The sequence below is a fragment of the Lepidochelys olivacea genome, assembly GCF_965140295.1.
Source record: "Lepidochelys olivacea isolate rLepOli2 genome assembly, chromosome: 3".
Lineage (NCBI taxonomy): Eukaryota > Metazoa > Chordata > Testudines > Cheloniidae > Lepidochelys > Lepidochelys olivacea.
In genome coordinates this window covers 122,117,623-122,634,260 of record NC_140413.1, presented here as the reverse complement: position 1 = coordinate 122,634,260, position 516,638 = coordinate 122,117,623, and the positions used below count along the sequence as shown (strand labels likewise).

The 516,638-nt window shown below is 42.3% G+C and overlaps 4 protein-coding genes across 15 annotated transcripts; 2 read left to right on the top strand and 2 right to left on the bottom strand.

Moving 5' to 3' along the window:
* The first annotated feature begins 29,586 nt into the window (after positions 1 to 29,586).
* AGPAT4 (1-acylglycerol-3-phosphate O-acyltransferase 4) lies at positions 29,587 to 155,508 on the top strand. Of its 4 annotated transcripts, XM_084624140.1 has the most exons (11): positions 29,587 to 29,723; positions 43,346 to 43,425; positions 43,942 to 44,056; positions 50,568 to 50,807; positions 97,610 to 97,779; positions 109,560 to 109,721; positions 113,551 to 113,704; positions 123,031 to 123,133; positions 125,657 to 125,732; positions 136,012 to 136,210; positions 152,200 to 155,507. In XM_084624140.1, exons 4-11 carry the CDS (start codon positions 50,630 to 50,632, stop codon positions 152,289 to 152,291), a joined length of 1,134 nt encoding a protein of 377 aa, XP_084480266.1. In that variant the 5' UTR covers positions 29,587 to 29,723; positions 43,346 to 43,425; positions 43,942 to 44,056; positions 50,568 to 50,629; the 3' UTR covers positions 152,292 to 155,507. The 4 variants fall into 4 exon arrangements, with proteins under 4 accessions (XP_084480266.1, XP_084480265.1, XP_084480264.1 ...); XM_084624139.1 differs by lacking the exon at positions 43,346 to 43,425; XM_084624138.1 differs by lacking the exons at positions 43,346 to 43,425; positions 43,942 to 44,056.
* Positions 155,509 to 155,554: 46 nt separating this feature from the next.
* On the bottom strand, positions 155,555 to 300,202 carry MAP3K4 (mitogen-activated protein kinase kinase kinase 4). 7 transcript variants are annotated; one of them, XM_084624132.1, is made up of 27 exons: positions 300,048 to 300,202; positions 267,631 to 267,821; positions 252,054 to 253,441; positions 243,751 to 243,993; positions 237,052 to 237,198; positions 231,700 to 231,857; positions 229,406 to 229,522; positions 228,937 to 229,036; positions 228,748 to 228,831; positions 225,648 to 225,914; positions 212,587 to 212,736; positions 210,775 to 210,936; positions 209,457 to 209,590; positions 199,398 to 199,476; positions 195,985 to 196,051; positions 191,700 to 191,796; positions 190,630 to 190,746; positions 185,290 to 185,390; positions 183,440 to 183,520; positions 182,449 to 182,640; positions 181,577 to 181,647; positions 177,612 to 177,728; positions 171,926 to 172,085; positions 161,307 to 161,429; positions 159,814 to 159,920; positions 158,386 to 158,565; positions 155,555 to 157,163 (listed from the first exon to the last, which is right to left on the bottom strand). In XM_084624132.1, the coding sequence occupies exons 1-27, from the start codon at positions 300,131 to 300,133 to the stop codon at positions 157,143 to 157,145; spliced, it is 4,740 nt and encodes a 1,579-aa protein (XP_084480258.1). In that variant the 5' UTR covers positions 300,134 to 300,202; the 3' UTR covers positions 155,555 to 157,142. The 7 variants fall into 7 exon arrangements, 5 of the variants coding, with proteins under 5 accessions (XP_084480258.1, XP_084480260.1, XP_084480261.1 ...); XM_084624131.1 differs by having other exon boundaries at positions 155,556 to 157,163; positions 195,973 to 196,051; XM_084624133.1 differs by lacking the exon at positions 300,048 to 300,202 and adding an exon at positions 298,700 to 298,750 and having other exon boundaries at positions 155,556 to 157,163; positions 195,973 to 196,051.
* A 53,389-nt stretch (positions 300,203 to 353,591) lies between these two features.
* LOC311517385 (plasminogen-like) lies at positions 353,592 to 425,113 on the top strand. Its single transcript, XM_084622172.1, has 19 exons — positions 353,592 to 353,700; positions 368,124 to 368,259; positions 370,320 to 370,426; positions 376,531 to 376,645; positions 377,670 to 377,809; positions 380,255 to 380,375; positions 382,904 to 383,022; positions 384,836 to 384,998; positions 386,006 to 386,136; positions 387,614 to 387,779; positions 394,026 to 394,213; positions 395,005 to 395,153; positions 407,207 to 407,300; positions 409,971 to 410,091; positions 412,889 to 412,963; positions 417,009 to 417,149; positions 420,243 to 420,349; positions 421,800 to 421,945; positions 424,628 to 425,113. Exons 1-19 carry the CDS (start codon positions 353,652 to 353,654, stop codon positions 424,787 to 424,789), a joined length of 2,430 nt encoding a protein of 809 aa, XP_084478298.1. The 5' UTR covers positions 353,592 to 353,651; the 3' UTR covers positions 424,790 to 425,113.
* A 7,151-nt stretch (positions 425,114 to 432,264) lies between these two features.
* On the bottom strand, positions 432,265 to 483,046 carry SLC22A3 (solute carrier family 22 member 3). 3 transcript variants are annotated; one of them, XM_084624629.1, is made up of 11 exons: positions 482,354 to 483,035; positions 459,781 to 459,884; positions 457,315 to 457,469; positions 453,653 to 453,821; positions 451,313 to 451,430; positions 442,441 to 442,538; positions 442,104 to 442,318; positions 438,420 to 438,528; positions 436,153 to 436,265; positions 434,335 to 434,434; positions 432,265 to 434,192 (listed from the first exon to the last, which is right to left on the bottom strand). In XM_084624629.1, the coding sequence occupies exons 1-11, from the start codon at positions 482,768 to 482,770 to the stop codon at positions 434,138 to 434,140; spliced, it is 1,653 nt and encodes a 550-aa protein (XP_084480755.1). In that variant the 5' UTR covers positions 482,771 to 483,035; the 3' UTR covers positions 432,265 to 434,137. The 3 variants fall into 3 exon arrangements, with proteins under 3 accessions (XP_084480755.1, XP_084480756.1, XP_084480754.1); XM_084624630.1 differs by lacking the exons at positions 432,265 to 434,192; positions 434,335 to 434,434 and adding an exon at positions 434,441 to 435,794 and having other exon boundaries at positions 482,354 to 483,042; XM_084624628.1 differs by lacking the exons at positions 432,265 to 434,192; positions 434,335 to 434,434 and having other exon boundaries at positions 435,807 to 436,265; positions 482,354 to 483,046.
* Positions 483,047 to 516,638: the final 33,592 nt, after the last annotated feature.

The window sequence follows — 516,638 nt, the reverse complement described above, 5'->3', positions numbered from 1 at the left end:
CTCTTAGTTGTTCTCCAGAGCGTCAGTTTTTATTTTATTTTTTTAAAAGTAAGTTTCTATCTGTTATGGTTGCAAAGAAAATCTTCAAAACAAGAAGTTCATCTGATACAGAGAAGCTGCCTCAATTTGCAGAGAGCCTAGAAAAAGTTCTCCAAGGTGAGAACTTAACCATTCATTTCAGTGAATGCTAACTCAGATCCCAGGAGGGATACTTTAAAGGTGAGCACTGTTAACTATTTCATTGCTAATTAAAGCATGAGAGGAAGTATCATATTGTAGATCAACATTAACATTTTCCACAATGGGAAAAGATGCTAAGAATTATCTGAGGGAGGTGGAGAAGCAGAAGTGATTTCATTTCCCTGAAAGGGGGGATTCAACTTTCAGAAGTTTGGGAACCCTGTTGTAAAAGGATACTGTTAATCCTTGTTTTCCTGACCTGCTGTGAGACCCTCCACTCTCTGCACCTCACTTTTCCCATCTGTAAGACAGAGATAATTATATTACCCACCCTTTGTAAAGTGCTTTTTAAATCCACAATAAAAATCTATATATATATAAATGCCAAATATTGGGGGGTGTTAAATTCATTTTCAATATTATTCTAACTCACTAACCTTCTCACCTTTCCAATATTTTCAATTATTTGGAAATCGACTTAAGTGTTTGGGCAAAATTATTTAGATGTTATGTGCCTTTTTTTTGGGGGGGGGGACATTAAAAGTACAATTTATTACAAATATTATTTTCAGTGAACAGATGTTCCATCTGGATTAACACTGCAATCACTCATCTTATTTTTAGACTAAGTACTCTTTAAACCTGACAGTGCTATTCTGAAACTTGAACATCATTGAAAGGAAGTAGAGTGGAGAATTGTCTGTCAGATTTTTTTTTTAATTTGCTCATAATAACAAAGTGATTTTTAACAACTATCCATCTATTTCAGACTTTGTAACCCATACATTACTTTAAGAGGTACTGTGGGAAATTATAATTATATAATCCTATATGAACATATAGTATATACCCTACAACTCCACTGAGCTGATGGTATAAGTACACCAGACCTGATCCTGATCTCATTAATGTTGGTATAACTAGATGGGCTTCAGTGGCATTACTCTGGATTTATACCCATGTAAATAAGGTCATTAGAATCAGGCCTAGTATATTACTTCCTTGTCTCCAGAAATTACCATAATAATGAATGGAGAAACTATCCTTTCTATGCCTGTTGGTAATGGCAAAAAGCCAGATTCAAATAAAGAGAAACCAGTAAGAGTTTTTCCATTGTTTAAATGGGCTTTGGATCAGTCTAATAGAGCTTCTCAATTCTAAAATAATGTTTCAGATCCAGCCAAGGGATCCAATCCAAAACCCACTGAAGTCCATGAAAAGACTCGGTGGCTTCCACACTGTCAGGACAGAATTTAGGACACTGGCAGGTTAGTCTTGGCAATCATGCACTGCTACTTCCTATGTACATTTTGTCTCCAGAGCTGTCTCTTCTATCCTCTTCACAAGCACTAAACGCTCATAAAAATGTAATTAAAAAAATTAATCTGGTTGGAAGTATCACAAACTGTCCCCAATATAGTGTGTGTCTAAAAGACAGCTGAGTATCATACTGACATAAACGAAGGGAAGAACTGTATGTTCTCTATTTTTTTAACGACTAGTTCGTTTGTTTTAAATTGAATTCTTTATTTCAAATCTTCATCTTTCAAATTAAAACAACAGAGACTTGCTCTTGTAGTGCAGTGTGGATGCAATTTAGTTTGTGTTAAATGGATTAGGTACAGGATGGATAATGAAACATTCAATAATTATCCCTATACTCATTCAACCCTACAACAACAAAGAAAATCTCTAATACTTAATTCCAGTTAATTAGCAATTAAATCTGAACACTTGGTAGATTAAGAATCCAAAAGCTAGTCTCCTTAAGGACAAAGCATATCTCATACCTGAGCATAAAAAATATTTGGGTGCCATGATGTTAACTAAAATTGTTTTTATAATTAAGGTTGCCTATGTCACAAACTGCAAAACAAATAATTCCATTTTGAACTAACTGTAAATCTAATCCAGTATATTGTACTTCAGAACAATACTGCAGTCATAGTGGAAATACTTATTCAATGAAACCAAGGGAATACAGTGGAGTTATTCACTTTCACCTGATAGAAAAGAAAAATCACAGTTTCTCCAGACAGAAGACTTAAGATTCCTTGCATATGTGCAAAGCCATATGAGAGCAATGCATTGTGTCTACCATCTTTTATGCAAGGATCTCAAAGTATTTTACTAAATTGGGTAAAGTATTCTCATTTTGCATATGGGAGACTGAGGCCCTGAGACATTAAGGGGCCTCTGGGCATGGAGCTACCATTGACATCATTGAGTGTTCCACGTGTAGGAGGTTTGCAGGTTCATGTCTCCTCATGCCCAGTTTGCTGCTCAGACCACTAAACACAATGTGTTTACATCTAGGACACAAATATTATACAGATTCTATTGTACTGAGTACGATGTGTGTTTTATTATTTTTTTTTTCACAATTTGTAAGCCAATATGTTATATCTCAGTGTACCAAATTTAGGAGAATGTACCTCCCTTTCCTTCACATGTGTTTGTCCATCACCTCCTGCTCTGCCTTTCTGTATATATGTATGCAAGTGTGCTTTTGCTAGTGTTGTCAGCTACTTTCAAAATGTGGATCATCCTGTTTTGCTAGATAATATACGGTACCTCAGCACAAATGGGGCTGGGGAAGATGGATAATACAATTATTTTCTAGTTTTCAAATAAAATTTACAACCTAGATTTCAAACCGACTAAATTATTTTTGGTGTCTTTCTTTGTGGGTACCTAACTTTAGACAACTTAAAATGCCCTGAATTTCAGAGGCTGGACATTTAGCTCTCTTCAAAGCCTCTCCACTTAGGCATACAAAGTTGAAGAAAACAAAATAATTTTGTTCCCTTTTAAAAATCTAGGTTTCCATGTCTCATCAATAGTGATTTTTTTTTTATTATTATTCCTCTCTTCTGGGAAAGGGAGTACAGAGTTGTGAGTACAGTTTAGATTCTTAAGTGGGAGATATGGTCAGAGCATCCATTTTTTTCATGTCTCCATTCTAAATCTGTGCAGTATTTAGAGGCTAGTGGAGTGGCACACATTTACACCACGTATCAATTTGTCCATTTGATTCAACAGATATGAGGGATCATATTGAAATAGTCCTGAAACCCCTAGACTGTGGAATTGCTGTAGAATTGAGTTAGCATTCCCTACCTTGGATATTTGATGGTACTGTTTTATCTTCTGTATTATTGAGAGATAATGCTACTGAGATCTGTTAAAAGTTGTTCTCTCTTCCAGTTGGTGGTGTTTCCTATGACAACATCATCTTGTTGTTATGAGTTGGTGTCATGTAGCATGTAAAAAAAAAAAAATCACGCTCTGAGCTGCCAGCTTGAAAGGTAACTTTTGTCTACACTTCAATATTTTATAAAGCAGTCAAACTAACATACGTTTTGATAGCCATGAAATGATCATATGTTACCACTTATATATCCTCAGGCACATTTCTTCTGGCTGCAGGGGTTTGGTAAGGTTTTATTTTTTTTAATTCTTCCTGTCACTTTTCTGTATTGTAGAACCCTTAATTCCTCTCCACCCCTATATGGGCTTTACAGTGCTCAGTGAGCCTTGAAGATCCTCCTGTAATATCACCCGCTACAATAGACAGAAAGAGATGATTCCTCAAAACAAAAATCAGTTTCTATGCAAATCTAGTTAGTCTTGCCAGAATCATACTCCTTCAGAAACAAGGACTTCAGCCACGTGAGCTGCTAAAGGACTTCTTTTTAAGGGTCAGTTTGTGAAGACTCTATGCAGATGCAACGAGCCTGGGGGAAGTGTGTGGAGCCCCTTACCCTTTGCATGAGAAGCATTCCTCAGCACAGCCTTGGGAGCAGAGGGCCCCCCCAAGCGTGAAGGGAGGCAATAATGCCATGCCACTCACCAACTCTCCGACAGCCCATAAAGTGGGTTGGTCCCATCAGAAAGTTAATATTAAAGGCTGCATCATCTTGTATAGTCTTGCACACTGGGCTACTTATGAATAGATTGTCTCTCTTTCAGAAATAATTCCTCTGTCACAGGGTGAATTGGTCCTTTAAGAGGGAACTGGTCCAAACCACCTGTGCCTCATTAACAGCCTGAGTGAGGGCAGCTGGCTTCTCTGAAGAACCTGAGAGGAACAAGAAATGGGAGGAGGAAGTTGTAGCTGGGTTGAGGAAGTAGTTGTAGATGAGTGCTGCAGGGAGTAAGGGAACAGTTGGGATTATAATGCGATCCTAAGAAGGAGGGCTGGGGACTCCTAGTCCAAGGAAAGAGAGAGACTGAACTGAACCCAGCTCTGGGAAGGAGAGCTTGGGGCTCCTGATTTAAGGAGACAGAACTGTTTGGATCACTGAACCAGTGACCAGTGGGATGAAGTACATATGGACTAAACAAATTGGATCCCTCTCCAGAGGGGGAATGTTTTAAAATGATATATGCTGGGTGATGAGTTTTTGAGGAGCCTTGTCAGAGAGAGAAACTGAGGTAGGTTGCTGCAGAGCCACCCCAGGCCATGAGGGGGTGCCTGGGAAGTGGCCATCCATTAACACCCTCCTTGGGCTGCCCAGGAGATGGAGCAATTTCACAGCTGCCCTACTTGGGCTGGTAGCTAAATATCGTTATTTGGCCCTTTCCTTTTGGTAGTAGTAAGTCTTTTCCCCTTTATTTTGTGAGCCAGCCTCTAGAGAGTAAAATCACATATTCAAAGCAAATGCTTTTTGGCATAATCTGTATAATGTACAAAGTAAGTTAATTACAGATCCATCTGTGAGGAAGCGAAGAAACAAGTGAAAGACAGGCTGTATAAAGGGTGACCCCATGGTCCCTCTGTATTCTTTGTGTCCTATCCTGGGAGCATAAAGGTCTCTTCCCAGTTTATGACTCCTGCTCTTAACTTTTCATTAGAGTCCAAGCTGTGGGGAAGGAGGAAGAGGAAAAATCACAAGAAGACAGAAAGAAGAAGATAGGAAAGATCTAGGGAAATAAAAGGCTAAGAAAAAACAACTCGCAGTTGATAGAGAATCTCCAGAAAAGTCTCTCAGAGATCATCAAAGCAAATGAAAGCACAATCCTTCAGGCCCTCCGCTTCCAGAGAGGAAATGGCTTTGCAAATCAGACCCCTCACCTCTTTTCTTTAGCAGCATGGCTTTGACCTGATCTGGCTGGTCTTGTTTTTAGGTAAGTGCTAGACTGCTGTTGGTGTTGCAGCTTCTTCACGGCCTACCATGCAACCAGATCTCTCATTGCCTTTTTTCTGCTACTTTTTTCCTGCCACATTCCCTCCCTGCTCCTGACCATAGCTGAATGTGAATACCCTCTAGGAATGTGGTGGTCCCTTGTTTCTTCCTCCTTTCCCTTTACACTGTATGAGGCATGGATTTCCTTCCATCACTCTTTCTGGGGTCATATGTTATTTTATTATTATTTTATTAGCATTTCTTCTCTTTTAATTTGTCTTTTTTTATTTTTGTATTACATTCAGGTCTTTTTTTAAAATAATAATGAAGAATGGATTCTCCACCAGCAAATAAAATATGCAGTAGGACATCACCACCTACCTTATGTTTAGGCTTTTGTCACCAGAGAGCCAGAGCAATTCACATACATTTAATGAAACTACCCTCATGACACTCCTTGGAAGTAGCAAAGTTCTGCTAGTCTCTCAGTGTCTTAGCTCCCCATCTGTAAAATGAGTATAAGGATAGGATTTTCAAAGGCATTCAGCACTGTAACCTAACTTGGCTACTATTGAAGTCAATGGGAATTTTACCATTGACTTCAGTGGGAGCAAAGTTGGGCCAATTCTGAGCATTTTTGAAATCCCACCCAGCTCTACACAGGAAGTCTCTGGCAGAGCAGAAACTCCCAGTTTCCTGCATCTCAGTTTCATGCTTTGCCCACAAGACCATCTTTTCCCTCTCTCATTTTCATATACATTATGACATACCATTGACTAACATGAGTGTACCATTGAAAGACTTCCTAATTTACATACAACTGACATTGTGTTCCCTTTTATTCCTGTTTTCACTTGGTACCTGTTTATATTGTCTCCGTGGTTAAAAGCTATGCCATATATTCTGAAGTTCTTATCCCCTTTAGCTTAAGTGATGAGTGAGGAATTCAGGATATTTCTGTATATCTTTAAAATGTAAAACAGCAGTACACAAAAAGCAATAGAATTCAAACTCCTTTTATACTGTGTCCAAAAGAGATTATTATATAGAACAAAAGCAAAAGTCTCAGTAATAGGTTGCTTTTGTCTAGAACCCCAGACTAATTTAAACCAGGAAGAATTCTGAACTGTTTTCTTCCCAAGGCAAGGAGATCATGATGTGGTAAATGAATCTGGAAAATAAAATTATATCCAAAGTTCATGAGTTGAAGTGTTGAAAAGACATCCCAGTCACTCACATCAAACTTTTTGCTGCGTTCACTGTCGCAATATGTAATAGACTTCATTTGCTGCCTAAAGGCAAAAATGACTGTGGAACATAAATTAAAATTACTTAATTGATCAGGGATGAAACTATTTTGATCTGAGTTGGTAAATGCTAGCAATGACCTTACTAAATCTAAATCTTAATCTTTGCCAAAATGTTAGTGTCAGGATTCATTTAGCAATGATAAGGGCATGCATAAGCTGCAATCACTGGGGTCTTCATAATATTTTAAAAGTACAGAGATCAAAGCTGTTTTTAATTATTCAGGTCAGGAGATTTTATGGAAAGCAAATACAGCTTTTAAAATAGGATCCCCAATAAGCCCTTTTATGGAAAGACATCTTCCACTGTAGTAGCAGTGTCTAAATATCATGTCCCCCAGAGAAAAGAGATGACATTTACAATGCACATGAATCAGAACAAGCGGTAGTGTTTTATTTTGGTTCTTCTTTGTGTGAACTCTATGGTAGCTTTCTTTAAATAAAAATATAAAGGCAGCTGTACACTAGAAAAGGTCTGTCATTATAGCTATTCTGTTACAGCTATGCTGACAAACTCTCAGACACAGTTAATACCAGCAAAGAAATGCTTTTGTTAGTATCACTGATACCCATGGGTAGGGCTTGCTACCCTGTTTCTGCAGCCCAGGAAAGCTTCATTGCCATGTCCAAGCCTCTTTTGGGGCATAGTTCTATTCTTCAACATAGAATTTGTGAAAAATATCAAACAAAAAGCAATTCCTCTGCCCACCATGGGCCACAGCTCCTGGAGTCTTTTCCTCTTGTCTCTTGGTGCTGAAAGAGGATACCCCTTTGCCTTCAATCCCTCGGCTTCAGGGCCTACTGCAGGACTAAAAACAGCAATGTGAATGTTGTGGGTCGAGTGGCAGCTTGGTCTCTCAGTGCCACCCAACTGCCTGGGTCTGAACTTACGTGGCTAGGAAAGGGAAGTGGGGTGAAGGGGACAGGAGAGGAGAGGATAAGAGGATCAGGTGTGGAGTGAAGCTGAGGTGGAGAGAGGGTTGGAATTTACTGCCTTTCAGCACAGGGCAGAGAAAACCAGAACTTTCTCCAGTTTTGACTGGAATGTCCAGAGCTCCCAGCTTTGGCTGTTTCTGCTCTTAGCAGATGGAGTCTCTGGCTGGCTGCTCTCTGCAGTTCTTCCCCAGGGCTGTATGGTGGAGGGCAGGAGAAGAAAGATCTAGTGCTCCAAGAGTTGTGGTGCGGTCTCTCCTACACAGTTGTGGGTCCAGGGAAGGGGTAGTCCTGGCTGGGCCACATTTTGCCCCCTCTCACTGAGTCCTGGCTTTGGCTGCTTCTGGCCCTACAGGATACTATAATTAACTTACCTTTCTAAAGTGCATTGAGATCATTGAGGGAACATAAGTGCAAAGAGTTGTTGTTTTATACAGAATCTGCCAGAAGTTTCCACTTGTCTTTGTAACACTAAAATAATAATTACCGCTGAATTTCACATCCGAAGCCCAAGCTAAATTCAGTTTTGGCTGAGTTTATGCATGAGTTGTCCCCTCCCCACCAGTGCCTTTTGGCAGGTTGTGAAATGTTTACTTGATCTCTATATTTATTAAGAAGACTTAAGTTTGAACTGTCAGAAGGCGTTGGAACAAGAAGGTTGCCTGGGCTACTGATATGCGTTCACTTTTGCTAGGTATGCCAGAAAACTTGGTAAGAGTCACTCCTGTAAGAAGAGGCCAGCAATGTTGTGGCCACGCAGAGACTGACTGAAGTGTCTAAGTATCTACATGGGGAACAAATATTTAATAATGAGTCTTCAATCTAGCAGAGAAAGGTATAACACAATCCATTGGCTGGAAGCTGAAGCTAGACAAGTTCAGATTGGAAATAAGGAGTAGGTTTTTAATAGTGAGAGAAATTAACCACTGGAACAATTTACCAAGGATCATGGTGTGGATTCTCCAACACTGACCATTTTTAAATCAGGTTTGGATGTGTTTTTAAAAGTTACATTCTAGGAATTATTTTGAGGAAGTTCTATGGCCTGTGTTATACAGAAGGCCAGACAAGATGATCACAATGGTCCGTTCTGGCCTTGGAATTGATTATATTATTCTGGTAGAAGTGAGTTTCATACTCATTGAGTAACTTGCTGCGGATGTCCTCCTGCAACCTTCCAGCCATAACAGAGAAACACTGTCATGAAGGTGGGACAGGAGGGAAGCTTAGAGAAACTCTCAATACAGTGGCATGCAAAGAGCAGAATTGCTATGGGCAGTGTCTATGGCTATAAATGATGTGTTCAGCATATAGGTGCTAAAGAAAAAACAGAGATGAGTGCATTAAAATCTGCACTAAGGATCAGCTCCACTAGGCAAGAAGAGCAAGAGTTCTTGGGCAAAATTATATGGAAACATAGCACGAAGCAAAAGAGATGCAGTTGGGCACGCTGATCAGTCTCCTATTTTATTTTTTAAATAATGAATAAATTGGAGCATGAAGCTGTTAACAATTCAGTTTTTATTTCTCATATAAAATGACAATGAGGGGGCCAAATCTGCACCAATATCCATGGAAGGATATTGTGAAAATAAACATCCAGAGCCCAGTTCTGTCCAGAGATTTGTAGGTATAACAACCTTTGACTTCACAGACCTGAGGGCAGAATTACTTTATTTAAATTCATGTGCAATGAAATCTGCACTAATGGTCCTCTCCATTAGGCAATCTCCTCAGAGGTTCTCAAACTTCATTGTACCGCAACCCCATTCTGACAACAAAAATTACTACATGACCCCAGTATGGGGGACTGAAGCCAGAGCCCACACAAGCCCTGCTACCCTGGGTTGGGGGGCCAAAGCCACAGCCCCTCTGCCCAGGGCATTGGCTTCAGCCCCGGGCACTGGGGCTCGGGTGTCAGCTTCAGTCCCGGGCTCCAGCAAGTCTAAGGCCAGCCCTGGTGACCCCATTAAAATGGGGTCGCGACCGACTTAGATCCACAGTTTGAGAACCACTGCACCTACCTCAAGCAACCATTTCAGGATATCCTCAAGCTGTACTGTATTCAGCCACTATCTAAAGAGAGCCTGTATCAGACACCCAGATATTGAGTGGTCATGCAAGTGGAAATAGAAGTCACATGCCACTATACTTAAAATTGTGCTTGTTGAAATAACCTTATGAGAGTCAGACTAGGACATTGGGAGTGGGGCTATAAAGGTGGCTTTCAGTCACTTTTAATGTCCCTTGATCCTGGGGCTACCAGGCTAGTCCCAAGTGGTCAGTTGATGACTCCATATGAGATGAGAATGGCTGTTTGTAAGTAAGTTCCAAAATTTGCAATAGCATTAACTGCACAGTCAAGTTGACTGATATAGTTTCTCACAGTTAAACTTTTTAAAAAGTATTCTTTTATTCTTTTTTAACGCATTCGTGTACTATGCGATTGGCATGGTATAAAAATCTGGAGAGAGACAGACGCCTAAGGTAAAACTTTCAAAAAGGCCTAAGTGACTTAGAAGCCTAGCTCCAATTTTCAAAAGTGACCGTGCTTCAGTATAATTGAAAGATCATCCAACAAGATCTGATTTAATGTTTCTAGAGATCTCAGGACTTTCATACTCCCAGAGCAAACATAAAATAACACCTTTTCATTTAAGCACAGATCCTTTGCAACTCATTCACTTCCTTATGGGGATAAAAGCAAATGGAATAATGATAATTAATAAAACAAAACAAAAACATATGTAATATTTTATCCAGGCAGTGACTTAGTTATAGACATTTGTAATTCATAATAATGAATTTTGACTACCCTGATTCTACATTGCAGGCTGTGTGAGCGGAGTGCAGCTGCACCCACATGAATCTGCATTGAATTCACAGTGCAGGATCGGGTCTTAGCCAGGATTCTTTTATAAAATATTATGGGTCGACAGGCATCTTTAATGATAACCAGAGAAGAGTGGGCTAAATGTCTGATCATGGAACTAGGAACCTTAAATTCTAAACCCAGCCCCAAGACTGACTTCCTATGTGGTCTTGAACAAATCTTAACAAGAGTCTGCTCATTCAGAGCTTATTGCAGGATTGGGGTATATTGCTGTCAAACATCAGCTTTTTGCCACAAACTGGCAAATAATAAAGCCCGACTCTCAAATATTTTATAAAGGTTGTTTTATAAGTGCAAAAATGTGGGGATTTTTTTAAAAAAAACCTCCCCTTCTTTACTAAAAAATGACTGAACCATTTTTGCTCAAACTTTCCCAGAAAATTGTCTGTTGGGTAGAGAGCAGAAGAAGAAAATTTCAACTTAAAAAGGCAAAATTTTTGTGGAATTATAAGCCATTGAAATAGGCGAGTTATAATGGAAACACTTAGGCAGCTTGAACTGTTGTAGTCACTGTTTACTCCAGCAATAATAGATAACTTTCACAAATAACAAGCGTAGCTACCCTATCTAAAAGACAGTCTATTGACCCTGTATGTACAAAGAGCAGCATTATCAGGTTATATATTGTAGCACACAGGAAATAATTAACTAGGGTGGTAAGACAGTCTCATCCTCTCTGCCCTGCCACTGGTTCAGGTTACCTCTGCATACTTCAGTCTCTGCCAGCATGGAATCTTTTAAATTGTGACTGAGATGGGCAGCATTTTAGGATTATGCGAGCAGAAAAAGCACACAAGCTAATGGGAAGCCAATATTTGTCAATCAAATTTTGGGTTTTGTTATGTATCTCCTTGGTTGACTATGCATTTTCCTCTTCTTTGAGCTTGTCAATGTCAAATTCACTCAATGACAGGGTTTTTGTAATGAGAAATTGACTCAACATTGCCAGTAAATGTTACATTTCTTGCATATACCCTTTAGTTTGGGTCTGGCAGGTTGCACTGACCAACCAGAACAGTGCGGATTCTGTAACCCAGTGTGATCACACAGACTCTGGGACCTGATTCTGCCTCCCTCATTTGAAGAGGGTGGCACCATTCTCCACGAGTACCCCCAACGATGGCAGTTTGACTAACTGCCGAGTTAAGATACTACTTAACATGAGTGTAGGTGGCAGAGTCCGGTCCTAGGCTATCTGTTGTTGTTAGGATTAGATTGTGTCATTTAAGTCAGAGGCCCATGCGGGGCTGATACAGAGCTGCCACCACATCAGGTGGAGGGCTAGGATGGTTGTACATCAAGTAGGAGCAGTGTCTCCTGGGGTTCTCTGTGTGCATGCATGTGTACCCCCACAATCTGCTCCCTTGGGTGTACCAGCTCCACCCTATGTGTTGGTGCTGAGGGTGGAGTGGAGCCATGGTTCATGCTCCCTTTTAGGTGCCCTGCTCCCCAAGGGGTGATGCAGGAGCAAACAGTCCATGTGTTTCCCCAAGCAGAGACTGCTGCTATGTGTGGCACCTGTGTCAGTCGTGGGGAAGAGGGAGGCCTCCTGCTTTTCCCTGCATCACTGCGCAGGGCCTGCATGCCATCCAGCCCTCACGGCTTGGTTAAATCTCATTCTGAGAATGGGCTGTTTCGCTTGAGGGAAACAGTAGAATTGTATGTAGACAGATTAATGGAAATGGGGATGAACTGGAGCTCCCTTGCTCCAGAACCCTGCTGCCAGCAGGTCCATCTGCACCTCTCATCTCTCCTCATGTCCTACTCTCCCTCACTGTCACGGCCAGAAGACACAGAAACTAAGCTAATGCTGCTGCAAGCCTTTTCCATTATAACCCTTTTCAGTCTTCCTTTTTCAGTTGCTTATAACTTCAGGCCTTTCCTGTTGTTGTTTCTCAGGATTTGTGGGGAGCATCTGCTCACAGTGGTTGCTCTTCTGCTCCACCCTCACTTCAGCTAGACATGGTCCACCCAGAGCTGTGACACCCTAATTGTTCTGTTTGCTTCTGGGGGGCTTGCTAGGAGTGGGCAGAGAAGACTCCAGAGCCTCTCTTTTCCCTCCTTCCAGTAATTCTAGGGTCTTTCTGGCCCTTTTTCCTTTCCCTTACTACCTTCTGCACCATGCTGAAGATGGGAGCATCTGATATGAGAATTTGTTAAAGAATGGAAGCCTTGAAGAGGTTTTTAGTAAGAGGAATGATGGAAAACTGTAGCTTTTAATGCTCTGTTACAAGTAGAAACCGTAGAACATATTCCATTTTCACAAAACCCACCTGCCAAAAACAATCACACATTTGTACTACATTTGAACAAAAATCTTACGTTTACTCTTTGTAGAAACTCTTCTTGAAATGACACAATGTATTTCATCTTTACATCAGGGAAAGCAAGCAACAGCACAGCTAAAATGCTCAACAGTAACTTTAATTAAGAGACTAAAAACTTTACTGCATCACCTTTGAATTGTGGCAGATGGGAGGAGGTGCACAGTCATCCCCCCCAACCACCGAATAAACATGGGATGCTATGCAATTTGATAAAACAAACACACAAGAGCCCAGATCAGTTTCCCTACCTCGTTTTAAAGGCACACCTTCAGCAGCAAAGCAGTCTTGGACCTCATTTTAGCTCCTTAAGGTTCTCACATGGCAAAGATACATGGATACAAACATGGGGCCTGAACCTTGCAATCCCTTATTCACATGTGCCAAGGTTCCTCCCCCACTCTGAACTCTAGGGTACAGATGTGGGGACCTGCATGAAAACCTCCTAAGCTTACTTTTACCAGCTTAGGTTAAAACTTCCCCAAGGTACAAATTAATTTTATCTTTTGTCCTTGGAATAACCACTGCCACCACCAAACTCTAACTGGGTTTACTGGGAAACGTAGTTTGGACACGTCTTTCCCCCCAAAATCCTCCCAACCCTTGCACCCCACTTCCTGGGAAAGGTTTGGTAAAAATCCTCACCAATTTGCATAGGTGACCACAGACCCAAACCCTTGGATCTGAGAACAATGAAAAAGCATTCAGTTTTCTTACAAGAAGACTTTTAATAGAAATAGAAGTAAATAGGAGTAAAGGAATCACCCCTGTAAAATCAGGATGGTAGGTACCTTACAGGGTAATTAGATTCAAAACATAGAGAATCCCTCTAGGCAAAACCTTAAGTTACAAAAGAGACACACAGACAGAAATAGTCATTCTATTCAGCACAATTCTTTTCTCAGCCATTTAAAGAAATCATAATCTAACACGTACCTAGCTAGATTACTTACTAAAAGTTCTAAGACTCCATTCCTGGTCTATCCCCAGCAAAGCAGCATACCGACAGACACAGACCCTTTTGTTTCTCTCCCTCCTCCCAGCTTTTGAAAGTGTCCTGTCTCCTCTTTGGTCATTTTGGTCAGGTACCAGCGAGGTTACCTTTAGCTTCTTAACCCTTTACAGGTGAGAGGAGTTTTCCTCTGGCCAGGAGGGATTTTAAAGGGGTTTAGCCTTCCCTTTATATTTATGACAACATGAATAGCTCCTATTCAAACATACAGTATCAATAATATTAAGTAGTCCCTGGGTCCCATCAGGAGTGGACAGAGTGGGTTTCAGTATGGGCTAGCAATGTGAGTATGTACATGGGGGGCCAAGTGAGCCTGTGCAAGCCACACTGAAGCCCACATCACCACATCCTCATGGCTCTTTTTAGTGAGCTAGCTAGATTAAGGCTGGTGAAGGAGTGTTTACACAAGCTGCAAATTACACTTCTGGTTGCAGTGTAAAAGTAGCCCAGGTCTGGCTGGAAAAGGGGACCAGGATGAGATGGGAAGAGACAGTAACAGGGCAAGAACAGTTGATGGAATGGGGCAGAAGGGCTCAAGCTTGAGGGAACAGGTTGAGAAGTCTATAGATCCTGGACTGGAACCCAAGATTCCTGAGTCTCACCAGTCTTCTGCTGTTAGCAAATATCTGTGAAACCCACTGGCAGTGTGTTTCTCATCCCCTCTAGTGCTGCTTTACATAGAGGATGACAACTTATGTGAACATGTAATTAAAGATTGTATCATTATACACACACACACACACACACACAAGGGGATGAGTTAGGTTGTACAGGCAACCTTAATTCTAGCATTTCCTAACTTTTGAGTCTTTGGCTTTGAACCTTAATGCTCTTTTAATGTTGTTTTTATTGTGTAATATATAAATCTGAAACAAAACCCTGGATCTGAAGACCTATCAGCTCTGAGATATTTGAAATCTAAATCTGGATTCATGTTTTGCAACTCAGAGCCAGCTCTAGTTGTGCTATTCTAGGGGAGTACCCTCCCTCTTTTCTGTGTGAGAACATACCCTAAGATTAAGAAGAAGCAAATTACTATATTTTCAATACCAGTTCATTCATATCCAATTTCACTTATACAAGTGTGTAAAGTAGAGTTAATGGGCTAGATTCTCAACTGGTGTAAATTAGTGTAGTTCCATTGAAGTTAATGGAGCAATGTCAGTTTACACCAGCTGAAAATCTGGGCCCAAGATTTTTACTTCTTGGTTCAAATTTAGGTAGCAAAATAGCCTCTCCTCATGGCTCCACCTCACATTGACCAGAAGCACAGAAAAGAGTGTCCTGCAGCCTTCTGCAGAGCTGGAGGCACATTTCTTCCCCGAATTCTCTCTCAGCGGGTTCACCTGAACTTCACCCCCAAAACATGCCATGTAAGGCTGCCACAATCTTGCCCAAAGTGACTTACAGTAATGCAGACAGCAGACTGAATACAACAGTAATGAATGCTATTCTTGCCTAATTAATAGGAGGTAATCAACTGGTCCATGAATACTTAAGAATGTTCTTAATTACTCTATTTTTACCAGCCCAAGTGCCAGAGGCAGCAGTGCAAGTGATCATTAGTCTTGATTTTTAAATTCTGAGGGCTGTAACATTAGTCACTGGATTTTGCCTCATTTACATTTGCTGCTTTGATCCCTCTGCAGTTACCTTTCTGTCTTCCATTTGCTGCTATCATCCAGTTTAAAAGCTTTAGTTTATAAATTATTTTAAAAATACTGATTTCCATGCTTCTAAAATGACATAATCACACTGTGGGCATAATTTCAGCATATTAGGAACTGAAAAATGGTTTAGGTGACTACAAGACAGGAGGCATCAGGAGGTTTTCAGGAGGCATTTTGGGAGGAAAATTCAGTTTTCGTACGGGATTATCTGTCTTCAGTTCATTAGTTTATATGGCAATTTGACTGTCCAAACTCCATTTTACAGTTAAGGGTATATATAACATAGAGGAGCATTTTATACACAAAATCTGTGACCTCTTCCCTCCATTAATGAGTAGCTTATTAATATTTGTATTATAGTAGTGGCTGCAGACCCCAATCAGGGATCATGGCACCATTCTACTAAGCACTCTCCAACCATGTAGCAAAAAGCCTGTGCCAGACTTCAAGAATTTACAATCAAGGGTATGGAATCTTTTTTATAAGTAGACAGAGCGATACATCTTCATTCAAAGTATATAGGGCTAGAAGTCAGATTGAGTCCCCTGCAACAGTAGGTCTACCGGGGCCTCACAAGTGCAAACTTCTTCCAATCCTTGCTCCATTAACGGAGGACCTGGAGCCTGATGGCAAAGCCCACAAAAGTACATGAGGTAGCGCAGCAGGAAGCTGGGCCCAGCCAGCTATTGAAATATGTGATTCAGCACATTGCCCCGGCAGTGGCTGCTGGCTGTAAAATAAAGCCATTCCCTCTAGGTGGAAATATGAGGGAAATGGCTGTAGTATCCTGGCCTGCCTTCATTTAGGGGGGTGAATACCCCCTTTATTGCAGCTGCAGGGAGATGCGGTTTGGAACCTTGTGCCTATGGAGATGAATGTGGCCAGGAACAGAAATATGGCCCTGTCCCTGCACTGAGCTCAGCACAGGAAGGCCCCTGTGCTCAGATGGGAGCCTCACTGCCATAGTGGATCTTTGCATAGGTGTAGGGCTTGGGTTTGGATTAGAATTATACCATCAGTATTGATGTATATGATTAGTTTTAGGAGTTTATCTCCTTACCTGAACGTCACACATGTATCTTGCATTTTAATTGTCAGTAAAAGAGTAAGCAATTCTACGCCTACCAAGTTATATAGTTCAGTCTCCAGCATAACCTTTTTAAGTGGGTTGCTGCAACATCACTTCTGTGGCTGTTTCAAATCTTGTAACAGCATTAGAGTGTGATGGAGATTTTCTGCCACGGGTTATTGGAACTCTGATTGCCTTGTTAAAATAAATCTGGATTTATTTGTTGTTTTTTTTCCCCTTATTTAAAAAAAAAATGAGGACAAGGAATGCTAAGAGGAGGACAGGGTAGAAGAGCCATTTTCAGCATATAAACAAACCTAGGCTGTGTTACTCACGTCTGAAATGCTACTACTCATTGTGGGTGGGCAGGAGAGAGTTGTGTCATGAGAGTAAGCAGCCACGAGTGGTGAGACACTGATGCTAATAAAATGGGATTGCTTTGTGTTATGCATTGAATGCTTCATGTAGACCCTGCTGGTGTGCATTAAAATTTCCCTAGTGTGCTTTAATAAAGTGCAGCAGTATTATGTTAAAGTGCACTAGGGAACTTTTAGTACACGCCAGCAGGGTCTACATGGACCAGTTAGCGTGAAACACATTAGTACGCTTTAACAGTCATCCCCACCCCTGTAGTGTGCGTTACCTCACCATGTAGACAAGCCCATTAGTGTAGAATAAAATGTTCCCATAGGGAGTTAGTGTGGAATTGCTATTGCATTTTAAATTCATATCCTAACTATTTTGCACTAACTTCCTCATCCATTCCCTGTATGTACAAACTCTGAGTTTCACTGCATTCGGTGCTAGTATTCTTGATTAATTTGTGTTTTCCCATCCCTTTAAATCCATATGGTGGAGTGATTTTTTTCATCAATATATACTTACATAGCTTACTGCATCTTATTCTTCTGACGTGAAATCATAGCCACACAAAGTAATGCTGATTTAAATTATGACATGAAAATTATAAGGTGAATATCCATATTTTGGGTGAAATCCTGCCCCATTGAAGTCACTAGAGTTTTGCTGTTCACTACAGTAGGGCCAGGATTTCACCCACAGTTTCTTGCAGTTTTCGAAAAGACACCTGATGATTTAGCATAAAATGTTTTTTAGGGATAGTGCAAATCACAATCTGATTTCTCTCAAGTATACTGAATATTTTGGGCATGAGTTTATGAGAAACTGATTAGATCCCCACAACACCTTTGCAATGAAGAACGGGCTTTTATAGAAAATATCAGGATATATTGTGGACGCAGTGAGCAAAAGGTGACAAAGAGATATTAAATACCATAGCTTCATTCCCAGTTTCCTTTGTCACAGTGAGTGGCAGGTATTCTTGGCCAGTGACAAAATTAATTTATAGGAAGGAGTTGGTGCTAGGATTAGAAACCAAATCCTGGCATTTACTAATTGAATTTGTTGAATTAAAGGTGTAGGTTCACTAGCTGAAGCTGCCAGATGCACTTGCGGAGGCTATTAGTGGAGGAAATAAATTGGGTGCCAAGTGTGACTTTTTTAATGCATGTGAACATGTATCACTAGAGGCCATCCAAAGCATCCTTGAAATAAAATACCTGAGATTCATGCCAATTAATAAAGAAAATGGAGTTTAACTGGAATCTGAGGCCCCCAGGCACATTTCCTATGGATTAAGCTAAAGAAACAGCTTTAATATGGCTGAGAGCTGGAGTGGGTGGGTGATTGCAGGAGTGGGTGGGTGAGATTCGGTGGCTTGCATTGTGCAGGAGGTCAGACTAGATGATCATATTGGTCCCTTCTGACCTTAATATCTATGAATCTGTGAAGAGAAACTAAGATTAATTGCACATTATCTTCAATAACCAATCCATTTTAAAACACCCCTCATTACTCTATTATTTCATTCTTAAAAGCTGAAATTGCCTGTTGGTTTGATACTTTTTTTTAATCTGTATAGTTTTATTTCAAGGACTTAATTATTTTTTGTTGTTGCCATTATTGACATAGAATTATAGAAATGTAGGACTAGAAAGGACCTTGAGAGGTCATCTAGTCCAGCCTCCTGCACCAAGTCAGGACCAAGTGAACCTAATCTATCCCTGACAGCAGTTTGTCCAACCTGTTCTTAAAAACCTCCAGTGATGAGGATTTTACTGTCACAGTTCAGTGCAATTGCACCTATATTCCCCCTCCATCGTCCAGTCAAGACACCCACTCTCAGACTTTTGCTCCCCTCTGTCACCTTTCTTGAGCTGAGACCTATGTCTCTCTTCCTCCAGACTGAGATATTTCCAGGCCACACAGTTTCCTGCTTACACTGTGAATTCCTCAGCAACACACCCTTGAATTTCTGAGTGACTCTTTTATACAGTTTGCATCTTTGATCTGGGAATAAGTAATTCATAGACTATGCATCTCTCCTCAGGGAGTAGCTTTAGAAGGCTGGGTTTTTGCATAACAAGAGTTACATTTGCATTCACCTCACCCTAGAGATTTTCTGGGAAACTCATTTAACTTTAAAAGTTCTCATTGTTTCAAATAGTCCTTTGACGCTCATAAGACTTCACAGGGGTTGCAATAGTAAAGTTTCCTTCCTAAAGATGTTACATACTATCCTACTATAATACATACACACACATGTTTCCATAGTACATACTGCTACTGAGAATCTGGGCTGTGATATAGCCTGTAGGCAATTATATGTCTGCCATAACTTAAAGCAGCCCCTAGGCTGCTCTGACTTACTCTGGGGGCTGCAGCAGACCCGAGGTAACCAAGAATCTGGGCAACATATGCTTTCTCCAACCCATCCTCATCCCATTTTTCCTGGGCACCAGGTTCTGTAGGTATAACAGAGTCAGACTATATTAGGGTTAAGGATCCAGGATGAGTAAAAGTAAATAATAGTTAGAAGCACTGAGGAGTCTAATCCAGAAACTCCATCCCTATGCAGGTATTATACTTCATTGAGAATGATAGATTATTTTTCCTGTAACGTTTGTTTTAAGAGGAGTGTTGTTTTTGAAATGGTCTAAGAATTAGGAGTCCATGGCTTTGCCGAGTTACTCAGTAGTTTTTGTCACAAGCAGCTTCTGTTTCTTTTCATTTCCTGGATCTTTCTCTGGACAATGTTAGCTCATTACAAACAGCTGTACTGCTACTAGGTCATCAAACTCCCTTGTGATATTTCCTGAATTTTGTATTGGGATGAAAGTTTGATGTATTTCAAGCTTAGGTACCAGCACTGTGGAGCCATGCCCCCAGTGCTGGTAGCTAAACCCCTCGTGGAGGTGGGGGTTTGTTTTTTTTTAGAGCGCTGGGAGAGCTCTCTCCCAGTGCTGCGCCACGACCACACAAGCCATGTTAAAGCACTGCCATGGCAGCGCTTTAGTGTTGCCAGTGTAGACTAGCCCTAAGGTATGAGCCTGGGCACAGGATCAGATCTTAGGTTAGAAAGACATTTTGTTATATATTAACATAATATATGAATAAAGAATTACTTTTGACCATGCCCAGTAGACATATGCTCATATTTAGAACAGACATGCCCAATGTTCCCTCTAATTTTTGACAGGCCGTGTGACTCATATCCAACTTCTCGTCCACTGTCACCCCTAGGTCCTTTTCTGCAGAACTGCTGCCGAGCCATTCGGTCCCTAGACTGTAGCGGTGCATTGGATTCTTCCGTCCTAAGTGCAGGACTCTGCACTTGTCCTTGTTGAACCTCATCAGATTTCTTTTGGCCCAATCCTCCAATTTGTCTAGGTCCCTCTGTATCCTAGCCCTACCCTCCAGCGTATCTACCACTCCTCCCAGTTTAGTGTCATCTGCAAACTTGCTGAGGGTGCAATCCACACCATCCTCCAGATCATTTATGAAGATATTGAACAAAACCGGCCCCAGGACCAACCCCTGTGGCACTCCACTTGATACCGGCTGCCAACTAGACATGGAGCCATTGATCACTACCTGTTGAGCCCAACAATCTAGCCAGCTTTCTATCCACCTTATAGTCCATTCATCCAGCCCATACTTCTTTAACTTGCTGGCAAGAATACTGTGTGAAACCGTGTCAAAAGCTTTGCTAAAGTCAAGGAACAACACGTCCACTGCTTTCCCCTCATCCACAGAGCCAGTTATCTCATCATAGAAGGCAATTAGATTAGTCAGGCATGACTTGCCCTTGGTGAATCCATGCTGACTGTTCCTGATCACTTTCCTCTCCTCTAAGTGCTTCAGAATTGATTCCTTGAGGACCTGCTCCATGATTTTTCCAGGGACTGAGGTGAGGCTGACTGGCCTATAGTTCCCAGGATCCTCCTTCTTCCCTTTTTAAAAGATGGGCACTACATTAGCCTTTTTCCAGTCATCTGGGACCTCCCCCGATCGCCATGAGTTTTCAAAGATAATGGCCAATGGCTCTGCAATCACATCCGCCAACTCCTTTAGCACTCTTGGATGCAACGCATCCGGCCCCATGGACTTGTGCTCATCCAGCTTTTCTAAATAGTCCCGAACCACTTCTTTCTCCACAGAGGGCTGGTCACCTTCTCCCCATGCTGTGCTGCACAGTGCAGCAGTCTGGGAGCTGACCTTGTTCGTGAAGACAGAGGCAAAAAAAGCATTGAGTACATTAGCTTTTTCCACATCCTCTGTCACTAGGTTGCCTCTCTCATTCAGTAAGGGGCCCACACTTTCCTTGACTTTCTTCTTGTTGCTATTATACCTGAAGAAACCCTTCTTGTTACTCTTAACATCTCTTGCTAGCTGCAACTCCAAGTGTGATTTGGCCTTCCTGATTTCACTTCTGCAAGCCCGAGCAATATTTTTATACTCATCCCTGGTCATTTGTCCAATCTTCCACTTCTTGTAAGCTTCTTTTCTGTATTTAAGAGCAGCAAGAATTTCACTGTTAAGCCAAGCTGGTCGCCTGCCATATTTACTATGCTTTCTACACATCGGGATGGTTTGTCCTTGTAACCTCAATAAGGATTCTTTAAAATACAGCCAGCACTCCTGGACTCCTTTTCCCCTCATGTTATTCTCCCAGGGGATCTTGCCCATCAGTTCCCTGAGGGAGTCAAAGTCTGCTTTTCTGAAGTCCAGGGTCTGTATTCTGCTGCTCTCCTTTCTTCCTTGTGTTAGGATCCTGAACTCGACCATTTCATGGTCACTGCCTCCCAGGTTCCCTTCCACTTTTGCTTCCCCTACTAATTCTTCCCGGTTTGTGAGCAGCAGATCAAGAAGAGCTCTGCCCCTAGTTGGTTCCTCCAGCACTTGCACCAGGAAATTGTCCCCTACATTTTCCAAAAACTTCCTGGATTGCCTGTGCACCGCTGTATTGCTCTCCCAGCAGATATCAGGGTGATTGAAGTCTCCCATGAGAACCAGGGCCTGCGATCTAGTAACTTCTGCAAGTTGCTGGAAGAAAGCCTCGTCCACCTCATCCCCCTGGTCTGGTGGTCTATAGTAGACTCCCACCACGACATCACCCTTGTTTCTCACACTTCTAAACTTAATCCAGAGACTCTCAGGTTTTTGTGCAGTTTCATACTTGAGCTCTGAGCAGTCATACTGCTCTCTTACATACAGTACAACTCCCCCACCTTTTCTGCCCTTCCTGTCCTTCCTGAACAGCTTATATCCATCCATGACAGTACTCCAGTCATGTGAGTTATCCCACCAAGTCTCTGTTATTCCAATGATTTTAGAGCTTCTTTGTGTTTTTTGCAGGATTCTGTAAATTCTAATTTTGTTTATTTTACAACTCTGTTTTTCTCTATATATTTTAGGTAGGTGGTGGTTCTTTTATCTCTCGTTTTGGTAGTACTATAGTTAGCAGCATGTGGCATTTTTCCAAAGGTGCAATAGAGGTTTGGCAGCCTAAAGCAAACTGAACACAAGTCTTTCCTATTTTTCTCTTTGATCAAATAGACACTTGAACTTCTTTTCTGCCTGTCTTCCCTGTCACTGTTTGTTCTCTTCTGTCCTGCCTCACTTCTTCTTGCTTGTCTCCAAGCTCTTCTCCTCTAATTCTCTTTGCTGCTCTGCTTCCTGTTGACTTTTTTTTACACAATTTCTGCTTCTGCTATTTTGCAATTAAAAACGTCTTTTTTTGGTTTTGATTTTGTTTGTTTTGTTCCTTGGGATCTGCAACAGACATTGTCAAGAACTTTAAGCCTACTGGTCTTACATGCACGGTGTCTTCTTTTAGTTAATGAATGTCCAATTATATTAACATAGTTTATTTAAAAGATCTCGTCAAACATTACAGTTTTATCAAAGGCATAAGCAGTGGAGGGAATAGGATAACCCAGTTATATAAATTCTTCAGGGCCCAATTTTGCTACCTTTGCTCACATTCAGTAGTATCATACTCTACAAGATGTCCCATTGAATTGGGCCCTCGGTGATCAGGAATCAGATTTCCCTGGGTCCTGTTATGAGTGCAGGATCTGTTCTGTTAAGAGGATTCTAGGTGCTACAGTATAACTGAGATTAGAAGGTATCATGAGATGCAGTCCCTAGCCATTTAAAACAAATAAAATAAATCTTACCATAAGACTGGATTTCAATTATACCAGATAGAATGTAAGTAAGAGTTTAGCCTCTCTGTCTCTATAAGGTCTGCCATATAGGACCATATTGTATTGTTGCCAAGCCAGACAAATTGGGCCCAGAAAGTTTTTTTGGGAAAGGATAGCTTTCTATGTTCCTTTCAAATTAATGAATTTTTATTGAAATGACATCCAAGGGTGCATTGTGTCTGAACTTCAGAGGCTGAGCAAGGTGTGAGTTTCATTCCCTGGCTTTCAGTTTCAGTATGTAGGGTGTGAATCGAGAAGGGTATATGGGTGTACAATGTGCCTCCCAACCCTGAGTTCTGTGTGAGGATGAGTATTGTGCTCACCCTTTTAAAAAACATTTAAAATGATTTTTCTAGCTATGAGTATATTGAAATACGGACAGCAAAAAAAATGCTGCTCTCATTTTGTCATGCTCTTTGTCATGGAAATTAGTGTGGCCCAAGGGCAGTCTGAGGGACAAATATGAACCATGGAGTCCTAAATTATGCCTTGCAGCTGCCCTATATTCTATGGTTAGGGTAAGTGGTCAGCTGCAGCGTTCATCATTTTTTTAGGACGCGGTTACTGGTTAATATTAAGGCTATTTAAATTTGCCCTATGGAACTCCAGGCAAGTGTGGGAACGTCTACCAAGCTCTCCCCCAAATTAACCTCAGGTAATGGCAGAAAAAGCAAGATGGGAAGGGACAAGGTCTGTACCCAGAAATTAACCCATTAGTGGGCCCTAAGCAAACACTGCTGCCCCTTTCCGGGCTGACTCCCACATGCAGGCACTCACTGCAGCTCCCCATCCAGCATCTGGATGATGGTGACAAAGCTCCGGCTGGTCTGGTTCAGGTCCTGGTGCAGGAGCCAGCCCCATGGCAGCGTGGAGGAGCAGCTGCACTGGCTGCCCAACTGCCTGATCAGGATTGGCCCTAGTGACCTCCATCATGATGGATGTCCAGCAGCGCCAAACATGAGCAGTGCACCGGGCCATAATGCTACTTGCTTAGGTTTAGCCCCATTACCCCTGGACTCCACCCCCGTCATGACGGATGGCTGGTGGAGCCAAATCTGAGTGGGCAGTGGGGCAGCTAGCACTGTTCCCCCTCACCACTGCTGTGGGGCCAGCACCTGCACCCATCCCTGAACCAGACCAGATGGAGCTCAGTTTGGGCTCCCCCCAAAATGGGGCCTTAAGCACGTTCCTAAGTTGCCTAACCCTCAGTCTGGCTCTGTCTGTACCCTGTGCTCAGCACCCTGGGCCAAGAGTATCAAAGGGGAAAAAGTGTTCCTTTTGCTCCCCCAGTGTGGTGGTACTGTGGTTAGAAAGCAGGCTGCCAGCCTCCCATAGCAGGTGGCTGTGGACAAAAGAGAGGCCCAGAAAATCAAGCTTCTGAAAAATGGGCCCAGGACAATGCGGCCTCAGTCTGCAGCCATTGACACAGGCTGGGCCCTATCTCTGGCAGAAGCGTGGAGACCTCAGAAGCGCCAGTCAGCAGAATCAATGCAGTTAAAACCCCCAAAACTCCCATCATCTTCCCTCCTCCCCTTCACCAACCAAAGCACTGCGACAGAGGACTACCTGCCAATGGGCGTGCTGCAGTCAGGGCACTCCCTTCAGTCCTCAGGGGTCCCAAGAACCGCTGGAGTCACAGAGGAATCGGTGTCCTGCCAATGCGCCCTCTTCCCATCACAGCAGCATCACAGTGGCTATTTTGGAGCTGGGAGCACGCATTCCACAGGCAGCCATTTGAGAACAGCTCCTGGCACTGCCTCCTCAGCAGCCATCTTACAGTCCTCCCAATGGCGTCCAATGGAAAAAACATGACACGAGGAAATGTGGGTATAGAGGCTATTTCTCATTCGCTTCCCTCTCCTCCTGTCTGGAGCCCAGGTGAGGCAGGGAAAAGGACTAAAAAGTACAGGGACAGATTCCCACGTAGTCATAGGAGAGAGAACTCATCTTAGGAGCTGTTTTCCACCATTACCGCCTCCTCCTCCTCTCCCTGTGAAGTGATCAGACCCAGGGGAAGACATAAGGGTAGAAAGCATAGGCATAGGTGTTTTGCCTTGACTCTTATCACTCCAAATCCTCAGTCTTCTCTCCTGCTAGTCCTCCTTCTATGTGGAGTAGTGACCACAAATGCAGACATAAAGCAAAAAAATCCTTTATGTCTAGAACAAGGGTGGGCAAACTTTTTTGGCCTGAGGGCCACAGCTGGGGTATGGAAATTGTATGGGGGGTCATGAATGCTCAGAAAATTGGTGGTTGGGGTGCAGGAGGGGGTGCGGGTTCTGGGATGGGGCCAGATATGAGGAATTCAGGGTGCGGGAGGGGGCTCCAGGCTGGGGCAGGGGGTTGGGAGTGGGAGGGGGTGAGGGTTCCAGCTGGAGGTGTAGGCTCTTGGGTAGGGCTCGGGATGAGGTGTTTGGGGTGTAGGAGGGGGATCAGGGCTGGGGCCGGGGGTTGGGGCATGGGAGGAGGTCGGGTTGCAGACTCTGGGCAGCGCTTACCTCAAGCAGCTCCCAGAAGCAGCGGCATTATCCCCCTTCCGCCTTCTATGTGGAGGTGCGGTGCTGGCTGGGTGGCTGTATGTGCTGCCCCATCTGCAGGCGCCACCCCTGCAGCTCCCATTGACCGCGGTTCCTGGCCAATGGGAGCTGCGGAGGCGGTGCTTGGGGCAGGGAGAGCGTGCGGAGCCCCCTGGCTGCCCCTATGCATAGGAGCCAGAGTGGGAACATGTCACTGCTTCTGGGAGTCACGTGGAGTGGGGCAAGCCTGGTGCGAGCTCGAGATCCAAATTAAAAGGTCTGATGGGCTGGACGCGGCCCGTGGGCCATACTTTGCCCATCAATGGTCTAGACACTCCTCCTGTTCTGAGGAAGAGGTGATTCTTTCAGAATCCAAAGTGGAGGTGACTTGTTCCCTACACAGTTTTTCTACATATATTCTGAGAATGACAGTTGCTTTCTTTAGTATCTCCCCTAAGCTTTCAGCCAAAAAGGATGAAAAAGAGGTTGGGGATGCAGGGGAGGTCAAAGGGACAGAAAACACTTGAAAATGTTTTCCAATGGGCTGTAAAACTCACCCTTATGTACCCATCCCAGCTGTCCTGCTTAAGGCTGCAAAGAGAAATGAGAAAACCCAGTGAAGGCCAAGCATTAGATCAAATGAGCCAAAAAATTCTATAACATCCATCAGTCGAAAGCATTCTTGATTGTTTTTCCTCAAACGGATGCAGCCTTGTCAACCCTTGTTAAGGACACTGTACTTCCCATCGAAAGGTATCATTGACAGAAGGGTGGAATCAGCCCTCCACAGGAGACTATGAAAATGCCTCAGCAATCCTCAGAGCTTTAGTGTTGGCCGCTTTTTTTTTTTTTATGCCAGAGCAACATTTGCTTATACTCTCTGACATCCCCCCCACAAAATGAAAAGCGCCAAAGGGTTGGAGTCCTCTTACAGAAAATGTCTAATATGTCCAAGGTTAGGGGACTGAAAGGTTCCAGGCCATCCATGGAGAGATATATTAAGTTGGGAATTTCTGAGGCAAATAAAGCCAAGGGGAAAATGCCTCCATTCCAGGCCATTCCATGAGGGCACTGGCAGTCTACATGGGCCACAGGTCCAATACACCATATGAACAAATTTGCAGGACTGCAACTTGGCCATCCCTACATATGTTCACTAAATTTTATAAGAATGATAGACTTCAGTAAGATGAAGCAGCCTTCAGAAGCAGGGTTCTGCAAGGTGTAGCTCACTTGTAGTCTACCCAACAAGTGATAGTGACTGGAAGTGAGGGTGGGTACTACTACAAAAATTGCATCACTACTGAACTTATAGACCCATCCCCTACAGTAAAAATGAGAAAATTTGTCTGACCTGAACATTTCTGTTTTGGTACAAGGATGGGTCCATAAATTCATCCCATCCTGTACTTTTCATTTCCTTCTTTTGGGAGATTAATTTTCAACAGGTTTCAGAGTAACAGCCGTGTTAGTCTGTATTCGCAAAAAGAAAAGGAGTACTTGTGGCACCTTAGAGACTAACCAATTTATTAGAGCATAAGCTTTCGTGAGCTACAGCTCACTTCATCAGATGCATATCGTGGAAACATCTGATGAAGTGAGCTGTAGCTAACGAAAGCTTATGCTCTAATAAATTGGTTAGTCTCTAAGGTGCCACAAGTACTCCTTTTAATTTTCAACAGTGTTTCATGATGGAAAACTGTGTTCTTATATTTAATTGATGTGCTGAAGGACCATTACTACTTCTTATTGTTGGGCAGTGTTGGCTGTTAATACATTTTGAAACAGTGTTTTATTCATATATAATAGTTACCAGCTTTGGAAGCGACTTTCTGGAGAGGCTCTTCAATGGAAGGAGTTATCTGGAGAGTCAGCCTAGACAATCAAAAACATCTGCCTCTGCCTCCTGCAGCGTGGGGGGAACTGAAAAATCCATCCCTACTGAATTTATGGACCCCTCCCCCTACCAGAATGATAATTTTCAGGTGAGTGAGACAAATTTCCTTATAGATGGGATCATGTAATTATAGGACCTAACCACATCAGCCACACCATTGTTCACCTGCACATCTACCAATGTGATATATGCCATCATGTGCCAGCAATGCCCCTATGCCATGTACATTGGCCAAACCGGACAGTCTCTATGCAAAAGAATAAATGGACACAAATCTGACAATAGGAATCATAACATTCAAAAACCAGTAGGAGAACACTTCAATCTCCCTGGTCACTCAATAACAGACCTAAAAGTGGAAATTCTCCATCAAAAAAACTTCAGAAACAGACTCCAACACAAAACTGCAGAACTGGAATTAATTTGCAAACTGGACACCATCAGATTAGGCCTGAATAAAGACTGGGAGTGGTTGGGTCATTACAAAACCTAAACCTAATTTCCCCAATACTAATTTCTCCCCATTGTTACTTACACCTTCTTGTCAACTGTCTGAAATGGCACCTTAGAGACTAACCAATTTATTTGAGCATGAGTACTCCTTTTCTTTTTGCGAATACAGACTAACACGGCTGTTACTCTGAAACCTGTCTGAAATGGGCCACTCTCATTACCACTTCAAAAGTTATTTTCCTCCCTTGGTATCCTGCTGTCAATTGAATTGTCTCATTAGACTGACCTCATACTTGGTAAGGCAACTCCCATCTTTTCATGTGTTTATGCCTGCTCCTATATTTTCCACTCCATGCATCTGATGAAGTGGGTTCTAGCCCACAAAAAGTTATGCCCAAATAAATCTGTTAGTCTCTAAAATGCCACAAGGACTCCTCATTGTTTTTGTAATTAAAGACTGTATTATATGTTTCACAATTTGAGCTCACGGTGTTTGGAACTCTGTATTGATGTTAAATCATGCTTTATTTTTCCATGTTACTGTTTTGTGTATTCTTGCTATTTCTCATTGTGTTCATTCATAAAATCTGCTTTCCACTCAACAGTCAAAGACTGACAGTAAATGTTTTGGTTTCACAGATGGTGAATATTGTGTGTCAGAATATTCAGAATTTGGAAACCTGCTATCTGAAATTTGTTTTTGTTGTGTCCAGATTAGTGTCCCTTTTTTTAAGTAATAGGTATTCTGGGGGTTTCCTCCCCGGATAACTCTATTGGACATCTCTTATCTGTCCTATATGGTGTTTATATTGATCATATGGCCACCTGTTCAGCTTGTCTCAGATCCACTTTTTATAAAACATTAGCTCCTTTAGAGTTCTGCATGGTGCTGAGCATTTTGTGCCAGGTGTCAAGCACTCTCAATGCCAATTGACCGACTCACCAGAATTGTTACCGGATTAAGGCCAGATGCTCAATTCCCATGTTCTAGATCTAACGCACAGCCTCTAATCAGCATATGAGGACACAACAGGTACAGTATGACCAGCAGCACTTGTTCTCATTAAAAAATGCTCAGTGTACTGAAAAAGTATCATAGTATCAGATCAGCTGTGCTTATACTTAAATATAGTGTTCTTCTAAAAAGTTTTAGTTGCCTGTATATTTGTTTTTCTGCCTCACCTGTTGCATCTCCTGTGCTCCTTATCATTTAGAGGCGGAAAAGCTGCCGCTATTGCATTGCATAATGCAAATTGGTCATATTCCTTTTCAATGAATAATGATCTAATTTAGCCAATGTATTTAGGGCATGTCACTAAAACCACTGCTAGCATGGAAAGAAAGATGTGTTCTCTGTAAATGGAAGCAACAGGATTAAAGGGATAGAAAAAAAGTGATCTACAATAGGCTTTTGTTTGGGTTCCGGTAGGAGGTTTCCGTAGCAGTGTGTTTTCAAACGTGAACCACTTCCTTCTACTACTTGGTGGGAGAAGGGAGGGGGGGGTCATAGTACAGCAGTAAGTAGCCATCTCGCCTTAACTGCTGACTTGTAGCTTTAAAAGGAAGTGACATGTAGTGGGGAGAGACGTCAGCTGAGAACCACTTTTTTTTTTTTTAATGGCCCACCCGAGGGTGGAGTCTGGCTTTCTTTCCAGTGTTGGCTGACTTACAGCTCATGCAAACTAGTAGGAATTTCTGAGTCTCAGCCTCTCTCTCCCTTTCTGTCTCTGCTTTCTAAGCACACATGTCAAGGTCCGGCAGGTACAAGGTATGTGATCTGATATTATTCATGCTACTTCCAAAGAACTTTACATTTGATTCTTCTTTACTTGGCTTGATTTCTTAAAAAAAAAAGCACGAAGACAGTGAGTGCAGAGAGTCAAAGGACAGAAAGAAGCAGGCTGCAATGAGGTGTTTATGTGAGTAGCGTGTGATTAGAAGCGAGCAGTCGATTTGCAGGCTCCTAGGAAAGAACTACTCTGATTATTTTTCCTTTTTCTTCTCTCTATTTGTGCAGTACCTTGGTTTCACATTTTTTTATTTTTTTTTAAACTACATTTAATCATTTTGCTTGGAAAAAGCTGAAGCCGACTAGAATTTTCCTGCTACACATTGGCTCCCTTTGTGCCATGCAACATGCTCTTTCCTTTCTCTGTAGTGTTCCCATGGAAACTACAAATACCATGGACTAAATATAAATATCTATACTTCTTTCACAATTTAGCATTTTTGGTACGTTTTAGATTGATATTTGCTAGGATGCAGCATGCAATTTGTTGTCTCCCCTCCACTTTCATTTTGGTTTTCCCCTATTACAATAGAGGAGGTTAGTGGAGGGGGGCCGAGAGGGGTAGTGTTGCCTTGGAAACAGACATTTGTGACCATCTATTCACAGCTGTTTTCATGAAGATGCTCTCTACATCAAGAGGACTGTATCATGCCTAGATAATTAGCTGTTTGACTAAAATGTAGGTATGTATTGAACTAAATGCAGTGTATTCATTTTTCCATTGTACCTAGAAGAATTCCATAAGCCAAAACAGTTTCAGAGCAATGTTTAGAAAGAGTGAAGATTAGGCTGTGTGCTTAGTGCTGGATATTTGTTTTAAAGTTTTGGTTGACTTTTTTTTGTTTTAAAGCTGTGGTTTTCTTTAAAAATGAATATATTCAGCCTATTAGCAGTAATAAGAGTAGGTCAACTTTGCCTGCATAACACTGCATTGGTTAGTCCAAACCTTTACTGTAGAGCAGAGGTTCTCAAACTGTGGTCCGCGGACCAGACTGGTCCGTGGATAGTTCCCTCTCAGGTGCGTGCCTGGGTAGCCGCACACGAGAGAATGAAGGGCCACCCACCTAATTGGTGGAGCTGCGCAGGCATAGCTCCACTCATTAGGTGCCTGGACCCTGGAGAAGAAGCACATGTAAAGTGAGGTGGTGGCCTTGGGGGGAATAGGGGGTAAGTGGGAGGGGGCAGTGAGGTGAGAAGAGGGGGGCTGGGAATTTGGGATGTGCAGGGCTGCGGTGGCCAGAGAAAGAGGCGACTTTCCCCAGTTCCAGGGCTGTGGCTGCCAGGGAGAGATGGCCCTCCTCCCAGCCTCAGCTCTGTGGTTGCTGTGGTGCAGGAGAGCCCCCCCCCCCTTCTCATCCCCAGCGTGGGAGAGTGGGCACTTCCATCGCATTAGAAAGGCAAGACTACTGATATTAAAATATGAGTTGTTTGCTTTTATTTGTAAAACAAAAAAAGTTTATTATTATTAAGTTTTCTTTATATAGCACTTTTATCCAAAGTGCTTTACAATAGTTAGCTAACGGTACAAACAACATTTGGAAAGATCATCAAGTGGTCCTCTGAGACCCTCAGCAATTTTCAAGTGGTCCACAAAAAAAAAACAAAAAAACAAACTTTGACAACCACTGCTATAGAGCATTGTTCAGCTGTGAAATGATCCATAAGAGGATTTGATTCAACAAGTGAGCATTTACCCATGTGTGTACAAAACAGTAAACGGGGATTTGTTCCATTCTGACCAGAACTTTACATTCTGTGCATTTGTTTTTTGTCTCAGTCCATATTTATTTGTCTTGCATTTCCAACACCTGTACATGCTTAGTAAGACGGTGTATGCGCTTCTAAGAACTGTGATGCAACTAATGCTGGCAGTTATACCAAGGGAACATAACCTCACTCTGGACTGATAATCACTGCCATCCCAAACTGAATATCACTTGCAAAAGAAAAAATTAAGAGACCAAGAACCAAACTCTCTTCTCTTTGACACCAGAGCAAGCCCACTGACTTCTGTGTGCTTACTCCAGTGTAACTGACAGGAAAATTTGGCTTCAGGTGCCTATGGTTTCTGTGTGTATTCCTTACTTTGATACAGACTAAGGTTCAAAATCATGCTGTGTTTTTCTTCTTTATAAAACTGTTACCCATTATTCAGCTACTAGTAATTATTAAAAACCTGGGCATCATCTGTAAAATCATGTAAGGGGGTGAGGGGAGCCAAAAATTGCTGAGAACTTAAAAATTGCATGGTAACAGACTGTGAATCCAAGTGATAATTCAACCTGATGATATTCTGAACAAAAAGAAGGTAAAGAACTCTCAACTGTGCTTTTAGCTGTTTCCGTACCTTCACACTGACTCAACAGACAGGGTAGCCTTCAGAGTCATATTTGAAGTTATTACGTAGGCTGGTTTGTGTTGTTTTATGTTTGGGGATGTTGTGCTAGGAGACTTGTGTTGATTTGTGTGGATGGCAGTTGGGCCAGGTAATCCACCATCTGTGTAGTCTCCCTCATACAACCAATGAAAATGATGCATGCAAATTAACTGTGGGGTGAGATTGGTGACTAGTTGAGTTACCTCTGATATCACAATGGTCTAAGACTCTTGGCATGACATAGATATATGCCTTACTGTAGCTGTACACCTCATGGGAGTAATCAGTAAAGTTCAAAATGGTTGAGAACTTAAAAAATGGATGGCAACAGACTGTGAAACCCAGTGAAGATTCAGCCTGCTGATATTCTGAACAAAAAGAGCTCTCAGCCAAGCTTGTAGCTTCTTTCATCGCTTCACACTGACTGAATAGACATTCTAGGCTTCAGAGGAACACACAGAATGTCATTACAGAGATGCTTTCCATCCATAGAATCTCCAAGTGTTTCATTAAAAAAGCTGTAAGGGATTGTATTTTACAGGTGTGGAAACTGAGGCGCAGAGAGGTGAAGTTACTTGCCCTGTGTATCCAGATCAGATCAGAGGCAGTCAATAACCAAGTTTCGTAATTCCCAGTTGAGTGCCTCATCCACTATACCACACTCCATCCTACTGACTCTATTAGGTATTTTCCAGGCTACTAGATGTAGACTTCAGTTCTTGTCAATCATATTGCTTTGTATCATAGTCACAAAGTCCTGTTCAGCAACAAATTTGTGTCTGGCTGGGTCCTCTCTTTTCACTGTACTGTGCAAAGACCAGGAGTTACTAGAGAATTAGCCTGACTTTTTGCTTAAAAGAAATAAGTCATGGGAGTGTGGGGGCAATTGCGTAGTCTCTCTCATCTCTGATGAAGGGCAGCTGATTTGCGAGTGGGGGCTCTCCTACCTATGATCACATGCCTTAAATGTTGGCTGTTCCTCCATCTCCAGTTGCAGTTGTGAAGGAAGGGGTCACCTATTGGTGTGAGCTCCCTTCTCTTCTGACACTTGAAAACAGTGGAGCACTTCAGCATTACAGGAGCTACCTGTTCTTTCTTTTCTAAGGCTGATGCTCACAGCTCATAAAGGTGTTTTCAGGTGGGAGACAGTCTTCAGGCCTCTTTTTAGATGACTTTCAATCGGCTAGGGAAAAACCTACCTTCTGCTGAGCTATAGGGAAGAACTGAGCATGATCAGCACCTCCTGCAATACTTTCAAGCAGGGGGAAACATGACCCAATTCTGCTTTCTGCCACAGGGGTGAAGGTATTGCATAAGAATTTCTGCAGGATGTCTGACTGCAATACATCTTTGGAATATGAGGCAAGCTTTCCTGTTTAGGAGTATCACAGAGCTTCTAGTGCTGCACCCACTGTGGTAATCTGTGCTTGCGCAAGGCCCTTAAATAAAGTATGGTTATTGTGGGGAAAACTGTATCCCCCTTGGAAATAGAAATACCTATGTGGACTGACCATTGTCTGTCGGTCATGTCGTACCACTTTAAATTTCTCAGCGCATTACAGGTTGCGGTGTCATAGTAGGGTAGGGATTCTGTCACAGGTATCTTTGAAGACAATTATGTGGCTGGCCTGGGCCCTACTAGGGGGAGAAGGGTGCAGTCTCACGTAATGTGCCCTGATTTTACTGCTTGAGGCAAGGTAGAACACTCTATGCAGCACTCCCCGATGAGGCTTTCTAACCCTGGAGGACACAATACCAGCCCTCCCAGCTCTGCCACCGAGGTCCGTATAATGAAATCATGCATCACCACCAAGATATAATTACTGTATTATACACACATGCTATGGTGCTTTACATTCCCCCTCTCCCCCGCCCTGGCTAGGACTAATGATGCAACACCTTCAGCTTCAAAAGCACTTGTCTCTGCCACTTGAGCTAAAGGAGAACTCCCCTAGCTTATATATCTCTTATCCTTACTTTGGGTCAGCACCAAGAGGGCAATATCAGCACACGCTAGCCTGTGTGTTGCATTAGGATACAGTAGACACTTGTGTTAGGCACTATGCCACCATCGTGCGTAAAACACTCATTAACAACTGCAATTTCCTGACTGATGGGTCCTAGAGACATCACTGTCTGCTTGGGTTTCGTTGCTTGGCTGAGTTATATTTTCACTGTTACTATATGAGGAAATCTTAGTTCATGGGTGGTTGGCCCCTTTAAGAGGAGTAAGGGCCAGTCTATCTGTGATAGGGAACAAACCTATCTCTGCTCACCTGTAAGAAACTAACTGCCTATGCAGCTAATTGGTTAATGAGCACCTGGACCTTGTGAAAGGCTACCAGAGCTCCCAGGGAGAGTAGTTCCTATGGAACAGAGAAGGTGAACTGTTAAGGAAAGGAACTCAGAGAAGAACATCTCAGCTAGCTGCAGGAGGCTCAGCCTGAAAGGAGTTGTATGCTGTCTGGAAAAAGAGCTGTAGCTGCCTGGAAGCCCCTGCAGAGCCCCTGGCTCCAGATGAGGAATGAAGGTTAAGTGCCTTGTGTTTAAACGGCCTGGCTGTGGAAGTGAAACTCAGATGGCTTCTGCCATCCTGCTAAGAAGCTTGGGTGAAGTTTTTCTTGTGTGTGTTTGAACTTTCTGTTAATATATTAGACTCCTGGAAGGTTGGGACATTTGATACATAAAAGCTTTGCTGAACTTATTGGTGACCCCACTGCAGAAATTAAAGCAGGGCTGCACCACCTGCCAGGAATGTGCAGGGACAGCACACAGCTGTTACATCAAAATACAGTTGGGAGCAGCATTTCAGGCACCCCCTGTAACCATAGCGTGTGGAAACTCAACCTGCAACAGGACTTCCTGACAGTGAGGGCGTTATGTGGCCCTTCCCAGTTATGGTTTTTGGCACGGATATACTGATTTGATGCTTGATGATGGGCTTGAGCCTGCACTTATTTGCTACCTGGCATCAGGACGGTAGTAAGAGAGGGTCTGTGCACTCCCCCCTTCCCCCCACAAAAAAAGTCTGTCCTGCTGTTATGCTGGAAGAACAGCTCTTCAGAACTTGCTGACTCGCTTCATTTTCTCTGTACCTGGCTCTTCAGGAAAGAGAGATGGAAATGAAGTGAAGCGGAAGCATTGGGTTTGGCAGGGGTGAATACCTTATAGAGGATCACTTATGGAAAAAAGCTTGTAGGAAATGGTTGCAAGGGTCTGAATTTGCAAAAAAAACCCCCAAAAACCCTGTATTGGAATTCAGGCAGTTGTCTAGAGGGTAGGGCACTTGATTAGGGATCAGCAGACCTGGAGTCTCTTGTTGCCGCTGACTTGCTATTTCACATTGAGGAAAAATTACTTTAACTCTCTGTGCTTCTGTTTACTCCCCTCCTCCCCCCACATCTGATTAGACTGTAAGCTTTTGAGGTAGGGTTGCCAACCCTCCAGGATTGGTCTGGAGTCTTCTGGAATTGGCATTGATCTCCCAGTGACTGTTGAAAGCAATCTGGGAGACTTTAATAGGATATTTTAAGAAAATGATATCATGTTGGGGGGAGGAGGAAATCTCCCGGAATAGCTTCAGTCAGAGCTGGCAACCCTATTTTGAGGGCAGGGACAGTCTTCAACTTTCTGTACAGCACCTAGCACAATAGGGCCCTGGCCTCCGTTTGGGCCTCTAGATGCTACTGTAATAAAATAATTTGCAAATGGGAGAGGCAAACAAGCAGAATTACTTATTACCAGCCAAAGAGACTGAAAGGCTTTTATAAACATATGAGGGTAAAAAAATATGAGACAGAAAATAGCCCCAATAATCAACGAGAAAGGGAGTGAAATCAGAGAGTTTATTTTTCTTGCTAACATTAAACTAAAGCCTAACCCTGAGTTTGGGTCCACATGGATATGTAAGAGTTCATCTGTGGATCCGCTTGCAGGATTGGTGTCCAGGTCAGGACAATAAGAAAGGAGGGAAGACCTGTTTAAAAAGCTAGTAAGAGCATATTTGAAAAACTTGAACAGCAACTGCTCCCTCCATTTCATGAGAGAGATTTCCAGGAGTAGCTGTATGATAGCTAATGCATGCCTCCCCACCCCACCACACACACACTCAAACCATCCTTCCCCTTCCACATACAGTTACTCAAATGTCTGGAGACATCCAGGGATAGGGAGCTGGTGCCATTCGAGTTATTGCTTCCCATTTCTACATGGCAAGAGGGATTTGTGCACAGAGGGTCACATCTGCATGAAGACCCTGCGGGAGGTAATTGTCTGTGAATCGTCCTGACATTGAGGCTCATGTAGCTTTGACTATCTTGAGATCAATACAATGTTAAGTCTGAAGTCTAAAATAGAGACTGAAACAGTCTTGAATATCCACAAAGCCATGTATTTCTGATCTGATGGCAGGGGCCATCTTAGAAAAAGTAAAATCAATGCTGTCAAAACTACAGCTGAGTGAGGGGGAAATGGGAGGGCCACCGATGTAATGTGAGGTTTACTGCTGAAGTTCCAATGCTACATAGTGTTGAATGTGAGTTGTCTAATACTGGCTCACAGCTCTATTGGCACAATTACTTAAGTGCCTAGGGGTTCAGTGTCTCTCCCCCCACCCTCCAAAATCACAGATATAGCCAGGACACATTAGTCTTTCCCCCTTTTTCCCAGGAACCTGCTACTGACCATTCCCCTAAATATTTCCAAAAATACATGGACCATTTTTTAAATGTGCTACATTCTCTCTTGCTCTTTCCCTGCCCTCCATCTTAACAGGACCCAACACCTGGCAGTTAGTGTGACACAAGAGTTTGGGACAAGTGGAGTGTGTCACACATTGAAATTTGGGTCTACCAACTGGGCCCTAAGGGCCTACTCCAAAGCTCATTAAAGTTGATGAAAAGACAGTCGGGGCTAGATTTCTAAACGTATTGTAGGTGCCTAAAGAGTTAGTTTGGTGTTTTTGAAAATTCTACCATGAGTGAATCTGCATCTTGAGGTGCCTAAATATCTTTTAAAAATCTGGCTCCCACTGACTTAAATGGGCTTTGAATCAGGCTATAATTGAAGGATTTTGCTGAAAGGGAGTTCAGATTGCTTTGATCTGGTCCTGGCTTTGCATTCTGAGAATGTAAGTACTTTCATAGTTACTCTTCATTCAGCTACTTTTGGGGGGGTCAAGTTTTCCAAGCTCTTAGGGTTTGATCCAAAACTTGTTGAAGCCAATGGGAGTCTTGTCTTTTAACAGACTTCACTGGGCTTTGGATCAGGCCCTAATCGATCGGGCCCTAAATGAGGTTTGTTTGGTGGTTTTTGTTTGTTTCAGCTTTATCCTCTGCATCCCAGAACCCCTTCCAGGTGGGAATAATGAAGGTCTTATGTACATGATATTACTACTGCTACATTGTGGACCTTAAAGGCCCAGATCCACAAAGGTATTGAGGGACTAAACTGTGAACTTAAGTGCCGAAGTTCCAGTTTTGGCTCCACTGTGATCCAGCTGTGATCCTGCTTGACTGCTGCTAAACTTTATAGGCAGTAAACTTTATAGGCACTTAAACTCCCGGGGCCGGGGAGGCTAGCTGAGAGACTGGGCCAGGGACCATGGTGGGGGGAGGCGCAGCTCTGGGCTCAGGTGGGGGGGAGGGCTTGGCTCCAGCGGGGGTAATGGGCGGAAGGGATGGGGCCTTGGGTGGAAGGGGTGAGGCTGGGGGCTAGCTTCCCGCAGCCGGCGGTGCATGTACCGCCCATGTTGTTATGTCTACACTGCAATTAAAAACTCATGGCTTGCCTGTGATAGCTGACTCTGGCTCAGGCTAATTGGCTGTTTAATTGTTCGGGATCCATCCCGAGCCCAAATGGCTACACCGCAATTAAACAGCCCCTTTGCCCAAGCCAGCAAGCCCGAATCAGTTGGTGTGGGCCAGCCACAAGCTTTGAATTGCAGTGTAAACAAATCCTCTCTCTCTGGCCTGATGACTCTTTATTTATCCAAAGTGAAACTGCACCGGCATCTCTCGCATCTCAGGTGAGTTTCCTAGGCTCTTAAAAGTTACTCGCATTGCGGTACTCACAAAAAGTCCCTTTGTGGAGCCTGGCCTAAATTCATAACCTCCAAATCATAATAGAGACCCACCAAATTTACTACTGAGTACCCTGGTTTTATTTCTGAGTGTTGGGAGGGAGAAGGAATAAGTTAGGATCAGGTTTTATACGGAGTGAGTGGACTGGAACATACTCTGTGTTCATACCTGCTAAGTCCATTGGCACCAACAGACTCCATCTACCCTAGGTTTCCCTCTGTGTAAAATAGGGATAGTAATACCTCAGGGGGTGCTGTGAGGCTTAGTTCATTTGTGTTTAAGTGGCTTGAACTCCTCCACTGAAAGGAGCTGTATAAATGCAGCAATAAATTTTTAAAATCTTATCGTTTTCTAATTCTACACCTCAAAGGACCTGATCTTGTAAACACTTCAGTAATTTCACTTGTGTACATATATGGATAGTCCTGTTGCACTCAAGGTGGATTAGTTGCCTCAAAGCTGCTCGTGCATGTAAGTGTTTGCAGGATTATGTGTTGCTGGTGTGGAATAGTAGTGTAAAAAAAACATTTTTAAATGGCTTTGTCATTTCCCTTTAAGAAAAATCAAGGGCTCCCCAGGGGTAGGGACTGGAAATAAATGTTTAAACTCCAGAACTAAATAACATGTGAGAATTCACCCTTGTTCAAGACAGCAAGAACTACACTCCGTGAGATTCAAAGGCTGGAAGTGACACCTGGAGCTTGTGCTAACCCTCTGCTCAGAGTGAATTTCACTGATAGTTTTCATTTAAAACAAGATAGCAAAGATTTTTTTGGGCTCTCTAGTCTCTTCCAAGTACTCTCAGCAAACCCCTTTCCAATATAAACTCTCTCTAAGCTTCAGTGCAGCCAAAAGAACTTCTAGGCCCAGAGAACAATAGAAAACTTGGAGCCATTTCACCTTACTTACCCATGAATAATGCCCATTTCAGAACATTACCCTTTTAAAAGAGGTATGAACTCAGTGATGTTTGGCACCCCTGGATCATCATCATGTCTTCTATCCAGTCCCATTGCCGGCTCCAAGCCCTTCAGAAATGCGGAGCTCCAAACTCTTTGCACACATCTCCTCCTCCTGGCCACCTGCAACATTGCTTTCCATTCCCTCTCAATAACTCAGCATTCATTGTTCCATTCCCTGGCATTGTCACACTGCTCTGAACAATTAGTTGGATTTAATTGGTTCTTTTCAGAAGCATATGTGAAGCTGCTTCACGTATGGCTGCTCCCTTTGAAAATAACTCAGGTGGCTGCTCCCAATCCTTATTATTTATATTATTGTATTGCCTAGGAGCCCCTGTTACAGACCAGGACACCACTGTCGCCTTCTCAGGTTGCCTTCATCCACTTATCTTGCTATACTCGGATATGTGGTAGCATGCACTCCCTTCTTACTAGAGAGAGAAGCAGCATTCAGGGTGATGGAGCAGACAGCAACATCCCTCTGCATTATTAGCAACAGAACTAAAACATATACAAAAAGCAATATGCTGTGGCAAACAACCTGGAAAGAGCTTGCACCACTCCTTTACTTCTGAAAGGGGGCAAAAGGCTTTATTAGTTAATGATTTCTGGGATTATTTTTGTTTTTGTTCCCCCTCTTACATCAGATGGGACACTGTCAATGTGATTATTTTAATGGACCAACTTTTTAAAAATTCCAGTTTGTGAAGGAGCACTCTTTAAATAGTTCCTTTTAAAAATAAGTGTTTTTCTACTTCCTTGCTTATGTCTATAAAGCTCTTTCAGCAAAGGATGAATTGACTGTAAAGGGGAATTGAGCATAAAGGCCCTGGTGGAGGAAAGCATCCCTCTTCAGGAAGGTACTGCAGCACATAAGAACAGCCATAGTGGGTCAGATTGAAGGTCTGTCTAACCCAGTATCCTGTCTTCCGACAGTGGCCAATGCCAGCTGCTTCAGAGGGAATGAACAAAATGCTAATCATCAAGTGACCCATCCCCTATTGCCTGTTCCCAGCTTCTGGCAAAGAGAGGCTTGGGACGCCATTGAGGCACCTATATTCCATGAACTTATCTAGTTCTGTTTTGAACCCTGTTATAGTCTTGGGCTTCACAACATCCTCAGGCAAAGAGTTCCACAGGTTCATTGTGCGTAGAAATACTTCCATTTGTTTGTTTTTTAAACGTGCTGCCTATTAATGTCATTTGGTGACTTCTAGCTCTTGTGTTATGAGAAGGAGTAAATAACACTTGCTTATTTACTTTCTGCACACCAGTCATGATTTTATAGACCTCTATCATATCCCCCTTTAGTAATCTCCGTTGAAGTCCCAGTCTTATTCATCTCGCCTCATTTGGAAGCTGTTCCATACCCCTAATCATTTTTGTTGCCCTTTTATGTACCTTTTCCAATACCTCTAATTATATAAAAAAATATTTTTTGGAGATGGGGCAACCAGATGTGCATGCAGTATTCAAGATGTGGGCATACCATGGATTTATATAGAGGCAATATGATATTTTCTGTCTTATCTAGCCCTTTACTAATGATTCCCAACATTGTTTGCCTTTTTTTTTTTTTTTTTTGGACTGCACATTGAGTGGATGTTTTCAGAGAACTATCCACAATGACTCCAAGATCTTTCTTGAGTGGTTACAGCTAATTTAGACTCCATCACTTTATATGTATAGTTGGGATTATGTTTTCCAATGTGCATTACTTTGCATTTATCAACACTGAATTTCATCTGCCACTTTGTTGTCCGGTCACCCAGGTTTGTGAGATTCCTTTGTAACTCTTAGTTACGTCCAAAGCAGATTGCAATCTTGAGTAGTTTTGTATCATCTGCAAATTTTGCCACCTTACTGTTTACCTCTTTTTCCAGATCATTTATGCTTAAGTGCTGATCAAGTCAATGATATTTAACCATGGGATTCAATGCAATCCTGAATTGGGACCTCAGGGCCTGATCCTATGCCCTGAAGTCAGCGGCATTTTGTCAGTTGACTTCAGTGGGAACTGGATCCGGTTCTAAGAGGAAAAAATGGGAAAATAGAGACAATTCCTGTAAACTCCTTCAGTTATAGCTATTGTGGCATCTATTGGACTATGCTTTCTTGTGGAGATGCTTTAGTGTGAATCATGTATGCACTTTCTAACCACAAGGAAGAACAAAACAAGATTTCCTGTGACTTGCTGTATGTATATAGAAGCATCATTAGAGGAAACTCTTGTACTGCAGTCATCCTTGTATTCATTCGGTGATGATTTGAAAAATAGTTTTAGGATAATGCTTATTTCTTGTTTGAATAAAAGCTTATTTAAACCCAGTACTGAGGCTGCTTTATTCTAGCCTGACTGTATTCTCTACCTCAGCAACTGGTTCCTGTTTGTGAGAGTCAGTTTCAGTCAACAGCAAATGTGGCAGTGTGCAGTGTCCTGTAAGATGTCTAGCTGTTCTAAACTTCCCCTGAAGCTCAACACTTTGGACTGTCATTCAGCAAAGCACTTAACCATAGCCCGGATCTGTAATGAGACTTAGACATGACAGTGCTGAGTACTGCAACACCTAACTTTTAGGCACCTAGAAAATCACTGGTGCAACAATGGGATCCATAAAGCCTGGGTTGGGTATCTCGGCTCTCTATACAATGCATAGACGCAGACATACCTAAAAAATGGAATCCACAAAAGCCAGCATGCTCAGCAGGGAACCACCTAAACTAGCCAATGGGAGATGCTGACGAGGGGTGCGTCCTAAACCCTGCACCTCTCATGGAATTAGATGCCTTAATCCAAGATGCAGTGATCCCCAGCTCTGCTAGCAACAGCTGCAACTCCCTCCCCTGAAGTCAAATGGTTTAGGAGCCTAAGCTGCTCCTTGCAAGAAATGCAAGAGGTGGTGGTGCCTCGGCCTCTATTATAACTTTTAATCCCGTGGTTAGAGCCCTCACCTGGGCTGTGGGAGACTGGTTGAATTCCCCCCTCTCTGCCTGATGGGGGAAGAAGCAATTAAACCTGGGTCTCCCACATCCCAGATGAGTGCTCTAACCCCTGGACTAAAAGTTTTATAAGGAGGCACATCCTCCTCTGGATTTTGAATGGACCCCATTCTAACAGATCAGGCCTTACAGGCTAGGTGAGTGGGGGCGGGGTGTGTGTGTATGTCCCTTCCCTTGAATGTCACCGTCCCGTGTCCCCTGCCACCTCTTCCACCTGATTTAAGGATTGTGCTGGGACTTACATGGGAGATAAATGCCTGGGTCCTCTGAGCGAGGCAGCAGAGCACATGCCTAGAGGCAGGAACTTCTGCACCTAGGAGACTTTTGTAGTGAAAAATGTCGGTGCCTGCTGAGTCGGGTGGCAGCTCAGTGTGGGTTTTGCAGCGCCTACCACTGGGACTAAGAGCCTAAATCCCAGATTTAGATGCTTTAGTCTACAACAAATCCATCCATATGCAGCAAAGCAGTTTAAACCCATGCTTTGGTTTAAACACAGTGCTTTAAGGTAAAACATATCTTAGGTACTACTTGTAAGCATAGCAGGTACAAAACGCTCAGGCAGAAATGTGATTTCTTATTGTGTCCCATTAGCGTAGCCTAGAGCCCAGAGAAACAGTGCAGTTTGACTGAATTTGCTGCTAGGGACTCTAGAATTCTGTTCCTGACTCTCTCCGCCCCAGTTTATGCGACCTTGAGGCAAGTCGCAAAATCTCCTTGTGTGACTGTCATGGGCTAGCTGGCACTTTAAGGGGACTCAGCTCAGCTTTTCCTGTGGTGTGGCAGTTAACCCCCAGCTGATCCTGATCTGGTGACTCGGGACAGGGCTACACTGGAAATTTCAAAGCGCTGTAACAGGAGTGCTCCTGTGGCAGGGCTTTGAAGTGAGAATGTGGTCGCGTGCGCGTGTGCTGGTAATAATCCACCTCCACGAGGGGATTAGCTACGAGCACTAGGAGCCTGTTTATGCTAGTGCTTTGCAGCACTCTCACTTGCTGCGCTCAGGGGGGTGATTAGTTAGAGCGCTATAAATGTAAGTGTAGCCAAGCCCTCAGTTACAGTTAGTGATCCCAGCTGTGACAGGATCAAGGTTCATCCGATGAAGTGAGCTGTAGCTCACGAAAGCTTGTGCTCAAATAAATTGGTTAGTCTCTAAGGTGCCACAAGTCCTCCTTTTCTTTATAGGGAGGAAAGAGAGTGCAGTGAAGGAGACCCAGGAAGGAAGAGTGAGGGAGCTCTCAATCTCAGGGAAGGGTCTGGTAAAGGTAGGCTGAAGAGGGCCTTGTGACACTGCACCCCATATTCTTCATAGAAATATTGTTATGATATTAATATGGCACAACTAAGATGTTTTATGCAAGAGGTATCATCAGAAAAGTTATGATCTACTGAATGTGTTTATCCAATTTGTATGAATGTATCATTTCTTTATCGGAGGTTAGGAATATTGACTATGTAACAATTACAACTGTGTGTGTATTTGCCTACTGTCTGGTGGGCGTTCCCCCCCAATCAGCCTCAGTGGGCCATTAGGAAGAACAACAAGACTTGGAAGATACTAATCTCCTGCCTTCTTGAGAAGCTCCCCAGGCTGCTGCTTTAACGCTGTGGGGTCAGGTGAGCTGGTCACCTGGTACTAGACCCCCACCTTGGGCTTTCAGTATTTTTCCATTAAGGGGGTAGGGGGGGTCAGACTGGGAAACAAAAGATTCCTGCCTTAGGTAAATTCTATTAAAGGCTGGGAAGTAAGTCAATCAAGACTCTTCTCTATTGCCTCCCAGTCCAAGAGGGAAGATTGCTAAAAACACCTGAAGAGAAAGACCGGGCCTGAGTCCTGGAAATAACTGGAACTCTAAGCTACAGAAACTCTGCAACCTGCCTAAAACAACATTTAGGGTGAGAAATTACATTTTGTAACCTGTTTCTTGAGTGTATCAAACTTAGTTTGCATGTTTTGTTTTATTTGCTCAGTAATGTGCTTTGTTCTGTTTGCTATCCCTTTTAATTACTTAAAATCTACCTTTTGTGGTAAACTTTTTTTTGTTTGTTACAAATCCCAGTTTGTACAATTCATGAGGGCGGGGGCACAAAAAGCTATGCATATCTCCCTCCACGTTGAGGAAGGGGGTGATTTGTATGAGTTTGCAATGTGCAGATCTCTCTATACAGTACAAGACAATATTATTTTGGGCTTACACTCCAAAGGAGGTGTGCATGTGAGTGCTGAGTAAATCCCTGAGCTGATTTCAGTCTGTCTGTCTGCTGAGTGTGGCCTTACCTGTCTATGTGCTAGAGAAGGCTTGAGGGCCTGCTCAGCTAGAAAAGGGTAAGGAAACCCAGGCTGGTAGAAAGGGCAGAATCAGTGGGACCCCAGCATATCAGGTAGCACCCTGAATGGCGGGGGGGGGGGGGTCAACCCCGTTACAGGCCTATAGGAAAGAGGGAGGACCAAAGAGAGAACTCTACAATTCCCAGTAAGGGGGGAAGAGCAGGGAACTTCATAGTTTGAGTGGGGCCTAAAGCTCTTCTCTTTGGCAGTTGGTGTGGACTCTTTAGCTGGACTTTCCATTTCTGTCCCCTTCTGAGGTTCCGAAAAATTTGACCTCGCCAGAGGGCTAAGTCACTGAACATGTATTGAGAGAGAACTCATTTCGGGGCCAAAGAATTGGTCAGTAGGGGGCACTGGAGATAAACTACTGCAACAGCCTGCAGGTGGGGATAAAAAGAATGTTTGGAAGTGGTGTAAACAGAAGAGATGTCTGATCTGTCTTGCTTCAGAGCAAAACTAGATGGCTCTGATAACGGGAAAGGAGGAGTGCAAAGTAATGGCTGCTATTTATGGTCCTGACCTTGTAACCCCTTAGTCAAATAAGTGTGTAGCCTTAGACTACTCACTAGACAAGTGTTTGGCCCTCTATCTGTTTCATACCAAAGGGAAATGCCCCTCACAAAGCATCCTTTTGTTTGTTTGTTTTTTGTTCTGACCACTTTCCCCCAATTAATTTAAGGGTGTTGATAAGATGGCTGCCAAAAAAACTGTTTTCTATCTTAATGTCTTCTGAGAATGTATTGATTGGGCCTTTTTGTTTTCAAACGGCTGTTATGGCTTTCAGTCATGAGCTGTAAGAAAATTAGTGTGTATGTTTAATAAATCACACTCTAAGAGTTATGGGCCTTATCCTCTTCTCATTTACACTGGGGTTAACTGTGGATGACTATTGAAAACAATAAGGTGACATTGGTTTAAGTCACAGGGCTTCATTGTCCCCTCAGTGTTTAAAAAAAAATCAATGTCCTTGCCTGTGCTGACAACTGTACCTTTGATTTTATTAAAATAAAATTGTACCTTGCACTATTTGCCTTTTTATTTATACTGTTTCCCAGGCTACAAGAAGTGCATTTTTATTTACGGTTACTTTCACTCTTTCATGCACTTGTGGTGTTTCATGCACCAGTGCGGTGGTGTTTGAGCTGCAAACACTGTAGGGGGACGTTCTTAAATCCAAAACACTAGCTTGGATTGAATTGGGAGAGCCGGGAGAGAGGGAGAACCTATTGAAATAAGGCTTTGTAATTCCCTAAGCTTTTATTTATTTATTTATTTACAAGAACAAGTGTCTCTACTTTGTCCTTATGACAAAGTTCCATCCCTAATTAAATTAACTATTTTTATTAAACTTAAATTTTGTGGCTGAGCTATGAAACAAGACTGACTTTCAAATGTACCATTGTGTCTTCATGAATTATTGCAATACACTGTTTTATCAGTGGTTATTGCTTTAAACTTACAAAGTTTAGCATCAAAGGCCTGCAGTATGTCATATGTTGAATATAAATGTAACGTGCTCAAGTTTAAAATTTTTCTTTGGAAAACTACTGTAACAGTGAAAAGAATGAATCACTGGAGTAATGGTATATTCTTCCTTCTTTTGAAAGGCTTTTGATCAGCTACCCTTAATACATAATTTTGTTAATCATGTCAAACAGTGATTTTCCCGCCCACCCCCGGATTGCCATTATACCAGACTCTGTTTTCATTTTATATTATGGGTTTCTTCTTTGATCCAGACCCTCACTGGTCTTTAGGAATTGCATTAGATTAGAGGGATTCTGTGACATGGAATTAAAGAGGCTAGCTGGTTTTAATGAATGATTTTATGATAAGCCTAATTGCTGGAGTTTCAGTCAATGTACGGCATTCATTGATATATTTCCCATGCAATTGTAATTCAGTGCCTGCTATCTATGTTTATCTAACTTTAAACATGTAAGTAGTCCCACTGATGGATTGAGGAAGTTGGTCTGTATCAGGAGAGAAGGTTCCTGTGGTTTTCTCCATATACTTGTTTACTTTTGGCAAAACTTATTAAAACCATATTGAGGAAAAAGCATCAGTCCTATCTTGAGGTTCTATAAGATCAAGGGCTGGTTTGTGAATTGTAACTATATCCAATCCTGCTCAAACATAAAAACAAACTTAAAAAAACCCTTGGCTCATTGACCAAACTAATAAACTTGCGGTCTCAAAAATGATTTTTTTAATAACATGTGTGAAAACAGGGATGTGATTAGAGTGTTATACTAATTGTTTTCCAGCCTTATTGATAATGGCTGCAACCTGCAACTGCTGCAATAAACATATGCCACATTGCCACTTTCCAGCCTACAGAGAAGTGTCAACCTTAACGTGTCTTCAGGCAGTACACAGTATAACAAGTAGAAGGAAGCAAATCTTCATTACACAAAGGGCATATATTGCACACTAAGATGGGGATCGATACCACCATTAGTTCATTTCATGTAAGTCACCAGCAACTATGAGATTCGGTGTTTTAATTACAGGTTCCGGAGTCACAGCCGAGTTAGTCTGCCTTTGCAAAAAGAAAAGGAGTACTTGTGGCACCTTAGAGACTAACCAATTTATTTGAGCATGAGCTTTCGTGAGCTACAGCTCACTTCATCGGATGCATATCGTGGAAACTGCAGAAGACATTATATACACACAGAGACCATGAAACAATACCCCCTCCCACCCCACTGACCTGCTGGTAATAGCTTATCTAAAGTGATGATCAAGTTGGGCCATTTCCAGCACAAATCCAGGTTTTCTCACCCTCTGCCCCCCCACACACAAACTCACTCTCCTGCTGGTAATAGCCCATCCAAAGTGACCCCTCTCTTCACAATGTGTATGATAATCAAGGTGGGTCATTTCCAGCACAAATCCAGGTTCTCTCACTCCCTCACCCCCCTCCAAAAACCACACACACACAAACTCACTCTCCTGCTGGTAATAGCTTATCAAAAGTGACCACTCTCCCTATAATGTGCATGATAATCAAGGTGGGCCATTTCCAGCACAAATCCAGGTTTTCTCACCCCTCCACCCCCATACACACACACAAACTCACTCTCCTGCTGGTAATAGCTTATCTAAAGTGATCATTAAGTTGGGCCATTTCCAGCACAAATCCAGGTTTTCTCACCCTCCGCCCCCCCCCCCCCCCCAAACTCATTGTCCTTTTCTAGCTACAGCTTGGTCAAAAAAACAACCTTCTTTAACCTCTGGACAAATCACTTCCTTATTGCTTCACAGTGGTGTCAATCCAATGTATTCAGAAACAGATGAGCCATTAAACATGGGGTATCAGGTTCAAGTTGATTTGGATCTGGATTGTTTACTACAATACCAATAAAATAGTACAGTTGTGTTTAGGGGCACTAACTCAGGATCAAGGCCCCAGCGTGTTAGGTACTGCCCAAAGTCAGTCCCTGCCTCAAAGAGCTAGCAATCCAAGTGAAAATACTGTAGGGTTACCAGATTCCACTGTGTAACTTCCTTCGACATAGAAGATCCAGGAACAGGGTAAGCTATTAAAGGAACATCTCGTTTTTTCTATTAGTATGAAATTTTATTAGTATTAGTTTTTCCAATTAGTGACCTTTGATTTTTATAGCAAATGAGATGGGCTATTTTTGTAATGGACAATTCACTAGCATTACAGCACAATACAGTGTGGGGGCTCAAATGTTGCTGAAATCAATGGAGGGAGTAGTTCATACATCTAAGACCAGAATTCTGCCTCACGAGCATGGGCCCAAATATGCGCTCCTTATTCAGGCCGAACTCTCACTGGCATCAGTGGGAGTTCTGTTTGAGTAAACACTACTGAATTGGGTCTTTCATGTCTGAACGCTAATGTTTATACTGCTTCCTGTGTATATTGTGCCCAGTGAGAAAATTGTGAAAACATGAAACAATTGAGCAAGCTGTACATATTGAATGCTGTGACAAGCAAATTTTCTCTCTCTCTCTCTCTCTCTCTCTCTCTCTCCAAAATTTTGATAGGTCCCTCACTGAGTTCAAATGACAACAGGCCAGCAAAATGATGTCTAGAATTGAGGGTCTGCTTCCTGCAGGAGCAGGTTTGGGCCTAACTGGGGAAGAAAAACACAAATGGTAGATTGAGGGTTTAATTTGAATATACCAAAAAAGGCATGTGAGCAGTGACGTAAATATGCCCTGAAGAGAGGTTTTTAACAATCATAAAAATGAGATAACATACTTTCTTTTGCAGTGTGGCAGAAAACTCCTAAACTGCTTACTTTAATAATGGAAAGGGTAAATCTAATGGAAGGTTTGTTTATCCATGGAAGCATGCTTTGTTAAAATTAATCCATATGTTACTTATACAAAATGCAAATTTACTTGGATTTTGTTGGTAACTTTGCAGTTATGCTCCTGGTAATGTGATCGTGTTAGCTACAGTGATGATCCCAGCTGACTGAATTCAGATTTTTGTTTAAAAAAAAATGATGCTTCCAACCAGACAACCATCACATTTTCTGCCCATGAAGTCTTAATAGTCAATCTTTGTTATTTTTAGGGTCTCCAGGGTTGGTATAGGTATAAATAGCTATTCAGAGCTATAACCTTCCATTGTTGATATCTGTCAAGCAGGGTTATTTCCCTTGTCAAGCATGTCAGCACAGATGGGAAAGAGAGAACATTTTGTATTAATGCTACTGACTTTCAGTAATAGACTGGATCTGTGATAGTTCTTGCTTTATCTATTCAAGGGACATTGGCAGGTCACCTTTTGGGCCTTAACTTCTATCTTAAAATTGCCTAATGGTGGTAAAAAATTTTTTAAAATGTCACCACTTGGTCACACAAAATTCCTTTACAAGGGATCTAAAGGCTATATTGTTGGGGTGCTGTTTGCTGGCTCTGTAGCAACAGTTGCCTAACCAACACTAGTCTGAGAGCTCTGCAGCGGAGATCCCATGGAGGATGCCAGTGCATAAAGAAGTAAACCAAGACTTGATAATTGCATTATATTAGAATAGCAGGAGAAAAGCCGCATGCTATTTTTTAAAAAGGAGGACTACTTCTCCTCATTTTTAAGCTTCTGATATGTTCATTTCAAATGATCGAGAATGGATTTGATGTTTGATGGTCCTTTGAAGCTTTTGTAGGCTTAAAGGTGAGCTGCAAAATGATCTGAGCTGGTTCACTTTTTCAGCTTCTCTGCACTACTGAATAAAGACTCAGTCCTGCAAGATGATCAGCTCACTTGCTCTATCTAGCAAAACACTTAGTTATGTGATTAACTGTAAACAGCTGGGTAGCTTTATTGATTTCAATGGGACTGCTCACATGCTTAAATTTTAAGCATGTGCTTCTCGTCTCTACTGCACTGAGCCAGAATGCTTAGCACCTGGCAGAACTAAGTGTTTTGTAGAGGGGGACTGGGCTTCCAAAGCAAAATAAGTTACACATGCAGGTATGTATGTAGTACCATTCACTAGCAGGGACTAAGGACGTGTGACCTATCAGCCACTTTCTCAGAGTACCTTGTGGACCTTGATTAAAACTGCTGTCCCAGGGCATGAAGCAAACAGTTTTTCTTTGTTTTTTGTCTTTAATTTCTCAAGACTGTACGAATGTAACTTTTGGGGCTCATCATGAAGGTAAAGTTCAAGGAATATATCTTATTTCGAATGTAATTGTCTGAACACCATTCTGTACAGTTATTTCATACTTTATCAATAAGGATCTGATTCAGCAGAGCATATGAGCATGGTTGACACTGAGTACCTGGGTAATCCCATCTCTATCCAGCAAAGCACTTCATTCTTGAAGTCAGTGGGATTTAGGCATAGGAGCACGTGTTCATCACCAAATGATGTAAATTGTTTGAAAATGTAGCTTTGTTTTTCAGTGTCTGTTTTTGTAAGTATTTGTAACCAGGTCTTTCTCTTAAGAATAGAAAAAAAGATTTAGTAGGAAAGCAGTGACTTCACTGCTAACACGAGTCGTGAGTTATCTATGTATTCAAATTTTTATTTCTATTTAACTTTATTTCTGTTTACTAACAGCTGCTATTGTTGCTTGATTTTGCAGACTATCTTCTGAATTCCTGGATTTTCTCTTTCTGGCAGTTACCCTTCCATTCTTAAAGAACCATGGACATCATTGGCTTTCTGAAGTCTCAGTTCATTTGCCACCTTCTTATCTGCTACATATTTATAGTGTCCGGACTGATGATTAACTTCATTCAGCTCTTCACACTTGTCCTCTGGCCAGTCAACAAGCAGCTTTTCAGGAAGATCAATTGCAGACTGGCTTACTGCATTTCAAGCCGTAAGAATTTTTAAAAAGTTTTATTTCCATATCTTGACCAATGAATTATTTGTTAGGTAGTAATCTTATCTATGTTTGCATATTCATGCATATAAATCCCTACATTTTGCTGTGAGACTATATGTGTATTGGTTAAAGTATGTGAGGTTCTTTTTATCAAAATGTGCTAGAGTGTAACTTTTTCGTCCACTCATACTAGGGCATTCATTTGACACAAGATAATATAGATATTGGATTCTTATGATGAGCATCACGTTTGATTGGCCAAAAAAGTAAATACTGACCAAGGAATGATACAACTTAATATTTACAGAGGCATACTGTCACTGTATATAGTTACATACCATTCTAAATGGTTTTCATCTGGTATATCTTCCGATTTCTCCATTATCCTGAAGAGATTCATGGACACACATGACTTTGTTTTTTAAATTGGGTAAGTGTTCCAGATTTCAGTAGTGTTGGCATGAAAAGATGATAAATAATACTGGCTCACAATATGACTCTTGCATACAGTACTAGCTTGATTTGAAACTATTGCATTTATTCATTGAATAAACATGTCAAATTTTAGAGTACTGTATCTATGCCAGAGGTGTAGCCACTGGTGGGCCTCGGTGGGCCACAGCCCACTCACTTAGCATCCTGGCCCACCCAAATCTGAGCAGAGGTGTAGCTTTGCCACAATGGCCCGGAGCATCACTCAGGCACATGAAATCCAGGATGGAGCTGTGTGTCCACCCTTCAGAAAGCTGCGCTCCAGCAGCTCTGCCTTGTCATTGTCTAAGCCACCTCATGTGCATGCCCATCTTGGCAGGTGCAACCCTGTGTCTGGGGGCACCAGGGCTAGGAAGAGGGCATGGCGTAGGGGGAGAAGCTGAGCTAGCACAGTCTGTCATTGCCCGTCCACCTGAAAGTCGGGGCCCACCCAAATTTCCACTCCTAGCTACACCACTGATCTATGCACAGTATTTAGGTGTATATAATCATAAGAATGACCATACCAGGTCAGACCAATGGTCCTTCTAGCCCAGTGTCCTGTCTTCTGATAGCGGCCAATGCCAGCTGTCCCAGAGGGAATGAACAGAACAGGTAATGATCAAGTGATCCATCCCCTGTCACCCATTCCCAGCTTCTGGCAAACCAAGACTACGCTAGGGACGCTTCAGAGTTTGGTTTTGCATCCCTGCCCATCTTGGCTAATAGCCATTGATGGACCTATCCTCCATGAATGTACAGTAACTCCCCACTTAACCTCCTCTCATTTAATGTTGTTTCGATCTTCTGTCCCTGCTCAATTACAGAACATGATCCGTTTAAAGTTGTGCAATGCTTTGCTATAATGTCGTTTGGCTGCCTGCTTTGTCCATAGCTAGCAGCCTTCCCCCTCCTCCTCCTGCCCATGGCAATCAGCTGGTTTGCAGTGTTCAGGAGGCGGGAGAGGGAGAGGAAGCCTGCAGGCAGTGTCCTCGCTCCTCCCCCCTCCCTTCTGCCTCCTGAATACTGCAAGCCAGCTTATTGCCGTGGGCAGGAGGCGGAGGGAGTGGGGAGGAGCAAGGACTCTGCGTGCGGAGTAAAGGGGAGAAGAGGAGGCGGGTTAAGGGGGGGGCTTGGGGGAAGGGGTGGAGTGGGTGGGCCGAGGGTTGAGACCCTGTCTCTGGTGCTTGCAAAATAGGGGAAGCTGCTGGCGCAATGTGCTTCTCCTAGCCTACAGCACCTTCAGCCTCCTTGCTTGCCTCATTGTCTCCAGTGCTAGTGGGCGGTGCCTGTGTGGGGTAAGGCGGGGGCACCTCCCAACTATAGTACTGTACTGTATGGCAAAAAAAAGTTTCCCTGGAACCTAACCCCCTCCCCCCCCTTTACATTCATTCTTATGGGGATATTGGATTCTCTTAACATCGTTTCACTTAAAGTCGCATTTTTCAGGAACAGAACTACAACGTTGAATGAGGAGTTGCTGTGTATCGTTCTTTTTTTGAACCCTGTTATAGTCTTGGTCTTCACAACATCCTCTGGCAAAGAGTTCCACAGTTGACTGTGCGTTGTGTGAAGAAATACTTCCTTTTGTTTGTTTTAAACCTGCTGCCTATTAATTTAATTGGGTGACCCCTAATTCTTGTGTTATGCGAAGGAGTAAATAACACTATTTACTTTCTCCACAGTAGTCATGATTTTATAGACCTTTATCATATCTCTCCTTAGTCATTTCTTTTCCAAGCTGGAAAGTCCCACCCAATCTTATTAATCTCTCCTCATATGGAAGCTGTTCCATACCCCTAATAATTTTTGTTGCCCTTTTCTGTAGCTTTTCCAATTCCAATAGATCTTTTTTGAGACGAGGCGACCACGTCTGCATGCAGTATTAAATCTATGGTACGCCCATATCTTGATATAGAGGCAATATATTTTCTGTCTTATCTATCCTTTTCCTAATGAATCCTAATAGAGAATACAATAGTTAGACTGCTCATCTAGCACCAAATGGGAGCTTTGTTTGAATAAGAGCTCCTGAATTTTTGGCCTCTTATTTTATGGAGGGAAAATAATGTTCAGAATATTACTAAGAGAAAGTTATAGGGCCAGATTCTGGTACTTACTCATGTTCAGTACTACTTTGCAGCACATCTGGTTCCTTTGACATCAGTGGGTCTAGTTTTACAATAAGATTGCACTCAGGGAGGAAAAGGGTGGCGGAATTTGGCGCATAAGTATCTATTATTGCCTGTATTTTTCTCCAGTACATGGTAAAGTGTTTATGCATGTTTAATAAAAATTAAATGGATGTGATCTCATTGGTGTAAATCAGGAACAAGTCCATAGAGGGGAGAAGAATTCCACTAGCATAAAAAACAGTTGCGATCAGAATCGGCCCAAAAGGAGAAACAATGTAACCTGCCCATTTTCAATAGCAGCATACGGACTGTAGAATACTAATGTGTTCCCAACTGTCACTGTTTCTAAAATCATTGGGCTAAATCTTAAATCCATGTTCAGTTTTTACAAAGTCCTTGCTCAGCTAAAACTTCCTTTGACTTCAATGAGCAAGGAGTTAAGGATTTGGCCCATTGCTGTTCGACCACCTGGAGCCATAAATACAAGTTTCACGTGGTGGTGAATCAGGCTGTCGGACAGGTTGGCTTTTCGGAGTTATTGTAAAAGTGCATGCCTTGTGAGGTGCACGGAAGAGATCCGCGTATGGCTGTTCAAGTGCTCTAATTGCACAGGACTTGGTACAGCTCTAGAAGAGAGGATATCCTCATTCTATCAGAAACTGCCTGAACGTGAGCCCCTAGAAATGCATTGCAGTGAAGTGCAGTAACAAGGGCTTGCTGAAAACAATGTTTCAGTTTATCCAGTTCTAAGAACCTGAGACAGGAAAAGGCTTGATCCTACCCATCAGTGCCTGATGAATCACTGTGCATTTTGGAAAATCAGCTATACTTCTCTGCTCATAAGCAGCTGCTGGTTTTCCACAACACATGACACACTTTGCTTGTTGGGAGTCAAAATGGAGTTCCTCTTCCCCCTCTCGCTCTCCACTATCCACAGAGTCAATCAGTGTAACCACAATCTTTTAAACTGGTAACACTGTCATTTGAATGGACTCTTTCATTTTACACCTGAGAGCAAGAACCCATATGCCAGGGGTGGCCCACATGTGGATCTTCAGATGTTAATATGCAACTCCCCGACTCCGGGGCTGGAGCGCCAGCCCCGAACTTTCCAATGTGCCCAGGGATGCTCACTTCTCAACCCCTGGCTCTGCCACAGGCCCTCCCTCCACTCCATTCCACCCCTTCCCACCCTCTCCCCTGAGCCTGCTGTGCCCTCGCTCCTCCCTCCTGCCCCCCCCCCACACACCAGAGCCTCCTGCACCCCACAAAACAGCTGATCAGGAGGAAGGGGGAGACACTGATCGGCGGGGCTGCTGGTAGGTGGGAGGCTCGGGGGGAGGGGGTAGCAGGTGCGGGGGGCTGCTGACTTATTACCGTGGCTCTTTGGAAATGTACGCTGGTAAATTCTGTGTCCTTCTCAGGCTCAGGTTGGCCACCCCTGCCATATGCAGCTCTGTGACCAACCTTGGGCATGTTGTAGATTAGACTGTCTTAAGCTCTGATGCATGGAGAGCGAGGTAGATGTCAGTCTGTTCAGTGCCTCTTGAAGATGTGTTTAAGGGCAGAGACATTAGTGTCTGTTTACTGGAAGGCACTTGGTGGAAGATGAGCATAGGAATGATTTAGTTGGGAGGGGTCCAGTGGCAAATGACTCTCAGAATAAAGAGAAAGGGAGCCCCTTAGAATCTCATGAAGCCATCATAGGATCAGGGGAAGCTCCAAAGAAAAGACACTTGATGTCTGATAATTTCCCCTCACAGAGCTGTCACCAGGCCCATTCCACCAAAAACCCCAAGTTCACTTTATTTTCTAGAGACTAGTAGGGATAGACTTTTGAGGTGTTTACTTTTTTTACATGGTTTTCATTTATACCAGGGTCTAAGCATTTTTTTTTTTTTAACAAGAATAGTTGCAAAGGGACACTTACCACACCCTCTGCAGTCTGCCAGATGATCTTGTTGATTTTTTTTTTCAATGTCTTGGGCCTTAAGCCATGTCAAAAAGTCCAAGGGAACCCCTTCCACGGTGTTAGACTGTTTATTGGATTCTATTTTCCCTCACTAGGATCTTCAGCCCTGGCTCTGGGCCCTTTAAATTCATTCCATGTTCGGGCTCCCAGATAAGCCATGCCTCCTCATTGAGGTTTATGTCCCTTTACCTGTGGCTGGTAGGGGAACCTAGACCTGCCCACTACTCTGGGTTCCAACTCAGGGACCCTATACACACCAGCCATGTGCTGATCAACTTCAGTCCTTCACTGCTATTTCCATGGGCCTCTTCCTACCGGCCCCTCTTTCTAGTCATAAGTCAGGGCCAGTGTCCTCAGGTTCTTCCCAGCTGTGTACCTCTGTCTGATTGCCAGGCTCCTTTGGCCAGAGAGGAGCATCCTTTACTCCACTGCTCCCAGCCTGGAACTGAACTGCTAAGACCAGGCAGCCAGCAGGCCCTGATTGGTGGCCGCTAGCCCTTGGAGTGCCAGGTATGTCTAGCTTTCAAATTGGATGCTCTGGAGAGTCTTCTCTAGGCAAGCTTGAAGGACCCACCTTCTCTTCTCTGTTCCCCTCAGCTCACTGCTTCTTGAAGTGGGGTGTAGCAGGACCGTGGGAACCCAAAGCAGGGAGCCACAAAATTGAATGCACCCTGCCACACCAGATTTCAAAGAAGCCTCCATTTGTATTTCAGGCAACAAGTTTTGTCACTTTAATGTGTTTTAATACTCAGATTGCATTTGTACTCTATTTGTATCTGAACATGGAGTGTTTTGCTTGCAGATGCTATTCACTTGTGTGCATAAGTGACTCCATGCATAGGGCCAGATACTGGAGCTGAGCCAAGGCCAGTGGGGCAGTGTAGCACTAAAGCCAGCTTAGTTGTCTACTAGAGAAGTCCCCCTGCGGAGAGGACTTGTGTGGCTGGCGAGCCACAGCTGTTTCTGTTCCACCCTCATGCATGATTGTGACTGCAGGGGCTGCAACCTGGTGTTGTCTTATTTGTGGATGGGAGTATTGATTACTGATTGATCTCTTAGAGTGCATTAGTTAAAGATTCTGTCTCCTGAGGGCAATAGCATTCTTAACTACACTGGGATCCCCCAGCTGCTCACAAGGCCCCTAGAGGCTGGCAAAATTGCCCTAGATGAGAACAGCTGTTAAAAGAAAAGGAGTATTTGTGGCACCTTAGAGACTAACAAATTTATTTGAGCATAAGCTTTCATGAGCTACAGTTCACTTCATCGGATGCATTCGGTGGAAAATACAGCTGTTAAGATTCTCTAGTTTATGCTAGAGGCTGGCCTACCATCTGGATAGACCTGGGATCAGGAGTGGTGGCCACTGTTGCACACTGTCCTCAATTATGCAATGCGCTGCTTCAGCCACTGTTGCACATCTGGCCCACAACGTTGACTTGGCTGAAAGAGGCCTTGTTTTAAAATTTTGCCGTTCATGCCCAGAGCAAGCTAGCTGTAGGGTAAGAGTGATTCTCTCCTCCCACCACCCCCGCGTGGTGCACTAAAGGTCAGCAAGCCTGGAATGAGTCATCCATATGTGCTTGGTGTTTGAACAAGGGGAAAATGGTATTAAGGTTAAAACAACAACACAATCTGTATTTGAAAGAAACTGCATTAAACTAATCAGTAAAAATTAGTGTTTTAAAAAGTGTAAGCAGTAAAGTCTTTGGAGCCTTGGGGTATTGATTAATAAAACAGCTTAGGTTGGGTCATTCCACGTGTAGATCTGATGGAAGTCTTTGCAGGATTGGGCCCTTGGTTTATGCTTGGAGAAAGTACAGAAGAATACTTTGAAATGGTGGTAACCCTCATATTGCTTTGCGCAGTTTGTAATAGCATGAATCACAGAGTCAACCAAAACAGTGAAATAGAGCAGGAATAGTTGGCATAGCTCCAGAGCTAAGTGAGGGCAGCATAGCAAATTCCATTAGATCAAGCAAGCACCTCCATTTTGATGTTGAAGGTAAAGATAATTTCACAAAATTCAGGGGAATTGTTTCATCTTCAACACTACAAAAGTTCTCATGAAGTCACAAATGCAAAGGGGGGTAGAGATTGGTTTTGCTTTATTTTCTGCTTTGGACATACAGTATTCTCACTCGTCCATTTTCAGCATCTGCTGTCATGGTAGCTTATCTTCCTTTATTCCCTCATCATGACTAAGTACTGCTGGCTTCTTGGAATAGTCCGTGAATTTATATGTTCTCATCCTGACTCTAATCTCTCCTGCACCAGAAAAGAGTGATCATAATCAGACCTTATATGTGCTGTTAGTTTCCAGAGATCATTGGCTTATTTTTAGTACACCCCTCCCCCATCCTTAAAACAGGAAGAGTTATAGATGGCAGCTATATGAGCTTCCCTGCATTGCCTGACCAATGTTCCCAATGCCCTGAGAGGCCACCACCCTAAATGAAATAATGCGCTTCAGTCTTCACTGACCAGTTTTTAAAATACGATCAAATGCTGCAGGAAAGTTTTTAACTTGAAGGGGGTTATTACAGCTGCAATTTGCTTCTAACTCCAATGGGCAGAAGGAATTTGTAACTAACTTAGGCTACTGCATGCTGACCCTTCATGCTCACACTGTCTCCGTTGCAAACCACTAGTCAAATCCTGATGTGGATCTGGCAAAGTGAGTTTAGGGAGAGTCTTGTTTGTCCACATCACTCCCTGTTGGCTGCAAGAGCAGAGGGTGTTCAAGAGCAGAACTGTATGGGAAAGTTTGTACACTGCTAGTCTGCATTATTCTTGGCTCAAGCCCGGTATGTGATCGTTAGTCACTCACTTTAGTGAGTAGAACATTCTATCCCAAATGAAACAAAATATTGGTACAAAATCTTTGCTCTGGGCTGGGAACACTTCTATGCCATGCTAAGCTTCAAACATGTGTTTAATAATTTTGATTAAAATCTCTGTTAATTCCCCTCTTTAAAATGACAACGCCGATAAACCCTCCTCTGTACTGAACTGCTGGGTGCTGCTGTAATATAATCTCAAACACTGTAAAGTTCAGCAGCATGGAGCTTAAAATAAACGTGTGCTTAAAAGCCGGTGTTGGAACATAGATCTGGCAAACCACCAGATGTTTATAAAACGACATAGGGATAGACTGTGCTCAGCCTTTGCATAGAAGCTGAGAGCACTCAAGAATCCATCTTTCTCCCCACCCCCCCTTAGTGTGGGCTGCAATGGAGCCCTTGGGGGGGGCAATCACAATTCTTGCACTTGTAGAAGGACTTTTTCCTCTGTATGATCTTGGGGGGGCTGCAAACCACCACAAAGAGGATGATGCAGAACCTTGCCCCCCACCTGTGCTGGTCTGTGGAGCTGGTCTAGCGTAATGTGGGGAGCAGTCTGGACCCCTTAAAGATAGGGTATAGCTTGGGTACTCCCACAGCCTACATGAGAGCTGAGAGAGGGACTATGTCTCTGTGATTGTTCTTGGGATGACCAGGACTGACAGTGACATTGTTACATCCCCCTCCAGTGAGAGGGAGACTTGCATGTGCTTAACTGGGTGTCCGCTCCCTGACACCTCTAGCCTGTTAGCCACCCAAACAACCTCCTCTGGGCTGTGCCAGCTCTTACTTTGCCTTGTAGGCTAATAATAGGTGTACCCAGTCTCCGAGTCCCTTTGAAACATTTCTCTGTAGTGTCCAGCCCCTTACTCACTGGTTACTTACAGAAAAAAACAGATCTGCTGTCCAAGGGGTCTGTGTACACACCAGCGTGGTTGATTCAACTCTGGAACAGCTCCTTATATAATACCACAGCACTGAGCTACAGTTATAGTAAAAACAATCATAAGTTTATTATCAACGTTCAAAATGTAAGAGATAGTGAGTAAGGACAATGCAAACAGAAGGGTTACATTAAAAAGCGGAATCATAACATGATTCCTAGAAACTAAACTTAAGTTAACCTCCAGTCTGAATAAGTTTTTTTCACCCAAATGTCCTTTGCAGTATTTTGAGCAGGGCAGGTTGTGATCTGTTTTCATTCATGTAATTGCACTGCCTGATTACTTCCTAGGTGCAAAATGAAGGAGTATCTTCCTTGCCTTCTCTTATCTTCTCCAGAGTTCCTTGTTTGTTTGTTCTCCGTGTCAGGACGACTGCCCGCTGCTTATTCTCTGGTGTGCTGCTTCCCGCACTGCTGACTTCGTATGTGAAGGACCTTCCGGTTTTGTTAACTTTAGACTGAGGGAGACAGGTGAATAAACATCCTTTGTCTGGCAGAAAGTTGTTTGTCACCTCTGCCTTGACAGTCTTTATGAACATATTTTCTGTATCCAGCGAACTTTTTTACATTGTTTGTGTACATGCATTTCACAATGATATTAATGACCATTGTGACCTTGTCTTTCATTTAAGATCTCATTTGATTTTCTTTGGTGGAACCAGAATGTACATACTAGCTTCAGGATATTCTTGTATCAGTTGGCACTGAAGGGTTCTTAAGGTCACAGTCTCCGTGGCAGAGCTCTGACTGGGGTAGCGCTGACCCCCAGCATGGACCAGTTTTTGAAGCGGCCCTTTAGAATGTAGCTCTGCTACAGAGAGATTCTTCTCCGCATTAAAAATTATTCTGCTGAAATAAACCAGAATGTGACTCCAACGATTGGGTAAACAACATCCTCAAGGTGTCATTTAGTGCCATGCAGAGGGTCTTCAGTGGGGCCATCTGCTCAGGGGAGAATTAGCTCATGCACTTCAGTGCTCTTGCAGGCTCTCTGCATGGGTGAGTAAAGTTTGCCCTATGTAGTGACAGTGCTGCTTCACAGTGAGTGCACTTGGCTTTCAAAAGGAAACTGAAGAATAAAAGCAGTGGTACCATTGTGTGAACAAATGCTTACTTGTAAAATGTCTTGGCTCCTAATCTGACTCATAAATAAATGAAAGCAGTGCTAAATAACTGTTGTTGTGCTTTCAAATGGATATTATTACACTTCTGGGTAAAGTTACTTTGCAAATTACGACTTACAAATGACTGTTTGGGGGATATGAGAGCCGGGGATAGGGGGTGCTCCTCACCCTTATTTGATGAGGGAGCAGAAATGAAATGGAAAAACAATGGATCCACTAGCCCAGCTCTCACCTGCCATCATATACCCCAAGACCTCCCTTTATTCCAGGGTATACATAAACCACACAGAACTGTGCTCTAGTGCATAAGACATGCATAGCCCTTGCATAGGTGCTCTGCATCCTGCCTCCCTCGTTCAGTGGAAGGAACAGAGCTAGCTCTGCCAAGCATGGGGCCTTGTGTCCTGGGGGTTGGGTAGAGTTTGCCCCTGTGTGCAGACAGTAAAATGTACCCTTTGGCTTTCTGTGGATTTAAATTTTCTGTGACCCTAAGAGACCCTTTATGTCAACTGGCAAAGGGCCCACTCAACCCGCTGTTGTCCGAGCGTTTAGCCAAATGGCATCTTGTAAGGTATCATCTTAATAGCTGGTGATAGGCTGGTAATGAATATCTTTGCGTGGTATATGTATAGATGTGTGTGCAGAGGTATGTATGTATGCTGGTAATATGTTCTTAAAACACGCTGTGGAGGCATGTTGTTAAACAAAGTTGTCCTAGACAAAAGAACGTTGTTTTAGCTAAAAGAAAAGGAGGACTTGTGGCACCTTAGAGACTAACCAATTTATTTGAGCATAAGCTTTCGTGAGCTACAGCTCACTTCATCGGTGAGCTGTAGCTCATGAAAGCTTATGCTCAAATAAATTGGTTAGTCTCTAAGAAGCCACAAGTACTGCTTTTCTTTCTGTGAATACAGACTAATACGGCTGCTACTCTGAAACCTGTTGTTTTAGCTGTTTGCCCATGTCTGCATTGTAAATTGAGTAAGGTGATGCTGGAGACAATGAAGGAACATCGGTGGTATCCAAAGTAATTAAAGAGAGCAAATTCACAGGACCATGAAGAAGACAGCCTGGCATCTGCACACCAGTCGGGGGAAGGAACTTTGTCTGGGTTCCATTTTAAAAGACCATGGACTTTGGGAAATATAAGGAGAGCAAAAGACTTTCTAGTTCTCCATCACTTACAGGACAGAAAAGAGAGCACCCTCTCATTCTGTGAACGTTGGATCCTCCTACCAGAAGGGCTGGTGCTGCTGATAACTTGATGGACATGAGAGAGCTGTTTCGGCAGAGATTGTAGCTTGCTAAAGTTATCTTAGGCCAAATCTACACTCTAAATTTACATCGGTATAACTGCCTGGCTCAGGGGTGTGAAAAATCCACACCCCTGAACAATGCACTTATACCAACCTAACCTCCAATGTAGACTATGTTGACAGGAGGGCTTCTCCCAGCGACATAGCTACCACCTCTTGTAAAGGTGGATTAACTACGCCGACGGGGAGAAGCTTTCCCATCGGTATAGTGGCAGCGTCCTTGAAGCACTACAGCATTTTAAGTAAAAAGGAGGACTTGTGGCACGTTAGCATCTGATGAAGTGAGCTGTAGCTCACGAAAGCTTAAGCTCAAATAAATTGGTTAGTCTCTAAGGTGCCACAAGTCCTCCTTTTCTTTTTGCCAATATAGACTAACACGGCTGCTACTCTGAAACCAGCATTTTAAGTGTAGACCTGCCTTTAGAAACTAAAAAGCGTGTTATCTTGTTTTGTTTGTAACCCTTTCTTTGTTTGCCTTAGTGTCACTTAATAAACATTCTAGCATTGAGAGAGGCTTACTATATTTAAGGTACAGTGTGCCCTCAGTGAGCCAACAGGCTGGTGTGTACACTGTCACTTTGGAGGCAGCAAACTTGATTTCTGTGGGTATCTTGAGAAGGACTGGACACTGCAGAAACACATCCCTGGGAAACTGGGGACCACTGAATGTTACCTACAAGGCAGGATTAAGAATGGTAGAGTCTGAAGGAGTTTGGTGCAGCAGACAGGCTGCTGTGACAGCCTAAATCCTCAGGTTCAGTTTCACATCCCCTTTCACAGGGTGTGCTTTATTAATAACAGAGATGGAAAAGGCAGAAAGTAACATGCACAGTTGTGTAACAGACTTTTCTACTTTGCATAAACTTGGCAGGGAGAAGATGCATCCTTCCCCTGAGGTCACCCTTTCCTGGCTTTTATCAACAGATAGCTTACTGTCAGTCACATGCATGCTCGCTCCTAATCATGTGCCCTGTGACTACAGCTCAAAGCATGCTGAGGTGTATGTATGTGTGCCAATGCCCAGTGTCCTGTTAGAGGTGTAAGGAGCCCTCTTACATCCTTATACTTGCTACCCGTGTGAAGGGAAATGGTGTGGTGGGGAGAACATGACTTCCTTCTCCTCTTGTGCAGGTGGATAGGCAGGCATGCACAGGAAGCGAGATGAGCCACGAAAGTCATGGCTTACTTTCCCCCATGGAGCAAGTAAGCAGTAGGGATTAAAAGGGAAAGGTTAGGCTTAGGGCCTTACCAAATTCATGGCCCATTTTGGTCAATATCACAGTCATAAGTTTTTAAAAATAATTTTCATTTTTTTTCAGATATCTTTAAATCTGAAATTTCAGTGTTCTAATTGTAGGGGTTCTGACCCAAAAAGGAGAGGGTGCGGGCGGGCAAGGGGGAGGGGGGTCGCCAGGGGTTGCGGTACTGCTACCCTTACTTCTGCTCTGCTGCTGGCTGCAATGTTGCGTTCAGAGCTGGGCAGTTGGAGAGCGGTGACTGGTGGCCGGGAGCCCAGCTCTGACAGCAGAGCCGCAGCCAGCAGCAGCGCAGAGGTAAAGATGGCGTGGTATGGTATTAGTGATGTACTGCCACCAGCTGCCACGCTCCAGCCACCCAGCCTGAAGGCAGTGCAGAAGTAAGGGTGGCAATACTGCAGCCTCCCTAAAATACCCCCTCCCCCCCCGCAACCTCCTTTTGAGTCAGAACCCCCACTTTGAGAAACGCTGGTCTCCCCCTGTGACGTGTAGTACAGGGTAAAAGCATTCAAAAGACCAGATTTCACGGTCCACAACGCGCTTTTCATGACCATAAATTTGGTAGGGCCCTTGTTATGCTGCAGCTGAAGGTATAGTGTCCAGCTTGGGTGGACATACACATGCTAGCTTTGATTGAGCAAACATGCTAAAAACAGAAATGCAGCCACGGTGGCATGGGCAGTGGATGGACTAGCCGTGCAATATCTACCCAGGGTCTTGGGTGAGATTGGACTCAAGGCAACCAGTCCTGCCACTGTGGTTACACTGCTAATTTCAGCACGCTACTTCGATCAAAGCTAGCATATGTCTATCCACCCAAGCTGAGAATTACAGCTGGAGCTGCAGTGTAAAGTACTCTGAGTTACAGGTAGAGCCCTGCTCTGCTTGTGTGGGCAGAGCAACTACATGTTCTCCTTTATGCTGTGTGAATTCTATTACAATTTACCTCGAAGAAATTCTCATGTTATTAATTCATACACCCAGTAACTTTCTCCAAAGCTAATCAAATAATCTTGTCCCACTTTTCAGCAGAGATTTAATAGCTGGCAGCTGCAATGAGATCATATTACAAAGACTTCATTATTTTTACAAAATATACTACAGTGCCTTTGTTAGTATTCTGGGAGGTTTTATCATTTTAGTAATTTAAACGACACTTACCAGAAATGAACAAAAGCCTATCATGGACCCAAGGAATGAACTGGCCCGTAATTTATATAACTGATTAGTTGTCTTTGAGATCCATTCTTAGTAGAACAGTAATTTTATTAATGAATGTTTACATTTGGATTTAATCCTTCTAAGAAAGATGGTAAATGGTAGAGCATGGTACATTATTTGCCATAGCTCTTTGTCTTATGCATTAGATTTAAAGAGATGCACTTATAGCAATGCTACAGTGGATTTTTCCATATTGCACAAAGCTTTATGGCCAAATTGCAAAGTTGTATGTGTCATAACCACTGTAATACATAATGTTCTAAGTTGCCTTGTGTTCCCGCTAGATAAACAATCCAGTCACATATTGGTATTAGTCATGAAACACTGCATTACATAAACTTAATGACAAATCAGCAAAGTGATGAGATCTGACCTTTCTATTGAGAACAAAGGTAGTGAACTGGGGGAAAGAGGTGTTGATTTAATCACTGTCAGAATAGGGGGAATATGAGGTCTTTCCCAAATGGAAGTATGACAGAACAGAGCACATCCCCTAACTTGGGATGGTAGCAATTTAAATGTTAACTTGTTTAAAACACACACAACCAGAACTCTTGTTGACTTTGGTTCCTTCTTATACTAATTAAAATATCTAAACTCTGTTCTTCAGATAATGTAAATTTAACTTAGAAAAAACCTGGGTAGGCTTTTTTAAAATGTGTTGCAATCATAGTAATATTACACCTGAGAGTGAAAAAGTAACCTTCACTAGATAATACTCCCCAATCCCGCGTGGAGCTGAGCTCTGTGGTCATCACCAAACATAATGCATGGCCTAATACCTCACTGATCTGGAGCTAGTGAGGCCTGGTCATAGGGGACCTAAAAGATGCATTTAAATTTTTTTAACCAAATGTTCTCCTCCCCACCTATCCATTATTGGTATGTGGGCCATGAAGCAGATAACGTCTGTTCACCTTTTATTTTTATTTATTTTTTTTAAAGGTGATAGGCAAATATTCATAATGCCTTCTGAAACTAAGAAGCCAAGGGATTGGGGGATGGCGAAGAAACTCTTTGCTGAAACTCACCCTTACTTTGGTCCAAATAAGAACCCGCACAGAGAATCTGAATAATTGGGCTTTGCCCAGGGTTCTCCCTGACAGTCCAGGAAGCACCAGTAGAGTTGCCCCGCAGTCACTATTGTAGCCTCGGGTCTCTGTACTCTCCCTTTAACAGAAAGGTTTTCACTGACATTGGCTTAACAATGAGAAGAAAAATAGGCAGTTGTCTGTGATGTCCAGTAGCTGTGAAATCCCAAAATATTATTTGGTTTAGGAGTCATTTACCAAAATTAATGGCTTGAGAGGTTAGGAATATGGTTCTGTTAGCAAAGGCTGAGATCTGATAGGTTTCAGAGTAGCAGCCATGTTAGTCTGTATTCGCAAAAAGACAAGGAGTACTTGTGGCACCTTAGAGACTAACCAATTTATTTGAGCATAAGCTTTCGTGAGCTACGGTCCACTACAGGCATCCAGTGAAGTGAGCTGTAGCTCACGAAAGCTTAAGCTCAGATAAAGATAGTCTCTAAGGTGCCATAATTCCTCCTTTTCTTTTTGAGATCGGATAGTGACAGCAATTTACTCCCCTTTCCCAAAACTGCTTACTGTGCTGATGATAGTACTGTGCATCCCTGCTGGTGGCAAAGGGGCAGAAGGAGGACTATGTGCAAATACCAGACTCAACAATGAAAGGAAAGAAGGAAGTAAAATACCCTGATATGGGTCTCATTTGTATGACTTTTGCTGAAATCCTGGCCCTACTGAATTTATGGCAAGGTTCCACTGGCTTTCAAAGCATGTCCCTGGTTTACTGATACAAGCAGAATTCATTTTCCTGCTAGGACTTCCCCTAGATAGTCTGTTTGTTCATTATTTACAGTTGCGCACACATACCTTCTTCATAAGGATTTTAGTAGAGCTGGGTGAAATTTTTCTAACAGGTGTTTTGTTTTTGTTTTTGTTTTAATTTGAAAAATAGCCCTATTTAAAATATGCTTTCTTTTTTTTAAAGTTTTTCATAAAAAAACATTTTTGTGATCCTTCTGATCAAAATAATTATCAGAATTCTTCACTTACTGAAAACCATGTTTTGTAAATGAAAAATTAGAATGCTTTTGATTTTAAAATTCACATTTTGTTTTGTTTGTATAGTTTTGTTTAAACTTGCAAAATGGAATCGATTTCAAAATTTTGGATTTTTTTTTTTTAGGGCACTTGTTCCATTCTACTGACTTATTTACCTATTTTTTTTAGATCTTGTGTAAAGACGCCTCTTAAGCCTTTGTATAATAACAAACTTGCTAATATGCTCCTGAAAGGGGCTCAGTTTTAAATATTTGGTTTTGCTGCTGCCTCTTCTGCCAATTGCCTTGTGATGATACAGGGTCATAGTATCTTCTTTTAGAGTATATAGCGGGAAGAATTTACTCAGACTTTTAAGGCTGAAGAGACCATCCTAATCATCTAGTCTGACTCCTGCACGTTGGAGGCAACAGAACCTCACCCACCCACTCCTGTAGTAGGCCCATAACCTGTGGCTGAGTTACTGAAGTCCTCTGATCTTAAATTAGAGACGTCAAGTGACAAAGAATCTACCATTCTCTCTAATTCAAACCAGCAAGTGACCCATGGGAACACTGCAGAGGATGACCAAAAAAACTCCAGGGTCCAGGGGCAGTCAGGGAACAGAGAGCAGTGGGGGTGGATTGGGCAGGGGTCCCGGAGGGGAGGGGGGTGTCAAGGAACAGGGGCTTTGGGTGGAGCAGGAGTCCTGGGGTCTGTAAGGGGTGAGAAGCAGGGGGGGTCAGATGGGGGCTTACTGCTGTTTGGGGAGGCACAGCCTCCCCTAACCGGCCCTCCATACAATTTCTGAAACCAGATACGGCCCTCAGGCCAAAAAGTTTGCCCGCCCCGCCTTAATTGCTTTGTGTATTAGGACCAAGGCTTTAAACTGGCATCAGAAGCTGACTGCAGTTAGTAGAAAGACTTGAGTTACAGGCCTGATATGCTCATGAAGAAGGAGCGAAGCCAAATTCTGTACCAGCTGGAGCCTGTGCCACATCTTCAGATACAGTAAATTATTGTAATCCAGCCTGCAGATGACAAGTGAATGGATCGCTGTGGCCGGGCCCTCATCTGGGAGGAAGGGACAAAGTGTCCTAGCAAGCTGGTGGTGAAAGAAGGTATGGTTTAAGATACTGATGCTACCTAGTCATGCAAACTTAGTGAGGTGTCAAACAGGATCGAGGCTTCACACCAGTTCAATGAATGGAAGCTGTATTCCTTTTGAGAGGTTGAGACGTTTCAGCTAATTCTTCAAAATGTTTCCTCTTTTATACTAGCATCACTTCAGTCTTGCCTGGTTCAATCTTGAGCCAGCTGCTCTTCATCCAAGAGCTGATTACTTGTAGACATTCTGACAATAGTGTTGGTCTAGGTTTCAAGAGGACTCATAGCCTTGATTTTGCTCCCACTAGAATGGTGTAAATCAGGAGCACCTCCACTGAAGGTGAATGGCATTGCAGCTGTGTGAGAGGAGAATCCGGCACTGTGGCTGGGGTTATGCAAGAGGAGCCTGACTCACTCCCAACCTCCCTTTCCTGTGCTTGATGATAGGATTCAGTGGCCAGACAGAAAAGGGTAGGGGACCGAAGGCAGCTATATCTCTTCAGACAGCCAGGTCCATCTGTTTTATACAGCAGAGCAGAAGAGGAAGCCAGGACCTGTAATGGAGAGGAGACTTCCCAGCTCGCAGGAGGAGATTGTGGATGCTCAGAGGGATGTTTCTGGTTTTAGGACAGGTTGTGCACAGGAGGTAAAGAACTTCATGTCTGGATCTGGGAGGGTCTGCTCTATGATGATGTGATAATATCCAATAGGATTAGTGTATTCTGTAAGGGATGGCAGCGGGCAGGGCATAAAGCCTGGGCCATGGAATAGGCCTGAGGCAATGTGGGTTACTGACAGATTCCAGGCAGCCTTTGGCTGCTACCAGTCAACGTCAAGATAGTGCCTGTAGTAATCACACTCTTGTCCTCCATCTGCCCTTCTGTGTCTCCACCATTTACTATTGTGGCTCAGTCAGACTTCTGACTGAATTGTAAACACAGTTCCCTGCTTTATGAGCCTTTAAAGTGGGTGCAGTCCATGCTCAATTATCTAGTGTCTGCATCTCTGGGTGAAATAAATCTGTTAGCAGCTCTTGCTAAGCTGGCGAGCCAGTTCACTATCTGTAGTATCTTTGGGCCAAATTCTGCTTTTCTTGACATTGAATTCAGTGGAGGTTCTCTTGTTTTACATTGGTATAACTCTGAGCAGAATTTGGCCTTGCGATTATATGATCAGCTGCTTTTTTAAAAAAAATTATTTATTTTTTTTTTTTACTGTTAAAACATACTAATACGATGATATATTTTCTTATTTGGTTTTGGGGTGGGGTTTTCTAAAACCCTTAAATGATTTAGGAGCACCGTATCCCTTGAAAGTTACTGAAACTTGAGCTCCTAAATTATTTGCATGCTTTTGAAAATCCCACCCTTAATCTTCTAAAGACTGAAGGGTGGATTCAATAGTGTAAAGCACTACCAAACCAGAATGGCATTGTTCTTATACCCTCTTTGCATCTTGTGTAGCTGTTGTACAAGGGAGTGGAGAACTGGGCCTTGGTTGTTCGTGGCAAAAGACTAGCACATAAAAATTGGACTCAATTCTGCATTGGAGGTTATGCAGAGCTCTAACCATATGTGATGCTGTAGGAGGAATTCTGTATTTCTTCAGGTGCTCTCCAGTGCCCGAGGGAAGGGCACCTTGAATGGATGGGGGGGTGGGGCATACTCCCCTGTGCACTGTTTCTGTTCACAGGGCTGGTGCAGTGTGTGTGTGGGAGGATGGAGCGGGTGAGAGTGGGGCACACACCCATCTTTCTCCCTGCCTTTTTGAGGATAACGTGCACCGCCAAGCACAAGGACTGCATCGTGACCTGCAATGGAGAGGTAGACTTCTTGTACACCCATACTAGAGTCTAGTTCAGAGGTGGGCAAACTACAGGCCACATCCAGCCCACAGGACTGTCCTGCCCGGCTCTTGAGCTCCCCACTGGGGAGGCTAATCCCCGGCCCCTCCCCCGCTGTCCCCTGGCCCCCACAGACACACCACCATGCGGGCAGCATTCTGGGTGGCGGGGGCTGTGCGCTCCTGCAAGGCAGCGTGGCTGGCTCCGGCCGGGCAGCATAGCTGTCAGACGCGCTGCTCTGAGCGGCATGCTAAGGGGGCCGGGGCCAGCGGGTCCCAGGGGGCAGTCAGGGAGCAGGGGGCAGTTGGATAGGTTTGGAAGTCCCGGGGGGCCTGTCGGGGTGGTTGGATGAGGTGGAGGCTCTGGGGTGAGGGGCCTGGGAACGAGGTGGTTGGAAAGGTGTGGGAGTCCTGGGGGGCCTGTCAGGGGATAGGGGTGTGGATAGGGGCAGGGGCAGTCAGGGGACAGGAAACGGGGGGGTTGGATAGGGGCAGGGAGTCCCAAGGGGCTGGCGGTCCCAGGAGGGGGCAGTCAAGACAAGGAGCAGGGCGGGTTGGATGGGTCGGGGGATCTGAGGGGAGCAGGAAGTGGGAGAGGGCGGATAGGGGGCAGGGGCCAGGCTGTTTGGGGAAGCACAGTCTTCCCTACCCGGCCCTCCATACAGTTTTGCAACCTCAGTGTGGCCCTCGGGCCAAAAAGTTTGCCCAGGCTTGGTCTAGCTATTAGTGTATTGTCCCATGTTTCTCCCTTGGCGATGTCTTCCACAGAGCTCTTACCCAAATCAGGTGACAAATAACATTCTCTTCTATTACTACTTCGTATCTTCAACTCAGTGGTTACTATACCATGATGCTCATGTGAACAGGAAAGTTTCTGGACTCTCTCCCCACTCTGCTTATCTACCCATGAGGAAAGGAGGGTGGTTGATGGCTTTAGCTCCCCTGAACCTGCTTATGACCCTCAGGATGAGGCTCCATGCTGTAACTGAATGTAGATATTCAGGATTGTGTTGTCCCTTTCTCTGACGAATGCTGCAGCAGGGAACAAAACGCCTTAAAAAAAAAAACCTGTTGGAAACACAGCAACACTTGCCAAGTTGAATTTCCTCTGTTATACTGTTTGTAAATCTGAATTTTTTGTTTCTCTCTCCCTCTCCCCCCACCACTGGGGTCACAAGTTCTTTATTTCAGGATGGAAAAACAAACTGAAACACAAACAGCTCTGCAGGCCATTTGCTTTCTGGTAGGCAGTTGGTCTTACAAGTATCCTTTTTGTCCACTGTGATAGTGTTCATAACTTAAAATAGGAAACTACAAAGCCAACACAGCATAAGAGATTCCTTCCAGTCTGTCTGTCTACTGGTAGGTTGTTTCTGCCTTCTCACTGCCAATTTTAATTAGTATCTGTGTTTGTATTCTCTCCCTCCCGCACTAACACAGTGGGGTATACATAGTTAACGTTTCCTTTAGTTCCTGGTGCTAGGGGAGGGAGGGGCATGCTTGAACCTGATTATTACTGTTTCTAAATTTTTCCTGCTTGTATCTATTCTGTATTTAAGCAGTTTTTAGTTGGAATCTCAATACTGTGTATTTATGACTTGGAAAGTTACGTTTTGAACAAGAAGTCTCTTCCATACATGGCTAGGACCTTTTGTGGTTTTGTAGTTAGAACCAAAGTCCATGAATCAATGTGCAGTACTGAGGAGAGATTCTGAGGAATGGATATATTTTAGTGTGCTGGGCGAAGGAATGTGGAAATTTCTGGTAGTCACCACTTAAGAAATTTACCTGGGTTTTGGGAAACTAGGAGGGTTCTAGCCAGAAGGAATTTTACACTGGCTCTTGTTAAAATGTTTTGCTGCGCTCTGTGTCTTTTCTGTACCTTCTTCTAATGCTGCTTTTAAAATAATCAAAAACTGATTACATTTTCCAGCCATTATTGTTGTCCTGGGGTCTTATCCAAGCAAAGGTAGCTTTATAGTACCCTGTACTTAGTGGAAGCTGCTATACTGGAAAACTGGCTTTAGAGCAAACTTAAATAGTCTAACTGAGTTTGAAAGAACAGAATTGTAATGGCTTCTTATCTCAAGGGTCTTTCTGGCCTTGCGTTTCTTGATGGTATTTGTTCCACACAGACAAAGGACAGAGGGAGAGAAATTTTAACCCAGCTGTATTTAGAAAAATGCTTTCATTGTCTGAATTCAGCTACATCTTCAGAGCTTGATCACTGCTCCTCCCAAGTTGTCAATATAATTAATCTGTGAAGTGTTATATCTGACATATCTATGGATATGGTTTATTATTGTCTGAACATAAACTCAATTCTGCGTATATGGTGCTGATTGCTTTTGTGATACTGATATCCGATCGAGACGAAAGATTATTGCCTTCATGTGGAAACAGAAATCGGACACCAGCTCGTAGATAAATATGCTGTTCCCATTTTAAGTGTGAACGAACACACGTGCACACTCACATATGAAATTTCAGATTAATTTCCAGACAGATTTAGTTAAACTAGAGTTGAGGTTGAGGATATGTTACACTTTGACAAAACAATACTAAAGATATTATAAATACCCTGAATGCTAGAAACTCAATGAAGTCATAGTTAATGTCCCAATGACAACCATAGCTCTGTCCTCCCCAAGTCACTGCCCAGCCTCAGTCTAAACGAATACATAATTTCTGCTGGACATCTGTACTGTTGTCATACAAAGCTCAAGTCTGCCTGCATGACTGAATTCCCAGAATAAGGTCTCTAGTTTTATGCTAGAAGCTTCTAGTTGTATGCTGAGTACTGTGATAGTTATAGCAATGTCCTGCAATATCCTGGCAAAATCTTATTGAATTAAGTTTATCTTTGGAGTCCATTGTATAAAATGCAAAAGTTATGTATTGAATGATGTGGCAGACAAGGATGGGCTTTTGGGACAATTCATGTGAAGTGGATTTCCTGGGAGCTGTCTAGTGGGAGGTGACTGCAAATTCCTCACCCCTGGTTATGCAAAAATCCAGGCTTTTGAAGCAACACTTTGAGGAACAGGCCTCTTGTCTGCTCATTGCCTGTTACAAAGCAGTATAAAGGAAAGACTAAAGGCTTGTCTACACTGGCACTTTACAGTGCTGCAAGTTTCAGCACTGTAATGTGCCAGTATTGACCGTGCACCAGTTCTGGGAGTCGCTCCCCTCGTGGAGGTGTGTGGGGTATTTTTGTTGCTTTTTTTTTCTCCTAGTGCTGTGCCATGACTACACAAGCCACGTTAAAGCGCTGCCGCAGCAGTGCTTTAATGTTGCCAGTGAAGGCGTGCCCCAAACTATTCATGGGTGTGCTTGTTTTGAGCAATGGCTGTTATGAACTTGTAGCCACAGAAAAATCCCTCGGTGAGAGGTTTGAAGTACTGTCTCCTACCAGAGGCTGTGTTGGAGCTCGGTTGATCTCTGTGTGAGCTTATTAGCTTGTGTGTAGGTTCTTTTATTGTCTCTGTTTTCTTTGTAATGTTTCCATTTTAAGAATAAATGCTTGCTTAGAGAAAGCTGTGGGGTAACTTGTGGCTGCTGGCAACTACATTGTTGAAAGCTTTCAAAGAGAAAGCAAAGCGCAGATGCTGGTCTTTTTGGGTAGTCAGTCTTGCTAGGCATATCTCAATGTAGGCAGGGAGCTGTGTAGCCTGGAAAAACTCTGGTCAGGAGGGAGATGTGGCTTTCTGCCCAAGAGAGCTAATGGCTGAGGAGCTGGGAGCCTAGAGTGGGTGCCCTTGCTGAACCATGGGGAGGGAATACAGGCATAGTTGCTCTGAACTGACAAGTACATTCAGCCATTAGCTAGGAAGGTGTAAGGGTGGATTAATGGCAGTTCCATGTATCCTTGGGATCTGGACCTTAGGCTGAAAAGAGGCCCTGAGATTGTCAACAAGTGGTATAGAGGTGGTTGCTGATGGCCCTTATGTTGCTGATGTGTTTGCATCTGAGCAGAAATAACAGGCAATAGACAAGGGGTGTCCCACCCCCTTTAGGTCACATTGCATGGCCTGGTGATATGACCTGAGGGAAGGGGAATGGAATGGGCAGACAGGAGCTGGTAATTGCATGCTACTTGACATGGAAAGAACTTGCCAAGCAGGGCTGATATGTGTGCCATACTTGATTCTGTCAAGAAGAAGTAAAGCCTCCACTGAAGCATGTGGGGTATTCCAGGATTTGCCTGTATTGTGCAGAGAATAGATGGGCTAATGGTGGATCTCTTGCACTGAATCTGGAAGGTGAGCTCTCTGAAACACATCAGGAGGGTGTATGGAGTAGACTGAGTACCTTGATCCACACCAGAATGGAGGATTAGGGGAGGTGGTGGTGTCTCTGGACTGTATGTGAAAGGTAAGAAGCCAGATATGTTGTTTTATGCTTTATAGCAGGAAGGTTGAGTCTGTAGCCCAGAGGGAATCAATTTATTTTTTGTCAAGAGATAGTCAAGGTCCTGACTCTAGAGAAAATAATACAAAATAATTAAATATATAATGACGACAATGATGATGAGTAAATAAAAAGGTTTTGCGGTCTGGTGGTCTGGATTTGGCCCATGGTCCACCTATTGACTACCCCTGCTCTAGCCTATAGAGCAGGGAGAGTGTGGTCTGAGGCCCTGTGTTCACACCCCTACACACTACTGCCATGCTATTTCTACAAAATATGCATTTTGAGGTATCATTTGCAGAGCCATTGGCCATTTTCTTTGAAAACTCGTGGCGAACGGGGGAAGTCCCGGATGACTGGAAAAAGGCTAATGTAGTGCTAATCTTTAAAAAAGGGAAGAAGGAGGATCCTGGGAACTACAGGCCAGTCAGCCTCACCTCAGTCCCCGGAAAAATCATGGAGCATGTCCTCAAAGAATCAATCCTGAAGCACATACATAAGAGGAAAGTGATCAGGAACAGTCAGCATGGATTCACCAAGGGAAGGTCATGCCTGACTAATCTAATCGCCTTCTATGATGAGATTACTGGTTCTGTGGATGAAGGGAAAGCAGTGGATGTATTGTTTCTTGACTTTAGCAAAGCTTTTGACACGGTCTCCCACAGTATTCTTGTCAGCAAGTTAAAGAAGTATGGGCTGGATGAATGCACTATAAGGTGGGTAGAAAGCTGGCTAGATTGTCGGGCTCAACGGGTAGTGATCAATGGCTCCATGTCTAGTTGGCAGCCGGTGTCAAGTGGAGTGCCCCAGGGGTCGGTCCTGGGGCCAGTTTTGTTCAATATCTTCATAAATGATCTGGAGGATGGTGTGGATTGCACTCTCAGCAAATTTGCAGATGATACTAAACTGGGAGGAGTGGTAGATATGCTGGAGGGCAGGGATAGGATACAGAGGGACCTAGACAAATTGGAGGATTGGGCCAAAAGAAATCTGATGAGGCTCAATAAGGATAAGTGCAGGGTCCTGCACTTGGGACAGAAGAACCCAATGCACAGCTACAGACTAGGGACCGAATGGCTAGGCAGCAGTTCTGCGGAAAAGGACCTAGGGGTGACAGTGGACGAGAAGCTGGATATGAGTCAGCAGTGTGCCCTTGTTGCCAAGAAGGCCAATGGCATTTTGGGATGTATAAGTAGGGGCATAGCGAGCAGATCGAGGGACGTGATCATCTCCCTCTATTCGACATTGGTGAGGCCTCATCTGGAGTACTGTGTCCAGTTTTGGGCCCCACACTACAAGAAGGATGTGGATAAATTGGAGAGAGTCCAGCGAAGGGCAACAAAAATGATTAGGGGTCTGGAACACATGACTTATGAGGAGAGGCTGAGGGAACTGGGATTGTTTAGTCTGCAGAAGAGAAGAATGAGGGGGGATTTGATAGCTGCTTTCAACTACCTGAGAGGTGGTTCCAGAGAGGATGGTTCTAGACTATTCTCAGTGGTAGAAGAGGACAGGACAAGGAGTAATGGTCTCAAGTTGCAGTGGGGGAGGTTTAGGTTGGATATTAGGAAAAACTTTTTCACTAAGAGGGTGGTGAAACACTGGAATGCGTTACCTAGGGAGGTGGTAGAATCTCCTTCCTTAGAAGTTTTTAAGGTCAGGCTTGACAAATCCCTGGCTGGGATGATTTAATTGGGGATTGGTCCTGCTTTGAGCAGGGGGTTGGACTAGAGGACCTCCTGAGGTCCCTTCCAACCCTGATATTCTATGATTTGAAAACTAACACACTTGTCAATAACATTGTGAAACGTGTACGACAATCCTGTGTGTGGAATTATGGATATTCACTGATATTCTTCAAAGTCTATGACCAGGGGGAGTTGATAAAGAGGTTTTCTCGAGATAAAGGAAAGAGGCCAACACCTCAAACCAAGTCTCGCCAAAGTCAGTGTGTCATTTTTATTGGTGATTGCCAGAAGAGAATAATTTTATGTTGTAAAATTGAAGCAGGAAGCATGACATTAGAACACACCAGGGCCCCTTAATCAAGATGGAGTCATGCCCCACCCCCTTCAAGAGAGACAGGATACTAAACTCCAGGGGATCATTTTGACCCTTGAAACAAAGGCAGACCTTGAGATATAAGAACACCATAAAAAAAGACTTTGGCTTTTCCTTCACCCGAGGAGACAAAGAAAACTAGTGCCTTGGACTCAGTGGGGATCCTTGCTGAGAGTTAGCTAGCTGTTGCTGGAAAAGGAAGATTGGTTAGAAAACTACCTTGAACAAAAACTGTAGCTTGTTAAGATAGGTGTTCGCCATTAGAATGCATATTTTTACTTTTGTTTATTGGTAACCGTTTCTATCTTTATTCCTTCTACTTGGTACCACTTAACTTATGCTCTTTTATGAATAAACTAGTTTTATTTTGATTACAAACAAACACAGTACTTTGCTTGAAGCGAAGGGTGTATTACCCCGGTTATGTTAATAAGCTGTAGTGTACCGACTCTTTAAAAGAGCAGTGTACTTAATATGTTCTGTAATTGTTCAGCAATAGGGGCTATGCATTGCAGAGAAACATCTCTGAGGAGCTTGGGAGATGGAGTTCACTGATTATTACCTGCCAAGCAAGATTTGGGCTGGGAGAGCCTTAAGGAGTTTGGTGGTGAGGAAGACAGAGTTGTGTGGCATCGAGCTGTCAGTGTTTAATCTCCTGCAAAGCCCTCTCTTGCTGAGGCAGAGAGCTAACACTGGCTCACAGCTCCAGTGTGTTACACCCCTACGTAGTGGGTGGGTGGTTCACCAACTGGTATGTAGGAAGAGTGGTGGTCTGAGGCCTGCACTGGAAATACCCCCACATTCAGTGCCATCTGTATAGCAGTCTCTGACCTACAGGTAGAGGTTGGACAAAGATATGAACCTTAATTGTTAATCTCCTGGTCTTCTGGCATTACTCATTTTGAAGACCATCTTTATATTAATTGTTGTAAATTCCACTCTTCCTATGGGCACATAACAGGAACTGGCAGACAGAGTTTTGTAGAAGTAGAAGAAATTTGGAGTCCAGAACTGCTGTGTGGGTCTGAGTGGAAAATGGTGTCCCCAGATCGTAACTTGACCTAAGCCCGTAGTATAAATACATTGAAAACACTGACTCTTATTTTCCTCATACCCAAAGAGTGTGACAAGATCTGACATGTAGAAAGCTGGACTGAAATTTCTCCTTACTTTCCAATGCACTCTATGTTATGTCGACGTTGACACAGAAATTGAATACAGGATGTGCTGTGCCAGCACATCAGCATTCTCTCTGCAGCCAACATCAGCAGTATAGAAGCACAGGTCATGAAATACAAACTCCGCTGGGCTGGCCACTATGCACATATGCCTGACACTCGCCTCCCAAAGCAAGTACTCTTCTCTCAGTTAAGTCGGGAAGAAGGGCTCGTGGAGGGCAGCAGAAGTGTTTCAAAGACGTACTGAAAGTACATCTTAAAAAGGGAGGCATCAACTCAACAAACTGGGAGGACTCGGTGCGGAACAGAACACAGTGGTGCCCCACCATACACCAAGCCACAGCTCACTTGGAGGAGAACAGACATGCTCATGAGACAGAGAACGACAAAGGAGGAAAGAAAGGACATAACACTCCAGCCAACAACTTTGTCTCCTCCAAGATTACACCTGTCACTTCTGTGGGAAAATCTGCAGGGCAAGAATTGGGGTCCTAAGCCACTTAAACTCACCAATGAGCCCCCTTGGCAGACGACATCCTCGCACTGAAGGATAGCCGAAGAAGATGATTATGAAACTATGTGTAAGCATACTTTAACAATCTAGTGCTAGAGGCAGAGTGATCCAGTGGAGAGGACAGTGAGCTGGGACTCGACAGGTGCTTTTTCCCCATTCCTGCCATTGAGCTGCTCTCAACCCCTGAGCAAGTCACTTCATCTCTCTTCCATTCCTTGTCTTGTGTATTTAGAATGTAAGCTCTATGAGACTGTTCCTTTTCATGACTGTGGCTTGCTGTGTATGAGCAGTGCCTAGCACAGCTGGCCCTCACTCTTGATTGAAGCTTTTAAGTGTTAGTAAATCACAAATGAATGAGATGTTAGCTGAACAGAGGTGAGCTAGGGGAGCTACTTTATCTTAAAGGGACAGTGTGTACTGTCATTTCACTTCTGTATAGCAGCTGGAAGGTCATTACTAATACCTGCATTTGATGCCTCATTAACTCTTTAACAAGAATTCACATCTGGGCCTTCAGGGACAGTTGTGGATGACATGTGAGGCAGGAACTGTGTGCTTGATTCCTATCTTTACCAACCAGTCACATTACCATTTGGAAGAGGATGTTGGCTTGCGCAAATGCTCGTAAAAGTTTGCTGAGGTATTGCTAAATTCCTTGGGGAGGAGAGAGAAGGGAAGCCTTCAGATAGGAGATAAATATGTCCTGTGGACTGCTCTATTACATGATGAATTCCCGAAAGGGGTCAAAAAGGGTATTTCAAATCAGTGCACTACTGTAGGCCTGTGAATAGTATAGCTTAATGTACTTGAGTACTTGGCTTTGTTTCCACATACTCCTATAATAGAGTGAAATAATTGATCTATAAGAGGTTCCTGTAAGGTGGGAAAGGGGAAAAAAAAAAAAAAGCAGCGAAACTTTAGACTGAGAGCTTGCAGCTGTTTTAAGGAGAGCTATTTAATGCACATCAAACATCACTTGGGGCAAGACATTTTACATGGAGGCAATGGCTACATTGGAATTAGACACCTGCAACTGGGCCATTGACTCGGGCTCCCAGCGTAGAGGTGTAGACACTTAAGCTGCAGCCCAAGCTCTGGGACCCTCACACTTCACAGGGTCCTAGAGACCAGGCTCCAGACCAAGTCCAGATGTCTACACTGCAATTAAACATTCCCCTAACCTGAGACCCACGAGCCCGAGTCAGCTAGCACGGACAAGCCACCAGTGTCTAATTGCAAAGTAGGCATACTTAAAGAGGAACAAACTTGGTATGTTTGCCTATCTGGTTAGCCCAGTGCTGTAATTATGATTGAGATAAACTGATAGTATCAAGCTGCTATTTTCTGAAATGTATATTTCAGGCTAAAATGCTCATGCTTGCTCTCCCAATCAAGATGTCTGTTTACTTTTTAAATAGTTTTTGTGGGAGTTGGGGAGAAGAAATTCATTTGGCCAATTTTGAATGATCACAACAGAACGGGGAGGACACCTGGTATTTTTCAGAAGATTACAACACAGTTTTTAGTAGAGATGGGTATGAGTCTGGATTTCGGTGTGAACTTTCCCAAAGTTCAGTGATGATTGCATCTGGGGTTTTAGTTCAGCTCATTGAAGGAAAAAGTCGACAATATTCAGGTATGGATCCAAACTTCCCTGACTCTCAGGGGCCTTTTGAAGTAAATGGGAAGCAATGTTAGCTGTATTTGTTTTCAGTGAATGCACATTATGATAATCATACTTATGGCTGAGATTCCCCACATAGAAAAGTCAGGTAGGGTGGCTGTAATGACACGCTTGGAAAGATTACCTACAGAGATTGAATCCGGCACAAGAGTCATTAGCTCAAAGCAGTAGAGACTTATGCTATAGATCCAAAGGTCCTTTGGTTCAGTCCCCGAAATGACCTAGCTGAGGGCATCATTCATTACATGTGATGGCCTGTGAGGGGATTTGAACTGCTCTGGACAAGTGAGTGTGTAACCCATGCTACCACAGAGTGTGACTTTTTCTCCCCTTTAGCAGTGAAACTTTGTGTAAAGGTTTGAGTCTGCTACTGCCTCTAAGCTAATAGACCTGGTCCTAAGCTTGAGTATTAGAGGCTCATGCTTGTAGACATTGGGTTCAATCCCTGCAGATTACTTCAGTCATAGTTCACACAGCACCTATAATTTGGCTACATCACAGGAATATAGGCATTGCACGTAGGTCAGACGAGGTCTGTCTAGTCTCATGTGTCTTCTCTGAAGGAGACCAGTATCAGATATCTTCAAAGAAGGTGCACAAAGCTTTATAATAGGTAAGTATGGAATAAAATGCTCAAATACTTCTATATAATGGAGATTAAAGTAACACAGATTAATGTGATAATTGAGATAAACACAACATTCACAGAGACCGAGTTGTGGTTGCAATGGAATCGCAATTTTGAATTTCCTCCATTTGTGCATTTAAAATATCAGTCTCAGGCTATGTCTATACTACCGTGGTAAGTCGACCTATGTTATGCAACTCCAGCTATGTGAATAATATAGCTGGAGTCGACATATCTTAGGTTGCATTACTGCGAGGTCTGCACCGCAGGGGTCGCCGGGAGAAACTCTTGTGTCAACATACCTTACTCTTCTCATTGGGGGTAAAGTACAGGGGTTGACTGGAGAGGAGATCTACTGTCGATTTGGTGAGTCTTCACTAGACCCGCTAAATCAACCGCCGGTGGATCAATCTCAGAGCGTTGATCCCAGCTGTAGTGTAGACATAGCCATAATGTTGCATTAAAGCAACACTCTCTTTATGTAGTCATTAACTGGTCAGTGTAGCAACTTGGCAGGGGGAGGAAATTGGCTGATGGCCATTCATGATTTCAAAGCTTTTATTAAAAGAACAGAAACATTGAGCTCTGTTAACCTCTGTATAATCACAGTGTTGCAGGAATCCATCTTTTCCAATTACAGTAGAATCTCAGAGTTTTGAACACTTTGGGAATGGAGCTTGTTTGTAATTCTGATCAAAACATTATTGTTCTTTCAAAAGTTTGACTGAATATTGACTTAATATAGCTTTGAAACTTTACTATGCAGGAGAATAATTATGCCTTTTTTTAACCATCTCAATTTAAATGAAACAAAAGCACAGAAACAATTTCCTTGCCATGTCAAATCTTTTTTTAAACTTTCACTTTACTTTTAGTAGTTTACATTTAACACAGTACTATACTGTACAGTATTTCCTTTTTTTTTTTTTTTTGTCTCTGCTTCCTGATTGCGTACTTCCAGTTCCAAATGAGGTGTGTTGTTGATGAGTCAGTTTGTAACTTGGAGATTCCATTGTACCATTGTTTGTTTCCCCATAGTAACAGTGGTTTCTGGCCACTGCAGTCCAGTGATGTGTCATCAAGTACTTAACTGCACCTCCCTTCCTGCTGGCTTGAGAATTAATATACATCACTGTAATAAAGCACAAAGTTCCATGGCTGCCATGTTTGTAGGGTTCACTCTATCAAGTAGGTCTAAATGTGATTTGGAAGCACCTTGTGTGGGTCTTAGTTTCCTCTGTGGGGTGAGCATTTCCTTCTGCCCATATAGCCTTTCTTGTTGCTAATGTTCATCAAGAGAGGATAAAGGGTCCAATCCTTACTCATTTAAATAAACTCTTTATTCATGTAACTAAACAACAACCAAAGAGAAAAGGGTTTGTGTGAGGATCAAAGCAGTAATTAAGCTTTAGTTTTGCAACATATATTTCAAATCCGATCCTCAGCTGGTGTAAATCAGCATTGCTCCACTGTAGTCAATAGTGTTACATTGATTTACACCAGTTGACCAGCTGGCTCAGCTATGTAAATGTTAGTTGTAAAGAAAAAAACTCACTTGCCCATGTGTACTATAAGAACTGGTATCTAATTTTGACGGTTGCAAAAACACTTTTCTCAGTTTTTAAATTACATTCAGGTCTTTCATTTCTAAGTGTGGGGTATTTTTGTTTTGTTTTTGGTTTTTTTGCATTATTTTTATAATGATCACAGTGTGGCTTACATAGTTTGATTAATTTAGTTAAGAAAATGCTGTTTTCTCTCATTTCATTTTAAATAGCAGGATAACTTGTATTCTAATATTCCAATCCACTTTCTCATGTCAGAGGGGCATTTCATACAAAACAATACCATATACTTTTATTATTATAGGATTCTCTATTAGCATGCTGCTTCCTCCTAAAGAATCTCTGTATAGAGGCATCCAGTTCATAACACACACCTCTGCAGTACATTCATCTTTTTCTGAAAATTGCCTCCTATTGAGGAGGGAGCATACTTAACGTTTTTGGTTTCTTTTAAAGAAAATCTGTGGGGTGCATTCTTTGGGTGTCATAAGGCAACAATACTTTGTAATTTTAGGATAGGCCTCATGCTACTTGATGTGAAATTTGATAAGGGATGTTGCTTATTTGGAAAGAGACATAGGCCAGGAGTACAAAAAGTTGTGTATTTCTCTTTTCAATTTATAAAAAAAAAATGTCTATAACTTTTTTAATTTTCATCAGTTTGTCATGACATTTTTTAACATTCTTAATACCAATTAAGTTTCTCCATTTTCTGCTGACACTAAACAGTCCTATATATAATTATATTCCTTTGAGTCTTAAAATATTTAATTCTTAGTTTCTCCTGTCTCTGTAATCCCCTTATATTCACCTCTTATACAGGGTGTATTTACAATGAACATGGGGAGGCGGGGGGAGGCCAGCATGAAAACGTTTTCCTGTTTAACACAGTTAAGGTTATTGTGTGGTGACTTCCTCAAGCTATATTGTTACTTCTGGGACAAGCCAATGCATTTAAAGGAAACCAATAGCTCTTCCTGCTAAGGCTAATGGAAGTGGCATGTCTGACTGGCTGCTCAGTTTAGCACTGAGTGGAAAGAGGACTCCATTACAATTATAACAGGCAAATACAATACAGTCCTGTTCTCCAGAAGGAGGCAGCATGCCTTCTGGTGCTGGCATGGTCTGTTTGTGATTAAACAGGATGCAGCCTTTAATCATTATGACCATATCAGATTGCAGTTCACCACATAACCCAAACGATACAGTTTGCTAGGGAAGCTGTTCAGTGCAGGTGCCTTTGAATGTAGGTATACCACATTGTGTCTCAGGTAATCATGCAGAAGGAACAGGCAGGTAGTGGTACCATGCATATTATTTCTGGAGCTGTTGCATTGTCCCATTGGGAATACAAAGTGGGAGGCTCATAAAGCCCTCTTGCAGGTTCTTTTAGTCTGAGCTGTAAAAGGTAACGGTTAGATGAATTAGTGGAGTCTCAACATGCGAATATCACTTGCTTTCGGGTTTTCCAAACACATTAGTGTCTCTCTCTTCTGGTTGCACTCATGTAAATTTTGGGGAGGAATTAATGGAATGCAGTCAGGTTAGGCAGATTTTTTTTTTTTTTTTTTTTTTTTTTATTTAAACCAAGTGTCCTTACCTATGGTACAAAGAGTGGCTTACATTAAAAATGAAAGAAATATTACATCATTGTTTTTCACCACTTTTACTGTATATATTCTTTTGGCATTTCTTTTCAGTGAGGAAAAGAGACTGCTTTTTAAATATCTAGTCAATTTGAAGGTTTTATGTACTATGCACAAAGCTGCAACATTTAGGTTGCAATTGTTTAAAAGGATTTTTCTTTTTCTCTTTTTTTTTTTTTTTTTGTATGCATGAAAACCATTTCTATTGGTCTCAATTTGAAGCCAGTTCTGACCTGACAATGTCCATTTAAAGAAGAATTGGTAAAGATCACTGAGTTTGGAGTGGGAGACATGCTAAGAAATTAAAATAAACTCTGGACCACAGTTCTGGTCACTGAGACATGTACTGTAAGATGACAAGCCAAGAGTCTGGGAATCCAAGAAATCTAAATAAAAAGTGGGTGGTTGTGCTCTGAGCAGTGTTTTCAGAGTGGCAGAGGTGGAATGATTATTCTGCATTAGCTTAAATCACAATTAAATCCAGTGTAAACAGTGCAGGTGCTAAGATGCTTTAGTTTAAAATACTGTTGCTACAGCAGAGGTCTTGTGATGAATCCCCAAAGCACAATATAACATGCTGTGCATGAGAAGCCAGATCATAATGCTGCCTTCTCTTGTCTCCCAAAAAGAAATTGTTTGTAGTATTTCATTATATCAAGACTTGAGGATTTATTAGGAATACATACGATACATAGAAATGATGGCATGTCGGCAAACTAACGTGGACCGTGAAAGGAAGCTTCCACTGCCCGCATTGTTCCTGTTCTACAGATTCATGGAAAACTGTGGTCTCTGTCTGCCAATCCTGCACATCTTACCTGTGCTGAATTCATTCCAGAGGAGAAATAATTTTCATTTTTCTCTCTCTAATCACACCTCCAAGATACTTACACTATTGCACATTCAGATAATGGGCGATAATCTGATTCTTTTAATCTCTCTGTTTTTATACTGGTTTAGATATACTTTTTAGAAACATAGGACTTGAAGGGACTTTCTAGGTTATCAAGGCAATCCCCTGCTATTGCACCCATTAATAAAGTTAAACCACCACACAAAAACCCAAACCACAAGTTGTAGTATTACAGACTTCCCTGGGCTTTTATTCCCCCGCCACCCCCCCACCCACCCCCGGTTCCATAATCAAACTATCGCTCTCTTCCCATAGCCAGTCTCTGTTCCAGACGGCTTTCTATACCAATCCCTAGTCTCTGTTCTGCTCTCTATCCCCAATGCTTGTCTCCTAGCTGAATTGAACTATCACTTCCCCTCAGTCACTGAAGGGTCTGGTTGAGCGCCACTTGGGAGCAAGACAAGAAACTAGCTGCAGTGAAATTGTGTTCTTGGTTTGAGGTTTCAGAAGATGTGGAGAGAGGGGAAATGAATGGCTAGGAAATGGAACAGCTACTGTTCCTCCCTTGTTCAAACTAATTTCTATTCAGTTTTGATTAAGCTGAGGAGGACAACCTACTTTTACACAAAAGCAATGAGTATTTTGTAAAATCAGGTGTGGTGATAAAGGCTAGTTTAAAAAAAAAAACAAAAAAAACTTGCAAATGCTGATTCCCACTTCCTGGAGTGTTTTGTTTTAAAGCACTAATGAAGCATTTTAAATATCAGCTCCATGTGGGAGGAGATGTTGAATGCGGTGTTGGCCAATAAGTATTGCATTCTTAGAGAAGCATTTCATGAGGCATGAAAACATAATCTCATGTGGGCATACTCTGATACCCTGGGCTTTTGCTCATAATAATGTAGGTAACGTAATGAACTACAAAAACTTATTATTGCAGCGTTAAGGTTGCACAGTCAAAATCATCAACCAGGAAATACAAACATTAAGGGTCCAATAACACCATTAGTTTGACCACAGTACACATTTTGTTTGTTCTGTGGTGTACACTTTAGAAGACCAGTTTTTCAAACTCTGGTCTATGGTCCACTAATGGATGGTGAAATTACTTGTAGATAACTGGCTGATCTCATGGTGCTGGCTCCAGCTGCTCAGGGGCATTAAATATTGCCTTGATACTTATATCTTCCTGTGAACACTTACTGTAGTTGCCACAGGGTCCCTGTGTAATCACAAATAGGGGTCTATTATCCAAGCAGTCGTGGGTGGGTCTGCAAAGCAATCTGTTTTGTCAACTTTCATTACTTTATTGTAAATCTTATTTGTTTTCTCTTAAAGAGCCAGCTCTAAGAGTCATGTCATTATGTGACAATCTCAGCTTTCATTTCAAACAAAAGAGTAAATTTCTAGCTCTCATAGTTAAGGCTCAGATTTTGTCATGGATATTTTTAGTAAAAATCACAGACTGGTCACAGGTGATAAACAAAAATTCATGGGAGCCCCTGACCATTCCGTGATTTTTACTAAAAAGATCCCTGACAAAACGGGGAGGGAGGAGAGTCCAGCACCTACAGCAGCTGGGCTGCTGCAGGGTCCCTCTGCCTTCCCTCTGCTGCCCACCACAGATGGGCAGCTGTGGGGAGCCCAGCTGCCCACAGCGAGTGGGAGCTTTGGGGGACCCCCAGGGAGCTCCGGGGTCCCCTGCTGCCCAGTGGCTAGAAACTGCTGGGGGCTTCTGGTAGCAGCAGCTGAGAGCTACAGGGCTACTTGCTGACAGCAGTCTGACCCCAGGGCAGAAAATGTCACGGAGGTCTCTGGAAGTCATGGATTCCGTGACCTCTGTGACATAATCGTAACCCTACTCATAGTTGCAGAAAAATGCTTGAAAACATGAATCCTAAAACCTCCAAAACCAGATGGCAAATGCATTTAAAAATTTATATATATTTTTTCTGAAAGCTCATAATTTTTATGCCAATCTCATGACTTTTTAGGGCCTGATTTATGATTTTTTGAATACTTGGGATCTGCAACACTGTCATCTCTCCATTAAGATAAGTCCACACTATGAAAATGTTTGAGAGCTTCTGTTTTAGGACTTAAACAATAATAAATTACGCTACACAGTGTGACCAGAAAAACACAAACTGGAACTACCACGTATGTACCGTGTGGTCAGGTTAACATTGCTGTTGAAACCCTAACTTCTGCATGTCTTGGGCTATAAGTTTTTACACACAGCTCTGGGTTGAGTGATGCAGCGCATTGCCATCTTAGGAGGAGCCCCAGGAGAGAGTGCTCTGAAACCTCTGGGTTGGATTGTTCTTTGCCAAGTTCCAGTGAGGCTTGCCTTTGTGTTATAATATAGATGAGGAGAAAGTAGCATTGGCTCTTTTATGTAGCTGGATGGGTGAAAATCAACCAGCGAGACTTGCTGAGCAGTGCCATCAAATACTGTGTTCTGCTTTGAGTGATGTCCCCAGGGGTGCTCCACTGCAGGTCTGGCAGTGCCTTTCTGGCTGGAGTCTGAGATTTCCAATAGCAGTGCCCGTTGGACCGCACATGCACACCTCCCCTCCCCCCGCGCTGTGCGCAGGTAGTATAAATAGCGCTGAGTAGTCCCACCACCCTCAGTTCCTTCTCTACCACCTGCAGTGTGGAACGGAACAGTTAGCAGAGCCCACTTTGTTATTTAGATAGACTCTTACCTGTTTTCCTCCTCTCGTAGTTAGTTAGCCGCTTCATTTTCTTTTCTTCTCCTTCATCCTTTTAAAAAAAAAAAATTAGGTTTTTTTTGTTTTCCCTAATTCCCATCAGGGAAGCTACTCCCTCACCCTTATGCCTGGCTCCTCCGGGTTTAAGAAGTGTGTGTTGTTCTCTATAATGGATGGCCACACATGGTGTATCCATTGACTGGGAGAGGGACATGTTTCCCAGAAGTGTTCCTGCTTTCTGGGCTTAAACTCAAGAGCAAGGAAAGACGGGGACCTTAAACTCAAACTATTCCTTATGGAAAGTCCCTGCGACCAGCGTCGGACCCTGGTGCTTACTCGTCACCGGAGAGACCCTCACGCTCAAAAGGTCATCTGCTGACCCTCCCTCCCCTTGTCCAAGTAAGGGAAGATCATCCTCTGACCAGGCTGATGCCAAGAAGAGAGCGGTCCCTCCTTCAGCTCCTGAGGCGCAAACTGCAGGAATGCCGTCTCTGGCTAGAGCAGTGGTGCTAACGGCTTCTGACAAGAGACATGAGGCTGCTCCTAGACCAGTGGTTCTCAACCTATTTACCATTGTGGGCTGCACCCAATGCTACCTGTATGGCCCTGAGGATGTCACATGGGCCACAGCTCTGTGCTGATTGGGCCCTAAGTGGCCTATGGGCCACCGGTTGAGAACTACTCTCCTAGACTGACAACCTCAGCCCCTGAAAGTAAGTCTAAGGACTGTGCCAGGGCGAAGCAGCAGTTATCGCACCACCTCCTGTTGTGGGTGACCGAAGTGAGCCCTTTATCTCCTCGGCAGCTCCGGGTCCATTTCTGGCACCAAGGATGCAGTTGGTACTGGCAAAACAGCTGGCTCCAGTGAAGCCCTCAGCCCCGATGCTGCACACAGCACTGAAGCTCTCAGCTCCGAGAGAGACTCTCCAGCAGGATTACAAACTCCTACTAAAGGTACGGCTCCGAAAAGCTCTCTGGCACCATCTGCTGACTTTTCCATATCACAGCTTGGCACTGTGCTCAACACAGGCACTGAAGAGAGATCACCCACAGGAATTCACACAGCTGTATCTGACACTCCGGATTCTCCACTCCTCAGACAAGAGGTGTCCCAAGTCTCACCCACTTCTCAATCAACACGCTCTTCATGCTTTCCCACAGGGACAGCACCTCCTTTCCTTAGTCCCTTGTCCTCATCGACATCACTATCAACTCTCTTGCCCCATCAACATTAGGACAATTGACATCAACTTACCAGCCTTACCCTGCTGCACTTAAGGGCACCCAGTCTTTTCAGGGCCCACCATGGATGCAACCATATATTCCCCCCCCCCCCCACACCATTGGCCATATTCGGGCCCCTGGGCCATGTATAGGGCACAATTTGGTAATCCCCCACCGCTGCATACACGCCGGTCTCCATCAATCCCCTCCTCAACAATCTCTCGACCTCCAGAACCACAGCCACCACTGGGGGAGGAACTGGAAGGAGAGCAGGATGAAGAGGTATCTCCAGTCCTCCCATTTCCTTCATCTTCACCTGATGAAGTAGTCATGCCGCCACCTCCCACAGTGGCTGATGATTTTTGTCACTTTCAGGAGTTGTTCCTTGACCACCTCAAGTGGAATGTTTAGGGAGTCAGCCACTCTTAAGAAACAACAACACAAACTGATTGACATTCTCCATACCTCCTCAACAACAAAAATTGCCCTACCTATTAACAGTATACTACTTGAACCTGCAAACCTTCTTTGTCAGACTCCAGCCTCTGTCTTCCCCTACGTGCAAATGGGCAGATAAGAAATATTATGTACCTGCAAAAAATACGGAGTTTTTATTTTCACATCCTGCCCTGAATTCCCTCATGGTGGATGCGGTGTGAGAGAAGGGCCATCAATGCCAATCCCAATCCGAAGATGCTCCACACGTGGGGCACCATTTGGTCTAGGGCTGGCCCTGGTGTCATCAATATGGTACTCTAAGAGTAGCTGCCCTCTGAGTCAGTGTCAGAACTGAGTACAGTGGGTGAGCTCAAATAGAAATTGAGTGGAATAATTCCCAAACTTTCACTTACTAATTGGCTTTCAAGGCACATGCCACAGAGTAGCTGCTCCTTCACAAAATGTGTGCAGTATATTACACACATAGGAATTCTATATTGTTAGGGGCATGGAGAAGGAGTTAGAAAGGTCAAGCTAAATAAAAAGGTCAACATTACTTTATCTGCTAAAATCAAGAGGGAGTGGTGGGGATACTGCTTCAGATCAAACCGCTTTGAACGTCTTCTACAGAATCAGAGAAAGGAGGCTGTAATGCCACAGAAGCAGCACTTCACCATCCTACCCTCCCACCACTTGGATCTTCTGGGTTTTCTTTTCCGTTCTGCCCACAGATGATGGGTCCCAAGTAACTTGTTTTCAATGTCCCATGTAAAATTTTAAATAAAACTTGGGTGGGGGAAGGGTGGAATCTACAGAGAACAAACTCTAGAATTGTACGTGGGTATTTCTCTGAAAGTAACCATGTTATTCTCAGTATTTCATGAGGTGTCACTATCTCTTATGGAAAGAGACAAGTAAAACAAAGATGACCACTTGAAAGAGGAACTCCTTAATTAATTTTCTCTTCAGTTACCGCTTGTGCCCCTTTCTGTGCTACCTACTTTTAGGCCTTGAGATCAACTCTGTTTCTTTGCGCATATTTTTCTGCACATCCTATTTAGCAGTCCCTTTGGAGTGTGGACCTCAGGCAATGCCTATTTATCTCATTTCAAAGGTCTTCGTCGCTGACCCAGTGTGTATTACTTCTAGGAATCCAGTTTATGTTTTTAGAGTAAAAATATGAGCCACCAGCTTGAAGCAGTCACAGTATCAACAAGAATCTTAACCTCACACAGAGAGAGAGAACAGTTTTCTGTCTGTTTTTAAAACTGGTTCTCAAAAAAATAAGAGCCCAAAATATGAAACCGGGTCAGCTCCTCAGCTGGTGTAAGTCCATTGGCGTCAGTAGAGCTATGCTGATTTATCCTGGTTGAAGATCAGGACCAGATTCTCTGTTACATTGGGTCCCATGTACCACTCAGACAGCATAAAAGGAATGGATTCTGACTGTGGCTGGGTGGCTGTTTCCCCACCCAGCAGGATCCCTGGGCTACTCTCCTGGAAGGTAGGTTGGTGGGCTCCCCTAGCAGCTTCCCTAGCATTCAGAGACTCTTTCAGTATGTCTACACTGCACACTCTATACGGCGGCATGTAGAGTATGTATGCTACACACCCCTAGCATGGGTATGAATACCAGGGTACACAGTGAGACACTGCTTAGGTGAGTAAAGACATGCCTGAACTCTGTGGATATGTACTCTACATAGCTCTGTACATGCCCAAGCAGTGCTTTCCCCATCTATACTGCTGTTTTTAGTAGCGTCATGTGCTGCTGCTGGAGCCTTTCCCCACACAGCCTGCTTTCCACTGCGGCGTGCAGCTACGTGTAGCCTATAAGTCACCACCAATGATGTGCAATGTAGTTGTAGCCTTTCTCTCCATTCTGCTATGGAACAAAATCTTTTTCAAAAATCTCCGACGTTTTCGTGGAACAGAAATCCCATTCCAGCTCAGCTCTAATTATTAATGTACATAAGCACAACCTTAGAGCCTGGAACCCAGGGCTGCCTTCATATTCTTATTGCTGATCCTATGGTGTGGAATCTCCTTCCCTGTTTTCTGTGCCATGTATTCATATCCTGAGGAATTAACATAGTACTAGGCTTTATGAATGGCTCTTGCTACAGCATTGTCTGCTAGTTTTGCCTTGTTTTTAATTTTTGTTGCAGTGTAAGTGTGTGGTAACTTCTGCTTTAGCAACAAACCCATGGAAAAACCAAATTAAAACTGTCCTCTTTCTGGGTGCCTTCTTAATACTCATGTTAGATTAAATGAAGCCCTATGTAAAGGAAAGAAGTGTTGCTGAATTTTAGAACAGGCCATGTGTTTGCAAAATCTGCAATTATAACATTTTTAAAAGTTGAATACGCTACTAAGATGGATTGCATACCCATCATTTTCCCCTTTCATTATTGAAAACAATTTCATATGGTTAACCTAATACGTAAGTATTTCTGTGACTTATCAAGCATGTCTCATGGAACAGAAGTCTTTAATAAAGGTAATCTACACATACAATACAGTTCTAAATTATTTTAATAGGACCATCTTTTTAAAATGCATTTCTTTGAAATAGGAAATAGCAAGCATAAATAGACTGATTTCCCCCCACCCCTTTAAAAAAATTAAGTGAAATTAGTTCTGGGTAAAGCTGTCCTGGAGACTTTTAAAAAATGTAGGAATGTGAGCTGGGTAGGATTGAAATACTACAGGTCAAGGGGCCAAGAATCTTTATACAAATTAGTTACTACCCTTTGGATCAGTGCAATGAAGTGCTAGAGAAAACGGAAATAGCATCTGTCTGTCATGAATGTCATGCTTGTCACTCTACTATCAGAATTTTGCAAAGATTATCACGAGCATAGTGTAAAGATCCTCTTGTGTTCTGATTTCCTTCCTCCTTCCCCAGAGACAAAGGGATTTCTTTTCTTTTCTTCTTTTTTCTACCTTTTCTCCTTCCTTCCTTTGCTGTTCATGTCAGGGTGGAGGTGGGAACGTTTTAGGTTAGGAACCACAGTGAAAGCTGGAAATTTGAATTTTGCAAAGATCAATTGGAGTATTCAGGCACTGAGTGGAAAAAAGCACAAGGGTTTTACAGAAGCTGTTTGTTGGAAGAGGATGTTTATAACAATATGTGTTAGAGACAACTATGAGGAATAATATTTCAGGTTTAATTTTGTCCAATGAAGAAAGAGTAAGTGAAGTAGATATTAGGTTAATCTGAGATCACCGCATAGTAAACATCTACATTTCAGTCATTGGAGGAATTTTAGATACAAATACAAGCATATTGAATTTGAGAGAGGTTCAGTTTTATAAAATGTTGAATATACTTTGGGCTCAATTGTGTAGTCCTATTTACATAGTCAGTGCTATTTATTTTACTGTAATTTAGTGTAATAAAAAACATGTATCTATATCTGTCTGTCTATCTCTATATATACACACGTGCACACACACACGGTGTGTGTGTGTGTGTATATATATATATATATATACATACATACATACATACATATAACCAATTATTTAAAATTACAAACTCCAATGTGCAGTTGTCAGTTCGCCTCTGTCACCAAACAGTGGCTCTCTGAAATCAGACTGACTGCTTGATTCAGTAAAAACTGCAGGATTCAGCCCTGAATGAATTTGATTGGTTATATTTATTAACAGGTGTGGTATTCTTTATATGAACACCGGCTAAAGGATGAAGAGTTTTTGGAGTTGGCTCAGGGGACATGTATATCACTTACACAAAATTAAATATCAAATTTTAAAATAATTCATCGAATCATAGAATATCAGGGTTGGAAGGGACCTCAGGAGGTCATCTAGTCCAACCCCCTGTAAGTTTTTAAGTTGTGAGCACAACTAGAACTCTAAAAGCATTACAGGGACACTGACTGCAGCACTGGTATAATTTTATAAGATAATATGTAGCGGGCCTGATTCTCTGTTGCCTTACATATTTTATAGTCACTTACCCTAGTGCACAGTGGGTGCAAAATGCTCCAAAATCCTATTACGCTTGCTTTGTACTGGTGTAAGTGATTGACTGTGCAGGGGAAGAACAACAGAGAATAAAGCCTAGGGAACGTAAAGGGTTTCCAAAGAACAAAAGGAAAAATGAAGATCAGAGATGGGTATTTCAGTAGAAAATTTCAACTTTTCGGTTTAAAGAAATCAAAATTTGGCATATTTCTATTCTGAAATGCTACCATGATGCCTCATGGGAGTTGTAGTTTGGATGCTTCATACACCCATTTTCTTCTATAGACCTGGCTTCCTTGTCAGACTGCATTTCCTGTGACCTATCCATCTCTTGCCTTTTGTGGAGGGAAGGTGGTGCATCATGGGAGATGTAGTCGGGGGGGACCCCAGCCTATAGAGCAGAATGGGGACATGAAGCAACAAACTCAAACTCTTGAGAGGCACTGTGGCAGCATATCCTATCTGAAATATTTTGGATTTGGGGCATTTGATTCTTTTTATTAAGAAGTGTAAATTTTCTGTGAAAAGCAGAAACTTTTTGTTGGAAAGACCTTGTAAAACAATTTAGTCTGAAAATTTTCAATTGGCGCTAGCTGTGCACTTGAGAAAAAGTTGATGTGTGGTTTACAGCATGGCTGACTTGCAAAAAGAATGCTTAATTGAAGGGGAGGGTTACCGCTAATTTGCACTGGTCAGCAGCAGTGCAGAGGAGGTGGGCAGAGTGTGTGTGTGTGAATGACCTTGTTCTGTTGAGCTGCCACAGCAAGTTGCCAAATAATAAATTACTATAGCAGTCTGTGGGAGTAAGCTGGTAGCATGATAGTTTATTGCAAACTGGCACTAGGGAGTGTCACATGACACTCACAAAGAGAAAAAGGTCTAGAGGAATTTAAAAAAAGGAGTGGGAAGAATAAGGGGGGGGAATGTTAAGAACTTCAGAGACTGCTTTTTTTGCATTTAATAAAAAAGCATACAGTGTTACTCTGGGGCATGTTTTCTGCGGCAGCTGAACAAGTATGTCAATTATAAATAACTAGGCGAACAGGAGGCAAAAGGTTTAATCCTGCAGTATTTTCTCAGGAAAAATCATACAGGGTCACACCAAGGTAGCACAAATGGAGTCTTTCTGCTATGGAATGTATTTGAGGTTGAAAACATGTAATTAAAATGCTACATGCATGTGAAGTACCCTGTATAATGAACATCCTGATGTATTATTAGCTCAGTTCAGATTCTTTTAAAAAAAAAAGAGAAAGTGACATTTGGAATAAAACAGGGTGACCTTCATTAAAAGGTTCTCATCTAGATAAAGTGCAGTTTGTTTGGAGAAGTCGTACACCATTATCTGTTCCCTTGAACTTCTTAAATGATTTAAGTGATGAATTGGGTAGCAAAAGAGGATAAGGGAATGAATTAACAGATTTTTCCCCCCCTTCCTCAACTGTATATAAAGCTGAGCAAAACCCCAACCCCCCCCCACACACACACAAATTTCCTTCCTCTCTGTGATCCTTATTGTTCTGCCCCTGCTACATAGTCTTAGAGATGCTATCAAAAATTACTCAGGCTTTAGTTTCGGTACTTTTTTAAATGTTTTTTTTTTTAATTTGAGGAAAAAGCTAATAGAAAAATGTAAACTACAGGAGATGTAGGATTTCAAATTATAATAAAGGATTGTTTCTTATAGGGAATTTCTTAGCGGATCATTTCTGGAGGCTTAACCGCATTTATTTTACTCATTTGTGTATCTTCATAGCATTCTCTCTCAAATGAAATACTTTGGTCCTTGTTAGAAACTGATGCTTTCCGAAACAGTGACATTTAGAAGCATTTTTTCATTAACATGGCTCAGACCCACCCTGCAATGATAACCGCCACCTCTAACCATTGCAACAAAAGTTAGCAGGACGTTTCCTTGTCCTTTTCTGACAGAGAAATAGTTATTTGCTGTGATTATGAGTAAGCAGGAAACACTGGGAAGTCACTAGTAAACTGTATAAGACACTAACTAGTCTTACCATGTTAAGATACTGCTGTCTGGATGGAGGATCCTATTAATCTGAGTTTAACATTAGCACGTACAACGTGGCCTTTCTCCCCCCAGAACGATGTCATCCCAAAGTTTCAGGCAATTAATGACCAAAGGATTACTGAAAAAAGGAATATATTTGTTCTTGGCTATTCCCAGTTGTCTTGGTTTAGAAAACTAAACTAAAAAGATTTCAAGTGTTTCAAAGGCTGGCCTGGCTCCAATTTTTGCCTGAAGGTGGGACTGGACGACAGGGATGGATCGCTCGATAAAGTGTCCTGTTCTGTTCATTTCCGCTGAAGCACCTGGCATTAGCCTCTGTCAGAAGACAGGATACTGGGCTAGATGGATTATTGGTCTGACCCAGTATGGTCATTCTTGTGTTCTTATTGTATACAAGTGTGGTTTTAATTAATTTTTTTAATTGATCCAATTTTTCTCCTTTGTTTCCAAGACAACCACTCCACACTGTTCTTGGCAAGCGTTCTTAGCTCTAGCATCTGTCCCTGAGAAAAAACACCAACACGGGACCTAATCTAGCTCTCACTGAAGTCAACAAGGGTTTTGTCTTTGTGTTGCCAGTACCAAGCACTCAAAAATGAAACTATAAAAATAGATAAATGTTGGGGTTTTTATTTGCCTTCTAGTTTCTGAGACGTTAGGGTGCACTCAGGTCACATTTTCAAGCTTTTTTTCCACACCCAGGAGAGCTAGAAACTTTTATCAATGAATGTCAAGATTCTCATGCAATCTTGTGAATCCAGCATCTTGGACTTAAAACAGAACACCAGATATTGAGACCCATGATACAACTGATAGTAGGCAACACTGCAATGACTTCAGTGCAAGCAACGTTGGACTAATAGATGGAAGCAACCTAGAAGCAAATAGCTGTCCCTTTTATTTACAGCCAAACTCTAGTCTTCACTTTGGATGCTTGCAAGTGTATGAAAGCAATGCCAGTATTTGTCTCTGGGCCGAATTCCAAGCAGATGTGTATATGATGATCAGCCCAACTCACTCATTGTGTTGATGTTGTAATCTGTGTTGATGTGAACTAGGTACCTTTTATAGCGTGCCAGCAGGGTCTGTGCAGGGCAGGTAAAGCCCAGCATGTTTGTGTGGTTTAAAAATCTCACACCTCTAGTGTACTTTGGCATCATATAGACAAGCCCCAAATGTAAAGGTGTCTAAATTCATGTAATGGGGTTGAATTGACATTTCCCATGCCTCTGACTATGACCCTCTTTCTCTAACTACATCTTTACCTATGCACTCTGAGGCCAGGAGTAAAATTTTCAGAAGTACCTAAATCCCATTATCAAAAGTAAATTAAGCACTAATGAGTCTGTCTCATTGGAAGTCAGTGGAACTTAGGCACTCTTCAAAACGGGATTCAGGTGTTTTTGAAAATTTTACCATAGGCCGATAGTAGAAAACTCGCACTAGTGTCACTAAATTGATATAAAATGACTTCATTTGTACCAGTGCAAATCCTTAAGATGAACGTACTTCACTTTAAATCACACTTAAACTGCTTTAGTTTAATGTGGTTTCAAAACCTGCTCCTAATAGAAGTGTTCTTCTTGAGAATGAAACCAATTGTTTTCACTTAAACATTTCCACAAAGAGTTTGCAACCCAAACATTGTAGGGTTAGGCCTCTCCATGGGCACCGGAGTAACTAACTGTAAACCAAAGTGAAATTGACTCATCTATTTTCATCGTCCAGGCTGAGAGAAGTTCAGAAAGTAAACAAATATCGTAAGTGGGGAATAACCAATTAAACAATTACTTTTTTTTGTTTTAATAACATATGTTAGTGAAGTAGGAAAGGATTTTTTTTCAAATAAATGATTTATAAACGGACAGTGTCCATTTAAATTTCACTTCCTCATCATTTCCCTTCATTTACACCATCCCATGCTATTGACTTGTCCATCTAGGGCCTGATCCAACTCCCATCAAATCCAAAGGGAGCCTTTCCATTTAGTACAGCAGAAGGTGGATTGGGTCCCTAATTCTGATCCAATTACATGGAGCGGGGTCTTCTGAGAAAGCTGCTGTTTGAGTAGCAAAGTGTGCAGCCTTAGACAAAGCTGGCAACAGAGTGTGGTTCTATGAAATGGGCACCCTGCCATAGAATGAGCCTTCCCAACTGACAGCTGTTCCAGTGTGTAACATACTTGACGTGCAGCTGCTAACATAATAGCTGACTGGCCCCTCCCTCCTCAGTATTAAAGCCCTGTTGGAAGGAGTGCCTCCTGTCTGTCAGCAGTAGGAAGGGCCATATTCAGAGTGGGTGCTCTGGCCCAGCAGAGAGTGGGGTCAATGCTGCTACTGCCGCCTGGTTTGGACGAGTGCTTGCAGTGACAATAGTCACTGCTCATTTCACTCACATCAGTCTTTTGGGCTGGGCCTCAAGTGCCCATATTAACCCAAGGGGAAAACATTGTGGCTTTGATCCCACCTGTCTGCCTCTCTGCCCAGCACTCTTGATTTGGCTGCCTGACCAGGAGGATAAACCTCTTGGTGAGTATACAGAAGTCACCTGTTACCAGACAAACTACTGTTGTGTATTTATAGGGATATGATCTGGGGAGTGGGTATTCATCCTTCTCTTCTTCGTATCTGAAGAGGCAGAGGGTCAGGAGGTGGTTATCATGAGTGGTAATAATGGATGGTACCTTATGAACACCCTAGTACAAAATAATTGAATATGCAATTATATTTTTTCATATTGCAGATGAGATTAAGAGCCCTAGAGTCTGAGCCTGATCTAGCAAGATTCTGAACACCCCCAGAAGGCGGCTGAGATCAGGCCCTATGTGCTATAGGTAGACTTGGCCAAATGTGATTTATTTTTTTATTTTTATTTTTGTTTACAATTTTGATGGGTAATATTTAAATTTTTACAGTTGTGGGAAATTATTGGAGGGGAGGGTCAGATGATAACTGGTTTAGACGATATTTAATGACAGTAGATATTTGAGATTCAAAAAGTTAAAGCTTTATAACCATTAAAGTGCAAATTGTCAAATTACATGTCAAAATATACAAAGTAAATATCCTTAAATCAAGCTGTTAAGTTCTCCAGCAGCATTTTTCTTTGCATATCTGTAAATTTTGTTATTGATGGAAATGTTGTTTTTTTAATTGGGTTGTGTGTGTACAGTGAAATTGACATTTACTGGCATTTACCGATAAAAAATCTAATCCTTCCAAGCCTAACTATAGGTTGTTGGTTAACCTCAGCCTTCAGAGTTGCTAGAGTGCTGGCAAGATCTCCCACAAAATGGAAGCAGATTCCTGCGTTCCTTTCAAAAGCTTTTTTTAAAAGAACTTGGGCACTGTAGAAAGTGTTGTTCTACTTATCTTCCATCGAACCCTGTACCCCCACTCTCTGCCCAACTGCATGAGTGTGTGACTGATATTTGCAGATTCAACCTAGATGAGCTGCAGTGATTTCTTTTGCTACATCCCGTAAAAGGCAAGTGATGCTTTCGGCGCGTAAGTGATTTGTGAGTGCACATGTAATTTATATATTCATTTATTATTTGTTGTTTGTTCCAGAGATGGTGATGTTGCTGGAATGGTGGTCAGGCACTGATTGCACCCTCTACACTGACCCAGAGAATTACCACAAGTACGGGAAAGAGAATGCCATCGTAATCCTTAATCACAACTATGAAATCGACTTTCTCTGTGGTTGGAACTTTTGTGAAAGATTTGGGGTTTTAGGGGTGAGTTCTGATTAGCATTTAAACCAATTAAATTTCACCTTTAACTTGTACAGAAAACATTCATATTTTAGTAAATAACCAGATTTGTGTGCAAATTTCATACAGCTCTTTTCAGGCATTACTTGATCTTAGTGTTTTTCCCCCTCCATCTTGCTGTCTTTCCTAGTTTGGAAAGATTTCCATTGGAGGAGAGATTGACCGGGTTAGGACTATCCAGAGGAAAGATGAATAAAAGGTGATATGATGATGGTATACAGAAGAATGAATGAATGGTGTGGAGCGGGTCACTTAAGCATCCAAAAAAAGGCACTGTTTAAACTAATAAAAGGAAATATTTTTAATGTAGAACTTAATCTGTAGAACTCATTGCTACCATATTTCATTGAGCTCAACGATTCAGTAAGATTTTTAAAAAGACTAAACATTTTTATATGGTTAAGATATCCACAATTATTACTACATGGGATATTAACCTTCGTGATTCAGGCCAGAAGCCAACCACTTAAAGTATGTCTTCACTGCAGAATTAACTTGAGTGGTCAGCACATGAGTCTGGGTCAGCTTAGCTTCACCTGGATGTGAGCAGCTTCACTGCAAAGCCATCCTCAAAAGTGTCCTCACTGGTGCTGCACTCCCCTGTCATTCACTAGGATTTTGGGGGGCAGTTCCCATGGTTCTTTGTGTTGATGTAAACTGAAGTGCTCTGCAATTCTTCCCCAGTGAATTGTAGGAGATTTTGTCTGTCCTGAACACACACAAGGGCATTGTGGGAAGACGCTGGAGGACTATTGGCATTTGAGACATTTAGCTTGCGTCCTCACTGCAAAGTGGGTGGGTTACCAGCATGAGTGAAACCCCGATTCAGTGTTTAGCCTACAGTCCAAGATGGCCAGCTAGCCCAAACAGAAAACCTCTCCAAATTCAGAGAGCATTTGGTTTGTTTGTGGTGGGAGGAGATTAAGGGCAACATCTGAGTCAGAAACTGAGTTAACTCTGCAGTGAAGATGTACCCTAACAGCTAGGGGTTAGGAAGATAGCATCTATCTCCCCTCACCCTCTGCCTCCCATAAGCATGTTACAGTAGTCCATTACATTTATCTTATATCCTCCTCTTAAGCATTTGCTACTGACCACTGTCCAAACCTCGACACTAGAATGGACTAGTGTTCGTCTGACATTTCCTTTGTGCTGGAGTATGGGAGATGGGGTTTCCATATTTTCTCACCTCAGTGTTATTCCCTATGTTCTGAGCCTCTGTGGGGCTTTACAAGCAACAGCACAAATCTTGTAAAATTATGATAAAGGGACCTAATAATAAAAATGCCCTTGTCACACTCAGAGGCAGGAAAAAATGGGGAAAATTATTACCAAAACTCCTCAGACTGTGCATTTTACTGAATCAGCTATAAGCTTCTTGCTGCTCTGGAAGAGTTTTTTATAACCTTTTCATCATGCTTGGGACTTGCTGTGTTCTCAAGGAAGGTAATGGATGTAAGAAACCGTAGAAGAAAACTGTCACTTATATATATATATATATATATATATATATATATATATAGTACAGGGAACCTTAAAAAAAAATGAAAAGAAAAGGTTAGAACAATTTAACAGATAAATATCTGCGAAACAGTGGAGATAAGGCATTTCTACCCCTATTGATTGGAACTCAGGAGATCTGGGCTCTATTTCTGGCTCTGACACTGGCCTGCTAGGTGACAATGGGTTTCATGTTCTCTGTGTATATAAATCTCCCCACTGTATTTTCCACTGAATGCATCCGATGAAGTGAGCTGTAGCTCACAAAAGCTTATGCTCAAATAAATTTGTTAGTCTCTAAGGTACCACAGTCCTCCTTTTCTTTTTGTATAATATGTGGTGATGGTGGTGTACTCCGAATGCCAGTGGACTGTCTGCCTCAGCAAAGCATCAAGTTTGGACTGGTGTACATTATCCATTGAGCAATTCATAATATTGGCTGCAAAATGAATATATTTCAAAAAGGGGTGGGTAGTCATAATTTTATTGAGGTTGATCAACTGGGAGAAAATTCTTCGGTACAGAACCATCATTTTAAATTAATTTAATTTTAATTTTCTTATTTTAAAAAAAACAACACCCTATGGAGTGCAGATGAGTCAGATAATTCTTCTTAGCCCTGGTTAATTGTTCTAAATCTCTGCACATGGCAATAAAAATGAAACATGAGGAAATTACTTTTTGAACAGTTGTGATGACTTTCAAAGGCATTGAGCATAATCCTAGACTCAGACATGGGGCTAGGTACTTTTTTGTGTTACCAGGTCACTGTCCAGTAGCGACCCATGTCTCACATGAATGTTAATTGCTCATTTTTTGAGCATTATTTATAAAAGCGAATTCAGGAAATAAAAGTGGGATTCGTGCAAGCAAGTTTGTGCAAGTTTTGTCACTCAGATCTCTGTGTGTGTGTGTGTGTGTGTGTGTGTGTGAGAGAGAGAGAGAGAGAAAATATGATTGCAGCATTAACTTTGAAGAATTACTGAATTCAGGAAAGTAAAGCCTTATAAATTAAACATACTTAAGGTTCTATGAGGACTGCTGTGGGAGCTAAGGAAATGCCCCCTCAAGTCCATTCTAGTACCCTCAGATTGTTTTAGATTTGGGGAAATATATTTCAAAAACAGAGCACTCCCAAATCATAGAATCATAGAATATCAGGGTTGGAAGGGACCCCAGAAGGTCATCTAGTCCAACCCCCTGCTCAAAGCAGGACCAATTCCCAGTTAAATCATCCCAGCCAGGGCTTTGTCAAGCCTGACCTTAAAAACCTCTAAGGAAGGAGATTCTACCACCTCCCTAGGTAACGCATTCCAGTGTTTCACCACCCTCTTAGTGAAAAAGTTTTTCCTAATATCCAATCTAAACCTCCCCCACTGCAACTTGAGACCATTACTCCTCGTTCTGTCATCTGCTACCATTGAGAACAGTCTAGAGCCATCCTCTTTGGAACCCCCTTTCAGGTAGTTGAAAGCAGCTATCAAATCCCCCCTCATTCTTCTCTTCTGCAGGCTAAACAATCCCAGCTCCCTCAGCCTCTCCTCATAACTCATGTGTTCCAGTCCCCTAATCATTTTTGTTGCCCTTCGCTGGACTCTCTCCAATTTATCCACATCCTTCTTGAAGTGTGGGGCCCAAAACTGGACACAGTACTCCAGATGAGGCCTCACCAATGTCGAATAGAGGGGAACGATCACGTCCCTCGATCTGCTCGCTATGCCCCTACTTATACATCCCAAAATGCCATTGGCCTTCTTGGCAACAAGGGCACACTGCTGACTCATATCCAGCTTCTCGTCCACTATCACCCCTAGGTCCTTTTCCGCAGAACTGCTGCCTAGCCATTCGGTCCCTAGTCTGTAGCTGTGCATTGGGTTCTTCCGTCCTAAGTGCAGGACCCTGCACTTATCCTTATTGAACCTCATCAGATTTCTTTTGGCCCAATCCTCCAATTTGTCTAGGTCCTTCTGTATCCTATCCCTCCCCTCCAGCGTATCTACCGCTCCTCCCAGTTTAGTATCATCCGCAAATTTGCTGAGAGTGCAATCCACACCATCCTTCAGATCATTTATGAAGATATTGAACAAAACCGGCCCCAGGACCGACCCTTGGGGCACTCCACTTGATACCGGCTGCCAACTAGACATGGAGCCATTGATCACTACCCGTTGAGCCCGACAATCTAGCCAGCTTTCTACCCACCTTGTAGTGCATTCATCCAGCCCATACTTCCTTAACTTGCTGACAAGAATACTGTGGGAGACAGTGTCAAAAGCTTTGCTAAAGTCAAGAAACAATACATCCACTGCTTTCCCTTCATCCACAGAACCAGTAATCTCATCATAAAAGGCGATTAGATTAGTCAGGCATGACCTTCCCTTGGTGAATCCATGCTGACTGTTCCTGATCACTTTCCTCTCATGTAAGTGCTTCAGGATTGATTCTTTGAGGACCTGCTCCATGATTTTTCCGGGGACTGAGGTGAGGCTGACTGGCCTGTAGTTCCCAGGATCCTCCTTCTTCCCTTTTTTAAAGATTGGCACTACATTAGCCTTTTTCCAGTCATCCGGGACTTCCCCGGTTCGCCACGAGTTTTCAAAGATAATGGCCAATGGCTCTGCAATCACAGCCGCCAATTCCTTCAGCACTCTCGGATGCAACTCGTCCGGCCCCATGGACTTGTGCACGTCCAGCTTTTCTAAATAGTCCCTAACCACCTCTATCTCCACAGAGGGCTGGCCATCTCTTCCCCATTTTGTGATGCCCAGCGTAGCAGTCTGGGAGCTGACCTTGTTAGTGAAAACAGAGGCAAAAAAAGCATTGAGTACATTAGCTTTTTCCACATCCTCTGTCACTAGGTTGCCTCCCTCATTCAGTAAGGGGCCCACACATTCCTTGGCTTTCTTCTTGTTGCCAACATACCTGAAGAAACCCTTCTTGTTACTCTTGACATCTCTGGCTAGCTGCAGCTCCAGGTGCGATTTGGCCCTCCTGATATCATTCCTACATGCCCGAGCAATATTTTTATACTCTTCCCTGGTCATATGTCCAACCTTCCACTTCTTGTAAGCTTCTTGTTTATGTTTAAGATCCGCTAGGATTTCACCATTAAGCCAAGCTGGTCGCCTGCCATATTTACTATTCTTTCGACTCATCGGGATGGTTTGTCCCTGTAACCTCAACAGGGATTCCTTGAAATACAGCCAGCTCTCCTGGACTCCTTTCCCCTTCAAGTTAGTCCCCCAGGGGATCCTGGCCATCCGTTCCCTGAGGGAGTCGAAGTCTGCTTTCCTGAAGTCCAGGGTCCGTATCCTGCTGCTTACCTTTCTTCCCTGCGTCAGGATCCTGAACTCAACCAACTCATGGTCACTGCCTCCCAGATTCCCATCCACTTTTACTTCCCCCACTAATTCTACCCGGTTTGTGAGCAGCAGGTCAAGAAAAGCGCCCCCCCTAGTTGGCTCCTCTAGCACTTGCGCCAGGAAATTGTCCCCTACGCTTTCCAAAAACTTCCTGGATTGTCTATGCACCGCTGTATTGCTCTCCCAGCAGATATCAGGAAAATTAAAGTCACCCATGAGAATCAGGGCATGCGATCTAGTAGCTTCTGTGAGCTGCCGGAAGAAAGCCTCATCTACCTCATCCCCCTGGTCCGGTGGTCTATAGCAGACTCCCACCACTACATCACTCTTGTTGCACACACTTCTAAACTTAATCCAGAGACACTTAGGTTTTTCTGCAGTTTCGTACCGGAGCTCTGAGCAGTCATACTGCTCCCTTACATACAGTGCTACTCCCCCACTTTTTCTGCCCTGCCTGTCCTTCCTGAACAGTTTATAACCATCCATGACAGTACTCCAGTCATGTGAGTTATCCCACCAAGTCTCTGTTATTCCGATCACGTCATAGTTCCTTGACATCACCAGGACCTCCAGTTCTCCCTGCTTGTTTCCAAGGCTTTGTGCATTTGTATATAAGCACTTGAGATAACCTGTCGATCGCCCCTCATTCCCAGTATGAGGCACGAGCCCTCCCCTCACAGACATTCCTGCCTGTGCTTCCTCCCGGTATCCCGCTTTCCCACTTACCTCAGGGCTTTGGTCTCCTTCCCCCGGTGAACCTAGTTTAAAGCCCTCCTCACTAGGTTAGCCAGCCTGCTGGCAAAGATGCTCTTCCCTCTCTTTGTAAGATGGAGCCCGTCTCTGCCCAGCACTCCTCCTTCTTGGAACACCATCCCATGGTCAAAGAAACCAAAGCCTTCTCTCTGACACCACCTGCGTAGCCATTCATTGACTTCCACGATTCGACGCTCCCTACCTAGGCCTTTTCCTTCCACGGGGAGGATGGACGAGAACACCACTTGCGCCTCCAACTCCTTTATCCTTCTTCCTAGAGCCACATAGTCCGCAGTGATCCGCTCAAGAACATTCTTGGCAGTATCATTGGTGCCCACGTGGAGAAGCAGGAAGGGGTAGCGATCCGAGGGCTTGATGAGTCTCGGCAGTCTCTCCGTCACATCGCGAATCTTAGCCCCTGGCAAGCAGCAGACTTCTCGGTTTTCCCGGTCAGGGCGGCAGATAGATGACTCAGTCCCCCGGAGGAGAGAGTCCCCGACCACCACCACCTGCCTTCTCCTCTTGGGAGTGGTGGTCGTGGAACCCCCAACCTCAGGACATCGCATCTCATGCCTTCCAACCAGCGGAGTCTCCTTCTGCTTTCTCGCCCCAGACATATCATCTGGTCCACTCTCCGCAACGATACCTGTAGAGAGAACATGAAAGCGGTTAGTTACCTGTGTCTGTGTTACTGGAACCCGGACATTCCGCTTACCTCTTCTGGAGGTAACATGTTGCCAAGCTTCTTCACTGGCCTCTTGGCTCCTCTGTGCAACCTGCTCTATATCTGTAGAGCTTTGTGCCCCTAGAAGCTATCCTGAGTTTTGTCCAGAAAATCCTCAGTTTCTCGTTTGCAACGCAGGGTCGTTATCTGTTGCTCCAGACCTTCAATCTTCTCTTCCAATATGGAGACCAGCTTGCACTTTGTACAGACAAAGTCGCTTCTGTCCTGTGGAAGAAAGACAAACATGGCACATCCAGTGCAGGTCACAACAGCACAACAATCAGATCATCAAAACATTTCACAGCAAATAATTTATCAGTCAGATTTAGCCTATTTGCTACTAGCAGTTTGAAGTTATGAAACAAATTGTTGTTGGCTCTTTAAGTGGTTTAGTTTTCTGTCAGTATGTGGTGTTCACGGTTTAAGCTGTGTTGGTTAGCTAGCTGGGACTACACAGATAAGTAACGAGGGGTTTTCTTTAAGTGGATAAGTATGCAAACGCTTGCACAAATCTAAAATTCAGTTGTTGTGGTTACTCATGTATATGTAAAATTGAAATTTGCTTTCTGCAGCCATTCATACAAGTGGAACTTGATCACACAGGTGTTTGTAACTAAACATACAAGTGCATACACAACCAAAGCTAATTCATTTCCGAGCTGGATTGAGTATATGAAGAAATATATCCTTTCTGTTATCATCCAGCTTTAATCCCTGCAGGCATCCTGGTAATCACATATGCGATTGTAATATAGTTCTGGAGCCTTAAAATCCCTCCTTTTCTGCAGGAAGGCAATATCTTATGTGCAGTCACCCGGTGGTGGTCAATGGAATTTCTCTTGCAGGGAAGGTGAAATTTAAAGGCTACAGAAGAGGATTAGTATGTTACAAAGAAACAGTTCATTAAAAGGAGCGATAATGGGATAAAGTAAATTCTGTGGATGCATGCTTTCCTCCATTCTTCTGCATGTTATATATGCACAGAGCAGGTTCTAGTTCTATATACTGGGAGAAAGGAGGGGATAATTTGTCTATTACAAGTCTAATTTATTCCTCCCACACGAGAACAGTCTTGCTAATGTATCTCATTGAAAAGCTTCCTTCCTGTAGTTAGTTCTCTGTAATTAGAGAGTTCCTTCTACACTTAATGCAGACTTCTGGCACAAAATAGCATAAGATGCTTTAGTTTCTCTTCATATGCATCTAAGAGAGATTATCCGCTTCAGTGCGAAAACGAAGTTTTGGGGGAAGCCGTTGGCAGAAGAAAACAAGAAACAAATCCAATATTGCCTTGAGTATTCGCATACTGGGCAGAATTCAAGTGTCCAAATTGCCTCTGCATACGTTCCTTATCTCTAGCATAGATATTCACTTAAATACTTTTAAACCATCATTCCAGCATGTCATTTTCTATTTAATCAAAAATGGGGGAGAATAGAGAATTTACCACCGCATGTAACTCTGAGTTTTTGCATATGCTAAGACAGCATAATTAAACAGTAGATGGTGACAAGAAATGGTTAGAACCTTTATTGTGCTTTGGAGGCATAACCTATGTAGACTCAGATTACCGCCCGAAGGGATCATGAGATCATCGACTTTGACCTTTTGCATAACGCAGAATTTCACCGTTACCCTTGTATTCAATTGTCGTTGAAGCTGTGCTGCAGTGGCCCTGTTGCAGGTCAATCTTATCTTTTCTGCTTTTCGGTACAGTACATATTGACTATTACCGGTGTATTACAAGACAAAGATTGTTCCCTCTTTTGGGCAACATGTTTGCCTACCTCAAGGGTGGCCAACCTGAGCCTGAGAAGGAGCCAGAATTTACCAATGTACATTGCCAAAGAGCCACAGTAATACGTCATCAGCTTCCCCACCTCACCTGCTCCCTGCGTCTCTCACTCACCGGTGCCTCCCGCGCCTCCCGATCGGCTGTTTTGTGGCATGCAGGAGGCTCCAGGGGCTGAGGGGGGAGGAGCGAGGGCACTGCAGGCTCAAGGGAGGGGGCAGGAAGGGGTGGAGTGGGGGCAGGGCCTGCGGCAGAGCCAGGGGTTGAGCAGCGAGCGCCCCCCGGCACATTGGAAAGTTGGTGCCTGTAGCTCCAGCCCTGGAGTCGGTGCCTCTACAAGGAGCCGCATATTAACGTCTGAAGAGCCGCATGTGGCTCCAGAGCCACAGGTTGGCCACCCCTGGCCTACCTAATTCTGGTCTGGCTTTCTTTTTGCTTCCAGCTGCAATTCAAGGTGCTTGGTTTTGTTCTGTAAAGCTGTGTGGCTATTTGGAATACCACATGGTTCTTCCCCACCTTATGGTTGTAGCAGCTGAGATTAGCTGAGGCACCTGAGTTAATGGTTCCTAGATTTAAATATCTGGGGTCAGGGTACTGTCAGGGAGGGATCTTAGCTGAAATTTTCTTCCTTTGCTGGTGTGAAACAGCCTGGATTTGTTGATCTTTTGGCACAGTGCAAGGTCCACTTCGAGTTTTTGCAGGGGGAAGGGGGAATCTTTAATATATTCATGCAGTACAGTTGGCTTTCTGCAGACACCTTGACAATACCCAACAGGCATGCTCTAAATGTGGATATATAGCTCTGTAACTGTTTAGTGTGAGGCAGTGTATAGTTTGTGACTGCTTCTAATTAATGCATAATACAATACATCCCATTTCCTTACACTGCACTCTATGCACCCATGAGGTTTCTTTCCCATTTAATGCTGTGGTCCTTCACACTTCTATAGCATCTGCTATCTGAGGATCCCAGAATGCTCCAAAAACACAAAGTAACCCTCGCAGCCTTTCCTGGTCAGCACTTGATTGGAAACAAGAGGGGCAAGTATTGTTAAAGGAACAGAGTTCAGGTTGTGCAGTTGACATATGACCTTAACTGTGCATTTTTTTTTTTCTTTTAGACGGTTTGTTTTTTGTAAGAACTGTAATGTTATGTTAAAGAGACGCAAGCAACTTGAAAGTCACGCTTCCATCTGAAAATAGTTACTGATAGAAATAACCACTAAATATACTATAATGAAAGACAAAGAAAAATATTTGTCTAATTTTTTCCTGTTTGTTTTCTGGTACTTGGTGCATTTGAGACCACTTAGTGAGTTTCACTGGTTTGTTGATGTATATCCTTCCCAGGCTCTGCCAGAGGGTGTTTACTAGTAATAGCAAAGCAGAAACTAAAAAGGCATCAGGCAAGAGTGGGGGGTTGGGGGGCAGGCGGGGAGGAGAAGGGAAGTGAAGCTCAGCATGTTTGTTACTGTTGCATGCTCAGGCCCATTTTAAGAGACTGTTCTGAATGTTAGCAGAAAAACCCTTATTTTTTCTAACAAATTAGTTAAGAAATCACCACATTTAAAGGGTACTCTACCTGAAAACTGAACTAAAAAAAAAAGAAGAGCGTCCCTTTAAAGTTAAATATGTTAAGTATGTCAAATGTTTACAATGGGTTTTTTTCTTTGGGGCGGAAGGGTTTGTTGGTTAATGATTATGAAATATTGTGAAGTGGATTCATCATTGTACCTGGTTCCTGGCAATCCAAATAACATATACCTAGGTAGTAGGTGATGAGTATTGGTGGTAGAAAGGTATCCTAGCAGGTGGGAATGGATGCAGGGGTATCCTGAGACTGAGACCGAGACAAGGGAGCTAACAATTATACGGGAAGGACCAATGCTAGGGGCAGGAAGGGCCCCTGGAGAGCTGGGCCATGCTCAGCATAGTTGCTGCAGCGTGGTAGGGCCTATTGTAAGTATCAAATATCTGGACTGATTTTTGGAATCAGACTTGTACAAATATGAATGAGACAAAAATGGCCAGATTCATGCACAAATTGATTCTTAACTGGGTGTTCATCAGATCACTGATCAACAGAGCTGGGCCTCAGCCATGAAGCTCAGATCCTGATGGTAAACCCCCCCACCCCAAGCTGTGAGGGTAGAGGGTTCAGGGTTCTGCTTTGGGCCCATCACTACTAATTAACTAATAGAACTGAGAGGGAGGGAGGGAGAGCGGGGGTCTGTGTGCTGCAGTCTGGATGACTGGAAAAATTTAATTCCTATTTCCAGTTTTTGGAAGTTGACTTCCCCACATTTGCTCTCCTTGGCTTCTGTGTGGCTGTTACTAATAAAGCTAAGTGACGTATATTTGCCTTCTAGACTCATTAGTATTGTAGGTAGCTTAATTACTTACAGAAGTTTTCTAAGGTGGGGAGAGCAGAAAAGAAGGATGAGGCTAGAAGACGAGAACTAAGTTGTCTCTATTGCCATAGTAATGAAAAAAGCAAATGTATCTCTGATAGTCATTACTTGAATGTCGAGTTCACCCATTGTCACTAGTCAAATCTGATGTCCAAGCACTTGGCTACAGCGCTTTATGATGATAGAACAAATGCACAATGGACCCCCTTATTGCTGCATCTACCCTGTAGAAAATGGAACTTATTTCAGTCAGTGCTGGAGCAACATTTCACACAGCTTTATTCTTCATTCTGACCATTAAATAACCAAACAAACTGCAAGACCGTTTAGAGTTGAGCTGGTTAGGAAGGGAGGAAAGGAACAATAAAACACATTGTGGAAAGGTTGTTTTTTGAGAGGAAGGAAAGTATTGCATTTAGGACCCTGGACTGGGACTCGAGAGTAGTATTACTGACTTCATCATAGACCACATGCGTGACCTTGGACAAGTCACTTGAATCTCTTTGTATCCCATCTATAGAATGGAGCCAATGCTTCCTTTCTCTATGGGGGTATTGTGAAGAGAAATTCATTGATATATGAGTGGTGCTGAGGGAATACGGTGATGAGAGCTATAGAAAAGCCTATACGTAACTAAATTTTTCCCCATGAACTTTGTAAGTTGTATGGGTAGACTGCTGATTGTGATGCAGACAGTTAAAAAATTCAACAACAGATTGTTCAGATTCAATAACAAAGACCTGCAAAAAGAAGTTCTCTTTCCCTCATAACATCTAATCCTGTTAGCCCAGCATGGAAGCATATTGGCAGGATCTCTTAAAGGAGCTTGTGCTGCCACTGCCCATGCTGTACTGGTTCTCTGGATAAATCAAGAATTTAATTCTTTGTGACTGGCAGCCTAACCCCTTGCATGAGTTCCTCGCTTTCCAAAACAATTTAGCTGATGTGGGTTTTTAAAATTGTATATAACCTCCTTTTATGCACATAGTTGGGGCCAAATTCTGCTCCCTACCTGATGTTGTGAAGAACCTTTGAGTGTTAAAACCAATGATACAAGCTGCACAGTAAGATACTATTCAGCGTGAGTCAGTGTATTGGCATTTGGCCCTTTGTGTGTCATGTACCCATAAAATTCAATAAACAGATTTTTATTTTTTTTTAAAAGAAACAATGTAATGCTTTTCTTATGCTCTTCCTTGCAGAGTTCCAAAGTGCTTGCAAAAAAGGAACTTTCTTATGTGCCTATCATTGGTTGGATGTGGTATTTCCTAGAGATAGTCTTCTGCAAGCGTAAATGGGAGGAAGATCGGAAAATTGTCATGCAGAGCTTGCTCAATATCCGGGATTACCCTGAAAATTTTTGGGTAAGTGGTGACAGGGGAGTGGAGTTTAGGGCACTGTTGTTTCTCGAGGGACAGAGAACATAACTGCAACAGGCCTTCACTGGGCCAATGCTGTGAATTTGTTTTAGTGTTTCATGAACTTCCCAGAAAAAGTCAGAGAACAATGAGGAGATAGGAATAGCACCTTGGATACAGAAAGGAAACCGGTTAGACCTGCTGAAGGGATTTTCTCATCACCTTCTGAATGCTTCATCTGCATATTTAACAAGATGTGTATACTGCAGGAGCATGGTGCATTGGGGGTTAGAGCAGATGATCCATCTCTAATTTCTGTGGGACAAATCCTTGCTCTGTGTTACTAGTAGAGTTAGTCAAATGCCACAAAATATTTCCTTTCATTTAAAAATAAGCTCACTTTGGCAATGCTCAGCCCCTTTGTGTTTACTTTCCACTAATCTTCCAGCAATCAATTTGTTCTCATGCATGTGCTGATGGGGAAATTACATTTTAGGCTCTCATATATGAATAATTTCACCAGAAATGGTATATTTTATATAGGATGGGACACTGTTTAGTGGCACTGCATTTACGGGTCTATAGTTTTCTGTCCTCACCACATTCATAGATAAAACGTAATTGCATCTGCAGCTGGGAATCATAGAAATCATAGTAATGTAGAGCTGGAAGGCACCTCAAGACAGGTGCCGACTTCCATAGTTCCCAGGGGGTGCTCAACCCCCACTCCACCCCTTCCCTCAAACCCCCGCCCTGCCTCTTCCCGCCCCCAGCACCTCCTGCATGCTGCTGAACAGCTGATCACGGCGGGCAGGAGGCGCTGGGAGGGATGGGGAGGAGCTCATCTGCAGGGCTTCCAGTAGGTGCTGAGCACCCGCTATTTTTTTTTCCGTGAGTGCTCCAGTCCTGGAGCACCCATGGAGTCAGTGCCTATGGCTCAAGAGGTCATCTAGTCCATCCCTTTGACTGAGACAGCATGCAGTAAACCTAGACCATCCCTGATAGGTGTTTGTCCAGGCTGTTCTTAAAAGCCTCCAGTGATATGTATTCCACAATCACCCTAGGTTAGGTAACCTTCCAGTGCTAAATTACCCTTTTAGTTAGAAAGTTTTTCCAAATATCCAGCCTGTATATCTCTTGCTGTAAACTAAGCTGCTTGTTTCTTGTCCTGCCCTCAGTGGATATAGAGAACAATTGATCACCATCCTCTTTTTATAACAATCTTTTATGTATTTGAAGACTGTTACCATGTCCCCCTTCAGCCTTCTCATCTCTAGGCTAAACAAGCCAAGTCTTTCAACCTTTCCTTCTGGGTCATGTTTTCTAAACCTTTTATCATTTTTGTTGCTCTCCTCTGGACTCCTGCCAGTTGGTTCACATCTTTCTTTAAGTGTGGGTGCCTGAAACTAGACGCAATACTCAAGCTGAGGCCTCACCAGTGCTGTGTTAAGTGGAAATATTACCTTCTGTGTCTTGCGTACAATACTCTTATGAAGAGTGTAGTCAGATTCTTAGGACACAATAAAAGGATGGGCTCCCCTAAAGACTTGCCAGAACCCTTCCTATCCATTCTAGATATTTTATATGGCCCTCATTACTGCAGTATCTGTAGATCTCACAATCTTTAATGTACTTATCCTTGAAACACCCATGTAAAGTAGGGAAATGCTGTTTTCCCCATCTGTAAAAAGGGGATATGAGATGGAGAGAAACTAAATGACAGTCATACAGGCAGTCTGTAGCAGAGCACAGACTTGAACCCAGCTCTCCCAAGGCTGGTGCTCTAACCAATGGATGGGCATATACTTCCTCTCTAGCACCAAGGCTATTTAAGAGCCAGGATTTGTTCACACCCATCTCACCACTAGGAAACATGCATTTACATGTAATTACTTGTGCTGTAGCCGGGGGGCTCTACAGGGCCATGATGCAGGTTAGTACAGCTCCTCTTCTCTATGGAAATTAAAATAACTGATCTTTGTTATCTCATTGGGAGCACTGTGTCATGACTATGTTCAGGTATCAAACCCTCAGGCTATATGGTTTATATTGATGGAATGTGAATGGGATTATTCCCCAAAAAGCTATTTCCTCCTCAGCATCTTACAGCCCATGTATCTTTGTAGCTGTCCATGCTATTGAACTTTAAAAGGTGGAAGAAAATGACATCTTGGTGGAAAATTAGTGATGATGGTGTGACATTACCCACGGTACAATCTGGACTGTTGAGCAGCTGTGTCCTCTTAATTCTCTAGTCTGAGCTGCCTTTTAAACTGTTATGCTGTCAGAACATCCACTCCTGGCCTGCTCTCCCAGCCTTCAGCATGCAAATTCACCCCCAGCTAAATACAGGAGCCCTCTGACCAGTCCTTCATGAATTACATATAAGGCAACACCTGCACATCCTTAGTCCCAGCCTTGTTCCCCCATAAATGTGTCTTGTACTGTCTAGCACACTACTGAGCAATGCAAGCTCATAGAAAGTTCATTTCAGCAGTTAATGATACATGCAATAGCAGTGTTATCCCAAATGGAGGTACCCTCACACTTTAATCCAAACACACTCGTTAAGATCAAAACAATAAGATAAGTTTATTAACTACAGAAATAGATTTTAAGTGATTACAAATGATGAGGCATAAAAGTCAGGATTGGTTACAAAAGAAAATAAGAGGAAAATGCAGGCTAATATCTTAAGCTAAGTGAATTTAAAAGCAAAGGTTTTGTCTCGCCATACGCTGTTGTAAATTTCACAAGCTGAGTCTCCTTTCAGCCTGGGACCCTTCCCGCTTAGTTCAGTGATTTGAGAGTCAGTGATGCCATGGAGGAGAGGTGAAATGAGGGCCACTCTGTCTCTTTCTCTCTCTCATACCACCCTCCCCTCTTTGAGAATTACCCCCGACTGGGGTGCAGGCAACAAGTAGTCTTTTGCGGATGTGAGGGTTGGACCATCTCTGTGACTAAATGTAAATTTCTTATTTGCACCTTCCCATTAGTGAAGAATGGCTGCTTAAGCCGGTGATAACTCTTTAACACCTGGCTGGGCCAGTGAGTTTTTGTCTCCGAAAAACTGGTTCATGGGTGTTACGCAGAATTATAACACACTTCAGTAACCATCATACAGTAGACTCTTATAACCTCTCATATAGTGTTGCTACACATACTTTACTAGGACAATAATGTTCAGCAGGCTGATGTTTCAAATGATACCTCACAAGGCATACTTTGTACATAATTTATCGTAGTCTTGTAAAAGTGGTGAACATAATAGTATAGACTGTCACAGATGGGTCCCTTCTGTAAATATTTATTGGGAATGGGCCTGAGAGGCCAACCATGAAATATGGATCGAGATCTAGATTTGAACTTTCCCATAGTTGAGGGGAGTTGGAATCTGAAGTTCTGGTTTGGGCCTGTCTCTAGTACATCCCCTTTGAGGAGATGATGATGATAATATGTATACTACTCAGTCAGAACAGAAGTCCTAGTGCACTGCCTTGGTGCTCCTCATGGTAACCAGCCTCTGTTATCACTGGAGAACTTTTTTTTTTGGTCTGCTGTGATGATATAAGAAAGGGAGTGGCTTTATTGAAAGAAACACTTGCATTTCTTGCTCAAAATTCCACAGATCACCGTAGTCTGAGCTGTAATACCAGACAAAAGAGCTATTGGGAGGAAAGTAAGGTATTTCAAGATTTTTGTTTCCTTTCACCCACTTCATTCCCAAAATACAGCTAAGAAGAAGGAAGGTTTAAAGAAACCCAAACTAGTGACTGCTTGTTTTGTGATCAATGTGTGAGCTGGTTTTGTAACTACAGCCCTGTCTTGCTTTCAGTTCTTGATACACTGTGAGGGCACGAGATTCACAGAGCAGAAGCACCAAATCAGCATGCAGGTTGCTGAAGCCAAAGGCTTGCCTAAGCTCAAGTATCATCTGCTGCCCCGGACAAAGGGATTTGCTGTCACCGTGCAATGTTTGAGAAATGTAGGTAAGGAAAGTGTCACAGAGCAAATTCTAAATGATCATTTCAGTCTCCTGCTGTCATCCTGCCTTGTTCTTTTTCCTCTAGAATGTGTGTCTGTAAAATTAAACTAGAATCCCCATTGATCTATATTTCTACCAGCTCACAAAGACTAATGGATTAGGACTGTACAGCAAAATTCACAGTGGCGGCTCTGCTAACTTGTTTTTGCTTACTCTGGAACTGGTAATCACCGTTCAATGGCCCTGTCCTAAGGGCATAGCTTCAGAAGGTTGGACAGGAAACCCATTTAATGCTTATTGTCCCCAAAGTCCATGCCTGTCTGGCACATTTAAATCTAGTTGTTTGAACTACTTACACTTTCAAGTCTCACATCTGTCTCATCTCCCCCTTAGACAAGTGGACATTAACAAGGGTGGCTGTCCAGGACACCACAGGGACCCACTAACTTATTTCCTGGACAGAGCATTAGTGACCAAATTTGCATTCCCTTTAACCTGAAGCATTTCCATATCATAATCTTGGGACACCAGGCTCCATTTTAGCAACTAGGCATTCATCTTTTCATTTGATGCAACCAAGTGAGTGATCAGTATACACAATGAAACATCTGAAAAGATAGGGCTGCAATTTGTTGAGGGCCTTCTCTCAGGGAAGCAGTTTCTTGCTCAGATGCATAATGAGGTGTCTCCCCCCTTTTCATCCCTTTGCATGGGCACAGACCTATGTCAAAGGTGTCTCTAAAACCCACAAATGATGTGTCAAAGATTGGGCTTACCAGAACCGAGTCTGTACTCAGGGCTTTCTTCAGTTCGCAGAAGGCCTGTTGACAGTGTTCAGATCCTGGTTCACCCTTTTTACATAGATCAGTGATGGGGCAGTCAGGGTTCTGAAGTGAGGGACGAATCTCCTGTAATATCCTGACATCTCAATACACGATTGTATCTTTTCTTCCTTGTATTGGGAGTGGGACAATTCTTAATGGCTTCTACTTTTGTAGGTTCTGGTTTTATGCAGCTCCTCCCCACTCTGTGACTGAGACCCCACTTCTGCCATTCCAACCTTCCATTTCTCCATCTTCACAGTCAGGCCTGCTGTTTGAATGCTGTGAAGCATGCTCCTTACATGGGTCGCATTCTCTTCCCATGTCTGGCTGAAGATGCAAATATCTGTGTGTGCCAGGTCAAACACCCCCATCCCATGTAGTAAATCATCTACTAGTTGCTAGAAGGTAGCTAGAGCCCCCTTGAGGTCAAAAGGTGGGACCAAGAACTCAGAGCCCGATTAGGGTGGTAAATGCTGATTTAAGCCTAGCATCTGAGGCCAGTGGCCCCTGCCAGTAACTTTTACTGAGGTCAGTTGTGGTCAGGAATTGGGGCTCCTCCCAACTTGGACAGGATCTCCTCTGTTCTAGGCATGGGGTATGTATCAGATGTTATGATGATACTGAGCTTTCTGTAATCTCCACAGACTCTGACCCAGGCTTCTTAGGTACCAGTACATTGGGGGATGCCCATGGACTATTGGCCATTGGATCATCCCTGACTCCAGCATATCGGCAATTTCTCTCTCCAGGCTCTGGGCTGTTTTCCCAGTAATCTTGAAGGATGAACTTTTAATTGGACAGCAGGCAAGATGTGTATAGGCTTATTGGAAAATTCCTAGTGGTAAGCCTGCAGCTTTGCTCTGAGTTCTGCTTGCTACGTGGGGGTTAAGTGATCAGAGAGAGATGAGGAGTCCAGGGAGGGGCTGTCCCCTGTTTCTGCTACCAAATCTATGAGGAGAACCTCCTCTTTCCCCTCCCAGGGCCAGATTCTCTCTGCCGTAATATCTTGTCATGTTCACACATACACTCAGTGTCGATGGGAGCGATTTAGATAGCTCAGCCACATGGTTTACCTCATTGAAATGTTTGATTTAAAACAGTCCTTCCCAGGCAGCATGGAATTTATTCTTGTGCACTGAAATGAGCACCATAATTTTCTCAGCTGTATCATATGTCCAAGCATATGCAGTGTGATCATATCAAACTTTGTTTGTCCCGAGCTTAAGCTAGATTCTCCTGGGTGAAATGCAGGGACTCAGTGAGTATTTCCCGAAAGGCCAACACATGCTTCATTATGTACTCTTCGTCGGGAGAGGTTGTACTTTCCCACTCTTCTCTCGTTAGGGCCAGGGGGCTTTGTACTCTCCTCCCATACAGAGAGCAGTTCAAAAGGGGAGGATCCTGTGGATTTCTGGGGAACCTCCCAATAGGGAAACACCAGCTAAGGTAAACATTTAACCTAGTCGCTGCGGTGTGGGTCCACAAAAATTTTCAACATTTGAAGGGTTTCTTTAAATCTCTCGAATAGCCTGTTAATCTGGGTGGTAGGAAGGTGACCAGAAGTGTTGAATCCCACATCTCTCTCTCGTCCCTTCATGTAGGACAGATGTAAAGTTTGCCCCCGATCCGTCAAAACCTCATGAGGAAACCCTACCTGGCTACATACTTCTAGCAGGGCATCAGTCATTTTGTCTGCCTTTATAGAGGACAGAGCTACCGCTTCTGGATAGCGGGTAGTGTAAACTACTACTATCAGAATATATTTTTTCTCCATCTGGGTAACTATGCTAAGGGGCGCCCCAAGGTCCTCCATAACCGTCTGAAAGGGTTCCTCTATGATGGGAATGAGAATTAGGACAGCCTTACCCTTGTCCTGGCCCTTCCTTACTCTCTGGCATGGGTCACAGGACTTGCAGTGTTTTTGCACTGCCTCAGAAACCCAAGGCCAGTAGATATTCTGGAGTAAGTGCTTTTTAGTGTTCTGTATTCCCAAGTGCACTGAGAAAGGTATATCATGGGCTAGGCTGAGTAGCCTAAATCAGTACCACCAATTGTCTCAGTATTCCCCATGGCTCAACATTCCCAGGGAGCATACACTCCCTGTAGAGTAGCAGCTGATCCCAGAGAAACCTTTCCAGGTGACCTCCTGTCAGAGGGCTGCCAGGAGAGTCAGCTGCAACCCTAGGTTTTCTGGAGAGGGGTAAGTCAATTGTTACTGTTGGAATTCCCTAGCAGGAGCTGGGCAACTTGACTCAGCCTGGTCACTGGAACCCACTTTCCCTCGGGTTCATAATAGCGTGACCAGATGTCCTGATTTTATAGGGACAGTCCCGATATTTAGTGCTTTGTCTTATATAGGCTCCTATTACCCCCCCACACTGTCCCAATTTTTCACACTTGCGGTCTGGTCACCCTAGTTCATCAGCTGGATTCAGCTCAGTCCCAGGGCATGTATTTAGGTTGCCAGGCAGCAGCTCAGAACTGCCTCTCTGCCTGTTAGCTTGCAGCCCAGGGTCAGAGCCAAGGGCTGCTGCTTTCTGTTTTACACTCCGAGTAACCACACAAGTGGCCTTGAGCCAGGATTCTAAGTCATTCGTCAGCAAGACCTCTGTCAGTAGCTGGGAGTGTATCCTGACATCCTTAGGCCCCTGGTTTGGCATTATTCCCTGAATGGTCATGACAATATCAGGGATGATTCTTGAGGAGTCCACCACCTCTGGGTGTGCCAGTTACTTGGGCTCCATTGTACTCAACCGCTGGGCCTTTTCCCCATCCATCTCCAATGGGAAACTTTTCATTCTCCTTTTGCATCTGAAATAATCAGGTTTACTGACTGTCAGGGCTGGATCTGGGTTTTCCATTGGTAGAGTCACTGCCCCCTGGACCCACTGTAGGCTATCACTAGCCCCTGGTCTCTCCAGCACTGGACAGTGTAACATCTTATGACCTTTTTTGTTACAGTAAAAGCATTTCAGATCCCTATGTTCCTTTGTTGGGTCCAATTAGGGTTTGCCTCCCTTCACAGGTCTGTGTTTAGCCCATTCTCCTTCTCCATTCAACTTTGTGCCACTGTCCCTTGAATTTTTTTTATCAAACCTGGGCCAGCTATCCGCATATTGCCCACTTCCTGGCTACAGTTATGTCTCTTGTCCTTGTCCGTTAACCACGATTTTAGGTCAGAGGAGCGGAGCTAGTAGAATTCTTCTAAACCTATTAATTTGTGGGCCTCATCTTCCATGGGAACTACCCGACTAGTTCCCCCATTTTCTTACAAAACCCCTAATTTGGTTTGATACCTCAGTTTAGGTCAGATCCCTTTTCTTCTGAACTCCCCAAAACTGTTTTCTTTACATTTCAGGGGTTCACCAAAAAGCTTGTTTACATCACCCATAATCTTTATACAGTAGAACCTCAGCGTTACGAACACCAGAGTTATCAACTGACCAGTCAACCACACACCTCATTTGGAACTGCAAGTACGCAACCAGGCAGCAGGAGAGACCAAAAAAAAACCCAAAACCCAAAAAATCCAGGCAAATACAGTACAGTACTGTAAAAAGAAAAGGAGTACTTGAGAGACTTAGAGACTAACAAATTTATTTGAGCATAAGCATAACCCTTCCTGTCAGCATAGGTAATGTCTACACTGAAGTGCTACAGCAGCCCAGCTGCAGCAGTGTTTTAAAGTGTAGACAAGCCTTGATTGCATCCATATACATATAGGCTTTCCAGGACACAGTATGTTTATGAGAAAACTTAATAAAACTGTCTACAATTCGGAAGTAGTACAGACAGAATGCTCATGCTCAAATAAATTGGTTAGTCTCTAAGGTGCCACAAGTACTCCTTTTCTTTTTGTGATTCATCACAGTTGTCTCTTTGCTGTCTCTTCTTTAGTTGGTCTTGGTACAATGATTACACAACTTTGCAAGTTATTTTCTGGGGATTTAGGTGCATGGCAGCCTGTAGCAAATAAAACTGTTGTGAAAACCAAAAATGGATAGAGCTACTTATTTGTGTATTGATAGCTAGCCCAGACCTAGCAATCCTTTTGGAATGGTGGATATGTGTGCAGTTAGACCACTAACGCATAGGTAAGACAACCTAATTCAGTTCAAAAGGTCCTGACCCCATTGAAGTCAATCTCAAAATTCCCACTGACTTCAACAGGATCAGATTTTCACCAAGCATATCTTGAACAATTATCTGTAACAAAATATTCTGCAGTGAGTAATGTGCTAGGTATCTCTCAGATTTTGTAGAGCTTTTCACAAGAGAGGCAGATAACATGACTGTTTAACTTTTATGACAGTGATAACCTTGTCTTTTGCAAATTGGGCAGCACAATGTAGTCCTTTTCAGTTACATGAAGGCGAGAGGGGGTATGTGTCTTATGTAGGAATTGACCAACATGTGCAATGAAGGACTAAGGAACACAATGAGAACACTGTCTCCTCAAGGAAAGTAGACAAGGGCCTGAGCCATACAGTGCTGATCAAGATTTAGACTTCCCCAAAGCTCAGGAGCTCAGGGATTTGGGATTTTGGAAAGGGCCTGTCTCCAATTTTAAAACAGTCCTTGGCCTGATTCACTCACATTGTTAAGCGTTGCAAAGCAAACAGCGTTTTGGACAGAAGAAACCTCTGTTAAGTGTATGGTTCAAGCTAGTCAGGAATTTTTTTGATGAAACATTTTTGTCAGAAAATAACAGTTCATTGAAACTGAACCTTTTTGTGGGAAAAGGTTGGTGTAATTGGCTGGCCTTCTCCCCAGCTCACAAAGAACTCACTGTCGCACGCACAGTCTTTCCAGGCAGTTTTATTTCTCCAACATAAGCAAAATACCCACACAGTTCCTTGGCCCATTTGGGCTACAGCTCCCAGGGGATTTTCCCTTTTACCTCTCTGTCCTGCTTCAGGGCATCCTGCAGGAGTCTTCCATTCTCAGCTCACTGAGGACCATCCCCAAGAATTTCCTCTTGGAGGCCCTTTTCCCCCAGAGGGTTCCCACTGCCTCCTCTCCCAGGGGACTCTGGTAGCCCCTCCCAGAGAACTTTCTGCTTCTTGCAGCTCAGTGGTTCAGACACACTGGTCCGTCTCTCTCTCATCTCTCTTCTCTTCTCTTCTCCCCCCCCCCCCCCCCCCGTCGTTAAGCCCAGGTGTCCTTTTTTTAAACCTAACTGAGGTCAGCTGTCCAGTCACAGATGCACTGACCCAGTTCCTTCTTAAAGGGACCCTGTGACAGTTTCAATGGCAATTTCTAAACTTTTTTCTTTTCTTTTTTTTCCAAAATTTAAAATGGGAAATTCAGTGTCCTGTTTCAACATTTTCGAAACAAAATTCTGTTTTTCAGTTTGAAAATGCTTTGTTTTGAAATGTAGGTAAATTTATAGTAAAAGAAATGATGAAATAAAATAGGACAGAATCAAAAGAAACACTTTTACTATATGAAAAAAGGTTTTGGATTGGGTCAATTTCAATGTTTTCATTTCAATAATTTCAGTTTTTGAAAATTGTTACTACTTTGATTTTTTTTTGGTCCCAATTCGGCATGGGAAAATTGTTTGAAACCTCCAAAATTCACATGGGAAGGGAAAACCACTTCCTGCTGAACTCTAGTTATGGATTATAAAGTATTACTTTTTTTAAAAAAAAAAGAAAAAGTAATATCTGTTTCCCATATTCTGCACAAACATGACCAATTCTTGAATAAGAAAATGCAACTTGTATTAATGCCACCTTATTTATAGAAACTTTCTGGCAAATTCTGGTCTTGTTCAGTCTTTTTCTGACACCTCTATTTGTTGTGTTTTATAAATTTACACATTGTGCATTGTCTGTGCTTACCAAGTGGAAAAGCTTTGAACAAACAGAATTAATTTGAACAGTTACTTCACTTCCCAATAACAATGTTAATCCAGAGTACAATATTAATTATGTCTTTTATTTGCCAGTGTCGTGCAAGCAACAAATGAGCTTATATCCTTAAAAAGTATTCCCTTCAGGACTGATTATCATACTTTAGGTTAGTCAGACGGAAAAGGAATCTATTTTCTTCCTCTGAAGACAAGCGCTAACTGTTATGTATATAGGGTAAGACAACAGAATGAATGCTGGGTAGATCCTGTTTTTATGGTTTCTGTGCTGCTAAGTAATGATTAACCTAACAGACTCCTTATTGCACAAGTCGCATTAAACTGTCTCATTACCACTGTTTTTATCCTTTAAGATGTAATACAGGGATTAATAAGCACTTTTTACCCTAAGAGGCTTTTAAAATATGAGACCTTGAAAAGATGGATCCTTCCTATCTTTAGTGTGCAAACATGCAACTAGGAATGTGTTTCAGTGGGGGTTTCGTGTTTTTGTTTGGTTTTTATTTCCAATAATAAGTAGCAGCTGAAAACACCTTGCAAACATGGACATTTAAAACCAGGGCTGGGCTGGATTTCAGAGTGGAATATAAATAGTCTGCATATGGTGGCTGGTTATTGCAGAACTGTGCCCTGCAGTTCTATACTAAACTCTAAAAGATCAAACCAAACTTCCTACACACGATGAACCCAGTTCTTTTCTCAACTGGTTTTACATCTATTGACTTAAGTGGAATCACTCTGGATGTACCCAGGGGCAGGGATACCTGGGAGGAGAATTGGGCCATGTTGTTTGGGCTTGCTGAGCAGGCGTTAGGGTTTCCAGCTCAATATCTGTTCATACGGGATGTCTGATCCCACAGTTAGAGGAAAAATTCTATACAGTGCAAAGTCAAAATTTGTAACATGTTTCCAGGAGAGAGAATTAACAGATTTAGGGCTCGTCCACACAGACACTTAATTTGTGGCAAACTGGGGTGTAAATCCACCCCACACTAGCCTGCTACACATTGTGTCCCTGTGAACCCCGTTGCTGTACACTAATGGTTCCCTAGTGCTTTTTGACCTATCCCCTCCCCTTTCAAATGGGAGTAGATCAGGTCAGAAGAACCAACTGCCGTTCGCCAATTCTATGACCTGGAAGAGAAATAAAGTGTGTCAAAGGCTAACTCATGTATGAATCTACAGTAGTACCTCAGAGTTATGAACAGCTCAGGAATGGAGGTTGTTGGTAACCCTGAAATGTTTGTAACTCTAAATGAAACATTATAGTTGTTCTTTCAAAAGTTTACAGCTGAACAGTGATTTAATTCAGCTTTGAAACCTCACTATGCAGAAGGAAAATGCTGCTTTTAACTATCTTAATTTAAATGAAACCAGCACAGAAAGTTTCCTTACCCTTTCTAATCTTTTTTTAAACTTTCAATTTTTTTAGTAGTTTAACACCATACTATATTTTATTTGCCTTTTTCTTTTTTGGGGGGGTGGGGGTGGGGGTCTCTGCTGTTGCCTACTTGTATGTTTCCAGTTTCAGATTAGGTATGTGGTTGACCGGTCTTGTTTGTAACTGTGAGGTTCTACTGTATTTAGCGTCTGGACTTCTGAAGTCTCTTACTCTTCAAAATAAAATAAAACTTCTCCATCTCTGTAAACTATTCCTGTGCCCTTTCTCTCCCTCTCTCTGTCTCTAAGCTCCATAGCATTTTATTTTAATGAACTAGCAATATACTTTGCCTTTTTTTTTTATTGTTGCTGGGAAATATTCAGGCCATCTGTTGAATTACAGAAAGTTTTATTCCCTAGTTGTTGAGAGTTTGGCTGCAGTTTAGTTCCGTGAAATGCATATCCCAATGATTCTCATCTTAGTCATGTGTCTACATAGGAATTGCCAGATTAGATCAGCCTATAGTGAGTCTAAATTGGTATTCTGTCTCTGACAGTGGCTTGTAGCTAATGCTTCAGAAAAGGCTGCAAGAGCCCCATAATGGATGGAAAAACTGTGAGGAAAGTTTGTCCTAACCTCTTGTATTGTAACGCAAGAGGGATTGTATCCCAACTAAACTTCTGTGTTTTCTAGATCAACTGTGGAGGTTAGTCACTTAAATGACTAATTTATTTTTTAAATGCTATTAGGCTTTTGACCTCACTATCTTCTAGCAGTGACTTCAACAACTATTCACTTAATGCAAAAATGTATTTTCTTTTATCAGTTTTAAATTTGTTACCATTCAATTTCCTTGGGTGTCCTCTCGTTCTTGTATTAATCACCTCTAGTTTCTTCTCTTTCCCTTCTCTTACCCACCCACCTGTTCATCATAGGAGACAAAGATAACCCTTTTAAAAGTAAATTGTGTTGGTACTGGTCTTGAAAAACATGCTTAGATGCCCTGCTTCTACTAATGTGTATTTGAATTTGTCCCTGTCACCTTGACATTGCTTACAACTTTAATTATGTCAGCTGCTGCTGGAGGCTATATGTTTAAATATACCCACTATCTGAGAGAGAATGAATATGGAAAATTGAAATTGTTCATGAAATGTCATTTCAAAGCACCTTAAATATAACCAAGACCACCCTATTAACTTTGAAAATTGATTTTACAAACAGTAAAACTGCTTTTTTTTTCCTTGTAGTTTCAGCTGTGTATGATTCTACGCTCAATTTTAGAAATAATGAGAATCCAACTTTGCTGGGAGTTTTAAATGGGAAGAAATACCATGCAGATTTATATGTAAGGCAAGTTATCCATGCTCATGTTTTTCCATATACAATGGTGTGCACTTTACTAACAAGCAGGGAAATGTTTTTTCTTGCAGGTAATTGATTATAAATTCATGTAAAACTTTCTTCAAAGGAGCTCAGGTGAACATTTATAGCTGTAAGTTTTCAAATTGTGTCACTATATGATAGGAGTCTTCAGAGTGCAGTTCCATATAGTTTTACAAGTTTGTTTTTCCTTAGCACAAAAGCATTGTTTAGTCTTTGATCAAATGCTGGATTGTTTATCTTGTGATGCACTTTCATTTTGGGAGAGCTGTTGTAAGCCATGGAAGAGTTTGTCCATTGCCTTAGTCTCTCTGCCCCAAGAATTGTATCTAGTTAGTTGCTACCAGTGGACATGTCATTGTTGTTTTGGGTGAGATCCTGAAAGAGGGGTCGGCCTGTGTTTTGTGAGACCACTTCTGTATAGGTACTAGTACGTATCATGTAAATAAAACAAGTTACAATAAGACATACCTGGACTCCATGTCCCGGATTTCTCTACCAACCAGCAAGGTCCCATAATCTGCCATCACTTGGCGGAGGTGTGATTATATGTAGGACCTTATTCACAGTCTCGGTTCCACCAGCAGAATCTAGGTGACAGGTCACTGAAGCTAGAGAGTCCACCAGGAGTGGAAGTATAATGCTCTAATCCCTGCTATACCGGGAAACCTACAGCACTGCCCACAAAAGGGAGATGTGCTGATTCAGATGCAGCTTCCAAGCAGCAGTTCTTGGCCACAATATGAAGCTGCCATCTGTAGCTGGAATCCCTGTGAATTGAAACGTTGTGTTAATTCAATTGGCTAATGCTCCTTTGTTTGTGTTTTGGGGGTTACTTTCATGAGCACAGAACATCAGCTGATAGGTACCCTGCTATGCTTTTCAGGTGTTTAATGGCACTTGTAGCACAATTTTTTCCCCTCAAAATTCAGAATTTTTCAACTAGATCTAATAGGAAGCCACTGTATATACACACCCCTGAGTATCCACACAGTGCCAGTGGAAAATATCGAGATAGCTACAAGCTCTCGAGAGAATTTGAGGGGAGAGGTTGCTACCAAACCCATTAGCACGCCCTAAAATCCCTGTGTGATGCCTGAAGGATGTGATCAGGTGGCCAGCTCATATACTGCTCACAAGTGAGCAGCTTTTTCTAACCACAGGTGTTCAACAGTCCTTCTAAAGTAGGATATGTGCCTCCCTGCATGCGTCCCTTCTCCTTTTCCTCCAGGCTGTGAGCCGTGTATCATCCTGAGGGTGGCTCTGGAAACACAGATTAGCTGTACATGGCCCTCACTAGTCCACCGTTCCTCTGCCTCTTTGAACTTCCTGCATAGATCCTGAAGTAAGCGCAGGATTGAGCACTAAACTTCTCCTTTCCGGTCACTGCTTCAAGATCAACGCTGATAAGTTTGATCCTGGAAGCATCATATTTGCTCAGCAAAGTGTTTCAAGGTCTTGCTGATCATGAGACAATTTGCATTTTTAAGATTCTGATCTTGTTTCTGATACCTGTTTCCACTTAAATTATTGTATCACTTTAACAGCTGCTGTCTCATGGATTTCTAGAGAAAAAGAATGTTTTCCACTGAAAGCCTGCACTCCAGCTTGCCAATTGTGAAACAAGTATTAGTTTCTATTTGTAGCAGTTCTCAAGATGGGAGAATTGGACTTTTGAGGGGACGGGAATTATGTTAATCATAACGTTTTTTCTAATATCTGGTATCTTGTGAATTGCTGGGATTTTTGAATGGCTGCTTCGTACCATTACAAAGCCCAAAAAATTGCAGCTTTTTAAAGACACAGAACATGCATTTCTGGTGGTGGTGGTGGTGATTTATGGGCAATTCGATTTTAAAATTTTCACTGGTGCCTTAGGCTAGCAGGTGCTCTGGGTACTGTTCTAGAAGTGAACATTGTCAAGTCCTTGTCCAAGGCCAATGTAATTTTCATTCCCAGAGATGGTTGTAGTTTTTCATAGGTATCTCCTTTTCTTACTGGTAAATTACAATTGAAATAAAGCAAATGTTTTTATAAAGACATTTTAAGCACTGGGAATAGCTGTTCCAAAAGCACTAAATATGATTGACCCTAATTGCAAAGGGAAACAAGTTTTACCTCTGAGTGCTCAGTTGTTAAACAAAATCTTGGGATGACTTAATCTGTGAGGTAGGAAGTTAACCTATTTGAAACTTTTATGTAGAAATATAGAAATGCAAACCATCATCCTATTAACTGGAAGAAGTCTTTATTGAGCTGCAAGTTTTATAGTATATTTCTAGCTCCAGATATTTCTAAAGACTGTTTATGGCTCTTACACTTAAAACTACACATCACTATGTCCAAAATTTGTACCTCAAAAGGCAGAACTAAAAGGAGAAAAATAATTAGTAAAGTAAATGAGTAGTAGTTTAATTAGATAGCAGTTTTAAGATCCACATTAAACAATATGAGTGCACTTTTTCTTTACTATCTCTTCTTTACTGTTTGCAGACGGATTCCATTAGAGGAAGTCCCAGAAGATGAACAGGAATGTTCTAAGTGGCTTCACAAACTCTATCAAGAAAAGGTTGGTTTATTATTTGGAACCACTAGATTAAGATAAATAATTTACATTAATATTATCATGCATACTGCAGCAGGGCTTTAGTAGGGCAGGTGTTCTTTCTCCATACACAAAAAGCAGCCTTATACTGTCAGTCAGTCAGGATCACCTTTATTTTAAATTAAAAGAACATAAGTAAAGTTTCAATGAGAGAACAGAGGAATACAAAATGGTAACTGCCTCTAAATCATGGAGAAGGCATTTAAAAGTGCTGTATGCAAGAAAACCTCATAACTGATTCTCTCTGGGTACACTGCAGATAAAAGATTCAATATTCCCACTCGTGAATTTGGGAATATTTTTTTTAACAGAGTCACAAAAATAATTTTAGAATGGGCTGAGCACCTGTCTCTGCTACAGGATGTATAGGAGACACACACTTTAAAAACAAATATTAATTTAGGACATGTTAATGATAAAAATAGGTATGTCAGTGTTTTTCTGCTAATGGAGTGTGGCATCTTTAGAGTGGCAGAACTGCTCAGCTTCTGGGTTTTCCTAGTCTATAAACATAGGAGGCAATGTTTTGCGGGTCTATTAGTTACGCACCCCAAACTCCCATTTCAGTCAATGGGAGTCAGTATGTGCAAGGAATATGGGTCTAGTCTGATTAGCCAGGAAATGTATGAGTGACATCTTTTGATGTATAATAATATAGGACTTTTCAGACCCAGAGATGGCTATGGGGTCTGCCAAGACCTGTTTCATGTACAACGTATCGATGGAATAGTAAGCCACCTGCTATACCACTTACTGTGTTTCTGTATTCAAACTGTTTGTGTAAAGGACATTTTTCCTGAACTGGTTAAGTTCTAGCCCCGTTCTTGGCTTCATCCATAACTCCCTTAAGCAGTTTATTAATATGGACATACAGTATAAATTACTTTCAAGTCTTGTAGACATAGTTCTGTCAGCTTTGTCTTTGGGCTACTCCCCTCCTCACTGGCTCCAAAGTCATGGTACTGAGGCCTGGTTTGAGGGGGACATAAATGGTATATTTCCACAGTAAGTATATTAAGTCACCTTCTGCCTTATGACCTTGTGGAAGGTATAAAGTAAACACACGTGGTCCTTTCATGGGTCACTAATATGCCACTTTTTACTACTCTCTACCATGTGGTGGCTTCTTCCCTAGAATTTCTGTCCCCAAGATAATATCTAGTCAATTGACAATAGAACACTTGAACTGAACAAGGTTGTGATTATTGCTTTCCAGTTCCTCCCCTACGTCTGTCTCCCTGTCACAGCCTTTATATTGCTTATCAAATATCTTATTGATCTCTTTCTTACCGGCTAATGTTCAGGCAATGCCAGTAAATAGTTTAAAAATATCCTGTACTAGGTTCACAAATAGGCTGAGTGTGCAGTATAATTTCTTCTATGTAATATACGCTGGGCTACATCCAGTTATTTATAAAGCCTAATATTCCATTAAGTATAGGAAGAAAGAATATGCAGCTCTGTGCAGCCAATTCTTCCTCTGTCTGAGGGGAATCCTTAAAAAGATTAAGGTCTGAGCCTGCTCCCACGCCTCTTGTACTCCAGTGAAACTCCACTGATTTCGTTGCATTTATTCCGGACTCTCGCGAGTGTATGTGAGAGCAGAATCAGGCTCTTACTCAAAATCCATATTCTCCCCAGAGCTGGAGGCAGAGAGTTTTGAGAGAAAGGAACTCTTGATTGCTTCTTCAAGAAACTGTGGAGGAAAAACCATAATTCCCCCTAATTTTTTTACCACCATTTTTTTAAAAGTATATATTTTTAAGTTGGATAATAAGTAACAGAGCCACGTTAGGGATATTTATATTTTCAGATTATTTATTTATTTTTGGAAACTTAACAAATGATATATTTAAAGGGGCAATGATGCGCTGCAAGATATGTACTAATCAGCCAACCTATGTATGAGTGGGATACCTTTAAAAATGAGGTGAGGCACCCCAAGGTGGGCATCTGTTAGCTGCTGAGTATATTCCCTGTTGCCTGTCCTGTGTTGCTGGACATACTACTGTATGTTGTTGTGTTTTATTGCCCTTGAGGCAATGTATTTCTTTGGCCTGTTGCAGTGTACCCGGGGCATGCCAGAATTACTGTTTAAATGTTAAGGACTCAGTCCTGCAAAGTGCTGAGTGCTCCAGCCATGATCCAGCAAAGCACCAAAGCAGAGGATTTACTTTAAGTACTTGAGTAAGGGGTTGATCCTGCTTCCATGTAGTCAGTGGAAAAACTCCCGTTTGACTTGAATGGTGCAGGATCAAGCCCTAGTTTCTCCTAAGATCACTGTACTATGCAAGTGCTTAAAGTAAAGCATGAATCAAGTCCAGAGTAATGTTTGCCTTGCAGGATCCAGGCATAAATCCACACACTATTGATAAATGTCCTCTATGTTGTTTGGATTAATGGGTTTGAATAAATGAGGGAATTTTCAGGGTAGTTAATGGAAACCAGTGGACATGATCCTGTTTCCTTAGACAAGGAGGTTCTACTGCATTATCACCTTCTTGTCAAGTTTCAGTTATGCATTCTCAAATCAGAGATGCCATTTGTTGCATTCTGGGATGCAATCCAGACCAGTGAGGGGTCATCACTGTCTGCACTGCAACTTTGGGTGCCTCACAATGCTTTGCTATTGTAGCTCCCAACCTGTGCCGCTTACAAATCGGCTTCCAGCTTGCAGATCACACCCTGAGTGTCTGTGTGTAGCTACAGCCCTGGTCCAGCAGCTCTGACTTCAGAGCCTGTCAGCAACACTCCAGTCACACTCTGGCTTCCACCTGCCTGGTTTACGACTTGCATGGTGGCCCCAACACACTCCCAGTCCTGGATTTGGCCCCAAACATGTGTTCTCCATTGTCCAGCCCTCTCCAGATACTAAAGGTCTGTTGCCCCTGCCCAGTTCGCTATTTTAACTGGAGTTACCGAACAGTTAAGTTTAAACTCAACATTGGATTAGTTTTAATTTTAAAAAACCCAGATTTATTTAACTACAGAGCGAGGTTTTAAGACAGTACAAGTATAAGGCATTAAAGTCAGAAATAGTTAAAAGAGAAATAAATATCAACATTTTTCTAGTGGCTAAAACTTAACCAGCTAGACTTGGATCAAGGTAAAATCTTTACCGTGTGTTCCCAGCACCAGTGATGACCAAATTCTCAGGTCAGGATCTCCCCCATCATCAAAAAGCTGGTTCCTTTATAGTCTTAGGTGAAAGAGAGAGGGATGGAGGTTTTAAGAACAGGTTAGACAAACACCTGTCAGAAATGGTCTAGTTATTACTTAGTCCTGCCCTGAGTGCAGGGGACTGGACTAGATGACTTCTCAAGGTCCCTTCCAGTCCTACACTTCTATGATTCTATGGAGAGATGCCTTGGGGTGGTTTTGCCTTCACTTTTACAGTCCAGTCACCCTTTGAAGTAGATATTTCTGGGACTTACCCCTCCAAACAAAGTTTATTCAAACAGTGAAGAAGGTGACATGGAGTTTGGTGGTGAAAGTGGCTCCAGGCTCTTTCTTCTCCCCTGTGTATGCTGAAATGTAGATTTGCCTTGTGTCCTGTCATTTCCCCCCTTTCTGACTCAAGGACCCTGTTTACTACTTGTATGTAAATTGAGGTAAACACACACTCCTTTGTTTAGGATAGACCTGTTTAACAATTTTTGCCTACTCAGGGCAATGTGAGTTTAAACATGTGCTAACTATATCATATAGGGGGAATTCATAATTTTACATATAATGTTGCTTCATACATTTCTCTGTGATATTTACCATCAAGTTATTAGTTTTCAAATGATACCTCACAAAGCATATTTTGTACAAAGATTTTTGAAGTAGTGTGTAGAATGTAAATGCAGGGCTGTGTTCCATTTCAGTTTGGTTCATTTTCTGGTTTAGCCATTATAGCAAACCTAACAAACACAGCCTTTGCAGATAAATGGCCCTGGCAATGGAAACAAATATCACTTATTCCTAGCAGAAACGCTTTGCGAAAAATTACAAATGTATTGGAAATAATGTTGAATTTGTCCTCCACGCATACACCATGTAGTAATATGAATTATCAGTATGCTATTAGCTTTTTATTGATATTTTACATGACACTTTTAGATACAGGCTGTGACCTTAGTGAGTTGGGGTATATTCAACTGTCCAGGCCAGCTGAAACTCACTACCCATACCAGTGAGCATTGGGACCTGTTAAGGTCATCTCTCCAACACAGAATGCAGATCAGAGGAGCCCCAATATATACTATTTTTTAAAACCATGATTTTTGAGTGCTGACCAGACATGCCATACCTGTGGAAAAAAATACAGAAATTGGCCTTAGTTTTGGCTTAATTGGCTTGTGAGTTGCTTGTTGGCTAGTTTTTGGCTTGTTCCTTGTTTGGCTTGTAGCCTGTTGCTGCTTTTTTTTTTTTTTTTTTTTTTTGGCTCTGGGAAAGAAGGGGAGAGAGTCAGGGGTGCCCAGAGGGCCCACCACACTCCCAGACTGCACTTCAGGGGGATCTAGTCACACAGAGTGTTGGGGTTCTTAGGGATTGTTTTGGCCTTGTTTTAAAATGGGATTCGCTTGATTTTTGGCTTATTGTGAAAGTTGGGGTGCTTATTTACCACATGAAAGTTGGCAACTGTGGTACTGACTCTTTCTTTTTAGATGCTGTGAGTTGGCAATATGGCAGTCAGTAAAAAATTTCTTTTCCACAGCAAACATTCCACTCTCAGTGAGCACAAACACAATTTTAACTCTCAACAAACACACTGTAACCCCAGAATCTTTTCTCCACCAAAACAAAGGAGTGTGCTTCAAAATGGCCTTTTATTCTTCTGACCTTTTGCTCCTTCCGCTATATGCTCCTGTAGATGCTAGTCCCTGATGAATGGAACCCATTTTGTTATACAAGAGTGATTGATTGTGCTTTCCTATTTCCTGGGTAAATTAACTGAGGGGTTAAACAAATAGGCAGCAGCTGTGGCAACCCAATTATCTGAACAAATGGGGAGTTGAGTGTAATTCAGATGAAAATATGTTCATATTATTGAGCTCCAGTAGAACATTCGATTTTTTTCCAACTTCAACTTTCTAATTGAACTATGTACATAGTTAGGAGATAGAGACAGTAATTCCGTCCATGGGACACATCTGCATAGTGGAGCAATCTGTTAATCAAGTTTGAAGAGTTGGTTCTTCTGGAGTAGCAAAATTTTATATCTTTCGTCGATATGGCATATTTTGCTAATGGACTAGGTGGCACAGAGAATTAATGCAATGGTTTTTCAGCCTCTGAACACCAGAGTGCACATGGCATAGACCCAGGTGGACGTTGAATTTATTGGTCTTGCCCCAGTCCTTAGTGAACATGCTCCCACAACACAATTTGGCATGACGATCGATGGCAAATTGCCATGGAGATTAATGGTGGAGTTAGCAACGTGCATCTATAGGAGAGTGGGGAAATCCATAGGAGAACACTATAAGTAAGCATACAAATATTATATTAACAGCATCTTTTCCTCTCTCGTGGGTTTCTTCATGTGTAGGGATACTTGGGGCCCCTAATCCTGGACTTCCCTTAAGCAGATACATCTTTCAGCATGCTCAGAAAGTCACCAAATTTGGGCTGTTGCGACCTTCAAATCCCCCTCTTGGTCCGAAAGTTCCAAAATCTGAATCCTGTTTGGGTTAATCAGAAATAAAAATTGGAGAGAAAAAAAACATATCCGAATCTTTACATATTTTAAAAAAAGATTCGGATATGTTTTTTTCTCTCCAGTTTTTATTTCTGACGAACCCAAACAGGATTCAGACTTTGGAAATTTTAGACCAAGGGGGGATTTGCAACAGCCCGAATTTGGTGACACATTTATTCATAGGGCTTCAGGACAAACATTAGTAGGCATTTCTGTTCTGATGTAAAAACAATCACCTAACGCACTTTAGCAACTGGAAATCAAAGGAAAGCAGATAGAGCAACAAAACTCATGTGATTCAAAAATGTAGCCGCTGACCCTGCGGAGTGTCTCCTGGGAAGTGCTGAACACCCTTGAGTCACTGATTTCAGTTGAAATTGAGAGTATTCAGCTCTTTCAAGGGGGTCGGGTTCATAATTTCATTGTACGCAAATTTGTGATTATTTAAACAAATTTCAGCTCATTCAGTTTGACTTTTCATCAGGTAAAGTTACTTTATTGTATTAATGACACCAGCATCTGAGGGTCAAAGTGGAAAATACATTTTGGGATAATAAAAGGAGCAAGATAAATATTTTTGATAGTTTAGACCCCCTGAGCCCATTCCTTATCTCTCATGGGTATAAATCAGGAGTGACTCTATTGAAATCAATTAAGTACCTCCATGTAGAATTAAATCCACACAATTTAAAAGGACATAAGTACGCATGTGGATTTTGCTGGTAGCTGACAGAAAGATACCAGTAAGGGTTGCCAGAACAGACACACGGTTTCAGTAGTGGTGTTGCTCCAATGCCAAACAGGTAATACAACTGCCTTACTCTTACAAGAGATTCCCCTGTTTAGGCATCAAAGGATCACACTAGCCGTTTTGGCCACAGTGTTGCATTGAAAACTCATGTTCATCTGATTATCCACCCTAACCCCCAAGTTCTTTTCAGACCCATTGCTTCTCAAAGTACAGTCCCCCAGCCTACATTCTTTGTTCCTAGATGTATGACGTTACTTTTAGCCATACTAAAACACATTTGTTTGCTTGGACCCAGTTAAGCAAACCAGATGGCTTTGTATCAGTGACTTGTCCTCTCATTAATTATCCCGTCACCAATATTTGTATCACCTCATACTTTATCAGAAATGATTTTATATTGTCTTCCAGGTCATTGACAAAACTTTTAAATAGCATAGGGCCAAGAACCAATCTCTGTGGAATGCCACTAGAAACACACCCACTTGATAATTCCCCATGTACAATTATGCTTTGAGACCTATCAGTTAGGCAGTTTTTAATCCAGTTAATGCTTATTTTTAATTCATTGAAGAGGGCTCAGAGAAGAGTCACAAGAATGATTAAAGGATTGGAAAAGGTGCCTTAGAGTGTTGGACTCCAGGATCTTAATATGTTTAGTTAACAAAGATAATCTTAAGGAATGAGTTGATCGCAGTCAATAAGTGTGTGTGTGTGTGTGTGTGTGTGTGTATGTATATATATATATGTATATATATATGTATATATATATGTATATATATGTATATATATATATATATATATATATATATATATATATATATATATATATATATACCCACACACACACATATCAAATTTCTATGGAAAAGAAATTTGATGGCAGAGGACTCTTCCATCTATCAGACAAAGGTATAATAAGAGTTGGACGTTGAAGCTAGACAAAATCAGTCTATAAATAAGATGCACAGTTTTAACAGTGAGGGTAATTAACAATTTACCAAGGTTTGTGGTAGATTCTCTGTCAATGGAAATCTTACCATTCAGATTGGATGCTTTTTCTAAAATATATGCTCCAGTTCAGCGGTTCTCAAACTTTAGCAACCCAAGCACCCCCATTTTGATTTAAAATTTTTCACTGACCCCCAAGTCCCCTGCTCTGCCCCAGGTCCTGCCCCCACTCCAACCTTTCCCCTCAGGCCACATCCCAACCCCACCTCTTCCCTGCCTTGCTCCTCTCCTTCCCTCCCAGTGCCTCCTGCATGCTGCTGAACAGCTGTTCCCCGGCGTACAAGAGGCACTGGGAAGGAGAGGGAATAGTTGATCAGCAGGCCAGCAGCCCCGGACATGATTCTACCACCTCCACCGAGTGTGCCCCATCCCCACTCCTCTGCCTCCTTCCCAGCGCTTTCTGCAGGCCCCAGGGAACAGCTGTTCCCAGGTGTGCAGGAGGCACTGGGAGGGAGGCAGAGGAGTTGATCAGTGGGGCCTGCGGGCCTCCTGGAGTACACTCACGGACCCCGGTTTGAGAAGTGCTGTTCCAGTTCACACAGGAATCAGCTCAGATGAGTCCTATAGCCTGTGATATGGAGGAGGTCAGTCTAGGAGATTATTATGGTCTCTTCTGGCCTTATGTCTATGAAGAGCCCTATCCAGCACTTAGGTAAAACTAGATTTGAGTTGGAGATTTGACTAAGTAAAAAGTGCTGAACTAAGTAAAAGGCCCTTTAATTAATGAAATGGAAAGAGATGCACAAATGTGACAGTGTTGAATTATTTCTAATAAATGTGCTTTAACTGATGAAGCACTGACAGGAATCATCCTGAAATGTGGGAATAAATTTCAGTAAATGTTTGTTTTAATAGATTTTTTTTTTAATATTCTCAGTGGAGATTTTTGCTGAATCACATCACTTGCATCAGGCTGACTTAGTGCTTCAAGACTTGATGTAATATTTTTAACAAATTTAAGCTACTCATGGATGCCATGGTTAAAGAGTGACCTTATAAAAACCTAGAAATCTAGGCAGACAGGTTGGCTCAGATTCCAACAACCTTATCTGCAAAGTTCTGTGAAATTCCTCACAGCAAGAAACTTGGCTCCATAACTGAATGGAGGCAATCCAGCTTAACCAGGCTATCCATGACATTGTGGATGCACTGGTAAAGGTGAAGAAATCTGAGTCCTTGCACCTATTATGTAAGTCAGTCTCAAACCTCTTGCGGAGAGCAAGGCTAAACACTTGCTTTCGTAGTGCAGAATCCCCCTAGTGGTGATGTCTATAACAGCAAGGGAAAATTAAGAATTCCTGACTAATGCTGGTATTTAGAATCATAACTATATGTGACATGACATAAGCCACTCATTATTAGTATATTTAGGTTAACCTGCTCATAAGCCAGACCTTCAAGGCACTTAAAAGGAAATTTCATATTTTGGGTAATTTGCCCAAGACAGTTAATTGACCATAATGATTCCAGTTCATTCTAATTCACAGTCAAGAAAAGGCATGTAATACATTTCTTTAATCTCCCTAAAAAGAAAGAGTAACATTTTAAGTATTATATAATCTTTTGAAAGTTGTATGTTCACTTGGAGTTAGATAAAACAGCAGTAGCCTGTAATTGCTCAAATTATTATTGATTAAAGAATTACTAGAGTAAATTAGAGTTTAAGAACATGTAAAAGAACAGAAATTAAATGACCTTTACTAAGTTGTTTGGGGCAATGCTGGCTACTGAAGAGTTATTAATTAATTCTGTCACAAAGCTAGCTAAGTAACTTGATGGACAGGGAGATACGGCCGCATTCTGACTTCTCTTACAATGTTTTTCACACTGGTGTAAATCCATTCACTTCAGTGAATTTTTTCTCCTGGTAAACATTGCTGCAGGGGCTGGATGCTCCATCCCAAAGCCAGTTGGAGGGTTTTTTCCATTGACTTCAGTGGGAACAGGTAAAAGTGGTGAGCTTGAGCTGAGAAAGTAGCTAAGGGCCACATGCTTCTCTCTGTTATATGATGTAGGGGATGGCCTTGGAATTAAGACCTTCACTGCTACAAGCACAACCCTCTCCTACTAACGGTCACAGGAAAAAGTCCTCTAGTTGAAAACCAGATGAGATTCAAACCTCTTATGTGGACAAGTCTCTACAGCAGTGGTGGGCAGCCTGTGGTAATCCGCTAACGGGCCGTAAGACAGTTTGTTTACATTGACCGTCCGCAGGCACGGCTGCCCGCAGCTCCCATTGAATCTGGGTTACGCTGGCAGCATCAGTCTACTGCCAAAAAGGTGGGTGTTGAGGAAAAACATTCTTTGGAGGATGAGGCCAGCTGGCACTACCCTGAACTCCCATTTGGAATGTGGAAACCATTTAGATACAAGGTGCAGAAAACATTAGAAAATGGAGGGTTTGGTGATGAGAGCATTCCTAGACATTTCTGTGATGTACCAAGGGTATTTGTCTGATGGCTATCACTGTTGTCTGTAGATACAGCAGTCCTGTACCTATTGGTGTAAGGATGTACACAGAATTGAGTACAGTCAGGCTGGATGCTCATTAAAACTGCAGACTTGCGGGAATGTAGAGTCATCTAAAAGAGCAAAGGAAGGGAAGGGAACACTAATCAGTGTGTACTCAGGAGCATGAACTTTCATTCACTAAAAAGCACAAGATTTCCAGCCATCACGTGGTGTTTGATCTTCTTTTCAGAATAACTACTGTTCAGCAAAAGAAATATCAGAATTATAAAAGGCTGCTTCTATTATCCAGTAGGGATTCAAATGTTACGTTTCTTTGTTCTAACCAGGATGCCTTTCAAGAAGAATACTACCGAACAGGAACCTATCCAGCTACTCCCATAGTGCCACCTCGGCGGCCATGGACTCTTTTGAACTGGCTTTTCTGGGCCTTATTGCTGCTATATCCTTTATTCCAGCTCCTTATCAACATGGTCAGCAGTGGATCATCACTGACGCTGGCTAGTTTTGCTTTTGTCATCATTGTGGGTAAGTTGTTTGAGGATCACTTGAGGAATAGCTCTTTAAAAGGGCAAAGGCCCATCTTTCATTTTTTTGCTGGGTACTATTTGCACTTGCCTAATGAATTTCCAGATGCAAATCAGATGTAATTTCCTGGTGCATATTTGCACTTACAATCAGGTAATTAGGGTGTGGGTGTAGATTTAAAATGTGGGCTGTAGACAGACCAGTCCAGAAGCTGTGCTGTTCCAGTGCATGTGAGAGAACTGGGGTTTGTGGATGTGGGCACAGCTGCACTGCACCTTAAAATAATAATGAGTGAATCTCCGTACGTTGCTTCTCTGAACTGTCTAACCTTCTGGAGTCTGCAAAATTGAGCTGGAAATTTCTCAGGAAAATCCTGTTTCTGAACTTCCAACCCTGAACTGGGTAAGGAAATGGAGGGGAGGGGAGGGGAGTAAAAGTGGAAATTGTTACTCATACTTACACAAAACTCCAGAGTTTGGAAAAATGATTGAATTGCTTTATTTCATTTAAACCAATTTGATTGGCCCTACCTGGCACTGAATAATTAATGGAATATATTTGTAATTAGCACTCAGAGAGCGTTCCTTCCTGCCCCTCCCTAGACTCTCATTATTCTGGCTAAAGATAAAATTATTTGTTGGTGGCTGTGAGGTTGTAACACACAATCTGAAAATGTCATTGTTTTAGTATTGCCTGATATCCATGCTACAGAGCCCTGTCATACACAAAGAGTATTCCTATTGACTTTTGTGGAATCCCTTGTGAGGAAAATGAGCAGGCATTGGGCCACATTTCATTACTATTATTTTTTTTAAATTAAAGATGGCTACAAACCAAAACTTTGGTGCCAAATTCCCCTGAGCTTGGGGGAGTGTAGATGGAGTTTGAACTTTGTGTCTCAGGTCTGATTTCATAGAATCATAGAAATGTAGTGCTGGAAGGGACCTTACTAGTCATATAGTCTGATGCTCTGTGCTGAGGCAGGACCCAGTGTATCTAGACCATCCCTGGTAGGTGTTTGTCTAGCCTGTTGTTAAAAACCTCCAATGCTGCAGGGGATTCCATGGCTTCCCTTGGAAACCTATTCTAGTACTTAACTTTCTAACTATACAGATAGTTTTTTCTGGTGTCTAACTTAAATCTCCCTGACTGCAAAGTAAGCTGATAACTACTTATTGTACCTTCAGTGGACATGGAGAACAATTGATCACTGTGCTCTATAACTGCCCTTAATGTATCTGAAGACGTATCGAGTCCTCTCTGTCTGCTTTTCCTAAGGCTAAACATGACCAGTTTTTTTAACCTTTCCTCATACGTCAGATCTAAATCTTTTATCATTTTTATTGCTCTCCTATGGATTCTCTCAAATTTGTCCACATCTTAGTGTGATGCCCCAAACTAGACACAGTGCTCCAGCTGAGGCCTCACCAATGATGAGTACAGCAGGATAATTACCTCCTATGTCTTACATATTACTCTCCTGTTAATACACCCAGAGTAATATTTGCCTTTTTCACAACTGCCTCACATTGTTGACTCCTATTCAATTTGTGATCCACTCTAACCCCCAGATCCTTGTCAGCAGTACTACCACCTGACATGCATCTGAAGAAGTGGACATTCACCCACGAAAGCTTATGCTCCAATACGTCTGTTAGTCTATGAGGTGCCACAGGACTCTTTACGACCTGCCCAGTTATTCCCTATTTTGAGGTTGTGTGTTTGATTTTTCCTTCATAAGTGAAGTACCTTGCACTTGTCTTCATTGAATTTCACCTTGTTGAAGTCAGGCCAGTTCTCCAGTTTGTCAAGGTCATTTTGAATTCTAATCCTGTTCTCCAAAGTGCTTGCAATCCATCCCAGGTTGGTGTCATTCAAAAATTTTATAAGCATACTCCCACTCCATTATGCTAGTCATTAATGAAAATAGTGAATAGTACCAAACACAGGACAGACCTCTGTGAGCTCCATGAGATGCATTCTACCAGTCTGACAGTGAACCATTGATAGCAACTACTTCTTGAGTATGGTCTTTTAACCCGTTGTGCACCCACTTTATAGAAATTTCATCTAAACCAATTTTTAAAAATTTGCTTATGATAATGTCAAGTGGAATTGTGTCAATGCATTACTAAAATCAAGATATATCATGTCTACTTTTCCCCCATCCACTAAGCTAGTAATCCTGTCAAAGAAGGAAATTAGGTTGGTTTGGCATGATTTCTTCTTGACAAAGCCATGCTGGCTAATATTTATATAATCCTCTCTTATCCTTTAGGTGCTTAAAAATTGATTGTTTAATAATTTGTTCCAGTATTTTTCTAAGTATTGAAGTTAGGCTGACTGGTCTGTAATTCCCCAGGTCCTTTTTGTTCCCATTTTTAAAGATAGGTACTATGTTTGCTTTTCTCTAGTTCGCAGGACCTTACCCATCGTCCAGGAGTTCTCAAAGATAATTGCCAACGGTTCTGAAATTGCTTCAGCTAATTCCTTAAGTATCCTCAGATGAATTTCATCCGGTCCTGTCAACTTGAATACACCGTACTTACCTAAATATTCTTTAACCTGTTCTTTCTCTATTCTGGCTTGTAGTCTTTCCCCCGTTAATATTAATTGTGTTAAGCATCTGGTCACCATAAAACTTTTGAATAAAGACTGAAGCAAAATAGACATAAAACACCAAAGCCTTGCTGATATAGTCTGTTATTGGCTCTCCTTCCCCCACTAAGTACTGGACCTACATTTGCCTTCACCTCTTTCTCCTAATGTATTAACAACAACTCTTCTTAGTGCCTTTTATGTCCCTTGCTAGGTGTAACTTGTTTTGTGTCTTAGCATTTCTGATTTTGTCCCTACTTGCTTGCTAATCCGCGACAGTGTGTCCATATTTCCACTTTTTGCAAGATTCTTTTTTGCTTTTGAAGCATTCCAGTGCTTCACCACCCTCCTAGTGAAAAACTTGGTTGTTTTCCTAGGTTGGCTATTAGGAAAAACGTTTTCGCTAGGAGGGTGGTGAAGCACTGGAATGGGTTACCTAGGTGGGTGGTGGAATCTCCTTCCTTAGAGGTTTTTAAGGTAAGGCTTGACAAAGCCCTGGCTGGGATGATTTAGTTGGGGATTGGCCCTGCTTTGAGCAGGGGGTTGGACTAGATGACCTCCTGAGGTCCCTTCCAACCCTGATATTCTATGATTTTTCAGATCATTAGAATCCCTGATAGAGACCTATTGGCGTCTTACTATTCTTCCTATCTTCCCTTCGCACTGGGATAGTTTGCTGTTGGGCCTTAATATTGTCGGAGAAACTTCCAGCTCTCCTGAATTTCTTTATCTCTTAGAATTTCTTCCCAAGGGATCTTACCTACCAGTTCTCTGAGTTTGTTAATCTGATTATTTTTGAAGTCCATTGTCCTCATTCTGCTGCTGTCACTCCTTCCTTTCCTTAGAATCATGAAATCTACCACTTCATGATCACTTTCACCCAAATTCCCTTCAAACTTCAGATTTAACAACCAATTCTTCCCTGTAAGTCAGAATCAAGTCTAAAATGGTTGCCCTCCGTCTCCCCTGGTTACATCTTCTGTCTTCTGAAACAAGAAATTGCCTCCAATGCATTCCAAGAACTTCATGGACATTCTGTGTTTTTTTTCTGTTATTTTTTCCAACAGATGTCTGGGTAGTTAAAATTCCCTGTTACTACCAGGTAGTTTGGTTTTTGTTCTTAAAAAATGCCTCATCCACCTTTTTGATTTGTTGCTCTAGGCCCCTACCATTATGTCACCCCTGTTTTTCTTCCTTTTTTATCTTCAGCCAGAGACTTTCAACTGGATTGCCTTTCACCTTCTTCTGGACCTCAGATCTCTGTCTCTCTCTCTCTCTCTTTATTTTCTCATTTCAATTTTAAGCTTCTTTTCGTGAGAAACAAAGCCTTTTCAGACCCCCAACTCAACAGTATTCTTAGAGGTTATGTACTTGTGTATGAGCATTGCATTGTTGCCAGCTACCAAGATCATGCTGAGTACATTGATGCTAAAAATGTAGGCCCAGAGCCTCTGCTGGTGTAAATTGGCACAACCCTGTTGAAAGCAATGGAGCTAGCTACTGAGGATCTGGCCCATTAAGTATAAAATCATTATAACGAATAAATCCAATAGAGTATCAATTGTATCTCCATATTATCTGTTGTCTTATTGCTCTAAGTCTGGTGTAGTTGTTTTTTTTGTTGGAGTGCCACTTAATAAGGTGGTGGTTTTCATAGAAGTCATAGAATCAGTGATGCTTCAGATTGCTGCTTACAGGTTTATGAAGTTTTCTCTTCTTGTAGAGTGTGGGCTTGGGGACATCATGAAAGCCCAGGAGAGGAATTTAATGCTCATTCATTCTGTTGAGTTATGCATCCAGTGACACTAACTGTTGCAAATACCTTCTCCTGGTCTCGGAGTTTTACAACAGGTCCAAAGAAATGCAACATATTTATTGATTCATGGACTTTTAAGGCCAGAAGGGCTCACTGTGGCCATCCAGTCTGCCTTTTGCATGACACACCGCGGTTCCTGCATTTAATCCAATAATTTGTGGTTGGAAGTAGGGCATCTCCTGTAGAAAGCCATCCATGTTCAGTCAACTGCTCAAAAGGGGGGAGGGAGATGAAAAGAGAGGCATGAGTCTAAGAAAAGAGAGGCAGAGCCACCTCAAGCATTCCTTCATCCTAGGGAGGACTTGACACTCTGATCAAGAGGTAGTGGGGTTATTGTCTAAGTGGATGGTGCTTGTGTAGTCCTTTGCAGTAGGTTATAGCCTAAGGCATTTGACACCACTCTGTTATCTATATGAGGTACTTATATGGCCCCCATTACCATTATATCTGAGCTCCTCACCATCATTAATGCATTTACCCTCTCAATACCCCGGGGAGGTAGGAAAGTGCGACTAGCTCCATTTTATATGTGGGGAACTGAGGCACAGAAAGACTAAGGCTGGATTTTTAAAGGTATTTAGGCACCTAACTGCTACTGAAATGAATGGGAGTTAGGCACCTAAATACCTTTAAAAATCTGGGTCTTAAGTGACTTAGTCGAGTGACTCCCAAGGTGAAGCCTAGTGCCTTAACTACTACATCATTTTTTCTCCCTGAACAATAAGGGAGGAAGGGACCAAAGAAAGCTGATTATGGTACGACAAATACAAAAGAAGCCCTTTGCTTTTCTTTCCTGCCTCATCCTCACTAGAGCACTTTGCTGGTTCCAGCAATTTAATAGGCTAGTTTAATAAGCAGGTTGCTGAGACTGTTTGAATGTGATGCTCATCCACAGGACTGGTTCTTAGGTCTCTACTTTGGAAGTTTGAAAAAGTAATCTACAACCGTTTGCTGCAGCCAAAGCAAGTGAGCAAGCTCCCAGGACACTGAGATGTGGTTGAGGGATGCAGTGAAGCTAGCAAGATTAATGAATTGTTGCATACCATACTCATTGCTAGTAAGTGCCTGGCAGTCACATTTTGTGTGACGCTGCAGGATTTAACCTTCAACAGGGATTTGAGAACCTATTATGCTTCACAGCAGCTCTGCGCTTCTCTGTGTTTTAATGTTAAAAGAATCTTGAAATTCAGGGGAGTTACGCACCCAGTGTTGTTGAATTGCAGTGGGAACTGAGGGACTAATTCTCTTAGGTTCCTTTGAATAGCTCAACCTTGGAGCTTAACCAATAATTAATGACAACTTGCAACCACTGCATTTATTGTGAGGAGGGAAAAATCCTGTAGCATGTGAAACATAGTATCAATCGATTTGGGGCGGGACTGGTTCATCGTGCTGTTGAGACACCCAAAAGATACTAGGCCACATCTGAGCCCCAAAAGGTGCAAGCTTCATGGTTCATTAGGAAACAGCAAGCTCATTTAAATTGAGGGTTCAGAAAGGGACAGGAGTAAAAGAATACTGAGCCTTTACAGGATACAATACCACCGGTTTTATTTTTAGTCAGTTACTTTTGTTTAATTTACAGGGCTATACTTTTCCCTACAAATTCCAACATGTATGTATTTTATCTTTAATTGGCAACATCTTCAGTCACATTCTGCTGGGACACCTCAATTTTAGCTCATCTGGTCACACAAGCTGTTGTAGCCAATAGCAGAGCTCCAGTAACCGTCCTGGAAAAACAGTCCTGTTGTCTGTGTATTGAGGATCTCTGCTATGAACTTGCTACACTTGCTCCTATGGAGAGGTGCCCTAACATCACATAGTTGTGGGCCCCTATCTTTTGCGATAGCTAAATAGTCAGCAGGGTTTGGTTTGGTTTTTTCCAAAAATTTACTAGCCAAGAGATGATGGCGGAACAATATAAAACTACATTAAATCTCATGACCCTCTGCACCAAGTAGAGCTGTTTATTTGGCAGATCCAGTATGTAATACATCCATACTCTATTTGCACAATCTTAGCTGCTCTGCCTTCATTAGCAATGTGAGTCAGAGCTGTAGTGCCCAGCTGAGTTAACATATCTCAGCCAAGGGAAGCTTATATTATTGTAAACAGGGGTTAGTGGAATGTACTGAAGGCAATTTACCATTGTTCATAGCCTAATGCTAGAATAGACTTTTAAAATTGGTAGGTATATTTCATCCTAGGGTGCAGTTCTTTCTTCCATTCTACTAATGAAAATACCTTAGATCAAAAGGTGGCATCCAGGATATGCAGGTGTATTTTTTGTGTTTATGATTGTTTTGTGTCCCATATTTCACAGATAAGCTTCCTGATTCTGGACCACCCAAGTCCATAATATCTGATCATAGATTTACTGCACTCTGTCAAATCAGAAATTTCAGAGCCAGGTTTGTCATGTATTTCTGTTTTATGGGCTCAAGGTAAGAGAGCTAAAGTGAACAAGCATCCTGTGAGGGAAAAGAGATGAGAGGTATTTGAGTGCTTCTCTTGCCTGTAATCCTCAATTCTGTTTCAAACCTTTCCCTCTTTCTCTTCCAGACAGACACTCTCTGACCAATCTTATTATAGAGTAATAAAAGTATTTGCTTGCAATCTCAGCACCTGGTGTTTTTGAAGAAAAGAATTGTATAAGAGAAATGGCTGATTCTATGGTTGAATCAGAGCAATAATATCATAGTAGACTAGCAATTATCTATTGCTCCCATCTACCCAAGATAATTATAGTATCTTTAATTATCTTGTGTAGATGGGAGCAATAGATAACTGGACTATATTTAACTACATCAGTTCAGCTTGAACTCTTCAAGCCCCCAGTGTGATTTTATAATTCCATACTGTGAATGCTGATTGAGAGCCATTCCCTCTCACTGTTACACAAAAATAATAAATAAATGATCTTGGTGTTATTTGTATGGGAGTCCCTTGTCCCAAAGAGCAAGCATCTGACTTAGGATCCCAAAACACCTAAATTGTATTTTCAAAGGTGACTAGGAGCCTAAGTCTCATTGACTTTTGGTGAGACTTAAGCTCCTGAATTACTACGGCACTATTGAAAATTTTACACTTAATTCCTATAGTGCATCTACTTAATGGGTTAGATCAAGAAATGAGGGCTGATTAAACCAAACTCTGGTAACTCTATTGGAAGAATTCAATGTGGTTATTGACTTCAGACAGAACACAGGACTGGGTCATGTTCTGGATTTCTACACTTGGTATAGAAGAGAACAGTTCTTGTTATATTCAAAGTTTACCCTTTGTTAGTAAAGAAGCTGTCAACAGTATTTCAAAGGGGAAAGTTGATTTCATATGCAGGAGAATAAAGGATTGCTCTTGGGTTTTAAGGGGGGGAAATAGCTCTTAAATGTCTAATGCTAAAAAGATAACATTTGGGCTTTCAGACATGGCTCCAGTCCATAAAGTGTCTTTTACAGGCAAGAGAATTATACAGTTCAAAACAAGCATGAGTAATAATGAGATCTCTTAAAATCTGCATGAGCTTGTGTATGTTTCTATTATACATGTGTGAGTGCTGTCACAGGACCTGCTACCATTGGCTGCAATGGAAACAGGAGTGGCTCGCTACTGACAGAACTCCCAACAGCTCCCAATATGAACTGTAACAGGGTTTTAAAGGTTAAAATAAACTGTTCTATGTGGTAAAACTAGTGTTGTCATGAGTGTACCTGAGGGCAGAATGGGCCCCTAGTATTGTCAGTAAATTAAAAACCACCTGGTCTGCAGAAGTGATTAATTTGTGTCCGAATGAAAACTCAGTGTGTAGTTTCACTTCCTGCATGTGTAGCTGCATGTTTTGTGCATGCAACTTAGCCACACAGCTTTGAAAAAGTTGCCCTTCTTAAACTCCCTGATTTCTGTATATGTTAACTTTTTTTTATACTATTCAGGACTAGACCAAGTGGAAATCTTGATGAAGCAGCTTTGGTTGTTCAAATGCTGTTGCATGTCAGTTATGTAAGCTGTATGACTTACATATGTATTGTAACATAAATATGGAACTTCCCTGTACCTACCGAGAATGCACCGACATGTTGCTTACAGCAGTGGTTATGCTGAGGAAAAGCCAGGAATTAACTGATGAGGGGGGAATTAACATATTTTTAAATACTGTATATTACTAAATAGGATCTGTACTGAGACTCTTTTCTTAGTACTAGAACCAATTGCACAGAGCAAAGATCACAGAATTGGCTCAGTCTGACACGCTTTTCAATCCCTGTGAATAGATTCACTGGCCAGCACCCTGCCAATCAAGAGCAACTCCCTAATGGCCTCGTAAATTGGTCAATTGGTCTGGGGCCATTGCCACCCAATCTGGGCCCGGCTCCCTCCTTAACACTGCTCTGGGGCAACCTTGTCCTGGTTTACATCCCTTCCACCTCCCCGCCAGTTGGTTTCTTGGGGACCAACTAGCCATAGGCTTCCCCTCTATCATCTTCTGAGATAACTTAAACTTTCATGGCAAATTAGAAAGGCTGGAATGACATAGTAGCAGTCACAGCCTGGTTACTCCTTCCCCTTCTTTAATGAGAGGCATGTGTTCCTATCATTGCAGCTGGGATTTTTTATTATTATAACCTTAAACATGACTGAGTCATAGCAAGGTTGGAAATACCCAAGTTAGCAATTTTCTTTTTCACCGGAGTGTAGTAAGTCAATAAGAACGTTCTGCAGGAGAACAATAAAAACACCCTTATTCCACCTCTCCTTGACACATAAGGTATAAGAGAGAGAAAGAAAAGATGACTTCAAGTGTTACCTTTGAAACGTATTGCAAATATTTGAGTCTGTAAGACCGACCTTTTAATTTTATTGTAACTTTTGCTTGTAGTTTTGAATTGACTCAAAAACCGGTGTGGTGTTATCAGCTACAACAGAGTTCAGAGAATGCCAAAGAATTTGTATTTGTGGTGGAGAGCTCTGTTAGAGAATCCTTTTCTGTGAGTGCAGCACATTGCACTGTTGGCTCGGTTTTAAATTCTGGTTGCTGTGGTTCACATTCTGCCTACAAAAAGCATATCTTAGAACTGTCAGAGTTGCATCTTTCATCCCTGGTTGTCTAGAGCACTCTCGCTGTAAGTGGAAATTTAAGAGAGATGTGAAGAATAATCTTACAATATGTGAAGGGTATTAAAAAGAAATTCACAAATGTAATTTTTCCCCCTCTCCATGCATGCACATCATGACAAATGTATAATAGTTTGGAATGGCAAGGTTCTTTTTTGTAGAATTGTTTTTAAGTCTCTCAAAGTTTGCAGGGGGACGGGGGACGGGACTATAGAATATAGCATAAAGGGGAAAAGTCAAAATCTTAGATAAAATATTTGTAAAATCAAACTTAGGAACAGAGAAATTGCCCTACTGAATCAGACCGGGTGTCCATCTAGTCCCATGTCCTGTCTGTCTCAGAAAATGGCAAGTTTGAGGTGCTTCAGAGGAGGGGATGAGAGATGTTCCATAGGGGAAGTTTCTACCTAATCCCATTATAGCCATGAAATTTCAAGTCCCCCATGGGGAGGAGAATGGGAACAGGGGCTAACTGTGAAGCTGTAAGTTACCGTGGATTTGTTATAATACCATGGTGGTTGTACCGCATATTGCTGCCTTTGGCAGGTTCTCCTCGCATTGACGAACTCTTTGAGCCCAGTCTTCCATTTCTTATTCTTTCAAAAGTCCTTCAGTTTTGCCTGAGCGAGAACTCAGGCTGCTTAAATGGACATTTTAGATCTTAAAGCAACTGTTCCCTTGCATGAAGAGGGTAAAGCGTAAGAGACTGCACTCCCTTCGCACCATATCCATAGTTTATAGTGGGGGGGGAACTGGGAACAAAGTTATCTGTGTGGCTGAAGCTGGAACTCTATCTATAAATCCAGGCCATAGGCTGGGCCGTAGTAGCAGCTGTACCCTGTCTCTGCATGCTCCTGGTGCTTAGCCTTCCATGCCCCGAACTTAAATAGAGTTTTTGGACAAAACCCTTTTCCTCAGTTTGCTACTGGGCTCAGGTTGAGAACTTCAGTAAAGAGAATCTGACCTTTTGGGATTAAATATGAGCCCCTGTCCATGCAGCATTGCCTTCAAAGGTTCAAGTGCTGCGCTACTATTTCTTTTCCTTTCTGTCCCCTCCACCCTCCCCAGGCAGCTTTTGGGATCCACCTCCTCCACATAAACCTCAGAATTGAGCACTTCTTAATACTCTCTTAAGCGTGACTACCTCACCCCTGTCCAGCCCTGTCATCCTTCTAAGGCCCATCTGTTGTACCTTCTTCAATCTGCAGTAGCCTTTCTGTAGCAGGTACTCTGTAAAAGCCCACAACTCTGTAAAAGCCCTGGGATTTGCTTGGTTGCCATAACAATCGCTCTGATTTGTGTTCTGTTTTTCAGCTCCACATGCTGATTTCCTCTTTTTCTGTTGCCAGGCACTGCGGCGATGGTTTGAGTTTCTGTCTTGTTGTTATCCCAGCTCACGTGTCCGACTCTGGTTCTTCCTCTCCACTCTCTTTCCCATTTGAAACCAAAATAATTGTTGCCATTTTGTTTTTGGTTGAACTGAGTCCTCATATTACAGGCTTTTTCCAGTCCAAGTGAGAGTGCGGCCTCTCTCTGCACGAGTGAGGCCATCTCGAGGCAGCTTCTCCCTTCCCTGCCATGTGCTGCTGTGCACAGATATACAGCAGCATCACTGAGGACCATGGATCTCACTGTGGGCAATAGCTGCCTGAAAGGGAGCAGGAGGAGGTGGGACTGGACATTTCATTCCACCAGCCCTTCACTTGTGATTTTGCTCCTGTAATATTTTACCCTAGTACACTCCCTGTATACAACATTTTAAAAAGAAATACTTTGGCCTAACTTAGCCTTTCATCCAAGCAGCTCAAAGTATATTCTATATCATCAGTGAACCTTGCTACACCCCAGCCAGGTGTATTATTATTTATTGGTAATCTGTTTTACAGATCAGTAAGATGAAGTGCAATGGGCCAAATTATCCTTACTCTCCATTACTTCAGTGAGGGTGTAAATCAGCGTAGAATTTATTACATGGTGAGTTGGGGGGAAAGCTGGGAAAAGAACCGAGCAGTCTTACCTTCACCTGATCCAACTACTACAACGTCCTTCCGCTGTTGAAACCTGCTTTGAAGGTTCAGGTAGATCATGTGTGGCTTCATCCTTGGAAGATCAAACTGTGTTTGAAAGGAATTAGTTAATCCTGACCTTCCCTTTGAATCCATATTCACTATCGTGGTGCTTATACGTGTCCAGCTATTTTCCTATTTTTGTCTGTAATCAATGACTTTACAGTCTTTCCCACTACTGAGGTTAGCTGTAAAGGTCTGCAGTTTCTGATCTCTTCCTTTAATGCCTTCCTAAATGAGGGTGTCTTGTGAGCTTATTTCCAGCCTATAGATCCCTCTCCTGAAGAGGTTTCGAAAAATCCCTATTGTACCTTATTTTTTTTCCTCCGTCTCTCTTTTGAAATTGAGCCTGTAGGCAAAATACGCCCTTTTGACTTTCCTATGTGTCTTTCTCAACATTCTGTAGTTTGATAATGCGGCTCTTTCAAATTTCTTTTCTTCTTCTTCCTATTAAAAAGGCAGGTGGGTATTTTAACAAGCCAGCCAGTTCACCTCCTTGGAACAAGTTGCCAAGGGCACAAAACAGGAGCTGCTGTAACAATTCAAACCTTTTAGCATTTGCCAGAGAGGCCTGATACACAATCTCAGTGGATTGCACGTTTAGTGGCTTCTGGCTGTATACAAAAAGATTTTACTTCATTCAGCTATATTTCAAATGAGCAACTCTTGTGAACCATTGTTGGCCCTGTCTTGCCTACTTGGGCAAACCAGTCAGGGAATACTTCCAGCAAAGAAGAGACTGGTTATTTTTAATTACTCCCCATCAGTGAAGTTACTTGACTGGAATGTGGACAAGAGGTAGCCACTGGTTTTGGTCATGCTGGTTGAATTTTCTCAGGTTGGTTAGGGATGTGCTGATGCTTTAGGGAAGAATGCTGAGCTATTTCTTGCTTTCTTCAGATTGGTACAAAAATCATTAATTCATAAGCAACTTGGTCAGTATTTATGGTGTCTTCCATGGACTTCAGTGGGTGTTGGATTGGGCCCTCGCAGAGCATGAGAGCATGTATTTCTAATAAACTGTGCATGAGTGTGTGTGGATGTCTCTCTCTTTCTCTGTTCCTCTGTCTCTCCTTCTCTCCTAGACTCTGCTTGGTGGCTAAAAGACCTTGATGAAGGCTTGACTATAGTAAGTGAAATCATGTGAGCTCCCTAGGGTTGCCCATAAGACTTCAGGAAATTATTCATGTTTGGGCTGGCTGGTTCGGGATAGGTTGGTAGTGTTGAGCTTTTCATCAGAGAAGCCTTTTCCCCCTTGCGGTGATGCTTCTCATAGGCTTCGTGCTATACGTTTGCCACCAACTGTGCTTTTCAGTAAAAACAAAACAACCCTTGCTTGGAGGTTCATATTCTGATATGAGAGGAACTAATTAAATGCACAGGCACCTGCTAATGATTTGCCTTTGAATGATCTTAATCAGGGGAGGTGTCCAGAGAAGATTCCAGCTGAATAACAGTGCATAAATCCCAAGAAAAAGGGATTTGCAAACAACTGCATGGATGCTGGAGAGGGGAAATGGAATCATATTTGTCATTCTGGAAGTAGGAGTTTGAGCATTTCCTCCTGCAAAGTATCTGCAGGAGCAGGCCAAGGGTGAGGACTCCCCTATTGGAGCTTGTCCCTAGTCTTTTCAACGGGAGGAGGAGCTTGTGTGACCATGTAAAGGCTGGGTTGAATTGCCATCCCTGTGCTTGGGGAGCGGGAGCCAGGGGGAATAAGGTTATTAATCAGTTGACAATTTGACAGTAGGTCAAAAATAAACTTGTGCTTCTTCCTGTTATAAACCATCTAGGGAATTTCTGACCAATATGTCCAGTTTTCTAAGACCCTGATCTTATCCCCACGGAGGCAAATAGCAAAACTCCCCTCTAGGTCAGTGATCCAGGAGCAGGAGCTTGTTAATGATGTAACTGCACACTCCTTTCCAAGAGACAAAGTGAAGTCTAACGTTTGTATTCAATACCTCCCTAGTAATGCATATCCCATCATAATTTCGGATGGGACATTTCCAGGGCCCTGTATCAAGAACCTTTAACCTGTTCTGCAAATGCTTTCCTTTCACTGCACTGTGTAGGACACTGGGAGGTTTTCTTTACACCTGGCTGGCATGTTGTGACAGTGGGGGAGATGTGATACCTGTATCAAATGGCTCATTTATCACTCCAGTAAAGGGAAACATCCCCCATGAGAAAGTCCATTGTGTTGTAAGAGGGGAAATCACTTTTTAAAGCTGGTGTTGATTAAAGTAACATGGGAAAGTTTCCTCAGCTTCTGTTTTTCTTGGTTGATTTGACTGCTGCTGCAGCATCTGATGGGACCAACCCTGAGAAGGCCTCCTATTGACTTTGGGCCCTTTAAACACAACTGTTAGATTAAGTATGACTGCTTTTCTTTTATATTCTGAGATAATGGGCCACTTGCTCTATGCCCAAGGGTGCCCCAGTACTGGCCATGATCTGATACAAAGCACTTGAGAGTCTGGCCTCTGCTACCATGTGCAGGATGTTTAGACTTGGGGAATTTGTTCAATGTTTGTTAATTCTTCTGGTGAAATACATAAAACGATGATAGAAAAATAATGGATACAAAGAATGTGCAGGGGCTTCCCCCTTCACTCTCAGCCAAAACCACAACAGGGGCTGGGCTTTTCAAAAAATCAGTAGGAATAGTTTCATGATTGCAGTAGGCTTTGGATCAGGCTCCAAGGGCTGTGCACGGAGACTTGTGCTCCTATGGCACTTGAGCGTTAGCCACCGAGATATCTTTATGAAGCTTGCCCTTTTATAGGCAGGTTCCCCTTTCTACAATGAGCTATAGGATGTAGTGATCACATCTGAAAATCTTTTCAATGCAGCCTTTGATAACCTATCAGTCTACAAGGGATACCCAGAGAACACCACACAGTCAAGAGCAATGTTAGCTGAAAAAAGTAAGGTATTTAGCAAAGTTACCCCAGTGTGCTTATTATTGAGTGTGAGGGAATGAGGGTTTCCAATGCACTTTAAATAAGTCTAAAGAACGAGCACCTTAGAGAATAACAAATTTATTTGAGCATAAGCTTTTGTGGGCTAAAACCCACTTCATCAGATGCATACAGTGTAAAATACAGTAGGAAGACAGATATATATACACACACACACAAGAACATGAAAAAATGGGTGTTGCCATACCAACTAGATCAAGAGTAATTAGTTAAGGAGAGCTATTATCAGCAGGAGGAAAAAAAAACTTTTGGCCAAACCGGACAGTCTCTACATAAAAGAATAAATGAACACAAATCTGATGTCAAACATTCAAAAACCAGTTTGAGAACACTTCAATCTCTCTGGTCACTCGATTACAGACCTAAAAGTCACCATACTACAACAACAAAACTTCAAAAACAGACTCCAAAGAGAAACTGCTGAATTGGAATTAATTTGCAAACTGGACACCATTTAAATTAGCTTTGAATAAAGACTGGGAGTGGATGTGTCATTACACAAAGTAAAACTATTTCCCCATGTTTATTTTTCCCCTACTGTTACTCACACCTTCTTGTCAACTGTTGGAAATGGGCCATCCTGATTCACACTACAAAGGTTTTTTTTTTTTCTCCTGCTGATAATAGCCCACCTTAACTGATCACTCTCATTACAGTGTGTATGGCAACACCCATTTTTTTCATGTTCTGTGTGTAGATATATCTTCCTACTGTATTTTCCACTGCACGCATCCAGTGAAGTGGGTTGTAGCCAACAAAAGCTTATGCTCATATAAATTGGTTAGTCTCTAAGGTGCCACAAGTCCTCCTTTTCTTTTTGCGGATACAGACTAACACGGCTACCACTCTGAAACCTGTTTAAACAAGTCTGTTCACTTTTTGTGAGAAATGAAATTCCTTTTTAGTTCAAATATTGCAAATGGATCATATTAATACACTCTCTCCTTCAAATGCAGAACGTTGAAGCTGACATTGGACTTTAACTAGTGAAATGTGGTTAGTTCTTAGCACATTCGTAACTGTGGCGCTCATTAGTGCAGGAACAGCAGTAGTGTATTTATGCAAAAGCATATAAAGTGTCTTATGGACTGAAGCATGTCCAGTGTTTGCAAGGGCTGGGTTCTATTTCCACAGCTCCTGCTGAACTGTTGTCTTCCCTTGGGCATGTCACTGCATGTTTCTGGCTCTGATTTCCTGTCTGTGAAATAGGGTTAATAGTTACCTTCCTTTGTAAAGCACAGAGATCTATGGATTAAAAAGTGCTTTATAATTACTATTGTCAACAAGGTAATACAGCAAGTCTCATGTTACCACCACTAGCCTTTTAAAACCTCTTCTGTGTGGCTTACATGGTAATCGCTACCTGGTGGCAGTCAAGTTTTACGTAATTTTTTTCTTCTTTCGCTACAGCTTCTGTTGGTGTCCGATGGATGATAGGGGTGACTGAAATTAACAAGGGCTCTACCTATGGCAACAATGACAACAAGCAGAAACAAATGTAATATCTCCAGAGACTGCTTCAATCCAGAGGGAACAAATGCAACTTCTGAAACTCTTTACTTGCATATCATGCTCCTTCAAGTGAGGGTGGGGGTGAGCGTAACTGAATTTGTGCTCCCATTTTGTTTCCTTGGAGCTGGGGCTAGATTTCAGACTCGCTGAAAGGTGTTCTGCATCTCACCTCTCCAAAACAGGTTGGCCTTTGTTTGTTGGTTTTCATATGAAGTGTCTTACATTTGGAAGAAAAAAAAATCTAGTGTGATATAAGTGGTTGACTGTTCGGGGATACAGGTTTTTCTTGACATGCTGTCAGGAATGGATCATAAATGGTGGTATGAGAAAATTAAAATGGAAATTTTGTATGTCTAGATCATGTTATCAATTTAATGACCATAATCTGTTGTTTCAATATACTCTGCTCAATTAAAGAAATGACAAATTGAACCAAGCCCCCTGCAGAAAACAGGTCTTAGCAGAGCTATTCCAATATTGGTCCTAATTGTACAATGAGATCCACTCAGTCCCTGCACCTATTAACTTGAATGGGATGGAGTATGAGGGTCTGTCCCTCCAGCTCAAACTGCAAGAGTAGGGTCTTTGTGATGTAACTGGTAGTAGAATTTGACCCAGTGAATTTTGAACAGAGCCGTGGTGTTGAGACATGACAAATGTACCTACCACACCACCATTCCTTACAATTACTAAGCAGTTTTGGATTAACTTCAGGGCACTGATGTATGCAATGCTTAGACTGAATGCTGTTTACATTTTGGGAGAAGTAATAAGATCATTTTTAGCTTACAAAATACTTATACATATGGGCCTTCATACAGTGGTAGGAAAGAAAAGCAGCTGTATGTCCTTCAACAAAACAAGGTTGGGGAATCATTTGCTTTTGTCTCTTCTGAGAAATAACTACACTTTGCCTCAGAGGGTGCAGCTTAAGATAACTTGAAGCTAGATGATTTCCTTAGGTGTTAATTTTTTCCGGGCATGCCTTCCAGTTCACAGTCCTACGGAGTTGATCTAGTTTCCAGTGACAAAACCTTACAGCCTGTAGCGATTCCAGTCCCTTGCCCTGTGGAAAGAATTCTGTCCTTCATTAAGCTAGGCTTGTTTCTATATCCTAGCTCTGCTGCCTTTGTGGCCTCTTGGTTTTTAAACATCATAACCTGTGGAAATCGCCTCCTTTAAAAAGTTTTTTGTAACCAGTGAATTACCTGAAGGTCACTTGTTCTTCTCCTAGATTTTGGCGTAGTGCATTTCACCAAGCCACAGCTTCCATCTGTATTTGAGAATTTAGTGAAAGCTTCTCAAGCAGGTTTGTTTGTACCAGCTAAGAGTGCAGTGGGATACTCAAAGAAACAGGGCTAACAGTGCAAAGAAATCCATGAACAAGGTATTTGCTGTTCAGTAGTTGAAATATTACTTGAGATGAATATTTCTAACTTAATAAGAGGGCAGGTAGTGCTATTTTTTAGTAGAGGGGCAGTTGCAAGGAATGGGTTTGAAACTCATGGCTGTTAGTCTGAAGGAAGGAGTCTGAGGCAGATTGATTTTGCTGGTATCTAATTGCTGAGACTTCAGGGTTTCCTGCCCACACAGCCTTAACTAGCTCTTAGTGGGAAAGGGTCTTTTAAACTCACTGCTAAGGCTAGCCTATTCCTTCCAGATTCTCAATATTCAGTGAAATGAAGGTGAACTTTAGGTGAACAAAGATGACATGACTGCAGGCTTCCTTTGGCCTTTTCTACATTATAGAATGGAGTAACTAACTTTCTTGGAGATGCTTTTGCCACAGTACGTTACTGGTGTAGAGGAGAACAGAACTAACTGGAACGCTCCACCAAGGGAGAAACACAGCCCAATACAGTACTGTACAGAAACCCCTTAGGGGATGGCTTGACATGAAGGGGACTGCTGCCACCACCACCCATAATCCTGCACAGCCTGTCCCTGTCATTTTGAAAGTGAAGGCAGGGAGGGAAAACTCTGTTTAAGCCATTTTACTGGTGCAGATAAAGTGTATGGTTTGGTAAAGTAGGGGGAGGGTCTTTTTCAAGTGGGGCTCACTGCTGAACAGCAAATGTGTATTAGTTCAGAGGCACACATCCCTTTGTATTTATTTTAATGTTAATGTGAAAATGCTTATGTAATTGTGGAGTGTTTCTTCATACATATCAATTATTCTGAGTGAGAGAATTAAAATAGATTAGATTAGGCTAAAGCACTTAAATCTGTCTCTTTCATTCCATGCACTCCCAGAAGTCCCATTGCTTTAACTGGGAATTTTAGATGCACAAGGAATGTAGGATTGGACCTTCCAAAACTCTACATAAATTTTAAGTGATTATCCTGCCCTTGCTGCTGAAATCAGCATTGTACCTCTTGTGGCTTTGCTGGAATGCCTGTAAAAGGTACTTGCCAAAATTAAAAAGTCTGGTTTATTGTATTAAAAGAATGACATTTTGTCTTGTTAGACATCAGTGTTCACTTCCCCTCCCCTGAGCAACTTATGTTTTACAACTGCCTTAACAAAAGTAGTCTTAAGTTTGTTTATACAGAAAAATAAAGAGTTAGAGTGCAAAACTTGTCTTTGAAATGCAAGGAATTTTTAATGCAACTGATACCAAACACACTCTAGCTGAGGGTTGCTTCAACAGTCTGGGAAGGAAAATGTGAAGGCTGTTAAAGTGAAGCGAAATAAATTTTCTTTTGTTTGTGTTTTTCAAAACACCTCTATGAGCTTCAGGGGGGTAGTGTGACTTTATAGGCTGGCCCATTGTTTGGTGATGTTTGAGGGTGTCTTCACTGATGTTTCAGTACAGCTGTGGACACTGCACCATTGGCCTGTTTAAAAGGTATATGTTTAGAGTTGATTGGCAAATGTGGAGGGTTTTTTTTATTAGGTTTTAGCCACAACTGGCTTTTCTGGGCTAAAGAGCAGATTAAAGAATGTAAAACTCTACCTCCTGTGTCACCCTCAAGGAAGCAGAGCAGCCAAAATGTGAACTTCCCGTAGCCCTAGTTGGTTGTGGAGAAATGTTTCAAAACTATGTTAGGAAAATCTTTGAGGAGGTCTTTTTCAGGTGACAGCTGTTGACTACCCTCAGATGCAAAAGACTTGTAAAATGTCCGCTCTCTATATTGGATCCTAGTGCAGCTGGATCTTTCTTCCCTTTTGTCATTTATATGCAGTCTTGCCTGAGTAATGTACTGTGTCGTGAGACCCTACATAATTTTCTGCAGTCATGCTTTTTTTTTTAAAAATTAATTATTCACACTTCTGGTTATGCAGCATCACCAAAGCTCAAATCCTCCACTGGAAGTATCCAGCTCTCAGCCCTACAGGAGGGTTGACATGAACAGCTTGCAAAAACTGCACTGTTGTCAAATTAAACTACACATCTGTGTTAATCTCCCTAAATAGGGAAACTAGACACGAACAATCAAGGGATGACTACATCATTCACTTGTTTCACCACTTGACCAGCGAGATACACTGTTGCACACCGTACCTTGCTGTGTTGACTTTGTTTTCCTAACATTGATCAGCATTCTATATTTCTTGCTGGCAGTCACAAGTATGTTCTGAAATTCAATGCAAACTAGGAGTTGGTTGGTGTATCTTACACTAAGCAGGGCCTAACATCAGTGGTCTTCTAAATATGTTAGATAGGCAGCAAGCCTTCATATGTGATGAAGGCTGTTCGACTATCATGATCTGTGGATACACTCAGGGGGAGATGTTGCTGCCTCTGGGAAGATTAGCCAGAGGCGGTATAAGAAGTCAAAAATTAGGTGATCACTGACATTTCAGAGACCCATACGTATATCAGGAGGTGGTACGCTACTTTTTAAGAGCACAGAAAGAAAATCCAGGACCTCCTCAATGAAAGGAAATGCCCCACATTCTGGTAAAAGATTGCTCTTGTGTTCCACACTACTGAGTTCTAAGGTTTTAAAAAGTACTTGTAGGAACCCCACCCATGTAATCTGTGCCAAAAGCTCTAGTGATTTTTTCCTCACTGCAGATGCTGTGTACTTGCAAAAATGCATTGGCCATATTGAACACAGCTGTAAGCACTGAACAGTTCATACTTCCTTCACAAGCAGCATGAGGGGTAAAAACCTTAACTACTCTTGCTTGCATGTTGATGAACTCAACAGGCATTTGTAAGAGTAACTGATCCAGAAGAACTCACTGGCACAGAAGGCTGTGATTTTAGTCCATGCTTTGTTGCTTCTCAAATGCTTCAGGGTGGATGTTTTATCCCAGAATGTCTTGGGTTTGTTATACATATTGGCATCTTCAACCATGGAGAGAGAACTGCACAAAAAACTTCCTAAAATAAACCATTTATTGAGAAAAACTTTTTTTGTAATTTCATTAATCAGCCTTTTGCATAACAAATCTGAAGCTGGGCAAAAAAACAGAGTAAAAGTTCACAGTCAGTGCACTCAAACGGGAGATTTAAAAAACAAGGTCCAGAACGCCTGATAACACTACAACTTTTTTCGAACCTAGAAAGTCCAAAAATACTACATATTAACATTACAGTTCTCACTTAAATGAGAAACATTTAAAGAAAGAACAACAAAAAGGTAATGGTCCATATACAGTAGTAATGGCACTTTCACTGAAACATGCAGACACTGTCACATGAGCAACATGTGCCAAGTAAAACATACAGGAGCAGCAGTAAAAGTGACGCTTGTCACTTGTGCAGTCTTCAGTCATGGTAAGTTTAAATTTTATACTGTTTCTTAGCACAGTCTTTATGTAAATATTACATACAGTAGTGATTAGCAGATACTTCGCCAGAGTACAAGTGGCCACATATTGAGTAACTTCATTCTTCATCTGTGCAAACCTGTGAAAGGAGGACACAAGACACTGTCAGCAATTAAAATGAGTCTAATTTGTACAGCCTGCAGTAAAGAAATCACCTCTTCTTCCCACTCACCAAGTGGACAGCGTTTTTACAGTTTAACTCCCTCTTTTTTCATCACACTCATTGACAATATTATGATACAAGCTAATGCCTCTGTATGCTATCCCTACCCATCAAAAAAACTTTCCCGTGAATAATAGTGCTTTCTGCTGACGTGACTGATCCGATATCATTACTCTAATTCCGGTAAGACGAACGCTCTTCTTGAAGCATTGCTGGCTACACGGAGTAACACCAAGGGAAAGCAGCCGGAGTGTGTGGATTATGCATAGTTGACTTTGTTGTCTGAATTAGCTTAAACAATCTTGCAGTGGCTGAGGGGAACAGATGGCCTGCTTTGTCTTTTTTCTAATACATTTTAAATTGTACATTAAAAGATCTTTAAATAATGAAAAAAGTTTAACATTTATATAAGCTGTTCCAATCTTTGAAGAACCAAACAAAATCTACATCCCACTGAACAACATAGGCTTTGAAATGGACAGAGCACTTTCATTTCAGGTGCCTGAAAACCAATACCAACCCCAACCCCTCGAAAAAACAAAACAAAACTAGAAAGTAGTCATTAAATAAAACTTAAACCCTGTCACACATAGTTCTCTGGCATAAAAAAGTTGAAATTGCTAGGGAATGGACTGTCATCTATGCAATACTCAAGTCATTGTAAATGTGCTCTCTAAAGTTTTAGGTCTGACTCCCATTAACAGCCCAGCTGGTACTACCACTAAATTCTCACTAGAGGTTTTTAAAATTTAAAGATAGGTGTCAAGGTTGCTTTATTCTGTGTTTAAGTTACATATGTACATAGTAACAGCCCTTAAAACTCAATAACGAAAGTGTACTAGAAGATGTACAGAGACACCAGTGCAAGTTTGCTGCAGCCACACTCCTTTAAGCAGGTAATGTACCAACCTAAGTTATTAGCTATGAAAATAACAGAAGATCTTTTCGTTCAGATATCTGATAGTGAAAATATTAAGCCAATACTATGCAGAACACAAAAAGTAACAAATTTTAAAACACACATGGTTTGCAGGCACTATCAGGAGACGACGCCCTACAGTTGTACATGCATTCAATGAAGTTACATCTCTCTCATTCCTATCTACTACGATCCTGACACTAAATCAACTTGACAAACCTTGACAAATGGATGATCAAGGAGCTGGCTAGCTGTCCATCTCATCTTTGGATCACTTTCCAGGCAGTGAGAAAGGAAGTCTTTTCCTTCTGGGCTTACCCTTTCAGGTATAGGAGGCTTATGACCCATCCCCACTTTATACATGATCTGAAAGTTGTGCTCATATTCATGCCAGGGTCTCTGCAACAAATAATAGAATTGCTGAATGCAAGCTTCGGTAAATTGGTCTGTTTGTTAGCCAATAGTGAAGGGAGCATATATTTCTCTAGCTCCAGAAATCTACTAAAAACCCCAGTGCTCGTGGACTTGAATTGCGCATTGTGGGTCTAAAGCCTTTAAAACAAACTGCTAAGAACACAGTAGGCCTCGGATGAACACGTGCAGCTCATTTTCAGACAATTCATGGATGCCAGTTGTGTTGCTTAATGCACTACTGGAAGGTGTCCAGATATTACAGTGATGAACGCTAAATTCTGTCCTCAGACTTTGCATTGTGTCAAAGTGAGCAACCAAAAGAAAGTCGTATCATTTAGAGCCACACTTCTATGCCCAAGCTGTGCTTAAACAGAGCAACTGCTGATGCCTAGGAAGTAAGAAAGACAAACACGCTTTGACTGGCACTCAGTCTGAAGCAAGCCTAAAATTGTGGAGGGGGAGAGATCGTTATTCTGTATTAAACAGCACACGTCTGGAACAGTAGTACAAGTTTATACAGAACAGAAGACAGACCAGGGGAAGAATGAATAAGAAACAAAGTGGGACACAGGAAACAATCTGCAGTTACATGACAAAATGCCATTTCTAGTGGTCAGAGTAGAGGGCATTTCCTAGTGATTTTATTGTGAAATTCCTGAGAGGTTGAGAATATGGGGAGCGAATGTCACACACAGGTCTTGAAATGATTGCAGGACATAGCTGAATGATGAGACACACCCCAAAAATTACACAGGAGGAAGAGAAAATGTTATGGTCAAGAAGTTATTAAACATTTAGACCCAAGGACCAGAAAGATCTCCCTTGCTCTAGGTCAACAAACAAATGACTGTTCCATCCCCCAAATGTTAATGTATCATAGAGTCACAGGACTGGAAGGGACCCCAAGAGGTCACCTAGTCCAGTCCCCTGCACTCATAGCAGAACTAAGTATTATCTAGACCATCCCGCACAGGTGTTGGGCTAACCTGCTCTTAAAAATCTCCAATGATGGAGATTCCACAACCTCTCTGCAACACCAAGTCAGTCTTAGTCATTGGAAATAAAAAGGTATACAAGTCTGCAAACTTGATTTTTCTTTGGGGAATGCCCGCTAATAAATGAATATCCATTGTACGCTGTTCAACGAGGAGGACTGCACCAGCCTCTTTTACAAATAGCTGAGCCTGTATTATTGAGCATTTAGAACCAATCTGGGATGTGAAATGTTCTTACCTTGCCAGTGACCATCTCTATTACAACACAACCCAGACTCCAGATGTCTGCTGCACGTCCATGCCCTTCTCCTTTAGCTCTAGTAATTACCTCGGGTGCCATGTATGCTTTGAAACAACACATACGGTGGTGTCAATTTATACAACAGAAGGAACAGTATGTATCTAAATAAAGTGATTAAACTGAGCAATCAAATGCTTTTCAATACATCTGCAGTCAATTCCTACTGGTTATTCCTTTCTGTTCTAGAATGTCATTTACTGGCTTCTTGAGTTCTCTGAAATAGTTCAGCATAAATGTTTTTCATCTTCAAGGATAATACTTAACAGGGCTGAAACAGTACATATTTTTCAGTTATTTTCCTTTGCTTAAAAAAAATTTAATACCAATGCAAAAGAATCCTATGCCATTTCCATAAGGGGGCAGAGGAAGGTACCTTCTTAAATAGAAAAAAGGGGACACTCCTGTGAAATGTAGTTACACACTCTTCCTGTGCAGATGCAGTCTTACCTCTCTAGAATTCTGTAACCCAATTAAGCCCAAGTCCTCCAGGTGCACTCAGTGGGAGTTCACACACAGGATTGGGCCCATATTCAGTACACAGAACCAAATTCAGAGCTGATATAATTGGGACTTCTACAGAGTTGCAGCTACTTACCCTTGGTCTTAATCTAGGCTATCTTGTTTAGTCATAACAGGGATGCAAAAAATCAATGTGTCAAGAATAGAAAGTATGACAAAGATATTTGATGTTTATCTAGTCAAAGAGAACAGTTCAGCGACGTACACTTTCCACTGAATATGAGTGAGTTTTCAGAAGCTATATACACATCTTTTGTTCCGTTAAACTTTTGTTTGTTGTGCTATACTTTGGGCCTTCCTCTCTCTATACACTCTACCAGTTAAAGTTGCCCCAGGCATCCCTCCCCGATAAGGTCACACCAAGCTCTACTCAAATTTGTCCCCAGCACTGTTTCGACAGAAGTTATGTATCCGCAAAAAGAAAAGGAGTACTTGTGGCACCTTAGAGACTAACAAATTTATTTGAGCATAAGTTTTCATGAGCTACAGCTCACTTCATCATTCCCCCCCTCACTATTTCCCCATGTTTATTCCCCCTTCTCCCCCCACTGTTCCTCACACGTTCTTGTCAACTGCTGGAAATGGCCCACCTTGATTATCACTACAAAATGTCCCCCCCACACATACACACACTCTCCTGCTAGTAATAGCTCACCTTTCCTGATCACTCTTGTTACAGTGTGTATGGTAACACTCATTGTCTCATGTTCTCTGTGTATATAAAATCTCCTCACTATATTTCCACTGTATGCATCCGATGAAGTGAGCTGTAGCTCATGAAAGCTTATGCTCTAAATTTGTTAGTCTCTAAGGTACCACAAGTCCTCCTTTTCTTTTTTCGACAGAAGATTTCACTAGTCAGTGCTAAACATGTTTATAACATGTCAGCATTTTAGCACATTCTTCCTCACCTGCAGTCCCCAGAGTACTGTTCACTTCTCCAGGCATTGTCTGTGTGTTGTTCTTTAATTTTACTGAGCAACCAAAGTCTCCCAGCTTAATCAGTCCTGATGAGGTAAGGAAGATATTGGCTCCTGGGAAATGCAAACAAAACAAAACAAAAATTAAACAACTTGTTAAATTTCTGCTTAATTGAGAGATCAGGACATCTCAGCATAGTATGCTAAGACAAATGGCGTATAGTAAGTGATGAATGTGTAATTTGGCAGTACTCCAGAGATGACGCATTCTTCGCACAAACTGGCCTTTTGCTGGGCATCTTCTGTTAACACTGAGCCTAGGCATACCTATGAAGTCCACAGATCAAGTCAGTACGATCCAAGAATTAAATTTCATGACAAAGCAAAACAGAAAGAGTCCAGGGGGGCTAGGTGGCCCACTGGGTTAATTCATCTGTCTTACAAATGTTGGAGACCTGTGTTCTTGTGCCATTTTAGGGCACAAGGAATCTGGGGAGTTTCATTCTAATCTCATGAGGGCGTTGCTCCATATGGCAAAAATCACCACAAAATCTGCCTCCATTGGTAGGCCCAAGACTATCAGTCAGGAATGAGATGCAGCGGCACAGCTGTGTAGGGAAGCCCAGAATGGTCATTTCTACTCAACTTTTTATAAACATTATGAAAAATTCAAACTATTTTTTTAAAAGTGTTCATTCTCTTCTGAACAAAATATTGGGTGTTGACAAGAATGAAACCACCCTCCTAGGAATACAGGAGTCCTGGTCCATTATATTCAATATAAGTACAGAATTCCTTTTGGCAAAGGAACAAGTGCTCCACTCCTTGCATATGTCACAAAATCACATTCACACTCTGTCCCTAGGAGCTATTTTTGGTTGGATTTTTAAGATTTTAACTGATCTAACACTACTTTTAAGAAGCCCTGTCATGGTTAACGGATTCAAAATTGGCTCCATTAAGAATGTGAAGGCAATTAACACTGTAATCCTATGCCTGAAATAGTTATCAGAATGTCAAAATGAGAGCTGCATAATTGGACTGCTGCCAGGTGCTCTGTAAAGTGATTGCTCAAACTCCAGTATTATGGGTTTCCTTGCAAGCAAGGGCTCATACATGCTCATCATGGCATCCCTCACTGTAACCATCTGCTCAGTGCGAGTGAGCTAGATAGGACACTGCAGTATAATCGAACCCTGCTATCTAAAGCACTTGGGTCCCAATTCAATACTATGGCCAACCTGGCTAATGGAGCTTAGACCACTGCGTTATCAGTAGGGCCTTACCAAATTCACAGCCATGAAAAACGTGCTACGGACCGTGAAATCAGGTCTTCCCCATGAAATCTAGCTACCGTAGACCAGGCTCCAGCTGCCAGTCCCAGCAAGGCTGGGGAAGGATGGGACTTCCTCTTCCCCTGCACAACCACTCTCTGTGGGAGATCAGACCCATCTCCCAGGACTTCCCCCAGCTGCAGGAAGCTCCGCAGCCCAGAAGTGAAGGTGGCAATCCCATACCACCCTCCCACCCCCACCCCAAGTGCTTTGTGACCCTTCCCGTCCAGGATTACACCACCATGAAATTTCAGATGTAAACATCTGAAACCATGAAATTGACTATTTTTAAAATTCTATGACCAGGAAATTGACCAAAATGGACCATGAAGTTGGTAGGACCCTAGTTATCAGGGATAGTGGAGTTTTGTACCACTACCCCTACCCCACTCCTGATACAGTCCCTTTTCCATTGCCAGAAACGTTGCTTATTTGTAGCAGGTGACTACTCTGCCACTGCCTCATGTAGGAGCTGGAAAGTGAATTTAGTGGACTGGAGAACCTGGCCCTTGGTGACCAGCATTCTTTTCCATTTCAATATTGTGCCAACCCATATGTTTAGAGCAAGCAAGTATAGAAGCAGCAGAACACTATGCAAGTCATGCAAAATCTTGACTAATAGTGAGTAATCAGAATGAAGCTCTCGCTTGGTTGGTGGTGGGTCTCCCAGCAGAGATGCTGAAACCTTAATGCTGTGACTTTAGTGGTGGCTCTTCTTGATGCAAAATGAGTGGCACACATGGATCAACAAAATTGCTCCCTGCAAATGGTATATCCCAGCATTGTCTCAGGTTTATCCACGCTTACCCGCCTCCTATCCACATCACACAAAGATAGTTTTGTGCTCGTCTAAGCACTATGTCCTCCCACCAGCTCCCCACTTTTGCTCTGTATTGCACAGGGGGCAGTGCAGGACCCTTTGTCTCCTGTGTCCTTCTAAAATATTCTCCAACTTCCAGTTAGTGCATTTTAGCTCTTCCACAAAGAAACCCAAGAAACCAGAAAGGAAATGTAAATAGTCCTTAAAATGCTCAGTTTATGGAAAGGGAGTGCAGCCCCATGAAGTTGGGACTCTCCTTCTCACTCAGAGGTTCCTTGACAGCTATCAAAGCATTTAGAAACAAAGTTTAGATATTATTTAAAATAAGGGAGGCAGAGAAGTTATATGCTTAATAACACTAAAAGGAGAAAATGAGTAGCAGGAATAAATTCCATTTATAGGGTTTTTTTGATTCCCAACAGAATCTGTACCTGTTGGGAAAGAATGGTAACTTACCTTACAGTAACTGTGGTTTTTAGCAATGTGTTGTCCACATGTATTGTCCTCTGGCTGCACATGCCCCTTAAGATTGCAGTTTTCTGGCCAGCTGTATCCATTGGGGCCATGTCTATGGGGCGGGGCAGGGCAGGGCCAGCCATCCCTCAGTTCCTTTGCCAATACATAATTCAGGTGTTACCATCTCCATAGTAGCAGGGAAGGCGCATAGGTCATGAAAGATGTGGACAACACATCTCAAAGAACCACAATTACCGTAAGTTACTATTCTTTCTTTTTTGAGGGACTCGTCCATATGTATTCCACTTCTGATGACCCTCAGCAGTGACCTGATGTGTAGGAGGTGAATGCTTGGAGTCTACCCAAACAATGACTGTAAGACAGCTCTGCAAAAACAAGCATGATGCCCCTACAAGGGAATAGTATTCTATAAATGTATGTTATTGATGCCAAGGTAGCTGCCCTTCAAAACTTCAGAGATGGCTACACTTCTCAAAGAAGCCACAGAGGCTGCCTGTTGTAGTAGAAAGACAGCCTGAGATATACGGTCTTGTATCAGAGGCCTGAACTAAAGTAGTGGTCAAAACTTTGCTGATATAAAGCAAAGTCAGGTTGTGAGCAAGAGGCAGGCCCTGCTCAGAGAATCTAGCAAGAACAGGGCTGACGGTGCAGAAACATACATTCCTAAGGAGTGCTAGGCACAATACTCACGCAAACACATTCCAGAAGGGTAGTACCAGAAAACCCCAATACCAAGTTGATACAAACACATTCCCCCAAAAGAACAGGAACACGCTGACCTCTCTTAAATATAAGTTCAGGATGATGGATAGAGATGTTGTGATCAAACCAACACGTACAAGGTAATGGGTGGTAACAACCCACGTCAGAGGGGCAATACTAACTTGTTTGTATTGCTGTATAAAATGAAGCATCAAAGGAAGTGTCTCTGTCTGGCCAACGGGATAGTGGACAGTCCTGCCACTAACTGAGCCAGTCCATTGGCACGAGCATACACATGTTAGTATTCCTGTAAGCACTGAGCCAGGGCATTAGCACCTTGCTTCGTTGGCAACAAACCTGAGCAAGTTCTTTCGCTGAAACCCGAGTCTGTGGATTTATTGGGCAGTTCAATCAAAGTCTGCTATCTGCACAGACCAGAGCAAACACACACACACAACCAAACATCTATCAACACCTGTGTTCTAGTCAAATGAGCTCTGACCTGACTTGGGTTGCCAACTTTATACTTGCACAAAACCAAACACCCCTGCTCCGCCCCCGGCTCCGCCCTTCCTCCAAGGCCCTACCCCTTCTTTAAGGTCCCACCCCCCGCTCACTCCATCCCCCATCCCTCTGTCGCTCCCTCTCCCCACCCCTACTCACTTGCTCATTTTCACCAGGCTGGTTCAGGGCATTGGGGTGTGGGAAGTGTGCGGGCTCCGGGGTGGGGCCAGAGATAAGGGGTTTGGAGCGCAGGAGGGGGCTCCAGGCTGGGACAGGGAGTTGAGGTGTGGGGGCTGTGAGGGCTCCAGCTGGGGGTGCAGCCAGGGATGAGGGGTTTGGGGTGCAGAAGGGTGCTCTGGGCTGGGATCGAGGGGTTCAGAGGAAGGGAGGGGGATCAGGGCTTGGGCAGGGGGTTGCAGGCTCCGGGTGGCACTTACCTCAAGCAGCTCCCGGAAGCAACGGCATGTCCCCACTCTGACTCCTATATGGCGGCACAGCCAGGCGGCTCTGCGTGCTGCCTCATCCACAGGCACCACCCCCACAGCTCCCACTGGCCATGGTTCCCAGCCAATGGGAGCTACATAACTGGTGCTTGGGGCAGGGACAGCATGCGGAGCCCCCTGGCTGCCCCTATATGTAGGAGTGGGAGTGGGGACACGCCGATGCTTCTGGAAGCCACATGGAGCCAAGGCAGGCAGGGAGCCTGCCTTCGCCCCACCATGCAGCCGACCAGACTTTTAGCAGCAAGGGTCCCTTTTTGACCAGGCGATCCGGTTGAAAACTGGACAGTTGGCAACCCTAGACCTGACTGGGATGGAGTCTAAACTAGGTAGCTGTTAACATAATTTAATACCATCAAAGACCCGTTTAGAAAACCTTTGGATGATATTGCTTGACCTACCCTTGACTTTATCCTATCTTCAAAAGCAACAAACAGTCTAGGGGATACCCAGCGTGTTTTGGTTCTATCAAGGTACAAGTAGAGGGCTCTGGGTACATCCAAGGTGTGAAGTCTAGCTTCCCCCTACTGGTGTGTGGTTTAGGGAAGAACACAGGTAAGCGGCTTATCTGATTTAGACGAAAGTCTGAGATCGTTTTAGGTAAAAAAAATTGGATGGAGTCTTTGTCCTTGTGGAAGACAGCGTGTTTGCCATGACTGACTGCTTCTTCCCTACTCGTTGAGCTAACATGATTGCTAGTAAAAAGGCTGTGTTTACTCAAAGATGGTCTAGAGAGCATGATGCTAAGGGGGACCTATCAATCTCTAGCTAAAACTACATTGAGATCTGAGGAAGGAGGAAGCTCCTGTATTGGAGGAAAAGCATGAATTAGGCCCTTGAGGAACCCAGCTACCGTTGAGTGTGAGAATCTCACCTGGCCCTGGACTAGCTGAAACTGCTGCGAGGTGCACTCTGATATAAACAACAGATAATTCAGAGTTCTTGAAAAATAACCAATAGTCCAAAACACAGAGGATCAGATTTTCCAAAGGAGAGGCTGCTGCAGAATTGCCCAAATAGAAATCTTTTGCACTTCGCTGCATACATCGGTCTTGGGCAGACTTTTCTGCTTTGTGTTACAGACAGGCCCTGACACTATTTGTCAGTTCTCTTGGATGTAAGTGGAATTGATTATGGTGTCTGTCATAGACGTTGTGCTGGCTCCAGCAGAATCTCACTGATTGACAACCTCTCCAACATGAAGGAGCGAAGAATTCACAGAAGCTTATAGGACTTCACCAAGGGAAAGTCATGCCTGACTAATCTAATTGCCTTCTATGATGAGATAACTGGCTCTGTGGATGAAGGGAAAGCAGTGGACATGTTATTCCTTGACTTTAGCAAAGCTTTTGACATGGTCTCCCACAGTATTCTTGTCAGCAAGTTAAAGAAGTATGGGCTGGATGGATGCACTACAAGGTGGGTAGAAAGTGGGCTAGATTGTCGGGCTCAACAGGTAGTGATCAATGGCTCCATGTCTAGTTGGCAGCCGGTATCTAGCGGAGTGCCCCAAGGGTCGGTCCTCGGGCTGGTTTTGTTCAATATCTTCATTAATGATCTGGAGGATGGTGTGGATTGCACCCTCAGCAAGTTTGCGGATGACACTAAACTGGGAGGAGTGGTAGATACGCTGGAGGGTAGGGATAGGATACAGAGGGACTTAAACAAATTGGAGGATTGGGCCAAGGGAAATCTGATGAGGTTCAACAAGGACAAGTGCAGAGTCCTGCACTTAGGACGGAAGAATCCAATGCACCGCTACAGACTAGGGACCGAATGGCTAGGCAGCAGTTCTGCAGAGAAGGACCTAGGGGTTACAGTGGATGAGAAGCTGGATATGAGTCAACAGTGTGCCCATTGTTGCCAAGAAGGCCAATGGCATTTTGGGATGTATAAGTAGGGCCATTGCCAGCAGATCGAGGGACGTGATCATTCCCCTGTATTCGACATTGGTGAGGCCTCATCTGGAGTACTGTGTCCAGTTTTGGGCTCCACACTACAAGGAGGATGTGGAAAAATTGGAGAGAGTCCAGCAAAGGGCAACAAAAACGATTAGGGGTCTGGAACACATGACTTATGAGGAGAGGCTGAGGGAACTGGGATTGTTTAGTCTGCAGAAGAGAAGAATGAGGGGGATTTGATAGCTGCTTTTAACTACCTGAAAGGTGGATCCAAAGAGGATGGATCTAGACTATTCTCAGTGATAGCAGATGACAGGATAAGGAGTAATGGTCTCAAGTTGCAGTGGGGGAGATTTAAGTTGGATATTAGGAAAAACTTTTTCATTAGGAGGGTGGTGAAACACTGGAATGCGTTACCTAGGGACGTGGTGGAATCCCCTTCCTTAGAAGTTTTTAAGGTCAGGCTTGAGAAAGCCCTGGCTGGGATGATTTAGTTGGGGATTGGTCCTGCTCTGGGCAGGGGGTTGGACTAGATGACCTCCAGAGGTCCCTTCCAACTCTGATATTCTATGATTCACCTGTACAAGTTCCAAAGGGATTTCCAGAGCATCTGCCATCCTATGCAAGAAGTTCTGAAAAGCTTTATAATTGTCAGGATAGGAGGAAATACAGGAGCCACAGCTTCATCGGGCAATGAAGAAGAGACAGCAGCTGCTATCTGTTGAGGTTCATCAGATGGTCGTGGTTGTTGCTGAGGCTTAGTGTGAGGCCCTGGGGACTGATGAGGATGTTGCACACTAAGGGATCTTACTGGAGACTAGGCCTTGCCCCGAGAAAAAGCTGTTGAGGAGAGTTTCCTTGTTGCGTGTAACCCCTATGGGGTCCAATATGGCCAGGGTTGGGAGCCACAGGAGGAAGGAGAAAAGGGCAAGGGTGGGGGGGGGGGAGGGAGGGAATTATACCATGAGGACTGTCTTTCTATAAATCCCCTTTGCACGTGATAGTTAACGGGACCTAGAATCCCTATCAGATGTGTATGGGTTTTAAGCAGACTAAGATCTTCGGGAGTATCCAGGACAGATTCCTCTACCCTTCCTGTCAGCTTCAGAGGAGTGCTTCTGAGTACTAGTGAAGTTTTTCTAGGTGTCCCTTGGTGTGCTATAAGGAGTTCCCTCATTTGTGCCCCGGAAACACTCAGTAACAATATCAAGCCAGCAGTCAGTTCAGAGGGGTACCTTCACCCCAGATGTTAACAGTGGTGACTCAGGAAACACTGATACAGTGAGGTCACTTGGTATCGTGAATCTCTGTGCCAAGAAAGTCAGTACTGTGAGCACCACATTGGAAACAGACAGCACTAGAGTGGGAGGTGCCAAAGATGTTGGTACCGAAAATATTGGTGCCAGCACCAAAAGTCCCAGCATCAGTACTAAGAGCCCTGTTGATGCTACTGCAATTCCAGAAATGGATGCAGCTTGAAACTGTTTCTTGGTGACCAGAGTCCTTTATGCTGCCACAGGCCATATGCTATGCTTTGATAAGAATAAGTGAGGCAGCTTTAGCTGCCTCTTGTTACTCAGACCCTCGGAAGATGACCTATGCTTGCACTCTTTTGTAGAGTGGCGTGGTGCTCTCTCCCACACCTCTCAGTAGTTGATGACAAGGACCTGAGAGCAGGGAAAACAGAAGAGGTCTCTTTAGAAGGAGATACATGGGAGGTAACAACGGAGCCACAGCTCACTGGAGCACTCTTAAATGAAAACTGCTCTGTCCCTCGAGGGGCCTGTTTACCAGGATCAGAGGCAGGTCTCATCGACTTGTCAAATAAGCAAAGTTTCAGGGGAGCTTCCCCTCAGCCATCTGAGTTTGTGTTGAAAATGATCTACAGACTGAACACTTTTCAGGAATATGCCTTTTTCCCCAGACAGAAGAGGCATCTGGTATTCCCATCATCGAAGGGGTTAGCTCCCTCCCAAGGGGGACAATATTTTAGAGAGGGAGATTTGGTTTCAGCCATAAGGGCTGAAGTCTAGTACCAGATATAAACACGCAAAAAAGCACCCCCAAAAACATACCTACTAATATTAATTAACTGCTGTGTATGCCAAGATATGTAGCTGTATTCAAATAAAGCTAGCCAAGTGCAAGAGATAGAGGCATTACGTGCAGTTCCATCCGGCAGCCATGTGCAGAAAGAAGGAACTGAGAAACTGTTGGCCCCACTCTGCCCTTTATATCTTCAAGTGGTGGGGAAGAGCAGGGAGGCACAAGAGCAGTCAGCGTGCAAGCATTGCTCCAAAGGACACTAGTGGCAAAAGATTCCAATACAACACCAAGAGTGGAATATATATGGACAATCACTCAAAGACGAACTGGGTGTTTATTGCTAACAGAAAGATTCACCAAAAGATGATGCCAGCTGGGCACTAGGGATCTAATACTATGGGAATGTGCTGTAGCTCAGCCTCTCCGTTATATGATTTTTCCCCCCTCTACATAAAATTAGAAGCATTTGACCACTTGATTTGTTTTATGGGGACCCTAGTAAGACAACAGAATAGAGTCTGTTTCATTGCCCTGAGTTTGAGAACATGTGTATATAACATGAGTTCGGGGGAGATGATTTACAATGTGCCATCTGGCAACCTACATAAATCCCTAATCTGATTTATCCAAGGAAATTACAGACTAGGAGTGGTGCAAAGATGCCCCCTTTGTATAGCTGACCTTCCCGCAGTCACCATGTGAGCACTACTTTAATATTAAGGATTAGGGAAGTTCAAGCACTGACCCTTATCTGATATAGCTTCAACATTTGAAGCTGGAATGTTCCCAAGGAACACTCCTGTAATACTGGACATTAGGAAGGTAAGCTAGTGGAGATCCTATTGGATGATGTAGTGATACAGCTCCCTGAATTGCTGGATAAAAGTTCTCACTTCAGTGTTTCTCTTAGACAAGAGGAAGACACCCTCCTTGTCAGCCTAGAATTGTGTCCCAACGTTAATGAAACACTGCACCGGCGCTAAAGGAATCTTGACCCTGTTCATGAGGCCCAGTTTCTGTAACAGGCCTTGGGTTTTGTCACAGCTAACCTGGTCTTCCACGAGGGAGCAACCTTCTACTAAATAGTTATCTAAACAAGAAATGATCACCATAGATATGGGGTTATGGGGAATACAGAGCTGAGTTCACACCTGGACAAAAAGCCTTGGCCAGCAGGGAAAACAGGAAAGGAAAGAATGCTAGGGGAGGGTAGTGGAGGAGAGGAGAGAGCAATTATCTCCTAAAAAAAGCCAAAGCCAACTCAAGAGTGGCCTACCTGGGTGGAAGGCCTCTGGGTCATGGACAGTTCTTTCCCAGCTGAGGAGCACGAGGCCAAAGGACCAAGAGCAACTGGGAATCTCCTAGACTGCTGCGATGATTCAGAACCCTGCGAGCAAGAGGGACATAGAAACCCAGCATGGTTGGGTTGCATTGCCTTGTTGTAAACTGAGCATTTACAGGGAATAATTTGTGTGAATTTTTTTCCTTTCCTTCTCTGGTTTCTCTACCATTGCCGAGGAAGACAAATCACACTAAACAAAAATAGAACAGCTAGACTAGGAGAATGTTTTGAAAGGAGCAGGAGACAAGAAGCCGTGCTATTGATCATGTGGGAAAAGGAGTTAAACTGGAGATAGAGGAGGTTTCTATGAGCATGACAAAGAATTCTGCAGTTTTTGTAGCTCCAGCCTGTTCATTGTAAGAGACGGCTGAGAGCGAAATGTGTGTAGACTAACAAACATCAGAGAACCATTGGATAGGACTAATTTTAAACCTATTTGTTTTCATAATCTCTCTAACATAAAACAACAGCCTTTCACCACTATGATGACTCTATCATCCCTTTGAAATCCTACAATCCTTGGGCCCTGAGAACCACAGAGAAAATATTATGATCAAATTATCTTTTTGATACTCTTCAGCTCCCAGAGAATTCCATCATTTCTTGAAAAGCCCAGAATAAAAATATACCAGATAAGTTACAGTAATACTAGTGTTAGAAGTGTAAGGACCAAATTCTGTCCCTGGATGGAGCCACAGGGCTCCAGTGAACTTAAAGGAAGTTGCATAAGTGCACCCAGGGGCAGAATTTGTCCCTAATTTTGCAACCCTGTGTGCCAACATTTCAAGCTCAATGCGTTAAATAAAAGTGAATAGCCAGTAATGCAAGCTTATCAACTGTCCAGTGCTAGGGCAGGGCATGTTAACATAATTACTGCTCTAGAGCAGAGAACTTGCCTTAAATCCCCACAGATGCTTTAGGCAATACCTTACTTACAACACCGTAAAGCAACATTACCTTAACTTTTTTTAAAAAACAATTTACCTTTAATGTCCCGATGAACTATACCATGTTCATGTAGTACATTGATAGCAATCGTGATTTGCTTCGTGTAGAGCCTAATGACATGTTCCTGAAGGCCCAGCCTTGACACCTCTTCCAGAGTGCCCTCATCACAGTACTCCATGAAGATATACATTTCTTCCTGTTGTGGGAACCAAATTAGATTTCTTTGATGTCTGTGCTGGTTTTATTTCTAATCTTAATTTCTTTTCAAATTTTAATGTTTACCCGTAGCCTCCTCCCACTTCCTTGCTATTTGTGAAACAGGGTCACAAGAACTGCCATACTGGGTCAGACGAATGGTCCACCTAGCCCAGTATCCTGTCTTCTGACAGTAGCCAGTGCAAGATGCTTCAGAGGTAGTGAACAGAATGGAGCAGTTTATTGAGTGATCTATCTCCATCGTCCAGATCCAGCTTCTAGCAGTCAGATGGTTAGGGACATCCAGAGCACAGGGCTGCATCCCTGACCATTGTGGCCAATAGCCATTGATGGATCTATCCTCCATGAACTTATCTAATTTTTTTTTAACCCAGTCATACTTTCAGCCTTCATAACATCCCCAGCAATGAGTTCCACAGATTGATTGCACATTGTGTGATGAAGTACTTCCTTTTGTTTGTTTTAAACCTGCTGCCTATTAATTTCTTTGAGTAATCCATGGTTCTTGTGTCATGTGAAGGAGTAAATGCTTCCCTGTTCACTTTCTCCAAACAAATCAAGATTTTATAGACCTCTGTTAAATCTCCCCTCTATTCCAAGCCGAACAGTGCCAGTCTTTTAAATCTCTCCCCATATGGAAGCTGCTCCATGCCCCTAATCATTTTTGTAGTTTTTCCAATATCTAATCTTTTTTGAGATGGGATGACCAGAACTCCACTCAATATTCAAGGTGTGGCCATACCACGGATTAATACTGTGGGTTTATATTTTCTGTCTTATCTATTCATCCATTTCCTAATGGTTCCTAACATTCTGTTAGCTTTTCTGACTGCCGCTGCATATTTAGTGGATGTTTTCAGAGAACCGTCCACAATGACTCCAAGATCACTTTCTTGAGTGTAACAGCTACTTTAGACCCCATCATTTTGTATGTATAGTTGGGATGATGTTTTCCAATGTGCATTACTTTGCATTTATCAACACTGAATTTCATCTGTCATTTTGTTGCACAGTCACACAGTTTTGTGAGATCCCTTTGTAACTCTTTGAAGCCTGCTTTGGAGTTAACTATCCGAGTAATATTGTATTATCTGCAAACTTTGCCATCTCATTGTTTACCCTTTTTCCAAATCATTTATGAATATGCTGAATGACACTGCTCCCAGGACAGATCCTTCGGAGACCCCATTACTTACCTCTCTTCACTATGAAAACTGACCATTTATTCCTACCTTTTGTTTCCTATCTTTTAACCAGTTACCAATCTATGAAAGGACCTTCCCTCTTTTCCCATGACAGCTTACTTTGCTTACGACCCTTTGGTGAGGGACCATGTCAAAGGCTTTCTGAAAATCTAAGTACATTATATCCACTGGATCCCCCTGGTCTACTTGCTTGTTCACCCCCTCAAAGAATTCTAGTAGATTGGTGAGGCATGATTTCCCTTTAAAAAAAGCTCTGTTGACTCTTCCCCAACATATTGTGTTCGTCTATGTGTCTGATCATTCTGTTCTTTACTATAGTTTCAACCAATTTGCCTGGTACTGAAAGTGGGTTTACTGGCCTATAATTGCCAGGATTGCCTCTGAAGACTTTTTCAAAAATCTGTGTCCCATTAGCTATCCTCTAGTCATCTGGTACAGAGGCTGACTTAAGCAAGAGTTTACATACCACAGTTAGTAGTTCTACAATTTCATATTTGAGTTCCTTCAGAACTCTTGAGTGAATACCATATAGCCCTGGTGACTTATTACTGTTGAATTTATTCCAAACCCTCCTCTACTAACATCTGAGACAGTTCCTCAGAATTCTCACATAAAAAGAATGGCTCAGATGTGGGCATCTGCCTCACATCCTCTGCAGTGAAAATTGATGCAAAGAATTTATTTAGCTTCTCTGCAATGGCCTTATTTTCTTCCCTGCATATGTCTACAATGCAATTAGACTTGGGCTTGCGGAGCTTGGGCAATTGTTTATTTGCAATGTAGACTTCTGGGGTTTCTAGAATCCTGCGAGGTGGGAGTATCCCAAGCCTGGAATTCTGCACTGCAATTAAACAGCCCTGCAGACTGAGCCCCGCAAGCCTGAGTAGGCTGGCACAGGCTAGTGCAGGTTTTTATCTGCAGTGTACACATACCCCCTTGAGTGTTCTTTTAGCACCTCAATCATCCAGTGGCCCCACTGATTGTTTGGCAGGCTTCCTGCTTCTAATGTGCTTACATTTTCTGCTGTTAGTTTTTGTGTCTTTTGCTAGTTGCTCTTCAAATTCTTGTTTGGCCTGCCTAATTATACTTTTATACTTGACTTGCCAGAATTTACGCTCCTTTCTATTTTTGTCAGTAGTATTTGACTTTCAATTTTTAAAGGATGCCTTTTACTTTGTTGTTTAGCTGTGGCCGTGTCTTTTTTAGTCCTCTTGCTGTTTTTTTTAAATTTGGGGTATATATATAGTTTGAGCCTCTATTATGATGTTTTTTAAAAGTTTCCATGTAGCTTGCAAGCATTTCATTCTGATGACTGTTACTTTTAATTTCCATTTTACTAGCCTCTTCATTTTTGTGTAGGGTTCCCCCTTTTGAAATTAAATGGTACTGTGGTGGATATCTTTGGTATTTTTCCCTCCTACAACAATATTCAATTTAATTAAATTATGGTCGCTATTATCAAGTGGTTCAGCTATATTCACCTCCTGAACTAGATCCTGTGTGCCGCTTAGGACTAAATCAAGAACTGCCTCTCCCCTTTTGCGTTCCAGGACTAGCTGCCCCAAGAAGTCATTAATGGTGTCTAGAAATTTTATCTCTGCAACCTATCCTGTGATGACATGCACCCAAGTCAATATGAGAATAATTGAAATTCCCCCTTTATTATGGGGTTTTCTGGTTTGGTAGCCTCTAATCTCCCTGATTATTTCACAATCACCATCCTGGTCAAGTGGTTGGTAGGATATTGCTACTACTATACTCTTACTGTTCAAACATGGAATTTCTATCCACAGAGATTCTGTGGTACTGTTTGTTTCATTTAAGATTTTTATTATATGTAGCTTTATGCTTTCTTTCACCTATAGTGCAACTCCCCCACCAACGTGACCTATTCTGTCATTCCTATATATTTTATACTCTGGTATTACTGGCTAACAGATTATCATTCTTCCACTAAGTTTATGGGATGCCTGTTATATCAATATCCTCCTTTAATAGCAGGCACTCAACTTCACCCATCTTAGTATTTAGACTTCTTGTATTTGTATACAAGCACTTATAAAATTGTCAATATTGTTTGCCTTCTGAATGGGACTCTTTCATTTCACGGTTTCTCTTCAGTTCCTACCTGTGCTTTTTCAACTTCTAGCCACTCCTCTTCAGAAGATAGGCGTATCCCCTTTAATAATTCCTCCCCTAAGGGATAGGTGTGTCTTAATCATGTGCTCCTTCGCATTTGTCAGCTCTCCCTCAGTTTAAAAACTCCTCTACAACCTTTTTAATTTTACATACCAGCAGTCTGATTCTGTTTTGGTTTAGGTGGAGCCCATCCTTGCTGTATAGGCTCCTCCTTTCCCAAAAGGTTCCCTAGTTGCTCCTGGGTTCCTCCTCCAAACACCATTGTCTCACCTATGCACTGAGACCCTGCAGTTTGCTTGTCTAACTGGCCCTGCACATGGAACTGGAAGCATTTCAGAGAATGTTACCATGGAGGTCCTGGACTTTAATCGCTTATCTAGCAGCTTAAATTTGGCCTCCAGGACCTCTCTCCTACCTTTCCCTATGTCACTGGTACCTTCATGAACTGTGACCACCAGCTCCTCCGCAGCTCTGCACATAGGTCTATCTAGATTTCTTTAGAGGTCCACAGCCTTCGCACCTGGCAGGCCATTTGCCATGCAGTTCTCCCGGTCATCACAAACCCAGCTATCTTCATTTCTAAAAATCAAACTCCCAACTACTATTACCTGTTTCTTCCTAATAACTGAGGTTCCCTCTCCCAGAGAGGTATCCTCAGTGCGAGAGGATACCATGACATCATCTGGAAGGATGGTCCCAACTATGGGATCATTTCTCTGCACTCCAGCTTGAGATTCTTCTTCCACCTCAACAGCACAGAGGCTGTCAGACTGGGGATGGGACTTCACTACTGTGTCCTGGAAAGTCTCATTTCTGTACCTCTGTCTTCTTTAGCTCCTCCAGTTCAACCACTCTCTCAAGAGCCCATACTTGGTCCCTGAGGGACATGAGTTGCCATCGGCCCACAAGGCAGTAATCATACATGCTGCATTCTATGCAATAAACCAGATAGCCCCCCTGCTGCTGGACTTCTGCCTGCATTATTTTTACACTGGCAGGGTTATTTATTTATTTGTTTGTTTTTTGAGAGGGGTCAGTTTCAATTGGGATAACCTGGACAACCAGGCCTTCATGCAAATTTCATTGTACTTTTCTAAGATTACAGACTGAACATCTGTATCATAGAATCATAAAAATGAAAGGCTGGAAGGGACCTCAAGAGTCCATCCCCTGTCATTGAAGCAGGGCCATGTATACCTAGACCATCCTTGACACATGTCGGTCTAACCAGTTCTTAAATACCTCCACTGATGGGGATTCCACAATCCCACTCAGTAACCGATTCCAGTACTTCACTATCCTTGGAGTCAGAAAGTTTTCCCTAATATCTAACCTCATCCCTTGCTGCAAATGAGTTTTACATTCTCTTTCATATATGCATAAGATCTCCCATGCATGTAATTCTGTAACTATAAAGTTAGTTGTGACACCAAATACTACAAGTTATAGATGAGGGGTTCTTGGTATCGCCCAAATAGCAAGTAGAGCACTTTGTAATACTAGAATAAGATAATATACTTACAATGTTTCCATAGCTTAAGAACTACAGTCACATTTTAAAAAGAAAATTTTGTAAACTAGCAAGTAGTAAACAAGATTAGTAATTTTATCCCCTCTTTTGCCGGTTCTGCTATGATGGAATGTTTCAATTGCTCTGTGGGCCAGCTTCCAGTTTCTGCACCTCTACTAAGGATGTCTCAGTTCTCTAACTCCTCACTATTTTGCAGTTTTAGTTTCTCATGAAAAGATGCTGAAAAGTCTGTGGTATGGTCACTATAGGTAACAAATGTTAGCTGTTTGAAAATGTTGTCTTTTTTGAAGTGTTTACATACCTAATTTGCACATGAAGATTTCACACAAGCTAACATGCTTTTGGGGGGTGGGCAGGAGTGCTAAGACACTCGTGTGTCCTTTGCTGTTACTAATAGGGTGGGTTTTAGTGCTTCGATGTCTAACAGCTTTCTACAACTTACGTTTCAGGAAGAATTCTAGAGTCAGGGAAGACAGAAATGATGCAGTTCATAGAGATTTCCTGGATAATTAGGCAAAATTACAGTTCTCAGAAGTGAGATAACTTGTGGTGTAGAACACACGACTCCATTTCTGAACTCTTAAAGGTTCTCTCCTAACTTATGAAAATCCAGTGATGAACGTTTGCTTACCCTGTGGAGCTCCACACCAAAGTAACGAACCAGATTAGGGTGCTTGATCCCTTCAAAAATTTTCAGTTCATCTGCAGTTTCTTTGATGGTTTTGTGATCGTTCGGTTGAAATCTTATCTGCAAAAGTGATTATTTTTCATTATTGCTGCTATTAACGTAAGTGTGAAATAGAAAAACAACCAAGAGAGGAATAGCTAAGAAGCCATCTACAGACGTCTTTTGATATTTCTGGGAAAAGATTTGGGGATATGATGATTTATAGACATCTACTGGAATAGGGTGTTGTCACTTAAAAAAACCAACAAAAAAAACCCAAGACCTTTGCTCTAAGGAGCTTGCAACCTGACTCAGACAGATATGATCTAGAACACAACAGGTTAAATACAAGAAGGCCTTGAAACAACACCGGCGAGATCAGTGTACAAAGGCTTCATGAAGAAGCAGGCTGCCAAGAGGGATTTGGAAGAGGAGTTTCCTTCATATCATAGAATATCAGGGTTCGAAGGGACCTCAGGAGGTCATCTAGTCCAACCTCTTCCTCAAAGCAGGACCAATCCCCAACTAAATCATCCCAGCCAGGGCTTTCTCAAGCCTGACCTTAAAAACTTCTAAGGAAGGGGATTCCACCACCTCCCTAGGTAACGCATTCCAGTGTTTCACCACCCTCCTAGTGAAAAAGTTTTTCCTAATATCCAACCTAAATCTCCCCCACTGCAACTTGAGACCATTACTCCTTGTTCTGTCATCAGCTACCACTGAGAACAGTCTAGATCCATCCTCTTTGGAACCCCCTTTCAAGTAGCTGAAAGCAGCTATCAAATCCCCCCTCATTCTTCTCTTCTGCAGACTAAACAATCCCAGTTCCCTCAGCCTCTCCTCATAAGTCATGTGTTCCAGGCCCCTAATCATTTTTGTTGCCCTCCGCTGGACTCTCTCCAATTTTTCCACATCCTTCTTGTAGTGTGGGGCCCAAAACTGGACACAGTATTCCAGATGAGGCCTCACCAGTGTCGAATAGAGGGGAACGATCACGTCCCTCGATCTGCTGGCAATGCCCCTACCTACACATCCCAAAATGCCATTGGCCTTCTTGGCAACAAGAGCACACTGTTGACTCATATCCAGCTTCCCGTCCACTATAACCCCTAGGTCCTTTTCTGCAGAACTGCTGCCGAGCCATTCGGTCCCTAGTCTGTAGCGGTGCATTGGATTCTTCCGTCCTAAGTGCAGGACTCTGCACTTGTCCTTGTTGAACCTCATCAGATTTCTTTTGGCCCAATCCTCTAATTTCTCTAGGGCCCTCTGTATCCTATCCCTACCCTCCAGCGTATCTACCTCTCCTCCCAGTTTAGTGTCATCCGCAAACTTGCTGAGGGTGCAATCCACACCATCCTCCAGATCATTTATGAAGATATTGAACAAAACCGGCCCCAGGACCAACCCTTGGGGCACTCCACTTGATACCGGCTGCCAACTAGACATGGAGCCATTGATCACTACCCAGTGAGCCCGACAATCTAGCCAACTTTCTATCTTCCTTATAATCCATTCATCCAGCCCATACTACTTTAACTTGCTGGCAAGAATACTGTGGGAGACCGTGCCAAAAGCTTTGCTAAAGTCAAGGAACAACACGTCCACTGCTTTCCCCTCATCCACAGAGCCAGTTATCTTGTCATAGTAGGCAATTAGATTAGTCAGGCATGACTTGCCCTTGGTGAATCCATGCTGACTGTTCCTGATCACTTTCCTCTCCTCTAAGTGCTTCAGAATTGATTCCTTGAGGACCTGCTCCATGATTTTTCCAGGGACTGAGGTGAGGCTGACTGGCCTGTAGTTCCCAGGATCCTCCTTCTTCCCTTTTTTATAGATGGGCACTACATTAGCCTTTTTCCAATCGTCCGGGACTTCCCCCCATTGCCATGACTTTTCAAAGATAAGGGCCAATGGCTCTGCAATCACATCCGGCAACTCCTTTAGCACTCTCGGATGCAGCACATCCAGCCCCATGGACTTGTGCTCGTCCAGCTTTTCTAAATAGTCCCGAACCACTTCTGCCTTCACAGAGGGCTGGTCACCTCCTCCCCGTGCTGCCCAGTGCAGCAGTCTGGGAGCTGACCTTGTTCATGAAGACAGAGGCAAAAAAACCATAGAGTACATTAGCTTTTTCCACATCCTCTGTCACTAGGTTGCCTCCCTCATTCAGTAAGGAATTAACACTTTCCTTGACTTTCTTCTTGTTGCTAACATACCTCAAGAAACCCTTCTTGTTACTCTTAACATCTCTTGTTAGCTGCAACTCCAGGTGTGATTCATGTGCACAGTTTAGCTGAGGCTTTTCCAAGAGTAAGATGTGGAATGGAAGGAGGCACAGAGTCAGGAGGCTTTGACTAAAAGAGCAGTTTTCATTAATATCCCAATGATGCCTTGTCATGGATTTTTCTTTTTTTTTTTTTGCTAATACAAATTAGCAAAAAAATTTCTTCTGAAAAAGTGATTTCCTCTTTTCCTAGTCAACATATGACTAAGTCAAACAAAACGCTTAGTAAAAATTACTTTTATTGTGTGGTCAGAGATCAGAAAAAACTTAATACACCAAGTTAGTGACAACCTTAAGAAAAAGTAAAGGTACATAGTGTTGCAAGGACATTATGATTGGTTGCTTCTGTATAACAATTTCAGAACATGAGGTTTCATACTTTGGTAAACAGTGATAAACTTAATTATAAAAAGGTAATAACAGTGACAAAGAAAGTTCATATACTTTTCTTTGTCAAATACTTCTCTCAAGTTTCAAAATTATGAAGGTACGATGTGTATTTGTAAACAAGCACTCCCCATCATTTTTACTGATGTTAGTGATATTTGAGATATCTATTCTAACCCTTATTTCAGTGGTTTATGAAGCTTTGCTAATAATATATTTTGGACTGAAGTTTCAAAAGTTTCTCCTTTACTCAGAAAGGCTTTCTTTTTTAAAGTCTGAAGAAACACATAGACGGAAAAAACATTGTTTTTCAATCAGTATTAAAAAAACAAAACCAAAAAAACCTCTGAACCTTTTTTATACTCAAGGAGACTCTGTACTGAAAAGTTCAAACATAGCTTGTACATAAATCCCCAATGAGGAATGAATATTTTGAAAACAATTGGTGAGGAATAAGATTCTAAGTGCTAGAAAACAGCATAAGGAAAATAATATACCGGTACTAAATATTTAACCCATCAATGTGAGGTCCATCAGCAAGCGTGAGTCTCTCTTGCACTAACTGTAGTCTTTGCTCAATGCACTCTCTTGAATGAATATATCAGTTGATATCTAGAAAAATTAAATAATTACACCTAAGGCTAAGAGGGACAGGGAGAGCTCCTGATGGGAAAAAGATAACCTCCTCTTAAACAACATCAGGGTGAACTTCTGGGAGTCAGTGTTACAAGCTCAGTGGATGAATACTGGAACAGGAACAATAGAAACAGGGCCTAATTCCACCCTTTTATACAAATGTTCGACAACAGCATTGTACATGTAAATCTGGGGACAGAATTTGGCCCCAAACCTGTAATTTCATTAGTGTCATGTGGCTGTCAGCGGAATTGCTGGAAGCCAGTCACACCAAGGCAACCTTCCAAATGTAAGTATAAGGATGAATGCAAAAAAACTAAAAAGACTGGTAAATATCTTATCAAGCAAAATGTAATACAAAACAGACAGAAGGTTTCAATTCATACATAGATTTACTTATGTATATACTGATAATTTAGGACTAACCTGGACTTTACAGAAAAGTTCTATGACAGCCTATCTGAAGTAGGAACTCTCCTTCCCATTTCCTCTGCTCTACCCATCTGTCAACAATGCACTGACAAGGAGACCTGCCAACTAAACTTATGCATACATGGTTATAGAAACAGCATATGCATCATTAAAATTAAATAGCAGTGGCACTTGTAGGTAATGTACTCACTTCTTTCATGGCCATCAGTTCACCAGTGTCAACACTGATACACGTATAGACTTTCCCATACTGGCCTTCACCTATAGAAGTACAATAAAAACAATTAACAGCTCAAACACACTTCTCAGCCTGGCAGATTTTCTTCCTTGATTTCCTTTTTTATTTCAAAAATATTTCAACTTGTAATGCTTGTTCAACATAATAAAGCAATTATAATCCTATGTTCAAGTTGATTAAAAGATACGCATATTAACTCTATGCTTTATCGGGAGTAGAACCTTCTCATGATTATGCAGTAATAGTCTGAGACATATACAGTCAGAATCAGTGGGGAAATAATCATCTCTCTCAAGTGTGGCCAATAGCGACTACATCAGTAAGTGAAACTAGTCTACTGAAGTTAGTGCCAACATGTGTTGCACTTAACCTCGCAATCTTTCCATGTGCAGAATACCCTACAACAGTGGCTCTCAACGCATTTTATCATTGTGGGCCACATATGCAGCTCTTTATGAGTTATGTGGGCCACACCCACACAATATATATATACTACCTGTATGGCCCTGAGGATGTCACATGTTCAGAGATTGCAGGATCAAGCACAAAATGAAGCTGTTCAGCACATGCTACTGAATTAATTCATGTCACATATCAATTTTTGTTTCTAACTACTTGACCAGTGACGATATCGCAGTAAATGCTATATAGGAAATGCTAGTTCCAATAGTATTCTGTGTTTAATATTCTGTAAATCTTCCTTGTGTAGTAAAACAAACTTTAATATCTACACCAAGATGCAAGATTTCAAATGTAAATCTTAAGGTGAAACAAGGTCTGAATACAGTAATTTAAGCTACATGACAAGTCCATTACAGACTTACCAATTTTGTTTCCTCTCTGCCACTTGAAGGTCACCTTCCTTAGACCTACATGCATGATATTATCATAAGATTTGGGGGTATCACAGACTTGGCCAATTATGTTCTTTCGCCTCATTTCTCTGTATCTCTTTTCTTCAAACAATCGGACAGACTTCTGAACAGCATCAATAGGTCCTTGCTTGGAAGCGGTGTCTAAAAAAAGCAGTGCACAAATTCATTGATTCAGAGACCTACACCCCTACGTTTGAATGGCATGTCTACTCCTTTGCCACTACTGTATTATGATGAGACCACGTTGAACAAGTGTTATGATGTACAATGCAACTATTTTCTTAACAGAAGTTCAAACAATAAGGAAGCTGGAACTAAGGAAAGCAGAAGATATATGTTCCGGTTTCATATGAAACTTCTTACTTTGCAACTTAGATGAAAATACTGAACTATTTTTAATTCCCACTAACATAATTTTAATTCCCACCAACATAATTCAAAGAAGATAGCTGCACTGAAGTAATAAACTTACAATATGATTTATCTTCGTTTAGCCTTTAATTAAAGCACTGATCATTAGTTTGGATATTAATACAGTTGAGTTCATTACCATAATGAAACAGGGGAAGGAAGAAGTTTAAGATTTTACTTCATGTAGATTTGAGAACTTTTCTCAAGTTTAAATAATTCTGAAGTTTTGTGTGAACCTCTAACTTCTTTATGAACCTCTAGATCTAGAGATTTCATGTAAACTCAACTTCTCAAAAATGTCTTCTATCAACTGATGATAATAAGTATGTTGGCAACTATTAATATTAATTTTGTATATCAAGAACAGTAGATAATGCCTCAAAGACGACATACTGTTCTTTTTTTAAACTCCTCTGATATCAGAAATGAGTATGTTTCTGAAATACAACATTAAGGATTTTTTTTTTAAATAACAGACTTAGCTAAGCTTGAAATATACTGCATTATGTAGTGTTCCTTTCTCTCTTACCTTTGGTCTGATTGATGAGAGTTCGAAGCTCCCAACTCCTTCGGGCTGATCCACTCAAGTCTCCTTTAGGATACAATGGTTCTGTAAAAACAGTAATGTGAGAAATTATATTATATTGCCTAAAAATTGTTTGTTTTCATACTACTTTTAAGTTATTAACAGTGTTGCCATATTCAACAACAAAATCTTACATTTTACATTTCAGGATTAAAACACCTGATAATTTAACAACTCACACTGATCTTCGTTATGGTATTTGAGGCAACACTACATCTAGTTACATTCTTTGAACTTTAAGACAATTTAGTATCTTTAGAAATAGTTATATATAACACACGGCAGAAATTCAGCATCTGTATACATAAAAAGTGACTTTGCATTGCAAAATTGTTTATAAATAGTCAATCCAACCTAGTTAGTCTCCCCTTCAAAATCAGGCACAGGTAAAAGGCAATGATCAGGCAAACCAAGCAAATCAAAAAATATTCTTTAAAAGTTCAATTGTTTGTTAAACGTTTCTTCCAATTTGGAAACAGACAACACAATCTACTATACTCAAACTCCAGTCATAAGTGATGGCTGAAATACTGGAGAAGTCCATTGTCCGTCATACAAAATATAAAATGAAACTTCTTAATGAACAAGTTTATTTTCTAAGGAAGTTGTTTAAATATATTTCACTTATATGCCTAAGAATATGAGGGGTCAGAGAAACCTCCTGAGGAGGAGGAGAGGCCCAGATCAATCAATCTACCAACATGTGGATCCAGTCATTTCTCCCCACTAGTGATGGGTGCAAGTACTGGCTCTGGGGACTTACCTGTAACACTGATGCTGCAATAGCAGCTACAGTCTTTGCTTCTGATCCACAGCCTGAGAAATCCTCACCTCACAGCCAGGTTACTGTGCTGAGAAGGTGTGCGAGAAGAGTAGATCTAGTCACTGATACAGGGGATATTCCAACAAAATGTCACTATGGTATCAATCTCATTTTGAATGCTGTAGTGCAGGAGTGGGCAAACTATGGCCCGCAAGCCGCACCACTCTGGCCGGGGCACTGGGTTGGGGGCCGCACCACACGGCTGGGCCCTGCTCCTGCACTCTGTCTGGGGCGCAGGGGCTGCACCAGGCAGCTCCCGGAATCCGCACCAAGCAGCTCCCAGAAGCCGCAGCATGGCTCCACTCTGGCTCCTGTGCACTCCAATGGCCCCCTCTGGCACTCCAATGGGTGGTGCCTGCAGGCGGGGCAGCGTGCAGAGCCGCCTGGCTGTGCCTCCATGTAGGAGCCAGAGAAGGGACATGCCATTGCTTCTAGGAGCCGCATGAGGTAAGCGCCGCTCGGAGCCTGAACTCCTGAACCTCTCCCCACGCCCCAACCCCAGCTCTGATCCCCCTCCTACCCTCCAAACCCCCTCGGTCCCAGCCCAGAGCACCCTCCTACACCCTACAATCCTTATCCCCAGCCCCACCCCAGAGCCTGGACCCCTCCCGCACTCCAACCCCAATTTTGTGAGCATTCATGACCCACCATACAATTCCTATTCCTCGATGTGGCCCTCGGGCCAAAATATTTGCCCACCCTGCTGTAGTGGAACACCCCACGGGTTTATTAAAAAAGCCAAACAAGCTACATACAAAAAAAAAGCCCACACATACATATTTGGGAAAACATAGGCAGCCTAATTTGAAAATTTGGTCATTAATTTAAATCTAACACAGTAAAGACCTGTTTAGAAATAAAGAGTTGATAAAGGAATTCTATGGACCTGGGTCAGGAGAGAGACAATACGTTCATTAATCACATTAATCATTTGCAGATCCAGATCACAATCTGTTATCGAAATAATCACCTTCTCGATCCTCAGTGGGACTTGAGTGACGGCTCAGGGACCTAAACTGCAACTCAGCTGCTATTGAAGCCAGTCGATCATTTTCAGGGACACTGGAACCCCTGTTAAAAAACAGCCACCGTCCTAATTAGCAATTTAACTGCACTTCTGAAGTGACAGAACCTCTAAAGCTTAGGAGGCAAGTGTGATCCCATTAATGAAAACCACACAAAGGCAAAACCAGTTCTTGGGAAGTAAACTGAAGTACTGTGTATCTTCAGCATTTTCTTTCCTGTTCTCTCCGTGACATTATCTAAATCCTGGATGGAGAAACTGTCCCAATCCACCAACCTAAAGGTTGGATCTTATGTAGCGTTAAGCACCTGAAACTCCTATTGATTAAAATGGGATCTACAGGGGTTCAATACCTTACCAGATCAAGCTCAAAGAACTTCAGAGCTATATTCCGCTCAGAGTCCTATTTAAAAGATAAATACTGCCGGAAGACAAAACAGGAACCCTACCTTGCACAAATTAATTATGAGCCTCTGTATATGCAAATTATTAAACAGGTAAAGAAACAGTGAGAAAGACTGAAGGAAATCTGCTCAAATACTAGGTCTGGGTAAATACAAAATGACCAACCACAACCTTCTCCGACCTTGGACATTCAACAACTAAATTGGAAAAATTAGTATAGAAATAGCACAGCCCCAAACTGTCAAAAAGCTCAATATAAACTAATAGATTAAAATTGCTTTGCATTTAATTTTCAAATTACATAAAAAAAGAGTATTTTAAGAACAGCCTTGAATGAACTATGGTAGCATTTGTGCACCACACATTGCTTAGTGCAACTGGTTTAGAAAGTTCTCATTCTATAAATTGTATGCACCTAATGCAAATGTTTAGAACAGATTAAAGCTTTGTTTCTACGCTATTCCAGTGGCTAGGCCTCCATCCTCTTAAATACAATAGAACCTTCCTTAGTGAAGAGGGTTTTTTTCCCCATAGAATAACGTCACTATAAATGAGGATAACTATAATTAAGACAGCAGACTGAGTTGGAAATGTTTGGGACATTCATTCTACTTCATTACAAACTGAAGTTCACTTTAAGTGGATTACGCTGTGCACAGAACTTTATAGTCATTCTTGAATGACAATTCTCTTCAATGCTACTACAGATTTCCCGTTTCCATAGTTAGTTTTTAAATACTATTTATTTAGTTCATGGGCGATCGGAGTTCAACTTAAAAATACAGATCGTGCACATCAGAATTCACTGCCTCTGTTGTAGAAGAAAACACGGCAGTTTGTTATTTCCAACTCCCAAACGAGTGGCAAAGTAGATGACTCCAAGAACAGCATGCAAACTTCTAGGGAATTATTTCTTTAATGAACAGAATACATAGATTTCTGTACCACACTGCAACCATTCCAACGTTCTAATATTATTGGCCGAAATATATATGTGGATGCTCTTAAGAAGTGAAGTCCCAGTTCTTTGAAATGTATATTTCTTATTTCTTTTCCTTCCATCAACTATTGTTGATCATTCGATTCTTTTGTAGTTTGACAAACATTTTAATTCTTTCGTTTTTAATCTGTTTAAAAAAATGAAAACAAGAAACACACACACGGTGACTGTTACAGATACCACAATACATGGGTTCGCCATCACACATGAATTACAAGTCTGTCCCAGTTGCATTCAATAGTATAACATCACACCAAAGCATAAGATAGTCAAAAATTGTATCCCTCTGTTGTGCCTGTTCAAAAAGCAGCTGCTCAGGCACCACTTCAAGTAACTCACACGCTCCAGGGGAAATTTGAAGGAGTGGGACAGAAGGAGCTGGGGGCAGAGTAGGGGAAATCTGTTTTATGTGGTCTGTAACATAAGAGGAATATTTAAATAATGGATTGATTCAATATGTGTTTTTAGAAACCACAAATACTACTCAACCACATCTCTCTTGATTTCTGAAACTGCTAGAGCTCCTAAATGAAAGGTATAGTTCATGCGTTATTTATTCTGTTTGTAAACCATGAAAAGGATCTGTAAAGTGCTTGGCACTGCTGATCACTACTACTGGGTCTTCTGTAATGACGGTCTTAAAATGGAAGTACAGAGAATGTTTGATAAACACAGAAATAGCATCCAGAAGTATTCTTCCAAAGACCAGGACTGTTCTTTTAGTGAACACAGAGTGTACTGTACAGCCAGCTTCTACATGTAGAGACCATTTTGGGATGCATATCAAAACTTTTAGCATAAAAATCACAGAACGTGAAGTCACAAGATACTTTGGAGACATGCTAGTTAGAGTTTTATGTCAAAAGAACTGCCACCTTATGCCTGGAACACTCCCCCTGAAATGATCTGTAAGGTCATAATCCATTCCTCTCCAAATATCTCAAAACCTGCTTCTACTGTGCCACCTACAACAAATCAGCTAACCAGGATGGTTGGTTGAGTTGCAGTTGCAGATAGCGGATAATACTTATTAAAAATAACAAACTTTAAAATAGTTCAGACTAATTAAGCTGTGTGCATAGTTCATCTAGGTAACCATGCAATCTTATTACTGTTGTCCTGTTCTTTCTGCCTCCCCTTCGCCTCTTAATGTTTGCTACATTTTCTTGTCACATTTTATTTCAAATGAGTTTGTAACCTCTTTAGAGCATGAACCAGGTGCATATGATGACTAGCACAACAGAGCTCTTGGCACTATGACCATACAAATAAAAGAATTGAGATCCATAAGGTATTTAGAAATCTTAAGACTTCATAATCACCATTTGACTAGTATAATTAACAGTATTCTAACTGCATAAATCCTCTTAATGTCAAAATATTAAGAGGTCTTAAACAATAACTGCTATTCATTTATGAACTCATAATCATACCTCTGCACAATTACTAGCCACTATAATTAAAAGCATGTCTCATGTTTTTAACAGATGTTATTTCAAAGCATGGCCGTGATGAACATTTTAGTACCACAAAAATGTAAGTTAACAAAATTGCTGAACAAATAAAATTGAAGTTCATTTCTTTCCCACTCAACTCACACAGGAAGTTAGTTACAGTCCTTATATGAATGTTCCACTGACAGACTGTTCCCTTTCCTAATTTTTCCCCCCGCCCTGAACTATAAGGAAGGTGGCAACAGTAGAACACTAATGAGATTGCTACTCCCAAGATTATTTGCTGAGTATTGGCACAGTGCTCAGAGCTGTGGAGCAGATGTGGTCTCAGCCAAAAGGGGCTTACAACATTAATTAGATAATAATCCCCCTTTGTAATTGTAATCCAGCAAGGGAACCACTTTCAGGCATTTTATATTTCTTGGGCGGAGACTGTCTCTCTTTCCCTCCTCACTGGGGTGTTTTCCAGGCTACACAGTTCTCTGCCTTCACTGTGAGTTCCCCATCAAGTCAGACTGCCAAAGCAGGCCTGATTTGCTTTCTCTTCAGAGGCTGTCAATAGCATAATTATCCACTGTTATAAACCACCACACAGCTTTTCCCAAGCAAGAACATTTATTCTTAAAGTGAAAGCATTACAGAGAAAAAACATAACAATAAAAAACTACATGCATTCTAATAAATTTACCAGAGACCACCCCAACTCCAACAAGGGCTCTGGCAGGTGAACAGGCCTTCAAAACTGCACCCAGAGGTTCTTCTGTGATGTACATAACCACCTTAGCTCAGAATAAGAACACCCATGAATCTGTAAGTCACTCCTTTGGGCTTCTGATCTTGTCCTCATGTAACAGCTTATTAGCTGATAAAGGTCCCTTCCCACTGGGTGAAGCTTCAAAAGGCTAAGTTCTTGCAAAACTGGAGAAGTTATATCCGCTGTCACCCCCCACTAGAGATTTCCTGGGAAACCTGCTTAACTTTAGAAGTTCATTCTGACACATGTTTCAAACAGTCCTTTGAAGCTGATAACACTTCTCAGGGTTTACATTAGTCATGTCTCCTCCCTAGGGACATTACATACAATCCCACAGTAACACAAACATTTGCATTTTTAATAAAATGAACTTCTAAATTACTTAAACTTAATTCAATAAGGTTTGTTCAGGATATTGCAGGAAATTGCTATATCTGTCACAAACACAATTATGATGTAATACAGCCGGTCTAAACTCAAAGCAATGCAGGATTTTTGTGGGGATAAGGTGTGGTCAATTAGCAGACAGTACGTATGTGATTACACCAGACACAGGAAGCAAGGGGAAAGAAGCCTGAACATGGACATGGGAGAAATATACGAGGGGAAAGAGTGGAGGGGAGAGGGATGGAAAGGATATAAGAAGGGCTTGAATGGAAGGTACAGAGAGGGAGTAGGATGACACTTGAACATGAGAACAAGGAGTTTAAACTTGATGCACAACGCAAGGAGGAGCAAGTGACAGCAATCATAGGAGAGGAGGACAACTTTAGCAACTATTTGGATGGACTGCGGGGGAGTAAGGAGAGGCCAGAAAAGATAAGATTGCGGTAGATGAGGCAAGAGATTACCAAGACATCAACAAGGATTTTTGTGGTCAGGATGCAGAGGAAAAAGCAGACTTAGAAACCATGGAGGAACAAACAGCATTTGGCAGTGGCCAGATGTGAGGGGACAAATTAAAATGTGACACCAATGTTGCAAGCCTGATAATAGGAAGGTACTGGAATAGATTTGTCCAGCAATTTATTGACGTTTTTTGAAAATGGCACTGCTCTGAAACATGAAAGGCATCTTTGGTCGTGTTCTTATTCTGCACAGGTATAAGAAACCACAGGTAGAAATCCACCCACAAAACTTATTTGTAGTACTCTGTATTTGCCACCAGGAAACTTTCACAAGTATTTTTCTTCACTAAAAATAATTTCCTTCCAGTTCTGTATTATATTAAAAATTCTTACAGTTTAATTGTAAACAATAAACTGATTAATTTGCATATTAAAACCTCCTTGAGAAATACATGTGCAGTGGAACATTTACCAATTACTAATAACCTATCAAAGCTAATTTACTGAGGAACTGAATGGCATATGTTAACTGCATGAGTATTTTTACTGCATGAATTAATGTATAGTCTTTTGACCAATATGTAAGGTCAAAACTGTATGTTCAAATTACCATCTTGTGCATCTCAGTGCAGACTTATAAACATGCACTTCTATAGTATAATAATTTCACATAAGTCGAACACAGATGAAGAAGCCACTGGAACAGAGCACATGACGGGATGGACTTTCACTGTTTAAATTATCTAATGGAATGTATTTAATGGGAGCAATTTGCATGGGTGATGTAAACAGAAATGAGACTTCTGCGTTGCGGAGTGGAACTACCTGGTATCATTTGCACTGCTGACAGGTTTTGGTTGAGCTGAGTCGCTACCGATGGGAGCGGGGCGACTGACAGCAGCGCTGCAATGGTTCCGTACATCACAAGGGACACTCCGCGTGCTGCGATGAGAAGAAAGACTTCAGGAAACAGTTGAAAAAGTGGATGGAGTTGAAAATTTAATTTAAAAATAAGATAGTGAAACAATCAAAAACAGTGTCGATTTTTAAAGTTTATTCATGTGGGGGGAAAGGGTTTTTTTTGGTAAAATAAATTTGGTCCCAAAAGTTTTAGAAGCAGAGTAGTCAATGGGCAAACAATCACCTAATATGTTAAGAGACCAACATTTCAAGTTACCTCTAGAATAGCTCCCAATTTGTGTGTGTAAATACCAGGCTTTGAAAAAATGTGGATCCATATTCTGAGGCTGGGCAACATCCCCTTTGAAAATATAGCCCTTTATTTTGTTTATGTGGAAGGCTCTATGGCAAAATTAGTTTGGAAGCTTTTCAAAAATATTTTAGCCCTACTTTTAATGGGGAACAATTATGTGAATATAGTTTAAAAATTATTTAACACTAAGATACAGAAATGCCACCATATTCAAGGGTGTTATCTTTGAAAAATCTCATGTAAACTAAACTACAGAAGCAAAGTCAGAGGCATTACACGCTCGCTCGCTCACTCACTCAGGGGAAGGGAAAAAGCTAGTTAACTACCAGTATTTAAAATACTGAATCTCATTATAAAATATTCTTTTCCCCAAGCAATTTTGTAAAGAAGGAAACAAAGAATGACTTTAAAGTTGGAAAGCATGCAGCAATAAGAGCATTAAACAAATGAGAAAATGCATCATCTCCAAAAGCATGCCTTGAAAATACAGATTTCTTTTACTCTTTTTTAAAAATCTCCTTGATTTTCCTCTTGCAAAAACAGAAGTATTGGCTTTATCAGAACAAATTTTTAGAGAAACTATATTCAGTTCCCTGAGTTAAACGAACAGCTTCAGTAACATCAAACTTTCAGTGAAAGAGGAGAAAGCTGACACTTAAGAATCTGGACAAGTGCTGAATACCTGAACCCTTCAGGAGTTGGGATGATAAGATGGGGATTTGGTGGATCACTGTGGCATCGAGGTACCTTCACAGGACGAGGACTGTTTCGATGAATAGCTGCAAATGGTAAAAGTCAACACATCGATATTATTACAATGTCAGAAAAACACCTGTTATGAAAAATTTTTAAAAATAATACTGTTGTGATTTTGTTAAAGATCCCCCCACAAATTAATCAATTACATAAGTTCAGCTTCTATTTACATCAAAATATTTTATTGATTTTGTATATACAAAACCCAAAAAACTCATTTAAAATAAATCACTTATAAAGTAATACTAATCATACTAGTAACTTTCAGCATCAGATTTCTAAAAAATATAAACAGCCATTAAAAACAATCAAGGGAATGAAAAAATAGCTGTAACAGGATGTGCATCTAATGAAAATACTGTAACTGTATTTTCATTTTTTCAACTTCACAGGAAAGTGTTAATTTATTACTTTTTTATGCAGTAAATAAACAAAATGTTAAAAACTGAATAATGCCAACACTACTGCTTTATACAATGCTCTTGGCACCAGAAATATTAATTTTCTGGACAATGATAAAAAGTAAAGCATGCAGGTCAAATGCCATGCATATATGCAGTAAGCTAAATAAATAGTTTGATCAGTACTGTGCATTCAGTCATGGCTGAAGCAGCATTTGCAAGTGTTTCAGTATTTTGGGCTCATATGCATGCTAAAACCATTGTTTTAACCAAAATGAACATTAGTCTCATCTCTAAACTAGTTTCACTGTGAATCTAAGAGCTTATATGAAGAGCACAGAACACTTCACTGGGTTATTCTAAATAGTATTTATTGTACATTAACTATTCCATTCTAAAGGAAAGCACAGAGTGGGGTAAGGGTTATGTGGACAGAAAAGTAGCTGACTCCCTTGTAAATTTACAACCCAAACTGTTGGCGTGATGTATAATAAAATGAACCCTAGCTCTAGCCTCGAGAAGGACACTGCACATTATTCTTTCAAACTACGTATTTGATATGTGATCTGCAGACAGGGGATCACAACAGGAGAAAGCTACCCTGCCAGAATAAGAAACATACCTCCCAGCAACCAAAACGAACAATTAATGCTGTGCAACTGACCAGAAAGTTGGACACTTCCTTTTTAAAGAAGTTAGATATCTGTGTATCTCTATCTATCTTTCTGTACATTAAACCCAGTGTTTTATCCCAATACTGCAAAGACTTACACACACACACACTGAACCTTGTACCGTTTACAGTCACAGTCATTTGAACACAGATACTGTAATAAAGTTTTTTTATTTTTTTTGTTACTTGCAAATAAGTGTTCTATTTTGATATTAAATTCACTGAACTTAAAACAAAGAGATAATGCTTTTTCTTCCAGGTGTACTACTTTTGCTTCCCTCCCTCCATGTATGATATCTTCAGCTCAACCCTGTTACTTTCTCTCTTCCCAATGCCACTTCTCTGTACTTTACACAATACCCACACTTCTTCCTTCTCCTGTTTTTCTCTGATCCCTTCATTCCCCCTGCCATCTAAACCCATTTGCCCTCATTCATCATGGCATGGAAGAGCTGCTTATGATTTCAAAACCAACAGGTGCGCCCCATTCCATGTTGTGCCTTAACACGTGTGAAGTGCGTCAAGACTATGTGAAAACATGAGGGACCAGTATGCAACTTCAGGAAAATGAGAGTTATGAATGTCTAACAATGACTCATTGCACTGGCAAGGAGGTGGGAAATGAGAGAAATTACTAGATAGCATTCCTAACCACAACAATGGTGCTAAAATGAAATAATAATTGCAGTGTGGGCAGTAAGCAGCCAAAATGATTTTGGAAGTTATATCTTCTGGAATCTAACAAAGATACTGAAAGTACTGCACCGGACATCAGCACAGAAGTCTCCTACAAGGACATAAGACAGAAACATATGTATGAAAAAAAAGTTAATATTCCTCATGCATGAAATCCCACAACACAGAAGTTTACCTTTTTAACAAAGGACATTTTTAACCTTGACAAATCACAAGAAGGTTTACAAGAGTTCCAGGTACAATCAGAAATACTCTGTTGGCAAGGCAGTTTGGTTGCATTTAAAGCCTAACAGAATGTCACATCTCTATTGTTGTAGCAACACTACTGAATAGCAACATCAAAGAAAAGCTTTGCAATTAACATTTGCTTAATTCAATTTAAAGTTCTGAGTCAATAATATAGTTGATTATAATTTTAGATGCACTGAATTACATATTTGGCAATTCTTCTTCTAATCTACATTTTAAGAAAGAATCACACTGCCTTTTCCTAGGCCATACAATTAATAAAGATATTCACAATAGCCTGCAGCTACAGTATCAACATTTTACACAGATTGACATTTAACTTCGGCTCTTTCAGATGGTTTCCAACCTATTTCCCCTTGTAGATAATTACAAACGTATTGCTGTATACTCTTTATCCAGAATCATGTCTGAATATGATTTTAACAAATAAATAGAATTCATTTTTAATACTAAACCAAAATAAATGTAATCAGACTCATTCATTAGTCATTAGATAATCTTATTTATGAAAATATTTAGAACCAATAGATGTTCAATGCAAACTAATGTAATATTAACATTTGTCTTTTAAAAAATAGATTAACTTAATTTTATGACACTCACTACATGGAAATATATATCTAGTTGGGAATGAAAATAGTAACTTTAGGCAAGAAGTAGATTTGTAAACAAGGATACAATGCCATATTTAACACTTCAGTGGAGGTTATGAGCCCACATGGGAAGTAGCTCATTTTAGATCTAGTAAAATTTTTGTGTTAACGGGGATCAAGCAACAAGGAACATTTTAAAGCTTCTTTTCAAACAGTTTTAATATCTGCATTATCACTTGTGTCTACAAACCTTCAATGTAATATAAAAATAAACAAGTCAAAAATGCACTGCAAGGAAATTGATCCACAGAACACATCAAATCACTTGAGCTTGTCTACATGGCAAGTTACTGTGCAGCAATCCAGGATATGAATCTGCAGTGTACCAGCTTGCCGCACAATAATGTCACTTGTGGACATTGCTACAGTGCACTAACGTCCTGGAATATGGCTTGGCTTTCAATGCATTTTAGCAGTATCCACACAAGACATTACTATGTGGCAAACAGCTGCTCTGTAGATTCAGACCCTGACTTTCCACGCAGTGACTTGCCATTGCAGACAAGCCCCCCAACCGGATAATACACTGTATTAGAATAACTAGCTTGCTCTTACAAACATTTGCCTCTGACTTGAATCTGAAATTCTGCTGTAGCCACCCTTTCACTTTTCTATTCTTATCTGCAATGGCATCAACTACAGTAGAGGCCTTTATACAGCCCTGACTTTCCCCAAAGCTATAACTCCTCACAGCCATAATATTTTCTTCAGAAGACTTGATGGGACTCTATTGGGAGCCATTTAAGGACACTAATTAGCCTTGGTCTACACTACAGGCAGCTTACATCGACCTAACTCTGTAAGTGTCTTCACTAAAATGTAGCTTCCACCAATGTAACTCCCCCATTACACTGACTTAATAACTCTACCTCTGTGAGAGGCATAGCACTTAGGTTGATGCAGTGTCAGAGTAGACACTGTGTTGCTTACATCGACTGTTGCTGCCTTACAGAAGCTGTCCCACATTTACAGTTAAATCGGTGCACTGCTCCTGGTGAGAATGCACACTGCCAACACAAGGTGCATAGCATGGACATGCAAAAGCGATTTAATTACTGCAGTGACTGTATGTCAACATAACTTAGGTCTACTTAATTTTGTAGTGTAGACTTGCCCTTAGTCAGAGGAATCACCTGAGTGATTTACTTTATAAAAAAAACTACTTGAAAATATGGACTGTTGTCATTTTATACATTACTTGTGTTAACACTTCCACAGTTTAATGATGACTCAGACAGTAATAAGAAAAGGAGTACTTGTGGCACCTTAGAGACTAACGAATTTTAGTCTCAAAGGTGCCACAAGTACTCCTTCTCTTTTTGCGGATACAGACTAACATGGCTGCTACTCTGAAATCAGACAGTAATGTTCATATAAGAACAACCAGGAAAAGCTTTAAAAGTACCTTTTTATTGTTAACTTTAATGTTTTAAAATTAACTTGCAATCAAATTGTTATTTTTCAAACTTATTTATACAAACTACAGTAGCTAGGTTCCAGAAGTAATGCCAGTAACTGCTGTCTTACCAATGTACAAACCTGTAACAGGACTGTGAGGTTTTCCAATTACATGGCCGATGCATTCATTCATCAGAGCTTGTAAACTCTAGGAGAGGGAAACAACAACAAAAAAGTTATGATATTGTACACGAAACAAGATAATTGCCCTCCCCCCAAAAAAAGTCATTTATCTAGATTTGAAGAAAATTTGGCTTACTAGTTTTTCCAATTTTGATCAAGCCTTTAAATTTGTCTTCAGACATAAAAATCCGAAATCTCCAAAATTTGTTTCTTCACCACAGATATGACCTATATAGTTATGTATGCTGCTAACTGAAATATATTTGTTAATGTATGAGGTAGTTTAGACAATGACTGCAACATGATTTCTCTAACATGCAATTATCCTGAGGTGAAGTCAACACAGGCAGGGTGTTATTGCTTAAAATGTACTAATACATGCATAGTCTGTCATGTGCAATACGACTCTTCTATCTATTCCATTAAGTTAAATCTCTGGAGCCAAAAGTTAGGATTTCATTGCTAGACACTCCTCTCTGCAATAGACTTGCCAGAATTAAGTAGTTAAAAAGACTGAACAATGATAGAAAGAAGATGGGTGAGGTAATATCTTTTATTGTACCAACTTCTGTTGGTGAGAGAGAGAAGCCTGCAAACTTATACAGCACTCTTCTTCAGATCTGGGAAACCTGACCAGACCTGAAGAAGACCTCTGTGTAAGTTCAAAAGCTTGTCTCTCTCACCAACAGATGTTGGTCCAATAAAAGGTATTACCTCACCCATCTTCTCTCTCCTAATATCCTGGGACTAATATGGCTATAACAACACTGCATGAACGATATATAACAAAACAGCCCCTCTACACTATAATGCTAGTAGGAATTATATGCAAGCATTGACAAAGACCATAAAATTAAGTATCACGTTTACTGAATAAACTGCTTTATTTTCGTTATCTTCTTAAAAAAAAAAAAAGGGTTCTATGTCACAGAGATAAGCATTAGACCTGGCTGACATTCAAAGATACTGTTCACTCTGAGATATAGTGCTCAACACTGACCCAGAAAAATTGCTGTTGTTAGCATAAGAGGAGACCCTCTTCTGTTCACCCACAACATCAGCAATTCTCTCGAGAAAGGATGGTCTTGTGGGACTAAGGTACTGAACTGGGATGCAGGGGATTGAATTCAACTCCCAGCTTTGCTACACACTGTGTGAGAGAAGTTGGACATGTTACTTAATCTTTCTATATTTCAGTTTCCTCATCTGTAAAACAGGAGTACTAATGCTTCCCTATCTTACAGGTATTTTCTGGGGATAAAATTATTAATGTTTTTAATGTGCTCAGTTACAACTGCGGTGAGGGTCATAAATATAGACAAACATTCTTCCACCTTGCTAAAATTCCTCTTGCAATTCAAAGGCATAATAATGGAAACTGAAGCTAGACAAATTGAGACCCCAGTAAACTGATGTATTTTAACAGTAAGGGTAATTAACCACTGGAAGAAAATATCAAGGAATGTGATAGATTCTCCATCACTTGAAGACTTTAAATCTTTAAATCAAGATAAAGGTCTTTCTAATATATATATATATATATATAAGCTCAAAACAGAGAGTTTGAGGTTGCCACAGGGATTTCTCTGTGAAGTTCTATGGCCTGTGTTATACGGGAGATAAGACTAGAGCATAATGGTCCCATCTGACCGTAAAAATCTATTAAATTGAAACCAGGTGTAAGATGGCACAACCTCCACTAACTTCAACTCAGTCGTTTTCTGTTTACACCGGGTCTGAATTTAGCTCAGCTATCCTGAATGTTACTGGAGTATTCTTCTGATGTTTGTGTGCAGTTCCCATTGCAAATCCCACTTTTTGCAAAACTGCCAAGTTATCTTTCAACGACCAAAAGTGGTCAGAACCTCGAGTTTAGGTTTTATCACATAAATAGCTCCCACACTATACAATGCTAGCTGAGGTGTTGGTTCCATACACATTCAGAGGAAAGAATACTATGATTGTAAAGCACAAAAACCACTTTATATTTATTTTCTCAAAGTCTCTGAGATTCACCTGAGCTTGAGAACTGAAGAGATCACATCAGAAGGTGTCAGGACTACAATTAGACTATTTAATAAAATATTTGTACTATCCATCAAACTGTTATAGATACTTTAGAAACTGCATCAAAGTTGGGAAAAAAATAACAGGCTGGGGCTAGTTTTTAAAGCTAGAACTTTACATCTTATCTGCTATATCAGGCACAATACTCAAGCTTATTAAGATCATATTTAAAGAACTGGAATTTTTTAAAAGCCCTATGTTTCCCAGCAATGCAAACATTGGAAAATAGTCCGCTTCAGGATTTTTGTGCTAATAGCCAGTTTAGTTTTAAAGATAATATTAAAGGAAAAGGATGAATGCTATAGTTTCAGTTTTATTTATTTAATAAGATTACTGTACCCTAGTATTTCATAATGTATCTTTAATTTGTTCATAATGATCTGCCTCCTAATTAACAGTGGCTCAACTACAGCGTGTTGCCACTGGAGATCAATGCTCTTTTCCCTCCTGAAACAGTAGAGCTGAAAAATGCTGCAGTGATAGCAAAGTACTGACTGTGGGACAGGCTTTGAGTAACCTGTCCTTTTCTTTAAATAAATGCAGACACACTAGTTGAGAGACGAAATGTTAACTGGGGAAGTATCTGTCAAAATTCCAAAGAAAAGCTGACTCTAAATAAAAGTGAACACAATCAATTCCCATCAATATTATTCTCTGTGTTCTGCTACTTTTGTGGGGACTGTACTTTCACCTCTACTGCAGACCTAGAACATACCACATTACAGAACTAAAGCTTTCAGGATTCTGTTTCACAGAAACAAAACAACCCCTGCCCACCAAAACCAAACACAAACTATGCTCTACCATATAATTTAACAGTAACAAGGCAAGATTCAAATTTTAAATCTTGTACTTTAGTATGATTTAGCTCTAAAGAAATACAGTTAGATTGTAATGTTTTAGGTTTGCTCCATACATGAACTAGGGCTATTAAAGATACATTTCAGATCATCCAATAGAAAGCAATATTAGGTTGAGTGTAAATTAATAGCTCATCAGCAAACTGCTGCCAAGTATCCCAGGTCGTGAATGTAGTTACTATACAAAGGTTTCAGTACTGCAGAAACCTGACATGACAATTTTAATATTTTTGTATATTGATGTCATTAGCATGCACTATTCAGAATTTTGCAAGCTAAATCAGAGAAATAGGCATTTAGATTTATATAGAACAGTCTCGGAATAATAATTAATCAGACATAAGAGCACAGATAACAGATAATAGACAGACAAATAGACTTTTATTGATTGAAACTGAACTGAAAGCAGGTTGGGCTACAATGGGAGAACAATTAATTCCATACCAAGAAATCCTCTTCAGGCAGAGCTGAAATAAAGGCTGGCTCGATGGCTTGAAGAAAATCAAAACCTTGTGTTGCCCACCTGTCAAGAAGAAGAGAATTGTTCATTAGCCAAAAACAATTACATAAACGTCACATGAGTTCTAGTGACTTATCCTAATATACATGGTTAAGGGTATGTCTACATTGAGGAAAAAAAAGAAAAGAGGGAAAAAAAGATCCATGGCAGCAAGTCTCAGAGCCCAGGTCAACTGATTTGGGCTTGCAGGACTCACACTACAGGACAGCAGCACAGATATTCGGATTCAGGCTGGCGCCCAGGATCTGAAACCCTGCAAGGCAGGGTTGGATCTCAGAGCACAGGCTCTAGCCCACGCGCAAATGTCTGCACTACTATTTTGACCCCATAGTGCAAGCCCAAGTCAATGGACCCAGGCTCTGTGGCTCACTGTTGCGGGTTTATTTATTTATTGCTTATTTTTGCAGTGTAGACATACCCAATGACTGCTGCTTACTTGCTTATATGTCAACAAAATTTCTGTATAACAGTTTGGATTTATGCACAGAGTGAAGTATCTGGCTTTTGCCAAGGGGTTAATCTTTAGCCAGTGATAAATGGACATGAAATTCTGAGTTCTGGACTTTTAATACAGACGTCCCCAAATAAAGATAGTAGGCTACCTTCCTCAGGCCTGGTTATACACCTCAGCCCACTAATATCTTAGGAAATACATATCAATTCCCCATAGACAGCTGTAGAGGCACAGGAGCTAGCTAGGAGAAGGTATTTGTATTTGGTTTGTATTTGTATTATTTGTATGTGTAGAGGCTTGCAGGGGCTTTGTGCTGGGAGAGAAGGTGAGCCCTGATTAGGGGGCAGGGCTTCTCTGACTCGGGGTCCTATAAAGGTAGCCAGCCAGTCAGGCAGCGGCATAGACAGCTGCAGCGGCACAGGAGCCAGCAAACAGAGATGTAAACAGGGGAGTTTCAGTGGGAGTTTGTCTTGCGGTGCTTGTTGGGGGTTTGTTCTTGCTGTGGGTGGTGGTGTTTTGGTGTGGTTTGTGTTTCCCAGATTAACAGGATTCAGTGGAAAGGCAATGACAGATAAAGAGGCAGCAGTGGGAGTGACCCATGTAGCAGAAGACACAATGAAGATGACTGGATGTGGAAGCTGCGGTATGTACATGATCCTGGAGGGGGTACATGGTAAGAGTTTTGTCTGCATGAAATGCTGTCTGATAGAGCTGATGGAGGAAAAGATCCGAGGTTTGAAGAGGCAGGTGGAAAGTCTGGCTGAGTTTAGAAAGGGGTTCAAGCAGATTATGGAGCAAAGACATGAGGTATCTGAAGGGAAAAGCTCAGACTTGCAGATGGAAGCAGGACAGAGGAATTCTGAGGGCAGACTGGGTGAGGAAAGTGGTCAGTGGAAGCACGTGACTAAAAGAACCAGGCAGAGGAAAAGACGGCCAGTGAAGGAGAAACAGAGCTCAAGAACAAGTCTGCGAGTTGGAAAATGAAGAAGGGGCTCAGCAGGTGGTCACTGAAGGTAGAAGGGCAAGGAAGAAGAGAAGAGTGGCTAGTCCTATAGGAAAACAGGAAGAGTCAATGGAGACTACACCAAATATGAGTCCCAGGAGGATACAGGATGGGTTGAAAAGGATTACAAGGGAGAATAGGAATGGAAAGAACTTGCAGCCAGAGGGAACAGGGGATAGACTGGAGAATAGCACCATCACCAGGAAAAGGCAGCTCTATGTGATCGGGGACTCTTTACTGAGAAGAATAGACAGGCCTGTAACCAGAGCTGATCCAGAGAATAGAAGGGTATGCTGTCTTCAGGTGCTAAGATACAGGATGTAGACCTGAGGTTGAAAAGGATCCTAAAGGGAGCAGGAAAGAATCCCCTAATTATCCTTCATGTGGGAACAAATGATACGGCTAGATTCTCGCTGGAAAGTATTAAGGGAGACTATGCTAGGCTGGGGAAGACGCTTAAGGAAATCAAGGTTCAGGTGATCTTTAGTGGGATTCTGCCTGTTCCTAGAGAAGGGCAACAAAGGTGTGACAAGAGTATGACTATCAACAGATGGCTTAGGCAGTGGTGCTATAAGGAGGGCTTTGGGATGTATAGCCACTGGGAGGCATTCATGGACAGTTCTCTCGGGATGGACTTCATCTGAGCAGGGAAGGAAATAGACTTCTAGGATGGAGGCTGGCACAACTGATTAAGAGAGCTTTAAACTAGGAATCTGGGGGAGATGGTTGGGAAATGTCCAGGTAATCTCCATGCCAGATTTTAGCATTGAGAGGGAAGAAAATGAAGTAAGAAAGGATACAGCCGTGGGTAGGAGAATGTATATAAGGAGGAAGGGCAGCGTGGATACCAATCTAATATGTTATACTGGCTGTAGAATGACCGTGCCTAATAGGGTACAGAATGTGAGCGAGGCCAAACAGCAAAAATTAAGATGTTTGTACACCAATGTGAGGAGCTTAGGTAACAAAATGGAGGAACTAGAGCTACTGGTGCAGGAAGTGAAACCAGATATTATAGGGATAACAGAAACATGGTGGAATAGTAGTCATGACTGGACTACGGGTATTGAAGGGTATGTGCTGTTTAGGAAAGACAGAAATAAGGGTAAAGGTGGTGGAGTAGCATTGTATATCAATGATGAGGTAGAATGTAAAGAAGTAAGAAGCGATGGAATGGATAAGACAGAGTCCGTCTGGGCAAAAATTACATTGGGGAAGAAAACTACTAGAGCCTCCCCTGGGATAGTGCTCGGGGTGTGCTATAGACTGCCAGGATCTAATCTGGATATGGACAGAGCCCACTTTAATGTTTTTAATGAAGTAAATACTAATGGAAACTGTGTGATCACGGGAGACTAACTTCCCAGATATAGACTGGAGGACCAGTGCTAGTAATAATAATAATAGGGCTCAGATTTTCCTAGATCAAGGGACGTGATCGCAGATCGACCAACAGATCGAGAGACATGATCGCTCCCCTCTATTTCACACTGGTGAGGCCTCATCTGGAGTACTGTGTCCAGTTTTGGGCCCCACACTACAAGAAGGATGTGGAAAAATTGGAAAGAGTCCAGCGGAGGGCAACAAAAATGATTAGGAGACTGGAACACATGACTTATGAGGAGAGGCTGAGGGAACTGGGGATGTTTAGTCTGCGGAAGAGAAGAATGAGCAGATGGGTATTGTAGTTGTAAGAATGCTTGATAGAGATCTTGTAGGTGTTTATAGAGACTGGGAGTGGATGGGTCATTACACAAAGTAAAACTATTTCCCCATGTTTATCTCCCCCCACCCCCGTTCCTCAGACGTTCTTGTCAACTGCTGGTTATCACTACAAAAGGTTTTCCCTCCTCTCCCCCCTCCCCCCCGCTGGTAATTGCTCACCTTAAGTGATCACTCTCGTTACAGTGTGTATGGTAACACCCATTGTTTCATGTTCTCTATGTATATAAATACATATATACAAATATAAACCTCCCCACTGTATTTTCCACTGAATGCATCCAATGAAGTGAGCTGTAGCTCACGAAAGCTTATGCTCAAATAAATTTGTTAGTCTCGAAGGTGCCACAAGTACTCCTTTTCTTTAGGCATAGGTGAGAGGTTTTTCGCAGGAGTGGGTGGGTGAGATTCTGTGGCCTGCGTTGTGCAGGAGGTCGGACTAGATGATCATAATGGTCCCTTCTGACCTTAGTAGCTATGAATATGTTTTCAAGTGCCCAGCCCAGAACATAAGATCTTGGCAACTACTTTAATAAGGAGTCACTAAGAACTCCTTTCTGGGCAAAATCAAAGACATGGTACTAGCAAGTAGACTTAAGCAGAATCTGACCAGTATTAATATTATATACTTATTCCAACTGGGTTTCAGCTCAGATTGAAGCACTAAGAAGTGCAGTTGTCACTTGTGGATGGTCTCTTTCTAGCTGTAAACTGCATGAGACATTCATTCTGAAGTGACTGAATCCTATAGAGGTTTTTCACATCAACTATCACAAAATACTTCTGTACCACCTATGGAAGCCAAGTGAGGGTGCACATATGCTAGGTCGGCTTTGCCAATTCTCCTGATCAATCTGAGAGTAGGGTGATGGGTAGCTTGTCTTCCTGATCAAGAGCTCTGAGATGTGGTGTTCTACATGGTTCAATCTTGTCACCCCTCTTACTGAACGTTTTGTAAGAATTATGGGGAGACTGAGACACATCATGGGCAATGCTGCCAACAATATGCTGATAACACCCAACCCTAAATCTTTCACATTCAGAGCAGACAATCCTGCTGCCCAACAATCCAAATATCTACATAAAACTGGAATATGGATGAAAGAAAACTGGCTTAAGCTAAATCTGGGAAGGAGGTGAAGTTAGCAGGAAGAAAAAGCACTTTGAGTAGCTACAGGAAAAAATGGTTACTTAACTGTTCTGTAACTGTTATTCTTTGAGATGTGTTGCACAGGTACATTTCATTTCATGTGTGCGCCTGTCCAGTGCACCGAAGTCAGATACTTCCCATAGCGGTATCTGTTGGGGCAGCACATGCAAACTCTTCTGCCTCATGCTGCTATACAATGGTATAAAGGTAAGGGTTGTCCCCGACCCCCTCAGTTCCTTCTTACTGGACAGATATGTGTAACGCATTTCAAACAACAACAATTACAGAACAGGTAAGTAACCATTTTTTTCCTTCTTCGAGTCATTGCACATGTCCATGCCACTTCAGGTGACTCACAGGAAGTTCAATCTGGAGACGGGTTTTAGAGTCTACCTGAACAGTGACTGACAGACTACTTGGAAATCCAGGATGAGATTCTCTGGGGCAAGACTGCAGGGCCTTTCATCCTCTCTGCAACAGTCTCAAACAGCTGGGAGGACAATCTAAATGACCTAGTTCTGTCCAAGTAAAACACTAACACGCTTCTAACTTCCAAGCTATGGAGTCTCTCTTAATCCTTAGGAGAATGAGGCTTAGAAAACTTGGTAAGTATACTGCTTGACTGAGGTGGAATTCTGACACTAAAGTCAAAATTTTTGGATGCAGACATAACTTTGCTTTGTTCTTATAGAAGACTGTGTAGGGAGGGTCAACTAAGAACGCTCGTAATTCTGCTACTCTTCGTGCCAAAAATGCAAATTTCATATATAGCTGGAGTAATGAGCAGGTAAGCCATCACTTCAACAGGTGGACCCATCAACCTTTGTAGCATGAGATTCAAGTTCCAGGGAGGGATAGGAACTGCAATCTGGGCATATAATCTGTCCATACCTGGCCTGAGAGACCATTTGTGATCTTTGCTGAAAGATCCGGTCAGGCAATCTGCCAAACTGTTGTGAACCCTAAGAAGATGGGGTGCTTTGAGGTGAATTACATTGATGATACAAAACTCCCAACGCTGTAATGCTTCATGACAGAGACTGTCTGACCTGGCCCCTCCCTGTCTGTTCATGTAGAACATTGTTGCAGTGTTGTTCATGAGGACAGAGTTTTCCTTTGATGCTAGGCAGAAAAGTCCAAAAGGCCAGATGACTATCCCTCAACTCTTGCATGTTTATGTGAAGAGCTAAATACTGTTGTGACCACAGATGCTGAGTGCCTAGATGTGCTCCCCACCCTAAAAAAGAAGCATTTGTAACCAGAGTCAGTGTGGATAGAGGAGGAGCAAAGGCAATTCCCATATACACATTGAATTGCATCCATTCATCAGTCCAAGAACAGCAGCACACCTGCAGGCACACAAATCAACACCTCGAATGGGTCATGAGCTAGGTAGTACACTGACTTTAACCAGGCTTACAACCTTCTGAGACGAAGTTTGGGATGACAGAGCATGTACATACATGAGGCCACATTTCCAGAAGTCTGAGGCAGTTCCTTGCAGCTGTGGTTGGATGGACTTTCAGATCTGTGGAAATCGTTAACATTGCCTGGAATCTGGCTTGAGCTAGAAAGTCCTGACTACTGTAGAAACCAAGAGTGCCCCTATAAACTCTGTCCTCTGAACTCAAAACTGACTAGCTCTTGTTGATCAACAGACCTCAAAACACTGAGTTCTGCTACACCGAATTCCACCTGGTTCTTGGACTGACACCATACCAGCCAATTGTCAAGGTAGGAAAATACTTGCACTTCTGCTTTTTTGAGGAATGCAGCCACCACTACCATCCATTTTGTAAATATTCAGAGCACCAGAGAGGCCCAAGTGCAGGACTGTAAACTGAGAATGGGTATTGTTGACCAGAAATCTTAGGAATAGCATGTGGCTTTGATCAATAGCTGCATGGAAATGTGTGTCCAATCCATGGCAGAGTACCAGTTGCCAGGATCGAGGGAGGGGATAATGGAAGCTGGGGTGGCCATGTGAAACCTTATATTCCTTAGGTATTTATTCAGATTTCACAAATCTTGGATAAGTCTGGGATCTTATTTTGCCTTTGGAATCAGGGAGTAACTTGAATAAAACCCTTTTTTCTCAGTAGAAACGAGGAACCTCCTCCATGGCTCTATGGAGGAGAGACTGGACCTCTCAGAGGAGGTCTCTGAAGAGGGACAGGGAAGGACTGAAAATCTGAAAGGTTTATCCCAGTTCCACTGTGCTTAGAACCCACTGGTCTGTGGTAATGTAGGCCCAAAGCACACTGAAAGTGGGATAAGCTGTTGTGAAAAACAGGGATAGGAGAAAGTCGCCCAAGACACACTGATATTTTCACCTCAACAAGGTAGTCAAACACATTGTCTGGCCTTTCTGGGTTCTCTAGAAGGACTGGATGAAGACAAAGTGAGGAAGTGGAGGTCTCATCCTGTAGTTTTTCCCTTTGCTCCTGGAGTAGTCAAGCTTGTCTAGGCAGGAAAGGTGGTACTGTTGGTTCGACTGAGGGAGAAATTAATTCTTTATAGGGAATGGAGTGTAAATCCCCGATGATTTCAATGTAGTCCTAGAGTCTTTGAGACTGTGAAGCTTCTCATCAGTCTGCTGCGAGAATATGGTGGGACCCTCAAAAAAGATCCTGTATAGTCTGCTAGACCTCCTGTGGAAGACCAGAAGATTGATGCCATGAACACGTGTGTATCATTATTGCAGATGCAATAGTTCTGGTTGCCAAATCTTCCCCATCTTACGTAGTTTGGCGAGAAGTCCTAGCTATGAGTTTATCCTCATCCAAGATGGCCAGGAACTCTTATCTAGCATCCTCTGTTTACTTGTCCCTGAGAACATTATCCCAGAGATAGTAATCATATCTTGCCAGCAAAACTTGCTCTTTAGAGATACGAAACTGTAGGCCAACAATGAAATAAATCTTTCTACTGAAAAAGTTGAGTCTTTTTGCTTCTTTATCCCTTGGGGTAGAAGATGGCCATCCCTGAAACGCTCTTTCATTTACTGTCAAGACAACCAAAGAACCTGGTGAGATATGAGTGTAGAAATGTTCAGAGCCCTGAGAAGGGACATAATACCTGCACTCAGTTCTCTTGACTGTCAGTGACAGAGAGAGGGTGTTTGCCACAGCAATCTTGTATGTTCTAGTATGGCTTCATTTATAGGTAGAAGACGACAGGAAGGCTCTGCTGACCCCAGTACGTCCACCAGTCTATTGGAACTCTCTTGCACTACCTCAACCCAGATATCTAGAGAGGAAGCAACTCTCTTTTTAAGAGCTCTTAGTAGGCCCTGCAGTCATCTTGGAGAAAAGAGGACAATCCAGACAACACCACCTCATCAGATGAAAAGGAGGACAAGGGTAAAGAAGGTTCAGCTGGAGTTCTCCTATACCTCCCCAGGTGTAGGTTGTGGCATGGAAGGTTGTTCCTCAGTACTGGCTTGGAAGACTTCCTGAGGTTCCTCATGTGAGTCATCCCATCGTTTGCTCAGAGATCTAGAGAGCAGAGGAACTGGGGATGATCTGTTGGTGGTGGGGAAATCCCATGGTAGAGTATTGGAGCCTAATCTCTATCAGCCCAAGGAGCCATGTCCCTGGACCACTGTGGCACCTGTGTCAGATACCAGGGGCAGAATCCTCTCGATGAAGGTGAATGACACCTTTTATCCCAAGAGTGAGGGGCACAGGAGCCGACAGCAGACTCTGAAGAAAAACCCGAGTCACCCAACTAGGGAGACGTGGTATTATGCAATGCTGAAGACTGCTCGTGTGTATCCAAAGATGTTGGTACCAGGGACAGCATACTTGGCTTGCCTCTAGATGGCACCAAGCAAGGCAGCACTGGACTGTCTGAAGTTGGCTACGCCAGTACAAAGGGTTGGACCTCACTGGCAGGTAACTCCAACAAAGACTGAAAATATATCAGTACCGGATGACTTGTTTCCTGTACTGGTGGAGCACCCAGTACCAAGAGGCATAGCAGATCTCATGCCACAGCATAAGCCTTCAGTGTTGTCATTACCACGACGTTCCCCCCTGAGGCTGTGGCATTGAAGGGGTGATACAACAGTAGGGGTCAGTCTCAACACCACTGGTGATGGAGCCAACAACCCTGGACAAGACGAAGTTGGTAGTGGGACCTGTCAATCATCGGAGGACACTCTACCTCACCGTCCAGCTTGCTTGCTGGCAGATGGTACCAGAGACCTCGATTTTGTGGAGGAACCAGACATACTTTTGAGGCACGGTTTTTATGCTCCTTCCTGGGCTTCAGGGAAGGGAAACAGTCCTGAGACTATACTAGGTCTGGAGGAGCACTTCTGATGGAAGAAGTGCTCAGTACCTATCCTAAGGGGGAAGGTTCAGATGGTAGATGCAAGATGGACTCCATGAAAAGGTTACGCAGTCTCACCTCCCTATCCTTTCTAGTCCAGGACTTGAAGTCCCTGCAGATCTGACAACAGTCCCTGATGTGATCCTCCCTGGGGCACTTTAGACTCCTGGAATGAGGATCACTCACCAGCATAGACTTATTGCAGCTGGTGTAAGCCTTGAAGTCTAGAGATTGAGGCATGCCCCGGTACTCGGAGTTAGTACAGAACATTTGGGAATCAACACACTATTAAAATTAAGTAAAATAACAAATGAAATTTACTCTAAATCTCTAGCTAACTATAGATGAGTACACTAATTATATACAAGAGAACAAATTCCCTGATGGGGAAAACACTTGCAAAGCAAGTCAACACACTCAGACTACCAACATGGGCAGTAAGAAGGAACTGAGAGGGCTCAAGGGTGGTACAAAGGGCAGAGGGTGGTTTAACGAGAAATACATCACACAGCAGTACAAGGCCACAAAGGGCGCACACATGCCACTAAGGGAAAATCTCCGACTTTGGTATACTGGGCATGCACACAACTGAAGCGGAAAGGACACGTGAAATCGCTCCAAGAACAATGACCACACCCTCATACAAAGACACCTATCATCCGATATTCAAAACAGTACATAGTCCCAAGGTCTTAGCAGATTTCTCGTTGTTCCTGAATATCAAACAATGGCAAAATGCTTTCTATCATTGTCATCTAGTCAGAAGACTGCCCAACCTTTCCTGTTAGAAGAAGATCTAGTCACTTGTGAGCCACATTTTTGTCACCTTCAGGCTGGATTAATACAAAGAACTCTTACTGAAGGAAAAAGTCATCAGATGCTGCACATGTAGTAATTCACCACGCAACATCACCACCCTTTTAAATAGGACACCCCAACGAATGCATGCTGCACTAATGCTCTGCCATCTTTACTGATTCCTGACCAAACAGTAATTTTTCATCAAGGTGTCAGCCCTTAATTTGAAAGCTTTGAATGGTTTGGGCCCTAGTTATCTCAGGTATCTCTTCTCTCTCTCTTCCATGACAGCTAACACTCAGGGCAAGGAGTCTGGAAAGAAAAACTCATTAAGTAGTTTGGGTAGTGCTTTGCTATGTACTTTTACTATGGAAAATCTCACGGAAATAAAAGGAATGGAAGCACCAATCATTTATATGGGAAGTAGCTATTATTCGTTAATCAATGCAGAAATATCCCGCATTATATTTAAGAAAAGAGCAACACATCATATTATGATAAGGTGCCCAATTAGCCATTACCTGGGTCTCGTGCCTCGACCGCTCTCGCATTTTGTTAGCACATAATTCATCCATTTTCGGGCAAAGTTGATATACTTATCTCCAATTTTCTGCCTGAATTCTCCAGACATCAGGCGAACAACTTCTTTATGGTACTACAATATATTAAAAAATATCCTTCAAGTATTAAAATTAAAATAAATCCATTATATATAATATCTACTGAAATATTTGCTAGCTAATACAACATTACAAGGAAGCACGATCACATCTCACTCTCATATAATTAATTCTATCCATACAATTTGCATGATTATTTATTTAACAATATCTTCAAGGGAAAGCCCCAAATACAAGACATTTAGTGCAAAAGAACCAAGACAAAAAGGTAGCATTTCAGCCATATAGCATACTATGTGTGAGCATGCACTACTTTTAAACAATGTGCATACCAAGAAAGAATTATATTGTCTTGGCGGGAACAATACGCAGCTCTGCTATCATATAGAGCAAGTCTCAAACTAGCATTGAGTAATATTCATACCTTAGAGGCAAATTTAATTTAAGTACTACATGGAAAGAATAAAGTCTTTGGATATGTAGATATGTGCACTAAAAGTTTCAGTAGGAACATGGGCTGTTTTAGAAGACTGTTCTTACAAGGATTCTGTACATGGTGAAGTGTGTACTGTCTCAAAGGTGTATTGAAAAAGGGTTTGAAGGAATCAAACAAGTGAAGATGTATCAGAAGTGGCCTGAAGCTGACATTTCCTGGTTGGCACACTAAGACAGGCATTGATGAGCTGCATCCACTGACAGGAAGGGTTTAAAGATTAAATCTAAAGATTAAATTAAAATATTTTGCATTTACATAGTAGCTTGTATGGGCTTAGGAAGAAAAAATGAGGCAGAGAAAGATCAAGTGACACAGCTCACATCAAAATATTTCTGATCTCCTGTAAAAATTTGTCAGTGGGCAAAGCCTGAAAAGATTAAATTTAAAATTCAGACTGCCAACTAGGAATGCCTTGCCAAAGTAAGTTTCAAGGAGTTTAAGAGTTTGGCAGATTCAGCAGAACTACTCTCTCTCTCTTATGTAGTCTAAAGTTTTAATTTTCACACCATTTGCACAGATTGATTTTAATTTTCACACCATTTGCACAGAAAAGATTTGCACAGCTCCACACAATACTCCTATAAGAATTAACAGAATTCACTCAAAAGCATAATTCACTAATTTTTGGAAGTGAAAGAGTGGAATTTTATCAGTTTACCCCCCAAAATATGTTAAAAACATTCTTTTCCCACAAAAAATGCATATTCCCTTTTGCTCATTTACCTCAAACCCAAAATTGTAACTCTGAATCATGGCTTCTCGGTAGTACTGCTGCAAAGTGACAGATTCAGACTCATCAACCTCAGCATCAAATTCAGACGTGAACATGCGATCAACTCTGTCAATGGCGCAGCTTATCTTATTGCACAGTTGTAATGCATCGCTCTGAAGAACAAAAAGAAGTCAGCTTCAGTTGAAGAGAGACACTGAATTATTATTATTATTTATAGAACAGTAGTACCAAAGTCCCAAAGTAGTTGGGGTCCCGCTACACTAAGCGCTGTAAGGAGACAAAGTCAAAGAGTGGATAAAACAAATGCCTGAGTGAAGATGAAGTCACAGGAATAAGAGGATGATTGTATAAGAGAGCACACCCACAGATCTTTTAAGACAATCACGAATTACAATTACATGACTTAGCAGGTGATGCGCTTTATTCATATAAAACAACAATTCTTAACTCATACAGATCTATACAAACCAAACTGTTGCTTAAAATACTGTTTGTTGGCTACAGTACTATTTTATCAAATTCTGACCAAAATCTATAGTTTTGTGGGAAATAAATAAATACATGACTAGTTAATAAATGCCCACATTCTCAGATACTACATTTCACAGTAACAGCTGGCTGAGTTAGAAAAAGAGCACTACTGTTACTATCTATATAGAACATAACCCAGAGTCAAATTCTATCCATGGGTGCGTGGGCACGGGTGCCACTGACTTCAGTGGGACATCTGGGGACAGCCATGACTCCTTCAATTAGTAAATCCTTGTTTCCGTGGGTCCTGTGGTTTTGTAGGCCTACCCACTTTCATGTCACATAAAAGCATTTTAATGTTTGCTGTCCATAGTTTTGAAAATTCTCATTTTTCCATCAAACTTTATAAAGCACTCTGGGATGACTACGGATAGAGTCCTGGGACATGTGATGTTTGACTTCAGAAATATTAGGACACAACACAGAGTCTGTCAGACACATGGCACCTTCGTCAACAAAGGCAGGGAGCATTAAGGTTCCAAGAAAATACGGTGTTGACTGCGGCTTGTTTGTGGAGGAGATTGCAGGATATCAGATGCCTAGAAATGGTCAGGGAGAGAAAAGGCTATTCAGGATTTCTAAACCACTAAACTTCCCAGTGTCTCCATCTGTGGCCCCCCTATCCCACAGATCCTCTGTTCCTGGAGCATCTGTGAACAAACCCAGCTGTGCTTAGAACAGACCTTTTGCTTCGCTCCCTCTGCATCCTCTCTATTTAGTCCCAAATTAGAATGACTTATTGCTTTCCTTTATAAAGTTTGATGGAAAAATGAGGAGAATTTTCAAAACTGTGGACAGCAAACATTAAAATGCTTTTATGTGACAATACATTAGATATAATAAATGAAGTTTGGTTTTTCTGACATTTTGAACACAGGAAGTTTTCAAGAACTAGCAAATGTACTTCATTTCAACTCTGTGATCCCTTTCTATGAAACTTTTTGTTTTGCCATGGTTCATGTGTCTACTGTACTACAGACTGGCTTCCTATTTTTTGTGTGTAGATTCTCTGACTTGTACATGCACATGATATTGCTCAAAAGTTGCATTCACAAGTGATTTGTGTGAGCGCAACGGATACTGAACAGAAAACATGGCCTACAACGACTTGTACAAAGTACAAATGCAGAGTATTGGTTTATCATCATCACTAGAATCAAATCACGTCAACAGCTTTTGAACCATTTGTGTTTTAATTTATATCAGTGAATGAAATGCAAATGATAAAACAATAAACAATCCTCATGGAAATAAATTAGAAGGCTGCTTACCTTTAGCTGCTGCAATGCTTTGGCAATGACTGGCTGGCTGGATGTCTGTTCATGATGCAAAGATACGAGCCCTTCAATAGACTGTTGGAAAGCTTTTCTCTGACTCACAAGATGGGCAGATTGCATGACTACAAAGAGGAGGTTGTCAACCTAGGAATACAAGATTAAACATACTGCCAAAGATGATACTCTCAAGTTCTTACAGATACAATAGGCTCTGGTAGCCATTTTTATGAAAAAGCTGTCTCATAATGGCAATATTACTGTTCCCAAATGTTTTCTGGAACCCCCAAATATTATAAATCTTATTCTTTGATACTATAAGGATACTACATTTATACAAAAAGAACGAGCACCTTAGAGACTAACAAATGTATTTGGGCATAAGCTTTCATGGGCTAAAACTCACTTATACAAAGAGGAGCTCTTCCGCAATTGTGCTTTGACGAGTAGTATGTTTCCTCAATCATTTTTATAAGCGTAAGATACAAAAATTAAGATGGGTACGACTTTAACACCGCATGACTGGGTTTCAAGGGAGACATAAAAGGTTTCATTTCCTGAAGGGAAGCTAAGATTTCAGAAATTTGGGAAACTGTGCCAAGGAACCAACCAGTTACACTTGCAAAAGTTAGCCTGTTAGCAAAATAACTACACTGTCACCCAAAATAGGTGATAAATGCCAGGAATAAGCTGACTTCATCCATGCTACAGAAGAGGCTTTAGCAACATGAACAAACATTTCCTAAGCAGGAAAAGAGACAGTTACCTTTTCGTAACTGCTGTTCAAGATGTGTTGCTCACGTCCATTCCGTTGTAGGTGTATGTGCTCGCCACATGCACCAGTGCCAGAGGTTTTTCCCCTCAGTGGTATCGGTAGGGGACTGGCTCTGGCACCCTCTGGAGTGGTGCGTGTATGCACCAGTACAAGGGGCGCCGCGGGCTCCCCCTACCCTCAGTTCCTTCCTGCCAGAAACTCCAACAGCAGGGAAGGAAGGTGGGTCATGGAATGGACATGAGCAATACATCTTGAAGAACACCAGTTACGAAAAGTAATGGTCTTTTCTTTTTCGACTGCTTGCTCATGTCCATTCCATATTAGGTGATTACCAAGCAGTGCCACCAGAGGTGGGTAGGAGTTTATGGACATGTCGACTGCAACACAGCTCTGCTGAAGCCATCATCATCTCTGGCCTGCTGAGTGATGGCATAATGCATTGTGAACGTGTGTACTGAAGACCACGTCATGGCCCTGCAGATGTCCTGGATAGGGTCACACGCCAGGAAGGCAGATGAAGACACCTGAGCCCTCGTGGAGAGAGCCTTCACTATCGGTGGAGGCACAGCTTGTGCCAAGTTGCAACAAGTACAGATGTAGGTGGTGATCCTCGAAATCATCTGAGAGGACACCGGACGGCCCTTCATCCTGTCAACTGCCACAATAAAGAGCTGGGCCAATACGCAGAAGGGATTGGTGCATTCCAATTAGAACGCCAGGGCACTCCGGACATCCAGAGCGTGTAGCCGCCTCTCCTCATTGGTGGAGTGAGGCTTTGGACAGAACGCCGGGAGAAAGATATCTTAGTCAACATGGAAATGAGACACCACCTTCAGCAGGAAAGCCAGATGGGGCCTCAGCTGGACCCTGTCTTTGTAGAATACAGTGTACAGTGGCTCCAAAGTAAGGGCTTTGATCTCAGATACACGCCTCGCTGAGCTAATCGCTACGTGGAATGCAACCTTCCACGACAGACGGGAAAGGGAACAAGACGCTATGGGCTCAAAGGGGGAACCCCTGAGCTGGAGAGGACGAGGTTGAGGTCCCATTCAGGGACCGGGTCCTAGATCAGCTGAAAGAGCCATTCAAGGCCCTTCAGGAAACGGATCGACATCTCATGCGAGAATTCCGATTTACCTGGACACAATGATGGAAGGCCAACATGGCTGCCAGGTGCACTTTGATCAAAGAGAAGGCAAGGCCCTGGTGCTTTAATTGAAGCAGGTAATTCAGGATGGATTGCAAAGAAGACTGAGTTGGGGAGATGATGTGCCCCGACGCTCAGCAGCAGAAACGCTTCCACTTTGCCAGGTAAGTCACTCTGGTGAAGGGCTTTCTGCTTTCCAAAAGAACCTGCTGTACCTGACTAGAGCAGGCCTGGTCCTCCAGATTCAACATCCAAGCCGTGAGGTGGAGAGAGGTAAGGTTCGGGTGCAGGAGCGAATCATGATCCTGCAAGAGTAGCTCTGGGCGGCTAGGCAGTAGCCACAGAGCTACCCCAGCCACTTCCATTGATCAGAACAAATGCCGGCGAGGCCACGCTGGGGCAACCATAATGACTCACACCTTGTCGCTCTTGATTTTTGAGAGGGCTTTGCTGATAAGCGGAATTGGCAGGAACACGTATATCAAGTCTCCCAACCATGACAGGACAAAAGCATTGGAAAGGGAACGCCTCTGCCGAGGCCTTGGAAAAAGCAGAACTGATGACACTTTCTGTTCTGTCTGGTGGCGAACAGGTCAACTCGGGAAAGGTGTGGAAGGAAGACGCCACAGGCTAGCCGGATGGCCATAAGCTCCTTGACGTTTATATGTAATGTGAGCTCCTCTCAAGACCATGTCCCTTGAGTCCACAGCATACTGAGATGTGCTCCCCAACCGATATCAGGGAGACCGTGGGTCATGGACTTTCGAACAGCACTCCTTCCAACACCAACTTCAGGTTGGTCCACCACTGCAGAGTTAATTACCCTCAGAGGGACCACGACAACCTTGTCCAGGTGATGCCTGGCTGGGGAGTAGACTACCCTTAGTCACATTTGAAGGGGGTGCAGCCTGAGTCTCGAATGGCGGACAACATATGTGCAATGCTGCCACGTGACCCAACAGTCTGAGAAAGACCCAGGCTGTGATGAGCAGATGTGCGCGGATGCTGGCAATTAGATGTGAGATTGCCCTGAACTTGGCCTCTGGTAGAAATGCTCTGGCGCAGGTAGAGTCAAGTACCGCCCCGATAAACTCTATCTGTTGGACTGGGATTAAAATTGATTTTTGTTCATTTATCAGCAGGCCCAGAGTTTGACAAGTGGCTTGCAGCATATTGACGCTGCTCTGGACCTGGACCCTGGAGCAGCCCTTGATGAGCCAGTCGTCCAGGCACGGGTAAACCTGGATACCCTGATGCCTGAGGTAGGCCGTAACCAGCAACATGCATTTTGTAAACACTCTGGCGCTGTTGCTAGGCCAAGAGGGAGCACTGCATATTAGTAGCGGGCAGTCCCAACTATGAACCGTAGGAACCACATGTGACTATGGAATATCGGTATGTAAAAGTAAGCGGCTTTCAAATCGAGGGCAGAGTTACCAGTCTCCCAGATCCAGGGAAGGAATGATGGAGGCCAGGGAGACCATGTGAAACTTCAACTTCTTGAGGTACTTGTTGAGATTCCGCAGGTCGAGGATGTTGTAGACCCCCTTTGGCCTTAAAAAATAGCAAAAGTTAAACCCCTTGCCCCTTAAATGCAATAGGACTTCCTCCACAGCTCTCACTTGCAGAAGGCCCTGCAGCTCCTGAGCGAGCAGATGCCTCTGAAAAGGGTCCCTGAAGAGGGACGGAAAGAGGGGGGACTAGAGGAGGGGACAGAAATAAACAGGAGAGTATATCCCCCTGCTACTGTGCTGAGGACCCACTGGTCTGATGTTATAGAAGCACAGGCAGGGAGGAAGGGAGACAGGTGGTTGGAAAATAACAAGGGAGCAGGATCCAGGACACAGGCTGGAAGGTCACGCTCGAGTGCACCCTCAAAATGCCTGCTTACCATCCAGTTGGTTATGGGTGGAGCTCGAGTGAGCAGAGGATGCTGGCTGGTGGCCTTGATGGTGCTTACAGCCCTTGTCCTTCTTATAGAAGGTCTCCCAAACCTATGGGTCTGTTGCAGCTTCAACTTCCTTGATGGCCCCATCGTGTACAGGTTCAGGGTGCACAAGGTAGCCCTCGAGTTTATAGGCCATGCAATTTCTTGTCTCTCTGCTCAGAAAACAGTGCCAGGTCATCAAATGGGAGGTCCTGGATGGACTGTTGAACCTCAACCAAAAGGCCCAACAACTGCTGCCAGGGTGCCTGCCTCATCGAAATGACCGAGGCCATAGTTCGGGCCACAGAGTCTGTCGCATTTGAGGCCACTTGGAGTGCTGCCCTGGCCACCATCCTGCCCTCATTGAGGATAGCCAGGAATTCCTTCCTAGGTTCCTCTGGCAGCAAGTCTGAGAATTTGGCCATTGACTGCCAGATGTTAAAATCATAGTGGCCAAGCAAGGCCTGATGGTTAGCCACTTTCCGCAGGAGGCTGGATGTAGAATAAATTTTTCTACCAAAGAGATGGAGCCTCTTTGCTTCCTTGTTCCTAGGCGTCGATCCCGGCTGGCCCTGTCTGTTGTGCTCATTGGCTGCCGACAACCAGTGAGGTTGGGGCAGGGTGGGTATAAAGATACTCATACCCCTTAGCGGGGACGTCGTATTTTCGCTCTGCCCGCTTGGAGATGGGAGGCAGTGAGGAAGGTGTCTGCCACAGGGCCTTAGTGATTTTCACCACTCCCTCGTGCACTGGCAATGCCACCCTGGCGGTGGCTGCCAATCTCAGTACATCAAACAGGGAGTTCGAGGGGTCTGCCAGCTCCTCAGCTTCCAGCCCCAGGTTTGAGGGGACCCTTTTCAGGAGGTCCTGGTGAGCCTTGGCATCGTCCTGGGGAACTGGGTGAGAGGGCCCTGCTATCCCTCATCAGGCAAAGAAGACGAGGAAGCAGGTACAGGCAGGTCTCCCAATTGCGCCGTTTCTGCCACGGGAGCCTCAGCAGAAGCTGGCTGAAGCTGGGGAACCTGCTCTGACTCCGCATCCAAATCAGGGGGCAGGCGGGTGACTGTCGCTGACCATTTGTCAGATGCCCCCAAGGCTGACATATGCCCCTGCAATGGTTGGGGAAATTCCCAAGGGTTCCAAAATTGCCAGGGGGCAGGCCACTGGCCCTGGGGCCATGTTGCCACTGGTGACCCAGCAGGGAATGCCAGCGCCTTGATGGGTGCCCTGGCCCACAGGCAAGATTTCCTCCTTGCTGTCAGAGCCCGAGGAGGGGGATACATGCCTGAGGGACCAGGATGGCGCCAAGGCCACCTGTCTACCCCAATCCTGTCAGCTCTGGCCCCAGACCTCCGCTGAGGTTCTGTAGGAGGGTGATGGCTCTTGGTGTGGCAGTGGCGTTCGGCGGATCGGTGACGGTACCCCTGTTATTGACGCCGCACACTTAGCAAGCGGTGCTGCTCCACAGAGCAGGAATGTGAGTAAATTGATGTGTTGGAGACTGTCAACGCGCTCGCGTTGCAGCGGTACAGTGATCAGGCTCCAGCGTCTTGACCCTCCAGAGCAGTACAGTGAGCTGGGGAAGTGGCTTGGCTGCTTCTGGCACTGGGTTGCCGGGGATTGGTGCTGCACCACTGGCGACCGCTGTCTCAAGCCCAAGGAACACTGCCCCGAGTCCGGGGACCGACTCCAGGAACTCTGGCTGGCAAACCAACCTTCATCCAGATGGCTCTGCTCAGGCGAGCTCTGGCACCCCCAGCGGCAAGGATCGGTGCTGCACTAATGGGGACCGTTGGAAGGGTCTCAAGGCAGGTTATCCCTAGAGCGGGGTATCTCCGTGACTGGCATAGGCTGCACCGGCAGGAACAAAATGTCCTTTGTGGCCTGAAAGGTATCCGGTGTGGAAGGCACTGCCAGGTGCCGAGTGCCTCTGCTGCTCCCCGGGGTAGCAGGCAGGTCTTGGATTGGGCTCAACCGCTCAGTGGGAATCAGAGCCCGACCTCTGTCTGGAGGGGAAGAGCAGCCCCTCACAGGTCTTTGCTCTCCTCCTTCCCTTTACGGGACATAGAAGAACGTCCCCTCCCAACCTTTCTTTGCTTTGTAGCTGGTACCAGGATGGGGATCAGCACCAGTCTGAGGCCAGTACCAGCGGCGCGCTCCACACTGATGCCGCAGTGCTAGAAGCAGAGTCCGATTTGGTCGGCTCTTGATTGCTTAGAGACTAATGTCCCGCTGGTTTCTGGTCCACGGTCTGAAGCTCTTGTCACTAACATAGATTTCCCCTAAGCACTTCAAACATCTTCTATGGGGATCACTGACTGCCATGGGTTTCTTGCAACAGTCACAAGGTTCGAAGCCCGGGACCAGGGCATGCCCCATCCTTAGGCTAAGTCCTATTCAGGACTAACAAACTAATACTAAGGCCTGGTCTACACTACAAGTTTATTTCGGATTTAGCAGCATTAAATCCGAATTAACCCTGCACCCGTCCACACAATGAAGCCATTTTTTTTTGACATAAAGGGCTCTTAAAACCAATTTCTGTACTCCTCCCCAATGAGGGGATTAGCGCTGAAATCGACATCGCCATTTCGAATTAGGGTTAGTGTGAACAAAATTCAAAGGTATTGGCCTCTGGGAGCTATCCCACAGTGCACCATTGTGACCGCTCTGGACAGCACTCTGAACTCGGATGCACTGGCCAGGTGTACAGGAAAAGCCCCGGAAACTTTTGAATCTCATTTCCTGTTTGGCCAGGCGAGCTCATCAACACAGGTGACCATGAAGTCCCAGAATCGAAAAAGAGCTCCAGCATGGACCGAACGGGAGGTACTGGATCTGATCGCCGTGTGGGGAGAGGAATCCGTGCTATCAGAACTACAATCCAAAAGACAAAATGCCAAAACATTTCAAAAAATCTCAGAGGCCATGAGGGACAGAGGCTACATCAGGGACGCAACACAGTGCCACGTGAAACTTAAGGAGCTCAGACAAACGTACCAGAAAACCAAAGCATCAAACGGATGCTCCGGGTCAGAGCCCCAGACATGCCACTTCTACGCGGAGCTGCATGCAATTCTAGGGGAGGCTGCCACCACTACCCCACCCCTCTCCATGGACTCCAAGGATGGGATACTCTCCGTCATGGCTGAGGATTTTGCAGATGGGGAAGATGAGGAGGACGACAAGCTTGGGGAGAGCACACAGCACACCGTTTTCCCCGACAGCCAGGATCTTTTTATCACCCTGACTGAAATACCCTCCCAACCCAATGAAGCCGGAGAAGGGACCTCTGGTGAGTGTACCTTTTTAAATATAATACATGTTATAAAAGCAAGCGTTTTTTAATGATTAAGTAGCCCTGAGGACTTGGGATGCACTCGTGGCCAGTACTGCATAGGGGAAATAGTACAAATAGGGGAATTTGATTAAGGGGACATTCAGAGGTGCCCGTTCCTACTGGGCTGTTTGCCTGTGGCTGAAAAGAAATCCTCCCTGCAGTTAGCCACGTGGGCGGGGGGGAGGGCATTGGCGCTGAGCTGTTCACATTTGGCTAGCAGGGATCTTCCCTGATACTAGCCACGCGGTGGGGGGAAGGGAAAAGTGAACATCCCAGAGAATTGGACGGGGGGAGGGGGTTAGTTTAGTTTCTGCTGCTGCATGTTAACAGGAAAACTGCAGCAGTAAATGGCCATCTCAACGGGCTTTGCTTGATATGGGAAAGGGGAGGGGGCTGCTGCTATGAAGGTTGCAGAACCTGAAAGACTATGGCTTACCATGGCCACCTGCAAGCCGAATTCTGTTGCCCGGCCCTGCGTGTGTGATCTCTAACACCAAAGCCGCAGGCACTCAATATAAGATGCAAAATGCGACCTTGTACCAAAATCTCATGTGCTATGTAATGTGAATAGTGTTGTTCACCGTGAAAGAGTATAGCCACTGTTCTGTAAAATGTATCTTTTTAAATACTTCACTCCCTTTTTTTCCTCCAGCAGCTGCAAATGTTTCAAGCCTCCCTTCTCCATCCCAGAGGCTATCTCAGATAAGGCGGCGAAAAAAACGCATGTGCAATGACATGTTCTCTGAGCTCATGCAGTCATCCAGCACTGACAGAGCTGTATGGAGGGATACACTAGCAGAGTACAGGATGGTGGCCAATGAACGTGAGGAGAGGTGGCGGCAGGAAGATCAGAGGAGGCATGAGGAAACGCTGGGCATACTGTGGGATCAAACGGACATGCTCCGGCGTCTGGTGGAGGTTCATGAACGGCAGCAGGATCACAGACTGCCGCTGCAGCCCCTGTTTAACCGCCCTCCCTCCTCCCCAAGTTCCATAGCCTCCCCACCCAGACGCCCAAGAACATGGGGTGGGAGGCTCCGGGCACCCAACCATTCCACCCTTGTGGACAGCCCAAGCAACAGAAAGCTGGCATTCAACAAGTTTTAAAGTGGCCTTTTCCTTCCCACCCGGGCTACCTTGTGAGTTATCTCCCTATTTTTATAATCAATTAATAAAGAATACATGTTTTTTAAACAATAGTGACTTTATTTCCTTTGCAAGCAAGCTGTGATCGAAGGCAGGAGGGTGGGTGGCTTACAGGGAATTAGAGTCAACCAAGGGGGCGGGTTTTCATCAAGGAGAAACAAACAGAAGTGTCACACAGTACCCTGGCCAGTCATGAAACTGGTTTTCAAAGCTTCTCTGATGAGCACCGCTTCCTGCTGTGCTCTTCTAACCACCCTAGTGTCTGGTTTTGCATATTCAGCGGCCAGGTGATTTGCATCAACCTCCCACCCCGCCACAAACATCTCCCCCTTACTCTCACAAAGATTGTGGAGCACACAACAAGCAGCAATAACAATGGGAATATTGGTTTTGCTGAGGTCTGAACGAGTCAGTAAACTGCGCCAACGACCCTTTAAACGTCCAAATGCACATTCTACCACCATTCTGCACTTGCTCAGCCTATAGTTGAAAAGCTCCTGACTACTGTCCAGGGTGCCTGTGTACGGCTTCATGAGCCATGGTATTAAGAGGTAGGCAGGGTCCCCAAGAATAACTATTGGCATTTCAACATCCCCAACGGTTATTTTCTGGTTTGGGAAGTAAATCCCTTCCTGCAGCCATTTAAACAAACCAGAGTTCCTGAAGACGCGAACATCATGAACCTTTCCCGGCCGTCCCACTTTGATGTTGGTGAAACGTCCCTTGTGATCCACCAGTGCTTGCAGCACCATTGAAAAGTACCCCTTGCGGTTTATGTACTGGCTGCCCTGGTGGTCCGGTCCCAAGAGAGGGATATGCGTTCTGTCTATAGCCCCACCACAGTTAGGGAATCCCATTGCAGCAAAGCCATCTAGTATGTCCTGCACATTTCCCAGAGTCACTACCTTTGATAGCAGCAGCTCAGTATTTGCGTTGGCTACTTGCATCACAGCAACCCCCACAGTAGATTTGCCCACTCCAAATTGATTCCCGACTGACCGGTAGCTGTCTGGCGTTGCAAGCTTCCACAGGACTATTGCCACTTGCTTCTCAACTGTGAGGGCTGCTCTCATCTTGGTATTCTTGTGCTTCAGGGCAGGGGAAAGCAAGTCACAAAGTTCCATGAAAGTGCCCTTACGCATGCGAAAGTTTCGGAGCCACTGGGAATCATCCCAGACCTGCCACACTATGTGGTCCCACCACTCTGTGCTTGTTTGCTGGGCCCAGAATCGGTGTTGCACGGCATGAGCCTGCCCCATTAACACCATGATCTCCAAATTGTGGGGGAACGCGGTTTTAGAGAAAAGTGTGTTCAGGGCCTCATCACCGCGCTGCCGTTGCCTCCTCGCCTGGTTTTTTAGGTGCTGTTTCTGCATACACTGCACAATAATCCACGAGGTGTTTACAATGGTCATAACTGCTGGGGTGAGCTGAACGGGCTCCATGCTTGCTGTGCTATGGCATCTGCTCCTGCTTGGGCAATCCAGGGAAAAGGGCGCAAAATGATTGTTTGCCGTTGCTCTGGCAGAGGGAGGGGCAACTGAGAACATGGCTTACAGGGTTGGTTTACAGGGAATTAAAATCAACAAAGGGGGTGGCTTTGCGAGAAACAAAATGGCCCCCTCAAGGATAGAACTCAAAACCTCAAGGATAGAACTCAAAACTGGGTTTAGCAGGCCATTGATTTCACGGAGGGAAAATGAGTACAAAACAAATCTGGTCTATTTCTTGTTTTGATCCACTTCATCTATCTTTATACATCTTGCTGGCAGCAGACTGTGCAGTACGACCACTAGCCATCGTCATCACCTGGGTGCTCGGCAGAAGACGGTGCAGTATGACTGCTGGCCATTGTCTTCTGCTGGCTGCTGATTAAAAGACTGCCGGTAGGACCGAATCGCCATGAGATGAAACTTAAAAATGAACTGGCTGAGTCACTCCCATGTTTGCCCAGGCGCCCCTGACCTCATCAAGGTCGGTTAAAAGAGCACCCTGGACTACGTCGACGACGGCTACCAGTCATACTGCACTGTCTGCTGCCAAAAAGCAATAAACTGTTGCTGTGTAGCAATGCAGTACCACGTCTGCCAGCACCCAGGAGACGTACGGCGACAGTGAGCTGAGCGGGCTCCATGCTTGCCATGGTATGGCATCTGCACAGGTAACTGAAGAAAAAAAGGTGCAAAACCAGAGTCTGCCCTTGCTTTCACAGAGGGAGGGATGGAAGGCAGGCCTGACAATATGTACCCAGAACCACCCGCGACAATGTTTTAGCCCCATCAGGCACGGGGATTTCTACCCAGAATTCAAATGGGCGGCGGAGATTGCAGAACTGTGGGATAGCTACCCATAGTGCAACGCTCCGGAAGTCTACGGTTGCCTCGGTACTGTGGACACACTCCGCCGACTACATGCACTTAGAGCATTTGTGTGGGGACACACATAATCGACAGTATAAAAACGCTTTCTACAAAACCGACTTCTATAAATTCAACCTAATTTCATAGTGTAGACAAGGCCTATGTCTACACTAAGGGAACTATAAAACTAACAAATTTCTAACAACTATATACAGAAAGTTCACAACTAGGCACAGTTGAGAGGAGTAAGCTTGCCAAGGCAAGACGACGTTCCAGTACCGTCACTGGCGGTAAGAAGGAACTGAGGGTGGGGGGAGCCAGCAGCTCTCCTTATACTGGTGCATATGCGTGCCACTCCAGAGGGCTCCAGAGCCGGTCCCCTATAGATACCACTGAGGGAAAAACTTCCAGCACCGACACACACACCTACAATGGAATGGACATGAGCAAGCACTCAAAGAACTATGTTATACTTATGAATTCCTAAAATATGCATATATCCTTTAGGAACCAACGTTCAGCGTTTCAGCAAAACCTACAAAGATAAATAAGATAACAGATGGTCCCAGAGCAAAGCCAAGGTCATGATTCACACTCTGAGCTGTTAATGACAAACTGCAAGAACCCAGTTGTAATAATGTATTAATTACAGCAGATCAAGTCCAAATTCAGTTACATGGTTAGTACTCCAGAGTCATGACTGTCATTCATAATGTACTTCAATATAGAACAAAAACTGAATGTTAGATTCTAATTGAAGGGACACTGTCAATTATTTTTAGGATTAAACTTTTTATATTAAAAAGAATTTTACAAAGCTTAAGATTTAAAGACATGTTTTCAGAAATATTGCTTTTACTTTTCAATGAAAATTTATAATTTTTAAACATTTCCCTGCAGTTTAGAATATAGAAAGTGTGAAAGATTTAGTAGGTCTTCATATATTACTTTAATTTTTTACTTCCTTACTTTTTAAACGTAGCCTTTCAAAAAAAAATCAATAATGCTTTTTACATATATTTAATATATATAAAAATAAAAATAAAAGATGGTGGATATAATTTCCAAACCAAATTCTGTGTCTTGTGATTTTCTTGAAGAAATAAATACTAACTTTAAAAAAGCCTGATGTTTTACAATATCTGTAAAACAAAAATTAACAAGGACGTCATCGGAGACTAGATTAGCTATCATTAGTGTATACTTATCACTGAGCAGTCTGTAGTATTAACAAACAAGAAGCAATGTCTGAATATTACAAACAGCCGTATACATGGAAGAGGTATTCTAACACTTAACTAGTGGGTCAGCCCAGGAAGTCTGAAGGCAAGCCAAAGCTGGTTTAGGAGCTAAAAAAGCCAGGGCATAAGGGAGCTGAATCAGGGTAGAGATGTGAGGAAGCGTAGAGAACACTGGAAGGAAAAATCTTACTTGGCTCTGGTGGTAGGGGTTGTGGGCAGAAGGGAAGTGGAGTCCTGGCTGCATATAGTGAAGCAGAGGGAATGGTGGAAGGAACCCCCGGCTGGCTCAGAGTATGAATGGGAAGATTTCTTCCTGCAGAGCTTAGGAATTCCTGTATTTAGGTACTCACAAGTTTCCTATCACTTTAGTATCTGTGCACCTCACAAACACGAATGAATGCCATTGCACATCAACTCAGTGAAATAGTGAACTGTTAGTTCAGTTTCTACACATGGGGAACTGAGACACAGAGATTAAAGCCAAGATTTTCAAAAACAGGTGCCTAAAGTTACAACCTAAATAACAGGTTTTAGAGTAACAGCCGTGTTAGTCTGTATTCACAAAAAGAAAAGGAGTACTTGTGGCCTAAATAAGTGGCCTGAATTTCAAAAATGCTGAGCATCCAGTAGCACCAACTCAAGTCTAATTTGAGGCACCCATTTTTTTAATTAATATTTTGGAATAAGTGATTTGCCCAGCATCAGAAGCAATTTGTTTCATGACATAATGCACCCAAAAGAAACACCAATGGCCTATCAGTTCACAAGATATGATGGCTTTTTGGCTAAAACAAAACACTATCAGTCCAATTATACATCTGATCCTGAGCAGCTCTGTTGTGGATAATTTATTAATTATTTTGATTTAATGGGGAAGGAACTGTTTTTGTAAATAAGAATGTTGCTTTCAAAAATAGTCTCGTTCAATTCCTAAAGTAACATATATTTAGAGATAAAATATCAAAGCAAGAACATTTTAAGTTATTGTCCTGGATAACTATTACATTTCCAATACACCTTAGCCACAGAAGGCAGAATGTCTCATTTAACGTCTGTGGTCATTATTCTGGAAGCACTTCACCTCCAAGGAAAAGTAGACTACATAAAATGGAAAACACGTACCTGCATACTACTTAAGGTATCAACAGTTTCCACCTGAGGCACTATTTTGACTGGCTGTCCTTCCCATGTGTTCCAGCTGTCATCTAATTCATGGTCTTTATCACTGTGCTTGGTCATCAGTAAGTAGGCCTCATATGCAACCTCCTCTGAATCTTTAGAACAGTCCTTTCCTGCAGCTGCGTTTAGTAGCTGTAAAATCACAGATTTCTCCGCTGCAAGATTATCTGGGACAAATACGTGTAAGTTTTCAAGTCCAGGGATTTGCACCTGCAGAAAGAATAAAATGACATTCAGTGAGCAAAACTGCACATCACTATTCAGCTTTTCAGTATGTTGCACACACAGCAGAGTCCGCTTAAAATGGTCATTTCAGCTCTAGACATATTCTCCATTTTAAGCATAGAAAATATCACTAAACTGGTAATATCTCTAGAAGTGCAGCCACTCTAGCAATATACTCACTTTTAATCACATCACACCACCTGTGCTGACGACTTATGTGCTAAAAATCAAAGTAACACACTGTAAGTATGGTGATGCCACAGCAACTTACAATACAAAGTTGCTCCCACACACATCTTCAAATGATTATTTTATATGTATCATTTAAAAAGATGTCCCTTCCCAATGTTAAAATCATTATAAGGAACAAACAAACAAAGTCAAAGCTGCCATGACATTAAATATTAGTTCCCTTCTGCTTAAACAATGGAACATTTAAAAAAAAAATCGGGGAAAAAGTTCACTCTAATTCTGGAACTATTCATATAACTTTCCTCGACAGCCCATGACAGAAACACATACTGTCTTGGCATGAAAGGACTGATCAAAACAATGGCTTGTCTCTTTAGTTATTGCCGACACACAAATTTACAGAGGTTAATTTGTTTTGTATTATTGTGATAGAGTCCAAGGACAGATTTCCATTTTAAGTAAAGTATTATTTAAGGAATATTACATATGGTAAATAAATTTCTTATTCAAAAAAATGGTGCCACAACTCTTTTTACGAAGTTAGGAATTCGTGTTGTCAGAAGTTAAACATAATGGATCTCACACATTAAGGCAATGTGTAGAGAGAAAAGAACAACATCTCTAAGGATGATGCTATTCAAGTGCCCAATGAAACTTAATTCTCTCTTCTCTTGTTCACTGTAAAACGGATCTTCACGGATAACTACATTTCTGACTACACTATTCAAAAAAATAAGACTGCTGCCTCCCTTCCTGGCCACATCTTAATAACTGCTTAATGGCAGAAAGCAACGAAAATTAGCTATCATGTATAACCCATTTTTAAAGTTACATCATTAAGCCATTTACATAATTTTTTTTCACAACACCAGAATTTGTCCATTTTCTTTTCCCTCTTTATCATGATCCCTTCAGTGGTTTTTGAACCTCATAAATGAGGTCTCAAAATCCTTCATTTACTTTTGCCTGTTAATGCCTTCTCCTGCCCCCTAGGCCTAACATGTCAGTCAGCATTTTTCTAGCTGCAGAAAAGACAAAACTCTATTCAGAGTCTGTCAGGACCCATCTACACTAGTTTCCCTGTGAAAGAAAACAGTTTCTATAAACAGCTTTTACAAACACAGCTGCATTGGCTGGAATGTGGCAAAACATTAAAAAAAATTCAAGATTACGAAGGTTAGTTAACTTTACTAGTTTTTCAGTTTTCAAAGCTAAGCCCACACTCTCCACCACATCTGCAATCACACAAATCATTTTAAACAACTATGTTTACACCAATTTCCTGGCACAGAGGATAACAGTGCAGTAGGTATCCTCAATATGTCAATGCCTCTCTGTCGGGAGGAGGGGACACTGCAAATGTTATTTAGGGAATTTTTAATCCCCTAAACCCAACTCTTTAGGCTAAATATGACCTCTGCAAGAAGGCTAAATTCAAATACTGCACTCAACATTTTTAAAATTACATTTCTTAATTTTACCATTTAAACCAGTTTGATTAGAGGCTGGAACTTAAAACTACAAGGTTGTTATTGATACTTTAGAAATAAAAAAGAAACATTTTGTGAAACTAATTTGCATCTGATCTGACTAGGCTGCCAACATTAAAAGTCAAATGCATTTTCAGAAGGCCAAGATGATAAATCCCAAAATTCATTTTGGAAAAAGAAAAGGAGTACTTGTGGCACCTTAGAGACTAACCAATTTATTTGAGCATGAGTTTTCATGAGCTACAGCTCACTTCATCGGATGCATACCGATGAAGTGAGCTGTAGCTCACGAAAGCTCATGCTCAAATAAATTGGTTAGTCTCTAAGGTGCCACAAGTACTCCTTTTCTTTTTGCAAAGGCAGACTAACACGGCTGTTACTCTGAAACCTGTCATTTTGGAAAAAGAAGGTTAAAAGATCTCATTACAGAATAGATGCAATAAAAAACCATTTCAAACTAACAATTTTATTCTCCCCTCAAAATGTATATACAACTCTGATTAACATTAACTACACTTATGCTCACATATAGGATAACAGACTACTGTCAAGGAAGAAATTTTATATTATACGTTTTACACAGCAAAGACAAAAGGACACAGTAAGAAACTCTATTACCATAGTATCCGAGTAACTCACAATCTTTAGCATATTTATCCTCGCAAATAGGTGAGGTAGAGAAGTGCTATTTTGTGACGTAGGGAAGTGCTATTAATCACATTTTACAGATGGGGAACTGAAACACAGAGAGACTAAGTGATTCGCCCAGTGTCACACAGGAAATCTGTGTCGGAGCAGCCAAGTGAACCTAGGTCTCCCAAGACCTAGGCTAGCACGCTTGCCACTGTAGGATTCTTCTTCCAAGTACAAGATATACCAGGAATACAGACTGGAGATTTGGCCCAATCTTGTAGATTATTTGAAAGCTGTTGCAGCTAACACAAATGCTGGTGGTTTTAGAAAAGCTGCACTTTCAAAATAGAAGAAATTAACTTGATTAATTAACAGCTCAATTCTAAGAAGTTGATAATACAAGTTCAGCAAGAAATAGATGCACTTAAGTCACATACAGCTTTGTTTTGGATACCTTGTTTAGCATTAACCATATAAGTGTGATGTCTCTAAATGGATTTTACCTTCACATACTGTTTTGTTTTCAGGACATTCAGGAACTCTTGCACAGGGGCCGACAATGTGAATTCTGCTGCTATTTCAAGGTCCTAATGACAGTTATAAAAAGAAACTCTTTACTGAATTGAAGTGTTTTAAGCAGAGAAATAAAAATGAACGTTAGTAAGGTAGATCAAACACCACTGTTACTTTACCTTCCTCAGCATCTTAGCAAAGCCAAGAGCTTTGGAGGCCCTCTCTCTAGCTTCATGAAAGAGCTCTTTCAGTGCCCGACTGGTCTCTATAACAGACCTCCTGTAATGTTGATTAGAATGATGTTACTACATTTTAAATACACAATAGTATGAACAGTCTGAAAAAATACAAGATAAATGTGCAAACATTTCAACAAACTGAAATGAACTTACATCGCTCAGACACATATGTCACAGGAATATAAAAACAACACAGAGAACAGTATATAAAATGTTTCTCATGCCCTTAGCTATAACCAAGGTTATTAGCTTTCACATACACAAAACAAAGATGAATTACTAACTACAGACTGAAAATCCCTGAGATGGTTTGGGCAGTTTGTTTTCAAGTTTCAACACTGCAGCTTGTCCATGACAGGACTAAAGGAGCATCAGAATAAGAGAGACCAGATATTGAAGGCTGGAATACCTGATTTCATCTGATGCAGTGCTGTCATCAGCACTGGCCCAAAATTCATCACAGCTGTCTTGCAGACCAGAGTCTAGAAATTTTCCCGTAGATTTCAGCAGCATTCCTGCAATATCACTGAAACCAAAAGAAAATGGGGAGAAACGTCACTTTCATTCATGCACTACCACTCCTTTTATTTCCTCGTTATTGCATCCCACATAAGAGAGCCATGCTGCCCCGTCTCAGCATCTTGTGGGGTCTGCCCTTCTTCTCAAAAAGGGTGAAAGCCCAGTAAGGCAAGCAAGGCCAAATAGTCTTGCCACAGAAGGGGCCACGCCCGTTTCAGTTATTGCAGCAGCATGCGTACCTGTTGTCTCCTGCCACCAGAACCACTACAAAGTTTTCAGCATGAGTTTGTCTCACTTTGACATAGCAGAAGACAAGAGCTGAACAATGGCTGATTGAGGGAGAGGTTATGCTAGGCACCAAAAGCCTAGCAATCATCTATGGAGCCTAGTTACCCACAACAATGTGACAAGTAGAAGCAGGAGTCCAGATTCCAGACTGAGGGGCTCCTCACAGAACTGATGTCTCTGGGCTATGTGATGTTATAGTAATAATAAGAGAACTGGAAATTTTGTAAATATGGCAGCAGTCACACCCTGAAAGAATTAGGCACCATGAATTTGCTCTGACTCATTCATTCAAGTTGAATGGAAGCTACATAACTGTGGTACTTTTCTGGAATTTTAGCAGGTCTGAAACCTTCCCCAGTAACTGCTTACATGGGATGTGGACAATCAAAACAGCTACTTTAATTGGAGAAAACTCAGGAAACAGATATTTCCTATTAAACTGAGCAACTATTCTGCAGTTTTAATTGTAGTTGCTGAAATTTGTTGTTTGTTGAGATGATTTCTGGCCTACTTGCCCTGTACCCTTAGAGGTGTTAACATGTCCACTGAAGGTCATATACGTTATTAGCATTTGCTCTCTGCAAAGGGTGCACATCATTTAAAACTGCTTTAAGGGATGGTTAAGGAGCCACACCTAAAACAAGGCATAATGGACTCTACCCAGAAACTAGCACCATGTGTACACAGGGTTCCACTAAGTATTGTTTTGACCATGTGGGCGGGTGTCTGTAGGTTGGGAAAAAAAGTCTACCCGGGGGCAGAGAGAAGCAGACAAGAAACAGAGAGACTCAGTATATGTCTACACCACAAGTGCTACAGTGCAGCAGCTACACTGCTGTAGTGTAGACACTTATACAGTGATGGAGGATTTTTTCTGTCAATGCAGTAAATCCACTCCCTTGAGAGGCAGTAGCTAGGTAGATGGAAGAATTCTCCTCTCAACCTAGTTGTGTCTACACTTAACTGTGTTGCCCTGGGTGTGACATTTTTCACAGCCTGAACAATATAGCTAATTTTTAGGTGTAGACCAGATCTCAGAGGCAGCCAAAAAGCCAAGCAACTGCCTGTTTAGCACAGTGGAACCCTGGGAGAAGCCTAAAGGAAGATTTGGGGTCAGGGGTGCAAGTTGAAAGAAGCTATGGCTGTAAGCAAAGCAGCTATCCCCTGATTTTCATTCCTTCGGCCTTCAGAAAAACAGGTCGTTGTACATTCCTTGTACATAAACAAGACTGAATAAAAAAATAGCAAACTACATTATCAATTTTTGCTCCTAACTGGAATATCCCCAGGGCATTGAACTTTGACTGCCCACTCAGGTCATAAAGGGGCAGCAGTACTGTTTGGCATTTTGATATTTTTAAAATGGTCAGAAATTGAAACTTAATTTTGTCCAATAATAAAAAGGTGATAAAGTGTAACCATGTTTCTTTTATAGTGAGTTCAACTGACACAAGTTTGAAATTTGAAAGTCCTCTATAGGAGGTCAATTTTAGGGGTCATATACGTGCTATTCACCATGTCTTATCTATCTAACTTCCATGATCCTAGAATATATTAGCCGATGCTAACAATACTTGGATAAATTTAGTTAAAAATAAGATGGTCATTTAAAACTGCATGAACTGGAAACCACTCAGACATTCAATTAAGTAGCTTCTAAAGTCCTATTTATAGAGTTTATGTATTCTTTTATTTTTGAATCCTGATTCTGCAATTAAAATAAATCTTGGAACTGATAACAACACACAGAGAAAATTGTGTGTGTGACATTAATCTGGAGCATAATAGAAATTACTTTGAAAGATCAGGTCATTAGAATTATACAGTGTGACTCTAACAGGCCTAAATGTCTGGAATAAACTGACAGGACAAGACGAGTGATTTAAGAAGTCCTACCAGAACAGTTTTCCAGCTTGAGCTTCACCTCCTCGTATATAAGGAGTTATTTCTTTGGTGAAATTCCATTCTTCCTCTAAGAGATTTTTTAAACTATGAGATGCTTGAGGTAACTGCTGTAGCATTTGGATCCAGCTTCGCATATAATCAAAATAAACCTGCAAATGGAAAAAAAGTCATTTAAATTGTACGTGTTATAAAACCTGTAATTAAGAGGCTTAATTTTCACACCCACAAAAGATTCCACATAATACCAAGGAGATGGAGGGAACTATCTGTAATATTCTGTTTGCTGCAGCAGAAAATATGCTGCAAGCTTCTCTGCAATTTGTGGCGCTGAGATGAATGACACACCAAATTATTATTTTGAGAAACATATGCAAAGAAAGACACTGGAGACTGCAGATCTCTTCACAAACATGAGGAGCTCCGCTATACATGCACTCCTTCCCAAACCCTCTCCCATATGCAAACAAGTACAGTCAGCTCCGCTGTCATCCACTACTGACAAGAGTGTCGTTGTCGCTACAAGTTGTCATCCACTACTGACAACAGTGAATTCCATGGCATGCCAATGGTGGGCTTACTGAGTGGAGGGAAGAATTACTGCCAATTTAAAGGTATCTTAATAATAGTGGTGTTCTCAGAGATTCTTTCTTCTACATGCATCCCACTGTCAGTGTGCACAGCCTACCCACATAAGCCAAGAATCTTTTAGCAAGGAATGTCCACTGGGGTTGCACATGCATTGTGCGCATTCTCATGCCCCCTTTAGTGAGGGTATAAAGGGCAGAACAGCCACAACCACTACTCAGTTCCTTTACTAATACAGAAATCCAGAAACTCCTTAGCAGTGGGAAAGGAACATGGGTTTGGGGATCTGTGTGGACAAAAGCATCTTGAAGAATTTCAGTTACTTAAGGTAAGTGTCTGCACTTTGTCCACAAATCCCTTTGTAGGAGAGTGACTAGAAGTCCTTTCCAAGGAGATAGGTGATAGGATTCCCATCTAAATTATCACTAAGAATACCATTTTGTCACTGAGGTCATGGATTCTATGACTTTCACAGAACTCCGTGACTTCTGCCCACTGCAGCGGCGGGGCTGGAGCAGCTGTCAGCCCCCAGGACTGGAGCGGAAGCCAGTGGTCAGCTCCTGGCAGTGGGGCTCGGACTGTTAGTCCACTTCCCACCCAACCCCCCGGGTATTTTTAGTAAAAGTCACAGACAGGTTGCAGGCTTCCGTGAATTTCTGTTTATTGGCTGCTACCTGTCCGTGACTTTTACTAAAAACACCCGTGACAATATCTAATCTTAATTATGACTGTAGGACAGCTCTTCCAAACTGGGCATCTGTTCTAGAAGTTGCCACAATGGAGTAGTGATTGGTAAACATATGAACTGAACTCCAAGAAGCCACAGTACAAATCTCAGAAACAGGGACTCTCCTAAAGCAAGCTACAAATGTTGACTGAGCCCTAGTAGAGACTGTGCCCTAACTCGAGAGGGAAGAAGTAGTTTAACGAGCAGGAAATCTTAACACAGTCTGTAACCCATTTAGAGAATCTCTGAAAGGAAACAGCTTGTCCTATGATTTATTAGCAAAAGCCAAAGAGTCTGGATGATCTATGAAAGGACACAGCCCTAAAAACATCTAGTGTGTGGAGTTCAGAGTCTGAAGGCGAGCCATAAGATTTAGAAAAAAATACCATTTAACGTATACTTTGATTTATATGAAACTCTGAAACCACTTCTGGTAAAAAAAAATTGATGCAGCCTGAGAGTAAACCTGTTTTTCTAAAAAATTGTGTATGGAAGACTTAACATCAAAGCCTGAATTTTACTCACCCAGCAAGCCAAGGTGATACCTACCAAAAAAGTCAACATAACGACAGGTTCATAGGGACAATCCATTAGAAACAGGAGCACAACATTCAAATCTCATGTAGGCAATGCAATGGCTCTTTAACCAGAGGAAATACATGACTCGGGCTTTTTAAAAAGTGCAGAAGGACTATACCTAATACATCCAGAAATTGGGTGAGGTCAGAGAGAAAAAACTGATATGTTGGTATACTAATGTGATGAGCTTGGGCAACAAAATGGAGGAACTTGAGCTACCGGTTCAGCATAGGAAACCGGATATTACAGAAGTAACAGAAACAGGGTGGAACAGTTAGCATGACTGGAACCAACAAGAGGTGATATTTTACATTTGGTTTTGGTAAGCAGTGAGGACATTACAGACAAGCTAGTCATAGAAAACACTGGATAGAGCAATCAAAAGTTGATTTAGTTAAAATTAAAAATGGAAGGAGAATCAAAAACATTTTCAATTTCAAAAAAAGCAAACTTTTGGAAATGAAGGAAACTAGTTAGTGAACCCTCAGGATAATTTATTAGCTAGTAATCTTTCTAGATAATTTCTTAGCCCTCTGATCAGGAGTAATTACAACCTATGCATCCACAAAAGAGAAAGGTGATTGCCAACGGGAGAAAAAATAAAGATCCTCTACACCTGGTCCAGGAATCTCAACTGCAGCCTCAAATCTGAAACCTCTAGTCAGATGAAGAGTGCATTGTCACAGAAGTTTAGAAGAGAGGCCTTTTTCTAAAGGAGTCAGGAGCCTTTTGGAGTACAGATATGAAGAAGATGGAGAAGGAGAAAGGTTAGGATCTAATTTACTACTACTTCTGCAATGGAGTGTGAACACCTACAGATGTCCTTCGGGTCCTTCAGAGAGTGAATTGCTTTGTCAGTTCCCCAATTAAAGGGGCCATGGCCTTTCTAAAGGAAGGTCTTGATTGTGGCCTGAACTTCTTTTGCAATGACTGACAGATGCAATCATAATGTTCTTTGCATAATGACCGCAGTGGCCATTGACCTTGCCACAGAGTCAGGGGCATCTCATGAAGTCTGCAAAGCTGTCTTCATCACCAACCAGGCTTAGGTAGCCACCATCTTTATTTAGTCCCTGGTCTCCTGAGGAAGTTTTTCAGCTACCTCTAAAACCTTGTCCCATTGCAGAAAAATCATACTTAACTAACATGGCTAGATAGTTGGTTATATAAATCTGCAAACTAGCAAAAGAGCCAGCTTTTCCCCCTAGAAGATTCATCTTCTTGGTCTTAGCCTTGCTGTCAAAACCAAATACCCAGGGACCAGGTGGGTAAAAAAAAAAATACTTAAACCCCTTCAGGGGAACTTGATACCTATAATCTGCCCTTTTTGGCACGGCTGAGATAGATACTGGCATTTGCCATTGGTCCTTGGCAGGCTCAAGAATGCCCTCATTTATAGGCTAGGCTAAATGACCTTGGGATAGTGGGTACAAAATGTCAAATAATTTAGGAGATCCCTCCTGGATGAGCATTAGAGAAATTTCTAAGGTGTCCACCATTCTTTTAAGAAAGTCCTGAAATTCTCTATTATGGATGTATTAGATGGAGTCACAGCTTCACCAAGTGATAAAGATGATATAGCCAGTGGAATAAGTTGGTCCTCATATTCCTCCACAAGATCTTCCTCCTCACTATGAGGTTCTTGCTAATCACTCTGAAGGCACTCCTGAGGAGATGAGCGTGTATTCCTAGAAGATTTTTTAAGAGGAAATGACAATACTTACTTACCCCATATAGAAAGGGAACATTGTATCAGAAGTGGAACCAAGGAACGTAAGTAGAGCCCAGCAAATCGCAGGTGGATACAAATCCAAATTTTATATCTAGAGCCCTGTAAATCAGCAGATATCCACCGTATAGCCACATCCTGCACCCTGGCTTCTTGTCCAAGCTCAGTCTCCCCACTTCCCTGCCACTGGCTCCCAGTCCCAGTCTCCCTGACTGGCCAGTCCCAATCTCCCTTTCTGCTCCCCCAAAATTCATCTAATCTCTGTCTACCTCCTCCCGATTCCCTCATACTCCCTACCCCCATTTCTCTCCACCGGCTCCCAAACCAAATCACCTTGGCCAGATTGTCCCAACTCCAAATCCCAATCTAATCCCTTCACTAGGTCTGACTCTCATCCTCTCTCCTCAGTTCTGCCCAAGAACCAGTAAGGGAAGCACTGAGAACATAGGTGAGAGCCCCTGCTCTCAGCTCTAGTACCCAGCACCACAGCAGCCAGGAGCGGCATTTTTAACAAAAGCCCTGCTCATGTCCTGTGCAGCCTGGGGCATGTCCAGTACACACAGAATCTTTGAAGTATTTAGCTGCCAGACTAACAATTCTCTGGTGACTTTTTTCAAAGGCCCAGTTGGGGAGGTTTTTCACAAGAACAGCAGAAGACCCATTCCTAACACAAAGGCAAGCCTGCTGCCAAATTTCAAGCCCTTGCTTCAAAGCATGGAGACACTAGAACTTCTCAATGAAATGGTTAAAAGCGGCTTCTTTTTTTTAATTAATTATTTTTTTAAAACATGGTCAAAACATTTTTTTCCTCTAATCTAGTTCTCAGAAATGGCTGAACCACTTTTGCTGAAAGTTTTCAAAAAATTCTGCCTAAGGCAGACGGGAAATTTCAGCTCCAACGGTTGAAGTTTGGCAACGTTATAAGACTGAAAACAGGGTCTAATAATGGGAAGTGTCAGCTAACCTTAACTATATGCAGCGCTGTCAGCTCTCCCTATCATCAGACACCAAAATCAGAGTCTTCCTTAGCCTCCCTTATTCTTTAAGCTACTTAAAAAAAAAAAAAAAAAAAGCCACACAATGAAAAGATATCAAGCCACATTAAAGAAATGAGGTTTTAATTTAAACTCTCAAAAACAAAACAACTTCAGTTACACTCACTGGAGACCAGCAGTATATAATTAAATCAGCCTTCTGTGTTTAGTTATTGCCGTACCAAATATACTAAAAATAAGACATGCTTCTAGGATGGTACAATATCAAGGTGAAAATTAAAGCAAAAAGACGTTAGCTAGACAACTGTTTTCCTTGGTTTAATTTCAAACTTAATATTACTTAAATTAATTTAATTTTATTTATTATCACATTTATGATTCTATGATGAGCTATTTCATAAACAGAGGCAATTTGCCAAAAGAGCATATTACTGACTCTCTTAGCACCTAAGATAATAGCATTCCCACAATGCAGTCATCAAAAAAATCAACATTGTCTCTCACATACTTTTACATCTTTTGATAAAATTTATTAGAACAATGACCATTATTGCCATTTTTAAAAAAGATAATATAAGCAGGCTAGACAGTTACTGGCTAAGGAAGGACAATCAGAAATTATGCCAAGACCTAGAATCAAGCAAATATATAACAGATTTGTACTGGTAACAGAGTAACGCTAACACATTTACCAGGACACCAAAAATATTCCCTTTTTTGCTACTCACCATTAACATTTTATGCAGGTCCTCTTCAAAAGAATCTATGTTGTAGTCAATCTTCTGTAAGTCATCTAACACCTCACGTAACATAAACTGATAATATTGCTTCATTAGCAGGCCACCCTTCAGAACCTCTTTACACTCTCTTGCTAGCTGCAATAGAAGAGACCACAAACTGCAATCAATCTGCTATTCTCAAATTTCCTCTGAGATTTGGGAATTAAAGCTTATCTTATTTAAATAATACATTTGTGCCACTAGTGTGCTTCTCTAGCTTTCACAGACTAGTTGGATTGTTCCTATATCTCCTGGGAAGTTTTGAATAAGTTCTCCTGAGACTGTAATACCACTCAGCAAGTTACTGCAAGTAGGGATGGCAGCAAATGCTTCAAATTTTATTTTTGCTATTTGGAAAACCATTGTATGCAACTGAATGGATAGTTTAAAATTTTATAACTGGACAAGGAGCTTCACACTATTAGATCAATGGTTTAAATCCACAGCAAGTCAGTAGTAATAGGTCATTTGACAGTTGTCAGCTGTTTGGAAGCCTATGTGAAATAATTTACTATACTGGTCTTGATCCTGTTCCTACTGGGCAGATATCCACAACATGAAACACATCACCACAACTGACAATGACTGGCGCCCTCCCTTGTTGACAGTTTGGGCAAAAGAAGCCAAGGACTGAATGAATAATCTACTTATTCACAGAAGTGATCACTTCAGGTCAAGCCATGGGCACATCAGTGAGGCTGGCCATTCCATACCTGCTCTAGGAAGCATAGGTTTTTAAACAAGAAGACACTAGAAGCACACTGTAGGAATCAACCATGCACTGGCAAAGAGATAGTCTGGATGAAATAATAGGAATTTTCCATTCCCAAATCTGTATTATTCCAAACCTAACTTCCATCCATAGGTCTGACTATGCATCACTGTCCTTGAGTACCGATTTCATTAGATTTAGATTTGGGAGTGGTTTTTTTTTTTTTTTTTAAATTCTATGGAAAATGTTATGCTAATTTTCTTTCTGAAAAAAAAAATCACTACACTGAACCCTGTGTATGAGAAGGCTTAACAGAATGAAGTCAAGAAATACAAAAAGTAGAATCCTGTATTATTATTATTAGGGTGCAGTGCCTATGCCGTCCAACCATGGACCACAACCCCATTCTGCAAGGTGCTGAACAAACAACAAAAAGACAATCACTGTCTCAAAGAACTGAAACAAATAATCACTTATTCTTAGGCCTTGTCTACACTTTTAAAAATTAGATCAACCTAACTATGTCACTCAGGACTCGGAAAATTTGTGTGTCCTGAGTGCCATGTACCACCTACTCCAAGAGTAGATGCAGTTACGTCAATGGAAGAATTCTTCTGTCAACCTAGCAACCGCCTCTTGGAGACATGGATTAACTGCATTGATGGAAAACTCCTTCCATAGACATGGAGTGTTTACACTATGGTGCTACAGCGGCACAGCTGCTGCATGGTAGCTGTGCCATTGTAGCTTAGACATGCCTCTGTGTGAACTACACTAGTAATGTATTACTGACCTGGTGTATTAAAAAAGTATATATACACTGTGTCGTGGATAAAGGAAGAAAGGTTGCTCTGATTCTACAGGTGCACCAAATGCAGCTCATTTTACTTTGCACAACTAAGACTGTTGAAACAGATTTGGAAATCAGGCAAAAAGAATAACTAAACCCCTAGCATATCACATATTTTAAAGAACAAGCCCATTTTCTTTACTCTCCATTCACTCATACAATATGCACCCTGCCGATCTATTGACTTGTTATGTCCAAGGAGCAGTATATCAGCCCTCCTTCACATGACATATACCATATTATTCAGCTCTTAAGTAAGTGTAGTGGTGGCAGTGGATGCTTAGTGACCAGCTGAAAGCCTTTTATTTGCAAATTGGCTAACACTCACCATTGCTGCTGACCCATTTACATAGGTTTGAGGGGTTGTTACAGAAGTTCTCAACTGATTTATGCTCCTGAAGAAAACTAAGGACTGCCTTAAAATTGCTAGTATTAGTATTAGTATTAGTATTAGTATTAGTATTAGTATTAGTGCAAGATTAGTGACTGTACCTACATAATTCAGGTAAAAGAAAACTAACTGCATAGTTTACAACAGGGCCTATGGGTCATTTGTTAAAATTAGGACCCTAATAGTAGGGTTCACGATTAGAAATAGCTCAGTTACCACTTTATAATGGCCTTTCTAAAAGTTGTTAATAGCTGTTCCCATAGTGGCACATACTGTATTTTACATGTTTAACATTTAATTCCTTTTTTTAAATAGATTTTTAAAAAATCATATCAAAAATAAGTAGTGAATTGAAATGTTTATAAACTTCATCCAAGATTTTTGTGTGACAGTCCTAGAACAAACGAATACTTCCATTTGGTGGCGTTTTGCAATAATGCAGCTTTTACACATAAATCCAAATGAAGTATCCATATTACAGCTGCCTCAAAGAAGTTTAACTACATAGCAACTATACGCATTGTTCACTGAAACACTGAACCTGTTCCATAATTTGTATCAAATAATTAGGCAGAGTGATATTGCACATATGTGCAAGTCACTTTTTGAATACAGGTAAACTAAAAATTTCATTAAAAAAATAAAGCAGATTATTCACTCCAAAACTTTAACCCAGCATCTAATATTACCACATGCAAAAATAACTATTTGTACTTCATAACAGAACAATTAAATCCAAGTTTTATAGAAAAAACTGTAACTGGGCTAAAAAGGTTGTAAGTGGCAGTTTGATAGGAATTTAAAACAACAAAGCAGTGACCACCTCCAAAAATATGGTCTAAACTGTACATACTAAGGGATGTCAACGATGGTCCAATCTACACGGACCGAAAGTGCAGCTGCCAATGCTGTTTCTCTGAGGAATAAGTACAGCAATTCAAGGATTCTTTTTCTGAAAACCATGCTGGACATATAACGTAATCTCCAAATTACTATAGTCTACAACAGTTTTATAATATGATTATTTGTCAGAGATTTTCTTCCCCTGTAAATTAGGCTTCTGCAACCAAGCTTTTGACAAACTGAACCAACCAACCAATTTCCCTAAGCTGTTCAGACTCACTAGGCAGTGACTAATCACCAGCTTCCAAGGTTAATCTCCCCACCCAGCTAGACTTTCTTTAATTAGATTTTTCCTTAGTCCTTAAACACACCTTGTGAAAAATACTAACTGGATAGCAACAAACATGTGGAGAATAGACAATTTTTTTAATTAAGTATCTAACTACTAGTTAATCATAAGGGTCAATTTAAAACAACCTGGGATGGCTCCAAATTGTAAAATGTTTCATCCTAGAAACCCAGTTTACAGGTAGGGAATCCTCCCTCTCTCTGCTCCTAATCAGTCTATAATATGAATCAAAAAGCTATAAATTGCAGTGCCCCCTGGTTCCCCAGCGAAGGAGGGGAAAAGCTCTTACAAAATGACAGAACTCAGCACTCACCTAATAAGGGTGCAGACTGATTGTTCAACCTGTAGTGCCTGAAAAAGGTATGTAGGACCAACAGGTGGCAACCTTACACAAATCTTCCTTTGAAGACCTTTCCTTCTCAGCCAGAGAAGTGGCCATGTACAAATAGCTGATTTTCTGGTTCAGTGGCCAGGCCAAAAAAACAAAACAAAAAACAAACAAAAAAAAAAAACGGAAAAAGTTCATTTGGGCCAATCCAAAACAAAATTAATTGGGGGGGGGGGGGGGGGATGAAAAATTTGAAGAAAAACACTAATTTCATTTTGGTTTTTTGTGGGGAAGAAGGGCTGGTGGTGTTAAACTTTTTAAAAACATAAATGACACAAAATTCTAAACAATCATTTCAAATAGAAAAACCGCCATTTTTGGAACAAAGGGACTAGACTTTTTCCAGTGGTTCCCCCCACCCCCCCGGAAAACAATTCAGCAAATTCGCCAAGAATTTGTGAAGTGTTTCAGTGGACCCAAATATGCATTTTTCAGCAGCAGAAAGTTTCATCCAAAAGATTTCACCCAACTCTAGTAGTCACGGCCCTAAGAGACATGGGTTATGATTGCTGCCAGGAGAGAAGACCTGCAGCTTTAAATGGGGGGGGAGGGAGAGGGGGGAAAGTTGCCTATAACCCTGTTATAGAATTCAGAAGGGAATGAACATCTATTGGGTATTATGGTTCTAATGACTCAACTGATAACCAGGGGTGCTGGAACTAAGCATGCTGGGGGGTGTGGTAGCACCCCCTGGCTTGAAGTGGTTTCCATCATGTACAGGGTTTACAGTTTGGTTCAAAGGCTCTCAGCACCTCCACTATACAAATTGTTCCAGCACCACTGCTGATAACCCATAAACTTAGCAAGGGACATAAGAGACAATAAGAAGGAGGTTCTATAAATTAATTAAGAACAAGAAAAAAGCAAAGGAAAGTGTAGGTCCACTACTAAGTGGATAAGCAGAACAAATGGATAACACCAACAAGGCTGAGGTGTTTAATGCCTATTTTGCTTCAGTTAAATAAACTGCTCATGTTCAGTCTTGAGACAAGCACACCAAGGGGGGACAGGATAACCATCTTGAAGTATGTTTAAGGATTGCAATAAGGAGGATGGTGATCAATACAAGACTGGGCTCAAAGAAGGGGGCAACGAAAAGGAAAACTTGAGATTATAGAGGCAGGAGTAGGAAAGCCAAGATCTAAAAACTATGCTGTGGTGATGAGTATGCCAAATACCTCCCACTTTAAAATAAACAAAAAAAAGAAGCACTTTTGAGAGACCCTTGGGATGATGCATATTTCAAGCTCCTTGCCCACCTGATGGAGAAAAAAAAAGTGAGATGAAAGTACCTGGCTTGAACCTACATAGTTCATTCAGTTAGCAAAGAGATCTATTTAAGAAGTACCTCTGAACTACAGGTTCTTAAAAATACTGATTGGGACACCTCTGGCATTTGTTGGGGGTGAATTCATTCTCTCTGATGAGTCAATTAGCCAGAATATTCACTGTTGATCTTGTCTCTGCCAGACGTACAACTTTGACAGCAAGAATTAGTCACCTCTACCGAACAGTGAAGAATGCTGGTTTACAAACTAAAGGGAAGGAAAACGAAGAGACAGCACCCCCCATCCCTGAAGGAGTTTGAAAAAGAGAAACTAATGTGCAACCATCTTTTTTAAATTATGGAGAGGACCCATCAGACTGAAGTGGTTTTCTCCCATGCCCTCCAACATAAGGACATCCAGATCCAAGAGAGATGAGAGGAATGGGCTCAGAAAGTGGTCTTAAGAAACCTGTCAGTCAGTCAGTCAAGAGGTATGGAGCTCAATTACAGTTTGGAAATTAATCTTGGGTATCTAGAACCAGGATCTAAATCAACCTGAGAACTTATGAAATGGTGGTACCTAAAAGGACTTAGATGAGGAGGCCAAGAGCTTTTAGGTTGTCTGAAGGAAGCGATGTCTTAGGATCAGCAGTCAATGCAGGCTATCCCAAAAAAGTCTATCTCCTGAAAGGAGAGGGCCATAAAAGAGGGCCTAGATAGACCATCACCTCTGAGTAGGCGAAAGAATTATATTTTTACTAGTAAATGTCAGGAAACATCAATTTCACCAAACACACAAAATCATTTAAAAAAAAAATTCCATCAAAAATCAAAACTTACAGATCGCCAAAGTAAAATACTGCTTGAGAACTTAGTTTGATTTGAGGATATTTACTTTGTATATTTTGACATGTGATGTTGGAAATTTGTGTTTTGATGGCTATAAAGCTTTACCTTTCTATATCTCAACATCTGCTGTCATTAAATAAATTATCTGACCACACCCACATAATTTCCTCCAACAGAGAAAATTTAAATCAATAAAAATCAAAATATTCTTAAAAATAAACATCAATATTATCCATTGACATGATAAAAAATAAAAATAGAGTTCAGCCAAGCCTACCTATCAGCCAGAATTACTACACTGCCTGCCATCTCCCAGGCCAGTACCTGAAGCAAGTCTCTGGTGTCACATACAAGTTTGGTTGGCAATGAGAGGTAGTTTTGTTTTAATTTTTCTAGTCATGCTGCACTGAACGTCCAGGTTTTGCACAGGTCTTGAATTCACAAGAAAGACCAAAAGGAAAGTGAGGAAACCAGCAAGTAGAGGGAATACTTTTGGATGGGGAAAAAAAAAACCAAAAACTTGGAAACAAGCGACTGGTTACTGCCTATCGAGTATAAGCAGTAGAGAAGAATTCACCGGTTCAGATTGTGGAATGAGGAGCAGACAAAAAAATCCTAGTCTACACTGGTGAAGGAAACCATACTACACTCATACTAGCTTATGCCCACATTCAACACAACTGCTGGTAGACCTATTTCAACCTTACTGCAGATGACGTCTACAGCCTATAACAGCAATGGAATGCTATTTATTTATTTATCCTTAGTGTCTCATAATCCTTTACTCAGACATTTTGATTCCTGGCCGCATAAATCAAACAGGTATATGTGACCAGTTGTTTATTACATAAACCTCATTTCCATATGCAGTTGAAGGCAATTTAAGGGACACATAATGTACTATCATTTCTGTAACAAATTCTCTTTAAAACAATTAAACAGACAACATTATAATTAAAGAATAGAAAGCAGTTTTTAATAAAAACTCTTGAAGCAAACCTGCTTAATACTCAAGAGAGATGGTTCCCCAGCGGGCCTTTGTTCCAACCTTAACTTGAGACATTCATGGATAACATTGAGAAGTACTCGGCAAAGGACCAAGAATGCAGGTTCAAAAGATGGTAAATCCATAGATTTCAGCTCTTCCATTGATACAGTGCTGCATTTTTGCTCTGAGGAAAGTGAGGAATTTGACAACTGCACATAATCTGAACACAACATGGGATCTGGGAACTCTGAAAACTGTAACAAAAAATAAATAAAACAAATATTGTAACAAGGATTTTAAATAATCTAAAGTTTAAGGAAACTGCATGCATGAAAAAAGAAATTGCTTTTAAGAGCCAGGCTATTAATCCACTATGATCTAATATCCTGGAAAGTCTGCAACACTATGATTTCAAATTAAGTCTTTTTTAAAAAAGCTAAAATCCAGTTTTCTCATAAAGCTGCCAGACTGAGGACAAATAATTTAACAACAGGTGTGGACACTTGAGAGTGAACAATCCAATCTTAATTTATTTCCAAGATCAGAATATGATTAAACTATCCAATGAAGCAGAATATTCTCTGTATAGAAAGAAAACTGGATTGCACATGAGAGCCTGGAATAGTGTTAAACCTAAAACAACACTGGAACATCTATTCAGATCATCCTAGGATACTTAAAGGTAATTTCAAGATTTAAGCTTTTTCAAAAAACGTTCAAGTGTTTTATACTAATGGAGTAATTCTGGAAAAGCAAGGTGATACTGGGCTTTGTCAAGCTGTGTGTTGCATCTGAATGGTAGCATTACCGTATTTCCTCCAACTGTTCTATTAGAAATAGCACAGTGGGGAAAGTGCACAAAGCAACAAATAGGAGTCATCACACAGCGAACCAAAAAAAACCCCCCAAAACCAAAAGAAAAAACAAATCTTGAAAGTGTCCTCCTGCAAGGGTTTGTCAAACTTGGTTATGTTTCTTAAAGCAGCATTGTGGTTAAAACAAGTAATACAAAATGGTAAGTATAGCTAGTATGTTTTCAAATTAAGGAAGTTAAATTTATATTTAACATCTTAAGCTGATTGCATTCAGAGATATTCTCAATGATGTTATCTAAACTATACGTGTACCCAAATGTAATGTGTGTTTCAGGCACAGTTGCACATGCAAGCTTAGTGAGTGATAGCAATTTAGAAATCTGTCCTTTAATATGCATGCAGTGCTCACTAATGTTCATGGGAGTTGTGCATTATCCAAGGACAAAATTTGTCCTTAAGCTCTTTAAACTCTAATCCAGTTCTTATATTGCACCCATTACTGTAATATTTGAACACCTTCCATTGATGCATTAAGAGATGTGACTAGCATCTTTCATATGTAGTTCTCTCGTTTTTCTTCAGTGTCAGATGCATACAACATGGATTAATGTGAAAGGTAAATAGATTAAGAATATAAAGTAGATCAAATGATCAAGTACAGTTATGAAAATTAAAAACTTTAAATATGCTAACTATTTTTAGGCTCACCAGCTAATAGAAAACTTGTTTATTCCTTTACACCCACATTCACATTTTTGACATTTTGTTCCTACTGCATCAGGCAAGTTCTGTTTCCCCAGAACAGTCACACAGAATTATTCTGCCTGACAAAGTTAGGCAATGTACTTTTCCAGCAACATACTGTGTTCATTGCTTTTTAGCAATGGCACAAAACTAGTTGGCAGGCGTAGATTCTAAAGGGACTTTAAAAAGCACTAGCCTACTGTTTGATAGAAAGTTCCTTGAAGTTGACCAGACTAGTCACCTTAAACACAAAAAAGGGCTGATATGGGCTTCTTTGCATTATACACATCTTATAATTAGTAAAACTAATTCCTGTGCATATAATAGGTAGTATGGTGATTCCTTACACAGAGTTTCCACCAACCCGTGAAAAACAATATGAATAGAAGGGATTTCTGTGTTCCAACAATCTATCCATTCCAAATTGAAACTTCAATTCCTGCCCCCTTCAAGGTTTATGTCCCAGTCATCACCCTCATTTCCTCTCTAGGACGACCAGGGAAATCACCTTTACAGCTAATCAACTGTTTCTCAAGTGAACCAGCAGCTTTAAAAGGCATGAACCCCTTCTCCTCCACCCAAAAGGTGGAATGCACTGGATAAAATCCTGGTCCCACTGAAGTTAGGGATTTTTGCCACTGACTTCAATGAGATAAAGATTTCACCCACTGTCTCCACAGAACTCCCAGTCTCTGCTCAGACAAAAATCAAGAGACCAAGATGAATCAATAAGCAAGTATCTGTGATACAAAGTGCCTAACATTTCTGCTTATACATGTATAAAATGTAATGTAAAAAAAAAAAAATCAATGATTTATTTCAACACTACTCCTGTGTATCCCTGCGACTCGATGGTCTGCTACTGCAGTAATTAATCTTTTCAAAAGAAATCTCACTACACCTTCCTTTTACCCCGTTCAATTTTTTTAAATTAATCTATTTTCTGGGGCTTTAATGGAACCATAACAATAGCAGTCAAGGCTTTTTAAAGAGGACTTTTTCATTAGCAATAAGCCATACGAAAATTAGTAAGGATGAATTTTACTGCCCATGTGCAAACATCTGAAGGTTCAAGTCTTTGTTTTAATATAAATACATTTTTTTCCAAACACACTTTTGCCAACAATGTTTTAAGAACTACACTAGTAGCAAAAATAACCTAATGAAATTTAAATTCTCAACCTAGAATATAGCTAATGAGAATATGGATTTTAGTGTTTGTTCAGTAAATTTTTAAAAGACTCTTTCAAACAACGTGACTTTTCATAATACTGGGGAATTATTTTTAGGAATACAGGATTAAAATACAAAATAACTAAAAATGGTATTTTCTAATACTAGAGATAATACAGCAAGACTTTCAAATACAGGGCATCTATTATTAGACACCTAAACTCCTATTAAGCCACTTAAGATGCCTGATTTTCAGAAGTTCTGACTAGCCACAAATTGTTCTCTGCAGACATTTTTCCAGCAACTCTGAAATATCGCACCATTTAAGTGCCAAAATATGGCCTTCTTAGTAAAATTTACAAAAGTGCCTAAACTGCTTACAAGCCTTAGTTCCATATCCACACAAGTTAGGTAACTAAATACTTTTAAAAATCTGGGTGTAAGGCACCTAACTCTTATTGAAAATGGGACTTAGTCACTAGGGGTATGACTGCACTGCAATTAAATCCTGGCATCTGGCCTGGGTCAGCTGACTCAAGCTCACTGGGCTCACGCTGCAGGGCTCTAAAAACAGCAGTGTTGAGGTCTAGGCTCAGGCTGGAGCCCGTGCTCTGGGAGCTCACAATGGAGAAGGGTACCAGGGCCCAGGCTCCCCCAAGCCCAGATGTCGACACTGAAGTTTTTAGAGCCTGCAGTTTGAGCCCCACAAGCCTAAGTCAACTGACACGGGCCAGATACCACTGTTCAATTGCCATGTAGACATAGGCCAAAGCACTTTTCAAAATTTTACCCCAGGTCTCTAATTTTGAAACAGACATTTGAAAATGTTGGCCATAATCTTTAAGGCCCAGGTCCTACATGACTTTAATACAGATGAAGCCTTTCATCTGCATGGAGCTCATTGTAGTACTGGGTCATAAGTGTGATGAATATCTAACCTCAGTTTCATACTGCATATAAACATTTTTATTCAAACCAATTAAATTTCCTGAGTTTTTAGATATTAATGTTTAAATTACATAAACAATTCATTTTCAAAATAGGAGAGTTCAGGAAACTTTTTTTTTTTTAAATCAAAGCTCATTTTTAAAGAGCCACTGCATTAAAATTTTCTTTATATTTTGTAAAACGTACATGTGTATACTCAAGCACACAGGCAATATATAAAAATTCTTTAACGAAAAGTAACACAAAGGTTTACAATGAAACACCAATGATTTCAATTATTATAGCAAGAATGCCACCCTGATTTACAATAAGACTCACCAACCCACAAAAGTAAACTGTAACAGATACAACTATATAATAGGTAATATTTCCAGAAGGAAAAGAAAACAATGTAAGGACATTTGCATAATCACTGCAAGACTTTAAAGTTATACATAACATACACATATGTAACAGAACTACTTCTGCAAGTCTTATCTGAAAACAAAGTACTACAGGTAGGATAGTTTTGTTACAACAAGTGTTCTTGTAGATTAGCAGTGTTGTCATTGTCTCTAACAGCTAGTCTACAAGGGGAAATTATTGTGGAATAAATTTGGGTGTGAATTTAAAGCACACTAGCTACTCTGCACTAACTCCCCCTGTGGACAGTCTGACGGCACACTAGGAATGCCTTTGTGCTCATTAGTTTAACACGCATTCAAAAGTGTATTAAGCTAATTTGCACAAAGGCACTTCTAATGCACAATAAGTGTCCATGTAGAGAGTTAGTACAGAGGAGATTGTGCACACCAGCTACACCATGATTTTTCCACTGTGTAGACAAGTCCTCAGACTGAAGAGCCAATATCACACATCCAATATATAAAATTGTGCATTAGTCTAAATTTTACTTTTGTGTTTTCAGTACAAAAAATATCAGTGAAATGTCACAATTTTAATACTTTTACAGGAAACTAATAAAACGAAAAACACAAAAATGGAAGTGAAATAAAACCCGCCACAATCACAGCCCTAATCAGCATTTGAAAATGTGTTCCAAAGTTTAGGACAAAGGAGGCTGAATATAAAACCTGGAGAAAACAAAGTCTGCTAACACTGGGTAAAATTTTCAAAAAGTGCTTAAGTTACAGTAATTTAGGAGCCTAAGTCCTATTTTCAAAAGCACTTAAGTCCCCATTGGGACTTCGGCACCTACGGCATTCACGCATTTTTAAAAATTGTACCTATTATGGTTTGATTCTCAACACAAGTACATTTGTACACTAACATGATACACATACAAGGATTAAATAAAGTATAAGAAAAAACAAAATTCGCAACAAAATATATAATTACATAATGTTTCCGTTATAGGTTGTTTTGGGGAAGGGAAAAGTGGAATTACTTAATGTATATGGTCTGCAGTAATAAAAAACAACCCTGCAAAACTGATAAGATATTTACAATAAACAGAACCTCAGAGTTGCATACGTACACTTACAAAAAAGGAAATTATACCTTAATGTTAACTGGAATTTTTCTTTGAAAGGGACTTTTTAAAACTGCAGTTTCTAATAGACTCTAAAAGTTAACCCTTTTAATAGCAATCCCTGAATTTAAGTAATTTTTTTTAATTATAAAAATTATATTGTTATTCCCTTTTGAAATCTACAAAAGTTTTTTCAGAAAGGACAATGGGACTGACTTACAAAGGGAAACAGTGAAAACGACTATATTCAGAGTACTGTCAAAATGCAAAAAGTAGGCAAACTGAAAAATATATTTGCTGTATTCTCTTCGTTAGCTGTAATCTATTACTACTGTAGGTAAAGCATTTCAGAGAAATGTGATTTCCAATTTGATAATATCCCATTATTTTGGGGGCTAGCACAGGAAGTTTACAAATGTTGTTTCAATAGTCCAAAAATGATGGAACAGCTTAGTGAAAATGAGCACCACTGAGTGCTACGAGGCCATAAAGGTGTTCTCAACTATTCTACAAAAAGATTAATGATCAGTGGGTCTTAGAAGTACTCCTCTGCTTGATTCTCAGAATGTTTAATCACAGGGACCAGCAAGGGTTCTGCCAACTATTGGTGGTTCCCAGTCTGTGGTCTGAGAACCATTGCTCTAGAAAGGCATGCAGCTGTATTTGAATAAACAGGAAAAAAATATGCAAAGACATTCCTTCAAACCTTGGAATTATTTTTCATTCCTATTCATTTTTAAAAGTATGCTCTACCTATCGGGCTAAACTTTCATACATAGTTTCCATTTGTTTTTAGCCTATAAAAATGTGAATGCACATTTGTTCACTAATACCGAATGGCACAGACACATCAGCATGTACATGAACTAAGATTTTGCACATGCATATGCTTCAGAAATGCACAAACATATTCTCATACAAAATCTTGGAGAACATAAGTAGAAGCCAGTTTGAAGCTGGCTGCAATTTCAGCCAATAGTTTTAATATATTTTTTGTAGAGAACAAAATGATCTCAAGATCAACAGTAGTACTACTAGCATGATTCTTCACACCATCAAGTTACTTATAAACGTGAATTTATTAATCCTCAAAAAACCCTTGTGAGGTATATAAATGTTATCCTTTTACAAATAGGAAAACAGAACCAAGAGGATCCAGCAACTTGTCCAAGAGCACAGAAGGAATTCATATTAGAGCTGAGATTAGAAAGCAGAAGGATCCCTGTGTCCCAGGACTAGTCATGCCACTAAACAATGCTACCTCATGATGGAAGAAAAAACCTTGACTACTAGTATTGCTAAATACATATTGTCTAAAACTTGCGTAACACTGTTTATGTCATGATTATTGAAGAACATATGGTAGGAAATGTTATTTTTGTTCCAAAATACAAACATGTAATAAACAAATTCTATAAATTAGCTATGCTTATTTCAGTATTAAGTGTCAGGAGAGTTAGCAATTCATGAAGGTACATAACTAGTTTACTAGAAAGGATTTCTCCATGGAAAATTGTTGTTTCTATCAAAACATTGTTAAGGTTATATCATCAATCACAACTAAGGAAATACTTATGCTACGTTGAATAGCAACTTAATTACATGATCAGATGCCATTTCTAAAATATAATAAAATACCCTACTTTTTCTTCTTAAAGTTATATACAAACGTAGACTCTTGCAAGATTATTTCCATTCATGTACACTTACACTACTATCATGGTCACAATGGTTCGCAGCATCATTAACAAGAAAGAAAATATACACCATAGAACATTTTAAGTTTAGTCAGCAGCTGGTATTATGCAATTTCTTTTCAACAGCTAACAGATTTTCTTAAGTGAAGTTTGTGGATAAAGCAGTTAACACTGAAGTGACCAATATGCCTTAAAGTTTTTTCACTATTGCTCAGTATTATACTAAATTTGTAGTATGTTGTGTAAGAACAGTTTACTGTGTAGTTAGGATTAGATGAAGTGAAGCGTTTGCATATACTGTCCTTACATGTGCGGTGTGCTGAAGTCTACATCTACAAAAATAGACGGTAAACCATAAATGGCATTGTGGCTTAATTCACCTCTGGAGACCTGAATTCAGATCCTGTTTGGGCTACAAATTCTAGCCATAAAAACTTCAGAAGTCCATAGCTAATTATCCTGGATCTTAATTACTGCATGACATTTCAACCAGTACACTCAGTTTATTGCTTCCATCATTACTTTCCATTTAAATCACTTATAATTTTCTTTATTTAGTGTATTATAACCTGAAACAAAAAAATGAAAACAAATAAGAGCCAGTGGAAAAATTTAATGGACTTAAGCTGCTTTCTTTCATAGATTTTAAGGTTAGACGAGACCATTAGATCACCTACTCTGACCACCTATATATCAAAGGCCATAGAATTTAATCCCATATTGAGGCCTATAACTTGTGTGTGGCAAAAGCACAGTTTCCAGAAAGGCATCCAGTCCTGATTTAAAGACAAGAGATGGAGAAGCCACCATTTGCCCCTTGGTAGTATGTTCCAATGTTTAATCACCCTCACTGTTCAAAATGTGTGCCTTTCTTTCTAATTTGAACTTGTCTAGCTTTAACTTCCAACCATCAGAACTTTACCAAACAATAATGGTGCTTATAGTAAACACAGTTTATACTACATGGAAGGTTCATTCTTACTTTTGCTGAGGTCAACAGAAACATTTCTTAATTTCATTGTTAGCTCTTGTAGGCTTTTAATGGTAGCGCACCTCCTTTCTCTCAAAATTAAAAGGATTAACTCATTAATATAAAGTTATCTCAAACAAATATGGCAATTAGAATGAGCTACTGATTCTTGGAATTTACCAATTATTACTACACTTTAAAAAATGAGAGTGAGACACTTTATAAATCAAATTGCAATACCTGAGAAAACACCTGTTTCTAATTAGCAGAGATTACATACCAAAGGTAAGAAACAGGTGTGTCCAGAATGAAATTTTATTTTTATTTTAAGAAGGAGAAAAATGTAAGTCAGAAAACTGGTTTGTCAGGTGAAAATAATTGATGCTTTCCAAGCTCTTGATTCAACTGTGGTAGGTAATATTTGAAACAATACTGAGGGGGGGTGGGGAGCCGAGTGAATCTACAGTATTCCCATTTATGCCAGCAAGGAACCTACCTCCAGCTGGTGATCACCCTTTACCAATGCCATACGGGCCCTTTGCAAGGAACCATGCATTAGCTTGTGAAGTCTTAAAATTAGTTTCCTCAACCCCATTTGCTTCAGTGCTTTGTCTACAAATGGCCTGTAAATAGAGGTCAAACAGTGTCTGCTGCAGCCTGCCTCGGCACTGCACTCTGGAATAACCCAACAGGCCAAGTCATCCTCTGATTCAAGCCTGTCAAGCTTCCTTGAAAAATGGTCCTGTAGCTGAAAATCAAAATTTGGCTTATTGGTAAAATTGTTCTTGATGGCTTGTCTGAGTTCCTCAACATTCTCCTCAGAGATTTGTTCTTCATCTTCACTTTCCTCAATGCATGTTCCTGAGGATTCTTTTACTTCTGCTTCCCTACCATCTTCCTCATCCTCTGGATCATTTTCCTTGGACGGTTGAGGAGAAGGAATTTCAAACACTGGCCAGCCAATGTCAGACAGATTCTTGATGCCCAAAACAGTTCCCATAATCCTTAGTTTCTGGTTTAAGTCTTTTGTAATGTTTAACCACAGACAGAGTGCCTGCACCCTGTCTTGGAAGTCCTTTGCAGCATACTTTTCATAGTCCTTTTGAAGGGCCTGCAGAGATGGATAAAGTGCTTCTACATACTCTAGCAGCTCCATTATCCTCTTTACTTGCTCAAAGGAGACCCGCTGACGATGGAGGTGTTCATAGTAACTTGTGTAACCCACAGCACTAGTTCCATGGGCTGCTTTGCAATGTCCTTCTCCTGAAGTACCATTGAAACTGGCTTCATTTCTTACACAGGAGAAGCTTTCATACTTCACTTTGAAGGTGAGGATTTCATTAATAATATCTGGGATGGCTTGACGGGCCGTATACAGATAGAAATCTTGGTCATTAATGCTCCGGCCTGCATGCCATGCTTGCAGCTCAAGCCAGATCAGTTCATTGGATCGATTCAACCAGACAGAGGAGGTGTTTTCCTGTCCTCTCTGTTCCCGGTCCTTTTTCTTTGAGACTGAGGTAAGCTTTAACAAAAGCCGCAGGGTTTCAAAAAATTTTAAGCGGTCTGCTGGGCAATCAGTCCTAGAAGTCTGGCGTGCAGTTCTGGCTATAGGCATGGGCACAGAGACTGGAAGCTTAGCATTGCTACAGCCAAGGCTGAGGTAAGGCTTATTGAGATCAACATCTGGAATTGATTTTTTTGGCAAGGACCCACCAACTGAGTCTAACATGAATGAGCACTGCACATTTTTCTTGAGATCTCGTTCTGTTGTCCTAAGGGTGGCTCGAATCTTTTTCCCGTGCTTATAGCTGTGCTCTTCCACATTGTCAGTGGTTTTGCCATTATCTTTTTGTGGAGGCTGATTTGGTGCACTCATCTTTTCTGTAAAAGAAATTGAAAAAGAATTTGACTACAGCAACATGAGGACCTTTTTAAAGAACACTGCTCCTTAACTACATTTTATGAGTCTTATTTTATTTGTACTTTCTATCCACCCAAGCATCCAAATTTTGTTTTATTTATATCATATGCTAAATAGATAGAAAGAAAACAGTTCCATAATTAAAAGTAATATCTGCATTTTGATTTTATAAGTTTAGGTGGCATTTCCTTGTTTATTTACAGAATGCCATAACCTCCACTAATAGAATTTATACTGTAGTTATCATCATGGTATCTGATCAACTTACTGATTTTAAAGGTTATATACATAGTGATACGTTACTCTAAATCTCCATCTATAGGAATTTAAAAAAACTGAACTGGGAAAAGCTAAATTAAAAAATCTAGGTCAAATATTAGGTATCTATAAAATGACCAAACAGGATTTTTCTACCTCTGAATATCCATCAATCTTAATCCACAAATTACTGGCACAACACAGTAGCTCCAAAATTTGCTCTTTTAATTACACAGTCACTTGGACACCAACAATTCATATACACAAGTGAAAACCCTAGAACACATATAATTCCCGAAATAAAGAAATGCTGAATCCACTTAAAAATGAAGAGCACACCATTGTATTGTGGGATTTTCTAACAATAGGTTTAACTCTGCAACCACTGGTAAGAACATTTTGCAGTACTAAATAAAATTGTAATAATTGACTTCTAATTATAATTACCTCTTTTGCTGCATGTGGCAGCTGGAGTCAGTGACTAAGCAGCAATCCAGAGGGCACAGAGGGACTAACAGCCTGGACGCAGATTGACTGTAAAGGTTGGGGCCTGCTTTAGTTTCTTGCATACAGTATTTACAAAACGGGGAAATCAGCAAGTGATCAAAATGTGAAATTGTCAAAGTTACACCACCAAGCATTTTGTCTGATGCAAGTAACTCTCCTTTCTTTACACTGAATACATTAGAAGTGTAATAAAGTGGTAACAGTCAGAACAGTGTACCCAACCACCTAGATTCTCACATCTCAGTAGTATCTTATTGAAAATATTTCAGCAATGATGGAATGCTAATTACAATTCAGCACTTTTAAAAATATATATCTAGTAGCTAACACTAACTGTATCCACAAACAGATGGAAACAAATCAAACTGTTATTTCCCTAGAACAGAGGAACAGTACAAAATGCTGTAAACATCCCACGTTGCCAATGCACGATTATTCCCTATATTGAGTACATTCCCATACCTGTCCTTACAGAAAGTACCTGCATTATAACCCTGATAGCAATCAGGGAGGTGGCCACTAATCAAGGTTCTCCTCAAACTCTGTGATTGCACAGCCTCTGCCAGAAGACACTCATCACAGACTGATGCCTGCTGCATAAAAGTCCAGCCACTGGTCTCCCCTTTCACAAAACAGCCAGAGGAAAAAGTGGTGGTGGTACCCCTCCCCTTATCAGTTTTAGCCCAATAGTTAGGGCACTCACCTGGAATATGGGAGTCCCTGGTTCAATTCCCCCCTTTACCTGATAGGGAGTTAGGAATTTGAATTTGGGTCTCCCCCCACTGCAGGAGACTGCCTTAGTCATAGGTACAGAGGAATTTCTCAGTCTCTCCTCTCAAAGCTGTTCCACTTTTTATAAAATAAATAGTCCTTGAAGAAGGGATTTTAAGGGCATGTCTATATGGTGATTTAGTGTACGGCAAGCTGGGATGTAAAACGACAGTGCTCTAGCCTGCCACATAACAAGTGGCTATATGGAGCCTGCTGCCTTGCGCAGCAGCACTACCTTCTTCTCTGACTGTTCTGTGGGCCTTTTGTTTGCTTTTGTCAAAATGCGTGAAAGGCAAAACAAAATGTTTCTGAATGAAATGTTCTGTTTTGACTTACCAAAACATTTTGACTTTTTTCGTTTGGTTTGGCAAACTCTATACAAATTTGCAAATAGTTTTGGTCAACCCAAAACTGCATTTTTCAGTGCATTGTTTGAAAAATGTCAGACAAGTCTAGTGGTAAGTTTGGGGAATGGAATGAGTGAGGAGGAATGAGGCCTGGTGTACATATGAAAATAGCATTATGTCAGCAACTGATTTTGCAGAATCAATGCTGCTCATGGATATAAATGTAAGTGCAGAGGACAAAAACTGTGTTTGTACTCTGTTCAGCTATACCTGTTACGAATGCTACACTATTTCCCCATGTAGACAAAGCTGAATCAATAGAGAGGCAGAAGAGCGGAACAAGTGACCACCATGTCTGCTGAAATCTTCTCCATCCAAATCTGCTGCTCTTTTCATCTTCATTAATTGCAGTCCCTGTTTTATAGGCTACCCAGGTCCCAAAGCTCCATACTCTATCACAGGGGTCGGCAACCTTCCAGAAGTGGTGTGCCAAGTCTTCATTTATTCACTTTAAGGTTTTGCATGCCAGTAATACATTTTAACATTTTTTAGAAGGTCTCTCTCTATAAGTCTATATATTATATAACTAAACTATTGTCGTATGTAAAGTAAACAAGTTTTTCAAAATGTTTAAGAAGCTTCATTTAAAATTAAATTAAAATGCTGATCTTACGCCGCCAGCCCATTCAGCCCGCTGCCAGCCTGGGGTTCTGTTCACCTAGGCCCGCAGCAGGCTGAGCGGGGCCTGCGGCCGGGACCCCGGCTGGCAAGGGGCTGGCAGCCAGAACCCCAGACCAGCAGTGGGCTGAGTGGGGCCGGTGGCCAGGACCTCAGACTGGCAGTGGACTGAGCGGCTCAGCCCGCTGCCACTCAGGGATCCCGGCCCTGCCCACATAGAGTGGATACCTACCTTCTCCCTGATTCTAGCCCATTCTCTTCCTCTCTCTCTGCACTGAGCTGAGGGTGGGAGTGCACTGAGCACAGGGCTGGGGGTGAAGGAGCAGGCTGGGGGTTGGGCTGCAGGGTCTGGCCAGGAGCTAGAAGGGGGGAGGGGGCTCAGGGTTGGGGCAGGAAGTTTGAGTGTGGAGTGCTTATCTGGGCAGCTCCCATTTGGTGTGAGGGGTGTAGGAGCTCCTGTTTGGTGCTCAGGGTGGGGGTGGGAATGTGGGGAGTGCAAGAGTCAGGGCATGGGGTGTGGGGGGGCTGGATATGTGTGGTGGGTGCAGGAATCAGGGCAGGGGGCTGGGGGTGTGTGAGGAGGGTGCAGGAGTCAGGGCATGGGGTGTGGGGGGCTGGGTATGTGGGAGAGTGCTGGAGTCAGGGCTGGGGTCGTGGGGGGTGCAGGGGTCAGGGCAGAGGGCTGAGGTGTGGGGGGAGGTGCAGGGGTCAAGGGCTGGGGGTGTGGGCCAGGGTCATGGGGGTGCTCCCAGCCCCCTGCCTAGAGCGGCACACGGCAGGGGGCTGGAGGAGATATGCCCTGATTCCAATCCCCTTCCCCAAGGCCCTGTCCCCACCTTGTCTCCGCCTCCTCCCCAGAGCAGCAAGCAGGCTGCAGCTCTGCTTCTCCCCCTCCCTTGCAAGGGCCATCAGCTGATCGGTGGCAGGGAGGGAGAGGAGGGGCAGGAATCCAGCATGCTGGGGGAAGAGGTGGGGGAGAGGGAACTTGCCTGCCCTGCAGCAGCAGCCAGCAGAACCAAGCTTCTTCACCCTGCCCCCTCCCGCCCCGGGAGGAGGGTGGGTGCGGAGAAGAGCGGGCCGAGGCGGGCAGGATTTTTAATGACCTGCTGCTGCCTGCCGGGGTCCCAGCCCCGGCCCCGCTCAGCCTGCTGAGCGGGGCCAGTGGCTGGGACCCAGCAGGCAGCAGCGTGCCATTAAAAAAATCAGCTCACATGCCACCTTTGGCACACATGCCATAGGTTGCCGAACGCTGCTTTATCAAACACAGAATGCTACCGCCCACCTTCTCATGCATACAAAGAAGCATGACCGCATCACTCCCCTCTTCAAAAAACTCATTCATATGGATCTAAATTTAAAATGTCCCCTCCACTGTACAGATCTCTCCATGGATCCACTCCAATCTACTTATCAGAACCTGCTCTGACCATCCGACCTTTTCCTTACATCACCCACATATTCTCTGTCCTATTGCACAATCTCACCCCTTCTTTACCAGAGCTTCTGCCACCAGGAATAGCCTTCTTTTGTATCTCAATTTCACAGACTCTCCAGCTCATTTTAAAAGTGAGCAGAAATTAATTTTTTCTTTCTTTCTTGCCTCTAGCAGAATGTCTCTCTATTAATGCTAATAAATATTTAACTTGGTATTTATATGTAATGATGAAGCAGCATTTTTGGATGTAGTTTATATGACAGATGCTGGAAAATAGGCCTTACATAGAATAAAGTTGTGTTGTCTTGGTTACCAGATATTTTATCAACAAAACTTTGGCTTTGTCTTTTTCCTTCCCTGGAAAATGTTGACATCTTTGGAATGGATGTAATTTGAGGACTTCAGTAGCTCAAACATAGGTCAGGGGTTTGTTACAGGAGTGGGTGGGTGAGATTCCGTGGCCTGCGTTGTGCAGGAGGTCAGACTAGACGATCATTATGGTCCCTTCTGACCTTAAAGTCTATGATTCTGTGAACTGCTGCTTGGTATGTAAATCATTCCTTCCTCTTTTTCTGCCTCTGCTCCCACACCCCGGCATTCTCCCACATCTGCCCTTTTTTGGGCGGGTGAGAAAGGGAAATAAGGAGACCCTACACTATATGTCTATTCACATTCTTATATGTCCAGTATGTGGACACTGGCTTCTTAATTACAAATCATCTTTTTTACTGTAGTATCACTGAATTCTACTATAGTATTACTGAATTATTTTTTAGGCACTCATTATAAGGAATTCCAGCAAGTGTACTTAATGATCAGATTGTACAGCAACTGATATCTTCCTTTTTCCTTGTCCAACTATACAGAATTAAATTCTGAAGGGCAACATTAAACACTTTAAAAAATCCACCAAAGATGCCTTTTGCCCCTGAACCTTAGTAAAATTTATTTTGGGACAGGGAGCTTATTTCTTCATTGTTCAATTTGCTTTGTGCGTTTGACATCATGTGTGTGTAGCTAGTTTCACAGATTCTTCTATATAGTCAGTCCATTATCCCTTTTTTCTGGGCAAGATTCACAGCAGCAGGGTAGAGAAAACACATTTAAAAAACAAAGAAAGCCATTGTAAAACCACAAAAGGCCTGGGGAACCTAATTGCAGATGTAGAACATGACATTACTTTCAACTTTTTTTTTTAAATTGACTAGATTTCAAGTTGATATGTGGTTTTTATTTTAAAGGACAAGAGAAAAAGATAGCCCAGGTTTAAAAATGTTAGCATTTAATCAACCCCTATTAAGCTTTGACATTCACATCTCATTTAGGCGAGTTTACAGTTATTATTGTCTGGTCAGAGACAGATTTTTTCAAGGTTCAGTTTGGTTAACTGGGCAGTACAAAATTGGTTTACAGAAAATTGTGGAATGTAGCAAAAAAAAAACTGAGGAAGATTGAAACTATAGGAGACACAATTTGTTTAATTTCTGTAATTTTCTCCTGTGGTCAATATTAAAAAGTGCAATTCTACCCTCAAATGGGACTTCTAGGAAGAATGACAGGGTGGATAAAAATCAATGATTTTTAAAAAAAAAAAAATTGGATTTTTTTAATTTAAAATCCGATTTGTTTTTATAAAAATGCTTTTTTGAGGAAAAAACCCTATCTAAACATAGTTTTAATTAAGATACATTAAAGCTTAAAGATATCTCACCACGGAATAGGCTTTATAAATTCTAATTCTATAGTATGAGACAATATAGTCATGTAATATTTAAGAAAAGTTTTCTAAATAAATTCCAATAGTTCATTGATTAGGGACCCAATTTTATGGGGTTCCACAGGCTTCTGTATAGATTATTTAGGTTAATCTTCCTATCTACCCAATGCAACTCAGTGCTCCATCTAGAAGATACCATCAGAGATGCTTAGTTTTGCAGTTCTCAAACTGTGGATGTGTGTCTCCAGAGGTAACATGCTAACAGCAAAAATGTTTTTAAATAAATAAATTAATATATAGAGGTGAGAAATAACAGACCTCAACTCTACTGTCCCTCTGCAAATTTGTGTACACAGAGTCAATCCCTTAGCTCTCTCTAAAAGTGCAAAGTTTCAAAAAGTTCAATGAATAGAAGATTGTTGGGGGCTGAATAGATCTGGACAAGGAGAAGAAGTCTGGAGATAAATGTGAGAAGCGAAAGATATATTTTTTTTGTTAAAATATTATATGTTTGCTGTTGAATACTTAACATTGTTGTTTTAGTTAAATAAAACAATTTAAATGTCTGTCTGGTGATGTTCTCTTCCTAATACAGCATGGCAAGAAAATCCTCCAAATATTAATGATTAACCTGTTGAATTGGAGATAGTCCATCTCCCAATGACTTCATAAATATCAGCTTCACTTACCTTTGATAAATGAAATAACTAATCATTAATTTTCTGATACAGCTGTAAAACTAATCTGAAAAAGTTTTCAAAATAAATCACTGTTTAAAAATGTATAGTGTGTACCTTCTAAAAATGAAACCTACATACAGACTGCTGCGCTGGGCATCACAACATGGGGAGTAGATGGCCAGCCCTCTGTGAAGAAAGAGGTGGTTAGGGACTATTTAGAAAAGCTGGACGTGCACAAGTCCATGGGGCCGGACGAGTTGCATCCGAGAGTGCTGAAGGAATTGGCGGCTGTGATTACAGAGCCATTGGCCATTATCTTTGAAAACTTGTGGCGAACGGGGGAAGTCCCAGATGACTGGAAAAAGGCTAATGTAGTGCCAATCTTTAAAAAAGGGAAGAAGGAGAATCCTGGGAACTACAGGCCAGTCAGCCTCACCTCAGTCCCCGGAAAAATCATGGAGCAGGTCCTCAAAGAATCAATCCTGAAGCACTTACATGAGAGGAAAGTGATCAGGAACAGTCAGCATGGATTCACCAAGGGAAGGTCATGCCTGACTAATCTAATCGCCTTCTATGATGAGATTACTGGTTCTGTGGATGAAGGGAAAGCAGTGGATGTATTGTTTCTTGACTTTAGCAAAGCTTTTGACACGGTCTCCCACAGTATTCTTGTCAGCAAGTTAAGGAAGTATGGGCTGGATGAATGCACTATAAGGTGGGTAGAAAGCTGGCTAGATTGTCGGGCTCAATGGGTAGTGATCAATGGATCCATGTCTAGTTGGCAGCCGGTGTCAAGTGGAGTGCCCCAGGGGTAGGTCCTGGGGCCGGTTTTGTTCAATATCTTCATAAATGATCTGGAGGATGGTGTGGATTGCACCCTCAGCAAATTTGCAGATGATACTAAACTAGGAAGAGTGGTAGATACGCTGGAGGGCAGGGATAGGATACAGAGGGACCTAGACAAATTGGAGGATTGGGCCAAAAGAAATCTGATGAGGTTCAACAGGGACAAGTGTAGGGTCCTGCACTTAGGACGGAAGAACCCAATGCACAGCTACAGACTAGGGACCGAATGGCTAGGCAGCAGTTCTGCGGAAAAGGACCTAGGGGTGACAGTGGACGAGAAGCTGGATATGAGTCAGCAGTGTGCCCTTGTTGCCAAGAAGGCCAATGGCATTTTGGGAGGTATAAGTAGGGGCACAGCGAGCAGATCGAGGGAAATGATTGTTCCCCTCTATTAGACATTGGTGAGGCCTCATCTGGAGTACTGTGTCCAGTTTTGGGCCCCACACTTCAAGAAGGATGTGGATAAATTGGAGAGAGTCCAGCGAAGGGCAACAAAAACGATTAGGGGACTGGAACACATGAGTTATGAGGAGAGGCTGAGGGAGCTGGGATTGTTTAGCCTGCAGAAGAGAAGAATGAGGGGGGATTTGATAGCTGCTTTCAACTACCTGAAAGGGGGTTCCAAAGAGGATGGCTCTAGACTGTTCTCAATGGTAGCAGATGACAGAACGAGGAGTAATGGTCTCAAGTTGCAGTGGGGGAGGTTTAGATTGGATATTAGGAAAAACTTTTTCACTAAGAGGGTGGTGAAACACTGGAACGCGTTACCTAGGGAGGTGGTAGAATCTCCTTCCTTAGAAGTTTTTAAGGTCAGGCTTGACAAAGCCCTGGCTGGGATGATTTAATTGGGGATTGGTCCTGCTTTGGACTAGATGACCTCCTGAGGTCCCTTCCAACCCTGATATTCTATGATTCTATGATCTATCTCGAGTTGTGAAGAATATGCATTAACGTTATAACACCCAACAAGAATGCACTTTTATGTAGAAAACCATGATTAAATTGAGTCTTCCTGACTAGTGATTTAAATCAAATCCACCCTCAAGAATGGCATCACGGGGTTTCATGTTTGCTGTTGCTCCATGCATCCAATTTGCTCAGTTTGCAAATACATACATACATACATAGTTTTTCTGAGCACCAGTGTCACGGACTCACCCTGCTTTGACAGCCAAGCTGAGTTCTTCCTCTCTCACACACCACCATAAGTTAAGGGTCTTCCAGGTCAAGCTATGACCTGTTATACTTGTCAACCGTACAGTTTTCAGTTCAGGCAGAGGGTTTCTCCATGTTACTTTCTGCACAGTCTCTGGGGATAATGCTCTGATAAGTATGTTCATTAAGGATGGGAGGATTTACTTTTAATAATAATCTACTGTCCAAGGCTAAAAACAGAATTGGCACCTGACCACTGTGTTAGCAGCCACAGCTTTTACAGTTACCCAAGTCCACGCACTAGTTCACCACAAACTCATTAGCTGGAGATATCTTTGGAACAGACCTGAATCAGCCATGGTCCAGAAGGTCAAGAATAAGTCATCATACCAGAACACTGGTTCTAGTGAAGCAACTGGCAGCCAGTAAAGTACTAAGAACCATTGATGAAGCTTCCAAGTCCCTCCCTTCTAAGAGTGGCTATCTTCCTGTCCATGGAATCTTTTCAGAAAAAAGTCTCCCTCAGCAAAAATCATCATGTCCTTTGCCAGGGATACTACTGCTCTATCAGCATTAGGGAGGATAAAAAGAATGAGAGAAATGTAGAGCTGGAAGGCTCTCAGGTGGTCATAAAGTCCAGCCCCTTGTGCTGAGGCAGGACAACATATACCTAGACCAGTGTTTGTCCAACCTGTTCTTAAAAATCTCCAATTCTGGGGATTCCACAACTTCCCTTGGAAGCATATTCCAGAGCTTAATTACCTTTGTAGTTAGAAAGTTTTTCTTAATATGTAACCTAAACCTCCCTTGCTGAAGATTAAGCCCATTACACTTCTTGTCCTACCTTCAGTGGACATGGAGAACAATAAATCACCATCCTCAACAGGCCTTAATATATTTGAAGACTGTTATCCAGTCTCCTCTTGGTCTACTTTTCTCAAAAGACAGATACCGCATCAGAGTTTGACAGAGAACAATGGATAACTACTTCTTGAGTATGATCTTTCTACCATTTGTGCACCTATCTTATAGTAATTTCGTCTATAATACATTTCCCTGGTTTATTTATGAGAATGTCACATAGGACTGTGCCAAAGGCCATACTAAAATCAACAGATATCACATCTACTGCTTCCCACATCCATTAAGCCAATCACCCTCTCAAAGAGAAAATTAGGTTGGTTTGGCATGATTTGTTCTTGATAAATCCATGTTGGCTATTCCTAATTATCCTCTAGGTGCTTACAAATGAAAATCTGAAAATTTGTTCTGGTATCTTTCCAGGTATCAAAGTTAGACTAATTGGTCTTTGCATTGTAGGACCCTGACAAGTTTCAGAGATTCCCTACAAAACCTTCTACCTTTGTTGGGTATTTTCTATCATTCTTGAGTGATCTGTTCAAAGGAGGAATTAATGGGTATGGTAAATTATATTTTCAATTTTGAATGAAAGATCTCATTGGTGGCCAGCACCTCCTCTACATGGTTTCAAAAAGGTCTGGAAGCAAAATAACCTATACTGTTTCTCTTGCTCCGAGTTATCATGGACCAAATTTGAGAGTTCTCATTTTTGAGGTGAGAAGCTAGAGCGCATGGAAGCAGATAATGTCCTGAGTCTTTTCTTGGGTTGGTTGTTTGTTTTGGTGAGGGACGGACCAGCAGCAAAAGGTCAGTTTCTTCTTATCTTTTGGGTCACAACTCACAAAGAAGTCATGAGCCCCACTTCTCATCATCATCATCTAATATCCCTAGGGGAGCCCAGATTTTCCTATTCAGAAGGAGAGTCCTAAAGGATGTTAGATTCTTTACGAAGTGACTCAAAAACCCCTTAAAAAACAGGGCAGGGACCATGGAATTTTTTCCTTTGGAAAAGCAAGTCTGGGACAGGGAATAAGAGGCATGTGGATATGACCTGAAGAGTCCTTGATTACTGAAGGAGGTTCAGTCTGGCTGGCTGAAGAGGATTAAGCTGATCTTCTGGAGGTGTCTCCAGAGATGCAGAGATTCCAACAAACCGTCCAGACTCTAAATTCATTCCCCTGGCTAAACAAAGGTCCATGCCTGGGAACTACTGTAGCAGAGCTCCCTTTCTGTAGCTCCTGAAGGTTCTCTTGCCCTTCAAGCTCCCTGCATTTGGCCTGTTGCATCACAATGGAGGAGGGGAGAATAAATGGAGAGAATAAGATCATTGGGCAGTCCCATTTGGGAAACAAAGTTCCAGAAATTTCAGACCCCTGAGGAGGAAGAGAGAGATGAGATGATTTTTTCTTGATGCAATCCCAAAAGTACAAGTACAAAAGTACAAGTACAAGAGATGAGATTTCAGTGGCTAAGTAAGGAGCACTGAACTGCCACTCTTTTTGCACCACCGGAGGCACAGAAGCTGGCAAGGGTGTGGAAGGGGCACTGCTCAGCCCAGCCTTATGGACAAGTCTGAACTGCAGTCATCATTTGCTGGAAGAAAGGTGCATTGCAGATGTTTCAGAGTGGGGGAAAGGTGACGATCCAGAAACTAATTAAAGAGGTAGAGTTTGTCATGTCATCCTTTTTTGCTTCTAAATACACGGTAGTAAGAAATCCAGTGAGAGAGCGATTAAATAAACAAACACTGGTGACACCAATAACTGGCCTTGTTCTCAAAGCTTTGTTAATTCTCGGTTAACTGCAGGATAGAAGTAATTTCGTGTTAAAGTAAAATTTAATCAACTCAAGACAGCCAAATAAAATGCTTCATGATCTGTTTCAAAAACAGTTTGGTGCTTCATTTAAAGCAAATATTACACAAACTCAGCCTAACTAGAAAGCATTTGTTTTAGTTCAGAAATAAGGAGAGTAATTTCAGTTAGTTCTTTAGTGACAGAAGACTTTAACCCCTCCATCAACTTCCTCAGATTTCCTGCCTCAGCATATTATCTGTATATTCTATAACAAAAGGGAAAAAAGGCCTAATAATTTTTAAAATATTAATACAACTAAAAATATATTGTTATATTCCAGTGAACTTACAATGTGCCAGACATCCCCCCGCCTTCCACAGACACACACGACAGATCTCACTCTACACAGCTTGAAATCTATTAGCAGAACTTTACGAACATAGATAAAGTTAACCAACAAAAGAAAATTTGTCTTAATTGATATAATACTCCTCTCTCTCACAAAGATACAAACCCTCGGATATATACTCTTGGTATTTCAATTCCCTAAAATATACCAAAACTGCTATGAACTACAGCTGCAGTTACTCTGACTTATATTTTCTTAGTTCAGAGACTGAAGTTTTGTTACCATGGTATTAAAATCACATGAAGGCAAGAAAAGCTATTGATAAATTGCTATGTGCAAAATTAGACAGGCTTTAATATTTCACAAAATAGAGTTTAAAAAGGCACAATTAAAACCCAGTAAAATGAGTTTAACAGCTCAAATGACTATGCAGCTAACAACAGATACAGTGTGCCTTCTCTTAAGTTCTACTGTAAAGAAAAGGTCTTTTGGGAATGATACTGTAAGGATGACCTTACACAGAAGATGCCTAAAATAGTGGGGAATCAAAACTTCTGGAACATGTTCAGTATAAATACTCCATTATTATGAATAGTTTCATTAGACAGCTCCACTCCCACAATTATTCAATGAATACTGTGTATATCTTTGATTCTGCTAAAGCATTTACCTTTTTTTCTATACTATATTCTGGCAAAGCAATCCTTTCAGTAAACATACATTCAGTGTTAAGATTTCATATATACACTAAAAAAACTGCTTTAAAAACAAATGTCAGCTGGTGCAGTTGTGCCACCACTGTAACTTTACTAGACGTCATTTTAACTTTTCTAAAAAACTGTAGGTATATTCTTTATGACAACAACAATGAACCAATCATTATTCTTAAAACAGCTTTAACAAAACTTTGCCACCAATATGAACACCACAAACTTTAACAAAAAAAAAAAAAGGTAAAGTGGCACTTTCGGTAGAGCAGGTGTTCTGATGAGGTTTTCTATCAGAAGTCTGACTACTAATGACACTTAACATGAGCAAAGAACATCATCAACTTAAAAATACTTCTGGGTAAAAATGTTTACCTATTGTTGTCAGATAACATTACTTATGTATCTGTTGTTACCTAATATTATAAATGATTACGGGACATTGTTTTTTTTTTTATCAACTTGTTTATGCTGTGTCTTTGACAGCTCTTTCTATATAGTTAAATTCACTGTATAGCCAGTCAATTTCTCCTAGTTTGTGTGGATCTTTCACACAGCAAAAAGGGGGAACAATTAAAGAAACACGATAGTGTAAATGTAAAACCACAGAATCTCAAGCATTTGAAAATATTTTTAATTCAATTTCTTAAATTGGCTAAAGTGAAGAGTGTCCCTTTAATAATTTTCTCACTTTAAAGATGAGTGTTTGTAAAGCACCTTTGAGATCCTTGAATGGAAGATGGTATAAAAGTGTAAAGTATAATGAGAAAAGCATGTCTGGCTGCCTGATATTATAAAATGCTATCAATTTAATATTACAGGCAACAACTTTGAAAATTATTACTATTCTGAACCCAGGTAATAGGATTCCATTCTCTTAAAATAGCTCAGTATATAGTAGTAAAAGAATCAGTAGATAAGAACAGTTCCAAGAAAGCCACTTCTGTTAATGACAGGTTTCAGAGTAGCAGCAGTGTTAGTCTGTATTCGCAAAAAGAAAAGGAGTACTTGTGGCACCTTAGAGACTAACAAATTTATTTGAGCATAAGCTTTCGTGAGCTACTGAATGCATCCGATGAAGTGAGCTGTAGCTCACGAAAGCTTATGCTCAAATAAATTTGTTAGTCTCTAAAGTACCACAAGTAGTCCTTTTCTTTTTACTTCTGTTAATGACACACTGGTATTCAGTGAGATCCTGCAAGCCAGTTTAAGGACCAGCAAGTCTGGAACCCAGGTCTGGAGAGCTCCCAGGAAGCAGATAGCTCTATGCACACAGGTAAGAAGAGAACTGTTAAGTTCACTGAGAAAACTTGGACAAAAGTGACCAGCATTTCCTAATAATCAACTATTCTCATGTAGTCCATACCAATGGGAACTTCCATGATTCTGAACCCATGTTTCTCTGTGCAATACCCTCCCAGGAAATATGTGCAAACACCAAGTCTACTTGTAAAACTGATTTACAGTAAAAGGGGTGGGAGGAACCTAATAGAACAACAAATAGCAAAGAAACTGGTTGTTAGTCTCTGACTGAAATTGCATTATATCATGCACAGAAAAAATGTTGTCCATCATTCACTGAAACTGTATAATAAGTTGAATAATTTTGCTCAAAATGCTTGCTTGCTTCCCAGTGTATTTTCCTATTCATTTTGTAACAATGGATGTACCTGTGTGTACATTTACTAGTGTGGTTACCCAGTATCTATAGTTTGTTATTAGAATAAAAAATTAATAAAACTAAATGGTCTGTAACAAAACTAAATGGTCTGTACAATTTACAAAAACTGCTTTTTTGATTGCTGACCACCAGAAGGTAAACAGGTCTGTCTGAAACTGAACTGCAATTGTGAATATACAATGGCTGCTATGATTTATTGCCCAATGTACATTAAATAGAAAGGGGGAATTACTGCAAATCTATATTTCTCTATAAAAAGGACCTATGAAAGTTCATAGACTACTGAATGGTTACAAAAAAATATCATATACTACTACTACTACTTTTAAATTACAGATTTTTTAAAAAAAAAGTCACATACCTTTCAAAGTGGAGCGGCTAGTAGATTTCCCAAGATTATTTTTCTGGTGCTTTGTTGACATACGTTTCATCTGTCGGGGTGTGCTAGGAGGAGAGGTCCCATAGAAAATGTCAGCACTGGCTTCATCTGATAATTCCTCAGGTTCAGATTCAGAAATCTTGCAAGCAACATCCTCTGACTTGCACTCTTGTCTGAACAAGGGAAAAGAAAGTCAGAATAGGGAGTTAAAAAAAATTTGCTAATTACTTTAGAAAGCCCACCCATTAATATGTCACCTCCCCAACTCTCTACTTTCCTGCCGCTCCCATGTAACAACTCTTTTTACCAGCAAACTTGCTGGTAAACACAGCAAGTTTGCTTTCACCTTCCACTAATGCACAGTTTTGTTACCATCCTTTGTGCAGTGTATATGTAGTACTTGTCATACATGTCAATAAGAAAACTTTTACTGGAAATAACAAAAGTTACCATATAGGTCTACTATACAGGTAAGAGAACTAGGCATTTTAAAAAATATATATGTGTAAGAAAAAATTGTCAGAAACCAAAAATCAAATAAGGGATGGATGATTTTAAGCAAGGCTCAAAAAACGTACTGAACTACTAAACACTACCACAGTTAAACTGGTCACTGGCCAACTCCAGTCCTCCACTACACTTTGATACTCCATTACCTCTCAGAGGCATTGCCTAAGTCCATCAAGGGAAGCACTCCACTCTGTCCAGTACTCACACATCAGGGAGAGGGAAGTTCAGTGCCTATTCCATCAATTTCAATATAAAATAAGTTTCTTCTTGGCCCAGTCTCTTGTTTCCTCCTTGTAGCATGAAAATAGTTACCTCCTCATAGCAGGTTTTATTTTGCTTGTTAACAGGTTTTTTTGTTTGTTTGTTTAAGTCTACCTTGATTTTTAGGGATAGCTTCATATATTATACACATCTTCCCAGCTCTTTTGAAGTATTACTTGTATATATATATTACACATATACACACACACAAACACATTAAAATGAACTAAGACGACAAGCACAAGCTCTTCACAGAAGGAGTTGTCTTTTCTCTAACCCAATCCTGTAAACTTAGACATATGCTTAGCTTTACCTCTGTGAGCAGCCCTATTGATTTCAATGGAACTACTTATGGGAGTAAATTAAACACATGCATGTTTGCTGGATCATGGCCCACGTTAATCTAGAGCACAGCACAATGTGGTCCCAATCCCAATTGGTCTTTGGGGGCTTCCATAATATAAATATTACAATAGGTGAAACAAGTAACACTGCCTGTAGTTAATGGTTCCTGACACTTTTGATTATAAAATACCCCACTTTCAGTTGCTTATAATTTTGCCAAATTTCATAGATCCAAAGGCCAAAAGGAACCACTGTGATCATCTAGTCTGACCTGCTGTACAAAGCAGGCCATAGAACCTCCCCAACATAATTCCCAGAGCATAACTTTTAGAAAAATTTCCAATCTTGATTTAAAAATTGTCACTGATGGAGAATCCTACACAACCCTTGGTAAGCTGTTCCACTGGTTAATTATTTTCACCTTTAAAATTTCACACCTTTTATTTCCAGTCTGAATTTGCCTAGCTTCCACTTATGCCCATTGAATCATGTTATGCCTTTCTCTGCTAGACTGAAGAGCCCATTATTAAATATCTCTTTCCCACACAGGTACTTACAAACTACTCAAATCACCCCTTAATCTTCTCACTGTTAAGCTAAATAGATTGAGCTCCTCCTTGAGTCTGTCACTGTAAGGCATGTTTTCTAATCCTTCTGTCATTCTCGTGACTCTTCTCTGAACCTTCTCCCAACTTATCAACACCCTTCTTGAATTGTGGGCACCACTACCAGACACAGTATTCCAGAAGAGGTCACACCTGTGCCAAATACAGAGGTAAAATAACCTTTCTATGCTTACTCAAGATACCTGTTTATGCATCCCAAGGATTCATTAGCCCTTTTGGCCACAGTGTTTTACTGTGAGTTGTTGTGACTACTGGGCCTACAGAGCGTATCCTTATTGTGAGCTCAAATGTAAAAAAAAATATGTGAATGTTCATAAGATGTTACAATAACGAGGGAAAATAGGTCAAGCTGTTTACAATGCTGAATGTAATAACAAGCGCAAGAGAACCAGACACAAAATGTTGGATTAGTCTAAAACAGAGGTTCTCAAACTGTGGTCCGCAGACCACCTGCGATCTGCAAGCTCCATTCAGGTGGTCTGCAGATAGTTCTCCCTGAGGTACGCGCCTGGGCAACCGCACACAAGAGAATGAAGGACCACCCACCTAATTAGTGGAGCCACACAGACGTGACTCCACTAATTAGGTGCCTGGACCCTGGAGAAGATGCACATGCAAGGTGAGGTGGTGGCCTTGGGGGAATAGGTGGTAGGGGTAGTGGGGTGAGAAGAGTGGGTGGGGGGAATTGGGGACTTGCAGGGCTGCAGTGGCCAGAGAAAGAGGCAACTTTCCCCAGCTCCAGGGCTGCGGATGCCGGGAAGAGACCCTGCTCCTTCCCAGCCCCAGCTTGGGGGCTGCAGCTGCCAGGGAGAGATCCCCCCCTCCTTCCCAGCTCCAGCTCGGGGGCTCCCGCAGCAGGGGAAAGACCCCCCCATCTTCCCAGCCCCAAGTGGCAGGGGAGAGAGGGCACATCCATTGCATTAGAAAGGGAAGACTACTGATATTAAAATATGTGTTGTGTGCTTTTATTTGTAGAACAAAAAACGTTTATTACTTTACAGGTTTTTTTATAGAGCACTTTTCTCCAAAGTTCTTTACAATAGTTAGCTAATGGTACAAACAACATTTGGAAAGATCATTAAGTGGTCCCCCAAGACCCTCCTCAATTTTCAAGTGGTCCGCAAAACCAAAAAGTTTAAGAACCACTAGTCTAAACCAAAAAGGCCAAATGGATATAATCTGAGGACTGTTCAAATCATACTTGGTAAAAAACAGAAGATGTGGAACCAGAAGTTAATAGACCAAAATTGGTGCGATAGATATTACTCCCAGTTGGTGGACAAAATAATGGGGGGGGAGGGGTTGAACTATGCTGCCTACTTTTTCCCTTTTGGGGTTTCTTAAAGAGAGACTTTGAAAAGAGATCCATTCAGTTCAGCTCTCTCTCTCTCTCTCATCTCCTGTCCCAACTTGCATCCCAGCTCACCTTATCTCATCTCATCTTCCCCTATCTCATCCCCATACCTGCCAGCACTACAACTCTTCTCGCTCATCTTGACTCATCTAAATGACTTTCTTTCTGAGAAGGAGGATTGTCTTGCTCCTGTTTAAGGAACTTTGTTTTCACCTGGGAGCACTGAAAGTCATCACATCATCATGACATCCAGTCCTTAGCCCACCAATGGGGATACCTAATTAGCAGCACTGCAAAGGCACACAATATCCTGTATTGCATTTCCCTTCCCTTGTTTTACTTTCTGCTCCACTATTCTTTTCCTTCTGTACTGTCTCACTCTCTTGGCTTTTCATCGAATCCTGAAGTCACCTATACCGCTATCATTCAAAACCGCCTTGTCTAAAGAGTAAGCTCCAACCAGATGACAGCCCTGACTAGTTCGTAATTAACCAACGTTCAAGCAGCAGGTGTCATGGTTTACTTGCCACCCAAACCATCCACTCATAACTAACTACCCAGTAGTGCAATGTTCCAAAAAGCCATATTTTACCCATCTTTTCTATCCTGTCTCTTGTCCAACTTGCATCTGTCTGTTTATGAACAGGATAAGTGAATGCCCTTCTCATCAGGACAGAGTAAAATTAACCTCCTCCTTCTCAATAAAGAAAGGTTGTTCAGAAAATAAGAGACTGGTATTTTGACTCCAAAAGGAAAGAGACTCTGATAGAATCTTGCTGTCCATTTTGCACAATCACTCAACCACAGTTTCAATACACATGCTTATTTTAACTTCTTGTGTTTAACTAATAAACTTTCAATTTGTATGAATGTTTTTGTGTGTTTGCCAAGTAATGAAGGGCTCTGTTTAAAAATAACCCCAAACCTATCTATCACAGTTTAGTGTTGGGACAGTGAGAGAGTTTATAAACACCTTTAACTCTTTGTGCCTTTGGGATCAATATCTATAGAACAGAGTTCATGTTCAGCTGATTATCCATCTCCTCCACCCCAATCATTTTCAGAGTCACTGCTTCCCAAAATAGAGTCCCCCTTCATGTAAGCACGCCCTACATTCTTTGTTCCTAGATGGATACATTTAGCCACATTAAAACCCAGTTTACCAAATCTTCCAGATCCCTCTGAATCAGTGACCTGCCTTCATTACTTACAACTCCCACAATTTTTGTGTCATCTGCTAACTTTATCAGTGATGATCTTATGTTTTCTTCTAGGTCATTATTTAAAATGTTAAATAGTGTAGGGCCAAGAAAAGATCCCCACTAGAAACACTTTTAATCCATTTAATCTGTGCCATGTTCATTTTATCTTTCTAGTTTTGTTTTATGATGCGGTACCAACACAAATGTCTTACAGAAGTAGAAGTATATCACATCAATACTATTACCTTAACTACCAAACTTGTAATCTCGTCTTTAAAAGGTATAAAACCTATACATATTAAGTGTTCAAGTTGAAATTTCTCATGATAGTTATTCAATTTCTATTTATCTTCAGAAACCTATCTATTCATTGAATGATGCAAAGATCCTGTAGAAAACAAAACACTAAGTGAGCACGTAACAAGATTATCAATTTATACACACAAGGAAGCCAAATGAAGGTTGCACAAGGAACCTTAATTCTGGCAATACCTAAATTCTGAGAGCTTGACTTTGCAACCTTAAAACTTTCTTTGAACGTATCTTAGTTGGCTATAACTGTTGTTATATGCCTAACATCGCTCTCATCACTGGGCTTCACTATTTTATCCATATCCCCCTACCCCTCTATGTTTTGCCTTTAAAATAAGAAGTTTGAGGCAATGATTGTCTCTTATATTTGTATACAGCTAGCAACATGCTATTTCTCTTATAACTGGGAACTTTGAGTACTACCATAATGACAATATTAATATGCTTTCATGTATATGTTCTACTGTAAAAACAGAAATAAGGCCATTTATTTCAACATCAGCATGCAAATTCTGCAGAAATAGGTTTGAAAATAAGCATGACTCCTAACACTGAATCGCATGGCTAGCAAACAGACAATTAAACATGAAGAAGTCAACAGATCAGATCATTTTCATATGATGATAGACTCTCAATACTGCATAAATCATAAAGCAATCTAAAGATGAAGGTGAAATTAAGAGATATTTTCAAGAGAGGAGACATCAATCTTGTGGCAGTATTTGAATACACCTATAACAAACAATGAAGCGCCTGATTTTCAGCTCAGCCTCAATGCAGACTATTTTGGCACAAATAGGTGTCAATGTGTCTACTCTGCACCAGCAAGTTTGTTAGTTAAAATGACAATTACTAATACTTGAGGGCACAACCATTTGCAGATGCAAAAAAGGAAACTGCTTTTTAAAATCAAGTCCTACACAAGGTGAACAAAAATGATAAAAAAATTAAATGATTTTTAAAATATAAATGATTTTTATTTAAATATATATTTTAGTAACATTGCTAGTTCTTTACTTTCTTCCCATTTTATAGTCTTAAATTTCTGAAGTGGATGTTTTATACTTCTTGATTAGAATCCTAATTATTAGAAGGATTTTAGATTTTACATAGAGATTTTTTCTACTAACAAATTTCATACTTAAAATGATCATCTATGCTGAAAAAGACCAATTCAGGGCTTCTTTAAAACTGTTACTGCAAGACCACCACAAACTTAAACCATTAAATCCATTTGCAAATAGACCATGCTATATCTGTAACTTACACTACATTCTGATATATTGAACTATCACAAGTCAAGAAAGCTTCAATCAGGCTATGTCCCTACAATCTATATCCTTCCATCAGAATCAGCAGTTTGAAATCAGTAGGACTCATGCACCTAAATCATTTAGTGCTTTTGAAAAATCCCACCCTTCAGTGCCTAAAAATATGCTAAGGAGGCTAACTTCAGGCTATTTTTGAATTTTTTTCCTTTGTGTATTAAAAAAGTTCAAAATAACTTTGCTAACCTACTAAAAAAAAAATCTAAACAACATTTCATTGTTAATACAGAAGCAATTTGGTTTTGAAGTGACAAGGAGTATATGCCACTAAGAAAAGTTTAATTATATGTTTAGCCTTTGAAACTGCAAACATTTATGCACATGCTTACCTTTAAACACAAATAATCCCAATGAAGTCAATGGAATTATTCATGCGAGTAAGTTTACTTACCTGTTTAAGTGCAGCATTAGGGCTATAGTTTAACTGTTATAACTTTATAGTTGGTTTTTGTCTACAGCAATTTTGTAAAATTCAAATAAAATATCCTACAAGTAGTCGTACTGAAATACTAGGTTTGTTTATAAAATAGTCTAGTTCATTACACATCTACAACTGCAATAGCACAAATTATCAAATAATTTAAGCCTCAATCTTATTTTTTTTAAAAAGTTATTTAATCATTATTTAAAATTTGCTCCACCATGGCTCTACATCTACAATAATTTCATCCAAATGTTTACTGCAGCAATGCCATCACTCACTATGATGTTGGATTCGGACTAGCCTAAACAATATCTCAAACTTAATTACAACGATGTGATACTTGTGTGCTTCAACCAAAACACGAATCCGTAAAATATCATTTACAGTTATATATAATGTGATTACTAAAGTTTCATTTTTACACTATCAGTAAATTTGAAACAGCAATTTCACTGTTCCGTACACAGTCCATTTGATAAAATGTGCAAAAATGTAATTTGCCACAAGGCATTATAGTGTTTTTAAGAAAGCAATATAATGAAAAAGTTATAATTTATCAGCTCAATAGGACTACTCATGTGGGTAAAGTAACTCAAGTGTGTAAGTGTTTAGCGGATTGGGTGCAAAATGCCCCCTCAGCTAACAAGGAAGGGGAGGCTGCAAGGGAAAAAAATAAAAGTAAATTTTATTCTAGAACAGAAGAGAGTTTCACATAGTAGGACACTGATTTCCACAATCTACATTATATGTAAAGAGACTCCTACAATTGCTAGGAAAATATACAGGTATTTTCCTACTTCCAAAAATTCAACTGTTTTGAACATACCTCAAAATCTGACTGTGGCCTAATAGAAACAGATAGTAGAGCAAGTGCTTTCTTTATACATGTCTGAAAGCAAAAAACAAAACAAAACCAGTTTTTTAAGTCACCATCTGTCAGGTTAATGAGAAAGAGTGGAACAATGCTCTCTTCTACCATGACAGGGTCAGATGTGAAGCAATAATGTGGAATGCAAAATATACTTACACTTCAATGAGGACTGCCACGAAAAAATAAAAGATGTCTAAAGAAATTAACTAGTAATTGTTCCATGAGAGGAAAAGGCATTCAAAATGTTAATTTCACTGCATTTAAAACTGTGTATGATAAAATAAGAGTCCCAGGAAAAGAAAAAAGTGATTATATCCTCACTCCAAGGATCTGAAGTATTTCACCCCCCTGCTCCCCATCACATTCCACTCACTCCACCAGGGTAAGATTTTAACTAAAATTTGTGTGAATATGAACCCTATTCCTGTGCACGGGCCAGATTCTTTTGTTTGCTTGTAACCTTTAAGCTGAACCCCCAAAAAAGCTATTTTGGGTGCTTAATTTTTGTAATAGTTTCTTTTAAGATCTAGCAAAAAGCCTAAATTCCAGATGTATTTTTTCCCTTTTTGTTTTTAATAAAATTAATCTTTTTTAATAACAAGATTGGATTTTTGGTGTCCTAAGAGGTTTGTGCATGCTGTTTGATTAGCGGATAGCCACAGCTAAACTCCAAGAGTCCCATGTTTTCTGGGAATCAGGTCCCTTGCGTTTGCAGATGATCCAGGTGGGATCCCCAACATGTGCCTGATGTGTTCATAATTAATTATGGTCAGGTAGGGAACAGAGAATAGTACCTCTTCCATGCATATTTCTGAGTTACATTTACCATCTCAGTTCTGTGATGATGCAAGGTGCAACCACAAGCTCCTTGTCCATCTGATGGTTAGGTGGGGAACAGTCTGCCCTAAGCCAGAGTTGGAGCAGGCACAGGTGAAGTCTGGCAATTGGCGTCACATATTTGCATGCCAACATATGGCCTAGCAGACCCAGACACATCCATAGTGGCATAGTGAGATTTGATTCTATCCCAACACTAGCAATAGCATGGACAGGAACCTGTCTTCAGGAAGGTATTCCTTTGCTGAACTGGAGTTGATCAGGGGTCCTATGAACTCTTTCATTTGTGACAGGCTAAGAGATGATTTTTCATAGCTCACTCACAGGCCTAGCTGAGAGGAGAGAGAAAAGGCACATTCTAGGCTTGTTGCAATCTCCAGGTAAGGGTAGACACGAATGACCTGTGTTCCTAGGTGTGTTACCACTATTGCTAGGCACTTTGTGAAGATTCTTCATGCCACAGAGGATCTGAATGGCAGTACTTTGTACTGGTAATGGTTGGGCCCGCACTATGAATCTTAGGACCTTCTTGTGGTGAGACAGATCGTTACACCAAAGTACGCATCCTTTAAGACAACAACTGCGAACCAGTCTTGAGCTGGAGAAATGGGATGAAGATAAGTGTTGCCTGAATTTGAATATATATTTGTTCAGTCTCCTCAGGTCTAGGATAAGATGAAGACCAACTTTCTTGTTTGTGATTTTGGTACTGGAAGTCTATTGCCCTGTACTCCTGCGGCACCTCTTCTACAGCTTCTAGACTAAGCAATGAGGCCACTTTTGTTTGTAAGAGGCTCTCATGAGGAGGGTCCCCTAAGCACAGTGGGGGGAAGAGGGTAGGTAGGCAGGAGGGCATAGAATGTATACAGTAGCCTTGGGCATGATGTCTAATGCCCATTTTTCCACTGTGACAGTAACTCAGGCCAGATGGAAAGGGATAAAACAGTTCCTGAAGGGAAGGGAGCAGGCTTCAAAACAGCTCCAGCATGACTTTCTACACTCCCATCAAATCTGTTGCCTTGGGGTGGCCAGACTGGAGAGGGAAGATGGGAATCCCCTGGAGTACCTGGGTTTGCTTCTTTATTGGCACTCCGGCGTCTGTCCCAGGAGCAGAATAGCACACTCCTGCATGACAGGGGTTGCACATGACTGGGGTTCAACTTTGCTGGCTGAACTGGCACTGGTATTTGTATGGATTTCTGTAGATCATTTACGTCTACATTGCCACACTTAGTCTATCCTCTGGTTAAAGAGCTATGTTCCTTTAACAGGCAGGTCTTCTATCATGGCCTATACTTCGTGCGGTATGTCTGATCATTTCTCTCCCCCACCACTTTTAAGAAACATCCTTAGTTGACAATGTGAAGACAAGGTTTCTTCACCAATTTGAATAGAAAAGAACAAGTTTAAGGTCTCTGAAGAGAGTAACTGGTCAGACGCTGACAGAGGGTCCTGGCCGCTATGCCCTTGCACAGGAGCATGAAGTATCACAGAAAGCATCTGTGACCCCAACAGACACGTATTAAAAAAACCTGAGGCACATGTACACCCACAGCAGGATCCACACAGTAAAATAACGATTGACCTACTCAGAGTGGTTGTGAAAGAGTTGTGATAACTTGAGCTGTAGCCAACATTCCCCTCACAGGACAGCCAACTCAAATTAGAAGCAACGTAAGGCGTTGTGTGTGTGGATGGGGCTCAAGTTAAGGGCAACACTCGAGTCATAACTCAAATTAATTCTGCAGCGAAGACAAGCCCTTAGTTGTGCCAGTGCAAGCCTCACTATGCACGAGTGCATTCTGCCTACTTTAAGGATCTGAACAGGGTAACTGCACCAGTTTAGTTACATGGCACACATTTCTCTAACCTAGACAAGTCCCAAGAGCCTCAGCTAAACTCTCGCAGCAAGACTCCTGCTTAAAAGAAACAGTTACCACTATCACAGAACATTGACATATGGTCAATGTGCTGTTTATAAAATGAATGGCTCTGTTACATTTAACACTTAAGAAGGCCAAGGGTGCTAAACATGAAGCTTGCGGATTCATAAAATGACCCCTGGCAAACATAAATCAAGGTGTGATCTAAACTGATCAACTGTTATTTGCTAGGAAAAAACGGTAGGTTTCCACAGCTGTGAAGACCAACAATAAACATTTTCTATAAATCAGCAAGGAGGATTCAAGTATCAGTACAAGAAAATGTTACAGTACAGTACATATATATAATTTTTCAGAAGTATATAAATTATAAACAGACTAGATGTTGCCATTTGGTGTTAATTTTTGGTGCCCCTGATATACCTGCAGGAGTCAAATTATCCGGTGACAGCCAACTAGTATTCAGCAATGTGCACTTGTATCAGTTATCTTTATCCCTCTCTCTATATATACTTTCAAGAACCTGAGAAGTTAAGGGATCTAACATAAAATTTTATAATTCATTATCACTGAAAAAAGTCAAATATTTTCAATGTTTTGATTTCACATATTTTTGGGGACAAATACAGGTAGAAACACTGATGGTAAAGTTAAAACCTTATTTAGATATTATAGCAAATGCAGCACGCCTCCCTTACACTTCTCCTCTCCAATTATTTCCAGCTCATGTTTAAATGGAAATTTTAATGAAGGGATATTCCTTTTTAAAGTTTATCTTTACAAAAGATTTTCTTTCTTCTCATTAAAAAAATAAAATACTAGCCTCATAGGGCTCTTGTTCCACCGCCCATATGAAAACCATGGGATCTGGCTCTTGAAAATGTACCAGTGAGACACTATACGCTTCTGTTACTTCCTACTAAGAAAATTCATGACTGATGAACCAAAAGTGGATCATCAATCTATTGGAGGATGGTAAAGGTGCTTTTATAAAACAGTCTGATTTTCTTTTCTTAATTTTAAATGGTAATTAGATTAAAGCACCATATGTCTATTTAGGGCAATCCAATGGCCATTTCCATTGGAAGAAGAATGGCAGCTGCATCGTAAAAACTTTTATATGACAAAAGCTGAGATTTGGGGCATTAATGAAGCTAGTGGAAAATTCTATAACTCACTTATGATGGTATTAGGGAATTCAGGCCTTTGTGTAGACTAAAAGATACTTTTTGAAATGGATAAAAGGCTTTGGAATCACAAAATTTATGTAGCTTTTGAGAAATAATGTGTTCTGCCTTGGTGGCTAGAATATACCTTGACATCATATACTATTTATTTTCTGGAAAAATCATGGATTATTTATTGTGCGATTAAAAAGGGGAAAAGTCCCATTTTTTTTTCAAACCCTCCTGAAACTTTAGCAATGCTTTTGATCTATGCATCCCAATCCCTAAATCTGAACTATTATCTAGAGTAAAATTGATAAGAAACATTGTCCATAAAAGCTGAAGGCAGGTGCTGTGTAAATTGAAAGAGGTGTGAAAGCTATGTACTCCCTACTTTCCTCCTAAGTAATATTTGGCATCAATTTTTTTTCTGTAAGCCTGCCACCAGTATATTTTAGCCTCTTTAGTAGCTGTTCATTTTATCACACCCTTTATTTCCTTAGTTGGCTTAATCTTTGATTTTGTTTATTTTAAAAAATTTCTAATGCACGCTGTGCAATATCTGGCCTTGCACTTGTTCAACATATTCACTTTCACACTAATTTCCTACAGTTCTCCCTCCCTTAATCATTGTATTCATTGACTCCATAACTGTCTTCTGTTCAACATACTACTGCTCTGAAGACACTACACAAGGGTTAAAACAGCTGTAACTTCACCTTCTGTTTTCCACAGTTCAAATGATTAACACTTCAATTTTGTAGCCTCATTAAAATATGTCACTAACCTCTCCATACAGCTAAGCTTCCACTGATCCTGGTTTTTGTTGTTGTTCTGTTTTTTCCTCTCTATCCTCTCAAATACTCAAGTCAAATCGTTTTTGTTGTTACATTATGCGTGTTCTTTGGCCAACAGATAATCACCTTGGATTTGGGCAAAGACTAAGTTGTGGTTGCTTAGGATAGCTGAAAAGGGGTAGCATAGGTGACCCTACAATTGGAACTGAGTAAGGATCTGCTGAGTAAGCTGTTCCTGTTTTCACATACTCACTCAAACTGCAAAAGAAAGTCTCTGAACAAAATATTAAGTTAACAATTTCTGTGACAGGTTTTCTTCTTGTTGGTAGGAAAAACACTACAGAAACAAGCGGCTGACAATATTTATCTTACATAACAAATATACAAGAGTATAAGCTATTTAAAGAGAAAAACTAGTGTCCTACTTAAATCGTGTTTCACAAAAACAGAAATTATAACAAGATAAACATTTAGCATGTACATTAGATCAGCTTTTTGTCAGCCAATGCTTGCCAACCTGTAGCAATGCACATCTCCTCAGAAGTGGCACAAAAGCCTACAAGCAATCACAGTTACAGAGATCAACTGGTTAAACTTTAGGTGCAGAATAATAAATTCAGATCTGGTGACTGTACTTTAGCAGACTATACTACAGTAGCTAGAGTAACCATCCACGAAAACAGTCACTGAGATGTGCATTTCACACACTGCTGTTGTAAATAGCTTCTGGAAGTTTCAAAAACATTACACAAAGTGGACAATAGAGACCTCGGTATAGAAGCAGCATTGAGAGAACAATGTAAAAAAATCTCAAGGAAAAAAGTACAAACAACTCTCTGGAGACCTTCAGTAAAAAGCAACGAACAAATCTTTAACTCATTTTTTTTTAGATGCTGGAATTTTATGAAATGGCAGCAATACACTCAATTATTTGGTATGAAGAGAAAAACAGATTGTAAGCCCCCTCAGGCAAGGGCCTTCTTTTTGTTCTGTGTTTGTACGGCATCTAGAACAACAAGGTCCTAGTCTATGATTGGGGACCCTAGCACTATGCTAATACAAATAAATAATAAAATAATATTATATACTATGCAACTTTCAAACTGCACACTCATGAAAAGATAGTGGCCTGAGTAACAAAAAATATGCAAAGTTTGTGACAGCCCTGTACATCCCAGGGATAAATTTCTACTACTGCCTCCTATGCAAAACTGCAGCATGTCCTTTTAGGGTATTACAATAGGCTATTCAATATTTCCTAATAAAGATTCTCATTCATGAAGGATCCAAACATAAATACAAAATAAAGTTACTATGCCTTCTGTATCCAGCATTTCTGAGCAGTTTGTATGTGAAAACCTAGGACACTAATATTTTCCACATTAGAAACACATACCTCTGAGGCCAAGAAAAATACAGAGATCATGACAAATCTGTGACACAATTTGCATTAAAGAAGCCAATAACATGCTCAATTAGAGGTAAAATACTATTACCTCTTATCAAGCATATTATCAATCATATTAAAGCCTTATCAAGCATATTAAAACTATTTTCTACCTGCATACAATTGTGAGGAGATATAATGAAGCATGAACATTGTTTCATCATCATCCTTGTTAAATCACCACCAGAGACCACGTGTTACAATGGTCCTCTTGGAAGTTTTTCTTGTCCTACCTAGAGTCTGTAAAAAGGAGTCAGAGAATGAAGGGTGGAAATGAGCAAATTTGTTTGAGAAAGGAAAAAGAAAAAGTGTCATGAGCAGACTAAGGATTGGAGCTCAAGGTAAATCCCTGCGGCAGAAAACATTCCTGGCTTCTTCTTCTTTTTATTTTTTCTTTTCTTTTCAAAGCAAAGGGAGGGGACAGGAGGAACTCTGACAACTGAAATCTCATGTTTTGGAATAAGGGCCTGAGAGAAACGTCCACTACTCATCTTTCCTCATAAGAGCTAGTGAGAACTGGAGCACTGAGAACCATCGTATGTCCCAACTTCAGCACAGAAAGCCCACTACTGACTTGAGTTGAAGGGGAGAAATAGGGCTGCAGGACTGAGTGATGTGATGCTCCAGGTTTCCAGGACTGGAAGATCTTCTAATCACTACTCTGTCCCTGTGAGGAGAAGAGAGGTTGGAACAATAAACCTGTAAAGCCACCTGAAGCAACGTTTGTCCTGGAGCACAGAGAGAGGGCTGCTGAAGCATGGCAGCCATTGAAGCATGGCTCAGAATATCTTGCAGGATGTACATCCACCAATAGCACAAATAATTCTTACAGAATTACGCTAATGCAGTAAAGGATGCAGAAAGTGTCTTCTACTCTTCTGCCATCAATGCAGCAGAATCACAGCAGACAGAGCTATTCTGCACAGTAAACCAAGTAATCAACTAAGACCTTGGACGCTGACCAGACTGCATTATCCATCTCTATTCCCATGACAGAGTTCAGTCTCGTCACACTTACAGAAACTCAAGTAGCCATGAAGAATATTAGAACCTGTGAAACAGATCCATGTGCCTCCTGGGCAGTGAAAGACAGTGAAATACTATGCCCACTAGTAAAGGACATGTCTTCTTCTGTGAAGCACACTTACCAAACTCCTTGAAAGAGACAATAACCTGCCCAACCCTCAAAAAGCCATCACTCAATCAAGGAGACATCTCCAACTACCATCCTGTCTCCAGTCTCCTATTCTGGGAAAAGTAATTGAGAAAGCAGTAATCACCAACCTTCTACAACATGTGACATCAGCCAATTCCTGGATGCCTCAGAGCACAGCAGAGACAGCTCTAGCAGCACTAAAGGACAACCTCCACATGACCATGGATACAGGCAAGATCTCCATATTCACAATAGTGGACCCTCTACTGTATTAAAAACTGAGGATCACAAGATACTGCTAACCCATTTACATGACACAGCAGGAATAGGTGACAGAGCATTACAATGGCTCCAATCAGGCTAATGTAGTGCCAATCTTTAAAAAAGGGAAGAAGGAGAATCCTGGGAACTACAGGCCAGTCAGCCTCACCTCAGTCCCCGGAAAAATCATGGAGCAGGTCCTCAAAGAATCAATCCTGAAGCACTCGCATGAGAGGAAAGTGATCAGGAACAGCCAGCATGGATTCACCAAGGGAAGGTCATGCCTGACTAATCTAATCGCCTTTTATGATGAGATTACTGGTTCTGTGGATGAAGGGAAAGCAGTGGATGTATTGTTTCTTGACTTTAGCAAAGCTTTTGACACGGTCTCCCACAGTATTCTTGTCAGCAAGTTAAGGAAGTATGGGCTGGATGAATGCACTATAAGGTGGGTAGAAAGCTGGCTAGATTGTCGGGCTCAACGGGTAGTGATCAATGGCTCCATGTCTAGTTGGCAGCCGGTATCAAGTGGAGTGCCCCAAGGGTAGGTCCTGGGGCCGGTTTTGTTCAATATCTTCATAAATGATCTGGAGGATGGTGTGGATTGCACTCTCAGCAAATTTGCGGATGATACTAAACTGGGAGGAGTGGTAGATACGCTGGAGGGCAGGGATAGGATACAGAAGGACCTAGACAAATTGGAGGATTGGGCCAAAAGAAATCTGATGAGGTTCAATAAGGATAAGTGCAGGGTCCTGCACTTAGGACGGAAGAACCCAATGCACAGCTACAGACTAGGGACCGAATGGCTAGGCAGCAGTTCTGCGGAAAAGGACCTAGGGGTGACTGTGGACGAGAAGCTGGATATGAGTCAGCAGTGTGCCCTTGTTGCCAAGACGGCCAATGGCATTTTGGGATGTATAAGTAGGGGCATAGCGAGCAGATCGAGGGACGTGATCGTTCCCCTCTATTCGACATTGGTGAGGCCTCATCTGGAGTACTGTGTCCAGTTTTGGGCCCCACACTTCAAGAAGGATGTGGATAAATTGGAGAGAGTCCAGCGAAGGGCAACAAAAATGATTAGGGGACTGGAACACATGAGTTATGAGGAGAGGCTGAGGGAACTGGGATTGTTTAGCCTGCAGAAGAGAAGAATGAGGGGGGATTTGATAGCTGCTTTCAACTACCTGAAAGGGGATTCCAAAGAGGATGGCTCTAGACTGTTCTCAATGGTAGCAGATGACAGAACGAGGAGTAATGGTCTCAAGTTGCAGTGGGGGAGGTTTAGATTGGATATTAGGAAAAACTTTTTCACTAAGAGGGTGGTGAAACACTGGAACGCGTTACCTAGGGAGGTGGTAGAATCTCCTTCCTTAGAGGTTTTTAAGGTCAGGCTTGACAAAGCCCTGGCTGGGATGATTTAACTGGGAATTGGTCCTGCTTCGAGCAGGGGGTTGGACTAGATGACCTTCTGGGGTCCCTTCCAACCCTGATATTCTATGATTCTATGATTCCTTTCAACAGAACCCAGAGAGTGGTGACTGGTAACTTCCTTGAAGGCCCTCACGGATCCCTACTAACTCTGCTTCTCTTTGACAGCTACATGAGACTAGAATAGCTAAAGAGACATCCTGGACTTAGCTTCCAATACTGAACTGTATATCTAATTCTCCACTCATGCTACCACAGCCACTGTTTTCAAGAGATCAGCTCTTGGATCAACACTACCTGACTCAAATTCAACCTAGGAAAGACTGAAATGATGCTAGTTTGCAGAAGGAAATGCTTTGAAAACTAGTCAGCACATCATCTCCCTCATCCTCCTTTGAAGGCATACAACCCCCATTCATCAAATTGGTGCAAAGCTTCAGGATTCTCTTTGACTCCTCATTAAGCTTGGATAATCAGATAGCAGCAGTGTCTAAAAATGCCTTCTTTCATCTCCAGCTCCACCCTTTGCTCCCTCATGAGAGCCTGGCCACAATAATCCATGCACCTATTTCCAGATTGGATGAATGTAATTCACTGTATCTGAAAGTGAACATGAAAACAACGAACAGGTTCAAAATGCAGCTGCCCACTTCCTTACCTGGTTCAGTCTGCCATGAACACATCACGTCTGTGCTCCTGTCCCTCCACTTGCTCTCAGTGCAGTTCCAATTTCAGTTTAAGGCCTCAGTCCTAACCTTCAAAGCCTTCAAAGCCTAACTTTTAACAGACCAAGCCCCATCTACTTTAGACACCAAATTTCATAGGAACATAACATAAGAATGGCCATGCTGGGTCAGATTAATTGTCCATCTAGCCCGGTATTCGGTCTTCCAAGAGTGACCAATGCCAGATGCTGCAGAGAGAATGAACATAACAGAGCAATTATTGAGTGATCAATCCAGTATCATTCACTCCCACCATCTGGCAGTCAAAGACTTTGGGAAATCCAGGACATGGGGTCGTATTCCTGACCATCTTGGTTAATAGCCACTGATGGACCTATCCTCCAGGAACTTATCTAATTCTTTTTTGAGCCCAGTTATACTTTTGGCCTTCATAACATCCCCAGCAATGAGTTCCATGGACTGACTGTACATTATGTGAAGAAGTACTTTTGTTTGTTTTAAACCTGCTGCCTATTAATTTCACCCAGTGACCCTTGGTTCTTGCGTTATGTGAAGTGGAAAATAAAACCTTCATATTCACTTTCTCCACACCATTCATGATTGTATAAGCCTCTATCATATCCTCCCATCCCAGTAGTCTCTTTTCGAGGCTGAAGAATCCTAGTCTTTTTAATCTCTCCTCATACGGAAGCTGATCCATACCCCTAATCATTTTTGTTGTCCTTCTCTGCACTTTTTTCAATTCTAATATATCTTTTTAGAGATGGGGGACCAGAACTGCATGTAGTAGTAAAGATGTGGGTGTTCCGGGGATTTATATGATATTTTCTGACTTGTCTATCCTAATGGTTCTTAATATTCTATTAGCTTTTTTTTCTTTTTGTCTGTCGCTGCACATTGAGCAGATTTTTCAGAGAACTATCCACGATGACTCCAAGATCTCTTTCTTGAGTGGTATCACCTAATTTAGACCCCATTATTCGGTATGTATAGTTGGGATTATGCTTTCCAATGTGCATTACTTAGCATTTATCAACACTGAATTTCATCTGCAATTTTGTTGCTCAGTCACCCACTTTTGTGAGATCCCTTTGTAAATTTTCACAGTCTGCCTTGGACTTAAATATCTTAAGTAATTTTTTTTAAAATCTGCAAACTGTGTGTGTCAGGTCACTGTTTGCCCCTTTTTTCAGATCATTGATGAATATGTTGAAAAGCACAGGTCCCAGTACAGATTCTTGGGGGACACTGCTATTCACCTTCTCCACTGGGAAAACTGACCATTTATTTCTATCCTTTGTTTCCCATCTTTTATAAACTTCCAGAGGGGATCAGGTGAAATTCGAGTTTTGTCCATCTTTAGAAAAGGCTGCAGAACTTTCATTTTTAACAAACTCTTTCCACACTTAATGTATGACACTAAACACCCCTTCTACTTGTCCCTTCCCCCTCCTTAAAACAAAAAACAACCTTACAACTTTTTATATCTTATACTCCTTTCCTCAGTAGGATCTGAAACTTCCAAATTTTTCAGGATGCCTTTTTGCCTCCAACGACCTCTTTTACTCTATTATTTATACATAGACCTTTTTTTAGTCCTCTCACTATATTTTTTATTTGGGGCATACATTTAACTTGAGCCTCTATAATAGTATTTTTTAAGTTTCCATGCAGCCCGCAAACATTTCACTCCTGTGACTGTTCCTTTTAATTTTCATTTAACCTTCACTCTTATTTTTGTGTAGTTCCCCCTTTTGAAGTTAAAACTACTATGGTGGGCTTCTTTGGTATTTTCTCCCCCACACCAATGTTCTATTCAATCTATGAATTGCCAAGGAAGATGTACTCTTCTGAGACAATGCAGATCATGAAGTCCAGCTCAAAGCATATGCATGCTGGGGGACAAAACCTTTTCATTTGAGAGTATCTGGCTGTGGAACAAACTTCCAGAGGGGATCAGGTGAAATTGGAGTTTTGTCCATCTTTAGAAAAGGCTGCAGAACTTTCATTTTTAACAAACTCTTTCCACACTTAATGTATGACACTAAACACCCCTTCTACTTGTCCCTTTCCCCTCCTTAAAACAAAAAACAACCTTACAACTTTTTATATCTCAAGAGAAAATCCAGAGATTTAATCCTAAACCACTGAAGGGATGATTTGACCTTGATAGGCAACATAGCGCAGTTAGCCTGATTAATGATTCCAGCTGAACTAACAGTTATCACATAAATAAAGCCCAAAAGTAAAATCATGCTTTATACCATTTAAGCTCTAGTACATTTTGACCAACACCATTGCCGATTCTCACCTCTTCCCTAGCCTTTGGGTTTCTCACCTTATTTTCACACATCACAGCTTAATGGCAACAAATTTCATTGGGAGAGGATAGCTTTGTCCATCTCCCAGTCTAAATCCGGGGGGGGGGGGAGGATTAGATTACAGAAATGCTTTATCCTTCAGCACCTTTTCTTAGAGGTTACAGGGTTTTCATCCTCTGGGGACAGATGTCTGAGAGAAATGACTTATGCAACAGTAATCTTAAGTACTCTCAGCTTAGTCACAGATAAAAACAAGAAAAGTGAACTGCACTCATCTCTTGAAAGCAGTATGCTCCCTGACCACTCTGTCCAGACTGTGTGCTGGCCAGCTACCAACTCCTCCACTCTTGCTCTCCCAGAAACTGTTTTTCAAGCCCTGTCTTTGGGTCAGCTTCCATGTCCATACAATCTACTTTAGATCTGTAGCATTGTTCTTTTTCTATAAGAGCTAACTCACATCCACTGGCTGAATACACTCAGTCTCCATCTTGGCTGAACACAGAGATACTTAGATGTGGCCCTTTTTAAAATTTCTTTGATTAATTTCTCTTCCAATAAAATAAATTCACAGAACCTAGATATTATGTCACACACACCAAAAGGCTCCGACTCTACCACTGAGAAAACAGCCTTGAAATTTATCTTTAAAATGAAGTGAAAAGCCATTATGGCTGATCAGCTATTTAAAAAGATTTATATAAGTTAGCAATGGTCTGTAAAAGTTACTGTTGAAATGTAACATAAGCATTGCCACCTTAACTTACTCCTAAGTTTAATGTATTGCAACAGTGTTATCACACAATTTTGTATATTTCCCAGACAGTCCCTGACCCAAAGACATTACCATCCAAATAATTACTCTGTAGGGTTAAGTAGTTACAATGTAGGGCTCTGGGTGGAACTCAAGCAGATCAGAATATTAAAAAGTTAATCAGGAGGCAACTAGAGATTTGGGGAAGAAGTTTGAAAAATATACAAAATCTGGTACTGAATACCATAGCTCCTACCACCCAAGTCATCTACCCAAATATGCCCTACTAGTGGGTGTTCAATAAAAGTTAACAAGCAAGATCACTATCAAAATGAAAGCAATCAGTATTAGAATTAAAAAGCCGGGCCTGATATACAGAATGAGCTATATAAGCCACAAAACTCCTCTGTACATGCCAACTTTTTCTGAAAGGAGAAAAGGAAACGAAGTTGTAAAGATAAGGCCAAGAAGTGAGTCAGGAAAAGAAATTCTCCCTCATCACATTTTCACCTTTTAAACTGTCTTATGGCAGAAATCCAAGCCATATTCACTTTTGTAATTTTGATTCAGTAAACATTTTTCAACTACCACTTCAAAAGAGAAACAGAAGTAATCCCACAGTTTTTGACAAATATTTCTGACAAATATTCTAAAGAGCACACAAAGTTGACTTCAATTTAAACTGAGAGTTTTTAAAGGAAATATGCCATTATTTCTACAGTAAACGTTTGTGAATGGACTCCTAACAGTCACCTGATGAAACAAATATAAAACAATTTTTACTTAAGTATTATCTCTTTTTGAGATGACAGCATTTATCCAGATGGTGATGACTTGGAAGGGAAAGAACTAAAAATTTCCCCAAATAAATCATTTATATACAAGTTTTCAGAATCTAAGCTTTCATTAAAACTAAACTTCACAGCACAAATGTTATAAAAGTATACTAAAACTAAATAAGTGCTAAGAGTATTAAAGTACCCAAAATTGATCAAGATAATCTATAATTTAAAAATAAAAAATAAAATAAAATAAAATAAAATAAAATGGGGAAACAGCAAAACTTAATATTCACACACTTAAGCCACAGGCACAAAGTAAACAATCAGGAAAAAATATATTATTTTGGTTCCAATCTTCGATGTTATTTGTAAAAAACAATAAGTGAAAAGTGTTCACGCAGATACAATAATTTACAAAGGAGACACCTAAAGACCATAACTGCATGATGTGAACAAAGGCTCTTCAGTAAAGAAAGTTACATAAAGACTAGAATTTTGCTTAGTAATTTGAGACAATCGTAAAATGCTAATCATCATCTTTGGGTCCTCCTAATGCCTTGTCTATACTGGGCATTTGTCCTGGTTACAGCCCTTGAAGGTCAACCCCCAACGTGGCTGCACCAGTGCAAATAGGCACAGGTGCTCTAAGCCATGATTTGCACCAATGCAGCTAACCCCTGCTTGACACCAAAGTAAAGTGCACCAGTACCAGTCATGATTTACAGTGGCTTTTCTTGTCTGCACTAGGGGCTTGTGGCAGTGCGGCTAGGCTAGCAACCTGCCACCAAGGACTGTAAATCCCCAGCACAGGTAAGGCCTTAAGAGACAGATGTGCCAAATAAGTACTTCTGCTGCATGACCCTGATAAAATTTCTGAGAGTCTAACATTTTCCTCAGAGAGATGAAATACTTTTCTGCAAAATACTGCAGGGGGAAATAGCTATTTTCACTTCTAAATGGGGGCTCAAAGCCAAATAGTTTTCTCTTTAACGGAACTCCATAGATACTGTACCTAGAAAGAGGGAAGATGTCTCTCACCCACTAACGCCCTTTAATAAAAATAAAAAGCCATCCCAAACAGAGATATGCTGAGGCTATAGTATAGTTCCTTTCTCCAGGATATCTCAAATAGAGTTCTCTAATTGTAGTCAGATCCTTTCCTGTTAAACTCCTCACAGTCCTACTAATTAATCAAAATCATCTTGGGAAACTGCGGAATAACTACATTTACCTAAAAAATTATCCATGATCTGACTAGCTATATCATTGCACTATTGATACTCTGACACCTTATCCCAACTTTTCATAACATCCTGAGAAGAAAACCCCAAAGCACACTATTATAACTATTTATAATGGAAAAATGTATGGCCAGAGAGTGATGAGGCAAAAACGATAAGTGTAAGTGAAGTGTGTTCAAGTACATTGTGGCTGAAAGTAAAATCTGATCAACATCAAGAAAACAGAGGGTCAAAAGAGAGAATGAATTAAGGAAAATGCAAATAAAGTTTCAATACAATATGTCTGGTTTTTGTCACAAGCAGAATTCACAACTGTTGCAGACTATTTAAATGATCTACAGAAAAGGACTTTTATTCTGCACGTGGTACCAGCTAGAAATAAGTACAAATAAATAAATAAATAAATAAATAAATAGAGCTCTAACATCTTTGGCAGCCCTTCATGTTCTCACCTCAGAAAAAATAATAATCAGAACTCCCAGTTCTTTGTAACTAGTAAAACTGGAAATAGAAAAATATTAACAAATTTTTTCACCTTAGATTATATTGTTTTCAACTCCAGCTTGAGCTTTGTCACTTTTGTAGCATAATATGTAAAGGTGAGTATGTTTAGAACTATGAGTTTTATTCCTTCACAAAAAGCTCATTTGAATAAAACTGTTACTGTTCAAAGGTAACCTACAAACGGAAAAAGAAACGGAGCTGTACCTTTTTTGGGGGGTGCGGGGCATTTCTTTGTGACCTATAAAGAAGGCCTGAAACTTTTGTAGATTTTGGCTGGCTAGTTTGCAAGCTACAAATCCTCCTCCAACAAACTATGAGAGTATCAGCTGGTGAGACACAAATGGATCACCAGCTGGGACTGCAGCAGAAGGAGCAGACCTGGTAGCTGTGCTCCACTCAGTCCTTCAACTACCACCTCTCCTGCTTCCCTCCATGCCCAGGATGACAGTTATTGAAATTGACAATGCATCAATTGTGTCATTGTGTTGCATCCTTTGGTTAGTAAGTATGGTGAATTTTTCAAGCCCTGATATATTCTAGCCCAAACTCTCAAAATTCTACTTGCTCATTCACATGAGCCCACTACTTTCTTTTTTGTTAAATGACATACAGCCAAGATATTAGCTTTTTCATCATGACAGCAAGAGTGACCAAGCACGTTTCAGTCTAGATTTGCAAATTGTTATAATGATTTTACAATGCTGCACTAATGTATTCTTGTGCAGAATCAGAAAGTATCCTATAACCACACAAAAACTTTTAAAGGATTTAAATATCTCTTTAATCGATGTCCCCCACAAAAGACAACCACCATTTACTCTGCCTATATAATTCTATTCTATACACTAAGGGTTTTTATATCACTGCCATCACCATATCTAAGCACCTTCCAGCAGTGCATTAAGCAACATGACTAACATCTGTCATGTGTCTGTTCTCATCTCTTGGGGGGGGGGGGGAGTGCATGCAGTAGTGTGTTTCGTTTTTAATTTTAAAAAACCCTCTACACACGTATGTTGCTATATTTTTATGTTATAGAAAGCAAGGTCAAAGAAATCTGTCTTGCTCTTTGAGTGCAAGGTGGTGAGGTTTGTGATCATGCTTGGTTCCCGAGAGTTCATTCCAGTTTTGGGTTGGGCTCCGAGAAAGCTCCGTCTCCTGCACAGACAAGATTCTAGTAGAAAGTCCCATTGTGCCAGAGGAATGACTTTACTGATCACAGTCTTCACCCCAGAGTTTTAGTCTATCTTTTAGATACCCTAGGCCCAGGCCATTAAGTACAGTACCTTAGGGGGGAAATAAAGGACTGGCATTGAACATGATTAAATATTCTATAGAAAGCCAGTGTAGGGCGCAGAAGAGGTGTTCACAGAAGCCAGCATTACTGAGGCGATATCCTGCAACAGTCTTTATTATCTGGCGTTTTCTTAGCACTGAGGGCTTCATGCCTAAGTATACTGCATTGCTGTAGTCCAGTAGAGAGGTGACGAAGGCATGAATAACTGAGGTGAGGTCACAGTTCACTAGGATAGGATGAGTCTCCTAGGTAATGGGAGATGACAGAAGACATTTCTCATGGATAATGGTAAGGGAGAGCTTAGCATCAGTGAGAAACTCAAGAACATTCCTACACTAAAGAAAGAATTGACCAACTGCAGGTGTGCACTTTCAACCAAAGGAGACTGCACCAGGACTGTAAACTCCTCAAAATGCTATCCTCTGCCCAATCAGCATAACCTCTGGCTTGGTCAGTTTCAACCAGCTGTCCATCAATGAGCTGATTTCATCAAAGCACTAGGCCATCCTGGTAGTAGTGGTGTGGTCATATGCCGCAGAAATGCATTTCACCTGCATATTGCCAGCACTGGAATGACCAGTTCAACTAGTGGCTGCATGCAGATGTTGAATAGAACTGGAGACGGAATTGATCCTTGTGAGACTCCACAAGTGAGGGTTCTAGTAGTGAAGGTGTGGTTTCCCATCACTATTTGTTGGGTTCAGAAGGATGAGAATGGATGTCTACCCCTTACCCCTTGACAGTAGGAGATCATCCATCAGTGCCACTAAAGCGGTTTCAGTTCCATGTCGGCCTGAATCCAGACTGATGCTTATAACCTAGACTCAGCACAATTAGATGAGCTTGAAGTTGGCCTTTGGCTAATGGGAATGGGAAGTTTGACACTGGGCAGTAGCTGGCTATTCTAGATGCATCCAGGGTGGGTTTCTTAATGTGTGGCACCAGTTGTTCATGTCTCTCTTTCAAAAGCCAGGAAAGGCCTGGGTCAAATTCACAGGTCTTGAGTCAAGGCTCCTTTACTGTATCCAGAATTTCTGGCTGAGTGAATGTACTGGACTCTGGGAATGCAAACAGACTACTGGTTGGTGGGAGCAGACAAGGCGGATCAAGGTAGTTTGGGAAGCATCCTCAAATGTGCACAATCTCTTCAGCTAAGTACAATGACCATTCTTTGCAGAGTTTAGTACTCTGTCCTGTACCCTGTGCAAGCTGTAGACATTCAGACGCAATGATGCAGTTTACTATCCTGGACAGCTCTTGGGGCAGGATTTGGCAGATTCAATGGAAGCTGAAAGGAAGGTGCTATTGGCCTGTAATACAGCCACAGCATTGACTTGGAAGAATTCATTTGGTTTCATCCTGCCTGTATTAATCTTCATTTTCCACCATTGGTGTTTGAGTTTCCACCTCTTTCTCTTCATCTAGAAAACCAAGGAGATCTGTGTTGATGGTTAAGAAGGGGCCATCTGGGGGCCAAGATGTCAACGGTTGAAATTAGTATACAATGATAATGACTGGCCAGTTCCTCAACTCATCCTGTGGGTGGGGTACTGCTGTCCTTTAGGAGGCTTTGAAATTTGCTATAGTCCATGAGTCTTCATGATTGAATCAGGGTCACGGCTCTTTCTTGTTGCTTGCAAGCTGGAAGAGCTCTGATCACTAACTTAAAAAGGTGATGGTCTGTCCAAGGCAGTGTCTGGATCATGATGTCCTTGCTATTGACATCTAGGCCAAAGATCAGGGCCAGGGTCTGACCAGTTATGTAGGATGCATCAGAGCTGACCCATGAAACTTCTTGGGAGGCAAGTGAGGATATGTGTTTTGGGACTTTTGCATCTGTGGCCTTGTCAACATGCATGTTGAAATCTCCATGGACAATACTACCATCAACAAGGTATCAGTGAGCTCCATTATGAACTCTTTAGCCTGTGACGACCTGTAAATGAGTATAAAATCTGCTAGCATTGACTCTGGTTTCTATTGTCAGATGAGAAATTCAAATGAATGTCTCTTAACTGAGGCACCTCTTTTGGAAATAATAAAAAAAAAATGAACACAGTGCCCCAGACCTTCTTGGCCTGTCCAAGTCTGTGATGTACCAAGTATCCTGGAGGGACAAAGGGGGTTAGCAAAGGACTCACATCATCATCTAGCCAGGTCTCTGGGATGCAGGTTATATTGGATGCATCATTGCTGATTAAATTGATTGTTGCTGGTTCGCAGCAAATCTTGCATTGTTCAGCATCAATTTTTATTTCCATTGATTTCTTCTATCTGCTTCAGGCTCATGCATAGGTAGTTGTCCTCTGCAGTGTATAGATATTAGCTATCCAGAATCTGAATTCTTATGCCTGTTTTGTTTCCTTGGACAATTCCTTTCGATTTGGACTATGATAGGCTAAGGAGTGGATTGTGCAAGGAGATAATTGTTATCAAATGGGTACTCATTTAAGCCAGAACCTTTAAAGTAATTCTTGCAGATTTAGACCTGGTCTACTTGTACCCTACATAATGCCGCATGTAGCTACACACTGCAGTAAAAGGTAGGCTGCATCCACACTAGTCACTGTGGTGCTACATGTAACAGCAAAAGACTCCAGCGAGGGCAGGCAACAGAAAAAGGCTCTGGCAGTGGGAAGGGAGTGGGACACTACAGTGCTGTTTTTAGCACTGTAGACATGGGAGACCCTGTTTAAGCTTATAGAGAGCCATGTAGGGTGCATGGTCTAAGGTTCAGGCACCTAGGACACTCTACACGCCTAAGCAGTGCCCCATTGTCTACACTGCTGTTAATACTCATGCTAGCTGGGCATGCAGTGTCCGTACACTATATGCCACCATAAGTGTAGATGTACCTTTAGAGGAAGAATGTAAAAGTTCAACCCAAAGAGCAGAAAAAATAAAATTGACAAAACACCGGTCAGTTTCACAGCTGCTACTAAGAACCCAGTAGGTACAGTAAAACAGACACAGATTAAGACACTTTCATTTTGTTGTTGCCTGGGAAAGCTATGAGAAACAGAGAAGTCAAGCGCTGAAGTAATTCTCCAGAGAAGAGTCCCCACCCCACACCCTTCAAAAAAAGAGGCAGCTAGGAAAGGGGTAAAGTAGCAGAAACTGTCTAATTCCCCTGGAACAGTCAGAAGGCTAAGGTAATGGGAGATCCACCTACTCCTGCACAAGTCAGAAGAATCTACTATCACTATTAAAAAGACACAAAGCTTCTCTCTTCCAGCAGCCAGTAAGAGTGTAAGTAGTGTAAAAGTAGATTCACATTAATCCCTACTAATAAGATTGAAATGTCAGGCCCCAAGTAAGGAGTATGGGCAGCACCCTGGTAAGAATCCCAGTACTCTTGCCTTTCCCAGCAGCTGGAACTGGAGAGAGTCTGGGCTTCTCATCAGGCATCGCCCTGACACTTCACTGAGCCAGTCACCCATATCTTCCACATTGGCCTCTGGATAAAAGATGCCAGGTAAAGCTTTCAATCCCCATGTAGAGAATATAATACAGATGCTAGTTTTTCTTTATTCTAAACTACATGATGGGTTTCCTCAATCCTTTCCTGAAAAGTATTTTAATTCAGAACTTATGTATCAAGCCAGGCAAGCAACAAATAATTTTAAAGCAATTAACATGTTTTATGGACAAATGCTGAAAACCTGTTGCTCTGCAGATCTATGTAGCAATGAAAGTGTTTTGTGTGTGTAAAACAAGTTAAGTCACAGAGATGGAGAAAGAAGCTGAGCTAGCTGTATCTTCTAATATCTTCTAGAAGCCAATATATTAAATATTCAAGTAAGAGGGTTTTTAAAAATAAAAATGCACTTTTAAAAAGAAGAAAGTAAGTTAGTATAAAAATATTTCACAGGATATGTCTGGATGGAACTTTTTTAAATTTTCAGGTTTCAAGGGAGCAAAGTGTGAAGACTAATTAATATTACTCATTAGATTAAAAATTACCAGTATACCCCTAATCTTTTCCTTCTATAGTCAGTGGATCTGTTTTTCACAACAGCATGGCTTGCATTCCACAAGGGCCAACATCACCAGCTTACATAACAATAAAACCAACCCTGACACAGAAAGCACTAATTAACAACCATGAAAACAACTGAAGCAGCCACACTCTGCAAACTAATCCTTGTTGCTATGAATGCCAAAGACATCTCACCTAGCACTCCATATGTGTGTGGTTTGGGGCAGGGGAGGGGGGGGGGCGTGGGTGAGGACAGTCACTCACTGATCCCAGTCTCGAACATGTAAACAAGAGACTATGGTATATAAAAGTGGAGTATTTTTTGTCTCTTTAAATACATGAAAAACAATAGATGAAGCTCTTTCAGATTAATTTTCCACTTGAAAATATAATCGGGAATAGAAAATTAGTTTTATATTCTTTTCACTATCAGTCCTACAAATGACAGGTTTCAGAGTAACAGCCGTGTTAGTCTGTATTCGCAAAAAGAAAAGGAGTACTTGTGGCACCTTAGAGACTAACTTGGTTAGTCCTACAAATGTAATTTATCAGCATGAGAAACATACTGAATTCAATTCATGAAACAATACTGGACTTCCCAAAACACTAGATTCCCCAATAGATTAAGCACTCAATTCATCATTGCCCTATGGCCAATAAATTTGGCAGCTCAATCGCTGGGAAGTTTCCCAGCCTCCACATGGTACATAGCTGGCACAACAGCTTCAGATGCCTCATTGGCAGCCCTATTCCTTGCTTCTCCACCCAATCCCAAGTCCTGGCACCAGAGCTGTGACAGGAGAAAAAAGGGCTACAGAAACAAAGTGAAAGTTAGGGAATCTCTAAGGCTGTTCTCCCCTTTGCCAAGGACTAAATTGGCACGCAAATCAACAAAGTACAGGTGAACTAAGGACACCTTTTCCTCTATCTTGGATTTTGTGTCAGGCAGTTTTTGGACACACCTGGTAATTGGGGCCTAACAGTTTAACACCTGCAGCCAAAGCTTCTAAACTCTCAAAAAGTGCTAAGCAATTGAACACTTTGAACAAGTATTCTCATTCATATAAGTATGCACATCTTTTACCTTTAAAAGTTTAATACAACCATATTTCATTTGTCTTTAAAAAAAAAAAAATCAAACAAGCCACCACATATGAACTCCTGCCCAAACCCCACTAGCAGCATGATTTCACTTGATGCTCTTAAGTGCTCCAGTCTGCCCAGCATTCACTTTTTTTCTTGCTCAAAAACTCTTTATTCTGAGGGGGAGGAGGGGAGGGAGAGGTATTTTTTAGGAAGAAGGAGAAGGGTTGGGAGAAAATATTGTTTTTGGAGAAGGATTCTCAATCAAATATTTTGGAGTATCTTGTAGTAAATACTGATTTTATGTAATTCAAACAAAATGTGACTTTGCACTGTGTGCTTATCTTGATCCAATAAATATATTGCTACAATTATGCTCTGACAAGCTATAGAATCCTTGATTTATTTCAGTAGTTTGCTAGACCAAGACAATGTTTCAGAAATGACAAAACGGGTCAACTTATATTTTATAAATGCAAGTGTATTGTTTATGCAAAATGCACAGAGCCTCACTTCATTGTTTATTCCAAAAGAGAGTACAGTATAAGCACAACAGTGAAATGTGCCTCAACACAAACCTGAAGGACCGGTAATAACGGTAAGAGAGCATCTTTGTGCTCTTATAACTCAACTGGAAGTTCTCAGTTTGTGTCATATGTCATCAAGTGGCCTTCAAATATTCTAGCGAAAACCCTACATTTTAAACAAAATTTGACAATTAAGTGAAGGGAGCACTGATTTAAAATATCTTGTTTTCAAAACCAAAGGCTCCAATCAGATCCATATGGGCAGACTCTGGAGTCTGTGCAGAGTCTAACCAACTTCAACAGGGTTCTTCAACTTCAACCTCTGCCCACGTAAATCTGATTGTGAGATTGAGGTCTAAATGTACCAGCAATGTTTAAATCCACTGTAATTCTGCTACAAAAACTTTAGCGTACTCTGTTCATTTTTTAAAAAAATAAGCATAAGTTTCCTATAGAACTATGGAAATCATTTTACTCTAAAGGTAAGTCAGTATCTACAGTTCGTATGGAGGTGAATTACAGTGGAGAACAGGCAATTTCACTATACAAACTAAGAATACCCAATTGTTTTGAGACACCTCCTACCCACTCTGAAAAAATTAATGTAAGTATTTAATTTTCATTTGTTGGAAAGCATTGCCACCACACTATCTACACCAGAGGTGGGCAAACTACGGGGAGGGGTGGATCTGGCCCGCGGGACCCTCCTGCCTGGCCCCTGAGCTCCTGGTCTGGGAAGCTAGCCCCTGGCCGGTCCCTCCCCTGCTGTTCCCCCTCCCCTGCAGCCTCAGCTCACTGTGCCGCCGGCGCAATGCTCTGAGTGGCAGGGCTGTGAGCTCTTGCTGGGCAGCGAAGCTGCAGAGCCTGGTGCTCTGGGCACTGCAGCTGTAGTGCCGCCAGCCACCGGTGCTCCAGGCAGCGCAGGAAGGCAGCAGGGGGGGTTGGATAGAGGGCAGCAGAGTTCAGGGTGGTGGTCAAGGGACGGGGGTGTGGATAGGAGTCAGGGTGGTCAGAGGGCGGGGAACAGGAGGGTTGAATGGGGCCAGGGATTCCGGTGGGGGGGGGGGAACAGTCAAGGAGGGGTGGATGGGGCAGGGGTCCTGGGGGGGGCATCAGGGGGCGAGAAGCAGGGGGGGTTGGCTAGCGGGCAGGGGCCAGGCCATGCCTGGCTGTTTGAGGCATAGCCTTTCCTAATCAGCTCTCCATACAATTTCAGAAACGCCATGTGGCCCTCAGGCCAAAAAGTTTGCCCACCCCTGATCTACACCCACATCCAGCTCACATAAACTGGATTTTAATAAGCAGGATCCACCAGAGGTCAGAAGTGGCCCTAAGCAGGAAATGCACGGGCATGCTCTATTCGTGTGGGAAAGTAATCTACTGTACATGAAGACACTAAATTTGACTCTTAGTTTGGGGTCTTGATTATACCAGTTTTGTTTTTAAGTCTTTTTCTGCTTAATCTGAACTGCTACTATTAGAAGACCTCTGAAAAGAAACTGGGGAACTTCTGAATTCATTTGTCCTATTTGCATTTACAGAGCATAATACTCCTGTTAATGTCAATGTGAATTAGTATGAGACAAAATTATTAACATATTAACAATCACAGGCTTTTATGACAACATTTTTAAAAATTATTTTACTTAAAAGATATTAAAGCACTGACCTCCCCGGGCTCAAACTAGTTGCCATCCAACTTCACAGCCTTAGTCCAAACTATATCTAAAAGTAAATAACCATGTCCCTCTCAACACATTACAGTAATAAAAGAGTCACTAGCGACATCCAAGAAGGATCTCATTAATGTGACTGCACTTAGTTCTTCCTTACAGTGCACCTGACTCTTCCCCTTATGTTACTAATTGTACACACTTGAAGGGTTTTAAAAGAATGTTTCCTGCATGCCTCCTGGTGAGAAGTAATGTATCAACAGGATGTTATTTTAAAGAGAGAAATAATTGCTAGGGAATTAATAACTTGAAGTTATGCAACAGTTCTGCAGCTAGTTGGAATCATTAAAACATTACGTTATTTGCATACTCATCTCTCAGAGGGGCTGAGATGGAGACTTGCAAGAAGCCAGTTTGAGTTCAGCATGTTCAGCAGGCAGAGGTAGTAATAAGAAGCTTGAGACTGTAGATAATGTTTTAAAATGTTTTCTTCTATCAGTTATCTATTGCAACATTGCCAAAAGCAATAATTTAAGGAAGAGGTGCTTTCTCTGAGACACTGCTGTTTTCTCTAAGAGCCACAGAGATCTAACTACCTATTTTTATCCAGAACAGCTACAAAATCCCCAAACCTTCTTGCATGCCTATATTTCGGTCGGCACGGATAGGTCACCCTGTGCCTCCTTCACTGAAAAACAATAAGTGATTTGAATGGGTTTTCTTCTCCTTTTCGATCTCAGGGAATGTGCCACCTCCATAAAACATTGCCAGTTTGTAAAGCTTTTCGGGGGGAGATGGGAACGGGGACGCCTGTTTCTTTTGTGAATGCTTCAGAACCCTCATCCTCGCCTGCTGCTCCGGTGCGTGTTGAACGATCACAGATCTACCCACAAAGCGCTGCTTTTCCCCACAGCCGCCGCCAGAGATTTGCTGTCTAACGAGTTTCTCCTCCGGGGCCGTTTGCGGAACGGCTGAAGCAGCCGCGGCTTTTCCACCCAAGGAGGAAAAAATCCCCAGTGCAGCCGCGCGCGAGCTGAGTGCGGGACGCGGGGGGCTGGGAAGCGCCCCGCCACGGGCGGGGGGAGGTGGGCAGCCCCCAAATCCGCGCCCCAGCGATGCGCGGCAAGCGGCTCCCAGCTCCCGCAGGGGAGAGGAGGCTGCCCCGCCTGTGCTGATCACGAAGGCGCCAGCACCAGGGGGCAGTGGGTCGGGGGGGCAGGTAGCTGCTCCGGTCCCCGAGGAGGGAATCAGGGGCGGCCGGGAAGGCTGGCTCACTATGTGGCAACCGGCGGGCCGGGCCCCTGTCTGTGTGTGGCTCGTTATTTGGCAGCGGCGGTCACTGACCTCCCCGGGCTCAGCCCCGGCGGCGGCGGCGGCGGCGGCTCCTCCATGGCGGCGGCAGCAGGGAGCAGCTCGGCGACGTCTCTCATGCATGCACCGAGGTCGGCATGGCAGCAGCGGGCCCCTGTCTGCAGCCCGGCGCGGAGCGGCGTTGGGGGGGGGGGGTGGGAAGGAGCGGAGGGGAGGTGTCTCTACCCGGCTGCGGGGATCCGGCCGCGAAGAGCCGCCCGCGCGGCCGCCATCTTGCAAACAGTCCCAGGGGGCAGAAGCCGGGAGCAGCGCTACGGCGCGCGCCGAGGGACAAGGGCAACCACAGGCGCTCGCGCCTCCCCGAGCGAAAGAAGCGGGAGGGGGTGGGGCGGTGTTAGAGCTGTCACTAGCCTTTCCCAAAGGGCTGCCTGCATCCCAATAAGGCTGGGGGGACCGAACGGGGGGGGGGAGTTAATATGATGATGTCATTGATAAATACGTTGTTTGTTAGTTTCAGTGACCCACATTTTCTCCTAATCGCCCTCGCCGCCCTCCCCCCGCCCCGGTTCCCGCAAGGGGGTTGAGGCGCGCAGGCTGCAGCTTTTGGGGTCAGGAGATGGGGGACACGCTCAGCTCTGCTATGGGCAAAGGACGTTTCTAGCTCTCCCCGTTACAGAGAAAAGCCCGAAACCTCAACCCTGAGGTTGAAAAGCCGGAAGTCAAATAAAACGAACCCACCCTTCATTACTTTGTAAAAATCTCATGATTTTTTTTAAGAAGGGGGGGGGGGTCTGACTGATTTTTAACACCTAGGGATGGTGATACTGAATTAATACCAAGGACGTGGTACCAGCATCCTTTCATCTAAGGAAGACAATGGATGCTGGGAACATTAATTAAGCTCTCTCCCCATGCCCTGGGAGGCAGGGATAGGAATCACTCAAGGAGTTGTCCAGGAACAAACACATGAAGTGACCCTGAAAACTGACTATTCTAGTGGCCTTGGAGGAGACGGGGGGCTTGCTTTTTTAAACAGCTTTTGGCTGTCAGATAAATTTACAGTAGGCTGGCTAGGCACATACGCACCTCAAGGAGCACTTCTCACCAGACTTGGCAGATGTTATCAGTCCCTCCCCACTTCTGTAGAAAACCCTGGTCTGTAGAGTGTCGTCAAATGGATAGGATGGCAGAGGAGAAGGGGGAGGTGCATAGTTTGACAGGGGTGAAGCAATCACCTAATTCTCTCTCCTCAATTGACAGAGTTTCTTGTGCACCGTCTGTCAACAAAACTATCCTCTGCAGGCTCAACCCCTGCAATAGGTGTTCTGGTTTTTCATTTTGGAAATCTGGTCACTTTAAAGCCCACTGCAGAATTTTCCACCAATTTCGAACAAAAAGTGAAGTAGAACCACATTATCCATTTGCAACTATAGATGGAATATAGGAAGGAAAAATGCAATTTCCTGAACTGGAACTTGGCTAGAATACATAGGTTAACACCCTTAACATGTAGAGAACCATGAGATGGTTCATCACTTTGGGTGGTCAAGCCTTCCACGTTTAATTATCATGAAAGCAGAGCAGCGCCCCCTAGCACTAGTACTGATTTAGAAAGAGTGCTACATATTGTATCACCATCTCCACTTCCTATACCCAGGAATAATATCTATATGGCATATATTATATTTCTTTGTAGGATGAAATACAAAAAATAAGGGATTAGAATGAGAGCCACTGTTTTATGCCAAGATCCTCCATGAAATTAACCGTATACTAGATGTGCAAATCTATTTAAGATCCTACAAATATTGCACCAGACTCTACAACAGATTCTTAATTGATGTAAAATTATTGACATGTTCCTGTGAGTCAAAGAGAAATATCTCAGTACGTTTAAAATACTTGACCTGTTAATCACAGTTAAGCAGTATGTACTATTTATGTTAGTAAGAATCTTTCTGTGTTGTATTAAAATTAATTTTGAACATTAATAATCCAGCAGATATTGCTAATATAAATTTATCAGCTTTGTTAAATAGCCAATGCCAAATGTCTGGAGCCAGATCAATGGATTTATGCAGACTTGCATTTATCATTATGATAGTTCACCATCAAGAGAGAATATTAATGTGCACATAGTATACTTTCCAAAGTAAAATGATACAGTTAACAAAAGCAGTACTGAAGTGAATGAGTGTGAATGAGTTCTCTGGCTCAAATATGTAAATCTGGAAACAAAAAACAGTTTCAAAAGCCAGGTAAGTCTGTAAGTCTGTCATGTAACAACTAAAATTTATGTCATTAACAAAACCCAAAGCACTGAAAAGCAAAGAAATTGACATTATAAATCTTACCCTATTTACCCAATAAATAAGTACCTTATTTTTATCCAGTATATAGAAATACATGTACTCTAAATGGAAGTATGGGTCTCTCCCACATTGCTTGCTTCACAAGCTGTACTATTTTTCAATATGTACATTTGGTTGCTGCAGATAGAAAGAACTAGATGTTGTGTGACAAAAATTGTAGCTATACATAAACTGTTGGAATTTTTGTGTATTGTATTGTGGTATCATTGTCTGATACCATCTCCTTGGGTATTTTTTGTCAGGCAAAGATGTGGTTATGCTTAGCAGTCACTGTGGAAGATTTTGAGTTCCATAGCACTATAATAGTCTACTAGAATCACACTGATTTTATTATCTAGTGTAAAAATTTCTGATGCCACCTTTTGCCATGGAGATAATGTCATGTTGTGACTATGCTTGTGGGAGGCCTGCAGAGGATATACTACTGCCTCAGCTGAGTGGTCAAGCAAAGTGGGATATCACACTCAACTTGAGAGATTACATTTCTCTGTTTGTCTGAGAGGGACATAGAGGGCACACGAAGCCCCTGGCACAGAGGAGAAGGGAGAAATGGGGATGCACACAGAGTCCCTTGCATGAGGGAGGAGGTGGGGATTCCAGAGAGTTGCTTAAATAGAGGGGGATAGGAAGGTGGCCTAAAGGGAACTTAGGATGGGGGGAGGGGAGAGAATGCAGGGAGCCCCTGGTGTGTGCCTGGTGGCCTCCACAAGAAACAAGGTGTGTGACCTTCTATTGGATATTCTCTTTTAGCTCAAGCAGTAAGGGCATGGAGTTCCTGAGTTTTTTCACATATGGATGGCCATTAAGTATATCTACACTCAGCCATGATATGTGGCATAGTTGGTGACCTAAAGATCTATGTAGCAGTGAAATCTATACATAGGTTAGGCCTCACGTTTGATTTTTCTTTGCTTGCTTTTAAAAACCAAGGATCTGCAGAACCTAATATGAATAAGATTATATTAATGATTTTTTTCAATACAAGTATTCTCTCCTTTTAATTCAAAATGTTCCCCTGCTAGTTTGTGATTCCAGACACAACACTGTACTAATATATGAGGTCCCACAAGTAAAACTGACCAGTCTGGTTTCACCATTGGTGCAGAAGGAAGTGCAAAAAGGAAACAAAGCTTAGGGAACAGTAAATGAGATTTTTTAATCTTTCTCAATTTACTCAGGTATTCTTTGCAGTATTGCCAACCTCAAGCAAAGAAAAATCATGAGTTAGCCCCCCCGCCCCCCCCATACCATGACTGGCTTAAAAATCATGATTTTAAAAAAATACGAAATTTAAGATTCTTTCTATTTGCCTTCTTGTTTGACCTTTTAGGGTGCAGTTCATGTTTTCAACTTTTCTCTGCAACCATGGGGGCTAGAAACTTACTTTAACAAATGTGGAGATTCTCATGCAATCTCTTCATTCCAGGAATTGGGACTTCAAGAAATACACTGAAATTGTGGGACTCAGATGGCAACGCTGTCTTAGTAACAAAAATAGGGACATAGTTGTAGAATAGCTATTTGAATTTCTACCTTGAGTGCTCTTTTAAATCCTTTGTATTAAGGGCATATAGGGTCAGTTCTCCCCATGCCATCACAAACATCAGATAGGCCTACATGTCTATGGTTTTGTTACTTCTGGATTAGATATGTTTGCTCTATCCACAACAAATACTAACAAAGAAAGAGTTAAAAAAAGAAAAAATATATGTCCAGCAACTAGATGGCTACAAGTAAAGTCAGAGAATAACTTTATTAGACTTCTTCAGTTGAACATGGTCATAGATTCAAACATTTATTTCATTTTCTGTGTCAGTTAGTCACAGGAAGGTAAGACTTATATCTCAACCAAATGCACTTACACAGACTAATGTCAGGCTTTTTTCATCTCATGAACATTTCATGTATGCATTGAAAAACATTTTTTCAGGAAAATAAGAGTGACTGTGAGTTTAGTTATCCTCATCTCATAACTATTAGAGAGTCACAATAAATAAGTTTTAAAAACTGGAAACAAAGTAAAGTAAACAAAATCCTACCTTCATTAGGCACTAGAAAGCACTGAAGTGCAAAATCTAGTTAAGAATGCTGAAGAATGGATTTGCATATTTCCTTGGTCAGAGATTAAAACAGCTCTTCTGTGATCCAGTGGAGTAGTACAGGATATATGATACCTGTGTCTGAGAACTAGTAAACCTCACCTGACAGTATTTATTTGTTATACAGATCTTTGTCTTGTCCCAGAGTCCAAACAGGGTACCAAGACAAATTTCCATGTGAAAACTTGGGAATTCTCCCATCTACAGTTATGTTTTTTTCATAGTAGTTATAGTTCAATAATAGCATGACAGAGGATCTCTTTTTAAGAAATAAACCTCAATCTGCAGCATGGAATAATTTGAGCCTGTCTACAATTCATTTAATATATGACTCTCTGTGGGAAATTAAGGTATCATCTCGTATACACGTCTGCTCAATCAGCTGTTAGCCCTGTGATTCATTCACTGCAGCAGCCTGTCTAATAGCTGCTAGACCTTGCTCAGCTGCAGCGTTCAACAGCTGTGCTATAATAGGAGCCAGTCAACTTGACATTTCTGTCTAAACACTGTTAGCCCACATTCTGCATGTCAGATCATGCTGGTCTTTGGTACCATTAAGTCATCTCTATTATAGGAGCGTTTGTTAGTAATAGTAACATGAGGTCAGAAACATTCTTAGGATTATTGGCCTGCCACTTCAACTGGATAAGGTATTCTTCTCTACTTCCTATACTAAATAGTGATTGTGCAGGGTTGCTGATGCCATTAATATGACTGCATTACCCATGTAGGAGGCATATGAATTTTGGTGGTGGATGAAGTGGCATGATCTTAATGGGCAAAACCCTGGCCCTGGGCCCATTGCCTGTACAGTAAAACATTGCTAGCTATTCTGCTTTGGGTATCATCATCCTGCCATGGCAGGATAGGATTCCACACATAGGATCAAGTTCATTGCACTGTTTTTTGCTCCATTTTGTGGCAGCAATGTATTCGCTGCAGTAATTGCCTGTTTACACATCCTCTGGATCTCAGCATTAGAGCATATTGAATTTTGGCCTACCCTGCCCCTTTATCTGACTGAAACCATATCTTTCGTAGGTATGGCCTATGTCCAGTTGTGTTGAGTGTGTCTACCTGATTACACAGTTCTGTGAACACAATTGCAGAATTCTCTCTGACATGCTACATGGTCTCCTGCAGCCTGAACACCCGGGGTTATCTGAACCCTCCCTTTTTCCAGGTCTCCAGATGGTTACAAAGATAACCTTCAAAATATGAACCATGTGTAACCAGTGCAGTGCTATCTATATGAGCAAGCGCCAAAAGAGTTGTGAACAGCCCCTATTCATCTCAATGGAGTGCTGATTGTGAAGCATAACAGCTGTGATTTAGATACAACCTTGTCAAAGGAGGTGCTGTCGTCATCATGAATAGGTCAGAATATGAACAAGAGGCTGCTAAGCAGCTCTCTAACACCACTTTCTACAAGCCATTACCCTCTGATCCCACTGAAGGTTACCAAAAGAAACTACACCATCTGCTCAAGAAACTCCCTGAAAAAGCACAAGAACAAATCTGCACAGACACACCCCTGGAACCCCGACCAGGGGTATTCTATCTGCTACCCAAGATCCATAAACCTGGAAATCCTGGACGCCCCATCATCACAGGCATTGGCACCCTGACAGCAGGATTGTCTGGCTACGTAGACTCCCTCCTCAGGCCCTACACTACCAGCACTCCCAGCTACCTTCGAGACACCACTGACTTCCTGAGGAAACTGCAATCCATCGGTGATCTTCCTGAAAACACCATCCTGGCCACTATGGATGTAGAAGCCCTCTACACCAACATTCCACACAAAGATGGACTACAAGCCGTCAGGAACAGTATCCCCGATAATATCACGGCAAACCTGGTGGCTGAACTTTGTGACTTTCTCCTCACCCATAACTATTTCACATTTGGGGGCAATGTATACCTTCAAGTCAGCGGCATTGCTATGGGTACCCGCAATGCCCCACAGTATGCCAACATTTTTATGGCTGACTTAGAACAACGCTTCCTCAGCTCTCATCCCCTAATGCCCCTACTCTACTTGCGCTACATTGATGACATCTTCATCATCTGGACCCATGGAAAAGAAGCCCTTGAGGAATTCCACCATGATTTCGACAATTTCCATCCTACCATCAACCTCAGCCTGGACCAGTCTACACAAGAGATCCACTTCCTGGACCCTACGGTGCTAATAAGTGATGGTCACATAAACACCACCCTATACCGGAAACCTACTGACAACTATACTTACCTACATGCCTCCAGCTTTCATTCAGGCCACACCACATGATCCATTGTCTACAGCCAAGCTCTACGATACAACTGCATTTGCCCCAACCCCTCAGACAGAGACAAACACCTACAAGATCTCTATCAAGTGTTCTTACAACTACAATACCCACCTGCTGAAGTGAAGAAACAGATTGACAGAGCCAGAAGAGTACCCAGAAGTTACCTATTACAGGACAGGTCCAACAAAGAAAATAACAGAACGCCAGTAGCCATCACCTTCAGCCCCCAACTAAAACCTCTCCAACGCATCATCAAGGATCTACAACCTATCCTGAAGGATGACCCATCAGTCTCACAGATCTTGGGAGACAGGCCAGTCCTTGCTTACAGACAGCCCCCCAACCTGAAGCAAATACTCACCAGCAACCACACACCACACAACAAAAACACTAACCCAGAAACCTATCCTTGCAACAAAGCCCATTGCCAACTGTGTCCATATATCTATTCAGGGGACACCATCATAGGGCCTTATCACATCAGCCACACTATCAAAGGCTTGTTCACCTGCACATCTACCAATGTGATATATGCCATCATGTGCCAGCAATGCCCCTCTGCCATGTACATTGGCCAAACTGGACAGTCTCTATGTAAAAGAATAAATGGACACAAATCAGATGTCAAGAATAATAACATTCAAAAACCAGTCGGAGAACACTTCAATCTTTTTGGTCACTCGATTACAGATCTAAAAGTGGCAATTCTTCAACAAAAAAACTTCAAAAACAGACTCCAATTGAGAGACTGCTGAATTGGAATTAATTTGCAAACTGGATACAATTAACTTAGGCTTGAATAAAGACTAGGAGTGGATGTGTCATTACACAAAGTAAAACTATTTCCCCATGTTTATTTCCCCCTTCCACAACTGTTCCTCACACGTTCTTGTCAACTGCTGGAAACGGCCCACCTTGATTATCACTGCAAAATGTCCTCCCCCCACACACACACTCTCCTGCTGGTATTAGCTCACCTTACCTGATCACTCTTGTTACAGTCTGTATGGTAACACCCACTGTTTCATGTTCTCTGTGTATATAAAATCTCCCCACTGTATTTTCCACTGAATGCATCCAATGAAGTGAGCTGTAGCTCATGAAAGCTTATGCTCAGATAAATTTGTGAGTCTCTAAGGTGCCACAAGTACTCCTTTTCTTTTTGCGGATACAGACTAATAGGGCTGCTACTCTGAAACCTTGTTAACTGTTTCACAGATGATCAGCGCAAGCTAGAAAGGAGAGGGAGGGTCATATTGTGAAGATCATCAGACTCTGTTTTGTGTGACATCTTGGTTTTTACATCTCATGTGATTAGAGAGTGGACCTTGGTTTGCGTGTGCAACTTTATTTTTTTGCACAAACCTTGGGAAAGTATCACTACTTTTCCTCCATCAATCCATTTGACCTGCACCTATTTGTGAAAATGTGGACATAATTTAAGAAATGGAACCTAAATCATAAAGAGTGCATCCAGGGATGGCAAACAAAAAGTGGGCAGGTGTAAGAAGTATGAGGACACAACAATGAATGCCATATATGGCTTGTATTCAGCCATAAATCATTTTTAAAAATGGAAAATGTGTTCAAGTTTTGCTAAACAAGATACCTTCACTATAGTTGTTCATTGTTGTAGAGTGAGTGTTGGAATTTGGAAATGAAATTTAGAACTGGAATTTAGTTCTTTGATGATCATCTCATTGAAATTATATTTTATAAATAAATATAATGGCTTTAAATAGATATTAATCTACAAACAAAAATAAAAAATGGACATGGAAATAGTTCTAGCTGAGGGGTAAATCTATGATCAATTTGAAAAGAATTGAGTGAATAAGCTATAAATGGCTGAAAAATATCACATTGGAACACATGCAGCAGACATCTGCTATCATGTCCATGTATATGAAATCCATATGAAAGTTCATCTCAGTCTAAGGTTGTTTTATTTGGTCTTCTGTAGTCACTCTTAGACATGGAAAGAGAAGAACAGCAGGCCAAGAATGAACTTCATTCCTCCAGCTATGAAAGAGATACTAAGCATAATTTGGGACACAGCACTGCCAGCTAAAGGGTGTTGAATTCTTATGCTGAGGTTTACAGGAGAAAATTACACAGGTGCTTTGATAAGTATTTGGCAGAGGTTGCAATGCAGATACCTAAAAGTCTGTCACACTTAAGAGCTAATTGCACAATATGTAGAAGCGAGTGAAAATAACCAGAATAAGGCCCCCAACTTTACGGTTCATCTTTATGGTTCTACAATTAGCCTTGTCTACTGTAGCTCTGCTATATGTAACGTTTGGGTTACTGTTTGACAATGTTTTCTTTGACACAAAAAAACAAAAGAGTTTTTTAAAGCTGATATTAATGAGCATTGTTAATTTTTTATATTAAAATACTATATAGCCTGAGCCTAGCTTTCATAGCTATATTCTACAGTTATTGCTAGAAAGTGAAATACTTTTGATGATGTTCCAAAATGGTGGATAACACAAACACGTCTGGGAGGATTTTACTAAGTTATGTCTCTGATGGTAAACAGTTTTTTAAACTAAAAAGCAAGTGGCTACTTTTAACTTTGTTACTCTGTGAATTTGTGTCATAATGTTACACTGCTATGATTGGTAATCACAGATTCAAATATACAGGCTACAGATGGAAGTTCTGAAAGTTAATTTAGTATGTGTGAAAGGTACTGGTTTGCCAATCAATCCGTAGCGTCATGTAGGCTGGTTAGTGAATGGGGCTCAAGGCGCTGACACAATGCAGATCCTTCTTTCATCCCTTGTAGATGCAGTGGGGCCTTTGAATAGCATCTCTACAATTAGGGTTGCCAACATTGTATTTCAAAAATAAGGGACTGTTTTCTGAGCACCCGGGGCCACCCTTCTTCCTGATATTATTAATTATTATTTAATAATAATTAACAAGTGGTACACACCTTCATTCGCTGGGGTATTTATTGTTGCTTTTTGCAGCACTCAGCAACTCCCTATCTTGTTGTACAGAGATGAAAAAATAAGGGAATGATGGGTAATAAGGAAATGTTGTCAACCCTATCTACAAGGCATGCACAGATATCTATTCCATGGCTTGGAAGAAGAATTTTTTTCTCCTTAATCCCTAGTGGAGATATTCAGCATCCAGCCCTATTACTTAGGCTGTCCCTGGATTGGTCATTAATGAATAGGTGATAATATATATTACAGAGGGCTAAAACAAAAATGTTAATGCACTGATTTCACCACCCACTTTTTAATGTAAGGAGTTCATGCTATTCTCTCAGTAGCAGCAGGGGAGGGATTGCTGACTGGAGCTAGCTGGCTGATTTGTCAAAGGCATTTGGTATCATCAGTTACAAAATTTTATCACACTAGTTAGATAACAGTAACTTGCCTGGGTGAGGTCATAAAGTTATTTATCTTCAAGCTCTACCTCATTAGTTAGGCATATAAACTCTAGCCAGACTAATCTGAAACTATCCAGTTTTGATCTTCATCTTGATGTGCTGTAAAACTAGTTTTTATAAAAAGAACAGGAGTACTTGTGGCACCTTAGAGACTAACAAATTTATTTGAGCATAAGCTTTCATGGGCTACAGCCCACTTCATTGGATGCATAGAATGGAACATATAGAAAGAAGATATATATATATATATATACACATACAGAGAACATGAAAAGGTGGAGTAAGAGGCTAATTAAGATGAGCTATTAGAGACTAACAAATTAATTAGCTATTAGCTCATCTTAATTAATTAGCCTCTTACTCCATGTTCTCTGTATGTGTATATATATATATATATCTTCTATATATATCTTCGATATATGTTCTATATGGAACATATAGTAAGAAGATATATATATATATACACAGAGAGAGAGAGAGAGAGAACATGAAAAGGTGGAGAAAGAAGCTAATTAATTAAGATGAGCTAATAGTTCACCTTAATTAATTAGCCTCTTACTCCATGTTCTCTGTATGTATATATATATATATATCTTTTCTTACTATATGTTCCATTCTATGCATCCGATGAAGTGAGCTGTAGCCCACGAAAGCTTATGCTCAAATAAATTTGTTAGTCTCTAAGGTGCCACAAGTATTCCTGTTCTTTTCGCGGATACAGACTAACACGGCTGCTACTCTGAAACCTAGTTTTTATATATGACTACTCACAGAATAAGGAGATATTATATACAATCATGCATAAAGATTATTATTCATATGTTTAAGGGACAGTTTACATACAAATGTAAACTTTAAATTTCCTTATTTTTCTGGATTTTAATTTTCAAATGTAATACTTAATGTCAGTTTTTGCATTAAAATATAGTGGTAAACTTCTACACATTTAAGAGTACCCTCCATACTGAGGAATTTCAAAGCACTTTCAAGTTATATACGAACTACAGTATAGAAGGATCTTTTAATTCATCAGTGAAATGTAGCTACTGAGAGGATGAACCACAGCAGCTGTTTAAAAGCACACAGCCTCATACAGATATAAATATGATAAATGTGTAGTGTAGGAGTAGTGTAAAATAACTGAGTAGTGTAATAACTAGTGTAAGATTCTGCTCTTAATTACCATGATCTAAATCTGGAGTAACTCCAGCTAAGAATGCTGTTAGTGTTATTCCAGATTAACAGCATTGTAACAGACAGTAGAATTTGCCATTTCTTTCACGTTAGAATTTACTTCAGCATTGCCTACATGAAGAGGCTGCATGAAAACTATTTACCAAGGTATTAGAATAACTTTATGGAAGAATCTATTTTCCCTTACTTTGAATAATCAATTATATTATTCTATACCATCTTACATTATACCAACTCAATAATGTTTTACAGCCAGCCTGTGCTATACTGATGTATTTTTGGGAAACTTTGATACTATATTTAGTTAATGCTGGATGTAGTCCACAGTATTTTGAGAAGTTCATTCAGGCAAATTGTAATTATATTGTATTTTGTTTTTTTTACTTTTTGTTATTATTGTAGGAAATATGTTATTCTTAATGTTTGGACTTTAAATATAGGGACTTAATGAAAGTGAAGACATATATTGTTTGTATTTGGTCTGTTCTAGATCATGGAAATAAACAGTGATTACACTGCCCCCTGCTTACTTGTACAGGGTCAAATTCTGGAATTCTTACTCAGTCCTTACTCAGGCAAAACACTTGTAAAACCAGTGTGAGTTTCACCTGAATCAGCTGCATGACATCCCCTACTCAGCACATTGAGCAAAGGTTCAATGGAACCTTAAGTGATTTATCTGATATGTTGTAACCAAGCTACCAGCTGCATTTTAGAGGAAATAATAAGTGTGTGTGGTGGGAGTGTTCGGGAAGTGGTTTTAATCTATTTAATCTATATATGTTTGCAAAGTAACATTTAGTGCCACATTTAGTACAGCCATTCTAAGTACACTCCTCAGATATATGACAGTCTGCCCACCAGGGTGACCCAAGTAAGAAGTTTCTACTGTATATGGATCTACTTGGGGTATCTGTGTCACATGGTCTGTTGAAAGGGAAGTATTGCCTTCCTCATCACTTGTCTATAGCGGATAAGGGCAGAGCAATCAGATTACCCTCTGATGCAATCCTACAAGCATGAGTCTCCTAGAAAGTTTAAACTGGAGGTGTCACAATTATAGCTTGCTAAACTATCTTAACAGAGTCAGATTTTCCTGTGGTCAATAAGGTTAGATATGTCATTATTTGTTTTAAAGTTTTCCACTTAGGAAGCAACAACTAAAAACAAAAAAATTCTATTAGTTTTGTGTTGTGTCGATATCCTACTTGATCACAGACATTTTGTTCCTCAGCTCAGCAACTAAAATTATACTCACAAGTTGTCTGCCTGCAGTTTTTGGAGCTGAAAAAGACATATTTGCATTTACAAATGTATACTTGCACATGCAAATCAGCAGTTAGACATGTAACGACCTGACTAATGTGTGCAAATACCCATATTCATATGCAAATCTGAGGATTCAGTGTGCAATTGTTTACACATTTGTGGGCACAATGTTAGAGGCTGATTTTCAAAATGTTCCCCTTTGCATCTATAAATAGTCAGAAATAAACTATTTAAACATGTGAGCTCTATAATAACCATCCTAAAGAATCAGTGGGGTCAGCTGTTTAAAAAAATAATTTGGCTGGTCTGTTCTGTTTTCTAACTTGTCTATTTTTAGCAAGGCTTTTTTAATATGAAATATTTTGGTTCACATCTTTTTGCTTATATATATATATAAGAAAGATTTATGTAGAATAAAATATACAGGGGAAAAAGTCAAATGTTTAAATAAAAATATAAACACTGCAGGGTTTTAACCCAACAGGACAAAGTCAGATGTGACTTTGGTAAACTGAGCAAAAGCAAACAATATGCATTTTAATATGGCTAAATATAAACATATGCATCTAGGAACAAAGAGTGTAGGCCATACTTACATGATAGGGGGACTCTATCCTGTGAAGCAGTAACTTTAAAAAGATCGGGGGTTCAGTGCATTATCAACTGAACATGAGCTCCCAGTGTGACGCTGTAGCCAAAAGAGCGAATGCAATTCTGGGCTGCATAAACAGATTAATCTCAAGTAGGAGTAGAGAGATTATTTTACCTCTATGTTTGGCACTGGTGTGACCATTGCTGGAATATTGTGTCCAGTTCTGGTGCTCAGAATTAAAGAAGGTTGTTGATAAATTGGAGAGAGTTCAGAGAAGAGTCATGAGAATGATTAGAGGATGAGAAAACATGGCTTATAGTGATAGAATGAAGGAGCTCCATCTATTTAGTTTAACTAAGAAAAAGTTAAGTGGTGACTTGATAACAATCTATGTAGGGAACAACTATTTAATAATGGGTTCTTCAATCTAGCAAAGAAAGATATTGTTGTGTATTTGGTTGTCATGGTAATAAAATCTTGTTGGTGCTATGGCAATAACACAATCCAATGGCTGGAAGTGGAAGCCAGACAAATTCAGACTGGAAATAACATGTATATTTTTAACAGTGGGAGTAATTAATCATTAGAATAATTTATCAAAGTTCCTGGTGAATTCTCCATCACTGACAATTTTTAAATCAAGGTTGGGTGTTTTTTCTAAAATATATGTTCTAGGAATTATTTTGGGGAAGTTCTCTTGCCTGTGTTTCCAGGAGGTCAGACCAGATTGTGATGGTGTATCTAGTCCACATAGGTGTAAAAGGGATTAATCCTGGGTGTGAGCAGTGGAGGGGAGTCCTCAAGCAGCTTAGAGAGGCTGTGCTGGGTGCAGCCAGCCAGGGAAGGGCTGCTGGGAGCAACCAGTATCAGGGCCCAGTGGTTAAGAAGTTGCTGGGGCAGAGGCACAAGGATTCAGGACTGTGTCTCTTGCAGGTACCATGGACAGAGCAGTTGCTGGCAGGGACCGGAGGAGTGAGAGGGAGTTCCTAACTGGCTGCTAGGATTGACATGCTGAGGCCCTGAGCTAAGGGTGAAGCTGCTGGGGCCACAGGGAAGTGGCCAGGGAAATGTACTGAGAAGCTGGAGGGGATGCAGTACATGGCTGCCATCCACAGGGTCCCGGGCCTGGGACCCGGAGTAGTGCGAGGGACTGGGTCTCCCCAACTTGCCACTGGGGAAGCGATACTAAACCCTGGAAGGGGGGCGGGGGGAACACAGATGGTGACACAGCCAGACGGCTGAGTCATGAAGTGGGTGCTGCAGTTTCTGAGGCTGTGAGAGGGGTTTCAGGCAGCTGCAGTGATGGTGTGTAAACCGCAGACAGGAAGGGGTGGCCTTGAGCTAATCCCCAGAATGACCAGGAGGAGGCACCAGTCCGGCAGTGAGTGATGTGCCCTGTGACACAGATGATCACAACGGTCCCTCCTGGCCTTGGAATCTATTAAACTGAGCATAAATGATGGTGTGTGTCACACATTGGTGAGTTAGCAAATGAGGGGATATATCACATACACAGAGAAAGAAATACTAAAGTTTAGTTAAAAAAACAAAACAAGGAACAGGAGGGTATAGCTAAGGTTAAGATAAAACAGCACCTGCCTTGAGTCATGTTTTAGGCTGGTCTACATAGAAACTTGCACTGATTTAACGGCATGGGCCTGCTAACATCAATTTAGTTATTCTGGTGCTAGTTTCAGTGTGGGTACCTATTGTGGAATAAAAGTGGTTAGCGAAATCAACTTTAGCCACTTTTCTTCCACTATGTAGGAAACTCAGTTCTAGTCCCTGCTCCGATGAATATTTAAGTATTATACAAAGTGGAGCAGCTTCAACTGGGGAGATGTTCTAGTTAGGAGACTTGGATTTAAGTCCTTGCTGCACGTCAGGCAGAGTGGGGATTTTTACCTTGTTTCCCACATTCTGGGCGAGTGCTCTAACTATTGGGCTATAGCGCATCGGGGCGGCCGCACCACTACCCCTTCCTCAGCTTTTCTTGACAAAGGGCTGACCTGGCTTAGGCACCTAACTCCAGGAGAGGATTCATGCCTAACTCCCTTTGAGGGATGGGTTTTAGGCCATGCCCCTCTCGTTGGCATTTCTTACTGGCTAGCTTATGCAGTTTACCACTCAGCTTGCTGAATTCTGTGAATCCCTTTTTTCAAGTATCTAACTTTCCGCATGCATTGTACAGGGAGACTGGGGGCTGTGAATTCCACTAGGTGGCAGGGCACCTAAAAGTTAGGTGCTGCAATGCTGAGCATTGTAATGCCTAAGTTCCCCTTGAATCTAGCCCTAGAGCTTTTACCTGCATAGCTGTATTGGCACATAGGCAGCAGGTACCAGAATCTGGGGGAGGCTGTGCCTCCCCAAAACAGCCAGGCATGGCCCTGCCCATGCTCCAACCCTCAACTCTCTGCTTCCGCTCTACGGCTACGGCCTGGCTCCAGGGGCTGGGGCCTTGCCGCCCACCCTCCGGATGTTCCAGGGCTGGGGATACCGCAACCATGCTGCCCATGCTCCCTCCCGGTGCTCTAGGGATGAGGGAGCTGCGGCTGTGTGCTGCCCTCCCTCCCGGGGGTGGGGAGGCTGTGGCCACCCTCCTTCCCAGGGCTGGAGAGGCTGGGGAGACTAGCTTGGGGTGGGGACTGGTGGCTGCAGTAGGAGGGCTCTGGTGGGGGTGGATGGGGCAGGGCCTCAGGCAGAAGGGGTGGGGCTGGGGGCTAGCATCCCCCAGCTGGAGGTTCACATGCCGCCCATATGTATTGGCAAAAAGATCACACCTCTAACGGAGATAGCTGTGCCGGCAACACTTTCTAGTGTAGCTCTGCCCTTAGTTAACCTGTCAATTTTTTCCACTTACCTGAGATGCAAGTTGACAAATGTGTTCTGACCAGTAAAATAGGACCAAGGCCTAAGGGCTGTAAATTTCAGTAGCTAAAAACTTACACATTTACTAAGTGTAACGGACTCTTTGCTGAATGGGCTATATATTTTTGCAGAATTTTTGCATTCTTTGCTGATCCAGCTGCATATTCTCTTTGCCAAAAAGATGATCACAACAGTACCCAAATTCCACTGCTATAAACAAAAAAGTCTGTCCACTTTTTCACTAGTGACCCTGTATTCCTAAGGTTCATACTGGTCATTTTTTTTAAAAAAAGGTGCTAAATATGGTTGTTGAAAGCAAAGAAATCTTGGAAAACTTATATAATGGGCTCTCTGTATGAGCAAGAAGTGGCAACATTTTTCAGAGGCGGGTGTCTGAAGGAAGGCAAGCGGCCTGTTTTTCAAAGATACTGAGCATCCAGAGCTTCCAGGGATTTCAATGGGAATTACAGGTGTTCAACATCTCTGAATGTCATGGCACTTTTAAAGGTACCTAAATGTGGATTTATTCTGAAAATTTTGAGCCAAGCCTTTAAAAAAAGTTTGTAGAACTGAACAGCTGTAGGCTCAGCAAGGTCTTGTGTGGAAATCCATGCAAGTTTACAGCGAGGGTGATATCAGAGCATATAGCGATGTTCTGGACCAAACTATTTCTGATGCAGGCCACCTAGCTCCTGAACTGCAGAGCTCTGTCCCCCAATGTACTTGCAGAGGGGCTTTTGTAGGATCATGCTGCAGAGCTTTTCTACATCAGTCCTTTGTCCCAATGGGGTGGTGCCTTCCCTAAAAAATAACAAATGGAAGAAAGGGGACGTTGACAGTAATGAATATAAATCAGAAGCTAGGAATTGTAGAAAATTGATAAGGGAAGCAATAGGACACAATGAAGTCTGTGGCCAGCAAACTTAAGGACAATAAGGAGTTTCCTAAATATATTAGGAAGAAAAAGAATCCTGAGAATGGTATGGTCCAAGGAAGATATTCTGCTGTACTACTGTCAAGGTTCCTTCCCCACTCTGAATTCTAGGGTACAGATGTGGGGACCTGCATGAAAACCTCCTAAGCTTACTTTTACCAGCTTAGGTTAAAACTTCCCCAAGGTACAAACTATTTTACCTTTTGCCCTTGGACTTCCACTGCCATCACCAAACGTCTGACCAGGTTTATTTTTGAGAAAGCGTTGTTTGGAAACGCCTTTCCCCCAAAAATCCTCCCAACCTTTGCACCCTACTTCCTTAACTTAAGAACTTACTAACAATGAAAAAAAGCATTCAGTTCTTACAAGAAGAATTTTAATAGGAGAAACAGTACAAAAGAATCACCTCTGTAAAATCAGGATGGTAGATACCTTACAGGGTAATTAGATTCAAAACATAGAGAATCCCTCTAGGCAAAACCTTAAGTTACAAAAAAGACACACAGACAGAAATAGTCATTCTATTCAGCACAGCTTATTTTCTCAGCCATTTAAAGAAATCATAATCTAACGCATATCTAGCTAGATTACTTACTAAGTTCTAAGACTCCATTCCTGTTCTGTCCCTAGCAAAAGCCTCACCCAGACATACTCTTTGTTTCTCCCTCCTTCCAGCTTTTGAACGTATCTTGTCTCCTCATTGGTCATTTTGGTCAGGTGCCAGCGAGGTTATCCTAGCTTCTTAACCCTTTACAGGTGAAAGGGTTTTTCCTCTGGCCAGGAGGGATTTAAAGGTGTTTACCCTTCCCATTATATTTATGACAACTACTGTGTCTAGTTCTGGAGCCCACAATTCAAAAAGTATGTTGATAAATTGGAGAGGGTTCAGAGAAGCGCCACAAGAATGATTAAAGATTGGAAAACATGCTGTATAGTGATAGATTGAGCTCTTTGAATTTATTGCTTAACAAAGAGAAGATTAAGGGGTGACTTGATTACAGACTATAAGTCTGTACATGGGAAACAAATATTTGATAATGGGCTCTTCAGTCTAACAGATAAAGGTATAACATGATTCAATGGCTGGAAGTTGAAACTAGACAAATTCAGACTAGATATAAGGCATAGAATCATAGAAGACTAAGGTTGGAAGAGACCTCAAGAGGTCTTCTAGTCCAACCCCCTGCTCAAAGCAGGACCAACCCCAACTAAATCATTCCAACCAGGGCTTTGTCATGCCAGGCCTTAAAAACCTCTAAGGATGGAAATTCCATCACCTCCCTACATAACCCATTCCAGTGCTTCACCACCCTCCTAGTGAAATAGTTTTTCCTAAAATCCAATCTAGACCTCCCAAACTGCAACTTGAGACCATTACTCCTTGTTCAGTCATCTGCCACCGCTGAGAACAGCCTAGCTCCGCCCTCTTTGGAACCCCGCTTCAGGTAGTTGAAGGCTGCTATCAAATTCCCCTCCCTCCCCCTTCTGCAGATTAAATAAGACCAGTTCCCTCAGCCTCTCCTCATAAGTCATGTGTCCCAGACCCCTAATAATTTTTGTTGCCCTCCGCTGGACTCTCTCCAATTTGTCCACATCCTTTCTGTAGTGAGGGGCCCAAAACTGGACACAGTACTCCAGACGTGGCCTCACCAGTGCCAAATAGAGGGGAATAATCACTTTTCTTGATCTGCTGGCAATGCGCCTACTAATGCAGCCCAATATGCCATTAACCTTCTTGGCAACAAGGACACACTGTTGACTCCTATCCAGCTTCTCATGCACTGTAATCACCAGGACCTTTTCTGCAGAACTGCCACTTAGCCCGTCGGTCCCCAGCCTGTAGCAGTGCATGGGATTCTTCCATCGTAAGTGCAGGACTCTGCACTTGTCCTTGTTGAACCTCATCTGATTTCTTTTGGCCCAATCCTCCAATTTGTCTAGGTCACTCTGGACCCTATCCCTACTCTCCAGAGTATCTACCTCCTTCTAGCTTAGTATCATCCGTAAACTTGCTGAGGGTGCAATCCATCCCGTCATCCAGATCATTAATGAAGATGTTGAAAAATCTAGCCCCAGGACAGACCCTTGGGGCACTCTGCTTGATACCAGCTGCCAACTAGACATGGAGCCATTGATCACTACCCGTTGAGCCCGACAATCTAGCCAGCTTTCTATCCACCTTATAGTCCATTCATCCAATCTATACTTTAACCTGCTGGCATGAATACTGTGGGAGACCATATCAAAAGCTTTGCTAAAGTCAAGATATATCATATCCACCGCTTTCCCAATATCCACAGAGCCAGATATATCATAGAAGGCAATCAGGTTGGTCAGGCATAACTTGCTCTTGGTGAATCCATGTTGACTGTTCCTGATCACCTTACTCTCCTCCAAGTGCTTCGAAATGGATTCCTTGAGGACCCGCTCCATCATTTTTCCAGGGACTGAGGTGAAGCTGACCGATCTGTAGTTCCCCGGATTCTCCTTCTTCCCTTTTTTAAATATGGGCACTATATTTGCCTTTTCCCAATCATCCGGGACCTTCCCTGATCACCACGAGTTTTCAGAGATAATGGACAATGGCTCTGCAATCACATCGGCCAACTACCTCAGCACCCTTGGATGCATTAGATCCAGACCCATGGACTTGTGCAGTTCCCGCTTTTCTAAATAGTCCTGAACCTGTTCTTTCACCACAGAGGGCTGGTCACCTCCTCCCCATACTGTGCTGCCCAGTGCAGCAGTCTGGGAGCTGACCTTGTCTGTGAAGACCGAGGCAAAAAAAGCATTGAAAAAAAAGCACACTTTTTTAACAGTGAGAGTAATTAACCATTAGAATAATTTACCAAGAGTTGTAGTGGAATCTCCACCACTGACAATTTTAAAAATCAAGATTGGATATTTTTTGAAGAGATATGTTCTAGGAATTATTTTGGGGAAGTTCTCCAGCCTGTGTTCTCCAGGGAGCCAGACAGGATGATTATTCTGGCCGTGGAATCTATGTGTAGTAGCAGAGGAGAGTGCACCGTCTATCGTTACTTTAGAATGTATCATTATTGATCATGGGCTTGACTTTGCCATTTGCCATAGGATGGTGTGGAGTAAACCTTCCGCCCCTCCAGGAGAGGCTGGGGAGGGATGGTGTCTCAAGGAAGCCAAGGCCTTCCCTCAGCTGTCTGGTATCTATGGGGGAGTGTACAAGCTACACCATCCTTTGTGAAAGTGTAACCTGCTCCCCTGGGCTTGCCTGGCTGGCTCAATAGGCTGGAGCAGGTAGGTATGTTGTCAAGGCCCTACCCCTGCCCTACTTTATTTGGGGTGATTTGTGCCCCAAGGGGCACCAGGAGGAATCAGTTCTCTGCAAAGGTTTCTAGCATTGTAAGGGGTGTGCAGGGAGGGAAAAACTCCTCTTGCTTTCTCCCCATTTTCCTGTGCAGTCAAGCTAGAGCCAAGGACAGTCTGGCCCCACTACAACATTTTGTGCAGAAATAGCATTAACAGATTTGCTTATGTGAAAATAGAGTCCAACAAGAGTTTATTATTTCTGACAATTTTAGTGAGAACCCAAGAAAGACGCCATTGTAACCTCATATACTGAAATTGAAGATAGCAAGAAGCTGACAGGATGGGACATTTACTGAATCAATGATAAACAGATAATGAAAGATTATGGTTCCAGAAATCAGTTTGCGAATTTAAAAGAATTCAGTAGAAAAGGGAAAATGAGTCTAAAAATAGTTTATAGAACAGGAGATTGCCAATGTGCACTGATGAAAACAACATCAGCCTTTGTACCAATTCATTGTCAGGCTGTTTCCAGGAAAACTACAATAATGAAGTAAACACTTTATCCACAAACCAGAGTTTTAAGTGCTTTTATAGACGGAACAATTACAGGCTCTTGTGATGCTCATTTTCTGAAAATGGACCCTTAAAAAGGAAAGAAGGGCAACTGTGACATAGGCACCACTGTATTCACATCCTACACATTCAGTATTGCCAACTTCAAGAGATCAAAAAAATCCTGAGTCTGACTCCCAAAAATCACGAGATTTTTTAAAAAGATGATATTGTATTTTTTAGGTCAGTCTCTTGATTTTTGAATTCCCCCTGCCCATCCCCCAGATGTGCGCATGTGACAATTAGTTTTGCCCACTCTGCCACATGTACTGGACAAGGTGACGTTGGCCCTTGCTGAAAAAACTCTTGCTCCCACATCTGCCCCTCTCCTGCCCAGGAGTGGCTCTTGCTGTTAGTCAGCCCTGGGTGGCCAGGGCTGTCATTGGGAGACAGGGCTGTCTGTGATTTCTAAGTAAAAAAAAAAAATCCTGACATTTGAGAGTTCTATCATGAGAGAGGCTTAATTTTACTTAGAAGTCACATCTCTTGTGATTAATTTGCAAGAGTTAGCATGTCTGCACGCTACTGTAATGATCTTGTAAAAATTTGCCGTGGGAGGTATCATTTGAAAACTAATAACTCACTGATTACTAATATACTTCTCTAATACATGTATTAAGTATTATGAATATACACTGGAATTATGACTAAAGCATAAGTAAACCTGGTATGTCAGAGGGAGCTGGTAAACATGTCTGCACTAGACAAAGGAATACATTTTCCCCACCTGAAAGTTACATCCAAGGAAGTACTGTACTTTGAAAGAATGAGAGCATATTTACATATCAGGTAACAGATCCACCAAGCTAACAAAAGATGGAGGCAAACCTCAAATTAACAAGTGGGGGAGAAGACAGCATGGCATCTATACCCATCAGGACAGAGAAGGTTGGTCTAGGTTTTACTTTTTGATAAATACATTGCAAAGGTTTACTGGCCTATGATGGGAAGGGGCAGGTGTTGAACCTCAAGTGATAAACAATTTAATCTAGTGACTGTATACACTTACTGAATTATAAAAGTGTACAGAATGAGATCTTTTCTGAAAGCCGATTGTGACAGCGTGTGACACACCCCTGCAGCACCTCTTGCTGGCTGTCCTGGGGATTAGCAGTGTATGACAGTGCCCCCTCCTCTGGTGGCATCTTCCCACCATCACTTCTGCTCCAGGAACCCACATCACTCCCAGGTCCGCAGCATCCTCTTCGTGACACAGCCCTCCAGCCATGCCACACTCCATATTTCCCCCTTCCAGGGGACAGTATCGCAGTTCCTCAGTCCAGCCACTTCCTCAGTGGCAAGCGGGGGCAGGGGGATCCAGGCCCACCCACTACTTCTGGTCCCAGCCCAGCCCAGGGACCCTGTAGGTGGCTGCCACTTGCTGCATCCCCACCTACTCCTCTGTACATCTCCCTGGGCCACTTCCCCACAGCCCCAGCACCCTCTTTGCCGTTGCCTCAGGGCCTCAGCCTGCAGATCCCTGCAGCCCACCAGGAGCAGCCTTTAGTTCCTTGGGTCTCTGCCTTCAGCACTGGTATGTGCAGGATACTTGCTGCCCTCTGCCTGCAAGGCAGCCAGTCCTTCCTCCTCAAGCTTCTTATATGGGCCAGCCCAGCCCTGATTGGCTGCTCCTATAAGCCCTTCTGTGATTGGCTGCCTCCTGCATAGCCTCCTTCGGGCTGCTTTTAACCCCTTTTCTGCCAGTGTGGGGCAGATGCCCCATCACACCGATGACATACTAGTAATTAATATCACTGTTAAACATGGATACTTAACCATATTATGTTTTAAAGTCTGTGGTGAAACAGGGAAAAACAGGTTCTCTACTAGACAGGAGAGAAGGCAGCTATTTACCTGTTTTGAAAGTAAATTAAACATGGTGGAATCAAAACAATGGAAGCTCCATTTTCATAAAGGGCAATGGGAAGCCCACAGGGAGGGAAGAACAGCAACAGGTCATTCTGCCTCTTGAAATAAAGTCATTGAAAGATACAAGCAAAGACAGAAGTCATCTTTGGCATGCATCACTAGACAGACACAAGGGAACAGAGCTCTAGCAAGCTGAGAAAGGTGGGTTCTTCAACCTACCAGGATTGAAGTCTCTGGAAACAGAATATAGATGAAAAACAATCATGAACCATGCCTGTACCTTGCTAGACTAAGGCTTGGTCTACACAAGGAAATTAGGTTGGTATATCGACATCGCTCAGGGATGTGCAAAATCCACAACTCTGAACAATGCAGTTAAACCCACCTAACCCCCAGTGGAGACAATGCTAGGTTGATAGGAGAATTCTCCCATTGACCTAACTAACCCCTCTCAGAGAGATGGAGTATCCATGCCAATGGGAAAACCCCTCCTGTTGGCTCAGGTAGCATCTTCACTGAAGTGCTACAGTTACGCTGCTGCACCTTTTTTAGTGTGGACAAAGCCTACGTTTTAGACTTTTAGACGTGTTTCCACATGTATTTACTTGTAACTCTTTGTAACTTTATTCCTTTCACTTGGCATCTCTTAACCTGTGTCCTATTAATACATTTGTTTTATTTTTACTACACACCAACTCAGTGCTGAGTTTAAATGAAAGGGTGCATTTACCTGAGTTAAGTTAATAAGCTGTGCTGTGCTTTTGTGTCCTTTGAAGAACAAACAAAACTTATTATTTCTCTGAACTGTCCAGGAGAGGGCTGGAAATTATAAATTACATGGTATGGGGGAAATTCAGGACTGGAAGAGTGTGGGGGTCATCTTGGTAGTTGTAACCTAGGCTGGAGGAAACCAGAGTGGGGCTGTAGACAGGCTGCTGGGATCTGAGCTGCTGAACCAGGCTGTCTTTCTAGCACACAGACTCTTCAGGGTGTGACCTGCGTGATTGTCCCAGGCTGAGAGCCACCACAATAAAGCAGTGTCAGGCACCTAGGGTTGCAGAGCAAGTAGTGACACAACCCCTCACTGGTCTGGATTGCACCCCAAACCCCAACCCAGTAATAATTAAAGCATTTTTGCTAGAAAACTCTGTTGTGAACAGCAACACTGATTAAGTTTAAAACTTGCTGTAAAGCAGTGCAGAGGATGTGCAAGATCATGTAAGGTTTAAGGCCTCTGGTTAAAACTAGGTATACAATTTGCTATTTACAATTTATTGGGCAAATGTAGCCCTTTTCATGTTCATGAATTGTCCATGAGCAGACTGGGGTTGTGATGCGTTGGTTCATTAATCAAAATTGTTTCATGAATGCTTTGCCCAAATAAATTCCAGCCTATGTGCTCACAAGTTGTTTGTTGCAAGTACTCCTTAGAGCAGGGGTGGGCAAACTTTTTGGCCCGAGGGCCACATCTGGGTATGGAAATTCTATGGCTGGCCATGAATGCTCACGATATGGGGTTGGGGTGTGGGAGGGGGTGAGGGCTCTGGCTTGGGGTGCAAACTGTGGGATGAGGCCAGAAATGAGGAGTTCAGGAGGGGCTCTTGGCTGGGGCAGGTGGTGAGGTTGGGGTGGGGTGGGGTGGGGTGGGGAGGTGAGAGCTCTGTCTTGGGGTGCAGGCTCTGGGGTGGGGCTGGGGATGAGGGGTTTGGAGTGCAGGAGGGTGCTCCGGGCTGGAGGGAACAGCAGGGGAGGGGCCAGGAACTAGCGTCCTGGGCCAGGAGCTCAGGGGCCGGGTAGGAGGGTCTTGTGGGCCAGATGTGGTCCGCGAGCCATAGTTTGCCCACCTCTGCTCTAGGGGTTATCACAATATCGATGTTAATAAAAATAATGCAGATCAACTTTTCTTCACAATTTTACAGTTCCTATTATAGCTTTGGGACAGGAATGGGCATTAAATAGTTTAAAACAACCAGTCCAGACCTATTTACATGAGATGTCCTTATCCTAGAACATACCTATGTTTTGGGATGTTTGTAAATGACATCCAGAATGACACTGTAGATACGTTTTTCTTTGCTACTACCTTTGCCTTCCTCCAGTTAGACTTCAATATTGATGCAAAGTTAAGATGCTTCTCTAAAGTAAATTAAAACTATTATAAAAGAAAATTGGATCCTTCTTGCCATGTAGAAGCTCCTAAAATAGTCTGTTCAATCCAAAGCCCATATATGGCTACTTTAATTACAGGGTGAGGGCCAGACAGTAGTTGGCCCTTAAACAAGAGAGCAAGAGGAGAGAGCAGACTTTTCCCACCGTTGGGAAGCTTGCACAAAAGCCAGTCACAACTACTCCTTCTGAGTGCAGGGACTGCTCCCTGCTAGGCCCTGCTGAATGCTAGCCATCCCAAAAGGATCAAGCTACACCCCTACTCCTCTTCTGTACTGGCCAATGGATCTGGTTGGCCATGGAGGGGAGTATGTGCTATACTGTCCAAAGGGTGTGGTGTCCTGAAGGCTAATATGTTTTCCTGCGGCACAATACCTCCCAGAGCTCTCCTGGAAGCAATGCTGCATGTCACTTTCCCTTATGCAGGCCTGTGCCTTTATGGCGAGGGCCCTAACAAATTCATGGTCCATTTTGGCCAATTTCAGGGTCACAGGATTTTAAAAATCATAAATGTCATGACTTTAGATACCTTAATCTGAAATGTCATGGTCTTGTAAGTGTAGTGGTCCTGACCCAAAAGCAGGTTGGGGAGGAGGGGTCTGCAAGGTTATTGCCATTCTTACTTCTGCACTGCTGCTGGCGGCAGCAGTGCTGGCTTCAGTGCTGGGTGGCCGGAGAGTGGTGGCTGCTGGCCGGGAGCCCAGCTCTGCAGGCAGAGCCATCTCCAGCAGCAGTGCAGGAGTAAGGGTGGCATGGTATACAGAAGATGTTTTTATACACACGGACCATGAAAAAAATGGGTGTTTATCACTTCAATTTTCATGGTCCGTGTGTATAAAAACATCTTCTGTATTTTCCACAGTATGCATCCGATTAAGTGAGCTGTAGCTCACGAAAGCTTATGCTCAAATAAATTGATTAGTCTCTAAGGTGCCACACATACTCCTTTTCTTTTTGCGAATACAGACTAACACGGCTGCTACTCTGAAACCTATCTTTAGCAGTAATAGGATAGTTCAGTCTTCGTGCCTATTCTTTGCTGACACTACCTTGAGCTGCAAGTTTTTGTGGACACTTTTCTACTAGAAATTGGAGAATTGTTTCACATAGATGACTAAGTAACCTTCATATGGTGATGATTTTGGCTCACATTCTATGGTTCTTACTGAACTGAAACGCCCAGTGACTTCAATGGGACTTTTGCTCCAGCCAGGAACTTAAAATTTGTCCCATAAATCACTAGTGATGTGAGTCAGTCTTGAACCACTGAAAGTTTTAAAGCAATCCATCCACCCAATCATCCAAATCCCCCCTAAAATAAATGTTACATTAAAAGTCAGGAATTTTCTTGGGGATTTTACTAGCTATCTTTGCATCCTTGCAAAATGATTTTAACTTGGGAAGCAAACAATCAAGATGTCAAGTTATTTCAAGTTGTTTGCAATTTTGCTTTGCTCAGAGCACCTAAGCCATCTTCTGTAAATTCTTCAATATTAAATATTGTATTTGATAACATTGTATCATCTTGTTTCAAAATTGAATGTGATGTTACTTGGGCTATCTAATCATACCTGTTCATTTTAAGTTTCTGCACAAGAGATGAGAATGCAGATTACATGTATGCTTTGATGGGAGACAGTGGTCAAATATACTGGACTATACTAAATGATCTTCTAGACAGTATAAAATAAAACGTAGAACTTTAAATGAAAACCATACCAAAAAAAAAATAAAAGGACTTCTGATTACTAGATCAACTGTAGTCTACTGTACAGTGATGTATGTTGGTGGTATTGGTATCAGCAGCATAATTTCCCACACATTATTGGGCAATGTCCTAGTGATAGAAACTATTCAGATGTTATAGAAATGGTATGGAATCATACCTGATTTTCATCAATATGTAGGAGTACAAAGTCTTTTAAAATTAACTGAAGTTACCCTGGGTTGTGCAAGAAGATTTGAACTTTAGAAGGTGTCTCCACTTTAAAAGATTTGTATGTGGATATGAGAAAAGCTGGTTCAGATGAGCATCTATTTTGTAAGATTAATGTCAAAACTGAAGAACTCCACGTGATAGAGGAAGAAAGTAACTCTTATCTAAAGGAAAGCATGACATGCAAGTGAAATGTTAAAATGACAGGTAAAAGACATTGTGCAAGCAAGAGATATATGAGATCCCTTGGGAAGTGCTGTGGCAGTGAAGTACATACAGCAGTCCACATCGTACATTGTTTATGTAAAATATTTGCTTGCATTTTGCTTCTTCATAGCTTTTGATATTCTTATGGAGAGTTTTGTGACATTACTTTAAAGATCAATAAAGACTAATAGTAATAGTACTATTCACTTGCCTAGTGAAATGCTTCCTAGTCAAAACCAGTCAGCTCTTCCAAAGGATTTTAAAATGTAATAGTAATACCCACTTCCTTTGCCAGTCGAACTTTCAACACTGCACAGTCCAGTAAAAGTCACAATGAACGTAAGCATGGAAAAAACTATGTAAAAGGTCTTCACTAGCATTACATTCGTGCGTCTGCAAGGAGAAGCTTGGCACTCAGTCAAGTGCTATGAATGTTCAGTTTCTCCATTAAAAGAACTTGCCTTCACAGTTTTCCCTCTACAAAGACGCCTCTTAGCTTGGATTCTTTCCTATGTTACAGAATACCGACTAGTTCTGGAAAGAACAGGACATAATTTAAAAGCACAGGGAGTGAAGGACATCTTATAAACAGATGGGCATTTATAACAAAAGATTGTTTGCCTTATGTATTGAAGCAAGATTTCTTATTTAGTTACAATGTGCATGCCACAAAGTGAATTTGGTTTCTATTAACTAATTTCTCTGGTTTGTAACCTCCTTCATCTCTCATTTAAATGACCACTCTAATTGTGAAATCAGGTAACTACTGCAATGATATAAAGAGGCTCTGATATTAGTGATATGCTGTAACTGAATTTCCCTGCTGCACCGAGACCATATTAGTTGGAAGGGCTAGATAAATTGCAAGAACCTTCTCCTCTGCAGCTCTCACCATCTGAAAAAGCTTTGTAGTGTCCGTCTTACTGAGTTTCTACGCCTCTTTAATTTTTCTGCTCCTGTGGTGTTTATTGTTTAACTCTATGAAGGAAAGATTTGGGGTAGAGTCCGCATAAGCGACACTGTACAAACCAAAATGTTATTGTGTAAGTGGAACAGCAGGACTCATCTGCCCAGTTATTCCACTGAACTTTCTCTGGGGCAGTTCATCACAGCTGTCTAGCAGTTTCCATTTCAATCCATAGTCAGAATGATGGCTGTTTTTTTCCAGTCTCATTTCCCCCCTCTTTCTTTTAGAATTAAGTTTTTCATTTGATGCATTTAAAATTATACAAAGTTACATTAATCAGCGACAGATTAAAAAAAACATGAAGGTACTTCACAGCTGGGCAGAATGCTCCCTTCCAGTTTTGAGAGCAGGATCTGTGGTGAGGTAGAGGAGAAATATCCAGTCTAACGAGGTAGCTGCAGATCAGGACTCTGGGTTTGACCTTGCTTTCGTGGAAATCAATGGCATCACCTTGAATGATGCAAATTCAACCCCTTCACTTCCTCTTGCCCAGTCCCATGGAATTTACTCTTCAGATAGCTGCTCTCTGGTTTGGGAGGGCACCTCTCAGTCAGACAGGGGTACTGCAGTAAATATCTTCCATTGATTGATTCGCCCTCCTCGCACTGAAACTTCCCCACTGAGGAGGCCTTGGGGAAACTAGTGATAGAAGACCCATGGGAGCATAGCTTCTGAAAGATGTGAGCTTCCTGGGTGGAATGGGGGAGAAGTGGGGGTACTCCTGGGTAGTAGTTTAGAGGAATCGAACCACTGCCCAAATGCCCCAGACTTCTTGCAGGGGTCTTGAGACCTGTGAGATTAATAGATTCCAAGGCCAGAAGGGACCACTGTGATAATCTGGTCTGATCTCCTGTATAACACAGACCATAGAACTTCCCCCGAATAATTCCTAGAACAGATCTTTTAGAAAAACATCCAACCTTGCAACCCTTCCTGCCACTCTCCATGTGTTTGGAAGGCCAAGCCTTCAGTGAGAGTGTTCTGGGCTGGATTAAGGCAATCAGGGCCTCCTGTGGCTCCACCCCCAGAGGGTTGAGTGGTGGTAGCAGGGGCCTCCCTCTCCTCCAAAGGGACAGGGTCAACAGCATGGGGTTCCCTGTCACCCTCTCAAGGACAGCAGCAGGGGTATCTTCTTCCCCTCAGAATGGCTGTGGTAGCAGTAGGGAGTGCTCCTAGTACTTATCCCAGCATGTGGGGTGTACTTGAGTGGGAAGTTGCACTGGGCCTACTGCATTTTTCTCCTGCCACCTGCAGAGCCCTCTCCTGGAGTGGCATTGGCAGGGCCCCCTAGAGCAGTGGGTCTTGGAGTTATCAACCCACTGGCTGGTGCAGTTTACTCCCAGAACTACAGCTTCAGGCTCTCTGCTGACTCAGGCACCAACTAGGCTCAGTTCACTTTTTCAATTTTTCTTTGCAACCATGACAGCTAGAAATTAGGGTTTAAAAAAAAATGGAAGGTGAGATTTTTCTACAATTACCTGACTCCAAGAGCTGAGGCCCTAGATAGAGGTCCACAGTGCCTGTACCTTAATCCAGCACTGTCTGAGCCTGTTCCATAGTAGCCGCAAGACTTGCCTTCCAGTAGACTGATCTAAAGGAAACTGTGCAAGCTAAAACTCAAGAGTTTTCTGGCCCTTACATGGCCTTATCCTGCATAGAAGATTATATGAGTCAAAGGTAGGAAAAAGGAATATATACACATGAAACTATTTTAGTTAATTACTTTTAAAAATTAATTTATAAATTTCCTTTTCAAACCCTACTGATTATATCTTCAAACCAGAATTATTTGGTTAAATTAAATATCTAATACAATATATATACTGGACATAAGTACTAGAAGAAATTAATACTCAGTTTGTGTGTCAGACTTATTTAGTGCACATGTTTAGTTTATATATGTCAAATATATTTATTTAATGCTCAGACACCAGAGTGATTTGCGTAAATCTGGGCTGTCAAGAAAATATGTTCAAACTTGGGCTCTAATATTGCAAACATTGAAATCAATGGGGATACCCACAATAGTAAAATTAAATACATGCATAAGTATTGGCAGAATCTGGGGCCTCAGGTCTGAAGTTAGGCTCTAATATCCACAAAAAAGGTGTCTGAAATTCAGCCCCCCAAAATTGAGGAATCCCCATAGAAGTGGATACCTTTGAAAATGTGAGCATATGTACTTCAATTTAACTTCTTTCTCTTCCCATCTCATTGCCTTCCCTGAAAACAATAAATAGGTAAGGAAACAGTTGCTGTTTCTGAAGCAGAAATGCAGTCAGCTGCCATAATAATCCTGCAGATCATTCTATAACCCAGCTCAGTCAACAGAAAGGGTGTTGTATAACTTTTCCTAGAGATGGCCTTGAGATATTTCAAACCTGCATGTATTACATTTAGTCTGCCTGCAATTCCAAAAGGCTGCCACAGGGTATCATATCAGTATGGTTTAGCTGTCTTTGCAAGCACAATTCTTTCATGCTGTGTAGATTCTGTTAGGCTCTTGCTGCATTGTATTATATTAGGTGTCTCATTAACTGTTTCTTTCAAGATCTGTATAAACAAAAAGTGCCTATCCAGATTCTAGGCTCTGTAAACAATTGTTTTAGAACACAAACCATACAAAAGAATTTAAAATCGACAAATTCAACTGCTTTTCCTCACCGACAGGAGAAAAATGAGAGAGCCAAACAATGAAACCAAAAGACTGAACCCCCACCCCGATCCTCCACAAAGAAATGAAGCCTCGTATCACTCTTCCCCAAAAGCCCCTCCTCAGGTACACTGCAGAGTTGGCGCCCCACAGTTTGGAGGGGTTGGGCCTTGATAATCAAGAAACTATAGCTGTTTCAGACCGTGAGTGGGAAGTTCGTTCTCCACTGAGAATGCTCTGTCAACAGCTCTCTCCCTTTTAAATTAGTCTTAATCATGCACCTCCCTGAACAAGACCATACAAGCGATATATTTTTCAAAGCTATCAGTTCTCTAAGGCACAGCTTTCTCCAAATTGGCAAGGTCACTTAGTCCATGTACCACTCTACTGTAATTAGCTTTTTTTTTTCAGGGGAGGATGGGCAGTTTTCCACTATTTGACAATTGACCTTTCTGAACTAACAGTAGCTTTCAAAGGGAACATGTCTTGTTGCTTGCTAATACCACCTGGGATGATAATGCTTAACACGTATTTAACATTTTTCATTTCCAAAGCCATTAACAAGCATGAACTTACCTCACAACAGGGAGGCAGGTAATTATATATTAACCCTATTGACAATTGTACAGATAGTGAGAGTTGAGGCAGAGATATAAAGTGATTTACTCAAAACCCCAGAGAGAATCAGTGTCTGACCTAGAGTTAGAGTTCAGGAGATCCCAGGTCCCAGTCCTGAGCTCATGACACACCTCTTTCTCTCTCATGGATATTACTTAGGCAGGCTTACGATTATGGGAAGCCAGGAGGGGGCACCAACTCCCCACTCCCTTTGGATCACCTTCTCTGCAGCTGCCCCCTCACTGTGCAGCAGTGGACTTCATAAGAAGAAGCAGTCTAAGCAGTTGCTCTTTTCCTAGGGTGACCAGACAGCAAGTGTGAAAAATCGGGACAGTGAGTGGGGAGTAATAGGCACCTATATAAGACAAAGTCCTGAATATCGGGACTGTCCCTATAAAATCGGGACATCTGGTCACCCTATCTTTTCCCCCTGCTGCAGCTGTTCAGCAGCATCCCCACTGGCAGCCTGCCACAACACAGCAAGAGAGAGCCTCCATGTCCTTTTACCCTGTTTTGGTAGAACTGGGGAAGGAGATGCAGTGGATACCTCATATAATTGCACCTGTCTCTTACTCAGTTCAGAAAAAGTACACGCTCTCCGAGGTTGCTTTTGGCCAGGTGTCCCACATGAAAACGTAGTGATTGAGGCAAAAGGGGAGATCAGTTGAACCTAAAGCACTAAGCGCCAGTGTCCTGCACTGATATTCATACACTCAACAGTTTTATTAAGCCATAGCAGCACTCCTTCATGTCATGGATGACCAAGCCTACATGGCCAGAGGGCAGGTCAAGCTCTGACATAAAGCCTCTGCCTTGTTTGAATCACTTCCTTAGGATGAGCTGCGGGAGCTCAGTAGGATTGTGAACATTCAAGTGAATGTGGCCCAACTTCAGCAGCAAGTGGCCTTTATAGTTGATCCAGTAGCAAGAACTGTCTGAAAGGACACTAGCCACACCTACCTCTGGCACTTTTCACCATGCATGGATCATAAATTCCAAGGGCAGAAGGGACCATTGTAATCATCCAGTCTGACCTCCTATACAGCACCCACTGCAGAACTCCCCCAAAATAATTCCTCAAGCAGATCTTTTAGAAAAACTTCCAAGCTTGATTTAAAAATGGTCAAGTGGTGGTTATGGGGGTGGCAGCATGTTGCTATATTTCTGCAGGGCTGGGAAATGTAGCTAATATGTTTATGAATATAAGGTATATACGCTGTATAGTCATAGTCATATATTTATGTTTTTAACTGTATTAGGTTTTAGTTGCTCTTGCACAATATTGAATTGGACACAAAACTGGTGTTATATTTCCTTTCTCACTCTCCAAGCCCTGTAGATTTCCTCTCCTGTTCTGCTCAGGATAAGAATAGCCCGTCAAGCTTCCTTTTACTTTTTTTCTCAGTGTTTTTTGCTTTAAGTTTTTGTTCCCTCCAACTTTTTCTCAACTTCTAAAACTATTTTATTTCAGACTTTCCTGCAAGCGACACAAATGATTTCAGCTTGCTGGATACAGTGGGATACATGGTTTTGGCTCCAGTTGGCTAAGTGTAGCGATTCTGAGAAGGTTATATTGCCTTTCTGGAAATTTCAGGACATGGATCTAAAACAAGAACAGAGCCTGATTACTGTTGTCCCTCTGCTGAGCAGGGTCAGATGTCAGGGCTTTGCAGGTCAGTTCCCCAGTGAAGGAGACATCAGTGACATGCTGTTAGGGTATTTTCTTAGTGTAACTTGTTTTATTTACACTAGACATCAGTCCTTGAACAGAGGTGGTCACAAATAGCCCATAGGCAATCTCTTTTTTCAAAAATCTCAGCCAAAACACCAATGTCCAGTTCCCACGGAGCAAGTCTCCCCAGAAATGGCTCTAATTAGAGAGATTAAGGCAGAGAACAAACTCCATTGCTGCTTGCCACAGCTCCCCTAAATAGAAAATACATCACAAAGCTAATGACAATGCAGCACTCCTTTGAAGACTGAACAGTGCTCACATACTAGGAAAAACAACTTGTTAGACTGTGTAACTCCCTCTGGCAACTCCCAGCATAACAATATATAGAAAGGCATCCAGGCAACCAGTGTGTAGCAGTTGTGGTGCTACAGGAGCCATCAATGACATTGTCTCTCACTGCTCCTTCCCCGTGAGCAGTAAAACAATGGCCACAACAGGAGGCCCTATGAAAGTGCTTCTATGGCTTGAAATAGGACAGAGGTGAAAAGCGTGGTTAAGGCCAGGCTGCCCAGTTTGAGCATAGCTTATGCCAGCACCCTGAGCAACTTTATAAGGTTCATTAATTATTAAATATTTTTATCACCTGATTTAGGAGCATAGTATCATATTGGGCCTGAATCTCCTCTCACCTGTATTGGTGTAAATCAGGAATAACTATCTGCACAATGGAATTACGCTGGTGTAAAATTAATGTACATGAGAGCAGAATCAGGCCCATGGTGAAAGTTGCTCCTCTGCTTTTTCATCGTGACAATGCAACATTACATCCCAAACAGCATGCTAGAGGCACATAGGGTTGTGCAGGAAGCAGAATGATCTAGTGGCTAGGCCTTGGTGAGACTTAGGAGACCTGGGTTCTATCACTTTACTTTATTGTACTTCATTTTCTCCACCCACCTCTTGCCTGCCTTACCTATTTGGACTGTAAGCTCTTCAGCCCAGGGGCTGTCTCTCATTATATGGATGTATGGTGCCTAGCACAATGGGGCTCTGATCACAGCTGGGACCTGTAATAAAAATAATAATAATCGTGATGTGTGTATTTGTCCTACTGGACAAACTATTAAAAATGTGGCATCCCTTTACCTGGTATTAAACATATAAATAACTTCCAAAGCATAGGCAGCACATAATGGAAGCAAGGGGAGGCTAAGCCTCCCCAAATCTTTTGCCACTGGGGTGAGGGCAGTAGTGGATTTGGGGCCCTGTCATAAATATAAAGGGAAGGGTAAACCCCTTTAAAATCCCTCTTGGCCAGAGGAAAAATCCTCTCACCTGTAAAGGGTTAAGAAGCTAAAGGTAACCTCGCTGGCACCTGACCAAAATGACCAATGAGGAGACAAGATACTTTCAAAAGCTGGGAGGAGGGAGAGAAACAAAGGGCCTGTGTCTCTCTCTGTCGGTATGCTGCTTTGCTGGGGATAGAACAGGAATGGAGTCTTAGAACTTTTAGTAAGTAATCTAGCTAGGTATGTGTTAGATTATGATTTCTTTAAATGGCTGAGAAAAGAATTGTGCTGAATAGAATGACTATTTCTGTCTGTGTGTCTTTTTTGTAACTTAAGGTTTTGCCTAGAGGGATTCTCTATGTTTTGAATCTAATTACCCTGTAAGGTACCTACCATCCTGATTTTACCGGGGTGATTCCTTTACTCCTATTTACTTCTATTTCTATTAAAAGTCTTCTTGTAAGAAAACTGAATGCTTTTTCATTGTTCTCAGATCCAAGGGTTTGGGTCTGTGGTCACCTATGCAAATTGATGAGGATTTTTACCAAACCTTTCCCAGGAAGTGGGGTGCAAGGGTTGGGAGGATTCTGGGGGGAAAGATGTGTCCAAACTACATTTCCCAGTAAACCCAGTTAGAGTTTGGTGGTGGCAGTGGTTATTCCAAGGACAAAACATAAAATTAATTTGTACCTTGGGGAAGTTTTAACCTAAGCTGGTAAAAGTAAGCTTAGGAGGTTTTCATGCAGGTCCCCACATCTGTACCCTAGAGTTCAGAGTGGGGGAGGAACCTTGACAGGCCCCCTGAAAAAATCTCCCCCAGCCAAGGCCCCACTGCCGGAGGAGCTTGCAGTGGCACAGAGCTTTTCTGGTCTTGGGGTTGCAGTGGGTGGGGGGGAGGAGGAGTGGGGGTGGAGTCTTGGGGAAGTGGGTGGAATGGGGGTGGCGCCATGGGGGGAAGGGTCAGAATAGGGTGGGGCCATGGGCAGGGCTGCAGGTGGAAGGGGTGGAATGGAGGAGGGCAGAGAGCTCTGCTGTGTTCCCAGCTGAGCCTGAGAGCTTGACCCCAGCCAGGGCCAAGCACTCTGTCCCCTCCCCGTATCCCCATCTGAGCTCTAAGGCCCACCCCTTTGCCCCAACTGGGGCCATGGGGGGGGGGAAGGGACCAAGCTCTCAGCCCTCCCCCGTGCCCTGGCCAGGGCCATGGGTGGGGCTGAGAGCAGTGAGCGGTGGGCGTGGCCTCAGCCTGAAGAGGTGGGGCAGGGGCCGAGCCTCCCCATGGGGAACCTTCACCTGCTGCCCATGTTCCAAAGTAAAAAACAAACTAGCAGAACCAAAATCCGCCAAAGAATAATGAAACACTGAAAGTTAGGGACAAGGTTCACTACTTTGCTCCTGAACGTACTTGATATTTCTATCTGCTGTGCTGAGCGTATTGAATGGATCCTAATATTCCATTGGTTTCAGTGGAATGGCACTGGATGGCACCTGCAGTCTTGCAGAGGACCAGCAGTGAAAGAGTTAAAGGACCCCCAGACTGTTCATTCTGGAAGCTAGCTAAAGATTGAAAATTTTGTGAACAAACACTGAAAATGCTAACTGTGAAACTAGAAAATGGTAAGGATGACTAAAACCATCATAAATGCTATGCCACCACTCAGCACATTATTCCCTTGGATTGCTCCCCTACCCCTTTTCCACGTCAGTGATATGCTTCTACCAACAGTGGTTAGTGAAAGATCAGGTGTGAGGGGAAAAAAACATGGAGTATTATACACAATAGTTTACCTCAGAACTTATTGATATCTGATACAAGCATGATGGGAAATTATTTCTGTATCATGGGTAGCGTGACTCACTGCTGATTACATACAAAGTGTCAATGCAAGAATGTATGACGTGTAAAATGTTCAGTATCAGAATGAATTTTACTATTATTCCCTCCCATCCCCTGCCCCCAAAGAACCATTCTTGATAATGGAAACTACGCATCTAATTTTCCATTCACCTGCCTGAAAATGTGTCCCTTTCCTCTTCTATTCCCTGCACTCATTTTCCTTCAAGATCCGATAACTTGATTCTAGGATATACACACCAAATAATATAGGGCCCAATCCAAAGATCACTGAAGTCAATGGAAGTCTTTCCATTTATTTCAATGGGCTTTGGATCAGGCCCACAAAGTCAGGGGCAGAGCTAGTCTAAGTTCCAGCTTCCCTGACTAATTCTCTACTCTTCTGAGCATCACTTAAAAGCACACGTGTGCCAAACCAATGCACCAAAGCTGTATGATGTTTCCTGGTGAAGCTCTGAGAACAAACAAGCATTTCCCAATCCCTCTCTTTCCCACTCATGTGCCTGATCCAAAACATTTTCTAATCTGGCCTTCAGCATTCAGTTTATTTTATTTAATTTATTTATTTATAATATTTCATATAGTTAAGGCTGTAAGAAAATTGTGGGCTGCGATTTTGTTCCTGAACCATCAACTTTCAGCACTCAGCACAACTTTCAGCCCACACTGCAATACTGCTGCAAATTTTAGTGGTGCTGTGACCTGCCCACCAGGTTGCAATGCTGCTCACTCAAATGAGGCCTGGCTACCCTGGCGTCATTACTGGGTCAGGCTGGCGGCAGAGGGGGACTAGGAAGAGGATGGGGACCCAAGTGGGCTGGGTCCAGGCTCTCCAATGGGCTCGCCCTGTTTGCTGCCCTGGCTCTACACTGAGTGCTGTTCCCTGCACTCAGTTCTGAGGGCACTGGCCTTGCACTTTGCCCATGTGCAGTTCTGCCTCCGCTAGGTGGTGCAGGCTGGGCCTGCTAAGCAGCAGTGGCTCCTGCATGACCTCGAGGACTTTGCCTTCTGCAGCTGCCTGGCCACACTGTGGGACGGGCTTGGGAAGAGCCCTGTGAATGGGACACGGGGAGGCAGGAGCTTGTGCCTCCGGCAGGGCACAGTAACAAGACATGGGACCCCCGGTGGTGTTAGACTCAACAGGGCCTCTAGGGGTCTCTGAGCTGGGGTCAGCTCCAGGGCACAAGGGCTGAGGACCTTGCATCCTACCCTGGGATTGGAGGAATGGGAGGGGGGTTTCCAGCCCTTGTTGGAGGGTAAAGGACCCTGCTGCCAACTCAACATCTAGTCAGTTATAAAACAAGAGTGCCCACATACACCTGCACCCCCCACACCTCTGGCCCCCCTACCCTGCAACCCTACCACACCTCTGCCTTGGGGGCACCTCTACACACACCTGCACCTGACCAATATGACATAGGGACAGTTGGGATAAATCTGAGTGGCTTTTCAACCCCATGAGCCAGGTCACAGTGCCACTCACTCATATTTGGCCCCACACCAAAACTACTTCAACAAAACTGTGGCCACAACTTTTGAACCTAGAAAAATCACAACTTTCTTACAGCTTTAATGATGAGAGTGTTATAGAGGTCAGGGTTTTCCAAGCTAATTTTTAGATTCACAGAATCAGTTTGAATTCACAAACCATTTGCTTCTTAATTTTTTCCTCTAAAAGGAGTTTAAATATTTTAAAACCTCATGTTTTTAATTAAAGGGAAACTTGTGTTATGTACATAGGTGCTGGAACGAATGGTGCAGGGGGTGCCGCAGCACCCCCTGTCTTGAAGTGGTTTCCATTATGTACAGGGTTTACAATTTGATTCAATGGCTCTCAGCACCCCCACTATAAAAATTGTTCCAGCACCCCTGGCTATGTATGGGGGAGAGATGAACCTCCCCAAAAGCCGGATTGACCATGTGTATACTGGTATCTTTCCATTAGAGGCTCTGTCTCTCTCTCCTCCTCTGCTCCTTTCTTCAGTTTTTCTGCATCTATGCTGCACTAAGCTTGTTTCTGCTGTATTTTCACCCTATTCATTTACTGGACATTTCCCTCTTTACTTCATTTCTGCTCCTTTTTTTCAGTGTCTCCCCTAAGCAGAGCATTAATCCAACAATTAAGCTCTAGTCAAACTTTTGAACCTATTAGATTCAAGTTGGTTAAGGACAAAACATCTTTCAGCATCTTTAATTTCAATAATCAATACCTATTCTAGAAAGTGGGTAGGGTTAATGAATTGGTTACAGCAATTCCTAGATGGCGAGATAAAACAAATCCACTAATTTTCTTACCACTGATCTGTACCTTTCTTGTCCTCAACATCCAGTCTCACACTCACACAGAACGTTGGTTGAGATACTGGGGGAAAAAATATGCCAGCATTAGACCCTTGGTCTTACTGGAGTGGTCCAGCTCTGAAAATGGTATGAAATGATGGATTCAGTTCCTAACAGAGTTTCTGTGATTTGACAGGAATGAAGGCAGCTGCATCTGAATATCTCTCTCTGGGCTGCATTATTTAATCTTCCCAAGCACTCCCCTCTTCTCTCTTCATCAGCAACTGAAATTTCAATCTTGAATCATCCCCTTTTCCTTGCAGGTCCCTCTCAGGATTACTTTGTTGTTGTTTGGCAGGGGGCTGGGAAATGGAGAAGAGCCCAGTCACTGAAGTCAAGATTCAGTATAAGTTAGTGCTGTATGATGGGCCAGGAGACAGCAAAGTACTGGTGCATTAATTAGGCTCATAGGCAAATATCTGCCAAATATGTGCCTCAGAGTGGTTATTAATATGTTGGTTTGTGACGGCTGTTATGCTGCTGCTTCTTTGTCAAAAAAAAGTGAAAGCTCATGCTCAAATAAATTGGTTAGTCTCTAAGGTGCCACAAGTACTCCTTTTCTTTTTGCACCCTCCTGGACACTCATACTGTAGTCTGGTATATTTTTTAGAGAGTTGCTTCATACAAAAGATGTAATAAGATTAAAATATGAATCCGATCAGGGAAAATTTGGTTTTCATGGCTTCTTCTGAATGATCTTCCCTTGTTTTGATTGGTCTGAAGCTCAAGTGGGATTCAGAAACAGAAGCTTTTTCCATACTATATCCTGGCACATTCAAACTGTGGATTTAGATAGCATGTCCTCATCTACAAACTATGCTTCCTCCCTGCCTGAGGGCAGAAAAGTGACTCACGCAAGGTATGACACAATATTGAGTCAACTGGAACCACTGCATACATATTTTTTTAAATTGCACATAAACTGATACTTAAATGGAGAAGGCATTTTGCTTGCAGTGCAAAAATCCACTTTACTCCCCTTATGCAGTTTCAGTTTAAAAAAAAAAAAACAAAAAGCAATTTGTGGGAAAGGCGAGCTGAAAGGGAAGAAGTCAATTTTGCTTGCTGCCCATGTTCTTGCACTGATCTGTATTTAAGTGACCAGCAGCATGTGCATTTAGGATGACGTTAGAAAAGGCTTGGATAAGAAGGGACCTAAGTGTTGAATTGAAAGGCATTGCAATGTATGTTATCCAATCTATTATGATTTAGTTTTTGCACTGTATCTTTAAATGGGAAGAAGTCCTCCTTCCTGCTAATGAGGTAAAATCCTTGTAGTGTTCTGGTGCAGCCTACCACAGAAGAGAGACATACAGTGCATGTAGGGTGACCAGACAACAAGTGTGAAAAATCGGGACAGAGAGTGGGGGGTAATAAGCTTCTATATAAGAAAAAGCCTCAAATATCAGGACTGTCCCTATAAAATCGGACATCTGGTCACCCTAAGTGCATGTCTTCCTGATGACAGAAAACATACTATTCTTCCTTCTTGCTTTTGATGTTCTCTAAAGATTATTCTGACTGCAAGTTTGTGATTTCTATTTGTGTACAGAGATACACAAAATAAATAGCGAGGGTAAAATGGACGAAATTCAAAAGTTGCATCTTTCTTTTCTTTCATTGTTTTCTTCTTATTCTATCTTTTGTTTTTGAGAGACAGTTAGAATATGAAGGTGAATCAAGTTAGAAAAGGGAAATGGAAGAGCAAGTAGGGAAGGAGTGGATTAGTGATTTGTTTTACTACTACCACCGCACAAGCCAGCAACAGCCCCATCCCCTGGCTTGCTCGAGAAGCCAAGTGTCAGTAAGGCAGGAGCACACATTGCAATAGAATCACTGTAGTTTTTACGATGAGTTTGTGGTATCTGAAAGGACTTGGCTTGACATCCTTAGATGCTGAAGAGGTACAGCATGGGAAATGGCAGTGCCCAATGTCCCAGCCAATGTGCCCTAGCCTCAACACCTCTAGGGGAAAGAGAGCAGTTCACTCTCCAACCTCTTTTTATCTTTGTTCTCACTCATGAGGCTGCCAATTGCGATGTGGATGCAGATCTGCTAGGAACTGGACTGAGACCAGCAACCCATTTTATGATCACACAGGCCAATAAAAATCCATCAGATGGTAAAGACTATTGATCTGGACTCCATTTAAACTTCTGCCCTAGACATGAAAAGCTGTGTGTTCCATTACCAATTCCTCAAACTTTCCAGTCCCCAGCAGCAGTACTTTAAACAGGGGCAAATTCTACACAGGTGAGGGTATTAAAACAATACCTTATACTTACACAGTGTCTTTTATTTCTGTAAATGCCAAATTGTTTTGCAAACTATTATATATATATATATATATATATATATATATATACTCACAAAAATTGTTACACCCACCATTGAAATGCAACAGCCTCTTATCTGGAATGCAATAGCTATTTAACAACAACCCGCAATGCACTACACAACAGTTTAAGATAGGTTTCAGAGTAGCAGCCGTGTTAGTCTGTATCCGTAAAAAGAAAAGGAGTACTTGTGGCACCTTAGAGACTAACAAATTTATTAGAGCATAAGCTTTCGTGAGCTACAGCTCACTTCATCGGATGCCACTTGCATCCGATGAAGGTGCAACAAGTACTCCTTTTCTTTTTACAGTTTAAGATAGTAACTGAAGGAGAATACAATATCCAGGAGATTTCACTAGATTTACTTCTGAGTTTCACCAGTGCAAAACAGATCAGACCCAGGTGCTCTAGCTTCAATGGGAGTTTTTGAGGAAGTAGTGAATGATCGGGCAATTTGAGTGGACTATACACTAACTAGTTGAGTATGGATGTTATAAAAACAAACATAGCAACCATGGATTGAAAACTGAATGTAAATATGCTAGATCGGTGTCATGCTGTCTGAAATGGCTTACAACTGTGAGTGCCAGCCTCAGGTCAGACTGTCAGAAAACAGGGCAGACACTCCAAACTGATGGTATAGTCTATAATTAGATTTCACCAAGCCAGTAACATGTATGCACTCCTGGATCACTATGTTAGTCTTACCATGGAGTCACAAACAGTCCCCTTAGACTCTCCAGCCTGCCTTGCCACCCAGACAATCTGGATTTTGTTATAATGGTCCCTTATACCAATGGTCCCTTATACCAAATTACACTACATTACATTAGGTTACTCCCAACCCTAAAGGGTCGGTCACTTACCCGAGGTCAGTGGATACTCTAGATCTCACGCCAAAGACAATGCTAGCAGTCAATTTCTCTAGTATACTAACTAAAGATGTATTCGCTAAGAAAAGGAAATGAGAGTTATTGAGAGGCTAAAGCAGGTAAAATGCATTAACAGGTAAATCAAAGTCTGTAAATCCAAAATGTTAACAGAGTTGTAGTAATCTGCTAGATTTCGAAAAGGATAATTCTGGGGATCTCTGGCCACTTGTTCAGTATTCCGCCCTGCCACAATCCAAAACAGTTCAGAGATACTGGATTGACCCCATATCCATTCTTATAAAGCAATTTGGCAAGTGTTTTCATCATGGCATGGGCTCTTCCTTTGTTGACTAAATGCAAACTGAGCCTGTGAATTTCTGTTGTCAAACACAGTCACCCAGGCTTTGAAGTTAGCAATCTACTTCCTTGCATTCACAAGTAATTTAGGGCTTGTCTACACTGGCAAGTTTTGTCTACGAAACTAATGTCAACATGAAAAAATCAACAAAATCAAAGTCGCCAAAGTGAGTCTACATTTGCTCCCTCTGTCAACAGATCGTGTCCACATTTGGAGCACCATTGTTGACAGCGAGAGCAATGCACGGTGGGTATGTATCCCACAGTGCCTGGCGACACCAAATGTTGCTAGGTTTTGTGGGAAGGTGGAAACAGAGCGCGGTGCATGCTGGGACATGCAAAATATTGTGCATGACAGCAGAGTTACTCGCAAAGTTACTGACAGAGGATGAATAGCAGGCACCTGAGTGTGATATGGACAGCAGCAACTTATCAGTGCTTTTGGCATTCACAGAGCAGCTGCATATGATAGACCGTCACTTTTGGGCTAGGGAAACAAGCACTGATTGATGGGATCGCATTGTCTTGCAGGTGTGGGATGACGACCAGTGGGTACAGAACTTTAGGATGCATAAAGCAACCTTCGTGGAGCTATGTGAGCTGGTCCCCGACCTGCAGCGCAAGGACACCAGAATGAAATCTGCCCTTTCGGTAGAGAACCATGTTGCAATCGCTGTGTGGAAGCTGGTGAATCCAGACTGCTACTGGTCAGTTGCAAATCAATTTGCAGTGGGGAAGTCCACTGTTGGGGCTGTATTACTCCAAGTGTGCAGGGCAATAAATCACATCCTGCTGCGGAGGCCCGTGACTCTGGGAAACGTGCATGAAAGAGTGGCTGGCTTTGCAGAGATGGGTTTCCCTAACTGTGGCAGGGCGATTGATGGCACACACATTCCAATTTTAGCACCAGACCACCTTGCCTCTGAATACATCGATAGGAAGGGATACTTCTCCATGGTGTTGCAGGCGCTTCTGGATCACTGGAGGCATTTCATGGACACCAGTGCAGACTGGTCTGGAAAGGTGCATGACGCATGCATCTTCAGGAACCGTGGTCTATACAGAAAGCTGCAGGCGGGGACTTTCTTTCCAGACCACAAGATCACAGTGAGGGATGTGGAAATGCCCATAGTAATCCTGGGAGACCTGGCTTAACCCTTACAGCCCTGGCTCACGAAACCTTACACAGGGTACCTGGACAGCAGCAAGGAACATTTTAACAACAGGCTGAGCAGGTGCCACATGGTAGTCAAATGTGCCTTTGGCCATTTGAAAGCTCACTGGAGGTGTCTCAATGGCAGGCTAGAGCTCACTGAGGATAATATTCCCATGGTCATAGCTGTGTGCTGCACTCTGCATAATCTGTGTGAATCGAAGGGTGCAATGTTTGCTCAGGTGTGGAGCACTGAGGCAGAGTGCTTGGCCGCACAGTTTGAGCAGCCAGATGCTAGGGCTGTCAGTGGAGCCCAGAGGGCTGCTATTAACATCAGAGAGGCTTTGAGGAACCACTTTGACAATGGGGGCACTAACACATGTCTGCTTTGGAGTTGCTTCCCTGGTGCATCCATGTACAATTTTGGGGCCCAAGCTCCATGTAACAAAATGCTTTAGAAGTCTGTTCCTGAGATTGAATTGATTGTTGTACGCTTTTGTAGAACACAGAATAAAAATGCTGTACCATTAAATACCTTAGCCTTTATTTATTGTTTAGCCTTTATTTATTGTTAAAATGCTGTACCATTACATACCTTTTAGCCTTTATTTATTGTTAAAAAGGTAAAACCTCACAACTGTGTTCAAGCTGTGAGAGGGGGTGGAGAGATGGGGAAATTCAGGAGTGCTGTGAAGTGAAAAGGAATGTGTGGGCATAGAGGGGGTGGGATTGGCAAAGAATTATACATGTGCCTGTTCTACAGGGGTGGTCGACCGTTGATCTGCTCAGCCTGCAGCTGTATCAAAGACTTAAGCATCCCTGTGTGATCCTCCATAACTTTTATCATCTGCTCTGTTGCTTGCCGAGAAAATGCTGCATTGGGTTCCCAGCACTCTTTGCATTCCCTGGTCTGTCTCTCATCATGCCGCAGCACCTCTTGGAACACGTCTTCTTTGCTGCGTTCTTTGCTTCTTTGCTCGGGTTCTTCCTTACCTGATGAAGCTGGTCAGCAGGGACACGTGTTGTGTTTCTCAAGGTCTCAGTTGCTATGGACATTTCACAGAAGAGGCATTGTTACATTCCAACATTTCAGTAACAAGGGCCTTTTGCTGAGTAGTAATCACTTTCTCACTGACTCCAGGCAGGCACACAGCAATGTGAGCACCCCAATCATGGTGAGTGTCGGAAGTGGGGGGGAAGGCGATTGTGTGAATGGACAAAACGGTCACGGCTTGCAGGGCAGCTTTGCAGGGAACTCATTCTAAAATTATCACACACTTTTTCACAGGCGGCCAATCTACTTGCTGACATCTCATTGCTGTGGGTGAGCAGGGAAACCAGGGCACAACTACTGCATGCTTGCGGCTTTCAACCCAGTCTATATGCATCTCAGCTACGTGCTGCTTTGGTCCCAGCTCCAGTGATTGCTAAATGGCATGGTACAGTTTCCTACAATGTGGGAACTAACAAGGCTGCAATCCCTTGGAATCTGCGGCAGAGGATTAACAAGTACCTCTTGGAAACTTTCCAGAGCCTCTCTCTGGAGGATTCCCTGCAGGTCTCAATGTCTATCGACACCTTGCTTGGTCACACAGATTAGCTACACAGGGCAATGTCCTGCTCACATAAAGCACTACCTGCCTCCCACTTTTCGATTCCCTGGACACAAGCCACAGCAACTTACCTGGCATCTCATCTGCTTCCTGCTCCCTGCAGAGCACTTCTGGAGGGGAGAAAAGTTCCTGTCTGCCTGCCCCACCAGGCGAACCTGCTGGGAGCTCCACATTCTCTTCTATCTCCACTTCTTCGTCCACAATTTCAGCCTCAGGGTTACCCCCTCTTTCAGCAGCCTGTGAAGTATCCACGGGGCAATCGGCAATGGAGGCGGGGTCACCACTGAGGATAGCATTCAGCTCCTTATAGAAGCGGCAGGTCTTAGGTGCACCACCAGAACGATGGTTCGCCTCCCACGCCTTATGGTACGCTTGCCTCAGCTCCTTTATCTTTGCTCTGCACTGCTATGTGTCCTGATCATAGCCCTTTTCGCACAGCCCTCAAGAAATTTGCCCATATGTGTCCTGATTCCTATGGGTTACTCGCAGCTGCCACTGAACAGACTCCTCTCCCCATACAATGATCAGATCCAATAGCTCAGCGGTGGTCCAAGCGGGAGCGTGTGTGGTGCAATAGCCAGCCATGCTTACCTGGGAAGCCACCTGGGAAGCAAGCAAGCAGGAAATGAGATTTAAAATTCCCAGGGCTTGCAAGGGGGAGAGGCAGGTTGGCTGCAAGGCAGAGGAGTTTAAACCGCTGAGCAGAGCGGCAGCATGGGAATTGTGGGACACTTTCTAGAGGCCAATAAAAAAAAATCCTGCTGTCTACACTGGTTGTTAGTCGACAATAAAGGGAGGTGGAAAGACAAAAGTCTCTCGTAGGGGTCGAAGTTTTTTGTTCCCAAAACTGGGCTTGTTCTTGCTACAAAAGTCCCATTGTAGTGTGTATGCTATTGCTGTTTTGTCGCCAAAAGGCAGTTTTTGGCAACAAAACTTGCCAGTGTAGACAAGCCCTTAGTTACAATGATTACATAATGCAATTGCCTGCCATTACATTAAAATAGGGCTAGATAAGTGAAACAATACAAATAACATTTTATTAGTTTTCATGCAGTTGACATATCAAACATCTTCTCATTTTAGCACTAACACACACTTTAATCTAGGGTTATCTAATAACCAGTCATACATAATGTAATGTGATAGCAATCAACAATTTATAGATAAGTAAAGACAATATCACTCACATTTCCTTTGAATTAACACGAGTGAATTAGTATACTTACCATTTCTTTGATATTCACACACAAGTGAATTGGCCAATGGCTTTGATTTGAGCTGGTCTATCAGTGTCACAGTAGGAATCATTTACTCTTTTTGATATATGTATATATTACTTTAAAAAATCTATTTATGTTACATATGTTATGGCTCAGGTATCAAAATGGTGAGGGTGAAATTCTGGCCCCTTGAAGTCAATGGCAAAACTCCCATTGACTTGAAAGGGGCCAGGATTTCACCCTGTTTAACAAAGCCATTCAATGAAATATAGTAGTGTCATTTGCTTTTTGCCTTTTAACATCTTTCATTTTGATTGGTTAGCATTTCCTTCCACTTTGCACAAGTTAATGAGCCAGACTATAGGAAGAAGGATGAAATGGTCAGCAACCAAATTTAGAACCTGCAAAGGTCAAACTGAAACTGCACTATTTCAATGTATAGGTCATGTGACAAATTGTGCTATTTTGTCCTTGTATTGGAGACTACAAGAATGGGGAATTACAAAGATTCATGCTATTTCATTTATACTTTGCAGACTGAGGATTTGAATTTCTGTATTCCTCAGATGCTGGAACCACCACCGAGTGACACTCTGCTGTGAAATGTTGCAGAAATGATTATGTATTATGCTTTCAGTTTCATAAAAATATCAGAATTGCCCCTCAAAGTTTTATCTAAACTAATGGTTTGCAAGAGATTGCAAGTGGGGCAGCTGGAAAATTTCCAGGGGCTAGAATGCAAAAGCTATTTCTTTTGTACACTGTAGAATGCATTCCACAGCACATCCTGTACTTGGCCAGGAACGTCCCTTTGGTGAGTGCAGATTTTTCAATAAAATGGGTCAGGCTGGATGGGTGTGGGGGGGGCGGGGGCGGGGAGGGATGAGTAGCACACAAAGACCTTCCCCCCTTCCTTTTGTAGCTTGCACGAGAATCTGTCACAATTGATTTCAGAGTGGTAGCCATGTTAGTCTGTATCTGTATTTGTTTTTGTCACAACTGAGTCCCTGCATTAGGGGATGGGGTGGGACTACTTGCCTGGTGTGCCCAAAGGGGTGGGGAGGAGAGGGAAGGAGGTGGGGTCACAGTCCTGCCCTGTCCAGGCCAGTCCACAGAGGAATCAGAATGCAGCAGGTGGAAGAACAGACTTCATCATCCTAACAGATAGTACAGTCCATGTGGTCCCCTTGTGTATGCTGAGCCACATGGGGAGGGATTATGCTTCTCTGAAGTACAATCCCTCTCCAAGATCCCTATAGGGCAGTTGTGATATGCACTATTCCCTAATTCAGGCCTGTGGTATTGCCATAATTTCTCTACAGTATTCAGTATAGGAAATCAGGAGTATTATTGTCTCATAATCCCCCTTAACAAGCAAGGCCATATTTGATTGATGACTCTCCACTACCTATAAAGTTTAGTACACTGAATTCAGAATGCAAACTGCTGCTGAATTAGATGTTATTACTGACATATTACCTCTCTAGCTACTTAGTTTTCAGTCTTAGTGGGGGCTTTACATTTTCTTTATTTTTTTCACTGAAATGGGTCCACTGCCAGACTGTCTTTGGGATTCACTCTCTTCTAGGGCTTGATCCTGCTCCAGTGAAGTCAATGGGAGTTTTTTATCTCCCCCACCCCCGCCAATTTGCCCTTCTATTCCATGGATATCTCATGGGTAGCTCTGCTCTGGTTATCTTTTCCCTACAGATCTCCATCAAGCTCACTTTCTGAGGGACTTATATCTACCTGTCTTGACTCTATCTGTTTCTGACTATAATTAGCAATAGATTGTTCCAGTAAATGTTTCAATACTGAAGTATTTCTCCTGAAAAACTGTCCTATTTGTCCCATGTCTCTGATTACTATCACTTTCCATTATTCAGATATTTTTGTTTCCAATGTCAGAAATCTTGGAGACATCTTAACCCCCAAATTATTTTCTTCTCTCACTTCTCCCTTTAAATCTCCTTATCATCACTTCTGGAACAAATGCCAGAAATTGTCCTGTCCCTGACCCTAGCCTGGGCTGCAAGTTATAACCTTTATTCATGCCTTAATTACTTCCCACCTCAACTACAGCAACTCCTTCTTTTAGAATCTATCTAAATCTCTTCTCTCAACTTTAGGTAATCCTGAATTCCGTGGCCAGATTACTCTTTCACTCCATGAAGCAGGACTATGTCATTTTCAATTTCATCGTTTATGCTGGCTTGCTGTTTACAAACTGAATATCAAATTGTTTTCTTTGTTTCCAGTATTACCCATGGATCTGTGCCACCCTACCACATAGATTTAACACCAACATATTCTACCCCCCAACTCACTCTCCTCTTCTAGTCCTGACGTCTGTCTTCTTCCTTTAATTCTCTGCATTTTGGAGTGGCTACCTCAACACAACTGAATCTTGTCCTCAAGCATCTTCCCCTTTTTTCCCCTTTAGGTTATAATTGACACGTTTGTGGCTTTTTCTAACACGTTGTGGTGTTGAAGATTGAGGAAACTACATCTAAATAAATGTAAACACTAGCACAAATGACTTAGGTTGACTCTGTGGTCACTATTTTTTTCATTTTACAGAAATAAACTGAATTTCAAGGGTCAACTTTTATTTAAAAAGCGATCTACAACTGATTATATTTTAACCACTATGCTAACTGAAGTCCCCCAACTCTGATTTAAACTCTGATAAACACCTGGCCTCTGAGGATATCAAACAAAGAAGAGCAAACACTACCAGAACAGAAATGGACAGAGATTTAGACAAAGTGCAGGTCATTCAAAAGAGGGCGAGAGAGACCAACAATCCCTTCCAATTTAGAAGGAGAATATTTTTCAAATGTTTGGCCTTGCAGGATACTGCTAAAAACTCTGGGTGAAAATTAATGTTCAGACACAGGCCCAAAAATGAAGAGGACTGAGGAGGGTAGATAGAGGGAGTGAGGGGTATTCTTCTGTTTTAACCCTAATGTGCTACTTTCAGGTGGAAAGTATACAATATGGGCAATTTTACATCCTGTTCAATATGCTGATAGATGATTATATTTTCCTGTACCCAGATCTTTGGGGCTCGATCTGACCCATTATGATGCAGAGGTACAATACATCTGCAAATCTCCATCTTTGTCCTTGACAAAAATGGAAGCCTGAGTCTTCTCTCCCTTACATGGGTGTAGATCATTGAAGTCAATGGAATTATACCAGTGTAAGTGAGGTAGAACCAGGTCTGAGGCTAGCTTAAGAAGCAACCACACAGTGGAGGGAGTATACTAGGGTCTTTAGCTTGGGGAAAGCTAGCAACTCAGGGTATGTCTACACTGCAGTTAAAAACCCATGGTGGACCCATGTCAGCTGACACAGACTTGTGAGGCTCGGGCTAAAGGGCTGTGTATTGCAGTGTAGATGTTTGGGCTCTAGGACCTTGCAAGGTGGGAGGGTCCCAAAGATTGGAGTGCAACCCGAGCCTGAACGTCTATACCACAATTAAACAGCCCCTTAGCCCGAGCCCCAAAATACTGACTCAGCTGGCATGGGCTAGCCGCAGGTGTCTAACTGCAGTGTAGATGCACCCTTAGTGTCTTTACACCAGCCTTCACCCCAGAAAGGACATAGCTAATGAGTTGCTCATTACACAAGGAGGGTTGAAGCAGTCTTTTGTTTTTTCCTAAAACAACCTGAAGATAGTGAGAAATTACAGCAGAACAGTTTGAACACAGATGTAAAAAACAGCTGTGTGAATAACTGATTTTTGGTTCGCTGCAATTCCAAAAAACTGAAAACAATTGTTTTGGGTCATCCCCAAAACATGAAATTTATTGTGAATTGAAAAGTCAAAAAAATTCATTTCAGGTTGAATGAAATGTTTTATTTGACCCAAAACAAAACATTTTGTCTGGATTTTTTAATTCTTTAATTTTTTAAAAAATAAAATGGAAGGGCTTTTTTCAAAAAGTAATTTTCAATAAAAAATTCTAGATGTTTCACCTTTTTTTGATTTTTTTTTTCTGACATGAACAATTTGGCAAAAGTGATGAATTCATGTCACATTTCAGTTTCACCAAATTTGCATTTTTTGTCAGAAAAAAAGTTTTGGCTGAATAATTTCACCCAGCTCTAGTAAAAAGTTTCCACAGACCCCCTATATTCTATACATTCAAATGATTTATAGAAAACTAAACAAATTTAACAGTTACTTGAGAACTTCAGTCCAATTCATTGCTGCCAAAGCTAGAAGTCATTTTGATCTTGTTTACAAGTTAACTTGCAGACACCGTGTGACAAGTAATGTGTTTTTCCCCCAATATGCCTGTCTTGTCTACATGGGGACACTCAGGAAAATTAATCCGAATGATAACTGAATTAGTTAAACTTCATTAAACCCCTGTGTGAACATGCTCATTCAGAATTAAAGTGGCCTTAATTCAGTTTAGAATATTTCACTTTAGAATTAACTTTCCTGAGTGTCCCCATATAGACAAGCCCTAAATTTAGCTGGATATAAGAGAGCCATTTCCACTTTAAGTTTTGCAAAAGCTTATCCAGTGGGTGGACATCCCACATTTAGCCTGAGATTTAGGGCAAATATTTGGAAAAAATAATGGAACAGATCCTCAGCTGGTGTAAATTGGCCACACAGAGCTATGCCAATTTACACCAGCTGAGAATCTGGCCTAATATATGTTGTTTTCCATTGTACAGTATAGAAGATCTGCTTGTTCCTGGCTGCAGTTAGGATTCTATCCGGATCTCTCAGTCCAGAGAGACCATCACAATTCTTGAATTTCTATTAGTAGAATCCTGTTCTATTCTTTTGATAGGGAATCTGCAGACTCTTTCAACTTAAACCTGTTCTTCAGTTTTCACCTTTAGTTATCCATCCACACACTTAAAAAGCCAACAAGATCTCTGCATTCCATTCCATCTGGAAATTCTACAACCCACAGACAAGCAGCCGGCTCTTGATTTTCCATCACTTCTCCCATGCGGTATTCCAATAATTTATTGCTTTACAGTCTGAATGTCGTGATATGGCCAAAAATCTCATTTTTGTTGTTCATCTTTTTGAAGTTAATCTGTCCCCAGTACTTGAGTGACAGCAGAGCTCACCCTGTTTTCCACATTATTGACATGAGAAACCTGTTGATCCTGGCTGGCATCCATCAGTGCCAGGGATACTTTAATTTCAGTAGCATTTGAGTTAATTTATTAAAAAATTGTCCAATACAGTTTTCAGAACTCACAAAAGGGCCTGCAACTTTGAAAATACTAAAATGAATCTCTAAAGTCAGGGTTTATTTTTGAATCAAAGAGCTTTAAAAGCTAAGTAAATTGGCCTCTCAGTACCCTCTGAGGTAACTGCTATACCAGATAGAGAAATTGAGGCACAGAGAGGTTAAAGTGACTTGCCCAAAATCACAGAATACATCAGTGGCAGAGCTAGCAATAGAGCCCAGGAGTCCTGGCTTCTTGTCTCTGTCCTAGCCACCAGACAACACAACCTCCTGAACTAGCTGAGCCTCAACTAAGGGTTAACCTCCAGAGTGCTAAGAACTTTGAAATGGCACACTAATAGACATGCTGGGTCTTGTGCAGGTTTAAAGGTAGCCATGTGGGTGGGAGGAAATGGCAGGTATTTTAGGAGGAGGCAGGGAGGTCTTTGGGGACTAAGTCAAAGGGTCTGAGTAGCTCCCAGAAGTTTCTCCACTACTGAAGTTTATGGTATTTTCTATTCTTCACTTTCTGCTTTTTTCCCCGGAAATAATAGTGCCTCAAGCCTGGTCCTACAACCATCTACACACTGTCAACTGAAGAAGAGGGGGCTCGTTACTTATCCCTCTCTCTTCACTCACACAGTTGTTTTTTCCCATTCTGTAAGAACAGCAAATCCTTCCCTCCTTCAATTATTAGTTACCTCCCTGAACTGATTTCCACCTCCCGCAGAACTCATCTTCTCTTCCAATGGGACTAATCCCTGCTGTTAATGACAATCACATTTCTCTAGTCTGCTACCAGGGTTCTCTGGAGCCTCTAATGGGATCCTGCTGTCTGTAGTGCTTCACACAGGGCCTAGCAGAATAATTCCTACTGCAGCAGGAAGTTCGATAGCAGAATATTAAAGGATCCTGTTGAGAAAATGAGAATGCTTCACAGAGCTAAAGATAGGAACAGCTCTAGGTTTTATGGGACTCTATGCAGAGTAACACATGTGGAGTCCCATCCAGATCGTCCTTCCTTAATTTATTTACACCCTCTCCCATCCTCAGCCAGTTTGGAGCTCCCTCCCCCACAGGGTATCCTGAGTGACTTGCATATTTGACTCCACAGCTTGAGGTGAGGCTCCCCCACCAACCCAACATAGTCTGGAAGGCTACGAACCAGCGCTGAAGTGCAATTTTCCCAAGAGAGAGGGCATTTAGGGAATCCATCTCTGCTAGTTTTGAAATCAGTTTGGAACATGGGTGAGCGTAGGGGTGTGGCACACTGGCTAGGAGATTTTGTGTGGGTGTGGCTATGTCTGTGGAAAGGAGGAGCCCAACTGTAGCCACATAGATCTCATAGACCTAAGGTCAATAGCGGCTACTGGCATGTGAGACATTGTTAGGAATTAAATAAAACAAAAACCCTTCTCCGTAAGTAAACATCAACAAAAAACCCAACCCTAGAGTATGTCTAAAATTGAAATACAATGAGAGAGGGATTTCTCTGATGAAACTGTAGAATGACAATATAACCCAGTTAACATTATTTGTGACTGATTTTCTTCTTGCTTACACTGGAATAAATCAGGCATAGCTGCATTTATGCCAATACAGCATTGCAACTGAGATTAGCATCAGGGCCTTGGCGTTGAAGACACAGAATAGCAGGTATTTGCATTCTGCTCAGTGGCAAAAAGTAATTTTCCCCTCTGCTGATACTCACCCCTTCTTGTCAACTGTTGGAAATGGGCGATGTCCACCTTGATTGCACTGGCCTCGTTAGCACTACAAAAATAATTTTCCTCCTTTGATATTCACCCCTTCTTGTCAACAGTTGAGAATATGCCACTTCCACCTTAACTGAATTAGGCTCGTTAGCACTGATACCTCCCACCCCCTTGGTTAAGCAACTCCTATCTTTTCATATGCTGTATATTTATACCTGCTTTCTGTATTTTTCACTCCATGCTGAAGTGGGTTTTAGCCCACGAAAGCTTATGCCCAAATACATTTGTTAGTCTCTAAGGTGCCACAAGGATTTCTCGTTGTTTTTGTATTTTTTCAGTAATGCTATCCCTGTCTTTAGGTTAGCAAAACGAGGCCTAACAATTTCAGAGCTAAAGCATGCCCTGTATGATAGGAGAGTGCTTTCATCTTTTCCCAGCATCTAATACAAACATTTAAACATTATTTTGTAAGATCTTCAATTCAAGGTAATGTTTGAACATTTAGATCGTGGCAGAGTGGGTCACAGAACCGGGAGAATGATTAACTTAATTTGACTATCTTGTTTGTTTGATGCTGTCTAAGTCGAGTGTGAGTCAATAAAACTGACACAGCATTAACACAGCTTTCAGCGCAGAGCCAGCCTGTCCCAAAATGGGGATTAGCAAAGCCGTCTTTCTGTTATTTTTATTTCTATACACAGGTAAGGTTTCTTTATATTGCATTTTAATCAAAGTGAGATTCTGGCCCAACTTTCCAAATTTGGGGCTTGGAATTGGGTACCTAAATCCATATCTAGGCACCTAATTCAAAGGGCCTGATTTGCAGAGGTGCTGAGCAACCACAGCTCCTAGAGAGGAAAATGGGAGCTGTGGTTGTGCAGCAACTCTGCAAATCAGGCCACTTCTATTTACTTGCCAAACTTTAGGCACCCCAGTCTGAAAACATTGACCTATATATTTAAAAGTGCAAATTAGTAACGTTGCTAGCCTTTAAAGATCTATGTGAAAGCCACACAGCCCAGGGTCACTTATCTTCTTTCAAATCTCTATTTGTTGCTCCTTTATGAAGGCTCTCTGACGAAGCGTGGTACCTACAGAAAGGGGACCTTGCAGTCCTGACTAACTGCTGCTGCTAGTATTTGGGAACAACAATATTTCTATCCAGAGCCTAGTTCAGATTCTGAATTCCTTCAAAGCTCCAGAATCTCCTGATCTAAATTTTGGTGTAGTCCCCTCTATTCTTAAAGTAATTGTTATGTATTATACACTATATTGTATATCATTATATATAATAGTATATTTGTCTCATTTCCTGCTGTATATGTTCTTCTGATTCAATGTAATGCACCTAGGGTGACCAGATGTCCCAATTTTACAGGGACAATCCCGACATTCGGGGCTTTGTCTTAAATAGGTGCCTATTACCCTCCACCCCTGTCCCGATTTTTCACACTTGCCATCTGGTCACCCTAAATGCACCACTAGGATACTCACTAATTTTTGTGATTGTGTCATACCAGGCAGCCCTTAGAACAAATAACAACACAGTTTTAGTTGTTTGCAACTTTGTCATACAGTACCACATTCAATAAGTGGTCGGTTAAACAAAGGATTTGGCTACACTAAATGGTGTAAATCGTGAAACTTCTGACATAGGCCCAGTGGTAGCAGAGATCTCACATATTTATTCTGCTCTTTGCTAAAGTGCCAGGAAAAATGATGAACCATCCTTCAATGTTTTGTGTTGAACAAATGACTTTAATGAATTATGCAACAGATTTACCAGTGGCCAGATTTTCAGAGGTAATGAGCTGCCACAAATCCGATGGAAGTCAATGGGAGCTGAAGGTGCTCAGCACCTTTGAAAACTAGGCCAATACAGGCCTAATATAAAAGCTGTTTAAGTCCATGGAAAGACTCCATGTGGGCTTTAGATGAGGCCCGAGGTCTGTTTATTACATCAGTTACTATCAAATATCCCAAAGCTGTCTGATTTTGATTTATTTATTGCAGTATTACAGATTGTTATTTTTTGTTTGTTTTTAAATCCAAAGTGTTTTCAAAAAAGCAGAAAGAAAAGAAAATATCCCTTGTAGCACAGAGATTTTAGTCTCCTCTGTGGCCAGCTTCTTGTAAGAGGCTTTCCTGTTACTGATTTGTATGGGGCAATAAAGCATTTCAATAGATTGGAATTTAATCTTCAGTAGTCTAGATGCTATAAGATTAGTTCTTCAAAAGATAAAAACAAGAGGATTTATAAAATGCTAGACAATACGTTAGGTCTTTTAAAATATATATCTGTTTTACGAAGATCAGCGAATGCGATGGAGATTTTGAATAAGTACTCTGTGTGCTGTACAAATGAAACTTGACTCAGATATCAAAGCCTGACGGCATTTCTTCCCGCAGACATTGTATATATCTACATGAACTGCTGCAATAGCACTTTTAAAAGTGAGGTTAACAATCAAGGCAATAGTTCATATGATTATATAACAACTTTATCTTCATAGAGATCATATGGAAAGATAACAGAAGAAAACGGATGTGTTGTGTGTGTGATTGTGTGGGAGTGAGGGGTATAAAAGAAACAGCTGTTATAGTTACTTGTAAAAGGTATGAATAGATTCTAGCTAATGGAAGTTAGGATTTAGAAATATTGCAGAGGGGCCCTTCTATCACAAAATATAGTAAATAAAGCATATCCAAGTGAATTTAAATTCTAGTTTCTGAGTTGTCCTTACTGATATGAATACTCCTAACTGAAAGCAAAGGGATTATTTATGTGAGTGAGGACTATTGATATGATTAGGGGTTTACAGGATTTTGTCCTCTGTTGGCAATGTAGTCAAGAAACATACCCAGTATTTGCCTTGCCAATCTGTTCATGGGCCTTTCTCAAACTGCTGTAAATGTCAATCTTTGTTCCCTTTTCTGACTAAGAAAGTAACATCTTTTTAATGGTAGAGAATTCCACAGACTTAGAAAAAACTGCAGTCGGCACATGTCACAAGCTCAGGGCTGGGTGAATAAAAGTATCAACATTATTCACATAAATTTTCATTGTTTTCTCAAAGTACTACTCTCTGTACTGACACCATGAGGGAAAAGAAAAGAAAAAAATCATATGTCTTTAAAAATTAATTTAATCTAATTTTAGACCATCAACACTAAATGCCTTAATCACAACCATATGGGTATTGCATGGGGTTGCTATGGGGCAGCGGTAAGGTTGTTTGGATACCCTAGCAATATATTTTCATATCTTAACATGTTTGGACTTCTTTAAGTTTAACCTTTACCCTGAATTTTCAGGATTAGTAATGAATGTATCTGAGATGAGTACAACATCCCTTTATTTTATCCTAAATTACTGATGTGTTCTCTCAATCTTACTTCTTAGTAATGCCATTTTTGTCTGGGAATACAGTAAAGAGTAGAATCAGCTAGATATGTGTGTAGTAAATCTAAGTAACTGTGTGACCTTAATATTGTAACTCCTGTCTGTTTTCCTAACCCTGTCTGTCCTCCCTGTTCTTATTTGTAACCATCCCTTGCATCATGTCTACCATTAGATTATATGCTCCTAGGGACGGGGATGACAGGGCAAAATCTGCCTTCAGCAACACCAGCGTAAATCCAGAGCAACTTTAATGACTTCTGTTGGGTCTCAATTTATATTGATAAGACTGAGAGAAGAATTTGCCTCTTTGTCTATTTTATTTCTCTGAAAGGCACCTAGCATACTGTAGATGCGAAATGATGATTAAGAATAATGTCGTATTGCAGGGTGATTATTGTAGAACTTGAATGAACAAAATCACTCCATTTTCAAGTTGTGCTGGCTAATGCCAGCAGAGGCCCACTATGGTCACAGGAATGTCTCTTTTCAGAATTAGGGCTATGTGACTATTCTGCTTGAATTGTGTTTATCAAGGAGGTGTAGTCAGTCAAGTGGCTATTAGTTTTGTGTCAAGTTTACCCTCACCATTAAGCAATAAATCCCATTTAGAAAAGGGAAGATTCCTTTTTGGCTTTGGAATGGGTTATTGTTACTTTCAGCCCCCTGTAACTTGGCTTGTGTCAGGGATCACTAGGCTTTCCCTATTGACTGTGCTCACTGCGTTAGGCCGATCACTTTCCCTCTCTTGGGATGGACTGCACTACTTCCCCCCAAACAGTCTCAGACCACAGGGATTTTCAATGCAACCAAGTTCATTAGAGTCAGACAGAGAAAAATAATAATACAATAATATAAATGGTATCAAAGCAGTCTTAGCCAGACCTGTAAAAGCTCATTTAAACAGATACAGACCCGTAGGTAAGGAAAGAGAAATCAGATAATAAAGTACTCACATGTGTAGCACAATGCCTCGTGTGGCATCCTGTGAAGATCTGTCAAAGTGACCACTGCTCTTACAGACAAGCTGTGGTTCAGCCTATCAGAGTCAAAAGATGCTTATCTTGTTATGTACAACACTCATATTATAGTCCCTTTGAAGTGAGTAGTTATTAGATTGCCTTAACATTCCCCATAGAGTCCCTTGTTTGAGAAATTACTATTTGTACAGGTGTCCTCTCCTTGGGATGTTCCTTTTTCATACAACAGCCATTGTATGTTTCCAGTTCTATTCAGTATTTTTGGATTGTCCTCTCCTAAGTAGCTTGGGGTCATCTGCATCCTGTCCCTTCACAGGTTCATTTCTAAAACTTCTTTGAATGCATGGAAGTATCACCCAGTCATATATGTCTTTTCTTAGCTTAGGCCTTGTTTACATACAACTTGCACTGATTTAACTAAAAGAGTGTTTTGAAATGGATTTAGTTGAAGCTAAATCAAAACAAGCCACTCTTAAATCCAAATAAGACTGTCTACACACAAACTCACACCAGTTTAACTAATTGTTTAAACCAGTACCAGTTTTTGTGTAGACAAATCCTTACTCCCAACTCAGAATGCCATTGATGCAAGATTGATCCAACGTGTGACTTCCTCAAATATAGAACACCCTGCTGTCAACTGATTACCCAGAGAGATAAAAATGTACACCCATTCAATGTCATTGCCATTTACATGCAGTGCTGGCTGGCCATTCATTTCCGTTTTATAGGAAGCATGCATATGTCAGGGGGGTTGAAGAATGAACCTGGCATCACCGCATAGTGGTGGTGATCTGGGCTGTATCGCCCAGTGGCGAGGGTGAGCGGCCATATTGCCCAGTGGCGAGGGTCAGTGGCCATAGGGCCCAGTAGCAATAGGCAATGGCTGGGGGCAGGGGAACCCAGACCCTCCCTGCTCCACTGGGTTGCAAGCCAGGATCTTGTGAATAATAGCTCAGATATATGAGCTATGGGTGGCTGCCCTTACTCTTGTTCCCTGTTCCACTTCCTACCTTGGCTTCAGTTCCTCTGTCTGTGCCATTAGTATGTTTCTGGATTCCCCCAGGATTCCTTCTGATCATACTCCAGAGGGTGTTCCTCTATCAGCCATGGCCTGTTGTTCCCAGCCTCCCTGGGGTTACGGGCCTGCGGTCACTTGGCAGTGGGGCCTGGTCTTGGCTGTGTGGAGCCCTGGTAGCTTCTCTGCAGAAGCTTGCAGTGCACAACTGCTCCCCTGCTCTGTCTGCCCAGACTCAGCTGAGCCCAGTCTCCAATGTGAGCATGCCCAGCAGGTGCAATTGAGCAGGGCCTTCTGGGCCCAGAGCTGTTCTTTAACCCTTAGTTCAGCAGTGTGGGGCTCATGCACCCCATCACACACCCTCCTCCTCAGGTTTGGGCCTAGCAGTGGGCCTTCCTCCTGCTCTCCTCCTCCATCCTGAGGAAAAAAAATCAATTTTGCATGTGCCCTTCCCAGGCAGTTGAGCATGTGGAAGTCATAAGGCTGCAAGAAGCTGTACCATCTCAATCCGGACATCGGTGTCCTTCATAGAATTTAGCGAGCAGAAGGGGGCGTGATCTGTGAAGAGTAAGAAGGAGTTTCCTAGTAGATAATCGTATAGGTCCTCTATGGCCCATTTCACAGCCAGGGCCTCTTTTTCAATCTCCTCCTGTGGGAATAGTTTCATACTCAGGTACAATATTGGATGTTTCTCACCTCCTATTTCTTGGGACACCATGGCCGCAAGACCCACTTCTGACATGTCCGTCTGAAGGATCAAAGGCTCTGAAAAATTAAGGTGGAAGAGAACTGGCCCCTGAGCTAGCCGGTTCTTCAGAGTTCTGAAGGCCCTATCACACATCTTTGTCCATTGCGCCTTCCTGGGGTGGGTGCTTTTTACTAGGTTGGTAAGACGGGGGTGGGGGTGGGGAAAGCGGGGCAACTATTGTGGCAAAGCCAGGCATGAGTCACCTACAATAGCCTAGTAAATGTTGCACCTGCTCCTTGGTTGATGTGTTCATACCATGGGTTAGTGCCTGCACCTTATCCACCAGGGGGTGTTGCTGGCCCCACCCTATGGGATACCCAAAGTACGTCACTTCTCTCTGCCCAAGGTGGCACTTAGCCAGATTTGCAGTAAGCCTTCCCAAGGGCTTGACCAACCATGATGATGTATTGTAGGTGGTCTTCCTGACTGTAGCTATAGATGACTATATCATCAATAAGGCGTCCATGGGTCATGGTGTTGCAGCACCTTATTTGTCAGTCACTGAAAGGTGGCAGATGCTCTGTGTAGGCCAAAAGGCATAGTCACAAATTGATAGAGGCTAAAGGGAGTAGGAAAGGCCACCTTCTCCTGGGACATCTCTGCCATAGGGATTTGCCAGTATCCTATAGTCAAATCTAGCATGGATATATACTCGGAGCTCCCCAGTTTCTCTAGTAGCTCATCCACCTGGGCATTGGATACACATCAAATAGCACTATCGTGTTGATCTTTCTAAATTCTATGCAGAATCTCATTGAGCTGTTGGGTTTTGGCACCAGCACAATAAGGCTTCTTCACTCACTGTGGGACTTCTTGATGACCCCCAGTGTCAGCATAGCCTGGAGTTCTTTGTGGACCACCTCCCACCTTTTCTTTGGCGGGGGATGATGAGTCTCCTGTACTTGCTACATCCTCCCTGGGATGGCTGAGAACACCATGGGGAAGGCCTGAGTCAGTTGCAGTGTTTGGTCTTGGTGCCTTGGGTTGAGCTCTGGCCCCATTGGCACAGGAGCTGGGTTTGTGGATGTCATGGCTTGAGGCCCCAGTTTTGGTTCTGGGGAATAAAGGGCTATCAGAAGACCATCTTGAGTCTTCCAGGCCTTCAGTAAGTTGATGTGATAAATTTGCGTCTCCCTCTATCTCCAAGGCTGACGGATCTCATAGTCAACTGGCCCTACCCTTTTTACCACTTCAAATGGCCCCTGCCACAGGGCCAATAGTTTTGAGTCGGGCATTGGGAGTAACAACAAGCCCTGTCACCTGGTTTGAATGTTCGCAACTGTTTCTCCTTGTTGTTGGTCCGTTCCTGGGCCTTCAAGAGACCTTCAAGAGGTTTTCCTTAGTAAAGTCTCTTAGCATTTTCAGCTATTCTTGAAAATTGGAACATATATGGCACTGAGCCCACCACCACCCCAGTCTCCTATTCCTTCCAGGCCTCGTGGAGAAGGTCCAAAATCCCCCTGGGCTGTCTACACACAGAAGCTTGAAGGGTAAGAATCCTGTGGTGGTTTGGAGGACCTCCCATATGACAAATAGCAATGATGGTAGCAGTTGGGCCCAGTGTCAAGGATCCATGTTGACCAATTTCCGCAACATGGCCTACAGGGTCCCATTGAACTGCTCCACCAGCCCATCTCTCTGCAGATGGTAGATGGAAGTTTTCAGGGCTTTGATCCTCCACAGTTTACACAATTCCTATGTCTGTTTGGACATGAAGTTGGATCCTCGGTCCATCAGTATTTCCTTTGGTATTCTGACCCTGGTGAAGAGCTTCATGAGTTCATTCACTACGGTGGGCATATTTGTTGTGTGTAGTGGGATGGCTTCAGGGTACTGTGTGGCATAGTTTACTATCACCAATAAATAACAGTACCCAGATGTGATATTCTCAAGGGGCCCCCACTAAATCCTTTCCTACCCATTCAAAGGGTATGCCCACCACTGGGAGCAGAATTGGGCCCTTTGGGCCCTACCAGCTGGCATTCAGGGCACAAGACAAAAATCTAGCACCTTTTTTGTGGATTCCCAGCCAGAAGAATCTAAGGGACCATTCTCTCCTGCGTCTTTTTTCACTCCAAGTACCTGGCATATGGCACTGAGCGGGTTCGGTGTAGAAGCCTCCAGTGGAACTTCTTGACTCCCAGCAGCCATCGCCCTGTTTCCTGGGTTTGGGGGTCTCATCACTCAGTAAAGCCACTAGGTCCAAAGTTCAAAGTGGGGCCAGTGCTTTACTCATTGGGTTTTGCCCACCTCCCCATCGGAGACAGCTATCTGTTACCATGCCCAGCTCAGAGTCTGGTCTTCCCATTGTTCTTGCACAAAGTCCTCATCTTCTGGTAGCCAATTGTGGCTTATTTCCTCAGGTGTCCCAGTGCTAGTAGGCTGCTGGGTTGGCATTGCTGGCTGGAGGGACATTCTCCGGGGTCTTCCATTGTGTCTTGGCCCATAAACCCCCTCATTTTCAGGCCTGGGTTGATTTCTGAGGTGGGGAAGTCCCTGCTCCACTGCTTGAGGAGTCCCTCAAACCACTTCCCATCCTGCCCTAATGTTATTGGGTAGGCCAGGGTGTCTGCTAGGCTGACCTGGCAAGTCCCAGTGTAACCTCCTACCATCAGCTGCATTCTTGTTGCAGGGACTCATGTCCCTATGAATGGACTGGAGGTAGGGCAGAGCAGCTGATGTATCAGGGAACTCTACTAAGCTTGTCCGTACAATGGTTTGGCTATACCCAGAGTCTATCAGATGCATCATTTCAGCTCTGTTGACCCATACTGGCAGCAACACCTTGCCAGGCCCTGCCTACAAACTCTGGTGCCTGCCATCCATGCCTGTCCATAGATGCAGTCCATGAAGGGGCACTCCCACCTAAAATGCCTTTGCTGTCCACACTCGAAGCAACTCCTTTTTGGGTTACATTCAGCTGGCTTGTTCCTGGGGCCACGGGACCTCCTGGTGGGCATACCCCGCTTTTGGTAACCATTCTGCCTCAGTGCCTGGGTCCTGCTCTCCAAGTGGGGGTGACACAAAGGTAGGTCGCCAGTTCAGCCACCCTTGGCCTCCCCTCCTAGCAGGCTCCTCATTAGGGGTCAGTGTCCTGGTTCCGGGGGCTCCCATCCTAGGTGTCATTGAGGCTGGACTATTGGCTGCCAGGTCTTTCTCCATCAAGGTTACAGCCTCTGCCAGCATTGACAATTGATGGTGTTTCACCCACTCCTTCCTGCTGGCTGGGAGAACCTGTACTGCTGCAACAGGATAGCCTCTGCCACCTGTACTCTGGTCTGCTTCTTGGGGTTCAACCAGAGCCAACACTGTTCCTTCAGGTGTTGGGCCACCACCTGTGTCAGGCTTCTGGCAAGTATCTCTCATTTCAGAATTGCTGGTGGAACATCTCAGGATTGATGTCCAGGTAGTTGACAATAACTGCCTCTACCTTGTTGTAGTCTAATGCTTCTATGTAGTCCAAGCCCCAATAGGCAGCTTCTGCAGGTCCTATCAAATATGGGGCTATCATGGTGGCCCAGTGTTCTTGGGGCCAACAGGCTGTGGTGGCCACCCATTTGAAGGTGACCAGGAAGGCTTCTGGGTCATCTCATGGTCCCATTTTCGTAAGTCTGATGGGCAGCCCAGTGGGGAGGATGTCCCCTGAGGGTCCAGGCCTCCAAGTGTTAGATGCCCCTTCAGGCTGCAAAAGTGATGCCATCTGCTGAATTAGGTGTTCTTGTTGCACCTGATGCTGAATTATCAGTTCCTGGAGTAGCTGGTGCTGCTTCTGGGCCACTTGTAGTAGTAGTAGTTGACCTTGCTGTTGCTGGGCCACCTGCCGTTGCTTGCTCTCTACCATTCATTCCACTAAAATTTTCTGTATCCATGGCCACTTTTGGGTCAGGTTCACCATTACACCTCCTGTCTTTTTAACAGGACTTGGCCAGTACCCACATTCTCCAACATGTGTAGGAGGAGTTGAAGTCCGAACTTTGCAGCACCACCCAGTGGCGAGTGTTGGTGGCCATGTCTCCCAGTGGTGATGGTCTGGCTGTAGAACCTGTGAATAATAGCTCAGATATGTGGCTTAAGGGTGGGCACCCTTATGTCTGTTCCTTGGGCCATTTCCTATCCTGGTTTTGGTTCTTCCGTCAGTGTCACTGGTTTGTTTCTGGATTCCCTCTGGAGTGCTCTCTGATTGTGCTCCAGAGAGTCTTCCTCTATCACCTGTGACCTGTCATTCCTGACCTCTGTGGGGTGAAGACACTGTGGTTACTTGGCAGTGAAACCTGGCCTTGGTCATGTGGAGCCCTAGTAGCTTCTCTGCAGTAGCTTGCAGCACACAACTGCTTTGCTTTGTCCACCCAGCTTGAGGTGACCTTCTCCCTTTTGAGCCTAGCCTCCAATGTGAACATGCCATGCTGGCGTAGCTAGGTGGGGCTTTCTGGACCGAGAGCTGTTCTTTAATCAGTAGTTCACCAGTGTGGGGCTTATGCAAGCCATCACAGCGTAACTTTGGTTATATCACGATTGATCTTAAGTTCCAGAGATAGCTTTTCCCCAGCTCTTTCAGTATTAGCCATAGTTGGACAGTAGTCTCTCTAAGTAAGACAATACAGCCATATATTCAAGATGCTCTAAAGATGAATCTTTAAATTTCACACCTCATACTTTGGCCTCAGTCAGCTAGATTTTTCCAAACATTAAATAATGTATGTGAGAGAACATATACCTGGCATAGTCCTGAGACCCAGTCTGTAATACAACCGGTGGCGTTCACATAGATAAATGCACTGAGATTCAGTTCCTCCACTTGGCACACTAAGTCTGCAAGCATTCCATATTGGCACCGCATTATCCACAGTGTCAATGCACAGAGGCAAAAGAAGCTACAAAGTCTATGAACATGATGTTGACTTCCTTTTGTCACTTGAGTCATTTTTCAATCACATTCCACAGAGCTTATATAACATGGGCGGTAGATCGACCTGTGCAGAAACCACACTGGTTGTCTCTCATTTTTGGATTGAAACAGTATTTCAGCTGGTGCAGTAGTCTGATCATCAACACCTTCCTTGGGACTGACAGCAGCATTATCCCTCTATAATTTGAGCAAGCTGATCGCTCTCCTTTTTTGAAAAAAGGGATGATGCAGTCCCTTTCCCAATCTTCTGGAATATGACCAGTTTCTCAAACTTTTAAGATGACTCTCTGAAGCCAATGAACTAAATCTGGGCCTCGTTTTCAGTTCTAATGAGATATTGTCAAAACCAGAAAGAACAGGAGTACTTGTGGCACCTTAGAGACTAACCAATTTATTTGAGCATAAGCTTAGCTTAGCTTATGCTCAAATAAATTGGTTAGTCTCTAAGGTGCCACAAGTACTCCTTTTCTTTTTGCGAATACAGACTACCATGGCTGTTACTCTGCAACCTGTCAAAACCAGGTGCTTTATCATTTCATGACCATTTGTCCACTAGCATCACTTCTTCTAATGTCACTGGCCTGTTGTCTGCCAGGTTCATTGCTGGAATAAGTTGTAGTTTACATCTTGGTGGTGATCTGTTCATCAATTCACAAAATTGCTTATGCCAACACTTAAGTAATACGTCAATATCCTGGCAGCATTCTCCATTTTTGTCCTTAACTGGCAGAAGCCACGAGAATGGCCTGCCAATTAGATCTGAACAGCGAGTGACATCTGCTTACTGAGCAAATGCAAGAAACTAAATCTTGTCCCCAGAGGGCTCACCATCTATAACTCTCTGATTATCTACAATGCCACAGAAGTTGATCCAATAAAAGATATTACCTCACCCACCTTGTCTCTCTAAATCAGGGGTGGCCAACTTGAGCCTGAGAAGGAGCCAGAATTTACCAATGTCCATTGCCAAAGAGCCACAGTAATGTCAGCAGCCCCTCATCAGCTCCCCACAGTCCCCACGCCCAGCGCCCCCCACCCACCAGCAGCCCCGCCAATCAGCACCTCCCACTCCCTCCCCGCACCTCCCAATCAGCTGTTTCGTGGCATGCAGGAGGCTCGGGGGAGGAGCGAGGGCACTGCAGGCTCTTGGGAGGAGGCGGGAAGGGGTGGAGTGGGGGCAGGGCCTGTGGCAGAGCCAGGCGTTGAGCAGCGAGCGCCCCCCCGGCACACTGGAAAGTTGGCGCCTGTAGCTCCAGCCCCGGAATCGGTGCCGATACAAGGAGCCGCGTATTCACCTCTGAAGAGCCTCATGTGGCTCCGGAGCCACAGATTGGCCACCCTGCTCTAAATGTTGTCATAACAGAAGTGTCATTAGCCCTTGTGAAGATTATCATTTTTTAAATCTTTAAAGAAAAAAGCCCCAAAAGACATTTGCTCAGTTTTACCAGCACAACCTCACATATCCCAAACAAGTGAGCCACACTGACCCCTCTCCGAACCTCAATGAAACAGTCAGTTATGTATTCTAGATCAGCCCTGCAACATTTATAAGTGACACATATATAACCAGAACAGATTAGTTTCCTTCCAGATATTTGACGGGCCTGTTAATTAATTTCTTTGTGCCATTTCTGCATTTATAACAAATTGGACTTTAGGTTAAAATAATGCACAGCCTGTTGTATTTTGAAATCAGTTATTTTGTTTGTATTTTGCTATCTTCATCAAGGAATTTGTCATATTCTCTTGTCTGTTACTAGTTACCAGTTCAGCCAAAATTATCTTATAAACACCTTCCAAATGTATTTGTGCACAATTTAAATCAGTTAAAAAAAAAAGAGAAGGAGCAGCAGCTCTGTAGGTGCAAAGATATTAGCAAATGTTGTTTTCTATTCATGACACTGATGAGTAAGAATGGAGCTGCTTCCTGTATGATCACAGAAAGCAATGAATATCTGAGGTGGGACTGTTTTGGAAAACAGATAGAACTTGAGATTAGAGATGAGCAAAACCATAGCTGGCCTGTAAACTGCCATTGCCCCATAATCATACAACAGGACACTAGGGATGTGAATCCCACAGCACGTTCTCCAGCTATCTATTCAAGGTATTTACATGGCGCCTGTCACCAGAGTGTCTGAGTACCTCACAATCTTTCAGTATTTACCCTCAAAACACCCCTATGGGGTAGGGCAGTGCTATTAGCCCCATTTTACAGATGGGGAATGGAAGCCCAGAAAGGTGAGTGATGTGCCGAAGGCTACACAGGAAGACTGTAACAGAGTAGGGACTTGAACCCAGGTCTCCCAAATGCTAGACTAGTACACTAACTACTAGACCCTAGCTACCTTGCTAGGGATTATGGGTGGTAGGGACAGTAGCTGGCAGTAGGACTAGGAGTATTTCCTCCCATATCTGATACTCTGGATCTGACTTTGTCTGCACTTACACTGGTGTAAATTGGAAGTAACTCGCTGAAGTCAATGGAATTAAACCAGTGTAAAACTTGTGTATGACAACAGTCAATGAGAGGGTTGGCCGAGGCAGGTGCTTTGTTCCCTGCATACCCAGATTGTGAGGATTGAGGAGAAGTGTCCGTTACCTGTGGCACGTCCGTGAAAACTCCAGGAGAAGGTACATTTGGCTCCAGAGAAAAGGGCAGGCCACTAGAGCTCCACAAAGACGTATCAGTAAGGTGGGGGTAGATATGGGATTCCGAAAGGTTGGGGATTTTCTTGGATGCTTGGATTCTTATACTACTTAGCCACCCCCTCTGGCACCTATAGAACAATACCCTTGATGTGTGACTTAACTACAACGGAGATAAATTTACTTTGATAGCTGCAACAAAAAAGCATTTGGTATAATATAACTATGAACAGTATGTATGTATGTAATGGTGTGAACTCTGAAAACCCCCTTAAATTCATTGGAGTTACACTGACATAAAAACTGGAGTAATGTAGCAGTGAATCAGGCCCAATATGTGTTGATTCAAATCAACTTCTATGAGAGTGAAGTACATCCCTGTGCAGAAGGTCAGCACAAGGTGTAAATGGATTTGAGTGATGTGTAGGCCTTGGGGTCACTCTCTGTTTAGGGGTGAGTTTCACACTTCAATAATTCTCAGTATCAAACATTTATCAAGAATATCCTCATTTGAAAAGGAAATGATAAAACCGCATGATTAGCGCTCTCTGTAATCCTGCTGCTAAAAACAGCAGAGAAACAATTGTCTAACTGATGAATAGTCATTTAGAATTTTTATAGATGTCAGAGGAAAGTTAATTAGGTAGCAAATTCCTTTACAAGGGTGAATGTGGTTGAACATCTCAGAATTAATTGGTTCACACAGATGTAAAACATATTAGCATATTCATCCAACACATTTAACATGTAGGTCTGGCTTTCAGAAATTGCCAAATTAATTTATTTACCAATTCACAATTTTGTGTTAATTCACTGCAATCAAAGACACAACCGGACAACTTGACTATTAAATCTGATCCGGTCTTGAGATATTATAACAACAATAAACATGGTCATTGTAAGTGACTGCAGTGATAGCCTGATGACTGATGTTCTCTTGTTTCCACTCAAAACATCTGGAGACTGACAACAAAGAAGACGTGACAGATAAAACTGAACTGACTACAAATTCAATGAGATTGTGTCACCAATGGAGAGTCATTTTTTCACATGACTCCCATCCTTCCAAGATCTCCAAAATACTGTTACCAAAATCATCTCCCTTGTTTCTGATTCACTCCGTGTCACTTCCTCACCCCTTTGGGTCTCTGTGTCTGCTTCCCATTCCCTAAGCATCAAATGACTTGCTCTCATCGTCAAAGCACTTCGTCTCTGTCCCTGTGTCCAGTAATGCCAACCTTTACCATACCAGGAGAATGGAGCTTATTCAGGGTGTGTTACCATTAACTCAAATGCACACAAAATTAAATGGCAGCGTCACTTGCCAATGTATGACAGGAAATGGGATTTAAAAGCACAAATTATATGAACTGCAGAATTCTCACCTTTTAATCCCTGCTCCTTTTTTTTGGTTTTCTTTTAGCACAAGGAGATATACTAGACAACTATGTAAAAACGGAGGGTGCTTGGATAGTTGCTCAAACAAAACAGATTTACAGAACAAACCGTAAAGAAGAATGTGCTGAGAAATGTGAAGCTGAAACAAAATTCACATGCAGGTAATTTCTGTTGTGTCCCACAGCTATATCCCATTGTGGCTGACTGAGTATTCTGCTTTATACGTTAAGGAAGCTTTCTAAAGGTGTTCCTCAGGAGTAAGTTTATTCTGAGGTTTGGAAGGAAAGAAAAAAATGCCCAGAAAGTCAATACATGGGAGATGTGGGTGAAAAGAGAAGATATGGAAGGAGACACCAAGAAGATGGTGTTTTTAATTTCAGCATACGTATTGGAAAAAAATTGTGACAAACAATCTAACACACCAATATCCAGGTACCTTCAGACCCTTTGCCATACATAGGCCTATAAGAAACGAGCTGCTCAGAAAACAGGACATCAGCAACAGCACTTGTTGGGTTTTTCACATTCTTATTCTGCATCTTGAGCCAGAGGGTCCCCTGCACTAATGTGTGTGGACTAGATCTTCCCTTGCCTCCCTGGGAGGGAGGAAATGGCACCACCTCCACCCCTTGCTTCCCTGTAGAGGTCCTATGAATAAGGGTCTCTGTGGGATTTTGGGGCATTGGAGGTGATGGAGTAGGGAACAGGCCAACCTGCAGCACTGTCCCCTGCTCAGTCGCCATATATCTGACTGGATATTCTACTGACAGTTATCGTTCCTTGCAGCAACATTGACTGCGGAGCCAAGCATACTGCCTGAGGGATGGGGGCCAGTGGAGCAGTGCAAAGGGAGAAGCCTGCACTGTAAAGGGAGGGTCCCTTCACACCAGGTCCTGTCCATCCATGGGGTTGGGAGGCCTTCCTCGCTAAACTCCAGGGGTCCCCAACCCTTTCTCTTCCAAATGATGCTTCTTTGAAAACTCCAGAGGTGAATCTTATGGAATTTTCTGACCTTCTGATTCCCCTCCCTCCATTCGAGCCACAGGTGATCTGGTGCTGAGTTTTTAAAGTGGTGTATAACTTGGCAATCAATTTAAAATCTGCTGTAAGTTTTAAAAATGGCAAAGATCCACCGAGAAACAACTTTCATTTTAAAGGGGCTACCAAACAGGATCACAGAAGTCACTGCCAGCTACTATTTTCATGCAAATGAATCATCACCCATCCTCTGTGAACCACCCCTCTTTTCCTCCCTTCAGCTTAAGCTACGCAGAGGATGCAGAACTTCAGCAACACTCCTGGAGTTCTCACCCAGGAAAGGCAAGATTGGACCAAGTTCCTTAAAGAAATGTTAAAAACACACATGTATCTTTTGTAGAGGGGTAACTGTTCCCTGCTGGGACCTCTGCATATACAATATCATCCCTCAGCCTCCTGATTGCTAGTGTGGAAGTCAGGGCTGCAGCCATGAGCCCTGCCCGTGGGACCTGATCCTGCATCACTGAAGTTTATGGGGATTTTGCTGCTGAAGCAGGATTGAGCCCCTGTGCCTTTGAGCCCTTGCTCAAGCCTGGTTTTTAGACCAATGGGACTTCTTTGTATAAGTACTTTTAAATCAACAATGTATGCTGATTAGCATGGGGGCCGGGGGAGACCAGGAGAAGAAGGTTGCATGAGAGGGAGCATGTGATACCTTTATATAAATTACTACAGGAATGGATTCAACATTGCAGCTTAATGTAATGTTTCTGCCATGTTTTGGCCCATAATTGTTGAACACTGTTTTGTTTGTGGTGTTGTTTTAGTAAAGGCAGTCTGTCATGGTGTATCAGGCTTTGCTAGACCAGGGAAAAGCTGAGTGTAGGTCAGACTTCGTTAACATGAGCTAGCTAGGACTCCTTTAACGTAACCACTTTTCCTAGTGTGAAAGCAGGCTGACACCTGTCATTCAGTTTGTGCAGGTTGAGTTGTAGCCTAAGCAGTTATAACCTACTCCAGACAAAGGGTAACATTTTCAAAATGTGCTGGAGAGACTTAGGAGCCTAAGTCCGATTTAGGCATTTCAGGTGCTTTTGAAAATTTTACCAAAAGCCTAAAATGTCTCTAAACTGCCGTGACTGATAAAATCTAAAATGGATAATGAAAAATTTTCACTAAGACAATAATTTAAACAACATTAATGACCGTTTCTTACACTGCTTTCCCCTCTCAATTTCAACAGGGCCTTTCTATTCACCAGTAAAGATCAACAGTGTACTACATTGCCTGAGAACACCAAAACATCAGAGTTGGTTAGAAGAACAGATGTAGTGCTCTTTGAGAAGAGAAGTATGTATATATTTTGATATTACTTCTTTAATATATGCTCACCTGACAGAAATATATCCTTGACCACTTTTCTGAGGTTGCTAGTTTACTGTCATTTATGGTGGTGATGATTTCTGTGAGATGGGTGCAGGGAAATGGACTGAAAACACTAAAGTAATTCCATATAGGCCATTGAACAGTCCTCAAATGGTAATACACCCAGCTTGGGCTGGATTCAAACCATCCTCCTTGAAGGGAAAGGATGTAGATGCATTTCTAACCCTCCATCTAGTCCCAAGCATTTTATGTTTTTGGGATCACACACATTGAACATGTTTCAACCAAAAAAATAAAAAAAAAGGGATACATTTCTCCACCCATAAGTGTTTGCAGCACTCTGCTTAATGGGTCTGGTGGAACCTATTATCATGTGAGTTTTCAACCCTACTTGGTTTCCTATTTCTACGCTTTATTTTCAGTTCCTTAATTTTCTGTTTATGTGGTTTAAATATGTCCCAGAAAACCAGGGAGGAGTCAACGGAAGAAGCATTTGATCTCATATTCTATCCAGTGGCGAATTAACCATTGGACCAGTGGGGCCTGTGCCCAGGGGCCCTGGCCAGTTGGGGCCCCCCAGAAAAATGGGCACCACAACTCACTCTGCCTGTCCAGCACTCATGCTGGGGAGGGGGTTGGGGCGTAGGGGCTTGCCCCACTCTACCTGCCGGCCCGGGGCTCTGCCAGGGAGTGGGGTTGGGGAACGGGGGCTTGCCCTACTCTGCCCGCCTGCCTGGCGTGCCTGCCGGGGAGCGAGGCAAACTGCTGCACCCCGACTCTGCTCCCAGCAGGAGTGCTGGGCGGGCAGGATGCGCCACAACCCTGCTCCTTAGCAGGAGCGTGGGGAGGAGCGGGCGACTGCAGGTGGAAGGGAAGGGAGGGTCCCCCACTTGCTCTGGCTCAGGGCCCTACAAAACAGTAATCTGCCTCTGATTCTGTCTGTCTATAAACAATGAATCTCTCAATAAGAAAATATCGAATATCCATGTTTTTTATAAGCTCCCTTTTAAAATCTCTGTTCAAGGCTTATAGTATGCTCAGATGAGTGGTTGGGTTTAAGACTGTTTTTGGATTCCTTAATTCTCCCCTTGAAGTAAAATTATAGTCAAGCCTTGAAAAGACCATAGGCAGTGAGAAAAATAAATTTCCATTTTTAAATGAGACCACTTCTACCAGTTCCAAGGGAAGAAAAATTACATAGTAACATCAACTGACTGAAATGAGAGTTCTTGGAGAAAAGAAAGGTCTCATTTGCTAATCATTCAAACACCTAGGGTAACTGGCTAGCATACCTTGTAGTGTTTATAGTGACCTGTGTTAAATGATGCTGTAATCACCAGTAATACTTTTTCACATTTTTTGATGAGTTTGAAAAATATGCCGAAATACTAAGCTTCAGACAGCCTTGAAGCAGGTCTCATTTACTGCATAATGGTTCTATAAGAAAAACACAATGGACCACATTCTAAACTGGTATAAATTAGCATATTTCCACTGATTTCATTGACTTCAGCTCTGAAGCTGGCCCAGAACCCCCAAAACTGGAATTTAAACATCAATGAGCTTCATCAAACTTCATCCTAGCTCTCACATTCACATCCTGGAACACCTACAGGATAACATAGTGTAATGTGTCGGACACCAAGAAAGAGGCTAATTTGTAGAAGCCAGTAGCTTCAATAGTTGCTAGATAAAAGTCGTATCTCTAGTTTATGATCAACCAAGGAGATTTTGTTTTGATGATGTAATACCTGTAACTTGATATCTTCCTTCAGAGTTGAGGCAATTAAAATTTCTCTGGCTTTGGAATTAGCTGTCCTGCTTTTGCAGTTGAACTCAGTTGAATTACTATAATCTCTTAAAAAATTAGAAAAATAACAAGCTTTATTAACTCATCATCTGTCTCTTAAATGTTACCGGTTAAAATTCTTAGTTGGTGTGAATGGCCCAAATGCCACCAGAGTTATTTGCACTAACAGAACATTGGCCCTATGACTCCAACCCAAACCCAGTAGCTAGAGCTTCCAGCTGTATAGTGTATATACAGCTCTCTGCCACTTTCTTTTTTCACATATTCCTCATAGAAAATTGACTTAATAAGTCATTGGTATTAAAAGCCATACTCAAAAGTTTGAAGCCACATCACTTCCATTAAAATAGGCTTAAGAATAGTGGACTTTGTAAATGTCTTTACTTAACATTTCAATAGTGGGAGTTTCCTTTGAGTAAGGATTGAATAAAAACTGAACAAGGCCTTAAAAGTTGGCCCTGTATAGTTTTTGTTATAAATCTGAAAAATCAATGGACACATTAGCAAGTGATGAAGTAAGATTAAATTAACTCTTCACTTATAAGTAATTAAATATTCCCATTGACACAATATAAATACTCCAATGAGAGGGCCAGATTCTTATTTTGGTGTACATGGCTGTAAATTCAGAGAAAGGCCAATGAATCACTGAGCAGAATCTGTCCCATAACACCACAACATTGTAACTCTTGTGTCATTAACACATGATGCATTGATGACAACACAATGACATGTCAACCCTGAAAATGTGTTTGGGACACTGTCAAAATCAGAACTATCCAGCAAATATAAGGATGGGTGATGATCCTACCATATGCAGACTGAGATTTTCAAAGAATTCTAAAGGAGTTTGGTGCCCAAATCCCATTTAAACTCAATGGGATTTGGACATCCAACTCCCTTAGGATCCTTTGAAAATCTCAGCCGTGGATCTTGGGGGTTTCCTGTTAAACAAGCTGACTATATAAGCCAATCAATAAATATGGTAGAATTGCGAACCCCAAGCATTCGAAAACCATGAGTCAAGCTAGAAAAATCACAAGATTGGCTTAAAAACCATGAGATATTTAAAAAAGAAAACGTGGGGGGCTTTTTATTTTCCTTCTGTCTTTTAAGCCATTGGAGTACACTCAGGTCACATTTTCAAGCGCCTATCTGCAGCCATGAAGGCTACAAATTTGCTATTTTTTTTTCTATTTGAAAGCTGAAATTCTCATCTAATCACTTCCAGAAGCTGGGGCTTTCAATAAAATCCTAATATAATAAGATTAGTGCTAAAATCAAGGGAGTTGTCAACTCTTGATTTAGTCATTCCTTTATTTTAATTTGTACTAACTACACAAAAAGATCCAGTCTAGTTTCCAATAAGCTTCTTTCTGTACAGTGGCCTCCGACATAAGGCACAAAGGAACTCTGACTGTTATGCATGAAGCTGCGAAACTCCCTGTGAAAAGTTTAGGACAGTGCAATACATCTGGTTCAGTGAGATTAGAGGTTTTACTGGAGCCTACTGAATATTTAGCTGTGTTCCTCTGTAATTCACCTTATTATTGTCAGAGTTTTAAAGCATCTTGTATCAATCCTAAAGATAAAACCATGTTATCTGAATATGTTGTTACAGAACAGGAAATAGGAATGAAGGATTTGCCTCATTGGCTCAGATCAATGATTCGTGCAGTCTATTGTGCTGCCTCTGGCAGTCACTAATAGCCTAATGTGTCAAAGGAAAGTGAACGCTTCCCATTAGGCATCTAAATGATTATGCAGTGCTGTAGATGGAACCCAAATGAACAGCTCTTCCCTTTTGTCCACAAGAGGTCATCTTACACTCTCAAAAATGAGACTTGATTACCCTTCTCTATCTTATCTTTCACAGCCACAGATGCTGTTTGATAGGGAAAAATGTGCAGATTTTTTCCCAGAACTTCCCCATTAAACATGTTATTAAACACAGAAGCCAATTTAGTTTGTGCTATGGAAAGAGGGATGGAAATTAAAGGCCGTATTTGGACGTACCAATTTGTAAATTGTTAACCCAAATGAACATGGGCTTGAGTTTAGGGTTCAAAGTTGGTTATTTGTTAGCAGATGGGAAAAAAACCTAAAGGTTATATAAACTGTCAGAAGTTTATTCAAACAAAAAGAATTTGTGTCAGCACTTGACTGCTTCAGTGTTCATTACTTCAGATTTTTGAACGTGAACACATTGCAAAACGACTTAGGGTATACAAAATTCTGTGGTAGACTAGCTATTTATCCATAAGTATAGTCTGGCCAGATTAGAAATAGGCCTGAATCAGAAACCCAGATCCAAATACCTCTCAATTTTAGGAAAATCTGGACTCCCATCCATAAACAAGCAGTAAACCTAATTCTCCTCTTACTGTACCTAGGTAAATCAATTTTATGTCAATTGAGTTACTCCAGATTTACACTGATGTATATAAAAGGATAATTATGCTCCTACGGTAGTTGTGGTGCAGGTTATGTTAAGAAATTTTGAAGCAAAACTGAGAAACAACAAAAATTCTCCATAGCCAGTGTTCAAAAACACTGAAACCAACCTGATGAAACCCAGCCCTTCTCAGCTAGAGAAAAGGGAGACACTGAGCATTGACACTTTATTACCAGGAGCAGGGGAGACACTGAGCATTGGCATGGGGAATGGGGGAATGGGGAGGAAAAATAAAGGATGCCAGAAGTCCCCTGAAAAAAAAATCACCACCTAGGCCTATTCCAGATCCTCTAAAAACAAATACCAAGTAAAACCTGTCCGAAATGACCAAACAAGGGACTGTCGAAAATTGGTTGCTTAATGGAGATCACGTAATAAAAGTGGAGCAGGATTGTATTAGAATGCTTGGTGACACTTGTGGTAAGTCGGTTTAAACAAGTGCGTGCCAGTAATGATTATCTCCTGTACAGATTTCATTGTGGTAAACTGTGCGAGAATGGTTCATACAGGAACCAAGACGACACTCACCATTATTAGCTCATAAAATGAAGAATTTGAAAGCCTCAAGGTTGCACTAATTTGCAGCTCGGGACCAACCTGGCACCAGGAAATAAAGACTGCAGCATGACAAATGTTGTTTTTTACTGGTGACCACCGGATAGGGATGGAGTTTAAGTGCATGCTGTATGTCACTGCAAATGGGCACGGTTGGGAAGAGTCAATCAGAGATGCTGCTGCTCAACCTCTGCAATTTCAGATGTCCAACCCATAGGCAGCCCTAGTTCCATCAGCAGTAGCCTGGTCAGCACTGAGCCCTACAGCTGTCAACTGCTCTGTAGTCTTAGTCATAGGTTCCTTGATTTGGGCACGGTTTTTCCAGACCTCAAAGGCCAGTCTTGGATGGCTGCGAGGGGACTGGACAAATCACTGACAACTGAGGCTTTCAGTGCTACTGGTCATTTTACATCTTCAGGACTATCTTCATAAGGAAATGATATAGCTAGGGTGACATCCTGGCCCCACTGAAGTCACTGTCAAAACTCCCAGTTACTTCAATAAAGCCAAGCCTTCACACAATTAGGCCAGTCCCACAAAGGCCAGCACTGCCCAAAATTCAAAGTTTAGCTCTATCAGACTCATCCAGCTTCATCTTGTGCAGTGGTGACTCATGGTTTCAGCATAATTCCATAAATGAGTCAAGTTTCATTCATGAGCAGGGGGATCTCAGTGAAATACGTGGTCTATGTTTACTGTTTGTAACAAAACCCAAACTTGAGTAGGTCTGAGTTACAAAATTCTACCTTTTGAATCTCCAAAGTTCAGGCATGTTTAGATCTGTGATTCTTTCTAGGGCCCACTCTGCCTGAAATCAGGTGAGTTTCATCTGCTTTTAGGTTTTGTTGAAAATATTTTGCCCAGCTTTACTTGTAATAGAGCAACACAAACACAGAGGCAATAAAAAAAACTATGTTTTATTCCACTCCCAAGAAGGGAGCATTATAGCTGTTGTAATCTGAACTCACCCTTCAGAAACAACCATAATTTGTTATATCTGTTTCCCTAAACATTTTTGGTCTTTACGTAAACATTCAAGTGATCTTCCTTATGTATGTCATTAAAATTTGCAAACTAACCTATTTTTACTATAGCACAACTCTGGGGTTTTGGAGGGTGGGGGCAAGAGAAGATTTGGAATGTGGGTATTTAGGCTGATTAGCATGTGTGTAGAATCTGTATATAGTTATTTAATTCAAACAGATGTGACATTATGATACTGATAGATAAAAATGTATTTCGTGTCAGTGTATCTTTTAGAATGCAGGACTGGTAAGGGGAAGAACTATAGAGGAACAATATCTAAAACTCAGAATGGTGTGCCCTGCCAGAAGTGGAGAGACAGTAAACCTCATATACCTAAGTATGTCCTTTTCATATTTGTGTATATGTTATTCTGAACCTATTCCAAGCCATCCATATTAAATGTGTACTAAAGAATTTTGTAGAGTATATCATTAAAGCAAGTTGTTCAGCATTCAAACTCATTGGTAAGAAATCATTTCCTCCTTGTCTCAATCACTGTGATCTCTACCTGTTCTCAGAAAGACCTGCAAGGCTGACATATTTCTAAGCATCTATGAAATTTATCCTTCAGTGATTCAAGGGGATGTACTAGATGACCAAAAGGATGATTTCAAAGATAGCATTTCTGGCCAAATTTGGTGGTCCTTAAGCAAGCAAAACATTCATTGGATGAAATCCTGGCTCCGTTGAAGTCAATGGCAAAACTTCCACTGACTTCAATGGGGCTAGGATTTCACCCGTTCATTTCAATGAGTGCTAAAAGTGGCAAAGGAGATAGAAGTTACATCATCTTATTGGAGACCCCCTTGCATGTTTCCATGACAGTATTTTATGGCATTAAATGAGAAGCCGTCAACAAGATTGAACTGTTAACCTCCCATTCACACAGGATGTGTTAGTATCACATGCAAGTTGTTGACAACTCTCGTATTTAGTTAATGCCCTTTTTTACGTTCCCCAGGAAAGTGTTCTGTATGAAATATTGCTCTTTTTAACTATGTGTGTTAGAAAAACACAGCAGGCAGTTATTGATGGAGCTCAGACCCTGGCAGTCCAACAGCAACAATCCGTTGCAAGTGTAAAAGAGCATTCTAGGTCTATGAGGCTGTCATATTTCCTACAAACTGTAGATATGAAGCTGTTGGCTTTTCTCCAGAGTCATCAAAGAACTGACATCCAGTAGCTATGAAGAGGCTACTAATGACAGCGACAGAATACTCTTCAGATAAGGATTTCAACTCTGGGCAACCAAAGGGAGCATCTATTTCCTTGGCCTTTCATGTGTATGACTAGAGTCCAAAATCACCTGAGAAATTAGGACATTTCACTTTCGCTGTAATGGCATTTTTATTTTATTTCAGTTATACACCTGACAACAGTCCCCTTGCAGGATTAGAGGCAAACTACTGCAGAAATCCTGATGAGGATGAAAAAGGACCCTGGTGTTACACAACAGATCCTGATACCAGATTTGATTACTGTAACATCCAAGAATGTGAAGGTCAGGATACACACACCAAAGATCTTTTTACATCACCATATCTCTAAGTATGTTAAATTGTGCAAGTGCTTTTTTTTCAAAGTATGGAAAATATTAGCTCCCTGACCCCATTATCTCTTCATTTGAGACCATGCCAGCAAACTTGAATCCAGAAGCTGCAAAAAACTTCCTCAGGTGAGTAGTCTTTATTCAAGTGACTTGCAGGATCAAGCCCCTTGTTGTTCTTTTGGGTAGCCTCAGTGGTATTAGAACAGTTCCCTAAGGTCAACATACAAGTACATGTGTTCCAGAGGACATATCCTTTTGACAATGACAGAGGAGGACATCTTTTCTTGGTTAATATTATTGTACTGCATTAGTATCACATCCTATTTTTAATCATCAGACCGATCCCACCATAATATATCTAAGGACATCAAAATCTGAGGACCTGGCCCATTTTTGTGGTAGTTAATATGGCTATTACCATTGGCCTTAATTCAGCAAGGCACTTAAGCACAAACCTAACTTTAAGCATGTTAATAGTCCCATTGATATTAATAGGTCCCCTCATTTACTTAAGTTTGGGCATGCGCTTAAGTACCTTACTGACTCAGGGCCTTGTTTGTGTATGACCTTGTTCTTGGATGTTATCGTTTGCCATAATTCTGTCTGGAAACTTTCAAAACTAAAAAATAGGGTTTTGCCACTTCCCAATGGTTTTGTTTCAGCATCCCACTTCAGAGTCACTTAACATTTCCATTATAACAGCTCCTTGCCAGATCATTGTATGGTACGAAAGGACTCATAATTAGAGACGAGCCTGATCCAAAAATCTGGATCTGAAGAAACTCCTATTTGAGGGAGTTAAAAAAACAGACACAGATCTCAGTTTTGTGCTTCAGGTCCATTTGTGCTTTGAATTCAGATCCAGCTGGGACTTAGCACGAAAGTTCTCAACAAAAAGGATGTCTCCCTGAATGGCTTAAATTGTATAAATATTTAATAGATATCATGGAATCACAATTTTCGGTTGGTTTTAGATACTTTTTGATCTGCTCTAACTAGAAAATGGCATATTTAAGAAAAGAAAAGAAAAAGAAAAGAAAAGAAAGATTGACCTGACGATCATGGTCATGCAAACAACGGCCATTGACACCAGTGGGAGTTTTGCATGCAGACATATGGCATGGGCCAGTCCTGAAAATCTTGCAGTCACATAAAATTTGATTCAGTTGATGAGCATAAGCACCATGAACTTCTAGGGATCCTTTGCTCAGTGCATAAAGAGATTAATCTTGGTTCAACTCCCCTATTCTAAACATATGGCTCTTCCTTTATTTTCCTTCTAAATCTCACGCAGACAATTCTACTGAACCGAGGTGGGACTTCCTCTGCTGCATGGGGCACAAGTAACTTGCAGGTTTAAACTAGAGAAAATGGTGATTCTCTGTAACTTGAAGTCTTTAAACCATGATTCGAGGACTTCAGTAACTCAGCTGGAGGTTAGGAATCTATTACAGCAGTGAGTGGATGAGGTTCTGTGGCTGGCAATGGGCAGGCGGTCAGACTAGATGATCTTGATGGTCCCTTCTGATTTCAAAGTCGAATCTATGAAACTTAATGGATTATGTTCAGGAAATCAAATGAACATCAATCCAGAGGGTTGGCCTTGCCATGGTCTGATTGTTGAGAGTAGTGGGAGAATGTTAGCTGTTTAGTGTCATCATATTACATCCCATGGAACCAGAGTCTTCATTATCCAAGTCAAGGAGTACTTGTGGCACCTTAGAAACTAACCAATTTATTTGAGCATAAGCTTTCGTGAGCTACAGCTCACTTCATCGGGTGCATACTGTGGAAAATACAGAAGATGTTTTTATACACACGGACCATGAAAAAAATGGGTGTTTATCACTTCAATTTTCATGGTCCGTGTGTATAAAAACATCTTCTGTATTTTCCACAGTATGCATCCGATGAAGTGAGCTGTAGCTCACGAAAGCTTATGCTCAAATAAATTGGTTAGTCTCTAAGATGCCACAAGTACTCCTTTTCTTTTTGTGAATACAGACTAACACGGCTGTTACTCTGAAACCTGTCATTATCCAAGTCATTACTCTTTAAAGGAAGCTACGTTGCAAAGGAAGTTTCGACAGTAATATATACATCCTAACAGCTCCTTAGGAATCTTCTTGTCATATCATAGTTTTTTAATTGTAATTTTCATTGTTTTTATTTAAAAAGATACACTATAGTGTAACCAATAAGCCAAATAAAATAAAGGTATTTAAGTAGGTGAAGTCACCCACCAGTAGAAAGACGCTTGCCATTTTAGAATAGTCCTTCACTCTAGTTTTGTCTTCTAATTGGTCTCTTGAGCTGATGGCAAGTCCAAAGGGAAAGTTTCCAGACCAGTGCTGTTCTTGATTTTTTCTTTGTTTTCACTCCTGCTTGCCCATACAGAAGAGTGTATGCATTGCAGTGGCGAAAACTACCACGGCAAAATCTCCCAAACCGAGTCTGGGATGGAGTGCCAGCACTGGGATTCTCAGAAGCCTCACTCGCATGGGTACATCCCTTCAAAGTAAGTCATAACCAGTAATAAAATAACTGATCAGCTAGATGGACCAAAGACCAGGGAAATAGCCCCTGGGGTCTGGAGCCAGAAGGGAAAAAAGATGGTTAGATTATTTTTCATAGTAATTTTCCAGTTTCATGTTGATAATACTTGATCATGTTTTTTGGTGGCCAACCTCTCCCTTGGCCATTTGAGCCAATACATTTTTGCATGTACTTGACGTTTTGCTTGTTTGCCATACTAATACCATCGGCAGCCTTTGGGAGTGTGTGTGTGTGTGTGTGTTTTTAACATCCTTCCCTTAAAAAGAGAGGGCTGGGGAGGCAAAAAGTTCTGTTTTGGTCCAGGGCAACAACAGGGCTGATCTGCTACCTCTCAGTGCAATGGAAAAAGGTAAATCAACAATCCTTTCTCTTTTCTTTCTGTTTCTTTGGAGGCCACTCCAAGTTATCTGAAATTCAAGCTAGGGAAAATTGTAGTGACTGAAGAACCTCAGAAGGCTCTGAGGTTTGGTTCTGATAATAATTAATAATACCTAACATGTACATGAAACTTTTCATCTATAGATCTCAAATTACTTTACATTGCTAAGCATCATAGACCTCATTTTATGGATGGGGAAACTGAGGGTTTTTTTTATGTCTCATTGTTTTACTGTGTTTCCCCTGCCTGTCCTTTTCCACTTGTTGTCTCTTGTCTTATATGTAAATTGTAAGCTCCTTGGGATGTTCTTTGTGCAGCGCCTAGCATATTGGGGTCCTGGTCCATTACTAGGGCTCCTAGGTGCTACAACAATACCAATAGCAAAACAAACAAATAACACCTATAATATAAGGGCAGAGATTTCAGAGATGCTCGACATCCAGAGTCCCAATGACTGGAGTTGTCAGGGCTGAGCACCTCTGACTATCAGGTCCTAAGTGGCTTGCCCAAGGTCACATAACAGCTCAGTAGCAGAGCAGAAGTAGAACCCAGGTCTCAACTCTCAGGCCAGTGTCTTATCCACTGGACTATGCTGCCATTCATAAAACCTATAATAACCACCTTGCAAAACTTGAATGCTTGGCCATATTTATCTGAAACTTTTAAGATCTTTTTAGTGCTCCCCATTCTCAGCTGATGTATAGAACATAACAGCTGGTGACATGAAACCTCCTCAGGTGGCCCTTCATTCTTGTCTTATGAGTCAGAATGAACAAGTAAGAGGTTGAATCTGAAAGACAGTAACATTTTAAAGTCACCCTCCCCCTTTTGTTAAAGACAGTCTCTAATAAACACATATTGAAACAGACAAGCTTACAGAATATCAGAAGAAAGATGAGGTAATATTATGAAAGTTTTCTGCTCTGAGATCTTAAAAAAATGGAAACCAGAGAAACAGATTTATATGCTTCACAACTTTAAGCTGACCTGCCAGGAAGGAATATCTCCTGCAACGTCACAGTATTGAACAAATTGCCTGGGTGGTGGTTTGGGGATTCCCTTCCTCTGAAGAACTGAGATTAGTACAGGAGTAGTCAGAGCAAAGGTTTGATCCCCTGGGGCAAATGCTTGATTTCTTTCTCTCTCTTTTATCTTCTTCCCTCCCTCATGCTAAACCAGTTCTCTTCACCCTCTCCCTTCACCACCACTGTCTCTGCTGACCCTGACAGTGTTTGTGTTCAGGGAATAGAGAGATAGTGATTATGTCTAGATCCTGAGCAGTCAGCTGGGAGGCAAGTGTCCTGTACCTTCTCCTACACATGTGCAATCAGGAAGAGCTAATCACACCAACTGGTCCAAAATGTTGAGGGGAAAAGGAAAATGGAAAACTAGACATAGGTCACTGAGAGCAGAGCACAACACAGTGGATCACATGAGCAATTTCAATTTACAGCAAATATATTCAGATTTTTAAAATTTTGTAGTATGATACATTGCATAAAGGCGAGCTACTTAGGAAACGACCAAACAAAGCAATATCTCCTTTTAAAAATAGCTCGCTGTTAGAGAAGGGTCTAGTAATTCCTTTAGGCCCCAGTCCAGCAAAGCTCTTAAGCACATACGTAAGTTTAAGGATGTTCTGCCTCCTTGTGTGCGTGCATCATGGCACAGTATTTAATTAAATGATCACAAGCCATTTGCTGTACAAGACCCCTGTCTCATTCAGTGCACAGAATGGACAATGAATGAGGCTGTGGGTTGCAAGAAGAGAAAGGATGTTCTCTTATGGGTAAGAAACTGGACTGCGACTCTTATTGCTGGTCTGCAATAGTCTTTCTGCATGATGTTAGGCAGAACTACCATAGTGCATGTGAACAAGGGGCCCAAATGGAGGTTGCACAGGTAACCTTAATTCTGGCATTTCCTAACTTTTTGAGTGTTGACTTTGGAACCTTACTGTTCTTTTAATATAGTTTTTCCTATGTAATGTATATTTCATTCTTTAGCCCAGTATCAGAGTGTCCAAAAAAGCCCCTTGTGCCCCAGAAGGGGCAATTCATACTGTCAGCCATTAGTGAATTAGCTTCTTAATTTAAACTTCTAATTTTCAGCTTTCCAGAGAAGAATCTGAGGATGAATTACTGCCGTAATCCTGATGGCGAGCCTCGGCCCTGGTGTTTCACTACCAACCCCACGAAACGCTGGGAATTTTGTAACATTCCACGTTGCAGTAAGTGTTACTTATGGAGATTGTGGAACCCAAGCTAGCTATCACGGCAGGCAGTTGCAACAGGTAGACGCTAGAGCCAAAATGTAGGGAAAAGTTGGGGGTGAGGCTGGAGGGTGGAATCCATCAACAAATATTCCAAGAAGAGCCTTCTGTACCAGGGAAAGTGCATCATTAATAGAATCGTTTACTAAGTTCTACTCATTTAAACCTGTGCAAGTGCATTGAGGGTGATGAGGCTGCGTAGGTTTACTGAGTGCATAATTTGCACAGTTGTCTCTGAAACTCAAATTTGCCCTGCAGAAATTTTATTACTGATGTTAGCTATAGAGGGAAATAACTCAGATTGAGTCTCAGGATGCATCTTCACTAGGGAAAAAAGGGTTTTTTTAAAAAAAACTCAAGTTAACTAACAGGAGGTCAAATCCTAGTGAAGTCAAGGCAGTTTGTAGTTTTCACAAGAGTTTGCAGGTCAAGGAAAACTGTGGGGAAGCCTAGGATTTACTGTGGCCTGTTAACGCATGTGAAAACTACAAACTGTGTTGCCATCACTAGGATTTTATCCTATGTTAGATAACTCAAGTTAAGAACACATCTTTTTTCCTAGTGAAGACAAGACCTCTGAGCTCAGGGCTAGCAGTTAAAAAAATCCATTAAACTGAGCACATTTGACATGCAAATCACAGAGACAATAAATATGGTGCACCACTATGCCATTTTCAGACCAGAATTGCACTTTGAGGAGCAGGCTTATATTTATGTCATCAGTCCTAGTCTTCTCAAGTATATGCTTTGCTCACTGCTTTATGAAGAAGCACATATTTGCTGGATAGAGATCAATTAAAACACATATTTATTGATGGAGGGTGAATATTTGACAGGTTTCTCTACAGTAAGAAATGGGTTGAGAAAGTGTAAGATCACTGATACTGAGTTTAGAACTTTAACTAGTTTTATGGAACATGTTGACCTTTTAGAACCTTATTATTCTTCCATCGGGAAATTATATGTACAGTCAAAATGTATGTTCCTTTTCATCTTCAAGTTAAAAAACAAAACCAAATAAATAAATGTGGACTCACAACCCAATGGTAGCTCATTTACGCCTTTGAGGTTCCCAGTGCTCTGGTTCTCCTTGGAATACTTGTGGGCTGTGGCTAATAGACACCTGCCTTTCTTAATGCTTATTGCATAAGTACCTGAGTAGTTCTAACCATCTTCCTTTCTTCAGCATTCTCCTTTTGCTGCCAGACCATCTCAGGCTCCTTGTTCCAAGACTCGCTCTTCCCATTAAATCTTCCCCCTCCAGATTTGTGTTTTGCTGCAAAGGCCCCACACCCTGCTGTGATGCTTCTCTTTACAACATCTCACAGGGCCTCATCCTCACTACCTCCTGTCCTAACAATCTCTGCTCTTCCATCCTACCTCTCAGACTCACCTAGTCTTACTCCCTCACCTCACTTTTCTCACCTCCATTGTGGTGAGACAGCTAGGGCGGAGGAAAGGATGGATGGTTTAAATGTGGTCATGTTGCCGCCAGATGTTTCAGAGGGTTCGGCATAGAACAGAATTCATTCTTTGGAAAGTTTGATTCCTTTTGAAAATTTTATGGCAACTTAAAATCCAAGTGAGATGAGTCAAGAAGGAATGTTTTCTCTGTGCTTTGGCTTATGTCCTGCCATAGCCTTCAGAAACCTCACCAGTATAGAAACAAAAAGTGCATGTTCCACATTATGCAAAGTTAAGCTGAGTTATGCAAAGTTAAGCTGACATATCTTGAAGGCACTGTTTATATTCTTTTCCTTTTCTGGTATAGCTACACCACCACCACTTCCTGGCCCAGGACGTCAGTGCCTGTCAGGAAATGGAGAGGATTATCGTGGCAGGATAGGTGTCACTGTGTCAGGAAACACTTGTCAACGTTGGAATGCTCAGTTTCCCCACAAACATGCCAGGACTCCAGAGAGCTATCCCTGCAAGTATGTAAAACCTCTTCATTATTTGGTGCCTGCTGGAAGTACCAAGGAACACAGTCATTTCATGATGATGTAGACATAATATTGAGGTTGGCACAATTTTTGTCCAACCATATTGCTAAGTTCTCCTTTTTCCATATTATTTCAGCTCTCTCATTATTCTTCTTTAATTTCTTCACTTGATCCTGCTCTTTGATTTTTCCTGTGTTCCTCCTCTTCATCTCTTGTTCTTATGTACTTGCATCTTCCGCTCTGGCATTCGTGGTCTTCCTATTCTTCCTTTCCCCTCTCACATCTATCCTTTACTGTATTCCATACCCAGGTGCTTCCATGTAGAATAAGAGTGTTAGAAAAATTATTTTTCCCAGTGATGATACTGTTCCACAATGTGCTTTATCTGCACTACTATTGGTGTCCTGTCACAAGTGAAGGAAGCACAAGTGTGATCCACTGGTGAACATGTGTTACAGATTCTCCTCTGTGCTGATCCGCAGAGGATACGAGCTGTTACAGCCTCCAGCTATAGAGCCTTGGCTCTTAAACTCCATCTATAGCAGCACATGCATTAAGTCTCCAGTTCAATGTGACCACTGCTATCTTTGCCAACATACCAGGGACCTCCAGAGCTAAAAGCAGGAGCAGCTACAGTTTGAGCTGAAGAGTCGAGGCTGTAAAACTAGGGTTTGTAACAACTCATATCCTCTGTGGATCAACATAGAGGGGAACCTGTAATACTCACCTGGGGTTACATAAGCATCAGAAAAGCTGCTCATATTCTTAGCATGTGGACCTTTCTTACCTAGAATGCTGACCGGACTCACAACAATAATGCATTGCAGTAATTTGTCTTTATTACGGATAAATGTAATTACTGAGCAACATTTTGCTGAAGTAGTGACTCACAATAAATACAATAATAAACAGGTGAGGAAACATTCCCCACCCCCTTGTTCTCGGCCATTATCAGATTTCCACGAGAAGCTAATTTTCACACAGTGCTTTTACTTCAGGGCTTTAGAAGAAAACTACTGTAGAAACCCTGACGGTGAGATCAAGCCATGGTGTTATACCACCAACAGCACAACACGATGGGAATACTGTAACATACCCAGCTGTGATGAGACAGATGCAGAAAACACTGGTAAGGAGAGTGGATGCACCTGTGATATGGAAGTTGAAGGAATAGTGGGAGACAGTCATTCTTTTTTTGTACCAATTGCAAATAAATCATTGTTTATTCATATTTTTATTAATGTGGTGATCTGAACACTGCAAACCACGTCTGAACATTAGTGGAAGGTTGAACCTGTTGAGGGTAGGATTTAAGTCTGGGGGGAAAGTGCAGTGTGAGGAAGAAAGGTTTTACATCATATTGTTCCACTGACTGCCTTGGCTTTGGAAAAGTTACTGAGCAGTGGGCTTACGGAGCTTCATTTTTCCTTTTGAACTTAGTATCTTTTCTAACATCAGAGAAGATTTAAAAGTGTGGAAAAAGTTAAAAAACAGGAAAAAATGAAAAATAAAACCCTAGAAAGCATTAATCGATTGCATTCAATGGCAAGGAAAGAAAAAAAATGGAGATAAAGCAGAAAAACATAGTAATTAAAAATTCAATAAATATTCCATTTTTGAAAACTGAAATGAAAATTTTCCTTTTGTTTCAAAATTTCTCATTGCAATTGTTTTAAAAAATGGTTAAAATGACATTTCTCTGTTAAAAATTATTGTTTTGGACAAAACTCAATTTTTTGGTGAGAAAATTTTGGGCTCAAAAATTTCAACCAGCCCTTCAAATGATACAAGTACAGTAGGATCCCAGTTACCCAAATTGCTTGGCACCATCAAGTATGCGTAGATACACCAGATGTGTGTCCATCGATAACAAATCAATAGAAGCTGCAATAATTTAAGAGAAAACATCAGCCTCCAAACTCCAACCCCTGAAAAATCCAAACCAACACTTCCACCTGTTTACATATCCTAACTAACAACCCCAAACTCTTTCAGTACAAACAAAGGGAAATCATCCCAATGCAAGGTCACTAGAAATACATCTGATATAAAAGCACAACTTTGGATCCACATTCTGAACTTTCACAAAAAGAAAAAGAGTACTTGTGGCACCTTAGAGACTAACAAATTTATTTGAGCATAAGCTTTCATGAGCTAAAGCTCACTTCATCGGATGCAATCAGTGGAAAATACAATGGGGAGACTGAATGCATCCGATGAAGTGAGCTGTAGCTCACGAAAGCTTATGCTCAAATAAATTTGTTAGTCTCTAAGGTGCCACAAGTACTCCTTTTCTTTTTGCGAATACAGACTAACACGGCTGCTACTCTGAATTCTGAACTTTGTGATTCTCTAATCCAAGTATGCCCATAAACACAAAATTGAAACTGAGATTGCATCTAAGGAACAGCATCTGACTCATGAAGGTAACCCATTAAAATGCCCCTTCTGAATGAGATCTTGTCATAAGAAGGTATCTGTGACAGGCAGGCTAATCACTCTGACTTGTTTGTTTATTGCTTTTATTTGTTTGTTTTGTTTTTTCTGTGCTCGTTTATCAAAGTAAAATTCACCTTTAAAGCACTGCTTTTTATTGTTCATTACAGATGCAATTGTGCTTCACCAGGGTCCAGTCATTGAGGATTGCTTTCGAGGCACTGGCCTGAGTTACCGTGGCACAGCTTCGATGACTGTCTCAGGAAAGAAATGCCAAGCATGGAGATCAATGTCTCCGCACAAACACACAAAAACCCCAGAGGCATATCCAAATGCGTATGTTTACTTCGACCACTATCACAAAAGCAGTGTAGGCATTGTCCAGAAATCTGTTAATTGTGCCATCCACGTAAAGGGACACTGTCAAGTTAAAATTCACATTGCAAACAAATTTCTTTACCAATTTACTAAGAGTGCCTTGAGAGATAGAATTTTAAAATCCAATTCAGTTGTTGTTATTTTAGGTCTTTGTTTAATTGTTTTAGTTTCTCCCACTTGGACAATGAAAATCAGCTAAGCCAGCTTCACTTTCAGGATCTTAATACTGCAGTGGTTTCAAACACTGGAAGAGGATGTATTTCATTTAAAATAACATCTTTCATTATTATTTTGTAAACCAATGAAACATTTATATTGGTCTAAGATTTTAAAAAAACTTGTTTTCACAAAATTTAAATTCTGGGCTAAATGTAAGTACTGTATAGAGTCTTTTAAAATTGCTCTTAAAGAAATTAAGAGTTGTCATAAATATTCCAAGAATCAGACTTATGGCCAAATTCTGCCATCAGATCCACACTGTAGGTCATAGAAATATGCACTGTGTTATGTATTTGAGAATCTGACAGCTGCCTTTAAACCTGCTTCAGAACAGTGTATGGGAGAATCTAAGAAAATGGAAATTACTTATATGGACACAAATAATGTTGCAATACATACTGCTCAGGAATATGTATAGTATTGCTAAGTTATATGTATTTTGTGACTGCTGTAGTCATAATTAGGAGATGGGGGTTGGGAATATTATATATAGCGCTTAACTACCCTGATAGTTAAGAAGTTTTGCCTAATGTTCAACTTAAACCTCCCTTGCTACAATTTAAGCCCCTTGCTTCTTGTCCTATCCTCAGCAGTTAAGAAGAACAATTTATCTCTCTCTTCCTTGCAACAACGTTTTATGTACTTGAAAACTGATATGTTCCCTCTCAGGCTTCTCGTCTCCAGACTAAACAAACCCAGTTTTTTCATTCTTCCCTCATAGGTCATGTTTTCTAGACCTTTAATCATTTTTGTTGCTCTTCTCTGGACTTTCTCCAGTTTGTCCACATCTTTCCTGAAATATGGCACCCAGAACTGGACACACTACTCCAATTGAGATCTAATCAATGTGGAGTAGAGCAGAACAATTACTTATCGTGTCTTGCTTATAACACTCCTGCTAGTACATCCCAGAATGATGTTTGCTTTTTTTTGCAACAGTGTTACACTGGTGACTCATATTTAGCTTGTGATCCACTATGGCCCCTACATCCCTTTCTGCAGTACTCCTTCCTAGGCAGTCATTTCCCATTTTGTATGTGTGCAACTGATTGTTCCTTCCTAAGTGGAGTACATTGCATTTGTCCTTATTGAATTTCTTCCTATTTGCTTCAGATCATTTCTCCAGTTTATCCAAATCATTTTGAATTTTAATCTTGTCCTCCAAAGCACTAGCAAACTCCTCCCAGCTTGGTCTCGTCCACAAATGTTATAAGTGTACTCTCTATGCCATTATCTAAATCATTGATAAAGATATTGAACAGAACTGGATCCAGAACTGATTCCTGTGGGACCCCACTTGATATGCCCTTCCAACTTAACTGTGAACCACTGATAACTACTCTCTGGGAACAGTTATATATTATATTAGCCTTTTTTACAACTACATCATATTGTTGTCTCATATTCAGTTTGTGATCCATCACCCCCAAACCTTTTCAGTAGAACTACCATCTAGCCAGTTATTCCCCATTTTGTAGTTGTGCATTTTTCCTTCCTAAAGGAAGTACTTTGCACTTGTTTTTATTGAATTTCATCTTGTTGATTTCAGACAAATTCTCTAATTTGTCAAGGTCATTTTGGATTCGAATCCTGTCCTTCAAAGTGCTTGTAAAACCCTCCCAGTTTAGCGTCATCTGCAGATTTTATAAGCATATTCTCCACTCCATTATCCAAGTCATTAATGAAAATATTGTGTAGTACCAGACCCAGGACTGATCCCTGTAGGACCCCACTAGATATTCTCTCCCAGTTTAATAGCAAACCATTCAGTAGCAAACCTACTCATTGAGTAGGGTCTCTCAACCAGTTGTGCATCCATCTTATCATAATTTTATTTAGACCTTATTTCCCTAATTTGCTTATGAGAATGTCCTATGGGACTGTGTCAAAAGACTTATTAAAATAATATATCACATCTACTGCTCCCCCCCCCCACATACCTACCAGTTCTCTAAGTTTGCTTTTTTCTAAGTCCTTTGTTCTTTTTCTGCTTCTCACTCCTTTCCTTCCCTATAATCATGAGATCTATCGCTTCATGGTCACTTTCACCCAAATTGCCTTCTGCCTTCAGATTCACTATCAATTCCTCCCTGTTGGTCAGAATCAAATCTAAAATGTCTGTTCCCATGGTTACTTCCTTCACTTTCTGAAATAAAAGGTTGTCCCTGATACATTCCAAGAACTTACTAAAAATTTTGTATTCTGCCGTATTACTTTTCCAATAGATGCCCGGGTGATTAAAGCCTCCATTACTACCAGTTCTTGTGTTTTGGACATTTCTGTTTTTTGTTCTAGAAATGCCTCATCCACCTCCTTTTCCTGATTAAGTGGACTGTAGTAGACCCCTGCCATGACATCACCCTTATTTTTCCCCTTTTATCTTTACCCAGAGACTTTCAACTGGTCTGGCTCTTACTTCCATCTGGACCTCAGAACCAGTGTATATATTATGGATGTATAATGCAACCCCTCCTCCCTTTTTATTTTGGCTTCCCTTCTTGAATAAGCTATACCCCTCTATACAAATATTCCAGTCATGAGACTTGTGCCACAAAATCTCTGTGTTGCCAGTTAAGTAATAATTTACTTTATGTACTAACACTTCTTGTCAGCAAGTTAAAGAAGTATGGGCTGGATGAATGCACTATAAGGTGGGTAGAAAGTTGGCTAGATTGTCAGGCTCAACGGGTAGTGATCAATGGCTCCATGTCTAGTTGGCAGCCGGTGTCAAGTGGAGTGCCCCAAGGGTCAGTCCTGGGGCCGGTTTTGTTCAATATCTTCATAAATGATCTGGAGGATGGTGTGGATTGCACTCTCAGTAAATTTGCGGATGATACTAAACTGGGAGGAGTGGTAGATACGCTGGAGGGCAGGGATAGGATACAGAGGGACCTAGACAAATTGGAGGATTGGGCCAAAAGAAATCTGATGAGGTTCAATAAGGATAAGTGCAGGGTCCTGCACTTAGGACGGAAGAACCCAATGCACAGCTACAGACTAGGGACCGAATGGCTAGGCAGCAGTTCTGCAGAGAAGGACCTAGGGGTGACAGTGGACGAGAAGCTGGATATGAGTCAGCAGTGTGCCCTTGTTGCCAAGAAGGCCAGTGGCATTTTGGGATATATAAGCATAGCGAGCAGATCGAGGGACGTGATCGTTCCCCTCTATTCGACATTGGTGAGGCCTCATCTGGAGTACTGTGTCCAGTTTTGGGCCCCACACTACAAGAAGGATGTGGATAATTTGGAAAGAGTCCAGCGAAGGGCAACAAAAATGATTAGGGGTCTGGAACACATGACTTATGAGGAGAGGCTGAGGGAACTGGGATTGTTTAGTCTGCAGAAGAGAAGAATGAGGGGGGATTTGATAACTGCTTTCAACTACCTGAGAGGTGGTTCCAGAGAGGATGGTTCTAGACTATTCTCAGTGGTGGAAGAGGACAGAACAAGGAGTAATGGTCTCAAGTTGCAGTGGGGGAGGTTTAGGTTGGATATTAGGAAAAACTTTTTCACTAGGAGGGTGGTGAAACACTGGAATGCGTTGCCTAGGGAGGTGGTGGAATCTCCTTCCTTAGAAGTTTTTAAGGTCAGGCTTGAGAAAGCCCTGGCTGGGATGATTTAATTGGGTATGGGCCCTGCTTTTAAGCAGGGGGTTGGACTAGATGACCTCCTGAGGTCCCTTCCAACCCTGATATTCTATGATTCTATGATTCAGTTATTCTGTTTATTCCCCATACTCCTTGCATTTGCGTATAGGCATTTAAAAATATGCTGGTCTCTCTTATGCATAGTAAATAAATAACGAGGAAACCCATCTTGGATTGACAAATTGAAATGAGGGGTGGTGGGATCAATGTAAATAGCTACTCACTGGGCTTCTTAATACTCACTTCTGCCTTCTTTAGTCTGTCCAAAATACAGAAGCTTAAATAATCATCCTGTCACAGCTCTCTAACCATGTTGTTGTCTTCTCAAGGCCTTTCCTGGAGTCCCTGTCTCTTTCAACGTAACTCCTAGCTGAAACCCTGCTTACATGTCATCTCATCTGTTGCAACCACTTTGTCATCTGCACCTTGACCAACTGGCTGCTCCTTTTGCCTCCTCCTCCAAGTCTGGCGTCTTGTGCCATTTTTCATGCTGCTGCCTGTGCCTGGAAGTGCACCCTTTTTTCCTGTGAGCCACGCATCTCCCTTCTCCACTTTTAAATATCTGCTCAATATCCACTTCTGTGGCCTTACTTTCCGCAGTGTCCTCCATTTCTCTGCTCTAATAAATGGGTTAGTCTCTAAGGTGCCACAAGTCCTCCTTTTCTCCACTCCTCTGCTATCTGCTTCTCCTCTCTTGCCACACCTCAGTCTCTGATTAAATGTACCAGTATTTATATGACGAGCAAACGACATATTATATGGCCCACATTCTTTTCATCAAACCCCCATCCCTCTTTTTCATATCCATTTCATCCTCCTTCATGTTCTTTATGTGTCTCTATTTTATGCCCCAGCATTGCAAACCCATATGCATGGGAGTTGTCCCAATAAATTCAGTGGGACTATTCTTACACAAAAAGTTATTCACATGCAAAAATGTTTGCTGAGCCTTAGACCATAAGAACTTAGAGGGAAGGGCCTGGTATTTTCTTATTTTTTATTTCAAAAAATCCTTCATTTTGATTTCTAAAAGCAACCCCACCCATCCTCTCCCCCCCTCCCCACCCTGCCACCAAAAGCTCTGGATCTGTTTGAATATTTATTAATACATAATTGCTAAGGCCCTACTTGAACTGCAGGATGATTGTCAAAAAGTTGTGGCAGAGTTGCAGGCAAGCCGTGGAAAAATTGCAGACCAGCAATAATGGACCTTATTATTTGTGGTAATAAAGTCCATTATTTCTTTTCTGTGATTTTCCACTGTTAGCCGCCCGGAGCTGAGAGCAGCGGGCCCACGGCTGAGAGTGGGCTGGGGCAGCCAGGGCTCCTGTTGTCAGCGCCATGCATGGTGGGGCTCCTGCTGTCAAAATTGCGGTGGAAGCCTAATACTGTGGAATCCACATTTTCTACAATATCGCCCATTAATTTTCTACTATTGTATACAGTTATTTGTCTTTTATTAAAGATAATATTATGACACCAGTCATTACTCAGCAAATCATGATATTGGTATAGCTTTTGGCTTAAATTCTGCAAATGTTGTTTTATGTTTCCTCATGCATAAAAAAGGATTGTTACCAGTTATGATGTCAATATGAACTTCAGCCCTCTGCTGATATAATAGCCATAAAGGATGTTTTCTTTTGACATGGTGGCAATAGAATTTCTGCTATCTATGTTAAATAAATATATTGTGACAAAATGGCCAATGTTGGTATGGTAGGTCCCATGCTTTTCTTGGCAGGGGGCTAAGACGCTACCCCTTGCCCCTGCTCTTGGGGCACCAAGGGCCCTGTTGGTGGCCCAGGAAGGTGGTAGAGGAGGGAAGCGGGGGAGGGGTCTGGGTTTGCTCCTCACTCTGAGCCCCAGCCCTTGTCAACCCCTGCAGGTTTCTTACCCTCTTCCCCCTTGTGTAGGGTTACTCTCCGTCCTTGACGTTGGGGGAGGGAGTCTTCCTGCCATGCTGAGGCAGGGTCTCCCTTCCTTCAGTTCGCTAGTCTTTCAAATCTCAGCAACACACCTCCAAACTCCAGTCCTCTCTCCTTCCTCATACCCCCTGACTGCCTGAAGCAGGGGGGTTTATTAGGTTCCTGACAGGGCCTTAATTTACTACAGGTGCTCCAATTAACCTGTAGCAACCCTCCCTAGTCTACAGGGAACCATGCCTTAATTAACCTAGGGCTTATATATTTCCCCTCTCCCACTACTCCCTGGCCCTGCTGTATCACAATACACAATTTCTTTAGTGTCTACATGCATACCGTGTTTTTATAGGAGGTTCCCGTAAACTCTTTCAGTGCCGTAGCATGAATAAGAACACACTGTGTTTACATTTCTAGGGACTTGAAGCAGAACTATTGCAGAAACCCAGATGGTGATAGAAGCCCCTGGTGTTACACCATTGATCCTACTGTGAGATGGGAATACTGCAATCTGAGGCGGTGTGGCAATGTACAATTGTCTTTACCAAAGCCCCCTCGGACAACGATGGCATCAACCCTTCATACAACAACACCCACCCAAACAGGTAACCAGCAAAATATAATCATTATGTAAAAGACTTATAGCGTTTAATATGGCTTCCATCCATCAGAATGCTTAAGTACGTACTTAACTTTAAGCATGTGAACAGTCCCATTGAAGCCAACGCTTAACAACTTGCAGCATCAAGCCTTTACGCATTGGTGCTTCAGACACATGCCTGAGGCCCTGGCTCTTAGATTCATGTGAGGTCATCTGTATCTAACCTTTTCTTTAAAAAATATTCTAACACTAAAGGCTGCCAGGAAAAGGTTACACTGGGGCCACATCTTGAAGTGATGCATGATGTCTGTGTAAGTTTTTAGAGAGCCTGAAACCGTTGCTCAGAAGTTGGAACTGCCCCATTCATCTTCATTAATTGTTAACTCTGAAACCTGCAGCTCTGCTGAGAAAGCCCTGGTGACACCAACCAAGGAAGGAACTTGGTGTAATGGGAGCTTTTTCAATTGTTTTTTCCCGATCCGATTGTAGAAGATATTTAGCCTGACATTTTATGAAATAAAATTGGAATTTCATAAAATTGCTCTAAATTCACACGTTTTGTGAATTCCCAACACACATTTTGACAAAAAACAAACAACATTTTCATTATCAGTATTTTGCCCATCTCCAGCAATAATCCTAGCCTACGCTATCTTATACGTTCTTATACCATCCTGCTAGTTTATTTTTCTGCTACACCACAGGGCATGTAAGTACCAAAAGTACATAACCTCTGAATTTGGCCCAGTGATACACAGCAAAGAATCACCCTCTTATTTTCTCTCCTGGTTGCAGACTGTGTACTTGGCAATGGTAAAGACTATCGTGGCACAATAACAACCACCGCAAGTGGCAAGACTTGTCAAGAATGGAATTCTCAGAAACCTCACAGCCATGAGTATTTCACGCCAGTGACTCATCCACGGGCAGGGCTGGAGAAAAACGTAAGCAGCAGTTCTGACAATACTTCCTGCCGTTGAGCAGTCATTCTTTCCGTTCTGCCATGTTTGTGGATCACTGAAGAACTCTTCTTACTTTACTTTACTTTTCTCAGGACAAACTATGAACCCGATCATGTAAATCTCTTATTCAAGTAAACATATCTGCAGGTAGCCTCCCCTGCTGGAAGGAGCAGTTTGTGGTAGCAGCAGCAGGGACAGAAGGGGAGGACACAAGATTGGCTCCAGGCTTCTCCAGCCACAGCACACTCCTCAAACACCCCTCTAGACAGCATCTATGATCCATCCCAGGACACAGACACTCTCCTACCCCAGCGCGCCTCTAGCTACCCTGACACTCCCCCCTGTACCCAACAGCTGCTGAGTTTTGTGTGGTTCCATATCCTATCCCTACCATAGCTTGAGGCAGGGTGTATGTGGGAGATGGGGTGCACTCTTAGCATCGCCAATTCCCCCAATGTCATCCTCAGTAATGTGGTTTTGGCCTCCGCTGGAACCAGACTCCCAATGATGTGAGAAACTCCAGCCTCCAAACCCCACTGGGGAATAAACTCCCTCTGATTGGCTGCCTGCCCCACTTCCCTGCCTCCTGTGGTGGAGCAGGGCTGTGCTCTCCCTTCCCATAGGAGCTGAGGAAAGTTTTGGGGTAAACCAAGAGGACAAAAGGAGTAGCTGACACCATTTTCACAGGAGGAGAGAGCAGAAAAAGCCCAGCAGAGCTCAGGATGGCTCTGCTCCCTCCTCCTCCTCCCATCCTGGGAGCAATGGGTCCATCTGCTCTCTTTCTCCCCCTTCCCCTCTGCACCCTTCAACACCTCGTATGGGAAGGGGGGGATGAAGAACCTGTGGAGCTGCAGGAGAAGCAGAGGTGCTCTGAGATGTGAGGGGGCGATGTGGAGGGCTGGGGGTGCATAATTTATTGGGCTTTGGGCAGATGTGGGGCTGTATGGCAGCAAAACTGATGTGGGGATTAGGAGGTGCCTAAGTAATTGCTGAGCTGGTGGGGTTGAGAGTTAGAATGTTGGCATCCAGGAAGAAGCTGCTTGAGGGTGTAGAGATTCCAGCCTGCGAGAACTCCTGCAGCTGGGGCCAGCTCACTGTGCTCTGCACATTTGGGGCTGCCTATAAATTACGTAACACGTTGTTTGGAGATTTTTTCAAGACCCACAACCCCACGGAACACCGAAACAAACATGACAACTGAGGACCAACCCATCCTCTAATGCGTTATGTAATTTAAGGACAGTCCCTGTGAGAGAGCTGGCAACATTTTAACTGGTACATATCCAGGGGGAAGTTCAGAATTCAAAAGAAACACTGACAACAAAAAGAAAAGGAGTACTTGTGGCACCTTAGAGACTAACCAATTTATTTGAGCATGAGCTTTCATGAGCTACAGCTCACTTCATCGGATGCATACTGTGGAAACTGCAGAAGACATTATATACACAGAGACCATGAAACAATACCTCCTCCCACCCCACTCTCCTGCTGCTAATAGCTTATCTAAAGTGATCACTCTCCTTACAATGTGTATGATAATCAAGTTGGGCCATTTCCAGCACAAATCCAGGTTTTCTCACCCTCCGCCCCCCCATACACAAACTCACTCTCCTGCTGGTAATAGCTTATCCAAAGTGACCACTCTCCTTACAATGTGTATGAAAAACAACGTGGGCCATTTCCAGCACAAATCCAGGTGAGAAAACCTGGATTTGTGCTGGAAATGGCCCACCTTGTTTTTCATACACATTGTAAAGAGAGTGGTCACTTTGGATGGGCTATTACCAGCAGGAGAGTGAGTTTGTGGGGGGGGGGCGGAGGGTGAGAAAACCTGGATTTGTGCTGGAAATGGCCCACCTTGATTATCATAGGTTTCAGAGTAACAGCCGTGTTAGTCTGTATTCGCGAAAAGAAAAGGAGTACTTGTGGCACCTTAGAGACTAACCAATTTATTTGAGCATAAACTTTCGTGAGCTACAGCTCACTTCATCGGAAAGGGGGGGTGCAAGTGTTGGGAGGATTGTTCATTGTTCTTAAGATCCAAGGGTCTGGGTCTGTAGTCACCTAGGCAACTTGGTGAGGCTTTTTACCAAACCTTGTCCAGGAAGTGGGGGGCAAGGTTTTGGGAAGTATTTTGGGGGGAAAGACGTTTCCAGACAGCTCTTCCCCAGTAACCAGTATTTGTTTGGTGGTGGTAGCGGCCAATCCAAGGACAAAGGGTGGAATATTTTGTACCTTGGGGAAGTTTTGACCTAAGCTGGTAAAGATAAGCTTAGGAGGTTTTTCATGCAGGTCCCCACATCTGTACCCTAGCGTTCAGAGTGGGGAAGGAACCTTGACATGGTGGCATAGTGGTGGGATTAACCTGAAATCATTTTGAGATCCAGTTGAGATTTTTTGAACTAGAAATACAGATTTTAAAAAGGAAATTTTTTTTTCCTTTGGAAAGGAAGTCCAGAAAGCAGCTGAAACTGAAAGCAGCTTGTTTTTTCTCTGCTTTGTGGCCAAGCAGAGACAAAAGGGGATAATCTTTGTGAATTGCAGGTTTTCTTTGCCTGGAGGCAGGGTACTTAACTCCTGCAGGGAAATTCACAGTCTTCCAACCCAGAGTTTTTTTTTCCCCTAAAAGTAAATGGGGGGGGGGGGGTGTTCTACCCATTTGCCTGGAGACAAAAGTGGCAGGGATTTTTTTTTTGGATTTTGATTTTTTACAAGGAGCACAAATTTAAAAAGGAATTTTTTTTTCCTTTGGGCTGCTGGTAAGCAGGTTTCCAAGTAGTTGGAGGTTTTTTGCTTTGATTTGGGCCCAGAGCAGAGACAAGGGAATTGTCTTTTTCTGTAGGCTGACAATCACTATCAGAGAATAGGTATTCTATTCCAGCACAGCAAAATTTTACAGCCAAGTTTTGTTTGTTTATTTCTAAACCTCGGGTGTAAAGTTAGTTAAAAACAGAGAGGTTAGAATGACAAAATCCATGGCTCGACAGAAGCTGGAATTAGCCAGATTTCAGGCTGAGGAAAGACAAAGGGAACATGAAAGACAGATAGAACTCATGCGGCTGAAGAAGGAGGAGAAGGAACAAGAAAGGGAGGCAGCGAAAGAGGCAGTGAAAGAGGCAGAACAACACCAAGCGGCTGCTCAGAGGAGAGCTATGGAAGCAAGGGACAAAGAACTGGAGGAGAAGGAAAAAGAGAGGAAGTATGTGGAGGAGATAGAGAAGATAAAGGCTCAGCAAAATATCCCAACAAACCTTAGCAATCCTTCTCCAAGTACCACTTCCCATCCCAGAAAGTTCCCCACCTACAAGGCAGGCGATGATACTGAGGCCTTCCTAGAAAACTTCGAAAGGGCCTGCCTTGGGTACAACATCTCTACTGACCAATACATGGTAGAGCTGAGGCCGCAGCTCAGTGGACCCTTAGCTGAGGTGGCAGCTGAAATGCCTAAAGAACACATGAACAAGTATGAACTGTTTAAATCCAAGGCGAGAGTCGGAATGGGGATAACACCCGAGCAATCTCGTCGGAGGTTCAGACCCCTAAGGTGGAAACCAGACGTGTCATTTACCCGACATGCCTACCACATTGTGAAACATTGGGATGCCTGGATATCAGGAGCAAGTGTTGAATCTCCAGTAAATTTGCCCTTCCTAATGCAAATGGAACAATTCTTAGAGGGGGTTCCTGAGGAAATAGAAAGATACATCCTAGATGGGAAGCCCAAAACTGTAATTGAGGCAGGAGAGATTGGAGCCAGATGAGTGGAGGTGGCAGAGAAGAAGAAAACTGGTCACAGTCGGAGCAGAGACCAGAAGGGACAACCCCAGACCACACCCTATTACCGGGGGCCGCCCAAGGCCCCACCTACCTCCCAAAGAACCCTCCAGACCCCTTATCGTCCCACCACCCCATTCTCCAGCAACCCACCTCACCCCAGTGACCCGTCAGCTGGACGATGTTTTAAATGTAATGAGCTGGGGCATGTAAAGGCCAACTGCCCCACGAACCACAACAGATTACAGTTCATTGCACCGGAATCACACCAGAGGTCCACAGGCCCAGATACCTCCCAGATACCCTTGGAGCGGAGGGAAACTGTGAGTGTGGGCGGGAAAAAGGTCACCGCGTGGAGGGACACCAGAGCACAAGTGTCAGCTATCCATGCTTCCTTAGTGGACCCCAATTTAATCAACCCAGAGATCCAAGTGACGATTCAACCCTTCAAGTCCAACTCTTTCAATTTGCCTACAGCCAAGTTGCCTGTCCAGTACAAGGGCTGGTCAGGAACGTGGACTTTTGCAGTCTATGATGATTATTCCATTCCCATGCTGTTGGGGGAAGACTTGGCCAATCATGTGAAGCAGGCCAAGAGGGTGGGAATGGTCACCTGCAGCCAGGCTAAACAAGCCGTGAGGCCTAGCTCTGTTCCGGAAACTTCTATCAGGACCCGGTCAGAGGTGATGGACCCAGACCCCAGGCCAATGTCTGCAACAGCAGTAGAGGATCCAGTCCCAGAGACCCAGATGGAACCAATCCCAGACCCGGAACCAGCCGAACAACCAACACCAGACCCATTGCCAGCACTGAATCCAGTACTTGCAACCTCAACACCAAAGGGCCCCACCGAACCTGAACTGGCAGCAGCCCATAACCCTATACAAGAGGCTCAGCCGGAGCCTGAATCCCAACATAGTGTACCAGTGGAGAGTGGTTCACAGTCAATGGAAACAGCCCCATCCCCTACATCGCTTCCAGAGGGACCAAGCCTAGGCCCACAATCCCATGAGGAACTGATGTCTCCAACATCAAGGGAACAGTTCCAGACTGAACAGGAAGCAGATGAAAGCCTCCAGAGAGCTTGGACAGCGGCACGGAGCAACCCACCGTCTCTCAGCTCTTTTAATCGATCCAGGTTTGTTGTAGAAAGAGGACTTTTATACAAGGAAACTCTTTCTGGTGGACACCAGGAAGACTGGCATCCTCAGAGACAGTTGGTAGTTCCAACTAAATACCAGGCCAAGCTCTTGAGCTTAGCCCATGATCACCCTAGTGGCCATGCTGAGGTGAACAGGACCAAAGACCGTTTGGGGGGGTCATTCCACTGGGAGGGAATGGGCAAGGATGTTTCTACCTATGTCCTGTCTTGTGAGGTGTGCCAAAGAGTGGGAAAACCCCAAGACCAGGTCAAAGCCCCTCTCCAGCCACTCCCCATCATTGAAGTTCCATTTCAGCAAGTAGCTGTGGCTATTCTGGGTCCTTTTCCGAAAAAGACACCCAGAGGAAAGCAGTACATACTGACTTTCATGGATTTTGCCACCCGATGGCCGGAAGCAATAGCTCTAAGCAACACCAGGGCTAAAAGTGTGTGCCAGGCACTAGCAGACATTTTTTCCAGGGTAGGTTGGCCCTCCGACATCCTCACAGATGCAGGGACTAATTTCCTGGCAGGAACTATGGAAAACCTTTGGGAAGCTCATGGGGTAAATCACTTGGTTGCCACTCCTTACCACCATCAAACAAATGGCATGGTGGAGAAGTTTAATGGAACTTTGGGGGCCATGATACGTAAATTCGTAAGTGAGCACTCCAATGATTGGGACCTAGCATTGCAGCAGTTGCTCTTTGCCTACAGAGCTGTACCACACCCCAGTTTAGGGTTTTCCCCATTTGAACTTGTATATGGCCGTGAGGTTAAGGGCCCATTGCAGTTGGTGAAGCAGCAATGGGAGGGATTTACACCTTCTCCAGGAACTAACATTCTGGACTTTGTAACCAACCTACAAAACACCCTCCGAACCTCTTTAGCCCTTGCTAAAGAAAACTTACAGGATGCTCAAAAAGAGCAAAAAGCCTGGTATGATAAACATGCCAGAGAGCGTTCCTTCAAAGTAGGGGACCAGGTCATGGTCTTAAAGGCGCTCCAGGCCCATAAAATGGAAGCATCGTGGGAAGGGCGATTCACGGTCCAGGAGCGCCTGGGAGCTGTTAATTATCTCATTCCCCACCTCCAACTGAAAGCCTAAGGTGTACCATATTAATTCTCTAAAGCCCTTTTATTCCAGAGAATTAAAGGTTTGTCAGTTTATAGCCCAGGAAGGAGACGACGCTGAGTGGCCCGAAGGTGTCTACTACGAAGGGAAATGTGCTGGTGGTGTGGAAGAGGTGAACCTCTCCATGACCCTTGGGCGTATGCAGCGACAGCAGATCAAGGAGCTGTGCACTACCTACGCGCCAACGTTCTCAGCCACCCCAGGCCTGACTGAACGGGCATACCACTCCATTGACACAGGTAATGCTCACCCAATTAGGGTCCAACCTTACCGAGTGTCTCCTCAAGCTAAAACTGCTATAGAATGAGAGATCCAGGATATGTTACAGATGGGTGTAATCCACCCCTCTGGAAGTGCGTGGGCATCTCCAGTGGTTCTAGTTCCCAAACCAGATGGGGAAATACATTTTTGCATGGACTACCGTAAGCTAAATGCTGTAACTCGCCCAGACAACTATCCAATGCCACGCACAGATGAACTATTAGAGAAACTGGGACGGGCCCAGTTCATCTCTACCTTGGACTTAACCAAGGGGTACTGGCAGGTACCGCTAGATGAATCTGCCAAGGAAAGGTCAGCCTTCACCACACATCTCGGGCTGTATGAATTTAACGTACTCCCTTTTGGGCTGCGAAATGCACCCGCCACCTTCCAAAGACTTGTAGATGGTCTCCTAGCGGGATTAGGAGAATATGCAGTCGCCTAGCTTGATGATGTGGCCATATTTTCGGATTCCTGGGCAGACCACCTGGAACATCTACAAAAAGCCCTTGAGCACATAAGGGAGGCAGGACTAACTGTTAAGGCTAAGAAGTGTCAAATAGGCCTAAACAGAGTGACTTACCTTGACACCAGGTGGGTCACGGAACTATCAGCCCCCTACAGGCCAAAGTGGATGCTATCCAAAAGTGGCCTGTTCCAAAGTCAAAGAAACAGGTTCAATCTTTCTTAGGTTTGGCTGGTTATTACAGATGATTTGTACCGCAATACAGCCAAATCGCCGCCCCACTGACAGACCTAACCAAAAAGAAAAAGCCAAATGCTGTTCAGTGGACCGAAAAGTGTCAGAAGGCCTTTAACAAGCTTAAAGCGACACTCATGTCTGACCCTGTACTAAGGGCCCCAGACTTTGACAAACCGTTCCTAGTATCCACAGATGCGTCCGAGCGGGGTGTGGGAGCAGCTTTAATGCAGAAAGGACCTGATCAAGAATTCCACCGTGTAGTGTTTCTCAGCAAAAAACTGTCTGAGAGGGAAAGCAACTGGTCAGTCACTGAAAAAGAATGTTACGCCATTGTCTACGCTCTGGAAAAGCTACGCCCATATCTTTGGGGACGGCGTTTCCACCTGCAAACCGACCATGCTGCACTGAAGTGGCTTCACACCGTCAAAGAAAATAGCAAAAAACTTCTTCGGTGGAGTTTAGCTCTCCAAGATTTTGATTTCGACATCCAACACATCTCAGGAGCGTCTAACAAAGTGGCTGATGCACTCTCCCGTGAAAGTTTCCCGGAATCAACTGGTTAAAATCATCCTTGAGATGTAGAAAATATTGTTAGTCTTTATGTACTTGGTAGTATATTTAGAGATGCATGTGTCTTATTAACTCTGTTTTTCCTAGAGCTCCAGGAAGAAATCCCAGACAGTGTTTCACCCTAGCTGAGATTTGGGGGGCGTGTCATAAATATAAAGGGAAGGGTAAACCCCTTTAAAATCCCTCCTGGCCAGAGGAAAAACTCCTCTCACCTGTAAAGGGTTAAGAAGCTAAAGGTAACCTCGCTGGCACCTGACCAAAATGACCAATGAGGAGACAAGATACTTTCAAAAGCTAGGAGGAGGGAGAGAAACAAAGGGTCTCTGTCTGTCTATGTGCTGTTTCTGCTGGGGATAGACCAGGAATGGAGTCTTAGAACTTTTAGTAAGTAATCTAGCTAGGTACGTGTTAGATTATGATTTCTTTAAATGGCTGAGAAAAGAATTGTGCTGAATAGAATAACTATTTCTGTCTGTGAATCTTTTTTGTAACTTAAGTTTTTGCCTAGAGGGATTCTCTATGTTTTGAATCTAATTACCCTGTAAGGTATCTACCATCCTGATTTTACAGAGGTGATTTCTTTACTTCTATTTCTATTAAAAGTCTTCTTGTAAGAAAACTGAATGCTTTTTCATTGTTCTCAGATCCAAGGGTTTGGGTCTGTGGTCACCTATGCAAATTGGTGAGGCTTTTTATCCAACATTTCCCAGGAAAGGGGGGGTGCAAGTGTTGGGAAGTATTTGGGGGGAAAGACATTTCCAAACAGCTCTTCCCCAGTAACCAGTATTTGTTTGGTGGTGGTAGCGGCCAATCCAAGGACAAAGGGTGGAATATTTTGTACCTTGGGGAAGTTTTGACCTAAGCTGGTAAAGATAAGCTTAGGAGGTTTTTCATGCCTTGTTTATCATACACATTGTAAGGAGAGTGATCACTTTAGATAAGCTATTACCAGCAGGAGAGTGGGGTGGGAGGAGGTATTATTTCATGGTCTCTGTGTATATAATGTCTTCTGCAGTTTCCACAGTATGCATCCGATGAAGTGAGCTGTAGCTCACGAAAGCTTATGCTCAAATAAATTGGTTAGTCTCTAAGGTGCCACAAGTACTCCTTTTCTTTTTGCGAATACAGACTAACACAGCTGTTACTCTAAAAACTGACAACAATATCTTTTAAAAGAAATCTCCTGATTTTGGAACCTTTGGAGATGGAATTCTGCACTCTCGTTCATCCATGAGAAATGATGCACCTGGAGAAACCCAAATCTTGGCAGCTTTGATAGTCCCCTTGACATTAATGGATCTGCAAGTACCAGTAAAGTCTACTTGCATGAGTACGCTTTTGCAGGATCAGGCCCTGTTTGTTTGTTTTTGTTATGTTTGTAATCTAACAACAGAAGTGCTTTTCTTTCATGAACTGAAATTAGGGCGTATTTATCAGAACTGTCCTTTGCACTTGAGTGGGGGTTGATTTTGGGAAAGGTTAACGGATGCATCCAAACATAATTCACTAATATGATATAAAATGTGTATTCCTCAGAGAGGGAATCACATGGGCTATGCTGTGGTCATTTCTTGGAGGGAGATTCGTTGGAGGAAGATTCATTCCCCTTCCTACCACCTGCACAAATCTCCAGCACCTGGCCCAGAATTTCAGATTGAGCCCCGGGAGAAGGATTTGCCCCTAAGATGTGGCTAGGTGGCACAACTGGTTAATGCACTAGGCTGAAATTGGGGCAAGAGCCTGTTTGACATAGTTCTTTTTTAAAATGATAAAATGCATTGAGATAAAATTCTGAGTGCAAATAAAATCAATTACATCTTACACCACAGCACCTTCATAGAATCATAGAATATCAGGGTTGGGAGGGACCTCAGGAGATCATCTGGTCCAAGTCCCTGCTCAAGGCAGGACCAATCCCCAACTAAATCATCCCAGCCAGGGCTTTCTCAAGCCTGACCTTAAAAACCTCTAAGGAAGGAGATTCCACAACCTCCCTAGGTAACCCATTCCAGTGCTTTACCACCCTCCTAGTGAAAAAGTTTTTCCTAATATCCAACCTAAACCTCCTCCACTGCAACTTGAGACCATTACTCCTCCTTCTGTCCTCTGGTACCACTGAGAACAGTCTAAATCCATCCTCTTTGGAACTCTCTTTTAGGTAGCTGAAAGCAGCTATCAAATCCCCCCTCATTCTTCTCTTCTGCAGACTGAACAATCCCAGTTCCCTCAGCCTCTCCTCATAACTCATGTGCTCCAGCCCCCTAATCATTTTTGTTGCCCTCCACTGGACTCTTTCCAATTTTTCCACATCCTTCTTGGAGTGTGGGGTCCAAAACTGGACACAGTACTCCAGATGAGGCCTCGCCAACGCCGAATAGAGGGGAATGATCATGTCCCTCGATCACCTGGCAATGCTCCTACTTATATAGCCCCAAATGCCGTTAGCCTTCTTGGCAACAAGGGCACACTGTTGACTCATATCCAGCTTCTCGTCCACTGTGAGCCCTAGGTCCTTTTCTGCAGAACTGCTGCCTAGCCATTTGGTCCCCAGTCTGTAGCAGTGCATGGGATTCTTCCGTCCTAAGTGCAGGACTCTGCACTTGTCCTTGTTGAACCTCATCAGATTTCTTTTGGCCCAATCCTCTAATTTGTCTAGGTCCCTCTGTATCCTATCCCTACCCTCCAGCATATGTACCACTCCTCCCAGTTTAGTGTCATCTGCAAACTTGCTGAGGGTGCAATCCATGCCATCCTCCAGATCATTAATGAAGATATTGAACAAAACTGGCCCCAGGACTGACCCTTGGAGCACTCCTCTTGATACTGGCTGTCAGCTAGACATGGAGCCATTGATCACTATCCGTTGAGCCCGACGATCTAGCCAGCTTTCTATCCACCTTATAGTCCCATTCATCCAGCCCATACTTCTTTAACTTGCTGGCAAGAACACTGTGGGAGACCGTATCAAAAACTTTGCTAAAGTCAAGGAATAACATGTCCACTGCTTTCCCCTCATCCACAGAGCCAGTTATCTCATCATAGAAGGCAATTAGGTTAGTCAGGGATGACTTGCCCTTGGTGAATCCATGCTGATTGTTCCTGATCACTTTCCTCTCCTCTCCTCTAAGTGTTTCAGAATTGATTCCTTGAGGACCTGCTCCATAATTTTTCCAGGGACTGAGGTGAGGCTGACTGGCCTGTAGTTCCCAGGATCCTCCTTCTTTCCTTTTTTATAGATGGGCACTACATTAGCCTTTTTCCAATTGTCCGGGACTTCCCCCGATCGCCATGAGTTTTCAAAGGTAATGGCCAATGGCTCTGCAATCACATCAGCCAACTCCTTTAGCACCCTCAGATGCAGCGCTCATCCAGCTTTTCTAAATAGCCCTGAACCACTTCTTTCTCCACCGAGGGCTGGTCACCTCCTCCCCATACTGTGCTTCCCAGTGTAGTAGTCTTGGAGCTGACCCTGTTCATGAAGTCAGAGGCAAAAAAAAGCATTGAGTACATTCGCTTTTTCCACATCCTCTGTCACTAGGTTGCCTCCCTTATTCACTAAGGGGCCCACACTTTCCTTGACCTTCTTCTTGTTGTCCTTGTTGACCTTGTCTTCTTCTTCCCAATAGAAAAGACCCTAGCTCCCACCCCACATGCAAAGCAATTCCCTCCCTCCTAAGTATTAACTCAGGGAAAAGCCTGTGTAAATAAACATATGCTAATGATATTGGTGACCTCATCCTGTTCCACTGGGTATGTTTATTCACCAAAAAACCCACAAGAGAATTCAGCATATTTGGCAGTCTTCTCAGGGGGCAGCTCACAACTGAGACAAATGGTGGAGAGGGGAGGAAACATTTAGACATTTCTTAGCACTGCGGTATTTAAGCAGGTTGGGATTGATGTGCATTGGCAAGCTATGTAGGAGAAGCTTCCACTGTAGCTGCCTGGCCCCATGACATACGGGGTCCTTTGCAAACCTCGGAAAGATGCTCTTTGGCATCTCCTCAAGATCTTGAAAACAAAGTGGGCTTTGGCAATATGCTTAGCATTGGCTTAATCACTCTGACTTCAGTGGGAACAGAGTTAGGCCAGCACTGAGCGCCCTAGGAAAATCCCATCTTATGTTTGTTGTACTCTTGAGTCCATAGGATCAATCAGAGATTCAGGCTGGCTCTGCTACTTGTGACTTGCCTGGTTGAAGAAAGTTGTGTCAGTTTTATTTTCATGACATTTCACTTAATTCATCGAACTGTTTTGAGAAAAAGAAAACAAAGGATTTTATTGCAATGAGAATAAATGATTATCAACAAAACAGTGAAATATTGTCTGGGGGGAAAAATCCAACGTTTAGTTTTATATTATTATAAAAACATAAATCAATTGACTTTTTAATTCCCTTCTTAATATTCAGGGCTTTACTGTTTGTTTGTTCATTTCTGTATTTATTACAGTATTGCAGGAATCCTGACGGAGATATTAATGGTCCTTGGTGCTATACGACAGACCCAAGGAAAGCCTGGGAATACTGTGAAATCACCGAGTGCCGTAATTATTCTTTAAAGAGTCTTGTCTCCCCTATTTATGCTTTTGAAAATGTTTTTATGACACTTGCAATGGGTAATTTTATTTTTCAATCTGAGTGGAAAAGACAGGCTTTAACAATAGCTTTATATTTCAAATTATAGCTCCATGTAACTGACAACAGCATCTGCTGGTAATAATCAGCTAAAGTTTAGGTAAAAAAGTTGGGTGTAATCTCTACAAGATTGTCTGATCCCGACAGAATATGCTGTTTGTCATTGCTGGAGGTGGTCATCCAAAAACTGAAGCACCTGACATCACTAGTCACTCTTAAACATCTTAGGCAAACTCTACACAGAGGTTCTTATTCATGGTTGTAACTAAACCCCACCCCAGAGTATGGGCCTGGTCCCAAGCCCATTGAATTGAATGGGAGTCTTCCAATTGGCTTCAGTGGGTTTTGGATCAGGCCCTAAATCTGCAGGTTGTTCTCAGTGCTATTGGGTGGGACAGATGCAGGAGAAGGCTGAGCCAGGCTGACCTAGAGATATGCTTACTTAGCTCTGCTGGAGGGATGCAGTCCGAGACATACAAATAAATCTGCCCTTCCCTGGCAAAATGCTCTTCATGCTAGCTGGGGAGTGAATCTGGCCCTAAATATTTAATTTGTTTACTTAAAAAGAAAGGCATTTGGGGGTCAATAAAGGGAAAGTGTTGAGGGGTGCATGTTTTACTCCAAGCTTTTTATTGAATTTAAAGAGCAAGGCTCATATTCTAGCTTCTGGGACACATGAACAGGAGCTGCATGCATGCGTCTGACAAAACTCAGGCAGCGGGTGGGCTGTGACTGCTGCTTGCCACACTGATCATAATCATCTCACTCTAACCTTGTGCTCTCCACCCCCACGTTTGTTGTATCTACTGGTTGTCTTTTGTCTTACAGTTACATTGTAAGCTATTTGGGGTAGGGGCTGGCATTTTTTTATGTATGTACAGTGCCTAGCACAATGAGGTAGTGGCCGGTAGGCCATACCGCAATACAAATAAATAACCACAACAACAGTGACCTGAAATGAGACTATCCCCACTACATGCTTTCTAAAGATTTTATTTATTTATGTTGCAACGGTTAATCATTCATATCCAAAACATTGTGTGCAAATCAAAACCCTAGGACCCACTGAATGAAATAGGAGGTCTGAGTGCATATGGAAGTCAAGATGTAGCTCCAACTTTTTAGCTCTCTGGAAAAGGATTTTGAAAGTTCGGAAAAACATGAGCACTCTGGTTTGCCTGTAATGGCAAATATTACATGGACCACAAACATTTTTCCCAGAACAACTTATTTGAAACAGTAACTAATAAAAGGTGGTTTTGAGAGATCTCGCCCTAAAAATAGCCAGACTAGCTGAAACCTTTAAAAAAATTAAATAAAGTATATGCAAATATGTTACACTGTGCCTAATGTGCACACAAAAGGGCTTGAAAATGCCGCCTATGGCCAGGAGCTGGATTGCCTGTCAGTTAATTAATTAATTATGTGTTGTTGTACTATGGGAGCATCTAGAAGCCACGACCCACTGTGTTAAGCACTGTACAAGCATAAAACAAAGAGACAATCCCTGCCCTAAGAAATTATATAATTTCTCCACTCTGTATTTTTGTAAGATGGACACATGATGCTTGTCCTTTGGTGAGTATCCCTGACCAAACCCCAGAACAGAGCAGGTAAGCAGAGTAAGGGATTCTGCAAGATACACACACCACAACTGTAAACCAACCCCACTGGCTTTATTGTGGTGGGTCACTTGTTGGGGTATACAAACTCCACACTAGAGAAGAAGGGGTTAAGGAGCTGCTCTGGGCCCAGGCGGCCTCACCCCACCCCACCCCACCTGCAAAGGCTGGAGGAGGAGGTTAAAGAGAGCAGCTGAGTGGCAGGCAGACAGTGGAAGTAAACTGCACTCCCAATGAGCTACTGTGGCCTGACCATTCCTGCAAAGAAAGGACTGGTGAAACTGTGAAGGTCAGAATCTTTATTTTTATTTTCAGTTCTTTACTTTACCCTATGGGAAGAGAGGGTGCTGGTAGCAAGTGATCCAGGGAGACAGCCATAAGATGCCCACCATTATGCCCTAGATCAGACCCTGGTGGAGAGGATGGTCCTGGATTTCCCTAACACTTTTAAAGAGGGACAGCTCTGAAAGCTTTTGGCAGGGAACACAGAGACAGTGACTGAACTTCATTTACCATTGCTCCAGATTAGTTTAAATACAGTCAGAAGATATGGCTTGTAGGGTTGCTGTACTCGGTCAGAGATGTAAGGGTACTTACTGAGGCAATTTGGGGAATGTGTTTTCTTTTTTTTCTTTTGTTCTTTTCCCCTTACTGTAATTTTAGCCCCGTTTTGTTTCTGACTCGCTGATATCCAAATGGTACATCTGTAAACTTTTTGCCATGTAAATCAATGTGTTGTCATCTTGAAAGCAATATTTTGGTCACAGACATTATTAACTGTTCCAGATCAGAATAACCTAACAAAGTTTATGCAGTTTTTGCTGTGTAATTGCTTCATAAAGAGTGACAAACCAGAGGTGTAAAGATAACCTTCCTCTCCCCATTTATTTAAATATATTGTGGATGGTATGACAGCTGCTTAAAAATTCTTCAGGTTGACTTCATTTCATTCTTTAGCTCCTCCCGAATATGAGTGTGGAAAAGCCAAGACCGCTCCAAAGCTGTGCCCTACAAGGATTGTGGGCGGGTGTGTTTCAAATCCACACTCTTGGCCCTGGCAAATCAGTCTCAGGACAAGGTATAACTATTCCACATTGCATTACAACTTAGAAAGCACCTCACTACATGGGGCACCTCAGCAACAACTTTACAGAAAGGACTTCACTCTTCATGTTTCTGTATGTGGAGCTGACGCCATCTGGAGAGTAGTCTTGATCTCTCCCTAAAAATGCCCCCAAACTGAAATGCCTCTAAAATAAATCTTTTCAACAAAATATATTGCACAACATTTTTTCCTCTTGACAAGATTGTCCCAAGCTAGTAAATGTAATGTAGTTAACTAGAACCCCTCCCATTTTTGTCCTAAACATTTACATAGGGCCGATTTGAACTACTCGTCCAAAATGTGCTTTAATTTTAGTGACATAGGAAACAAATAATTCCCATTGAACGCAACGGGAGTTATTTGTATCCATGCCATGGGGATTTAGACCCGGGATGGAGCCAGCAATTTAAAATTTGTACAGATGGTTTTCTGTCATCCCTGCTTATATGGGATCCAGTCCTGTTTCCACTGGAGCCAAAGGCAATACTTCCATTGACTGTGATCAGAGCTGTATCAAAGCCATAATCTCCAGGACCGAACATTTTCAGTGTCATATTGGTTGTGGTTAGTTATAGAGATCTAGCAGTGCTAAGAAAAGGCCTGATGAAAATGCCCACAAAAATCTGCTGGTCACCATAAAAAATAATGTCCTCAAGACAATGAAAATTGTATACCTTGGCATCAGTGATATATGCCTACCTACTCACAGCTATGCAGCGTTGCAAGCTTTTGAAATTTGTCCAGTAGGACACCACAAAGCAAATGGTTAAGATTAGGGCTATCAATTAATTGCAGTTAACTCACGCGATTAACTCAAAAAAATTAATTGTGATTAAAAAAATTGATCACGACTAATCCACTGTTAAACAATAGAATACCAATTGAAATTTATTAAATATTTTCAGATGTTTTTCTACATTTTCAAATATATTGATTTCTATTACAACACAGAATACAAAGTGCATAGTGCTCACTTTATATTATTATTTTTATTACAAATATTTGCACTGTAAAAATGATAAAAGAAATAGTATTTTTCAATTCACCTCATACAAGTACTGTAGTGCAATCTCTTTATCATGAAAGTGCAACTTACAAATGTAGATTTTTTTTCTTCCATAACTGCTGTCAAAAACAAAACAATGTAAAACTTTAGAGCCTACAAGTCCGCTCAGTCCTACTTTTTGTTCAGCCAATCGCTAAGACAAACAAGTCTGTTTACATTTACAGGAGATACTGCTGCCTGCTTCTTATTTACAATGTCACCTGAAAGTGAGAACAGGCGTTCGCATGGCACTTTTATAGCTGGCATTGAAAGGTATTTATGTGCTAGATATGCTAAATATTTGTATGCCCCATCATGCTTCAGCCACCATTCCAGAGGACATGCTTCCATACGGATGATGCTCGTCAAAAAATAATGCGCTAATTACATTTGTGACTGAACTCCTTGAGGGAGAATTGTATTTCTCCTGCTCTGTTTTACCAACATTCTGCATATATTTCATGTTATAGACGTCTCGGATGATGACCCAGCACATGTTTGTTTTAAGAACACTTTCACAACAGATTTGACAAAACGCAAAGAAGATGCCAATGTGAGATTTCTAAATATAGCTGCAGCACTTGACCCAAGGTTTAAGAATCAAAAATGCGGTCCAAAATCTGAGAGGGACAAGATGTGGAGCATGTTTGCAGAAGTCTTAAAAGGGCAAAACTCAGATGCGGAAACTACAGAGCCTGAACCACCAAAAAAGAAAATCAACCTTCTGCTGGTGGCATCTGACTCAGATGATGAAACTAAACATGCATCAGTCCGCTCTGCTTTGGATCATTATCGAGCAGAACCCATTATCAGTTTGGACGCATGTCCTATGGAATGGTGGTTGAAGATGAAGAGACATATGAATCTTTAGCGCATCTGGCATGTAAATATCTTGCAATGCCTGCTACAAGAGTGCCATACAAACGCTGGTTCTCACTTTCAGGTGACATTGTAAACAAGAAGCAGGCAGCATTATCTCCTGCAAATTGTAACCAAGTTTGTTTTTCTGAGTGATTGTCTGAAGCAGGACTGAGTGGACTTGTAGGCTCTAAAGTTTTACATTGTTTTATTTTTCAATGCAGTTATTTTGTGTACATAATTCTACATCTGTAAGTTCAACTTTCATGATAGAGAGATTTCACTACAATACTTGTATGACATGAATTGAAAAATACTATTTCTTTTGTTTTTTACAGTGCAAATATTTGTAATAAAAAATAAATATAAAGTAAGCAATATACACTTTATTCTGTGTTGTAACTGAAATCAATATATTTGAAAATGTAGAAAATATCCAAAAATATTTAAATAAATGGTATTCCATTATTGTTTAACAACACGATTAATCATGCAATCAATCTTTTTAATCACATGGTTAATAGTGATGAATTTTTGTAATCGCTTGACAGCCCTAGTTAAGATATGTCATAATATTGATTATACTTCTGAACACAGAACCCTCCTGTTGAAATTGGGACAATCTTTCAAAATTCAAGAGAGGAGTCAACTATCTTTTCTCATGTTTTGAGCCAACCAAACCTCAGCTCTTGATGAAAATCAGTATTTTCTTTCTCATGATCTGTAGAATAAAATCTGGGAATCCTAAAAGCTCCTGAATAAGTGAAGTTGATGGTTTACTAGTAGTCCTCAGTGTGCATTGCTGTGATAGTGGAGAATTAACTTCACATTCTCAAACTAATCTCATGCCTTTCCTCTCTATTCCAGTTTCAACATGCACTTTTGTGGTGGCACTCTGATAGCCCCACAGTGGGTTCTTACCGCCAAACACTGCTTAGACAGGTAAGTGTCTATTGTAGCCTGCTGCAGATATTTCCTACAACTGGAGAGGCATATCAAAGAGCGAAAAAAAGTGTGCTTGGCAAAGTGTTTCTTTGATCTGTCTGAACCAGAAGTTGGCTTTTGCCAGAAGCTGGGAATGAGCGACAGGAGATGGATCACTTGATGATTACCTGTTCTGTTCATTCCCTCTGGGGCACCTGGCATTGGCCACTGTCGGAAGACAGGATACGGGCTAGATGGATCTTTGGTCTGATCAAGAGGGCCATTCTTATGTTCTTATACTCTTAACCAGCCAATGCTTCACCTACATGGTGGCTCTTAGAGTGGTTAACTGCTCTGTTACTTCTCATCCCCAAGCTCAGTTCATTCAAGTTAGAGCAGAGAGAAAGAGATAGGGTAACAGTGAGGTTCCTTACTGAATAATGAACCTGTTCATATCTGTAAGGGCAGCACAGTCAGGCCCTGATTTTGTGCTTGTGTAATAAGCAAGAGAGATGCTCAGATATCTCAAGAGAGCAACTTACCATCTTGAGGAGTCACCCAGCTATGTGAAGCTGACACACTGATGGCTGAAAAGAAAGCTTCATGTCATAATAAATGTTAGTGGGATGCTTGGCGAGACCTTAATAAGCAAAACTCTGCATCCAAAACAGAGTATCTAGTCATCTGACTTCATGGTTGCTGTAGCTGTAAGAGTTACAGCATTTGCAGTTTTATTGTTGTATTCAAACTGTGACGTAGATCAGTGCTGCTCAAAGTGGTGATCTGCGGACCGGTGCGGGTCCGGCTAGCCATCAGCTGCCGGTCTGCGCGCACATTGGAAAAAGAAAATGCCGGTCCCCCACATCAGATAGCTTGAGAAGCACTGACGTAGATGACATTTATAGATGTAAAATTCCAGCTGAGACCAGAACATGCTTTGTTTTTCAGATTCTGATACAAAGAGATGGCCAAAAATATGATTACATAGACCAATAGACTTAAAGACCAGAAGGGGTCATTGTGATCATCTAATCTAACCTCCTGCACATTACAGGCCACAGAACCTCACCCACCTTCTCCTGTAATAGACCCCTAACCTCTGGCTGAGTTATTGAAATCCTCAAATCATGGTTTAAAGACTTCAAGTTACAGAGAATCCCCCATTTACTCAAGTTTAAACCAGCACATGGCCTGTGCCCTATGGTACAGAGGAAGGCGAACCCCCCCTCCAGAGTCTCTGTCAATCTGACTTGTGGGAAAATTCCTTCCCAACCCAAAATATAGCGATCAGTTGAACCCTGAGCATGCCAGCAAAACCCACTGGCCAAACTCCTGGGAAAGCATTCTCAATAATAACTCAGAGCCCTCCCCATCTAGTGCCCCAGCTCTGGCCATTGGGGATTTTTGCTAATAGCAGTCACAGATGGGCCACATGCCATTGTAGGCAGTCTCATCATACATCCCCTCCATAAACTTTTCAAGCTGAGCCTTGAAGCCGGTTAGGTTTTGCACCCCCCTTGCTTACCTTGGAAGGCTGTTCCAGACTTTCATTCCTCTGATGCTTAGAAGCCTTCTGATTTCAAACCTAAACTTGTTGATGGCCACTTTATATCCATTTGTTCTTGTGTCAACACTAGCCCTTAACTTAAATAATTCCTCCCCCTCCCTGGTGTTTGTCCCTCTAATGTATTGATAGAGAGCAATCCTATCTCCTGCAGCCTTTGTTTGGTTAGGCTAAGCAAGCCATACTCCTTGAGTCTCCTTTTGTAAGGAAGGGTTTCCATTCCTCTGATCATCCTAGTAGCCCTTCTCTTCAGTGTTCCAGTTTGAATTCATCCTTCTTAACCATAGGAGACCAGAACTGAACACAGTATTACAGGTGGAGTCCCACCAGTGTATTGTATAATGTCAATAACACTTCCCTATCTTTACTGGAAATACCTCGCCTGATGCACCCTAGGATTGCATTAGCCTTTTCACAGTCACATCACATTGGCGGCTCATAGTCATCCTGTAATTGACAAATAAACCCAGGTCTTTCTCCTCCTCCGTCGCTTCCAACTGATACGTCCCCAGTTTATAGCAAAAATTCTTGTTGTCAGTCCCTAAATGCATGACCTTGCACTTTGCATTGTTAAATTTAATCCCATTTATATGACTCCAGTTTATAAGGTCCCCCAGATCTTCTTGTATGATATTCCGGTCCTCCTCTGTATTAGCAGTACCTCTCAACTTTGTGTCATGTGCAAATTTTATTAGCACATCCCCACTTTTTGTGCCAAGGTAATGGATGAAAATGTTAAATATGGTTGGTCCCAAGACTGATCCCTGAAGAACTCCACTAGTAACCTCCCTCCAGCCTGACAGTTCACCTTTCAGTATGACCCGTTGTAGTCTCCCCTTTTGCCAGCTCCTCAACTACCTTTCAGTTCTCATATTAATCTCCATCTTCCCCAGTTTAACTAATAATTTCCCATGTGGAAGTGTATCAAATGCCCTACTGAAATCCAGGTAGATTAGATCTAGGGCTTTTCCTTTGTTTAAAAAAATCAGTAATCTTCTCAAAGAATGAGATTTACCTTTTGTAAAACCATGTTATACTTTATCCCAATTACCCTTTACCTCTATGTCCTTAACTATTTTCTCTTTCAAAATTTCTTCCAAGACCTTGCATACAATTGAGGTCAAACCAATGAGCCTGTGGTTTCCTGGATCACTTTTTTCCCTTTCTTAAAAATAGGAAGTATATTAGCAACTCTCCAGTCATAGAGTGTGGCCCCTGAGTTCACAGATACATTAAAAATCCTTGCTGTTGGGCTTGCAATTTCATGTGGCAGTTCCTTTAATATTCTGGGATGTGGAGCGCGGCAAATTTTCTACTAGCTAGAGAACTATACCTACTACTAGCTTTAGCTCAATATGAAAGATTTAATGGGAATAACAGTGAAAAAACCCTGATGAGAAGCCTACCCCCTCCAACTCCCACCATGCTAGCTTCAGCTAAAAGGAAGGATGCTGCGATTAATACCAGGGTGCTATCTCCTGAACTTACTGAAGGAGTCTATCCTTCATATCAGTGCCTGGTAGGTCAATGCCTGATAAAAGTGATGCTCCCTTGTTTATGTCGGCTCTTGAACACCACACTCATCACTGTAGTAATCTGTGCACCTATCCACCCCTCCCATGCCTACCTTCCTCTGCTTGCTGATAGAGCAAAAGACATCTTCCCAGAGTTTAGGGCGGGAGGGATAGCTCAGTGGTTTGAGCATTGGCCTGCTAAACCCAGGGTTGTGAGTTCAATCCTTGAGGGGGCCATTTAGGGATCTGGGGCAAAAATTGGGGATTGGTCCTGCTTTGAGCAGGGGCTTGGACTAGATGACCTCCTGAGGTCCCTTCCAATCCCAATATTCTATGATTCTTCCCCCATCCCCTTCCTAGCACCTCAGTCTAACCACGGCACCATTCTGCCCTCTCCCACTTTTCTGGGTGCTGCAAAGCCAGATGGGATCTCCACCCCACTATCTATCCCCCAACCAGCTGCTGCTGCATGGGGTGGGTTTGTGTCAACACTCTTCTACCCTTTTCCCAGTCTTTTGGTTGCTGGGGCAGAGCGGGAGAGCATATGTCTACACCTTGTTTCAGGTCTTCCTCCCCAGTAAATAGCTTCACTACCTGCCTCTGTTGCTGCTTGGATCTTGGTCAAACATTGTAATTGACACTGTACCTCCTATGCATCTTCCTTCATAGGGATTTAAGGAGCAGCTGTGACATTGATCACATGTTCACTGTTGCTACTTGGGAAAGCAGCAGCAGAGCCACTGGAGCAGTATATCTGCAGATTCAGGAAGAAAACATGACATCACTTTATAGACTGTGGATTTCTTCATAACTATGAGAGAGCTAAACATTAAAAAAAACCCTAATGCTTAGATTTTTGCAAAAATCATCAGTATGTCCCAGCTCCCTATCAACTACAGTTCTTCAGGACTTGCTCCCCACTCAGCAGGGATGCAAGCCCTGATTATCTGTATAGAACCTCACCATGTGCAATCACCTCTTCCAGGTCACCCAGGCCATCTGCATACAGGATCTTCCTTGGACTACACACTGAAAAGGCGGAGGAGTCGTCTGTGCAAATCCGAGAGGTTGAGAAAATAGTCAAGGAACCTGGTAGGGCAGACATTGCCTTGCTGAAGATGCGCAGGTATCGTTTCAGCCAAAGCTTTCCCCCTAAAGCCCTTTAGGCTGAAGTCATGAGTGTCCTTGTCAGGATTTAGATCTGACAAATACGTGGTGTGGAAGTGACTAGTTAATGGACAGTGGGCAGCTACCCATACCACAAAGTGTATAAAGTCATTTCTAAGCATTTATTACAGGCTTCAAAAATGTGTTTACATCTATGCAGAATACACGTTAATGACAGAGAAGATTATTGAAAATACTACAGAACAGACCAGTTTCCATCATAGAAATGTTGGACCGGAAGAGACCTGGAGACATCATGTAGTCCAGCCTCCTGCGCTGAGGCAGGACCAAGTAAACCTAGACCATCCTGACTGGTGTTTGTCTAATGTGTTCTTAAAAATCTCCAAAGATGGGATTTCCACAGCATCCCTTGGAAGCCCATCCCAGAGCTTAACTACCATTGTAGTTAGAAAGCTTTTCTTAATATCTTACCTAATCGCCCTTGCTGCAGATTAAGCCCATTACACTTCTTGTCCTATCTTCCATGGACATGGAGAACAATTGATCACTGTCCTCTTTATAACAGCCTTTAACATATTTGAAGACTGATATAGGTCCCCCATCAAGCTTCTTTTCTCAAGATGAAACATAGTTAAATTACATGGTTTGACTAAAGAGATTTTAAAGGAATATAGTAGGCAGAATTTTCCAAGTTGCATTCCTGTATTAAATAAATCAAAATTACACTTACATGTCAAACACATTCCAAAAGGATCCCAAGAAGTTTAATAATGTTTTTAACAAGGAGTGCCTAATAGAGATTTTCTTAGAATTTCTAAAATCAGGAGTCAAAATTTGGAGAGAAGTCGGCAGTATGACTTTCTGATCTTGAAATATCTCTGTTCCATTTTCAACCTATGCAAGCCACAATTTGAAGTCTAAGCAGGGCACCTGAGTTAGTCAGAAGAGTTTCATATGGATCCTAAAGCAATCCTATTTAGTAACTTCTGTGAGTTGTTGGAAGAAAGCCTCGTCCACCTCATCCCCCTGGGCCGGTGGTCTATAGCAGACTCCCAACATGACATCACCCTTGTTGCTCACACTTCTAAACTTAATCCAGAGACACTCAGGTTTTTCTGCAGTTTCATACTTGAGCTCTGAGCAGTCATACTGCGCCCTTACCTACAGTGCAACTCCCCCACCTTTTCTGCCCTGCCTGTCTTTCCTGAACAGTTTATATCCATCCATGACAGTACTCCAGCCATGTGAGTTATCCCACCAAGTCTCTGTTATTCCAATCACATCATAATTCCTTGACTGTGCTAGGACTTCCAGTTCTCCCTGCTTGTTTCCCAGGCTTCTTGCATTTGTGTATAGGCACTTGAGATAACTTGCTGATCGACCCTCTTTCTCAGTATGAGGCAGGAGCCCTGCCCTCCTGCGCGCTCCTGCTCATGCTTCCTCCTGGTATCCCACTTCCCCACTTACCTCAGGGCTTTGGTCTCCTTCCCCCGGTGAACCTAGTTTAAAGCCCTCCTCACTAGGTTAGCCAGCCTGCTTGCGAAGATGCTCTTCTCTCTCTTCGTTAGGTGGAGCCCGTCTCTGTCCAGCACTCCTCCTTCTTGGAACACCATCCCATGGTCAAAAATCCAAAGCCTTCTCTCCGACACCACCTGTGTAGCCATTTGATGACTTCCACGATTTGATGGTCTCTACCCAGGCCTTTTCCTTCCACGGGGAGGATGGACGAGAAGACCACTTGCGCCTCAAACTCCTTTATCCTTCTTCCCAGAGCCAAGTAGTCTGCAGGGGATTGGTCCTGCTTTGAGCAGGGGGTTGAACTAGATGACCTCCTGAGGTCCCTTCCAACCCTGATATTCTATGATTCTATGATTTAAACCCGGCTCTTTGTCAATGTATGGAAAATGACCTGACACCTGCTAGGTTTTGCGGATCCTGAAAAAGAAATGAATTTCTTGTTTTCTGCTGCAGAAGATATTCTCTCCAAGATGAAAGAGATGGGTGTTATGCCCATGTTACACAGGTGTAAATGATTGCACAAGGTGCAAGGAAAGAATCAGATCCCCAGGCATCCAGCACCTGAATCTTGATTGAATCCCAAGCAGTCCAGTTGCATTGCTAGCAGATGGGCAGTTAAGACTCAAGATGGTTATGTCTAGGCATGTAAGGACAGACCCTGCTCTGTCATCTAAGCATGTGGAGGGCCCCCTGCCAACAGAACCAGTGTGGTTCTGTTGCACAGTTTTGGGAAGGGAGGGGACAAATTTGGGGGGATTGTAAAAGAGGGTGCTTTTCTGACTCCCGACAGGCTGGAATTCTGCTAAGTGGCAGCACCGCTGAGGAGGGGTGGGTGGAAGTGGAACAGCAATAGGGGTATGGCTGGAGCATCTTCTGCCTTGCGGCTCCTATCATCATCTCCCATCTTGAGGAGGAGATGAGATAGGGCTGTAGTAACGGCCATGGGGTGTCTCCATAGCTTCTCCTTGGTCTGGGTGGGAGGATTTCTTCCTCTGGTGGAAATACCCAGTGCCCAGCCCATCTGAGTATTTAATGATGGGCTGAGCATTTGGGCCCCGATACAATAATAGTCAGGCATCTCTTGCGGTATACTGAAAATGCCTGCGTATATTTGCCTGAAGCCCTGACCAGGGTCCTGCTTAGACATCCAAGCAGGCACCTCTGAAATCCGATCTGTCACGCTGCGGCTTGGCAAATTCTCTGATTTATTTTAATTTTATTTCTTCCCCTCCAGAAGGATCTGCCAAATCTCTCCAGCTGCTCGTCACTTCTCCCCTTGCCTGTACACGCACCACACTGTGGGAGGGTCCTAAGAAGAAAGCTGTTTTGGGCCTGAGAGAACACCTCACTTAAAAAAAAAAGTTCTACCTCAAGACTTGCAGGGCTATACATAGGTGCTCAGCACCAATAGCTCTTCTTGACTTCATTTGGGGATTGGTGCTCAGCACCTCTGAAAATCAACCCCGTTGTGCACCAAGTCTCCCTCCAGAGCCTCAGAATGTAACTGGTGTCAGGGACAAACAAGCTAAAGCTATGCCTCTGTGGATTTGGTTTTCATTTTGTTTTGTTTCAGTCCTGCAGTAATCAGCAATGAAGTGATCCCAGCTTGTTTGCCTTCAGAAAACGTGATGTTAGGAAACAGAGCAGAGTGCTATGTGACTGGCTGGGGAGAAACAGAAGGTGAGGCACATTCAGTGCAGTTGAAAGATCAGTGCAAACCCCAAATGTATGCACCCTCTGTGCTCGAAAAAACAAATCAATATACATCAGTATTTACCATATAGCAAATATCATTGAGCAATGTCATTCTTTCCACCTCCCTCTCTCTATGAGTTTGATTCTCATCATTCAGGAATGCGCCACTGAAATCAATGGAGTTACACCTTTATAAAAGCAGTATAAAACGAGAGGAGAATCAGCCCTAACAATGTCAACCCATTCCCTCTTTATCCTCCTGTCTGTTGCCCCAGCTTGGGTTTCTGCACAATCAGCAGGGATATTTTTCTAGCCTTGCCCCTTCTCTAAACTGCATGATGTTGACTTAGTTTATTCTCTTGAATGACTTTCTCACAAAGACTCCAATCCGTACTCAGAAGGAGACTTCTTGTCCTCATTTTCAAAATCTGCCACATTGCCCTGCCTGACTAGAACGTTGTCTCCTAGTCCAACCCCTTTATCCCCTCAGTTACACCAGTGATGCCATTCCCTCATCCTGTGTCTGTCCTGTCTGCTTAGGCCGCAAGCTGTTTGGGGACTGTCAGCTACTTTGTGTGTTTACATTGCCTAGCACACTGGGGCCTATGCTTGGTTGGTCCTTAGCTAGTACACACGGTTCATAATAATGATAATACCCCATTTGAGTCCTGCTCCCATCTGCGCACATTTTTCCATCTTGGCCCCTACATAAGAAATGTCCTTCACATACCTGTTTGCCAGGCCACTACTCTCACTTTAAGACCCTCCTCTTAAAAACCCATCTTCTTCAAGATGAGAGGCGTGTCTGTACTCAGCATTCCCAGTCTCCACAATGGTTGGGACCTATGTCTTTATGATGTTTCAAGCAGTCTGTCTGTCAGATTTCTGCTCTCAACTGTGGGTTTCTTTGGCCTCAGGGGGTTCTGTGGCATCTTGCAGATGGGTAGTTGCATATTTGAAATGTCATATCCCATCACCACACTGGCTTCCAGATGTTTTGACCTTTGCAGCTTTTCCCACCCTGAGGTTTAACATTCTTGAGTTAGATTTAAAATAAATCCAAGCTAATTCCTTCATCTTTTTTGCTGAATCAGCCGTGCTGCTATCCTAATGAGAGCCTATCAATACTAAGCCCTTGTCTGCTGCTTTTTATTTATTTATTTCAAAGCACTTTACAAAGGAAAATAATCAGTATTATCTCCATTTTATAGATGGGGAAAATGAGGCTCAGAGAAGTTAAGTGATTTGGACAAAGACTCCCATTGACTTCAATGGGCTTTGGATTAGGCCCACAGTGAGTCAGTGGCAGAGCCAGGAACAGAAGCCAGGTTTCCTGATTCCCAGGCCAACACCCTATCCATTGGGTCATACTGCCTCTGCTATGGAGTTAATTTATCTGTGCAATTTATACTTGTTTTGTTGTTTACTCACAAAGGTACTGGTGGAGAAGGTAAACTTAAAGAAACTGGCTTCCCTGTGATTGAGAATAAAGTGTGCAATCGCCCTGAATTTCTGAATGGAAGAGTTAAAAACACTGAGCTCTGTGCTGGGAATATTGATGGTGGTACTGACAGCTGCCAGGTAAGAAAAGAATGGGGACATCAAAACTGGCTTTAAGCATAAGCAGGAAAAATGACACTTGGGGCTCTGTACTTTAGGGGCACAGTATTAGTCTCAGCAACTCATGGCTCAATACCCTCTTGAAGTGAAGAGCTGAAAATACATACAGAAGCTAGTTCTCCCTCACTCCTTCTTCCATTGGTACAACCAGAGCTGGAGATAATTCATAACCCCTCATCCCAAGCAGTGAGTGGGTGTGAAAATCTACAGTTGACCCTGTGTGAACGATACTCCATGTTGGATTCCTTAGACCCTTCCTTTGTTAGGGGAAGGCATGTTCGTGATGAATGTTCATAAGTGTAGAAAGGCTTTTTTTTTTTTTTTTTTAGTTCAGATTAGGACTGAAGTGTTTCCAGTTTTCTGATTTCCTTGAATATGTGAAAGGACTTTAGAAATTCTCCTTAATCTAACTGACTAAGGGGATCAAGCTGGGAGCTTTCCGCATTGAAAAGCTGGGACTCCTTGATAAAAGAAGAGTGAAAGTAAATATGAACCTGCCTCAGCAGGCCTTCTGCACCAGCAGTGTTAATGGTATTTCCTGAGTGTGCAGAAATCTCCATGATGTGCCTGTCACCCAATGGGCATATGTGCTTGAATCAGGGTTCTGATATTTACAGGTAGTAAATTTCTGACCAGGTGGGACATAGGGTGTGAAGAAGCTACTGTAGGTCTAGAATTTGGACAGGAGCTCAGATCTCTTCTCTTGCTCCCTAGCTGTCCAGTGCTGCCTCCTGTTTTTCCAGTCAGCTGGTATTTTTTTAAACCCTTTGATCCCCCCCACTCACTCAGAGGAGATGCTCTCTTTGCCGGCTGCGTTAGTGAGAGGTTCCTTTCTCTTCCCTGACCAGCTCATTTACTACGCTCGCCGCCCTCTGTTTCTCCCCCAGCTCCCACGTGGTGTGTGGGTCTCACTGGGTAGGAGGAATTGGGAGTAAGAAGGCAGAGGAGTCAGCTCTCCCACAGGCATGGGTAGCAGCGGTAATAGTGCCACCCCGCTTGAAGAGCCAAGACTTCAGCGAGAGAGGAGTAGGAGAACTGATGGGATGTTCTGAAGGAAGGAAGTGGGGTGGGAGAGAGCGGAGCTCAAGGGAGGAAGAACAGGGTTAAACTGTGCAGTCAAATGCCCCTTGACATCATGCTCTGATTCTACAAACATGTTTCATGCCTGGCTGTCTCTAGTACTGTGGATAAGTTGCAGCTTTACAAAAAAGCAATATTGCCAATTCAGATATTTCCGGGGTGGGGGGGTGGGGGGGGTTGAATTCCAGGCCCTGCCCACACCCCGCAGGGACCCTGGTCCGGTGCCTGCTCAGGCCTCTCCCCGGCAGCGACCCCAGGTCCCCCTCGGCTGGGGAGTCTCCCCCTGCGGAGCAAGTAGGGCGGCATGGTCCGGCACGCTGTACCAGTAAGCTAGTTATAGCCAGTAGGCTGTACTGGAAAGACACAGGAAGAGCGGAATGAGGGGGGGGCCCTACACCGGCAGATCCTCCGGAACAGCTGTACCGCCCCCAGCCTTTCCATGCAGCTGTGTGCCTGCATCTCCTGTCTGGGGTCTGTACAGCGGCTCCGCCCCGGAGGAGTTGCCGGTGTGGGGCCGCCCCACGTTCTGCTCCTTTCGCTGCTGTGGTTCCCCGGAGATTCCTGTGGTTCAGGACTCTCCCGGGAACCGCAGCGGCAAAAGGAGCAGAACCCCACGCTGACAGCTCCTCCGGTGCGGCTCTACTGCCCTTAGCCTCATGCCCCCAGCCCTGTCCTCCAGCGAGGCTGCTATACAGACCCCGGGCAGGACGCAGGAGATGCAGCTGCGTGGAAGGGCTGGGGGCAGGGCTTGGGGTGGTACAGCCGTGCAGAGGAGCTTCTGGTGTGGGGCCGCTGGGCAGCCCCACATTCTGCTTCTTTCACTGCTGCGGTTCTGGAGATCCCCATGGTTGAGAAGTCTCCAGCACAGCAGGAGGAGGACAGAGCCCCCCCACCTCAGGTAATGTGGGATGGATCATGGGCAGGGGACGGGGAGAGCATGGGGCCCGGGCTAGGGGCAGTGTAGGGTCATTTGAGGAGTCACATGGGAGGTCATGTGGGGAGGTCACATGCCCCCCGCCCCACACTTCAGCTGGTGCAGCGTACCAATAAGAAATGAATTCTACTTGTACCACTCATCTCCCCTCTCTTACATGAGCTGGTGCTGCCAGGAGTCGAGTTCTCAGTGGACTCCTCTGCACTCCACTGTACAGGACCAGACTCCCTATGCACCAGATGGAGGGGTGGCTGGGCCAAATTTCAGTGGCATTGCAACCACTCAACTGGAGCGATGCAACAGCCATGATTTACTATAAGACTGCTGCTTAAAAGTGTCAAGGTAATGGTCTTCACGGCGTATGGAACTTTGACCAAAAACCTTGGGGCTAGAGAGGGGACATTCACGCACACACACCAGTTCCCTTAATTGGCACCACTACCAAAAAAGTCAACCAACACGCAGGCAGGGAAAGCATAGCTCCTCCCTGGTCCCAGTTGAGGTGTTTTCTTATGACCACATCCTTGGCCTGTGACGATATTTCCACTTCTGTGCCTCCGACCTGCATGTTACTGTTTGCATAGTGTGCTTTCAATAGGGTAGCAACCTCTCTTTCTTCTTCTTTGTAGGGTGACAGTGGAGGACCCCTAATATGTATTGAGCAAGAAAAATTCTTCGTTCATGGCGTCACCTCTTGGGGTCTGGGCTGTGCTGAGCCCATGAAGCCTGGTGTTTATGCCCGAGTTTCTAGGTTTGTTAATTGGATTGAGAGGGTAATGAGTACCAGCTGAGTCCTGGGGATTCACTGACCCCTCCTGGAAGGCAACGCACAAAGCAGAGATGTGGGATTCCAAATACAGTGTTGAAATCAAAATTATTTACAAGAATCTGAAATAAATATTGTCATCTATTGTAAGTTACTGTAAATTAACAGTCATTGCCAAGAAACCAAACTGACTGTTAGCCTCCTTCGGTGTGTTTTATATTCTACAATGAACACACGTTTGTGAGGTACTTGTTGAAAAATATCCTATTCTCTCTTTTCCATAACTGGACCCAAATACTTTAATCCTTGATATAGTACCAGAGCAATAAAATAGAAGGGAAAGTAAAAACTTTGCGAACTATTTGTTTTTTGTGCTCTCAGGTTATTAATAGAACTACCCTATCATCACTAGTTATTGCAGTTCAAATTTATTTTTCCTAGTCTCTAACAGGACACTAATTGCACCCAACTGAGTGGTGTAAAGCAGTGGTCCTCTATCTATGGATCTTGGACTGCACGTGGTTCTTCAGGGCGACAGCAAGTGGCTCTAATAGAGTTTAAGAGTATGATACATTCACTGCCTGATGCTCCCTACCCTCTGCCCTATACATGTGAGAAAGCAGGGGGAGTTCTCAGCAAACTCCCTGGGGCTAGGTGGGCTTTGCTCTCCTCCACACCCTACACACGGAGGGGAAGAAAGAAAAAAGCCACTGGAATTCTCGTTCACTCTCACCAAAAGCCAGAAGGGTGGAACAGGGAGAAGGAGAAATATCCTCACCATAGACTATCTGTGAGCCGGAAAATGGGGAAAATTCATCCCTCCTAGGGGAGGGTCAAGAGAAAGGGGAGACTAGCTACCCTCATAGCAGCCAGGTGGTAGGGAAGACAGAGGAGACCCCCTTGTATTTCATATGCCCTGGGTGCATGGCAGCTTATGCAGCATTTTCCTGGTGTGTTCTATACATCTGGTGAGAGAGAGGAGAAACTCATTTTTTGTAAATGCAGTTTTCATTGTTACGGACACGTCTGTATCAGCACAAAGGTATGAATGCTGACTAGCAAATAGACCTTCCCCTCCAACTAGTCCGCGGTGAAGACAGAAGCAGCCAGTGAGGCAAGTCTTTACAGCAGTGAATGATGGCCCATAACGGCACATAATAAAATGGCGTAAGAGCCTCATTACCAGTCTTGCCTCACTATACAAGCTTTAGTTGTTGTGACAGGGTTGGGCCAGATGGCTACAGGAGAGTAATAGAAGGCAAATATATTAGCCCCACGCTTAGTAGGTCTCTTTTTCCTTGGTAAGGTAACAGGGAAGGTTCTAGAACAATCAGGAACCTCCTGGAGACAGTTAAGACAGGCTGATTAGAACACCTGCAGCCGATCAAGAAGCTGCTAGAATCAATTAAGGCAGGCTAATCAGGGCACCTGGGTTTTAAAAAGGAGCTCACTTCAGTTTGTGGTGCATGTGAGGAGCTGGGAGCAAGAGGCACTAGGAGCTGAGAATGAGAACGCTGACTGTTGGAGGACTGAGGTGTACAAGCATTATCAGACACCAGGAGGAAGATCCTATGGTGAGGATAAAGAAGGTGTTGGGAGGAGGCCATGGGGAAGTAGCCCAGGGAGTTGTAGCTGTTGCACAGCTGTTCCAGGAGGCACTCTAGACAGCTGCATTCCACAGGGCCCTGGGCTGGAACCCGGAGTAGAGGGCAGTCCTGGGTTCCCCCCAAATCCTCCCAACTCCTGGTCAGACACAGGAGGAGTCGACCTGGACTGTGAATTCAGAAAAACGGCCAAGCTGGGGGCTACCGTGAAGCTCCAAAGGCGAGCAAATCCGCCAATAAGCACAAGACCCACCAAGGTAGAGCAGGAACTTTGTCATAGCTGGTGTCAGAAGTGGGATCTGGTGCCCACAGCGCGGCAGAAGACGGAGGGTGTTTGGAAGAAAAAAAAAGGGAAGAGGGTCTATTTTTTTTTCACCACAATGGAGGAGGTAGTGCGGGCACTGATACAAGCCACGGCTGCCCAGCAGGAGGCTACTCGTGTCCAGGCAGCCACCCAACAGGAGGCAGTGCGGCTGCAGCAAGGGACTAATCGCCTGCTGATGGACCAGGCTTCTCAAGACTGGGCTATGTTGCAGGAACTGGTAAACCAGGTAAAGGCCCTTACAGAGCTGAACCGCGGCCATGATGGGAGGCAGATCATGCAGGCCAGCAATTGGCTGCAGAAAATGATGCAGGAGGATGATGTAGAGGCATACCTCCTGACCTTAGAGAGGACAGCCCTGTGGGAAGCTTGGCCCCGAGAACAGTGGTCTGGCATCCTTGCTCCATTCCTGTGTGGGGAGGCCCAGAAGGCCTACTATGATTTGCCTGAAGAGGCAGCGGCAGACTACCCCCAGCTGAAAGCAGAGATCCTGGCCAGATCTGGGGTAACGACTGCAGTGCGGGCCCAGTGATATCATGAGTGGAGGTACCAGGAAAACAAAATCTTGCAGTCCCAATTATATGACCTCATCCATCTCTCACAAAAGTGGTTATGAACTGAGTCCTGGAGTCCGGAGGAGATACTAGAGGTTCTGGTCATTGACTGGTACATGAGAGGACTACCACTAGACTTTCGCCGCCTGGGTAAGCCAGAACGAACCCTCCACCTATGACGAGGTTGTCATGCTGGTAGAAAGGCGAAGGATGGCGAGGGAGCTAATCCGACCAGTTAAGGAAGAATCACCCCAGGTTAAACTAGCAGCACCAAGCCCTAGCGCTCAGGTGACTGGGCCACCAGGAGAACCCAGGTGGAAAAAGAGAGGGGCTGAAGGCCCACCAGAAGCCACAAAGAGTCAGAGCATGAGGGGAAAGCGGATCGTAATGTTAGACTACCCAAACCAAGAGACCGGGGGATGCCTAGGGCTCCATACAGATGTTATGCCTGTGGGGAGTGGGGACACATAGCTGCACAGTGTCCCAATGCCGAGGAGCCTATGCAGTGTAACCTGGGGAACTGGGCAGACCCATGCTCCCTAATCCACCTTGTGGGGGGTCTCACTAGCCCCACATATGTTCACTAGACCAGTGAAGCTAAATGGGGTAGAGACCACAGCACTGGTTGATTCGGGGATTGCTATCATGCTTGTCTCGGGGAAGCTCATGAAGCGTAGTCAGCTGCTGTGGGCTAAGCATACGGGGATAACATGCGTCCATGGGACAGTTGGTTACTATCCCACCATCCCAGTAAAAATTGAGATTCAGGGGAACACTACTGAGGTAGCAGCAGGTGTAGTCCCTAAACTCCCGTACCCGGTGCTCATAGGGAGGGACTTCCCAGGGTTTGGAGACTTACTCCCGGTTGGGGAATTGGAGAAAGGGGGAAGTCCTGAAAGTAGTGAGGCATCCACAGTAGACTGTCAACCTCCAACCTTCTCTGAAATATCCCCAGATTTGTTCTCTGCTCCCAGACAGCATACAAAGACAAAAAGGGAAAGAAGGGCAGCTAAGGCCTTGGGAACCCGAATACTGGCCCAAAGCCAGAGGGTCACTCTCATAGGTAGGCGGACCCGAGCAGCTGAAAAGGAGGTCACCCAGGAGGGAGAAGCACCCGAGTCTGTCCCACACCCTAACGTCTCTGAACCAGTAGAGGCGACAGAGACTGGTCCTCTAGATCATGGGCAGATTAGGCCCAGGAGAGGAAATTTTGGACGGGACCAGGCTGAAGACCCAAGGTACGACAACATTAGGAAGGAGGTAACCGAAATAGATGGGGTCCCTGTGGAAGGGAAAACCCAGGGACCAGGACCCTACTTCATAACGAAGAAGAATCTCTTATACCGGGTTGCAGCAGTACAGGGGCTAAAGGTACAGCAGATCCTAGTACCTCAAAAACACCAGAATGTTGTATTAAGTCTGGCCCATAGTCATCCTTTTGGGAGGCATTTGGGGGTAGAGAAGACTCTGGCACGGGTCCTGTGATGATTCTTCTGGCCCAGACTACATGAAGCAGTGCGGAGGTACTGTGCATCCTGCCCGGAGTGTCAGCTGCACAGTCCCCGTCCCCACTTGAGGGCACCATTAGTGCCCCTTCCCATCATAGAGGTCCCCTTGGAGCGAATAGCCATGGATCTAGTGGGACCCCTGGAGAAGACAGCCCGGGGCCACCAATATATACTTGTCATTCTGGATTATGCTACTCGCTACCCAGAAGCTGTCCCCCTGTAGACCACGGCCTCTAAAACAATAGCTAAAGAGTTGGTGGGGATCTTTGCCCAAGTGGGGCTACCAAAGGAGATATTAACAGACCAAGGTACGCCATTTATGTCGAAGCTAATGAAGGATCTCTGTACGCTGCTCCATATACATACCCTGAGAACTTCAGTCTATCATCCGCAGACTGATGGGCTGGTAGAAAGGTTTAACCGAACCCTCAAGGCAATGATAAGGAAAGTGGTAAGTCGAGATGGGGCAGAAGCAGCATAATTATTGGTCCATATAATATAAGCCCTATTTCCCACTGTGGGAAGGATAGGATACTACCCAACTTATGTTTGCAATCCTGGAGGTACCTCAGGCCTCAACTGGGTTTTCCCCCTTTGAATTATTATACGGACGCCACCCCTGTGGCATACTAGATATTGCAAAAGAAATCTGGAAAGAGGAACCCAATGAGGGAAGAAATATAATTGACCACGTGTTGCAGATGCGAGAACGGATAGCCTGGATCACCCCTATTGTACGGGAGAATTTGGAAAAGGCGCAGGAGGCCCAGCCAACCCATTACAATTGCCAGGCAAAAGTCCGACAGTTCCAAGAAGGGGATTGGGTGATGGTGTTGGTACCCACAGCAGAAAGCAAGCTTTTGGCCCAATGGCAGGGGGCCCTATGAGGTGGTTGAACCCGTGGGGGAAGTAACCTACAAGGTGCGGCAGCCAGGACGCTGGAAACAAGAACAAATTTATCACATTAACCTCTTAAAGCCTTGGCACCAATGAGAGGCGTGTGTAGTGGCCCAAGAGACCCCGATCCAGGGAAATAATATGCAGGAACACATCAGGATATCCACTGATCTGACACCAAACCAGAAGAATGAGGTAACTGAGATGATCAACCGATACCAGGACGTGTTTTCAACCAAACCAGGCCAGACCACCAAAGCATATCACCACATTATCACAGACCCTGGGGCAAAGGTAACTTTAAGGCCCTATCGGGTCCCAGCAGCAAAAAGGGAGGAGATCAAGGCAGAGGTAAAAAAAGGATGTTGGAGCTGGGAGTCATCGAAGAGTCCCACAGTCAGTGGTCAAGCCCAATTGTGTTGGTGCCCAAACCCGATGGCATCACTAGGTTTTGTAATGACTTTCGCCAGCTGAATGAGATATCCAAATTCGATGCATACCCCATACCCCATATCGATGAGTTAGTTGACCGCCTGGGCAATGCCTGATTTTTGACCACCCTTAATTTAACAAAGGGATACTGGCAGATTTTCTCTTCCTGAGAGAGAAGAATTTACACCCTTGTGTGATTAATGCTAATGAGAGTTCTGTCTATAAAGCATCACACATTAAGCCACAGCTAATACCGCATGGTGCTACAACAGCAGCTTCCCTCATGAAATCCAACAGAGGGAAGGAAAAAGAGAAACAAATAATAGTGAGTGCCGACCAGCCAGAGAGATTGTTATACATTTTCAGAGGCCGGTCACCTGTTCTTTGTTCCATAGCATAATAAACTGCCAAACCTCATAAACTTTTCAGAAAGACTTTCTGCTCCCACAGTCGCATTTTTACATTTAATTTGTGATATGAATTTGGACTTTGATTCTTCCATAGTTCATTCCACAGACATCTCTGCCTCCCAGAACACGTCAGAAATGTGATTGTTCTTGTGACAAGGTCTGAAGTGCCGCCCATATGAAGACCATCATACTGTCTGGCTACTATTGTCAGTAAATCCAGCTTCCAGCCATATCCCTGGAAATAATTTCCACAATGGGCTTCATGATGATCACGCTGGGCTTGATTGAAATAACCGTCCCCCTCTGCTAACCATTACACAAAACTGCCGTCATCACACTCTTCATCTGTGAGTTTTACAGGAGACCCCTCACTTCAGGACTTTTGATCCAGAAAATCGGCTTCCTGTGAGTTTTTTTAATCAAGTCTGCTTACTTTAACAAAACCAAATGTTTGCTCCTGCTAACTCCTCACAGAGTCAATACAAGCATCAACGAATGACCTGATTTCTATTGTGCCTCCTATTCAGTAGCTCTGTCTGCTAAATTCTGATGACAAAATCTTTATTCCTAGTGATAGTGTAAGAGGCAGGCAGAATACATTCCTTGTATTCCATGTTGAGTATGCTGTATTGACAGTTGGAAAATTCACCCTTTGACTTTTAAACAGATCACACTTGATATCAAGGCACTAGAAGATGATATGTAAGAAACTCTGTGATAAATAAAATCACATCCTAACTGTCCAGTCCTGAGGGTATTTAAGCCCCTTGCCTCTTGCTGACTGCAATGAGTATTGAGGGCACTCAGCACCTCTCTGAAGCAGGCCCTAATGTGTTTCTTGGATCATTCCTTAACCAGTGCTCAGTTTGGAGGGCATATGGTTGGGTATACCATGTCTTCACTTGTTCCTTCTGTTGGCTCAAAATTGTTGAGAAAGTGTCGGAGCAAACATTGGAAGTAGGGCCTAGAAGATAGATAAAATGTTCCCTTTTTTTCCCTCCTCATCGAAAAGTCCTGTAAAGATTAATCGGGATGAATCCAATAGGTATCTATAGAAATTACTCTAAAAACCTGTTGAATTTAACAAAAAGAAAAGGAGTACTAGTGGCACCTTAGAGACTAACCAATTTATTTGAGCATAAGCTTTCATGAGCTACAGCTCACTTGATGATCGATGAAGTGAGCTGTAGCTCACGAAAGCTTATGCTCAAATAAATTGGTTAGTCTCTAAGGTGCCACTAGTACTCCTTTTCTTTTCGTGAATACAGACTAACACGGCTGCTACTCTGAAACCTGTTGAATTTAACAGAGGGTGATCTCCTCTTGATAGAATTTTTAACATTCACCTATAGACTTTAATGGAGAACTATATCCCTGCTAGAGAAATGTGTAGGACTCTCCCATAAGGCTCAGAAATGATTAACTCATTGAAATTTAGACTTAAAAGCAGCTGTGACTTTGCAATTAAAAGAATTATTTTCAGAAGCAGCATAATTATTGGTCCATATACATATAAACCCTATTTCCCACTGTGGGAGGGGGGAGAGGAATTCCCCACTTTAGACCTCAATGCACCTCCACCATCTCATTCCACCCCTCCTACCAAAATATTAATAAAATAAGCAAAAAGACAGTGTAAAACAAAGGGAATGGAACCTAATTAAGGTCACCAAAGGGATTTTGGCATTTCTGGGTATTATAACAGATGACTGTATAATGTACTACAATTAATATGGAGGAACTCTCACAGGCATTGAGATTTTATTTCTCCGTCTGTTTATCAGTGAACATTAGCACAAGTTTCCTTTTTCCTGTATAAGATACATACTTAACCTGAAAATATAACCCAGGTTACTATTAAAATAGTATCATATTAAAGAGTTAGACGGCATCGACAGATACATGCCTGATGTATTCAGCAGCAACACTTTAAGTTAGTTTCCCAGACCTGAAGTAGAGCTCTGTGTAGCTCAGAAGCTCGTCTCTCTCACCAACAGAAGTTGGTCCAATAAAAGATATTACCTCACCCACCTTATCTCTCTGATCCACATGTATAAAATTGTAAGCTTAAAAAGACCTTAAATTCCTAACAGGGAGTATGCAGGCATTCAGTTATTTTACATTCTGACATACATTGTCTACATTTTATTCTGGACGATACAGAATGCCACTCTGAGCAAAGTACAATTAGAAAGGCCTGAAAAATAAGTTCTTATGCTACTAAGAGATGTCAGGATTACCTGATCAAACAGACATTCTCCTAAATGGATAGTGGACTTATTTTAACCTTTCTTGTTTATTTAATGTTTTTCTCAGTTCTTAAAGTACCTCGATATCAGAGCTCCCTCAGCTCTGCAGTGGTGTCTGTGGTTTACAGAAGAAGCCATGGGTAATTTTAATTATATTGGTTATAAGCAGAATTGCTTGATGTTTTCAGTGGCAGAGGGAAGTTTGTGTTGTATTGGTCAACTGCCTGCAGTTGCATTTTGTTGTTGCTTGATATGTGATTGAGAATTGAAGGCATGAGAACAATTGTCTCTCAAGGAGAGCATCAAAATACGATGTGTTCTAATTTGGCATTACAAACCATGTAACCAGATATTTTAACAGAGATGCACATTTGGTTCCCTTCCTTTTAGTCTGTAAGGAGTTTTGCCAACTGTCTTATTGTCATTTAACTACGTGTCAGGGGAAATTCTTATTGAAAAGTAGTTCTGCTGGTCTTCTGTGTCTCATGGTCTCTCCTGCTGTTGCCTGTTCCAAGCATGAGTGCATTTTATTGCTATCATGGTTCCTGTTTTCCTTAAGCAGACATGACATGGGTGGAATGGACTGGGAAGAGTTAGGAAGTGTTGATGTACTGTATATAGCTCACCGAGTTCCAGTAATGAAGGAAGCACCTTGTATATCTGTTATTTCCCCTATGGTTTCTTGAAGCCCTATCTTACAAATAATTGCTCCTCCATGCCAGGCTTTTGAGATGGTCAGTTTGGAGCATTAATTGTTCAACCACAATGTGGCGCCTGCTGAATTTAGAAACTGTATCCTATAGTCCCTTCACCAACTCTGCAATATCAATCCATCCCAAACATTAAGAATATCCTCTTGACATCTACACATTAGAAATGAGGCTCACACTCTCTCCATCCTCAATGTCATCAGTTCCCTTTTTCCCTAAGCAATTCCTTGTTTGCTTTTCTGATTTTTCAGAGTCTTTATCGCTTGGTAGGGCACAAAACTATTCTAATTCTGCTTCCCCCCACACAAACCATCACAATTTTAAACCACAATTTCCTCAAATTATTGTAATATCAAGAATGAACAAATGACCCAGACATATACAAATAAGTAAGAGCTTACTGGGACAGGCAAAGCAGCTGATTTAAGTGGGTATTCTCTAACAAGAACCACACAACACTCCCTTCCTGGAAACAATGGACTCCGAAAATATGTATTTAGTTCTGTAGCTATATAAAAATACAATGTTTATTTAGAACATCTTCATTCCTAAAAGAAGTACTTGGGGGTGTCTTTTGTAACACAGCTCAATCCATCCTCTCCAGAGGACTTTAAAGCAGTTATCAGGTGGAAACCAAATTCCTGGTGTGAGAACAGGGACGTTTCGCTCAGTGCTTTTAGTGAAAGATCATATATAGGAGGTATCTTGATGCTTCTTTTTCCCACCACTTTTACTTTGGAGACTGAAGTAACAGAGGGAAAAAAGAAAAGAGATATATTTCTTAGCAGTAGCACCGTCCAATTTATTTTCAGTACAAATGTACAATTCCCTGCCCCTTGCTCAAAAAATCAAATCAATGTGATATTGAAGGAAAGACAGAGTACCTGGAGAGCTGTTCCACATCCTCCACTGTCTCTGGTAAGGAAATTCCCTTTGTCTCAGGTAAAAACAGCACTAAGATCCCACAGATCACTGCAAGTATACCTAGGACAGGCATTGAAGAAAAAAAAAAACAAGAACCAAAACTGGTTTGTCATTTTTCTCATTCTCAGGACAGTTTTGTGGTACAAAATAAGAAAAGGGTAGAAAGACCTGAAGTTGCTCCCAAAACACTAAGTAAAAGCTGAAGGCCCGTTTCTCCCCTGCCTTGCTTCTCATTTGGTCATTTACATTTTTGGAAAGTGAGTGTGAAATGTTACCATGCTGATTGTAAAGTTTTTGGGTGCAGGGACTGTTTTTTTGTCCTGTGTTTGTACAACATCTAGCACAGTGGGGTCCTGGTCAATGACTGGGGCTCCTAGGCCTGATGAAAATACAGATAATAATTTTATACCCAGTTACACAGTGTTGTTGAGGATCAGGTCTTCAGAGTGCAGCAGAAATTCTGAATACAAAGGTGTAAACTAGAACATCTGGATACTGCTATGGCTGGAATAATATTAATTTGAAAAATAAATTTCTTTTCTTCTCTCTTTTTTACTTTGTATTTCAAATCCTCTTTCTCCACCTCTCTTTCTTTTTCTATGTTCTGTCCCTCCTGCTCTTTCCTCATCATGTTTCTCTTCAGAAAAACACGATTTAGCCTTCAGACTCAGGATTTCCTAACAAAAGGAAATACTTTGCTCACACAATTAGCCTGTGGAACTCATTGTCACAAGACACCACTGAGACCAAGAGCTCATCGGGGAAAAAAAAGATTAGATATTTATATGAATAACAAGAATATCTAGAGTTAGAACAAATTAAACATGATTTTTTGGAAGGGTTATAAATCCTCATGCACTAGGGAGTAAATCAACCTGGAAGTCAGTAGGAAAATTCCATGTGACCAGAATATCCAGCTGCATGGTTTCTTGCACCTAACTTTGAAGCATCTGGTACTGACCCCTTTTGGTAACAGGATACTGGACTACATGGATCACTGTTCTGAACCAGTATGGCAATTCCTATGTTCCCGCAAAGCAGGACCTTAAGTGGGAGATAACATGGAAAACACCTTTTTGGCCAGATCTGCTCTGTTGACTTTGATAGAGCTATACTAACTTCCAACAGCAGAGAATGTGGCCCTTTGTTTATTTGGTCTGATGAGAGGTAGTCGCATATGAAAACTATCCCGAAAATGTTAGAAACCCATTGCTGCAAGTGCTCTGTTTTGATCAGTAAACACATTTTTAATGGCTTTTGAGGGGTCTTCCTTAGAGGGGCCTTAGACCTTCGGAAGGATACAAATGCAGCGGGACTCAGTTGGAATGCCTCCTGGAGCTCCATGTGTGTGGGTGCGCAAGCTGATGTCACCACCATCACTGAAAGGATGCCACACAGCTCCCCTTTGCACTTAGGTCATCTGTGCCGGCCAAAGAGGATGGAGATGATGTATTTGGGAAAGATAGGTCATGCAATAAAACTCTTCCCAAGAAAAGAAGCTGTGTTAGTACACAGATTAAAAACAAGTTATAATAAAGGGGTCATCAAGGGATTAACTGGATTATTCACAGTATTGTGGATGGGAGCCATGCTTCCACCTTTCCCTTATTTCCTCTTTATTTAGTGGGTGTTTTCCCCACTGTGTTTGTTATGTTGCTGAATAAAGCAGCACTTTCCCAGCCTGCAGTACTGTAAGTAAAGTATTTCTCTTATGCACTGAACAGTCTCTTTGAAAAAGAAATACTCTATCCAAGGTTGCATTTTAAATGATTTCTTACTAAAGATGATTAGAGGTAGCTCCATCCAGATGGCTGCTAATCGGAAGAGAAGAAATGGGGCTATGATACCCCCTATGTCACACAAACTCGAACACAGGGAAACACCAAAGTTTCTGCAAAAGAAAGATATTCATTTTAGAGAGGTTAAGACAATGTAACCTAGGAGATGCATGTGTTAGGCCCAAAATTATCTCATAATCAGGGCATACAACACACACTTACATAAGCAAACCAGCGCAACGAGTCTAAACAGTGAACTCATGAGAAAACAGAGGGTTACTGAAAAATAATATATTGAACATAGCAGAAACTAACAGGAAATTTTAAAAGAATTCCAGCCACTTTAAGGGCCAGATTCTGCCACTGGCACATCAGATTGCGAATTACCCAGTGATCTTCCCTAATGGGATTTCAGAAGCCGTACCTCTGTGGAACACTAATCCTAAATCATGGCACACAACGCCTTTCTGCATTCAGACCTTTAAACTAACCAATCTCCAAAATAAAATACTATTGGCACCATCCTTTTGCTTTAGCTACAGCATGGACTTTAGTGTGGGTAGCTGCCCATCTAAGTACCCAGGGTCCCTGTGGGCTTCTGCAGCCCCTGCTGAAGCTTAAGCTGCCACTGCTTCACTGCTATTGCTTCTTCTTCTGCTAACTATGTTGAAGCTAGCTCAGGCGTATCTACACATGCTACAGTCACATCTCCATTTGCAATGTAGACATACTCTTGGTTGATGGGGATTCTATGATCAGCTTTGTCACCGTCCTCCTGGATAACCTGGGGCAACTTCATTTAAGTTCTCGGTGCCTGTTTTCCCATCCTTAAAATGCTCAGACCCAAGCTAAGTTAAATTAAATGTGGAAAGAGTTTGTGAAACACTGTATCAAATGCTTTACTAAAATCCAGATATATTGCATCTGTGTTTCCACAGCCATTCACTTTCTTATTTTATCTTTAAAAGTTATCCAGACTGTTGCAATATACCAAAGATCTTCCAATCTAATTTCAACATGACACAAGTGAGAGTCAGAAACTGACAAAAAAAAAAAAAAAAAAACAAACTGAAGGAGGAATGGAAGACTAAGGGTAACAATTACCAGGTTATCTAGTTACCCAGTAAATCAAGTGTCTGGACAGTAGGAATGTTTTATATATAATTGGTTTGATGCACAGATAATAGGTTAGTTGAACAGGTCTATTTTCTTATGGGGTAAATTTTCTACTACATTTTATCTTTAGGAGCACTCAAAGTTTATTTGATTATGGTGGTGGGGCGAGCACCCATCCCAGCCAGGAGGGGTTAACAAGCTCCTCTGGGCGCAATCAAGTCCTACCTGGAGCAAGCTGCCCCTGAAGAAGGGAGGTTCCGTAAGAGAGTAAAGACAAATCCAGAGTGAGAGTGCCAACCCCTTAAATCCGCAGAATAGTGAATGCTGAGTAGGAAGGCTGCTGAAGATCCTCCATTGCCTAGATCCTCTGGATAAGTAGAGGAACCTCTAAATTATTTTCCTTTCAGCCCAGAACACTCAGCCTGGGCCCCTTGGACTACAAAGGGGTTAGAGAAATCCAGCCCTAACTCAAAGAATACTGACCTATTTGCCTTGCAAAGCACACCAGGTGGATCTGGACTGCTTTGGGGTTGCAGGACTGTTATATTTTGCCCTTTTCGTTTGGCCTCCTGTGGGGGAGTGCTGAATGAATCCCCGCTACTTGTAGCTAGAAAGACACTGACTCTGTAACAACCCCTGTAGCTGAAGGAAGGTACTTGGAACAAAGGGAGGTACCCCTGCCCGGTCTCTCAAAAGGGGGCACTCTAGAGGTAAATCCTAAGACAATTAGCTTGTTTATTTCTTTAATGGGTATCAATTTAGACCGGGTTAGCTGCATTGCTATACAGGTTTTGGCTTGTTGGATAGAAAATACATCCTTCTGAGTAATGTCTTTCCTTTACAGGTCTTTGATTATGTTGCCTCCTCTGTAATTTGTCTCCCATGGGACACTATAACGCTGCATTTTCAAATTAAATAGAACGTCTTAAATTATGGAGACACCAGTCACACCTCCCTATTTAAGGTGGAGTTGAGTTCTGCATTTAAAATGCATAAGAAGAATGTCTTTCAGAGAGGTGCTGCCAAATTAAGCCTGAACACGGGCACAGTTACACTGTAAAGCCATTTACTATTCCAATGTGTCTAATGCTACCGAAGGCAACTTCCTTAAGTTTAATGTGGATTTCAGCTGTGCATGAAACTACAGTTACCTTAATATTGTAGGATACAATTCACTGTTCACAAGATACACAATTTCAAAAGCCATGGTGATTCCCAGTCTTCCCAGGGTGGCTACTGTGGTTTTCAACCACAGGATATCTGTTAACAAGGTAAATTCAAAAAGAAAGGTTGATGAAATGTGTTTTACCTGTCAGCTGGAAAGCATGGGGCTCATTCCACTCTCCCTTACGTGGGTTTCACACTGGTGTAACTCAGCTGAGTTCAATGGCATTACCGCTGATTTATATTGGTGTCAGTGAGCAGAAGCAAACATCAGGGCTAGATTCACAAAGGGATTTAGGGACCTAATCCAACATTTAGGCACCACTGACTTTCAGAAAGCCACTGCTCAGCCTATGCCTACACCTGGAGGTGCCTAAATTTCTGCTGGGTGGGCAGGCACAAAGCTCCCTAAATCCTGATGCCGCCTCACGGGCAATGGAGCCTTCTTTCATGCCACAGCCCCAACAGGATACTCAAGCAAGGTGTTCCCCTGCCTACCTTGCCTGCAGGGCCCACTCTGGTGGGTGTGCTCAGAACATGAGAACCTACGATTTAGTGAGCAATTTCTGGCTTTTCTGGCTGTAATTGAAAACTGATCAAGGGAAATACTTTTTACACAACGCATAATTAGACTGGGGAAAACATTGCAACAGGACGTCACTGAAGCCGACATTCACAAAGAGACTGAACATTTCCATGGCTAATAAGACTATCCAGAGTTATGATTGTTAATCATCGTTAATGCTAACAACAGATTTGGAAGGGATATTGGGTTTAAGCCATTTCTAACAGGGAGCTGGATGAGACCTGAAGTGGGGCAGATGAACCCAATCTGCCTACCATGGAGTTTTGACACTTTCCCCTAAGGCATCTGGTGTTGGTCACAGTCAGAGACAAGCTAATGGACGAGATGGACGTTGGGTCTGATCCAGCTGGCCAATTCCTGTTTTCCGGTACCTATATCTTTCTCAAAACTACCCTCCAAGCCTGATCAGGAAGAGTTACATCAGAGGGACCCTGGATCAGGTTTAAGGAAGAGTAGAACCAAAAGGGCATTGCTGCCAGGTATCCCTGTGTGCTGGTCTCTATGGGTGTTCAAGGTTTGCCTACTTGTGCTTTGTTGTGTCACCCAGGCCAGTTTGAAGACTCAGAAATCAATTCCAACCCACTGACTCAATGAAAACGTGTTGCATAATGCCAGGTGTGGGAAAATGGGTGGTGAATGTCGTTGCCAAGCTCCCATGATCCTACCCAGATTGTGCAATCCTATGCTTCAGGCAGGCTGCTGGTCATTATCCAGGTGTGACGCTTCCCCCCGCAACATTTTTCTAAATCAAATTATAATCAGAGCTGAGTCCGACTGACTCCCAAATAGATCTGGGCAAAAATGTCTCTTGGCCCCATAGAAAAGTCCTCCAGAATTTAATAAAAAATGACAATTTTTTTCTATAGTTTTTTTCACCATCCTATAGATTTTATGATAGAAAATTAAATGCCTGCTATGGAATTCTATAGGATGGCTCAAAAAAACTCTAGAAGGGATAGCATTGTCTATGAAATTCGATAAGATTTTAGAGTAATTTCTAGAGAACCCTATCAAATGTTCAGAGGTCTCCATAGATTTCATCCCTATTTAATGGTATAGGATCTTTTCCATTAAAGACTTCAATATTACTAGTTCATGAAAAAGAGAAATTCATCTATTTTCTTTTTGTCTTGAATTTTTTGCAAAAACAAATTTTTTTTGCTGGTAGAAAAACTTATTGAATCCCCCAAATCTGTTTGCGTGCACGCCTATGTGTGTGAAAATGGTGACTTTCTCCTGGCAGCAAATTCAGAGAAATCAGACACACACAAAGGTAACATTTGAGGACAGAAAGGGGCAAAATTTCATCCTGGATCAAATTCACGAATAGAGTTGAAGCTGTTTAAATGGGAGAATGATAACTGGGACAGTTGCTGTCATAGGACAAACTTAAAGAAAATATTTTTTCCTGTTAAACTGAATAAATGTTCCGTTGCTTTAACAGAAGGATTGTAATGACTGGAACCATGGTACTGGGATGTCTGGCTGCATGACTGCCCTGTAGATTACATGACACATTATAAACTACTTACTTTTAGGCAATAATAAAAATACCTGATGCATAATAATGCCCATCACTGATACCATACTTTCCATCCAAAGCGCTCTGCAGATGAGGGTAAGTATCATTTCAAACTGCTTTACAAACCAAGGGATGTGACTTGCCCAAGGTCATAAAGCAAGCCAGTGACAGATCCAGGAACAAAACTCAGATCTCCTGATGCTCAGACCCTGGCCACTGAGCCTGGATTTATTGAAATAACTGAGCTGCTGAAACATGTGGTGTTGTCTTAAAGTAACTTTTGAATAAACTTTAAAAATGAGGCTAATTGTGGTAAAACTGGACCCACTGAGGAATGTGTTTCTGTGAAGGATCTTTTATTGTGCTTCCAAACCCACCCGTTTTCATAGGCTCCATTTTACAGCTCTTCTCTTGGGATATCTGCCTGCTAACTGTTGCCTTGTGGTATAATTTCTGGAGCTGATATCGCTAAGGCGAATTAGTATTGGCAACCCTGACTTCATTCTGCTGATGACATCCTTAGGGAGGGGTGATCCTTTCTAATGGTCATTCAACATCCTGTGTAGCTCCAACCTAAACTACTCTGAAGCAAAGAGGTGGGACTTCACAGTCAGGGAAAGGCTGTCTGTTCTCTGTCTGCCTTTAGTCTGCAGCACCTATGAATGCTTACCTGTTCGCTATAACCACATAGTGGAGAGACATCAGTTTATAGAAAAGAATCCCTTGTCAGGGGTGCTGAGTCACACCCCAGAGTCACCCTGGTAGTCCTTGAAGCAGGACAAGAATTACTAAAAGGGGAAGCCAGATCCTCTACCTCTGGTCTGTCCCCTTTGAATTACCAGCTGGTGATTCCCTTTGTGAAGGGGAAACCCATGGGGGTGTCAAGCCAGGATAGCTGGCTCTGTACCACCTGCTCCTAGCCCCTGCCCCATGCCAGGGACAGGCTGGATGAAACGAGGAATGGACAGAGCACACTGCACTCTGGCAAGCCCAGGCTAATGGAATGGCCTGTTACTGAGATTAGAGCCAAGAATCTGACTCAAGAGCTGCTAAGACTGACCAGCAGGAAATATATCATTTAAATAGGTTTGTTTCTTTTCTCAGACACTGATTTATTTGGAGATGGGAAGTTTCCCCAAACTACCAATTTCCTGGCTTCATATCTGTATGATAAATATCTTCCCGGCCAGGGAATGAGTGTATTTCCCCTTTCTTCATATTTTTGTTCTGTAGTTGGCATTATCATTTGCTAACTGTATCACAACACGCTTTTTACCTTGGTCCACTGCTTCAAAACCTTTGTGTGGCTTCAACCTCTTTACTCTAGGAACTTCACAGAGTAAATAGCAGATGCTCTGTAACCTGAAGACTTTAAATCATGATTTCAGGACTTCAGTAACTCAGCCAGAGGTTAGGGGTCTAGTACAGGAGTGGGTGGGTGAGGTTCTGTGGCCTGCAATGTGCAGGAGGTCAGACCTGATGATCATGATGGTCCCTCTGACCTTAAAGTCTATGAGTCTGTGAGATAAATCACTGATCTTGGGAAGCTAAGGAAAGAGTTACCTTCTGGTAAGAATGCAGTAATTAAGCATGCCACTCCCGCCACTATGTTGCTTATGGCAAATGGAAGGCGTCGGCCAATTCGATCGATTGTCAGTAAAATCAAGAGAGCTGCAGGTAATTCCACAGCTCCGGAGATGAAAAAGTCTAGGTAGAGGTTTCCTCCTATAATTCCTAGGCGCATAACAAGCCCTTGGTAAATCAGGGCACTTGTAAACCTAAACAGAAAACATTGAGACAAACACAAATAAATGTAAGCAGCTGACTTGAATTTCAAGTTTGAGAGAATCACAATACCGAAAAAATATGACACTCAAAACCCAGTAAAATTGGGACTTACCAGGCATACATTAGAATCAACGTGTATTTTCTCATATGGGGAGTTCTAACCAGATCGAGAAATGATGGATTACTAACCTCTTCATCTGTAACTGTGATCTACAGAAAAGCAAACATCAGAATCAGCAGACCATAGGCAGGAACACAGGCCACCACAGCTGAGCTAGTTCAGCAGCTATGGGAGAGGGCTCAAAATGTAATACAGCTGCAGACTAATTTCCAGCTCCTTAATATTTTGTAATGACAACATATATGCCAGAAAAAATACAGCTTATTTTCCCGCTCCTATTGAGTTTCAGGAGAAAAAAAACCATATTTTTACTTGTAAATGTGGAAGTGGACTTAGAGGTCCCTGGGAGGCAATAAACCTGGCATCCTGCAATGCCATTTTTACAGCTGCTTTTCAGGGCAGAATTGAACTTTAAGGGTGACACAGAGAAGGAACTCGATTGTGAGTTCATTCCCCACAGCCAGCCCATGAAATTGTAATGGTTGATGGTCAGAACAAAGGGGTGGGTCTGCAGAGGGGTAAGAGATGGAGAGAGCAAACAGCAATGGCCTTGAGAGTGTTTTTGATACTACAGCTGAGTAGCAGGAGGAAAAGTAGGGAGGAGGACACTATCAAGAAGTGAGGCCAGGGTGAAAAGGCCCAGAACAGAGAAAGATTAATGTCTGCCTTCCCCAAAACATTTAAATGAAGCAGAAGGCAATGGGCCTTCAGAATGTGCTTATAGTTAAGAATGTGCACAAGCATTCTGCTGATTTAGGCCTTTTCCTTAAAAATCTGCAAATTATTTAGAAATATCAATTAAGCAACCCTTCCCCGAGATGAGGAGGAAAGTATCGTTTTCTCCATTTTACAAGTAGGTAAAATGAGGGTGAGAAAGCACACGTGACTTAGGGCCTGGCTATACAAACAGTTAGACCACGGCAAACTGGGGTGTGAATCTCTCCCATGCTAGCTGCCTGCGGTTTAACTGTCTGTATGCACTCTGCGGGTGCATGTTAACAGTTCGCTAATGCGCTTTGAGCTACTCCCAGTTCAACGAGGACTAGATCAAAGCTCTCTCACAAACTGTTAATGCACATCAGCAGGGAGCACATGAACAGTTAGACCAGATTCATACCCCAGCTTGCTGTGATTTTTGTGTAGACAAGCCCTTAGCCAAGGTAATACAACAAATCAGCAACAGAATAAGGAGTAGAATCCAGGAGTCTTGATTGAGATTTTTAAAGCTGTGCAAGGGATTTAGTCTCACATAGTCAGTGGAAGAGGTGTGGCTAAATCCCCTGTGTTGCTTTGAAAGTCTCAGTCCCTGATGCTGGGTCCCTTGTTCTAACCACTCAATAGGTATCGTTACCTCCCCACCGATGGGGCCTTGCAGAGCAAACAGCGAACCAAGCAAGCACAAAAGAGGATTGATAAAAAAAGATGAGATTGTGGAAAGAGAAAGAAGGACCCCCCCCCCCTTCTCCCATCTGTGCTGTGAAGTCAATGGAAAATACTTTGTGTGGTGGGGGGAAAATGAGGCCAAAGGGAATGTAGAGACAGAGACCATGCTGATTGGTGAGGAGAACAATAAACTTGGTCAAACAGCATTGCCCAGTGATCTGATTCTAGTTCAGCCAAGGCTGTATACATGAATTTTATTTTGTATTTATTCCTCATCTCATAATATATAACCTTAACTTTTCAGTGAGATAAACAGCCCTTTGAGTGGACTTTTAACACCCCCTTTAGCAAAAAGAGTGTCCCAGAACATTGGAAGTGTTAATGAAACCCCAGTTTGCCCTGGGTTCTCTTCCATTCCCTTTCATCATTGCTAGGAACCCTCTTCCCATCTTTACAGCTATTTTGTTTTCTGTAACGGAGTGAGATGTTTTCTCAAAGTTGCTTCCATTCTTTACATGCCAGCTCCCACTTTTTTAATCCTACAATGTGTTTGTCAGGCACTCATTTACATTCCAGATCAGAATCTGCTGGTTGCTGACATTTGTTATGGGCACACTCATGAAGGAGATAAAGCTGCCTTCATTTTGTTTATAAGAACATGTTGGCAGTGAGCAGCATGTGAACCTTGTGCAAATATGGTATTCATTTTCCCATGCAGAGATAAATGAAGCAGTCTTAACACAATGCCCTGTCTGTCTCAAGTGCCACTAACACTAGTTGGAAATAATGTTTGAGTATGATTTATGGGCTGGGGGGAAAGGACATTAAAATCATTGCAAAAAAACTCTTAACTCTTTTAAGGTCAAATCTTGGCCTCACTGAAATCAATGAGCGTTTTCCCATTGACTTCAATGCAGCCACAATTTCACCGTTAGTACCCAAAGACATGTTATATCCTAACCCTGGGAAGAGCAAAGAGATTTTGTATAAAATGATGTACTTCATCAATTCCTATCTCATTGTTTCTACAATGGTTTTAAAAATTCCAGTAAAAGTTGTGTACTTCACAAGCTTCGGTGCGGATCCTGCAAACTCTATGCACTGTGACAGTCTCCAATTCAGCAGCCCATGTCTATTCAGCATAGAACCAAGCCTGGTCTTCACTACGGGGAGATAGATGCTGCTGCATCGATTTAGCAGGTCTAGTGATGACCCACTAAATCAATGGCAGAGTGCTCTCTGGTGGACCCCTGTACTCCAGTTCTCTGAGACGAGTAAGGGCTGTCAACCGGAGAGTGTCTCACATTCACACAGTGCAGTGAAGGCACTGGGGTAAGTCAACCTAAGCTATGTCGACTCCAGCTGCATTATTCACGTAGCTGGAGTAGCATAATTTACGTCGACTTACCCCCATAATGAAGATAAGCCCTAACAAGCTCTTGAAGTCAGTGGGATTTAAGCATAGACTTTAAGTGCTGTACTGAATTACAGCCACAGCGTATAAAATTAAGAACATGTGTAAGTCTTTGCAGCATCAGGACCTTAACAACATGAGCAAAATCTTCTGTGCATGTTCAGAGTGAGATTTTCCAAGGCTTACATCTCTGTCTAATCAAAATCAGTTTTCACTAGAATACTCCAGGTCATTTCTCCTCAGAGAGGATACTATCCACATCTATCCCTGCCATTTTAATGCAAGAGATCTTTTTTTAAAAAAGACAAGATTTTTTTTTTATAATGGGAAAATAATTTGTTCCTCTCTCCTGTCACTTAAAAATGGATGAAGTGATTTTGCACATATGCTTACAAAACATTCATCCTTGTGCAGAGACCAACTGTAAAACATTTCAGCTTGAAAAATGAAATTTGGGGGAAATTGTGCACAACTGAGAACAGGGGGTTACACTGGAAACCACATTTAATAAATTATGACCAGTCTCCTACTATCACAATTCTGTAATACAAATACTGAACAAAACAATGCTCATCTGTCTTCGCTTCACACTCATTACTTGAGCTAGTCAGAAAATATAACATCAAAGCAGAAGTGTTATGCAGAGATTTATTGGTTTCAATGAATATTTAATCAGGAAGGTTTGGGGGTCTGAGGGAAGGGAGTGGAGAGCGAGCGAGGGAAAGACTCTCTTGATGGTTAGGCACTGGTCTGGGATGTGAGACACTCAGGTTCAAAGCCCTGCTCTGCATGATTCAGAGGAGAGGTTTTTCATTCCCATATCACTCTGAATCAGGCATGTGTCCCAAACTCTCTCACGCATACTCATTCTCTGTCTCTCTCAATCAAAAGCTCAGGTTTCAACACAATTATGTTTTTGAGAAAACATTTGAAAGGCTTTTGACTTGTTCCAGTGAGGAACAAAACCAACATTTCAGAACCTTGAAAATTGCAGTGAAACAGAAGTGTCCTCCGGTCACCTCTATTCATCAACATGGTATCTGAGTGCCAATAAAGGCTCTGATTTTCTGGGCATCTAATCCTTTCAGGCTCTCTTGAAAATCTTAGCCAAAGTCCATGCATGTTATGGTGGATTCTCTCTCTCTCTCTCTCTCTCACACACACACACACACACACACACACACACACACACACACTAACGCCTTTGTAAAGCTAGAGATAATTATCAGGAAGACAATTCTGGTATGAGTAAAAATGAGAAATGTACTTGACCCCCTATTAATGCACTTCCTGAAATATCACTGTCTCCTGGGCACAGCATCAGGAATGACAGAAGTTGTATATCAAAAAGGTCCCAGGAACAGATCCAAAGTGCAGCTCAGATATTACTCAAGGTTAAGCAGTTGCAGCTGTGAACTGGGGTCATGACTGTGACTATTTCTTAAGAATGTCAGCTGAGATCTTAATAAGTGTGATGGGAAAAGATGCAAGTCTCTATATTCTAGTCCAGGTTTTTAAAATACTGAAGTGTAGAAAAGAGAGATTAATCTGAGAACATGAACAGTTTTACTGACTTCTGTCTCACTCATGTATCTTTCCACTTCATTTCTTTCTTAACTGTTTCAGTTTACACGTCTGTAACTGCAGAAGATGCTATTCCAATCTAGCTAGTTTACCCCACTCAATCTCTTGGGCTGGGGGTGACACTGACATCATCTTGGCCTGCATAGTGGAAATGATTTACTAATTTCTGGCCTAGCCTTTCACTGGTAATCAAAACTTCATCCATCACACTGCTTCACATATCTACAGCCATCCTGTCCTCTAATTATATTCTGTTGGCCAAGTAAATGAGTGGCCCAATACGTTGCCTATTCCCACACAAAAAAATGTCATTAATGTAAGCTTGCTCCTGTGATTAATATAATGTTCACAGAAACTCCATAACAAGAACATTATGACAATTACACAAAACTATGCACTAAAAAGCATGGAAATGACTAGTTAAGGAAAGGTATATGGATATTTCAACATATCCATCCCTGCTGATATATGTGTATCTATAAAACATATAACTAATGATATATGTATGTGTTAAAATAGTTTGTAAAGGTGTCAGGAAGGTCAGAGTTTAGCTTGTTTGTGAAATATGTCAGGTGAACTCTTACATTTCAAAATTGTCATTAACTGAATGTATGAATTATAAGGATAATGGAATATTTACACACATTAATTTCTATGCTTTTTCGCACCTCTTTTTTTGCAATGGAATATGCAGTTTTTATGAGGACTATATTTATCATAGGAGCAACCATGAGTAACTGACACTGGGTGGGAGTTGTGACTAATTCAAAGAAATTTTTTCTTACAGTGTAAATAAAATCATGCAGATTTGGGCAAAGTGTCCACTTTTGTGGAGGAAGAACAATAACTTGAAGGGATAAATGCCTAGTCTTCTGTCCAAGGTGGGTGAGGAAATATCTTTTATGGGAAAAAGAAAAGGAGTACTTGTGGCACCTTAGAGACTAACAAATTTATTTGAGCATAAGCTTTTGTGAGCTCAAATAAATTTGTTAGTCTCTAAGGTGCCACAAGTACTCCTTTTCTTTTTGCAGCTACAGACTAACACAGCTGCTACTCTGAAACTTATCTTTTATTGGACTAACTTCTGTTGGTGAGAGAGACAAGATTTCGAGCTTACATAGAGCTGAAGAAGAGCGCTATGAAATTCAGGGTCAATGTAGTATATTGTGGCGCAGTCTCTTTCAAATTAGTCACGTGTAAGGCTGTGAGTTTGTCACAGAGGTCATGGATTCCATGGCTTTCCATGATATCCATGACTTCTTCAGCGGCAGGTAAGGCTGGCCTGGGGGCCGCCTGAGCAGCTCAGACAGCCCCTGGGCCAGCCACACCAGCTGGTGCTGGGGCTGTCTCGGGCCACCACCCCCCAGTGCCATCAGCAGAAGGAGTTTGGGGGTGAGGAGGCTCAGGGGTGGGGGTTGAGGTGTGGGAAGGGGTGAGGGTTCTGGGCAGTGCTTACTTTGCGCGGGGCTCCTCAGAAGCAGCGACATCCCTCGGCTCCTAAGGGGAGGCGTGGCCAGCGGGCTCTGCGCTCTGCCTCCGCCTGCAGGCACCGCCCTCGCAGCTCCCATTGGCTGCAGTTCCCGGCCAATGGGAGCTGCAGAGTCAGCGCTCAGGGAGGAGGCAGCATGCAGAGCTGCGTGGTTGTGGCTCTGCCTAGGAACTGAGGGATGTCACCGCTTCCCAAGCACCCTTTGCACTCCCTGGGGCCACCCCCACAGCACCCGCAGCATCCCCTGGGGCTGCCCACCCCTGAGCACCCGTGGCACCCCTGGGCCACCCCTCTCCCCAATATTTAGTCAGGGATATATAGAAATATAGACTCATAGAATATCAGGGTTGGAAGGGACCTCAGGAGGTCATTTAGTCCAACCCCATGCTCAAAGCAGGACCAACACCAACTAAATCATCCCAGCCAGGGCTTTCTCAAGCCTGACCTTATAAAGCTCTAAGGAAGGAGATTCCACCACCTTCCTAGATAACCCATTCCAGCGCTTCACCACCCTCCTAGTGAAAAAGTTGTTCCTAATATCCAACCTAAACCTCCCCGACTGCAACTTGAGACCATTACTCCTTGTTCTGTCAAGTCACGGACTGGTCATGGGCCATGAATTTTTGTTTACTGCCTGTGACCTGTCCATGACTTTTACTGAAAATACCCATAACTAAAATGTAGCCTAAGTCATGTGTAATCACCAGAAGGCCTCCCAGGGTAATGAGTCTCTGATATGCAGACAAACTCAGGTCTGCATATTCAGAGTCCGTAGGAACCATCTTGTTATGTAACTTTTAAAGATGGTTCTAGTTTAAACTTTATATCCCTGGAGTCACTCTGGGTTCCTGATGTACAGGAACCTTCCTTGTGGCAGCATACCCACAAGGAAGATATTCTCAGCTGCGGTTTGAGCATTGGCCTGGTAAACCCAGGGTTGTGAGTTCAATCCTTGAGGGGGCCATTTAGGGATCTGGGGCAAAAATTGGGGATTGGCCCTGCTTCAAGCAGGGGGTTGGACTAGATGACCTCCTGAGGTCCCTTCCAAACCTAACCTTCTAAAAAAAAAAAAAAAAAGTGTGATTCATGTTAGAGAGCACAACAGTTAGTGTTCAAGCTGCACAAAAAAAAGTCATTGACAGCAAACCTCCCCACCCAGGGAAAAGAGAGAGAGGCAGTTTTACTTCAAACCCATGAATCACAGACAAAATCTTTCCTCTAACCCATTTGGGGGTTATTGTGAAACTTTACCAATGTTGTTCAGCGTGCTGCTGAGTGAATATTTCCTACAAATATTTTTTCTTTACCAGGAACAAGTTAACCATTCCTTTTAAAAAATCTTAATATGTTCAGTGGTGGATAGACTGCAGTCCTCTAGGGATTTTCTCCAGTGAAGCTAATGATTTAAAACAGATCTTCTAAGGCGAACCTGTGAGGTTCTGAAGTCTGACATTTAACTTCCAAGCCTGGCTTGTAGACTATACCTACAGATCTCTTGACTGACTGTTGCTGATAGGCTATTTGTCTACATGTCCAAAGCTAAAGAAAGTACTCTTTTGAAACCATTCAATGCAATGAGATATAGTCCATGGCCATATGTAATGCCATAACACTATGACAATGTATACTTAACCATGTCAGTCCTTTCACCTCCATCCAGGGCCACAAGAGAATTCTGATTCCATCAGGTATCCTCCCTTTTGCAAATGGTGAACTCATAGTCAATACAGATTCTGCTTGCCCTAGTTTAAATTTTGGCCATCCCTTTGCTCCTGTAGAGAAACTCTTGGGAGGAGGGCAAATCTGTGGGTTTCAGTTCAGAGCTCCTCTTAGATCCTCCCTTTGGGCAGGAGGGGTTTGGGACCCAGTGGACCAGCCAAAGGAAGCAGCAGCAGCTCCCAAAGACCCTGATGCCTCCATGTGATTTGCCAGGTCTCCTGGACCCTCATTCCCTCAAATGATGGTCCAGGAGTATTGGCAAATCACGTCCAGGTTCAGCATGTAAGTTCATGCTGCAAAGAGCAATGCAAGCTTTCATGCAGCTATCCATATATGATGTTCTAGGAGAGGAGCATGAGCAGCAGTGTCATTGCACAGTAGTGCTGATACTGCCCACTTAAAACTGCAGTATGCTTGAACAACACTCCCGTGCCTTAGTACTGTCTCTTCCCCCTACAATCGGTATGCCCTCTAAAATTTGGCGCGGCCCTTAACAAGCAGAATAGGCATGGAGGGGCTATTATGCTGTGCTCACTATGTTTAATAATATAGCATTACAGTAGCAATCAAAGACTCAAATCAGGATTAGGGTATCCTTGTGCTAGGCTTTCTACAAATATGTAGAAAGACACAATCTCCATTCTGCAACATAATTTAAGGCCCCTTTGCTGCGTTGTTCCTACTCCGTTGCTCTGAACCACAAGGTCTATAATTAGGGCTGACCAAGAAAAACATCATTACAAGAAATATGACCAAAAAAAACCAAAACGAGAAACAACTTTGTTAGGGAATCTTATTAACCAGCTCCCTTCCCCCCCCCCCCACCACTAAGTACTTAGAACCCACTTCCTTGTTCAACCTTTATTTTTTAGGACTGAGATAAATATCAGCTCCACAATGAGACTAATGGACACATCCTCCACATGGTGTACGTCAGCTGACAGACTACTACACAATATTGTCGGATCATAAGCCGTTATGAAAGATGCTGGCCCCTAGTGATTTAAGATGTCTAGTATAGTTCTTTAAGATATGGGATGTTTAGTGTGAATTTTACATTAGTAACTCAGCACTCCCATCTCTTATGACTTCTTGGAAATCTTCTCATTTCAACACGTGTCCTTTCAATAAACCTACTTCTTCCTTCTCAAGAGAAAAAAAAAATTGAGCCAGACAATCTGTTCACGGTGTTGTACTGTAAAATTCTTCTAAACCAAACAGAAAGGCCACTGGTTAAAGATCAAACAAAACTGAAGCAAACATATGGTAAGTACCTCAGAGTAATATGGTGAGAGATATTTCCCATTATGCTTGGCAATGGTGTGCATAATGTTTAATGCCTTTTCTCCTTTTTTGCGTGTCAGCAGCCAGCGTGGAGATTCAGGAACTGCCCTGTAAAAGCACAGAGGGAGGCAAGGATTTTGCTTAATAGTGTCTAGAAAACCATGGGAATCATCACCTGCATTAACACCTAATGCAGTGATTCTTCAGCCTCTCAACAAGATAGAAATTCTTCCATGGACCCAGCTCCCCAGTCAACCTTCAGCTTGACTCTCAAAATACTTCATGCCATGGACAACCAGGAAGGTCTATGGACCACAGCTTGAGAACTAGTAGATTGTCTACAGTTTACATGCAACTTTCAGCCATTTATCTTTATCTTTTTTTATTCAAATAGTTGTTAGATCTTGCTCAACTTTCCTGAAAGTTTCCTAAGGCCCAGAAGCCGTAGGGAATTGGTGACAGGACATGTAACTTTTTGCCTCTACATTGGAGGTCCTAATCTAGTTCAGATCAAATGGTTGATTGATGGCCTATGTGAAAGGAGTTGTTGACCTGGCCTAGTTCTTAGCATTGCCCTGCAGTAGTAGCTATGTCAGTCCCAGGATATTAGAGACACAAGGTGGGTGAGGTAATACCTTTTATTGAACCAACTTATCTTGGTGAGAGAAAGAAGCTTTAGAGCCACCCAGAGCTCTTCTTCAGACCTCCAGATTTCTTCAGCTTATCTCTCACCAACAGAAGTTGGTCCAGTAAAAGATATGACCCCACTCGCCTTGTCTCCAGTGCTTAATGTATAATCAAAGAGGTGCTGGGGCTCAAGCAATTATATGTTGGAGCTCAAGCAAATTTTTTACTGTCAAACTGACCTGGCAAGCGCAGAGGTACCAGGACTATGAACTGCCAAGCCTAGAGGTGCCAGAGCTCAGCCCTGGCACAACTTAAGCACTGCTTGTCTCTCTAATTCTTAGCAGACAGTTAAGCATGGGATTGGGTGATTGTAGAGTTCGGATTTAGTCCCAGCTCTGTCACTAGCTTGTTGTGAGAACTTCAACAAATCTGCCTCAGTTTCTCCAACTGCAAAGGAGAATAGTTACCCACCTTTGTAAAGTGCTTTGAGAGTTTTAGATGAAAACCACTGTAACTCTATAACCACAAAGTTTTATTAAAACTCACCACCAGGGTTTGCACTAAGTGGCACCTTTCTGACAGTCTCAGAGAGGAAAAGGAGTGAATGACATGGAGAATGAATTACCTGTTTAACCAGAGATGTAGTTCCCTTCAGGTCAGGGTTGAGGCACACAGCTGGGAAGAGAATGATAGGTAGGTGCAGCTGATTCAGAAGTAGCGCATACTTCCCCACACTGCCCTAACTAAAGTACTTCAACCTTGACTTGGAGGACAACTCCTACAAGAAAGAAGGTAAGGGAGTTCACTCTCCATTCCTGTTCAACCCTGGGCCTTTTCCATTCCATTCAAATGAAATATTGCTTGTGGTCAAGCCAAACATACAAGTTAATTAACATCTCTGTGTGGTTCTTGTTCCCCTCAAGTGTTTCCTGGCACTTTGAAAGTCCCTGACCTTCCAATAATCTCTTTGTAGAATACTGGGTGGGGGAATCATAGTGCCACAGAGTCAAAGAGTAAATTAACAACAACAAAAATAACATTTAAAACTTCTAATGGGTGTTGTTCTACCAATCATTGCTCTCGCCCCTCTTTTCGTATTTGGTACATTGAACTCTGCAAGGCCAAATTCAGTCCTGGTGTACCTCCTGTGTACTCAGTTGAATTACATCAGAGAACAATTTTTGGCTCAAAATGTTTGCTTGCCTTGTGAACACCTAGGAAAGAACTGAATGAAATTCCTTGGCTACTACTGGGACAGTATTCAGTCACAAATAAATGTAATTAAATTTTCAAAAACATGTATATGAGATCCTCCAAAGAAGTTTAATTTGGAATCCAGGCCTATGAGACCTCTACAAGGCAACCAGAGAACTTTGGAGGATGGACCTAGTGGTAACAAAAGTCCACCCATGAAAATATAGGCATATTGTGAAGGACATTTTTGGTGGATTCCAGACCTGTAAAACCTATTTGGAAATGTCAGACTATGGGTCTTGTATAGTTTGACTAATCAGAAAGGCATTTTATCAGGCCACAAAGTTTTTTTTTTTCACTTTATATTTTGTAACCAGGTCTTAATCCGAAATGCATCCAACAGTAATTTCTGAAAAGTTCAGGGAAACCCTCTTTTTAAGAATTCTCTGATCTAGATCTGAATACAAAGTATGAACCTACAGAGGTCAAAATGAACACAATAACGTTACCAGTAATACAGCAGGAAAAGAAAACTGGGGAGCGTTACGGCCAGCTGAATCCCCTGCCATGTGGGAACCAGGTAAGCAATTCCAGGAAGAATCATTATTCCAAGGGTGAAGAACATCTGTATCACAATTCCAACAATCCTTCGCTGATCTGAGCCAACTATTTCTGTCACTGAAGAGAAGGGAAAAACAGAAACAGAAATAAACCCTATTCAAGTTAAAAATATTACATTTGCAATGTTGGCTCACAGTTATGCAGGAGGTTCTACCTTGGATTACAACTGAAGGTGCCCTTTTTCTAAAAATTACGTGTAACCCATGTGCCTAATAGGGAGTTATTGGGGGGGAAAGGGGAAGGAATGAGTGTCTGGGTCACTGTTGCTAGGCCAATGCACAGTTAGCGTTCCATGTCCAGAAGTTTCTGGAATTGGGTGCTGTGCTTTTGGTCATACTCAGTAGGCTCCCTGTAGCTGGACTCAGACTCCACTGACAGCAAATAGTTAGGGCAGCTGCTTTATAAAAAGACACATGACCTACATGGGCTGGGAGAAGCTCAGGAACAGGAGCAGGCTGGCTTCCCCTAACTCTGAAGCATTTTGCAGCCAGCTAGTGCTATGGCTAACTCTGCAACACTGGCAGGGAAGCACCGGCAGTGTTAGTTTCTCCCTCCCATTTCCTCTTTCTGTGACTATCTTCTTTCATTTTAATTATATACCTGGAATGTTATTTGATGTTTAGCTAAACTGTTTTAGTTAAATTGCCTTAACCAGTATGGGTCACAATCTCTCTTCTTAGTTAAGTGTGATGCTAGAGAAAGAGTCATCTGTATTTGGCTCTTCTCAGTTTCTTATTTTTATTGTAACAGGGTTTTTAATTTATATACTTAATACTGATTGGTTGGTTAATTGGTTGACTAGCTGATTGAGTCATTCTACAGTTCAGCAGAGAAGGAGAAAGAGTCTTCGTGGGCTTCAACTGGAGATTTCTGCATGCAAGAGGCGGGAATATATTGTTGCAGTGCTTTTAACTCAGCAGGCTGTTTTGAGTTCATGAGCAAAGACTGAAGAGAACTCCAACCTCAACTTTTGGAACTCTGAGTTACTTCTCACTGTGAGTTTGTGGGGACTAACCTGTTTAGATTTAATTGGTTTGATTTTTTGTTTCTATTTATGTATAACTCTGAAAATAATATATGTGGATTATGAAGTAGCCCTGTTATGTAGTAGAAAATAAGCTATTATTATTGTGTTTCTTTATCATTATAAGAGTTTATAAAATTGGTACTTAAGAATTAAGTTAATTACTTTTGCTCTTTTTTTTAACTTGATTGTGAGGAGGTTGACCTCTGCAGATGCAGAGGAATTTGTATCACCGGTGATTGAGAGCTCCTTAACATCAAGACTCAGAGACTCGATCTGAATACATTGAACTCCCATAATCTTGTCCCAGTAAAAACGGGTTCAGTATAAAATCTAAGATTCTTTGGGGGCAGCCTCTTCTTGGATTGTTCCAAAGTACCGTGTCAATAATTTGAAGGGTATATCTCCAGGATATTACAGGAACCAACCTCCAAGTGTACTGAAGTCAATGTTTTGGTATAAAGTATATGTTCCCCAGAGATCAATATATGAGGCATAGAAACTTAGGCCACTGATCAGCCTTAAACATACCTGCTGGTAAAGCAAAGGGATAAATAAATCACATTGACCAAGGCATGGTCAATACCAGAAAGTTAGGTCAGCATAACTACATCATTCAGGGAAAAATCACCACCACTAAGTGGCATAGTTAAGTCACCGAAGACATCAGTGGAAGAATTTCTCCATTGACCTAGCTACCACCTCTCAGGGAGGTGGATTACTTACGCAGATGGGAGAACCTCTCCCATCTGCTTAGGTAGTGTCTACACTGATGCACTACAGAGGTGCAACTGCAGTGTAGACAAGCCCTTAGGCTGTTAAGTACCTACGTCACTTTTGAAAAGGGGACTTTGCCTTAGATCTACACTACAGAGTTAAATCGACTTAAGTTATGTCGACGCTCATAAACCACTGTAATTACATCGCTTGTGTATGTTCACACAAAGCTCCTTGTGTTGGCGGAGCGCATCCACAGTTGGTGCTCCAGTATCAACAGAGAAAGCAGTGCACCGTGGGTCGCTATCCCACTGTGCAACTCACCACCTTCTGCTGCCAGAAGTTCTGGGAATGGATCGCAGTGCATCATGGGGACAGGCTCATCATCCCATGTTGCAGTTTTCTCCATTCCATCATTCCATGCGCTTCCAACTACTTTTCAACTGCCCCTGTAGACTGTGTGCCCGCCATCTCTTCCTGATAGCATGAATCCTGCACTGCTCTCCAGTCTTGTTATGAACACAACACAGCTGATCCTACAGTATTTCATGACCTGCAAATCTGAAAATGAACCCGTGGTGCCTGCCCTGATGTGTGCCATGGAAAGAAACAATTCAAGATTGATGTTACCATTCACAAAAGAGCTGCACACAGTGGAGCATCACTACTGGCTTTGGGAAACAAGCACTGAGTGGTGGGGTCACATCATTATGCAGGTCTGGGATGATGAGCAGCTGCAGAATTTTCGGATGTGCAAAGCCACCTTCCTGGAACTCTGTGTGTGGAACTTGCCCCTGCCCTGTAGTGCAAGAACAATGAGAGCTGCCCACATGGTGGAAAAGCAAGTAGCAATAGCTGTGTGGAAGCTGGCAACTCCAACTGCTATTGGTCAGTTGCTAATCAGTTTGGAGTTGGGAAGTTCACCATAGGGGTTAGGATTATGCAAGTGTACAGGGCCATTAATTGCCTCCTGTTCCGAAGGACTGTGACTCAATGTATGGGAAATAATGAATGCTTTTTCAGCAATGGGATTCCCTAGCTGCAGTGGGGCAATAGGTGGCATGCATATCCCAGTTTTGGCCCCAGACAGATATAACAGATTACATCAACAGAAAGGGCTACTTCCCTATGGTATTGCAGGTGCTGGTGGATCACTGGGCTTGTTTCACTGACATCATTGTGGAGTTGTCAGGGAAGGTGCACACATCTTCAGGAACACTGATCTGTATAGAGAGCTGCTTGCAGGGACTTTCTTTCCACACCAATAAATTCCAAAAGGGGATGTGGAAATGCCGATAGTGATCCTGCCTACCTCTTACTCCCATGGCTCATGAAGCCTTACATGAAAGCTTGACAGCAGCAAAGAGTGCTTGAACAACAGGCTCAGCAGGTGCAGAATGTCCGCTGAATGTGCATTTGGTAGATTAAAGGGTCGCTGGCACTGCCTTTTGGCAGGTTAGACCTCAATGAGGAAAATATTTGCATGGCTGTAGCAGCCTGCTGTGCTCTGCATAACATTTGTGAAGCTAAAGGGGAAAAGTTTCCCCGGGATGGAATGCTGAGGTGGATCACTTGGCGGCAGATTTTGAGCAGCCAGATATCAGGGTTATAAGAGGGACTCTGGGAGGGCTATTTGAATCAGGGTTATGTTATGTTCCAGTGATGATCTATCTCCACTGGTTCCTTTCACCTCTGATCATTGGTGAACAACTGTACAGTTCTCACTTACCTTTACATTCAGGAAGTCTGTCCACCAACATCCATTCCCTCAATCTCCCCACCCAAAAAGGGGAAAAGTACAGCTCTTACCAATAACATAGGCTGTCATCCAGGTTCCCTTTCCAAATACACCTTGTAGGAAGCGAAAGATCAAAAATACATAAACATTTGGTGCAAATGCTACAACAAGGCCACATAAGCCTACTCCAAGGCAGGAGTAGAGGTAAATACGGATTCTGCCATATCTGCCAAAAAAAAAAAAGAGCAAAAATGTTGAAATATGACTAATATTTTCCTTCTTGACTTAGTTTATGGCTGGAGTTTAAACCTGCTCCTAAGTCTTGTGTTGATGCTATCAATCTTGTAAGGTTTCCCATCACTAGGCCTTATGATGGTGACTTTCTGAGTCTTTGTTGTACTGGCTACTAGGAATTGGAACTCTCTCCTCCTGGATATTAATCTCAGCCTCTCTATCTCCACTTTTAAAGCAGTGATTGAAAACGTTTAAGCCCAGTTTTTGGAAAACAGTTTCTAATTTTGCATGGTGCACTTAAATTATAGAAATTAGAATGCGCCTATTGAAATAAATGGGACTTTTGCTATTGACTTCAACATGTGCAAGATTATTCCCTTAAACTGCCTATTTTAAGTACAGGCACACCCTGTGTAGGAAATGTCTTACCCTTTACTAGAATGCCAAATGAAGCAGCTGCATAAATATTCTGTTTAGAGCTTATAATGTCTATCTTCCAGTATTTTAATTTTGTATTCATTAGTATTGAATTTTAAACATTTTATCCCAACAATATTAATGGACAAGCCAAGCCTAACTACAGGTCCAGACTAGAGTTGGTTTAAAAAAAGTCAATTTTTTAATAAAAATATTTTTGATCAAAATAAAAACTTTAATTTTTCTCAAAATTTCCTGTTTTTGTTTTTTGTTTTTGGCTGAAACCCAACCAACCAACACCCCTCTCCCCACCCCACACACTCCAGAAACCAAAAAAAATTATTTTTTAACAAAAGCAACTTCTGTATTTTTTTCAGGTTTGTTTTTGGGTGGGGGAGGGAGTTGTTGTTGTGGAGAGGACACAAAGCAAAACTAATAAGAAATTTTGACCAAAATGACTTTAAAAAAATACTAAGAAAAATAATTGGTATTTTTCGATAAGCTCTAGGTAAAACCCTTTGAACTATGTGGTAAAGAGACAATTACAGATCCAAATGTTGTGGGTAAGATGTAATTCTATAATAATATAAATTATTTCTATTATCATTTCATCCAAGACTGTCAGGTACTTTATAAGCATCATGATTCTCTCTGATTTGATCATGAGACAACTAGTTTATAGTTGCAGCCCTGAAATGTTGTCTTCATCCAATGTTAACCTGGCTTTAAATCCCTTTATTCTGAATATGGCTAAGTGAATACTTTCAAACAATGATTTATCAGCTCACTGTCTCTCTCCTTCTTTCTGTTTGCGAATTGTCTGTGTAAAGATTAAAAAAAATTTCTTCACTTGATTCTTTTAAAAGAATTATTCACTTAAGAATGTTTGCAAATAATCCTTGCTCTCTACCATATTTGAGAGCTTTGTTGTGTGACTTCAGTATGCAAAAGTTGTATTGTTTGCTTTTGATTGGACACGTAGGTCATGTGGTAGGTTTGTCCTCTACTGGATGACCATAATTCTCAGTACAATGAGGTTTTTATTGTAAATACTTTTGTTTAGGAATTCAAAGTGCTTTATCTGAGAATATTCTCTGTGTGCTCTGCCTAATAAAATCACCTACTAGGATATTCATGGATAGCAAATAGAAAAGGAGCACAAAACAGCAAAGGTTAATATATTTTTCAAATCAAAGAAATATTCATCTACAGTGAAATTCACCCTTGTATTTGAGCTGGCATGAGGACTGCACACCATTTAATTCTGACTTAATTCCTTAAAATAAGGCTTCCTCCTCCTATTTTGAAGGAAAGTTGGACTTAAGTAGTGATTAGCTCTGGCATTGGCCCTGTTTACAGGGCTGGATTTCACCCACACATTTTTGCAGTATTCAGTCAGCTCTAAAAATGTTGAAGACCAACTGTAACCATGACCTTGGTGGTCAACATATGGGTATGTGTGCCTTATGTGTGAACTCAGAGGGTTGTAGCACTGAGTTTCTTCTTCCTCTCTCAAAGGAGCTGCTTTCTTCATCAATGGCCTTATGCCCCCTCAGAAATTGTCAACCCCAAAACTCTCTGTGAATGCTTGCTTTTCATTTCTGTGTTCCTCTGTACTTCCTGAGTTCAGATGTGAACAGAAATTATGAAATACCACAAGAAGGGCTCTTTTCATGCTATTTTAAGTCCTAACAGGACCAGGAAGTACTAAAAATCTCATGAAGTTTCCAGACCAGTTTTACAGACTCAGGAAGTTAAGTTTATATGGGACCTGCTTCTTGGAATTGAACTGAACCTCCAAACTTTGAATGTTTGCATACGGTGATTACAGCACAAAATGTTTCTGCCTCTATAAGGGTAGACTTGCATTAACACACATACTTTACCTGTCTGCAGCATAGCCTAGAGTGAATGCTCCTGTCAGAAACCCCAGATTGAGAACAGCTTGTGTTAGATCTAGCATCCAGGCATTGGCACACACAAGATTATACTGTGGGAACAAGCAAGAGATATAATAAGATTCCCCCACAGAGATGGAATATTTTTCCTCAAAGCAAAACATTTTAGCAATTGTCTTGCTCCAGGACAAAAAACACGCCTGAGCAAAAACCTGATCGCTAAGTGTTTGAGAAACTACTTTCAAGCTTTTTTGTTTTTTACCACCTCAGTGATTAGCATCCCATCTCAAACATCCGTTTTTAATAGAAATTTACTAAGAAGATTATAATGCGGGCTGCTCCAATAACTCTTGAATGCCATAGACTTCCTGTATCCCTATCAGTCTGGTTCCAGATCTAGCACAGAGACTGTGTTGATATTGCTGGTTGATTATCTCCTCACAGTGGTAGACCAGGGTAAGATATCCATGATGACTTTATTGGACTTATTAGCAGCTCTTGACACTGTTGACACCTTTGCCTATCTTGCGGGGTCTCAGCGTGTGGAGCTATGTCAATCGAGTGTCCTCCATGGATTCTCTCTTCCCAGAGGATCTCTGAGCAAATACAGTTTCTTACTGACTGGTCTCAGATTAAACATCATCCATCTTGTGACTTGTCATCCTTCCTATTTATTGTGTACTTGTTCAATGGCAGGCCCAGATGGCACAGAGAAATGCCCGCATTAGTGAGTCCAGATCACTGCAGTTACAGTAAACATACAGAAAATGGGTCCTTCTTACCAAAAGGCTGCTGTGTTTCAGGTTTTGTAGGCCAAATGTCCTCAACAGGGGAGACATCTGAATTGGTTTGTTGTTATACAGATTGAGCACAATAGTTTAACATCTGCTGGCAAGGAAATGCTGCATCTATGTTTAGCTCAGAGTAAATGCAGAGCTGTAACCAGGGAAAACACTAACATCTCCAAATGTTTTTAATTTTTTTCTTAGTGCCTCCTAGGCAAAAGTAGAGATACTTGACCTGTGAGGGTGCAGAAAACGAATTTCAAACCAATTTTTGACAGGTTGAAAATGTTTTTCTTGCTGTAACTTTCTCAGACCCTTCAATTCTTTATATTGCAGCAGCTGTTACAGGATGACAAAATGCTGCTCCTGCGTTCATCTGAAGAATTCATGGGGGAGGAGGCAGGGAGGGAAAGAGACCGGAAACAAAAATAAAACCAAATTAAAAATTCATTTGTTGTGCGGATAGTATTTTGTTGGCAATTACTTTACAGGGTCGTGGAGAACAATTATATGCCAACCTAGCTCAATAAGTCCTGCAGACCTCATTGTAGTCAGGATTTTTTGATCTCTGACTAGAATGTCCTTTTCAACAATGAGGACTTAGGCAAAAGCAAAGTTAAGAATAAACTGAGGTAATATTCTCAGCAGTTTTAGCCATTTATTAAATAGCACTCTAGAAATAGCCATAATTTCCAAGGATGAGCTGTAATAAATAATATTAATAATAATATTTTACAGATAACTGAGATACAGAATATTTGCAATGCATTTAGTATTTCAAGTTCACACTCATAATAATGTATATCAGATGAAGGTGCTCAAATACTGCAGTGATGGGGGGGGCATAGAAGTACTTAGATAGAATGAAGACATCTTCTATTTCACATTGGCCAAGATTTTTAAAAGTAATAGTCTAAAGATAAGCTTTTAAATCCATATTAGGCACCTAAATAAGTGGTCCAATTTTTTTAAGTGCTGGTCCCAGTGATCTCACTGCTGCTGGCTATTATTGCCTCAATGCAAACTGTTAGGTTATCAGTGCTTTTGAAAATCAGGCCACTTATTTAGGTGTCTAAAAATGGATCTAGGACCCTAACTCAGTTTTGCCAACTCTTGTGATTTTACTGCAAGTCTCACAATATTTGTATTTTCTTAAAGCCACAGCTCCTGGAATCCTGTGATTAAGTGAGAATCTCAACTTTCTTTTTTAAAAGTGAGTTTCTACCCCTTACTGTGGTGGAGAAAAGTTTGACTACATGAAACCTACGATTCAAAATCCAGAACAACAATAAAGACCTCTACATTTATTATTTAAAAAATCTGATCATTTTGAAGCCAAGCTCTTGACTTTTGGGAGCTCAGCTCATCCTTTTTGAATGTCCAGGGGTGTTCACTTTTAACTCCTACTTTTATAAATCTAGGCCAGTATGTATAGAATCATTAGGTTCTTCCAGGAACAAAACTTTTTCTCATGTCTCAGAAACAATAACTGCTGTGGAATTTTCACAAACTCCAAAGCGTCGCACATTTACTCTTTGAAGAGTACTCCTACCTTCTTGTTTCTTAAACAAGTGCGACAGCAGGACAGAAAGGACAGAACTTCATGAAATATTTCCAGAACGTCCCACTTCACAGAGTTTTTTCAAGGGCATGGCCATTTCTAAAAGTGACTTTAGAAATACTTGTACATGCCTGTGACATTGTCACTAGTCAGAGATTTCAGGAGGAATGTTTAAAACCACCCACACAGGCAAACACAGCCTATTTGGTCTTTAAAACTAGCTTGTTGAGTAGAAAATACAGGGCTAGCTGATCTTCTGTAGAGAAAAACATGGAATGGAATAAAATAGTGAAAAAATAGGCAAAGAGGACTAGGTGGAAGAAAAGCAAGAATGGCACCAGTAAGCCTCCTCCCTCTCTCCACCTGAGCCTATGGAAGTCATTCTACCAGTCACTAGGAAATGGATCTCTACGTGATAGAGCATAACCAGCCAGAGGGGTGAGATGGAGTCAGGGAGCAGTCACCCTCTGTGGTACACTCTTCTGGAAATATATTGGAAACAACTGCCAGAAGAATCTGGACCAATAGTCCCCAAAACTTAATGTTGTTCAATGAGAATTAAGGTTGCTCAGCACCATGTAAGTTCAAGGTCTTAAAGAGAGAGACCAAGCTAGCAAATGAACAAAGGAGCTCAATGTTGGACTGCAATAAAGAGCCCCTCACCAAGGAGACCAATGTAATGAAGGCCTATTTAGGATTTGACAACTTTGCTTGCTCTTAAAGCAGAAAGCCCTGACAGAAGACTTCTGTCCACAAGTCCTGCAATCAAAGAAGTAAAATGGGCAGAAAAAGTAAAGTTACTGTCTCATCAGAGCTCATAATGGATTATTATGGGCACAGAATGAAAAGGATTTAAGAATGAAATACTTTTAAAATAAACACATCATGAAAGGAAAATGTTTTTGATCTCAAATCCTTAACAGAATTTACAGGCACACTTAAGTTACAAATAAATACATTTTAAAATGAATTAGTTTAAAATCACTTCCTTTAATAAATACATTTTAAAACTCATTAATTTTAAATCACTTTCTTTAATTCCACCATCCAAATTCAGAGTTCAGGACCTCATTTTTCTAACACTGAAAGTGGCATCAGGCTTATTGCCTGTGTCTCAATGTTAGATCAACTCTCCCACGCGAAACAAGGATAGCTAAACACTTCAAATCAAAGAAAATTCACCTTTCACATATATGCATTTGTAATGCCACTTTTGAAACCCAGGGTTGGATTCCAATCTCATTCACTTGGCTGTAAATAAGGAACAATGCCCCCTGAAGTCAATGGAATTACACTGGCACAAAACCTGCATAGTTGAGATGAGAACCAGGTCCATAGCCTATAAATTTGAGCCCATAGATGTCTAAGTATCCTGTTTTGACTCATGCATTATTGGCATGGACCGAATTATGAGTGAAGATGTAGAGATCTCATTGAACATGTGAGCCTTACTTTTCAAGCCTATTCTGCTAGGGCAAAATTTGTCTCATTGCAGAGCCTCCACACACCTAAGCTCCAAAGACACCCTGTCAGTCCCATGCTTTAGTGGTGTGGAGGCCATTGTCTTGTGGTGCCTTTTGGTATTAAAGACATTGTGTGGGTTTTCCAAAAGCACATCATAAGTAACTTAGGATCATAAGTGGCAGTGAAAGTCAACAGTCCCTTAGGTGCTTTGGAAAAATCCCATCCATTGTTATTAATATTCTGATAATACTCAGAGAGGCCCCAGTCAGGAACAAAGCTAGATGCTAGATGCTTTGCAAACATGGGCCCCGGTACTGCAAGCTGTTCTGTGCTAGTGGACCCCTGCACGCCTGCATGGAGCTCCATGGATTTCCTTCATGGAACGGCTTGAAGGATTGGTCCGTAGAGATAGCTGGGCTCCTTGCCTTGGAAAGTTACTATGCTTGATCCTTTTAAAAGTATATATTTATTTTTGAAATAAATTAATCCACATTTAAGATAAACAGAGAGAAAGTGAACAATCTGACATGAAGGGCCGGGGGAAGAGAGTGCATCAAAGAGACAAGGGAAAATATGCTTCCTTTACAATGCCCTTGTACCTCAACGTACATTTCACATTGAGCAGCTGACAGTTGAAATAAATTGTTGCCTTAAAATATCAGTCAAATACTTTAAATCACTTGCATTTTCCATGAAACAAGAGACGATGGATAACAGTTAGGCACTGGGAGTACTTTCAAAAGGATTTATAGTGTAAAATGCTTAAGTAAATTAACTGATACCTTATAAATAAATCCTACGTTTTGCTCAGGTCTATATATTTAAATATTCTTGATGTAGCTAAGAATTCTTGGCTTCATTTTTTGTTGTTATTTTTTGTCTGTTCAGGGTCCACTTAAATGCTCTTTATATAAACAGTGTTGTTACAGCCGCGTTAGTCCCAGAATATAAGAAAAACTCGGTGCATGAGGAAATATCTTATATTGAACCAACCATAGGTGCTGGAAGTATGGAACCTGAGGGTGCCGCATCCCTGGCTGGAAGTGGTTTCCATTACATACAGGATTTGCAGTTTGGTCCAATGGCTCTCAGCAGCCCCACTATACAGATTGTTCCAGCACCACTGGGACCAATTTCGGCTAGTGAGAGAGACAAGCTGTTGAGCTTCCCCAGAGCTCTTCTTCATCCTTTTCATTAACAGAGTTAACCTTTAACACAGAAGTGTATATAGTGCAAAGGATTGTTTGAGTTCTACAGCTCGTCACTCCCAGACCACCCTTGGCTTGGTTTGGTAGTATCCAGAGGTGTAAAGTGTGCTGGTACGGCCCAGTATGGCATAGCAAGTGGCTGCTGGTACTGGCCAGGACACAGCCGATGTTAAAGCTGTTAACGTCGCTGCCTCTTTTGCCCCCTCCGAGGGCAGCTATGGGGGAGGGCAAAAGGGGCAGCTGCCCTGGGGCCTGGTGATTTAAAAGGACCCCGGGTGCCCACCTGCTGCTTCGCAGAAGCAGCTGGAGACCAGGGTGGCGCGGGCCTGGCAGCACGGAAGGGCTGGCAGGGGGACACTGACCCCAAGCCCAGCCCCTTCCACCCAAGGCCCCACACTGGTGAGATTTTTAAGTTATTTTCACTCCTGGTGGTGTCCGAAAGTTACCACCATCTGAAAGCTGTTTGGTGGCCTGGATGAAAAGAATTGGTGATTTCAGTCTAGTCCTTAAAAGAGAATCAACCCCATTTCAGAAAATTCACTAGCAACTAGCACCCTAGTTGGCAGCCTCAGCAAAAAGGCATGGATTTAATGTGAATGTAAAGGGTTAAGGTAATGTAAAAGTGAAAAGTAAATGTCTAGAAAACATGACCGATGAGGAAAGATTGAAAAAATTAGGTTTGTTTAGTCTGGAGAAGAGACGACTGAGGGGGGACATGATAACAGTTCTCAAGTACATAAAAGGTGTTACAAGGAGGAGGGTGAAAAATTGTTCTCCTTAACCTCTGAGGACAGGACAAGAAGTAATGGGCTTAAATTGCAGCAAGGGAGGTTTAGGTTGGACATTAGGAAAAACTTTCTAACTGTCAGGTTAGTTAAGCACTGGAATAAATTGCGTAGGGGAGATTGTGGTATCTTTGTCATAGGAGGTTTTTAAGAACAGGTTAGACAAAAACCTGTCAGGAAAGGTCCAGTTCAGTGGTTCCCAACCTTGTTCCGCCGCTTGTGCAGAGAAAGCCCCTGGCGGGCCGGGCCGGTTTGTTTACCTGCCGCGTCCGCAGGTTTGGCCGATCGCAGCTCCCATTGGCCGCGGTTCGCTGCTCCAGGCCAATGGGAGCTGCGGGAAGCGGCACAGGCCAAGGGACATACTTCCAGCAGCTCCCGTTGGCCTGGAGCAGTGAACCGCAGCCAGTGGGAGCCGCGATTGGCCTAACCTGTGGACGCGGCAGGTAAACAAACCGGCCCGGCCTGCCAAGGGCTTTCTCTGCACAAGTGGCGGAAAGTTTGGGAACCACTGGTCTAGTTATTACTTAGTTCTGCCTTGAGTGCAGGGGACTGGACTAGATGACCTACTGAGGTCTCTTCCAGTCCTACACTTCTATGATTCTATGAATGGAGCCCAAACCACCCTCTCAGTCCTAGCTGTGATCCCATGCAGAAATGTGCAGGAGTGTACCAGGATGTATCTGTTCTGTAGCTATAAAGAGCTAAGGTCCAGACTGAATCCATTTCTCACACTGGTGAGCAGTTACTTACATGTGTAGTCCCAAGAAAGTCACTAAGATTATTTGTGTGAATAACTGTTCACAAATTGGGCTCACATGTATTGAAAGGAAAGCTTTGCTCTTTGTGCATGGGGAAAAGAAAATACAAGGCTTCAGAATGGAGGGGTCACAAGCCTCCCTCTCAATCTTCTGCTTGGTGTCCAGGGTCAGTAATGTAGAGAATCCAAAAATCCAGAGCCCTCTCTGCCTGGGCCTCTTCTGTCTTGCTTCATCTTTCATTGTTTCTTATTAACCTTTCCAACTTGGCAATCCTGTGAAAGCAGAGCTGTATAGTGCGTCTGCTGAAAATAAACTATAAAAAAGTTCTGAGAGGTCACACTAGAGGTGGTCTAAACCAAAAACCTCAAGTCTGAACATCTCACAAACATTGGGCAAGTTTGGATCTAGATTCACATCTAATTTTGAGGATTTGCCTTTCTATCTCTCAGCCACTATGCTCTCTTTCTCCCCAAAATTTGGAAAAGTTCAGGCCCAGACCAGAACTTTGCCTCTCTATTCTGAGTTTAATTCAAATGGAAGACCTAATGCCTGGAGGAAGTTAGTTAAGTAGGTCGTTTTAATTTCAGGGTCAGCTCCTCCATTGATGTGTGTGTCAGAAAATCCACAACTGCACTTGTACACACAGCAGTAATGCCCTGCTTAAGGCTGGGATGTCCACATTTTACAACACTGAGGGCTGCATTGACAACTTGTCTGTGGGCTACACACTTCATTTGCTAACACAGTTTCCGTACAGTACATAACAAAATGCACATTACCACACTATATGCTTGAACTGTATTCTTCCTCAATTTAATACGATGGCTGGAAAGGGCCTGGTAGATGAATTCATAACCAGTACCAATCTGAACTCCTCTGCTCTCACCGCCAGTGACATGTGCAGACACCAGTCACTGCAAGCAGTCGAGATAGGAGCTTAGGAGAGGAGAAACCACTTACTTCAGGACAGTGCCACGACTCTCAGCTGCACTGTGTTATAAATAAAGGAATGGAAGAGGGGAAAGCTGATGTCATTAGTTCCTCCACCAACTCCTTTGGAGCTGCCAGATTGTAGGGGATGAAAGGTTTCAGAATAGCAGCTGTGTTAGTCTGTATCCGCAAAAAGAAAAGGAGTACTTGTGGCACTTGTCATAAATATAAAGGGAAGGGTAAACCCCTTTAAAATCCCTCCTGGCCAGAGGAAAAATCCTCTCACCTGTAAAAGGTTAAGAAGCTAAAGGTAACCTCACTGGCACCTGACCAAAATGACCAATGAGGAGACAAGATACTTTCAAAAGTTGGGAGGAGGGAGAAAAACAAAGGGTCTGTGTCTGTCTGTATGCTGCTTTTGCCGGGGACAGAACAGGAATGGAGTCTTAGAACTTTTAGTAAGTAATCTAGCTAGGTATGTGTTAGATTATGATTTCTTTAAATGGCTGAGAAAAGAGCTGTGCTGAATAGAATGACTATTCCTGTCTGTGTGTCTTTTTTGTAACTTAAGATTTTGCCTAGAGGGATTCTCTATGTTTTGAATCTAATTACCCTGTAAGGTATCTACCATCCTGATTTTACAGAGTGATTCCTTTACTTCTATTAAAAGTCTTCTTGTAAGAAAACTGAATGCTTTTTCATTGTTCTAAGATCCAAGGGTTTGGCTCTGTGGTCACCTATGCAAATTGGTGAGGATTTTTACCAAACCTTCCCCAGGAAGTGGGGTGCAAGGGTTGGGAGGATTTTGGGGGGAAAGATGTGTCCAAACTACGTTTCCCAGTAAACCCAGATAAAGTTTGGTGGTGACAGTGGAAATCCAAGGCCAAAGGGTAAAATTAATTTGTACCTTGGGGAAGTTTTAACCTAAGCTGGTAAAAGTAAGCTTAGGAGGTTTTCATGCAAGTCCCCACATCTGTACCCTAGAGTTCAGAGTGGGGAAGGAACCTTGACAGCACTTTAGAGCCTAACAAATTTATTTGAGCATAAGCTTTCGTGAGCTACAGCTCACTTCATCGGATGCATGCAGTGGAAAATACAGTGGGGAGATTTATATACACAGAGAACATGAAACAATGGGTGTTACCATACACACTGTAATGAGAGTGATCAGGTAAGGTGAGCTATTACCAGCAGGAGAAAAAAAAAAAACCTTTTGCAGTGATAATCAAGGTGGGCCATTTCCAACCGTTGACAAGAATGTGTGAGGAACAGTGTGTGTATGGGGGGGGAGGAATAAACATGGGGAAATAGTTTTACTTTGTGTAATGACACATCCTCTCCCAGTCTTTATTCAAGCCTAATGTAATGGTGTCCAGTTTGCAAATTATTTCCAATTCAGCAGTCTCTCATTGGAGTCTGTTTTTGAAGTTTTTTTTGTTGAAGAATTGCAACTTTTAGGTCTGTAATCGAGTGACCAGAGAGATTGAAGTGTTCTCTGACTGGTTTTTGAATGTTAAAATTCCTGACGTCTGATTTGTGTCCATTTATTCTTTTACGTAGAGACTGTCCAGTTTGGCCAATGTACATGGCAGAGGGGCACTGCTGGCACATGATGGCATATATCACATTGGTAGATGTGCAGGTGAACAAGCCTCTACAGCCCCCAACTAAAACCTCTCCAGCCCATCATCAAGGATCTACAACCTATCCTGAAGGACGACCTACAGACAGCCCCCCAACCTGAAGCAAATACTCAAATACTGAAGCTGCTACCCAGTCTGTACTTGCTTTGGGGGTGTATAGATTCTCTCATTCTCCAAAGCATTTTTCACCAGCATGTCACTGAAATCAAACTGGCCTGTCTCCCAAGATTTGTGAGAGTGTTGGGTCATCCTTTAGGATAGGTTGTAGATCCTTAATAATGCGTTGGAGGGGTTTTAGTTGGGGGCTGAAGGTGACGGCTAGTGGCGTTCTGTTATTTTCTTTGTTAGGCCTGTCCTGTAGTAGGTAACTTCTGGGAACTCTTCTGGCTCTATCAATCTGTTTCTTTACTTCTGCAGGTGGGTATTGTAGTTGTAAGAAAGCTTGACAGAGATCTTGTAGGTGTTTGTCTCTGTCTGAGGGGTTGGAGCAAATGCGGTTGTATCGCAGAGCTTGGCTGTAGACGATGGATCGTGTGGTGTGGTCAGGGTGAAAGCTGGAGGCATGCAGGTAGGAATAGCAGTCAGTAGGTTTCCGGTATAGGGTGGTGTTTATGTGACCATTGTTTATTAGCACTGTAGTGTCCAGGAAGTGGATCTCTTGTGTGGACTGGACCAGGCTGAGGTTGGTGGTGGGATGGAAATTGTTGAAATCATGGTGGAATTCCTCAAGGGCTTCTTTTCCATGGGTCCAGATGATAAAGATGTCATCAATATAGCGCAAGTAGAGTAGGGGCTTTAGGGGACGAGAGCTGAGGAAGCGTTGTTCTAAATCAGCCATAAAAATGTTGGCATACTGTGGGGCCATGCGGGTACCCATAGCAGTGCCGCTGATCTGAAGATATACATTGTCCCCAAATGTGAAGTAGTTATGGGTAAGGACAAAGTCACAAAGTTCAGCCACCAGGTTAGCCGTGACATTATCGGGGATAGTGTTCTTGACGGCTTGTAGTCCATCTTTGTGTGGAATGTTGGTGTAGAGGGCTTCTACATCCATAGTGGCCAGGATGGTGTTATCAGGAAGATCACTGATGGATTGAAGTTTCCTCAGGAAGTCAGTGGTGTCTCGAAGGTAGCTGGGAGTGCTGGTAGCGTAGGGCCTGAGGAGGGAGTCTACATAGCCAGACAATCCTGCTGTCAGGGTGCCAATGCCTGAGATGATGGGGCGCCCAGGATTTCCAGGTTTATGGATCTTGGGTAGTAGATAGAATATCCCAGGTCGGGGTTCCAGGGGTGTGTCTGTGCGGATTTGATCTTGTGCTTTTTCAGGAAGTTTCTTGAGCAAATGCTGTAGTTGCTTTTGGTAACTCTCAGTGGGATCAGAGGGTAATGGCTTGTAGAAACTCGTGTTGGAGAGCTGCCGAGCAGCCTCTTGTTCATATTCCGACCTATTCATGATGACAACAGCACCTCCTTTGTCAGCCTTTTTGATTATGATGTCAGAGTTGTTTCTGAGGCTGTGGATGGCATTGCGTTCCGCATGGCTGAGGTTATGGGGCAAGTGATGCTGCTTTTCCACAATTTCAGCCCGTACACGTCGGCGGAAGCACTCTATGTAGAAGTCCAGTCTGCTGTTTCGACCTTCAGGAGGAGTCCACCTAGAATCCCTCTTTCTGTAGTGTTGGTAGGGAGACCTCTGTGGATTAGTATGCTGTTCAGAGGTATTTTGGAAATATTCCTTGAGTCGGAGACGTCGAAAATAGGATTCTAGGTCACCACAGAACTGTATCATGTTCGTGGGGGTGGAGGGGCAGAAGGAGAGGCCCCGAGATAGAACAGCTGCTTCTGCTGGGCTGAGAGTATAGTTGGATAGGTTAACAATATTGCTAGGTGGGTTGAGGGAACCATTGCTGTGGCCCCTTGTAGCATGTAGTAGTTTAGAAAGTTTAGTGTCCTTTTTCTTTTGTAGAGAAGCAAAGTGTGCGTTGTAAATGGCTTGTCTAGTTTTAGTAAAATCCAGCCACGAGGAAGCTTGTGTGGAAGGTTGGTTTTTTATGAGAGTATCCATTTTTGAGAGCTCATTCTTAATCTTTCCCTGTTTGCTGTAGAGGATGTTGATCAGGTGGTTCCGCAGTTTCTTTGAGAGCGTGTGGCACAAGCTGTCAGCATAGTCTGTGTGGTATGTAGATTGTAATGGATTTTTTACCTTCAGTCCTTTTGGTACGATGTCCATCTGTTTGCATTTGGAAAGGAAGATGATGTCTGTCTGTATCTGTACAAGTTTTTTCATGCAGTTGATAGATTTCCACTCCATACGGCTAAATGCAGTGCCTTGCATAATGACAGGTTTCAGAGTAACAGCCGTGTTAGTCTGTATTCGCAAAAAGAAAAGGAGTACTTGTGGCACCTTAGAGACTAACCAATTTATTTGAGCATGAGCTTTCGTGAGCTACAGCTCACTTCATCGGATGCATATCGTGGAAACTGCAGCAGGCTTTATATATACACAGAGAATATGAAACAATACCTATTCCCACCCCACTGTCCTGCTGGTAATAGCTTATCTAAAGTGATCATCAGGTGGGCCATTTCCAGCACAAATCCAGGTTTTCTCACCCTCCACCCCCCCACACAAATTCACTCTCCTGCTGGTGATAGCCCATCCAAAGTGACAACTCTTTACACAATGTGCATGACAATCAAGTTGGGCTATTTCCTGCACAAATCCAGGTTTTCTCACATCCCCCCACCCCCATACACACACAAACTCACTCTCCTGCTGGTAATAGCTCATCCAAACTGACCACTCTTCAAGTTAAAATCCAAGTTAAACCAGAACATCTGGGGGGGGAGGGGGGGAGGAAAAAACAAGAGGAAACAGGCTACCTTGCATAATGACTTAGCCACTCCAAGTCTCTATTTAAGCCTAAATTAATAGTATCCAATTTGCAAATGAATTCCAATTCAGCAGTTTCTCGCTGGAGTCTGGATTTGAAGTTTTTTTGTTTTAAGATCAGCGGCACTGCTATGGGTACCCGCATGGCCCCACAGTATGCCAACATTTTTATGGCTGATTTAGAACAACGCTTCCTCAGCTCTCGTCCCCTAAAGCCCCTACTCTACTTGCGCTATATTGATGACATCTTTATCATCTGGACCCATGGAAAAGAAGCCCTTGAGGAATTCCACCATGATTTCAACAATTTCCATCCCACCACCAACCTCAGCCTGGTCCAGTCCACACAAGAGATCCACTTCCTGGACACTACAGTGCTAATAAACAATGGTCACATAAACACCACCCTATACCGGAAACCTACTGACCGCTATTCCTACCTGCATGCCTCCAGCTTTCACCCTGACCACACCACACGATCCATCGTCTACAGCCAAGCTCTGCGATACAACCGCATTTGCTCCAACCCCTCAGACAGAGACAAACACCTACAAGATCTCTGTCAAGCTTTCTTACAACTACAATACCCACCTGCAGAAGTAAAGAAACAGATTGATAGAGCCAGAAGAGTTCCCAGAAGTTACCTACTACAGGACAGGCCTAACAAAGAAAATAACAGAACGCCACTAGCCGTCACCTTCAGCCCCCAACTAAAACCCCTCCAACGCATTATTAAGGATCTACAACCTATCCTAAAGGATGACCCAACACTCTCACAAATCTTGGGAGACAGGCCAGTCCTTGCCTACAGACAGCCCCGCAACCTGAAGCAAATACTCACCAACAACCACATACCACACAACAGAACCACTAACCCAGGAATTTATCCTTGCAACAAAGCCCGTTGCCAATTGTGCCCACATATCTATTCAGGGGACACCATCACAGGGCCTAATAACATCAGCCACACTATCAGAGGCTCGTTCACCTGCACATCCACCAATGTGATATATGCCATCATGTGCCAGCAATGCCCCTCTGCCATGTACATTGGTCAAACTGGACAGTCTCTACGTAAAAGAATAAATGGACACAAATCAGATGTCAAGAATTATAACATTCATAAACCAGTCGGAGAACACTTCAATCTCTCTGGTCACGCGATCACAGACATGAAGGTCGCTATCTTAAAACAAAAAAACTTCAAATCCAGACTCCAGCGAGAAACTGCTGAATTGGAATTCATTTGCAAATTGGATACTATTAATTTAGGCTTAAATAGAGACTTGGAGTGGCTAAGTCATTATGCAAGGTAGCCTGTTTCCTCTTGTTTTTTCCTACCCCCCTCTCCCCCCAGATGTTCTGGTTTAACTTGGATTTTAACTTGAAGAGTGGTCAGTTTGGATGAGCTATTACCAGCAGGAGAGTGAGTTTGTGTGTGTATGGGGGTGGGGGGGATGTGAGAAAACCTGGATTTGTGCAGGAAATAGCCCAACTTGATTGTCATGCACATTGTGTAAAGAGTTGTCACTTTGGATGGGCTATCACCAGCAGGAGAGTGAATTTGTGTGGAGGGGTGGAGGGTGAGAAAACCTGGATTTGTGCTGGAAATGGCCCACCTGATGATCACTTTAGATAAGCTATTACCAGCAGGACAGTGGGGTGGGAATAGGTATTGTTTCATATTCTCTGTGTATATATAAAGCCTGCTGCAGTTTCCACGATATGCATCTGAGGAAGTGAGCTGTAGCTCACGAAAGCTTATGCTCTAATAAATTGGTTAGTCTCTAAGGTGCCACAAGTACTCCTTTTCTTTTTGCGAATACAGACTAACACGGCTGTTACTCTGAAACCTCTCATTACAGTGTGTATGGTAACACCCATTGTTTCATGTTCTCTGTGTATATAAAATCTCCCCACTGTATTTTCCACTGCATGCATCCGATGAAGTGAGCTATAGCTCACGAAAGCTTATGCTCAAATAAATTTGTTAGTTTCTAAGGTGCCACAAGTACTCCTTTTTTTTTTTTTTTTAGGGGATGAAAGTATCCCCTGGTGAGGAGCCAGATGCCTGGAAGGTGCTAAATGCTCTCACTACCAAATAATGGTGCTACCATTTGGGACCATTTTAGTTTACTTTGCCTATTTTGCTTATCCAGGAAAAGGATATTAAACTATCTGTCCATCTCCCTAGGGAGAGGGGAGAGAATCCCCAATATGCCTAGGGATTTCACATCTGAAATAACCTTTAAACAAAGGAGGAGGATGGGTCTGAAATGAGCATTGAGAAGGTCAAGCTCATGACTAATACCTGGAAAACAAAATGGTTATTACAGTGTCTCCCCTCACAGTATGTCTGTCAGAGGGCAGATATTTTTTATTTTGGACTGACACTCAGATTCAGTTAGGGGATAGCAAGTACTCAACAATGTTTTTCTGTGTAATTCAAGGACTGAAGACAATGGGAGTTGCAGGTATTCAGCAGCATCTCACTTTTCCGTAGAGAGGTGCAAGTAATTTGGGACCTGAGCCAAAGGCCACTGAAGTCGACAAAGTCTTTCCATGACTTCAGTAAGCTTTGGATGAGGCCTCCCATCTCTGCGATACAACTAAGGACAGTCTTCTGTTCTGGTGCTGAGCGGGATGCTGGAAAGCTCATACCTTAGTCCTTCAGCACAGCCTTTCCCTGCCTTACCAGACTCAACCCTGCATTGTCTTACCTGATAATAATTCATCAGAGGACTTGGAAGGATAGCACCTTTGGCCTGAGGTTCTGAAAGCACTGTACAGTCTGTCACAACTAAGGGTCACAACAGACAGGTGAGATAAGTAAATATTTGATTTACAACTATCGTTTCATTAATTGACCAATACTAGGTGTTTTTCTATGCCTGTCTACAATGAATCGAAGGTCTCAGCTCAGTTCTGGCTGAACAAGTGTCCATTTGAAACAACCACCAGCAAAACTGGCATCCTCCTTGGCAGTATTAATAGAAGACCAGTTTATCCTCTCAGTCCTGCAGATGGTGCTCCAGGGGAGGCTGGAAGTACATTGCTAGGGCAATCTGGGGCAGCTCAGACTGCTGCTACCCAGTCTGTACTTGCTTTGGGGGTATATAGATTCTCTCATTCTCCAAAGCATTTTTCACCAGCACGTCACTGAAATCAAACTTCAAGCTGATTCAGCTCAAGGGGGGCAAACAGCCCTTTTTCTTGGTTTTATCAGGAAACAAAATGTGCTAAGAGACCTCTTTGGGGCAGATTTTCTTCTCTACCTTGTTCAGAGGTCAGCACACCAGTGGCACTTAATAATGCCAAAGAAAAATGGAGGGTCAGACTTCCCTTCACTCATAAGTTGCTGTGTCACAAGAACCTGAGTAGTGGGGTTTGTTTGGTTTTGATTTTGGGTTTTTTGCCTGAATTTTCCTACATGCCTTCAAGGTCCAGCTTGCATCACTTGTAGATCTGCTGGCTGGACCACCCAGAATGATACCAAGCCTTCTAATGTGAAATTGGCCACCTCCATTTTTTTTAAACATTTTCCTTTCTTATTACCACTGCTGCCTCCAGACTGGCAAAATAAAGGAGAGATTTGTAAACTCATCCCAACCCTGTGCAAGCATAGAAAAAGTTCAAACATTTGAAATCAGTGTTCCAGCTTCTCAGCCAGTGTAAATTAGTGCAGCTTCACTGAAATAAATGGGGCTGTGAAGATCTGCCCTACCTGAAGCACAATCATTTGTATATGGGGGAAACCTTACTGAGTAAGTAGTCAGTCCCGCTGTCCACTCCCGACACCCTCTCACTACCCCTCAAACCCTACCTGATATAGGAAATATGAAAGAGTAGCCCTGATTTCTTGTATGAACCCAGACATACTAATCAAGGTAAGTGTAGGCTTTGGGGCTTTTCCATACTGTAGAATGAATTCTTCTGGAGTAGTATAGAAAAAGGAACAGCTGTTTTCTCTCCACTCCAGCTTTGACTGTCATGTTATTCGCTGCTTTAAGATGCTGTAAAAGTGGTAAGGTAAACATTACTGAACTGGTTACAGATCCCTTTGAAAATACAGTTTTGTTTGGGTTTTTTGAGACAGCTGCCAAGTAAAAGAGCATGATGATTTATTTGCAACAACTGTAGTAGAATAATGTGTTCTGGTGATGATTTATCCTTCTCAGACCTCACACGTGGGCAATGAATTGTTACCAAGTCTCAAAATTACATAACTTTCATCACAGAGAAGTGTTGCTGACCGGCCACACTGGAATCAGTTCATTATGCTAAATGTGTGCCAGTAAAGGCTGCTATTAAGTCTGGAACACACCAGCTTTGCTTTTAGCAGTTGATGAATCCATTGATTACTGTCTCCGCTGACATCTGAATCTGTAGATTTGTTTGTAATCCATTAACATGCCACTAGGCGTCATCATTAGGCTGACCAGAGAGCAAGTGTGAAAAATTGGGACAGGGGTTGGGGTGTAATAGGAGCCTATATAAGAAAAAGCCCCAAATATCGGGACTGTCCCTATAAAATCGGGACATTTGGTCGCCTTCGTCATCACTGCCAAAAACATTTGGATAAAATTACCCACCCTGTGCAACATTTTATCAGCAGCTAGTGGAAATTATCTAGGCTCAGCTTTTTTTTTTTTTCTTTCCGATTGCTGGTCTACCATACGGAGCTGCTGAATCAGTGCACCCTCTCGCACCCTAGCCACATCCTCTTTTCAGCCTGCGCCACTCATTTGCGGAAGTGGCTTTTAGAGACTCCACTCCCATTCCTAAGAAAATGCAGTCTGGACCCCCGCATTATTTATGCTGACATCATCTGGCATTAATGGGGGATGAATTTTGGCCAAGATCAGTACCTCCTCTATGGCTCCCTTTCCCAGCAAAATCTGACAATCCATTTGATTCCAAACCTGCTGCTGACACAACTAGTTTCTTTCTCCGGGTTCATGAGGAGTAACAAAAGCTCAATAAAAATAAGTGGAAACAATATTTGATTTTATTTTTGGGGTATTTCCCAAATACTTAATTTCATTGAGCATTGTGTGTTCTCTTAAACAGGGAAACTTAATTACGTTTGTGGAATTACTGTGAGGTTTTACAAATAAAGTCAAAACTGATTTCAGTGCATTTGCTGCAATCTGCATCTTAAAATTATTCTGATTACTACTCTGTCTAGCTTTATTCCACCTCAGGATCAGGGAGCTAAAGGGCTCTAGCTGCATTATGTACTGAGAGTTAACCTGTTTGCCTTTTGTAAGGCAACTCTCTCTGATTTTAGGTGCCTGCAAGGAAAAGCATGACCCAAAGCTGTAGGATCATGACCCATCCTGGTACAATGTGCAAAATTTCAATTTGCAGTGGCAAGGAGAAAGAGGACTTGCTGTTGTACCTCCATAAGATACAAAGAATGTTTTATAAATGAATCTTAGGTTTTGCTATTTCACCTATCATGAAGGCCTGAAGAAGATAAATAGAGTTGCCAACTGTTGTCCATAATGGACATTATAGTGGATTCTGTTCTCCTCCTCCTCCTCAAAACACCTCATTGTGAAAGGACCCACTTCCAGCCACCTACCCTAGGTGTAAATAAATTAATCCAGCTACCATGGAATGGGCATTAGGCACTTCAGGTGCTGCTCATACGCCAGCTCCGGAGTTCCCATCAAACCGAACAATTACTTTTACTTCGTGGTTTCTGTAACTGCAGCTGCCTGTGGAACTATTTCGAAACAGTTTAACAAATGAACTAGACATCAAATAATAGAAAGTGACACCACATTCAAGTGTTCCCCACAGAGAGATCCAGACCCTTTTGCACCACCGGAGCAGTGTGAAGGGATCAGAACAAAGATGAGAAACTCACCCAGCGTATTTCATTAATTTAATAATTAATCCCTCCTGTCCTCTGATCATTTTTCTCTCTCTGGTAATGAGGTGCTCAAAACTGAATGCAGCATTTCAGGTGTGATTGCATAAGAACTGGATAGAGTGAAACTGTTACACTTCTGTTCTGTGGCATGACATCTTTGCATAGCAGCCCATGTTTGCATTGTCTTTTAGCTACTGTATCACATTGCAAACTTGTGCCTAATTTGCTGTCTAGTATAGCCCCCTGCAAGTTTCTTTCAGCATTGCTGCTTTTCAAGTTTCTCCTTCCCACTAACATCTGCTTTTCAGATTACTACGTTAAATCATCCTTTTGATTTAGTCTCCCTGGTCGTGTTCTCGGTAAACTTAATCAGATATGAAATAACACATGTTTAAACACAGTACAAAAACAACAGTTCATCTATATAAAAATGAAGGGTTTAAAAAGAGCAGGCACATTAGAAAAGGGGTAGCTGTTTCAATGGTCAAATTAGATAGGACAGTACTATGTCTAACTTGGCTTCTCATCTAAATTTTATGGAAATCCTAATGTGTTATATTTAACACATTATATAAATATATATTTATATATTTTATATATAAGCCCTAAGTGTGTTATATTTAACATATTTATGTTGTGAATTGCCTGCTATGTCACTGCTTAGTAAGTGAGTAAAGCCGATAATTGGGTATGTTGGAGCCAGACCCAAGCTACAGGGACTGGACTTTTGGGCCCTGATCCACAGCCCAGTGAAGTCAATTGGAGTCTTTCCACTGATCCCAGAACTCTTTGGATCAGGCCTTTGGAGTCTGAAAAGAGCCCTGTGAATGCTGCTACTTGGTATACCATATGGTCATCTGGGAAAGAAGAATATGGTAGCACTCTAGCCACTCTAGCCTATTACTATTCTTATGTCCTTGTCTTTAGGCTTTGTATGTGAGCCTGTTATTTTACAGAATAATATTCAGAGGTTTAGGGGGTAGATTTTCAAAGGCATAAAGGACAATTAGGTGCCCAACTTCCAGTCACATCCAATGGGAGTTGGATGCCTAACAGCCTTCATGCCTTTGAAAATTTCCTCATTAGTCAGTAAGAGCACTCTTGTCCACTGGCCTTCCCTCCCCTGACCTTATGTGGGCTATCCAACCCCCTTCTTCTTCTTATTTTTGGTAGGGGATTTGGCAGGCAACGGTGGTGAAAATCAAAACCACACTTCTAATTTGGCTGGTTTTCAGCAGCTTGTTCACATGCACCTGGAGCATTTCCATAAGGTTCCCATTCACCATTTCCTTGGTCACCTTCCTTTTCCCTGTAGCCCCGCTTTTCAATTACATGAGTGCTGCTGAACACACAGGTGAATGTGGTACAGGCTGAAGATGTTTGCCAACAGAACTTTGAACTTCAGCTCCCACTCCTTGCTCTGACGACCCACAAGTTTCATTTTCTCCATGCATCAGCTAGTGAGCAGGGAGGTTTTTTTCTTGCTGCTGACGCAAAATCATACTGGTTGCATCAGATATAGAATAATCTTTTACCTACTGCTGCTGTAAATGGACTCTGAGTGAAGCTTTACATTGCTGTTTTGCTCACCCACTTTCAGCAGTCATCAGGGTCAACAGCTGAAAAAACATGGACAAAAAAGTAACCCCCCGCCACACCCAACACACACACTCCTAATTTTCATCTTAAAAATAATGTCAGTTAAACGATACTTCATGAAAGATTCTGGACTGAAAGCCCCTGGAGGTGGAAATTCTTTGTACATCTCCAGGACAAGCATGACATAGGCAGCAGTGCAAGTTTCCCCTGCCAGTGAGGTTCAATCCTCACCTGGAATAGCCACTCCTAGGAATCTGAACATATTTAATTTTCCTTGCCCATTCAATCCATTGCTGAGATGGCAAACGAATCTGCTCAGTGAAGACTGTGATTAATGTTTTTTGAGGCGTGGATTCTTATCTACCGACACATTTCAGACAGCTTGCACTCATCAGCTTATTCTGAGTTTCAGTTATTTCTAACCCAAACCAGCTATGATTCTATGATGGATGCTCTGAATCCATTTACCAATCTTCAGGCCACTCAGTTGCTCTTATTTAACATTTATTCAGGGCATACAATGTTCTAGGCCAGGGGTGGGCAAACTATGGCCCGCAGGCCACATCCAGCCCTTCAGACCATTTAATCCGGCCTTCAGCCCTGCCAGGGAGTGGGGTTGGAGGCTTGCCCCGCTCCGCGCAGCTCCCAGGAAGCCACTGGCATGACCCCCTTCTAGCTCCTACTTAGTATGCAGAGGTGTGGCCAAGTGGCTCTGCGGGCTGTCCATCTGCAGGCGCCACCCCTGCAGCTCTCATTGGCTGCAGTTCCTGGCCAATGGGAGATGCAGGGGTGGCGCCTGCAGACGGGGAAGCATCCAGAGCCACCAGGTGGCGCCTTGAAGCCAGAGAGGGGACATGCTTCCAGGAGCTGCTTGCGCTAAGTGCCACCCGGAGCCTGCACCCTTAAACCCAATGGTCCCATCCAAGAGCCCCCTCTTGTACTCCAAACCCCTCATCCCTGGCCCCACCCCAGAGCCTGCACCCCCAGCCAAAGCCCTCACCCCTCCCATGCCACAACAGCCTGCCCCATCCCTGATTCCCTTCCTGCCCTCTGAACCCCTTGGTACCAGCCTGGAGCCCCCTCCTGCACCCCAAACCCCTCATCCCCAGCCCCACCCCAGAGCCCTCACCTCCCCGCACCCTGACCCAGAGCCTCCTCCTGCACCCTGAACTCCTCATTTCTGGCCCCACCCCAGAGTCCGCATCCCCAGTCGGAGCCCGCACCCCCTCCCTCACCTCTACGCCCAATTTCATGAGTATTCATGGCCCACCATACAATTTCCATACCCCAATGTGGCCCTCAGGCCAAAAAGTTGGCCCATCCCTGTTCTAGGCACTTTATGGAATGTGTATAAGGAAAGTTTCCTTCCCTGAAGATGTCATAATCTAAGAAGAGACAAAATAGAACAACTGATGACAGGACTGGCTGAGGGAAGGCAGATGAGACTATAAACTCTTTGGGTTAGGGACTGTCTCTTTGTACAGCACCTAGCACAAGGGGGTCCTGATCACAATGTGAGAACCTGCAGGGCTGGAACTGTGGGGGTTTAGGGCTGCTGATGCCTCCACATTACCATGGGAGCCTTAGGCTGGGCTCCCATGGGAGGACCCTGTGAGACTGGGATCAGCAGGAAATACCAACCACCAGGACTGGCGTGGCAGCTTCAGAAAGCCCCCTGATTGGCTGATACCAGTATATAAACCAGGAACCCATGAAAGGGAGCTGTCTGAGCAACAACATAGACTGCCTGCCTGTCTCTGCTCCAGACCCTGCTTGTGAGAGATCCTCAACTCCAGCTTCTGATCCTGCCTGCCTCCTAACTCTTGGTTTTCCCTCTGACCTGTTGCGTACTCTGACCTTGCAGTACCTGAGTTGGTCTGCCTTCTGACGCCAGACTCTTGCTTTTGTCCTCTGGCCTATCTAGTACTCTGACCTCCTGGTATCTGACTTGGCCTGCCTCCTGACGCTTGACTCTCAGTTTGCCCTCTGGTCTATCCTGGATCTGACCTCCTGGTACCCGACTTGCCCTGACTTCTGCTCTGACCACTAGGATTGACTGACCAGGACCTGATCATGACATACAAATAAATAATAATGGGAAGATAGCAGGACCATGGGCACAGTCATCAAATCATACGGTGGTTTTGATACAGTATGCAACACTACATGAAGATTACATACCTAATTTATTTAAATGTGTTTTGGTTATGGTGTTTCTGAGCACTACAGTTATCACAGTTATTTACACACACCCATGCATCTCTAGTGCTGAGTCTATGGATTAGAGTCACATTGCATTGCACCGACTACATGTCTATAATCAAGATCTCCTAGCACAACTTATTGGTTGTCCTTTCGCAGCCCAATAGAGAATAACTGTATTTGCCAACACTTACCACAAATGGAGTAACAGAGCAACTGCAGTTATCCATTCCTCAGGAAATAACTCTGGTATTTCGGATACCAGAGAGTGGTAACTGTTGGCAAAATATGACTTTTTAATGACAACCAATGTAATTCTATTTTCTTATCAAGGTTAGGGACACACAGAAGTGGTTAGACACTAATTATTTATTACTAGTAAGTCTAGATGTTTACTAAAATAAATTATATAATGTCTATATAACTGGCCAGATCACGAGCTGGCATAAATCAGCAGCAGTCAATTGAACAAAATTGATTTATACCAGCCAAGGACCTGCCCTTAAATGACCACTCTAATGCCTCAGTTGCAATGACATTACTCTTTGTTTATTTTAGTCAAGCATTACAACAGCAAGAAAGCAGTATCCCCATTTGAGTTCATCTGCTTCAGAGAGTCAATACTAGGGATCTTTCAGATTAGCTCACCCATTCCTAAAAGGCTGGCATTGCTGCTTGATAATACTCAATATCCTGATTCATTTGTAACTGTCAGAGAAACTGATGAAAACTTTATTCTTGTCCCATTAAAAACATCTATACTACATATGTATTGCTCTAGCAATCAATTTTTATTTTACAATCCTGCTCTGACAATGAAAACACTGATTGGAAAATGTTGATTTCCCTTACCTCACTGATGATCGTTGAGTGGGATTGTTTATATACCCAGCCATCCTGGCATGGAGTAAGGGCCACGTTGCCCAGGCTGCGATTAGTAAAGTGGGACAGTGGGTTGGCACAGCTCACAGAGGTGTTATTCCACTCTATGTCAAACCTCTCACACTGGCCACTGGAAAACCTGTTCACCAGGTTCGGAGCTGGCACAGTATAATTTTGTTCCTCTTCAAGGGTCCATCCACATCTCTCACTTAATTCAGCTGCACCAGGGATCCTGCACCAATAGTGCTCTGGTGCGTGCCCAAGAAAGACCACTCCCACAAATAGAAAAGAAAAAGTTATGCCTGTCTGGCAAAGGAGGAAAAAGACCCTCTTTTGGTACCTTCCAAATTCCCCAGCTTCTTTTAAAACCTCATCAAAAGACGGCATTGTGTGCAGTAGGTTTTCAACTCGGAGGGATCCAAGAGATGGCAGAGTCAACAGCTTTCAAACTTTGTAACTAGTGCTGGTGCTTCCTGTAGATGTAGCTGTGTGGACTGTCTCGCTCCCTCTCCCTCTCCCCACACACACACACACAACACCACGGTAGCATAAGCAGCTTTGGAACAGAGCAAAGTTCCACAGACCCACCCAGAGCGTTACAGTATGTCAAGTGGTGTGAGGCTTACACACAGCAGTGTAGGAGAGCAATATAAAGTGAGCAAACATACCATAGGAGAGAAGGGGCGTGCGTTTCCTATCTATCCAGAATCTTAAACAGATTATGCAATAAAAACAATTAACTCTTTAGGGACAGACGTGCAGTAAACACCAGCTCTGCAGGCAGGGGCATACAGCTCTTGTCCTTACAAAGGGATCCCAGAAAAATGCAGTGTGTTAAATAAAAACATAACAGAGAGGAAGCTGCTGCAAAAGTAGCAATGAGCGATGCTGTCAGCATTCTGGGTGGCAGTGACAGAAATGTTCATAAAAAGCTCTGAAGTCTCCCCTTCAGCACACAGGAGTTATTTCTGCAGCCACGTTCTAGTACTCATCCAAAGTGCTATTGAACCATGTGTACAACTTTTATTGGAAAGGCTATTTCCTGTCTATGTTATAATTAAAGAAAGGTTGTCATGCCCAAAATGTAGGAGTTCCTTTTAAAAATAGGTCTATCTGTGCTTTGACCTATTTATGTAGGTTTTTATATGGCCTCATTCATCTTAGTATCTGAGCATCCCCTGCTCTCTCCTTTCCCAGAGGAGCTATACATTTAGTTAGTTGATAAGTTTGCTTGGGGGCCAGGGACTTGTGGGGGCCAGAGATCAAGGTGGGCTAGGGGTGGGTGGCACTTCCAGAGGGCAATCTAAGCCACAGAAATAATGGGTTTTGCATTTAAAATTCTGAAAGAGGTGAGATTTGTGGCCCCTCTTATCTCTTTACAGGAATAAGTGGAGGTCCAGTTCCCAGGGCAGTTCTGTCTCTGGCAATTACCCGGCTCTTACTGGCTATGGTTGTCGTTGATGGGATGTTATGGTTGTGGAGATAGAAGCAACCTTTCAGGTAGCTAGGTCCAATCCCATGGAGGGCTTTGAATATCAGGACAGACAACTTGAAATGGTGCCCAGGGAGGGAGCAGAGATCTGAGGTGATGTGCTCATGACTTGTGTTGCTAAGCAGATGAGCTTTTGTATCAGGCTGAGCTCTTACAGGGTGTGTGGTTTCAGTCCTAGATATGAGTTGCAAAATAATGAAACCTGCAGGTCACGAACGCATGGCTCACTGCAGGCAGGTCTGTGTCTGACATGGTGTGGCGCAGTCTTCTAGACAGTTACAGACAAAAGTGGGTGGGTTTTTTTGCCGCCAGAGTTATCTGTGAAGCCAATAAAACTAAAGAGTCGAAAAGAAAGAGGGCTTATCCCTGAAAAGCTCAATGATTGGGGAAGAGACCTTTTCTCAGGATAATCAGTGGCTGAAAGGGCCACGTTTAGCTGAATTCAATCCAAATTCCAAGCCTTTTATAGTTTCACTCCTTTGTGATAAAATCTGCATTTAAAATATGACCACTTAAATATGAAAGGAAAAGACTAAGTTTAACAAAGCCCCACCAACTGTAGATTAAAAAAAAAATCTGAGGACTCTAAAAGACAAAACATTCCTTCTCACCATCATCCCTTTTGTCAACTAGACCCTGCATCTGGAAATTGTTACAGAACAATGCTTGTGTTCGGTTGGCAAGCTCAGGTCCCATCCACATGGATACAGGTCCCAGCACATAACTTTGAGATATCATCACTTGAGTCCCCCAGTTGACCTAGTCAACCCAAAAGTTGGATGGTAAAACCAAGAAACGTAGGCAGACTCTGTAACTGCACTAAACTAGAGCTGGGCATGGAACAGCTTTTTCAGTTGCCCGCAGTTTTGAAAAATAAATCACTTTGGGTCAAACAGAAACATTTTCAGCAAATCGGAGAGTCAAAAAAATTGCTTTTGGTTGAACGAAACATTTCTTTTCACCAAATCATTTTTATTCTCAGCCATTTTTACATATTTTTTACAAATAAAATGAAAGGAAATTTGGAAACTGAATATCAAAACATTTCATTTGGAAAACCAAAATAAAACGTTTCAATTTGGGGATTTTTTAGGAGACATTGACATGAATTTGCAATATGTTTCGATGTCTCTGAAGCTGCATTTTCTCTGGGAAAAAGTTTCAACTGAAAATTTTCACCCAGCCCTACACTAGACCCACCAGTAAAGGGAGTTTGTCTGACTCCTGTACAGAGGGATGACCAACAACGTATTTTCTAAGATGAGACTTTGTGCTGTGAAATTTAGTAGCCATTTTGTCTCGGACCATAATAACCAAGAATAATAATTTTCAGTGGGAACAGCAGCAATCAGAAGTACCAACGGGTCAAATTACCATATGAGATAAATGGGCTTAATTTATATTACAATAATACTGCAGATAAAGGGAACACATGGAAAATAGACATATTGGGGCAGATCGTCAGCTGGTGAAAATCTCTGGAATTAGGAACATAAGACCAAAGGAATTTCCATACTGGATCAGACCAACAGTCCATCTTGTCCAGTATCCTGTCTCTGACAATGGGAAGCACCAGACACTTCAGAGGAGGGTGTAAGCACCGCACAGTAGTTAGATGTGGGGTAATTTCCCCCAGACATTATATTTCCTTCTGATCTCTGTTAGAGATTGGCTTAAGGCCGGAAGCATGAGGTTTAATATCCCTTCTGTAGTGTATGGGAATAGGGTAACATCCTGCTAAATATTTTGTGAGCCCACTAGTGCCCTCACTGTCTTCTACGTTCCACCAGAACTCTGCCAGAGCAGCAGTGTGTGTGGGTAGCCAGGTGGTACAGGTTATATATGATTAGTAAACATGGCTATTTGGACCTCACCTTGCCCATATGGTTCCTTTATATTACATATGTTGTATAGAGAGCACAAGACACAACACCTTCTAAAACCTTTGTTCCCATCAACTATGACAACTCTGGCTATTCTTGTTAACCTTATCCCTTTTTGATTCTTGCTAAGTTTTTGACTTTGACGACTTCATAGAATCATAGAATCATAGAATATCAGGGTTGGAAGGGACCCCAGAAGGTCATCTAGTCCAACCCCCTGCTCAAAGCAGGACCAATTCCCAGTTAAATCATCCCAGCCAGGGCTTTGTCAAGCCTGACCTTAAAAACCTCTAAGGAAGGAGATTCTACCACCTCCCTAGGTAACGCATTCCAGTGTTTCACCACCCTCTTAGTGAAAAAGTTTTTCCTAATATCCAATCTAAACCTCCCCCACTGCAACTTGAGACCATTACTCCTCGTTCTGTCATCTGCTACAATTGAGAACAGTCTAGAGCCATCCTCTTTGGAACCCCCTTTTAGGTAGTTGAAAGCAGCTATCAAATCCCCCCTCATTCTTCTCTTCTGCAGGCTAAACAATCCCAGCTCCCTCAGCCTCTCCTCATAACTCATGTGTTCCAGTCCCCTAATCATTTTTGTTGCCCTTCGCTGGACTCTCTCCAATTTATCCACATCCTTCTTGAAGTGTGGGGCCCAAAACTGGACACAGTACTCCAGATGAGGCCTCACCAATGTCGAATAGAGGGGAACGATCACGTCCCTCGATCTGCTCGCTATGCCCCTACTTATACATCCCAAAATGCCATTGGCCTTCTTGGCAACAAGGGCACACTGCTGACTCATATCCAGCTTCTCGTCCACTGTCACCCCTAGGTCCTTTTCCGCAGAACTGCTGCCTAGCCATTTGGTCCCTAGTCTGTAGCTGTGCATTGGGTTCTTCTGTCCTAAGTGCAGGACCCTGCACTTATCCTTATTGAACCTCATCAGATTTCTTTTGGCCCAATCCTCCAATTTGTCTAGGTCCTTCTGTATCCTATCCCTCCCCTCCAGCATATCTACCACTCCTCCCAGTTTAGTATCATCCGCAAATTTACTGAGAGTGCAATCCACACCATCCTCCAGCTCATTTATGAAGATATTGAACAAAACCGGCCCCAGGACCGACCCTTGGGGCACTCCACTTGATACCGGCTGCCAACTAGATATGGAGCCATTGATCACTACCCGTTGAGCCCGACAATCTAGCCAGCTTTCTACCCACCTTGTAGTGCATTCATCCAGCCCATACTTCCTTAACTTGCTGACAAGAATACTGTGGGAGACCGTGTCAAAAGCTTTGCTAAAGTCAAGAAACAATACATCCACTGCTTTCCCTTCATCCACAGAACCAGTAATCTCATCATAAAAGGCGATTAGATTAGTCAGGCATGACCTTCCCTTGGTGAATCCATGCTGGCTGTTCCTGATCACTTTCCTCTCATGCAAGTGCTTCAGGATTGATTCTTTGAGGACCTGCTCCATGATTTTTCCAGGGACTGAAGTGAGTCTGACTGGCCTGTAGTTCCCAGGATCCTCCTTCTTCCCTTTTTTAAAGATTGGCACTACATTAGCCTTTTTCCAGTCATCCGGGACTTCCCCAGTTCGCCACGAGTTTTCAAAGATAATGGTCAATGGCTCTGCAATCACAGCCGCCAATTCCTTCAGCACTCTTGGATGCAACTCGTCCGGCCCCATGGACTTGTGCACGTCCAGCTTTTCTAAATAGTCCCTAACCACCTCTATCTCCACAGAGGGCTGGCCATCTCTTCCCCATTTTGTGATGCCCAGCGCAGCAGTCTGGGAGCTGACCTTGTTAGTGAAAACAGAGGCAAAAAAAGCATTGAGTACATTAGCTTTTTCCACATCCTCTGTCACTAGGTTGCCTCCCTCATTCAGTAAGGGGCCCACACATTCCTTGGCTTTCTTCTTGTTGCCAACATACCTGAAGAAACCCTTCTTGTTACTCTTGACATCTCTGGCTAGCTGCAGCTCCAGGTGCGATTTGGCCCTCCTGATAACATTCCTACATGCCCGAGCAATATTTTTATACTCTTCCCTGGTCATATGTCCAACCTTCCACTTCTTGTAAGCTTCTTTTTTATGTTTAAGATCCGCTAGGATTTCACCATTAAGCCAAGCTGGTCGCCTGCCATATTTACTATTCTTTCGACTCATCAGGATGGTTTGTCCCTGTAACCTCAACAGGGATTCCTTGAAATACAGCCAGCTCTCCTGGACTCCTTTCCCCTTCAAGTTAGTCCCCCAGGGGATCCTGGCCATCCGTTCCCTGAGGGAGTCGAAGTCTGCTTTCCTGAAGTCCAGGGTCCATTTCCTGCTGCTTACCTTTCTTCCCTGCGTCAGGATCCTGAACTCAACCAACTCATGGTCACTGCCTCCCAGATTCCCATCCACTTTTACTTCCCCCACTAATTCTACCCGGTTTGTGAGCAGCAGGTCAAGAAAAGCGCCCCCCCTAGTTGGCTCCTCTAGCACTTGCGCCAGGAAATTGTCCCCTACGCTTTCCAAAAACTTCCTGGATTGTCTATGCACCGCTGTATTGCTCTCCCAGCAGATATCAGGATGATTAAAGTCCCCCATGAGAATCAGGGCATGCGATCTAGTAGCTTCCGTGAGCTGCCGGAAGAAAGCCTCATCTACCTCATCCCCCTGGTCCGGTGGTCTATAGCAGACTCCCACCACTACATCACTCTTGTTGCACACACTTCTAAACTTAATCCAGAGACACTCAGGTTTTTCTGCAGTTTCGTACCGGAGCTCTGAGCAGTCATACTGCTCCCTTACATACAGTGCTACTCCCCCACCTTTTCTGCCCTGCCTGTCCTTCCTGAACAGTTTATAACCAGCCATGACAGTACTCCAGTCATGTGAGTTATCCCACCAAGTTATCATGACACAGTGAGTTTGGTTCTCTAGTCTAATCACGTGTTGTCTGAAAAAATATTTCCTTTGATCAATTTTGAATTTGCCAACTTTTAATTGGTCAGTGGAGGTAGCTTGGATCCAGCCCATTAACTCAAAAAATTGTCTTGAATTGGAGATATGTGGTGAGTGCAAAGGGAGAAAATGCAGTCTAGTGGTTGGGGTACAGGCCTAGGAGTCAAAACTCATGGGTCTGTCCTGTTAATTACTCCTTATGGTCTTGTTTATATTAGAGAAATTTACCATGCAAAGTGACACTTTTTCCCCCTCAAACAATTGTGAAACATCTCTCTTCCACAAATGAAAGTGCTCCAAATTGGAACATCAGTTCTTCCAGCCTCCATCGTTTTAGTGCCTTACTGCAATCTCCCAGAATGCACTGCCATGAACTGTTGGGTAAGAATCTGGAGGACACTGTGTCTGAAAAGGTTTAGTGCTAGTGAGGACACAGGGCAAACTTGCAGGTATTCTTCACGTTTCAGTGAGGATGCACTGAACCATTTGTTCTCTACCTGGTTAAATATAATCGGTTCAATACTCTAGTGTAGATGAGGCCCAAGTGATCACAGTTCCTTAATATCTCTCTAGACTTCCATTTAGCCATCTAAAAATGGTGTATTAATACTTGCTTACACCACTGGGTGTTGTGAGATTTAGTGTTGATAAAGGAATTTAAAATAATCAAATTACAGATGCAGGCAGTGTGCATTAGTAGTATTCCAGAACAAGCGATTCTTAGATTACCTCAGGTTTTCCTGGAACTCCAACGTTAATTTAGATATCCAAGTTTCAAACTGACATTTGATTTCTGGGAGATTGTTTTGGAAGAATTTATTGGCTAGTAATGCTGGTGCTGAGGAGTGCATTTGCTGCTGGAACATTCATCACTGTATAAGGCTGATCTAACTGGTCCAGAGAAAGAGGGAAATCCTTGCTGTGCCAAGTAAAGGAAGGGGATAGGGATGCAGTCAGAGGGGAAAATAAGGCCACCCGAACTAGCTTAATTTTGTAATGGAGACAAATGTAGTCAAAGAGCCCCGCTCCAAAGTCACACCTAACAGGTAAATATAAGGTCTGGGTCCCTCTTCCAGTGGCTTGACAGCACAGGATGGGGAATCAGGCTCACTGACTTTTATTCCTAGCTCTACCACTGACTGACTAATTCAAACAGCTCAATCCAGGTGTGCCATGGTTTCCTTTCCCATAAAATAAAGTAGAGAGATGCTCAGCTGAAAAGTTCATACCTACATGAAAAGTTTGGGAGGTGTATGGAACCAGGGTTTTGGTTTGGGCCACTTTCTAAAACCTGGGATAATAATCCTTCCCCACTCAGAACTTCTAAAAAAGGGCTGAAGAAATGAAGCTCTGAAATAGCATTTACAGCTCTGAACAGCTCCAATTTAAAACCAGAAACGTATGGGTTATTTTTGTTTAGGTGAAAGTAGGGGAAGAAAAGCACTGACTAGCATGAATCAAAGGCTACAGCTAGATTTGGAGCTAGGGACGTGAGTCCCAGCTTGTGTGGATATACTCATACTAGCTCTCCTAGAGCTAGCGCAGAGGTGGGTTTACTATGAAACATACAGGGCCCTGGCACAGGGCCCCCCCAACTACAGGGGGCCCCAGGACCAGGCAGCCCAGCACCATCCAACACTGCCGCCGGGGGGGACCGCTGCGGGGGCAGAACCTGTGGGAGAGCAGGGAGGGAGCCGTTTAAGAGCCGTGCTGGAGGCACGGCGTGCGGTGCGCTCTCCCAGCCGGTGCGTTGGGCTCCTGCTGGCTCCCAGGGCTCCTGCTGCAGTCACAGCAGGCAACCAGGTGAGACAGGCAGGTGAGGGGCTGGCTGGGGGCATGCTGCAGGGGAGGTGTGCGTGCTCCTCTGGTGGGGCGTCCGTCTGCGCCTGTCCTGCTGCCCTGCTTCTCTGGACGCCGGGAAGCGCAGGTGCAGTCCCTGGTGTGCCCTGCTGCTGGTGGCCCCTGGAAAAAAAGCCAGGGGAAGGGAGTGGCAGGCCACGGGGTCTCAGCTTTCATATGCTGCTGCCACCACATCTCCCTTTGGGAGCAAACAGGAGCAGCGGCAGGGCAGGGATGCACCCACCAGACAGCCAGGTAAGGTAACCCAGCGGCCTCGACTGGGACTGTCCCAGCCCCGAGCTCCCCACACACTGCCCCCTACGCACACACACCCCTGAACAGGAGCGGCTCAGGGCAGGGGGCTGGGGTGGCCCTCACATACCCGGCCCTCCACACCGCCAGCCCTCACTCCTGCACCCCCTCACACACACCTCTAGCCCCCTAACCTCCCTGATTCCTGCATACCCCCCACACACCCAGCCCCCCCAGACACCCTCTGCCCTGACTCCTGCACACCCCCATCCCCAACCCCGCCCTGAGCACCAAATGGGAGCTCCTGCATCCCCCACCCCATCCCCACCTGCACTCCTTGCACCAAACAGAAGCAGCCCCAGGTAAGAGCTCTGCACTCCAACCCTCTGCCCCAGCCCCTGAGCCCCCTCCCACACCCGAACTCCTGGCCAGACCCCACACCCCAACCCACTCCTGCACCCTAATTCCCTCCCAGACCCCACACCCCAACCCTGAGCCTCCTCCCATATCCTAACTCCTGGGTGCCAGACCCCGCACCCCAATGTTTTTTTTTAAATAAAGCGCTCTAATCCAAAGCACTTCACAAATGGTACAAACAATATTTGGAAAGATCATTAAGTAGTCTGCCGACATTTTCATGTGGTCTGTGAAAATAAACGTTAGACTCCAAAAACAATCAAGGTACCTCACTTTATTTTCATTTACTTCCTATCACTTATAATATGAAGACAAAAAGAATGAAAGACAGGGATGGGGGAGATAAGAGAGACTGGGTCCCGAGGGGGTGGGGCAAAAATGAAGCTGAGCGCAGGGCCCCACTAACTCTGAATCCGCCACTGAGCTAGTGCACTGAAAACAATAGCATCGCTGCAGTGGCGTAGGCAGCGTCAGCAGCTAACTGCCCCATGTATGTGCCCTTGGGCTGCAGGCAGGTTGTACTCGGGGCAGCTGCTCCATGATGCTGCTTGCTGCTGCCCATGCTGCCGTGGCTACACACTGCTGTTTTGAGAGCGCTAGTTCGGGTGCATATGTCTACGTGAGCTGGGCATCACCCTGCGCCCCCAGCTCCAAGTGGAGATGTAGCCATAGCAATCGCAGGCACTGGGCAAGCTCCCTGGCACAACTCTGCCTTTCCAGGTGAACACTGAACCCACCCCTTCTAATTCAGGTCTGGGATGCTGTCATGGAGTGCTTGTGAGACTCAAAATTCATTTTCATTTGGGATTTGTTTGGGGTTCTCAACTGTATCCAGAACTGGAAGGCTAATTCAGGCTACACGTAGCGTCCCCTGGAAAACTTCTTTGCTGGATACGCATGAACGGAAACACTGCCCAGAACCAGAAAATCCTGGGCATTTATAGTGACCTTACGTCTTCCAGTTCTCTGAAATGGTCTTAGGGCTGGTGCTGGTCCCGAGTCAAACCAGTATTTCAGAACATTAATCGCACGCACGCAGCACAAACTGATGCTCTTTGATATCTGGAAGGAAGTAGCCAAGATGAGGGCGAGATAGAGAGATAAAAAATGGGCTGAGGAGTAAACAAAGGGGGAGAGGAAGGGACGGCGTGGGCCAGGGAAAAGCAAAGGGGGAGGGGAAGGGACGGCATGGGCCAGGGAAAAGCAAAGAGGGAGGGGAAGGAGCGGTGTGGCAGCCGTAGAAGGGGAGGAACAGTGACAGCAGCAGTGATGAAAGGGAGCATATTCAGAATCACGAATCGCAAACATGAGTATTGCAGTGTTTGCAACTCCCTTTAGGAACCCAAATGTCACAACCAGTTAAGAGGCAGGAGGAAAACTATATTGTTCCAGCAAACTGTCTGTGGGAGCATTTCATGCACAGATCAAACACACTGTGTGCCATCTCATGCCACTGTGCAGCTGATAGCACAGATGATCGATTTAGATTTACAACCATTCTTCTTGTATCCTGAAATATTTTCAGCCCCAGTGCTACATCCCAGCAAGATAACAATTGCCTGTACAGTGCAGCCTAGCATGGGGATGAGGGAGGGTTGCATTGTTCAGTTCCCAGAAGCCTAAGGGCATCACCCAATCTGTATGATCATTTATATTGTGAAACTATCTGGCCTGAATAAATAAAATTGTTATTTAGACTGTAAATTCCTCCTGATCAAAAACTATAGGCCTGAGGCTCCATTGCTCTGTACTCTGGGTTGCTATTTACACCTCTGCCAGAGATCTACTACTGATATAAACAAATGGAGAATTCTGACTTGCCGGCACTTTGCACATGTTTAAACGATAAGACAAGTTTCAGGCCCCTTGTTTCCTATAGGCCTGTTAAGCACTGAACTCACTTTCAACACTATATAAGCAGTAATAATACTACTAGTCCACATTTTCTGCATTAAAAGTGTCATGTTAAAGTATGATTTATGATTATTTGGTTCTCCTTTCAGTTTCTCTTGCTGCCACCAAAATATTTTAAAAAGCACAGGAACATGACTGCAGCATGTTGCACCCACCTTGATGCTGATCCTAGGGACACTAGACATTTACCAAGCTAATGAGAGTATGCGGAGTTATGATTGTTAATGCCAGCAAACCAGTTTTGAAGAGATATAAAACCTCATGCACCAGCGTTAAACCAGTATCTAACTATTAGGGGTGAGGATAAAGTGTACGGATCCAGATTATCCCACATCTACCTATTGCAGGATTTCTTACGCCTTCCCTTGAAGTACCTGGTCTGGCCAGTCTCAGAGATAGGATAATGGCTTCGATGGGCTTCCGTCTGACCCAGTCTGGCAAGTCCCATGTTCTGTCTCTTGCTTTCTCTACATTTTTGTTCATTTGTCTTCTTCCTTCTGTAAGCAGTGTCAGGATGAGCTCCACCCTGACATCTGGTGGTGAGGTGTGGCAAGTTGTGGAAAAGAACTTCAGGGGCCGATCTCATTTGCATAGGCACACCCACCATGCCTAGAATGAGACCATAGCTGCCCAAATGGTCACTTTGGCTGCTGTGGGATCCCCAGTGTCTCTGTTATTGGGGCAGGAAGAATAAATTGTTATTACCCTGATTATGGGAACTGTGCTTGGAACTGTACGTGGCCTTTTGTTATGATGGAGGGATTCACCATCAACTAAGTAGCACTCGCTAGGCAAGGGTCATGGGTTCCAAAACTGTGTGAATGGAGAGAGGCTGGGGACAAGTATTAATACTTGGTGGCATGGGCCCCCTGGTGAGGGCCTTACATGCTGATTGCACTTCCTCCTCTCTCCACTGTGGAATATCAGAGCTAATTTTGATTTCATTAGAAGTCTAGTTATAGGCTGCTGAGCTCACTTTGGGCTGACAGTGCACCAGCACTGAGGCTCCCCTATTATAAGCTGAATTCACCTAAGAGCTGAAATCACTGAGCATTGTGTTAAGTAGTGGGGGAGCCTGAAGATATATTGTGGAGCAGTTTGCGGGACGGCTGGTGAAGCAGTTCGATGCGGCGCAGTGTGTGGATGGCAGGAGCTGCTTGTGGGCCGTGGAGCTGAGCGAAGGAGTTCGTGGGGCGGCTGACGGAGCGGAGCGGGGCGCAGCTGAGTGAAGGAGTTCGTGGGGCGGCTGGCGGAGCGGAGCGCAGCTGAGCGAAGGAGTTTGTGGGGCGGCTGGCGGAGTGGAGCGCCACTATGGAGCTATGGGGCGGTCAGCTTCAGATCACGTAAGGTGCCTCTTACCCCTGTCCCATTTCCACCCAGGTTGGGAGGTAAAGCTCCGCAGATAAACTTTCGAACTCTGGGGCTGCCCTGACCAGGGACAGAGACTTTTGGGGCATTGGACTTTTGGGACTTTGGGTGATTTGGGGTTGCTGGACTCAAGAACCAAAGGGAAAAGGGCATGCCCCCAATTTGCCTGGGGTGGGTTTTTTGCTCATGGGTTGTGTTATGAATCCTGTTGGTGGTGTTTCCCCAACATAATGCCACATTGTTTCTCTCTGTTATTAAAAGACTTTTGCTACACTCAGACTATGTGCTTGCGAGAGGGGAAGTATTGCCTCTTGGAGGCGCCCAGCGGGGGTGGTATATATTGGTCCCAGGTCACTGGGTGGGGGCTCGAGCCGGTTTGCATTGTGTTATTGGAATGGAACCCCTAGATATTGAACCCGGCCCTTGTTGCTGCCAACTCTGACGGGCAGAAGGGTTACACTTCCATTTTCCTCTTTCATTTTTAACTTTGATCTCACTCCATTTTTCTTCCTGCCTTTTTCTCTCTTTTCCAAAAGGTGGCAACACCACTCAATGGAATGGCACATTTCCCATGCCTCGGGGTCAATCTAACAAATTGTAGCTAACTCTGGGGCACGGGAAATGTTCCTTTCCATCCATGGGGTTTCCACCTTTTGGTCACAAGAAAAAGCACTACACTGCACTATATTTTCCTCTATAACTTTTCCACGGCCATTAGGCTATTTTTATCCCCATTTCCAAGTACAGACATAAATAAATGTGAATACTAGGAACCTCTGAGTACAAGAATCAGGGGGATCTGTGCTCATTGCTAGGACAGCGGCTGAAAACAGGAGAGGAACATTTAGGGAAGTGGGAGAGAAAAGCCAAAAGAGGGAGGGGAAAGCAGGAGTGGAACAGCAGAGATGAAAAAGAAAAACAGAAGGGAGTAAAGAAGCAGAACCTAGAGGAGGGAAAAAGAAGAGAACAGTAACCATGTTCAGTAACTGGGAATTGGTCCTGCTCTGAGCAGGGGGTTGGACTAGATGACCTTCTGGGGTCCCTTCCAACCCTGATATTCTATGATTCTATGTCCTATAGGATGAAATTTGCTTCCCCTGCATAAAACCCTATAACCTGGGCTTGATGCAGGTGAAATGCATGAGGTATGGGGTGGAATCCATCTCCCATCTCGGGGCTAGGGTTGGGATACAGCAAGGCCCTGCCCCCATGGCTGCTCCTCCAGCTAATTTACTGCACGTGGCCGCTGGGTAGTCATAGGCACAGACTGCCACTTCCCTCCTGCTCCCACTGTCATTTTTACTTAACTCAGTTGGTGTAGAACTTTGCTTATCCCACAGTCTTAGGGATACCTGAAAGCTATGGCTAATCAGGGTTTTGGTTAAACATGGGAGCCAGCTAGCTGACACAGGAACAGGAATTGCCAGAGCTTGCTAGCTTCCCAAGGCCAGTGACAGAAGAAGAGCAGGAAGGGGAGAAGAGGAGAGCTCTTTTGAGCTCCTCTCTTAACTCTTGCCTGTAACCTATCAGCTTTGAGAAAACCAAAGGAGAGGCAGCCCTACTCCCTACCTTCCTCTTCAGACAGCTGTGCAGCAAACCGAGGGCACATGGCTTGGGTGTTGGCTAACCAGGAGTTTTGGTCATCTGGCGTTGGGATAATCAAGATTCAACCAGATATTCTAGAACATTGCACATAATGCAGTGACTAGACTCATAGAATATCTAGCCCAACCCCCTGCTCAAAGCAGGGCCAATCCCCCACTAAATCATCCCAGCCAGGGCTTTGTCAAGCCTAACCTTAAAAACGTCTAAAGGAAGGAGATTCCACCACCTCCCTAGGTAACACATTCCAGTGTTTCACCACCCTCCTAGTGAAAAAGTTTTTCCTAATATCCAACCTAAATCTCCCCCACTGCAACTTGAGACCATTACTCCTTGTTCTGTCATCAGCTACCACTGAGAACAGTCTAGATCCATCCTCTTTGGAAACACCTTTCAGGTAGTTGAAAGCAGCTATCAAATCCCCCCTCATTCTTCTCTTCTGCAGACTAAACAATCCCAGCTCCCTCAGCCTCTCCTCATAAGTCATGTGTTCCAGTCCCCTAATCATTTTTGTTGCCCTCCGCTGGACGCTTTCCAATTTTTCCACATCCTTCTTGTAGTGTGGGGCCCAAAACTGGACACAGTACTCCAGATGAGGCCTCACAAATGTCAAATAAAGGGGAACAATCACGTCCCTCAATCTGCTGGCAATGCCCCTACTTATACATCCTAAAATGCCATTGGCCTTCTTGGCAACAAGGGCACACTGTTGACTCATGTCCAGCTTCTCGTCCACTGTAACCCCTAGGTCCTTTTCTGCAGAACTGCTGCCGAGCCATTCTGTCCCTAGTCTGTAGTGATGTGTGGGATTCTTCCGTCCTAAGTGCAGGACTCTGCACTTGTCCTTTTTGAACCTCATCAGATTTCTTTTGGCCCAATCCTCTAATTTGTCTAGGTCCCTCTGTATCATATCCCTACCCTCCAGCGTATCTACCTCTCCTCCCAGGTTAGTGTCATCTGCAAACTTGCTGAGGGCGCAATCCACACCATTCTCCAGACCATTTATGAAGATATTGAACAAAACCGGCCCGAGGACCGACCCTTGGGGCACTCCACTTGATACCGGCTGCCAACTAAACATGGATCCATTGATCACTACCCGTTGAGCCCGACAATCTAGCCAACTTTCTATCCACCTTATAGTCCATTCATCCAGCCCATACTTCTTTAACTTGCTGGCAAGAATACTGTGGGAGACTGTGTCAAAAGCTTTGCTAAAGTCAAGGAACAACATGTCCACTGCTTTCCCCTCATCCACAGAGTCAGTTATCTCATCATAGAAGGCAATTAGATTAGTCAGGCATGACTTGCCCTTGGTGAATCCATGCTGACTGTTCCTGATCACTTTCCTCTCCTCTAAGTGCTTCAGAATTGATTCCTTGAGGACCTGCTCCATGATTTTTCCAGGGACTGAGGTGAGGCTGACTGGCCTGTAGTTCCCAGGATCCTCCTTCTTCCCTTTTTTAAAGATGGGCCTTACATTAGACTAGGGTTGTTTCTAGGGAGAGGTGAACCAGTTTCCATAAAACAAGTATGGCAACTTCCTCAGCCAGATGTGAATCAACATTGCCCCCACCACGAGGCTTGAAAAGTTTGGTTAGCATTTTCGTTCATTGATTTTTCCATTTCTGCACTTGTACTTGCATGCCTCAATTCCATTGGATTGGAAGCAAAAGTGTCAAAGTACCACGGGAGAGGGTGTGGTTGAAAGATTCCAGCCCAATGTTGCAAGCACAAAATATATGTACAATAAAGGAATATCTAAACCATATCAGAGTGGAAACTTTTGAAGCTTACTCATGAGTAGTTGTTTGTTTCCCTAACTATTTAGAGCTTAACACATTGTAAACATATTTGTAGAATGTCTAGTATGTCTTTTCTATTTAATACTGTACCATTTTATTGCTTATGTGGTGCTTATTGAATTATTGAATATTCCCATCAAGCCTCCTCTATGGGCTCTCTCTAGAGTATTACCTGATTTCTAGTTCTGAGACACCTTGAAATTTCTGGAGATTACAATAATTAATGGAACAAAAATGGCAAAATCACATGATTTCATACAGATAACAATATGATTCACAAGTATCACCACTGTCCTGCTAACATCAAATAGCTTCCTTCTGTGCTAAAGATCTGAGCTAAAAGAAGGAAGGAGGATGTTTCAATAAATAAAATCTGGTGTCTAAAATAGCCTTAAGAATCCTGATGTAATGAGACCTAGCCAATCAATTTCAAACTGGGGGAAATGCCACACTCTATATATGCAGCTTCCTAACATGGTGGATCCTGATAATCAGTGGAGAAGGAACCAACCCCTTGATGCCTGGAATCAAAAAGCATCACGTCAAGGGACTGCCCTTCCATGCACTATATATGTATGTGTACAAATCAACAGAAATTTGGTCTCAGCAAATTCCTGTTTCTGGCGTTCCAAAAAGAAACCTCAGAATGGTAACTGGAAAAGAATAAAGAAATGGCTATACATAACCTGACACAGACAGAGAGAGGGAACAATCTTAGTACAACAGCAGAAGACTGAGGGATTTTTAGTACAACAACAAAAGTCCAGCTCATACTGGATGGATGGGAACTAGTCAGTCTTTATCTCCATACTCTGTTTTTTGGCTCTTCGTGGTAAAAGTCTATTTATAGCAAACCTTATTTTTGTCTTTTCTCTGTCATTACATTGTGTTCTTTGCTCCAATCACATTGTACTAATCTAGAGATTTTTTTAACCTCTCAGCTACTCATCCCTTTCTTGAATAGCATGACTTATTAACAGGTGTGAAGACCAATCCACTTCCATCAGGTCATTCTACTAGCTGTCCATGTTATCTGTTCATGAACCAAGCATCCAATCAGCTTTGTTGCTCATCAACTTGTTTAACTAGGTGAAATTTTTTTCCTTAAAAATTACTTATTTTACAAAAAAATTCAAAGATCTAAATCTGTGCACATGGATTAAACATGAAAGGGTGGTGGAGATGGGGGCCAGAAGAATTATCCACCTATAAATATTTGGAGCATGTAAAATCCAAGGAGGAAAAAGAATTGCTTAAATTGCTGCAAGAGAGTGAGATTATGAACAACTGGATGAAACTGAACAAAGGACAATGTATGCTGAATATTTATTTACATGTCCTACCATTCAAGTCTAATGTATTGTGAAATAATCACGCCAGTGAATACATGGAAATCCTAAGGTCATTTGAACTGAATGGGCCAAAACAAATTTACCATAGGGGACAATCCTATATTGTTAGTGCATTTTTAGTGTTTTTGTTCTTTAATGTCTACAGGCTAGATCTCCCCTTGACAGAGAAGGTAATGGAAGGAGAGCATAGAAATCAGAACACTCTGTGAAGTGAAGCGGTTGGCTTCCTGGCATTTGCCATGTGAGGTGGGAGAGGTTAGGAGGGGCTTAACAAAGGGAGGGAGAGCAGCTTCCTAACATGGTGGATCCTGATCATCAGTGGAGACAGAAACCCCTTGATGCCTGGAATCAAAAAGCACCACGTCAAAGGATTGCCCTTCCACGCACTGTTAGGCAGACATCCACTTCCCCTAGCAGCATGGGACTAGGAGAAGTTGTGGAGTCACTGGCTAAGTCTTTGCAGCTGTGCAGTAACATCCATGGCAGAGGCTCTGTGGGAATTAATGCTGCCTGATCCATATGGATTATGGGGTCAGATAGGGATTGGTGCCATGGAGAATGGCTGATCCCACTATTCCCTGTGGAGCCCAATCTCTGCAATGCTGGGGCATTTCTGCAAGGTCATGAGAAGCTTGGGACAATGCCTCAGAGATGGCACTTCACTTTCTGTGCCCTTCCCACCAGTCCACCAACTTTTCATTCCATCCACCCCCCAGAAGGGAAGAACTGGCCCCACACATCTTTTATTTTAAGGTCCACATATTTAAATTCCCAAGCTTAGATTTAGAGATGGAGTGGACCACTCTCTGAGAACAAGTAGATACTAGACTCACAGTCATCCTCCTGGAAGAATAAGCCATCTCCCTTTCTCAAAGATGATCACTATTAAAGGGGCATTTGGGGGATTAGTTCATGCTTTATTTTAATTAAAGGATGATTGAAGAAAAACGCATTCATTTTGGCTTATTTAATAAATGACAACAGACCGTAGTTACGGTATAACTTCAGCCTGAGTGTTAGCACTACACATTAATGTTGGCACCAGTCTAACCCTTCAGATATCTATCCCCATAGCTTTTCCTATTACGGGCCGGATTGCGACTGGTCCCAAGTGGGTACACAAAAAGGTAGATGGAACAAAGAATTTCCCCTTCTTTGTGCCCCTGTACCAGGGCTAGACACAATCAACACTACTGTGCTCTGTATATTCGAGGACTGCTGGAGTGCAGGGCTATTGGCCTTGCCACACTTCTCAAAGGGGTTTATGGTTAAGGCTATGCTGGCCTGCCCAGCCCCAGCAATGGGGATGCTCAAGTGTAAGAGCTCTTGGTGTGTGCTCCCAAGTTCCCCATCAAAGGAATTCTGTCTGTCAGGCTCCCACTGCTGCACATCTGTTGCTCATCATTGCATGCTAATCCTGTCCCCAACATAGACCATAGCTTAAAGATACAATGAACCCCTGTAAATCTAATACCTCTTTACAGATTTTTATTTCATTTATTTATTTATTGAAAACGTAACTTAGAAAATATTGCTGGTAACCCACATTCTGATGAGTCAGGGAAGAAACAGCCCACAACAAATCTGAATGGCGCAGAGGACAGAATTGTTCTCTTTCTTTAAACTCTAATGTTAAAATGAGCAATTGTTCCAAAACAGTCACTACACTACATTATTTTTCTCTGGTGGAAGGCACCAAATCACTATGCATTTGCATTGTGATACTGGGATATTAATATTTAATTCATTAAATATTTCGTTTACTCTTCTTAAAGCCTATAAACTTCCCAGTTGACCCTCTTCTGTATACTTCTATATCAGAGGAGGTTTGTTCCTTGGTTTCCCCCTACCCCACAAGGCCCATCACACCATGACACATTCTCAATTTACCCTGGTCTGCCCTAATTTGTCTCTTCTGAGGATGACCCTTTCAATCCACTTTCTGCTGGAAAAACCCAAACGTTTAAAAAATATTATGCACAATATTGAGAAATTCTTCCTCTATTACTCCCCTAGTCCAAAAAGCCATCCATCCAGGGGGGACTGACCTTGTGATCTACATAATGAGGCCAAGAAATTAATAGGCAGCAGGTTTAAAACAAACAAAGGGAAGTCAACCTGTGGAACTACTTGCCAGAGGCTGTTGTGAAGGCCAAGACTATAACAGGATTCAAAAAAGAGCTCATGGAAGATAGGTCCATCAATGGCTGTTAGCCAGGATGGGCAGGGATGGTTTTTCTAGCCTTTGTTTGACAGAAGCTGGGAATAGGCAACAGAGGATGAATTACTTGATGATTACCTATTCTATTCATTCCCTCTGAGGCACCTGGCACTGGCCATGGTCGGAAGATAGGATACTGAGCTAGATGGACCTTTGATCTGACCCAGTATGGCCAGTCTTATGTCTGTGTTTCTCCAACAGTACACCCCCCAACATTCATTTAGTTTCATTTAGTTTATCAATTTGTTCCAAAACCTCCTCTAATGACACTTCAATCTGGGACAGTTCCTCAGATTTGTCACCTAAAAAGAATGGCTCAGGTTTGGGAATCTCCCTCACATCCTCAATCATGAAGACTGATGCAAAGAATTCATTTAGTTTCCTTGAGTGCTTCTTTAGCATCTTGATCATCCCATGGCACCACTGATTGTTTAGCAGGCTTCCTGCTTCTGATGTACTTAAAAAAAATTTTGCTATTACTTTTTGAGTCTTTGATTAGCTGTTCTTCATATTCTTTTTTGGCCTTACTAATTATGTTTTTACACTTCATTTGCCAGAGTTTATGCTCCTTTCTATTTTCCTCATTAGGATTTAACTTCCACTTTTTAAAGGATGCCTTTTTGTTGGATCATATTAAAGAAGTTCTGTATTAAAATCACAAATGAGTTTGATTCCCCAGAGTTTAAATTCCAGGGTATTACTAATTAAGAGGTCTCTTGGTTTTTGGTACTGTTTCTCTCCCTCTATGTGTGAAACTTGCAAGCTGCTAATTGTGTTAGTACATTCTAAGACAGAGTCTGTTCTCAAAGCAATTCACAAGAGAGAGAGACTCAAAGCAAAAAATACTCTAACAACAGAAACAGCACCCAGAGACTCCCCACCCTTTTGTTGTATTAACCATTGTGATTAAAATAGAGATAGAGGATGTATGTGGATGGATGCTTGGTGTGGATAATAACTGAATGATCAGGGAGGTGCCAGCCTAAGAATCCAGTGTCCATCGGCTGAAGAAGGCGTCAAGTGGAAATAACCAGAGGACCCCACCCGGAGGGCAGACTGGAATCCACCCAACAGCCTCAAGAATGGGAGAACCAAAGAACAAGATAACATCTTGGAGCTGTCAGGAATGTGCTATCTGCTGATTGATTCAGCAACAGCATGATGAAGCAATTCCCATAGACTGGCATAGGAAGAAATTCCTATAAAAATAGACTCTAAAAAGTGAGAATTTTGGGGTCTGATTCTGCAAACCAACTTCCAGGAGCATCAGATGAGCATCTAACAAGGCCCTGCTCCCTCCTCAGGTCCAGGCCACCTGGCCAGTGGCTTGGCATGAGCAACTCTAAGGCTGGTAACTATGATAACAACCTTGCAGAACGTGTGTGTGTGGGTGTGTATGTGTGTGTGTGTGTGTGTTTGTATGAATGAATGTGTGAATAAATATGAGATTGAATGGAATGTTATAGCTATAACTAACTGCTTACTAGGATTCTTTCTGTATTCACAATAAATGTGGTATTTTGCCTTTTTCCCTTTAATAAGATCCTGCTGGTTTTTATTTTATTGGTACAACATTTTGGTGGAGAATGCGAAAGGGGGAATATTGGTAAAAAACCTCAGTTATTGTAAATATTGGTGTGCACACCGCCAGCTCTAGTGAGCTAGGCATTTCTATTAGGTTAACCAGACCTGCTGGCCTCCGAGAAGGTAGCAGGGGACCTGCTGGCCTCCGACAAGGTAGCAGGAAAAACAGATTAAACCAGACCTGCTGGCCTCTGAGAAGGTAGCAGGGGACCTGCTGGCCTCCGAGAAGGTAGCAGGGAAAACAGATTAAACTAGACCTGCTGGCCTCCGGGAAGGTAGCAGGGGACCTGCTGGCCTCCGAGAAGGTAGCAGGGAAGAACAGGTTAACCGGACCTGCTGGCCTCCGAGAAGGTAGCAGGGAGAAACAGGTTAACCAGACCTGCTGGCCTCCGAGAAGGTAGCAGGGAGAAACAGGTTAACTGGACCTGCTGGCCTCTGGGAAGGTAGCAGGGGACCTGCTGGCCTCCGGGAAGGTAGCAGGGGAAAAACGCATAGATTAAGCTTCAGAGTAACAGCCGTGTTAGTCTGTATTCGCAAAAAGAAAAGGAGTACTTGTGGCACCTTAGAGACTAACCAATTTATTAGAGCATAAGCTTTCGTGAGCTACAGCTCACTTCCTCAGATGCATATCGTGGAAACTGCAGCAGGCTTTATATATACACAGAGAATATGAAACAATACCTCCTCCCACTCCACTGTCCTGCTGGTAAAGATAAGCTATTACCAGCAGGACAGTGGGGTGGGAGGAGGTATTGTTTCATATTCTCTGTGTATATATAAAGCCTGCTGCAGTTTCCACGATATGCATCTGAGGAAGTGAGCTGTAGCTCACGAAAGCTTATGCTCTAATAAATTGGTTAGTCTCTAAGGTGCCACAAGTACTCCTATAGATGAAGCTATGATTTCAGAATCTAGGCTGTGTCACTTGCTAAGTAATACCAGCAGTGACAAAGAGATTGAAATATCCATGTTAAGATGTTTAAAAGAAAACAGGGTAAGCCAGTACTAGAGGGAGGAATGGAGTCAGAAGGAACTCCAACCTCACCTTTTGTTAAAGAAATTACACCTTTTAAACAAATCCTTCAAAAATTTGGGCACAGTCCTTGGACTAAACAAGCCCTAGCTGATGTCTGCACTATTTCGGACCTAGAGGATAGATTGGCTCAGTATATCCTCATATACAAACCTTCTAGTGCTGCCAAAAGAGATGCAGCAGCAATTTGGTTGTTGTGGGAGGCATGTAAGGATTCTTCCCTCCGCTTGTCTTCATGTAAAGAGGAAAAGGCACAAATGGAAAAGGGAGCAGACAATTGGAAGGTGCTGGCTACAAATACCCAAAGCCAGCTGAAAAGAGTGAAAAAGTTAACTCTGCAGAGGCTGGAGGGAGGCAGGTAAAGGGGGAGAAGGTCCTATGTAGGGCACCCCCAGGCATAATTACAAAGAGAAAAGAGAGTAAAAAAAAAAAAAAGTTAACTCTGCAGAGGCTGGAGGGAATTAAGCAGTTAAACTTTGTATTTCACCCAAACAACTTTTAACCGAAAATGTTAAAAAGGAAAAGTGTTAGAGCATTCTTGGTTTCTTTGCAGCCATTCTGAAAGAAAAATGGGCCCTTTTCCAAAGGAATGTCTGTAAATTAGCCAGGCAAAAATAAACTATCTGATTAAAATCATTTGACTGGACAATTTAGTCAAATTTGCTAAAAGAACATAAGAGGGTTCTATTGGAACTTAACTGCCTCAAATGTATAAAGGGAATGTAAAGATGTAAAAAACAGAGCAGTGTGGAAGGGATGTTAAGGAAAAGAAAATGTGTATGTATCTGTCTGTGTGTGTGTAAATATGTAAAGTTCTAAGGACCAGTTAGTTTTGTTTTTGTTTTAAATAATGCCACTAAAAATCCATTTGACTCTTTAATTCAAAGTTGCAAAACTGACAGACCTTTTTGCTAGACACAGGTAATTAGTGTTGTTTGGCTTTGGGATTTGGCATTTAACCCTTAAAAGGTAACTCAATGCTTTACAAAATTTAAAATGTTTTTAAGTTGTGGCTGCAGCAGGGCAGTCAAAATCAGGAGAATATTAAAAAAAAAATTTTTGGATTCTTTTTGTTTGTTTTTTGTTTGTTTGTTTTTGTAACAAAATAGCAGATGAGAGTTGTAGTAAAAAAATAAAAATAAAAAAGACAGTGCCTCTCTGAAGCAACAGCAGAGGTGAGGTGCACAAAACAAAAAGAAGCAATGTTAGAAACACTGAGTCTTAAAATGGCTCTGAGTAATCAGACTGTCACTTTGATAAAGGTACATGAAAACTCTGTAAGCAAAAAAAGAAATAGTGACACCTTATGTAAAAATGGATCTGGATAATGTTATAGAAGTTAAACTATGGAAGAAATGTGCATTTGCCCCAGAACATGTGCAGGGTATATTGTAGAAGGGGCAAAAGAAATGCAAACATACCATGCTACTTAATTAAAATGCTATTAGGGCTCCAAAGGGAGCCACAATAGGTTGGGTTTTCTTTTTCAGATTGCTGTGTGTTTTGGAAGCAGAAGTTAAAAGTAATCAAAACTCTGGTGAAAGTTGAGTGTGTCCCTTTTAAGATAGAGTCTCTGAGCTGCTGATGGCTTTAAATCCAAAAGCAGGAAGTTTCTGTGAAAATGCAAATTACCTAAATGATAAAGGAAGGAAAGAACTAGCAGCACAAAGGAGCTGCAGATAAAGGACATACCTGGTCAGCAAACAAATTGTCTAAATAAAAGGCATGGGATAACAAGATAATTTTAATAAATTTAATGATAAGTATCCCTGTAACAACGTATAGTGTGTATGATTTTTTGGAAAAGTCCTTTAAGGTCGTATGGTAATGATGCTTCTCAGTTATTACCTGTAAATAAAACTTAAAGCTTAACACAGCAGGAAAAACATTATAAACTTGGTCTGCTGTATAAGAAGGAAAACTCAGGGATTTAATGACTAAACAGTGGGATAATTTCCCCATAACCCTTAAAAGATAAAAGCCTTTGAAACCTGGCCTGCCTATAGAACAAAAACAGGAAAATATGGGGGCAATTTCTCTGTTTTGCCTGCAATCAGCAAGGGTATTTGTAAAAGAAATATTTTAAGCAATAATCTGCCACCCCAAAAGGGGTAGAAACATGTTCTTTTTGTCTTTCAGAAAATCAGGAAAAGCTGCCAGCTGAAAAGCAACCCAATACCATGAATCTACTGTCACAATAGAAATTGTGTTCTGTGTTCTATGTTTTGTCTTGTGTTTTGTGTTGTTGCTAGCACTGTTGTGTGTTTAAAAAAAAAAATACTGAAGACCTGCAGGAACTTAAAAATAAATTAAGCTTTCTGTCCCAGCTACAGGACAGCCTGATACAAAAACAAGTACATGCCAATGTAGACTTGGTCCAAATTGGTCTGGGTAACCTAAAAGGCCAATGGAATCTTTAGTAATGGCTTAATACTACCACATGGCTTATCCATAAGAAAAAAAAATATTAGAAATAGGAAACTACACAGGCATAGCTATGGGATGCACTGAAATGCAGATACTTGCACTAGCTACTTTGGAACACAAAATGTTCTGGGTCATATTAGGAAATATTAAGGGTTTGATGCATTTGTTAAAAAAGAAAGAGATCATTGTTTGACACTTATCAATATGAATGGATGCAATATGTTTCCAGTATTGTAAACCAGACTTGTTAATGGGAGAAATTGTTGTCAAAATTGCACACCAACAGTCCCTGGAGGCAAAGGTATTGAAGGTTAACCCACTCCCCATATTACACATGGGATCCTTTTGGCTACCCTGGACCTTGAGCCAGTGGGCTGGGGAGGGAGGGAAGCTATTGGACACTAGAGGTTGTACCGAATGGACTCCTCAAAAGTGGGTGTGCCTCACCTTGCCTGTTGCCCCAGAACCTTGTAGTAAAGATACATCACTAGGATCATGTATGTGGCATGAATTGGAATCACAAACTCAAATTGCCTCACAGTACTTTCTCTTGAATAGGCTACATAGAAAGTGACACTGACTATTATAAATCTTAGTGTCAAAAGGGGGATTATGTTGGATCATATTAAAGAAGTTCTGTATTAAAATCACAAATGAGTTTGATTCCCCAGAGTTTAAATTCCAGGGTATTACTAATTAAGAGGTCTCTTGGTTTTTGGTACGTTTCTCTCCCTCTATGTATGAAACTTGCAAGCTGCTAACTGTGTTAGTACATTCTAAGACAGAGTCTGTTCTCAAAGCAATTCACAGAGAGAGAGACTCAAAGCAATACTCTAACAACAGAAACAGCACCCAGAGACTCCCCACCCTTTTGTTGTATTAACCATTGTGATTAAAATAGAGATAGAGGATGTATGTGGATGGATGCTTGGTGTGGATAATAACTGAATGATCAGGGAGGTGCCAGCCTAAGAATCCAGTGTCCATCGGCTGAAGAAGGCGTCAAGTGGAAATAACCAGAGGACCCCACCCGGAGGGCAGACTGGAATCCACCCAACAGCCTCAAGAATGGGAGAACCAAAGAACAAGATAACATCTTGGAGCCGTCAGGAATGTGCTATCTGCTGATTGATTCAGCAACAGCATGATGAAGCAATTCCCATAGACTGGCATAGGAAGAAATTCCTATAAAAATAGACTCTAAAAAGTGAGAATTTTGGGGTCTGATTCTGCAAACCAACTTCCAGGAGCATCAGATGAGCATCTAACAAGGCCCTGCTCCCTCCTCAGGTCCAGGCCACCTGGCCAGTGGCTTGGCATGAGCAACTCTAAGGCTGGTAACTATGATAACAACCTTGCAGAACGTGTGTGTGGGTGTGTATGTGTGTGTGTGTGTGTTTGTATGAATGAATGTGTGAATAAATATGAGATTGAATGGAATGTTATAGCTATAACTAACTGCTTACTAGGATTCTTTCTGTATTCACAATAAATGTGGTATTTTGCCTTTTTCCCTTTAATAAGATCCTGCTGGTTTTTATTTTATTGGTACAACATTTTTGCCAGTCACTGCTGCTTTTACTGTGTTGTCTAGCCACTGTGGCTCTTTTTTGGTTTTCTTACTATGTTTTTTAATTTGGGGTATACATTTAAGTTGAGCCTCTATTATGGTGTCTTTAAAAAGTTTCCATGCAGCTTGCAGGGATTTTACTTTTGGTGCTGTACCTTTTAATTTCTGCTTCACTAACCTCCTCATTTTTGTGTAGTTCCCCTTTCTGAAATCTGTGGTGTTTTCCCTGCCGCAGGGATGTTAAATTTAATTATATTATGGTCCCTATTACCAAGCAGACCAGCTATATTCACCTCCTGGACCTGATCCTGTGCTCCACTTAGGACTAAATCAAGAATTGCCTCTCCTCTTGTGGGTTCCAGGACTCAATGCTCCAAGAAGCAGTCATGTAAGGTGTCAAGAAATTTTATCTCTGCATCCTGTCCTGAGGTGACATGTACCCAGTCAATATGGGGATAGTTGAAATCCCCCATTATTATTGAGTTTTTTATTTTAGTAGCCTCTCTAATCTCCCTGAGCATTTCACAGTCAATATTAACATCCTGGTCAGGTGGTTTGTAATATATTCCTACTGCTATATTCTTATTATTAGAGCATGGAATTACTATCTCTAGAGATTCTATGGTACAGTTTGGTTCATTTAAGATTTTTACTTCATTTGATTCTACGCTTTCTTTCACATATAGTGCAACTCCCCCACCAGGAGGACCTGTTCTGTCCTTCCAGTATATTTTGTACTCTGGTATTACTGTGTCCCATTGATTATCCTCATTCCACCAAGTTTCCATGATGCCTATTATATAAATATCCTCATTTAATATGAGGAAGTCTAATTCACCCATCTTATTATTTAGACTTCCAGCATTTGGTATATAAGCACTTTAAAAACTTGTCACTTTTTAGCTGTCTGCCATTATATGATGTAATTGAATGGGACATTTTTTCTTTTGACTGTTTCTCATCAGATCCTACCTGTATTTTATCATCTTCTATCCTCTCCTCATTAGGACATAGGGAATCTCCATTTATAGATACTCCCCAAGGGATGTCCAAACCACATGCTCTTCTGCACCTGTCAGCTTTCCCCCAGCCCTTAGTTTAAAAACTGCTCTACGACATTTTTAATTTTAAGCACCAGCAATCTGGTTCCATTTTGGTTTAGGTGGAGCCCATCCTTCCTGTATAGGCTCCCCCTTTCCCAAAAGTTTCCCCAGTTCCTAATAAATCTAACCCCCCTCCCTACGCCATTGTCTCATCCTGTAGCATTTAGGCTCTGATTACTGGAATCTTAGAAGGTCCACCTGGCTTTCCATATGTCCCTTCTGAAATCTTACATGGAGAATCCCTTTTCTGGTCACTCTGCTCCATTACCACCTCCACTTGATATCCAGAGGCAAGAAGAGTATGAAGTCAGGGACATCCTGGACTCCAAGTGAGTTTAAGACAAACTCTATTATCTGGTGGGACTATGGACTGGAAGAGTGATCATGAGAGCTGGTAGAAAACTTCCATGATCTAAAACTCTCATACTTTCCATCAGAAATACTCCCTGAAACCTGGTCACATGGCCCCTAGGAGGCACCTTTGAAGAAGTGAGGAGGAGAGTGCAGACTACCATCAGGTATCTAACCTGAAGCAGAGCCGGTCCCCTGGCAACCTAATGAACAATGGCCCTGATGGAAGCTGTCTGACTGAGTCACTGATTGGCTGAAGGAGACAGCAGGCTATACTTACATTCAGCAGCAGCAGTCCAGGGGCTGCTCATGCTCAGTGTATTCCTACAGCACAGCTGTGCTCGGTCCTCTCCCTGCCTCGCTGTGTCTAGCTTTCTCCAGCCCCAGCCTGTACCTACTCCCACTCCAGCCCCCAGCTTCATCCTGACTTCTGACTCCTGGCTCAGACCCTCTGTGTTGGATCATATTAAAGAAGTTCTGTATTAAAATCACAAATAAGTTTGATTCCTCATAGCTTAAATTCCAGGGTATTACTAATTAAGAGGTCTCTTGGTCTTTGGTCTCTTGTTTTCACTGTTTCTCTCCCTCTCTGTGAGAAACTTGCAAGCTGCTAATTGTGTTAGTATATCCTAAAGCAGAGTCTGTTCTCAAAGCAATTCTTTGTAACAACAACTACTCACACAGAGAGAGACTCAAAGCGATACTTTGTAACAACAGAAACAGCACACAGAGACTTCACACCCTTTTGTTGTATTTATCTCGCTTTGTTAACAATTGTGATTAAAATAGAGATAGAGGATGTATGTGATGGATGCTTGGCGTGGATAATAAATGAATGACCAGGGAGGTGCCAGCCTAAGAATCCAGTGTCAATCGGCCGAAGAAGGCGTCAAGTGGAAACAACCAGAGGACCCCGGGAGGGCAAACTGGAATCCACCCAAAAGCCTCAAGGGTGGGAGAACCAAAGAACAAGATAACATCTGGCAGCATGGAGCCATCAGGAACGTGCCATCTGCTGATTGATTCAGCAACAGCATGATGAAGCAATTCCCATAGACTAGCATAGGAAGACATTCCTATAAAAATGGACTCTAGAAACTGAGAACTTTGGGGTCTGATTCTGCAAACCAACTTCCAGGAGCATCAGATGTGCATCTAACAAGGCCCTGCTCCCTCCTCGTGTCCAGGCCACCTGGCCAGTAGCTTGGCACAAGCAACTCTACAGCTGGCAACTATGATAACAACCTTGCAGAACCTGGGGGTGTGTGTGTATGAATGAATGTGTGAATAAACATGAAATTGAATGGAATATTATAGCTATAACTAACTGCTTACTATGATTCTTTCTGTATTCACAATACATGTGGCATTTTGCCTTATTCTCTTTAATAAGATCCTGCTGGTTTTTATTTTATTGGTATAACATCTGACTGTCTCTGGTTAAGTCTTCAGCTCAGGTTTTAGTTTATGACTCTCTGCTACATCTTCCAACTGCCACTCCAGTTAACCCTTCAGCTCTGGCTTTGGTTTCTGACACCGGGCTACAACCCTTGGCTTCACTCCAGGACCTCCTTGTCTGAATTCAACTCTAACTTGTAGGCTGGACTCTTGCTCCAACCACTAGGTCAGGCTGCCCATGACTCAGTTACCAACAGAGACAACATTAATGCATTCACAAATTGTCCATCATGTTCATGTACAGATTATGGGATGCTGTGAATTAGCACTGATACTGGTTTACTAGTGCAGAGGGCAATATAATAGTTTTAAAGTTACTGACTGCTCAGACTTGAACAGGAATCGGCAAGCATTTTAATTATCTAGATAGCCTCATTTCCCCTTCCAGCTTCTCATTCAGATCAGGTCCCTAACTACATTTAGCTTCTAGAGTTACCGCCTAGTGCCCACAGAACCTTCTATTTCAGTCCAACATGGTTAACAGTAATCTCTCAATATTTAGTTCAATAGGGACCCTTTTCAACAATAGAAGCCATGTGGCTAATGGAATTTCTGTCTCTCCGGAACAGTTACAGAGACTAACAGAAGGCCTGGAACAGGAATTTTTCCCTCTTCTACAACCTTTTTAAACAGCCTTTTACTTCAACATCTGTGAGCATGTTTGTTTTCCTATGTGCCTGGTTTATTGGGTAGATTTTGGGTCATTATTTATTGCCCCCTCTTCTTTGAAGGAAATAGCTGATCAGATAGTTCTTTGCTGTACCTGAAAACCAAAAGCAAATCAAAGAAAAAAGAGGGAAGTTTAAAAGAAATGTTATTTTGCCGACTATCTGACAAGATTTCTTTGCACTTTATATCAGCGCCTAAGAATGGTCTATTTAAATTTATCTTCTTAATTTGTATCCCCTGGAATTATCTGGGAACACACACAATTGTTAACTTTACATTCTTGATAAGATCAGAGCTTAGGGTTCTGGGAAAGAATAATATTGTCTCTGCATTGTACGTGACAGATTTGTTTAGATTTGCACATAGCATTATTGTCAAATTGTTCAGTTGGACCGCACACTTGTATCTGAAACACAATAAAGATCTGACTAGAAAATGATGCAGGGAGGGGACCCTGGCTGGACTCTTACATGTATCTAGCTGTATCGACCCTGTCCAAACTCAGTGCAACAGATGTTTTCTCCCACTTGATATTACTCTTACCAGATGTTTCCTCTCTTTGTTATTCCTCCTTTGTGTCTAGATTCCAATAAAGTTTGGTTCTCATGGAACCAGGCTTAAAATATAGTTATTATAGTAAAAACAACAGGACTTATACAAATACTTGTTCTAACAAACTTTGTAGGTTATAAACACAAAAATACATTAAAATAGCATTAAGGTTATGACTCAAATCAACAAGTCAAGAGATTCAAAATTATGGCTTGAGAAACTATGAAGATGCATGGAAACAAACATTCCAGACACCACATTCAGCAGCTAAACTGCATATAGAAGATGTATTATCATGATTAGAGCTCATGATTTTGTACTCCAAAATATAAGCCTTTGCTGTCAGAGAACCTCCATCAGCTACCAGTAGCTGTAAATGTTAGAGAAGGAGCCATTAGAATTTCAGTATTCGCCAACTAGATCTCTCCAATTCTAAGCATGGGGGGAAATACTCTCATACTGTCTGGTAAGTGTTGACAAATAGTGAGTTGTTAATGATGATCAGTCTCAGCATTCCTGGTGCCACCTCCTTCCCTGTTCTGAAAGCCCCTGAGCGCACCTAAAGTATTCAAAGACACTGGTCCACTCCCATCATGAGAATCATTTCCTCAATATCAGTTGAAATTGATTCTCTATTGACTTGAACCCTTAGGCTTGGGGGAAGGAGGTTCTACAGCCACCAGTCTCTGGCAAAATACACATCCCTGCAAAGCAGGGCATAGTTGATGGCAGCTGAAGGGAGCAGCAGGTTTTCTCAGTACCTAGTTCCACTCAGTAAACCAGGGTCTTTCCACATAGGCCTGGTAGCCTCTGGTTCTGACCATCGCCAATTACAGGTGGTCAGGATCCCCTGGCCTGCAAGAGAAGTTGCTCATTGTCCTTAATCTCTCCTGTGTGTTATGTGTACTAAGAGAATCAGAGCAGCCATTTCTGAAGTGGGCCCTGTCTATAATGCACCCTTACACTGTAGCTGTAAAAAAAAAAAAAAATCCTCTGTCACCAGTTCTGCAACTTTGGCCCCAGTCTGCTGTAGTTGGGCTCAAAGGGTCACAATCTACTTGCACCAGATATAGGCATAGGCAGGGCCAGCACTAGACGTTTTGTCACCCAGATCAGAAAATGTTTTTACCGCCCCCCCATCAACAGCAGAGAAAAAGTCAATTTGTCACCCCAGAAAGTGGCACCCACTCACCCACCCCGCTCGCCCACCCCTGTACATGCACTACTTGGGCACAAGGTAGGTAGCTATTCATTCAACTTGAAGTCTGTGCAGTAGAATAGGTAGCCCCCACACTGAGTCATCTACTGCTGGACTCCATATTTAAACTGGTCTTTTCCCTTGTGACTGGGTACTCACCTGTGCTAGATTTTATTTTGATCTGTAGCTTGAGAACTAAGCTGGTTTAGTCATTTATTTATTTAGTTATTTAATTTCACGAACTGCCCTTACTTTAGTCCATGACGTACTAACTGCCTACGCCTCACAGCCCAGACTCCCTTCTGTTCACTCTCACCTTGAGAATGGACTCTCACTAGCTAGCTCTGTATTGGTATCTCACCAGTACAAAGCACAAAGGCCTCATTCCTCCCACTCATGCTCTTACAATAAGCCAGGCTCACCTCGGACTCTTCCATTTTGAAAACTCAGACTTTTCAAAGAGGTAAAAAAAGCTCTACAGCAAGACCCTGGGGACACAACGTTCTCTCCTTTTACACTTCCTGGAATTTCTTCTCCCCAGTTCTGAAATAAAATACGTCACAATGGGTCATATAATAACATAGGATGTCCCAGACAGAAAATGTTTGCCACTATCTTTTGGGTCATATGCCACCTATGATATGTCTGCCTTCCATGCAGCAGAAACTGATTATTAAGGAGTTTCCATGCATGCCCATCCATGGGTTTTTGTAAGGGAAAAATCTTTGACTCTCCAGGCCTTTTAAAAATGGGGTGGGGAGGGAATGTACAATGTATCAGAACAAAATCTAATCGATTCACTTTATCCGCATTCTCAGAATTGTTCTCATTAGCTTTGAAAATTAAAGGCAGAATCCTGAAAACTATTACTCACTCGAGTAGTCCCATTGAAGTCAATGGGATTAAAGGGAGTAAGGACTATATGTGTATGTGAGTAAGAGGTTCGCAGAATCTGGACCAAAATTACCACGGCAATAGTATTTTTGTTTAAAAATATACAGCCCATCTTTTCCCTCTTGTTTCATCATTCCCTAAACTACAGCCATCAAAAATTCGGGTCCTGGTCACTTGATATTTAAGTTCCCATTGCATCTCTTATAAGAGCTGGGGTGTTAACCCCAAGGTCTTTGCTGAGATTATATCCTCAATCTCTCTCTCCCTTTGCAGTTTCAGTTGACTTTATGACAATCTTTCATTGATGACAGACATGAATACAGGATTATAGCCCCAGACCCACAAACCCTACCCCAGGTGAGTATTCCTTAGTCACCCAAGTAGCTCCATTAGGGTTAGTGGATACTTCTCATAGGAATCCAGGTTTGTAGGCTCCGACTCTATGGTTTCACTGTAGGCTGTGAAGAAAGCCCCCCTTATAGCACAGATATCTGGTATAATAATAGTAAAGAGAATGCTGAAACACGCTGACAAAATACAGCTTCTTTTTCATTTCAAGGTTGCTCCAATATGCAAGTCCCCCTTTAAAGAGCAAATTTCACCACTCAGACGGTTATGCAGAGTAAATTCGGTATTTTTCAGCAACATTAAAATGTATTTTATTAACACAAACCCTCACACTTTGGCATTACACTTCTTGTATTGGCAGTGCTACCCACACAAGCTGCTAAGGGTAAATAAAGGTTGGAAGACAGTTGATGAGTGGGAAAAACACATAACAAATCACTGAAAAGAAAAGATAATGCTACAAAGGAGCAAACAAAACAAAAAGTACGGAGAGATGTTCAAAGGTAACATTGAAAGTTTGTTCCTTCCCATAGGCCTGATATTTATTATCTTTTCAAAACAAACCCTCAACTGAAAGCAAAACATTTGGCCTGCTGCTAGCTTTCCAATTAAGCTAATTGCAGAGGGAAATTCTAATTGGAGTTAGGTACCAGCAAACAATTCATCTTGGCAAGCGTCTACAGAATCTGAGCTGCAAGGGCAAAACTACACAAAAAGTTCACAGATGTTTTTGCTTAGTGTGTTGCAAGGGGCTTGATCATACTACCCTTGAAGTCACTGGCAAAACTCCCATTGACCTCAACAGGAATCAGAGCAGACCCTAAGGCCCAGCAGACAGCTGTGTACTTCATGGAGTGTCAAGGACCAAGGACAAAGTTACTGAGACAACAAAAAGAAATAGGGCCTGACCCAAATCCCTTTGAAATCTATGCAAGTCTTCCATGGACTTTAATGAGAGTTGGACCAGGTGTATAAAAGGCAGTTCAATCATGAGAGCTCAGGTCCGTCCCCGACCCCTTCACAGATCATTTTTGCCAAAAATCCTTGAATGTCAATTTATCAGAGGCGGGTCATCTGATTGCTTCTCTGCTGCAGCCTTGCAGTGCAATGACCCTTTGTAACGGGAGCCCGAGTCACAGTCAAACAAAAGCCAGTATCCTCACAGGTGCACTATTGCTACTAACTTGCCCAACAATAAAAAAAATGAATGGAACATACTGAATCAGTTTCTTCAAATTCTTTTGAGTTCAAAAAATCATACCAGAAACTTGGAGGGAGGACAGATTTTCTCTGAATTTGCTGCAGGGATTCATTACTAGTTACTGCTCACAAGGCCAAATTTTACCTGCTTCACAATGGCTTTTATTTAAAAAAAAAGAAAAAAAAGAAAAAAAAAAAAGATGGGCTACGGATTATAAGCCAGCTAAACAAAGCTATCCCCCTTGCCAAATAAAAAAAAATTAAGATTTGTGAACAAATAAAAATAATTGGGTGCTTTACTGTTTCTGCAGAAGTACAAAAATTATTCTTACCCTAGAAGCCAAAAGAACTTGTATGAATCATCTGAGTAAAGACATTAAAAGGTGAATTCTCTCATGTTATCGTCAAGTGCCATAATGTTAAATAACCTTTTATATGACTCTGGGGAATCTATACTTGCCCCTAACATCTCTGACAGAGACCCTGATTCACCAATCCATCCTTATTTAGCAAAGTGCTTAAACACGTGATTAACTTTAAGCATGTGATTAAATCCCACTGACTTTAGTATAATTTATGCACATGCTCAATGTTAAGCATGTTGTACAGAATATAGCCTTGTGTTCACAACCTGCACACTAACGTAATAATGTTTGTACAAGGTATGCCTTGTGAGGTATCACTTAAAAACTCATAATTTGTTGATCAATAACAGCATGGCAAAATGCACATAACAGTGTTATATGTGAAGTTATAAACAATGAAATCATG

Coding starts and splice junctions, on each gene's coding strand:
- AGPAT4 (XM_084624138.1), top strand. CDS start 50,630: ATGGACATCATTGGCTTTCTGAAGTCTCAGTTCATTTGCCACCTTCTT. Junction 50,808..97,609: donor GGCTTACTGCATTTCAAGCC/GTAAGAATTTTT, acceptor TGTTTGTTCCAG/AGATGGTGATGTTGCTGGAA. Junction 97,780..109,559: donor AAAGATTTGGGGTTTTAGGG/GTGAGTTCTGAT, acceptor TCTTCCTTGCAG/AGTTCCAAAGTGCTTGCAAA.
- MAP3K4 (XM_084624131.1), bottom strand. CDS start 300,133: ATGAGAGACGTCGCCGAGCTGCTCCCTGCTGCCGCCGCCATGGAGGAG. Junction 237,199..243,750: donor CTCTCTTGAGTATTAAGCAG/GTTTGCTTCAAG, acceptor CTTCTATTGCAG/CTAGCAAGAGAGTGTAAAGA. Junction 196,052..199,397: donor TGCCTGAAGAGGATTTCTTG/GTATGGAATTAA, acceptor TCCCTCTCCTAG/AGTTTACAAGCTCTGATGAA.
- LOC311517385 (XM_084622172.1), top strand. CDS start 353,652: ATGGGGATTAGCAAAGCCGTCTTTCTGTTATTTTTATTTCTATACACA. Junction 383,023..384,835: donor TTGTAACATTCCACGTTGCA/GTAAGTGTTACT, acceptor TTTCTGGTATAG/CTACACCACCACCACTTCCT. Junction 407,301..409,970: donor CTGTGAAATCACCGAGTGCC/GTAATTATTCTT, acceptor TTCATTCTTTAG/CTCCTCCCGAATATGAGTGT.
- SLC22A3 (XM_084624628.1), bottom strand. CDS start 482,770: ATGCCGTCTTTTGATGAGGTTTTAAAAGAAGCTGGGGAATTTGGAAGG. Junction 442,539..451,312: donor TCTCACCATATTACTCTGAG/GTACTTACCATA, acceptor GCTTTTCTGTAG/ATCACAGTTACAGATGAAGA. Junction 436,266..438,419: donor TTGTATCCTACAATATTAAG/GTAACTGTAGTT, acceptor TTTCTTTTGCAG/AAACTTTGGTGTTTCCCTGT.